The following is a 557,781-nucleotide window of genomic DNA, read 5'->3' as shown; positions in this document are numbered from 1 at the left end:
ATATTTATATGCAGCTGATGAAATTAGGCAAAGAATCCACTAAGCAGTGGCCAACAGGTCTCAGACCATCACAAAGAAATATGTTGGGCAACAGATTTACAACCATCAAGGTCAGCAAGCTCAAAGTGACGTCGTACCTCTTTCCATGTCCTAATTAATCACTAGAGTGACCTTAACTCTGTAGCTCATACACACACAGTGGAATGAATTACACTTTGATTAAGGTTTGCCACAGTTACGTCCTCGCCAACAGCCCTGGGTCTCATGCTTACAGTGTATTTGAATGTCTTTCATGTTTTACCTTACTACTATGTTTTTAGTAACCTATAGTTTTCAAAAGAGGAAATATGAAAGGCTGTCAGTTATTTTTGAAAAGATACATTAAATATTCTGCACACCTATGAGCATTAACTCTGCATATATTCTATTTGGTGTCTTTTGCAGAAACGGATTGCACTAGGGTGATATATTAGCAGAGTAACAAAAGTAAATACAGTTATAAATAATGGAAAATTTAGAGCAGGAAAAATGTCACTTATTTACAATACAATGAAGCACGCAGTGTGATTAAGAAATTATATTTTTTATGTAATCTAATTAAGAATATTTCCTATGCTACATTTAGATGGAGCCCCTGGGAGCAACTAAAACACAAATGGTGTGAAACTGGCAATGGCATTCAGCTGTTAGCTGATTACATTGATTCCATTTCTTTGTGACCGTTTTCCAGTCACTTCACTCCTGAAGGTGAGTATTTCATCTCCATATAAACACATTGGACTCAGAGCCCTTCTGTAAGCTTTGAGTCTCTCTGAGAATGTAGATTGGAAAACACAAAGCGTTTTGGGGTAATCAATACTGACATGGATCAATGCAAATAATTATTGATTCAATTCATTAACACACTCCACTTTCCCCTCATTCACTTATGCAATTAGAATATGAAATGCCAACATAGCATATTTATTAAAATATATTTACACATAATCTATCCGAGGGTTGGAATTGGGACATTTTTATAAAAAATTGATTGCACTGATATGTGGTGACCACTGTGATCTTGATCTAAAAACACTTTAGCAGCCTAAATAGACACTTAGCATGGAATTCAGATTCCTTCATACAAGTTTTGGAGCTTATGAATCTTGAACATGCCAGTCATCTTGTTGCTTTCTGTTGTGTATATTTGCAATGAACAGAGCAAAATTTATGGTTGACACTCTCTTTGATCTGTTAATCATTACCGGTAACTACTTAAAAACACATGCACGCACACACACACACACACACACACACACACCAGTCTTCCCAGCTAACAAGGAACCCTCTGAGAACTTTGACTAATATTCTATAAAGGTTCTGTCAAAATTACAAACAAAATATTCTTACAGTAATGTAAATGTTAATTTTGAAAATAAATTAAAACATTAACTATTTGAATTGAAAAAAATATAAAAATTTTCTGCAGTTTGGAGAAAAAAAGGAATTGTCAACTCAAGAAAATTACAGAATTCTAAGTTTATATCTTGCAATTTTTTTATTTTATTTTTACAGTGTAGTTCCAAGTGCTTTATTGGCCTCTACTATTTAATTATTTTACTTTCTATTTTATTGTTGTTAAATTCTATTTTAACAAGTTTAACTTGTACTGCACTTTTAGTCATATTAAAATGTGTGTAGTCTAAACTTGTATAGTTTTTAAGTTTTCAAACAACACTTTTGTAGGCACTATAGCTGACTAAGCATCATTCCAAAGAGAGCATTGACAGGATGTTTGCATATATTATAATGAAATTAAAATTTTAATATATTACAAAAATGGTCATTTTTGGCTACACGAGGTATAATCTCAATCCTCATCTGTTCTTGGTGTGAGTTTTTGTGTGTGATTTAAGTCTTATAGTTTTGACCGTTTCTATGGTCTCTGATCAAGGCGTATTAGGAATGGATTTACAGAATTTGTAACATGGTTAAATCCTGTGACAGTTAAAACACACTGGTAATTTATCGGCCATGTCTTAACGTGAGGTTTGATAGGGTCTAATTGGTGGATTAAGGCCTTGTTAAAACAGATTAAGACTGATGGGATTACGTGGCTGTGAGAGAGATGAGACAAAACAGGAGACACAGCACGAGTTAGGGGTGTCAGTGGCAGGGGGAATTAGTTGATTAAAGCAGCCCAGGAGGAGGCGTAGGGTTGTGATTTATTCCTGCTAGTGGGTGGTGGAACATTTGTGTATTCTTCCACACTGTTGTCAGAGCGAGAGTGAAAAGTCTTCATTAATTTGTACCCATTATCATGTCAATAGACTAAGAGGGGTTGCACTCACACACACACTTCTGTTCCCTCCATCTGTGTGAGTTTTTGAAATATTTCAGTCTGATATGGGATTCTATCCCTGGCCAGTTCTCTCTCTCTCTCTCTCTCTCACCCGCTGTCACACACACACACACACACACCCTCCAGAGTCCTTTTACTGTAAACCGTATTCATTTTCCTGAAACAGTGACACAGACAAGCCCTTATCTTGATTAAATGGACGGGCAGCATTGGGGGACTTTGCTACTGTTGCTGATTTTAGCATAAAATGAGTAATATTATGTAACAACGTGGGTGTATCTAAATATGACAAATGTATTGCAAATGTTTCTGCACTTAATCTACAGATCGTTCTCACACTCAAGGTCACAAGTAAAAATGCTCACTGTTTGAGTTTAGCCCAGCTGGACTCATTGTGAATTCAAGATTGCCCCAATACTTCACATTTGCTCATTTCAAGGATTTCAAAGGATATTTCATGATAACTTTTAGTCAGAGAAACAGAAATAAACATTTCCAGATATGCAGAACAGAGAAAAACACTTGCAAACCACTTGAATCCTGAATCAAAGTGCATTTGAGCCCAATTCTGAACTTAATCTCCTGGTCTCTATTACTGACACTTTATATAATAAAAAACAGATTATATATTCTAAATGCTGGCTATGCTGAGAGCCTTTAATGCCTCATACGCACTTAAAGTTCTATGTGATTTCTTTTCATTGACTTGTAAACAAAACCAGGTGTTAAAATGTCAACCATTTCAAAAGACAAATGACAATCTGTCCTTTGATGCTTATCCATTGAGGCCTTCTGCACCTACCCAGGGCCCATTGAAGAGTCACACTGCAGTATGGCTCTTTACCAATGCAAACAGCATAAACAAACAAACTCATAGACACAAGTACGCAAGATTATATTTGTGGGTGAGGCCATATGATTTCATAGAGCATTCATTGTCATATTATTCTTTATTCAAAAGACCATTTTAGATGATCTAACTGCTGCTGAATAAACTTGAGTGAATGAATAGAAATTAATCCCCATTCAAGTTTTCTTTGTGTGTCAGGAAAAAAGAAAGAAAAACAGTTGATACTGTGCTTATATATTAATCATACATATGACTGTTCAACTGTTATTGTATTATAATAAATTATATTTAATATAGAATTGTTAGACCAAATTAATAAATCTAGCTCAATTGGTATAGCATGGTGCTTACCCTTGTGAAAAATAAATATACTAAAATGTATTTGAAATACATTTATTTCATGCTAAGTATGCTACATATATATTTCCATATTTATGTACTTAAAAATACCCTGCAATTGTACTTTTAGTGTACTAAACTGGTATACTTAAGGTCTGCTAAATTGGGACAACTAATTTTGTACTTAATGCACTTCCAACTAAAGATATACTAGTGAAACTATTGCAAATATACTTCAGATACACTTTAAATATCTTGCATTTAAGACTGATATTATTCAAAGATCATACGATCCTCATCAATAGTGACATTAAAACACATTTTAGACTTAACATTATGAAAAATGTGTGTTGTGCACAAGTACCAAATAATGTTTGATTATAATTTTTAAAGCTGTAAGTCTCAAGTGATATGTCAGTAAATATGTTAATGTTGTACTGTACGAAATAAATGTATTTTTGTGCTTGGGTACAATGCCAAGATTACAGGATTGATTTTCATACCAATATGTATACTTGATATACAAGTATACTTGAAATGACTCACTTTGGAGCATCTGTCTAATGCTTAAATGTATTTCAGTTGCATATAAGTTCCAATTAAACTGTATTTGTGCATGTATGTAATTTTTTTTGTATTACTAAAAGGCATTAAACTAGGCATTAATCAGTGCTTGCAAAGGGCATATTAATCACTCTATAGGAACAGTAGGACATTTAACTAATGCATGACCAGATGTACAATTTAGCAGCGCTGCAGTGTTTTAACCAATTGCAGCGAATGTCCAACCCTCCATACACACCACAGCACTTAAGGGTTAAGCAGCCTGATAAATGGCTTCTTCCACTGAATACAGGCTTTTGGCTGTGCTGGGGCTCATTTTGGCTGCGTCCCCCCCATCTTCCTCCTCCTCCTCCTCCCTCGTGTCTCTCAGGGGTCAGTCAGTGAGATGATAATTGAGAGATTCCCAAACAGTAATCTCTTATCTGCCTGACTGACCTCAAGTCCTATTCAGCAGAGAACAACCAAGTGACATCTGTTGACTCTGCTTGAAAAGGACATCGCAGGCTGCATTTGTTTAAGTGGCTGTACACCCTTTGTGATGTCAGTGTCCCCCACTTCTATAAAAATGATGAGCTGTTAAACACTCCAGCTTGTTTTCAGAGGTGGCATTGGCTTGTCTTGATGCTAAGTGGGCAATTCGCAGGGAAACTAATTGAGACATTAAACAAAGAAATCTTCACAGGCACAAAGGAAAAATACGCCAAGATATACTAGTTGTTCTTAAGTATTGTGCATTTACTAATGCAAGTGCACAGGAACTCTTATTTGGACAAAACAGGTGGTGAAAAACCGATTGATTTTACAGTTTAATTGCAATATATGCACCAAAATAGCTTGTACTTTTTGAATAACAAATTGAAAATGGTTGGTGTAGTCTGCTCTAGCATAATAGTAACATTTTAGAATGTATGCGCCTACAAATGTGGGAGACACCCGATGTATGACCTTCTCAGTTTTGACTCGCAAACGTGTTGCAACCGTTCCTCAATAAATCATCCATCTTAATCAAAGTAGAACCCTGCTCCATCACTAAAGCAGTGCGGCGAGTCCAATTCCACTACACAATGCAGCATAATGGAACTATTTATTTCCATAATGCTGCATTGTCACTGTGATGTTGCGCCCTCGGGACGAAGACGGAGAGGCGGAGGGATCGGGGAGAGGTGACGAAGTACTAGAACAGAAAGGGTGGGGGGGTTCTAATTAGCGAATGAAATTTCATGTTGGGCTCCATAAGAGATAAATTAGCTTTTGACAGCTCCTCCCTTTCAGCTTGTCAAAACCTCTGACAGAACGGCCAGTTAACGGATTGCTAATTCCTCTTTTAGGCCGCACCGCTTCGGACTGCTGTACACAACCAAGACCATTTCCTAAATGGGCTGCAGCTATATAGCGCCTCAGAGGTGGCAACGTGCAACTTTACATATGTGGTTATACCAACTCATGCAGAAAATGTTTGGGGGAAGTCGTGGCCTAATGGTTAGAGAGTCGGACTCGTAATCGAAAGGTTGCGGGTTCGAGTCCCCGGCCGGCAGGGATTGTAGGTGGGGGGAGTGAATGTACAGCGCTCTCTCCACCCTCAATACCACGACTGAGGTGCCCTTGAGCAAGGCACCGAACCCCCAACTGCTCCCCGGGCGCTGCAGCATGGCTGCCCACTGCTCCGGGTGTGTGTTCACGGTGTGTGTGTGCATTTGTTCACTACTCACTGCTGTGTGTGTGCACTTGGATGGGTTAAACGCAGAGCACCAATTTCGAGTATGGGTCACCATACTTGACAATACGTCACGACTTTTTACTTTACTTAAAATGAAACTATTTTACAAGGTGATGATTTTGTATGAATGTGTACAATTTGAGTTGTATCCAGTAAGCTTGATGAAGGTCCACAGCTAAACCCAGGCGTCATGGGAAGTAAGCTTGGGTTACCATACATTCTCTTTTTCTGAATTTCTAAATTGCCTAAAATGTCTGGGTTTTGGCTTTGCTTTCCTATATTGATGTGTTCTCTACAGTCCTCAAAATTTATATGTACATGTATTTGCACTGCTTTGACCATTCTCTGTAGATCACACTTACTTGCACACAACGATTGGTCGATTATGTACAATGCCTGCATGCTATTGGTCAAACTACTTTTCAGTCATTACCCTTCAGCAAGTATGAAAATAATTGGAAAAATTCATGTTCCTGTACAGGTCAGCTTATTGTCCGCAAAATAATTTTGACTATAATGATGACTGACGATCAAACTTATTACAAAACTTAAAATGTACGATGTCCACGTTGAAAAAATCGGAACTAAATTAAAAATCGAATTTAAACCTAAAAATAAACATAAGGTTTTAGGCGGTAATAAATTACACTTTTTGCTAAAATAAACAGATAACAGAAAAAAAAAAAAATAATTATTGAAAACTAATAAATATTTAAAATGATGCACTATTTTATATCACTAATATAATGATGATTATGTTAATTTTATCAATTCAACTTTTCACTTTTCTCTATAATTTGTAATGGAAAAAAACCCAAAACATTACATTTGAAAAATTGTTCCCAACACCCAAGTTCAATAATGGGCAAGATGCTAAATTATTCACACGCCAGATTTGTTTCTGGATGAGAATATGCTTTCTTGGACCCTTTTCGTGCCCCTTGACTTGATCCCCCATAGATCATCGCCCATTTAAATACACCTAGCACCCTATGCAGTCACTCTGCAAATTGGCATAGATTTGCAAAGCAAATATTAAATTTTAACAACCTTTCAGACAAACACAGAGATTTAATGTGCGCATGTCATTATCTAAGAGAATATTTTAATGAATTCCTGATGGAAAGCAGATGCTGTAATTTATGTATGACAGGTTTATTATATAAAAGCAGAGACATAATCAGTACATAAAGGGATCGCAGGTATTTATTTCAGGGTTATTTTCTTATTTTTGTTATTTATTGTATTTTATACAACAAAACGGCTATATAGACTATACGTTTTGATTGGAATTAAAAGGTAAAAGGTATTGGTTTTTGTAGTGTTGCTTTATATATAAAATATGCAAATCTCATTGTAGGTTTTTTTTTTTTTTTTTTTTACGTAGCATGTGAGGTAAGGTATGGGTGCACAATTCAGAAATGTGAGGTGGGCTTAAATCATGGTTTTGAATTATAGCTGTGTGGTCTGAGGACTGTCTGATTAAAAAACATATAGTCTATTGGTGGGTGGGGCTGCTTATCCTACAGCAGGATTAGGTGCAACCATTTGGACAAGCAGGGCTAATTGAACTGTCATATTTAATTTGCTCACCTCTGACAGCCGCACACACATACAGCCCTGGATGAATCTGTGAGCTGACTAGGATGGTCCTGGAAGATAAACACAGAGGCTGATTAGATGTAGTAGTTATCCATCATGCCTGTCCGGTTATATATCTCTAGACTGACCAAACACACACATACCCGTACACAAAGGGCACCGCAATTCAACCCTGCCTTCTGTGCATGTTGTTTGATTTTTGCTTTGCTAATTAAATTCCACCCTGACAAATAAAAATACAGCTATACTTTGGGAGTTATTACATTGTGGTTCAGAAATCTGGAATGATATCCCATAAATTATTGTGGCTCAGCAGCAATAAGGGATCCAGTGGAATGTTCTGATTAAACTTTTTAATATTTGTCTAGGGCAAATCACCTTACTCTACAGAGATGTGTATGTTAGTATTTATTTATTTATTAATTCATTCTCATAATTGGTATTTTTTTGTTTATTCATTAATTCATTTAGTGTATTGGTATTGCACTTTATTATTTTTACTAAATGTATAATCACATTGGTATTGGTATCTTTTTTTCTTTACATATCTCAAAAATGACATTGAGCTTTATTAATTTATTAAATATCAAATTTCATAATTATCACACTTTTTAAAGAAATTTATAATTTCATAATTGGTATTTGTACTTTATTTACTTGTTTATTTTATTACACGTAACATACACAAGCTCATTGTATTGCATTTATTTATTCATTCATTTAGTTTTAGTTTTTTTTCTCATAACTGGTACTGCATTTTATTTAGTTAGTTATATTTTGGTTAAATGTATAATCTCATATAATTACATTTATTTATTCATTCATTCATTTAGGTTTTTTTATTAAATGCATAATCTCATAATTGATCTTTCACTATTAGTTATTTTTATTAAATGCATAATCTCATAATTTATATTTCACTATTAGTTATTTTTTATTAAATGCATAATCTCATAATTGATATTTCACGATTAGTTATTTTTTATTAAAGGCATAATCTCATAATTGATATTTCACTATTAGTTATTTTTTATTAAATGCATAATCTCATAATTGATATTTCACGATTAGTTATTTTTTATTAAAGGCATAATCTCATAATTGATATTTCACTATTAGTTATTTTTTATTAAATGCATAATCTCATAATTGCATTTATACATTCATTTAGTTGTTATATTAAATGTATAATCTCATAATTGGTATTTCACTTTATTTAGATATTTTCTATTAAATGCATAATCTCATAACTACATTTAGTTATTCATTCATGTAGTGTTTTTATTTAAATGTATAATCTCATAATTGGTAATTGAGGAATATATTTTTCTATGTGCATATGTCTCAGCAGGAGAACCACCCACGAAGCGCCACCAGCTCCTGATGTTGCCACCATTTTTTCCAGAGCAACAGATGTTTGTAGCAGCTCCTCCGGACTAATTATCCATCCCGGTCATCCTCTTTGTGTAGTACGTGCACGTGTATGTGTTCAACTTTCTGTTCTGCTTTAACTCCACAACGGTAGGATTTAGCAGTAATTATCCCGAAACACACCCCTCTTGCCTCTGCCATTGTCTTGATGTCTGGGCAACATAGCCATCATTAATCAAGCGATTCAACGCAGGCCTGAACTGGTTAACCTGCACCGCCCAGCCCTGGTTACTGAGGAAGTTTTCAATTCCCTCTGGTCAATCACAAGGACACAAGAGTGCAACAATGGGTTGGCTATGAATAGAAATTAAAATAAGATGCAACTATTCAGTGGATTCCAGCAATGCAACGTTAAGTTTTGGTAGGACTGAACAAAGCATTAAATTTGCCGAGTAGGAAGGTTGGAATTGGAAATTAGACAGCACGGAGTTATCTCCTTAGCTTTGATACTGAAACCTACACAATCACAGCTCATTGCTATTTTTTACCTCTGACCTTAGAGCAAGAGGTCACACAGTTACGAAAGGGGCAGCCCATGTCACCATGTTGCATTTGTGTATGAATAGCTGTCTATTCAATGACTCTTTTACAGTCTCTTGAATACAAGTGTCGGCTCCCTTCTGGACAGTCAGAATGCAGAGTGCATGCACTTTTGGCAGGCTTGTTAGGCATCTGTGGTCTCCTTTTTTTTAGAAAGAGGACATTTGTTATACTTATGGTACCATTTCACTTCTATCTATTACTATATCTTAAAAAATTAGGTTGTATATATTAAGTTGAATGCATTTCATTTTATCACACATTTTAAACAAAAATATGTGAGGTCTTTTGTGCCACGTATGCGCAACATTGCACACATTCAGATGTGATTCTGGCCCATTCTTCCAGTCATTCAGTCAATTAGTATCTCAGTTTCAGAAACTTGCTCATATGCTTTTTTCAAAACTCCAGCTGAGTTTTCTTTTGTGTCACTCTTTTAATCAGGCCAGTTCTTTGCACAGAGAGCTGAACATTTTTAGGCACTTAATTCACTAAATTTCAATAAATAAAGTTCACTAAATTTAGGCACTTCATTTAGATATTAATATTATTTTTGTAACAAATTGTTTTAAATTGAAACTGTTCAAAATGGATCTTTTTATTTTAAATGCAGTTTCATTTTCATAGCTGTCCTTCCCAACCTGACAATTTCCTTTTTTAACATAATGTTGCAATAAAACAATTAGTTGTATTCATTATTTTATTAATTGTCACAAATTATATTTTATAGTATTTAGACTTTATATTAATATTAGATTTGATAACTAATTAAAAATATATTTTGCCTTTAAATTGATTGACAATGAGGAGGATACTGATTATGCCATTCTGAATTTTAGGAAAAGGAAAATTCCCATTAATTTGCAGATTTTATTACAGTTCTTGTAACCTTTTATTTTATTTAGGCAATGTTCCTTCAGTTGTTTCTAAAATACAATATGAACACAAAAAATGAAATAATTTTAAAATGATCATATTTATAAATATTTACTTTGAATGTCATCATCCTAGCTTACAAAGATGATGGCATTAAAAGTAAACCACTGACAGCTAATAATTTACTTAATTATATAACTTATTAGGCTAAATTTGTATCACTTGGTCGCTCCTGTTTAGTATTGGTCATTTACAAAAAAAGAAAGCCTCTAAATACATGCAAGACTCTTTTCGAGAAATGAAAGAAAAGCAAATCAGTTTATTATCTGTTCCACTGTTAATGATTGACTGTTAGAAGCCTAATAATTGACCTTTATCTTCCTAATGAACGGAGATGAATTATAACCTCAAGGTCTTGTCTGGGAACACACTGACAGTACTGAGTGCATTGCATGACTTCCCATGAGAAAAACTACACAGAAAAAAGACCGCAATGAGCATTTAAAACAGCGATTCTCAAAATATTAGCATGTTTCTCACTTTGGATTTTGCAATTGCAGCATGTTGCGTTTGCTTTTATCCTGCTTGTTGATTAATTTGTTCATTAGTATATGTTTGCACCTGATAAGAAATAGGGGTGAGTGGGTGGTCGTGCAAACACGCCGCATTACTAGTGTGAGAAAAGCAAGGGGGCATCGCACCTGTGAGCGCGCCAGGTGGAAAAGGTCAACCTGTCCGTCTTTGTCCCTTTCTTTGTCAAGGTTAGCACCATTAGCAGTGTATTTGAACCCAAGTACTTATTCCGCAATCAGGAGAAACCTGTCAAATAATTTCGAGAGTTGTTTAATTCTTAAAATAAGTCATGAAATCCTTTGTCAGATAGGCTGCACAATTGCAATTTAGACTTTTTTTTGTAGCCTACATGCCATTTGACATTCAGCTGTTTCTTTTTTCAATTAAACATGCTCGGTCCTATTCTATTTTATTCCTTAATCGACATATTTTGTTAAGATTGTTTGTAACATCATCATCTTTATCAATATCAGGACTGGTAGATATTCAAATAACTTGAACCAAATAGGCTAGCCTATATAAAATGTTATTATTTCCACCACTTCGAATTGAATATTTATAGTTTAATAAAGTTAAATAGATGGAAACAAAAATATTGTCAAAACTTAGTGTAAAGTCCCTAATAATAAGAAAAATGAATAATAGCTAAACATAGATCACGTGAATTAATCTGTAAAGTATTTTTTGGGATATTTTAAAGATGTGCCTCGTTTTTATAAATCGTTTTCTTTTTTTTTCTCCGTATGGCTAATACATTGTTTAATCGTTTTATCCTTTAATCAGTAGATTGTCAATTACTACATTTTGCATGTTTTCGGTGGATCTGAATTAATTTTAAAGGATCAGTTGTGGTGAAAACAATGTTTGTGTGGCCAATTTATAATTTCGACCTATAAGTCTTAAGAGATGTGAAATGTATTGCTTGACGTTCAAATAAATGCGTGTGTAATGAATTCATTAGAAAGCATTGGAAGTTGCTCAACTCTAAAGGCATCGAAATGAACCAATCAGAGAGTGTTTAGGAGGAGCGTGCTGGAGCGCGAGAAGGTCAAAAACTGATGTCTGCACGCGCTCCGGGCATAACGTTGCATCACGGCTATAGAGATGAAAACACGCAGTTATAGAGTAACAAAATATCTTAAATAATTAGACAATATTACACACGGTCAGGCAAGTCATTTGGTATAAGTAAAAGTTAATTATAATTTTAGACTAGTGTAAGAGAAACACAAGAGAAAGACAAACACGCTTTAACTTATACTATTTCGTAATATATTTAGCTCGTAACATACTTGAGACCTAAAGTTTTTCTCAATGGATAAGTCGAGGAACTTTCGAATAGACGCTCTGTTGTCAGAGAGCTCTCAGCGGATGGCTCGAGGGGATTCTCCGGGACTGTGCACCGACGGCACCGAGCCTGCGACCTGCACGCGGACAGAAAACTCTCCTCCTCGCGCTTTTCAGCTCCACACAGGGGTCATACCCAAACCAGGCATGCTGAACATTTCTCATCCAGGATTTACCTCACTTTCCCAAGGGTCTATGGCAGGAATGTATCCCTCACCTATGTACTCCATCACGGCATTTGGAGCGCAGCATCCCACCTTCGCGTATTCGGGTTTCGCGCAGCCGTACCCTGAGCACCTAAAAGCGGCGGCCGTGGCCGGTTCATTTCCGTTAGAGCACTGGCTCCGTGCTGGACTCATAATGCCTCGCCTCGCAGACTACAGTGGTACGTGTCCCTTCTGCAGAATTATTCATCTATGCATTATAATATTTATTTCTATTTATAGTGCTTACTTTAAAGCAAACAAAGTCTAAATGATGCTACTATGATTTGTGTAATCTTTACGTCAAGCGTATTTCAGTGAAGCTGCCTCAATGATTATTATTATTTAATAAAGTAGCAAATATATTTACATGTAAAACTGAATCTATCCTAAAAAGTTTGGCAAAAAAAAAAAAAAAATTACATAAATATATATATAATATTCACGTAGCCTATCTTTCTGCAAAAACACTAAAGTGAACTCATAAGCTATAAATATTATCTATCATAATTGAAGCAGTATTTACTGCTAACGGAACTATAATGAAAGGTTTTTTTATTTTCAGTCTTTTCATAGCATCATAAATGACAACTCCATTAAAACTGCCACAGGAAAACTATAAAGAAACACTTAAAATGGTCTGAGCTTCATCAATAAAGTTATCTGGTAGCATTTATTGAATTTTCATTAAGTTAATGGTGCTCTGTGGTGTTTTATTGTCCTGCTAACGCAATATCTCCCGGCCCTGTCCTCAACAATAAAGTGAAGTAAAGCTGTTATCATTATCTATCAGGGGGGAGGAACAAGAGGTGAATATGTTCTTGTTTGCTGCGTCTGCTTGGTGTCTTCACCGTATGTCTTTGTTTTTTGGCACGAGTCTTACACCTCCTTTATCAACTAACTTTCTTCTCAGGGGCACATCAGTCTGGTTTAATCGGAAAGTGCCGGAGACCACGCACAGCTTTCACCAGCCAGCAACTGTTAGAGCTGGAGAATCAGTTCAAACTCAACAAGTACCTATCACGACCCAAACGCTTTGAAGTGGCCACTTCTCTCATGCTGACTGAGACACAGGTGAGGAGAAAGCAACACATGACCATTCATCATTCTTGCAGCAATGCTGTAGAAGACCGTTTTTGGTTCCCCAAAGAACCTACAGAACCTTTTGTGCAATGTAAAGGTTCCATGAATGTTAAAGGTTCATCATGCAATCTATATTTTTTGGCGAATTGGTGGCTAATTTTTATGAATTTGTACATATGATCTGCTTACGTCCCACTGATGGTTAGGTTTGGGGTGGACCTTCATTCTTTCTTTTCTCTAATTGCATCGTACAAATTTATCGCCACCTCAAAGTAATGTTTTCTCATGAAATCAGGTTGGGAGAAAGAAGAGATGAGGGTGAAAGACATACTGAGAACAAAGGGACAGCAAAATAATTTTCATCATCAATTCAATAATAAGCTGAATATTTCCAAATGCTAATGTCAATGGATCAAACTTTATGTGACTGATTGTGATGATTGTTATGTATTTACCAGGTGAAGATTTGGTTCCAGAACCGACGGATGAAGTGGAAGCGCAGCCGTAAAGCTAAAGAGCAGGCAGCGCAGCTGGAAACAGACGGCTGTAAGTCAGGCAAGAGAGAAACCAAGCCCAAAGACCTCAGTCGCTGCTGTGCACACGATGACGACGAGGATCTGGACGCAGAGGAGGAAGATGAAGAAGAAGAAGAAGAGTTCAGAAAATCGATTAACGCAGGTGTGGGTCTGCCTCACCCCTCGGACTTCCTGCAGCACAGCTCCGCGCTGAGCTACAGCTCTCATGGCTCTTACTCTGATGACGACCTAGAAGAGATCGGAGGAGACCGAAAGATCCGGCTCGGGTTATGAAGAACTAATGGCAGCTGCAGTCTGCATGTCCATGAACTGGACAGGTTTAAAGACTGAAGACTGAAAGCTGTCGATGTCAAAACTATCCCTTAGACCCGACGAGTTCACTGTCCATGACGTTTGTAGTCAAAAAAGTCTTAATTCTTGAAAATGGTCTTCCAGTTTATTTGCACTTAATATTTTTCTTGAAGGCTGCTTGTAAACTGCAAATGTATACTACTTCAAACTAACATTTTTCTTATGTGATCAAAATCTTTACTTTATATGCTAACATGAACATTTTGGTTGAAAAAAGCTGTTGAACCAAACGAGGAAGCCTTGCACTGAACGTCACAGGCTGACACTTGTGCTCACTGGTCTCTTGAACGCATTTAATTTAATAGTCAAGAGTGGATGCTGAAGAACAGATGATTGTCCAGAGGTCATCAATGTCAGCTTTCTTCCAGTAACCATTGACTTGAACACTGAGGAACTGGTAAATCCTCTGCAAATATTGAACAAGGGCAAACTGTGAACGGTGCATTAGTTAGTCCATTAGTTTATGTCATGTTGTTGATGTTGGTGTCTTTAATGTTATTTAACTGTTATAGATTATATCTAATTTATTCAACTGATATCAGGACTCAGTTTGAAGGATGTGTGACCTTCAAAGATTGCTGGTAAAAAATATGTACTTGGAGACAAAAGGGAAATAAACAAAATCAAAGATGAGTTTCAGCTTTTCTCTCACTTCAACCCTTTAAAATGTAGAAATGCTGTTTTTATGTGTCCAGCTCATGAGTGAAAGGTTTAAAACTGTAAATGAATATCACACCCATCCCACACTTCTCTCCTTTTTAACCTCTAGCTGACACAGATGGTGATTAAAGCGCAGACGAATCTAAGGTGCATTATAAACAACGCAGGCCCTGATATTTATGGCCACAGCCTCTCAAATATGAATTACTCAGGGGGGTTTACTGATAGGCAAATAATTAAGTTAATGAAGGAAAAGCAAAATAATCTACTCCTTATGCTGATGTCACCAGGCCATTTAATTTGAAAAGATGAATTACCTCAGTGACCAAAAGAGCATTTTTACAGGGGTGTGGTGTAAGGCCAACAATTAAATATTAAAGCAGAGAAGGTGCAGTGTTCTCAGCCAAGCTAGAATAGGCCATATTTATATGATGATTAAATGCATTGCAGTGGCGGGAATAAACACCCTGCCAAAACAAAGCAAACTCGAGCACTCAAGAAGGAAAACTGTGAATATTTATCACGCATTTGGAAAATTACACCTGCATTCGATCTCACCTGACTGCTAAACGCATTGTTGAAGTCCTTCAGCATAAATAAATAAAAATGTCCCTCGGCTGTTTCCAACTCAACTGTGAGGAAAACTTTCAGCAATAAACTGACACATTTCTATTCAGTTTTCTTGTTTGTTTGTGATATTACTGCATGAGATAAAGATACAGTGGTAAGTTATAATTTTCAGTAGGATACAAAACGTAAATACAATGCAAATTGTCCTCGTTTTGGTAACGTTAGGTTTAAGAACGTACCTGTAATACACTTGATATAAGCTGTTGTAATGTTTAGCAAACGGATTTATGAATTACAGCTTCTATTAAACTTTTTTAAAAGACAAGTAGTCAAAAGCCTAATTTTTAGACATAAAACAGAAAATATCTTTGCATTGTCTCCAGAAAACCCACCGTATCACTTTATCAACAACATTTCATTTGATGATCCTCTGAGGCAATCAGTGATTTCCTTAAGGCAAATCACTTAAGCTAATAGAGAGGTTAAAGAAATGAGTGGCAGGGTCATACATTTACACCAGAGTTAACCTCACACAGACATACAGATCCTGCTTATACAATAAATGGAGAGAAGAACAAATAAATTAATATGTACTACATTAGCATGCAGCTGTTTACAGATATTGCCTAATGCTGTATATATGTGAATATTATCGGTCAGATGAAATTTAGGTTAATTTCTGATATAGGCCCAGATCATTCAAGCACTACATCCACATCTGTTTTATAGAATTTGGTATAAAATATAAATGAAATATTTGAAGCCCACAAATGGAACAATATTTGAACACTTTTTTTAGGTGAAATGTTGACTGATCATCCAGTGAATCCTCTGAGCTCAGGCATTCCCTTTGGAGTCACACACAACCCACACAGAAAGGTAAGGTGTTTATTATGTTTGTATGGGAGATATGGGATAGTTGTTGTTTTCTTTTGCTTGTTTTTTAATTTCGGCAAATATTTCCCAGTGTGGGTTTTTGTAATTTAAGTCAACTGCTGTACAAAAAAAAAAAAAGATGTCACACATGAAGTTAAATATGGATCGTCCCTTTTAAGCAAAATTTAGACAATGAAACACAAAATATATATCACATATAATAATTGTGCCAGCCTCTTCATTTGATTGCTAGCTCCAATTTCTTATTCATTCTATCCTCTGTTATTTTTTGTTGTTCATGATTCTTGCCTACTTAATCGTGTTTCTTTATTCTGCTATTGTTTGCAGCTAGTTTCTAATAGTTTTTATATTTTAATAGTGTTTAATAAAAAGTTGACTGATTTTGCATGGACTTTTTGCCTGCTAAAATGCTTTGCTGAAATACACTGCCATCTACTGGTGCAAAGGTCAATAAACATTATGATTTCCTTTCCACTTACTTTTCAGCCTCTTGAGAAAGTAAAGTATAAATTACCTGTGTTTCTTATCTAATGTATTATCTATCTTAAACTTGTTATATCATTGAAGCATTCATTAATCCTTCATTAATCCTATGAATTTTATAATCAACATTTACAGCAAGTAATGAGAGATATTAAATGCATGACTAGATTTGCACAATTCTTCTTTCTTGCCCTTCTCTTTCCAGTGTGAGTATGCGGACACTATAGAGTTTCAGAGCAAGGAAGGCACATTCCACGTGTCTCTGCGAGCTGTGATTCCTCATCATGCCCTGGAGGTACCAGACACGGTGATGCTGCCGCCCTGTGCTGCCATGCACAGCTCCCAAACCAGCTTCCTCTTTCGTAATTCCAGGTAAAGCATGGCTAAAAATAATCTGAGCTATAGAGAAAGTGCAAATAAAGTGTTGAATTTTGAAACCTGTGAATACACATTTTTTCTCCAGTAAGCTGCAGACAGGATTCAGGTGGTTTGCTGTCCCCTGAGACTGGACAGTTGAAGCCTGGAGAAGAATGCAGGGTTACAGTAGAGTTTAAACCCCAGCAGGCTCTAGGGTATCAGGCTGAGGCCTGCTGTGCTTTTGGAGATGATGGGGAAAGCAGCTGTACTGTGCTTCTCCGTGGGCTGTGTGAGTACACTGAGCTTTTCAAAGAATTTCAGAAAGCACAAATTTGAGTATATCCTCGTCTTTTCTAACATTTTTATGTAATAAAGTCTTTCATTTTATTACATAGAGAAATAAATATGTAACAATTCTGTATTAAGCTTTAAAGACAGATGTAACATGAGGTCAGAATTTGTTAATCTATGGTACAGTATATGCTTTTGAAGCCATTATTTATTAAAAACAAAAAATCTATAAATCTATTAAACTAAATGTAAATATAGAAAATTACAAATATTTTGTACAACATATAGTTATTTGTGTATGCATAGATTATATTTGTTGTTTATATATTTATATAGCTTACATATAAATATGTATCATAGTTCATCGACATATGATAGATACATATCATAGTTAAATTTTCCTGATTTTCAAATGATTTTCTCAAATCATAGGTTTTCAATGCTGTGATTTATATCAGGCATTGGTTTGGTTCATGGCTTAGAAATGAATCACATCACATTTAAATACCTTTCCACAGCCAAGTACCCTCACCTCCAGATCAGCTCCATGGGACAGGAGGAAGGCTGCAGGGTGCTTGAGTTTGGCAGTGTGGCCGTAGGAGACTCTCTTGAAAGGCACTTTGAGATCCACAACCTCTCCACTGTATGTTTCCCTCTACCCCTTCATTTTTGCTCATCGAATATTTAGACATCAGATATTTCGCTGTCACATTTACTCTCTTTCTCTCTTAGGTTAGCACAACATTCAGTGTGTCCTGGTTGAGACGTCCCGCTCTCATGGAGTCTGTGTTCTGCTGTGAGGTTTATGAGGGGAAGATTGCTCCAAATTCAGTGTTGAAAGTCCCTGTCTGCTTCTCCCCACTCACAGTGGACAGCATAAGTGTGGACTATCTCTCTCTTTACCTGTCCTGGGGCTGTAAGCAAAGACCTGCTCAAAGTGTCAGGCACATGCATAGGTACAATATATAACCCTACAGTAACAGCTTTCCAAACATTTGCTTATTAACATATAAAACCTGGTCTGACCATCCTTATCTGTCCACTATAGGTCCAATAGTGTCTCTAAATACCTCTGTACTGGATTTTGGCTGTGTTGAGGAGGGCACAGAGGTCACACACAATGTGCAGATCATCAACTCCTCTGCAGTATTGGCTCATTACCAGTTTGATGTGGACACTGGCAGCCATAGTGTGTTCAGCATTGATAAGCCTTGTGGCTCTCTGCCAGGCAGCAGCAAACTCACTCTGCGTGTGAAGTTCCGCCCATATCAACCTATAGCTTATCATAAGACAGTGACCTGTTTACTGCTGCACAGGGTAGTCTGTCTATCTGTCTGTCTGTCTGTCTGTCTGTTTGTTGGCTTCTTGGTTGATTATCTACTTTCTTATCTTGTTTTCATTTGATTGATAGTGCACTTCTGCTTTTCTCATTAAAGGAGCCACTGTTTCTGGATCTGATTGGCACCTGTCACTCAGAGCAGTTGAAGCCAGCCGTTTTAACCCCCAGACACCTAAGTATCTACAGAATGAATCTGCTTCGATGGCTCACCTGTTATCCTCCTGACATACTGAGTGCCTTGCTGGACGATCACAAATTAAAACTGGATGATAGTGGAGCATTGCTAATGCAAGAGGTGTGTATTTGTCCATCTGCACTGTGATGTAACATGCAATGTTCTGCCATCTAAGAGTTAAATCAAACATCGTAACATCATATTCTTATATCTAATTGACAAAACAATCAGGTACAACACAGCTAACAACTATAACAACAACAAAATATATAAAAAAACATGGGTGTGACGTCACATAACACTGCATCTAACTTTCTTTAGATTCCAGCAGAGGACACTGACACATCTACATTCTCTTCGACCCACGCAGTCCTCTGGAGGAGTATTTCCACTTTAATTCAGCACCTGAAGCAGAAACTGAGCTTGACAACACCTCAAACCACTCCAGATTCCCCACCCCCCATGTTACAGTTCAGCCTTCTGAGCTCCTTTTTTATGACGGCCCAGCATCTAATCAGTCTCCATCACCAACCACACCAAAGGTCTGATCTGGACTGATCTGGACTGATCTGATCTGGACAATCTGTCTGATCTGGACTTATGTAGCCGAATCCCCTTTCTCCTTCTCTTGTGAACTGGGCCCTCTAAAGAGCACAGCCTTCAGAGAAACATACAGTCCCAACCAGCAGAACGTCTTCCATGCAGCACAACTTGAGTGTTTCACTTTTTATAAGGTAATGTCAGACTAAAGGCTGGAATATACTACATAACATGTTTGATATCCTCTGTCTGTGAAGTAAATCAATTTGGTGTCCTCCAGCAGTCTCAGTCAGTCAGTCTGTAAATAGGACATAAAGTGAAGATGAGTTCTGAGCATGAACGTTTAGTGTGACAATAGACCTATTACTTGGCTTGAATTTGGTTGTCATCCCCAGGTTCTGAGGGATCATAGAAATGTGGAGGATCGGACTTTGTGCCCACCCTGGTGCCTTACAGTCAGGGTGAGCAGTCACTCGTTTCAGCCTGGAAAAGAGCACTTCATCTCCAGCTTCTCTCTTCAACACCCTGAAGTAGTGAGTCTGACATCTTTCATCATAATATGTAATCATTGGAAAAATACTGTATGTAAATATATTTATAAGGTTTTGACACAATCCATCTCCCATCAGGTATTCCCAGCACTGAGACAGGTTGCATACGCAGTATTCTCCTGCAGAATACAGGGGACCTGCCCTTGATCTTCAGACTAGACCCAGAGGAATGTCCATCTGTATATGTGCTGCCACCCAGTGGTCTGGTGCCACCAGATCCTCACATTCAGATGCACTCCTTCACCGGATCACCCTGCCAGTATCCCTTTGTCATTACATCTGAATGCCAGCCCCAAACACACACAGGTTAACATAATGTCCTTCATGGCAGTAAAATTGTGATTTGCCACACTGAGTGATTGAAGCTCTTGGATGACTGATGGAACGTCTTGAGCAACAGAGAAGCACGTCCAGTTGACTAGAATAGTCTAGAATCATAAAAAGTTAAAATTTTTACAGAATCATTCTAAATAGTCGTTTTTAAGGCATTGAATAGCATGCCTAAAGAGGTGTATAGCAGCAAAATACAAATACTTTGTTACAGTACTTAAGTACAGTTTGAGGAAATTCTTTTCTCGAGTATAAATATTTTTGTTGAATTATTTTGTTGAGTTATTAAGTTTATGACTGTATGGACACAGGCACATTAGGCATCATTGTCAGATTTTATTTTAATTAGTTTTAATTAGTTTAATTAGTTTTCAAATATAAAAATGAATAATTCAATATTAAAAAATAAAGTGATGTTACAAGAACATGAGACCCCAGTGTCCTGCTGAAGGACGTATGAAATTAAACTGTAGTTTTAATGTCAATTACTTTTACTTGAGTATTTTTCTGATGAGCTACTTTAACTGTACCTGAATCAGTTTCGAGCCGTATAACAAACTCTGCACTGGATATTAAAATCCAAAATATAGTGAAAACACTATTAAACAGCACAGTAACAAAATCGGCAGATTAAGACATTAACTTGTGAGCACAAAACAAAAGATACTTCTCTTTTCAATATAAATAAGATTTTATTTATATAAACCTAAGACAAACTGATCTAACACATGAACACAAGCGTTCACACATTCACACGTTGCAGAAAGAGAGAAAGTGAGGAAAGGATGAGTTTAAGAGATTGAAAATGTGATATCCCAAGTTTATAGCAATATGTTCAATTGCATAGACCTTAACAACCATCAATTACTTATTTAACCCTCGCTTTGAGTTTCTCAATGAGGCTAAAATTTATATTAACTGTATATATATATATATATATATATATACATACAGTGGAGATTAAAATTAGAGAACAATTTATGAACACTTGATTTTTTCAGAAATAATGTAATAACAAAATTTGAAGGAACTAAAAAGTTGTGGCTATATCATGCTAGTAGAACAGTGTTTTACAAAATAACCAAGGCACTTCAACAAAAACTCGTTATTTTGTGGAAAACACAGTGATCAAAATGAGAGAACACCAATGATTGAAGAAAGCATGAAGAAAGATTGCAACTAATGTTTCTGATCCTTAAATTTGGATCAGGTCAGATTTGGATTAATTTTGGATTTAGATCCTTAATTTAGTTTCTGATCCTACTAATTTTGATCCTTCAAATTAGTAGGAAGTGTAGTGGCCCTTGCTTTGATTGACTTCAGCACATCTGTGGCCACAGGACATCACTAGTTTCTCAGACTGTTCTGGTGTGATCTTGGTCCAATCTTCTTCCAGTCTCTTCCACAGTTCGATGACTGTAGTGGGTTTCTTTGCCATAACTTTGTTGCCAAGGATTTTTCAGAGATTTTCAGTCTGAACATTTGTTTAGTGTACAGAAACTTGAAGTGCTCGTAGATTATTGTTATGCACAGTAGGGGCCTTGGAGTCAAAAAGGTTGAGAACCTTACAGGATAAAATGCCTTAAAAATGTTTAAAGTTTATTTATTGGCAGGTCCTTACAGTCATAGATATCATGTGTTTATTTTTAATAGTCACAGATGTGCTAAATGTTTCATCTGCACAGGTGTTTGAGTTGTATAATGCAGGCACTCTTCCTCTGAGATGCCACATCGACACCACTCCCCTGGAGGAGCTGATGGAGGAGAACTTCAGTCGCCCAGTCTTACAGTGTCTGAACCCTGGAGGAGAAGTGGAACCCGGCCACACCGCCCTGGTGGAGTGGATCTTCTCCCCACTGGAGGCTAAAACATACAGTGTTAGTTACTCCACAAAAAAAGTGTTATTTACATCCACTTAAAAAAAATGTGCCTGCTACCAAAAACATTTCACGTAGTAACGCTTGTTTTTGTCTGACAAGAAATTGCTGTCTACTTTAATATACAAACCATTAAGGGTTTTATACTGAGTTCGGTGTACAATTCCAGGTGGATGTACCTATACATGTGGTGGAGGGGGACAGCATGTTTGTAACCTTTGAGGGCCAAGGCTTTGATGAAAGAGAGGCAGAACCCATTCAGATACAAGATGGGCGTATTACTGTGCCTTGCACTCAAAGAATCCCAGTACCTGGACAAGTAAGACAGTGCTTGATGAAACAAGCCATATATAAGAAGTGTTCCACACGAAATGGAAGCCAAAATTTTCCATCTCTTTCTTTGTGAATAGGTGGTGTTCCTGTCAGAAGAGAGAGTGTGTTTTGGTGATATCCCACTGGGCTCTTGTTGTACACGCATCCTTTTTTTGACCAATGTCTCACACACAGACCAAGTGTTGTATAAATGGAATAGAACAAGCACAGAATGCCAACAGGTATGTAGATTTAAAGCAATAGATCATGCAAAAATGAAAAATCTGCTATATTGTGCATAAGTCATATGGGCCACTTTTATGAATGAATGAATGATGCATTTATATAGCGCTTTATTGTGTATAGCTGTACACCCAAAGCGCTTTACAATCATGTGGGGGGGGGGGGGGGGGGGGGGGGTGGGGTCTCTCCTCAACCACCACCAGTCTAAAATAATTCTATTTGACTATATTATAAAATGTAATTTATTCCTGTGATGGCAAAGCTGAATTTTCAGCAGCTGTCACATGATCCTTCAGAAATCATTCTAATATGCTGATTTGGTGTTGATTTAAGAAAAATGTATTATTATCAATGTTGAAAATGTTGTTGTGCTGCTTAATATTTTTGTGGAAACGATGTTTTTTTTTTTTCCAGCATACTCTGACTAGAAAGTTCAAAAGAACAGTATTTAATTAAAATTGAATACTGGAAACACACCTAAATGGTTGTCGCTGTTTTTGTCAGATAACTCTTGTGAAGAAGCTTGCGCAGTATCACAAAGACCTTCGACAGTGGGAGGAGGAGACAGAAAGACAGAAATGTGAGTTTACTATCACTGAGAAAGACCTGATACAGACAAACCAACTGGATAAGTGCTCTCAGGTCAGAAAGACACGTTTTAGACTTTAACGTTGACAATTTTCCTTTTACATTTCATTCACTGTATCAAAACATCATTTAAAAAAAAAAACTAATTAACTTCTTCAGGAAGGTGCAGTGTTTGAACAGGAAAATGGCACAAGAAAATACAAGGTAAACTACACCAGACAAATGACAAATGAGTCTTATTTACAAGTTATGCAACACATTCACATTTTGGGTTCTATTTACATGGTTGTATGGTTGTTTGTATACATTATATTTATAAGTGAGAGACCAATATTTTGTTCCTCATGTTGCAGACTCTTCCGCCCATCCGTAGCAGTGCTCAAGCTGAAAGCGGTTCCTCAGTGAGACCCAGTCGGGCTGAACAGCGGGCTCAGCAGCAGACAGGCCAGGAAAGGAGAAGACGTCCCGAGCCTCCTCGTCCTGCAATACTGCACTTAGGTGTCACTGCACGCTCTCTCAGCCTCATGGAGTATCAGACACATTTCCCCACACAGTTCAACACTCATTACATGTACAGGTACAACTGGGTGCAAAACTTTCAAATCTATAAATGTTTTTATGTAAACTTGGAGATAAACGGTGAGTAAGGATGAAAAAAGAATAAGTTATTTTATCATTATATTTCTTTCAGGTCTAAGCAACCCAAGCTTTTTCAATCTGGGACAGGTGCAGACCTGCCCCCACTGACTCTGGGTCCTGAGAGAGGGGGCAGATGCGCCCCCTAGTGAGTAGCCCAAGCCCCTGCATGTCTACTCGAGCCATAGTCTCAAACCTGGAGCCTGAGCAGCAATGAGCCGTTCTGAACTAGTAACTTAACACTCAGTATCTGTATGACATGTTTGAGACCGATTCGTATTAAACTGTTTTTAAAAATCACACACCCTGGTGTAAATTCTCTGAATCTGTCCAATCACCAACAGCTGGATCTTCCAGACGCTGACAGCTCAACACATTGTCTTGGTTCTAAAAGACGTGGAATGTTAAACGTCTGATAGTTCCTTGAATTGTGAAGCAGTTTAGTTAGAAAGAAAGTTCCCAGATGTGGGTCACGTGAAGTACAGTAGCCATTTCCACATATAAACAAGAATGTATCCATTTAAAATAAGGCACCTCCAGATGTAGTGTTTCTGTTTTATTTGTGCTGTCTGTCTTGATTTTGGTTAGTCCCAAGGGCATTTAAACAGTGCAGTCACATGGCCAGAGTCATTATCAAGTTAAGGACACCGCCTGTGAGAAATAACTTTGGCAGCACAATTTTCTGTCCTAGTGCATGGAGGATGTTGGCTCTACTATAAGGAACAATAATAATAACTATGAGTATGATGTACTGAATTTTAGCTCATTTTAAGGGAAAACCTCCATCTCCATTTGTTGCTCTAAATGGGCGCCTTTTATTCTGGCTGCTGTCCTATTCATGAACCTACTGAGGAGAAATATTGTATATTAAGGTAAGCAACAAAGTATTTTCTTGTATAGATAATATATATATAATTAAAGACATTTGCATTATGAAAAAATATATATACTGTATATGATATATTTGTAAAAATGACAAATATCACCAACATTAAATGTGTTATTCATCAATAGAATCTTTACTTTATCCAAATGTGTTTGTGAAATGTAGTTTAATAAAGTCTCTTAATACATTGTTGCCTCCTCAAGGTACAGTATGTCCAGTGGCAGTGAGACGGCTGTGGCTCATGAGCTGCAGGACAGCAGATCTGGACCTGAGAAGGAGGGGAGGACCTGGAGCAGTACTCAAACCTCCATCTCCACTACTGAGGGGGAATCAGATGCTGAATTACATGCATTCATCAAGATGAGGAACAAAGTGGACAAAGATACTGAGGTGAAGAACAAATACACATGCACTCTGAGATACAAGCAAGGACTGCGAAAACGAATACAGAACTAAGCAACTGAATATATTTTGCAACAGCTATTTAAGTTCATTCTTAATTATTCAGACAGGAGTCGTCTCTACCCACGATACACAGCTATCATACATATCACTCTAGCGTGTTTTCATAGAAAAACAATGGAAAAGTTGCGCATTGGAATGGAAAATTGATTTCTGTGTGACCTTTATGCAGTTATGCCTAAACCAGCACAAAATCCATAAGTTCTTCTGTACGTTCTGCTCTCTGCTTGAGCAGATGTGATTTTCACTGACTTTTTTTGTATTGGATTTTGGCTTTACGAGTAAATAAGTCAGAATTTAGGCCGATGTAATTTGCCAGTTTTCTTAAATTGAATTCAGCGCAACTGTACCAGTGATGAAGCGTTCACTTCAGACACAACCCTGAGGTGAGGTGAGGACACCGATCTGGTGCATCACATTTGAATCATTTTAACTGTAAACCAGTCACATGATCAGAGCAGAAATTCTTGGTCAGTATTAATCTTTGGTCCTGTTTGTTTAAATGAAATGCAATGCATGTGATTCTAACAACCTTATCTTGTTGATGTTTCCTGTATGTCAGTGTCCACTTCATACAGTAGCTTTAACTTTTCCCATGTTTATCAGGCTGTGGACAGCTGCAAGAGCACATGGTCTGTAATGCACTTACAAACGTGTTAGAGTCAATCGACAGTAACCAAATAGTGATGTTCTGCCACGCAACCTGTGACTCCATCCACAAAGCTCTTCAAAGCTTTCTTTCTGTCTTGCTCTTTGACCACACTTCCACTATTTGTGTGTGTGTGTGTGTGTGTGTGTTAGGAATGGGAGAAACTGAACTATGATATCCACACTCTAAGGTGTGCTCGTAAAGAAGTTTGTATACGTTGGAAGAAGATCTTGCTTCAGCTGGGTGAGGTGGACTGTATTTTATATTTTTATTTTTTAAATTATTGTATAAATGTATTATGTTTATATTATCGTTGTGTGTTTTATTTATGTACACTGTTTTTTTAAAAGAAGTGAATACTTTTATTTAGCAAGGATGCATTAAATTGTTCCAGAGTGACAGTAAATACATTTATAATGTTACAAAAGATTTCTGTTTAAAAAAAAAAAAATGCTGTTCTTTTTATATATATATACTTATATTAAATATATAAGTTTTCACAAAAATATTCAGCAGCACAACTAAGAAATGTTTATAAAATTAAATGTTTTTTAAGCAGAAAATCAGCATATTAGAATAATTTCTGAAGGATCATGTGACATTGAAGCTGGACAATAAATTACAATAAAATTACATTTTAAAATACATCAGAATAGAAAAATTTGACTGAACTTGTAATAATAATTCTTACCGCCTTACCAGCCCCAAACTTCTGAATGGTAGTTTATTTTTTTTTATTTATATTATATTTGTCCTCTGCTTTTTTCATCTTTATCTGTCTTGCTGAATTTTCTTTTTTCCTTTACAGCTCTTGTCAGGGCTTACAAGAACAATGCTCATTTTGTCTTTAAAAATGTCAATTATTTATGCTTAAATGTACAATGCACAATGCCAGTTAACATAATAATAATACCAGACCAAGTCAAATGTGACCCTTATTTGCCAATCTAATGGCAGTGGAGTGTGAGCATGTCTTTGTCTCTGAAGAAGTGCAGTCGTGTAAATGCACATGTATGATGTTGATCCAGGTTATCAGAAGGAAGCAGACTCCTTACTGACAGTGAACAGACAGACGGTTCTGAGTGACTGGGAGAATGTGGAGAAAGCCAGAGAACTTCTGCGAATTGTATCAGAGGAGACAGACCTCTTCCCCCGTGGACTCAGCAACAGTGGAAGATACATCTTTGTCATGGTAAATAAATGTCTGCATCATGTCATGATACGTGCAGTGAAATGAAGCGAGAACTCAAGTGCAGGGAAATGGTGGTTTAATTATAAAAGAAACAAAAACACAACATAAATTCCCCCGAGGGGAAAAACAGGCAGACTAAGCAATACAACGATCAGGATCTAGAAACACACAGGACTTACTGCACATCACATTAGACAACGTGGCCGAACAGGACTGCAAACACCAGGATCATTTAAAGGAGACAAACAAGGAGGAACCAGGTGTACACACTGAGACAATTAGGGAATAACAAGGAGGGCGGGGTCAAACAATCAACCGGGGAACACATGGAACAATCACAACACAACCCCATGTGCTCAGACAAGACAGTGACATCTGGTGGCCAACCAGGGCACACCCACAGGATACGTGACACTACCCCCCAACAAAGGAGCAGCTCCCAGATGCTCCATCTGCAACACTAAGACGACACAAAAACATGAAAAATGAAAATACAAAATGTCAAGGGAGGTGGGCAAGAGACGGATCAGGGGGAGGGATGGTGGGCCAGGCCCGTGCAGAGGCAGGGGGCCCGCAGACCAAGGCAGAGCAGGAGACCAGAACAGATCCGGAGGGACGGACCAGGGGGTTTCCGGCCCAACAGGAACCCCAGCGCACGGCCAGGGTGGGGCCGGAGGGACAAGCCAGGCAGTGAGTTTACGAACGGCCTCTGTGGCCGTGACAGGGCAGACAGTCAGTTCAGAAACGGCCTCTGTGGCCGTGACAGGGCAGACAGTGAGCTCAGGAACGGCCTCTGGCAGGGTAGGGAGCTCGAGTGGAGCCTGCAGGGCGAGAAGTTCGGGTAGAGCCGGCAAGGCGAGGAGCTCGTGTGGCGCCGGCAGGGCAAGGCGCTCGGGTGGCGCCGGCAGGGCAAGGAGTCTGGGTGGCGCCGGCAGGGCAAGGCGCTTGGGTGGCGCCGGCAGGCCGAGGAGTCTGGGTGGCGCCGGCAGGGCGAGGAGCTTGGGTGGCGCCGGCAGGGCGAGGAGCTTGGGTGGCGCCGGCAGGGCGAGGAGCTTGGGTGGCGCCGGCAGGGCGAGGAGCTTGGGTGGCTCTGGCACGACCTCCTGGCCAGCAGTGAGCTCCTGGGTAGCCTCCTGGCCTTGTGGGACGGAGAAGGCCTTCCTCCGCCTCTTCCTCCGTCTCCGGGAGCGGGGCGCCGCTGCGGCATCTTCGGCCACCACTAGGGGATTGAGAGCGGGCACCGCCGCCTCGGGAGCGCTGTGAGCGGGCACCGCCGCCTCGGGAGCGCTGTGAGCGGGCACCGCCGCCTCGGGAGCGCTGTGAGCGGGCACCGCCGCCTCGGGAGCGCTGTGAGCGGGCACCGCCGCCTCGGGAGCGCTGTGAGCGGGCACCGCCGCCTCGGGAGCGCTGTGAGTGGGCACCGCCGCTTGGAGATGCGCCAAAAACTCCACAAACTCCCCAAAAGTCAAGCGGCCCAGCCCCCTCATCCACTCCTCATCGAGTGGCTCCTCCAGGGCCAGGTTAAAAAAGTCCTTGAGAGCCGCATCGTTGTAGCCCAAACCCTCTGCTGCCTCACAGAACGTCAGGGCAAATCTCCTCACGTCAGTGCCCCTCTGACGGAGGGATCGCAGCGTCCTGACCTGGAGGATCCGTGAGTAGCGAGGGTTCCTCACGTTAGCGGCTGGAGGATGGTGTGGATCCATTCCCCGCTGAGTTCTCAGTGTCGGCCACGTTCTGTCATGATACGTGCAGTGAAATGAAGCGAGAACTCAAGTGCAGGGAAATGGTGGTTTAATTATAAAAGAAACAAAAACACAACATAAATTCCCCCGAGGGGAAAAACAGGCAGACTAAGCAATACAACGATCAGGATCTAGAAACACACAGGACTTACTGCACATCACATTAGACAACGTGGCCGAACAGGACTGCAAACACCAGGATCATTTAAAGGAGACAAACAAGGAGGAACCAGGTGTACACACTGAGACAATTAGGGAATAACAAGGAGGGCGGGGTCAAACAATCAACCGGGGAACACATGGAACAATCACAACACAACCCCATGTGCTCAGACAAGACAGTGACATCTGGTGGCCAACCAGGGCACACCCACAGGATACGTGACACATCATAAATGACAGTCCTCAGTCCTACAGCCTCTATACTTTACTGCTTGTGTACATTAAAGGGACTTATCATGATAAACGTGTAATGTAAAAAGTAGAGTTTTCTACATGATTATATTTTACTTAATCAAGGATGTGCCAATTTTACAAGCAGCTTGGCGAAGCTGAATGACTTATAATGATCATTTTAATTGTTATGATCATTTCCTAGGATCGACTGGTGTCTCTGGACAGTGCTGAAGACTTTGTGCGACTGGCCAAAGAGAAATATCCAAGAATTGAGGCTTGAGATGTAGAGGAACTTTTAAGTTTGGACTCGTTTGCTCTCTTTGATGCTTCCTCTGCAACTGGTTTTATCATTGGTGTTTTGTCCTGAGGAATAGAGACTAAATTACATTATATTCGGAAATTCAGAAAGATATATTATCAGCAAGTAAGAAAAATATGATGTATACATCTAGAACAAGAGTCACTTTTGAAAATACTTAGTATTTCCTTAATTCTTCCACTTTTTAACAGTAATCCAGTTTAATTCACTAATTTATATGCTATTTACATTCTTTTAATTCTCTTTTGTAGGTCAATTTGGATGTGTCAATGCATAAATGTAAAATGTAAACAGATACAATACAGATATTAATTTTTTTATTGGTATTCATTATACAGTATACTGTAGTGTCAAAGGGCCCGATGCAGGAGGGGGGCCCTGGAACGCTATTACTACCGAGGGGGACCCAATGCACCATTTCGGCCAAGGGGGGACCCCCGAGTCAACATGTTGTTCAGGGGGCCCAGTAACTGTAGCGGCGCCTTGGGTAAGGGCATTAATTGTGGTTTAGACACTCTCTAAAACTCACTAGTATCACTGATATTTACATAAAACTCAGAGACTTTTATGCTGGTCCCCGTAGATTCTGAAAAAAAAAATACTGAATGTACTTTTAATCTCAATAACTGAATCTGACTAAACCTACAGGTTTTACTTTATTCTCAGTTAGCCTGTGTGTTAATGTGAATAGAATATCCCCTTTTGTGATTTTATGTACTTCATCATATTCGCCAGCAGAGGTCAGTCTAACCTATTTGAAAGTACTGTTTTTTTCCTCTTAGCAGTAGTCCAGCATGAGCTCACTATCATCTAAAGACATGACATATCCCATGATGAAGATTGACTACAGTGTATTTCGTAACTCTCTGCTTGATACCATGCATGTCTGTTTAATATCCTTCTATCAGATAATAAGCAAGTGTGGTCATAGTTTCAGCTGTGCACGTTGACCTATATATTGTTGTCTCCTGGGCCTGATCTGAGGGGCCAGAAACAGATGTGGAGCAGAGAAAGAGAGAGAGTTTAAGAAAGCAGTGTAAGGATGAGGAGGGGGCTTTATTATAAATCTTCTGAGCTTTCAAGCTTGGCTCTCTCTTGTTGCCGAGGGCCAGCAGAAACACCTTGTTCTGATTATTTGTGTGTGTGTGTGTGTGTGTGTGTGTGTCTGTTCATGTCAGTGTGATAGTCCTGGCTTTATTGTCACATCCCTCTAGCAATTGCTGGAAATATTCATCCATGACCAAGAAAGAACAGGGTCCAACTTTTTACAGTTTACATCATCTGGGGGTCTGTCTATGAAAGATGATCTGCCCCCATTCACCTCGCAGATGGAGAAAAATAGGAGCATTTTATCCTTATGAAGGATATGTGATTGTATTTCATAATGACTATAATTACTGCTTGAGTCCAACTTCATATCAGTTCTACAACTGGGTCAGAGTAGAGTAGGGTCCTATCATATAGCAGAGTGTCTGTCCTTTTTTTCTTTTCTTTCTTTAGTCATTTCCCAGTCTTTCATCCACTCTTTATTAACTTTCTTCCCTTTCAACTCCTGCCACCCTTTCTTTAGTGCTTTCTACTTCTCTTTCTTTTACTTTTTTTTACTTTTAGTCATTTAGCAGACACTTTTATCCAAAGTGACTTACAAATAAGAAAAAGTAACTGAAACTAAAAGTTAACACTCTGTAAATACTCTATACACACCCATTTAAGAAAATACAGAAATTAAATAAAATTGACAAATGCATACAACAACAACATTTCAATAGTAAATATAAAAAGGGAAAAAATAAAAATAATAAATAAAAAGCGATACTTATATCCTTTACCGGTGTCGCTTTTCGCACGTTAGAGTCGATGGTCTTTACACTCTTTGCTTTTTACTTTTAGTCATTTAGCAGACTAAAATAGTAATAGTTTAATAGTAATAGTTCCACTCGAGTTGCACAAGAAATCGTATATTTTATCCAGTTGTCCAGATCTTGTTGGATTTAAAGTGATTTCAGTTAGTTGCCACGGCAACATTTGTAATTTATTTCTAGTTTTTAAATTTTTTTATTTATTATTTATATTTTATTTTTTCAGCTTTATTTTAATTAATGAAAATTTTCTTGTTAGTTTTTGTTTCAGCTAACTCTTTATTACTTAAAGTCTTTATTTTCTATTGGGAAAGTGAAAGGAAATTACCAACAGATTTGAAAAAAAATAAAGGAAAGGGGAAAAAAATGTTTTTTGCAACTAAAATAAAGAGGAGAAAAAAACTATTTTAAAAGATTAAAATATTGAACCTTCAATTGAACAGTTGAGTGATGCATATGTTATGCAGCAACAACCCAGTCTCATTGGAATTATGCTGAATTAGTGCAAAAATGAAATAACTTTCAGGGTGAATGTAAGTTTGATTATGTTTCACTTCGTTACTGGTCCTAAAATTAGACTCAACAAAGATTATAATAGAGTGTATGCATCTCTGGCCTTTGATTTTGACATCTCAAACACCACAGGGCATGACCTACGTGTGTTATTTGCTGAAGCATGTAGCATATACTAACATCAAAACCATGTGTAGTCTCACTGACTAACTCTGGGAAACTATATTTACTTACAGGAAACCAAAATGTTCCATTACTTATACATAGTTTACCAATGTCTCAACACTCCTTATTATGTCCAGTACTAAAAACAGAAACTGAAATACTGAACACTGAAAAATTCTGTCATGTACAGGCAGTGTCAAATCTTCAAATTATGGCAGAAGCACCTACAATCAACAGCAAAGCCCTAACATCATTTGTTTGTTAATGCCACTTAGTTTGATATTTTGTTTAACACCACGAGATTCATACATTATGACTTGCGTATCCTGTCCAAAAGTATTAAATATACTGTATATGTGTATAATACCAATATATGCCTATGCAAGTGTGTTTAACAGATGATTGGGGATGTGAGAATGGCTTTCTCATCATAAGAACATTTGGCAAAGAGAGCGGCCAGACCTGTCTCTCTCTTTCTGCTCTGCTACCCTGTGAGGTAAATAAACCTGGAGCCAGACATCTCTCCCTTTTCCCAATAATATGGATCTCAGAGATCAACTAGAGTAGGGTAGTAGGTTAGTTTAATAATCTAAGTAGAAAATGCAGAACTTTCAGATGAGCAGACAGAGCAGGAACCAGTGAGCAGCTGAACCCTAATTAAATGATTTAGTGGGACAATTAAAAGTAATTTTCCCACTATTAGGCCCAATTTTCCATTTTTTTTTTTTTTTATGAATACGAGCTTCTTTTTCTTGCCAACGCTTTGTTTCTTATTTTTTGCACATTAAAGTTTTGATTTATATTTTAGAATATATACCACATCTTTTTTTGTTAAATCTAAACTATTGATATCGTTTTGTTACCAACGAAATGTCCAAAAACACAACAGTAGAGTATGAGGTTCCTCAAGGCTCGGTTTAAGGACCGGTGCTGTTTTCCTGTACATTTGAGCAATTAGTAAAAAAGAAACCAAGTTTCAAACATCTGTATCTCATCCCATATGGATAACTGTGGTGTACTAAGACATCATGCCTTTGTGTCCTCATTTGTTTGGTATTTTATAAACATATTATCATAACTGTCTGACAAGTTAAATGACTAAAACTCTATACAGATGTGACTAGAGTGTGCAGTGGAGAGAGAAATGCATACTGCCCAGTGCTTTCCTTAGGTTGCCGTATATTTGCTCTGTCATTGTGTGCACTATTTTATTTTTCTTTCTTTTTTTTCATGTTGAATTTGGCTCTAAAGGAGAATAAGAATTGAATATATGATCCTTGATTCTGCTCTGAGGGGGCCATACCATGTTTCCTTATTGAGGGGATGCAGTCTGTGGCCTAAAGCCATCAATGATTGGACAATGGCCTCTTATTGGCTAACATATGTGGTGCAGTTAAATAAAGGGATGTCAGTCCTTCTGAAAGAACAGCACAGTTTCTTTACTGTCCTCCTCGTGAGGCATTCTACTGCAAGCATTCATAGTAACCCAAATATAATTTATTGTAATTTCTGTTTAAACTTTTGTTATGCATTTAAATATATTTGTAATTACATATTTATTATGCTTTAAACGCATAACAAGCAATGGTTATTAAAATAATGATTTCGCGATTTAGTTTTATATAACAACACACAGCTTTACATTTGAAGGGTATGATACTTGACAGTAATGCACTCCAATGGCCCAGTCCATTGTCATTGCATAGACATTTGGTTGAAGGTATTTTGTCTGGGGACATAAATCATGTTAAATCTACAATCTGCTTAGCTGTTTCCTTCCTAAACAACACAAGGGTTAGGTCACCAGACTGAGGTAGGATAACCAGCTTTAAATCAATCCAGTTGACTCCTGAGCTGTGTCCTTATCTATAGCCTTGCTCTACTCTGCTTTATCTCACAGAAAAACACTCCACAACCTAAACTGACCTCTTTGGCCAAGTCTGCATGCTCACGCTACCCCCTCAAGAAATGTTAGACTTATTTGGGTCAGTTGACGTAGTCTACAAATTAAACCCATTATGCTCTGTTCCCGTGAGACTGGACCATACTGAATCTGAAATTTTGCACGTAAGCATACTGGCATTGAGTCGTCCAGTATTTTTTGTTTCTGATGCTATTCACTGATTTAAAAGTTTGGTTTAAGCAGCTTTGAGGGGTGACACAGTCTCTTTGGAGCAGAGCAGAAATCCAGATGTGCTTGGAGGGCGAAATGTGCAGTTATGTCACAAGCGCTCAGGGGGAGAGGTGAGCAGAGAGATTTGTTTAAGAGAGAGGCCCTCTGAATGGAGATAAACATTCAGAAGAGAAAGCTTTACTGCCCTCTGCATTCAGCATGGTATGTGCTTGAGATAAGTGTCAAGTCTGAGTTGTAATGCGTCTGTAGTGACTAATATGTCTGTGGACCCCCAGAAACCCCGTCTTAAAAAGGCAAAGGGTCAGCAGAAAATGTCTGAATTGAAAACAAAAATCGCAAAACTGTGGTATTGTAGAGTGCAACAGTGATCTTTATTGTTCCAGTAGTTAAAGGGTTACTCCTCCCCAAAATTAAAATTTTGTCATTAATCACTTACCCCCATGTCGTTCCAAACCCGTAAAAGCTTCATTCGTCTTCGGAACACAATTTAAGATATTTTGGATGAAAACCATGAGGCTTGTGACTGTCCCATTGACCGCCAAGTAAATAACACTGTCAAGGTCCAGAAAAGTATGAAAATCATGGCCAAAATTGAATAAAGTCGTTATATTTATTTTCTTTGCATACAAAAATTATTCTTGTCGCTTCATAAAGTTCAGATTGAACCACTGATGGCAGATGGACTATTTTGACGATGTCTTTCATACTTTTCTGGGTCTTGACAGTGTTATTTACTTGGCAGTCAATGGGACAGTCACAAGCCTCACGGTTTTCATCCAAAATATCTTGGATGTCATATGATGTGATTTCAAAATTTCCTTTCTCTTTGGAGTGTTGCAAGCTGATTGCGCATAAGATCCCTGAAGTTGCAAAGACTAAATTCTCAAAACCAAAGAGATATTCTGTATCAAAGTTAAGACTGCCACTGCTAAAACGGCTCATTCAAACACATGTCTATGTCACGATGTGGAAATATTTGCGTAACGCCACCAAAATGTTCATGCAAAGAAAGAAGACGTGATCAGTAGCGTGTTTAGGCACCACGCAACCCACGCAATTGCGTGGGGCCCCGCGGTCCAGGGGGACCAATTTCCATTGATTTTTACCGATGGGAATTGACAACCAGCATTTTTTGGGACCGCTGCGTAATTGGGTCAATACCGGACTACCGATAAGCTTGAGGACAAACAATACTGTTATCGATACATTGTTTTATCTCCGTACTTCTGTGTTAATGGCGAATTAGAAGCTGTTCTCATAAACCGATCTCAAGCTGTCTTCCGTCAGAGGTTTGGCACGACATGCAGTGGCACAGTCTCAAACTCTGTCCGGCGCATGTAAAATAATTATAATGCTGGTACGGCACAATTCATATTTCAAAAATAATTTGAAAACTTTCTGTGAGGCGTACAAACAGCATGAGTTCTCCGCAAGCTCTCTGTCTTTCCCTCTCAAAATGCGCAAATGGCTTCATATCACCACATCGCGTCTGCACTATAAACGAGCTGCACACTGCACGATTGACACAGGAATTGTCACAGTTTACATGCATCATCACTAAAGTTTAAAATTTGCATTTCTTTTGTAAGTTTGCCAGTATTAAAACTATTCAGCACTCATGTGCTCTCCAGTGTGCACTCTCAACAATTGCCCCATTGTAAAAATAAAAATACATAGCATGATCAAACATTTAATTACATATTTTTTGGGAAAAAAGTCTAAATATTCCCCCCTCCACTCAAATAATAATAAAAAAAATCCTCCCTCCCACAAGAGTCATCTAAGAGGGGAATTCACCCCATTTTTAAAAATGAAACTCAGGACCTGAATGAATGTCTGTAAAAATCCTGATTAGAGAATCACTATAAATAAGTCAACATGTTAAAAAGAAGCCTTTTTTATCATGTAGATAAAAACAGAGATAGAAAAGTCCCTCTAAAACATAGAGGAAAACTGGCTCTTACCAAAAGTGACTCTGTGACCTTGAAATACCAAACCGTCCGGCATAACAATAACATCATGCTGACAGCAGTAAGAAAAAATGTGCAGAAAGAAAGAGAGAAATTCAGAGTGCCACGTAAAACGAAAAAAAAAAGAAGAGCTCTTTCAAAAACATCTAATTACCTATGAATGCAGACACACAAAACTAAAACATACTGTACATTTAACTTTGTGACTTTTTTGTGATATTATTTATTTATTTTTGCAATGAATATACATTTGGCGTATAATGGTGTTATTTTATGATGATGTAAATTGCATTTTGGACTTTTGTAATTGTGTGTGTGTGTGTGTGTGTGTGTATTTGTTTATTTATGTGGAAATGTTGACCTAATTACATAACATTTTTCATAGTTTAGCACTTTAATGGGGACAAAATTGTAAGTTGTGGTGGAAATGACATTTCAGTTTTGTTAATGTTTTAATGTCATCTTTCTAGACAAAGAAAATAAAGTTTTAATGAATCTGTTAAAACATAAAATTGCCTGAAGTTGAAGAAACAGCCAGATATATCACAGACATACACAACTGAATTCACTTGTGAGTAAACGCCCAATGCTGGCAGGCTGGTAGAGGTCGGAGCGCAGTGTGGTGGATATAAGGCTATAATTGAGCAGGAATCTCCCTTTTTATGGCATGATTTATTCATGCACATTAAAGCATCTGCACGGTACAGTCAGATAATTATTGAACTCAGCAAGACACTTCTGCGCATCCTTTACAGGAACGCCTGCAGATTACTGCTATCAAAGGATAACAAACGTATGTTTTATGATGAAGTGAATCACATGTAATTGAATGAGTTATTGCCAGTATTTATTCTGTTAGAGTATCTATATACATTTCTAAAAAATAAAGAATACTTACTTTGGTTTTGGACTTGATATAGAGTCATTACGGCTTCTGTATTTTACTGGAAATGAAGACGGTTGCATAGACAGGTTAGGTTGTGTTTCAAGGCATGACGTCTTTCAGCGAGATCTAATCTGTGCACTGTGGCCTTTCACCTGAGGGCATGTGTTGGGACAGACAGAAGCACATATTGAGAAAATTGTTCCAAGACTGTTACCTGTGTACTTTTATCTTATAGACGTCTCTATATTACCTTGAGCTGTCAGACAGTGACTCAAATACTGACATCACCAGCCTGGGGTTAAAAAAACCTCCATAGACCCCACAGAAAAATCACTGAGCTTCTGGAACGCTCTAGAAAAGACACTCATAAGTTGTTCATATCTGATATCACCTATAGCCGGTATCAAGAGTTTACGCATTCTTTCACAGATTGGAGAGCCTCTGCCCATCTTTACTTCTGAAAGACTCTGCCTCTCTAAGACATCCCTTTTATAGCTAATCATGTTACAGACCTGATGTCACCTAACTTAATTAGTTGCTAGATGTTCTCCCAGCTGAATCTTTTCAAAATGTCTTGCTTTTTCAGCCCTTTGTTGCCCCCGTGCCAACTTTTTTTGAGACCTGTAGCAGGCATCAAATTTGAACTGAGCTCATTTAGTGGATAAAAGTGTAAAATTTATCAGTTTAAACATCTGTCATGTTCTCTATGTTCTATTGTGAATAAAATATTGGCTCGTGTGATTTGAAAGTCTTTTAGTTTTAATTTTATTAAAATTTAAAAACGTCTCAACATTTCCGGAATTCGGGTTGTACTATAAAAACATCCAGTAAGTTCCAAAACTCAAAACTTTCTAGTTAGTCTAAAAATAGAAACCAATATGCAAAAACAACAGGTTGTGGAATGTGGCACTTTATGATGTAATAGTCTGGCTAAACACCGCCTCCACAGAAGAAGATCAACGCCTGCTTCTACATCGCTGCCGGTTTAGCCCAGCACACCGATTCGTGCACGTAGTGTAAACAACGAGAGAGGCAAACGCTGGTCTACGCAGAAACCAAATGATAAAGATGGCTTCGAAGACAACGCTGTACAGGGCCAAGTTGTTGGAAAAACACAGTCTTTGCATCACCTTCCTTCTGATCCCAACGTTAGGAAAGAGTGGATGAACTTTATTTTTAATGAAGATCCAGACCGCATCAGTAAAAACATAGTCCTTTGTTCAATTCATTCTACCGTGGACTTGTTTACAAACAAAGCACATTTCGACGCTGCTGACAATGAAAAAGACGATGCTTGGCTTTGCCATTGTTACTAGGTTCTTTTTCTGAGAATAAAGAAGTTTCGATATACACTCCATTTAATCTCGTTGTCTGCGAGAAACAATTAAGATTTAAAAGAGACCTCATTTGGGATTTTTCCTTCCTACCCTCACATGTTCACATTCCACAATCATAACCCACACTGTCCAGACTTTCATAGACCATTGATTCTCTCCAAACTGTTGCATCCATCTTAACTCTCACTTTATCCATTACTTAGACGTCCGCTACACGCATTACCATATAAACTCTGACCACCGGTTTGCTGAAATAGGCTTTGACTCAGGTCACAATGACATCAGGGGGAAAACACATAACTATGACCATCCTTGTAACCATGGCTACAGCCATACCCTTCAATGACAGTCCTTGGTCCTGTGAGAGACATTCTGGTCTAATGGGACCGGTGAGATGCTTAGACAGCCTGCAGAGCTCTATGGTTAAAATACAACCACATTTGAACAGTATCTCAGACTTTAGCCAGGCAATAAACCCACAGCTAAGCAAAGTTTGATCTATAAATACCAGTGGAAGTGAGACAAATATGTTGGACCAAGATTCTCCATCAGGCAGCAGTGTGTGTGTGTGTGTGTGTGTGTGTGTCAGTGTGTGTCGTACAGACACACCCATGTTTCTAAGGCTTCAGTAGTTGATGAAGGGGTAGTGTGTAGTCGAAAAGGCATGTGAAAAAAAAAGGTAAAAAAAAGATTCCTAACATTCAAAATGTAATGGTATGATGGTGTAGGCAGTTTAATTGTATAGATTGACTTCACTCTATGAAGTCAGTCTACAAGATCTAATTAATGGAATTGTTCACAAAAAAAAAAAGAATTCTGTCATCATTTACTCACCATTCCAAATTCATGACTTTTCTTTTGTGGGACATAAGACTGGTGATGGCGCAGTGGATAAGACACATGCCTTTGGTGTGAGAGACCCGGGTTCGAATCCACTGTGAGACACCAATGTGTCCCTGAGCAAGACACTTAACCCCTAGTTGCTCCAGAGGCGTGCGACCTCTGACATATATAGCAATTGTAAGTCGCTTTGGATAAAAGCGTCAGCTAAATGAATAAATGTAAATAATGCCAAAATTTAAGTTGTTTTTCTCTGAAAATCTTGACATCCACCCTAGCTCTTTTTGGCACATTTATCAACGTTCATGAGAGAAGTAGTGATGTCCAGTGGTTCATTGATCCATTTCCAGTGGTTAACAGAAAGTTATCAGTGAATAATGACACAAATTCTGGTTCTCTCTCATGCAAAGCTATTGTGCAACTTTACAAAATTTTAAAGCTACTTTCATGGTGCTTTTGCATTATTTTTGAAGCTTGCCAGGAAAAAAGTGAGCCAGAAATAAGTGACCAGCACAGACTTCAGTATTCACAGAAGAAGGTAGTGAATTAAGTATCCACTATCCAACTATCCACCTCATTTTGCAACATGGAAGTAAGCTGTTTTCTGTGAATGTGCTAAAAGTTTGATTAACAGCCAACATTGATTAATACATTAAGTAGGCTATTATTAAATAGCTAATGTAAATAATATAACAATGAAGAATGTGAAGCCAGAGAAACGAATAGGCTATACTTTTACTCAAAATCTGACTCAACAGGCACTGAGCCAAAACATACAGGAAGTATTACCCAGGCCCAAACGTCTGTCTTTTGACGTTTTTTTTGGTACATTGTGCAAAGAATTTCCCTAAGTCTGCAAAATGTCCATGACTAAAGTCAGTAATCCCGGTACTAAGGGATTTTTCCCTCACACACACACACACACACACACACACACACACACACACACACACACACACACACACACACACACAGCTGCCATATGATCATGGCAAACTTCTCTTTATCTCTTGCCTTTCTCTCTCACTATCCAAACTCCTAACTTTAACTTCAAGTTAAAACCCTTTGTAGTCCTCTGTTTCCTGCTGTTTCACTAATTCTCACTTTCCTTTTAGTTTCCCTGTCTCTTTTCATTTGGCCTTCTCACTCCTTCATGTCTCCGTTTTTCTTTTCTTCACCCCAGCCCCCCCTCTCTTTAGACATGCAGGCCGGGCCTCTGCTTGCATTTCATTCATCACAGCCTGCATGCAATCAATTAAAGAGACGAGGTCACCCTCCTATGTGCCAGCAATCAGGCCTTCATGCTTTATATTTCATTATTTATTAAGCAAACCCTCTGCTTGCCTTTCTGGGTCTACAAACTATGCTTACGCTCTCCAAAAATATTTATGTGCATGACATCAGCCTCGTCTTTTCGCTCTCCAGCACACATTCTGTGAGACACTGTGGGGCAGAATATGGTATGTCCTGGTGTATAGACACACAAACCTCAGAAGAGGCAGAGCAGGGGTGTCTTGTGCTGTGGTGTGGGAAATCATAGCAACTCCATAAACAATAACGGCAGCCAGTGACAGCCGTGTCTGTGTACATGTGTAAGTAATTTTGTATGGCTTTGTGTGTGTTGTTCTTCATCAGGGGGGTCTGCATGGTTTTACTTCACATCAGCACTTAGATCTCCACACCATGTGTGTGTGCTGATAACTGCCATTTTGTGCCTGTTTGATGACTCTCCACGGCTCTTTGGTCTGCCCCGGAATTCAGCAGAGGAACATATAGCACTGAGGTATGATAAACCAGAGGGAAATGCTTTCGACAGTTGTGATGTGTAACAAATTGAAGACAAGGTCCTCCGTGATGTAAAATTAGTTTGTTCTCCCAGGATGCCTTTTATGGAGAAGCGCCTCAATTTCTGAGGGTCAATGATGTGAAAGACTGTCTACAGTAAAGAAAAGAAATATAATCTATTTTTAAAAATGCCATTTAGAAATGTACTCTTTCTCAATGTACTGGTGGTTTTGGTAATATTTTATACCATTTTTAGGTTTAAATTTAATGACTGAAAATGTCATATGGTGTAACCATCAAGTAAAAATTATTTTCTTCACACCTTGAATACACATCTCAATCATAATTTTTTAAAATGTATATTATTGGTAAAAAAGTATTTTTGCAGATATCATAATATTAAATATCATTAAGGTTTTTGTGAGTCATGCCATCCTGGTCAAAAAAAGGTCAAATTATCTGAAATCTGACACAGTCAAGAGGGCCTGCAGAGGGCCTTTGTATGATATAATTTCCAGTTTTATGTTTTTTTTTGTTTTTGTTTTTTTGGTGGACCAAAATTTTTCAAGAAATTAATTGGCAGTAAAACAGTTAACAGTAGCCACTGACTTCTATAGTATTTTTTTTCCCCTACTATGGAAGTCAATAGCTACCGTCAAATTTTTGGTTACCAACGTTCTTCAGAATATCTTTGTGCACAACAGAAAAATAGAAACTCATACAGGTTTGGAACAACTCTTTTTTTTCAAGATTCAAGTCAATGTATGTAGGAAATGCATATATTTTTAATACATTTTATACATTTATTAAGACAAAAAAAAAGTCATGCAATTTACCCAGGAGCCACAAAGTGTAATTCAACATAATGGAAAATTAACAAAGGAAAAAGAGAAACCCATAATAATATTTCACTTCCCATTGTAATTCTAATTAATAAAGGTACTTTCCAAGAATGCAATTTTGACGAAGTTGAAGGTCGGAAGCTCAACCTCATGGGACAAACCCATGACCTTCCAGAGGCCTGCGCTTTCCATGGTATAGGTCCTTTACCAAGGAAAAATGCATGGAGACTGAGGGGGTGTTGAAGATTGACATGAGGGACTGTTAGTTTCCTGTCTGCTCACAATGGACTGAGTCACACAGAGCTTGTTATCCCTCTGCAGCTTGTCCTCTGAAAGCTTCCACTACACAATTACTCATTAGCATAATACCCATATCAGGCCAGTAAATGTTCAAGTGGGCTTCTTACTGTATATGATTCTTCAGTTTTTTAGCTGGTCACCAAGGCTCACTTTGCCAAATGTGGAAAAACCACAGAGGTTACCATACAATCTCCCATGGAAAATATTGTTTTTGAAGACGCAGTGCAAGTGTGCACTATGTCAGAGATGACTTTCTATTTTATGTGCTTGTTTTGGATGTAATGTAACTCCCAGACTATGCTTATTGCTTTATTGCCCAAACAAATATACAAAATGTCATATCACGTTCCATTTAAAAATGATAAATTGCATTGGAGAGTCCTTACACAGTCTCAGAAACGGAAAGCAAATGACATTCTTTTGTAAATTACATTCAATTGTTCATCAGCAATTCATATACTTCAATCGATGATACTGTATAGCTTTTATTATCCTTTCTGAATCCCAAAGACAAATCACTGGATTCAAAATTCTACATATATTTGTTTTTGGAGGAGACGAGCCGTACTATCCAGCATAAATCACAGTCTCCCTCATCTCTATAGTCCATTACACACAAATCTCATACATTATTCCAGAAAGTTCCCTGGGGTCACATGATGAAGTTCTATTGCATGTCACATCAACTAACTAGCTTTAACAATGGCTCTATTGACTGGTGCGGATTCCATGTGGGACGCTAAATGCTAAAACGCTAACAGGTTGGCTTTAAAGGAGTGTCCAGATGCTAACTTATCACATAAGTGTGTTGATCTTTGTTCTTTGCTCAGCTTCCCATTAGGGGTGGAAACAACATGGCTTTGTCAGGCAAGTCAAGGTCAGAGGACATACTGAGGATAGAAAGAACCTGAGAGAAAGAGGGATTCCTGCTTCTCAGTAGGTCACTTTGTGTCTCAACATGTAGCAACTTGTGCCCTGTTGAATAGACTTTAAACATCTGTAATTACAGTGTTCTCCAGAAAGGATATGGAGTGGTGTTTTTCTGCTTTTTACGTCCCCTGAGAACCTCCCAGTAGCTCATCTTACAGAATTATGTCTCTCTTTCAGCTTGTAGATCAGTTTTTTTTTTATTCTTCACCCTTTGCACTACTTTCTGCATTTGTAATCCAATATCTTATCATAGCGGTTTACAGTAAAGACCTTTTGATTTATCCCAGTGTTCCCTGAAAAAGTTTTAGAGTTCTCCTAAATCAGGCATGGGGAACTCCACAGGCTGAGGATGCTCAATTGAGTTCCTTCCCACACTGAGTTCAAACATTAGGTAATGCAAGGGTATTGTTTAAAGTAAACATTAAATTGATCATTTTTATCTTCTTTGTGAAAGGTGGACAACCGGAAATGTTGTCCAGGGACCTCTGACTAGGGAGAATCCACTATATGCGTCATTACACTGTCCAGTGCGTTGGGGGAGGGGACCCTGATATTAAGCGATGGCCCTGCAGTTGACCTCTCCTAGGGTATTTTGTGAGAAGTGCTTATTTATTTTAATAAAATGCATGTGCTCATTTATCTCTCCATGGGAAAAGCACAAATAATTACAATCTAAAGTGAAATTTTCCATTAACTAAAGCAAGTGGAAAACACTGATTAGCTTTCTTTTGAAGGCTGAATAAAAGCCACAAAGTCTCAAAACAAATTAAAGGAGTAATTCATCAAAAAATTATTTTACTCACCATCACGTACTTCTAAACTTGTATGACTTCCTTACTTCTGTGGAACACAAAAGAAGATATTTAGATATCGCCTCAGTTTTTGCTCACACTATGAAAGTCAATGAGGTCCAACTCAACAAATGCCCATTGACTTTTTAATCTTATTTTATATTACACAGAAAAAAAAAGAAAGCCATTCAAGTTTGGATCAACATGAGTGTGAGTAAATGACAGTACGTTTTAACTATCCCTTTAAATGAATACTTCACCCAAAAATGAAAAATAACTGAAAATGTTTTCCCCCTCAGGCCAGTCAAGATTTAGAGAAGTTTGTTTGTTCATCAGAGCACATTTAGAGAAATTTCGCGTTACATCACTTGCTCACCAATGAATCCTCTGCAGTGAATGGGTGCCGTCAGAATGAGAGTCTAAACAGCTGATAACAACATCACAATAATCCACAAGTTATCCACGTGACTCCAGTCCATCAGTTAAAATCTTATGAAGTACAAAAGTTGCATGTTTCTAATAAACAAATCCATCATTACGGTTTAACAAATTAAACTACATCCTGGATGAGTACATTTTCTGCAGATTTTCATTTTTAGGTGAATTCTTTTAATGCATGTTTGAAGATGACTCCTAAACTGCTTTATACAAAGTAAAGTCTAATTTGCACTCTAACATTTCTAAGTTTGTTTATCACTGGAAATGCCTCTGTAGCAGAAGTGGGACAAGAACTTGATAAGGTGGAGTCCCTGTTGAGCTTGCCTTGCATTTTCATCCCCTGAGGAGCAGCAATTGGAAACAGCTTATCTAGATGTGCCCAAACCGGCCCTTGAAGTTTGTGGTAAATGCTGATGTGCCAGAAAAGGTTTTTTTATTCCTCAGGGGAGCGGGACTCGTATAACCCACCCTGGCTTTATCTGCAGCGGTCTATCAGATTTACATGTCAGAACGTGACAGACAGTGTCAGAATGCTCCCTCCCCTTCTTCCTTTGGTGTTTATAACAAACTAAAAGAACAAATACTCACAGCGGATGCTCTCCTCTCTGTTGGGATCCACTTGGATCTGTGAGTAAATAGACTCAGTGGGTTGTTTCCTGGGAAGAAAGAAAAAGCAGCAAATTGGTGAAAATGTCAGCCGATGATGAAAAAGTTTTCTTTTTAGAAAACACAGTTTGTCTTTTTGCACATATCACATCATTTACTGAATTATTGTTTTAATGCTGAACATTTCTGATACATTTCTATGCTTTCACCACCTGACTTATGTTTCATGAAATGTTTAGTGCAATTCCTGAAACAGGAAAAGAGCAATGTTAGCATCACAGCTGGCACTTCATCAGCCCATACATTAAAATACAATTATTACTGAATTCAAACATGAGCAACTACATGACAGTTTAGCAACGATTGTTAACCCATGTACACACCATTGTGTAAACTGCATTAGTCATGGCTCTTACTTGGGGTTTCCAGTTACAGTTCCCAGATATGTTTTTCAAACCTTCGGTCTGAGCTTCTTTATTTCCGTTTTTATTTAGTGTTGAAATTCCTGACCATAGAATTGTTTATATAAAGCACATTTGCTTGCTTGCTTCTGAAATTGAACCCCCTTACCAGAAACTGAGCAGGACAGTGGGTCTCATTCAGTCCAAGTAATAACCTCTTATCACAAGAACAGTACCCCTGGAGCAAGTGCTTGCTCAAGGGACACTGGTAATAGGTTATCTGTGTTGTTGTGCCTGATTTACTAAAGGAATTAGGTAAATCAGGTAATGCAAACACACCCACAAAATCAGTGATAAATGCAAATAGCATTTGTTTCAAGCCATTTGATGGGTGTGATTTTTGTCATCAGAGTTTAGGGGCTATAGACACATCAGTCTTTATCATAATGGAAGATTGTAGTGGTTGAAGTCATTTAGCTGGCTCTTCCAAATCAACTTATGACAGTGAGAATCTAAAGTAACTTCGAGGTACTCATTTGAATATGCATCGAAGAGAAGAAATTGTTGAATAAAGTCTTTATTTTTGCTTTCTTTGTGCATAAAACGTATTCTCGTAGCTTCATAAAATTACGGTTGAACCGTATGGACTATTTTAACAATGTCCTTACTACCTTTCTGGGCCTTGAACGTGTCAGTTACATTGCTGTCTATGGAGGGTCAGAAAGATCTCGGATTTCATCAAAAATATCTTAATTTGTGTTCCGAAGATGAACGATGGTCTTATGGGTTTGGAACGACATGAGGGTGAGTAATTAACTATTTTTATTTTGGGGTGAATGGTCCCTTTAAAACAGGACACCCTAAAGGGACTTTCGCACCGGGGTAGTTCGAGGAACTCACTTATAGGAACCAGGCACCAGGATGGTTCTCTAAGAACTTCCGCCATTAGTTCTAGAAATTATGAAAAGGTTCCTCTGGTGAAAAAGCCCCTTAATAGATTACCAATTGTTTAATTAAGAACTGCAAAAGTTAAACATTTTCTGAAATGTTATGTTTAAATATGCAAATGATGCATTCTCTAATTAAATATGCACCAGTATCCAGAACAAAAATCTGAACAATGGATTATACCAGGTTTGTTTCATTTTGTTGAAATAATTAAGGTTTTTACAGAGGGGCTTTTGGATTCCTTTTTTTTTCTTAAATATGAAAATAGCTCTTTTTTGAAAATTCTGTCAGAAGAAGAAGGAGAAGAAACAAAATGATTTTCATGCATTGCTCAATTTTAAGATTTTGGATTTGTGGCTTTTCATAAATTGCTGTTTTCAGACTTAAACATATAATATGCATTTAAATGTTAATTTTATTATATATATGCATCTGTAGATTTCATGAACTATACTGCATGTATCTTTAAAAGGAGAAGTTCACTTGAATGAAAATTTCCTGATAATTTACTCACCCCCCATGTCATCCAAGATGTTCATGTCTTTCTTTCTTCAGTTGAAAAGAAATTAAGGTTATTGAGGAAAACGTTTCAGGATTTTTCTCCATATACTGGACTTCAATGATGGCCAACGGGTTGAAGGTCCAAACTGCAGTTTCAATGCAACTTCAAAGGGCTCTACACGATCCCATCTGAGGAATGAGGGTCTTATCTAGCAAAAAGATCTGTCATTTTCTAAAAAATAAAATAAAATTAATATACTCTTAACCACAAATGCTCATCTTACACTTGCTCTGAGATGCGTATCTGCGACCTCATGCATTACGTAATCACGCACACGTGACATAGGCAGAAGTACTGACCCAGTGTTTACGTGGAAAGCAAGTCAAATGTTCTTTACAAAAAAAAGATAAAACAACGATATCGGACAATTTTTAAGTTGTAGGAGAAAATTAGATGGAGTTTTTCACCCTAACCTAACTAGTACACAGACAAAGAGCTAACCACGCGTGACTTTTGGCAGTGTGCAAAGATGTGCATCACAGAGCTAGTGCAAGACAAGCATTTGTTGTTAAAAAGCATAGATTTAGATTTTCTTTTTTAATGACCGGTCATTTTGCTAGATAAAACCCTTGTTCCTCCGATGGGATCGTGCAGAGCCCTTTGAAGCTGCACTGAAACTGCAATATGGACCTTCAAACCGTTGGTCACCATTGAAGTCCACTATTTGGAGAAAAATCCTGAAATGCTTTCCTCAAAAACCTTTGACTAAAGAAAGACAGACATGATCATCTTGGATGACATGGGGGTGAGTAAATTATCAGGAAATTTTCATTCTGGAAGTGAAGTTCTCCTTTAAAGGGCGTTTTCTCAAAAAAAAAAAAAAAAAAAAATCTCCTGCACTCCTACACTTCAGCAGCACTTAAATACAACAAACTTTACAGTTTTATTCCTTTCTATATTCTGAAGGTTTTTACAGAGAGATGTTTGTTCATATATCATTCGCTTGATTTTATACATTTCACTCCTACAGTCATGGTTATGTTTATTGAAGTTGTGGCAGTCGTGGCCTAATGGTCAGAGAGTTGGACTCGTAATCCAAAGGTTGCGGGTTCGAGTCTCGGGCCGGCAGGGATTGTAGGTGGGGGGAGTGAATGTCCAGCGCTCTCTCCACCCTCAATACCACGACTGAGGTGCCCTTGAGCAAGACACCGAACCCCCAACTGCTCCCCGGGCGCCGCAGCATAAATGGCTGCCCAGTGCTCCGGGTGTGTGTTCACGGTGTGTGTGTGTGTTCACGGTGTGTGTGTGTACGTTGGATGGGTTAAATGCAGAGCACGAATTCCGAGTATGGGTCACCATACTTGGCTGAATGTCACTTCACTTATTGTTCTGTCTATTCTAATATTTTTCTATCTATTGAAAATATTTCCAGATTCTTAAAAAAGAGCTATTCTCAAAATTGAACAATGCATGAAAATACTGTTTTTGCTTGTAACTACTTGGCTGTAGAGCAGTGATACTGAAATCTTGCTTGCGAGATCCACTTTCCTGCAGAGTTTAGCTCCAACCCTCATCAAACTCACCTACCTGTGGTTTTCTAATGATCCTGAAGACACTGATTAGCATGCTCAAGTGTGTTTGATTAGGGTTAGAGCTAAACTCTGCAGGAAAGTGGATCTCGCGAGCCAGATTTGAGTATCCCTGCTGTAGAGCATGATGATGATGATAGCTATTGGTTGCCATTGAAGGATTCAAGTGTAAAAACTTCAGGGCAGGTCTTTAACCACTACAACCACACTTCTACCCCAGAACCCTGTTTTCAGCATCTCCCAGTATTAGACACACACACACATCAAACACATGGTGAAAAAACATAACGGAGCCTTTCATCTGCAGGCATCTTACAAAACATGTAATAAATTAAACAGGAAGACGGTTTAAATAAGGCCTATCTTACAGGCAAGTGGGTGAGGCTGCTTTGTAGACTCTGTTGGCCTGTTAGCCTCAGGCCCTGTGTACACCTGGTATTAACATCCGTCCTGGGTGATCCGATGGTCAGAGAAGACAGATCGCCATTTACACCAATGCTGACTGAATATCTGACAGATGTGGTTTTTAAAAACACCAAAAAAGTCAAATTCATATGAATTCTAAAAGTTAATAACATATCAGCATTTCACATAATAAGGTTCATAGAATTTGCAAGTGAATGTGTTTATAGGTGGTTGGGTTATTTTTGCTGTAATGACATGTCATTTATACCAATGACAATCATTTGGCATCAGTTTGTGCACACAAATAAGAAACAGTCATTTTCAAGGCTAAACTTTAAAAATGTCAAATATTTACAACAGATACCGGAAGACAGAGATGGTTATAAATACAAGCTGTCGACTTTAAGAAAGAGGCAGGGTTTAAGCAGACTAAATAATTGAAGCAGACAACATTTAAAATTAAATGAATGCATAGAGGAATCATAATATGATCAATTCCATGCATTTAGCATCCACCATACTATAAAAGTACTGTTCAACCAGTCAAATTGAGGACCAGAACTAACTGTTTAATAATGTATTTTAGGCATCACGTCATCATGCCCTCATTTTATCAAGGTGTCTATCAAATTGTATAAGAAATCTTCATTTCCAGTCTGGGATGTATGATTTATCTCACACCACAAGCCTTTACGACATGATGTCATTCCCTTATTGTACAATGACACAGAGAGATTCATTGACTAGATGTTTTTGTCATTTTGAATTAAATGCCTTCTGGGAGCTTCACCCAACTCTCCAACCCTATGGGTGGTGAAAGAATCCTTTTAAAGATGGAAATGCCATGATTCAGAGTGTCACAGCAATAAAGAACGCCACACATTTTCCTCTCGATGCCTGTCACTCTGCACCATTGGCTTTCCAATGCATGGAAATTCTCTCATTACTAACGCTGCAGTTCAACAGCACCATCTGGAACGACGTGCAGGTGTTTATCCATGTCTCAGGGTTTCCACTCAAATTGCCCACAGACGCTGTTCTGTGACATAACATTGGTTGAATTATGCCACTCAGTAATAGTTAAACTCATGCACATCCTTCATTTCAATGGTTTGTGTAGTTTAGTGTGCTTGAGTCTGTCCTGACTTATTGTTATCGCTTTCAAAAACTTTTTGTTTTTGTTCTGAAATATTTGCCAGTTTTCCTAAAATGCATCTTACTCCCTATCCTGTAAAATCAACCCGGAGGAACATTAAGCAGTACTCTTCTGGGAAATGTCTGAGAAACAATAACAATTTAAGACACTCTCCATACTCTATGCCAGGAACTAACAAGATTAGATTTTCCTTAAAGGTCCAAGAACTCTGAATAAATCTAAAGCAAACAAGTACTTACGCACCTATTAGGATTTTAAACACAGCTTTAATACATAGTTGCCATTGATCAATTTGCACTAGCAACTCACAAAACACACAGCACATGGTGGCTGAGAGCCTGTCCTTTGTCAATAACTTAAAATATACATATAACAGTTTAAAAGAGGCGTTATTTATTGCTGTATGCAATATCAACTATGTTCAGTGTGTGTTATTTGAACGCTTCTTCTAAAATGTTTTTCTCTAAACCAGGTATCAGTTTACATGTAGCACACTACTATATAAGGTGAAGATGTTCTTGTATATGTGATAGATATTAAAGTTAATCTAGGATAAAAAAGAAAAAAGTCTTCATCAGTGTTATTGTGTCACTTATGACAAACATTACTGTCAGTCCAGCGTAATGCACTCTGAGGACTGTCTCCCATGCTTTTATCTACGGATGATTTAGTTTCATTAAACAGGATAGGAGAGGACACAGCCAGAGACTGCCAGCGATGTTTCCCTAACTCTGCTGGACTGAGTGCGGCTGGAGGCAGGTTGGGGTAGGCCTAGGTAACAGTGACCTGTCCAAATCAGATCATCTCTCAGGACAGCCATTGTTTTGCGAAATAGGGCTGTCTGGGATGAGATTGGGATCAGTGGTGAAGGCATCTCTCATCATGGATAAAGGGACACCTTATCATCTCAGCAGGGGCTCTGTTGGATTCACCCTGGCCTCATTTGAGGAGTTTTCCCCTCCACCCATTCCTCTTTCCAAAAAACATTTCCATTGTTGCAAAACACTGTGGTTTGTTCACTCCACCCCATAAAAAAAACAGAAGAGTTAAGTTAGGCAACATTTCTTTATTTAGAAGACATGCATAATATTTGAAGCTTCTGTTTATTAACCGTAATATTCTGTTTAAGATCTGAAAACGATTGTTTCTGATGCTTTTGATTCTCAGAAGTATCACACTGAGACTTTTTGACTTTCCCTAAAACTGATCATTAACTAAATTTCATGTGTGTCTCTGTACTGCTTTAAAGTTCCCAGATAAATATGAATAAATGTAATAGATTTGTAATTTTTAGTACTAATAATATATTGTATTCAGTTATTCTTCTTCGTTTATTTACAATGAATATTTAATTATTATTAATTATAAGTAATTGATGCAATCCTAGTTGTTTATTTTGATCTTTGATTTTGAGATTTTGAATTCGACCTAAAGTTCTATTGTATTTTGCTACATTGCAACACACATGGCAAAATAGAAAAGTTTGGTCAAAGTGAACCCAAAAAGACTCTTATAGAAATATACTTACCTACAGTCACATTTCTTACAATTGCATGACTATTTAGCGATTTAGCAAGGGGTTAAAGCTTAAAAAATAAATAAAAATCTGTTTATTGTATATATATATATATATATATATTTTTTTTTTTTTTTTTTTTTTTTTTTTTTTTTTTTTTTATGTACACACTTTATAATTTATATTTGGGAATCCATTATTCTCTGGGGCTCCAAACATAAGACAGTGAAGTCAGTCCAAACAGAACATCAGGGTTAATAAACGAAAAGGCGGACCAAAGCTCATTCATAAATCACTACCAGATTGTGTTCTGGCTCACAAATCTCAGGAGTGTATAGGACACTGTTGCCTTAAAGCAAAGCTTTGGAAAAAGAGAGAGAGAGAAAGAAATCTGTGTGAACTTCCGCCCACAAACACCAACCACTTTCTATTCTGTAGGAGTTTTCCTCTGAAAAAAATGTCTTCTGTGACTCAACAACTTAGTAGGCATTCTTGTCGCTTAAGTTCTCTGTGTGTTTGGCTGTAACTAGGGATAACCTCCGTCCTTTGTGCAGCATTTCAGACTGGAAAGGAAATTCTGAGACATCACTGACTAAATGCACATCTGGGTTGTCATGGTGATGAGGGTAAAGACGGTATATGTATCTGAGACGTGACGAGATCTTTACCCTTTACCCTCTGACCTCTCGCCAGCTCTATAATAAAATGCACACACATGTGCACAGAGACATACAAGCAATAATGACATCAGAACGGAAGCCGGTTGGCATGATGGACAGTTTATTCAAATAAACAAACGCTCGTTTAACCGACTAAAACTTCCTCTAGTTCCTCTGTCAAGTAATTTGATCAATTTGTGGCTTCCTTTGCCCATTGCCATTGAAAGCACTTCTGACAGATCCTTGGATGATAACTACTCCACACAAACATTGTGCTTAGCATGGAAAACTGCACACATTTCAGGATCAAACTAAAATAATTTTAGTGCACATAATACACGTACATCCATCTTCAGTCCACAACAGGTACCAAATGAGAAGCAGAAAACTGCTGGGGGCTGTAGGGGTTTAGTGCAGTCTGGGTAAACTGAAGGGGGCTGCAGCTGTACCCCGCCCCTGTCCTCTGGTAGAATGATTCCATACACTGCAGCAGAGATGTAGAGATAAAAAGGGCTTAGACTAGACATTACCTATGTCCTGTCCCATTAATGCTCATCATTTTGCTTGGTGGCCATCTTGGAAATGCCACCCAGCAGCTATTTTCTGTTTGAGCAAAAAGCATGAGAATATAGCCTCTGTCTACTTGGGACAAAACCAGGGCAAAGACTGAAATTTCATAAACTGTTTGTCAATACTGGTGGTAAAACAGAAGGCCAAATGACAGATGATAAAGATTTTTTTTTTTTATCTAAATGTGATGTGTTTTACAGGTACTTTTTCTGGAAATATCATTTTCAAGTGTGTCACCTTAAATAAAAGCTGTCTATATCAACCAACACCTTTTCTAGGGTCTGATGAGCGTCGGCATCGGGCACCTTACCCGGGCATTCAGTTCATCCCGCAGCATCAGTTCTGCTTACCAAAAGTGGCCCACTAGGCGTCTTGCATTCCATGCCCAGGCTCCAAGCCAGCGAACCGGGCTTCTTAACCATTTAAAGTTTGAGAATAGGTTGAGATTGTTTCTAGCTCCAGCTATCCTGAGGGAAAGTTCGGATGGAACCAGCTACTAGAAACAGAAAAAGTCCTAAAAAAATATTATTATTTTTTTACAGTATTCTACAGTGCGATTCCAGCAATTGTATGGTTTAATCCAATTTTTTTAATGAAAGGAATTAATATTTTTATTCAGCAAGGTTGCATTAAATTGATCAAATTGACAGTAAAGACATTTTACATTGTTGCAAAAGAGAGATAAATAAATGGTTTTCTTTTGACCTATTCATTAAAGAATCCTGAAAAATGTATCACAGTTACAACAAAAATATTAAGTGGCACAACTCCTTTTTTTTCAGATTTCTGAAGGATCGTGTGACACTGAAGACGGGAGAAGACTGGCTGCTGAAAATTCAACTTTGCATCACAGGAATAAACTACAATTAAAATATATTTCAAAACACTTACACTTTGTCACTTACACTACAAAAACACTTTCAAAACACTTCTTTTAATATATAAAACATATGCAGTCTTGGTGAGCAAAAGACCATGAAAAAATCTTACTGACCCCAAACTTTTGAACGGTAGTGTACTTTTTGACCATATTTAATCATATAGGTAACTTGCATTCAGTGCAGTACATTTATTTAATTCAATTACGTAATGTTACTCCCCAACACTGCTCACACTTTTAAACTAATTATCAAATTCTAATTGTAGATTTGTTAAATCATTTTTTCCAATAATATTACTTTTATCAGTAAAATGTTTTGTTTTATAAACTGTGTCTTAGAAACAGAGGCATTATCTCTCTATGCATCATCTCCATTTAGACAATTCCCAGCTAGTTTTATTTGAAAACTTAATAGCTTTCCTGAACACATTTGTCAACTGTCTGTCAACTGTCAACATTTTCATAGACTATGGTTGTTTCTAGAATATTGTTGTGCAGCTACAGTATACACAAAAACACTGGCTTTGAGTCATCCACTGAGTCACCACCCATGCAGCCAGATGTGCTCACACATCCAGACCATCGTTAGAGGAGTCAGATCTCCTGGGTTCTTAGTGCGTTCACCTCCATGATGCAACAGTTTTAGGTTCAATCACAAAAGCCTCTCTACTTTCCACAAAAATCCCCCAACAAGAACATATTTGCCACCCACTGGCAGTGGTTTCAGATCCGGAGAAACCAAAGCACAGGAAAACAAACCTCAATATGTGCTCATAAACAGCCACATTTTCCCCAAATTTTGGGAAAATCAAAACTGATTCATACAGACCATGTTCCTCATTGATGACAAGATGGGCTGCATTGAGAAACCACAAGAACAACATGTTGAGAGAGTCCAAATTCAAAGCAGAAAACTGGATTACCTGACATGTTTAAAGAGCAAAATGTCGTTAAAACTTTGTGGACAGAAGTATTTATAAGCCCATTAAAAGAGAAAGAGATATTTTGCATATCAGCTCATAAGCATATAGATTACACTCATCTTGGGGGAGGGTAAAGAACGACAGCGGAGGGAGAAGTGGAGAGACATGCAGAGTAAAGCATGAGTCAAACCAAACATCTGGCCTGGAAATCACTGAATCATCTGTTACGCGACAAACTGTCTCTTCTCATCATCTGAAGAATTGAACTACATGATGGTATGATTATTGCAAACACAGAAAGCTCAGAAAGCAGTTTTTTAAAAGTCTGATGATGTTTAAATGAGAGTTCTGTCAGCACAGCAGCCTCCATTCATAGAGAGAGAGGGTTACAGTTTTAAAATGAGAGGGTGCTGACATTTCCATGAATGACCTGCAAGATAGACTAAAAGACAAGGCATACAGACAGATCCATCAAGCTGTAAGGAACAGAAAAGTAAAAAAAAAAAAATTCACAGCATGGGTAAACAACACATGCCAGTATGCTATGAACTAAATTTCAGCAGCAGTTTTGACTTGGAAAATATGTAAATATTAAAATCACAGCAATGTTACTGCTTACTGACACATCACATTTGGAACATATTTAGTGATACAATCTGTATTTTTTTTGTTGCAATTGCCAATGTGTTTAGCCATTAACATGATTAAATCAGCCCAAATATCAGCCTATAAATATTTGATTTTTTATAAAGTGTAGCAAAAATATACAATGATCTTAATGGGTTTTGTTCTATATTACTGATGACATACTGAATTTTCAGTCCAGCTGGGAAGACATTTATAAAGGTTTAAGCGGCTGCACTAGGCCTCCATATATGCATTTGCAGGTATTTTACAAGTGGTCCATGAGATTTAGGAATATCCCAGGGTCTTGAAACTTTAGAAAATGTCAGATGGTTGCCTTGAGATTAACATAATCAAATTTCAGCCTCCTGGCTATAGCTGGAACGACTAGGCTACTTATCAAAGTTAAAGTCAAGAAAGTATTTTATTTTCCACTTACATTTGTCTTATGAGCCCTCTTTCAATCTTAATTTCTTTCTAAAGGGGACAGTAAAGTGAGAATGACTTTATTTTACCACCAGGGAAGTGTTGTTAAAGTTAAGAGTTTGTCTAATTGGTTTCAGATGGATGCAGCGCCCTGAACCATCTGTGAATGGGACATGGGACATTCATGCACTCCAACTGTAGCATGATCTCTATTAGATTAGGACAGACTCACAGGCTTCCTGAAACGGACAGATTTGGGACATTAACACTGGCGTATAGGATTAGAGGCACTACAATATGTATAAAACAAAAAGTGACTGCGCTGACCGTGATTGTTTGCGAACGTTCGCTTTGAATGAATTATTATCCTAAACTTTGTACGCAAAACGCGAGCTTCAGATTGGGTGTCTGTCTGTGTGGCTCTCGTACGCGTGTGCAGGGGTAGTTCCTCCTCCAGGGCGGAATGTGGAGGTGAAATAAAAGCGCTCCGCACATCTGAGCGCTCCGCAGAGGTGCGTGCGAGAGCAGGAGGGGCAGGACGCACAGGGAGAGAAACGGGGAACTTGGAGACTTGAAGAGGCTGTGGTGAATCTGAATCCCTCAGCCAGTGAACTACCGCGTCTCCTCGAGCCTCCATTGCTAGGAAAGGAAGGTTTAGCTGTCGGTATACTTGTGTTTCATCTCACCTGTGAAAATGACCAGTGGTCCGTTGGGCACTGCGTTGGCGGTGGCTTTGCTCGCCTGCACTGTGCAGTGTATGCCGAAAGGAACTGAGAAACACAGGAGACAAGCTCAGGAACACTCGGTGTCATCCGTATCCCAAGGTATGCGGTCCTAGATTGGTTTGTGTTTGTTTTGATTCACTGGAATTAACAATTAAGTAGCTTATTGTTGGTTTTACGCACGCAAATAGTTAATTAAACGCTGGAAAATGTGCATTAGGATACTCTTTTTCTTCTTTGTTTGTTTGTTGATGAGAAAGTTAAAATATTGTAGAGCTCAGAATAGTTCTACTGTGTCCTGTGCAGATGGCTGTATTGAGAATGGTCAGCTTTATGGAGTTGGACAGCAGTGGGAGCGCAGTTATCTGGGCAGCACACTGCTCTGCACTTGTCATGGAGTTTCTGGTATAAAGTGTAAATCAAAGCCTGATGGTGAGCCCTCTTACACTGGATTTGTCCCTTAGGGGCACAGAACTGGATGAATGTTTCCTTACTTGGTTAAATTATTATAACCATTTATATGCATGTAAATGTATTTTGCATTTGACAAGTTTGAAGTGTTAACTCTGAATAGTATGAGGAACAAAGTCCATGTCTGTTCCCAGCTGAGGAAACCTGCTATGATAAAGTCAATGCTCGCTCCTATCGGGTTGGAGAGACTTATGAGAGGCCCAAGGACGGGATGATCTGGGACTGCACTTGCATTGGCTCTGGCCGAGGGAAAATCAGCTGCACCATTGGGAGTGGGTAGACTGGAACTTTCCTTCACTGTACTTAATGGCACTTTGGAAATTACGCTTTTTGGAGTTGTGCTGCTGTTTACCTACTTGGCCTCTGTTGTAGACCGCTGTCATGAGGGAGGGCACTCCTACAAGATTGGAGACACATGGAGGAGACCCCATGACACTGGAGACTACATGCTGGAGTGCGTTTGTTTGGGAAATGGAAAAGGAGAGTGGACCTGCAAACCTGTTGGTGAGTTAGAGCATTGAAAAACCCATCAAGATGTGCATTTTGTGGCTTTTTGTCTGTGTGTTTGCTATGATATATGTGACCCTGGACCACAAAACCGGTCATAAGGGTCAATTTTATAAAACCGAGGTTTATACCTCATCTGAAAGCTGAATAAATATGATTTCCATTGATTTATGGTTTGTTAGGATAGGACAATATTTTGCCGAGATACAACTATTTGAAAATCTGGAGTATGAGGGTACAAAAAAAAATCTAAATCTAGAAATAATTGCATTTTAAAGCGGTCTAAATGAAGTCCTTAGTCATGCATATTTCTAATCAAAAATTAAGTTTTGAGATATTTACGGTAGGGAATTTACAAAATATCTTCATGGAATCTTTACTTAATATCCTAATGATTTCTGGCATAAAAGAAAAATCAATAATTTTGACCCATATAATGTATTGTTGTCTATTGCTATAAATATACCCGTGCGAATTATAACTGGTTTTGTGGTCCAGGGTCACAAATATGATAGTATGCTTTTAAATGAACTTTCACTTGTGTTAAAACTGACCAAAACTATTGATGACTCATCATGCACTACAGATTTTTGTCCAATCAAATGCTTTCTAAAAAAAAAGAATGTTCCTCCCTTTAATCCCACCTGTAGCTTGTAAGTAGCAAGTAATGGCTCATGACTGTGATGCAACCTATCTGCTATTTTGTTTTTAAAAGGGTCAGTCCCTTCGTTGTGTCCCACCCAAATTGCCTGTTTCAGTATGAAATCTGTTGACACAGGCAAGAAACCGCAATCGTAAAGTGATTTAATCGGCTCTTTAATTATAGTGGTTTTGGACACGATGGAAAGGAATTGAAATACATCAAGTAAGTAATAGTATTAACGTCATCATATTATTGAAACCATTTTTTTCTTGATAGCGGAGCGCTGTTATGATGATGCTGCTGGCACATCCTACATGGTTGGTGAGACCTGGGAGAAACCCTACCAAGGCTGGATGATCGTGGACTGCACCTGTTTAGGAGAAGGAAGTGGACGTATTACATGCACATCCAGAAGTAAGAACTCCACCCTTTTTAGAACTGTGCAACAGTCCAAACCACACAAAACTCCCTTTCCCAATCTCCCATCTGTCCAACTGGATTTCACTTTAATTATCCACTCAAAAAGTACTGTTAAACCCTCTGACTTCAGCGCAAGGACTTTATAAACTGGGTAGAAGAGGGATTTTTTTTACCTTATTGCATTTTTTTAAAATTGTTTATTTAGAAGAGTTAACCGCAACATGATTCTGATGAGAAACATCTGCTTTGTACGTTTGTGTGTGCATCACAGATCGCTGTAATGACCAGGACACACGCACTTCTTACCGGATCGGAGACACGTGGAGCAAGACAGATTCTCGCGGACACGTGTTACAGTGTTTGTGTACTGGAAATGGGCGTGGAGAGTGGAAATGCGAGAGACATGCATCATTGCACACCACTAGCCTGGGTAAAAACCTCATATTTTTGTTCATTTAAGTAAAGCTGAATACTATATAAAAGGAAAGGATGTGACGTGTAGACATGTGGTGTCCCATATTCGGAATTTGTGCTCTGCATGTAGCCCATCCAAGTGCACACACACAGCAGTGAGCACACACACCGTGAACACACTCACAGAACAGAGGGCAGCCTTTTTTGTTTTTCTTTTTTTTTTTTGCTGAGGCGCCCGGGAAGCAGTTTGGGGTTCCTTGCTCAAGGGTCTCAGCTCAGTCGTGCTATTGAGGGTGGAAGAGAGCGCTGGTCATTCACACCCCCAACCTACAATCCCTGATACTGAAACTCGAACCCATGACCTTTGGGTTGCAAGTCTGATTCTCTAACCATTACGCCACGACTTCCCCCTAAATATTAATTGAAAATAAAAAACAAAACTGCCAAATTAAAACAAAAAAAATTCAGTTAAAAAGTCAAAGTTAATTCATTAAGTAACTTAAGTAACACTGACCTAAAGATAAAAAATTTGTCATTATTTGCTTACTCATGTATTTCCAACCACATGCTGTTATTTTTGAAGAATCTTCACACAGCTAATTTTCATGTGACAGTTCATAGTGACCACATTTGTCAAGCTCACCAAAAAATTAAATAAAAAACCCCCCACTAAAATCAAGTTTGTTATAACTGTGTCCTATTTACCAAGTGTTTTGAAATCATACAGTTGCATTGTGCAAAAGGCAGAAATCATTATTCACTGATGACCTTCGCCTTCACAGCAGCACTCAATTCGAATACGAGTGGCTCATTTTTGGACGTCAGTGTCTTGTGACTGAATATCATGATGTCCAATCTATTTAATTTGAGAGCTGTATATCTTTTTTTTTTTTTCGTGCATTTTAGCAATTTAGTTAAGATTATGTTCATATAAATCAATGTAAATTATTTTAAGATTATTTGGGACACCCCTAGATGTTTGTAGAGCCCCCCTAGTGGGCCCACGGCTGCCTGGTTGAAACAAAATATGTATCCTCCTCATGTGTTATTTTGTGCACTAGGTACTGGGTCTCGTGTGGTGACCAATGTCCAGCCTGCGGTGTTACAGCCACAGGTGGTGCCTGAACACCCCGCGGAGGGATCCTGTCTGACAGACGCAGGTATTTCATACGCCCTGGGCATGCGCTGGATCAAGACCCAGGGCAGCAAACAGATGTTGTGTACATGCTTGGGCAACGGTGTCAGCTGTGAAGAGTCAGGTTAGTGTCATTGTCGATCAAACGATCAGTGTTTATTTAGATTGAATGCTGTGCTTGTATCTCATGTTGTATTGTCATGTGTGATGTGTGTGTGTGTGTATGCAGAGAGCCAGTCCCAGGTGTATGGTGGGAGCTCAGGTGGCCAGCCGTGTGTGTTCCCTTTTGTGTTCATGGGGAAAACGTTCTACTCCTGCACGTCTGAGGGACGCAGTGATGGGCAGCTCTGGTGCAGCACCTCATCCGACTTTGAGAAAGACTACAAGTACTCCTTCTGTACCAGCAAGAATGGTAAGTTTATGTACATTGTATACATTATTAACTTTTTTTTTTTGCTTCTGAAGTCTCTTATGCTCACCAAATCTGCATTTATTTGATCAAAAATACAGTAAAAAAAAAAAATCCTGTGATGACAAAACAGAATTTTCAGTCTTCAGTGTCTCATGATCCTTCAGAAATCTTTCTAATATGCTTATTTGCTCCTCGAGACACATTTCGTATTATCAATGTTGAAAACAGTTGTGCTGTTTAATGTTTTAATATTTTTCAGCATTCTTTTTTGAATAGAACGTTTAAAAGAACAGCGTTCGTAATTTTATATATATATTATTAACATTATAAATGCTTTTACTGTCACGTTAATGCATCCTGAATAAAAATATGAATTATTAAAATATTAATTTCTTCCCAAAAAAACAAAACCCTCTTACATGGTAGTGTAATTCTAAAATATCTGAATCAAACTAAATATCTAGTGTTTTTTTTTTTTATGTAAATCCATGCACAGTTTAAAAATCTTCAGATATCTACATATCTGTCATATCTATATTTTCAAGACTGGGTACTGAAATTTTGTTGTTTTGAGCCCTGAAAGAGCGCTGAACCATCACACTTATACTCTTGAGCAAGGCACTTAAACCCCAAACCCTTGGGTGACTGTTCCTGTCATAAATCTATTGGAAGTTAAAACTTTTCCTTGAAACTGCTACTGTTTTTCACCAGTAAATATCTTAATTTTTTAGTTATGATCACAACCAGAGGGGGAAACTCCAATGGAGCACTCTGCCACTTCCCGTTCCTTTACAATGGCCGTAACTACACTGACTGCACCGCTGACGGCAGGAGAGATGGCATGAAATGGTGTGGCACAACTTATAACTATGACCGAGAGAAGCGGTTTGGCTTCTGTCCCATGGCAGGTAAGTGCCAGTTTTACACTAGCAATAAATGTTGGAGCCAGAGAGAAAGAGAGAGTTGCAGGTTACGACTTGACAGGAGCTTGGAACATAGGAAAATGGAGAATTATAATGTTATGAAAGCACTTTAGCCCTCTAACTATCCTGGATCTTAATAACGTGCCTTGAGCACATCGTTTTATTTGCAGCTTCTCTTAAACATCACATTTCAGGTCACATTCTTTTCCTTACTTCGGGCATATTAGCAAAAAGACTGAATAGATTAAATAAGTGTCATTACATGCGTCTCACAGCTTTTTCAATTATGTTGTGGTATGTATGGGAGGAGATCTGATAACAGTTAAGATGAGGATGTTAACTATGTGAAACAAAAGATCACTCGGCACCTATTCAGCTGTATTTACATAAACGCCTCTTTCTGACTCGGCTTTGATGGGTGTCTCTGTCACCACGGTGCCAGTTAGAGCCAGGCGAACCCTGGGGAGTTTATTGAGATTGGTGGGATTCAGTGATCTGACATAGATTGAAACCAGAGCTGCTTTTTGTGTTGCCCTGTCGTGTTTGTTTTGTAGGGGGTAGAGATGCTTGTCTCAACACAGGAACCATTATCATACATCAGTTGTCTTGATTTTCAGTACAAGTAATATCTTGATTTGTAGGTTTTACTTACTGTACTGAATGTGCAAAATGTGGGTAGTTTTGAAGTTTCAGGTATTGTTTAAGCACACATTTCTGAGATAGCTGTGGCCCTTCAGCTGTGCGGGGCTGCAGACGGAGGGGAGCTTGGCTTTGGACCAGAGTCTGGTTGGCAGTGGAGCATATACTTCTGGCTGCTCTCCAGGGCAGCTGTATAACCTCCTCCACTCTTAACCCTGGAGAGATTTCCTCATTCTCGTCCTCTTTTATTAACCAGATACACCAATCAGAGATATCCCAGTTAAAACAATAAGGCCGATTGTGAGGAACTGCCTTGAGCTTTGTGGATCTGTGGACATTAGGACTGATTTTTAGCTGTTTGGCCCTAATTGACCCCCAAATTGCTTAACTGATTAATTATACTGATCTCTTTAGGCCATTAAAACAATTCAGTTAACTGGATTGGGTTTTTCTTCCTCAAACTAAATTTTCACTCTGAATTTGTAGAGCTACTTTTGGCTGAATTAAGTTGGTTTCATAATTTGATGAACTTTCACTTTTATGAAACTAAACTAAACACTGAGTTGAATAATGACACTATTTCCTTCTGTAGAGCTGCTTTTTAGTTTTAGATTTAGATTTTGCTTTATAATTAATGAACTTAGTTATAACTTAATGCAACATGAATTTAACTGAATCAACACTGAGCTGAATAATGACACTATTGCCTTTTTTCGAGCTGATATATGGCTTAACTTGTATTCGTTTCATAACTGAATAACATTAATACTGTTATTTTCTTGTTTATTACTGTGAAGCTGCTTTGAAACATTCTGTATTGTATAAAGTACTATATAAATAAATGTCACTTGACTTAATTACTTAATTTAAAAGCTATAGTTTCCAATCCCCCAAGTTCCCATTGATCCATTATGGCTCCTGCTGTACTTCATGCTTATTCTTGTTCTATGACGGATTCTATATGCTTGTCTCATTAGCTGAACAGCCTTGAAGTTTGGTTATTTTTTTTTTGCAGGACAGTTTAGGAGAATTTAAAGATCTGCAGGTTTGTGCCAAAATGATTTCGGTAGTTTACTAAAATGCTTGTTGATCGGTTTCCAGCTCATGAGGAGGTGTGTACCACTGGTGAGGGTGTGATGTATCGTGTGGGTGAACAATGGGACAGACGCCATGATGTTCTGGGTCACATGATGCGCTGTACCTGTGTGGGCAATGGCCGTGGAGAATGGAGCTGCATCGCCTACTCGCAACTCAAAGGTGAGATTTGTCATTTCTCTCTCCCATTTGTAATGAATGCGATGAAATTATGCATCATTGTGCAAATGTACATGTGTCTTTTCATCATCAGACCAGTGCATTGTGGATAATTTGACCTATGAAGTAAATCAGACTTTTACTAAACGGCACGACGAAGGCTACATGATGAACTGCACCTGTTTCGGTCAAGGCCGTGGACGCTGGAAGTGTGACGCTATCGGTGAGCCGGGCGCTTATAGGATTTCATCAATTAGAATAGAAATTAGACATTTGTCTTCATTTGCTTAAATGAACATTTCTTGAAACAATTAGTGTCTTTTCCTCCAGTTTTTAGCCTTGTTCCCTATAAATGACCGAACTAATGATTGGATAATGAGCGTGTTACTCCGATTTCCATTTCCAGATCAGTGCCAGGAGCCAGAGACTAGAGTGTTCTATCAGATTGGAGAGTCCTGGGACAAACTCATTCAGGGAATCCACTACAGATGTTCCTGCTATGGAAATGGCATCGGAGAGTTGAGCTGTGAGCCTCAGCAGACTTTTTCTGGTGAGTAAACAGCATCTTTTATGGGGCACATGTTCCCTCTCTCTCACACACACACACACACACACACACAGTATGTGGGTCACGCTGTATACTGCTATAAGTAGTTTTGTGGGCATGAGTGGGGAGAGGTTTGGAAGTCAAAGGCTTCCAGATGTTTACTGAGAGCAAGAGTGCTGTTTGCCGTTTCTCCCAGGTGTTTTGTTGGAGTGGCGATTTAGAATTCGCTCTTCCTTCTGATCTTTTCTTTTACAACTTTCAACAAATGCTCGTTCTCTGGCAGCGTTTGAAATCAAGGATGTTGATTTTAAGATGCCCTCATCCACACCTTGATTTGGGTGGGCCCATGCCTTGTGTTTACCGTCTGTTCTTTTGAAGTTCTGTGGATGGAGAAAATTACACACCCAATCAACACAGCTGTCTCAATCACCCCCTACAGCCCTTTTGGCACTGTTTGTTTGTCTTTGAGTTTCTTTCGTCCTGTGCTAGGAATAAGTTTGAAATTCAACCAAACCTGTTACTTTTTCTGCTTGCACAGCATCTGTAAAGTCATTTAGCGATTATGTAGTTTCCATTGTTAATGGTTGCCTCAAGGCTCCAAACTTTTGTAGAGGAAAACCGCCAAGTAGGGCTGGACAGTATGATGGTAGAAATGTGAGATTCTACTATTTAAAAAAAAATCCAAGATTAAGCCGAAAGCTATAGTATAGCTATAGTCTTCCAATGTAGACTGCGTTGTTGATTATAATAGAAGTGATTTAATTTTGATATGCTGTGCCATGCTAAACCTGGTGTTCTCATATTGAATACATTTATTAGTGACTAGAATGTTGGAAAATTGTGTGATCTTTACAAGCTGCATTTTGTTTTTTTTGAAAATACAGTACAAATAGATTTAAAAAAAACTTTTCAGGATTCTTTGAATCAAATTTTAAAAGAACAGCATTTATTTGAAATATAACTTTCTTTTGGTAACATTATAAATATTTTACTGTCTCTTTTAATCATTGAAAAATCTTTCTGACTACGTTATTTTTAACATTAGTTATGTATTGGTATAAACTTTTTTTGGTTGCATCGCCCAACCCTAATGATAACTAGTGTATGTGTGTGTTTTAATCCAATCTTTTTTAGCCCAAATAAAATTTGTGAATTACTTGTATTTATACAGAAGCACAAAGCACCACCACAAAATCCGACAAGGTCTGCATTAATAAAGTTTTCCCTTTTTGTAAGAGCTTGTTGGGGTCAGAAGTGATCCCTTTGCTCAGAGAGTGGAAGCATCCCCTGAGCAATATCCCTCAGTAATGGCGGCCAGCTGTCAGAAGGCTGGGGACAGAGGGGGTGAAGCTGGTGCAGGCTAGCGGAACGTAATGCAGACTAAGTGAACTTTAAGTGCTGTGTAGACTACCCTCATGGCAGTATCTGGGAAAAATGAGGACCAGATTGAAATCAGAAGCAGGGGATATTGCCTTATGAGGCTGCAAGACACTTGAAGAAAATTTAGTTTTATATACAGTTTTGGGAAATTTGTTGGGTAAATAATAGAGATTTACCACTTCAGAAAAGTTGCTGGGGGTTTTAGAACTGTTGGTATTGTTAAAGCAGTTTGTCTGCTGGATTTTAAGGTTTAAAAGCCTGAGACGGTGGGGGTCCTCTCATCCTCATGTCTCAGTGCTGAATCTGTGGTAAGAATCTCACAGGCTAGTGCTACGTTTCCCAAAAGGACCATAACACATTAAAGCTACAAACATTTTTTTTTTTCTCTTTTCTAGAACACCTATGACAACCATAATGTGTTTTTAGCCCAAAAAACATCTTTGTTTATTCTCAGAATGCCAGTTGTGGAAACACTGTTCAAATACTCTTATTTGTTGTTTTACAGTATCAGCATGATAAGCATGATACAGGTGCTCTTGGCTGTAAATATGATTCAAATACTGAATATCTTTTATATATCTTTATCAGGTGGTCATCGTCCTGTCCAGGTGATTATATCAGAGTCTGGCAACCAGCCCAACTCCCACCCCATCCAATGGAATGCGCCAGCTTCTGCACACATCACACAGTACATACTCAAATGGAGACCGGTGAGTCTCTTTTGTGACGCTGTATGCCCTTTGCATGTTGAATGAAATTGAGTTCTGATTGCATTAGAGAGGTTATTTATCTCATAAAAAATTATGGGAGTCTGTTGATCTGCAACCTACTTGTTTTTTAACAGAAAAACACCCATACCCGATGGATGGAGGTCACTATTCCAGGCCATCTGAACTCTTACACTATTGCTGGACTAAAGCCAGGAGTCACCTACGAGGGTCAACTCATTAGCATCCTGAGTTTTGGACGTAGAGAAACCACTCGCTTTGATTTCTCCACCGTGCTTGGCTCATGTAAGTCATCCAGTGATGTAAATTGCTACAGGTCTCATTTCCAAAACGTGCATGCACATGTATTTGTGTATAAAACCACACAGTTTCCATGCATAATTAATTCCTGAATGACTCTGTATTTTGAATGGTATTTATTGTATCCAAATGTTTGGAAGTCATGTTTGTTAATGTTCCCCTTTCTGTTTCTTCCCTAGTGACACCCACTGAGGGAGAGACCACACCGCCTCCTCCGATGGTGGACACCTCTGAGTCTGTGACTGAGATCACTTCCAGCAGTTTCGTCATCTCTTGGGTTTCTGCATCTGACACGGTGTCTGGATTCAGGGTGGAATATGAGCTGAGTGAGGAGGGAGGGCAGACCGGACAGCCCATGGTTTTGGGTCAGTATGTGCATCACAAGTTTGGCATTTTTATTTTAGTCAGCGGAGACTAGCAAACCTCATTTGTCCACAGTTGATTTGTAGAAGTTGAATGCTCCTATATTTGCAATACCTGCTAACTTGAGTAATCCGTTTCCAGACCTTCCTCATACGGCTACATCCGTGAACATCAGTGAACTTCTCCCAGGACGGAAGTACACTGTAAATGTGTATGAAGTGACAGGAGAAGGAGAACCTAACCTGATCCTTACTACTTCCCAGACCACAGGTAAACTTTTCCTCTCTGCCTTTTTTTGCTCTTTCTTGGTCCCCATGACTGTTTTGACCTCTTTCTAATCCTATAAAACCCTCATGGATGAGCCATATATGACTTGACATATTTTTGGGTGCATTAGAGACTTTTTAGAAACGATTGGAGTGGATTATGAAAAGTGTGCTATGATATTATTGGTTAATCCTAAAAATGCATGACCCCAAAAACACCCCTATTAAATTTAGAATTTTTCTTCAGGTAAGATGTAGCATTGTATGTATTCATGATAATCTTAATCAAATAAAAAATAGATATGATAGACAAAATTTTAATGTTGCAGTAAAGCTCATTTGCTTACGTAATATACAGTTGAATATAACATATAAAAAGATTTAAAAAAGTAAATAAAATTTGAGTGCTAAAGGAAGTCAATTTCTTGTTGACACATACTCTCACTTGAAGTATTTCACTATGTGACGATGTGATCTTCTGGGCTTGTGCTTCCACAGCTCCTGATGCTCCTTCTGATCATGAAGTGGAGGATGTGGGGGAGACCTCCATCATCATCAACTGGTCTAAACCTGAGGCTCCCATCACGGGTAAACACAGGCTTTTAGTCTGTAGTAAAACAAACCTGTATGTGACCTACTGTATACACTAGTTGTACACAAATGTATGTCTTGTTTATTTAGGTTACCGTGTGATTTACACACCATCTGAAGAGGGTAGCTCTGGTAGCACTGAGCTGAACCTGCCTAACACAGCCACCTCAGTGACCCTGGGTGACCTTCGCCCTGGTCTGCTCTATAACATCAGCATCTACTCAGTGGAAGAGAATCTGGAGAGTGAACCTATTTTTGTTCAGGTCACAACTGCTGGGGAACCACTCGCAGGTATGTGGGTGAATTAAATTCAATTAAAACACATAATTAACTGTTATGAGGTGACAATGCAAAAAAAAAAAAAAGTTCTTAAAACAGGCTTCCTTTCCTTTTATTAAATATAACTTTTATATTTATTTTGGTTTTTGGGGTGATCTAGATCTGTTCTTGACAGGTTTTTATGAGATTCACCCTCATTTTTTAGAGAGGAGATGGGTTACTTGACCTCAGATGTGTGTCAGGATACATCTGAAGATAATAACTTCTGTTTAACAAATGGTTTAGTCTCTGTAGTGCAGTGGAAACATAACATGATGTCATCAAGCCATAAATGTCTTTTATTGTTTTCTTTTGAGTAGATTTAGTATTTTGTCTGGCAGCCCAAAGATAAGATCACATTTGAGTTGAGTCAGCTAGTCTGCGTCCAAACGTCTGTGAATCCCTTATAAGGTAATATGTCGAAATGCAGATCTTGATTTTTATGGGGACTGGCTGGGAGAACATTTCAGAGGTCTGACTGTTTCATCCTGATCTGGCAAATCAGCAGACATTGCAACTTTGCAAAACTGTCTGGGTCTCAATGAGGAGACGTTTGTTTGGTGTTTACCCACATTGACTTTTATAGCATGCTCTGATTCTTCTACGTAATCTTGATGGTGCAAATGCTACAAAAAATGGTTCCACAAACATTTTAGATTCACATGCAATCAGGTTTTGATGGTGAAACATTATGGCTGGTTTTAAAACAAACAAAGTCTTGAAAGCATATTATTCTTTCCCTGTCAGGCCGGCTGGTCTGTCGGTTGGATGTCTGAATTCTTTTGCTCAGATGAGCAAGTTTTACAGAATGGTAAACACATGGATTGCCATGTTTGAATGAGAGGCTACAATAAACTTAAGCCCTTCAAAGGAAGGTCGGAATCAGATTTTGTGACTCAAGAAGTAAAAAAGGATAGAATGAAACTTTATCCATGGTACACTGTAAAAAGTGATGCTGACTTAACTTAATAATTTTAAGGCAACGGGTTTCCTCAAGTTTTTTTAAGTTAAGTTAACTTATGACTTTTTTTGGTTTCATCTTAAAATAATTTGTTACCCCGGTGACTTAAAATTTTTAGTCAACTAAAATATTCCAGTTGTCCCTTAAATTAACATTGAGTATCTTAAAATTTGACTAAACTAAAAAGTCAGCGGGGTAACAAATTATATTGTTGAAACAACTTTTTTTTTCTTTTTTTTTTTACAGTGTAGTGTGAAAGAAAAAAATATATATTGTTTTCTACCCTCAGAGGAAGTTCCGTCTCCAACCGATCTGCAGTTCTTTGAAGTGACTGACTCTAAGATCACAATCACTTGGACCGGACCATCCACAGAGGTGTCAGGGTACCGTGTGTCTGTGGGTGAGGTGGGTCCAGATGGGTTGGTCGAGAGAGAACTCCCCTTCCCAGTGACACAGAACGCCTACGTTGAGATCACACGCCTCCAGCCTGGAACCCTCTATCGCTTCTTCATCTTTGCTCTCAAATCAGGGGAAGAGAGCGAGCCGCTGGTTGGAGAGCAAGCTACAAGTAAGAAAACAACAAAAGATCTTTTCAATACAGCAAAAAATAGGTTTCTAAATCAATACAGACTTCTTGTCCAATAAAAATGGCAAAACATCCTTTCACAGTATTTTCTTGTCAGCATTTTTGTCCTGGTTTGCAGTAAAAGTATGTAAATATTCTTATACACATTTTATGAGATGACTTTTTGTAATGTATATATAAAATGTAATATTTATATTTGTATATAATAAGACAAAAATGCTGACAATGAAATATTGTGAGAGTGAAGTGATACAGAAAATGTTTTACTTATACCTTATGTAATGCTGTTTCTGAAGTAAATATAAAAAAAAATGATTTTATTCAAGAATTACTCTTTTTATAATATAGCATACTTTTCTGTAAAATTTTTATTCTAAGTTGCTTTCATCTTATAAAAATATTTAATGGATGTTTAAGTATTTTTATTAGATAATACAAAAACTGACTATTAAACAGAAAAAAAATTCAAAATCTGCTTGAGAAACAATGTTGCGTAATGTATTTACAAAAATATGACCATAATGAATTTAATTCAAGAATTATTCAGCTCATAATATAATATTTATAAACATTGTTATTTTTAATTAAATTCATGAAATATGTAAAGGATGTTTAGATATTTATACTGAATAACAAGACAAAAATACAGAGTATTAAACAGGAAGAATAGTTTCTAAATCTGCTTGAGAAACAACATTGCATAATATATTTACAAAAATGACTCAAATGAATTTAATTTAAGAATTATTCAATATAATATAATCTTTCTCTTCACAGAGCCCGACCCACCCGCTGATATTAATTTCACTAACGTTACTGAAGACAGTGCTGTGATCATCTGGTCAGCTCCTAGGGCTCAAATCACAGGTTACAGACTTTTCCTGACTGTCGAAGGCTCAAACCCCAAACAGCTGCGTATTCCTGCCCGTATGTCACAGTACACACTCATCAACTTGCAGCCTGACACTGAGTACACTGCCACTCTGCATGCAGAAAGAGGCAATGTGCTTAGTGAGGGGTCCCTCGCCTCCTTCACCACACGTGAGTTTCTGTTTTTTTGTTTTTTTTTTAAGTTCCAAATACATTTGCTTAAAGAGTGCTAAAGCAATAGTCTTGTATTTTCTGGCTTTCAGTTCAGCCGATGGGAAATGCTCCTTACTTCAGCACTGATGTCACAGACACCTCCATCATTGTCTCCTGGACCCCTGCGCCTAAAATTGGATACAAGGTACCGTTGAAACATGCCAGAGCTGTTTTGGCACAGCTATAGGCAATCAATCACTCTTGGTTTAATGGCCGTTGTAAGACACATGTGAAAGTACTCTTGAGAAACTGACTTTTGATATTCTTCTCTTACGTTCTCACACACATTTCAGCCACGATTACTCAATGCACAGTGTTTACTCTCTTTTTCTGCTCCGCAGTTGACCGTGAGGCCCAGCCAAGGTGGAGAAGCTCCAAGGGACATGATGTCAGAGTCTGGAAGTATCCTCATCTCAGGTCTAACTCCTGGAGTTGAGTACACCTACAGCGTCCAGCCGGTCATCAACGGTCATGAGCATGGCAACCCCATCACTCGACGCGTGGTCACTCGTAAGTGTGAACAAACAGCATTTTTCTGTCCTTATTTTATTGTGCTTATTGAAGATGTAGGAGTGTGAGAGAGATGTTTCTCACACTGTTGATGGAGTTGTACAGCTGTCTTATGACTATCTGTCTACAGCTCTTTCTCCACCCACGGATCTGAACCTGGAGTCCAATCCGAACACTGGAGAGCTGACGGTTCAATGGAACGATGCTAAAATCCCAGGTTAGTACTAAGATATTCCTCATAACAGAATAAATCCTGTTTTATATGTGCTTGTTAAACTTTAAATACCTGTTTGTTTAAATTAATATTTTTATTTAGCAAGGACACATTAAATTGATCAAAAGTGACACTAAGGATGTATTACATTGTACTAAATATTATTATTTTTTTTAATAAAATGCTGATCATTTGAACTTTGTTCATCAAAGCATCCTACAAAAGTGTAACAGCTTCCACAATATCAAGCAGCTTTCAACATAATAATATTAAGAAATGTTTCTTGAGCAGCAAATCAGCATATTAGGATGATTTCTGAAGGATCATGTGACACTGAAGACTGGAGTAATGCAGCTTTGCAATCACAGGAATAAATTGCATTTTAAAATATATTAAAATAGAAAGTAATTATTTTAAATTGCAATAATATTTCACAATAATACTGTTTTCACTTTATTTTTAATAATATTAATTTTTAATAATATTAAGTTGTTTTCTTATGTTTTACTCTGCTGCTAAATATTTCATCGGCAACAAATTGATTTGTGAGAGAATCATTCTCTTATGCTGATCTTTATCAATACAATCAATCAAACTAGTTTAAAATGTTCCAAACGCATAAATCCCAATGTTCCAGCAATTGCATACTAACAACTAAAAGGTTCCATGAAAAGTCATGGAAATTAATTTGGTCTAAAATAAAATGCAGGAACACTGTGTAATGATAGTATGCTCTGTCCTTTCTCAAATGAGCTCATGTGTTCACTACGCAAATCTACTGCTTGGTCTTCCCTTGGTAACACATGTTCTGTTCCCGCAGACATCACGGGCTACAGGGTGACCTGCACTCCCACCAATGGGCAACAAGGGAACTTTATAGAGGAGTTTGTGAAGGCAGGACAGAACTCGTGCACGTTGGAGAATCTGAGTCCAGGAGTGGAGTACAATGTCAGTGTGGTTACTGTGAAGGATGACATGGAGAGTGTTCCTGTCTCCACCACTGTGACTCCGGGTAGGTATTAGAGATTTTTTCAATCACAAATCACCACTCCCCTCGATCAGTAACTATGCATTAACTGGGAAAGAATGTGTATTGTATTCAGTGCAGTACTTGCTTTTAATGTCTATTGAGACATTAAATACAGAGAACAAAGAAAGTACTGAATACACATTGCTTTCTCAGTTATTTTCAATAAAGCATATGTTTCTGTTGTCAGCATTACTCCTTATCAGACTATTTTGGCAAACAGAACATCAGAGCTCAATTTCATATCACATTTTTGGTCAGTTTTATGAAAAATGGCAGTAAAAGTCATGAATTTGTGATTTGAACCATTCTCAAATCACAAATTCCTAACACTCATCTCCATGGTTGAGTATTCATAATATGAACCATGAAGACGCTGTTTTCTGGTCAGATGACTTACCCCATCTTTCTGTGTCGGGTCTCTGGTATCTTCTCCCCTCCAGATGTGCCCAAAATAACTGACCTTAGCTTCATCAACGCCACTGACTCCACTATCGGCCTCAGCTGGAATCCTCTTAACTCCACCGCCGTTACCGGCTACCGCATCACTGTGTTGGCTGCTGGGGACAGTGTCCCAATCTTTGTTGAATTTGTGGAGCCCACAACAGGCTTTTATACTGTGCATGGTCTGGAACCCGGTATTGATTATGACATAACCGTCACCACAGTCACAGAAAATGGAGAGAGCGAACCCATCACCATCACCCAGCAAACAGGTAAGAGTTTGTGTGTGTGTGTGTGTGTGTCTAACTATACTTATAGGGACAAAATTGCTGAACAGAGACAGAAATCTGACAGAAACACATCTTTGTTGAGGACTTCTTAAAAGAAAAAAATGTTCTCTCTTAGTCTGTTTTGAAATTGAATGTATTCCTGTCATCACTTCAGCCTTCAGTGTCACTTTTAAGTAAATTTCTTTAAAAAAAATCTTATTGACCCCAAACTTTGAATGGCAGGGTATATGAAAAATATGGGGAAAATAGAGTTGGATGTTAATGGGAAGTCAAAATAAAGTAAAAAAAAAAACGAAGTGCTCCTTTAAGTAGTGGTCAGCACTTAATTAAATACTATTATTTTGTTACATTTTGACATTTTGAACACATGGACTAGAAATGAAGAAAAAACTGTGAACAATGTAATGACCTGTTGACCCAGATGAATGTGCAGTAAATCTGTGCCTTCGAACATTCCTGCTCGTTGTTGCTACAGTATTTCTTTAAGTACATATGGCAGCCAAATCCCGGTCTGAAAGCCAATTGAGGAAAGACTAGCAGATGTGTCTTGTTTCAGCACTTTATCCTTCTTTTTCATACTCTTCCCCCACTCCTTTTGTGTCTCTTTCTTCCTCGCTCTCATTTTACTGAAGAAAACTGATGTGTAGACCCACATGGCATCAGACTGTGTGAAGTCTGCTTTCACATAAACAGATTCTCAGTCAGACCTCTAAAGACGGTGCTCATTTTCTCACTCTTTCCTCTACCAGTGGCGTTTAAACAAGCCATAAATCTAGAGGTTCATCTCTGAATAAAGTGTTTTAGTACTTCAAGTTTAAGTGGAAGTACTAAAATAAGTACTAAACTGAAATAAAAATAAAGCTAAATTAAAAATGACAAAAGAACATATCACCATATAAAAACTAAAAGTCAAATGAAACGCTGTTTAAGAGCCCTCCAAAATGTGACGCTGATAAAACAGTGTCACACTGTAACTAGTCTCAGTCTCAGACGTCACGCCCACGGAACGCTGGCTAAACATCTGATGACAAACGCTTATCAGGATCAACTAAACACTGGATTTTCCAAAGTATGTGAAATATTTAAAGTTTGCGGTATAGGATCTTTAAAATACGTCCGAGAGATTTACACACCGGTCTGTAATTGTGGTGACATTTCCACGCAACGTGACGCTGAACGAAACGAACTGTGATTGGTTGTTTGACATGTCGCTCAAACAGCCTCATGGGCGGGCCTTGGCCAATGAAAGCTACCGTACATTCCAGACCTTCAGCCGTCAGTCTGAAGACTACGCGAGACTACACTGTAACAGTGTCTTATTTTACACAAAAATATTTTTCCTATGTTTGTGTTGCTTCCATCAAAAAATGTCATGAAACACAGCAGCTTTTGAATGGAAATGAAAAATAATGGCATTCCTTCCTGTCTCTTTTAGCTGTCCCTGCTCCATCTGGCCTGTCATTTGGAGAAGTGACCGCAGACACTATGTTGGTGACCTGGAAAGCCCCTCAGGTGCCCAAATCCTCTGATATCGAGCGCTACATCATCCACTATCATCCAGTCGATGATGACGATGACACCATTGAGCGCACTGTAGATGGAAACACAAACTATGTCGTTCTTCACCGTACGTGACTTATGAAGGAATTGACCCTTATTTGTTTGCACAGTTCTGTCTTTAGTGTCCGTAGTGAATAGTCATTAGTAAAGAGACTCCCTGTGTGGTTTTAGATCTTGTGCCCAACACCGAGTACCTGGTGAGCGTGATTTGCGTCTATGAAGAGAGAGAGAGCTCACCTGCCATTGGCACTCAGAGAACAGGTGAGTTCGTTGCCTAAAACTGTATAGTTAGTATAAACTATATAAAATAATAGTTCTGTTTCATTGGTTGGCTAAGTAATGCATCCTTTTACTTCACAGTCCTCGATGCACCTGTCAGCCTGCAGTTCTCTGATGTTGGCACCAACTCCTTCACTGTACGCTGGCAGGCTCCTCAGGCCGTTATCTCAGGATACCGTATCCGCTACCAAATGGCCAGTGGGGGACGGGCTAAAGAAGAGAGGCTTCCCCCATCGAGGAGCCATTTCACCCTCACAGGCCTGACCCCGGAGACCGAATACAGCATCAGCGTCTACGCTGTCAGCGGATCCCGCGAGAGTCTGCCTCTAACTGGAACTCAGTCGACCAGTATGCTGCTACATTCTGACTTTTGACTCCTCATTGCAGCTCACTTTAGATCTTATTAGTAATAATTGTCTCTCATCACTGTTTCTCTGTTAGTCTCTGATGCCCCCACTGACCTGGAAGTCATCTCCTCAACGCCAACCAGCATCACAGTTCGCTGGGACGCCCCCTCTGTCACTGTGAGGTACTACAGGATCACACATGGCGAGTCGGGTGGGTGATTTGGATCATATTGAAATTATGTATTTATAAGCTTACATCACTTAAGGCCAGTTCACACCAACACCAATATTCGGCATGAAAATTCAGTCTGATTTTCACATGCGATTTGTCTGTTCAAAATAATGCATAAAAACAGCAGATGGATGTAAAGAAAATGCAGATTGACTCTGTGACAATAGAATAGAAAATATTTTTAGAAAAGCAAAAATCCCTTGGTTACTCTGAGACAAAGTGCTACGCAAGTTTATGTTTCTGACATCCGCTTGTCACAAAGAAAGGAAGTCAAACAGTATTTAAATGTTTTCTTACAGCAGTACAGATTTTTGTATTCACTATGATGTTTATAAAATAACACCAAATTACGAGAAATAGTGAAAAATTTAACCCTCCCTCAAAATGTGTCAAATACATTTAATACATGTACAGTTAATACATTTTACATTTTAAATTAATATTAAGTGACCAAAAGTGCAAATCTCGTTGGTGGGCCAGCTTTATTTGAAGTGCAATGGAAAAGGGATTAGAACCCCTCTAAAAAAAAAACATTTTTTACATTTAAATGTTTATTGCACCATTTTTACAGAATATTTGTCTTTGTGTGAATTGATGTCCTTTTAGTTTGTTTGACATTTTACCAAACTGTTCTGATTTTTCGCATCCAGGAGGTTTTGACACTCCTCAGGAATTTACTGTCCCCGGCTCCCAGTCTACGGCCACTATTGAAGGCCTCCGTCCAGGCACTGATTACACTGTCACTGTTTATGCTGTGACCGGCAGAGGGGACAGCCCTGCATCCAGCACCCCCATCCATGTTATGCACAGAACAGGTAAACCGATGCATCTGAGAATGTCTCAGACTTTTTAAGGATTTAGGAAGACAGGATAGTGTAAAATTACAGTATGACACTGTTACTTGCAAAAAGGTATAAATAATGGGCTTTGTTTCTTTAAACATAGATATTGAGTCTCCATCAGAGATGGAGGTGACTGATGTGAAGGACAACACTATTACTGTACGCTGGAGCCCAGCAGTGGGTCCCATCTCAGGATATCGTGTCACAGGAACTCCACTAAATGGACAGGGGCCTACTTTCTCTGAAGTGGTTGCTCCGGGTAATTCTTATCATTCTCAATAAAAAATATTGTGTTGTGCCTACTCTTGAAATGAAGGAGGTAATGCTGTCAGAGTGAGAGTTAAATAGATGTGTTTTTCACATTCTGCAGACCAGACTGAAATGACGTTCTCTGGCCTGATGCCGACAGCGGAGTACACCGTCAGTGTGTACGCTTTGGGACAGGACGGAGAGAGCCCCCCTCTGGTCGAAACAGTAGTCACAAGTAGGTTTATAAACTAAGAGAAAGATTTATTTATTTATTTATTTTTGCTTCACGGTGTCATATAGTATGTAAAAGTGAGTGGATCCCTTGTGAAACAGAAGTACACTTCAGCATATTTTTTAAATTAGTATATATTACATAAAAATGTATTTTCAGTGCAAAATGAATATATTTTGCATATTAAATGAAAGTATATTATAGTTTCATTTTATATTAAATGCAGTTAACTGAACATTAGACATTAGATTTTTTGATGCACTTAATATTCATTTTAAATGTAATATCAAATAACACATTACAGCTAAAATTATAATCAAGTACTTTACATGCGCTTTAATGTGAACACATCAAGCGTATTAAAACAATGATTTAAAATGTAGTATATATTTTTTATTTGATATTATTACAAAGTGCACATTTTAAATGTGTGCTTAAATGTGTCAAGAAAGTCAAACAAATTAAGTACACTTAACAATTTTTTTTAAATAATTATTAATTTGCAAGTACAGGGTTTTTTTTTTTTTTTAATATACATTTAAGTTTTAAGGAGTACTGCAGTGCAAGTGTATATTCAATACAGTTAAGTTCACTTTTCATCATTCATCAATTTGTAAATATTGCAGATGTAACATTAGGTTAAATTGAAACAGATATATTCACAATTTCAAATATTTATTTTTCTAGTGGTGGACAAACCCAAAGACCTGTCCTTCACTGACGTGGACTCAAACTCCATGCGCATATCCTGGGAGAGTCCTGATGGGGTGGTCTCCTCTTACAGAGTGCTGTACTACAGCCCAGAGGAGGGAGAGAGAGAGCTGTTCCCTGCCCCACATGGAGATGATGAGTCTGCAGTGCTGCATGGCCTCAGACCGGGCACAGAATACACTGTTAAAGTCATCGCACTGCATGACCGGACCCCCAGCACTCCACTGGTGGGCACTCAGACAACAGGTATTACTTTAAAAAGCTACTCTTCTACTATTTAAGATCAGGTCTATCAAAGTTCATTATTTCTGCCTATAATAATCATTTTAATGTATAATAATATATTTAATAATTGTATTGTTATACAGTTTTAATTCATTATGTAAAAAATGTAAATGCTGCTTATTTACTCATTCTTCACTAGAAAAATTATGCAGTGAATGAAACTTAAAAATAACTAAAGAGAAGTGTGCTTTTATCTTTCCAAGCAACTTTCAAAAAACAAAAAGCTGAAAAAAAATGTGTATCACAGTTTCCACAAAATTAAGTAGCACAACGGTTTTCAACATTGATAATAATTAGAAATATTTCTTGAGCACCAAATCAGCATATTAGAATGATTTCTGAAGGATCATGTGACACTGAAGACTGGAGTAATGATGCTAAAAATTAAGCTTTGACATCATAGAAATAAATAATATATTTTTATAAAAATATTAAAATAGAAAACAGTTATTTTGAATTGCTATCACCCAGAACACCTTAGCAACTGCACAGCAGCATGCTAGTAAACACCAACAACAATATCCTTTACAGCATTGCTATATTGTGTTAGTAAGTCTCATGTTCTTTAGAAAATGTTCAAATCTGGTAATATATTTAATTTTTCTTCAATGTTCTCTTGTCTCCATGTAGCTATTCCTGGGCCCACAAGTCTGCACTTCTCCCAGGTGGGTCCAACATCCTTCACTGTCTCCTGGTCTTCTTCTGACGTCAGGCTGACAGGATACCGTGTGGCCATCACCCCCAAGAGCAAGAATGGACCCACTAAAGAGGACAACATCTCCCCTGAGTCGACTGAGTTCCACGCCACCGGACTCATGGTGAATAACCATCTCATACTGCAGAAGTTCATTCTCTCAAAACTTTAACCTTACTGATATTAGACGTAATGTAGAACAAAATACTCTCATGCTCTTCATGCCAAAAAGTGCTTAAAACAGCACTGAGGGGTTTTGTGGAAAAATCTCTATTGCAACAGCTGTTCCTCAGGTTTTGAGGCATTTCTATCTTGATTTTAGCTGTGGTTGTGGGTTACTGGTAGTCAGAGAGCAATGCTAATCTCCATCAGGCAAACCTCACATTGTATGTCTGCCTTGTCATTTTGGTCAGTGGGTAGATCAAAGATTAAAGCCTGTGCCGGATTTTTTTTTGTAAAGCACATTTTCAAGGCTTTGCTTAATTTTTTTCCCCCTGTATATGCGTTTATAGCCTGGCACTGATTATGAAGTGGAGGTTTACGGTGTGAAGAATTCTCTCACCAGCCGTCGTGTCAAAGGAGAAATCACAACACCTGACAGTAAGCCACCTTAAAACACCCTAAAACATCACTGAATCAGACCCGCATTCTCCACCAATTTACTGTGTGCTGGCCAAAACTCAATCTACATCTCATTTTCCCAGACATCAGTCCACCTCGCCGTGTTCGTATATCCAATGTGAAGGACTCCTCCATCACTCTCACCTGGCGCTCTAAGACCGAGGCCATCTCTGGCTTCCTGGTAGAGGCCACACCCACCATGGGCGGCCATAACCCTATCCAGAGAACCATTGAACCCGATTCACGCACCTACACCATTACTGGTACAAAACAGTATAACTACATATATATAATATACATAACTTGTTTTCCAGGCTGTTGCATATGCCGGGTAAATATTTGTTTTGAAAACTGAGATTGATTTGATCATATGATTCTGCATTCTATAGGTCTGGAGCCAGGAACCACTTATAAAATCAATATCTATACTCTGAATGGAAGCTCACGTAGTGAGCCTTTCACCCTTACAGCTACAACAGGTATAATATAATATAATATAATATAATATAATATAATGTAATGTAATTATTTAATCAATATTAATTTTTTTTTTTTCAGCGAAACCAGTTATCAGCCCACCCACAAACCTCCATTTCACCTCTCTGACTCCTACTTTGATCTCCTTCACCTGGGAGCCCCCACGAAGCACTATCACTGGATACTATGTGACCTATGAAGAGGCTGGAGATATTCCTAAAGAGCTGACCCCTCGACCTCAGGCTGGCAGGACCTTCGCTTCCATCTCTGGTACTGCTCTTTCTCAGTTTATAGCTTTCATAATGTTGTGCCTTTTTTGTTTCTCCTTGCTTATGCTGATATTAATTTTTATTAACATTTTGTGTCTATAAATGTAGGTTTGAAACCGGGCACTGAGTACATTATCAAGATTGTGGCATTAAATAATGCTCAGAGAAGCGTTCCGCTGATTGGAAAGGCAGAAACTCGTAAGTACACCTTTGTTAAGCTTTCTCTTACAATCCAGTTAAAAAGTTTGGGGTCAGTAAGTTTTTTTTTTTTTTTATATATATATATATATATATATATATATATATATATATATATATATATATATATATATATATATATATATATATATATATATATATATATATATATATATATATATATATATATATATATATATATATATATATATATATATATATATATATATATATATATATATATATATATATATCACATGAATAAAAAAAAAAAATATATATATAATTTTATTCCTGTGATACAAAGTTGAATTTTCAGCAGTCATTACTCAATGATCCTTCAGAAATAATTCTAATATGCTGATTTTCTGCTCAAGAAACACTTCTTATTATAAATATTGAAATAGTGATAGTTTTTTCAGAACTTTTTGATAGAGTATTCAAAAGAACAACTATTGTTTGAAATCTTTTGTAACATTATATGTTTAGTGACACTTTTGATAATGCGTCCTTGCTAAATAAAAGTACAAATTTCTTTTTACCCCCATAATTTGGAACTGTAGTGTACTTCCACATCTACATGTTGAAATGCATATTTATTAGTTTGGTGGTACTATTTGCACTAAAACTCTTATTACAATACATTTTATGACTATATTTTATGAAGCTATTAATACATATCACATAGCAAGGCTGGTGATATGTATTATATAATATTACATGATATGTGCTGCTGCTCCTTTTTGAATTACTTTAATTCAAAATGAATAAAGACATGGCTGATATAATCAAAGCACAATGAATGAATTGTGCTTTACATTACCCTCTACTGGTAAAATATGCTACTGCATTACTCATTTGCTTGCCCACACAATTATCCTGCTAGAACTGGAAATTCTCCAGCTGACCCCCCAGCTTACAGCTACTACAGGTATAATATAATATAATGTAATAAATATTTTTTTTAAATTTCAGCGAAACCAGTTATCAGCCCACCCGCAAACCTCCATTTCACCTCTCTGACTCCTACTTCGATCTCCTTCACCTGGGAGCCTCCACGAAGCATTATCACTGGATACTATGTGACCTATGAAGAGGCTGGAGACATTCCTAAAGAGCTGACCTCTCAACCTCAGGCTGGCAGGACCTTCGCTTCCATCTCTGGTACTGCTCTTTCTCAGTTTATAGCTTTCATAATGTTGTGCCTTTTTGTTTCTCCTTATTTATGCTGATATTTTTTTTTATTAACATTTTGTGTCTATGAATGTAGGTTTGAAACCAGGCACTGAGTACATTATCAAGATTGTGGCATTAAATAATGCTCAGAGAAGCATTCCGCTGATTGGAAAGGCAGAAACTCGTAAGTACACCTTTGTTAAGCTTTCTTTTACAATCCAGTTAAAAACATTTTTTTTTCTATTTTTGACCATTTCATTCCTGTGATGCAAAGTTTCAGCAGTCATTACTCCAATGATCCTTCAGAAATCATTCTAATATGCTGATTTTCTGCTCAAGAAACACTTCTTATTATAAATAATGAAATGGTGATAGTTAGTGCAGCATTTTGTTTGATAGAGTATTCAAAAGAACAACTATTGTTTGAAATCTTTTGTAACATTATATGTTTAGTGACAATTTTGATAATGTGTCCTTGCTAAATGAAAGTACAAATTTCTTTTTACCCCAAACTTTGAAACTGTAGTGTACTTCCACATCTACATGTTGAAATGCATATTTTAATTAGTTTGGTGGTACTATTTGCACTAAATCTATTATTACAATACATTTTATGACGATATTTTATGAAGCTCGGAATCAGAAAGAGCATTTATTTCCAAGTATGCTTGCGCATACAAAGAAATTTGTTTTAGTGTAAAGCTTCCAGTTCACAGAGACAACAACGAGACACAGACAATAAAAATAAGATGAGAAAAATACACATGTAAATATAAATAAACAAAAAATTGGAAAATAAAAAAATTATTGAAACAAATGATTGTGTATATACAGTTGTGCAATAGATGATAGAATGGGATGGAATAGAAGGAGATACAGGGATGTACAAGGATGGAGGAGGTAGCAAATAAATATAAGGTTATTGTACATTGTTATTGCATAATGGGGGGGGGGCATTTAACTGTTCATAAGTTGGATTGCCTGGGGGAAGAAACTGTTCTTGTGCCTGGCTGTCCTGGTAATTGTGGCTCTGTAGCGCCGGCCAGATGGCAAAAGTTCAAAAAGGGGATGACTTGGATGTGAGGGATCCAGAGTGATTTTCTGAGCCCTTTTCCTCACTCTGGATGTATACAGTTCTTGGAGGGTGGGCAGGGGGGCACCGATAATCCGTTCAGCAGTCCGAACCGTTCTCTGTAGTCTTCTGATCCCTGATTTTGTAGCTGAGTCAAACCAGACAGTTATTGGTGTGCACAGGACAGACTCAGTGACGGCTGAGTAGAACTGTTTCAGCAGCTCCTGTGGCAGGTTAAACTTCCTGAGTTGCGAAGGAAGTACAACCTTTGTTGGGCTTTTTTACAATGGAGTTGATATGAGTGTCCCAATTCAGGTCCTGAGAGATGATGGGTCCCAGGAACTTGAATGTCTCCACTTCAGTCACAGTGCTGTCTATGATGGTGAGTGGGGAGAGTGCAGGGGGGTTTCTCCTGAAGTCCACTATCATCTCCACTGTTTTGAGCGTGTTGAGCTCTAGGTTGTTTAGACTGCACCAGACAGCCAGCTCTTTAACCTCCCATCTGTAAGCAGACTCGTCACTGTCCTATATGAGGCCAATGGCTGTAGTGTCATCTGCAAACTTCAGGAGCTTGACAGAGGGGTCTTTAGAGGTGCAGTCGTTGGTGTACAGAGAGAAGAGCAGTGGGGAGAGAACAAAGCCCTGAGGGGCACCAGCGTTGGTGGAGCGGCTGTTTGGCATGAATTTCCCCAGTCTCAATAGTTGCTGCCTATCTGTCAGAAAGCTGGTGATCCACTGACAGATAGAGCTAGGGATAGAGAGCTGGGTTAGTTTGGTCTGGAGGAGTATTATACCTACTACAGGTATAATATAATATAATGTAATATAATTATTATTATTTTTTTTTCAGCGAAACCAGTTATCAGCCCACCCACAAACCTCCATTTCACCTCTCTGACTCCTACTTCGATCTCCTTCATCTGGGAGCCTCCACGAAGCACTATCACTGGATACTATGTGACCTATGAAGAGGCTGGAGACATTCCTAAAGAGCTGACCTCTCAACCTCAGGCTGGCAGGACCTTCGCTTCCATCTCTGGTACTGCTCTTTCTCAGTTTATAGCTTTCATAATGTTGTGCCTTTTTTGTTTCTCCTTATTTATGCCGATATTAATTTTTATTAACATTTTGTGTCTATAAATGTAGGTTTGAAACCGGGCACTGAGTACATTATCAAGATTGTGGCATTAAATAATGCTCAGAGAAGCGTTCCGCTGATTGGAAAGGCAGAAACTCGTAAGTACACCTTTGTTAAGCTTTCTCTTACAATCCAGTTTAAAAGTTTGGGGTCAGTAATAAAAAAAAAATAAAAAAAAAATTATTATTTATAAAAAAAAAATACATTAGAACTGGGAATATTGTGAAATTTACTATTTAAAATAGCTGATTTGTATCTTAAGTTATTTTAGAATATATTTTATTCCTGTGATACGAAGTTGAATTTTCACTTCTTATTATAAATATTGAAATAGTGATAGTTTGTGCAGGATTTTTTGATAAATGGAGTATTCAAAAGAACAACTATTGTTTGAAATCTTTTGTAACATTATACATTTAGTGACACTTTTGATAATGCACTCTTGCTAAATTATAGTACAAATTTCTTTTTACCCCCATAATTTGGAACTGTAGTGTACTTCCACATCTACATGTTGAAATGCATATTTATTAGTTTGGTGGTACTATATGCACTAAAACTGTTATTACAATAAATTTTATGATGATATTTAATGAAGCTGGTAATACATATCACATAGCAAGGCTGGTGATATGGATTATATAATATTACATGATATGTGCTGCTGCTCCATTTTGAATCACTTTAATTAAAAATGAATAAAGACATGGCTGATATAATCAAAGCACAATGAATGAATTGTGCTTTACATTACCCTCTACTGGTAAAATATGCTACTGCATTACTCATTTGCTTGCCCACACAATTATCCTGCTAGAACTGGAAATTCTCCAGCTGACCCCCCAGCTTCCCGACCCCAGCCGACCCCGCCACGACATCCTGGATGTGCCAGAAGACAGTGACCACTTCAACAACCACGTGCATATGCTGGGGCCAAACAGACACAACACACTGGGGCAGCAGGGTCAACACATCTACACTGAATATCAGAGCTACAACCTCGGCAATAATGGTCAGCAGCCTCATCCACCAAGCCACCGTGAGCCCCTGGTCTTCATCCCCCTGCCAGGAGCAGATGGCCAGAGAGTGCCAGTGGTGCAGGTGAGCGAGGGACCTGAACCTGGCTTCCCCTTCGGTGGTCTTTACAATGAGACAAACCTGCCCCAGGAAGCTCAGACCCAGACCACAATCATGTGGCAGCCTGTGCCGCACACCTCAGAGTACGTGGTGTCATGCAGTCCCATTACAGAGATCAATGAGAAGAGCTTCCAGGTGAGTAAACAATGTGATATTGGAAATCAATAAAAAAAAAAATCTAACTATTCACAGTTAATTGCATATATCAATATTTACTGATGAAATCCCTGAATCAAGAAAATGTAAAACATTACTGTAAACATTATTGTGGCAGATATTAACTTAATAGACCGAATTACTGAAAAACATTAAAAAGTTGATTTGAGCACTTTGCATATGAGCATTTCAGTGTACATAAATGCATTCACCTTTATTAATTTAATAAATAATTTATTATAAAATAACAATTCAATTATTTATATACACTACCATTTAAAAGTTTCAAAAATACAGTAATATTGTGACATTATTACAAATCAAAATGCATGTTTTCTTCTTTAATATATTTTAAAATGTAATATAATATGCTGATCTGGTACTCAATAAATATTTATTATTAGTATTAGCGATGTTTTCTGTCAACTGCTTAATTCTTTGGAAACCATAATGCATTTTTTATGTTTGAATTGGAAGTTCAAACGAACAGCTTTTATTTAAAATATATAAATATTTTGTTACATTATAAATGTGTTTACTGTCACTTTTGATCATTTCATTGCATCCTTGCTGAATAAAAATATTTGTAAAAATGACTGATCCCGTATACATATACATTAATATATATAAATATTTGCTGAGGCAAGCCTCTAAATGAAGATAATATATTACTGTACTGTAATTATTGTGATAAAACGTAAATTAATTATTAAACTATATATATATAATTTTTTTTGTAGTATGATACAATCAGTGATTATTAATTCATACACTCTCTCCCCTTCAGATGCGTCTTCCCGGTACGTCCACTAGCGCTACACTGATCGGTCTCACCTCTGGTGCCTCCTATAATGTTCTTGTGGAGTCTGTCAACGGAGACCAAAAACAGAAAGTCCTGGAAGATGTTGTGACTGTTGGAAACAGTGGTAAATCATCCCTAAACCAAACAACTTTGTAACCACATTTCAGAAGTTTACATGCTCGTTCCTGACTCCTCATATGCTTTAGTTCCAGGGGCTGGAGTGATTCCCACAGGCAGGGATGCGTGCTACGACACATTCACCGCCACCTACCATGATGTGGGCGCGGAGTGGGAGCGCATGTCCGAGACGGGCTTTAAACTCTGGTGCAAGTGCCTTGGCCTCAGCAGTGGTCATTTCAGATGTGATTCATCCAGTGAGTGAATGAGCGGTGCCGCTACACGCTAAACACCACACCTCGCTCTAGCATGGATGACCGTTTGCCAATTACAAATGTGTTATGTTTCATAGTTTTTGTGATTCTTAGTGAAGTAAAACACATGTGGAGTTCAAACTCCATACTGTTGCCCATGCTAGCTTTTCCTGACATGTTTGTAGAGGTCATCAAACATGGCAGCCAGAGATGAGGTGGCTCATGTCTCAGATTTGCATTGTCAGCCTTTAACCAGACGATATTAAACTCTGGGACCAGCTTATTATGTGCAATAACCACTGTATGAATGTGTGTGAAGGATGAATTCACTGGAAACTCTCAAATGTTTTTCTCTAGACACTTGGGAGGTTTATATACTAACCAACACACATCTTTGAATCTACAGAGTGGTGCCATGATAATGGCCACAACTACCGAATTGGCGAGAAGTGGGACCGTCGTGCTGAGAACGGTCACATGATGAGCTGCACCTGTCTGGGCAACGGGAAAGGAGAGTTCAAGTGTGAACCCCGTAAGCAAAGCAAAGTTTTTCAACTTTTAACATTTAATGGTTGGTTGGTTGATTGACGTTCATTGTCTGCTGTAGATGAATCCACCTGTTATGATGATGGGAAGCTCTACCAGGTGGGAAACCAGTGGCAGAAGGAGTATCTCGGAGCAATATGCACATGTACCTGCTATGGAGGACAACAGGTAACACTAGGTTTTATGTCTTCTCTTTATTTCAGTGTATTTACACATTAATGTGTTTCTACATCACCTATATTCCCATGACTAAACCCCTGCTGTCTCTCCAGGGCTGGCGCTGTGAGAACTGTCGTCGTCCTGGTGCTGAAGTTGACGCAGACCTCATTCAGCCTCCAGTGCGCTCTGACGCTTACGACCGCTACAGAGAGAACGCCCTTCGCAAACTGGTGAGTCTTTTATAGATGTGACAGACAAAGGCTTCGAAAACAAAGAATAGAAGAATCAGATAAATCTCTGATGAAGGTCAGATTTGAGTATAATTATAGTGAATATTGTGTAGTATCATGTACTACGCATTCAAAAGTTTGGGGTCGGTAAGACTTTTTATGTTTTCAAAATAAATCTTGTACGTTCACCAAGGCTGCATTATTATTTTTTTTTATAAAAACACAGTAAAACAGTAATATCATGAAATATTATTTCATTTTAAAACAGCTGTTTTTATTTGAACATATTTTAAAATGTAATTTATTCATGTGATGTCAAAGCTGGATTTCCAGCATCATTACTCCAGTCTTCAGTGTCACATGATCCTTCAGAAATCATTCTAATATACTGATTTACTGCTCAAGAAACATTTCTGTATTCTTAAGTCCCATTCACACCAAGAACGATATTGTCTGTTTATTCTAAGTGCACGTGTGTCTGCCGTTTTAAATTCTCATACTCATTATAGTAGGATTGATTCTGATGAAATTTCTTTTATCGTTCATCAGTTGGAAAAAAAAAACGTTCTGAAAGTGATTCCAGTGATATCGTTTCTCTATGCCTTTATCATTATAGTTGTGGTGTGGACTCTTCTATTCTTTAATATTAAGAATGATTTTTAGAACTATATCTTTATTGTTATCTTTATAGTTATCATCCTTGGTGTGAACAGGCCTTTACAATAGAAAGTTCAAAAGAGAGCATTTATTCAAAACGGTAAAAACATTCATAAATTTACAATTTGATGCATCCTTTTTGAATAAAAGTATTAATTTCTTTTAGAAATAAATCTTACTGACCCAAAACCTTTGAACGGCAGCATATATATATTGTATATCATGCACCGTATATATTGTATGTTATTCTATTTATAATTATAGTGGATACTGTACTTAAACAAAAAAAAAGTGAGGTTAAAAAAGTAAGAGAGATTTGTGGTGTCATTCGAAAAGAACATGGAGTTAGTTTATTAGATTATGAACCAAAACTTTCTTTTTTATTTTAAGTGATGTGCACTGCTTAATCGTGCACATAAATGGCATGTACTTAATTAATTTGATAGGGTGACTTTTAATTCCATTTTGACTTTCAGTATCTGGAAATGTTTCAGATTTTGCTATAAAACAAACACATTTTTACTTTCTCCCTACAGAACATTCAATGTCCAATCGAGTGCCTGAGACCAGACCTCTTAGCAGATGCTCAGAGCCCTCTAGAATAAATGTCTACCAATTTTGCCCAGTAATGGAGAGGACATGGCCCCCAGAGACTGTATCTAGCTCCCTCAGTGCCCCACTGTCCTTATCTTCACTCACACTGCAAACTGTCCTGCTGCTTCCACCTGTGACGTCACGCCCAAGACAAAACTTCTCACTCTTCTGATTGGTCGAGTCAGCAGCCAGTCTCCCTCTACACACAGATTCCACTGAGTTGAAGCTTGGCTGTTGACATCATTTCCACATCCTCTGGAAACTCAAATCAGTGGAACATCAGCAGAGAATCAATACATCTTGCCTTTGTGTTTTTCAGTATTATTGCCCATTGTCTGATTGTGTTTTTTTTTTTTTTTTTTTATGATTTTGTGACTTTTTGTGTATTTTTGCCAGTGATCAAAACATTTATTGGTGTCCTTTTCTAAAATAAGCACTGTCTCACAATGAAAACCTTTGTGCCTTGTAGGCATCCTTTTTGTATGATGTTATATTCACCCCTCCCGAATCTGATTGGTTGGTTGATCTGTGGCCTTTGTGTCCATCAGGAGACAAAGGAAAGCACTGTGTTGATGAAGTGAACTTTTTTTTTTATTTTTTATTTATCCCTTTTATGTATGTTTTGATGGAATGCAGATTATGGGTGTATACTGTTTTTATCTTTGTTTTTTAGGTGCCAAAGCCTTAACTACTGTGGACAAAAATGCTTTTTAATAAATTTTTTTTTTTTTTACAATGTTTGTGATTTTGAAGCCTATTTGTCAGAAGCTTCCATGGAACTAAAGCAGCACTCGGCTGGTGTGCTGTTGTTGTTTTAATGCGGCTAACAGATATCAGCATGCAGAGTTTTTGTAAAATGTTATAACTTGAAAAATCTGTTTATCAAAGCAAGTGGCATTTGTGTGTGTGCCTTTAAATGCAAATTACCTGCTGCCTCCTCCCCTTTCCAGGTGAGGGCGGAGCCTTTAGCTTCAGATGGTCTGTAAACGACAAAACTGGAGAATCTCACGCAGCCAAAAAACTTATGACATAAGTCTGCTCTCTGTGAGTACAGTCAGAGACAGTGGTATTTTTATCCACATTAGCTGTACAGCATGCTAACGAGCACATTCGGAAACGCAATTTGGAAACATTGAGAAAATATTAGGCGATTCTTACTTATTCTGGATATGATGTTTGAGCATGAACAGCTGTTATTGACCCATCTTTCAGCTTCTGTGCAAAACCCGTGTTTAAACACTTAAAGTTTTTAAATCACGAAGTGCTTAAATAAGACTCTTCGGCACATTTCCTTCCATAAATTAAATTAATCCACAATGTTTTCCGTTGCTCGAGATGCCGAGAGTCTTTGAAAACTGTCATTTGTCCGTCCAAAAACATTTGTAATGTTTATGTGGTGCAGACAATATGTACATAGGAGCTATAGAAACAATATAAACACGGACTATGTGCAATCAATCAGGGCCAGTCATGGGCGGGGCTTACCCCTACTGTGACGTCACTAAAATCTCAAACGGCGTATTTTCAGACACTACTTCTAATTTATGGAGATTTAAAAAAATTATTTTTAGCATTATAGGCTGGTTGTTTAAGGACACACATCAGTGTTCAAATATCTCGTAAAAGGGAATTTTGCACAATAGGTCCCTTTTAAAATAACAGTTTCAAAATCCTCCCAAACGTCTGGTGAATTTCGGCTTTGAAATTCCATGAAAAGTGTGGTTTGCTTTACGGCAGCAACAAATGCATGTGCCAACGTAATTACTACAGTGATATTCTTTTGGTTTTTTTTTTTTTTTACCTATTAAGTTGGCTTGAGAAAGCCAACTTACTGAAATCCGTCTTAAACTTATTATTAATCTTTTTCTGAGACTAAAATTTCTGACTCTAACTCCTCCTAAAGCTTTAACTCTACAAACTCAGCCCAGATCTTCAGACTGATCTCACTTAGTGTGCTATATCTTTTCTAACTGATCGGACTTACGGTTTTCATAAGAATGAAGATTAAATATCATAAACATCTCAGATTTGCATTGACAGAATGTTCAAATGAGCCAAGACTATTCAAACTCCAACAAAATTCAAACGTATAAAATTCATATCTATCTATCTATCTAAACTTCATATTAACAGCCTAGCACCTGTCCAAACCAACCTAGCAACCACCCAGAGCACTCTATCAACCGCATAACAACACCATAGCAATCGACCCGGGTACCTTAGCAACCACATGGCAACACCCTAGCAACCAACCTTGGTACCTTAGCAACCGCATAGCACCACCTTAGCAGCCACCTGGGGCACCCTAGCAACCGCATAGTAACACCCTAGCAACCACCCGGGTACCTTAGCAACCACATAGCAACACTTTAGCAACCACTCCAGGTACCCTAGCAACCGCATAGAAACACCTTTGCTACCACCCTGAGTACCTTAACAACCGCATAGCAATACCCTAGCAACCACCTCAAGTACCCTAGCAACCGCATAGCAACACCTTTACAACCACCCCGAGTACCCTAGCAACCGCATAGCAACACCTTAGCAACCACCCTGTTACCTTAGAATCCGCATAGCAACAACCCCAAGTACCCTAGCAACCGCATAGCAACACCCTGGCAACTGCTATCTATCTATCTATCTATCTATCTAGCTAGCTATAAGTTTTTAAAACTACTTTAAACTTCAAACTATTTCAGACTGAAAACGGTCAAACGTAAAACTTTTAAAACTTAAACTTTTTAAACTTCTTAATCTTTTTTTAAACTTTTCAAACTTTTTACAACTTTCTTGTCCGGCTTTCTCAAACCAACTTAAAGTTTGTCTTGATAAACCTTTTTATCTAGTTATTATTCTAATTATAGTTGTTGTTGTATCTCAATAATCAATAAACTGAATCATTGTAAGAGTAAATATTTTCCTAGCGGTATTAGTTTGGAAGTCATCACATACTTTTCCTTCAGTGATTTCTATGGATGAACAGATGGAGGTTGGCTTGGCTGCAGCTGATGCCATGCACGAAACGGAGTATGAAGCAGGACCTGCTCCAGATATTCTTTGTGAGTGAAATCCCTCTTTGTTTGTTTCTTTTTGAAGATAATACTAACTGGTGTTCCCATGTTAAAGAAGATTGTTGGTTACCACTGATGTAGCCAGGACCTTCTGCCACTTTATTTTTCAGACAGATCCATTCAGCTTCTCTCGAGACAGGGCATGTTTGGTTGAAATCCTGTTTTCATTTACATTTGAGCCTTTGAGCTTCTAGAGGAGCTGATCCAGCCTGTATGTGAAAAGGCTTATGTACATATCACATCATCAGATATCTCTGTCACAAGACATTTCATTAGAAACACAGATTCAGCAGCAGATTCATACAGCTTGTTACCGTGGACTGCATTGGTTCTCAACTAGGGGGCTTTAAATGGAAGAAAAATCATGTTTTTAAATAATCTAAAACAACTAAAAATCCAAATGAAAACTGACTTTGATCATATTCTTTATTCATTCCATCAACAATGTCATTTTTATTTAAGAACCAGGTTTCTCACTGTGTTAAAAACAAGGAATTTTTAAAGTGAGATTTCTAGACCTGGAAAAGTCAAGGAAATTAATATAATCTTAAAAGCTCTGTAATTTCTATAATGAATATATTTATTTATGTTTTTTTTATTATGTCAAGCTCTAAAATATTTTTTTATATATATATTTTTACTTAATTAGTTTAATATATTGACACTCCTAGTTTCAGTAAATTAAAAAGGCTCTTGGTCATTACAGCAGAAGTACCAGAATTATGGTACCTTTGAATATTGTCTTGGACAATGTGTGGCCGTGTTTGATTTCCCAGTCCCAGTTACCAGCATAAACTAAGAAAACGATGCCCAAATATGATACAGGATAGATTAATGATACATTAATGATAGATATAGCACTCAGAATTGTTTTTTTAATCACAAAATATAATCACCACATAATCAAATGTACCATTAAACTTATTTGACCTTTTCACTCTACATCCTGGCTCTTTTTGAGAACGGCACATTATTAGAATTCCAGTTTTAGTTTGGGCAGAAAGCACAATCCATAGGAGAGGTTGAATCCTACTTGACACAAAATGCTGTTTTTATTTTTCCACAGCAGAGGGCAATATTGGTCTTTACTCGGTTTAAGACTGCCATCTCATTCTACATCTTATGGTTCTCAAGTTTCTCATATTCAATGGACCTGTTGCGTTCACTTCTGTCGTTTTCCTCTGACACATATTTCATAATTGCTTCATTCAGTCCATGGATTGCAGAATGCAATGTATATGGATCATAGTTATTACGGCGGCTCAAAGAGATGCTACTCTACCTACTTTAATCTGTTACTGAATTCAGTTTTAGTATAGTCTTGTGTTATTGGAACCAAACCAGTTCATCTGAAACTCCAAACATACTATAATCAGGTTGTCTGAGATGCAGACAAGAAACTCAAACAATGTCAACCACATCTGATCGTCTTTAACGGAAACATGTGATTGCATTAACCACCATTAAAATGTGCATTGATAATCAAAGATTTCTTTACAATCTTTCAGGGAGTGATTAAACACCACATTTAGACTTAGTATTTTCATTTGTTTGATATAATGTCAACCATTCGTCCTGAATTAATTTGACTTACAAGTAGTCTATAATCTCGGGATGTAATGAGGGATCTCATTACTAATCACTGAATTTTAAGAGTGTTGTTTGAAGCAACAGAGCGCTTGTGATACTTGAAAAGCTTGTAAAAGAAGTGAAATGGTAATTTCCATTGTGTTGTTGGAGATTACATCTCTCCATCGCCAATACTCTCATCCATCTTTAGGAATGTGATAGATTAGTCTGCATATCCCAGCTTGTCCATCAATTAATTTATATGCCATTTGTGTGTATGACCAACACATCTCTATTAATCTTTCCTAGCACTCTCACTGTTTTCCTGGACTCTTGCTTTCAAGTATGGATGTGATCAATGACCCATGGTTTTGTGTAAAAACTGTTGAGATTTATGAGTCTGCAGTGGTCGAAGTTATGAATGCTCCGGCTCTGCTCTATGCGTACGCTTTTGTGGGTCCTCATTACATGTGATTGGTACATAAATGATTCCAATCAATATTAGCTCTAAATAAGGACCTATAATGATTAGTGGAAGCTAGTGTTTTGAATGTGTCTCTTTTAGTCAGTGTGATTTAAGCATCTGAGGCATACAGCGTACAGAAAGCCAGTTTGAACCATTTAAGATGTGATGGATGATGATGACCTCTGACCCTTTCTTATAATTCTATATGACTGTCTTCTTTATATGTCATTGTGCTTTTAATTTATGACATCATAAATTTAAAAATGTTGACAGAAGTGGTGACAGACCAAGTACCTCTGGAATATTTAACAGTATTTTCTGGACTGAACATATGTGACAAAATGCTTCATTTATGATATAATATTATTATTTGAAATAAAAAGAAACATTAAGATAAATGTATTTCTTTGTTATTCAGTAATTAATGCTTCAGAGAATCCCTTGCTGAACATAAGTGTGCAATGTAATTTTGAAGCAGATAATAAAATAAAAAGCCACTTAACTGTTCCTAAGGAGAGCACACTTTCATGTTTCTTAACACACTTAAGTACACTTTTAAAACATGCACTTTGTAATAATGTCAAATTAAATGTTTTGCTAACAAGTACATTTTAAATGTTTGTGTTTTAATAATCTTTTGTTGTGCCTTAAAGATGTACACTTATTTTAATACATTGACTAATATGCTAAAAACCTTATTGACGTACAAGTTTCAACAGAAATGGCATTCAAATATTTTAGTTTACCATAAATTCTTGCCATTTGAAAAGCAATTTAAGTAATTATGAAATTACATATAAAAATGCACTTAAGTCTTACTTAAATGAGCCAAAAAGCACTCTGATGTCCAGCTAATATTTTAAATTTAAGCTATAATACGTTTTCATCTAATTGCAGTTAACATGCATTTAAGTGTCCGAAAACATTACATTTAGTTCGCACTTAAGGTTATTCTTTTAAAAATATATAATTCCTCCAATAAGTAATTTCATGACCATCAGCTTTTTTCATTTGTCAGCGTGCATATTATCTGATCATGCTATGTTCACTCTTGTTTATTTCCTGGAATTGTGTTATCAGTGCAGTGCATTACAATGGCTGAGGATCAGCAGTGTCCGGAGCATCTGGAATTGCTGTCTAATTAAATTCTCTCATTCATTTCCATGCCGCCTGCTCTTTAAAATCTTAATTAAGGAACATGTTTATGAGAGCTGTTAAGTCAATTTAATTTGATCTATGGCTTCTTAAGCAAGCAAGTCATTACCTTTTTCATCTACATCCCAAGTTTAGTAATGCACAGTTTGACAGTTAACTCCATCTACTTCAGCCGAAGAACATAACTGTCAAGGCCTTGTTCCTTGATTCTGAGTGAAAGTTGAGAATTCCTCCTGGTCTTAAAGGACGTATATTCTTTCAATTATAAAAGGGGTTCCATGGTCTGTGATGGGAGCTGGTCTCTGTACATCAATGTGACAACAATACTGGTGTCTCAGAGACACAACTGAGGTTGTAGACCCCCCATACCCCCTTGCGTCTGACTGTAACAGGTCTTGATAGATTACTCACATGGCGCTTTGGCTTCTGGCCTGTTATTCGAGCCCTGTGAGGCGTTCTCACCCTCTGGCTGGTGATTTACTGCCTTATGTCTCTGTAAATCAATCTGTGGCGAGTCCGTGGGCCTTCCTCTCTACCCTGCCGTGACGCACTGAGCTACTTAATGTCAGATGCTCTATGATGTATGGAGGGCCAAATATTTGATTTGGCAATGCTCTCAGAAGAAGGAAATTCCTCCACTCTCTATGGTAATTTAACAAATTGGTTATTATTCTGTGTAGTTGATCAAAGAAGCATACTCTGAAGTGCTAAAGGTGTTGAATCTCATTGCTGTTTAGTTTTCTCAATATCTAGTTCTGCTCTGAAAGGGTTTCAGAAAGCAGGGGGGAAACTAGACCAAGTGCAAATAATAAAATGCAATTATTTAATCATGTTTAATTAGGATTTATCACAGCAAAAACAATATTATCATCTTGAAAATAGTTGTACTTTTATTATTTCTTCGAAAAAACTATTTTAAAAGTACAGCATATTAATATTTTGTAGGGAAATTCTGTTCACCAAATTAAAGTCATGTGCTGTGACCAATAAAACTCCAATAAAAATAACTGGCAATGAGTCTTTCACATCGCTGTGGAGGAATTTTGGCCCACTCTTCTTTGCAGAATTGTTTTAATTCAGCCACATTGGAGGGTTTTCGAGCATGAACCGCCTTTTTAAGGTCATGCCACAGCATCTCAGTCGGATTTAAGTCTGGACTTTGATTTGGCCACTCCAAAACCAAATCTAATTTTGTTTTTCTTGAGCCATTAAGAGGTGGACATGCTGGTGTGTTTGGGATCATTGCCCTACTCTAAACTTATAGCCGGACATTCTCCTTCAGGATTTTCTGATAGAGTGCACTGCAGAATTCATTATGGCAACTCATCCAGGTTCAACTTTTATCTCATCAGTCCACAGAATATTTGCCCAAAAGTCTTCAGGATAATCAAGATATGTTTTGGCAAATGTGAGACGAGCCTTTGTGTTCTTTTTGGTCAGCAGTGTCTTTTGCCTTGGAACTCTCCCATGGATGCTGTTTTTGCCCAGTCTCTTTCTTATTGTTGAATCATGAACACTGACCTAAATTGAAGCAAGTGATGCCTGCAGTTCTTTAGATGTTGTTCTGGGTTCTTTTATGACCTCCTGGACGAGTCGTCGTTGCGCTCTTGGAGTAATTTTGGTAGGCCAGCCACTCCTGGGAAGGTTCACCACTGTTCCAAGTTTTCTCCATTTGTGGCTCTGACCGTGGTTCGCTGGAGTCTCAAAGCCTTAGAAATGGCTTTATAACCCTTTCCAGACTGATACATGTCAACTATTTTGTTTCTCATCTGTTCTTGAATTTCTTTAGATCATATCATGATGTGTTGCTCTTTAAGCATGCTGTAGTTTGTCAGACAGGTTCTATTTAAGTGATTTCTTGATTCAAAAGGTCTCGCAGTAATCAGGCTTGGGTTTGGCTAGTCAAATTTAACTCAGCTTTCTAAAATAATGTTTAATCACAGTTCTTTCATGATTTAACAGGAGGGGGCAATTATTTTTTCACGTAAGGCCAGGTAGGTTTGGACAGCTTTTTTCCCTTAATAAATGAAATCATCGTTTAAACACTGCATTTTGTATTTACTTGCATTATCTTTGTGTAATATTAAAATTAGTTTGATGATCTGAATCTTTGAAGTGTGACAAATATGCAAAAAAAAAAAAAAGAACAGGATGGGGGCAAAAATCTTTTCACGGCGCTGTATATACACACGCACACACACACACACACACACATACAGTTATTGTGGTGATTATTTCTTATATGGCACTATTGCATTTACTTTATGGCTCTATTGCAAAAATCTTAGATTAAAAAAATAGTACATAGCCTCTTCCATCCTATGCGGGCAGGCTAAGAGCCAATGCCTGTTTGCTTTTCTCTTTTTCTTTCTTTTTTACCCCAGCAGGCCTATATTCTGAGATTTATGCAGCAGAATATGGACTGATAACCCTTCATCTGTTCACCGTGTGAATTATTCACTGCTCTCACTCTGTCTCACCCTACACAGCCAGAATTCATATGGCTGCATGGCAAAATTTGTGTCCTTCACAGCAACATGGCCAGCAGCTGAGATTGTGTGTGTATGTGTTTGTGTATGTGTGTGGCCTGCCTGCCGAAATGTGTCAGTTGGTCTCTCTCGACTTTCCATTCTCCCCAGATTGCAGCACAGACTGTGAGACGTTAACGTATTCATGCCACATTTCCATTCCTCCCTTCAGAAGTGTCGTGAAACAGGGTATTAAGACATTATCTGAAGGAGTTTCATCTCCGCAATGAAACACGAAATCAAGAAAATGGATCTTTTGGCTTGTAACGGATTACTTTGTGCATTTTGCGCTTTGAATGACCGGTCATGAAAAGGAAAGTGTCTCCTCTCTGTCTCTTTCTCTCTGGGTTTGGTTATAGATGTACTGATTTGGTGGATTAACCCACTGACTCAATCTTCCCTTATAGTAGACAGGCAGGAAATTAAAACAGAATCATGTATTTCCAAACTTAAGTTGACCCCAGATCAGTAGCTCTGTCCTCGGACTGTGACCTGTAGAGTACAACACTGAATCAGAAACCTTTTCTTTTCCCTAGTGTTCACCTAAAACCTTAATCTGAAACCTTACATCAAATAAAACAGCAAACTCGAAAGAAAATATGACTTCATATGCTTCAACAGCTCCAGCTGCTGGATTATAATATTCATCTATGAACAGTTTACTTTTTCCCCATGCATGCTACATAACAGTTTTTGCCATGTCATTTATTTTGTTATGTTTTCTGACTCCGTTTCGGTTCCACGTGAGTCACGCTGTATTTGTTTAATTTGGGATGACAAATGCCAAGTTACTTTTTAATTACACGTATGAATCGCTGTGTTATTAAAAAACAAATTTGTTCCAAGATTAAGGGTATAATGAGCATTATTAGCCGGTTTCATTACCGAAATCCAATCTTGCTTTGGCCAGTGGGGGAAAATAACCTTCCAGCAGAGAATAACGCAGTCGGTCTGAAAGCAGTTTGATGTCTCTGCTGCAATCTGTCTGCCTCTACACATAATGCCTTTGGAATGCCAAGCTCTTTTTGAACATAAATTAGCATTTAGACAAACCATCAGCCCCAAACAGAGCAGTTTCACTTGTTAACTTGCATCTAAATGGCTGCTTGGCTCCTTTGTGGACTCTGGTATAAGGCAGGCTGTTAGTTGATGAATTCGGGTTTAATTCAGTGCGGGGACGGTGCACAGGCTTGCGGGCGCCGTTTGTTTTTCCAGCGCTGACATTCATCTCCCTCCTACCTCTTCTCCACCTCCTCGCCGCATACTGACATCCGTCTCCTATATGTACGAGGCATCTGACATTTCTAATGTCATGCATAATCTTGACAAACAATCTTTTTGCGATGCATGGAAATAACCGGCTGAAACAAATGGGAGGGCTTGCTGTTTCTTCAACTGTGGCGTATTAGTTCAAACTGAGACGGCTACGATGATAATAATGTCACTAAATTGTTCAACTTTACGGGGATAAATGATTATGCCATGTTTTCCTCCCCCGCTGAAGGAAGCGTGGCGTACTGTCTGCTGTTTGGGTTTCATTTCATTACGCATTTTTAATTTTGCTCAGCTCATTCATTAAACTCACAGAGGAACGAACAAAGACAAGTAATTAAAGCTAACAGGGCGGATCTCGTCACTATTCAGCTCAACTTTAATACACCTGAAGAGTAAATAATTAGAGCATTATATTAAAAATGGAAAGATAAAAGTGTCTGTCATGCTCAGAGATGTGTTGAAAGAAAGAAAGAATGGAGGAGGGGTACAGGTAAGCTCATCAAGGCTGTGAAGCTATTAGCTGATAAGATTTAATTGTTTTCTGTATATGGCTAAATATAGCCGTTTGACCTGTAAGAGTGATTTTCTCTAAATAGAATACTTAAATAGTATACTTGATAGTATACTTGAAAAAAGTAAGGAAACAAAGTCTAGGGCACAATTCTCTTTTATAAGAAAAAGAAAAAAGTCAAATCAGTCATGTGGTGCAACCAACATGTAGGGGGGAAAAACCCCATAAAACATATTTCATCAAAGAGAGACTCTTGTCTCTTAAAATATCAGATCATTTGAGCTTTATGAGTATAGGCAAGGTTAGTTTAGGACCTGAAGGTTGTAAAATGTCATGTGGTGCAACTCCCCAAACACATAGGCCTGATGATATTTATGAACGTATGAATGAATCCCATCCACAAAAATGTGCTTTATGAAACATGCATGATGCACAACATTATGATCGTACAGAATCTAAAACCCTTAACATTGAGAAAAACAAAAAATCATACTGTACATTGGGTAATTCTGTTTTGTAAGGAAAGTTTGTCTACTATAACTCTACTAATCTTTCTTGCTAGGTCTAAATTCTTGCTGAAGGTGATCCATACAAATTTAATGGCGGCTGTATCCTCTAATGCCTGCATGGTCGCCCATCTGTACGATTAATCTGAGACTCTCATATTGGACTGGTGAGGTTGGGGTCTCTTAATGGGGTTTGAGATGACTGTGAAGGCTTCAGTAAACAACCATTCTCGAACCCAAACACCTCTGACCCTCAGTCACTGATGCTAGGCTCTCCAGACAGGGGTCAAGAGCTACAAACACACTTGAACTTTAACAGAGAACTCTCAACATCCCATAGGAGGTTGAAAAGTTTCTCTGTGAAATAGTTGAAAGTGAAACACCAGTAATACTAAGGTTTTTGAAACATCAATAATCTTTAAAAATATTTTCGTGTGAAGCAAAGAAAATGTAGAAGATTTTATGACTGTCCATGTATCGGTGCAGCAATCACCTCAGAAAGCCTTACATGGAAGCCATTCAATTAGCACTTTCCATACTTTTCTCCATGGGTTCTTCTGTAAATTATCATATGATACGTTTGTTGAGACCATACTGCGATTGAAATGGGTTTGAACTATATCAGCTATAGTTTATTAATCTGTCAGATGTCTCACTTCCCTGATTGCATTTTAATGCTGGTTTCTTATTCAAGAATTTATTACACCATGCTTTTGATACAGGCTTTTGATCCAAAAATCAAGTATATGGATAAAAGAAGTAGACACAGGCCTATGTTTATGCATCACGCTTCATTAAGAATTGACATTCACATTGAAGAGTCAGTGATGCTAAATTTAGTTTACATCTAATAATTAATTCAAATATACATTAAAAATGCAATTTATGCAAACAATACATATTTTCTACAATAAGCATGCTTTACATTCTGAAAAAAAAACATTTTTATATATATATATTTTGATGTTGCTTAATGTCACAAATCTTGATATGAAGAAAGTCTTATTAGTAATTTACCATCATTTAACATAAAGTTGTTAAAAAATTAACAACAAAACCAAAGTCATGTGGTGTGACCAACACATTTTTTTTTTTTCGTGCAACCAAGAAGATTCATAAAAGGGGAGAGTACATCTGAAAGATCATCAAATATATTGCTGATCTGAAAGATAATTGCACTTTAGGATCTTACAGAGTCTAACCCGCTCTGTGGATTTTATCAAGGCTCTGAGTTTGTATTAGAATGTCATTAAACACTTAGTATGTCAAATCCTTTCTAGTGAGAGCAACTGAGTACAGCCTCTCTTGTGGGAGTGATGAACCTTCACTCAGAAGTTTTGGCTGTCACTCATTCTTATCTAAAGAGCAACATGTTTCACCTCTTGGGCTGCCACAGTTACTCACCCCTGCACCCTGATCTCCCCATACTCATCTTCACAGAGGAGAGAGCCATATTTAAGTGGTTTTAAGGGAGTAAGAAAATGAATAAGCTCTTCTCCTTGAACGGGTGTCAGAGGGGTTAGGCACAGTCTAGTCTTGACATGCCCGTGGAGACCGGGCTCTGTGGCAGTGCAGTGGTTTACACAGTCTGCCTTAGAGCTTCTAGCTCAGCTTGTCACTCACTCTGATGCTCCGCACAGGCCAATAATTACTTTTCCAATCATAGCAGCCCAGTGTCAGACCAGAGGGACCCTCAGTCAGAAACACAGCACTCAACACATCTCTTATACTCTTTACTTCCTGTCTCTCTCTTTTTATTCTCATGTTGCATTTCAGTGTGTCTGTCGTGCTCAGAAGAACATGTTCATTGCCGAAAAGACCAACTTAATGATTATTTTTGGTCCTGGCAGTTGAACATTATTGAGACTGTTCACTGTTTGTATCACTAAGCTTCTCTGTTCCAGACTAGTAGTATATTAAATACAAATACTTTGTTAGTAGGTATACTTAAGCACAGTTTTTGAACATACTTTATCCAAGTCTAAACACTTTTGTTGTCTAAAATTTCTATTTTTACTCTGATAATGGGAAGTAAGCTTTATGTATCGATAACATTTATCATGAATGAATCTTTTGGTCTACTTGGTTCCTTTGAATCTGTCAAAATAGTTCACAAAAAAATTAAAAAAGGAAATACAGCACAAAGAAATGAAAACATGCAAGATGAAGGTCAGTGGAATAATAATAATATTATTATTCCATTATTATTATTATTAATAATAATAATAAAGAAAGGTTTCGAGAAATGTTTTTTAAAGCTGAACTTTTTTTTCTAAGCGAGCGTAACGGTCAAACATGTACGTTTAGTGCATGTTTTCATGGAAAAACAATGGAAAAGCAGCGCAATGGGATGCAAAAACGCATTCTGTGTAAACGGCCCTTACGTCATTCGGAAGGTGTGCATGTGTGAAGCTGAGTGCGCGCGCATGTGGGTAAATAATCGCATCTGACTGGATGCTGCACCGCGGCACTAAATAATAGACACAGAGCTTAAATGCCCCCGAGAAAAGCATCCACAATACCGCAATGAATCTTTACTCAACCGTGGGTATAGAGAAAACATTCCTCTATCGTGCGAGTAAGTAACATTAGGTAGGCCTACCTATACTTGAGAAATATTAGAGGTACATTCAGGGAGAAATACACTCAAGTATAGGTACACTCAGAGCTCGCGAGTGAATGGGCTAGTTGCATATCTCCACCATCTTGGATTTCCGGTCTAGAGAGAGTGTGCATAGACACTTCCGGTTGTAGTGCGGAGTTCTAGTGCAGAGAACCGGAGAAATCCAAATATTACCTTCTATATATGTTTAGAGGATTTATAATATCACTTCAATTGCAAATAAGATCTACATTGCTTTTTATTAGGCCTACGTCACAAATATTTAGAATGCTTCAATAAGGGGAAGGAGAAGTGGTGTGTGGCGACCCATACTCGGAATTTGTGCTCTGCATTTAACCCATCCAGTAGTGAACATACACCCGGAGCAGTGGGCAGCCAATGATGCGGCGCCCGGGGAGCAGTTGGGAGTTCGGTGCCTTGCTCAAGGGTCTCACCTCAGTCGTGGTAATCCCTGCCGGACCTGAGACTCGAACCCACGACCTTCGGGTTACAAGTCCGACTCTCTATCCATTAGGCCACGACTGCCCCAATAAGCTTGTCACTGTGACGTCACTGGGATTGGCTATAAATGTGGCACATTTCCTCATAAGCGCAGCGCCGGTTACACTGGTACCTGGTTTCACCTGCACACTCGGGGGTTATAGGGGCACCAACTTTAGATAGTTTAGTACTGGGGGTAGGGGGGATAGAGTTAGAAGAGGTTAGCTTTAGGGACCACCGGAGGACCTTGTGAAGCTAGAAGTAGGGCGACGCTTGCATGGTGGGTGGGTGGTAAGCAGGGGAGCCCTAGATTGATTCGTAACCTTTTTTTATTACTGTTTCCATAAACAGACTCACCAACACTCATCACACATCACATTATATGTATCACGTACAACAAACAAAGTACCAAAAAGTATTGTGATTTGATATGAAGGGAAGGCTATCCAATCATGCTGTGTGTACCATGCTATTACCATCTATCACCTATGGCACTCGGTTTCTCTAAAGATACCTTTACTTAAGACTAACAATTATTGTATGAGTCTGTTCCCGACAGACATTCTGTGTATTACTGCTTGGGATTTTTTATTGAGTTTTTACATTGTTACTCCAGTAGGTGGCGATAAGTCTTTATCATAGTGGGTCATTCACTCTCAAACGATCCGTTCAAATCACTGATTCATTCAGGAACGAATTACTACTTCTGTGTTTTTCACAGAGACGCAAATTAAATTCTGCATTGGTCTCAGTCTCAGACGTCATGCCCACGGAACGTTGGCTAAACGTCTGATGCATATGGCACACAAAAGTAGAAACACTTCAGGAGTTTCGAAGTCGTCCTCTGATTTGTTGAATTATACAGGATATCCGGGAGAAGTGTGTGTTGCGTTCTTTAATGTTCTGCCTGGAAACAAAGATGCCGTGATGCCAAACCCCCTCACGAAAGAAAAAAGCCATCGTGTTTACAACAGTGATGACGAGCACTTATCAGGATCAACTAAATGCTGGATTTTCAAAAGTATGTGAAATATATAATGTTCCTAGCATAGAATCTTTCAAATACATCAGAGACTTTACACACTGAGTTTTGCTGTTACTGTGGAGACATTTCCACGCCCCTAAACATGATGTGGCACAAAACGAAACGTGATTGGTTGCTTTACCTGCCAGTCATATGGCCTCTTGGGCGGGCCTTGGCCAATGAAAGCTACCATAGATTCCAGACCTTCAGCCGTCAGTCTGAAGGTCTGGCTACTCGAGACTAATTCTGCATTGGCTTCGTTTAGAAGAAAATGTAAGTTATCCTACTCAGTATTAACTTGTTTATTAACTGCATTTTAATGAGCAATATCACATTCGCAATCATGCTGCTGGTCAGTATAAAGTTAGGCCTAGCCTAGTTCTGTTTCAGCTGTAGGCATGACACCTAACAGAACTCTTCCTTGTACGACATTGCTTATTTAGCTTGCCCATGTCAACAGAATACAGCAAAATAAGATGTAGCCTACATCTATGAGGATTCTGAGATGTTTCTTCTGTCCTAAAGAAGGAAGTATTCAGGTAGGCCTACATATTTTTAAAACGGAAATTAGATGTATAGATACATGACACATAGATTCTCCCTAAAGCATACATCTATGTTACTGACTGCGGGTGTATAAATATGTTTACCACCATGCTACGTATAACGTTATATTATAGTGCAATTTTAGCACACACATATTGATTTGTTGCTGCTGATATGCTGGCTTGTGGAAGTGAAAATAGAATTGTGTCAGAAACTGAAAGGAAGAAACCAGACGTGTGAATATGTCTCTAAATTTAAGCTACTGTGCCAGCAGAAAAGGACTGGGAGTGTGCGTGTGTCTGAAGATTACTTTTTGCTGATGTGCTGCCTTTTAAAAGCGAGGCTTGTGTATGACATTAATTTTGGCTTACTGCAGTATAGAAGAGATTAGAAGAGCAAACTGTCCTGAAAATACTCTTTCTGAAGAGAACTTACCATTTTCCCACTATTCTGCTCCTCACACACATGTAGTTTTCCTCAACAGCTGGAAAAAGGCTTAGCACCATAAAATGTGACACTGTTTTGATCTTAAATGCTGGTCACGAGGGAAGAAATGCTGTGAGTTGGGGAAACCTCCTGTGTGCCTCTGGAGTGTCTGTCTTTAATGACTTTACCAGCTCACTGAGCTCAGGTTAAAGGCTTCACCGTGACTGAATCATGCTTTATATATGATGCTTCAGCTCAGAGACGTTTTGCATTAGAATTCAGCTTCCGAGAAGTAGTCTGGCGTTCATTTTCATTGTAATTGACTCGTAGGAGGTTTGGAGTGGGTTGACTTGGTACAATCCATTCCCTGGGGCTTCCTCTGTTTGTCCCTGTTTATTGTTTCATCTTTCTCTCCTAGAATCAATTTGAGGGGCTGAGATGGGATTTTTACACTCTGGGGAAAAGAATCCTCAGGTGCCAAGACAAAATCAAGAGCAGATATCTTCTTCAGGCCTGTGGAAGCTTTCGAGTAGGTTCGATCAATATTCAGACCCCAGTCTCTAACAGCTGTGCTGAAACCTCTCACTCGAAAAAGCTATGAAACTCAAGCTATGAAATCTGAAAACTTTTTTGGTTTGTCACATATGCACACATGCGCTCTTTCCTGTAGATGTTTAAAGCCAATCAAAGCTTTATGTAACTGCCAATTCTTCCCCTACCACATGAGAAAGTACTGCAGTGTTTGTTTACCTCCGTGGTTATGTTTGCATAGATTTTGAGATCTGAGAGCGATGTGTTTATCAGGTTGCTGAGATTCCATTTTCCTGATACATAATCCGTTTTATATCTACAAAAGAGCACGTTGGAAGGAAATCAAAGTAGGCAAGTGTTTTTCATTTCACTGTCCACTTTACAGTAGGGTGGATTTCTTGGAGTGCTCTGCACTTATGTAGACGATATCATGTTCACTCTCTTCTTTAGTGCCTTCTGGGTATGTTAAGTGTTTATTAAGACCACTCCATAAATGTCTGTATATATTTGTTTAAAGAGGAAGCTCTCAGAAGCTCCCAGACAAATTAGATTTATGGATTTATACAGGACAAAAAATAGTTTTTAAACTAATCATTGTCAAGCTTTTGCAAAATATGAGAAATTACAAAGATTCTTGAGCCTTGATCACAGTTCAGGAGTCAACTATTTTTTTCTGCTTTTTCAGTTGAGCCAGTAGTTTAGATTCTTGCTTACCCTGTCAACATTTGGTCCCACCACAAAAAAAGTAAAAAATATTTTTTCTGTTTTATTGTTATAGCAATATATTTTATATATATAACAAGATCATTTATTTTCCTCAATACATGTTAGGTTTTACGTGCACTTAAATTTTAGTTTTTCCTTTTTGCTACAAGCTATAGTGTTTTTATCTTATATTGCACGCTTTCTGTCACATCTTGCTCTTTATTTTCTAATTCATGCTTATTTGTATATCACTGTAGTCTAAAGGGTTAACTTCAAGCAGTTTATTATATGTTTATTTTAATATACTGCGATGTATTAGATACAGCAAATTTGTCTTATACATACATTTGTGTTATACATACAACATATAGGCTACTGTGTGTTGCCCAGATGTAGTGCAAACTATATTTGGCCAGATTTCATCTGTTAATCAACTAAAATATAAAGAAGGCGTTTACATACACATCAGTTAAACAACCAAACAAATAAATTAATAAAGTAAATACATTTAAGAGTCAAAAAATGTCCATGTTAAACTAAATTATCACTGTTTTTTGGTGCCAGAAACCTTGACTTGCATTGTAATTGCAGGACCTTGTAAGTGAAAAAAAAAATAATAATAATAAAAATCAGTGATAATATACATGATATGTCCCCTTCAAATATTTAAATAAAAGATGTGATACCACATAAATAAAAGATGTGATACCACACATCTGTGGTATCACATCATAAATCTTAAATATTGTAACTTTCCCAGGTAAACCTTACCATCTTGCCCGATCAAAGAAACGCCCTCCATTTTTGGTAATTATGCTCAAAGAAAGGTTAAAGTGAAATGCTAATTAACCTCCTCATGGTTATGATGATAGTCTCAAGAGAGTCATTGTGGTTTAAAAGGTTCTTAGCGGAATGTGTTCAGACTGGTAATGTCAGGATTAACTAAAGTTCATTAGCATGGCCATCACCTCTTTGACAGCTCCAGGATCAGTTCTCACGCACATACTGTATGAGGCCCCTCCTCTACCATTTAGCCCTTTAAGGGCTCAAGAGATAAGATATAAGCAGAAGAGCTAAATTTGCTGACTGTGGTTGTTCAATGCAGATGTCAGGTCCTGGGTTCCAAGTTATCGATGGTGGTTCATTAGTCATTTGGTGAGAGTGCCTGTAATTGCTGACTGTCCATAACAAGGACAACTCCCTTTAGACATATCTATAATGATAGAGTGATTGGGGTTGGACCTCATGGTTCTTGTGATTTACAGACTACAGCATGCATTGCACAGGACATATTAGGCCTTCAGACTGCAGACAATTTGACCAGAGAGATTTTTTTAGCTTAAAGGTGAAGTGTGTAACTTTTCATTTGTTTAAAACCCCCTGTTTTATATCTCAGCTAAACCATTGTTAGGTTGATTTAGTGCAAAGACTGCACGTTCATTCACATGCACAGTTATAACTGAGCTATAGTCTTTATTATAATTGAGCCATAGTCTTCATTACTCTGTCCAAGTGTACTTGACACAGTCCGTAATTGAGTATTTTGTCACCTCTGTCTTTCGGAAAAAGTGTGCAAGGTTGAGTCCAATTATTGTTGATGAATGTACATCTGTTAAAGGAATATTCCTGAATATTCCAAGTCAAGATCAGTCAACAGCATTTATTGCATAATGTTAATCAATTAAAAAAAAGAGAGATTACTAATTTAATTTACTGAGGTTATTAATTTATTCTGTTTAATCCCTGCCCCTTACTTACAATCAACTGCAAGCACACATTGAGCCAACTGATGAATAGAACCAAATCCTCACCCTATATTTTTTTTCTTTTTGATAATGTGTTTTACTGATATTCACCACAATATTGAAGAAAAATCTCTTGGTTTCAACCAACTCTCTAACCATTAGGCCACGACTTCCCTAGAGTATGACAATAAGAGTATGACAATCAGAAAATGAACATTGAATAATAAAATAAATTCCAAATTAAATTGCCTATCCTCTCAGGATACTTGGAATCTGTGTTACAAGTACCCCAGGCACATCCTAATGGTTAGAGAGTCGGACTTGTAATCCAAAGGTTGCGGGTTCGAGTCTCGGGCCGGCAGGGATTGTAGGTGGGGGGAGTGAATGTCCAGCGCTCTCTCCACCCTCAATACCACGACTGAGGTGCCCTTGAGCAAGGCACCGAACCCCCAACTGCTCCCCGGGCGCCGCAGCATAAATGGCTGCCCACTGCTCCGGGTGTGTGTTCACGGTGTGTGTGTGTTCACTGCTGTGTGTGTCCACGTTGGATGGGTTAAATGCAGAGCACGAATTCCGAGTATGGGTCACCATACTTGGCTGAATGTCACTTCACTTCACTTCACTTATTATTTTTGTAGTATAAACACCGTCAAACCAACAAGAGCTTCGATCTTTCAATGTTTCTCTATGGTACTGAAACCTAAAGATGTCAGAGTTCCGGTCCCCGTGCAACTGATACTAAACTGCCATTGGCTCATCTGCGTTCGAGAGGAGGGGCTTACTGACAGGTCAATAATAGATGGGCATAGTGTCCAGGAAACCTGTTTGAAAACAGTCATTGTTTTTACAGTTCCATTTACTGTTATCTGAAATCAAGATATCCTCTGCATGGTAAATGTGTGTGTGTGTGTGTGTGTGTGTGTGAAAGAGGCAATTGTAAAATATTTAAAACCCAGTGAAATATTTAAGACCCGATCTGCATTTTACTCTTGCAAAAACATGTTGAGAGACACCCAGACACATCTGCTCACTGCCGCAGGAGCTCCCACTAGAAACTCAAGCGCAGAATGATTGAAAAATGTGCCAGACAAGGTTAACGCACAGCAGGTCTCAACAGTTCAGTAGATACTTCCCCTATGTCCCTAGGGGAAGTTGTGGCCTAATGGTTAGAGAGTCGGACTCGTAATCCAAAGGTTGCGGGTTCGAGTCTCGGGCCAGCAGGGATTGTAGGTGGGGGGAGTGAATGTCCAGCGCTCTCTCCACCCTCAATACCACGACTGAGGTGCCCTTGAGCAAGGCACCGAACCCCCAACTGCTCCCCGGGCGCCGCAGCATAAATGGCTACCCACTGCTCCGGGTGTGTGTTCACGGTGTGTGTGTGTTCACTGCTGTGTGTGTGCACGTTGGATGGGTTAAATGCAGAGCACGAATTCCGAGTATGGGTGACCATACTTGGCAGTATGTCACTTCACATATCGCTGTGCTTTTCCACGATGCATGGAAGAGAATATCTAATTAATTCCATTGTGTATGACTCTCAGGCTCTGGGTGTTCAGATCAAACTCTAGATCAAGGGTTGTCAGCATTAAAAGGTATAATTGTTGCTTTTTGCAGTGCAAATTTGGTTTGTGAAAATAACAGTACGTTTTCGTAAGTTATTTTACCTACGGTTCGATGCATTTCTTACAGATTTCTACACATTCGAAATCGGATACAGATGAAGTAGCACTGTAAGACATTTGAATGCATTATTGAGAAAGCGATTGCGTGTGAATAAGTGTTGTAGTACTTGTTTAAATCATGCCTTCAGCTGAAAATATTCAGTATAGGAAAAAAACGAATTCCTTGAGAACTGCCTTCACATTCTTTCTGATTTGAGTCATCCTTTTCTATCAAGCTAGCTAAATGTGTGTTAACATGTGAATTCTTACTAAATATGCAGTTATATTACGGGCTGTTGGCATGAATTGTACTCGGGATGGAGCGGTGGAGGAGCGAATGAAAACCAAGACGCCCCGACTTGTAAAAAAAAATCCGCTCCTCGCTCCATTCAAAATCACACCACTCCACTCCGCTCACATACTCTGATTGTGAGTAACTGTTGCTGTCATGACAAATCTATTTCAGAACCAGCTGCTATCAAAATAATCTGGCTGCGGGTGCGGGCCATATATTATTGCTGGCGGGCCAGTATTTGCCCGCGGGCCGCCTGTTGCCGACCACTGCTCTAGATAATGCCTGTGGGGAAGTACTCACTGTGAAACTTAAACAGTTTAGCTTGAAGACTTACCATTTACAGATAAATGCACCTAGTTTCCTATATTCTTAATGCAGCAGTTTCAGATCGGGCACACGTATGCATATCTCAGGCCCTGGTGACAGCAAAAGCATCACCCATGCCAAAAACATCGCTCTAATAGGGTCCTGTGCTCCATTTTCAATTGGATTTTGCTAATTGGCTGTATATGGGCCCCAGGGGAGCTTCAAATTGGCTTCGTACTGTCTCTAGCTTTGTTCCCAATAATCAGCACCCATCTGGCCCAGAGAACAGGAGGCAACTACTCCCCAAATGCAGCCCTCCGCCTCTCTCCCTCCACCACCAGCTGCTCTGGGTCCCTTTAACGAGAGGGGAGAGAGCTGATCAGCAGTAACCACTTTACAGAGATGCACATCTTCCCCCATATGTGTTATACTGTTATAAAACACATTATCTGTTGTGTTTGTGTCTACTGTGTTTGTGAAAGATGTTAGAGAATTAGAGAGAAAGAGCAAGAGCTGAGGACACCCTGGGTGGTGCTATACTGTCCAATGGGCTGTGGAAATGGTTGATGATCAGAAAATGTAGCTTTTAGGAACTGTGTATGGGTAAATTCAGAATATAAGAATTGTCTCTCTTTGATTTCGTTAGTGTTGAATTTGAATAGAATTGGTCACGCCCCACAGGATGATGAATTGGAATTTGAATTGGAATGACAGGAAGAGGAATTTACTGAAATGCGATTCAGGAAACTGAATTTAATTAATTAAATATATACATTAAACATAACATTTCTGTAGGTGGCCTTTTAAACATAGATTATGTTTGATTGATTCTGAAAATACCCCATATGTGCATGTACAATAACGTTATTATGGGTAATAGGGAATTTAACTGAATTTCATTCTATGTGAATTCTTCCTTCGGTCTACGTGTCAGTTTGTGCTCACTGCATGCTTACCTTAGCAACGGGACATTTTTATTATAAATTCTCTGTAAAGTAATGTGTAGTGTATTTTGTAAATACATTCGTGTTACCTCTGTAATAAACTTAGATTTTATATCTAAGGGGTTCGGCTGACAAAAAAGAACGTTCAGTGAACAGTTCTTAAAATAACTATTTTTTCTTAGCATAAATAACATTTTAATAATCTAAAAAACTAATTCCACTATAAAGAACGTTTGTCCAATAGAAAGGTTCTTCATGAAATCATAGATGCCAATTATTTACGAGTGTAAAGGACTGTTACTAAACAACCGAAAGTCATTCATTATAATTCAGAGTTGGTGATTTATCAGCAACGCTCATCTGAAAGTAAAAACATGTTATATCATATCTATTGTTACAAAGACATATAGTTTTCTTAATTTTCATCAGTGTTACTCTGACTAAAATGGCATTATTAAACCAAATATTCAAACAGTATATATCAAACAACATTTATTAAAAACATGTCGAAATCTGATGTAGTGCATGCAATGCTGTGAGTTCTTTATGCTTCAGTTATTCACTGAGAACATCAATCATATCTGTACACACGTGTACAACTACAGCTACTTTATCACGTTACCTCTCTTTATGTATGAGCACTAATTCAACTGATGCATCTCTAAACTCTTCAGCTGAGAGGATATAATGCACCTTTGATGGCGCGAGGTCACAAGTGGTGTTTACTTTCTGCCACCTCAGTCGCAACACTGCATCAAGCACACATAGAAAAGTCATGCATCAAATTATGCATAAAACTTCAAGCCCAGGGGGCCGCACTCTCTGGTACACAACAGAGCCCAAATTAATCTTTGTCATTACTAATGCAATCGCAGCCTCTTTGTTTAATAAACAGTTTGTCAGTGATTTATTGTAGGGTGACTGTAATTTGATTGCCAGAGGAACAGGGCGGATATGCATATGGCAGCCGGTTCAGATAAACAGAATTATTAGTGCCTGTTAGCACGAAGCAGACATCACAGTCACATCGTTCCACAAGCTCAGACGAGGGGTGGGGGGGGACGAGAGGGGGCAATTACCCCCAAATTACATAATCAGCCCCTGACGGATGATTCCACTCGTCCGTTACAGCCCCCGCAGAACGCATCCACACAAACGCAATAATGTCAAGGAAACGTAGGAATGCCTAATGACTTTTGTTTTGTTCTTGTGTCGCTTCTGTCTCTCTTCTCGGGTTGATTTAAGCGCTGAGGCTGTAAGGTCTCTGCCTGGACTCAGTTAATACAGTGAGGGATGGTGATGACTTTTGTGCGTGCCTCTGAGAGGAAATGCCCAATCAAGCGGTGATTTCTGCAGTCTTGCCAAACTTTAGTTTTTTACAATCATTTTTGCACTAATACCAAACCTTCATGTCATTTTTCAAAACTCTAGACACATAATTCACAACCGATGATCAAAATGCACAGTTTTCAAAACACTTAACACTTTTTACAAATGCTTTGATAAAATACACGAGCCAAAGATCTTTTGGTCATTGAGCTAAAATCACCGGTTCAAATTGACACAACTTCATCAAAGTATTACTATTTGAAATTACAACTTGCACATTACATCTGAATTGAGTGTTTATTCATTTCATTGTGATGATCTAACTATCAGTTGATACAACAGCTCAAAGTGCTATGTAACTGTTGCAATACTCTTATGGAAAATTATGAACAACATTACAAAAGTGAAGCAACTGAGGACTGAGTATGTTCAGGTATGATCAGTTTCAAGATGCCTGTTGTTGGGAGAAAAGAAATCCCAAAAACTCTATATCATTGTTATCAGTATTTGTTTTTCCTACAGTCTTTTTAGAGGTGATGATGAAAACCATTCATATTTTTGGATGAGGCAGGCCATGACATGGATGAAAGGTTGAGAGCCCAGTGGTTGAGAGGGGTCCAGAATGATGTTCGCTGGGGGGCCTAACCACCCCACACTGAATGTGATTTTGAGGGGACCCATAGCAAAACCAGTGCAATGGGCCCAGAATTCCTAGCGATGGCACTGAGAGCAATCATGGTTTCAGGCCCATCCACAGTTTATCACCTTGTACCCCATATTCCCCTTTCCTTACTGTAGCCCGACTGAGGAGTTTTTCTCCACATGGAGGTGGAAGGTTCACAATAGACCTCAAAAACAAGTCCCTCTTCTCAAGCCAAAGATGATATGTGCAATGATATCAAAGGAGACCGATGTCAGGCCTGTATTTGCCATACCAGAAGACTTTTTTCAAGATGTTTACATAACTAATGAAAACATCCATTATGATGTGGATGAGAACCTGTGGCCAAATCCACAAGACAGGGCTGATAAAAACTGGGACACTCCAGTTGACATTTTACTGTAGGCCTAATGTTCGTTTTTTCTTATCTTTTTTTTCTTATTTAAAGTTTTTTGAAAAACCTATTGTGTTGATTATGTTATAAATCATTTTCAAATTTAGTTGAATGATTCCAGCGTGTGTACTTTTCTCTCTAGTCTATTACAATGATGCATGAATGTGTAAAACCATAATGAAAGCTGCATCATGTGTTTCGAACAACTATATTTAATGACTGTACTAACAACTAAACTTGGATAGCCTGTGATACAAATAATGACTGTTTTGAGTTTTGTGTCTAGAGTTTTGAAAAATGACATCAAGGTTCCATTATTAGTGCAACAATGATTGTTAAAAACTGTAAGAGCACAGAGTGATGATCCAACAAGTGTCACCATTGTCCTTGAATTTAAGATGTTAGGTGTAAGGGTTAAATAAGGATTTTGGAATCTTGATACCTGTAGTAGGTGCATATGACAATAGGGCAATATGACATGAAGATATGCTGTTGGAGAACAGTGCCGAGCAATTCTTTTGGGGATACAAAAATGAAAAATGTTATCTTTTACTCACCCTAATGTTGTTCCAAATCTGTATGATTTTCTTTCTTCTGTGGAACATAAAATATTTTGAATTTTTTTTTTTTTTTTTTTGTCTAGAAATTAAAAGTGAAAGTACAATGTTGTTTTGTATGGACAAAAACAGTTAACATTGTTCAGAATATCTTTGTGTCTGTCTGTGTGTGTGTGTGTGTGTGTGTGTGTGTGTGTCACAAAAGAAAGAAAGACATACAGGTTTGCAATGGCATGAGGGTGAGTAAATGATGACAGAATATAAATTTTGGGGTTGAACTATCCCTTTAATGTAATGAATTTTAAAGAGTTTTTGAGTGCGTAAAATGGCTACATGAAGACAGAATAAACGTACTGGACCAGTTTGGAGTGGAATGAAAAAGAAGATGGCTGTACTCTTGTTTTTTGTTTTTATTGAAGGAGCAGAAATAAAATTGCAACTCAATTTAACCCTTGATTTATGATGAAAAACATATTTTTTGACGCTATTTAAAAAAACAAAATTTAATCCAAAGATTAAAAGCAAAAACAATTGACAATTTAAAATAATAATAATAATAATAATACATTTACATTTATAATTATTTCTAAGAAAATACATTTTTCCACCCTTTTTTTTTAATTGAAGGTGCTGGAATGCTGTTGTAAGCTGTTGTATAATTTAACACCAAAGTGTAGGCCATTTTTTGCCAGTATTTCTTTAATATATTATATTTTCTATTGATACAGCAAATTCAAAAAATCCATTTCACCAGTCTTACAATTTTCTAAATGTTGTATAATGAGTTTTAAATCACTGTGCTTACTTAGTGTTTAAAATCAAAGTGTCACTTCTGTCATAAGTATGAATACATATGCATGGTTGACATTGTGACAGAACATTAATTTAACTTAACCACAAGAAACTAAGCAGGTGGAAGGTAACCTGTGTTCTGACTCTCCAGCACTAGATGGCACTGTATAACAGATGGGCTTACCCCTCAGGCCCAGTCTTCTGAATACTGTAATGAACCAGCAGTATAGCACAATGACCTCCAGTGCCTTGTCTGCTCTGTTGATTGAGTGACTCAATGTTCATTCTGATTTGCCGGTGGAATTCTAATTTTGAGTTTGCAGAAAGTGCATTGACTTGTAGAAACAAACCTTTGGATTGTGCATAAACACAACCCCACCTTCACCGCAATGCATTCTCCAGCCGCAGCTTAAAAGAGAGTAATGAATAAACATTAAGCAAATAGTGTACAAATATAGGCTATACACAACCTAATTTCCATGTGTTGATACATTTCACGGATGGGTTATTTGAGGCATCGTTGGTTGGAGGTGGAATCCTGGTGTGAATTTCACCTTAGTGATTATTAGACTTCCCTATTCCATCCTATGTAAAACACAGTCTATGTACACAAACCCATCTCTGGTTATTAATCTTTTTTTCTTTCTTTAAAAAAAAATAAATAAATTGTATAGCACTTTCCTCAATGCATATCATTACAAAGCAGCTTCACAGAAAATTGGGTAGTTTTATATGTTGGTTCAGGGTTGGCATCATCTGAGTTCCTCAGAGGGGTTGGCATCAACTCTTCTCAGCTGTTTCGGTCAAATCATCATAAAAGGCTGGATCCAGACTGAAGCTTGAGTAATTCCTAGATAACCTCGGGATGCCCATCCAGTGGCAGAAAAATGAGCTGCTGTTCAAACCATTTCAAGCTAAGAATGATAATGTGCATTTTATCAGATAAAACTGGAGTACAAGATGTGCCTTTAAATTTAAACAGAGAAAGTGTGTCTGAACCCCGAACGTTATCAGGAAGGCTATTCCAGAGTTTGGGAGCCAAATACTAAAATATAACCTTCTTTGTTGGACTTTGCTAGTCCTGAGACCAAAAGTCCAGAGTTTTGTGACCTTAGGGAGCATGGTGAATTGTAGCGTGATAGAAGACTGGTTAGGTAGCTAATCCAATTAGAGCCTTATAATAAGTAGCAATATTTTCCTGATATGGAACTTAATAGGTAGCCAGTGTAGAGGTTGTAAAATTGGGGTGATATGCCCGTATTTTCTTGATCTGGTAAGGACTCATTACTCATCACTGGATTAATGTGGGAATGGTCTGATAACTGTATCAATGTGGAGGAAATTTTCACAAATTACAAAGAAATGTCAATTAACAAATTGGATTAAAATTGAAGTTGTAATTCTTGTAAAACACACACTTAATACTCTTTGTTGAATCATTTACAGCTTTGAATCATATTTTTTCCCAGTGTATGGACCAATGACGTGTCACTATTATTTCTGAATTTTTGTATTTTATTTTTTGCATTAAAATTTTTTTGCTTGAAAATATCTTTTCTTAGAAAACAATATTTTAAGACTACTGCTTATTAATGTTTGAAATGTTTTAATCTAATGATTTTATTGGTGCGACCAATAAAATCCATGTGAATTTTAAGCTATATTTTTAAAAGATTTTTCTCTTTTTTTGGACACTGTTATTTGTCACTGACCCACAGATTGATTATTCCTGTAGTTCTGGCATTTGTAGATAGAGCGCTTTACTTGTATGTGTGAAAGGACGCTGTTCATGACCTTCCTGTATATGTCAACAGCCCCGGTGTGCACGGTGTGAAAACTCCTACGAGTGTAGATTTATAGGTTTGGAAGCAAAATGAGTTTCATCCTGACCGTATCTCTAACACTTATATCAGTCAACAGTGCGAACCAGCTACCGTGACCGAATCAATAGTTGTTTCATTAGGTTACACGCCAAAAGCTTTTGTAATCTTTGCCGGATCTATTCGAATTCTTGCACGTAATGCAGAATGTTTTCTGTCCAATACAGATCAATGACTTGTGGAAATACAATGCCACAGAGGACAGATACAATGACCGAAAATGACATGCAACACCGAACCCATTTCATTTTGAAAAACATTCCCAACAGTAACCAATAGCAACACCTACGTACTGTCAGAATTATGACATAGCAGCTATTTTTTCCCCCACAAATGATGATCGGTACGAACAATGACACCTCCTGAGGGGGGAGATCACGTTAAAGAGCATTGTATTGCAAGACTGAACTGAGGAAAGGATAAGCTCTGTCAAACTGATCTTCAACCAATTTCACATTTCACATCTTTGATCCCCCCCGTCAGATGTTTAGGCAATTGAATTTGTGATTAATTGCGCGAGGGTGGCGCTGGGCTAGTAGCGGCATGTTTTCCCAGTCGAGCGGCTCCTCAGAAGCCCCCTGGGTGAAGACGTTTCCTGTCAAACCGCTCATTAAACAAGGAGAATGTACAGCGGTCTCTGCTCCCCTTGGAACAAGAGACAGCTGTTTGCTTAAGAAAAATAAAGCAAAGCTTCGGACATGTGCGCCAATAACGTTCAAAACACCCGTTGCCATGGTTATGAGGCTTTTCTTGGCAGCCAACGCCAGCAACTCGCTGGTAGCGCTTTGCGCCGTTCAACCCAACCCATCTCCTTCTCCCTCATCCAACAGAAACGTGCAATCCAAATGTCGACCCTGCTGGGCCAGACAGACTGAAATACCTTCTGCCAGTCCACTTAAACAAACTGTACTCGCTGAAAAGCCCTGATTGGATCTCCTGCTGCCATCAATCATCCAATCAAGTGTAGTGCAATCCCCTCCCCACTGAGCTCGTCTGCAGCCGAGGTTTTGTCCCTTTTGTCCCCACCGTGCTCCGGGCTCATGGAGACCAGGTAAACAGCTATCCCGCGGATGCCAGAGCTGAATTTACGGAGTCTGTCTTGGTCGGACGGGCAGGCTCATTTTGTTTCTCGCTGCGGCGTTCCGATTCTTTCTAGGCGGGGTGGGAATTTACCTCTGCTTCTGAAGTGGTTTACAAACCCGGTGATTAGTCCAGCCGTCTTCCAGGTCACAAGTGATGGGGAGTAAGAGGATAGAAGTGGAGGATGGCAAGCTTTCCCTCCTAAACCTGTGCTCTATTATCTCGGCACGGCCTGTAATGAGAGCATCCATGCAGAGTTCATTAGCCAAGTGCTTTTACTAATCCAGCAGTGCTGAGTAGGATTATAGCAGATTTAGTCACCAGGAGTTGGAAACCAGCTAACTTATTTAACAAGTACAGCTTGTCCTCTCAAATTATCACCGTCTTCTTAAAATTATGGCTCGACACTCAGTCCTTTAAGTTACTGAATGATCTGTTTCTTTGGCTGAATCCCATTACAAGTACTGTACATGAAACCTTACATCTTGCAGATCCTCATGACTGTGTGCCTAGGTCAATAATTCAATTAAATATTAAAAAAAGTACATTTTACATTTGTAAATTGTTGAAAAAAATGGAAATAATTGTTGAAATATTGGCTCAAAATATATATTGCCCAAAATGTATTTTTTTCCATTTAAAAAAAATAGAATATGAATAAAGTATAAAATGCGGCTAAATAAAAAACAATAAAATAGAATTGTGTTCAGTCATTCTGTCAATCTGAGCAAAACGTATTGCGATTGTAAAAATTTGCCATTTAAAAATAATTATTTTATTTTAACCTCTATTACCTTTATAAATTGTTGAAAATTAAAGGCCAAATAGAAAATAATAAAATATACATTGCCTAAAATGTATTAATTTTGATTGAAAGTATATTTTTTGTATTTTATTTAACGGTAATACAAATGTCTTGCCACCAATAAAATACCTCATTAAATTGTATTGTGTTCAGTCAATCTGACAAGCATGAGTTTGCTGAGCAAAACCTTTTGTATTGTTTTCTATTTTATTTTTTGGTTTTATTTATTTTTAACTGTATACTAGGATACTACCCTTACTATTTGTACTTTTTTCTTCTATGGCAGAAATAGTAAGAGTAGTATGATACATTGGTTTGTGGTTTTTTTTTTGTATGGTAGTAACTATTACTATGAGTAGTAGCATATGGTTTTGAATTCAGCATTCACTGAATGTCAATGCAAGCTTAAAGTAAATACTGCCCACAAACTGTTGCAGTAATGTTGATGAAAATTAAAGTAATGTCAGGGTAAAAACATACAGGCTATTGAATTTAGGTGTATTCTAACGTTGGCAATATATGACAAAGGGTTTCAAGGTAGTATTACAGTTTACCATATTTACTGCTTTTATTATTGGATGTGGATTTAGAAATACATTCAGACTCATTTGGGTCTTATTTACTTCCTATTTAAACATACCCATTATAAGTCTTGTGTATAGAGTGATGGAGGATATTGATCATTTGTAGTGTCCACTCATTCATCAGTACAATGTGTCTTCTCGGACATATCTCTTGAAATCTTATTCAGCGTGACCCAACTGCTCATTTAACACTGCTACTTGTGGCAGACATTCTTTGATTTTTTTCAGTCATCCGGCCCATCTTCCTCAAGGTAAAGTGCTTGTTTTTTACAAAACAACAACCGCTGCTATTCTAGAGGTTTTTGTGTCTGAGCAGGCCTAATTCATTCTATTTGTCCCTGGTCTTCATCATGAACCTGGATACAGAGGCGCTGTTTTTCATTATCGCCAGGCCGGATAAGAGGATAGAATGAAAAGGAACTTAACAAGACGAGAAGGACTCTTCTCCATCATCACCAATCAGCAGCTCTGGAGGAGGATGGGTATTACAGTCTTTTGATGGAAGATGACACATCTTTTATGCCTCTAAATTTACGTCCATGGATTGTGATATTTTATTATGGGGCATTTGCAATTTCCTGTGGGCTGAGACCATTATTGTGGCCCTGCATCTCAGCGTGTTGACCATGAGCCATAATGAGCAAAGAGCATGTGAGAGGCGGACAGGAGCACCGGAGGGAAAAAGTGGGGCGGGAGGGTGTAGAGAATGTCCACATTGAGCCGTTAGACTGTCAAATTTAAATAAGGCAAACTAGAATGTCACAAAAAAAACACAAGCAAGGTGTGAAAAACAGCACCTCTCATCTCTGATTAGATGTAAGGGGATAAAAGCTGGAAAGTAATTTAATCAGCTCTTTGTTCTTCCAAGCAAACGTGGCATATTCATCGTCTCTCCCTCCCATCTCGGCCTCTCTTTCTATTTTCTTCCTAATGTTCCTAAATCCATTATGGGAAGGCCATTCTTTGCAAAAGAAAGGTAAAATGTGCTGTGTTGTGCACTCTCTTTGGTCCCGGCCTTCATGCATTAGAGTCCCACTGTTCCATGTCACTGCATTAGTCGGCTGTCAGCGAGTAAAAACGGAATTGTCCTTTAAAAGCAGCTAGCAGTGGTGTGATGTAGCATGTAGGCTTAATTAAAGGGAGTTTTGTGCCCAGATCTGGCGAAGTTTCATATTTAATGGACCACAGCAAAGATCTAAACCAAATGGTGCTCCTATAGGCCGGGTGCAGCAGCTAAAACACCATTAATTATTTTGTAAAATGGTGCCCTTTCAAAGACAAACATGCTCTGCTTTAAACTAAGACTGTGCGCTAGCCGCCGATTTAATAAATCATTGTGAAATGCGTCGGGGTCCGCAAAGCAAAAGAATCAAGAGCATTTTTTTCTCATCCTTGGTCTCAGACCATTGATTTTAACAGATCATTACGGAAACCGGAGCCCTTTGAAAGTGATTTTCCAGGATTTTTTTTAGCGTGGGAAATAAAGAATACGGGCATCCGAGTGTAATGCATTTAAAGTTAAGTAAAAATATGTGTGTATCAATATATCAGACTTGAAAGGAGTGTAATTGAATTGACTAATCAATGCTGCTTTTTTCCTCCAGTATATAATTCAGTATCTTGTTCTATTCTGCTCCTGTCTACTAATAACTGAAACAAAATGCGTAAAAAATATTGTTATGAGTAAAAAATTGTTTAGATAATTGAACATGATTATAGATGATTTGGTGATTTCATGATATTTTAAACCATTGCATAAAAGTGCATTGTATTTCTAAATGTGAATTCTGTATTTAGTTTGCAATGCTGTTTTGAAAAATGTCTAAATAATACAGTTTTTTAAAGTGGCTTTAGCCTGTGGAGTTCTGAGTGTGCAGTGATTGTTCTCGAGAGAGTAATTATACCGTAAAAGCCCACAGTGTGTAGCTGGCTTCACCTGCAGAGCTTTCTCCCGAAACGCCGGCTCTCATACTGGAACCCACGGCCTTGATTTTAACTCTCACCTATTCCCCAACATCTGGACATGCTGCTGTGCGCTGCTGCTGGATTTCAACCGCAGGCCTGTTCGCATAAAATGACTCACGCTGTGCTAGAAATGATTTGAACAACACGAATGAGACATCATGGGGTCTCTTCCCGATCTTCAGTCCATTTGTATTGTTTCCTGTGTTAATGAGGGCGGCTTGTCATCTGGAAATAACACCGGGCCGAATTGAGCCCTGGCTGCTCATAAGAAAAGAAAAAACTGTCAAAGGTGTAATGCAATTGTTTCTTTCAGGAGTGGCATGATGTGGAGACCTTAACATAATGTGTGTTCAAAATCGATTCTAAATGCGTAGTTTATTTTAAAGCAAAGAGATAATTTAGTTTCTTCAGCTGTCACATTAAAACATTCTGAATGCTCTCTAAATTCTAAATTCACTCAATTCTGCTCACTAAATGTGCAATTTTGAAGTAGAAAACTGAAATAGTATTTTCTTGTAAAACACATTCCTTTTAAAACTTGTTGTTATTGAAATTGTTGTTGTTTTACAGTACATGAATAATTTTAGAATGTATTGTGTGAAAATGAATGACAGGCTGGGACATCAAATCATTCCCAATCAACTGGAATCTTTTTCCAGATTGTGCAAAAACTGTAAAAAATATTTTGCAGTTTATGTATAGGTTATTGAATGGGATAATGAAATTAGCCTTTGCAAAGAAAAGCAATATGCCATTTTATTCTAAAAATATTTCAAAAAAATGTTTCAGCACTATTAACCAAAGTACTATCAAATACAGTATATAACTAAAAAAAAAAAAAAAACAGAAATAACAGAATTCTCCTATGTAGCCTATGTTTATATAAACTGTTAAGACAGTTAAGCTAGTAAAAATTAGTGTTAATAAAAGTCAATGGGATAAAAAGTAGCTGAAGAAGCACCCAATTATGACTAGTGTATGTGCTAAAGTACTGTTGTCAGTGCATACACTTCCCTGGACTTTGGATAATTAAATACGTTTTAATTATGTGTACAGAGTGTATTATTGTGTTATAATATTGCTCAAGGGTACTTTGATTAATGTGGTTTTCAAGTAAATGTACATGCTAGATGAATAACACTATATCTGCATATCATTATTTCACAACTACTGCATATATATTGCTAAACAACATTCACAACAGATGACGATTATATCCATTCACAGTTAATTTTATTGCACATTTGCATAAATATTAAACTGGGACTATATACAGCTCTGTTCCTGAAAGGTAAGTTAAATAGCTCATTAATATTTGGAGTAATTGTAAGAACAACTGCATTTTTATACGGTTTGTAAAATTTCATAATAAATGTTCGCACCGTTCTTTTACTTAGCAGCTCCTTTTAAAAGTGTGTGTGATTCATTACCACATTGCTCTACTGCAGGAGACAAACTCTGACAATTCCACAAGTCGCATTCTCACCACCTTATGCTCGCTGCGTTTTCCCAGCCCTCCCCAGAATTCACCAACAAACAGGGTTTTCACAGGAACCTAAGCATGAATGTTTAATTAGCGGCAGCTGTTGTGCAACGTCCCCATCGCTAACTAGCACATAGCAGCTTCACTTATGGGTCTGATATTCACTTTATGATCACTATTACATGCATGCATGTCTAATTTGTCAGGCTCTCTTGCTCAGAGGAAAAGATCTGGCATTTATATACGTCTGGACACCTAAACAGTTTTAACAAAGCATTTTGGTGTTGTGTACGGTGGAATTTTGCACAATAGAATATGCAACAGACTCTAACCTTTTATATTAAAAATACTCAAGATAAAAATTGGAGGACCTCTAAATTTTTATCTCACATATTCTTAGCTGCTTTTGCCATTTTTTGACTAATCACTTGCAGGAGATGACATCACAATGCTGACTTGCTGATGGCACTACATGAATGTGTTCAAATAAACCTCTCTTTTTAGCAGCCGATGCCATCTTTCTTTTAGCTTCCAGACTGAAGTGCTCAGAACCGGCCCACGTTGGTTCACACAGAAGGGTCTTTGAGGGGACCATGTGACATTCAGGAGAGCTCAGGCTCCATAATTGAGACTCCCTGAGCCCCTTTCCTGGACCATGGCCGTGATATTGCTCCTCTCCTCACACAAATCCTGCTTATAACGGATTATCCGTTGACAGCCAAATTGCCTGAGGGGATTTTGTTTTCCTTATATGACAAGCCAATCTGTTTGGTTGCCAGAACTATCCAAAACCCCCACCACCATCACCACTTCCCTCCTTCCTTCTTCCTTTTATAATCTGAGAGGGGTGCAAGGCAAAATGAAATCTGCTTCATTTGGTACATCCAGGTCCTGTCTCTCTGAAGAGGTCATATTTTTATGGACACGGCTGGAGCTCTCATTTTACAATGTGATGTTACCTTTTCTTATTGCAGCCAATTATCTATTCCCACTCCTGGGCCTCTCCCAGGGCCGTGCTGTGATCGCACCATGCCAAGTTCAAGATAGTGTCACTTCGAAACCATGGAAACCACAGTCGGTTCCGTGAAACCACTGGATAGTCGAGCCAGATCGAAAGATTTCTGTCGAGAAATCTATAGATTTGTTTAGATTATGCTAGTAGAGAGGGCTATATCGAGCATGTGTGAGAAAGATGTCACATTAAAATTCATCCGTGTTGGCCGAACGATGCATGAACTGAATTTGGCATACTGAATAGAGTTTGAGGAGCTAAACTAAATTACAGCTTCAGTTTGGATGATATTAAAGCTGCTTTGAAAGTGTAACTCTTCTGCCCTCCAAAACTCCCTCTCGCTGAAAAGATTAGCAATGTGCTTTATTTTTAACATATCATTTTGCTCTTTCTTTTATAAAAAAAAAATATATATAGGGGTGGTGATGGCGCAGTGGATAAGACATATGCCTTTGGTGTGAGAGACCCGGGTTCGAATCCACTGTGAGACACCAATGTGTCCCTGAGCAAGACACTTAACCCCTAGTTGCTCCAGAGGCGTGCGACCTCTGACATGTATAGCAATTGTAAGTCGCTTTGGATAAAAGCGTCAGCTAAATGAATAAATGTAAATGTATATATATATATGTGTGGAGCAGATGAGGACGAGGAGAGGCAACTGGCGAGAAGAAGGATCTTGAGAATTGTTTTCTTACATAAGGGAATCAATAAATGAGAGGTTTGGGTCAATTTGGGGTTGTGGTCTCTCCTTCAAAGAAATGAATAGTTAAGGAAAATATCCTGCTTTTTGTGTTGCTTGCTTATTTTTTTATTAGAAATAAAGCACACACATTTGAGGAAATGTACCAAGGGTTAGTTCTGGCTGGGAAGTATAATAGTAAATAGTGCTACAGTAAATCTGTATAATAGTAAATAGTGCTACAGTAAATCTGTAGCACTATTTTTTAGACTCTGCCAGTTTCACAGTACATCACAACTTGTTTTCTTTTCATGACTGGACCTTTATATAGAGGCTTATTTTACTGCCAAGGGTACATAGAATATAGAAAAAAATGGGATTTCAAAAGGGTGGATATATAAAACTAACAATTCAAGTCAGTAATCAGTCTTTTTAAAGTCTGTTTAAAGCAATATTAATTATGTGTTCTGACTTTGTCGCACCACAGAAAAATCTGTTATTAACCACCCAGCCAAATTTGAATGATAAAAACTAAAGCCGAGTAAATAAAATAAGTTATTAAAATCTTGAGGATTGTCTGCTCTCAAACGCCGGGGCATCTGGGGCGTCTGCTGTTGGCGTTGAAACCACTCCCACTTGTGGGAAAGCTGAAGCCTCTCTCAACTGTTAAATACAAATACATTTAGACGGGTGAACCGCTGATGCTAATGCACGATTCAGTTGCTCCATTGCATCATCGAGTCATGATTTTCGCCCCACCCAAACAATCCTGAACACAAAAATTGTGAAAAACTGTTTAACTCTGTCACAAATGAGGCTCCCGTACCGCCTCCTCCTCACCATCAGAGGGAACCCTCACCAAAGTATTGACTGACTCTCTTTCTGACTCCAATTACCATCAGCCCACATACCTGGGACTGATTGCACACACCTGCTAAGCATTACACCATCTCCATATTAGCACACCACACACATTCATCCTTGCAAAGTCTTGATTTGCCAAGGTGATCATTTCATCATTGTGGATTGTTTATTCTGTTGTGACCTGGACTGTTTCTCGTCTCTGGATTCTCTTCCGCCTGCCCTGACTCGTATCTGTTTACTGGACTGTGATTCTATGACGCCTGCCCCGATCTTAGCCTGTACTGTTCACGCTCTCATCTCGCCTTTACGGCTGCTTGTCTGTATTGTTCTGTTGTTAAATAAACTGCACATGGATCCTCAATCTGCTGACTCCTCGTTACAAATGCTCTAACTCCACAATTCAGTACTACATAATTCAGTCTTTGTAACATGTTTTCAGCAATACAATGCAGTTAACAGATGCTCCCTCTCAATACACTCTATATATATGGTCTTTGTAATGTAAGGAGAAATTTAAACCAGTGTACCGGATGAACCGATGGACCGCCAGCACTAAGCATATTTTTTTCCCTTCTCCTCACAGATAAACACATTGATGGCCTGGAAAGGACAGATTTTGGGAGGAGAATAGAAGGCTAAATTCAGAAAGAAGGTAATCCCATATAATGCACTGTGAAAAATTCCATTCAAGATGGTGGAGAAAGTCTGAGAAATGTTATATAAATACAATTAAATACTTACAGGTTATACCCAATATTTGTGTGAGTATTCTGTGTAGTTTTATAGTTACTTGAGATTTTTTTTTTTTTTTGTCAGTTTAGCAACATGCTAACAAGCTCCTGTAGGTGCGTCCCAATTTATGGACTTGTGAACTATTCTATTCGAGAACTGCTATGCTCTAAAGCTGGCAGACAAAATAACCTTCTAAAATGTATACGCTAGATGGGAGATTACATCTTTCAGGCCGGTGAACGTAATTTTACCAACTAGAACATATTTCTGGATTAAGATCCTTGTTAATCCTGGAAAAACAATCCAGTTGGCCTATCGGTAAGCCCCTCCCCTTGAACACAGATGAGCCAATGGCAGTCGAGTATCAGTTGCACGGGGAGCGGAACTCAGACATCTTTAGGTTTCAGCGCCATAGAGAAACATTGGAAGATCCGAAGCTTGCATCGGTTTGATGGTGTTTATGCTACAAAAATGCAAAAATGATGTGCCTGTGGCATTTGTAACACTGATTCCAGGTATCCTGAGAGGATGGGCAATATAATTTATTTTATTACATTTCCTGAATCCGAACAAAACAGAGCAAAATGTCCCTGAGCATTCAACCCCAATCTAAATGAAGACAAAAACGTTCATTTTCTGGTTGTCGTACACTCATTAAGTTGCAATTTTCATCTGCTCAAGCAGAACGTTAATGTTATCTAAATGAAGGTCTACATTTCACTGTCTCTTCATATTATTCTGGTTAAATGTACATTAATTTAATCGTACCCTGTGATACATGAACAGTGTTGATCCTGCATGTTTTCATCCGTGATCACGATGACCGACCGTAATATGAGACTTCTCCCGCTTGCATTGTAATCTGTAAACCCTTGATTTGAGTTACCCACCGTATTTATTTTTAAATATTTTATAAATCCCTCCATGGAATATTTAATTCCCATTTGGTGGCCTTCTGTAAACAAAATTGTGCAAAAAACATAGAAGGACAAGGTTTTTACATTTGGCCAGCAGCAGCTCTGAACGGAGCCCTAGTATGTTTATGAAATTATCAGTTATGTAATGCATAAAATGTACTTGACATTCATTTGAAGCTACAGAGTGAAGACATTGGCTTTTCCACAGCCCCAGAGACCACTTTATGTCTGGAGTGTTATGAAAACGTTTGATTTTCAGTTTCTACAGTAAAAGGTCACAACAGGCCTGAAAGCCAAGTCAAAGTGATTTTCTCCAACTGTGAAGTCTTATGACCCTTTTGACCAGGTCAGTTGCAAAACTGAATTGAACTGCAGCTCCACATTCACTGCCTGCACAGTTACAGCCCTCTTTGCCATGGCGGCATATTTTATGCTCTTCCAGCAGTTTATCTAAATGTGTCAAAAAAGAGATGTCTCTGCTGAAAATGTTCCTTTTTTAGAGTTCGAGTGATTTTCTTCCTTCTCACATTCTGTTTTTTATACTGATACTCAAAGGAGGGTACAGTGACTTCATAATCTTGATTCTTAGGCACAGTGATGAGAGCAAGGATGGGAATTTAAGGCTTAGGAAATGCAGATTGATAACAGGCAGACTCTGCTAAAGCTCAGAGGAATAGGTAAACACTGTATTCAATGCGCAAGGGGATTATGAACTTCAGCTCTGGATTTTAAATAAATTTCTTATATGCTGTAATGTTTATTCATGCGGCTTGGAAAGATATCAAACTTGATCTTTGGAAATTGTCCCAGGAGGGCCTGGAGAAGTCAAACAGAAAGAAGAGATTTTGCTGATTGTATGTTACCACTGGAGTTCAAGTGAAAAATCTTGATCTTAAATTTATTCAAGAGCCCTTAGCATTCAGTGCATATATAAAAATACCATGAACACATGACTTAATGAATGGATGCTGTCATATAGATTTAAAATGCAAAATAAAGGTGGAGCAATTGCTATCACTTACTTTCAATTAGCTTTATACACCACACCACTAGCTCTTTTTTTAAAGGTTTCAACGAGGATTATACAATGATCTGCTTTCCTTTTAACCCTTTGTGTTCATTCACACATCTCATGACTAACATTTCTGATGGAAGTGTCACTATAGACTTTCATGTGGAAATTTCATGAATCCTCCTAAAGAAACAAATCCTCTCAGATCCATGTGTGGGTGACTAATTAAGATCAGGGGAAAACAGAGGGAAATATTTTTTAAAAAGCTCCATCGCATGTTTAATTATGTGAAAACAAACTGCATGGCTCTCTCTTCTCGCTGCACCTGAACATCACAACAGCAATCATATGAGATCTGTGTGCATGTCATGCATGCAAATGACAGATTTTTGGAGTTACTTCATGTATCTAAAAGTCAAAAATATTGTGTGTGCATATGTGTTATGTGCTCATGTGTAGGTTCTCTTGGGTCTGGCAGCTGGCTGTGTTTTGTTTAGCATGACGTTGATTAACCTTAAGAGGGCGCTGTTTACCATAGAGATGAGCTCTATGCAGGACCAAAAGTCAAAATATTGTCTATATAGTGAATGATGTGATAAATATTTTTCTATTTAAAGATACATTAAAATGCAGTTCATACAGACAGTCTTTCATTTCTGCTCATGTATGAGGAATGCGTTTTCTGTTTTTGAATTAAAATTAATTTAGTCGTTTTTGTGGGGTTTAAGTAAAAAATGTTTTAGATTAAATTAGATTAGATTAAATGTTTAGAAATGTTTGAAATTGCCCAGAAGTTGTAATAAATAAAACCTTTTAAAGAGGCAAAAAATTCTTAAAATAAATAAATAATTGTGCATAATTAAAAATAAATGATTGCATTATAGTTTTATGAGTGTTTCTAGGTTTAGTAGTTTTCAAATAGCCTATTAATATTTGAAAAATCTAAAAAAAAGTCAAATATTAAGTCACTATTTTTAAGTATGTGTGTGTGTTTATTAGCTATATTATTTATATTTTGAATTTTTTTTAAATAATTGTTAATATATATATATATATATATATATATATATATATATATATATATATATATATATATATATATATATATATATATTAATTTTACTTTATGTTTATACTGCTGGACATTTTTAGAGTCATTAAATCAGATTTTTAAGAAAAACATTATAACATGTTCCACAAATGTTTATCTCTGCTCAATCTGTATGTTGTTTTGCTCTTGACTTTCAATGAGTGGCCTGTTGAATTTCGAGCATGTTACCATTCTCGAACTGTTGACCCGTGCATGACATGATGGAAAATAATAATAAAACATAAACATAATACAGCAAATGTGAAAACAAACATTGAAGAGATATTGTTACATCTACTGTAACCATAGCAACTCTGCACTCATATCAATGTGATATAGTGGAGGTGTTTTTTATTGAGTTGAACTGTGGTTGATAGCTATCTGACCCACAAAGTCATCAAACCGATATATTGGTCCTGACCAGGTTGCTTGATTGCATGAGCGTCAGAGCAGGTCCAGACACGTTGAGTCCGCAGGTCACCAGCACACGGGTCAATATTCACAGAGGAAGATGTTTAGATCATTCAGAACTGTGCAGGCCATAAATCACAGCTCATGTGGATCAGCAATTACCGCTGTGAAGAGATTTGTAATAGAAGCAGAAAATAAAAAAAAACAGGAGATGTTTTCGGAGGTGAATAATCAAATGTATGACGTTGAGGCTGTGAATTATATCAAAACAATCAGAACAGGCCTTTATTCTGAGTATTTTTCAGATTTGATGTCTCATTCCTCCTTTAATAACTTTTTGCAAATGGCAAAACACATTTCCGTCCATCATGAGGAATGCTTTTCCTTTCAATAGACCAGGTTCAAGTGGAATGTCAGGATGGTCTGGGATTTCAATTAATAAATTTGCATAACTTAATCGAGTCTGTTTGGTCTATAGAGTACTGTTACAGCTGGGACTATCATTTTAAGATGGATCAAGATGATGGTGACCTCTTCTAGAGGGTTGGGTGGAGAAATATAGATAGATGGGGGTAAGAAAGGCAAGAAAGATCTGTGTGATTCAATGATTTCCATTTTTCTGGTCCACATGTGCCTCTCTATAAACAGAATTGCCTCATGCATGAGAATGTCTAATGTGTTTCTGGAGTGCAAGAGGGGTGACCTCAGAAGTTAGTGTTTCATTTCGGGCCCACAGATTAACTCTTTATATATATATTTATATATATATATTTTCACTAGATCAGTTGAACCAAAGATCCATTCGCACATGGCCTTCTCAGCCCAATGGACGCAAGAGGAACCTTCAGGTTAAATAATATTCAAGGAAAATAATAGGTCAGCATTTCTCATTCACCAGATTATAAAGCTCTCCAAGCTACCTGTTATTCTTTCATATAATTATGGGTATTGCAGTCTGCTTTGAGAGAAAAAAAAAAGAAGAAAACAAAGTTTTTATTTCTCTGAAGCAAAGCTGAATTTCCATCAGTTCTATCATGACAACTCTCTGAAGATTTTAGCATGGTAATGAAAAAGACATTGTTAATTTATTTGGTATTGGCTGAATAGATCTGCTATGCTGCTGCTGTTGGTTATTGTTATTGTTGTAGATTTTTGCTGCTGCTGCAAAGCAAGTAGAGGAACTTGCCACTGCGGTAAGTATTTAAGACATACAAACAGCATATTTAATAACTAATAGCAGATCTATACAGGTGCAGCTGGGGAAGGTGGAGGGTTTTAGTGGAACTCTAAAAGCGGGCTGCAAATTGAATGCTAACCAGCCATTTAAATGTAAAGCAGAAAGCTCATTGGCTGTGTATGCAACATGAACCAATCAGGTTGTGCCAAGTAATGTAACACTGTGAATATCATCAGTTTGCGTTAAGGACCCATCAGCCTGTGCCATCTAGAGTTTCGTAACTTGGCATTTATTACTCCAGTCTTTATTGTCAAATAATCCTTCAGAAATCGTTTTAATATGCTGATTTGTCAAGAAACATTTCTTATCAATGTTGAATTTCTCATCAGCGTTGAAAAGAGTTTTTTGTTTTTCAGATTATTTGATGACTAAGTTCAAAAGAACAGCATTTATTTGAAATAAAAATATTTTGTAAAATGATACATGTATTTTAGAAATATATTCTTTGTCATTTTTGATCCATTTAAAGGGATAGTTCTCCCAGAAATGAAAATTCTGTCATTAATTACTCACCCTAGTGTTGTTCCAAACCTGTAAGACCTTTGTTTGTCTTCGGAGCACAAATTAAGATATTTTTGATGAAATCTGATAGCTCTCTGATCCTGCACCACACGCATGTGTTGTACCTTTCTGGACCTTGAATGTGGTAGGACCCTCTCTGTCTATAGGGTCAGAAAGCTCTCGGATTTCATCAAAAATATCTTAATTTGTGCTCCGAAGACAAACAAAGGTCTTACAGGTTTGGAACAACATGAGGATGAGTACCGGTAATTAATGACAGAATTTTCATTTTTGGGTGACCTATCCCTTTAATCCTTGCTGAATAATGTGTGTGTGTGTGTATATATATATATATATATATATATATATATATACTGTATACATATACAAAAGCATGTGCAATATCTAGTAAATTAGCCATTATTTCGACTTTGATGGCTGTTTTGCATTCACATTAAAAAGGAGGCCAGTCTGAGGACAGATTCACCCAGGGACTGGCACCAAAAATGGGAATTGTCCCTATGATGGAAATGGTCAAGAGGGTTTGCAATTGCAGGACTGAACAGAAAAACAACACTGCTCTGTCTGAAATGAAATTCTTATCTTGTTTTACATGCACCAAAACTAAAATAATCTTCATGAGCTCATATAAAGATGAGTACATACAATTTTTATAGTATCAAACGGTTGTGATAATAGTACACCGTTTCCCTACTCTTGACATGGTGGCAGCCTGCTTAATATGACTCACTGCCATGGTTCCACACCATTAAATCAAGAAGAAGATGATTTAACAATTTTATTTCCCTATTATGATACACCTAATTAATTTCATAAAGGCCCCCTTTGCTGATAGACTTAATTACTGCCTATTTTCTACACCTTCAGCGATAGGCGGAAATGCACACAAAAAATTTAGTCTTATGTGACAAGGTGCTAATTTGGTCTATTTGGCACAGGTGCAAGCGTACGTGTTCCTGCAATTCTCCCGGTGAATATAACTCCTCGGTAACACTCAATATATTCAATATATTCACACGTGTCTATTTTAGTTGATGAAAAGTCAAGAGAAAGAGGAAAGTCAATAGCATTATGGAACATTTAAGACTCCTTAAGGCCTATGAGGGGATGTCAGGTGCAAGACAGGGGTGGAAAATAATATTGTCACACTAAATGCTAAGATAATGGAAAAAAAGATTGAGGACAAGTGCATTCTAGTGCATTTCAGCGTGAATAAGCAGATATAGAATGACAGAGGTAGAGTGATGTCTGTGGGTCATATTATTTACAGTGTTGCGTCAGACTCCTGGTGCATTAGATATGAGGCTATGTTTCTTCATCCTCTTTAATACTTTCAGTAATGCTATTTAGCTTACATTGCATTATAGCTCTGTGTCATAAACATTTTTCTCCTTCACTGTCCTTTGTTTCAGCGGTGTGTCCGTACACACAGCCATATGGCATTCATTATTTGGAATGATACAGCTTGCTTGAGAAATATTCCCGTATTCGTCTATTCCACATGTGGTTAAAATAGAAAGGAAGGGTGCAGCTGTTTCTCAGTTAATTTTCGTATGATATTCAGCATTGCCAAATTCTTAACGTTAACTTTTAGTTCACTCTTAATGGAAGCCAGACAACATGTAAGTGGTTAACGACATCCTGTCTTCTAAATGACTGCGGATTTGATTCCTTTCAGACGTGATCTGAATGCTGCATCTGCTTGCTTTAATGCTGGCTCTAACCGAGAGTATTTCTTCAACATTTCTTCACAAAATACCCATATAAACAACTGCATTTCACTTTTGCATTGTGTCTTCATGAGTAAGTGAGAATATTTTGTATTTACCTTGACAGGCTATCGAGGAAAGCAAAAAGAATGGTCTTTGTTCTGCATCCTTCTGAAGCTGATTATCTATTGAAATTGTTATTGAATAAGTCCATTTTGTCTCACAGTGCCAGCACATGAAGGCATGATGGGTTGGAATCTATGAGCGAGCAAGTGGCAACATTGATTCCTGTGTGAGATATGTTTGGGGGTTTTAAGTAGAAAGTCTAAAGGGGATCAATTCACACAAAACCAAAGTTCGCTAACATACTACTATTGCTGAAGTATAGGCTACTTGCTTTATACACTGCCTACACTCTCATAAAGAAGGTACAAAATTTGTCACTGGTGTGGTACCTTTTCAAAACACACTAAAATGTACCTTTTAGGTGTACACTTCATATGTACTAATGTGCACTCTTTAGGAGTAAATACAAATGTATACCTTTTCAAAAGTACCGCTCCAGTGACAGTTTTTGTATAATTTCTTCCGAGAGTTTATTTTGAATTAAACCTTAAATCAGTACACTGCAAAATCACTTTGTGATGTTGTATGTTGTAACCATTAATGTTGCTTACATTTTTACATAATAGTAGGCTATATCATAGGCTGTGAAATTAAACATTTCTTGTGCTTTTTTAGTCAGCTTAGGTTTTGCAAGCTAGCTTAGCACACTGCTAATCAAATTTTCGCTTTTTAAATGTTTTGAGCAACTACTTGATCAAATTGCCAAAATTTACACTGTAAAAAATACGTGTAATTTTATCTCTAAAGTTTTGTGAAAACGCTACGGGAAAAAAAAACTGTTAACAGATTTACAGTAAGTTCCCATATATATACAGTGAAAAACTGTAAAATACATTTAATGGAATTATACAGTAAAATGCTGTTAATTGAACAGTTTTTAGAAGTAAATAGAACAAATCAATGTATAATTTACTGTCAAAAACTGTAAACTGATATTCCCAGAATTCCCTGCGTGACACTCCACATTTGAAAGTATTTTGTTTAAATAATCATGTTTTTTAATAGTTTTTGTTATCAGTTATGTACATTTGGGCTTTATGTTACATCTTCTGTTGTTTAATGAATGTTTATTGCATTATTTAAGTGTCGTGTGTGTTACCATGATGGTGTTTTGTGTTTGCGTGTTCTATATATTAGTAGGCCTATATACTTCTGCTTGTGATGAGCTTTAATTCTTCATGTGGCTTTCTCTTTTATCGCCTGCATTATTATGCTGGTTGTCAGTATGTTAAAGGTACAAAACAGATTTTAATAGCATTGTGCGTTGTTGAATTTACTGGTTTACATTCAAAATTTCTAGTTTGTAAATTACGGTTACATACTGTAAAATGTACAGTTTTTAGCTGTAAATGTGTTTACAGTTTTTCTGTATTTTTTTTTTATTATTCTGGCAACCACAGCCAAATTTTTTTTGGTAAAAACTACAGAATTTTTTTACAGTGTAAGACAGTTTTATACCAAATTGTATTGAACTGCTAATGTGACAAAATGTAACATACTGTTTGACACATTTTCGCACACGCTCTTAAAAATAAAGTTTCCAAAAGGTGGTTTTCAAAGTGGTTTCATAGAAAAAAAAGCATTTTAGGTTCCCCAAAGAACCTTTCAATCAACAGTTCTTAAAATATTTTTTTCCACTATAAAGAACCTTTTGTTTAACGAACAGTTTAACCATGGCATAGATGATTCCATGTAGATTATTTAATGATTTTAGCTTAGATGCCAGTAAAGAAGTTTAATTTTTTCTACTATACCAAAATAGTATGCAGTAAGCATTATAGACTACTGCACAGTGTTCAGAAAGTAGCATGCTAGAATTCCATTCCAAACGCAGTCAATGAAAACACAAAAACAACATGTCTTCATATAGTAAACCCTCCTTCTTTGTTGTGTCTTCTCCCCACACCATGTGGTTAATTAAGCCATTTTCTGTTGAATGGGCAATTCCAGGGAAAGATGGATGCTGGTATGGTTAAAATGCCACATAACTGGAAATTAAAGGGGAAAATCTAATGCTTCAGTCGGAAGTCTTCGTTGTGGATGACCCACCGTTGTGACTCCATGGTTTGGACATGTTGTACAGACACATCGATTTGTTCTTGCCGTCTGTGCTGAACCGTGGGAGTGCATTTACACTAGGCCGTGCGTGCAGCACACTGAGTGTGGATCTGCAGGGGTCAGGTCTAGACAAGCAGCCATGCAGACCTATACATGTAAATCACACCTTCCATTAGAGATGTTCAATCTCAAAACGCATAACCTGTAACCTCCATTTTATGGGTATTTGTTATGGTTTTGTTTGAGATGCTGTGCTTTAAATTTGAGATTGTATTTGCTTATCTCTTGACACTTATCTCGTGTTTTTTGTTAAGGAAGGTGTGTAAGTCATCTGAATGTTTATTCAGCGGTAGACGTAGATGACCGCTAATACTGTAAAATGATAGCAGTATTGCACATCCAGGAAATATAAACACATTGCTTGCCAATGTCAAATATACACTGGTAATTTGCATACAAATAGGAGGTCAGATTTGCATATCAGTTCTAAAAGCAGCCTATTACGCCATTCAGTCGATGGGAAATGTCTCTGAATGAAATTACATTTTCATCATTTTCATTGACTTGAAATAAGCCATAAGCTACAAATACTCTCTGAATAATCTCTCTGACTTATAGGGAAGGAGCAGTGTGTGCTTTGAAAATATAGCGAGCATATATTAGGTAAACAAACAAAGTATTATCAGATGGACCATACATAAGAGAGCAGGTATAAAGATATTATTGTTCATTAAAATTCAGTGAAAAGAAGAAAGAATCCCTTTCTTTTGATTCATGCACTCCCCCACTATACTGCAAATATGGTGTTTTTAATACTAATTTTATTTAGCAAATCTTGTATATACACACATGCTGGGTTTTTCCTGCTTTATTTTTTGTTTTTTTTTAAATATTGTTTATATTCATGCCTTTTACAATCAATCAATCAATCAATCAGTCAATCAATCAATCAATCAATCAATCAATCAATCAATCAATCAATCAATCAATCAATCAATCATACGATAATTTAGTATGACTTATAAATGTTTTTCTCATGAGAGCTTAAATTTGGTCCCCACAATGTGCGTAAAGGAATTGTTTACTGGATAATAAATCTTGGTCATTATTTACATATCTGTATGTTATTTTTACATTACAACATAAAATGCGATTTTTTTGAAGCTCTTTTCCATACAATAACAGTTAAAAAAAATTAAGAAAGAAAATAAATAAAGGCTACATTTAAGCAGTTTATATGTATGCAAAACAGCTACATAAATATTCGAAAAAAAAAAAATCTCTTTTTGTATTCCACAGAAGAAAAAAGTCACAGCAAAAAATCATGGTTTCGAATGACATGAGGGTGTGTAAATAATGACAGAATTTTAAGTAAACGATTTCTAAAAGCACAGCAATTAACCTCAGGAGTCTCGACACAGTCTGGTAATCAAATGTCTGATGATTTTTTTTTTTTTTTTTAATATGCATAAAACATGCTGATATCTCTAAGTATCTAACAATAATCCTGTAATCCTAAATAGCAATGCCCTAACACTAACCTTAACTTTAATGTATTCCTCATTGAGTACCATGGAGACGGAGTTTGCATTAGTGTAAGAGGAAAGGGCTGTTCTCTTTCATAGGTTCACTCAACGCTGCATAAGCTAAGACGCTTTGGGAAACGCCCCTGGGCGTGCCGATTGTCTGAAGCCCTTATAGAGTCACGCCAATTCATTGGCTGATGGTGCAGATGCCGTCTTCGACGTTCTTACATCGCCTCCTTATACTGCCGAACGCGCCATCTGCTCCTCAGATTTCTCTGCCTTCACGAAGCTGCCAAATTAGCCCTTCTGTTGCGACTGCAGTAGTAGAACTCTGTTCTCCTTGCGGTGAAGTGCCATGGAATATCGTCGCTGTCAGCCGCCGTGTTCTCGCTTCATCGCGAGCGACGACCTGCACTGTAAGTGTGTTAAATGTATGGGTTTCTCGCACGTGCGCGAGGCAGTTTATAGGTATCTTGAAATGCAAATTCTGTGAAAACTTCCGTCTCAAAACGTCGCGCTCCGGATGCCACTGAGGCCCTCCGCGAATCCGCGACTTGGGGCTCGGATGTGGAGCTCGAGGCGATGGAGAGCTTGCAGACAGGCCTTGCCTTTTCTCTCCCTCTCTCACCTGAGCACATGCACGTCAATTCACCGGTTGAATTCACACATGAGTATTTATGTCCTAGCCCGGAGCCACAAGAAGCCGTTTCCTTCGGGCTAGATGACGTGTTATTCACAGCAACGTCTGACTCTGAGGATTTCGGGCTTGCTTTAGCCGATGCTTTCCCGCCTAGCGACCAGGAAGCGCGGCCTTCTGCGGCCTACTCAGAGCTCATGGACTTGCTTTCACGCCCCACTGAAAAGCTCTCTATTGATTGGCCCGACGAGCCCCGCGAATCTCAGTCGTCTAAACTCGACGAGCGGTTCCTTAGCGACCCAAATTCAAGGCCTGAACGGAGGAAGCTACCATTTTTCAGCGAACTGCATCACGAGATCTCTAGATCCTGGAAACAGCCTTTCTCCTTCCGCCTTACTAACGCGGCAGCCACTGACTTCACCAACCTAGTGGGTTCTGTGGAGCAGGGCTATACCGCCATTCCGGTGATCGAGGACACGTTAGCCGCTCACCTCTCGCCATCTTTGGCGCCTTCATGGAAGTCCCACCCCCTCCTTCCAACCAAACAATGTAGGACCACTTCCGCCCTTATCGGGAAGTCCTACATTGCAGCTGATCAGGCAGGCATGGCCCTCCACACTATGGCCATCCTCCAAGCCTACCAGGCGGATGTCCTCAAAGAGATGGATGAGGGTGGCAGCCTGACTCCAGAGGCAGTCAAAGAGCTCCGTAAAGCCATGGCTTTCCTTCTTGGTGGACAACTTCTCCCCCTCCAGACCTTCTCGACACCCTAACACAGGTATGTCTTCAAGACTACAACACTCTGCTTCCTCTATTAAATTTCTTTCACGAATGGGAGCGTCTACCAAGGGTGTTGCCTTGGGTTCTCCACACAGTTCGGTCTGGCTACACACTTCAGTTTAGCCGCAACCCCCCTGCTTCGATGAGGTTCCCCTGACAGTAGTAAGCAGCGCCTCAAGGGCTTCTGTGCTACAGCAGGAACTGTCCTCCCTCCTCCTCAAGGGGGCAATAAAGGAAGTCCCTCAATCGGACCTGGAACGATGCTTTTTCAGTCGCTATTCAGAGAACAAGGGTTACGCGAGTAACCATTTTTTGGTTTTGTTAACACAGGATAAGTTGCTGTTTGACTGCTCTACAGAAATGAGTGATGGTTGGAGGAAGAAACAGAATGAACATTTTCAACCATCTTTCTCCTGCAAATAAATGAGGGCTGTGTTTATAATGGAATCACAATGGAATGGAAATTGTTTTTGTAGAATACCATTATCTTGGGATCTTGGCTCGTTTTGCATCTAAAAATAAAATGTGCTGATGGTGTAATCATGTGCAAAGCTGATAGTATAATTCCCCTAAAGAATGAAGAATCTCTGCAGTAAACACAGCCTGCTCAATTAATTGATTTGCACAATTAAAACATGTAGCCCAGCTATTCTTGCACCGTGGATCGTAATAACTAACTCTTGCGTAACATCAAGGTTCAATAAAATATTGTAAGCTCCAGGTGCAACCGCCCCCGGTGTCTAACAATTATCATTCATTCTTTTTTCATGAAATCTATTTCTCAAGCTAATATTATGTCTGCATTGCAAATTATTATTTCATTGGACACGTTTTAATTATTCAACACCAACCTCAAAGTTTTCTGCATTCACTTCGGGGTCTCATTAGCAAATTGAAAGTTTTTCAAGTGAAAGTTTTATTTCATGACCCAGAAAACAGATATTATACTGTGTTCCACTGATCTATCAGCACACAGTGTTTATTGCTTATGAGAGAGTGAGTGTGTTTCCCTTTCCCCATTATTCCTCTCCAACAGTGATCAACACACAGACAGATGGATGGACAGACGGATGGATGAAACCATGGATGAATGGATACACAGAAGAATGAAGGGATAGATTGATTTTTGTAGAATGCAGAACGTCTCAATTAATAAATTGTATAAATCTATTTAAAAATGTGTTGCTTGACATTTATGCTAAAAAGCTTTTTTCTCGTCACGAGAACCCTTTGTTCATGTATATTAACTTGTCTTAATGTACTTTATTACAGTGTTTTTTTTTTCTCTTTTAGTTATTTGTAACATTTAATTTGGTGAATTATCTTTATACCGGAGAAATAGCCTACTAATATTAGCTAGTGTGCAATTCCAAATTGATCTACGATACAATACAACACAATACAATACTATACTATAATATACTATACTATACTATACTATACTATACTATACTATACAAACAGTAAATTAAAGTAAATTAAAATTAAATTTGTCACATTAAATTGCACACCCAAAAAAGCAGACCACTTGGTGTAATAGTTTAATTTATTGTACTTTTGGGTACTTCTTTTTTCTCCATTCTGGTCATCCAAAGGTTTTTTCTCCATTCTGTCTCCAATGGAGTTTTGGTTCCTTGCCGCTGCTGTGGCCTCTAGCTGAATGATGACATCACTGAATTAAATGATGAACTGCCTTTAACTGAAAATTGAGTGTTTACTATTGTCCTTTTGCATTATTGACACACTATTGTCCTATTTGATACTGTAAAGCTGCTTTGACACAATCTGTATTGTTAAGAGTGCTATAGGGTAGGGTAGAGAGGGGGGAAACGCCCCACTTAAGGATTGTGTCATTTTTTTTCAGTGAAACAAAAGTTAAATGTGTTCAGAAAAGTTATCATTGTTTTAGTGACAATGACATAAATTCCTAACACACCAAGTATGAAAAATGTCCAGAGTTTTCATGATATTAGATTTTTAACAAAAATTTAATTTGTGCCAAGGTGGGGTAAAACGCCCCATGGGTGGGGTAAAATGCCCCCGTGTGACTTGACTTGAATACTTCATTGTAATTTATTGGTATTTTTTTGTTATTGTCATGACTCAGGCTACTAATTGACAACATAACATTGTCCGTTCCCATTATTATCAAAGACAACCAAAAGCGTTATTGGCAACCTAACCGTAATTTGATGTGACCAACTGCCAGTGTTCACAATGTTGGCAGGTTATAAGATAACCAAGATTCACTTGACTGCGTCTATGTTTATAGGACAACTATGTGGTAAAAACAGAAAAGTTGAATTTTTTGCGTACAAACGACGTTGTCAATACAAGCCCCGTTCACACAGATTCGTGAAAATGACTTAAAACACTGTATTATGCATGTCAGGCCAGTAATCTCGGAGATGTCACTTCGTAAAGAAACACTATGCAAACACGTAATACTTATGTGCGTGGCGTCATAATTTTCATAAATTCGTGTTTTGTCCTTTAGCCTAAATGGAGAAAAAATGTGTAGGCTATTTTGAAACCCGTTTTCAGACGGATTTTTCCATTTTTAGTTAAAAACGTGTTGTGTAATTTATAGCCAAGGCTACTTCATGCCTTTCAGCATTTATAGTTTTATTACCATCCAGTTTCAACATTATTTTAATATGATCTGACCAGAATTTGCTATTTTGTGTAAAACGTCAGTCACAAAATTGAAACTTCCATTAAAATTAAACGTGTTTATGTGCATGTTTTCTTTTCTCCCACCAAGAAGATACAAACGATATGACGCTCTGCAATACTTTATTCTGATTGGCCAATGGTGATAACGACCCTGCGATGAGCAATTTTAGCATGGATATTATATATTTATTTAAAAAACCCTGTTTGATTTTTACTATAGTATAACAATAAGGTAGCGGCTATTCGCACTAAGTGTAGCCTAAATAGCGATATATGCGATTTACACTAAGTGCAAATAGTTATCGATTCTATTTACACTATGTTAAAATAGCAATATTTTCTGCTGTTTATACTACTTATTGCAAATAGTGGCAATTATCTGCACCTCAGTATTGTAGTACATTATAATAAAGTATTGGGTATAAATTATAGTTTTAATTCCAATTATTAAATCGATGCCACCTTATTGGGACAATAAGCCCTCCCTACACCTACCCTAACCCTACCCAATACTTTATTTTCAACTTTTTGATTATTTCCTTCATTTTTATTGAAAATAAATGCCTTTCTGATGCAATATGAGATATGAAAAGGGAGAAAAAAAGTTAGCAAAAAGCAGGTTCGAACTCGGGTCGATCGCGTCAACAGGTTTGAGCTTTACCATCTACACAACTGAAACTGATGTTGAGTTGCGTCTTGTTTTAGTCTTACTAACCCAATCACACGTTTATCACGTTGGTGGGCGGAGTTAGTGTAAATAGCCTCTGCCAACAAGGCGGGCTATTTGGACTTAGTGTAAATAGACACACTCCGTAACAATAATTAGGATATGGCTCATTTTTATGCTTGGAAACAGCACAGTATTATAGACATAAATTATACAGGTGAATATTGGGTTTAAATATAAAAATAAAATGGGTCTATGAGTGTGTCGTCTCGTGTGTCCTGCAGTGGTCCATGTGCAGATGTGTTCTGGCCCTTTAATAAAGTTGTGTGGCCCAGCTCTGTGTTGGGAAAACACTGTTGGAGGCTGCTCGGGAACTTCAGGAATGGCGCAAGATCATGCAACTCCATCCGGGCGAAATACTGATGCAAACACCATCCACACATGCCCAGTGCCTTTAGTAAATGCTCGTCTGTCCCGTGGATCATCGCTAAAGTGGGTAATTGTATAAAGACTGCATGATTTGTGAGAGTATCGTCGCCAAAGTTTTTTTTTCCGCTAACCTGCTCGGCTCTCCATATCTTAAGTGCAAAACAGGTTTAATGTAAAATCGAAAAACATGCAAACGTATTTGATTTCGGTTCATTTTCTTGTTTTAAGAGTTTGCAGAGAGTTTAAAAAGTGCAAGTGTTGTCATCAGAGCTAACCAGTTATCCAGCAGTGAACGGCACGCTAACCATCTTCATCTCTAACTAGAATAAAAACAAGCCATCAGTCAGATATACATGTATATATATCTTGATTAGTGCACGACTCTTAAGTTTCCCACCAGCTGTTGCTATGCAACCTACAGTGTCTACGCAATCATCAACATGCTGTTTTATTAAACAGTTTAGTAAACATCTGACTTTTTTATTTGTTTATTTACAGTATTTGTTTTTCTTTCTATAGCGTCATGTCATCTTCGATGCTGCAAAGTGTGATGATACACACACACACACACACACCCACACCTGCTGCTACTGCTGGAGTTTGTTTAGGGACACATCTGGATTAATCTTCCCCTCTCTGGATTGAAAAATGAAAGTGACAGTGACTTTTGGAAGGACTGGTGTTGTTGTCCCATGTAAAGAAGGATGGACAGTCCGGGATCTCATCCAGCAAGCCACACAGAGATACAGAAAACTACTAGAGCAGGTACTACTCATTTTTTTGTTGATATAAACCCACATTATTTTCTTTATTCCACTGAACACAAAAGGAGATGTTTAACAAAATGTTTATGCAGCTCTTCAAGTTTGAATATGTGCATGCTTAAATTAAATAAGGATATTAAATGAATTCTTAATTAAAAATAGCCATTTTATCAGATAAAAATAAAATTCATTCAAAATCATTTAAAATTTGGGTTCAGTAAGATTTTTTTATGTTTTGGAATAAAATCTCTTGCACTCAATAAGGCTGTATTTGTTTCTTTAATACAGTAAAGAACTGTTTTCTATTTGAATATGTAATTAAAATGTAATTTATTCCCTTACAGTAATTTATTCTTGTGACAGAAACAATTTTCCATTTTTTCCAGTTTTCTAATTTCTCCAGTCTTCAGTGTCACGTGATGCTTCTAATATCTTGATTTGGTGATCAAGAAACATTCCTTATTATTAATGTTGAAAACAGCTGCTTAATATTTTTTTTATAGAGAATAGCATTATTTGTAATAGAACCATTTTTTTTTAACAATGTCAGTTTTAATCAATTTAATACATCCTTGCTACAAATTTAATAAATGCATCAAACCTGAACTGTGTAACCACGATTGCCAGCCTAAATAAAAAGAAACAACATTTGTAAATAATGACAGAATTATTATTATTTTTTTTGATGAACTATTCCTTTAAGGCCTAATATGTTTAGTATCACATCTTGTACATCTTTAAAAAGGTTAATAATAATTCTGGGATTAATACTTCAGTAACAGTATTCAGCATAGTGTCGGTTAATTAATCTTACCGTAACACAGAATGGCCAAAATCACAATGGGATTACCACACGCTACATTACGTAAGTTTTAATATTTGGTTTTACATTTAATTAGAGGATGATCAAAAATGTATGCTTTACCTTACGGGATTGAATGAACTGTAAAGACCTTATTCATTAATTTCAAACTTGTTAGTCAAAATCACATGCTGGGAGCCTGATGGGAGCTGAAATGTCGACCTTCACTCTTATTATTGTAAAATTTAAAAGGGGTTCATAAGTGCCTTTCTCTGATGACAGGAATCCACAAAGCTGATTTTATGAAATCGGGGGCAGATGTGCCTTGTCCAATTTTTCTGTGTGATAAATGCAAATCAGAGTTAAAATGTGGCAGCCGTTCTGTCCCCTGAGCGCCGACCCTTTGCCCCCTCATCAGATATTTCCCTCATTGCTGCTTGAGCTTCATTATTTAAATAGTGCATCAGTTTGAGTGGCACCCATTTCCACCGGCTTTCTCGAATCTCCCGTGGACCGATGGGGACGTGGATTCGCCACTCTCCCGGTGCATTAGGGTTTAGGCGGCAACAGGCTTTTCATCCTGCATCGCTCCAAGAGCCACCAGGCCCAAATGATCCCATAGATTGCTGCGAGACTTCCTCGCTTTACAATTTACTGCGTTATTGCTTTGTCTTTAGAGTGGTCAATTTGACTGATTGGAGACGGTCTTCGTGTTTGGTAGTGAAGCAGGTGTAGTGATCAGACCCTGGGTGGCGGTGGCCTTGTATTGCACCCTGTTGTGTTTGAGATAGTAATATCATGCGATGGATTTGGCAGGTTAGGGCTCTGACAAGAGATCTGGGTATTGCTTGGTTTTAGTATGCGATCGGCGTGCGAGATCTTAACAGGCATTTACTCTTAGGGGCCACAGCGTGTCGAGCTAAGCTCAGACGATTTTTTCTTATTTCGGGTGGGCACGTCCTTTCACTCAGACACGTTTATGTGTGTGCCTAGCCTTTATTTGTGTGTTTGTTATTCCCATCAGCTCAGTGTTATTGGCTGTTAGTCTCAGGGGAATTGGCGCGTGGGCTGGTGACGCACACGAGGCCTCGGCGAGGATGGATGGAGCTGTTTGGGGGATCCTGATTGGCTGCTGTCTCCAGGGCCTCATTTCCAGGCCAGGGTGAATGTCTGTTGTTTGGCCCCTGCAGAGGTTCTCTGATCTGGCTCTAATCGGTCAGGGTCACAACAAGTAGTGTTTGCGCAGTACTAAATATCGGACGATATTGTGATGTGAAGTTTGTAAGTTAACTTGTCAAACCTATTGATTTCCAGTTAACATTTTTTTGTCTGTCAAAGTCATGTGGTGCAAGCAACATGCAGAGAAAAACAACAAAGTCTCTTAAAATATCAGATAATTTAACCTTTTGAGTTTTTATGAATTAATAATTCAGTTTTTATCAGGACAAATAGACTTATTTTGTGAGATGTAAGAAAAACTGTAAAAGATTTTCTCTGTCCACGTACAGTTTTTTTTTTTTTCCTTCTTTTGAAATTTATTAAATGTTCATATTTGTTGTTTGTTTTTATGTATTGAATGTTGAAACAGTATCTGCCATTAAATATCCAGTGAAGCTGATATGACAATAAACTCAACACAACATGAATTATTGATAATTGACCAAATTCTTTAACTTAAATATTTTTTTTTATATTTAACTTATTTTAAAATTGTTTTTCAAAATAATTAATATTTTTCAAGGTGTAAGGAAACAGGTCACCCCGTGACATTTTTCGCACGGTTACATTTAAACTTTTCTTTATTGCATAAAATGTTTTCAAAACCATAAGAAACCAAGATGAATATAAATGACATTTATAAGAACTTGTCACATTAAACCTCTGTAATGGACAATCTTGTCATTGACCCATTATTTGTAGCACAAGATATCAGTTTAGTATCAATTGAAAAAGTGCCAGTGGCTGCTATTACATTAATATTGTAAATTTAACCAGTGGCAAAATTTCGGTATTGATCTAAACCTAATCCGACTAAGAGGAAGAGTGTTCAGGAAACCAGTTACATGTAGGCAAGCAAGCATGCACACAATTGAACGTATTTACACACTCTCACACAATATGATGGATAATGGTATTAGCTTTATGAATAGTACTATGCAGCGCAGTAATATTAGGTTTAGTTGTGTTCCGTTTAGGATTGCAAGCGTTGTACCGCAGTATGGTTTGTCAGTACTGAGAAGGCGGTAGAATCGATCTTTGTGATAGATTGTTTTCATTACTTGTTCCTTTTCCCTGTGAGACTGTATGATTCAGAGCTGCTGGTAACTAATGTCCTTCAGGTTTCCCTTGAAGTTTCATTAATAGAGTTAATAATCATAATGTTGCATTTATTCATGAATGCAGGGAGGCCCCACAAATCACGTCTCAGCGCTTTCAGCACAAAATGCAGAACAAACGGAGCATTATGTTTGCAGGAATACTAACACCCTCATCAATCAGTGAGGTTTTTGAACCTTTCTCAAACTTCACGGCTCTGCCACGCCATTTCAAGCTTGAGTTCAGTGCCAGTATGTTCAATATTTGCCAGGAAGTTTTGCTGAACGAGCGTGGAGCATTTGGGGTTGCTGTGTCTGATAGCTTACTCATTGATTACCCATAGGCAAACAACAGACACACTGAGCTTGCTTTGGGTGTTTTGTAAAGTCGCCTACATGCTGGAGAAAGCTCTGACAGAGTTTTTGATGGATAGAAACTCATAAGATGTGTTTTGAGACTGTGAAAGAGCCGGATGAGTTTGAAATCAAGCAGGAGTACAGTGAATTGGTCAAATGAAATACAGCAGACTTTTGGTTCCACTGACAGATCATTGCTTGCACAAACCCTTGCTTTTTTCCATTATGCCGTCTCTGCTGTAAATGATAATTCAGCCTTTGAGACTCGTAATTTTTCAATTACAGTTTTTTTTAGTGAAGGCTTCATTTGATCACACCAGAAAGCATACCGATTATGAGTTAACTGCCTGTAATTATCTGTTTTAAATGCTTGGACATTAGCGAGATTTCAGCATGTTAGTGGTAGGCTTTGGTTTGTAGATTGTGCTGGATTATCCCTCCTGCTAACAGGCAGAATTGTTGACTGACTAGTCTATCTAGAATTTATTTAACTTCATATATTAATGGGGATGAAGTGAAATTCATTCTTTTTTTTTTTTAATAATATTTTGTAACACTTTATTATAGGGACCAATTCTCAGTATTTAATTTTTTTTTAATCAATATATTTATTTTCACATCAACAATTTACAGATTCAGTACAGTTTACAAGTAGACGTTCTTTTCTAACCACCCTTCCTCCCCTATGCCATCCTCATTAGACAGAACACATAATTGGACATTATTGCGAGGCGCTGAGCTGGTATTTAAAATAAGAGCAAAGAAAAAAGAAGAGGGAAAAATAAAATATTAGAAATAAATTCCAGTAGTAGTAATCAATAAAGAAATGAAAGTCAAGAAGGGTTACATTATCACATTTTCAGCCAATGTAACGTCCAAATTATTAATGTATGCAATAAATCTGCCCCAAATCTTTTCAAACATTGATGACTTTTTTTTTTTTTAGATTAAACATTATTTTTTCAACAGGCACATAGGACGAAAGTTGACTTGGTGGTTCTTCTGATTTCCATTGTATAGCTATACATTTCTTTGCTGCTATCAGAGCCATCTGAACTAAACGTAAATTCTTCCTTTGATCAAGTTGAAGAATTGAGTCATCCCCTAATAACATAAATCTCGGGTCAAATGGAAGCCTAACGTTAACAATTTTGTCAATAGTTTTTATTATATTTCTCCAATAAGTTTCAAGGTCAGAACAACTCCAAAACATATGCAATAATGTACCAACCTCTGTTTTACACCTAGGGCAACATTCTGAATATGAAATACTGATCTTGTGCAATCTTTCAGGTGTGTAATATACCCCATGTATAATATTGAACTGCATTAATACTGTTAAATGAAAACGATGAAGCACTTTCACATATAAGTTCCCAAGTATCTTGTTCAAAGTTACATTCCAGATCTTTTCCCCATTTAAGTCTTGAAGATGATGTGTCCTCCCCATACAATTCCATGAAGTTAACATGTAAGACACAAACCCTTTAAATCCTTTTTTCTCTCTAATAGTATTATCTATTGGGAGTGAAGAGAGGGACCTTCAATCACCTCCTTGTATTGTATTAATATAATTTCTCACCTGAAAATATTTGAAGAAATGTTTAACAGGAAGAGAAAACTTTGTTCTCAATTGTTCAAATGTCATTATTATGTCTTCCTCCTATAAATCTCCAAATATTTGTATTGTACCAAAATTGTGTTACAGTGAAATGGAGTGTTGTCATAATGATAGTAGCCAATTATATCTTTTCCTGATCTCAAACCCCAATTTGCAAGTGTGTCTAATGAATGGGTTATTAACCGCCTTCGTAACACAAGTCAGGGGGTGAATAGAGCCTTATTTAGAGGTATTTCCCCTGCATGATATCTTTCAATTTGTATCCATGAAGGTGAAAAAGTACTATTCCTCTGCCAAAACCATACCGCTCTCATTTGTGCTGCCTAAAAATAAAACATAAAATCTGGAAGTTGTAATCCACCTTTTTCCGGAGCTATCAACGGAGCATCAAGTTGGCAACCCAACAGACTAACAAAATTATATTTATTTGTACCTTGCATAGTTCTTTTAATGGTCACATGACCTGTGACTTCAGCAACAAAAGCTTAGGGAACTGTTTTTTGCTCACTTTTAAAAGTTGATAAGCCTAATTATTTTGCTATCCTGTGCATAATTATGTGGTTATTTACATTCAGCATGGTTTTCCCAGCTGTCTGTGACCCTACCAGAACAGACCTGTCACCATTTTTGGTGACGACCCACAAGTTACGGACCACTGCTCTACTGAAAGGTTTTCCCCACTCACTTTGGCCTAGTTTTATGGACGGGCTAATTGCGTGTAGACTTTGTTGCACTGAAGGCTCTCAACTTGTCCAAACGCCTGTAAGTTAATAGAGGTTAAGCTGTAGCGTTACTCTCTGCGTTTCATATTTGTGGACAGTTCGACCTCTTAGCTAGCTGTCACAGCTTGGAGCACAACTACTTGGCTGTGCGTTATCTCGCCCGTGATAGAGCGGCGAGAAGTGTTGTTAATTACCAGATTTCCTTCTCTGCCATTGAAGTCTCAGCAGCTCACAGTCTTGCATTTTTTTGTTATGCTAATCTAAAACATTTTCCTGCAGCTGTGTAATTATGCATTTAATGCGTTTCAGGATTAAAGCGAACGAGAAATGGCCTAGATTTAGTTGCGCTAATCTTCAGCGTTTTAAACAGTGCCATACATCAGCTATCTCTTGAAAAGAGCACGGTTACCACTTTGAGGATTTGCTGTCTAATTTCTGCCACGTACATACTGCGGCCCTCTGCTTTGTGTATTGCTTTGTGCTTTGTTATATTCAATGAGGTGTTTTCCATTGAACCGGACATGTCAGCATCCAGCGGGAAGAAAAGACGCCTGTGATCTTCAGCCAGCGCTCTCAAGAATGTTCCGGTCTGGGAAATGCACTTGAGTCGAAGGCCCTACATACTTAGCGTGTCTGCAAGCCTTTGTCCAGAGGCAGTAAATTGTTTGAGAGAGAGAGAGACCTTAAGCTGAGGAAGTGCTTGGGAGTCACTCAGGAAGTTATCAGGCCATTGAAAAAGGACACCTAATTACCCAAGCAGACGTAGGCTGGGGTTGTGCTGCTGTTTTTTCATTAAGATCAGGAATGCCAGATGCACAAGTGCTGAGTTGGCTGCCAAAGCAGCTGATATCATGGAAAAGTCTGGACTTGTGCCAGCAAGAAAACAATTAGCATACCTCGCCTCAGAGACAGAGTCGGTTAGCATCTGCTCTCAATGAGAAGCATTCCACGCTAGATGCGTGGTTTGTGATGGAAACTACCTCTGGACCTCAAGATGTCCTCGTCAAGTACCTCTGTTCAGCCTTCAGCCATTCAGGCGGTTTTGGCAGCAGAACTCGCTCTCAGAACCCTAATGTGCTATTTTCTGTGGATCCACATCCGCTGTTGTGGTTTTATTTGTCTGTAGTCATTGTTTTCAGTGACAGTTGGAGGCATAGTGCACTCTTTGAAGACATTTCTTGGAATAAACCAAATAAACACAACGTGTACTTAGGCTTGTAAGTAAGCCTGTGTTTTGCTTTTTTTTTTAGCGTAGACTGAGTTCAGTTTGGGCTTGGTTTTCGTGCCTTCCTGCTGACCCTGATTTTTTAAAATTTTATATATATATATATATATATATATATATATATATATATATATATATATATATATATATATATATATATATATATATATATATATTATACTTATGCTATTACTTTGCCATGTTGTTTTACTTCCAGAATATGTTTAAAGGGGCATTTTATCAGTGACAATCACTGAAAATATGTTAAAAAAACTACCATTTTACCAATTTTATTAAATTTTTTTATAGATTTACTTTTTGGCGTTTTTACCTTTTTACTAGGATGGGACAGTATTTCAGACAGGAAGCGAAGTGGGAGAGAGAGGGGGATGGGATCTTGAAAGGTCCGCGAGCCAGGACTCGAACTCGGGACACCCGAAGTGCAACTGCGCTATATTTCAGCATGCTGCCCACCAAGTTATTGGTGGACACTGACTAAACTACCATTTTTAGTAATATCTGATTTACTGGACAAAATTATGTGGACACCTGAACGCCTGAAAACACAATGTCCTTGCACTATAGGTGGATTAATGAGGTTGTTAGTAGTTGAACAAGTGGTCGATATATTGGCCGATATTTGGTATTTTTTAAATATCTGCGTCGGCCGATAAGTTTTCCTGTTTGGCTGATGCGTTCGAGGCAGGACTTTTATTTTGACGGCGCTGAGAACGGCAGTGCCTGAGCACATAGTGCTCCCTCTTGTTTACTGTCGTCGTTAACAGTTCTGTCTAATACGGATAGAAGTCTGCCTAATAATCAGATAACTGTTAAACAAAGGAATTAAAATGTATACAAAAAACTATTATAACGATTGGTTTTATATTATTATTAATAGAAAGACATACATTATAAAACTTTCTCGTTTGCATTTAGCAAATACGCATTTACATCATTTAAATAAATCTTTGAAAGTCTAATGAAGATTTAATTTCACAAACTTTGCAAACTTAGTCGAATCCAGTTGTGAGATCTTGTTTGCATTTGTATCCTGCATGATTGCGTGTTCTCTGTGTGACGGTCGGTCCATGCGAATTGAATACTTTAAACTTTAAACTCGTGATTTCAAATTATGCTGCGCTTTATGCATTTGTCCACTGTCATATTCATGTCATTTTCACTGTGTGCTTTATGTAAAATGAGTGTTACTTTGGCTTTATTTGAAAAAAATATGATTCCCAATGCACACAAACTTCCCAGAATACTGAGTGCCCAGTTGGTTACAGTGTTTACTTCCTTTTTAATCATATTTTTTATTAAATATTTATTTATTTGTAAAAATACTTTGTCATCTAAAGTATAAGTATATTTATTTTACACATTTTTTAAATCCATTTTCAAATGATTTCAAATTTCTTAAATATTAATCAAAATAAATAAAATTGTATCGGCTTTATATCGGCCATCGGCCACCTGCTTTCCAAGGCATCGGCTGTCAAAGAACCAATATCGGTCGACCACTAAGTTGAACTATACTTTTTCTTATTAATTTTGATAATTAACCTTTTGACAGTGTGCTGTGTAAAAAGGACTGTTTATTTTTGCTGGCTATTTGGACCCCTGCTGGTGGATTTTTCAGCTAGTTGTTCATGTTGAATCAGCCCATCGGTGAGAGAGATCATTTGGATTAAATGTTCAGCTTAGCTAACCAGTGTACAAGAAGAAAAGTGAACAAACGATGAAGTCAGGAAAACCGAAATCCATCTGTGGTGAGTGAGATTGGTGTAAAAATGGTAAGCAAGCACTGCTACAGACTACTGCCACCTGCTGGTATGGAGAGTTATTTCCTCTCATATATGTGCAGAACATAGTACTAGTTAGCCGTTGGCTGTAGTCCTTTTGGTGTGTTCATGCACAACTTTTTTTGGTCCAGACAACGAAGGCAACTTGAGATGACACCACAGTCGGCTTCCATTGCTGCTAGTTCTTTGATGTTGGTTTGGTGTGTCTGGGACTTTAATCATCTCACTATAAGAAGTAGATTTTTAAGACAACGTCATGTTAAAAACAGCCAGCTTTTAAAAATGACTCCCGCATTTGAAGCCCCTGCCTTCTGTATTATTGTGCTTCTAGCTGCTCTTAGAAATCTGTCTAATTGGAGTCAGACATGGAACCAGGCTTATTTCAGAGGGCTTCCTTAAGATAGTCAACAATTTGTTTAGCCAACCCGCTGTCTAGTCATTCTCTAGTGTCCACTTGCTGTTGGCCATTCCATACAGTGGACATGGCTGTGTGCTTCAGTCTTGTAGGGTGTGTGTGTGTCTGTCTAAAGCATATTAATATGGTATGGCTTCCTGATTATTGTATTAACGCTGCTGATATTTATCAAACACAATACTGGAGTAGGATTGGAGAGTCCAGACATGCTGTCTGTTCAGGACTCTTCCTCTATCTCTTGGTCTCATTTAAGTACTGATTACCCACATATATAGCCCTTCACATTGGCATCTGTGCCCAGGAAAATATTAATTTCATTTGTGCTACCATATAAAAACTATCTCATTTCATTCAGGCTATATTACAGTCCATAACAGAAAATGAGGTGTGGGTCAGAAAATGGTATGTTTATTAAATTCAATTCATGGCAAAATTGGTATTTTCATATTTGAGCAGAAAGTGCAAGAATGCGGTGCGGAGGTGGAAGATCGTTCTCCGAGATGGACAACGTCTTATTGCATCATTATCATCACCATCATGATCATCATTACTGTTTATGAGCTTGGTAATGATGTTAGGCTTGGTAATGGACCCTGCACCAACAAAAGCAATCGTAAAAATACGGCAGGAGCCCCAGTGCTCACCGTCATCAGGGTAAAAATTGCAAAATGTTCCAGAGATTTCCATCGTTTCATTACAGCGCAGCCTCGCTATCTCCCGCTACACTTGTACCCTCATTCAATTCTCTCATAGCTGGGGAATAGCTGGCCTTAATGTGGCATGTAATACAGCATTATTCCCATACACTGGCACACTGTCACTCTTTGTTGAATGCCAGAAACTGCAGCACTCATGGCCTTCGCCTCACCCTGTGTTGCTGCTAGCGTTCAAAAGCTCAGGGCTCATTTAGGTGAAATCGTGATTAGACAGGTGCTTTGGCTGTCAAATCTCATTTTGCTCATGGGCTGCATGAGATGAGATCATATGGGATCCAGTGTCATGGTTTTATTGTTTATTTAGTGAAATACAAGCTTTTTGTGATGCGTTGGAGGTTCTTCAGTCTTCTAGCATGACACCGATGCCATAATAGAGACGACAGAATAAGGAAAAAGTAACATATGGCATAAAATAATAAGTAAAGGGTGATGGGTGTACCTCAAACTCAAAAAAAGTTTGAAAACTCACTCAGTAAACCTCTAAGTGCCTACAGGGACAGCATTGTAAAGATGGAGGAGATAATGTGTTTGTACCATTTTTCATTGCTGGAGTATTGTTTGGTCATGCGACGTATAAAAATATGACTCTTTCTTAAGGTTTTTCTTTCATCTTTTTCTAGTAAAACATCTAAACATTCTGAGCAGCACAAGTGCATAAATTATTAACACATAAAATGTGTCTGAAATATAATTGTATTTTGTCTCGTTGCATTTGCATTTTTTCCACCAAATGGTTTATGCTTAAAGTGCAAAACTTTCCAATGCAACAAGAGAAAATATGTTTATTTTCTTGAATGTAAATCTTACCTAGTTTTGGTTCTTTATGCATCTTAATGTATCTTATTTTAAATATGTTTCTCTACAACTATGTACTCTTGTTGTGAAAATATTTTTAACAGGAATTGAGAATCTACAAAGACTAGACAAAACTCATAACTTAAATCCCATAACAAACGTCACAGCAGTTATATAAAATAATAATAAAAAAACTCAATTTAATGAATATTTAAGGTGATGTGCTCATCTTTGTGCATTTTTCTAAACGAAGATTTCACCTCTCACACTTTATCTAATGTTAAATCCGCTTGAGATTGTGAACTCGTTAATTAGACTGCTGTTTCACAGCAGTAATACAGAAGCATATTTTATGTAATTATAGGTAATGATTATTACAGGGGTGTTCAAGCATAGTTTTTTCCAAGAAGTACATTCAATATTACCTCGGTTGTATATGTTTGAACAAAGATAAAACAGGTTTTGTATGGTATTTTTTTTTTTCAAGATGGCACTACTCATGGCAGCCATGGTGCTTCGCTATCCAGTTTTTTTGGTGCTTTTGTTAGTTTTTCCTGTTTTTTGTTTGTCAAATACGATCAGTTTTGCCAGGAAGAAACTGCTGAACATTCAGCAGAACATGCCACAAAATCTCCCACCAGTTTTTGATTATTCGGATGTTTTGCTGGACATAGTGGTCGGCGCAGCGGCGGCGCTGATCAAACGCAGGACACGCAGACGGGGGAAGCGTGCCGGCGCGCTTGTGAAGCTCAGACAGCGCGGATTTCGAATGCCTAGCATCCATCTGGCTAATCTCCGCTCTCTACCCAACAAAACGGACAAACTCCTTCTGCTCTCCCGGACAAATAAGGATTTTTCAAACTCTGCTGCTCTGTGTTTTGCGGAAACCTGGCTGAATGACACCATTCCAGACAACGCGTTACATCTGCCTAACTTCCTTCTGAACAGAGCAGATCGCGATGCAGAATCAAAGGGGAAATCGCGTGGCGGCAGGACGTGCTTTTACATCAATGAAAGGTGGTGTACAGATGTAACAGTGTTAACCTGTTAACCTTCACCTCCATTTGTGGCCTCGCAGGTGAAAATAACCTACCTAAATTAAAATGGTAACAGTTTGTGACAAAGTGTGCTTACACAAACAAATTAGGTATCTTTGGAAAGAAGAGACTCTGGGCTTTACTATCTATCATCCAGAGTTGATAATGCTCAAAAAGATAAAAAGTTATAGGCACTGACGTGCCTTGAAAAATATTTTTCCACACTGAATGTTTTTTATTTCATATACAAATACATGAAATAAGTCCTGGAGCAATCCAGAAAAGTAATGGATCGAAAGCCATGTGTCTCATAAGTTCATATTTCAAATTTGAAGAAGATACCATGAAAAATGAGATTCCTGCAATATTTTTTCTGAAACTATTTATAGTCCCCCCACCCCCCTGTTTGAGGAAAAATAACCACCAAATGGATTGCAGAATTATACAAGCTATTTTAGTCATTATACATGTTCCTGCATAGTTTTTCAATTATAAAATAATAGACAGATTTATTTGAGCACTAAAAAATACAAAAATAATTATTTGAGTAATAAAAAAGGAAAAAAAATAGAAAAAAAATGCTTTGTATATAGTATGTATACTGAAGTATTCTTCGTTATTCGTTATTACAATGATAAATATCACTGCCAGACGTGAAGTGATATTGCCAGACATGGTCATAGAGTCAGTAAACACACGCTGATGTGCTTCCATTCAGATTATAATCAAACAGATGGGCCATATAATCAATAATAGCTGATCAATGAATCACAATGATAGCCGTCATAGAGTCGCTAATAAACACGCTGATGTCCGTCCATACATATTATAATCATGCAGACACGGCCACATTCCCCACACAATACACACACACACATATATAAAAAATGTAGAAGAAAAAAAAAACAGTTTTTATGGATAAAGCAGATCGCTAAGTTACGCCCCGCTCAGATGACAGAAGCGTCATAGCCCGCGTCAGAGCTGGCAGGAGGGAGCGCCAAATTCAAATAATCTATATTCCGCTTTTCTGAGACTTTTTTTTCCGTAGACGGTCTCATTATTTTTATAAAACCGTATGCTGCAACATCGTTTTGTTTTTTTACCACCAAGACGCTGTTTTTGAGCGTAATTTATTCCATAACGGACGCGAACAATAACTCTCTGAAGAAATGAAACGTAAACAAAGGGATATTCATCCTTATTACAACGTTATTGTTTCGCTGGACTAAAAGTGCTCGCTGGGATGTTGTTCTGTGGACCCTTACCTCTCTAACTAAACTGGGATTTCAGCAGTGGACGCGTTTGTGGCTCGTTATTACAATGATAAAGGTACGTACTGCTTTTTTATTCTGCGTGTTTGGATGTGTACTGCTTACACAAATGTAGCAAATTTGTGCCACTCATTCCTTATAAGCTTTCCATCGAAAAACAGCGATCTGTCGTCGATGCTTAAGGCTTAGACCCTCAGAATGATATATAGTTTGACAAGATTAACTTTGTCCCGTTTCATTTATTCTATTAGAAAACAATGACACATGCAAACAAAGAGCGTTCAGTGCGAGGTCGCTCTGGTGAACGTTAACAGGTTAAAGAAGATGTGCTGTTCAGATCTAGAAACGCTTTTCATCAACTGTAGGCCTTTTTATTCGCTGCGGGAGATTTGCTCGTTCATTCTCGTGAGTATTTACATTCCACCGCAAGCGCACGTGAACTCAGCTCTACAGAAACTCGCTGATCTGATCACAGACACAGAACAACAACACCCAGACTCTGTTTTAATCATTCTTGGGGACTTTAACCAAGCAAATCTCTCACGTGAACAGCCAAAATACAGACAGCATGTTACATGTCCCACCAGAGAAAGTAATATATTGGATCACTTCTACACAGCAATAAAGAATGCATATCACTCAGTTCTATGGGCAGCTTTGGGGCTCCCTGATCACTGCCTGGTTCATCTTCCAACTTACAGGCAAAAACTTAAAACTGCTAAACCTGTAGTAAGGACTGTAAAGAGATGGACCAACGAGACAGAGTGGGTTTTACAAGCCTGTCTCGACCTTACTGATTGGAGTGTTTTTGAAGCTGCTGCCACCAATCTGGACGAGCTCACAGAGACTGCAACTTCATATATCAGTTACTGCGAGGATATATGCATTCCCACCAGGACTTATGTAATATTCAACAATGATAAGCCATGGTTTACAGTAAAACTCAGACACCTTCGTCAGGTCAAAGAGGATGCCTACTGAAATGGGGACAGAGTCTTGAACAATCAGGCCAGGAACACACTGAATAAGGAGATTAGAGTGGCTAAAAGGACCTACGCTAAAAACCTGGAAGATCAGTTAAATTCAAATGACTCCGCTTCAGTGTGGAAAGGCCTGAAATCCATCACCATATACAGGACACCATCCCCCAGCACTGAGGTGAATCAACAACTTGCTGAAGATCTGAAGGAGTTTTATTGTAGATTTGAAACCGCCCACACCCGTCCTGACCATCTCTCTACACAACCATTAACACCTCCTGCAACCCCCCTCTCCCCCACTCCTGTACTTCATATCAGTGAAGATGTGCCCCAGGTCTTCAGGAGGAACAAGAGAAGGAAGGCACCAGGCCCAGACGGTGTGACACCAACCTGCTTGAAAACCTGTGCTGACCAGATGGCCTCCATCTTGACACAGATCTTCAACAGATCACTGGAGCTGTGTTAAGTCCCTTCCTGCTTCAAACGCTCCACCATCATCCCTGTTCCAAAGAAACCCAAGATAATGGGTCTTAATGACTACAGACCTGTGGCTCTAACATCTGTCGTCATGAAGTCAAAACTGGTTCTGGCTTATCTGAGGGACATCACTGGACCCTTACTGGACCCTCTGCAGGTTTACTTACCGAGCAAACAGGTCCGTGGATGATGCAGTCAACATGGGACTGCATTACATCCTGCAACACCTGGACAAATCAGGGACTTATGTGAGGAACCTGTTTGTGGACTTTAGTTCGGCCTTCAACACCATCATCCCTACACCCCTCCAGACCAAACTAACCCAGCTCTCTATCCCTAGCTCTATCTGTCAGTCTATCACCAGCTTTCTGACAGATAGGCAGCAACTAGTGAGACTGGGGAAATTTATGTCAAACAGCCGCTCCACCAACACTGGTGCCCCTCAGGGCTTTGTTCTCTCCCCACTGCTCTTCTCTCTGTACACCAACGACTGCACCTCTAAAGACCTCTGTCAAGCTCCTGAAGTTTGCAGATGACACCACACTCATCGGCCTCATCCAGGATGGTGACGAGTCTGCCTACAGACAGGAGGTTAAAGAGCTGGCTATCTGGTGCAGTCTAAACAACCTAGAGCTCAACACGCTAAAAACAGTGGAGATGATAGTGGACTTCAGGAGAAACCCCCCTGCACTCTCCCCACTCACCATCATAGACAGCACTGTGACTGCAGTGGAGACATTCAAGTTCCTGGGACCCATCATCTCTCAGGACCTTAATTGGGACACTCACATCAACTCCATTGTAAAAAAAAGCCCAACAAAGGTTGTACTTCCTTCGCAACTCAGGAAGTTTAACCTGCCACAGGAGCTGCTGAAACGGTTCTACTCAGCCGTCACTGAGTCTGTCCTGTGCACATCAATAACTGTCTGGTTTGGCTCAGCTGCAAAATCAGGGATCAGAAGACTACAGAGAATGGTTCGTACTGCTGAACGGATTATCGGTGCCCCCCTGCCCACCCTCCAAGAACTGTATACATCCAGAATGAGGAAAAGGGCTCAAAAAATCACTCTGGATCCCTCACATCCAAGTCGTCCCCTTTTTGAACTTTTGCCATCTGGCTGGTGCTACAGAGCCACAATTACCAGGACAGCCAGGCACAAGAACAGTTTCTTTCCCCAGGCAATCCAATTTATGAACAGTTAAATGCCCCCCCCCATTATGCAATAACAATGTACAATAACTTTATATTTATTTGCTACTACCTCCATCCTTGTACATCCCTGTATCTCCTTCTATTCTATCCCATTCTATCATCTATTGCACAACTGTATATACAATCATTGTTTCAATTATTTTTTTCTTTTTCAATTTTTTGTTTATTTATATTTACATGTGTGTATTTTTTTATTCTTATCTTATTTTTATTGTCTGTCTCGTTGTTGTCTCTGTGAACTGGAAGCTTATGACACTAAAACAAATTCCTTGTATGCGCAAGCATACTTGGCAATAAAAGCTCTTTCTGATTCTGATTCTAAGTGTGGACATTTATCACTGGTCAGCTCACGTTAAACAGGACCAAATTCATATTGTAAGGTCTGATATCCGCTCACCTGCCAATACAAAGAATCGGTCTGTCCCAGAACATCAGAGGGTAAGTTTCAGTGAATTTAGGGCTGACATGATTGCAAAATAACTAGTGCTGTCAAACGATTAATCGCATCCAAAATAAACGTTTTTTTACATAATATATGTATGTGTGTTGTTTATTTTTATTATGTACAAATACACACACATGGATGTATATATTTCGGAAAAAATTTATGTTTATGTATTAAATATATTTGTTTATAATATAAATTATATGAATATAAATACGGACATATAAATACATGTAAATATTTTCAAAATATATACTGTATGTGTGTGTATTTATATATACATAATAAATATACACAGAACACACACATATATTATGCAAACAAAAACTCTTATTTTGGACGCGATTAATTGCAATTAATTGTTTGACAGCACTACAAATAACCTCAAAAACCTCAAACCTCAAGAAGGTTTGTTGTGATTTTATATGGGTTTGATGTTTTCTCTGAATCTGGTTTGGCATAGTAGAGTCAAACCAAAACTTTTGTGTGTAGTTATCTTTTGTGTAGTTATCTGTTATCTTTTTTATGTTAAACATTGCATGTTTGTCTAGGTCTTGAATGAGTTCATGTATGTCAGTATGTACTGAGAGAAGGTCAAATCTTCTGATTGTTTTTCTGTAGTGCAGAGAGACTGGGCTTTTAAATGAAAATTGTGTATTTATGAGTCATGCACACAGTCTCAGTTTGTCTGGTGAGAACTGACAGCTCTGCTGTCCCACAAAAGCCAAGATAAACAGGGTATGCTTATATCAAAAGTTCACTCTATCAGTGAAGTTTTGCTGTTACTCTGTCAAGGCAAATACTGTTTAAGCATACTATACCTCCCACTACTACTTCCTCTACTTTGCTACATTGTATTGCCTGACATCAATCATCTCTCACTTGCTTTGTGTTAAATTAGCATGCACCATGAATGCAGCCAAAAAGTGAGATATAATGACATAAGATCAGGCGCAAGATGGAATTAAGCCATTTGTTGTGCAGATGCCTTGTTTATACCTCACTTCTTGGCATAAGCTGAAGTTGACATTTGGAGCTCAGATTTGGAGTTACATCACTCCGGTCTCTGGGAGTTGATTGGCAGCAGTTGTGAGCTCACAAGGATTTGTGGATGTTGATGTGTTCTGCTTTGTTTTGTCAGCATTAATCAGAAAAGTCCACGGGGCCCATGATAGTGACTTGTGGCACTCCTCCTGTAGGAGATGGTTGTAGAGGAGTTGTGTGGGAAGACTGCAATGAAAGATGTCCTGTGCTGCTTGTATATCAGTGTCCTCATACACGCTGCTCTAAAGTTAGCTCAAACACATTGAGTACTGTTAGCATGATGGACAGGGTCAAGTCACTGCTTTTTTTTTTTTTTTTTTTTAGAGAATAGTTACAGTTTAGACATCACTGTGGGAACCCTTGTTAACTGATAAGTCTGAGGTCAGTTTCTTGCTGATTACCAACCCTGACATTTTTGTTTTGTAGGAGGGAGATTTCCTGGTACGAACCCACCATGTTGAGTACTGTGACGGGGGAATTCTGGACCCTGATGATGTGCTAACAGACCTGGTAGAGGACAAGGACAAGGTAAGGCTCAAGGAAACAGTCGGGTAATAATATTAGATCCGCAAGATGTGTGTTGTTACATAATCTAAAGAAAAATGTCAAGCTTAAAAATAAATAAATAATGTGAATTGCTGAATCATAGACCTTTAAACATAAAAAAAAAAAAAATAGTTTGTCAATAATTGCCCATTGGTGGTAGCTTAGAGTATAATTTGCATCTTCAATGGCCTAAAGTAAACATTAAGGCCTACAGGAAACATTAAACCTAATTCAGTGTTTCCTATAGAATTCAGTGTTCAGGGGGTTCTTTCTCCACTCGCCTAAATTTATAAAATTATAATTGGTTTTAACTAAAAAACATGTTTTAATGTTTTTCAGACAGTTCAGTAAAATTGAATCAGATTTTAATTTAGCATCCACTCAAGAACTCAGTGAATACTTTGTGACGAATACGAAAACTCGTAGCTGTTTCACGAGAGTCATTCTTATGTGAATAGAATCACGGTGTATATTTATTTTTGGCTGTAGCCAGTGAAGACACAATAGAATATGTGTTGGTTTTAAGTCCTTTAATTCAGGCTTGAAGTTTACATCTAGAATAACATATGATTTCTTTTGCTGTGGTGCTGTAGCTTCAGTGGTGTAGTGGTGCAGGAAACTCTGACCTAACTCATAAAGAAATCTGCCAAATAGAAGGTTTTCATTGACTTTGTTCAATGTGTAGGTGTTCCAATAGCAATGAAATAATAAAACTGTGAAGCATTAGCTTGGGTACATTGGCTTTTCTCAGTATTTGATATATTGCTAATAGTGCCATTCGTTGGTAATGTCATTTATTCCAAAGCAACAGAACGGCCTAGGAAGGAACACCAGAACACGTTTACTCTCACAAATGGGAGAATATTTGTTGAGAAGTTGTGAGAAAATGTGAGAAATTATGGAAAACAAAATCACATGAATATGAAAAATCACAGGTTAAGTTGCAATGCCATATGCGGCAAATATATGTGGTGTGAAAGAGTAGAAAATATGAAATATACTTTACTGAATGTGAAGTAATTTGTTGATGTTTTATGGAGGTTATAATAAATTGTTTTTATGTTTTGTAACTTTTTATGGACATGATGGTCGTTCTCTGATTATAATGGCAGCACAACATACGGTTCACGGATTCATATGGAAAGTGCATTGTTGACATTTGCTTGAGAGGAGGCCATTTGGACCACCCTCTCTGAAGAAAGAGTGGTCTCTTCAATGAGCCCTCGGGGTATTCTGTTTGTCCTTACTCTGTATTGAGGTTATTATATTGAGCTGTCTCGATAACACAAAAGGGCATTTGCCTCTTAATTGAATTCTCTCAGACATCAGATGCAAAGCTTTTGATTTCTGCACACCAATTAATAGAAGTGTAGGCACAAGGCAGTATGGGTTGCAAGATGATTTCTGGGATATCGCTTTATAATCAAAGCGTGGAAGTGTTTTATAGGCTTTAGCCACAGGGAATGTAGCCAGTTTCTGAGAAAAAATTTGCATATGAAAGATGTCATGATTTAAAGATTATGAGTATTAACTTGGAGATGATAGTGCCCAGTGTTTCAGCATTTAGATCTTCTATAATTGGTCCTAACTATGTCTATAAAAAAACAGTACTATTTTGGTACCATATTTTAATTTGGGGCTGTTGCTTCAATGTGCTAATTTAATACAGTTGAAGATTAATTAAAGCAATGGTTTAAAAAGAAACAAATGCATTAATCATGCTTGCTGACTTGTACATTACAGGAAACTTGTCTCTTTAAAGCACACTTCTAGAGAGCAGGCAGGATAGAATAATAAGCTGCTCACATACCAAGGGTCCACAATAAGGATTGCCCAATCACTGGCCTGATTGATTACGAAAGTTAATCAGCACTATTTTTTTAATTCTCGTCAATTTAAATATTCAAGCCAGTTTAAAGCACAAAAAGATGCAAAAGAGAACTTGCAAGTTTTTATTATTTTTTGTTATTAATATATTGATTCAGTATGGGAATCAAGTGAAAGATCATCAAACTGTTTCAGCTAATTATTTTGAATCAGTCATTAAAAAACCTGTTCAAGAATAAAATCAGACTTCACTATTTGCTCTGTATGTTAGTTTTGGAGTGTAGCCAGTGACAATATCACAATAGAAATACATAATCTTGCATTTATTTCATAGTATATGAATTAAAAAGGCATTCAATTCAGACAGTAGGTTCACAAATCAGGTAAAATAGTCTGATTTCCTTTCCAGTTGTTCTGTAGATTCAGTGGTGGAGTTTTTGTAGCGAACAGGAAACATTGGTGGTGTTTTTTATTGAACATTAATTGGTGTGAATATTCTGTGCCGTAATTGACTGCATTTCATGTACGCTCACATAGAGACACACATGTGCATACACTTATATAAAAGCATAAACTCACTCCTCCCCATGTCTTCCATACTCACACTGGCACACAGTCCCCTGCTGCTATTGTGCCTTTATTCTGTTAGAGCGGGTATTTACTCATAAATCCAGACCGGGATGAGGAATGAGCTCTCACTGTAGTGATGTTGCCATGGTGACAACTTCCCAAATGTCACAGCCTGCGTTACTGTATCCTGGTGATCCAATAATTATCCTTTGCTGTTTGTAAGCCAGGAGTGGGATTTTCTTTCCTTCCAAATATTTTTTTTTTACAGTGCTGCAGCGTTGGAGTCCTTTCAAAACAGCATTTATATAACGTAATGACTTTAAAGCAGGTATGTGCTTTTCAGAGCTGCCACATATGGTGCGTGTTTGCTTTTGTGGAATGTGCCATTCATCTTAAGAGTGTCAGATCTTCCTCTGTCAACAAAAACACAAGCCGTATTCTGGTAATTACTGTGCCACTCCTTCTGTAATGAAGCTAGCATACCACTGACTCGACTGCTAACACACACATAACCTGAAGGCACATTATAAGATGTGCTTGCTTTGGCCTAAGTGTTAAACTACACTCTGAATCACTTATTTTCAATATTCTAGTATTTAAAGGAATAGTTCACCAAAAATGAAAATTTGCTGAAAATGTACTCACCCTCAGGCCATCCAAGTTGTAGATGAGTTTGTTTCTTCATCTGAACAGAATTGGAGAAATTTCGCATTACTTGCTCATCAGTGGATTCTCTGCAGTGAATGGGTGCCGTCAGAATGACCAAGCAGTTAGTAAAACATGATAATGCACAAGTAATCCACATAACTACAATAATGTTTTGTGAAGTGAGATATGCTTGTTTGTAAGAATAGTCCATCATTAAGGTGTCATCTCTGGATAAAATATGAGTCCATAATCCATAATAAAACTTCCTCCAGTGAAAACCTCTGTCCCCTGTTATCCTCTCAGATCTGAATCCACCAACATACGTTTTGCTTGATCTGTGCATATTTCTCTGCTGATTCAGGCAAGACGACGTTTTCTATTAGAAAACGGTTTGAAGTTTAAAAATGTCTCATTGATAGATTTATTACAAACACACAGCTTTTCATGTCACGAGATGTAATTGATCGACAGGAGTTTTGTCAATTACTTGTGAATTATCGTGATGTTTTTATCAGCTGTTTGAACTCTTATTCTGACGGCACCCATTCACCGCAGAGGCTCCATTGCAGAGCAAGTGATGTAATGATAAATTTGTCCAAATCTTGTCCGATAAAGAAACAAATTAATCTACATTTTGGATGACCTGAGTAAATTGTAAGCACATTTTCATTTTAAGGTGAACTATTCCTTTAAGTACTTGAATATTTCTTTCTTCTATTGAACACAAAAGGAGAAATTTTGAATAGTGATGTAGTTTCATGTTCGATAACAGCATATGGTGACCAGGGACTGTCAAGCTTCAGAAGGGATCGAAAACACCATAAAACCACAAAAAGTGGTCCATACAGCAATATTCAAAGTCTGCTAAAGTAGGGCTGTGCGATTTGGGGAAAATATCAAATTGCATTTTTTATTTATTATTTGACAGATATTGCGATTTGATTTGCGATTTTAAATATTTCTCAATATTGTCAATAATGTGCAGCACAGTATGAGTGTCATTACCCTGATGAAAAACAAAAACAATAGAAACCATCACAGAAATTATTATAGTTTCCATAAAAAGGCTGGGAGTCATGCATATGCTCTGGAACAGAGTAATATTGCGTCCACATCGCAGGCTTTACGATTAGCAAATCGCAACGTCTCAAATCGCGATTTCGATCAATCGCACAGCCCTATTCTGAAGTCATATAATAAGTCATATAGACTAATGTTTTTTATTGTTGTTATTATTTTTGGAGCTTGACAGACTTAGTACCCATTCACTAGAAGAGAGTGGCTACGGTATTCCTTGAAAACTCACCTTTTGTGTTCCACTGAACAAAGTCATACAGGTTTAGGACATAAATGATGGAACAATTTAAATATTTTGATGAACTAAACTTCTGTTCATCACTAAAGAAGCGAACGTTCTTTAAAATGTCTTGGAAATCTCACAAAGAAATAGTCAAACATGTTTAAGAACCAATCTGCTATTTTAGTCTGACTGGTGTGAAGATGTGCCGAAGCTGTAAACGTTTTCAGATTTCCGATTGACTTTTCTTCTGAAATATTCCACAGCACTCTCACGCACGCTTGCATGCTCACAGATGCCTGCATGTGTTAATGATTTGCTCACAGCTCTGATTCACATTCAACTGGAGGCAAAAAATGGTACATTAGTCAACACACTCATCAATATATGAACAGAGAAAGCTGTTAGAATATTCATCTGAATCTGTGCTGCCGACTTGATTTCAGCTGGAGTCAGCCATGCCTTATGGTTTGGGGCCGACGAGTAGTGCAGCACACTTGTTCCTTTCTGCCCTCTAGAGGTCTTTTATAGTGTAGACGTTACTTCTTAACCAGATTTAAACATTCTGCATTAGCCACTTGAGCAAAAACAAGATTAAAACCAAGCAAAAAGGGCAAAGCAAGAACACTCCTTTATAGATTTTTCGCTAAACTTTCTACACAGTATTTTCATTTAATTTCTCATGGTATTTCAAAAACAGCCCTTAAACTGTATCTTAAAGGTTAGGGTGTAATGGGAGAGCAGGGAAAATGGAGTAATGTGTGTGAATAATATTGATGTGTGTGCAGGAGGTTAATTAAAAGCTCCAGTCATTCATCACGGACCGAGGCCAGGCAGACGGACTGACCGGCCTCAAATCAATCACACGCTCTCGGCTCGCTGTACTGCTGATACTCACACGCTCTTGTAGCTTGCTGTGTCTTGACAGGTTTGCGAGACTTTAACTGTTTTATTTTTTATTATTTTATCTTCAAGTCTGTTTCACATTGTCTGAGTGTGTTAAGATACGTTTGAGACTGTCTCGGTCTAGTCTTGCCTGAAACCTTGATAATGTTCATCTGGCACTGAGGGGAGTGTTCCAGCTTTAAGGGGCTTGTCTTATGTGTATCAGCCTATGGCGTTCTCAACTTCTGCTTCTCCTGCTTTACTGAGGCTAGCATGTGTTTAAATCGCTCACAGTTTTTGTTAGTTTCACTCACTGAACATCAAACCAGAAAGGTTGCCATTGTCTAAATCTTTGTATATTTGTCTTGTGGCAAATCTGTTTACACTTGTGTTGAGCTTTCAGAGAGTGTGAGGATGTGATTGTGTACTTACAGCTAAGTGGGAAGTCTTTAGGTCCTGGAGCCTTGTTGCATTTCTGATTTGACTGGAGTGTTCTGCTGTTTAACTTGACTTGCACTTGTACATCAGTTTCTTCATTTGGTCTGATGAGAGCAGATCAATAGCCTACAGACCAGAACTGATTTCCTTTTAAAGAATGCGATCCAAAGAGAGTTCTTGATGTTCTTTTCATTAAAGAGGTATTTGAGGCCAAGAAATAATGTATGTTTTCTAACCAAATGTGTTCAAATATATTTTTATATGTATTTTTTGTATTACTAAGTGTTTATTTATTTGACTGACTTAATATTTATTAAATACTTATTTTTGTTGTTGTTACTATTATTATTATTATTAATCATCATCATAATTAATAATAATAATAAAACATGCTGTACAGATTTTGCATTCCAGCCATTTATTTATTTACAACTAGTTACTATTAATATTAATAATTATATTAATAGTAAGTAGTTGAAAACAAACAAACAAAATAAAAGACATCATAATATTAATGATAAAATAAATATTTGTAAAAAATGTGTATATTTATTAGCATTTAATGCTAATTTGTTATAATAATAATAATAATGATGATGATGATGATGATCATAGTAATAATAATAATAATATTAATAATATAACATGCTGTAAAAATTGTGTATTCCAGCCATTTATTTACAACTAGTTACTGTTTTATATTAATAATTATATAATCGTAATAATTAGTTGAAAACAAATAAACAATCAAACAAAATAAATAAATGATATATCATAATATTATTAATAAAATACATATTTGTAAAAATGTGAATTCCCATCATTTAATTTTACTTGTTTAATTTTGCAATTAATGCTAATTTATAATAATAATAATAATAATGATAATAAACTATAATGATAATAACTATATAGTAATAATAATAGTAATGGAATATGTAAAAATTGTGTATGCTTGTTTACGATTATGAGAACGTGATAGTAATAAATTCCTCCAGCTCTGATCATGCAACAGTTAAAAAAAAAAAAAAAAAAGAATAAAAAAAAGATTCTATCGTATGGCTTTATCATTTACAGATCTGTGTTGGAATCATCTAATTCGGCTTTTTTTGTCAGTCTATATCAGTTTAATAAGTCATTGATCAGTTAATGTCTAAGAGTGTTACATTAGAATCCTTTGATAATTTAGTTCTTAGCAGCAGCTATTTTATCCTTAAATGGCACGCTATCTGCGCCCTGTATTTATGTTGAAAGATGTGCCGCATGCCGGTCTAGATCATTTTTATATGGTATGTCTTGAACAAAAGACATCAGTAGTGTGCAGAAGTTGGTTTGCATGTATTTGGCCCGAGGCGGTAGCGCTTCGACAGTGCATGTGTGTATGAGTGGGTAGCCATGGTAATGGTACGCTGGGAAAAATCTCCGACATTTGGAGGGATTAGAACGTCTGTGTGCTTCATCTGGAGTAATTAAACACTCCATAGTACCACAAATCAGCCCTCTTCAGGGCTAGCGAAATTGCGTGTGCGTAAAAGATAACACGCGTAAGATGAGAGCCCGGTTTCGTCACTCTCTTCCTGCTCTTTGTTGGGTTTAGATGGGGATTGTTCTTTTAAACCAATTACAGTGAGGCCTCCTTAAAATCTCACTTAATGCTAATTAAATAGGTTAATCAAGATTAATTAACAGCCATTCTTGCTTCTCAGCAGTGCTGCTGTCTGCTCTCTATAGAAGCCGAGACGTGAAAAGCTGTGTGATTTGATTACCGTACTCCCCCTCATCCAATCGCCATTAACCCCCAGCAGGCTCACTGCCCCATTGGTCGTGCCACTTGCACGAGCTGATGAATATTCAGCAGGAGCTGATGGATGAAAATAATGGTCCTGGAGCTGGCAGGAGCGATTGCATCTGAAACCCAGGCCCAGCAGGAGCTAACACAGCACAGCCGGCCTGGACCGGAGAGGCCATCTCATCTCATCCAGTCAATTTAGCCATGATCTTCCTCCCACAGGCCTCCCGTCATACTGCGGGGTTCACCTCGACCGTAAATTCAAAGATTCCTTAAAAGCAATCGGCTGTGAAGCTTCGAGGGTGAAAAACGCTGTTGAAGAGATCCTGTCCTCCTGTGTGGTCCGTAGCTTTTAATTTATGGTCGTTTAGGGCACTTGTGGATGGGTATTGACTTTGCTCCCTGTGCTCTTTTCCCCAATGTTGTTGTTATTGTTCTGAGGCTTTCATTTATCATCAGCTCAAGCGAAACAGACGTGAGCGATTTGGGAGGGACTCGTGAGCGTGACTTTACTCTGGGCTTGAACTCTGATAATGGAGCCGGTATGATATGGTCACGGTCTAGCAGCGAGGGGAATGAATGGAGGAGACCCCCTCCCATTCCTCCTCTCTCTTTTCCTGGGGTTGAGACTTGAGGAAATGGAGCCATCTTAAATGAAGTGTTGTGTCAATAATAGTGTGTTATGAAATCTTTTTGTGATCGCTGACAGGAGTCGGGTTGTTATGATGTGTGCAAATGTGTAAAATGATGCATCAATGAAAACCAGATGAACACTGTAACTGGATCGTTGGTGTCATGGCCTAGCAGTTAGCACATATCCCTCTGTGGCAAAATCCTTATTTTGAATGGAGAAGGTGGGTGTTATTGTTCAACAGTTCAAAAGTAGTCAAAGCGCGCACATCCATAATAAAACATCCCTCACACGGCTCCGGAGGGTGAATAAAGGCCTCCTAAAATAAAGGATAATTTTTAATATAGGCCTAACTCCGATTGGATTCATCTGAAAGAAGAAAGTTATATACACCTAGGATGCTTTGAGGGTGAGTAAAACATTGGCTAACTTTCGTTTTTGGGTGAACTATCCCTTTAATTAAGCATATTACAGTTTACAAGTGGTTTGTCTCCTCTTCTTTGAACTGTCTGTGTTGTTGGACTAAAGCAGTCGAATGTGTGGCTGTTGTATCAGACTTTCTTCTACTTACTTTCCTGTCCTGTCTCTGTCAAAGAAAAAAAAAAAAGAACTGTGACTTGATCAAGTTTCATTTAAATCTCAAATAAAAGCTCCTAAACATATAGTGTTAGATTTATGAATGCAGCATTTTTTGTAAATTCAGTCCAGCAGTGTTGACATGCTTGTCAACAGCACTTCTGAACCTTGGGAAGTGATTCTCTGAGTTTAGGCCGTAGATAAGTGTCTCGCGTCTGGCGGATGAGTGTGTGGGACATTTGGTGTAGTGGATCTGGACTGGACTCAGCACTCCAGGGCTCCGCTGTAAGCAGAAGTATGAGCTGGCATGAGTTTGAGGGCTCAGAGTGTGTGTGTGTCTGAGGTCCGCCAGACGTCCAGACAGAGAGGAGGGCTTTATTCTCACAGGCTTTTGTCTCAGTCCAAATCCACTCTACATTGCAACCGCTCTTTCCATCTCTTTGTCCACTTCAGAAGATCAAAGAAGTTTTGAAGGGCCGAGGAGAAATGCTACACTGTGACGACTGAAACCAGGGTGCTTCTTTAAATTAAGAATATTTCTTTGAAAATGCACTTCAGTCTACCCTTCCAAAAAAAAAAAATAGGGTGCCACAGTACATGAAGGTACAAAAAAAAAAAAACATGGTCATGCCATGATACTTTCTTATATTTTTCTCTCAGATGTCTGTAGAATTTGGACGATCAACATTTACAAAATTCTACACACTTGTTTAGTCTAATCATGTTTTATCAGCGAGCATGTGGTAGTTTCAGCCAGGGTTATTAAAAGATAAATGTTACTTAAATTAAAATAAACATAAAATGAAATCCAATAAAATTTATATTAAAAATAATATTTTACCTTTTTTTTTTTTTTTTTTTAGTTTAACTTGTATTAATATAAGTAAAACGTAATAAACTGAAACTAAAAATGTATAAAAACTACAAATGGACATATATAACCCCCCCCCCAAAAAAAAAACTAATTAATTGACACAAACACAAAACAAAATGACTAAAACTATACAATTTAAGTGGAAAAAATAATCTAATTTGATTTATTTAAAAAAATAATAATATTATATCAGTGATTATAAACGCTGGTTTCAGCTCTGTTTAACAAATTTTACTGTATTTTATTTCATTTCACATATTTCCTTAGAGTTCCCCCAATACCACTGGAGAAAATGCCAAAACATTCAGAAGAATTGTCTTGTGTGTAACTCAAAGGTCCCTATTATTAAAATATATATTTAAAATACACAGAGGCAGGTTTTCTAGTGCTGTTTTGATGAGAGGGCTACAACATGCCCATTTGAACCTTACACTCATATTCATTATTTTGACTGAGCAAGATTCTGACAAGTGGCAAAAAGCTTTGAAAGAATGAAACCTTGGTTTTTGAAATACGCAGGTGACATGGAAAACGGCTCAGCTTTGAACAAAACAAAAAGGCATAAAATTAACTGTGTTTATCCGTGTCCCCGAGTTGGATCCCTCCCATGTGTGAGAAAGAAAATAACTGTAATTAAGAAATTAGAAATGTAATTTCACAGAAATGCTTTTGGAACTGTGGCCCTATCTGAGTGCTCCACCTCTCCGTATGCGCCAGTTAATTAGCGAGCACCGCAGCCGTCGAGGAAAAATGATGCTGGTAATTTGTAAATAATAGCGTGGCGTTTTTTGGCTGTGCATCAAAGTTTTCCATCTTTTTCTCCCCTAAGAAGCCTCCATATATCTTTGTCCTGCTTGTAAAGTATACCTCATAAATAATGCAGCACTCGTGTTAATTAGTGTTAATATAAATTAGCCCATTAAGCTTGGGCAAAATGTTCGTTTAGTGAGGGTGGAGCAGAGGAATGTTCATAGCTTTGGGCAAATTGATTAGAAATCTGGGAGTCGTTTTGTTTGGCGAATCCCAAACTATAAAGATTATTACTTTTATTGTGGAGTAAAAATACATATGATGTTAAATAATTAGCAGTTTCCACTGTATATGTTAAGGTAACTTTTGGTATGGTAACATCTGAAGTGTACTTTTTCTTCTGTGAAAACTTATATTGTAGGTAAACTTTTTATATTTAATAAACCAATGTAGCAGGAGGAGTAGGTATAAAGTTGTCTGCATTTTGTGATTTCACTGGAATGGGTAGTGAGCCATTTCAGCCACGGCAGAGCAATAGCTTGGAGCCTGGATCCATATTCACGAGTAAACATTTGCCAAAGTCGTTTCCTGAAACTGATAATAACCACAATGACTGCTCCGCAAAACATTTCAGACCTTATAGTCCCATTTGAAAATGAAACAATTTGTTACTTTGACCATTTAACCATTTGGCGTTTTCTGGGTGGGTTGGGTCGTTTTGCTTATTTTTATTGGATATTTACAGCATTGAGGGACCATGACTATAACATGTCTTTTTTCTCAAATGAGCATACTTGTCAAACAAACAATGCCAGAGTTGTATGCTGTTATAAAAACAAAAAAACTTTTGGTCACATTATAGTTTTTTTTGAGGAGTAAAAACGTCTTTCTAGCAACTGAATAAAGAGTTTTGTTTATTAAGATCATGCATATAAATGTAGGCCGATTATTATCTTAAGAAATGACGCACGTTGAGATATCACTGGCATTTTTCCTTAAAACAAAGCTTATTTGGCACCCAAATTAACATCTAGGTTGGAGGGTTTGAGTGGTATTTTTTACCCAGGCCCTTTTACAAAAAATACCACCTTTTATTTTGTGCTTTGAACCTGAAAACTACCAAAATGCCACCTTTTGATTCAGGAGCACAAAGACTCAGTACTGGGCTTGATGTTGGGTTGTCAAGATAATTTGGGTAATTGTCGCTCATTTAGGAAATGAGTCCTATGACTAACTCTCCTCATTTCTCCCTTTCTCCATCGCTCTGAATAGGCGGTATGGATTTTTATCCCCCCTTCATCTCCCGGCAGGGGTGCTTGGAGGACCAGGGAACTTGTGGACACACCAGGATGCTGAGAGGCTGTTCTGTCAGGCTGACAGCCAGCCCGCTCCTCCCGCTGAGAATGATGATGGGGAGGCAGGGAGAAGGGAGCGCTGGGTAATTGGCCTCTTCATGAGTCTCCCCTGAAAATAGACATAATTCAGAGCAGTGTGTGTGTGGAAGCCTTCATGTAGGGGACCGTGTGGTGTTGGTCTCATTTATGTTGGGCCCCACATGTTCATTTTCTGGAACAAAAAACAGCATGGATGAGGCTGAGAGCTATAATGAGAAGTATTATGGCAATTATCGAGAATGCCACATAATTTCCTTCATTTCATCAGGCTTGCTCTGTTGTTATTGGTAATACGGGCAGTTGTTTGTCTTTTATTCTTTCATAAGTAACTTTTTTTTTGTCACGTTCACTGATATAAATGACAGTTTTTCTTATATTTAGAAAATATTTAGGGCATACACTAACAATCAAAAGTTTGAGGTTGGTTTGTGTTTTTATTTTGGTCTAATGTGAAAACAGGAATATTATGAAATATTACAATTTGCAATAATTGTTTTAATTTGTTTTAAAATGTAATTTATTCTTGTGATGGCGAAGCTGATACAATATTGCTGCTTAATTTTTTTTGTGGAAACCTTGATACATTTTTCAGGATTCTTTGATGGATAGAAAGTTCAAAAGAACATAATATTTTTGAAATATAAATATTTTGTAACATTGTAACCAATTTAATTTGTCCGTGCAGAATAAAACTATTAATTTCTTTCAGAAAATAGTCTTGCTAAGTCGATACAGATAGTGTTGTTTTAAAAGAGTCTCTGTGTCTGTTGGTTGACCGTCTTATTTATTTATGATAAGCCTCATAAAACTTAGATTTAAACTTTTGATCAGTCGCAGAGTGACATTTCAATTCTGAGACTTTTTATTGCTTTCATAAAAATCTAGAACCTGCAACATTATGGGTATTCTGGGCGTAATGTGTTGTCCCTCATTGTAAATGGTCTGTAGTTTGGCTGTTCTGAGCCATTGCCAATGAAAACTAGCTAGTCGCCATGGGCAAAGCAGAGTAATGGCTTGGTGTTAGTCTATTGTGCTGGCTGAACCTTTCTTAACCCTGCCGTTGATTCACTGAATTAGACACACATGCTGCAGAAGCGAGATAATGCTGACATATCTTCTATTTTTACTAAAGATGCAAATGTTGGAGATTACGATTGCATTAAAATCTCAATTTTCTCATGGAGAGACTCCTTATAAAACAGCATGTTTCTTGTTAGTTCCTCTCGAGTGGGACGTTATGTTCTGGATGACTATTGGTCTTATTAATCAACACAATGGAGCACGTGGCTCCGCCTCTTTTGACCTGGTGTCGTCGGGGGTTTGCGAGAGTGGGGGTATACGTTCTTCTGTCTAATGGCTGCGCTTTCAAACCATGCATTTCATTACGCACTAATGGAGGGAGATGTTAGAGGTGAGCGGAGCATTATCTCTCGCTGAGAGTTCATCACATTGGAGTTCAGCGCCGTGATTTTAAATGGGTGGAGAAATATGTCACACCACCTTCACCGAAACATCTATCTAAATCTTTTGGATTGCATTTTATGACCGTAACTTTACACGCTGAAGACAGGGACCGTACTTGACTTTTAGATTCAATTGTAATGTTCCATTACTTTGATTGCTTGCGTCCCTGCATCTGGGGTAATAGCAATACAAATAAGAGGAAATTATATTAAATGGAGGTTTTAATTCATTGTGCTAATTCATGGCCCCGTTTTGTGTTGGGTTTGCCACAGGCAAGGTGTTTTTAATATTGTTATGCACAATCCCAGAGCGGTGAAGTGGAATAATTCTTAAAGCTAATTTAATTTTGTGTGAATTTTAATGTTGTGCAGTTACTTTCACTACCCTGAAAGTGACTGCACCATCTGGGTAATGCATAGAGCTGCATTTACACTACAGACGTTTGAATCTGTTCCAGTAATTAATGATAAACATGTTAAAAACAGGTGGAAAGGCAGGGCTCAGTTGGGAGTTAAACAGACCTGTTAAGTAGGAAAAGTACAAGCAGAAATGAGCAAATCTGTCCTTTTTCATTATATTTCCACTTTACTTTGTTCCGAGGTAAATTAATATAGGAATGCTTGTCAAAAATCTTTAGTATTTGTTAATTTCTTTTTTTCAGGTAGCTTTATAAGGTGGATTTAATCTTTTTAAAAAGCCCACTATGCTTTTTTTTACTTTGATATTGTGTTGTCTGGTTGCTAGGGAGCTGCTTGGTAGTTGCTAGGGTGTTCCATGTTCTAGTGTTGCTGGTTACTGCGCCAGTGACTCTTTATATTGATATTCAAGTTTCTGTATGGTTTTGTAGTTTTTTTTGCCGTAGTGTTTTCATCATTTACTCACCCTCATGTGGTTTCAAAATGGTATAGCTTTATTTCTTCTGTGGAACAGATTTTTTAGAAAAGTCTTTTTTCTTTTTTTTTGTCTGCACAGTGGAAGTCAATGGACACCAAAACTGTTTGGTTTCCGGCATTCTTCAAAATATCTTCTTTTGTGCTCCACAGAACAAGTCAAACAGGTTTGGAACAGCATGAGTGAATAAATGATAACATAATTAGAATTTTAAAGAATTGTAAATAATAGTAAATACAATACGATTCCATTTTGAAGGCTTGCTTCTGTCTGGTCTGCTTGTCCCCTTTCTCCCCTTCATTAATGAATAAAATAATCTTTAAGTCACACTTTTTGAGAGCAGTAGGCGGGAGGTCTGTACGATGCATGTGACCCTGTACCAGCACACAGGGTTAATTGGAAATGTTAAAGTGAGACTCTTTATGGTCTTTCACCCTCAATTAAAGAGAAAAACAGCACCTGGGACCAGGCTGTCCACATTAGTTTGAAAAGCTGGCTCTGTTGTTATTATATTCATCTCCCGATGGCTCTATCAAAGTAATTAATTACCTTAATGAATGGTTTCACCTGATTAGATGGTTGCCTATCAAAATTGCCAGTTTGAATTAGCATCTCTGGGGTGTGTAGGGCATATTTCTTTGTCAGATATCCACTATTCACAGCTCGAAGCAGATTCCGTGATAGAAATTTACAAATCTTAAATGGATAGTTCACTCAAAAATTCAATTGTTGTTGAACTGTATAACTTTGTTTCTTCTTTGAAACACAAAAGAAGATATTTTGAAAAAAAATGTACAATAAATGGGGGCTGAATCTTTCAAGCTTCAAAAAAGGTGCAAGAGAGTAATCAAAAAAGTGGTCCATACTAGTCTGCTGGCTCATATGATAGCTTTGTGTGCAAAACAGATCACATTTGTGGACCAGATCAGTAATTCCATGGGCAAAAAGACTCTAAGGGTGCTTTCACATCTGTAGTTCGGTTCATTTGGTCCGGACCAAAGGCAAAAAATTATACATTGTAGCTATTTTTAGCCGTTTTGGTTCCTTTTCACACCACACTGCACTCTGGTCCGAACCAGCTGAAACGAACCAAAATTCAGTCACGTGACAACATTCGCTTCACTTGTTGGCTTATCTTTGGACGCATTCCCTAAACTGCTTTTCGATTGGTCAGAAAGAGCGTGCGGGAAAATTCCAACGGTGCTCCCGGAAGTAAACAAAGACAGGAGTAAAATGCAGCAGACCGCACACAGCTATTACATTATTATTACAAATTTCTATGAGGCTCCGTACCTCCTCACAACCCCACGTTTGTCCGCGACCTGCCATGCTAAACTGCAAACTGTCAACAAACACTTCCTCATCCCATAATGCACAGCGCAGCTGGTTTAGTCCAAAAATGTGCAGTTCTTTTTGCAGTTGGGTCTGTTTGAGGTCGGATTGCGTTCTCACCACAAACAAACCGCTCCAGGGTTCGTTTGAAAGCGTGCCGAGACCACCTCTTCAAGGAGGTCTTGGTACGCTTGTTTGGTCCGCTTTTGGTGCGCTCCCGAGTGCGATTGCTGCTTTCTCACCTGCCCAAACGAACCGCACCAAGAGGGAAAACGAACTCTAGTGCGATTCAACCCAACTAAATGAGGCAGGTGTGAAGGCACCCTAAATAATAATTTTTTTTTTTGTCATGAATCAGACATGGCTAGTTTGAACACACCAATGCAGGTGGCAGATCTTTCAGATTTTCAGTGAATAATGACTTTATATCTCAGTCTTATAGACATTTATGATACTTTTATCATTTTTGACCTTTATAGCCCCATTCCCTTTCATTATTTTCAAGAGTGGCCCAAATATTCTTCAAAAATTCACCTTTTATGTTCCATGAAAGAAAAAGGCCTTCTGGTTTGGAATGACACAAGGGTGATTTTAAACTATGAATTTCTATTTTTGGGTGAACTACAGTATTTCTTTAAAGCTTTCTCTCTTGATTTCCATAGGGGCTTCGTGGAAATTGGAGAGAATTTCTATGCAGAAATGATTTTACCAAATGTATTAAACCAAGGCTTTAGACAGACCGAACATTTAAGGTTTACGTTGCATAAGATGACAGGCCATTCAGTGGTCTTCTATATGAAAGGGAGAATAAAAAGGCTTGGATAATGAAGATTTGGGGTGGCTGAATCCAGTTTAAACATGGCAAAGAAAACCTAAAGATTAACATACATTGACATGGTAATTTGACTCGGACAGCCTGATGGTCTGAACCCTTTTAGTTACATGAGCGATGATAACTGGGTTTTCTAATTGCCTGACCTCAGATGGATTGCCCCTGAAAGATCCAGCTCATAATTCTTGTTATTCACCTTGAGGAAGGCATGCTTGTCTCGCATGTAGGCTGAAACCTCTGCTGCTGATCATGAACTAGTTTCAAGGTTTCTTTTTGGGGTTTCACACTATCAGAGTTTTTACCTGTAATGATCAACTCGCCAGACATTGTTATTACTCAAGATATGCTTTATACAGATGGATGGACTTTGTTTCCCAGGTTTGCTAAGTAGCAGTACCTTTAAAAAATCAGCGCCCTAATTAAAAGACTGCAGAGTGAAGGGTAACAGCTAAAGGATCGCCCTCATTACCTTTCTCTGGCTCCTCTGGGACCCGGTTGCTCTGTTTTACACCTTTTAAAGGACTGACTTAACCAGCACACTGCCCCCTCACCAGTACGTTCAACGGTGGCATGTTAAGTTGGGTGGCAGGGTGAGAGAATTGTGGATGTGGTGAAACTTGCCTGATACAGTATAAAGCCATCCAAACAAAGTAGTACAGGAATTTAATAAAGGGTTCACCCAAAGTAGCTTCAAACTTGTTGGTTATAATGGAGTTTTCTAGGAGAAGTTTTGACAATTTTTCACATTTTTGTGCTTACAAAAGCTGGATTTATTTGATAAAAAAAACAGAAAACAACAGGAATGTTGTGAAATGTTAATACAATAAAAAAACCCAACAACAACTGTTGTTTTTTTTTATTTGAATGTTTTAAAATGTAATTTATTTCTGTAAAGGCAAAACTAAATTAACTAACAGTGATACGTTTTTTCAAGTTTGTTTGATGCATAAAAAAGTTCAAAAGAACAGCATTTATTTTAAATGCAAATCTTTTTTTAACATTATAAATGTCTTTACTGTCACTTTTCATCAATTTAATGCGTCCTTGCTGAATAAATGTGCTAATAAATTGTATTAAAAATCATATTTCTCACAAAAATAACAGTATGTGGGTTTGGAACGACATGAGGGTGAGTAAACGATGATAGCATTTTCATTTTTGGATGAACTCTGCCTTGAAAGTGAGTTATTTGGTTAATTGTGCATATATTAGGCTGTGTGTGCAGACAAGTGTTTTTTCCTGCTCTGTTGTAAACAGCTGGGTCATGCTGAGTGGTAAACGGGAGTTTTGTTCACCATGGCAACAGACAACGTGTGGATGTAAGAAGGATGGCAGGGTTAGGAGGCCATCGCTGCAGACGACTGTGAATAAGACAGATCATAATTACTCCATCTCACATTGTTTTTTTTAATCACTCCAGGCTGTTTATTGAGATTCATTTCAGTGTGTCTCAGGTGGCTTCATATCCTCAACAACCCTGGAAGAATTGAGATCTACTTTGTGGTCTCAAATACCTGTTGTGTTTCCCTTGTAGTGGTCGACCAATATGGATTTTTGATGACCGTTATTTAGATATGCCAATATTTATATGTCTTTGGCTGTGTTGTAAAATGTTTTTTAAATGTTGTGCCCCATGAGGGCAGTTTTAAGATAATGCGTCTAGTCCTTTTACGTGCAAGATAGCGGGTCAGTGTCATTTTCGAAATTATGGACCAATCAGATGAGCCTTGGGTGGGATAACCATCTTGAGTGTGTTGATTGGTCAGATTATAATTGGAAATTATGGCCGTTTTACATGCAGTACACTTGCAAGATTGAAATCTTCTTGCGTTACCATGTGTCATCGACCTCATAAAAGCTACATTTCATTTTATTAGTTGTGAATAAAGTCACCTATGATTGGTTGAAGAAAATCATGTAGAAAAAATAATACTTGCCATTGCAGAATTTCCTTTTTTACATATTTTGTGAAGAAATAAATGACATGTTTTGTTAATGTGACTTTTATTAGCCATCATTGGGCCCAGGCAGACTCTTCACATTTTCTGTGAAATAATTTTGAACATGGTAAAATGTGGTAAACTTGTGTTTGCATCCGTTTTTACAGGCTCTGTTTACACCTGGTATTAAGATGTGTTTTGGTCGATCACAAGTAGATGAGGGAGTATGGGTAACCATACTTGGCCATATGTCACTTTCACGTTCAAAAAGTTAGTGGGTGTCATTCTCCTGCATTTTTATATAGCACAGTTCATGATTTGCTGTATGTCACATACTATTTAAAATGCTCTTCAGTACACTCCTGTTCATTTCCATTGTGCTCTCTCTAGATTTTTTTAACGTAAGCATGCATCCTGTGTGAATGGCCCCTTAAATCTAGAGGTTCTCTCCAGTGTCTGCGAATGAAAGCACACACGCTCCTGCAGGCAGACTTTGATAAGGAGCCGTGGCCTTGTCTCCCCTCAGGGCAGAAAAGGAAAAGATGGAGAAAACAAAAGAATGAGTGAATAAGCGAGAGTAGCGAAAACAGAATGAAGGCAGATTCTAATAGTCCTAACTACCCAGAGGGAGTTTAAAAAAGATATTAAACGTTTGAATAATACATTTGGAATACATATGAAAGGATATTAAAATGGATTTGCTATTAAGGCAGTTTCCAGGCAACATGGACCACTGGAAGAGGGGAGATGTGAAGTGGACTGCACTCGCCCAGAGCTCTGCCCTTTTTGAAGCATGAATACTGAATGCCAGCGCTCGCTCTCTGAACAGCTGTTGGCTGTAATTTCCCCGCTCGCCTTGATCCTGATCCATAATTAATGCATCTATATCCTGATTAGTACATTAAAGACTGTTGATATAAATGGATACGGAGAGTTTATTACGAGCTGTTAGTCAGCATATATTTATAATGAGCTCTTTTAATGGGTTGTTTTAGGGTTCAGCATGTATTCATGAGCGTGAGGGCGATTAGAGAGATTGTTCATAAGATTTATAACACTTCGCTCTGTCAGTTTTGGTTGGATCTTTATAAATATTTCACCCCAGATTGGTCCTATGCTCTCTGTGTGGCTCTGAAGGGACTCATTGTGCCATCTGCAAAACAAAATTACAGCAGTTGTGTGCCACATAACCTTCGCATAACCCAAGCGTTTGCTTTGCTTGAGTGTTACTGAAGCCAAGAGATTTAGTGCGCATTAATGGAGCATACAGTTTCAGCACTGAAATTAGGAAACAGCGGGTTACACATTTTGTTTGTGAAAGTACAATTATTTTGGATGCCTGTCAAACTTGAATGATGGTACCCTTACAAAAGTTATTCTTTCTTAGGGATTTGCTAGGACAGAGCAATATGCCAGTCAACACATGAGTTATGATTAATAATTGTACCTGTAATTGGGGTATAATTGTTTGAAAAAAAAACAAAGAAACACTGACAGTTATAACTCTTAGACTGGAAATATATTTAAGAATGCAGATGTGAATGCTTGACATCTTGCAAGTACACTATCACATTGAATATACTTCAAATGCACTCATATGCCACTTTGGTAGTACCAAACCTAGTACTGAAGTGGGCAAAAGATTTAGCCTACCTTCAAATGTCTGTGCCGAAGTTTCATTTGCAACAAGTCAGAGTTTTGAGATCAAAAGCAAAATGTCTTGTTTTGTCAATTTGGAGCTTAGAAATTTAAAAGGGGTTGTCAGCACAAAAATGTTTATATATTCTCACTCTCATGTTTTTCCAAACTCGTATGACTTTCTGTTTTCTGTGGAACACAAGACATTTTGAAGAATGTTGTAACCATTAACTTCCATTGTATGGACCAAAATACATGTTAATGGAAACCAAAACTGTATTTTAAAATATTGTCATTAAATAAATATAAAAATAAATTTAATATATAAAACATAATATGAATTATTTCAGGTTTGAGTGTATATATATATATATATATATATATATATATATATATATATATATATATATATATATATATATATATATATATATATATATATATATATATATATATATATATATATATATATATATATATTTTTTTTTTATTTATTTATTTTTTTTTTATATATATTTTATTTAAAATATCCAAACCTTGCCTACTACTACAAAAAAATCTTATGGATTATTATTATTTATTTTTTTCATATTTGTAGTTTCTTATCATGTCTGGCTCTTAACAAACCTGTTTACTTTTGGTTTCGGAACAATTCATTCAGATATCCAAAAAAATGTCTGATTTTTTTGTCCATTTCGGATTTTATATGGTCTTTTGGCACAATAAATTGTTTTCAATTTTTTTTTCTTTCTGTCATCGGTTAAATCAAACTTGCCATAAGGCCATTATCTGCTTGCCTATATGGTATACGTGTGAAAATAATCATTGTGTTGTTGCTTGAGAAGGGTCGGGTCCTTGTAGACGGCTGGATTCATTAAGCCCCAAAGACACAACAGTCATCTGACCCCAGAGGAGACACTGCACACATTCAGGGATAAGCACTGCCAAGGTCACTCAAAACAGAGTTCATGTGAAACAGCATGGACAAAAAACAGAGGGTTTTATCTCACTTATTAGGTCTTCTGCAGTTTAAACACGAAAATTGCTTTGACCTGCTGACCTGTTGGAGAAGTTAATCTGGCTCAGTGTTATTGGTCAGGGGGCCATCAGGGCGACTTGGTTGATTAGCATCAGGTGATACAGCCTAAGTCTATTGATGGAGAGAATTCTTGGTGTTGACCTTTAGCACTCAAGTGTTTAGGCAGCCAAATCCATAACAGTATTTATATTCATATCCTCTCATCAATAGACTAACCACCCAGTGCGCCGATCAAACAGGCGGACTTTCTTTTCATGAACACGGGAAGAGGTTTTGTTTGCCTTACTGTATTTGCTCTCAAACAGCTAAGAATAAAAGGCAAAGGGGAGGTTAATGACACGCTGGTCTGAGAGCGGGGCCGTTAAGCGCTAATACTGCAATGTTTGTTTATGTCCGAGCAGCCAGACTGCCTAATGCCTCTGACCCCAGCTCACCTCCATCATTCTCAATAAGGGTCCCGCGCTGATGGCCTTTATGGTGTGAACTTCACAGAGTGTGAACTTCCACAGAGAGGATGCTGTGAAATGGCCTTAGGTGTGTCTGGGTTTGATGGCATATGAAGTGCCATCATATTGTATGTTGTTTATTTAACCCTTAAATGCATGAATGTTTTGCCAATCATTATTACATATTCGGGTCTTTAGCGACCCGGACCTGTATATCCAGCACGGATGGATCTCTTAACTGCTGCAATAGCAAAAAACTCTCTTGATATTTTAAGAACAATCACAGAAGAATAAAATAAAGCATATTTCGTCACCTTTTGAAACTTCAAAGGGTTAAATTTGAGCAGATGATTTTACCATCGCTGTCATCGTCAGAGCGCACTTCCACAGTACATTCAGCATCTGACTCATACTCAACGATCTCAACCATATTCTCAAAACGATCGTTTTCAATGACTTCAAATTTAATATTTCACTGGCAGCTTATTCGCCACATCCAGCATCAAATGGCAGCGACATTTATATTTCATTGCGTATAGTAATTGCTCTGCAGTAAAGCCATTCAAACCAGTTACATTTCTGCAGATGATAGTCATTTGTTTTATGCCTGCAGTAATTATGAGTGAAACATCACATCATCGATGTGTATCAAACAGTGCCACCTCGAGGAATAAAGATGCATTGCATGTAAGGAGTCATCAGATATGTAAATATAGTTGTGCAGAAAAAAATACTTACACATTTACATACCTCAGGTCTCTAGTGACCCTATACACTTTTTACAAAAAATAATCCGAAAACTGGCATTCTTTTATATTTTACTATTTTTTCTTATTATATTGTTTATAACGAATAGATTGAGGAATACTAAGAAAGTTGATGTCTAACTTTAAAAAATGAAGGAGGGAGAGGGTTGAGAATGATATGTATTTAAGGGTTAAGAGTGTTATTTAATTTGAATGATTTTAGTTTATGCTAATATTTGTTACTCTCAGCTGATGGATGATTATTGTAGATTAGCATTTATTTGGGTGTAAATGCTCACCATGTGGTTGGGTTTGATTATTTTGCTTATTTAATGGATGAGATAACTACTGTTTGAATGTTTGGGGTCAGTAAAGTCTTTTTAAAGAATTGAACCATCTTTTTTTCAGCAAGGCTGGATTAAATTGAACAAAAATGACAGTCAAAATTACTGTTTTCAACACTGATAATTATAGAAATGTTTCTTGAGCAGCAAATAATCATATTAGAGTGATTTCTGAAGGGTCATGTGACATTGAAGACTGGAGTAATGATGCTGAAAATTCAGCTTTTCCATCACAAATTATATAAATACATATATTCAAATGGTGGTCTCTACTTATTTTAATTGTGTGAAATCAATAAACCGTTTGGATGCATCCTTTTTAAATTTGTTATTGCTTGTTGTTTTGATAGACAAATGAGTGTGGTGATGTGAATCTGATTAGACAGCTTTGCAGTTTCAGCTTTCACTAGGTTGACGTTTTCTAAATGCATTAAATGCATTCATCTTCCTCACATAGATGTATTGAGCTTATGACAGTGGGGAAATAGATGAATTATTGGTTGAGTGTAATGCTGACGGCTGTTGGACTCACTCATTGATTGGCCTTGGAATGATCTCTTTTCCACATTGACTTATGAAACCAAAAATTTAGATGAAATGTTAAATGGAGTTCATCAGGTTTTTTGAATTTATTTTGTTGTTCTGGTTGGATTCATTCTGTGGATGCATTTGGATCCATACATTTTTGAGTGATGTTGAAGAAACTTGCTTTTCCTTCTTCTGGGCTTCATTTTAGCTGAAATAAACATTAAAATAGTTTGAAACATAGTTGAGTAGTAAAACATAAGACATGTTATACGTCACAAAAAAAATAAAATACAGGGCCATGGACCAGTGTTGTTATTAATTAAAACTTTAAATTTTGAAACTATGAGAACTAGCGTATATAAAAAAAGAGAAAAGCACATGAAATAAATTAAAATTTAAAAATGAAAGTACAATAATAGTATATAAATAACACTGAAAAGACAAATAGTTGATTTAAAGTGGTGAAAAAATGTGATCGGTTGCAGAACCGAACATTTACACTTTTCCCGTTACATGTATGTACATTTTGACCTTATTTATTATTTATATAGTTATTTTCCAGATTCCTAAAAGGCCAACAGTCTAATTTACACAAAAGAAGCAGCAGAAATTGGGCCGACGTTGAGAAGCACCTGAATTTTGGCAGCCATCAGGCATTTTCGGATGAATATGTAAGTGCTAACAAGACGAGAGTGAGACATAAATGTTACCTTGACAGAAAAAGGAATCATTTACTTATTAAGAGCGTGAATGAAAAAAGGGTGAACGGGAAAACATAAAATGGAAAAATAGAAAACTAGCATGAGCAATCAGCAAAAACAGCCCAAGGACTGCTGGAAACGACATGCCAATTACTCAACCGCTAATAAGGCTTTTTTCAGCATCATAAAGCAGCCGTGCTGCAATAACAAAGAGCGCTTTCCTCAGGCACTTTGCACGGGCACCCCGTAAAATGACCTCTTTCAGACTGCCGGTGTCCTACAGGTTTGGGATCAGCTCTGGCTACAGGTTAATCACCCATTCCATTTTCTCCTCCAAAGAAACAAAGGGGCGGAACGGAACTGGAGGAGCGGAGACATAGTAGGGTGTACGACGTGTTCGCTGTGTGGCCGTGATGAATTAGGGTGGGTTGTGTTTGTGTGAGATGCAAGAAATAAGACCTGCCGGAGCTCACTATGCTTCCTGGATTGTGTGATTTATGAGGGGTTTACCTCTCGCTTTTATGAGTCATTATAAATAATAACAACAGCTGTAATAGTGCTGCATCTACCTAACCCTAACATGAATCTAATAGCCTAACAAGAGAAGAGAGACCTAGATAAATATGGTATAGAATAAAGCCCTATTCGGACGGTAATTGTTTCTCATATGGACATCTGTAAAAATACATTTATATATCACCGTCATCCTGGATTCGGACAGCATTAAAATGACCAACTACCCCCTGTAAATGGTGAAAATCACTTATGTCCCCCTGAGAAACAATAACCGTCCCAATAGGGCTTAAGGATGTGTAAAACGATTTTTGGTCCTAACCATGGTATTGATACAGATTTCTCGATTCCGTTTGATTCCTTTTCACAGCATTTTCGATTCGATTTGAGTCGGTTCACAACCAATCATTTTGATTTGTTTTGACTTGATTCTCATTAATTCTGGTATAATCCAGTTATGATGACAATTTTGGGATGAAATTTGTGGTGCAAAAATACAAGTCCGTTGTCTATTGTCAGTAGTAGAGATGTATGAAGCACAGCTCAAACAGAAATTATTAACAGAAATTAAACTTTTTTAACAGAAATTAAAAAACTGCTTTGTGGATGCCATACTCTTTATGAAATGTATGATTTCATTAATTTTACACAAGAGTTTTATTCAAGAAATGCAGTTTAGAGTTTCTTTTCATTGACTACATGTTTACATATGCACCAGTAATGCGATTATTTTTAATAAAGTAAAGACTTAATGGCAGTAAGATATTTACATGACGTAAGCAAGCCTTATTACTTCCGTTTACATGCAATTCTAATTCGTTACTTTACATGCTGCTTACATTCGGAGCTGTGATGAACATTTCGGTGTTTACATTCCTGTTTATTGCAATTAAAATTGGCGTACGCCACATAGTTTAATGAGATTTATGGTTACTACTTTTATGAGCTTAATCGCATTAATTTGAACTAAATATTGTGTTTACATGAGGTTAAGTTTGTTAAATTGCAATATTGGCAAATATTAAATCCCATTATAATCATATTATGAGGGTGCATGTAAAAATAGTTCTTGTTATTCACAGATCTGTTTTTTTTGGTCGTTTTTTTTATAAATCTGTGTAGTAGAGAAAAGTTTGGCTAGTTTGGTGTTGACCATTGTGCATCATCCCAGTTGTCGACTGATGTGTTAAACCTGTTTGTGTTAATGTGAATATGTTTGTCTAGGCCTTCTGATCATTAGGAGCTGGTGGACATGATTTAGAAAACTAGGTCAATGTGACTGGTTAATGAGTTATGTTAATCGAATCTGTTTCAACTTGATTGGATTGGTAATGTGAACTAGTTGAGCTCAGTTTAGCTGGGGACCCTGGTTTCAACCCAGTCACTGATTAGATGCGTTTTAATGAATTCCATTAAAACACCGACACAAGACACAGACTTGTTACCAGATGGGTTAAAGAAGTTTGTTGCAAAGCACCTTTTCATTAGGGGTGTGCTCAAAATATCGATTCTTAGATACATACCGATATAATAAAAAAAGATACAGTATCGATATTCTAGCCCTTAGTATCGATACTCCGCCCAGCCATTAGGGGGCGCAGCGGCGCCCGCGAGTTTCAAAAAAACTCATGGAAAATGTTAAAGCAAGATGTAGCATTTAAGTGATTTCATAGTGAAATATGTTATGGCAGTACATGGTGTCACAAAAAAGAATTATAAGAAGATTTAATAAGAAGTTAAGAATAATAAGAAGAAGATTTTGTGCTTGTGTGAGCTCAGACTGTACCCTTGGAAAGTTAAATGTTGACTTGTGGTAATTTCCAGATTAATACAATTTGTGTACAATTAATCAGAGCACTTAAAGTTGCAAATATTTAAGCAAAATGCACTTTGTTATAATGCACTTTTGTCTTCAATAAATTTAAGAAAAATGCAGAGTTCTGTTTGTTGAGTAAATGTGTTCAGCATTAACTAATTGGCTCTGGCCCATGTATTTTTATTGAATCGTATCGAATCGTGTCACATTGTATCAAATCGTATCGAGACAGCTCTGTATCGAGGTACGTATCGAATCGTGACCTGTGTATCGAGCTATGTATCGTATCGCCAGGTTCTCCAAGGTATACAGCCCTACTTTTCATAGACTTGTTTTCTGTCCTATCTAATGAAAAGAAAAGGGGATCAATGTGCTTGATGTTGGCCTTGTGTAGGAGACCACAGTGACATGGAACCATTGATCTTCTGCTTATGGTACAATCAAATATCTGAGCTGTCCATGCTGATGCTAATGTGTAGTCCTTCAAGGCACACACACACACACACACACACACACACATGTTGGTTTTTGTGGTTTATGGGGACTCTCCATAGGCGTAATGGTTTTTATACTGAACAAACTGTGTGTGCTATTGCCCTACACCAACCCTACACCTAAACTTAGCCCTCACAGGAGACTTTGTGCATTTTTAGATTTTCAAAAAACACCATTTAGTATGTTTTTTAAGCCTTTTGAATTACGGCGACATAGGCATGTCCTCATAAACCACCTTCATATTGTCATACCCATGTCATTATACAAATTTGTGTCCTCATAAACCACATAAACATGCACACACACACACACAGGACACAGTTTGAAACCAGATTCATAAAAATATCTGAACAACCTGTCAGTCAGTCTGCACTGACTAATTATTGGTTGTGAAGCTTATTTGTCTTTGGTATTTGTTGGTTGTCTTTCCTTAGGATTTAACATACATTTAATTTGCTTTTGAGTTAATAAGTTTGCCTACATGTGGAAAAATGCATGATCTTCAAGTCTGTTGCTTATATATGGATCTATTCAGTAATGCAGCAATACATTGCCGACAAAATCAATAACATGATACTACCACAGATTTCTCGACGTGGTTCTGTGGCACTGCTGTATTTTTGGAAGATGGTACAACAATGTTTTCTGCAGAATTCGGATTATAACTGATTTTCTATATTTTTAAATGATTTATAACCAGAAATTGCATGTGTGTCTTCAACCATGCATTGTCATATGAACAATCAGTCAGTAATTACACTGATTCAAGTTTCACAATTCTGACGTACACAGAACTGTGTTGAGTTGGAGTTTGTCAGACTTTTTGTTTGTTTCTTTCTTTCTTTCTTTCGAATGATGAATGGAACGAACCAGCTTGTGGTTTCATTCGGCTGTGAATCAGACTACACTGATCTCACTGTTTGCTTTTAAATAATTAAAAAGAACCGCCTCATAAAGTCCACTTCATGACCAGCTTGAACCCATTGTGAAATGTTGGGGAATATTTTGCATGTATCATATTGAAATGCCTGGATTTTGTCCATAAAAGTTTAGTCAAACAAGGTAAATATGGCTACACCTAAAGAACCAATTCTTGCGTAAGTTGCAGTTTGCAGTTTGTGAGGAGATACAGCAGTGGCTGTTTTCAGTTGATTCAGCTGCTGGAAACACTGGTACCCTGATAAATACAATTTTTTTTGGACATATACCATGGAGTATCGTGTAAATAGCATGGTACATGAATACGGTAATCGTTTAGTATCATGCATATTAAAGTACTATCTGCATAAAACTGCACAACGTGTGAAGTCTCAAGTAAATAACCTGGAAAACATAGCCAAGAAAACAAAAGTGTGAACAAAAATTGGCAGGGCAAAAATCACATCAGTGAAACCAAAGGAAACATTATTTGGTTTGCAATTGTGGATTTTGTTTACATGGTTCTTTTTCCCCATATGGTTTTCATCTGTTTTCAATTTTATTATTCCTGTTTATGAATAGAATCACCATAAATGTTATCACTGTTACCACCACAGTATCTTTGTAAGGCATCTCAGAACCCACCAACACAGCCACGTCTAAGAAATCCAAATATAATCAGCTCCAACCAATTTCTTTTTGTTTGCCTTTTATTTCAAGTAATACATTCAGCCTGAGTGAAAAAGATCCCAGCGTACAGTTGAAAGCTCCCCACACAGTGTTTTCTGACTGCAGGGTTTATGCAGGCGCTGTAGGATACGCAGGGATTGTTAAATGCTGTGTACAGTCAGACAGCGTGGTAATTACACTGGGAATGATGTGCTTTGTCTTTGTGTGTGTCCGCGTGTGTGTGTGGGTTTACTACAGGCTGTGCCGGTCCTGTCAAGGAGGGTCTGAAGAGAAAGGGAAACACTTTTGAATTGACAGTTAAACAAAAGCAGAATTGAGGCATAAAGCGGCTGTAGGAGTATGTGTGTGACCTCCCATCAATCACTGACAGAGAGACAGAATCAAAGGAGGTTTTACTGTAGCGCATTATGATTGCTGCAGGATCCCTTACAAGAAATACTCTGGCAGTAACAGTGATGTACAGTATTGGGACACCTGATCACCAGGTGCCTTTTTCTTAAAGGTTCTCAACTAGTAAGTCTTATTGTTGGGCAATTGACTCGCAGTCTGTGTTCAAATTCATCCCAAAATCAGTGAATACAATGGTCACCATCATGTCATTTTAGCTCGATTTGTTCTGCAGAACCGAAAAAATATGGTTTTGTCTATGCAATGAAAGTCAGTGGAGTCCAAAGGAAAATTGTCCAAAAAACAAAACACCAAGACATTTCTCGAAATATTTTGTTGCACAGAAGAAGAAGAGCCATACAGATTTGAAATTACATGGACATCCTGATTGAATGTTAATTATTACAGTTTTAAATCTCTTTAATGATAGACCAAGTTAAACACTTTCATTTGGTTGGTAAGGCTTTACTGTATGTGTGTGTGTGTGTGTGTGTGAGAGAGAGTGGAGAGTGAAGTGTCATGGGTGGGATGCAGTTAACCCTTACAGGAGCTAGGTGGTGCTGTTAATCTTTGCTCAGTGTTTGTGTGTGTGTGTGTATGTGTTTGTGTGTTTAAGTTTGAACAGTGAGCGTGTTTTCCTCTTTCACTGGGATCCATCATCTTTATTTTCATGTAAAAACAGGTTAAAAGGCTGAAAGGGACATGCGTGAGTGACGGATATTGAAAAAAACAAAGGAGTACATCAGTGCACACTTATTAGTGTTATGTCACACACTGATGACACTTAGAAGGGTTAAAACGTGTTTCTTCAGGTTTTGAATAACTGAAAATATATTTTTAAAGTCCTACACATAATTCAAGGCAGACTGAATGAGCTATTTTTATATTATTTTGTGTGTTTGTGTGGGTTTTCAGTGTTAACCCTGTAAAGCCTACAGTATCTTATTGGATACACTAAGGTCTCTAAATTATCAGCATTATCAAAAATATGCACAATCCACTGCTTTCTGACATCTGATTTGTAGTTTATACCTGATTTATCAAATATGAACAAATATATATGTTTATATATAGGCCAATAAATACAATATTCAGACAAGTTATGTCAGGCTTTACAGGATTAATGTTTTTTTTTCTCTTATCTCTGTTTAATTTACTTCAAATAAGTCATTCGTGTACTGATTTCTCAGAAGAGTCAATGAAGTCTAAATACTGTGACTTTGCTCAACCACTTGTGTTAGTTTAGGATCGGGACTACCTGTTAGTCTGACCAATGGAGTATTTGGTGATTTTTGTGATCCATCTGCATTTCATCTTAAAGTTTGCCACTTGTTATAGACACAAGAAGATAGAAAACGATGGGAACAAAGAGGGGTGGGATTAAGCTTGGAAAATTTGGATTTGAAGTCTTATTGTTTACATGTGTGCACTAAAAATCACGAGCACATGTGGTAACGGCTAGGCCGCGGCTTAAGCAGCGTGACCGAGTTTAGCCTAGACGAGCAAACATATAGCTCACTTTCTGTGGGACGTTGTCTGTACTCCGGTGTCCCTAATAAATTCCTTTTGATTTTGTGAGAGCGTGTAATTCACAGACCCTAACATTGATCAGTGTGACCTGGGTTGGCTTGTGTGGGCTTGATGGATGTGTTTTCTTTGGCAGATATGGAGCAGACAGTCCAGTGTCAGTAAACATGGAGTCTGGTTGTGCTGGTTGAGTATTACAAAGTTAAGATAAGAATATTTCATAATAAACACATCCAAGAGATTTCCTGTCCTTCTTGAAATTATAACAAACATGAAAATAAACACGCTGTTATGATGTCTAGCCTAAAAGTCTGATTTGTGAGAAGCTCACATGTTAAAGAAGGATAATTTCGTTTTTGACTACCTTTAGCCAACAAAAATGTATTGACTGGATGCTAATATTTGCTGCAGATAAAATATTGAAATAAGGTTTTGCACTGTGATGTAGATAGTTCATCAGAAAAATATATTTCGATAATATATACATGTGTGTGTGTGTGTGTATATATATATATATATATATATATATATACAGTGGGTACGGAAAGTATTCAGACCCCCTTAAATTTTTCACTCTTTGTTATATTGCAGCCATTTGCTAAAATCATTTGTTCATTTTTTTTCCTCATAAATGTACACACAGCACCCAATATTGACAGAAAAACACAGAATTGTTTACATTTTTGCAGATTTATTAAAAAAGAAAAACTGAAATATCACATGGTCTTAAGTATTCAGACCCTTTGCTGTGACACTCATATATTTAACTCAGGTAGTGTCCATTTCTTTGGATCATCCTTGAGATGGTTCTACACCTTCATTTGAGTCCAGCTGTGTTTGATTATACTGACTGGACTTAATTAGGAAAGCCACACACCTGTCTATATAAGACCTTACAGCTCACAGTGCATGTCAGAGCAAATGAGAATCATGAGGTCAAAGGAACTGCCTGAAGAGCTCAGAGACAGAATTGTGGCAAGGCAATGATCTGGCCAAGGTTACAAAAAAAATTCTGCTGCACTTAAGGTTCCTAAGAGCACAGTGGCCTCCATAATCCTTAAATGGATGATGTTTGGGACGACCAGAACCCTTCTTAGAGCTGGCCATCCGGCCAAACTGAGCTATCGGGGGAGAAGAGCCTTGGTGAGAGAGGTAAAGAAGAACCCAAAGATCACTGTGGCTGAGCTCCAGAGATGCAGTCGGGAGATGGGAGAAAGTTGTAGAAAGTCAACCATCACTGCAGCCCTCTACCAGTCGGGGCTTTATGGCAGAGACGGAAGCCTCTCCTCAGTGCAAGACACATGAAAGCCCGCATGGAGTTTGCTAAAAAACACCTGAAGATTCTCTGGTTTGATGAGACCAAGATAGAACTTTTTGGCCTTAATTCTAAGCGGTATGTGTGGAGAAAACCAGGCACTGCTCATCACCTGTCCAATACAGTCCCAACAGTGAAGCATGGTGGTGGCAGCATCATGCTGTGGGGCTGTTTTTCAGCTGCAGGGACAGGACGACTGGTTGCAATCGAGGGAAAGATGAATGCGGCCAAGTACAGGGATATCCTGGTCGAAAACCTTCTCCAGAGTGCTCAGGACCTCAGACTGGGCCGAAGGTTTACCTTCCAACAAGACAATGACCCTAAGCACACAGCTAAAATAACGAAGGAGTGGCTTCACAACAACTCCGTGACTGTTCTTGAATGGCCCAGCCAGAGCCCTGACTTAAACCCAATTGAGCATCTCTGGAGAGACCTAAAAATGGCTGTCCACCAACGTTTACAACGTCCATCCAACCTGACAGAACTGGAGAGGATCTGCAAGGAGGAATGGCAGAGGATCCCCAAATCCAGGTGTGAAAAACTTGTTGCATCTTTCCCAAAAAGACTCCTGCATTAGATCAAAAGGGTGTTTCTACTAAATACGGAGCAAAGGGTCTGAATACTTAGGACCATGTGATATTTCAGTTTTTCTTTTTTAATAAATCTGCAAAAATGTCAACAATTCTGTGTTTTTCTGTCAATATGGGGTGATGTGTGTACATTGAGGAAAAAAAAAAAGAACTTAAATGATTTTAGCAAATGGCTGCAATATAACAAAGAGTGAAAAATTTAAGGGGGTCTGAATACTTTCCGTACCCACTGTGTGTGTATATATATATATATATATATATATATATATATATATATATATATATATATATATATATATATATATCAACCGCATTACAAAGCATCGAAGTAATTTGTATATGTTAGCAATTAAGGTATATTTTACAACAAAAAAAAAAAACGTTACTAAAAGTTTGGCAATGTTTGTATCTTGGTAGTTTAGAGGGAAAATTAAAAAAAGAAGAGGACAAGAAGTGTGCAATGTTATTATTGCTATAATTTTGTCCTGAAGCACTTTACTTGTGAACTTCTCTCTTTTAAATTGATGTGGAGAAAATGAGCCTAAACATGTTATCTGACTGGAAGGCAGGTGCATTTGTCTCAATTAAGCACTTTCCTGTTTTTTTTTCTTCTGTTGCTGGCCCTCTTTTGAATCAGATACTGGCTTCTTCAGTAATGAAGTAGTCACTCCCTATGCTGACTCCACAAAAGCTTGGAGCGGTCTGATTCATGACTGCTTTATGCTAACTCTGACTGCCTCCATCCAGCACTAAACAACAGAGCAGCATATTTAAGAGTCTGCACTAACCACCTGCATGACACTACATTTGGTTGATTAACATTCTATTGATTGGGAAGGGGGCATGAATCAGCAATAACCAGTTTTGATTAGTAGGAGGATGAAGTGAACACACGTTTTATTGATGTTTGTGGGCGCAGGCCATAGGCGAGCTGCTTTCTTATAAATGGGTCTTTCTATGCTTCAGTCGTGAATGTTCTGGGGGGGCATCTTATTTTTTTCTTTCTCGTTTTTAGCAGCATCTAATTTCATTTTTCTCTCCTTCCAGCTCTTTTTTATGTTTCTCTTTTATCATTTTTATATGTTACTCCCTGGCTTTGTGAGCTGCTTGCGTATAGGCAGCATTTTAAAGGAATAGTTCTCCCCAAAATGAAAATTTTGTCATCATTTAGTCACCCTCACGTCGTTCAAAAGCTGTATAAGTTTCTTTCTTATGTTGAACACAAAAGAAGATATTTTGAAGAACCAAAGATTTGCTGGTCCCCATAGTAGGGAAAGAAACACTATGGAAATCAATGGGAACCATCAACTGCTTGATTACCAGCATTCTTCAAAATATCTTCTATGTTCAACCTAAGAAAGAAAGTCATACAAGTTGTTTGAAACGACATGAGGATGAGTAAATGATGACACAATTTTTGGGTGAACTATCCCTTTAAGGCATCATAACACGAAGGCTTAAAAAAATGTAGGCAGCATGACTGTGCTGTATTCTAAGATGCTTTTTTATTTGCAGAATATAGTGTTGTCCAGCATGCTTTGCCAGGCTGCTGTGTTTAGAGCACTTTGCTGCATGTGTTAAACACATTAAGACGGATGTGTTTACGACACACTGGGGTACGGGGTTCAATGAGAAGGACCTTTGCCACACCGCATAACACAGCAGCCTTAAAGCCCAAGAGAGGGAGCATGGGATGGCGGTTTAGAGGTGGAGAGACAACTAACACTGTCTATACCGTACACGAGCTTGATGTTGTAACACACCGACTAGATTACTTGCATTATATTCAGCAAAGCTGTCTACACTGGAAGTTCCCCTTGTGGTGGCCTTCAGTTGATGGACGTCCTGTTTCTGTTGCTGACACACAACAGCTATTCCTCCCTCATCGTTTTCTCTGCCAGTCTGAAGTAAAATTATTTTACTTATAAATGCCATATGTCAGCCAATATAGTTGTTTGATGTCTGATGCCAATACTTTGTTTGAGAGCAGGCTAACACTTAATTTAATGCACGATATTTACTAAAGCATGTTTTATAAAATTCTCATTAAAAATGATCCATTGAGGCTGAATTAAATATTTAAAGTTTATTTGTTAGATATATTACCATCAGGATTAGTAAAAAAATTTTAAATAATTTTTTTATTCAGCAAGGATTGATCAAAAGGAAGACATTTATAATGTTACAAAAGTTTTGATTTAAAAAAATGTTCTTTTGAACTTTGTATTCATTTAACAATCCTGGAAAAAAAAAGTGTCATGGTTCACTCAAAAATATTAAGCAGCACAACTTTTGTCAGCATATACATGTTTCTCAAGCAGTAAATCAGGATATTAGAAGGATTTCTGAAGTAATGATGCTGAATGCAGCTTTGCATCACATAATGAATAACTTTTTTTTTTCTTCTGTATTTTGGATCAAATACATGCAGACTGACTTCTTTTAAAAATGTTTATTTAATCTGTATCTAAGCCAGCCAATAATGTTTCTGGCTAGATTTGCTAATTTAAATATTTTTTTTGTTCATAACAAATAAGTAGCTATATAAAATTCACTAAATTATTACACCAGTTATTCACTAAATTTATATTTATTGTACAACTTCAATGCTTCTAATGTAGATGATCTTGACTCGACTCTGCTCATGTCCTGTGTTGAGTTAAATTAAGGTTGAGTAGGAGAGATTTCATTCTCTCTCTTAAAAATGTCTTTAATACTTTCTCAACGCATGCAGGTTGCAAGATTATAATTTTCTTTTACAGGGATATAATGGTTTGTTTTAATAAGACTTTATTATGGAGGCAGAGGAGAGCAGATGATCTATCTGACTTGTCAGCTTTCATATCCTCACACAGGCTAATTTAGGTGCTGTCGATCTGATATAGACACAGCCCACATTAAAGCACGCACCGATACATCTTTCAATATCAGTCAGTAACCCATATGATACCCATATATTGTGCCATTGCTAACTACGTTGTGTTTCAGAGCTGTAATTCATCTGCTTGAATCCATTAGATAAGTTTGAACTTTCTCTGCAGTGTCACAGGCCGTCACTAGCAGACCTTGTTGGAGGGAGGAAGCATTACGCCATCTTCCTCCTCTCTCTTGTTGTCTCCTTCCACTAATAGAGTCGGTTTTATTATTGTGCTTGACAGGTTATGATTCCGCTGTCAGATGTAATTTGCCATCAACCTCACACCTTTTACACACCTGTGTGAGTGTGCTCTCTTGTGTGTGTGTGTGTGGTTTCTTCCATCCCCCGTCCATGTGACTGTGTGTCTCTAACCGTTTCCGTTTCAAACTGTCATATCTGTAATTAACTCCTAGACTGCTACAGAAATAACAGTCATCAGTGTTCAGACAGCGACTGTGCCACTCAAAATCCCACTGAATGAGATATTGATAAACTAGCGGATAATCCATATTCAAACGCTGGCAATTTGGGCTGAGAGTATGAACAGCTCTGTAAAAATGAACGTTATGTTGTTTAAATTGTAGGATGACAAGTAAAATGCTGGTGTCTGGTTGATTGTGAGGACTCAGACTATCTAAGGACAAGAGGAGGCTATTTACCCTGTCGAGCAGTTCCACTTGATAACAGACTATTGATCCAATTTTGGAGTCTGAACGCTTCAGTATTGGTTCCTCGTGAAGCCCGAAGGTTGTCGAGGGTAGTGTGTACTTGTGAGAGTGTGATTCTTGCATGGTAAAGTGAACTAGACCGGGTCCAGTGGGTGCATGATTGGGTAATCGAGCTGATGGATTTAACTCATTTGGCTAAAGTAAGTTTGGACACATTTGTTCTCCTTGTATAGAGGTAGTGCTGTGATTAAATAGGCAGGGTTAAAATAAGTGGCAGTATTGAGTTGGCTCCTGCTACAGGCCTGTTCCTTGGCCCACATGTCTTAATTTCCTCAGGTTTGCTTAGAGTTCATCCAATTATACCTCAAGAAACAAGATGACTTCAGCTTTTTCATTTCAGGCAAGGTTTATTAGGACTATTAGCTATATGGAGTTAAGAGGTAAGACAACAGCTTAGAAAATTTGCGTTGAGGCTGCTAATCGTCTCTTGTGCTCAGTCATGTAGAGCTTTGATGCTCAAGCGAGTGATGTACTGTAGGTTTGTAATGCCATTCCTCTCATTTCTGTGTGCAATGATACAGTCAGAACTCAAAGAGCTTGTCAATCTACAGATCACTATCATTTACCATGGAGTTACTGTAGTAACACTAACTGCACCATGATATTGTGGCAGAAATGTGAAATATATCAAATTTTATAATATTATTAATGTAGACATGTATTAACCCTCTGGTATTGTTCATTTGGGGGTCACACTTGGGTTGTTCGCGCTCAAAACTGACCGAACACCCGAAATGTATCTTTTTTTCATATATTTTTTTTCCATAATATTTTTTCTTTTTTCTATTGTATTTTGAGAGAATTTCATGGTACTAATGAATATTTATGCTATAATATGATAATTTTTTCCCCATTGAAAATAATACAAAAAAATTATTATATTAATATTTAGACACTCTCAAAGACTTTGCATTGGAAAGATTTTGCATTAATTTTTACTACAGTCAAACCTGAACACAGAGAAAGCCATTTTGTTACACATAATATCAAAATTCAACAAAAATGTAACACAAATGAACAGGAATGCTTTATCAGAGATTAAGCAATCTGATTTCAACCTCACCACCACACCAGTTAATTTGTGTGTGTATAATAGTGTGTTGTGTGTGTGTGTAAGTGAGTGTGTGTGTCTGTTTTGTACTCTTGATGTTTTAGTGTGTAACCCCTTCCTTGGTGTCTGTGTTTTGACTGCATTTTTGGCCGAATGATTGATTTTATTTCATGCATTTACAGAAACATGCTTTGTGTTACAGTCACACTAGTTCATATATGGGGGGGGGGGGGCAGAGTGTGTCTATTTTACACTCTTAATATTTTAGAGTTTCACCCCTTTATTGCTGTGCACTCTTTTTCTACATCATGAATGATTTGTAGATTGTACAAACAAAAAATTATCTGTATTTTTGCATATTTCCCATTCATTTCTCAACAACACGTGATTTTTTTTTTTACGACCATTTAGCTTTTTCGAATCAAGTCCACAATTTTTTTTTTGTGGTCACATAGCGACTGCCATAAAAGTCACCATTAAGTAGCGATTTTTAAAAATTCGAAACATTTTTACATCAAAGGAGTAATGCAATATTACGGAAGTTTTAAGCGGCCATGCATTATTATAATTTTTCTGTCTTGTTTTCTTGTGATCACGACATAACGAGTTGTTGATCTTAACGTAAAAACCGTTTTCTCACGACGTAATTGTAGCTATCGTGAGAAAATCAGGGTCGCTATATTGTCTTCGACGATAAAGTTGCAGACATTTACATTTATGCATTTAGCAGACGCTTTTATCCAAAGCGACTTACATTGCATTCAAGTTACAGTTTCTACATTTTTATCAGCTCTTGCTTTCCCTGGGAATCGAACCCATGACCTTGGCGTTGCTAGTGCCATGCTCTACTATTTGAGCTACAGCCTCCTTCTCAAGTGTCGAACACTTATGTGTAAGTCGTCAATCACTGACAGACACAGAGCTATTTCAGTTTGAGTGAGTCCCTGATCAAAGTAAAAGCGAATACAATCATCCATGATGCTGCGATGATGCTGCTTCTATAGCATTTTCTCATGCCGAATACACAGAGAAAATTAAGTCGTGATAACGACAAAACAACTTTCGTTATGTCGAGATCGCGAGAAAATTAAGTCGTGATCACGAGAAAATAAGACAGAAAAATTATAATAATGCATGGCCGCTTAGAACTTCCGTACAATATAATTTTATGTAATTAATATTTTTGTGATTAAGCTATAGCATTTGTGCATTTATATCTAGAATACTGATTTTCATACACATAGCTAGAAACCATATAGTTTTGGCTAATGAACATAAATTTACATCTGCATCCCAACTCAAGCTACTGCTACTGTCAAATGTGTATTTCTAAGAGACAAAAAAAGTTAATGTAATATTATAATCTATCTATCGGTTCATATCCACCAGATTACCTTTGACCTCAGTCTGTCACACTGTTAGATGTGATATTTCCATATTGATCATGTATCCGTACATCCATGCTACATATAGCTCGATCCCTCTTTTAAATTAAGTCTAGACTTTTTTTCACTCAGTTTATTACATGTCAGGTAAAAATCTAAACTCTGATTGCTTGTATTGTAATAGCATACCTCTTAAGTTGATTTGAGATGTTTATAGCACAAACCGTGTTAGTCTCTTTTATCTTTAATCTTTAATACTAAAAGTGTGGCAGATTTTTTTTAAGTGTTTGATATTATGATGTGTATTTTTGTGGGGGTTTTTGTGTATGTGTGTTTGGGGGTAGTGGATGGTGGTATTAAAGATGAAACTGAATTGAATCCTGTCTGCTCTCATATATGGGCAACTCTTACACATGTTTCCCTTCGGACGCTGGCCCAGCCAGTTTTATTGGAGAGCCGACATTCTGCTGGAAATAAATGAGACATCACACAGAGCCAAATAGGAAGGGAGACAGAGAGAGAGCAGGAAAGCGAAATATTAGCGTGAAACCCTTTGCTCTCTTTTCTGCTTCCTTCTCTCTCTCTTCTCCCAGGGTGAGCAGATTGATGACATTTCTAAAGCTCCATGCTCTCTCCTCCCTCTGGTACAGAGGAAGGGCTCCTCTCCTCTCCTGCCTCTGTGAATAAATCAAAACCCTTCCTCACTGATCATGCCCCAGCCCTTCTGCTGCGTGTGTGTGTGTGTGTGTGTGTGGGGAGAGGTTCTGGCCATGAAGATCTGTCAGGAATAGCAGTGGGCCTAATCCGAAATAAGGGTTTTGGTCTTGGGAAAGGAATGATAGCAATCAGTGATGGATGGATGGATAGATGAGGAGGTATTGGTTGAGGGGAAGTGAGGGTAATGCTGCGTGCCATTAAACGTTTGGAAGCAAGAGATTCCTACTTGATGGCTCTGTTCCAAAACATAGTGAGCTGCCTTGCTGTTTACTGCATACATAGGCAGCATCCTAATTGAATTCAACCCCAAAAGGGACAAATATGTGTACATAAGCTGCAACTCCACAAACGATTTATACATGACTTGCTAAGCCAACAATGGGATACTCTAAGATGCAGAAAAATACATAGTACATACAAATATTTGATAACATTTTGTAATAAAAATTAAAGTACTATTAAAGTTCACCCAAAAATGACAATTCTGCCATTAATTACTCACCCTCATGTTGTTCCAAACCCGTAAGGCCTCTTCGTTCGTCTTCGGAACACAAATTAAGATATTTTTGATGATTTTTTTTTTCATTAAAAAATAATAATTAAGAAGTATTTTATGTTCATGGCTGCATTTATTTGATTAATATTTTAATATTAATCAAAATTGTAAAACATTATTACAATTAAAATAACTGCTTTATATTTGTGTATGTTTTAAAAATGTAATTTATTCCTGTGATGAAACTCTGAATTTTCAGTAGCTATTACTTCAGTCTTCAGTGTCAAATGATCCTTCAGAAATCATTCTAATATGCTGATTTAGTGCTCAAGAAGAATGACAGTTACATAACCCCAGGATGGAGATGAATAATAAAAATGATGCAAAATGCTTTATCATAGTCGGTAAAGAGATATGTTGTATCCTGAATATAACACTGTCTTATTTAAGTCACACACATACACACACACGCACACACACACACTTTCCTGAATGTCACAGTGTGTATTGTTTATTTATGTGTTTACTCTCCTGCTGCCTCTCTCAGGCAGGAAGCCTCTGGTTTTACCAGCAAACTCCTCTTTCTGTCCATGACTGCATTCATTCACTGCATTCACTCACATATACATATGCTCTACATGCACAGACACACACGCGTGGAGGCCGCTAGAACAGCAGTGCAGCAGAAGTCTAAGTGCAGTGTCAGTGACTCTGTGAATAGGGACGGATGCATGTATTTAACTGTGCTGATGAGACCGGCAGGCCTCACACACACAAAGTGAAGTGAATGGATGTCATCGCACACTGAGATCAACCCATTACACACTAGCCAAGTAGCCATGCTGGGCTCTTTAGATGTCCTCTATAGCATCCTGATCCACAAGGTAATGAAGGCCAGTGTGCATTGTTTGATTTCTTTATATGTAAAATATTTTGGGTATAAAATATTTTACAGTGTTCATCATTTGGTCGATGGTTAAAATATTAGGTTTGCTAATTTACGGGTGAATGAACACAAATCACCACTATGTGGTGTAAAGGCAAAAGTGATTGAGTGGATTATTGTTGGATTCGGCACGTCGCAGACATTTACTTGAAAAAAAAGTACAACCTTAAAAGATCAATTTTAGTACGAAATGATCTCTGGTTGTTGAAATATCTCTACATTTCAACTTTATCTGCTCTAATTGTACTACTGTACTATGTGTCCCACAGCTGATCGCTGTATACGAGGAACAGGAGGCCCAGCAGAGGGGCGCCATGAGTCCCGGCAATGGAACAGGGACAAGAAGCAGCCTAAACGGACAGTCCAGCCCAGAACCCTATGACTCTGAACTCGCCTGCTTCCAGCCAATCAAAGGAGGAGAGATCGAAGTCAACTCATCTGCTCTCAAATCCAGTATGTATCCAAGAGAAAAGATGAGCACAATCTGTAAAAAAGGTATTGGTAATATATCCGTGTTAGAGAAACAGAGCTGTGATCAAACATAAGCACTTCTGAGTTAATGGTGAGTAAAATAATAGACTGCCACTATGAAATATGATATTATATGCCATAATCAGGGCCTGTTTTAAGCTTGAAATGCTCTGACTCACTCATGTAGCTGTGAACAAATGAATACCATTCTTACTGCATTACGGCACTCTTTCATATTATAGGATCACTTTTAATACACAACTCACCTTAATCGACCTCTGTTTCATATCTGTAATAATATCTGCCTGAGGAATTTCACCATCAGAGAAAAAGCAATTGATGCTGAGAAGTAAGAAACTTTTATATTCAGACCTACAGCTGTTTTTTATATATATATTTGGGACATGTTCTCTTAGTTTGGACAGGTCTGGAATACTTCAGTCGTTTCAGTTCTGTACTACTGCTCCTCAGGGAACTATGTGTTTTTCATCTAGGCAGGTTTCACCTCTGCCTGATGTCATGCACACTTCCAATACAGAAAACACACACCTATTTCTTCTAAATGTCACTGTGCGTGTGTGATTTAGAACATGTTTACACTCTGAAATTAAACCCTCAGTGAAATAAGCCGGGGAATCATGTGTATTTATGTTCGCATGTGTGAGTTTCTTTGTGTCTCCTTGTAAATCTGCCCCTTTGTGTTTTAAGTTTCATTGTAAAAGTAGACATGGGGCTTGCAAAGTTCAGCGTGCTGGAAAAGTGGCTTTTTTTTCGCGATCCAGGCTTTCCTGGGAAGTGCTCGAGTTTCCTCGTCTCTACTTCAAGGTAGAGGTGTCAGTTGACTGAGTGATCTTTTCCTCTTTCATTCTCCACGGCTGTAAATATGCCGTTTGTCACGTCGACAGGGTCTGACATACATCTGTATCTGGATCATTTGTAATGAAGAGAGATCACACGTGCCTCTGCATATACAGACATGATGTTTGAATGGGGAAAGAAAGTGGTAGGAGAGCATTTGAAATTGTAACTCAAAGGTGTTCACACATGGCATATGAACATTAACCGGTCCGTGCTCTCTGTCTGGCAAAATTATGGGGTCTCTAGGTGTGTTTAAACACTTGACATTAACATGCGGTTTCAATGGAGTCCTGCAGTGATGACGTATTTTTGTTGGCCAACCTTGACGTTAGCATCTCTTAGGTTCCCTCAATAAAAACCCATTTGGCTTTGAGATTATTGCAAAAAATAACCAATAAAAGTTTATGATTATTACACATTTTGTTCACCCGATAATCTTCACAAATGAGCACAACAATGAATTTTGAAGCTTAAATGAAATTGCCAAAAGTAAAAAAGCTAAACAGAGGCTATAAATAAAGTTTGAATTTTATCTATTCCAATTCTTAATGATTCCTTTTTTCGATTCCAATAAGGTTATATATATTGGATGGGGGCAGACGCACATTTTCAGGTTTCTCCAGAAATATTTGATTGGGTTCAATTTCAGGTTGTGGCTGGGCCACTCAAGGACATTCACAGAGTTGTGTATAAGCCACTCTTGCTGTGTGCTTAGGGTCATTGTCCTGTTGGAAGTTAAACCTTCTGCCCAGTCTGAGGTTCTGAATGCTCTGGACTGGGTTTTCATTATTTCATCTCAATATTTTGGTGCATTGAGCTTTTCTTCTACTTTGAGTCCCTCAGTCCCTGCTGCTGAAAAAAAGCCCCATAGCATGAGGCTGCTACCAGCACACTTTACTTTTGGGATGGTACTCTGCAGGTGATGGGCAGAGCTGGTTCCCTTCAAACATGATGCTTAGAATTGACGTTCATCAGACCAGAGAATCTTTTTTGTAAATTCCAAGTGTGTTTTCTTTTGTCTTCACTGAGGAGAGGATTGAGTTTGGCCACACTGCCATAAAGCCCAGATCGGTGGAGTGTTGCAATGATGTTTGTCTTTCTGTAGATTTCTCCACATATGATCATGGAGCTCAGCTGGAGTGACCATCAAGTTCTTTGTCACCACGCTAACCAAAGCCCTTCACAATCAGTTGCTCAGTTTGGCAAGGCAGCCAGCTTTAAGAAGGATCCTGGTTGTTTCAAACTTCTTCCATTAAGGGTAATAGAGACTACATGCTTCTGTGACCCTTCAATGAAGCAGAATCTTTTTCTGAACTCTTCCCCAGATGTGTGACTTGACGCAAACCTGTTTCTGAGCTCTAAAGACAGTTCTTTTGACCCCAGGGTTTGGTTTTTGCTCTGACATGCATTATCAGCTGTTGGACCTTTTATTAAGACGTGTGTGCCTTTCCAAATCATACCCATTCAAATGAATTTACCACAGGTTACCTTCACTCAAGGTCTAGTAACACCTACAAGCAATATGAATACTCCTGAGCTAAATTCCAACTGTCCCAGATAAGGGTATGAGTACTTATGCAATGGAATCAAGTTTTTTATTTTTAATAAATTTTAATAAATCACCATCATTTTCAACACAATCTTTCAACATTTATCACCACCAGCTTTCAAAACTCTTTCAATCTTTATTTAAAATAATTTTCCCTGAAAGTTTGAGTTAGAATGGTTTGTAAGATTGTGATATAAACAAGAGGCTCTCAGAGAACCTCTGTAGTCCCATTTAGAATCTTGTCAACAACCGCCTTTTTCAAGACAAGTAAAAGCTCTTAAAATATCACAAGGGGTATTAAATGTATTTTATGTTGTAGAATAAAGGACCTTGTTTCAGGCAAAACCCATAAAATATCCATTGGTTTCAGGATGATGAACTGGGTGCATCTGGGGTTTTTGGCCTACAGAAATATGTCATTCTTGCAGCAATCTATGATTGTTGTTGCTATGATTGTGAAGGTGCAAATGCATCCTGAATGCATGGTAATTGGGTCACTGAACAGGTAGCCAGGAACTGTTTCAGACCACACTCAACAAAGACTGTAACAAAGACTATGCCTTTGTGATGTGGTTGCTCGATTTTGTGTACATCTCCTTATTTTGTTGAAACTCATTATCCCTGCAAACATTTATCATTAAGAAATAACCTGCCAAATCAATGAGATGCACACCCTGGTATTTCCCCAAATACCCAGCGTATGGCCCGACCTGCCTCTCTGGATTATTCTTCCTGTTCAAATGAATGCTCAGCACTCAGCCATCCATGAACACAGGAAGAGCACGCGTCGTCACAATCCAATCAGCCACCTTTCATTTAGTTATATGATGACCTGGGAAATCCCTGTTACCAGAGCAGCCTTCTAATATTATTTGTATGCTCTATAGGTTTGTTTTATTATCCCAATTAATTCACAAAGCAGAAAAGCCAAAAAATCAATTTCAGTGTTTTGAATAGATTGTTCACCAGCTGGGACGTCTGGTCACCCACTCCCTAACCCTTCGGGTGCTGAGGCCATTGTTTCAGATCACTAGTTCGCGGTTTGGTAGCCTATCCGTCCACTGCGGCTGCCATACTGAGACTAGATATGCAAACGCACCTTATCCAATGACAGAGACGCACATTTTGAAAGACAAGACAGTTAACTTAGCCTATAGGATGTATTTTGAAAGGCTGAATTTGATGTAGAGGCTTGCCGTTATGCAAATCTATGAACGACGAACACTTGATATCATGCATAAGTCATTGCCACAAGGAATGCTGTATTGGACATTTGTGTGAAATTTTATGGCCAGTTGTATGGTGAGTGCCACTTTGTATTTGTATATATATTTTTTTGAACATTAAAGCATGTCAACATATTCTGTTACACCAAATACACAAAATAATGATCTTTAAAATAGCATCATATGACCCCTTTAATGCATTCCTTTAATGGCAAAACTAAATATTTAGCAGCCATTATATTTTTAGCTTCTCAATATTATTATTATTTTTTCAGGATTCTTTGATGCCTAAAAAGTTCAGAAGAACATAATTTATTTAAAATATCTTTTTTTAAAACATCTTTTTTCAGTCGCTTTTTTGATCAATTTAATGCATCCTTGCTTTTTTATTGCATCCTTGCTGTTTTACAAGTTTCACTAGTGGTTTTAGATTTTTGCACTTAACTACAGAGGGACTGTATTCAATTCTGCATTTGCGTGTATGCAAGGATGTCTCTGTCCTTAGAGTAAAGGGAAATGATTCATAGTTCTGCCAGCTTTTGAAGCTGTTTTTGGGTATTGGCATGCCAGAAGTAACTGTTTACATGTTCAGTCAGTGAGTATGTGAACTCATAGATCATTTTAATTTGATTTGAAAGGATGTTGTTTTGGCACTGTGGGCTGTTTAGCACACATATGTTTGCACTAGTGATGTCTGCTTTGATAAGTGTGCCCAGAGGTCTGTTGAGACCAGCAGTGTCATCTGGAGTCTGTCAGTGAGTACACACACACACACACACACACACTTGCTAGTAGAGAGATTCCCCACACACTCACTTTCTGCACGTCATATGTGTGATTTAGATGTTTTTATCATATGTAGTTTCAATCCGCGGCTCTGCTCTGGTCAGGATTAGACATAAGAGTTTATTCTTTTTCTGTTAAATGCTGAAATGCAGGCTTTCATTCATTGCTCATCTTCTGTTTGTTTTATTACAGCAGACATGCGTGTGGTTGTTCCACATCTATTTCAGTGATGTTTTCAGTGAGATGTGAGCTGTCGGGAAGAAGAGGTTGTGGATTTGTTCTGACACACATTTAAACATTCAGCACGCTAGATGTTTGGCATTAGAATGCTTGAGTTAAAACATGAGAACGACTTTAGTTGAAAGACTTTAATTAGTTTGTCACACTGGAGCAGCCGTTAGACAGTTCTCATCACTCATGGGGCTCACTTTTAATATTAAGTTGGAGAAAGGCTAAAGTTGCTCTTCATTCTTCAGTTGGAAATAGTTGGCATGTGAAAATTGGAAATGCTCATTTTGAGAGGAAGTGACATTGTTGGGCTGCTGAATAATTACTAGTGCAGCTCAGAGATTATGGGTGTTTCTTCAACTATGGGCACTTTTGGCCCTGTGGACTTTTAGAAAATAAACTTTCTAAATGCTTTTCAAACTCACACTAGTTTAATTAGTCTGTTAACAATGTCCAACAGGAGATTAATCACAGTATTGTTTTTTTTTTTTTTTTAAGTCTTGAATATGTCCACCAGTGTCATTTCAATCACATCTCGAATCGTGTAATTTGTTTGATAGCATTCTGTGGTGGAAACTACATTGGGATTGCAGGATAATGGCTGATTTCCCTGTTAGTGTTTTATGTATTGTAAATCCACCCAATAAAAAAAAAAAAAATAGTGTTAACAAAAAATATTGAGATACGTAGCTCAGTCCTTCCGAGCTTCTCCATGTTGTTCTCATCGACGCTATCTCTAACCTTTGGGTCTCTTTGTTGGTCTTGTGGGTAATGTGTCCCTCAGGAGCCGCTGTTTTAAATTACCTCTGGCACTCTCAACCTCTCCCCATTGACCGTGTGCACAGGTCTCTCTGACCTTGCAGTCTGCTGAAGCACCGGCACTGATGGGCAGTGTAAACATCTCCGCCGCGATCTCCCGCCTAATCCGAAACAGGCCACATGGCAGCAGTGTCTAGCGCAGCATTTGTCATGCTGTCAGCCGTGAGATGGGCCAGGGGGAGAGAACGAGGGATGAAAAAGCAGGGAAGCGAAGGAAAGAAATAGGGCGGCATGAAAGACAGACGGCAGGAGAGAGAAGGGAAACCGATTGTGATTTAGGACGAGTCAGATGAAGGAGAGAGGAAGTACATGTTTTAGCTCAGAGGTCTCTTTCCACTGTAGGGCGTCTGGTAAGTGTCACCTGAGGCCTTGTGGTTAAGATCTGTGTCTGGTCTGCGTGTGGAAGTCTGGAAGAAGGGTTATCTTCTACACAGAGGAACCTGTATGCTTTTATCACCTCTGACATGTTTAGGAATTGTTCCATGACGTCACTGTAAACTCCCATAGTTCATGGGGCTCTGTGATGATGTGCAGGAATCTTGTAAAATGATAATCTAGACTAACAGTACACACTCTTTATTGACAATATCTGGAGACAGGTCGTAAATGTAAATGAAGACATCTGCACATCATCCGAGCTCTGTTGGAAGTCGGGATGTCTCTTCTGTCTTTAATCACACAGAAAGCTGAGAGGTGCAGCAGAAGGGCTTTTCCATGAATAATAGCCCACATTTAGTTTTTATGATTTTAGCAGTTGCATTATCACTGTACTACCGTTCAAACGTTTGGGGTCAGTACAGTTGTTTCAATTTTTTTTTTTCAAAAAGACACCTAGGCTATATTTAGTTTAGTTAAATGTAATATTATGAAATATTAAAATAACTGTTTTCTATTTGAATATATTTAAAAGTGTAATTTATTCCTGTGATGCAAATCTCTAGTCTTCAGTGTCACATGATCTTTCAGAAATCATTTTGATATGATTTGGTGTTTAAGAAACATTTCTTATTTCTTATTATTATCATCACATGTATATATTTATATTATATATATATATATATATATATATATATATATATATACACATATACACATATAGTCAGGCATTTTTGATCAATAGAAAGTTCAAAAGAACGGCATTTATTTGAAATATAAATATTTTGTATTATTATAAATCTCTTTAAAATCTGTCACTTTTGATCAATTTAAAGCATCCTTACTGAATAAAATGACTAATTTCTTGCAAATAAATAAATGGATACATGGACTTTTTCAAGACAATGCTTTAATTATTCGAAAGGCATACTTCCATACTACTCCTACTATTTCTGCTTTTACAGCATGTATGTTACTTTTGCACAGCATGTATGGAATATGATGAGTTGACCTTTCATTTCCAGTATGATGAATGCAAACTGCAAATTTTAACATCTCTTTCTTGAGTATAAATTGATCAGACTTTTTTGTACAGAATTTGATTAAAAAGGAAAATAACCATTTTTGTCTCCAAGAATATTACTAGACACTACTTATAGCATTAAATGTGATTTGGTGAGGTTGAGTGACAACGACGTAAGATATACTCCAGTGGAATGTTTATTGTAGCGTAATGTTCTATTTCAGATACTGTTGTAAAATAATAACCTGTACAGAATGCACACAGCACAGAATGCAGTATGCTAGAATTCCATTCTGAACACAGTCCTGAAGTGCCAGTAAGAGTGAAAAACTGTAATCAATTTTATTGAAGTTTTGGTAATTTTCTTTGAAAGTGAATATTGGATCAAAATTATGTTTTGTTAATTTGCTATCACCAGAAAATGAATCATGAGACATCTGCAAGTGACTAGTCTAATGCAAAAACCACTGATTATTTTAGTTTTTTTTATCAGCATGTTACAAGATTTTACTATTTAAAATTCCCCCCTGCCCCAAACACACATCCATGAAACACATTGTGAATGATGAGATTGAAAAGAACATTGATTTTTTTTGTTTTTTTGTTTCATCAATAGCTCCAGATTTAAGTGCATCCAGGGTGTTCTTTGAATCAGAATCAATACTTGACCTTACAAATATTTTTGACATATGTCTATACATTTTCTGAGGCTTGGTGAGACCCCAGGGGTTCGATATCCAAACGTTGAGTCTGTAGTACCACTTTTGCATTTCATCATGTCCTCAAAGAGTCATCAGATCCTTTTGTCCTGAGCTGGTAGCTGTGTTTAAATGCGCAAAAATGCACGTCATTGACTTTCTTCACTCCTCTTGTGATTGTACACACATCCAGCAGTTGATAAGTAAAAGTAACTAATTCAACATTGAAGAGACAGATAGATAAAGATGAAGAGTGACAGTGATGAGTAAAGACCCTCAGGTCTACAGTTTTAGACCACTGAGCAGAACGTCCTGCTTGTCTCCATCTGCCATGATCCCGTGAGTCTAAATCTACACTCATCATGTTGCTGACACACCATCCGTTACCCTCTCCTTTAATGGCCTTCAGCTCTCATCCGACCAGTAGGAATCGGAGCAGCGTGATCTGAGACTGAGGAATAAGCTGCTGCTGCCAAATCTATCAAAGACGGAGTCTTGCGAACATCCACTGAAAGCGCATCATGGAAGGCTAATCTCTCATGACTGAGAGTGATGGATGCTGAAGAACTATGGGGAGGAAGGCCAGTCTTTCTAATTGTGCTTAAGGTGTTCACTCTTGTTCCTTGTCATTGCAGGACATAGCTGCTTAACTCTGATGCTTAATGGACGGCTGCTGAATTTAGACCCCACTATTCGTATATGAAGGAAAGGTGCTAAGCTTGAATATCTTTTAGATGTAGAACACAGAGAAACACTGAGGGCTCAAGTAGATTGGAAGTAGACTAGATAAAGACTCCAAAAATAATTTTCTTATTCAGGATCGCTCTTGTTTCTTGTGGGAAGTCGTGGCCTAATGGTTAGAGAGTCGGACTCGTAATCCAAAGGTTGTGGGTTCGAGTCTCGGGCCGGCAGGGATTGTAGGTGGGGGGAGTGAATGTCCAGCGCTCTCTCCACCCTCAATACCACGACTGAGGTGCCCTTGAGCAAGGCACCGAACCCCCAACTGCTCCCCGGGCGCCGCAGCATAAATGGCTGCCCACTGCTCCGGGTGTGGGTTAATTAATGGGTTAATTGCAGAGCACAATTTCCGAGTATGGGTCACCATACCTGGCCATATGTCACGTCACCTGAATTTTCTTGTTTTACGAAAAATTTGTGTAAATCTTTATTTAGGATTGTTTAGATATTTGTACTGGAAAACAAAACAACATGAAAAAGAGAAAAACAATTGCAGTAAATTTAAAAGGAGACATGTTTAAATCAATAACCAACTGTGTTTACATATGCACACCAATTATTTTGTCGATCTTGATGAAATACAGTGAGAATTTTACCCCATGTAAAAACTCTAGCCAATCAAAACAGAGGCTATTTACATGTAGATATCATATAGGTACAGTATTAAAAGCAGTCTGTTTAATTCTAAGGTTGAAGAAAGGGTTGTATCTGCATACTGAGTTGGGATAGGCAAGGTATTTTTACATTTAAAAATAATTAATTAAATGCCCCACTTCACCTTCTTAATAAAGGTGTTTTATAGGTGATAGTCAGGCTTTGAATGTGATGTTATTTATAGTGGTTACTGTAAATAGTCTTTATTGTCAGTCTTATTGTGACTCATTTGTTCGGGGTGTCAGTGCTCTGTATTGAAGAGCTTTGATTAGACTGGGCTTACAGCAGAGATCCACACACTGGCTGACAGAGACGAGCCCCACAGGAAGGCCCCTTCGACCACCAGTGGAGCTCCTTACAGTTCTGTCTGTCTGTATTTTTTTTTCCTCTCCTCTCTTACTCTCGCTGTCTGTTTTTTTCTGTGTGATGATGAGAAAAACTCAAGATGATGGTTTCATAAATCCGTAGCCATGGTTCAGTTCCTTTTCACTGTCTTTTTGGGTGATTGCCATGTGACGGTTCTAGTGAGTAACCGGCTGTATCTGAGTTGCAGGTGATTGGCTGAATGGAGTGGTTGCACACCTGAATGTAATCCTGGCGCTCTGTAAGAGACTGGGACAGAGATGGGAGCGTGGGAGGCCTGAGCTTGTGCAGGTTTTGGAACCTGTTTTCAGTTGCGCTGTATTTTGGGTCTCATGTCAAGAGGCTATCGAGGAACTGATGAGATGTGAGGGATACGGGAGATCACCGCCGCCTTTTGATCCATCTTCTTCGGGATGGTTGTTGTTTTCGGAGGTTCCGTGGTCTGTGAATGGTTGGACTGTTGTCTTTTATATATACTACACATTTGCACGTACCTGCTGACACACTTATTACCATTTATACTTACATTCTATGTTGTTCTGTCCTACACGGAGTAATAAATATATTTAATAATTGGCTGTGGTGTGTGGTGACTCCCTTATTTTGTTGCGATTTAGAAAAGAGATCGTAACAAAATTAAAGGATTTAATTCCTGCTTGAGGAAGAACTTTATTCTTATTACAGGAGAATGAAAAGAAAGGAAATAATCTTATAATACAGGAAGTCATATAGGAAGAAAAGAGTATAGAGCAGGGGATCGTACCAAGAGTCTGCTGGTGAATGTTGTAATTACACCATTCAATTCTTCAAACAATATATTTCTGCTTTGACAGTCCTTCTGAAATATTGTGTATTTTGTTTAATTTATATTACGTTATATTACATTATTGTCAAAGACTATATTCACAGCATAGCACAGCCTGTTGACAGGCTATAATGTAATATTTGAAATCATATATCATATCATATATCATACTGTTCAAATGTTTGAAGTTTTTTATGTTTTGAATGAAAGAAGTATATTATGCTCACAAAGGCTGTGTAAAAATACAGTAAAAACAGTCATGTTGAGAAATATTATTACAGTTTGATATAATTGTTTTCTACTGTTTTTATTTTTAAAATGTAATTTATTCAAAGCTGAATTTTCAGCATCATTACTCCAGTCTCCAGTGACACATGATCCTTCAGAAATCATATGCAAATTTGATGCTCCAGAAAAAGTTATTATTATTATTATCAATGTTGAAAACAGTTTTTTTGCTTAATATTTTTGTTGGAACAGTGATCCTTTTTTCAAGATTCTTTGATGAATAGGAAGTTTAAAATATAATGTTTTTTGGTAACTTTAAAAATGTATTTACTACTACTTTTGATCAGTTTAAAGCATCCTTGCTGAATGAAAACAGTAATTTAATAAAAAAAAAACTTACTGACCTTAGACTGCAGTGTTGTATTGTACTCTATTATTGTAAGTAAGTTAAGTATAATATTACTTGAAATGTAAAATTTGGGATTTTTTTTTTTAAGAGGTAGAAGAGAATATATATATCGGCTGCTGTATCAGTCAGTGTATCTATATCGGTTTGTCCCTAATATAGATCATTACATAGATCATGAATCAGAGCACAGTCCAGCAGTTAACACAATGTCCTCTCTTTCAGTTTACACGGCTCTTTATTAAACCTGTTTATCTGTATTCATGCACATGAGCTGTTATATTAGGCTCCTTCTGCTGGATTATGAAGTCATGCTCCTCTGTTGGGCTCGTTGTTAGATGTAATTGACTGAATGGAGAGGAGCAGCAGACAGGCTGTCTCTCTGAACAGCTGGAGGTCTTCAAGAGAACTGTGTCTTCGTATAGTCGCATTGAAAGCAAGGCCGAGGGGTAGCATTAGGGGCTTTCATCCTGTTAGATCCTGTGCTTTAGCAGGCAGTAGAGAGTGAGCGAGGGCTTGTGTAAATGTTCAGGTTTGAATAAAGACCCAGAGATGAGTTAGGCTGGACACCTGCTGTATAAGGAAAGTGCTTTTGTCCTTATTAGTGGTGTGTGCTAAGCCATGCAACACTATTATAATACACAATTAAACTTTGGTGCGTAACCTGCACCATTTGTGCTGCAGCCAAAAGTGAATCAAAACTGATGTCATTTATATATAGATGAGCAATTTAGCTTCAGATGAATTGGTCATGACCATATTGGTCATATGGTCATCTTTAAGTTTTTGGTTTAAGATGCCTTTATTAACATTAAATATCTTTTATATTTTAGGAAAAAAAGTTTTCAGATTTTGGGGGAAAAATTATATATTTGAGAATGTATGTCATCCAGAAAGTTTGAAATCTGCTTACCTGGCAACCACTCAGAACACTTTAGCAACAACACAGCAACAAAAACTGCATATATAATGCAAATGTTGAGTATTTTTATCTCAAATATGCAGTTGCAATATCACCGGTGAGTCATCTGGGGTCTTGTGTGCTGAGAGCTGTTGCCCACATGCACGGTTAAAGGCATTTTAAACTATTGATGGGAGGCAACAGGTCTGAAAATGTAGCTGCGCGCTTGAGGGAGGCGGCAGACTGGAATTTACAAAGCGTCATGTCAGAACCTCTGACACCCAGACAGCCGCTGTTTGCTGTGCCGAAAAAGAACAAAATATTCCCTTAAACCTTCTTGAAACGCTGTCAGCTTTTTTTCCTCCCTTACTCTCGCAGGGTGCTTGACGTGCCCTTACTCCACTGAAGTGTGAATAAGTGAGATGTAAACTGTGTTTAACTCAGGGCTCAGAGTCAGCTTCTGAGCCAGAAAAATGTAACTGATAAGACATCAAACACTCATGTCCAGTCATGAAGCGCATGAGGAGACAACTATAAACAACGGCACAACACATTTGATGTCCATAATGTGATGTATTGCTCGGAGACAGAATATATTAAGTGAGGAATATTTCATTTCAGCTAAACAGCCGTTGTAGCCAATCAGGCGATTAGTTCTCCAAATGTACAATAACTAATTAATTAATCTAAATAATAAGCATGTCTTCCATGCTTTTTTCTATTTCAGGAACAATATTTAACCAGTTTAATTTTTATACATTGCAGTTCAAAACTTTGGAGTAGGTTGGTTTTTTAATGTTTTTAAAATGCTACATTTATTTAATCAATAATGAAAAAAACAGTAGTATTGTGAAATGACTTTACAATTTAAAATAACTTTTAATAACTGTTTATTTTAAATTGTTTCGTTTAATTTGTGTGTGTGTGTATATATTAGTGCTTGGGCAACGATTAAGCGTGATTAATCGCATCCAAAATAAAGGTTTTTGTGTACATCATGTATGTGTGTGTACTGTGTATATTTGTTATGTATATACTGTATAAAGACACACACATGCATGCATATGTTTAAGAAAAAATGTATGTTTATATATTAAATATATAATATAAATTAAAGGAATATAAATATATACATTGTAAAAAAATTCAAGGGGGATGGTGTGGTCGGGAGGGGGTACCATTTCTAATTAATAGTGAGAAATGGTACCTGTACTAAAGTGTTACCAAAACTATATATTGTAATAGTATACTATGTTATATTTTATTTTGTGTGTTTGTGTTTCAGGTACCCCTCTGCTGGTACGAAGCAGTAGCGATTCTGCTCTTGGTCCTCCTCAGATGGAAGATGTGAACGGCAGAGCCATGGTAAAACTGCACTGACACACTCAGTGTCTATATCTCAAAGCTCTTTGAGAGTGCTGATCTCAGGTCATCATCACATAACAATATACCAGCCAAAAACTATTATTATACATCACTATTATGTCTAATGTTCAATCAGTGTACAGTATGCTGCTATAAATACCTCGACCTTACCGACTGTGCTGAAAACATCTAGCACAGCTAAACATGACACACAGGTGGTGTCCAGCTCATATAGCAGTTAAAAGCACCACATTGCATCCTATTGATCTTATAAGATATGTTTTCATGCTGGTTTTTGCCATCCGCCAATCGTGACTACATTAATCACACTGATCTAGCTGGAACCAAACTGCCCTAAGATGTTTTTATTTTTTTTAAATGGTATCGATTATTAATTTTGGAAAATGCCTTTATCAGTGCGATTTTGTTAAACATGGGTGCACATTAAACCTGGATAATGTTGAGCTACAATGTAGTTTATGTACATGTTTTCCAAGCCACAGCTGCTGTTTCCAGACACACATCACCTTTAAAATAAAATTCAGATGAAAACATACTTAAACCAAAGGGTTCTCGGTGCATTGTAGCTTATTCTTAATGAGAGAGGCTTTTTTTGTGGTTGTTTTGCAGAAGGTCTTTGTCTCAAGGTTTCCATTAAGGCTTCCAGACTGAAACCAGCAGCGAGACATTGATTCACTATTTTGTGTTGTTTCATAAGTGTCCCTTCTCTTTTGTTGTATTTTCATTCATTTGCTCATTTTTCCCCACTTCTCCTTCAATAAAATGCTCATCTAGAATAGCCCCAATGTTCTGATGAAATGGCATATGAGCAGAGCTGTATTGCTACAGTGTGTTGAATGCATTTATGGAGCTTTGTGGAGTTAGTGAAGTATAGCCATTTGTTTCTCTCTTACGTGCTCTCTCTCCCCCCTGGTCTGCTTAATGGACTGTCTCGCTCCCCCCCGCCTGCTTAATGGACTGGCTCAGAATAGATGGAGTTTTTTATGATTACCACTCTGCTCATTCAGAGCCTTTTATTGGAGCATCGTGGATGGCTTTAATGCACTTCACCTCTCTTTCTTTCGCTTTTCTCTCTGTCCTCATTCTCGCTCTGAATTTAATTTTTTTGTGGCTTTTTATTTTGTTTCTTTTTGCTTGACTCCGTTCCCTCTTCTCTTGCTATGCACCTCACCGCAGGCTTACAACCAGTTGCATGTGGTTTTTGTGTGTGTTTTTGAAAAGAAAGTCCTGCTGTTTGGCTTTGCCATATATTTGCTTTGTCTTCTTGTGCACTTTTGTCAGATTTAAGGCTCGCACCAAGTAATGGAACAAAGTAGGGCTGTGCAAATAATTGAATGCGATGATCATGCGCATCTAGTCAGTGAAGCCGGTTCTGTGATTAGTAGTTAATCTCCATCACGTGCTTTTAGATGGAGCGGCATATAAGCTTGCTGCGATAGACGGTGGCTGTATCCGAAATCGCCCCTATACCCTCATTCACTATTCCCTACATTAGTCCACTCATACAGTTCACTTGAAGGAGTGAATGAAAACGAGTGAGTTAATTAGGACACTGAGTGCACCGGAAGTACTGCCGCTTTGCTTGCTGTTTAATAATCATTTGAAATCATTTGAGCTCCAGTAGTAAGATTAAAGGATTTATCTTGAACTCTGTCATGGAAATTATTTATAAACCCTAGTTAAACAATTTAATAGTCAATTTAATGAAATTGTACCTGTGTTGTATTACGCCGTGGACGAGCGCTTTTAAAATAAATGAATGGATGATTCAGCTGCGGGCGCTGTCTTCTGGCGAGACGTGGCAACTCATTCGGCGTGCGACTCTCACAGTGCATTATGGGGATTCTCTAGCCGTTGAGTGTACATCAATTTTTTTTTAAACATTCGTTTCTCATTTATTTGGTTCCACAGTATCTGAGATTTTTATTTTATTTAAACTGTGTGATTTTATTTTATTTTTTTTCCCCCATTATTTTACATCAAGGTGTATGCAGTCCGTGCCTCCAAACTTTCTTAATCGTTTTGCTAATAAACGTTCTATTGTTATTGTTAATTATTTGTTCCTCAGTCTTTACTGTTTTTCAGTTTTTTATACCTATTTAAAATTTGTAAGTTATTTGTTATTTTATATTAGGCATATAGCATGGTGTATTTTTATTCGTTTTGTTAATAAAAGTTATATGTTGTATTTTGTTGCTTGAATTGAAGTTAAGCAATTGATGCCGAATTGCCGCTAATTTAAAAGTGAAAGTAAAATGCGCACGTCGCTTTTACCAGCTAGGCTATTTAAAAGCAGAGGAAAGTGAGGGAAAGCGTGAAAACTCAAGCGACCTAAAAACAAACTGCTTGACGCCGAATTGCCGCTAATTTGAAAGTGAAAGTAAAAGCGCACAGAGCTTTTACAATATATTTGAAAGCGAGGAAAAGAGGGAAAACTCAAACGACCCCCCCACCACGGTGATACCGGTATTACCGGTGTTGTCACACGTTGATTAACCGGTGGGAAAATTTCCTCACCGTCACAACCCTAGCGGCGATATCGCGCACAAAACGCAGACAATTTTTGGAAAATGCTCTTTCACTCTGAGGCTATGAGTGTGATCAAATCCTGGCCAGTATTATTTATGCACAATTATAGTTCATACTATTTATTTTATTTAGAGTACCTTTTTTATTTTATTTCTTTTTTTTTTATTACTTTTTAAATTTAATAATTTTAGTTTATATTTCCATTTAGAAATGTTAGTGCTTCAACTTAAACACAATTTTAAGTTAATGGCCAATAAAATTAACTAATATTTTTTAATTGCCACTACAATTTTTTATTTTAGGTTTATTCTAGTTAATTTAAATTAACAGTATACCATTTAAGTTAATTTTAGTTAACTATAATAACTTGGCTGTATGGTTGGGTATCTTTTGAATTTTATCAATTCCAATTTCGATTCCTATTCTGCTTATTGTTTCCGGTTCTTATAGATTCCCAGTTTTGATTCCAGTGTGGTTAAAAAAATAAAAAATATTAGACCAAAAATAGTCAAACATATTTATTTTGTCTCTTTTTTTCAAAAACATTTAGTTGCAGCTGAATACCACGAACAAAAAACAGTAGGCTACATAAAAATTGGACTCGACTAAGAGCTGTTGTGCACAATAGACGATAATGGATAAACAAACAAAACAAAATAACATGCTATTTATAAATGAATGATTCAATGACTCACTCAAGATTTATTTGTTTCATTACCGGATGAATCAGCATTTTTGAATAAATCTCTGTAATGAATGATTCAAAGATGTATACATTTGTAATAGTGCCTTTTTGCCAACTAAATCAATTTTTATTATTTTACAACAAGTATCCAATTCTTGACCTTAATAATCTTATTTTTTAATTGTGTTTTTTTTTTTCAGGCCTGGAAGTTTTTGTATTAACATTTTTATCTTTGGGATGTTTGTTTATTATTCAATATTTATTTTTTAATTTTTTTTAAACATGTCTACTGTTTTTATAATGAATTTTATTATTAATTTTAAAAATTATACCATCTTTTTTTCTAGTTTTTCAACATGGTACTGTTCTGTTCTTTGAGGGTTATAGTAGAGGTATTTCTACACTAATAAGTGTAGTTTACATTTTAATAATAAAAATAATAAAAACATATTCACAGAGCGAAGAAAGACACAAATCAGTCTGTGCAGAAAAAGGTTACTTCATAATCAAAAAAAATAGCAGTCTGTCTGAAGGAGCATAACATATTTAACATCTTGCCATACTGAACTTTCACACTGCAAATAGACCTTTACATGAACTGTAGTAGTGTCTGAGTGACTGATACAAGTGGCCGACAGCATATTGGAAATTAATTAGCATTTTTTTCTGTTACTCTGAGTGGTTTTAGGTCCTGTGTGTGATTTATTGAGGGGTTGTGTGTTCTCCATGCCTGTTATAAGTTGAGATCACAGCAGAGTCATTCCTTCAGTATCAGGTGGCATGGAGGGGCTTTTGGATCATTTATGTGTCTGATGAGAAACGTTTCTTTTGTCTGCACACCCTCGAACAGACAGGAAACCTGCGGCACAAAACCAAACTTCAACACAACCTGACAGATAAAGCCCCAGTACCAAGATGGATGAGTTTATCCCTTTCCTCCGGGGTCAGAAGACCCAAGCGTCTTACACCCCCAGCTGTCCCTGAAGGGTTAAGGGAACTCCCTCTCTTTCCGGGTGACAGGAATGTGAAGTGGACTGCGGAACCTCTAGAGTATAATGTGCTCACACAGCTTTATCAGTGTTCCGGAACGCTCCACAAACATTCTCAAACAGAGACTCTTCCTTCTTGTGCAACCCGATTCCTGCGCTTCGACCTCGGTCTCTGTCCACAAGACCTTTCCCGTCTGCCCTTTGTTGATTTGGCCTTTTTCCTTAGATATTCATTACACAATAAAGCATTTTTCTTGGGTGCCCTCACACCTGCGGCCGTCCCCGTTTCCTCTTCTCTTATGCTGCTCCGTGCTTCCTTCATCTCTCCCTTCATAGCCTGTATATCATTTAGCTTCTATGTTTTCATTGTATTTAAGAAGCTTTATTTCCTGCGGGGCTTACTGCACCTGTGGCACGTCAGAGATGGAGGTTCTCTGCTCTCTTTCTGTCAAACAAACAAACACACAAACTCGCAGACATATCTCTTTCTCAGATACTCACACATAGATAATAGGTTGTGCAGTGGAATATGGAAAAAGTATTTGGGCCAGATTGTGGGTTGCTGTCTTTACAGTTTCGCCTTGTTTGCACTTATTCTGATGTGGGGAGAGGGTGGTTTTGCAGTGCTAGACTTTTGACTAATAACATAAAGGTCCACATTGCAGCCAAAATCATCTAGGCAAAATCTGCCTACTTAGACAGGAAGAAATCATCTGACATGACAAAGTTTTTTTTTGGATCGTACCAGCCTGGATGGGGGAAGAATAGAATAGAATAGAATGTTTTTCTTTGAAGGTGTCAAACGTGACAGTACTTTTTTAATGTTACAAAATTTCTGGGCAATCATGTGACAAAGACTGGATTAATGGCTACTAAAAATTCAGCTTTGCCATGACAGGACTAAATTACATTAAAAATAAAAATCTAATAGAAAACAGTTATTTTAAACTATAGTGATATTAAACAATATTACTGTATTTTTGATCAAATAAAGACTGCCTTGGTGGGCATAAGAGGAAAAAAAAACATTACAAAATCTTACCAACCCCTACTTTTGAATAGTAGTGTGCCGTATACATATTGAAGTTGAATGGGAAAAAAAAAACAGAAAAGATGTGTATAGACTGTCCATGCAAAAGTAAAAAGTTCTGATTACTTCACAGATGCCAAGAACCTTGCAAACTACAGGTGACTAATTGATCCTCAGTACTGTGTATTGGGTCTTATTCATCAAATACAACACAAGTTTTTGTGTAGATTGTTCATAAATGCAGTCATATGCAAATTGTTTGGGAAGACTTGCTTAGCAAGTGGTCTGCACTTCTGAGAGCTCATGTGTCATGTTGTTTCAAATTGTGGTTTGGTCCCTGTGGTTCAGACTAGTAGAGTTTAATAACTTGAAAGTATAATCTTGTTAGAAAAAGCCATTTGATACTGTTCGCAAACTTTTGCAAATAAGTAAAAAAAATAAAATAAATTAAAAATCAGTCAGTCACTTTGGAACGGGCAGTTTCAGTCTGCTCTTTGGGTTTTTGTGTACAGGTTATACTGAAGAGTATTCATTCCAGAATAGTGCTGTACACCTTCCTGCACTTGTAGGATGTGGAACACAAACCATCTAAATTCATTTCACACATTATTATCTAAATCCACTTTAAAAATAATTTTTTTCAATTTGAAATCAGAACTCTAGAGGATGGAGACAGCAGATAATATTTGTAACCTTGGAAACTGTCACTTGCAGATACATTTCTACAGGTATTAGTCATGAGAGACGGAGATTCCTCAGGGATGTATTTGTCCTGTGTGTCCTAGTCTATTTTTATGCCCTCTGAACGTCCCATAAGAACCAATTAGTTATGTGGATTTGTTTTTTCATTGCTGGTTGTTATGTTGGTGGTCCGAGTGTGAACCCAGGGACCTCACCCTGCAGTCCCACTGGCCAGCGCAGTGTTTCCAAGAGGGTCAGCCGGCAGCATACCCCTCTCACCTGGGATCAGTGTGCTCACTTGTTGGTGTTTGTACAGAAGTCCAGTGGCAAAGACCACACTTTAAGTAAAAACCAACAACAACAACAACAAAAAAACAACAACAAAAACATTTTTTAACCTTACAAAATATTTTTGTTTTGTTTTGGTTTGGTGGTTTCATTTAGTTTTGTTTTTTCGTTTTGTTTTTGTGGGAGATGTAAAGGTGTGACTACTCAACTCATAAACAATTTTTTTATTTTTATTTTTTGTTTGTTTGTTGATTTTTTTTTATTTTTGATACATGAAAGGGGGAGAAAGTCAAGCTTGGAGAACTGCTTGGAAAAAAATAAAGTTTGTTTTGATTTGGTCTTTTGTTAAAACATTCTTACTGGCCCCCAAACCCTTAGTTTAGTCGTGTGCTATGTACATATGGGAGTTGTCCATGCAAAATTAATATGTGCTGATTAATTCATAGTAACCTGCTAAACTTCTAGTTGTTCCTTTGGTGTTTTTTGTGTGTATTATGTTTTGTGGCAGGGGGAGAAGTAAAGCTCAGAGGACTGCTCTAGAAAAAATAGCCACTAGTTCAAAATTCAAAAATTGCAAAACACCAAGGAATCTCACTTTACCAGATATTAGACATTTTTTCCACACCTGTATCCAGCAGGATTTGGAGAACAGGTTCAACTCTTACAGCACACCCTAGAATATCAGTAATGCTGAGTGACCGGCGTAGTCGAACTCCTCACATCTCGACTCTGTTTTCACTGTGTCAAACTTACATGAAGAAATATGGCAGTATTAGTTTCACTTTACTCTCAGCCATGAAATTTAATGCGTGATGTCACTGCAATGGTAGTTAAGGGCCACAGGTGACATTCTGACCTCAGTTTACACAGAAAGACGAATTGTGTAACGCTTAACACATAAATGTGGATAAAATACACATAAATCAGTATGTATGACATTATTACATGTTATGAATAATTTGAAATTGCATTAACATGTACAGTGATTTTTGCTGACTGTTCAATGACAATCTTTTATATACTAGAATATTGTGCAGTAATGCATATTTTGGTCCAGTGAAGTTAAAGTTTTTACCACTGAAAGATAGTATTTTTTTTTCTTTTTAAATGAAGCTTGATGCAACATTCATTGCAAATGAATGAGTGAAATCTGGCATAAATTCTAAGCCACATTTGATGTAAAAAGCACTAAATATCAAAATAGTTCACCTGTGAGTTTTATATTAATGCGTCAAGTTGTGACCTAACAATCTTTACTTCTACGTTTTTTGATATCTGTTGACACATTACTTCTCTCATAGGGTATAAACCCATCATGCCGCTCTGTCCTGCATCAGTGGTTTTGTGCTTGATTGTGTGTTTTTGCATCCTAGCATCCATCTGCATAAAGATGAGTATGTTTCCATGTGTTTGTGAGACACCTTGTGACGTCACGGCCTGACTTGTGCCTGATTAGCGCAGCCTCACGCTGTCTTAGACTCCTGCCTGTAGTGTGAACTCAGTGAATCTGTGCACTCGCGAGCTTCTTTAAAACGACACTCAAAAGGGATACATGATCTCAAATTAAAACGGCTCTGCTTTTAATCCAACAGCCTCTCATTCACAAACCCCCAATTAACATCAATTTCTCTCTCGCTTTCTCCCTCTCCCTCTCCGTCTCTCTCTTTCAGCCCATTGGGTGTAATTAAACTGGCACTTTTCATTGATGAAGGCTTATGTACAGCTGGAGGAGATATGTGTTTGTGTGTGACAGAAAGAGAGAGAACCTGAACAAAGAAAAGCCAGGCAAAGAAACCTAGAAAATGTAGCAGAAGACCATTACTGGGATTTTTCACTCCCTGTTTTTGACATTTGAGGCAGATCTCTCTCAATGGCTAAATGAACTAAATGAAACTGTATTCTGTATCATTAGGTAAAACCTATGAATAAATTCGACTGCTGCTATTTTAATAGAAGTTAGACGAGAAGAAATCCTGTCATGAAAAGCAATTCCATAAATATATATCAGTGCTGTGAAATGATAAATGATAATTTTTTTACATAATGTGTATATTTATTATGTAAATCTGCAAGTATATATTTAATAAAAATGTTGTTTATATATTAAATATATTTATATACAATATAAAAATATGAATAAATAAATGTATATACATGTAAATATTTACAAAATATATACTGAATGTGTGTATATACATATACACATTAAATGTACACAATACACATACATATATTATATAAACAAAATGTTTTATTTGATGCGATCGTTTGACAGCACTGCTATTTTTAGAATTCCTAAAGAATTAGAATTGCTGTTTTAGAATAGAGAAAATAAAAAGCAGATCTGTATTTAATTCCATTTACTTGCTGTTTCAACTAGATGAAATAAAATAGTTTTTAATGTAATTTTAGTTAATTTGAATGACCATGTTCTGGAATTTAATTGTAATTTCAAAGGTATTTTCAGTTATTTTCTGAATGGCACACTGTCCTAAAGGGCTGTTGACTAGGTTTTTAGAACAGCCTCTTTCTTTCTCTTTGACCTACCATTATTCTTCATGGTCTTTCACACATCTCCACCTCTCTCTTTCTTCTCTACTGAACCTGTCTGCTCTGCGTGTTCCTCCTCCTGGCTGCAGGAACATGCGGCGTGTCCGTAATAAGTGAGTGTGCCTGAGAAATGACAGGGTTAGAGCTCACTAATGCACTCAGAGTTGCACCCTTCTATACTGAAAACCACCAGAGAGGGAGGGAGATGGACAGAGAAAGAGAGGGTCCACACTACTCTATACCTGATTGAGGTAATAGGCCTTTGTAATTGTTCAGATTGTCACTTGCCCTTTTCGGCAGAAGTAAGTGGTGGAGAGAAACGGCCCTTGGATTTGCCCTCGCCTCCCACTGAGGAGCACTGGCAGATATTTTAAACTTTTCAGAAAAATATTCTTCCCTCTCCAAAGACAAAAGAAGGGCTGAACTAACCCATTTGAAAGGATCTTAAAAGCCAAATTGGTGGGTGTCATTGATCCAGAATTTCCCGCAGACTCTATTTGAGCTTTCACAGGCCATTATTTTAAGTGATTTTGAGATGTAATTAGTTTGGACGCAACAATTCTTTCGGATAATTATTGCCGTTTTATTCCAGCATTTAGGTGGTCATCTTTAACTAATGGAAGTTTAATCACCACTAAATGTTCAGTACATTACCCAGCTTGAATCCCACTGTTTTTTTTTTCATTCAAACTAACCAGTATCTTAAAAAATGGAGAGATTGCTAATCACTTCCAACAAATACTGTCAGCATTTTTGATTTTGTGCATCCATCTCTCATTATCAGTTATTTTCAAAACCAAGTATTTTTTCATGTTTTCACATCTCCTGTAAGCTTTCTGGTCTTATGATCTGTCACATGCATGTTTATTTGTCTGTCTCTTTCTGCCATCATTAGAACAGTCGTCCTCTGGGAGGATCTCAGAGACTGCTAATTGCTCTGGGAGTATTTTTTCGTATCTTGAACCCTGTGGGTTTAATAGTCACCAAGAAGTGATACTTTAAATGTATCACTTGTTGGAGCTGTGATGCCTCTCTTCCTGTGGGGGGTGTGTGTGTTTGATGGTAAACAACACCACGCTTCCTGTGAGGAATTGGTTGTATATTGTTGACAGAGGTTTTTACCGTCTTTGCTCGTGGGTCACCTGCTGTGTCGATGGGAATAGACACATGACCAGACACATCTTATAAACTCTTTGACTCTCCTTTGTTCAACTGAATAAGGTTTAAATTCTCTGTCCTCTTAAAGGAATTTGTTGTCATTGTTTACTCAACATTACCCTTAATCATTTTGTGATTGTTGCATTGATTCTCCGTATTTGTTTTCGTCTGCTAAACTTACAGGGCACACTCAATGAAATTGTACTTCCAAACTCAAAAAAGTGGTCCATACAGCTTATGCACTATATTCCAAGTATGTGAAATCACATGATAGCTTAATGTGAGTAACAGACCTAAATTGCTATGCGTCAGCAACTTGGCACTATGAGTGTCAAATACTATGGTACTTCGATGGAACTTAAAAGGTTAGTTCACCCAAAAATGAGATCTCTTATCAGTAACTCAACCTCATGTTTTTCAAAGCCCATACAAGTTTTGTTCATTTTTTTAACACAAATAAAGATATTTTAATGTACCCTGAGAGATCTCTTTCCACACGTTTAAAGTCTATTCCAACAAAACTTTAATGCATTATATAAATGAAGTAATAAAAGTAATTAAGCTGGTAAAAGCACAGTAAACAAGCATATTTTGAGCTTGTTTACCATTTTTATTATGCGCTGATCAATGTTTATATATGAATAAATTGTGTCTTTCCAGAAGACTTTAATTAAACCACTTTCACCATGTACTTTATGAACTTTTTGATGTTTTTGCTGAACCTTTTTGAAAGATTTGGTGTAACTTTTAATCGATCGACAGACATCTGTCAGGTTTCATTAAAAATCTCTTAATTTATGTTTTGAAGATGAACAAATTTTATGGGTTTGAAATGACATGAGGATGAGCAAAGGATGACAGAATGTAATTTTTTTGGGGGAGTAAATTATACCTTTGACCCATTTCACAGACAAGGCTTAAGCCTAGTCCCAGACTAAAATGCATGTCTGAGCCATTTTAACTAAAAGAAAGTTGCACTGACTGATCGTTATCTAAGCCCTGTCTGTGAAACCAGGCTTTAAAGTGCCCCTATTATGGGTAATGAAAGGTTCATATTTTGGTTTTGGGAGTCCCCAACAATAGGCTGACATGCATGCAAGGTCAAAAAACACTTTTATTGTCTTATTATATGCATTTATTCTTACCTTACTTGCTCAACGACTCCCAAACGATTAGTTTAATGATTCATTTTACCAAACCCCTCCTTTTGCGTGATGCTAATCTGCGGTGATTGGTCATCTCGCCTGTAACGCCTGATAAAGCAGTGTTTGTGAGCGCAGTGCTGCTTTGTGTACAGCGTTACCGGGGACACAGCTATTTCTACCGCTCCAAAAGCGGCACCTAGTGGCAAAGAATGAATTTGCATTTTCATTCAGACCAACGCGAAAAGACCAACAATTGGGTGGACAATATGCTAATGTTTCATGTTGATGTCAACATAAAACGGCTTGGGATTCGTTTTAAAAACGACTCATTTCAATGATTCAGAGTTGACTCTTTCTTTTGAGAGACAATAACTTTATACACGGTGCACTTTCAGATTTAAAACTCGACAGGATGTTTTCAGTCACTTAGAGCTGTGTTACACACTGCATGAAAGGTCATTTTCTAAAATCTATAATAGGGGCTCTTTAATATTTACCCAATTCATATACTGTAATATTTGGATGGAACTCTACAAATAACAGGGTAAAATTTCCAAAAACATGGTAACACCTTTTTGTATTTCCAGATTACTTTGTAGGCCAAATGTTTGATAAGTGTTTTTTATTTTTTTATTTTTAACATCTGCATTGATTTTCCTAAATCCCAACAACATGCTGTCAATGTAGTTGTAGGTCTCGTCCATATATTAAATGGAGAATGTAATTATTGTAATGGTGTACATTTGAAACTGCGCCACTCATTGTCTGATAGCCATCATAAGCTTGAATGAGTAATGGGAGCAAATGTCTTCATTTAGAAAACAGGTGTATGTAGTGTTTGACTTGGTTAAAACAATGAAACAAACACCTATATATAGTCAAGCAAACTCTCATAACCCTCTCAGCATGTGGTGCTTATCCCATCATACCCTCCAGTGTGTTTGCTTCCCCTCTTGGCTCTGTCAAGGCTGTCGCCGTCTCTTTGTTCGGCACTGTTCCATTACTGCCAGCTCCATCCGTGTCATTCATTCGATGAGGGTCAGCACGAGGAGATCAGGCACTACGAGCAAATAAAACCCATGACATGCTCATCAGATCATCAGTCAGCCGCAAGATTAATGCTTTTGTTCTTTAATTAGCAACAGCATCAAACCGTGACTCAAACGGCACAAACTAATCATTAAAAATGAGAGGAGAATGAATCACAGGCGCACACTTGTTTGAATTTTTTTGGTGGGCGTTTATGTAGCTTGTGCGTGCCCATTAAAAAGATGTTTTGTGTGTATTAACAAGGGAACAAGCCATCAGTTGTCACTGTTCGGTTAATTGTTTGCGCTGCCTTGTCTATGAAGGTAGGCGTTCTGACATAACTGCACATGCTGGTAATGTCAGCTTTCAGGAGGATGATAGGATGAAGAGTTAACGCTTGTAGTCTTTTCTGGGTCGACAATTGAAGACGCTTTTACCATGCAACCGTTTATTTAGTGCCTTAACCTCTGTTTTCTAAGCTGGTGTTTGTTACAAAGGCCACATTGTCAAGGGAATGAGATATTCAAGCCTACATCCAGACTTCTTTATTGTAAATACTAAGCTGTCTTCAGATTTACAGCTGCTACATGAACATCTTGATGTCTAAAATCTTTCACTTTTGCCTTAAGTGTACTTGTAATGTTGTTGAAAATCAGTTTTACAAGACCATTGTCCTCCCTCTTGTTGACTCTTAGGATTAAATGTTTTTTGCTACTGTACTTTTAATATAAATGATCTCTGTTATGATTTGACTAACTTCATTGCATATAGGAAATACTTATGAATGAGGTTGGCATTAGAGCTGCTTTGTGTTTTGAACATAAGTGTGTTCAAATTATAGTTATTTACTGGTTTGGTTCAAGTTAAGAGTTCTGGATAATTCAACCAAAATTAAAATTGTCATCATTTACTCACCCTCAAGTTGTTCCAAACCATGACTTTTTCTATTTATTTTAAGTCGATTGGCACCAGAATTCTTGGTTAATTTTAGGTTTGTTCTTTGCAGAGGAAGAATTTTAATTTTTTGAGTGAACTATCCATTTAAAGTTCTGTTCACACATGAAAGAAACTGTGGCTATAAGAGAGTAGCAAAGTCCACACCATAACCTTAAAGGGGTCACATGATGCGATTTCAAGTTTTCCTTTCTCTTTGGAGTGTTACAAGCTGTTCGTGCATAGATAAGATCCCTGAAGTTGCAAAGACTAAAGTCTCAAACCCAAAGAGATATTCTTTATAAAAGTTAAGACTGTGCCACGCCCCCCTAAAACGTCTCATTCAAACACGCCCCACATGTCTACGTCACGATGTGGAAATATTTGCGTAATGCCGCCCAAATGTTCACACAAAGTAAGAAGACGTGGTTTCAGTAAGCGCAGTAGTGTTGATGCAGCCATGTCAGGGAGACGCTGTGTGTTTCTATGTGAAAGCAAAAGCACTTTATTTGGCCTTCAGAAAGTAGAGGCATTTAGGAATCATTAAGATTTGTTTACAACACAACAGCACAACCCAGATGTTCGAATTTGTGCAATGCATTTTATGGATGACAGTTTCGTGGCTTGTGTCCAAACACATACTAGCATCATCACTGTGTCTGTCACACAACTCTGTTCCCCTTTCAGGCTTAATGTCTTAATATTTACTTTGAAAGCTGAAGTTTGCGATTATGGAAAGGGGCGTTACATTTCCGACGCGTGCTTGTGGTGTTCGGCCAATCACAATGCACTGTGCCAGTTGGCCAATCAGAGCAGACTATGCTTGTCGGAAGGAGGGACTTTGTATAAAACTAAGCGTTTGAGAGAGGCGGGGCATAGGTGAACTACAATAATGTACAGTATTTGAAAAATAATGTGTTTTTTGAACATTAAAGCATGTCAACATATTCTGTTACACCAAATACACAAAATAATGATCTTTAAAATAGTATCATATGACCCCTTTAACAATAATGACGCACAACAATGATATCAGTGGAATAACTTTCAAAGCATTTTTTTTCTGTCTGATTAATAATAATATGAATGCACACATAAACATAAGCACCTAAAGTATTGAAAAAATATTGTGAGAAAACACTTTGGAACAAAATACTCTTTTTAGGTTACGCCTCATACCTATTGAGTTTCCTGGCTATGTGCAAGAAAATGGAGCATTATTGGGCCGGCCATGTGGTATATTAAACATCCTGATCATTTCTTCTCAAAGCTCCTGACCTCGTTACTTAAATCACACTTTTGGCTTTCTAAAGGACTTTGAGAGGCAGGGGTTTGATTGACAGGTGCTAATGGGGTCAAAGGTTACAGGCAAGTACATTAGGGCTCTCTGCTCATGCTGACCCCTGCCACACTTCCTGTCAGAGCTGAAGGGCAGCATGATGCATTTCTGCTGCTCGATACCTTTGAGTGACCGGCCCTCCCCACGGACGTCACCCCCAGCTCCCCAGCCCAAAACTACATACAATACATTACTACTGTGGTCACAAGACACCTTTCGGTTGATTAAAGAAGCGTTTTCGCACAGTTTGTTACATTGTTCTCATTAATGACCATGTCGGTGTGCACAATCAGCTAAGCTTGGCACAACATCTGCTAAATGATGTTTTCGGTACAAACATAACCATCCAAGTGAAGCCTGACATGCCACATACAATTCATTACTGCATTTCATTGGACACAAACACACACACACACGTTGATATGACTTGTGCAAGTCATTATCCTGTTACAAACCACATTTACACACATACGTGGTACATACTTGTAATTACTGTCAAGCATAATGCGACACACACACACCCTTGCACTAGTAAAAGCAGCTACATGACTAATGATCATTCTCAAATCCTGACATGAGATAAATTTGGTGTTTTTCTTGAGAGAAATTCATCAGTTCTGGCACATCCGCTCTAATGGTCTTTTAATGCTCAAATCAGCAGCCATTTCTGTCAGAGGAAATTCCTCCCTTGAGCCTTTGCAACTAGTTGGAAAGTAAAATAACGTCCTATTATGTGGATCTTTTTCGAAGGGAGACATAAAGTAGACTCGTTTTGCTCGTCATTAGCTAGCATTTGCATTTATTGCCTGTTTATTTTACCATTAAATGTATTTTATTTCTGTATGTTCTTTGTAAGTGTTTTTTTAGGGGTGTACATAAAGTATGCATTCTTGCATCCCATCTGTGCCATTTAAATGGTGCTTTATGAACATTTGCATCAAACGGACATATTTGGTTGTCTAGTCGCATATCCCACCATAAGCATTATATTTTTTATGCATTTAAATTATCAGTTGTCCTTTTTTTAAGAATTTTGCACATTGTTTCCTTTTCTTGCTGTTTCTCACTGTTTCTGTGCATCTGTCTTTGTTTTTGTAGGGAATGCACGTACAGACTGACATGGACTTTACAGCCGAGGTGACTGGCAACAGCAAATCTGGCCCTCTCAGTGTCAAGTAAGAAGACTGTGTGTGTGTGTGTTTGTGTGTGTGTGTGTGTGTGTGTGTGTCACATTTGCACTACTGTTTAAAAGTTTGTGGTCAGTAAGTATTTTTTCCAAAATAAATAATAATTTTTATTCTGCAAGGATGCATTAAATTGATTAAAAGTGACAGTAAAGACATTTATACTTCAAATAAATACTTTTTTTGGGGGGAAAAAAATAAAGTATTGCAGTTCCCACAAAAATATTAAGCAGCACAATAGTTTCAACATTGATAATAAGACATTTCTTGAGATTGATTTCTGCATTCTGAATACTGGAGCAAATTTTTAAATTGTAATAATGTTTCACAAATATTACAGTGTTTTTCAAATCAAATTAATGCAGACAAATTAATTGTGAGCATAATAGAAGCATTAAAAAAAGACCCACATTTTTTTAACAGTATTGTTTAAAGTCTGATCCAAACAGACCACTAGTGAAAATGCTTCTGTTTTTACATTGTTTTGTGGTTTAATAATATAAGTTACATTTTTACAAATTTGATTATCAGCTGAACAGTTTTAAGTTGAATTAAAAAAATTGTGCAGGTTGTTTTTTTTTTTTTACAAATGTGTATGACACCTTGTGATCATGTTCTTCGACATGATTGAAAAATGATCCAAAGAGGATCTTGAGCAATGAGTGGAAACAAGAACATATGTGCAGAGACACTATAAGTGACATACATTTACTTATTTCACTCTTGATCTAGAAATAGTTCAGAATTTAAAATATCCTTTCATCATTTTACATAATAGTATTTTTAGACCTCACTGTACTGTATATGTTTTTGTTGTTTAATATGTGCTATTTTTCCCCCTCATATCATATCATTAGCTAACATCCCAATTTTCCTGCTCCTCATTGAGAAGATCAAGGCTTTGTGGCACTTGCATATAAAATGATTATTCATTAAGCAGCTTCAGAAAGCAGAGGGGAAGGGCTCACACAACACAAACAAACACATGCATTAATCAAGGAGAGAGATGACTAATGAGCCAGTCTGGGATTAGAGACTCTCTCGCCAACCTCCTCTGAATCCCAGAGCGCATCTGAACATTAGAGTCTGGGCTCATTCCTGGCCTTCAGTACCTCTGATCCACACTTCTGATGCACTCTCTCTTTCCACACACTCAAACACACACATCAGACAGGACCACAGTGGTATGAATGCCACTGAATCGTGCTTTCTTTAAGGTAATCTATCGATTTGCAAAACAAAACATTTTATTGTCTTTCCATTTTTATTCTACTTATGCTCCCTTAGTGGCCATATTGTCCAGGCTTCAGCAAAATGATTTAGTACATTACAATCAATCATCACTGCTGGCAGGTTTTTACTAAATTGAATTTTTCAATTCAATTTAGTAAAATTGGACGTCATATGTTAATTTATGCCTTCTGGTGATTTTGGAAATACTACATTTTGTGTTATAATAGCTTCTAAATATATTGGAGATTTGTTTAGGTAACTAAAGGAATAGTTTACCCAAATATTGGTTGAAAATGTACTCGCCCTCTGGCCATTCAAGATGGAGGTGATGTTTTTTTCTTGATCAGAACGGATTTGGAGAAATTTCGCTCATCACTTGCTCACCAATGGATTCTGTGCAGTGAATGGGTGCCGTCAGAATGAGAGTCCAAACAGCTGTTAAAAACATTTCAATTACCCACATGTAAAACACAAGACTCCAGTCCATCAGTTAATGTCTTTTAAAGTGAAAAGCTGCATGTTTGTAAGAAACAAATCCATCATTAAGACAATTTAAAGGGATAGTTCACCCAAAAAATGAAAATGGGACCCACGGCTTTGAGAGTAAAAAAAAACAAACACAGACAAAACCAGATTAAAACCTGCAGCTCGTGGCGATTCATTGAGCTCTTAAAACACGAAACAATCGGTCTGTGCAAGAACTGAACAGTATTTATAGAATTTTTTACCTCTGATCCACCACAATGTCCAACTGTCCGGAGCGCGTTCACAACATCCGGCAAGTGACGCGTCAACCTACTCTGGCACAGTAGACGAATGCGCTGAAGCGATCTGTCGCTCGTATACGTCACTCATTGTTTAGATCGCTTTTTTTTCCAACTATCCCTTTAACTTTAAACTGTCGCTTCTGACCAAAATACCAGCCCATAATCCATAATAATGTTTACTCCAGTGAAAAAGTCCATCCCCTGTTGTCCTCTCACACCAAAATCTACCAGTGTATTTGTATAGAAAGATTTCGGACTGATTTTGCTTGTAAATGGTGGTTGATCTGTGCATATTTCTCTGCTGATTCAGACGAGATTACTTTTTCACTAGAGAAAGCAATATCATGGATAGAGGACTCATTTATTAGCTGGAGGCTGTGTTTTCTAGTCAAAAACAGCTTCACAAGACTTTAATGGATGGACTGGAGTGGTGTGGATTATTGTGATGTTTTTATCAGCTGTTTGGACTCTCATTTTGACGGCACCCATTCACTGCAGATGATCCAGTTACAAACAGGTGATGCAATGCTAAGTTTCTCCAAATCTGTTCTGATAAAGACAAAAACTCATCTACATCTTGAATGGCCTGAGGGTGCGCAGTTTTTTGGGTGAATTATTCTTTTAAGTTCTATACAAATTTGTAGATCTTTAAGGTTTTATCTTTGTTCACAATCTCCTGTTTGCACAGAATGCATTTCGTGAGGGAGTCAAATATTCCCCTAAACACATTCAGAGCACAGACGGACAGTAAGGAGGGTTGATAGGGTCACATCCTCACAGCGTGACTCTTCTACCAGCCTCTCACCATAGCAACCGGCTGTGCCATCACTGTGAGGAATGCTGTATGCTCTCTGCTCTCGGCAAATGATCCTTGAAATTGAGAGGGAAAAAATGAATTATCACGTGCACTTTGAATCTAGAAATTGAAAGCCATAAGTACGGACAGCACTTTACTAATAACATTTATAGGTTGTAGGAATGTGTAATTCCAAGAAAGTGTTCAGTGGCTTTATGGTTGGTCACCTAAAGGAATAGTTTAATAGTTCAAACCACCCTCATGCCGTTTCAAACCCGTATGAGTTTCTTTCGTCCGTGAAACACAAAATGAGAATTTCTGAAAAATCGTAACTTTTATGACAAAGAGTTTTAAGTGACCACGTCTGCCCAGATCAAGAAAGAACCCCCCAAAAAACAACAACAACACAAAACTCCACCACAAAAAAAAATAGTCCTAAGATATTGTAATAAAAATAATAGTCTATAATGATAGTAAATAAATATAGGTTAATATAATAATAAAATCCTTGATTCATGACTCAAAAGCTTTATATTGATCATTTTTCCCACTGAATAAAAAGTTACAGGGTGAATTGTCACTCTGGAGTCTACAGGGATGCATTGCTTTGTTTGTTGTGAGAAAACGACAAAACTGCGTTTTACGAATGATTTACTATGGAATTTACTGCTTGGGTTTAATGGTCGATGCCCTGTGTGAATTGACTTGTATTGTCAACTAGAAAACAGGAAGAGATGAAGTAGTGTAATTTCCGAGCACAGATGAGTCCTTATGAATCATGTGACTCACTGACATACACTTGGACTACAGGTAGAAATGAGGCCGGTTAAGCTAAGTTATACTTGTATTATTAGCTGTGTCTAAGCTATGCATAGACTTGCTCTTGGGCTAAACAATATAACTAAAACAAACTCTATTTTCCAATCTTTCTATGGCATTCAACACTGTTTTCAACTAGATTTTATGTAGTTGTTACATTTGGAATTGTGACTTGTTAAAATTATGGTTTATTTTATAAAACATACACACAAATACAAAAATAGATCTAAATAAATAGATGTATTTGTGTCTTTTCAATTAGATAAACCATCATTCAAGAAGTAGATTCAATTTATTTGATCAAAACAATAATATTGTGAAATGCGTATACATTCGTATATTATTACTATATTGCAATATAATAACTGTTTGTATTTTAAAATGATTTCCTGTGATGGCAAAGCAGCCATTATGCAGTCTTCTGTGTCACATGATCTTTCAGAAATCATTCTAATATGCTGGTTTGCTGCTCAAGAAATCATTTTTATTATTATCGATGTGGAATAATTTGGAAATCATGATTAATTTTTGTTCAGGATTCTTTGATTGAGAAAGTTCAAAAGACCAGAATTTATTTGAAATTTGTAACATTATAAATGACTTTACTGTCATTTTTTTGAATGATTCAAATACTGTAATCGCAGTTTTGAATAGATCCATTGAAACAGAATGCTCAGTAGAAAACTTAATGGACTTTTTGTTTTGCCTACTCTATCATCTGCAAAATCTTTGCAAAAATATTGTCAGTATTCAATATATTTTGCCAAGCTCCAGTTTTCTGAAATGCTCTCGTCTTTATCTTTTGTCCTCCTAGTCTCTTAATTTCTCTGAGACTGTTTTATATTTCCTTTGTATATGTGTCTCATTTGGCCTTTTTGCACCTCTGTCTGTTGTGTTTCCATTTCCCATCACTTCATCATCTTATTGTGTCATCGGTGTCTGCCCCTGCGGCCCCTTCTCCATAAGCACTTCACTTCTCCACCTTTGTTCCTTTCGCCCCTCTCTCTGTCTGTTTTCCCTACTCTTCCTTCCTCTGTCTGTCTTTCTCTGTGTAGTCATTCTGAGGGGCCGCAGACTCATCTGTGCGCTCTTATCTGCTGTGCCATTGTGCCGTTGACTCCCTGCTGTCAACCCCTCGGGCCTCTTTCACACTGACACCCGTTTATCATCACCCTCTCTGCCAATCACACACACACCCACTGATAACCATCCGCTTTATCAGAGAGACAGTGAGAAAATCTTAAACTCTAACCCCATCAGCGTTGAGCCCGATTCCTGCGTCTAACTCCGCATTTCCTCTTAACTGATCTCGATTCAGTCTGCGGGATAACATTTCAGACACGCCGCCTCTGGGGCTTTAATTTCGGCTAAGATAAACAGCAGTATCAAAGATTTGCCTTGTATTAGTTTCTGCCACAAGATTATACCTGGGTTCTTAAGATTTTCTAATAGAAAGCATGCAATCTTTCTTGAATCAATTAAGCAAAAGCTGTTCTCAAGTGAAAGGTAATTGAAGTAATGAAAAGAGGTGGTGCTGGTAATCTGGGGCTCAGCGGTCAGTATCGTAGTGGATTAGAGCCGCATTGTGACGGTGTCAGTGCCACGTCTGATCGATACGGTGGTTTGATGATGACGACGGTGATGGGAGGTGCACTGAGAACCCCATTCTGAGCTTAAGCGTCTGACTGGCAGCATTGCAGCGATCATCTTATATACATCCTGCGGCTCAATCTGGAGGCTTAAACCTCAGAATGTGAATCTCAGGTTATCTCAGATTGGGGAATTTTAAAGTTTGTTGTCTACAGGTTTGTAGAGTATTCACAGGGGTTTGTGGAAGTTATATTAGAGGTTTAAGCAGCCGATCCTATAGGAAAACAACAGTTTTGTGGGATGGTGATTTTGTATATGAATTCACATGATGTGATTTGTATAGAAACATACAATAATAATAAAAAAAATAGTAAGTATAAATGTCCACCCCTTAACATAACTGTCCGTGGGGCGTAAACTTTTCATATGAATACATGTGGATTCATTAGCCACCAATTCACCAAAACGTAAAATAGTTAAATATAACTATAAAGGTTCCAAAAGGGGATTGTTGCAGAAATGCAGTAGAAATACAGTTTTGGGTTCCCCATAGAACCTTTTGGTGAACAGTTCTTAAAACCATTTTTTTCTCAGCGAAGAACATTTAAAAAATCTAAAGAACCATTTTCTACTATAAAGGCCTATTGTGGAATGGAAAGGTTCTGCTGAACCACAGATGCCAATAAAGAACCTTGATTTTTAAGAGTGATGAGAGTCTTTTTAGAATATAAAATTATTTTCTACTTCAATTCTCTTTCTGTTTACGCACCCTCGTGATGTTTTAGTCAAAAGGAGAAATTTAGTGAAATGCAGATGCATGCGTCGTGGTACTCTCGTGAATGGTGGCGGAGACTGACAATATTTTTATTTTCTTTGCACACAAAAATAATTCTTGGAGCTGCATAAAATTACAATTGAACTGCTGATGTCACATGGACTATTTTAATGATTTTCTTACTACTTTTCTGAGCCTTGAATGTGGTAGTTCACTTGCTGTCTATGCAGGGTCAGAAAGCTCTCAGATTTCATCAAAAATATCTTAATTTGTGTTCCAAAGATGAACGAAGGTCTCCTATGTTTGGAACGACAGAAGGGTGAGTAATGACAGAATTTTGACATTTTTGGGTGAACTATCCCTTTATGGTTATCTTCCTCTCTGCCATAGCTCTCAAATCTAAGTCATGTGTGTTGTGTCAAGATTAGTCAAGTTTGACACCAATGACTCGCACGCCACTTAATAGTTGTCATTGGCATTGACATCAAAACTTGCACATTTTGAGAGCTTTTGTGGAAATACTTCAAATCTATAATATGACTGGGAAAACCAGTAAAAGGCAGTCAGATGGACCACATTTATGGTGCTCATTTTAACTTGTTTTGGACCCTGAGAGGTGTCCATCCACTTATATTGTATGGAAATAAGGCGAATAAGGATACATTTCATTTTTGTGTGAACTATCACTTTAATGTCTTTTGACAGCATCTTTGGCATCCTAGGCTCATCCTGGTGGAAGGAATGTCATGCAAGTATACTGATCTGTACTGAAAACATCTTCACAGCTCATATAATACGCTGAAAACGTTTGTCCCATGGGTCTCCATTGTTAGTGTGTTACCGTAAGTACGTTAAGCATCAGAATTACTGTGCTAATCAGACGTGTGGGATAGATGCAGTACATGCTCTAGTTAAAAATCATTTTGAACATTTCTGTATGAGTAGCAGTTAAGACAAAGCGTTTCTTTAAAGTAACCTGCCAATTACCTTTGTGTTAGCAAAGTGCTGTTTTAGAAAGTATTTATTCCGATGGTAAACTGGTTTAAAATTAGTCATCCTTTAATGCTGTGAGTCTGGCGTATTAGCCGCTGGAGACTGAGGGCGTGATTGTACATGCGGTGCTTTCTGCATCCCTGTTGAGTGACTGGATCCCTGATTGTGAGGCCGAATTAAAGTCCTTCTGAATAGCAGGATTATTTCAGCCCTGTAGGGGAGCTTTACTCTGGGTTAAACACTCGCAGGTAAACACACAGCCTTGTTCACACCTCTTCACATACATTTTCCATTACTCAATCCTCTCCAACCTACATCAGACATCTCTGAATCCACAACACAATAGTCGACGCATAAAGAAACGGCAACTGTATTCAAATAGTCCTTCATTCAGAGGAGAAGTATCGCATGTTTCTCTAGGAACTCTTAGCGAAGCGGGCCCACACTCGGCCCGTACACAATCACAATTTGTGCAAAGCTGCTGAAGCTCAGCACTTTGAAGATGGAGAGTTGAAAAGACGAGAGAGCTTTGGTAATTTGCTCTCTTTTATTCCTTTCTGCCTTTTATTTCCCTTTTTTTGTACCTTCTGTCTGTATGGAAGAGAGAGCAGGTAAATAAAGAGGACACCTGCTCAAGTGCCCCTTTCCTGTTTCACAGCCATGCTTTCATCCGCTGTCCTCATCTTTAGACAATGTGACAGGCTTTCTTCACCATTTATTTGTTTGCGTATTGATGCTGGATGTTTAACCAAAGAGGAAAAGTAGGAGTGAGGTAATGAACGAAAGAAACGAGGGTTCTGAGCTCTGTTCCAAATCATAGAAAGGCTGCCCCAACAATCGTTATTGTAGGACTGGTCCGAACTTCATTATGCTGCCTCTTAAGATACCTTATTTGGGCACGACTGTGTGAAATTGTAGCTTTTGTATGTGAATTTTTAATATAAAATGTAAGTTATAAAATATATTTACATTTCAATATATTTAAATTATTAAAAAAATAAATAAAATATAATTGTAAAATTTAAAATAACTGATTTTTTATTTGAATATATTATAATATGTCATTTATTCCTGTGATGGCAAAGCTGAATTTTGACATGCTGCTTCAGCAATCAATCAGTTTGCTGATTTTGTGAAACAAAAACAAAAAAAGAGATAATTTTTTTTTTTGTGTGGAAATTGTGATCATTTCCACAAAGAAAAGATAGATACAATAAAAAAAAGATATTTAAAAAAATATAGATATAGAAAAAAAAAAAAAGAAAAAAAAAAAATATATATATATATATATATATATATATATATATATATATATATATAAATAGAAATTACAGACCTCAAACTTTTAAATGTGACAATATAAGAAGAATTACAAATAAATTAAGTATAAAATTTGCATGCTAGTATGAGTATTAGCTTGCTTATTAGACAAAGTATTGTGCTGTTCCTCTCACCTGCACTGAATTCAATTGACCTATCGGTAAGCTCCTCCCCTCGAACGCAGACTAGCCAATAGCAGTCGAGTATCAGTTTCATGGGGAGCGGAACTCGGACATCTTTAGGTTTCAGCGCCATAGAGAAACATTGGAAGATCCTAAGCTCGCATCGGTTTTATGGGGTTTATGCTTCTAAAATGGAAAAAGTATGTGCCTGGGGTACTTGTAACACTGATTCTAGGTATCCTGAGAGGATGGGCAATATAATTTATTTTATTACATTTCCTGAATCCGAACAAAACAGAGCAAAATGTCCCTGAGCATTCAACCCCAATACAAATGAAGACAAAAACGTTCATTTTCTGGTTGTCATACACTCATTAATTTACAATTTTCACTTGCTCAAGCAGAACGTTAATGTTATCTTGTGCTTTAACAAGGTATCTCTGGCTAAAACTAGCTAACGTTAAAGTTAGTGAGTCCATGCTAACGTACACGCCTAAATAGCGGACTGTTCTCGCGTCTTGTACAGTGTAGGTCAAAAACACATAAACGAAGGTCTACATTTCAGTGCCTCTCCATATTATTCTGGTTAAATGTACATTAATTTAATCGTACCCTGCGATACATGAACAGTGTTGATCCTGAATGTTGTCATCCATGATCACGATGACCGACCGAAATATGAGACTTCTCCCGCTTGCATTGTGATCTGTAAACCCTCGCTTCGAGATACCCACTGTAATATTTTATAAATCCCTTCATGGAATATTTAATTCCCATTTGGTGGCCTTCTGTGTCCAAAATTGTGCAGAAACATCGTGGGACAAGGTCTTCACACTGCAGCTGTCATTGTAAGACAGTGAGCAACTCCATTTGTTTGTCCGAGGGAGCAACAGTAACTAAGCGGGGCGGGGCTTACTGATAGTCAATTGTGAGTTGAGTTCCCACATCAGTTACTTTTTCATTAAGAATATTTCCTAAGATGACAGCTGATAGGCATCTGATGACTAAACAGTGGGACTAGTGCCCCTGAAGTGTCCCTCTAACCTTAGAAAATTCATACAACAAATAGCACATAGTGCATGGAATGAGTGCATAGTACATAATTTAGGACACAACATTTTGAAATGGAGAGTGAGAGAGGGAGTGCAAGATAGAAGGGTACTGGGAAGTCCCCCCCCCTCCTCGTTTAAGCCTGACTAATTACTTCGGTGCTCCCTGGCCCCTCCTCAAGGAGCTGAGTCTCTTTGAAATTTCTTATTTGAGCCGGCCTTGATTAACGAAACTTCTGGTGAGTTGATGAAACTGCACTTCACAGGATTTACTCATGCTTACCACAGTTTTTTCCTCCGCCTTTGTTGTTGTTGTTGTGGTTTCCATCTCATGGTGATTGTGTTTAAACCCCATCTCTCTCTCGCTCTCAGACAGAGTTATCTGTGCTAGGGTTGCTTATCAGTGTTGAGTCTTCTGAGCTCTAGGCAGACAGCTCTCTCCTGCATTAGCATCTCAACAGTCTCAGCTCTTTCTCCAAATAGACTCTCACACACAGTCAGACACAATCTCCACTACATACCTCAGGAAAAATGAGAGAATTAAAGTCAAACAGGAGCTTGGAGAAGGGTGTATTTATGTTTGTATGTGTGTGTGTGTGGTCAGCCTGCTGGGGTCATTAAGACCTCACACACGGTAAATTATTGGGCTAGATGCCTGTTTGGGAGAGTTGCAGCTTAAGGCCTCAGGAAAAGAGAGACTCTCCACACATTCTTTAAATTGCAGTGTTTTATTTTACCACCTCATGCTCACTCACACCTGACTGGAAATCACTGCAGAGACCAAAGAGACAGTGCGTCCTTCAAAGCCTTTAGATAACATGAGCACTGGCATTATAGCAATACAACTGGGTAGAGTTGCACCAGCCATTCGTAAGTTCGTTTTTAAATTAGAATGTTAAGTCCACACTAGAGGCTTAGTAACTACTAGCTAGTTTGTAACTAAATGTATACATTATTTGGTTGCACCAGTTGTTCGTAAGGCAGGACGTAGCTAGTACTTCGTAAGCTCTCTGTGAAGTAATGCGTAGTCGCATAATATAACCTTTACCCTAAATCATCCAATATAAACCTTCAAATACGCGAGCAGAACTTGATTAAATGCTATGAAATTTATTCTAACTTCTTTTGCCTCACGTATACTAACGGTAAAAACAAGTTTCCATTAAAAACGATACAGTAATAACATTAGTCTTTATGTAAGATATTTTGTATGTAAATAACATTCAGAAACTTTAATTTAAATAAATAAGGATCAATAAATACCGAAAGAAAAAAAAACCATAAGAAATGCCATTTGTTTATTATTTCATCTGACATGCACAACACACATGAGGCACGGTGTAGATGGGGTGCTAAAGACGTGCTAATAAAAACAAAGTACGTTTATTCACATATTGTTCTCTCTATTAATATGTAGGCTACATGAGTGTAAATGTCAGCCGCATATATGCCTAAAGGATTGAAGGTTGTCGGGTAAAAGAAGAGTATATTGATGCAGTTCACTCAGTCTGATATTTTATTCCAACCGTTACTCCTGCTTCCGTAAATATTTAGTTTATACATAGAGTTACACTTCAACTAAGTGTGATGGAACACATATTTAGTAGTGCGTAAGTTGTAACTTAGTGCCCATTTACGTCAAAACTAGGCTAAGTTGTAACTTACGTACAGCTGGTGCAACCGGCCCCTGATCATTAAGTGGTTATTGCAGAAGATCTTAGTATGCTGATAGAAAGGAATCTTAGTTTTTCATGCTTTTGATGTTTTTCGATATACAGTACATCTTGCTATATATTTCCTCTGAATGTTTTTTGTTATAATGAGAGAATACGTCTGTGATACATTACTCAATGCTGCAAAAACACATCCGTTAGAAAAAGTGAAATTAATTCCCTCTGAGAGTTTAGCCTTGGATTCGAGGATTTGTTGTATTTGAAGTTATTTCAGGGCTGATCATCTACACTAGGCTATGTCTCAGGACTAGCTCAGGGATGAGGCTCTTCAGGGCTTAGTATGTAGTGTGCACACTATTTCAAGTGCATCAAACTTTATAAACCATTGTTCTTGTTGACTCGATGCAGACTGGCTCTCACTCGTTCTCTGTTAAGTGCTACTAGTTTCTGATCAAGAAAATTCACTGCAAAAAAAGCAAAGATAAATAAATAACAGCAGTAGAGACAGTTTTGGTTACACATTAATTTCCAGACGACATGCGAGTCTAAACGAATGGCTTGCACATAAACTAAAGTGCTCTGTGACACATTCACTTCATTCCAGATTTTAGTTGGTTTGTTTTTGCCAGTCTCAATTCTAGCCTTATGTTAGTTTTATACATTCACTTTTATACAAAAAAATCTTACCGACCCAAATATTTTTAACAGTATTGGGATTTTTTTTTTAAATACCAACAGGCTATTTATTAATTTACAGATATTTTTTAATCCTCACAGTATCCTAAACATTTTTTCATACAATGAAAACAATATATATATATTACTTGCAAAGCTCAATGGAGAAAGCTGCTTTTTGCGAACAGATATTGTAGTTACAGCATTTACCAGCAGGGACTATTGGGAACTAACCAGCCAAACATGAAATCCTGCACTGACCAATCAGCTTCCAGAATTACCCGTTTCATAAAATGCTTTCTAACAGTTTGGTGTGTCATGTTTGCTTAATTTCAAATCCGTAGTCGGTCGGTCTCTGCCTGTCTCTCTCTCTTCAGCTCCTGCAGTGGCTCACTGTACTCGCTCATGTATGACTCTGCAAATATTCCACCATGAAGAGCTATTAGTTGTGGATTAAAGGCGGATGATCGCCGCTGCAGTGCAACGAACCGTTCTGTCCACAGTTATCCACTTATACTCCTGCTATATCATCACACCACATGCCAAGAACATTAACTGCTGAAAAAGGGGAAAACAGGGAAAAAAAGAGGAACATTTGAAAATTAGAATACATCATGGAAACTATTTTAGCAGGGAATGTAGGAAAACAGGATCATGTGCTAGAGAGCTGAGTAACAGACATGTACGGCGGCTCTGCACCCGCGCGTGTGGGAGATCTGAGGGCCAGGAGACAGTGAGTTTACACGGGTTTATGTTGTGCAGTCTGACTTCTTAATATTGTGACTGATGGGTTTTGTTCTTGTGTGTGTGCAGCAGCAGCGTCACAAAGACGGTGGAGATTTCAGGAGAGCAAGGGCCTCTAGGAATACACGTGGTGCCGTATTGTTCCTCTCTCAGCGGAAGGTTAGTGCAGCATTTCTCACTCTCTCTCCTCCTCATACGCAAACGCACACTTTCCCGTGATGCATGTCTTACCTAAAGCATGGTGACGTGCGCCAGAGAAATCTAAAGCTGCACCGCACACATTCAGAGCTTTGTTTGTGTCTGCCTGTATTTTGGAGTGGGGGATTATGGGAATGTTTTGTGCTGCTCTCCTGCTTTTGAAGTCGTGATTCAGAAGTGGGTGTTTGTAGCTTTTAGTTCATGTCTTTTTACCTTTTGGGCTATCTGTGTGCTAGAATTTAGAATTCTAAATAGAAGTTTAGCAGAATTAAAAAGAACTTTAAAATATTAATGACTCATTTTTTTTGGTCCAATCAAATTCTCTCTTATGATAATGTCCCTGCCCTAATACCACTTGCAGCTGATTGAATTGCAAGTTTGCAAATTGTAGTCTCGATTAACACCTGTAATATTATTGTAATAAATGTATGTTATTTTTTTTTATTATTTATTTAAAAGGTGCAGACCTTCTATATTTTTCACCTCAACTTATGATTTTTCTAGAACCTTTTACAGAATTTATAAACAGAAAATGCATTATACATTTGATATATTATTCATGGAGTCTTAAAATATTTTCAGAAGTGATGCATTTAATCCTTCCCAGCAAATGGGTCACATTTTATTTTTAAATTATGATTTTAATTTCCCAATCGGAACAGATTTTGTGAGGGGGGGGTGTTATGCCTTTTTTTTTAATTGTAGCCTTTAAAATATTTTCAATTAAATTGATATTGTTTAGAACTTTTAATTTTTTTCACATTTGATTTTTAAATGATAGTAAATGCGAGTAAACAAAAATACAACAACAACAAATAAAAATGTACATTTCATCTAAAGATTGGGGGGAAAATAGTGTCTATTTCTTAGAACAACGTGCACTGATGACTTGTGCACAATAAGAACAGAAATATGCATACTTTAAGACTTGTATGTAAATGATCTGTTTTTTGCTTGGCTAAGCTCTGTACACCTGCATAGTTCTCACTGTTATACATCAGCGCCGAGTTGCTGAACACTGAATAGATGCCCGTTATATGCTGATGTGCTTATAGTTGTGGACAGGACTTTTGTTCCTTTAATGCTTCAGTGGTGAGGAACAGGTAGAGCAAGTGAAGAATGTGTGTTCCTATGGGAGAGAGCTGGGCGTCCCGTGGTGGTCAGACTGCTGCAGCTGCTGTTTGGAGCGGGTCAGCGGTATATAAACCCACAGCTCTGTTTGATGGCAGGAGCAGGGCTGTGGGGTCAGCATCGAGTGCTGCAGGCCCAGGAAAACTCATCACGACATTTTGTAGGATAAATAGGTTAAAAGTTAAGTACTTCAGCTCTAAAGAGGGACTTTGGGGGAGACCATTTGTAAAACACACACTTTTATATCTAACTTATGCTTTCTCCATTGATTATTCTACTGTAGTTTTTGATGTATTACTATAAATCAGTAACCATATTAGCATTACTCAGTATTAGTTGTTTATTTGTAGTTACTTGCTTTAGTACACTAACTTTCAAAGATTTGGTCTCTTATGTTCAAGGCTGCATTAATTTGATCACAAACACATTAAAAACAGTGACGTTATTGCAATTTAAAATAACTTTTCTGTTTGAATATATTTGATATTCAACGATGGCAACGCTAATTTTTTTTACATCATTACTCCAGTCTTGTGTCACATGATCCTGTAGAACTTATTCAACATGCTTATTTGAAGCATTATTTATTATTTTTAATGTTGAAAATGGTTGTGTTGCTTAATATTTTTGGAAAACCCTCATATATTTTTTTCAGGATTCTTTGATGAATAGAAAGTTCAATTGAACAACATTTATTTGAAATATAAATCTTTTCTATAACATCATGAATGTCTTTCCTGCGATCAATATAATGCATCCTTGCTGAAAACAATTATTGATTTCTTTATAGATAAATAAATAAAATCTTACTGACCCCAAAGTTTTGAACAGTATGTTTTTTTCCCCTTCAAATTCTTAATTCTGGTGTTTACAAATTGTAAATTAAATGATTTTGTTTGTAACGATTTTTTATTTATTTATTTTGAAATCTATTTTTTAAGGCTGACAAAATTGCATAGATTGGTTATACCGGCCATTATGTTCCTTATTAACAGGCCCACCAACATTTGTGGTGCATATGGAATTTTTTTAAATTACTGATGGTCATTAAAGTAAACATGCAAGTAGAGCGCTGAATTAATGCAAATATATTTGAGCAAATGCAGGTTAGTGTTTTTTGTGTTGTTGTTTTTTTAATTAAAATTTTACTAAGTGAGAATTTTTTCACAGAATCATTTATGAAGTTCTACACACTTTTTTTTCTGCTCCTGTGTGGCTAACTTGAAAATAATTATGTACTGCAGCATTGACCAGCAAATGTTTGTCATGGTGCTTGTTTTGGAGTTTAGATTTATTGTGCATGAACAAATTGAAGCTGTCCTGATTTTGGTGTCTTTGATTTGGTCTGCAGAAAGACTGGCTATTGGAGGCCACACAATCTTCAAAGTAACTTCATGGCTCAGTTAATGACCAGATGTTTTTACGGTTGAGCGCTCTTACTGTCTGACATGTACTAAGTAATTTTTTCTCTTTCTGACTGAAACTGAGTCATCAGAGAGAGTCACGAGGGACTGAGACAGCACAGGAGTCTTAATAAAGACAGATACCTCCCTGTAGGATTGAGTCTTTTTCTCTAGGTTCTCTCCATCACCCCCCTCACTCACGTCTCCCACAGGCCGTAACCTCCATCTGTTTCCTTTAGACATGCCGTGCCCCTCTCTCTCTCTGCGTGCCAAAGGTCACCCCATCTTAAGACTGCAGTAATGTTCTCCAGTGGTGAGGCGAGCGATAGCGTAAACAGGCCTGTTAGCTAATGCAGAGTGACTTCATGTGGACGGGAAGCCTTTAGCACATCTAATGGAGGGGTGAAGAGATCCTTCCTGAGCATTAGCAGGTCACACTCTCATATCTTATACCAACACAAGACTAATTCAGTCCAGAACCAAACCGCTAATCTGACCTCTGGTGTGTTTTTGGAGAGTTCTTACGCACACTTGTTTTTGATCATTTTATTTAGTCTGGAGGTGATAATAGGAGACGTTATTAGTTTATATTAGGGTTTCTTAAATTTACTAGTCGACTAGTTCAGAATGCTGAATAATAATTAGTGGTAACATATTCTTGAAGAAAGGCTGTATCTTTAGCTATAGATATATCAGTTTTACTGCTTTATGGTTTTCATGATTTTATTGTGATACAATATTTTACAGTTTATGTTTTGGCTGTTTAAAGGTCTGCTTTATATAATGATTTTTGTAGGATAATGATAATGTGCTGTGTATGTGTGCAGCATCCTGGATTTCAAGACAAAGTTTATTTGAGGACAGTATTATTATTATTTTTTTCACGTTAAACACATGAAGCGTTTTTTTGATAGAATATAACCACACATAATGTACCAGCTAATATCTGATAATATCATTTTGTAATAGGTGGAATCTGCTGGTAATGTATTATTGTGGAATCTGATGATAAATGATTGAATGTGTTATATTTTAATTGCTAGTGTTAAAATGACCATTAGCCACTATTACTGGCATACGCTACTGTTCAAAAGTTTGGGGGTCATTATTATTAATAATTAATTAACTTTCACCATGGATGCATTAAATTCATCAAAATGACAGTAAATACATTGATAATGTTACAAAATATTCTATTTCAAATAAATGCTTTTTGAATTTTTTTCATCAAAGAATCCTGGAATAAACTTTTTTCCACGAAAATATTAAGCAGCACCACTGTTTTCCACATTGGTAATTATAAGAAATGTTTCTTGAGCAGCAAATCAGCATATTAGACTGATTTCTGAGTAATGATGATGAAAATTTGGCTTTACATTACTGGAATAAATTATATTTAAAAAAAATATATTCAAACAGTTATAACTAATTTACAATATCAATTTGATAAACAAATAAATGCATCCCTGGTGAGCATAATATACTTATTTTAAAAGCATTTTGAAAATCTTGCCATCCCCAAACTTTGAACAGTTATAGTTTTGCACATAGTATTGCAGTTGAAGCTGATCTGTGCTGTAGCTGTGGACATGTGCTTGTTTTTAGTGATGTGTAGAATCATAAACAGGCCGGTTATTGTGGCTCTTGCTGTGAGCTGGCTGTCAGCAGCTGAAGACGAATATACTTAGCCTCTTTCATATATTTACTGAAAACTCAACCTTTATCCCTCCAGTCAAATATCACCTCTCTGAGGAAACCATTTCAGTCCTGTGTGTCTCACCAAACGTCCATCTGAATTTCTGCAAAGATATCTTCCATAATTTGTCCAAGCCTCTACAGCACTGCAGAGAGTGCTGCGGCCCACTGTAATGTATGAATGTGTTATTCAGCCTGCGAGGGAAGACTGACGGATTAATACTCATCTGCCGTTCATGCTCCTGCTTTATGAGTTTCTCCAGCCTGATAGCCTTTATCACTGCCAGCCATAGCGCTTCTGTCTTGTGTTTTGCCAAGCAACTGTGTATGTGGGCTTTTCATGGTGCTTGGGAGGGCAAAACTTCAAGCATCAGTAAAGTAGTGATAAGGTTTTATAGATGTAATTAATTAATAAAATGGGTGAAAAAAATTATACAAGATGAAAGTGTGTGAAGCACTCACTTTCCAACAATGACATCAACAGATAAAGCTTTAGAGGGGGCGATGTCTCAAACAGATCTGGAACGCAGATTTATTCTGGACTAAAACAAAGCCAAATGCATATACAGTAGGAGACTTTTCCTCATTTCACAAGTTCTCTACATTACAGTGGTGTGGACGGTTTGATGTTATTACTTGAATAAGTAGCTTTTTGTAATTATTATGTAATTACTGTGTAATTATGGTGTTTTTCATGTGCTGTTGTTCTATTATAATACAATAGCACAGCCTGTCATGGCTAGTTGCTGGCTGGTGCTTGCTCTATTTTGTTGGTAATTTATGGTTTGCTCTCTCTCAGGGCTTTAGGTCTGCACATTCGAGGCGTGGAAGAGAACAGTCGCTCCAAAAGGGAAAGCATCTTTCAGGACGACGAGTGTATCGTTAAAATTAATGATACTGAATTAATGGACAAATCCTTTTCACAGTGAGTCTCTTTATTTTTCACTTTCTAGTCTCCCCTCTCTGTCTCTACCTCCTGATATCCTTTCCTTCCTGTCTTGATACTTAGTTTTAGCCCTATCTTTTCATGTCATGCTTGTAAAAACAGGCATGGTGTCCATTGTTGTACTCTATTTATGGCTATCAACTCTGGACTGGTCTCAAAAGCAGAAAAACACTCAGCCCACAGCGACAGAGTCCATCCAGCAGTCATGGTCATTTACTGTGCTGTGTTTGGTGTGTGTAGCAGATCATCTCCTCTTACACTGCATTACTGCACGCTGTCAAGCTGATTAGAGACCGGCTACCTGACCCAAAGCGATCAGGATCTGACAAACCATCAGGTTTTGGCACTTTTTTTTTACGTAAAATATTAGATTTGCATCAGTTACAATCAGAGTATAAAGAGAACCCAAATTAACAAGATATATTCTACATACACTCTTCATTAGATGGCTGCTATAGGAGCAGACATTGTCAGACGCTAAAGTTCATAGGAATATATAATTAGGAAATAGAAAAGTTCAAGGAATATACCAGTGCTCCTCATAGGCTTGCTTTAGATTGTGGTTAATACAAGTTCGGTCTGAAGACCTTGCCATACCTGTTGGAACATTACCCAGTTGTCACATGATCGTCATGTACATTTTGCATATATTATATATACATATCTCCGCTAAGGAGAATTACTTCTATCCAGTAGAAGGTCACATTAATCTTATTATGCTCAGGATGGATGGACGTTTTTTAAATTAAATCAGTCAAGCAAAAATGAAGGAGGTGGATTGCTTTGTCATTTGTAATGCGTAGGACTCATTAGTCATAACCCCAATTATGCTGTCAGAATAAATGTCAGGGCGCGTTTTATCTAAACCAAGACTATTCAATATATTACTATTTCCATCTTTTTTAGTTTCCAGGTTCATTTGTTTCATCAAACAACTTGCCAATAATTATAAAAAATGTATTGTCTCTTAATTGCCTTTTCTATTTCCTGCGTTCCTTATCTCTTCCTCCCTCTGTCTTTTACCAGAGCACAGGAAATATTCCGACAAGCCATGCGTTCATCTATCGTTCGTTTAGAAGTTGTTCCAGTTTTTAATAAAGAACACTTTGAGAAGAGTGTAATCGGCCACCTCTTCAACTCAGAAAACCCTGACACATCCACACGGACCAAAGACCCTCCACCGCTGAAGGTGAAGCCCATCGTGAGGCCTGTGGAGTCCTCCTCAGGATGGCAAGCTGAGTTTCAGGAGTCCAGCAGCAGTCTAGAGGGTCACTCTCTGGGCTCCCCTTTACCCCTCAGTCTGTCACCCACTCCCAGAAGCAAAAGTGCTGACAGTCCCCTTCTAAAAAACAGCCTGGGACCATCACCTCTACAAAACCACAACAAAAAGAGTGGAAAGAGGCTCACAATCGATCTTAAGAAAGGTAAAAACTAGGATATATATACACTATAAAAAAGGAATTGTGGGGAAAATTTCAACACAACTTGATGTATTCAGATTTTTAGGATCTCTCAAGTATTGTCTTGATTGTCCTAAGTAACAATACTTTGATTTGTCAATTTGAATTAGTTTGTTTACTAAATGCAAAAAAATACAATAAATTAAGAACAATAAATTGGTCTATCATTTTTGTAGTCATATACATTTTGTAGGACAAATAATATGTGACATGAACTATGCTATCTTTGTTTCTTTAGGCGCGATCACCTTACAAAGCAAAGATATCTGGGATATAGTTTTAGAAGGTTGTACATAGACCTCAAGACCTGACACAAACCTCAATAACGGTGACAATCAACAAATGTAAAAAAAAAAGTTCTTAACATGACAACACAAGGAATAAATAAAAACAACAACAAAAGTTAAAAAAGAGTTTTGTTATTTTAATTGATCTAAAATCAGATTTAGATTTTTTTAACCCCTTGGGTGTCCTTGGAACCCAAAACATTTAAGTATGCTTGCATAGTAGAGCCCGACCGATATGGGTTTTTGAGGGCTGACCATTATTAGGAAGTAAATAAAAAACAAAGTCTGATATCGATAAATCGGCTAAATACTATACTATAGAAAACTGTACAAGTCCAAAATGGGAAGTGTGTCCAAACTTTTGACTGGTACTGTATATAGATTAAAGTATATACATAAACAGAATATATATACATGAACACTTAAACATAAACACAAGACAAATTCCGTGAAATTCCGCGTTATACAGTTAAATCAGTTTTTATGACTGTATTCCGTCCGCATTTTCTGCATCATGGAAATCCTAGGGCCCTACTAATGTAGCAAACGAGTATGATAAGCTTATTGTGAGAGTAAAAGATGGGGACATTGTTTATTTACTTTATAATATTGAGTCTCACCATATCTGTGGCATATACGCCGAGGCAGATAAATCTGCTCATATTAGCTGAAAAAATCGGCAAACCGATAAATCGGTCGGGCTCTATTGCATAGTGCATTAAAACTCTCATTTTAAAAGAGCAAAGAAACTCCTGCAAGATCTTTTAAATGAATGTACTTCTTTTTAAAATGATTCTCTCTCTCACTCTTAACATTGGTCAACTTTGTAGTCGGTGGTTTTGGCAGCCTAACCGAATGAATGAAGCTATAATTTCAGGCTGTAAAGTCTATTAAGTTCTTATTGATTCTGCCATTAATGATGATATAAATTCATAGCTGGAGCAAAAAAGTGCTGACCGTAAAACGATTGAGCTAAATGACGAGCATAAAATGCCGTCTGAATGCTTCAGCTGTGCTCGTTTTTTCCACAGACTGGCTTCAATTTGTATTGTCCTCTGTAGTCTGATGCAGGGTGTGTTAAAGAACAACCACTGGCCCTCAGGCGGTCTAGTCTTTAGTTTCTTCTCCCCCATGCGCTGTCCATCATTTTATCCCTGAGCTCAGGGACAGGACTGGAAATATCCACCCCTCGTGTCACACAGGGGGCTGTTCTCTAATCTACCAGTCTATCAGTCACCGGGACAGCATCAAGACTGCCGTAAGAAGCAATATATGCACAGGTCAAGGCGGCAGTGTGGTTTAAATGGACCACCACCTGTGCTAGACAGCAGTCTCCTCCTTTAATATCCTCCTTTTATCTGGGCTGAAAGAAAAAACGAGAATGATTTCTAGTCAAATGCTTATTTTTATGCTTATTAGGGTTTTTTTGTTTTTTTTGGAACACTTGGACTTCATCTTAAAAGTGTAAATGTCAGCTTCCGGAGGTCATCCTGATATGGCTAATGATGTCTCTGTTGTGGGCCAGGCTTGTGTTGACTTTAAATTGTGTAAGAACATTTTGATTTTTAGCATTATCTCTTCCTCTCGCTTTCTCTGTTTACTTTAACAAACGGTCTCTGATTCTGTCTTTCATATTCATGCACTCTGTGTCTATTTTTGTCTGTCCCTTTCGCTCTGACTCTTTGAAATGTGCTCATATGTGAAATTAAACTTCAGTTTCTGAAGCCATGCGGCTCTAATCTCAGTCTTGCACAGGGATGGCCTTTATCAGCCCGACTGTCCCTGACAGGACTCAGACAGGCCCACCCCTATGTACAGTATAGAGCATATGAGGAGTTTTATAGAGACAGTCTAATATCTCTCTTCTGTTGTTTCCCATCATTTTTTCGAAGTTTGAGGCATTACAGATTTGAGATCTTTGTCGAGATAAATTATGTTTTGCAGCACTTTGTTTTAAAAACTGAATGATTGATCCTTTTGGAATATTAACATAAGGAAAACGGAAACCTGATGGTGCAAATATGTCACTAAAGTATCTATTTGATGTGTATGCAGACTACTAATATTAAAATATTTTAGTGTGTTTTAAGTAAGTACTGTCAAATATATGTTCATTTAATTCTACATCTTTAATGCATCTTATTTGCTAAGATTTAATACACCTACTGCAGCATTCAAGAGTTTGAGGCTGGTAATATTTTTTAATGTTTTTGAAAGAAGTCTAGTTCACACCAAGGATGCATTTATTTCATTAAAACCGATAAAAGAGTAATATTGTGAAATATTATTGCAATTTCCATGAAGTCACATGAACATTCAGAAATCATTCTAACATACCGATTTGCTGCTTAAGAAACATGTCTTAGTCTTTTCAATGTTTAATATTTTTGTGGAAACTGATGCAATTTTTTCAGGATCTATTTGTAACAGTACAGTTGTTTTACTGCCACCTTTGATCAATTGAATCAATCCTTGCTGAATAAAACTTTCAAAAAACAATCTTACTGACCTCAAACATTGGACATCCGATATTTTATTTATTGAACTGTATTTTTTTTAAAGATATTACGTGTTATGAGGTGTTTATACACCCATAGGACACTTCAAATACAACTTTCTAAATGACGGCCTCTTTTACAGACAAATTGCTGATATTTTTACAGCGTGCTGACTGGGAAGAGAATAGGCTTCACACATGAATTACTGCAGTATTGCTGACAAATTAGGTTTAGGTTGTCCATTAATGACTTTAATCCCGATCTTTCTCAATCTCCACATAGGTCCCGAAGGTCTGGGCTTCACTGTTGTTACCAGAGATTCTTCTGTGCACGGGCCTGGTCCCATCCTCGTCAAAAACATCCTACCCAGAGGAGCTGCTGTCAAAGATGGCCATCTGCAGTCAGGTGACAGGATCGTAGAAGTGAGTCTCTTTCTGGAGTAAGATGGAGTATTTCTAGAATAGTCAAATCATTTTCATTTCACATTAGTGTGAAGGTGCATATGAAATCCATTGAAACTGAGTGCATGTGTGTGTTCAGGTGAACGGTGTGGACATCACTGGCCGTTCTCAGGAGGAACTTGTGGCCATGTTACGCAGTACGAAGCAGGGAGACAGTGTGTGTCTGGTTGTGGCCAGACAGGAAGACATGTTCCTTCCACGTGAGCTGGTAAGAGTCTTCTCTGTCTAACTACAATGCATCTAATTCAGTCATCAGTCCCATGGCAGACACCATGTCTTATACATTTACCTCCTCCTATCTGCTGCTAATAAACCTTTCTTAAAGTCTCTTCTTCTCTTGGTCTTTTCTTCCTTCCCAGTGCATCAATTGTCTGCATGATTGTGTAAATGTATACAAAACATACCCCCTATTCGGGTTGGGTTGCTTGTGAAAGATCATGCAGTGTTTCCTACTGAATTCTGATTTTGCAGCGGGTGAACAGACAAAACTCTTTTTCACATAAAATTTGGAATAAGATAATTTTTCTATTTTTATGAAATTCTTTCATAAAAGAAGGCTGTATTCAAGTGATCAAAAGTGACAGTAAAGACATTTTACAGTGTTTAAAAAGATTTCTGTTTCAAATAATACGCTTCTTTTGAAATTTTGGTTCATCAAGAATCCTGAAAAAAGTTTTCAACATTGCTTATAAGAATGTATCTTGAGCAGCAAATCAGCATATTAGAATGTTTTCTTAAGAATCATGTGACACTGAAGAGTATTTTACAGTTTTATAATATTTTACAGTATTACAGTTTTTAGAGGTTTAAATTAGACTTCAAACTCACATGACGCTGTGGTTTAAAATAGGTGTTGTAGGGCAAACTAGCAAGAGTTTTAGCTTCTAAATTTCTGTTTATAGACCATCCAATTCCTGTGTTCACCTTTTTTCACATCATTTTTCTTGGGATCATTTACATGGCTTGTGTTCCTCTCAAGCTTTCCCAACATTAGTAGTATTTAGCAAACACTTTTATTTTGACATTTTCTACAGGGACAGTCCTGCTGGAAAAATGTGTAATTAAAAAGAAAATAAAAAAATTCTGTCATCTTATGCTCACCCTCATTTCATTCCAAACCTAAGGTTTTAGTTAATCTTCAGATCAAGCAAGATTGTGTCAAGCAAGTTTAGTTGCACTTCAGTATTTACCATATTTGATGAATATATATGTATGTGTGTTGATCAATGTTGAATTCAAATAAAAGCCTAAATTAATTCTGTTCACCATATAAAACGGTCATGTCTCAACATAAGACTTGGATTAAAGCGTTTCATATGGTTTACTTTTTGGATGTGTTTATATTTTTGAAGCTTGAAATTTGTGGTTGTGTTTTCTTTCAATGGATGGACAAAAATGATGTGTGAAAATTAAAAAATCTTGATGAACAAAAGTCTTGTGAATTTGGAACAACATGAGAGCGAGTAAACGATGACAGATTTTTTGTTTTTGGGTGAACTGTCCCTTTAAGTGTTCATTCAAGAGCACAATGCATCATCTTTACAGGGTCATACCTGTTGCCCTTCAGTTACCATCTCATATAACTAATCACCAAATCAAACCACCCCACATAGCTTTAAAACAATGACTGCACAGAAGACTGTAAGGTCTGTATATGGCAGGGTTTCTTCAGCAGGGCACTTCCTGTGCTTCAGACCAACAGGAAATGTAATGGCATGTTATTTGGGTCATCTGCAGTGATATCATGTGTCCCAGTGGAATGCCTCTGCACTGTCATGTCTCTCCCCAATGCCCAACGGGCCTCTGTTTGCTGTCTTAGCCGTGGAAGGTCATAGTCACTCTGTAGTTCCTCAAGCCTTGAGGACGGGAAGTACTGAGCTTCCTGCTATTGTCTCAACCCCTGTGGGACGTGTAAGTACGCTACCTTTTGTCTGTTAGGATGTTCAGACGTCTTCAACTGTCACACTTTCCCTCCCTTTGTTTTTGTCCGTTTGATATCTTTCCTGATGAACCTGGCGACCCACACACCCAGCCGCCGGAGCGCTGGCTTCTCTGCATACACCGTTCTGCCCACCTTGTAGTCTGACTTCCTGCTCTCATCCCTGCTTGTTGATTCAGCGCTGGACAGGAAGTAGCGCAGGAGGTCGGGGCGCTCCTACAGGAAGTGCTGGAGCATGCAGGGCTGTGTGAAGTCAGGGACTACGACTGTGCAGCTGTGTGTTGGCTCTTCCTGTATCTCCCTCAGCGTAGTGCCCGTTGCTGTGCAGTCATCCAAAATCTGCCCCAATCAGCGCTTTCTGTAAATAACCAAACGCTGAGAACCGCGCTCACTTGACTATTACTATAGCAATGCCACTCAAACTTTGGCCCCTCGCAGGAAATGAGCTACAGGCTCCATTGTCAACATCTTTCATGTATTTATTTGGATAAATTCACAGCAGCATGAGAGGAATTTAGGACACAATAGTTGGCGTCCAGCAAACTATTACCTTTTTGTTTTTGGACTTGCATGCAATATGCAGCTAAATTAATGCATAATACATAACATTCTAATGCATTGTTTAATGTATTTTAATAAAAGTTTTTGGTTTTAAAGAAGCTTTTCATGTTCAGCAAGGCTGCATTTATTTGATAAAAAATACAGTAAAAACACAAATATTGTAAAATGCTATTATTAATTTGAAATAACTGTTTTCTTCACCATGATGCAAACATGAAATATCAGACATGCAGTAGTAGTTCTTTTCAGGTTTGTATTTGATTGCGCTGCTTTTCCATTGGATTTATTTAACTGTTGTGCTCACGTCTCTTCTAAAAGAAGTTCAACCTCCCGTCTACTTGCATTTTTTCCTGTTCCACTGCCTGCATCGCATCTTTGTCAACTCAAAAGCGTATTCCGTGTGAATGGCACCTAGCGATATATCCTACTTATGGTCCTTCACATAGCGTGTCACGTGAGTGGTTAATTACGTGCGCCAACATGAAGTTGGATCTTTTTTTTTTCTTTATTGTTATCATTGGCATATTGTCAAAATGTCTAATTCTAACATGTGTTAATATTTCTGTTCAAAATTGTGATTCCTCAATTTATAACAAATAAAATCAAGGCAAAAAAATCAATAATAAAATCTGAAAAATTGCCCTGCCCTACTTTTTAGCAAATATAATTTCTAAATGTAATTGCACTATCAGTCCAAATGTTATTTATTACTTTTTGGGCATATTTCACTCAGTGTGAGTGCTTTCCTCTCCATGTTTGCTAATAAGTGATGTATCAATCACATTTCCCTTTTATGTTTACATTTACATTTATTAATTTAGCTGACGCTTTTATCCAAAGCGACTTACAATTGCTATATATGTCAGAGGTCGCACGCCTCTGGAGCAACTAGGGGTTAAGTGTCTTGCTCAGGGGCACATTGGTGTCTCACAGTGGATTCGAACCCGGGTCTCTCACACCAAAGGCATGTGTCTTATCCACTGCGCCATCACCACCCCCATGTTGTGGTAAATGATGAGAATAAATGTCTATTTTCACCATATTAAGACCAATTCACACTTGTTCACACATTGTTCTAGTAAATTCTCTGGTGAATTAGGCCTGTCGCTGTTCAATTACGACTCTCGTGCATGCTGCATCGTTGCCACTGATTAGTTAGTACGCAGTGGTCTGAAGCATGACTGCGACCCATTACCCACAAACCACTAGTTCTGCTTGTGCACAGGAGATTAAAACCCTTCAGTTGATTGTAAAATCTACAAACGCACAAAATTGTAACAGTAATGATTGCATTTGGTTAGTGAGCCATAGCTGGATTTTGCAGATGACATCTTTGAATTTCTAAACTGTTTGCTTGACTCAGAGACTGATGGATTGACGTCTGTGTGTGTGACTGGACTGTCTGGACTGAGATATGGTAGTCAGGGAGATTAATGTATGGGAAGAATAGCTCACAGACAGTGAAAGATGACTGTAGATACATTTTAAGAGCAAAAGCTGAAAGAGCGAGTGATTGAAATGTAAAAAACGGGCCAAGGAGATAGAAATGCTGATAGAGGAGTGACGGATGATGAGACAAAGAGAAAAAAAGGTAGATAGAGGCAAGGAAAGGGCTGAGAGTAGAAAAAGATGGTGACAGAAGGGAGAGAAAGCTGTCATTGTCAATCTTAGAAACAAAGCTGCAAAGAGAGGTATAAGAGACCAATATGTGCAGAAACAATGCAAAATGCAAGGAAACACTACAAAATGTAAGGTTGGTAGAAGAAATTGTTGAGCATAGCAGACAATTCTATGTTTATTAGCAAATACTGGCGGCTGCTAATGCGAGCTGAATTTTTTTTTTTGCCATTTTTAAATGTTGCTTTCATCAAATTGTGTAATCATGGAAATTAATATAAATATATATTACCATTAAAAAGTTTGGGTTGGTAGTTTTTTAAATAAGATTCTTAGTGTCATCAAAGCTGCATTAATTTGATTTAAAAAAAAAAATAGTTAAAATTAATTGTGAATTAATATTACAATTTTAAAAAGCTGTTATTTAAATACATTTTACATTTAGTTTTCAGGGGGGAAAAGTCTCTTGAGCTCACGAAGGCTGCATTTATTTGATCAAACATACAGTAAAAACAGTAATATTGTAAAACATTATTGTAATTTAAAATACGTTTTTTTTTGTTTTGTTTTTTTTTGGTAATATATTTTAAAATTGAATTTATCCCTGTGATGCAAAGCTGAATTTTCAACATCGTTACTCTAGTCTTCAGTGTCACATGATCCTTCAGAAATCATTCTAATATGCTGATTTGCTGCTCAAGAAACATTTCTTATTATTACCAACGATGAAAACCGTTGTGCTGCTTAATGTTTGATGAATAGAAAGTTCAAAAGAAACATGTTTATTTGAAAAAACTAATCTTTTGTAACATTCTTAATGTCTTTACTGTCCATTTTGATCAATTTAATGCATCCTTGCTGAATAAAACGATACATTTCTTTCAAAGCTTTCAAACAGTACTGTCTATTTTCATTTTATTGGCTACCCTGCTCTCTAGATATCCACATCGGCCAATGGAAAATCAGTCTAACACTAGTCGTGTCAGTCTAAAGATAAAAGACATGCTTCAGACAGTCGGAAGGTAGAAGAGTTTGATAGAGATGATGCTATGTGAATGGATGGACAGAAGGAAGTCGCCTGATAGAGATGAAGACTTACTGTGCAGTGATGTCTCACTGAAGACACATGTGGCGGTAGTTTGGCCCATGTGAAGAGGGGAAAGGAGAATCGGCAGGTGGGTTTGACGCTCTAGTACCTGACGTATTTCTACCTGCCAGGTGAGCCGTTGCTCAAAGACTCTTACAACATTTTGTCGCTCTTCAAAAGCCACACACCGAGGACCTCACGCACCCCTTACACTGTCAGCCCTAAACTCTCTCCAATAGCACGGCCGCCCAGTGGGGGATATAGAGCTCTGTCTGCTGCTCCAGCAGGATGAAATAGTAATAGGAATATTAGATATGACTCCGTGAACAAAGGAGAAAGAATCAGGACTCATTTTCTGTTCGGTTTGTAGTGTTTTTGCACCACAGAGGCAGATTAAAAATGGAGTGCGGAGCTTGTAACAAAAGACCCTTGCGCCCCTTCAAGCAGGCGGCTTTGTGTACTTCAAAACAGCCTGCTAACAATGGGACAAGGTTACGTAATAAGGGTCCTGACAAATCCTTATCTCTCCCAGAACTCCAGCTGTGAAGACGAGTAGTTAGCACTTGCGATAATGCTGTTTTGACAGCGTTCCCCTCTCTGGCTCGTCCTACACAAACCGAGGAAGTCAAACCCAGCCGGGACGCTGGCCTCTGCGCTACTTAATCTCATATCCAGACCTCCTTGTTATTACCTGCATTACTTCCTCAATAAACCTTTGATGTTGGTATCACCGCCCCTCTGAAGTCTCTTGGCCCACGAGGCCTGGTTTCCAGTCTTGGCCTCTTTACGAGTAAATAAAGCCGCTTCCTGACCGACAAGGTTACGAACGTCAATCCAGACCCCTTAGTCTTTTACTGTGTCCTCGTCTCAATGCTTTGCTTTCATCTTCACTTAAACAGAATCCATTTACTCATGGACAAAATTTACTCTTAGCCTTTCTGCCTTCCATCGTAGCGATCGTTGAGATGTCTCTTTGTTTAAGAGGTTACGTGAGAGTCTGTGCTTTTACCCCTGTGTTGACTTTAATGATGCTGCAGTCTGCAAGGTGAATGGTCCTTTCCATATGCATGCGTGGGGTAAAAAGTGCACTTTAGCGTGTGTGCCGTAAGCCGAGAGGTTTATCGTACGCCGCATGAGTCTCTCGTAACCGCACACGTGGCTCTTGGAGACATCATATTAAAAGGGGAAATGTATTCGGCTCCTAGTGAAGAGGTAATTGGGCCTGATGAAAGGCACTGGGTATTTGTTGATGCACAAACCTGATTATGATCAGGGTATGTGCTCCATTTGGTGAAATGAAGTTCATACTGATGGCTTTTTCTAGTAAAAGCCAGAGAGTGATTGCCAAATGGTGCATCCTCCTACTATGCTAAATGTTTAGCATATAATCACAATGTGTTTTATGGGCGATGAATTTAAGCAGCATTTTAAATATTGTGTTTCTTTTAATTCGTTGCTTAATTCATTGTGAATTTATTTCACATTCACAAATGTATCAAGTATGAGAGTGATGGTTGCTCAAAAAAGATTTTTCTATACTGTTTTCCTGTTTTTTTTTTATTGTTTGAATGGGACCATCTTTCTAAGCCAGCAGTAGTGGTCCTATCTATCTATCTATCTATCCATCTATCCATCTATCCATCTATCTATCTACAGGTACATCTCAAAAAATTTGAATATCGTGAAAAACTTCATTTTTTTGTAACTTATTTCAAAAAGTGAAACTTTCATATATATTTTACATTCATAACATGTAAAGACATTTCAAAAGTTTTTTTTTGTTTTAATTTTGATGATTAGATCTTACAGCTCATGAAAGTCAAAATCAGTATCTCAATATATTAGAATATTTAAATTTGAGTTTCAATTAATGACCATCCCTACAGTATAAATTCTGGGTATCTCTTGTTCTTTGAAACCACAATAATGGGGAACACTGCTGACTTGGCAATGGCCCACAAGACGATCATTGACGCCCTCCACAAAGAGTGTAAGTCACAGAGGGTCATTACTGAAAGGGGTGGCTGTTTACAGAGTGCTGTATCAAAGCATATTAAATGCAAAGTTGACTGGAAGGAAGGAATTGGGTAGGAAAAGGTGCACAAGCAACAGGGATGACCGCAAGCTTGAGAATACTGTCAAGCAAAGCTGATTCAAACACTTGGGAGAGCTTCTCAAGGAGTGGATTGAAGCTGGAGTCAGTGCATCAACAGTCACCACGCTCAGACGTCTTCAGGAAAAGGGCTACCAAGCCACTTCTGAAACAGAAACAACATCAGAAGTATCTTACCTGGACTGTGGAGAAAAAGAACTGGACTGTTGCTCAGTGGTTCAAAGTCCTCTTTTCAGATAAAAGTACATTTTGCTTTTCATTTGGAAATCAAGGTCTGGAGTCTGGAGGAAGACTGGAGAGGCACATTGTCCAAGCTGCTTGAAGTCCAGTGTGAAGTTTCTGAAGTCAGAGATGATTTGGGGTGCCGTGACGTCTGCTGGTGTCGGTCCATTGCGTTTTATCAAGTCCAGAGTCAATGCAGCCGTCTATCAGGAGATTTTGGAGCACTTTATGCTTCCATCTGCTGACAAGCTTTATGGAGATGCTGATTTGCTTTTCCAGCAGGACTGTAGCACCTGCCCACAGTGCCAAAACCACTTCCAAGTGGTTTGCTGACCATGATATTACTGTGCTTGATTGGCCAGCCAACATGCCTGACCTGAACCCCATATGGGATCTATGAGATATTTTCAAGAGAAAGATGAGAAACAGTCGATCCAACAATACAGACGAGCTGAAGACTCCATAGTGCCTCAGCAGAGCCACAGGCTGATCGCTTCCATGCCATTCCTCACTGATGCTGGAGTTTGTGCTAAAGGAGCCCTGACAAAGTATTGAGTGCATAAATGAACATACTTTAAAGAACTTGAACTTTTGTGCTTTGCAAATCCTTTTTTTGATTGATCTTAGGAAATATTCTAATATTTTGAGATACTGGATTTTGACTTTCATAAGCTGTAAGCTCTAATCATCAAAATTAAAACAAAAAAACTTTTAAAATGTCTTACTTTACATGTAATGAATCTAAAATATATATGAACGTTTCACTTTTTGAAATAAGTTACAAAGAAATTCAGCTATTCATGATATTCAGCTATTCATATACATCTCTGATGACCTCACCTGGTCCCATAACACCTCCACTCTGGTCAAAAAGGCACAGCAGCGCCTTTACTTCTTAAGGAGCCTTAAGAAAGTTCACCTGAATCCCAGGATCCTTGTGGAATTCTACCGCTGTACCATTGAGAGCATACTCACGAACTGCATCTCAGTATGGTACAGCAATTGCTCCGCATCTGACCGCAAAGCACTCCAGCGGGTGGTGAAAACTGCTCAACGGATCACCGGCACCCAGTTAACTTCCATTGAGAACATTTATCATAAGCGCTGTCTGGGCAGGGCAAGAAACATCATCAAGGATGCCTCTCACCCTAACCATGGACTTTTCACCCTCCTTCCATCCGGCAGGCGTTACAGGTGCCTACGCTCTCGCACTAGTAGGCTCAGGAAGAGCTTCTTCCCCGAGGCTGTGACACTTCTGAACGCCACACCACCAATCTAACCTGCAGCTGCTTATTACTGCACTGGTCACAGTACTTTACACACATGCATTTGCACTACTCATATTTTGCACAGACTGCACAAGTTATTACACTATAAACTGTATAAAGTTGTTACTACACAAAGCACAGTAAACTATTTCTATAAAATATTGCACTGCTGCTATTTTGCATAGAATACATTGTTCTATCAATATTTTGCACACTCATCCAGCTGTATTTATTTATTACCACTGTTCTCACGTTTCTGCTGTTCATAATGTATATAATCCTACATTGCTCTGTTCATAATGTACATACAATCCCTACATTGCATTCCTATTTATATTCTGTATATACTCTGCTCAATACTGTATATAGCAATTCCACTGTACATTCTGTAAATCATATCTTCATTTACTCTGCACTTATATGCATACACTGAAAAAAGTGTTTCATTGGATCAAAGCAAAAATTTTGCGTCAACTTGTTACATCTAATTACTTTACTTTTTATCAACTTTAAATTTTTACTTTGAAAAGAATTAACTATCCATTACTTAGCCAAAGCAAAAAGTATCTTTGAATCAAATAAAGTTTTTAAGTTTAATGAAATTTCAAATTATACTTTGTGTTAACTTATTTCTTTGTATTAACTTATTTCTTTTACTTTACATCTAACCAAATATCCAACCAAATACAATTTAAAATATTAATGTAATATAAAGAAATTTATTTACTTTAAGAATGTGTAATTTTATCATCTAAGATGAATGACTTCAAGCATCAAACCTTTGACAATTTATTTAGTCAATACAATTTTTTTTTTTACAATGCGTACAGTATCCTCATACAAATACACACTGTCTAGCAATGTAAACATCATAAACTTGACAATTTTTGTCAAAACATTTCTACAATGTGTACAGTATTGTTATAAAAACATACTGTATTACAGTTTTTAGTATCCATATACATAGACACACTAGATACAATGTAAATTCACCATAAGAATCAGTTATGGTTTCGAAGAGAAACATGCAATCTTTCCATGAACAGTCAATCAGAACTGACAACAAAATTAAAGCTTTAGAATTCTTCTGAAGTTAAAACAAGTTTGGCCCAAAAACTGGTTTAAAATGGGCAGTGTAAAACCAAACACTTATTAAAACACCTACCAAATTAGCCAATGAAAAAAAAAAAAAATATATATATTTTCACCTTCATGGAATAATTTACCCAAAAATGAAACTTCTCTCATAATTGTCATAAAATGTCTCTGAACCAAATTTTATTAAAGTTAAATACTTGAATAGCTTAAGGATGAGTAAACAATGTAAGAATTTTCATTTTTGGGTAAACTATTTAACTAACCTTAATAAAACACAACTTAACCAAGATAAAACAAATCAGGTTTAGTAAACAGTAGTAAAGGAAACAAAGGAAACAAATTTACTCCTGCAGCTTTGAAGAAAGGTTCTGCACCCTTCGGCTCATCTGCTTACTCTCTATGTCCATGATTATTTTTTGAAAGGCCTCAAAAGTATATTTGAGTCCTTCAGGATATTTTAAGTTCAGTGCATAAATGAGTCCAAACATCATGGCACAGGCACATGCAACAGAGGGCAACTTATTTAGTACTTCCACACCGTCAATGACAATGGAAATGTCCAGTGCACGACTAAGAGCATCACTTTCACGGATCACAAAAAATGCCATGGTGGTCTTTTCAAATTCTCTCTCCGCTTCCTCCCTCTGGTCAGCCTAAAAACATACAAGAACAGAGAGAAATTGAGGGACTGTGAAAAAAAAGAAAAAAAAAAACCCTTCATCTGAAAATTACAAAATTTAGTTAGCCGTCCTACTATGGAGGTCAATGTAGAGCCCAAACGTCTGTTGCTAACTTTCATTAAAATATCTTCATTTGTGTTCAGTGTAAAAATTTAATTTGTACGAGTAGAGTAAGAATTTGTACGAGTAGTGTTAGAATTTGTAAGAGTAGAGTAAGTGATGACAATTTTTGGGTGAAGACATACTTTTACACTCTCTTTGGCTTTGAAAATGCTTTTAAACACTTGTACAATCAAACGCTCCCATGTGTTGACCATTGTAGACAATCACAGACATATTTGTTGAGTGCAGTACCACAATGGCCAATCAGAGGCATTTATCAATCTACTCAACAGTGTTCAAAATGCATTTTTGGGTGAACCAACCCCTTTTAAAGGAGTAGTTCACATTCAAAATCATTTTGATTTTTTGTCAAATCATTTTTGTCATCATTTACACGCCCTCTTGTCATTTCAAACCTGTATGAATTACTGTCCTCTGCAGAATTTTGAACAATGTTGGTAACAGAGCAGCACATATTCACTATTATTGTATGGACACAAAACCAATGCAAGTGAATGGGGGGCTCTTAACAGCATTCTTCAAAATATATTATTTTGTGTTCTGTGGAAGAAAGTCACACAGGCTGATGTGTAAATAATACAATTACTTGAACTACTTTAAAGCGATATGTCACTACCAAATCAAAATTTCCCCACGTTTTACTCACCCTCAAGGCTTGAGAAGACCTTTGTTAAGACCACAGAGGCGTGTCGAGCAGTTCTTTGATCGATGGATGCACTATTTGAAGCTTCAAAAAGTCAACAATTCACTCCTATTCTACCGCTTGGAAGTAAAATGATACGTAGGATTATAACTTTGCCTGTATTGTTTTTCAAGAATATAACCATATTCAGTTAGGATGCCTTGAGGGTGAGTAAAACATGGGGAAATGTTGATTTGGTAGTGAAATATAACTTTAACGTAAACATGGTTGGAGAAAATTTCAGTAGTTTGCATTGTCTACATTACCGTGTATTCTTTGATCAGACAGCTTGCATCTTCACCAAGGTACATGATCAGGCACTTCAGCAGGCACTCTCTTCTGATGTCTATGTCCAGACTCTACAAAATGTTCAAGATGTTTTTATTAGACCAAAACACTACTAAATTGATTGCCACAAGCAATTTTGTTCGCATGCAACTAATACCTGATCCATAACTTTAATAGTGTCCTTAGTTTTTTCACGGAGGACTCCACCTTTGCTCCTAATAACCTGGAGAAGCTGAGAGCTCTGTCTGTCCAAAGAGGCCATAAATCTCGATTGTAAAGGTAAGGTCGTGATGCGCAAAAATTCTGCATTAATCTGTAAGAAAGGGAAACAAAATAGACTTCTGAAAAAAATGATTTTACTTAAATACTGTAAAAATACATGTACACACAAAGAATTAAACAACAAAAGGTATAATTAGGGCATCTAAGACATTTTCAAAAGCATTGCATACTAAAATCCCATGGTAAAAACTATGGTAAATTCTGGATTAGTCACTTACATTTTAACATTTTTCAATAAAATAAATGCTTTTACCTCCTCTTGTTGAAACAGACCTGGCCATCTTTCTTGCAGTTCCTGAACACTAGGTTGGTTTTCCACAATCTCTTGTCTGCGTAAGGCAAACGTCTTTGTCATTTTTTCTCTGATTGTCAATGCATTGTTTCTTTTCTTCACTTCCTTTAAAAGTGCCAGGCGCTCAATTTCAAGATTTGCTGAGGTCTCTCCAGCAGGTAGGGATGGGATATGATTGGCCTCACCACGTTTAGGTCGTTTCACATTTTTTGCTGGAAAAGCATGGTCTGAGGCTTTGGTTTTCAGAGAATTTACCAAATACTCAGGGCATCCGAGACCTTTCAACTGTGTGCGTAGGTTTCCCATCTTCATTTTAAGTCTCTGTGTCCACCCATAGCACCCATTGAAGGATCCTTTTTCTGCTAAGCAAGGATGTTTCTTGATAAGTGCCTCTGAAACTTCACAGAAGTTTGCACTGCTGGGATAAGATTTATACTTGTATATCTCATCACAAACCTTCTCCAGAATATCAGACTTCATCTTTGGAGTGACAGTCAGCCTTGTTCCGTTAGCCTTAAAAAGAGCATTTCCCCTCTCTAATTGGAGTTCAGTGTCATAAGCAAAGCGTGGAATATTAAATTCTTTTGGCCACTGTTGATTTCTTGTAGTAGTTTCTGAGCCAGGGGGTGAGAGGATAATTGTATCATCAGTGTCGCCAGAGCCAACAGAGGACAGAGCATCATCATTAGACTGGGTCCCATCATTTGTTTGAGCAGTGAATGAGTCTTCGTCTGGCAACGGGATAATCTTTAGAGTGCCAAGACTCTGAAGTTCTCCAGTGTTTGTCAAATTTACAAATACATCCCCAAAATCTTTATCCTGATACTGTAGTCTGAATCTACCATTTAATCCAAAAGCTTCCCTCACTTTTTCAATGAGCTCATCCACTGATTCGGGAATCCCATCTGGCAGAAGCAACTTTCTTGAATCATCTTGACTCACAATCACCAAAAGCTTGGCAGATCTTCCTGACATGCTAACAGATTCTGGAAAAAATAAAATAAGATTAGATGCAGTACAAGTAATAGATAATTGCAAGACATTTACATGTTCACTACGTCTTGTGCACTTTTCTTAGAATTTATAAACAATTCTAACCTCAAACATGTATATATCTCTTCAGAGCCACCATGCGTCTCCCCCCAATTGTGTACTGAACAAGTGGATATGGGTCTGTAAGGTCAAGGTGCTCTAAAAGTTCGATTTTCTTGTCAGATGACTGGACCAAGACATAGGCTCTATAATGTTCAGTATACCATGCATCAAGTCTTCTGACAATGAACAGTGGTTTGTCCTGCAACACAATAATTTGCACAATTTCGCCAAACTCTGGAAGTCCTGAACATTCTCCATGAGCAATGACCATACTTTCTCTGTAGGTGAAGCCTTTAAATGTTACTTCCTTGGCCAAGCACACAACATCCAGGTTTGGGTGTTTCTGTTGTACAGTCCGTGATATGTCTTCATTCAGAACATCAATGGGAAGATTAGAAACATGTGATACTTCCAATCTTGGTGTAAGAGAGCTGCACTGATACAGATGATATGCCATATGAAACTGATGTCTTTGTGACAACGACAGGAGCACATTCTTGAAGCAGTTGGTGTGACGCACAACTCTTTTAAAGAAGCTATGCTTAGCCTCGAATCGCATTGTCCACAGAGCAACCAGAGGGCCAAATTTCTCAATTAGCTCAGGATAATGCTCCAAGTAGTGGTGTTTGGGCAAAATTTTAGTCTCGGGAAAAACCTCTTGGAATCTGATTCTATGCTCAGATATCTTGAAGGCCAGATATGCTATAGAAGCTTTGGTGTGTGAAGGAGTGACAACAAGATCTACAATATCTTTCAAATCATTTAGAAGTTGCCACGCAGGTTCATTGGCAGGCACTCTGTCTCCAATCAAAAAAGGAAAAAACCTCAACAGGCTCCAATTTTCATGGGCATTACCCCCTACTGTTCTTCTTGCAGAAAATGTGAGAGGAACAGTATGTGGACGATTTGTCTTGTCATTCCATTTGAATGGAAAGTTCTGAATTTCTTTATTCAGGTGTTCCAAGGTGAAATACTTTTTAGATGAAAAGACTGTCAAGGACAAAGCTATCTCAAAAGGGACAATACCCTCAAAGAGATCATGCATAACATCAGCCGGGAATCCTGTGCAAACATTGAAGTGTGATAATTTTTCTGAAAACACACACCCCCCTTTCACACCAAAATGGTGAGGCAAGTCATTGTCTTTCATAAACTGAAGATGAGCAGAATGTAGTTCTTCAGTTCTGATGCAGAATGTTTCAGATCCAACTTCTTGAGTCTGGTATTCTTCTTTCTCTGCTGTACAAAATCTGCAGACATATTTTCCAGAGAAATTTTCCACAAATCCGGCAATACTGTGAGCACCAAGATTGTCAGCAACAATACATTGAACTGTGCCCTTCACAGTCTTTCCCAGGTTTTCAATGAAAAGCCCATGTCTCTCCAACGTGACAAGGTCATCAATCAATGGTTCCAGCACTTTGTCGTACCCAAAACGCTTAACATCACTGCTTTTAATTAAAGCAGCTAAATTTATAGCAGACAGGGATGACTGACATCCTTCATTTAAATTGCCTAATATCCAATAAACCCCAAAAACTTTGTGTTTTTTCTTGGACGTGCCAAGGGGATTGCATATCTCAAATTCATCAACGTACAAAATTAAAGAGATAGCAGGTTCAGAAAACAGTTCATTCCTTTGGAAGTTGAGTGAATCAAAAAAACATGTATATTTACATTCATCTCCTTTATACACTGATTTTAAATGAAGTGTATTATCAAGTATTGGCTGGCAACTCAGAAGTTGCTGCAGCGATTGTAGAATTGGAACGTACTGAAATGTCCTTCCATCACTCCGATCAAGCACATACTCTACAGGCTTTACTACTGAAAAATGGGCTTTGTAGTATGCCTTCCGTTTCCATGTAGTGGAAAGTGGACCTTGCTCTCTGATTGCTGTTTGAATTGGATGTGACTGGCAAAGAAAGGTGGCTAACTCATCTACAACAACTTTATCAACCTGCAAATTATGTTCCTGTAGTACCTGGTGAATAGTTTGATTAACAACTGGAACTGAAACTGTACTAATTAAATACTGCAACTCCTGCAAAAGGTCATCAATGGCCACACCAGGTACAAGAAAAACGTGCTCTAACTTTAATAGGACTGAGGCTAATTTGTGCTCTATAGCTTTGGACAAGTCCTCAGTATTTTCTGTTATTACACCAGAGGATGTAGGTTCATCAAGTGAGACATCTTCGTCTGATTCAATGTCATCTTCTGCTGAAAAAATAGGGACTGGTCTTTCACTGACAACAATGCCAGGCTTTAAGTCCTCTTCAGAGAATGATTTGTGTTTTCTTGCCCTGTGCGTTCTAAATGATCCATAAATATTGGTTTTGTATGAGCACCCACTGAAAACACAAGGAACAGTTTCATTATTTTTCAGGTGCTGCCCAATGTGATGGAAGTAGTCTTTAAACGATGATGTGTGTTTGTATTCACAAAGCAAGCATTTATAAGTTGTCAATGCATCTTTTTGAGGGGGATGCTGAGGATGCCTCCTTGACACATGGCTCTTCAGAGAACTCCAAGTTTTAAATGAACAAGGACAGTCTGAATAAACACAAGGATAAGGATGACGATGTCCAAAATTCCTATGATCAAGCTTAAAATGCTTGAGAAGCTCAGAACGCTTGGCTTTGGAGACACCACAATCTTTGCATTTCCACATTGAGTTACTTGCCAACGAGAATGATGAAGTAGCATAGGAGAGAAGAAAGATCAATTTCAAAACTGACCCTCCAAAGCAATAATTAAAAGGTGCAAATTACTTACGTTTTTCATGTGACTGGATTATTCAAAACCTGTCCTAATTGTTGTTCAGCAGTACCCCATCCTACAAAAGACAAAGAGAAATAACAAACTGGCTCATATAAAAGTAAACAGACGACTTCTTTACTGGGTATGCTGGTCGACGCGATACGTTAAAATAAGTGTTTAGGCATGTCACTAAAGACATGTGTTTGGCCCTTCATGTAAAGCTAACGTTATGTGTTAACATTAATTATAAATGAGAGACCATACAAGTAAGCAGAGCGAATACCTTTGCGAACGCGAGCTTCATAATAAATCAATAAAAATCATCATAATAATAAAGCTTCATAAAAACGTTAAGTCCATACAAAGAGTCTGAAGCCTGCATGTAAGTTACTTTATACAGTATCGCACTCCAGCATACCCGACACAGTCTTTATACTAACGTACCTTTCACTATCAATCCATCTCACCTGAAGAAGTTTAACGTAACTTACTCGTATTATTATTATTTTATTTCCACTCGGTTTAACATCGTGATGAGGGAAACTTGTAAACCTTCTAGCCGAGTTAGAGCCGTCAAACTAGTAATACTAACCGTATATAAAACAACAGTACAACATAATATTTTATGAAATCATACATGTATAATGTTAATAATACGCCCAAACGTATGTTTAAAATTACTTACCAATTTTCTTGATTCCCGTTTTACCACGCCGAGTTCATCCATGCGGTGTAACAAGATGGCGGAAAGCTGAACGTCCTCACGCACGACCACGGAGGACGTTAGAAGTCACGTGACAATGGGAACCAATATTTTTAATTTAGTTTACAGAAATGTATTTACTTTACACTAACAAGACTTACTTTTAATTTAAATCAACCAAACTTTTTACATAACATTGATGGCTAGACAGAAAATTAAATGTTTTGAGTTAGATCAAGTATAATAACTTCTTTAGAGTAATGACATGCCTTGTGCACTTTTTTCAGTGTATAAAACACTATATTCTTGCACTTCTGGTTAGATGCTAACTGCATTTCATTAGCTCTGTACTTGTACTCTGCATAAATGACAATAAAGTTGAATCTAATCTAATCTAATCTAATATTCTAATTTTTTGAGACCTACATCTATCTATCTATCTATCTATCTGTCTATCTGTCTATCTGTCTGTCTGTCTGTCTGTCTGTCTGTCTGTCTGTGTTTATTCATGTGGAAAATATGTCTATTATAGATAAATTATTCATAATCAGTTTCCTTGTTTATTTAATGAATGTTCAATTTTTATTTATTTATTTTGTCAAGAAAGCTGTATTATACAGCCCTGTCCACTACTGGCAGATCCGTCAATCAGAAGGATGTTGACAGTGGCGCAGAATTAGGGATAAACGAGAGGGAAGGCTGTGAATGTGAGTGCGTTTGGGATGTGCTGTGGGTGATGGTGGGTATGAGCGTAATGGTGGTATGACTCTATCCCACACCTTCCTCTACCATCTGCTGCTCTCTCTTAATGCATTTACAGGATGTACTACCAAGACATGTCACCATCACACACACACACACACACACTTTACTGTTCGATTCACCACCTGCTCACTGCTGAAAAAGTGGTAGAGTGCTTTCCAAATGAAAGAATCATTTTAAAACATGCTGGAGATATAGAGCACATGAGCTGTCTCTTGCAAGATTACCCCCCCCATCAGAACCGGGCCTTTGATCCACACCCAATAAAAGCGTCCATGGGCCTGAGTCATGTGCTTTTGAGTGTATTCACAGGATTTGATTATCAGCGCCAGCGAATCGGCATTACAGAGGATCTGCTTAGCTCTCTACAAAAGCCCAACCAAGCTTTTACCGTGCTTTCACTGCAGTTTGTGGTTTGGACATGAGTTCGTTTGGTTGATGTGAAAGAGGTTTTCTAAACTCAGGTGCTCTTGTAATGACGATCTGGAGTGTGGCGGACTATGGTTTGCAGTTGGTATTATCAGCTCATCCTAAATTATGTGACCCATCTGATGAATTTGCATCTTTGCATGCTCCACCCTTATTGCTTGTCTCTGAATAAATTGCCTTTGCAGAGCAGCTTGCATTTTTCACAACTCTCCGAATATATCTACAAGCACATGTACTGTTTAGTGAGTAAAGTTCTTTTGAGAAATCCAGTGGGACAAAAACATGAACAGATCAGTGCAGCTGGCATCATAATTTAGTATTTTTTTGTTTTTGTTTTTTAAATCATAGTATTTTATATCTTGTCTGTTTAAATCTCATTTAAAGTTAATACTTTTTGCTAACACTTTATTTTAGGTCATCTTAATTAGTTGCTTATTAGCATGCATATTGCTAGAATATTAGCCATTTATTAGTAGTAATTAAGCACATATTAATGCCTTATTCTACATGACCTTATTCTACATCCCTAATCCTACCCAGTATTTATAGAGGGAAAAGTCGTAGTTAATAGTGAATACGTGTTCCCTATTCTAAAGTGTTACCTAATTTTTTTTGTCATGTCACATTTATTTATTTTGGTCAGATTTACTCAACAGATTTACTAAAATAGCATCTAGTTTTAGAAAACAAAAATAAACATTTTAGCTGATGATGTTTGGCAAAGTTAAACCAAATATTTAAATATTAATTAATACGTATAATCAGCATTCAACAAAAGCATATGAATAATATCCCTGCCGAGATCCTTATCTCTTGAAATAGTATAATGAGTTGACTGTTGTGACACAATATTGGGAATTCTTTGTTTTAGTTTTTCATTCGTAATGCACATTGGCTTGTTTTGGCATCACTATGACCTCACCGGCTCAGGACAAGCAGATACCCTTCTGGCCATATGTCTCAGTGAGTTCATGTCTGACCAGTGCAGCTTGCCGACACTCCCTCGCATTAAATCCTCCTTTTCCCTGAAGATCCCCAGCATGCCGGCCGGCCGGTCGGCTCTCTGCTCTGTTTATCCTGGCTTTTGCAGTGCTTACAGACCTGCTGCAGCTAATACCAGCCCAGCTGCACTCACTTATGTAGTTGCATTGTGTTTTGCATAATATCTAATACTGTGTCAATTATGAAGAGACAGTAATAAGACTCAGGGTAATACAATATTTCTTATTTTTCTGGTTTGTGTGTGAATGACAGATCTATACTTCTTGCTGGTGGTTAATGAAATTAGTCTCAGTTGAATGTACATCTTTGTCGAATAGGAACGGAAATGCCCTCAGGCAAAGAAAACCACTGGAATTTTATTGGGCAGTGATAGATGTATTTGTTTGTTGTGTGGGGAAAGTACACAATTTTCTCTTTTTTTATGTTGAATAAAGCAATGTATAATTCCTTATGTGCCATAATGCATTGCGGAGATAAAATCAACCGGTATAAATGTTGGATAAAAATAATGCAGTAGCTGTTTGAAAGGTTGTTTTGAGAGTATTTTTAAATAGACCATTTTTAGATGGGAAGGTGTACTGAATTGACCACATCCGGAACATTAGAATAATCCTCCTTTCTCTCCCCGAGTAGTAAAATATCATGACCCGTAGTGCACTTGGCTTTTTGTCCACATGCTGCTTATTGTCCACATTCCCTATTTTATTAACCTGAGGGGGTGCGCACATTGAGTGTGCGTAAATGTGCCTGTGCTGTTAAAAATTGTCTGTGAATTATGCAGTTCATTTATATGGCTCCCTTGTGATGGGTTTGGTACATATGTGTCCAGGCACCAGACGTGTCTCTGACGCTGGGCCCAAGTGAAGCACCTTTTGTATCCATTAGTAGTCTTCTTTTCCTCCCTCTGCTGCTGCTTTGGCACATAGATAGAGGACAGTCTCAACATTAACCATAGTGAGTTTGGAGTGTCTAACTTAAACCCTCTAGTGTCACCAACAGCTCAAAGTTGCACTTATGTTTATGCTAATTGCGTTTGAACCATATGTTCTTTTTCAATTGCACACTTGATCTGAATGGGTCAAGATTTTTCACAATTTTGAACTATCCAACAACCTTACTTTTTTTCCAACTTGTCCTAGACGGTTTGTCTTATTTTCACCAAAATCATTTTCAGACCATGCTGGAGAAAAGTTATGGAATTCAAGTTGATTTTTCAAACTATTCTCTAATAACACTTTTGACAACGAGCATGCCAAAAAGGATGTGAGGCTATATTTACGCAAAATTTTAGCATAGTCAAACCAAATATACATTAAATATACATGAGACCTCTGTTCATCTTCGGAACACACATTAAGATATTTTTGATGGAATCTGAGAGCTCTCAGACCCTCCATAGACATCAAGGGTCCTTACACGATCAAGGTCCAGAAACGTAGCAAGGAGATCGGTAAAATAATCCATGTGACATCAGGGGTTCAACCGTAATTTTACGAAGCAACGAGAATACTTTTTGAATGCAAAGAAAACAAAAATAACGACTTTATTCAACAGTTCATCTCCTCTACATCAGCGTAGTGCCATTTCGGAGAATATCCGCTGGACGGAAACTGTGTATGCTCTTCTGTGTCAGCCGCACCACACGGATACATCATCTACGTATATTTACACTTTGATTTGAATGAAAACAAGCATCTGTTATGTGGCTAACACAGAAGAGCATACGTACTTTCCGTTCTCCAAAATAGCGCTATGCTGACGAACTGTTGAATAAAGTCGTTTTTTTTTTCTTTTGCGCACAAAAAGTATTCTTGTAGCTTCGTAAAATTACAGTTGAACCCCTGATGTCACATGGACTATTTTACCGATCTCCTTGCTACGTTTCTGGACCTTGATCGTGTAAGGACCCTTGATGTCTATGGAGGGTACAGCAAGGGTCTTAAAATATCTTAATTTGTGTTCCGAATATGAACTGCGGTCTTACGGGTTTGGAACAACATGAGGGTGAGTAGTTAATGAAATATTTTTTTTATTTTTGGGTGAACTATCCCTTTAAGTTCTGTCTACTAAATTATTACCATAAAAAAATCTGTATCATTCCCTGCTAGTTTAATCATTATTCACAACAAGCTCACTGTTCACAGAGTCTATAATTTCTAATCCAGGTCAAATCTTGCTAACAAGTCTTGAGTCTTAAGTACATTTTTAGTGATTTAAGTGAATTATATCTTAATAATGTGTCACAGCTACATGTCCTCACCAGTGTTTGAACAAAATGTTTGCATAGTGTTTTTTTTACATGGCAAGAACATCAAGAGAATCAATTCAGCTCTTGTTTAACATCGCATCATTGATTGTCCAGGAGTGTCTCTCGCACTCCCTCTTTAACAGTCTCCCTTTGTTCCTTCCTGTTACCACACTCTGATAAACGCCTGTTTTTTTTTGTCTTTTCAGTGTTCAACACTAAAGAAGCTAAAGTGACCATTAAAGCTCAGTGTGTGTTTGCTGCATTAACTGTCTCTCACAGACTCTTTCTCTGGCCTTGAGTCTTGATTTCCTGAGACCCTATGGGTAAACCAAAGTGGGGAGTATGAGCGGATCAATGACAGATAGACTAACAGTGAAGGACGATGGCTTTGCTACCACATTTCCTCTTCCTCATCCTTCCTTCCCCCTTCCATGGGTTAAATCAAGAGGAAATGGATGGAACAAACGCCATGACCCTGACGTTTCCTTTCGCTAGATTTTCCTCATTTCAAGGAGGTATAAATGATGCATTTGGCATTGTTAGCACTGTTATGCCTTGTATAGATACACAAGTGTTGGAGTCTGTTACAAACTCTAGAGAACTACCTACCTAGACAGCATTTTAGGCATCACTGATGCACTCCAGCTGAGTATTCTAGGGCTGTAATCAACCAAAGAAAATCTTGGTCGACTGAAGTCCTGAAACTTTCGACTAAAAATCGACTAAAAATGACGTGGGGAGAAAAAAAAACGTACGTTACATTAATTAGATACGCACTGTGCTCAGTACTTGGTAGCCTTGTTGTCTGCCTAAATTAATTATAAATAAACATAAAAAACTAATAGGCTATTTGCAGTATATTAAATCGTTTTTGACCTAATTATTTTGCACTGAAATGAGTCTGACACACGAGTCTGTCGTCTCTGACAGCGGTGCATCACGTGCACCTGCGCAATATCATAGCCTGTGATTTCTGAAAACAGTACTATGTTGTCAACTAGTGATATCACAAGAACTTTTGAGGAATGTGCAACATAATTTAGAAAATTATTTTTGTCATATGTTATAAGTATAACTGTCAGACACTATCATTTCAGCCGCTCTGCGCAGCTCGAACAGAGCGAGGCTGAACATAAGAGCTCAGCTTCGCGGCTGAGACACGAATAGACTTAAAGCTTTTACTCTTAATAAACACAAAAGGCGCGTCCACTTTAATAAAAAAGAATATTTATTAAACAAACAAGAGCAGAAACCAAATAAAGTGCATAACTGAAAAATAAAGCATCTTAGGCTCAAAACTAACACAAACAGTGGGCACAGCGCAATTGTGCAATATTGTGAGAACTGAGAACTGATCGTGCACTGTGTGAGAACTGAGAAAGTGGAGCACTTCTATCAGAGTGATTCCGCCTATCGCGCCTTCACTAACTTTAAGTTAATCAACAACGAATTGTGACTCCTGGGAAAAACGGGATGTCTGGTCACCCTATCCCTATAACCATTCAGTTGCTGAGGCCATTGTTTCAGATCGCTAGTTTGCGTTTTGGTAGCGTATCCGCCCACTGCGGCTGCCATACTGTGAGATATACAAACGCCCCTCATCTGATTGCGATCCAGTGACAGGGACGCACATTTTAAAAGACAAGACAGTCAACTTAGCCTATAGGATGTATTTTGAATGTCCGGTAGTCCTCAAATAACATTTTAGTCCCGTCTCGTCTCGTTAACGAAGACGCGCATACATTTCGTCATAGTTTTTATCATCAGATATTAATTTTATCTCGTCAACTTCTCGTCTTAGTCACAGAAAAAAGGTTCGTTAACGAATATTTTTCGTCGTCCTCTTCGTTAACGAAATTAACACTGGTTCTTTGGAAGGAGACAGCTTCTTGTTTTTACACTAGCTTATTATTAAATAAATAATATTCAGCATCAAACCTTCTAAAGCCTACTTATCTGTCTCTCTTCTCCAGTGGGTTGGGCTAATCCAAAAAAAGTGAAAACAATGGGGGTGTTCTGAAAACACCCCCATTAGCAATTAGTGCTTTCCACCTGATGAAATGAGCGTGGCCAAACTGATGAAATGAGCGCGGCAAAAAATCGACCAATCAGATTTTTGGTCGAACCAGACCATATCGACCAATTAATCGACTAATCGACTGGGACGTTACAGCCCTAGAGTATTCCTTTCCAAACTGATGTTTAAACAAAAAAGAAGCAGCTGACATATTGGGTTACACTTATTAGAGCAGTGTTTCCCAAGTGTTTCCTGTAATTAACACCAAAGAAATGTACCTGGTAGTTTGTATCATAATGGATAACATTTAGCATTATCATTTATAATGAGGGGTCATTATTCCTGCAATTAATTTTTAAACTAAACTCATTTGGTACTGTGGGTGTAAAACTGACTTTCAGACTTTAATGAGACACCTGAGCTTGTTTGTCTTTCACAAGTTTTGACAGTTGTGGGGGCAGTCATGCAAAAACGTTCCACAAGAAAGACCTAACGGCAAATTTATTTGGAAAAGAAAATCCAGAAGGGACGTTTAACAAAAGTGAGACTGAAATATCACCCACAAGCAAAACAAGCTGTCAGTTGTACAAGACCTATAAAGAGCCTGATGTAATAGCCAATGGCAAAAACCTTATTGTAAGATTGAGTTTTATTAATGCAGAATTCTAGATTTATATGCAATTTGAGAAATATTGATTGTTGTTGTGATAGAATGCCATACCTGCATGCAATCTGTTGTCTTTCCAAGTACCACATGATTGGACAAATCTCTATTAAGGTTCAGTCACATGTATCACTGTTCTGGGAACTTTTATTTCAATAGAGATCCACACCATCTGGAAAAGTGCAAAAGATTTTCCCACACAGATTTTTCAACACATTCCAAGTTAGTCACACGTTGACCAACAGAAAGAGACTTGGTTTGAAAGTGTGAGCTGTGCTTCATCCATTGATACACTATTAACAATATAAATTGGACCTTTTTGCCTGTGAAGGTTCAGCAAAATGTTGATTTTTTAGCTTGGCAACATGCTGACACCTGACCCTTGATACCTTGGTATCAACTGTGAATGTTAGCTGAGTCTCTCCAGTGAGGAACAGTATTTGCGTGGTGACTGTTGTTTGGTGTTGAAATCGTTTGCTTCAGATCAAGGCTTTGGAACAGAGTTGGTGTGTGCTTGTGCATTTATTTTCCTTGATCTCAAAGCTTAGATAAACCGATGGAACGGTGTCTTGCTCTCACTCGGTCATTAGCAGCAGCAGTCGGCTCAGACTGATGAATAAGGGCATGCCAGCATTCCTGTGGACGACGACTGCTGAGTCTTGTAGCCCATTAAGGGGATTGATACATGGACATTCTCAGTAGGAAGTGATGAGGTTGGCTAACCCTACATGTTCACTGGTGTGAGGTGGGTATAGCATGAGCGAGTGTTTCCAATTCATTCTGTATGGGAACGACAGGCTTGCTCAAGGGATTGTGGGATTGACAGTAGAGCATCAAAATCTGGCAAATGCTGAACTTGCATGCAGTGAAAAACAGCTGTTGGCAGCCAGAATCTGTGTAAGATGAAGGGAAGCTAAGGTTGTGATCATTTTAGTTTGTAGCAGATAGTGCTGGATTTTCTTAATGCATATATTTGGGTCAATTACATAAGAGTGATGCCTGCAATAAAGTGGTGTTATTTTACTATCACTGAGATACTATTACAGTTTTTATGAATGTTTTGAATTTGTTTCTATTTGATATTTTCTTCTCTCATTTTAATCTTAGGGTAATTTTAGGTTTTAGTAATTTTTTGTGTAAATAAAGTGAATAAATGAATTAGTTTTTTCATTTTGCTTTCCAATTTTGTTTAGGTGAAAAATATGATTTTTGAATTTTCTTTTTTTAAATCGGAGTTATATGTTTTTGTAAATTTCTTCAAATGTATAAACGTAATGAATTTAATGCATTTTAATAAATTAACGCTTTGCCTGCCAGCATTTTTGATTATTTTCACAAAAGATTAATGGAACCCAGAATATTTTGCTGTACAGTATGAAAATCTGACTATTCAGATTCAGAATGCTCAAGATGGAATAGATCTCTTCCATCAACACATCCAAAGCTTGCACATTACCACTTACTGGATTGTCATTTCATTCGGTAACATACGGCAGTTTTGATTTATATGCATTGTCTCACAAATGACAGAAAATTCCGTCAATGGAAAAACAGTCATATCATTGACCTGCACATAGAATTGTCGTCATCTGTTGTAGAACGTTGTCAATGGAATTTCCTTTAGCTTTTGCAACACATTCCCACAATCCTCCCATGTCTGCATTTTCAGAACTGTTGTGGTCAAAAACAACCAATTCCTTGGCTGTGGCTTTGTAATTCCTTGATGCGGATATCTGTTCCAAACTACCGCTTTGGTTTGGCACAAGTTTCTTTTGAAAGACGAATGCATCTGTTTTGAAACCCTTGCGCGCTTCCTGCAAAATCCCCAATGAGTATCAGAAAAATATTACTCCTCGGATGGGAAATTAATACATCACGTGTAATTGACAGTTTTCCACTGAAGGTGTGGTGTGTTTGTTTGTGTGGGTGGCCTTACAAAGCTTTGTTTTACTGTAGCCATTGTAAAGCACTCACTCACAGAGACCGCAGAGGTCCGATGGCATCCCGATTCCCTGGAGAACCTCCCTGCTTCCTCTTCCTGTCTCCACCAAACACACATACGCTGTCTCTGTTTCCCTGGAGCACCATAATTCTGAGAGCCCTGTCTGTTGACTCTCAAACAATAGAGACAGAAGCCTAAATGTGTTTGTGAGTGACTGACACAGAGCGAGCGAGAGGTTATGAGAGACGGCGTGATTTCCTGAACGAACAGCTGCGAATCTGCTCATCTTTAAGCCCTCAGAATGTCATTCGCTGCTGTACCTATAGATGACGGTGATCCATCTGCTCCGCCTGATGACATCATATGTCTTGTTCATCATTAAGACGCTTTCAATGGCGGAGGAACAGATGTTGAGTATGCAGATTAGACAACGCAAGCCTAAGACATATAGATGGTGCTTATTCAAACACTTATGCCCTTTGTCAGAATTGCAGTTTGAATGACTTTGCTTGTCATAATGATTAAAACAATAAAGCTTAAAGGCTTGTGCTGGAGACATATGTCTCACACAGGGCTACACGCTGACTGATAAACCCTTTTTAGCTGGGGGGAAATGGCTGAAGTAAATGCGATGTGGCATTTTGATTCAGAGTGGGGTCCTGGCAGGGGGCTCGGCTGTGAAATATCACGACTGTTAGCATACAGGAGCGCTGCTAGCTGTACACACAGCAGGCTTTAGCCCTGTGATTTCCCCAGCTGATAGACTAGCTTTGTCTTCATTCAGAACCTCACACGGCTGGTTTCGTGGTCGTTCGTTTTGGTTTAGTTACTCAAACACATTTGGTTGGTTAGTTAGATAAAGCTCGCATGTGTCTTCAGGTCATCTGAAAATGTGAAAATGGCTTTGGTACACGATTCAATAGGTTTTGCATGTTTGAACAGTTCTGACACGTACAAGTTGGTCACTCTGGCATTTAGAAGTTAGTTTGAGGGCATTTAGGCCATCTACTCAGGTTTAAATTCCTTAAACCCCTGCTTTTTCCTCTCTTGCCGATGACACACGGTCAGCTGTATTTTGCAGTCTTCACAGAAATCTCAGAGTTGCTGAGTCGAGCGTGTGTTTGTGAGTGCATGACACTAATACTTTCAAAACCCACAATCCCACAGTAAACAGAGATAAACCAGGCCTTGCTGACCCACACATACGCCGTCTTAGCTGGCCTTCTCAACCCTGTTCATCCCTGTAATAATATTTCGTAATATTTACAGTTCTCACGGCTTCTGTCAGGTCTAGGGATTCTGTACACTACTGGTTGTACTATCACATGTCTCTCATGTGGTGTCTGGTGGGACGAGGGACGAGGGAAAAAAAAGTGTAATTAAATTGCAGTTAATTATTAAAATGTTAAAGATTACAAAGGGGTTTGCATCAGAATATTTTCACAAACTTACAGATTTTATTGATTTATTTCCCAAATTGCATTGACTGTTTGAAAAAATGAGACACTAATGTTTCAGGAGTTTAGGACAGAATAGGACACATGCTTATTTGATAACCACTTGTGTATGTTTTATTTTTTAAGATTTGATTTGAAAAAAAAAACATAGTTATTAAACTGTTTCTTATGGTTTTAAATCAGTATTTAACCTCAAACAATCTCAAAGTAAAAACAGGTGCTGAAGTCTGATTTTGTGGTGTTTGTGCTTTACAATTTGATTATTATGATCTTAATTCAAGTGAAGAACGATTAAAAAAACTGGCAGTAATCAGTGTTGAGTACTACTGTAAGATTAACCCTGCCTGCTTTAAATGTCTGAAAATGATTAACATTTGAAAACACTTGTTAGAAATTTTGAAAAGTAATCAAATGTAATCAGTTACATTACTTTAATGAAGTGATTGAAACCTATTACATTTCCAAAGTAACACTGTGCATCTATAAAGTCAATTCAGTGTTATTTGTATAACGCTTTTCACAAGACATTATTTTGAAGCAGCTTTACAGAAAATCACGATGTTTGTGTTTATTATCTTATTAACAGTTGAAATTTTCTATATACTATATATCGGTTTACCCTATATGTGAATAAAGTTGGATGTACTATATTTTCAGCTTTGAATATATATATATATATATACATATATATGGCTGTTTATACTTTGTAATAATGATATAAACATTTAGTTTAGAGATGTTAAGGTTGCTCCTGGATCGATGAAGGTAAATGCCATAGTATGATTACACATAATACAGAGCTGGCAACCTATGAGCTGCATTCTGGCTTTAGAGCACATGGTGCAACCAAGCTGGAGAATTAGAGAATTAGTTATTTACTACTCCATACAGGAGACAGCAGGAAGGCTGAGATCTGTGCAGCCTGTTGTTGCTTTAAATGGCCTTTTGGACTGAGAAGGGAGCCTTAGAGTATGATTACATGATACACCAAACTATTACAGTATATATATATAAAAAAGCAAGGACAGTCCTGTTTTTGAAGATATGTCCTGTTGAATGTGCATCAGGATGCTCAGATAAAGAGTAGGGATGTTTAACCACTGTTAGACACTTTGGCGTCCACATTTCTCTCTCTCATTATGTCTTTCTAGCAGACACTATGCCATTATATAGATCAAATGCATACTACTTTTAGACCTTTTTAAAACCCATTTTCACCTTCATTTGCTCTCCTTCATTCTTCTCTGCAAAGAAAGCCTGTTCCCGTGGCGACATAAAAAATAATTTTTACCACGCAGATATAATAATGTCATTTTTCCCCCTCCCTTTTTATTATCATTCATTTTAAAACAAACTTTTACTGAAGAGATGTACAGGTAATTTTAGCATCATTATGGAAAGAGAACAGACAAAGAGAAAAGAAAGGAAATGGGGAAAAGCGGGAGGGAGAATGCAGCGGGGAGCTGAGTATGTGGACTCCATAATGGAGAATGGATTATTTTTCTAAATGACCCCATTGCCATCACAGGCAGAAAAGAGGCATGAAAAGGTAGAATAGTGGGCTTTTTATGTTCGAATAGAATGACCTGTCTTCTTCTTCCTCGTCTCATTCTCTTCCGTCATTGTTGTTTTCCCGTCAGAAAGAGGAGCAGGCCCGCTTGCTGCTGTCTGAGGAAGGGAAGGAGCAGCTGATGTTTGAGGTCCCTCTCAATGATTCGGGCTCTGCTGGGTTAGGGGTCAGCCTGAAGGGTAATAAGTCCCGTGAGACCGGCGAGGATCTAGGTATCTTCATCAAGTCCATCATCCACGGAGGAGCAGCTTTTAAGGTAACATATCACATTTACATTTGTGTGTGTGTGTGTGTGTGTGTTTATACACACACGTTTATATGAATATATATCATGATTTAAACGTTTTTGTCAAATAAAATATTGTCTGTGAAATAATAATCCTGCAATAATCAATAAATGCACCCCAACTTTCATTTCAATAGGTAATATGTCAAAACATTCATGACACTTGTCAAACATGAAACACATTTCATGTGTTAGCGGTCATAGCTCGTGAATTTTCCTTCATGGTTACAACTTTCCACCTCTCAGATAACTATGGAAGCCCGTTTCCGCCACTGGATTAAAAAAAATAAAAAAATAATAATAATTCTCACAATTCAGACTTTTTTTTTCTCACAATTGCGAGTTTACATATCGCAATTCTGATTTTATTTTCTCTCAGAATTGCCTGATACAAACTCTCAATTCTGACTTTGTTTTTCCTCAGAAAACTCATAATTCTGAGAACATATCAGTCTTTTTTCTCCTCAGAACTGGACTTTATAACTCGCAATTGTGAGTTTAGATCTCACAATCCTGGGAAAAGTGTCAGAATTGCAAGATAAAAACTGGAAACGGGCTTCCATAAAGAACAGCACAGATCCATAAAAAACTTTACAGCTGCCCTTATTGAATTTCATTACATACATAACCATCTGGTCCCACGCTGAGCTTTTTTTTTTTAATTCAGCAAGGATCATTTAAATTGATCAGCAAAGACTTTTGCATTGTTGCTAAATATTTTTATTTAAAATAAATGCTCTTGTTTTTAACTTTCTAAAAATGATGTTATTTTCCAACTTCCTTTGGTTTAAGAAAAATTCAATCAAGCAAATTCTGCTTTGCTATTGTCATCTTTGCCGTTTTTAAATATTATAAAAAATAAAAAATAAACATTAATTTTATTTTGTAATAATATCTCACAGTATTACTGTTTTGTTTTTGTTTTTGATCAAATAAATGCAGCCTTGGTGAGAATAAGAGACTTATTTCAAAAACATAAACATGAATGAATGAATTAATGATCTTACAGATCCTAAAATTTTTAACAGTAGTCTACTTTTTGTTTTAATTTTGAACTCTATAATTATGGTTTAGTAAAAAGAAAACCATTTTTAAGTGTAGTTTAAGTTATTTTTAACTTTTTTGGGGCCAACATTGCTTAAGAGGGCAGAGGACAACATCAGAAGAATAGCATCATTCATAAAATGAGAGCAGTACTAAGATGTGTTAATAAGTAAAATATGCTTTTCAAATGTGACCGAGACACTCATGAAGATCTATTAGACATCCTCACAGTGTTAAACATGGCTTCAGGGTTGTGAGTTGAGACTGTAAAAAGGTCACGATCCCTGTTAGCTACTCTTGGCATGTGTTTTGGTTCCCTTGACCTCTGACCTCTGTCCCCTCTACTGAATAGGGTTTCATTTGACCTTAACAGACGGGATCAGGATTGTCAGCAGGGGTGCTTAGTGGACCCTTCTTGAGTATTTCTAAAGGCTCATTTTCTGTCTGTACTAATATGTTTTTCTCCAGCTGCACCTGTTCGTTTTCCAGTTTCACATTTGGTCACATGGTATTGATGACAGATTGGGTGTTTGTGCCCATTTGGTTAGATAGCATTAATCTCGATTATATGGATTTTTGCAGGTGTTCAGATGTTTGGAAATCTGCACTTTGCGTTTTTTCCCCCCTTCACTACAGGATAAGTGACATGATGTCTATACATGAATGACTCAATGTGCTGCACAGATTTTATGTGAACCAGTCTTTCAGCTACTGCTTTGCTCAGCCAAGTGAAAATGTGCTTGTCAGACATGTGGATTTGTGTGTGTGCGTCTGCCCAAAGCATTCACATTCATGCGCGCGGGTGTGTGAAGTTTACTTGTGAAGATAAGGGTTTGATTTGCACCTGACTTGAAGCATCTCCTCGCTCTGCTTTGTCAGGCCTTTTACTTGGAAAAGCAGCTTTTGGGTTTCGGAGGTTGTGTAGCAAGAAAAGAACTTCATAAATCTCTATCATTCTGAAGCTTCAGAGTCAGATCATCCCGTTGAGAGGGGGGTAGAGGGAGCCACGGCAAGGTGATGCATGTGAGTTCTCATACTTGAGTCTCAGTACAGTGGAACTGTGGGTAACACGTTTCTAATTCCCCATCCAGTCCCCAGTGAGAGAGTTCAGAAACGGTAGACCGCTGCCTGTGTTAGCTTCAGCACATTAATGCTAATTAAAAACTCTCCAAGCCCATGTTAATGAGTTGGAAGCGTCCCGAGTCTGTGGGTGGGATGCGTTTTCTCCCCAGAGCCGAAGTGGGAAGGCAAGAAGAGGGTAGGGTGAACGCCAGCATCTACTTGCAAAGTTATTGTTAGCTTCCACTTACAAACCTGAGGGAAATGCCATGTGGTAAAAGTTATATTATGTACCACAGCATTTTATCCTCTTGTACGTCCATTGATTTGACCTTGGGCTGATAAACTGTTTTCAAATCTGGCTATTTTGTGGTTTCAAATGATGTTTTCAATGTTACACATTGACAAAAGCCTAAAATGTATTAAAGTACAAAGTGAGGAGGCGAATGTATGCATGTATAAAGAAAGTATGAACATGCGGTATAATAAGGTAGGACGTTAAACAATTCTTGCATATGTAGTGAATGGTTGTTGCACTTGATTGTTAATGTATATGTTTGTTTAAGAAAGTATTTTATTTTGTGTAATTTCAGCAATTTTGGGGGCTCAAGTTTTTAAGTTGATATTCCTTAAAAAGTTTTTACCTGCATGAATTGCTTCTGGTCTGGCATGAAAACCAGTGTGATCTGAATCAATACCTCATTTCCTGCTCTTTATTCACCACCATTAGTCTCATCTCCACTGTATCTCAAAATAGCCATCAACTATTATAAGCATGGTCCACAGGGATTTTACACAGGACTGCTTTAGTGGTTGAGGATTTTTTTATGGTCAGTTCCTAAATGGTTACTTTTTTGTGCTTCCATGTTCTAAAATGTCAAAACTCTACCATTTGATGTTGACTAGATATGCACCATTGAGTAAAGTAAGTAGGCAAAATAAACTATGGTTACATTTCCTGAAGGAAACTGTGTAAGGCTGAAAGTTTGTATGGGCTGTGTATATTAAGTAATTCGGTCTGAATTAATTCTAGATTTTAAGACTTAACATCAGAGGTTTAGAACAAACCCTAAGCAGAATGATTGAGTCAATCAATACAGTACTGCCTCTATTAAATGATTATGTAAATGGTGAAAGAATGGGAGACAGATGTACTCATTTGAAAACAGCACTGTAAACTGCAGACAGATTGTGTGATTTCAAGTTAGAAAATTAGATCATGGCTCTAATAAGGATCCCTAATTCTCTGTGACTCATGGTGTCAGGAGGGCAGGACATCTTTTCACCCAAAGGCCTCGGTAATGAAAACACATCTCCTTCATTTATAGAGAGCAAGGGCACAGAGTGCATGCTGCCAGGGTTTAGAGAGTTTGTGTTATTTCAGTAAACTGTGATTAACCGTGTGGTACTCCATTACCTCTATAGGGCACAACAGTTAGGAAGTAAAAATCACATTCATTTTCTCTATAGAGAAATTATGACGACACATACTGTAAAGATTTCAAGGCACTTATCTCCAGCTCTTTTTTTTTTATCGATGATATATCCTGGATATTAAATGTTATATTGTACGAGTCAGTGTTTTTTTTTTTTTATTGGACTGTCATTTTAGTATTCATTTGTCATTTGCGATGTTTCATGGGATGAGATAAATGGGAAACCAAAACCAAGAACTTCCAGAAACAAGACCACTAAAATTGGTTTGTTTTGCTATATAGGAAGTAATATTAAGTCTTCATTCTGTTTTACTTGATATCCAACATTGTTTTCAGTGCACTTCATCAGCTTTAGTTCAGTTCGTTAATGATCAGCATTTTTGTCTACATATCTGAGGCGTTTTGCAAGTTCTTGCGTTAACCCTCATGTGACTGAGCTCTCTCTCTCGCCTGGAGACAGAGGAAGCAGATCAGAGGCCTCTGCAGTGAAAACACTTAATTAATATTAATTGTAATGAACTTTAGGGCTTTTTATATGCCATGTAATATGCATGTCTTATAATGTGCTTATACAGTACCAGAGAGACAGAGCTGCTGGATTGTGGAAAATTTACTCCTTGACAGAATGCCCCTGCAGACTCAGCTGAGGATAATATGCCTGTGGAAAGCAGAGAGTTCTTGCAGAATATGAGCAAATACATTAGAGATTAGAGAAAGTAGGACATGGTCAAGGTCTTCTGATAGATAAAAAGTCCCAAATCCAGAAGTACATGGAGCTGGTCATGGTCCAGTGTAGTTAAAGAGGTAGTTCAGCCAAAAATGAAGTTGTGAACTCACCCTCTTGAATTACTTTATGATGTTGAAAAACTACACTGGGTCATACTTTATTTTAAGGCCCAATTCTCGCTATTTAAATAAACAAAACATTAACTATGAATTTTGCCTCAATAAACCCCTAATTTGCTGCTTTAATAATAGTTAATGTAGTTGTTAAGTTTAGGTGTTGGGTAGGTGTCAGTCCTCTGTCGCGCGTGTCATGTGTTCCTGCCTCTTGTGTCCATATTTGGTTTGTTTCCTGTCCTTGTTAAATGTAATCATTAGTTAATCCTTGTCCAGCTGTGTTTGTCTCGTTATCTATGATTTACCTGTGTATTTATAGTCCTGTCTGTTTAGTTTGATTTCGTCTGGTCTACTCGTTACCCCTGGTGTTTCCTGTCTGTAAGCCTTGCCTTGTCTTGTCCTGATGTCTTCAGTAAAGACTATTATTTGAGTTTACGTCCTCGTGTGTGCACCGTGACAGTAAGATTAGGAATGTAGAATATGGTTATTCAGAGTATGTGCTTTATAAGTACTAATAACCAGACAATATGGTAATAATTTGCATGCTAATAAGCGACTAGTTAATAGTGAGACTTCGTCCCTATACTAAAGTGTTACCCTACATTGGAATCCATTGACTTTCATTATACTGTCAACACATTGCAGCATTTCTCAAAATATCTCTTTTGGTGTTCCGCAGAAGGAAGAATGTCTTACAGGTTTAGAAAAACATGAGGGTGAGACAGTTTTGGGTGAACTATCCTTTGGAGCTTTGGGCTGGATTGCCCATTTGATTCACCAACATGGAAGTCGCTGAAAGAAATCAACTCAAACCATTGGTAATGGACTTGTGACACTAAATAGAGATTCTGATTATGTCATTTTTGTTTAGGATGGGCGTCTACGTGTCAATGACCAGCTGATTGCTGTTAATGGTGAGACCCTTTTGGGGAAGTCCAACCATGAGGCCATGGAGACCTTGCGGAGATCCATGTCCATGGAGGGGAACCTGAGAGGAATGATCCAGTTGGTTGTACTTCGTGCTCTAGCACCACCTACCCAAGTATGTACTTGCCTCTAGATCACGTTCATTTTGTCCTAGCACTCTTCTTTCTTCTTCCTGCCTAAAAGCAGCTTTGATGTTTACTGGTTTTGTATGTTCCTATCAGGTCCGTGCTGGTTTAGGTGGTTGATCGGGTGTTGATTGATTCCCAGTAGTTGGGGGCAAGACTGACCTTGTAGAGCAGGGGTGTCAAACTCAGATCCTGGAGGGCCACTCGAGAGTGTCCTGCAGAGTTTAGCTCCAACCCTAATTAAACATATTTGATCCAGTTAATCAAAGTTTTTAGGAGTGCTAGAAACTTCCAGGGAGGTGTGTTGGAGTTGATTTGAGCTAAACTCTGCGGAACAACGGCTGAGTTTGACTCTTAGCCAAGCTGGTGGGGATCTGGTTGAACCGGTTAACCATAACACAACATGAACTTTCAGTCTTTTTTTAGCTCACAGGTGTTCAGCATATGCACAGTCATATTTTTTCCACCAGGATGCCTGATATTCTCCTTGACTGTTTACACAGCAGCTGAATGCATTTGTCAGTTTTGATTTAGTGGGAAATACATTTTTGTTATGAACGAGAGTGACAACTGCATTCTTTAACCAAACAACCGATTTTCAGGACTTATAACCACATTTTGAGAGTGAATTCGGCTCTGTAAAAGTAAATGCAACAGCAGTGAATGATTTGTGTCACATCGTGCAGTGTTACGATAATGTACGCTGTGTATGTGTTATGATTTTTCATGTGGGGTATTTTAAATCAAGTATTTAAGGCCTATCTGGGTTAATTTAGCCAATTGTGCTCAAGAGTCCAGGCCTCTCATAACAAAGTTTCCCAATATTTTGATACTGTTTTTTGGTATAAAGTCTTCATGTGCAGTACAGGGTGTGCTGTTCATTCACAAGCTACCGACACAAGAGCTGCTTTATGGCTTACAAATGTTTCTACAATGGATTGTGTGTAAATATCCACCTCATCCAGTGCTCTTTTAGTTTTCTGTCTGTACCATTTAGTTATGAGAACCCACTATTTCATTGTGAGATATTGGTGCAGACAATTCAGTGCCTGAATCAAAGAATTTCAGACATTTTTACAAACCCGTTTGACCAGTTCAATCAAAAGAGTTATTCATTCACAAATATGACATTTTTATAGTTAACACACCTGACATGATTGCTAAACACATATCAGGGAAAATGATTCTTAGGTTGGTGTATGGTAATCTCCAATGTCCAACAAGCGTTTATCAGTAATGTTTCCCACAGTCACAGTAATTGCTGCTGTTATATACAATATGCTATTCATAGAAAAATTGGCTTTCATTTTGGTTATTTATTCATACAAACAGTATTCAAGCTTCTACTGTAAGCTTTTATATGGTCAGGACAATCTGAGAGTCAGACGTGTTGAATGTCAAACATAATCACTGACTTTTTAGCTGAGTTCAATGCTCTGGCTCTTTGTTCTATGAGTTTTCATAGCCATGTGGTACATTTTATATTTGTGAATTGAGTTAAGTGATGGATCTGGTTGTGCTTGTTCATTTTGGACTGGTTCCTGTTCTTTATCCAGCTCTTAATCTCCAACATGTACATACCTACTAGCATCAGAAGTTCTTGCAGGGCTGCAGATCCACAATAAAGTTGAAATCTCTGTAACTTCAACTCACTTGCACATTGATACTCCCATGCAAATATCACTATAAAGTAGTTCCAGTAATTTGAACAATTGTGGTACGCCAGTCTAGACCAAAATCATGCATGATTCTGTTTTTATGACTTCTACTTGACGAGCGTTTGTCGGTTTAAGACCGAGTGCAGACAGATTCTTGCAATGCCATAAAAACTGGTCAGAATAGCTGGTAATTGCCATTAGTACTCCACATCCTTTAACTTTCTCCATCATTTCCTCTGTGCTGGTGGAATTCGCCTCCAGCGGGATGTTTTAGCCTTTTCTCCTCCCCTGCACCTTCGAGACCGGCCATATGCTCACCCCAGGATTCCCTCTATATCTCACACATGCGCGCACACACGTGCTGACACACTCCACCCCAAGGCCTCCAACTGCTCTAAAGTGGTGTGTAATTAGGCTACACAATAGAGCTGCCCCTCTGGCCGCATGGATTGATGGATACTGAGGGCTCTTTGTGAGGACTGACAGGCTGGGAGGGGCGGCCACGGCCAGGCCAGGGTGTTATTGTTCTCATAAAATAAAGATTCATGTTCATTATGCTTTATGGGCTGTGAATGCCCCCGTCATGGCTGCCAATGGGGTGCAAAATGGAGTCAGGGCCGATGGGATGCCATTGACCCTCGTGTGTAGAGGTGGGATGAGATGCTAGTTGGTGGATGGATGAAAGGAGAAAAGCATGAATGGATGGGGGACAGATTGCGACTTTGTATGGGAGCAGAGCTTGTCACTGGGTTCAGATCAATACATCATGCAAGCCAGATGCAGGAGAATGAAAGTTCGGTCCTGAGGTGAAACTAACGGAGAAATATTGCTCAGCATGCTTTTAGTACCACAAATAAGAGCTTTATCCTGTAATAAATGGGAGATTAGTTTCTACACCCACAAGGCACTAAGAGAATGTATTCTTGACGCTTTTATTTCTTTATATTATGCGGTTTGTACTTAATGCATTTCAATCTATTGTAGCGTTCCGATTCTTTCTAGCTCTAATAAATAAAGTCTAAAAAGTTATCTTCAGGCCCGGAGACAGTTTTAATGCTTTGCAGACTTACTTTTTTTGGGAGTCTGTTCTCCAGAGTCTCAGTGAGCTTCTGGGAAAACACATGCTGATGTGTTCTTGCTTGAATCTGCTGTGTGTCCATGTCTCCTGACCTAACTTTGCTAATTATGGGCACTTTCTTAGACATCAAAGACTGACTTCACACACATACTCTCAATCCCAGTCCAGGTTTGGCTAATTCTCAAAAAATCCATGAAAAAGGAGACAAACTGTTGAAGAGGAAGAGAGGAGGAGCAAAGCAAAGGAGATAAAAAACAGATTTTGTCTGGTTTGAAAGCTCTTGGAACCGTTTTTTTGGCTTTCTTTTCAAAAAACAAAAAGTACCTAAAAGCTTTTTTGGACATCGTAGCAGGTAGTGTTGGGCGATGTATTGTATATTCACCCTATATTCTAGACGATTGTGAAAAATGAGTGGCATGGTGAAAATAGCAATGATTTTAATTGGCTTTTTATTTGGCCATTAAATAGTTTTTGCGATCCCTCATGAGTGTTGATCCCTCACTGCTCCGGGTGTATGTTCACTACTGTGTATACACTTGGATGGGTTAAATGCAGAGCACAAATCCCGAGTATGGGTCACCATACTTGGCCACACACCACTTCCCCTTATTGAGAATGTTAACAGACATTTTAATAGCATCTTTAGTTCAAGCTTCAGTTTCGTTGAGTTGGCAAGTGCATTTGCATGTCTGTGAATCAGTTCAGTCTTTCTGCTGAAAAGAAATGATTTGAAATTAGAAACAAATGCATGTCAATATATTTTTATGTTGGTGTGTATTGAGTCTATGTATGAATGCATACATTGATTTGTAATATTTATTTAATAATTAATATTTATTCCTTTCAAATATATACATACACACTGTGTGTGTGTGTGTGTGTGTGTGTATAGAGCGAGAGAGAGAGTTTAGATTCTGATATAGATATATATATATATATATATATATATATATATATATATATATATATATATATATATATATATATATATATATATATATATATATATATATATATAGAGAGAGAGAGAGCCATATCTCCCCTCCTTGGTACCATGGTATATACTGTTACTGGTAATAATGTTTTTATGGAGATGTACCATGGCAGTGCCATCTCGCTTCTCTCTTCAGACTAAACACTATTATAGCAGAGTCTGATCTAATCAATCCTTCTCACCGTTTCTTTCAGACAGCCATCTAAACAGCGCTGTCATAATCTCATTACAGCGTGGGCATTAATAATGAAAAGTAGCCCGTGGAGAGCCCACATGATCTGTGCCCTGGAGACTGTTTCCTCCTCCTCTTGTGCCAGAGGAGTGCTGGAAGGTTTGCTCTGGTGCCGCATGCAGTCGTACAGACCTGCCAGGCCACTTTTGTCTTTAACAGCAGGTTGAACTGTACGCTTTGTGATGCTTATTAAGATGTAAGTGGAGTCTGAGGAGATTTTTTTGGATGAGAATTCAAGCAGAGAGGTGTAGATGAGGCTAACAGTCAGAAAGAGCAGTGTCTGAGGATGGAGGACGCATGGAGAGAGAGGCTGTGGGAAACGGCATACCTTTTGTCCTCTGGCCAGTGTCTTTGTGTAATTCTCAATCTGAAATGCTGAAAACCTTGTTGACCTCATCACAAAAGCCTATAGCGGGACCATAAATACAGACAGAATGTTGTCTAAATTGAGCTGGTTCGTAACGGTGATATCGTTGGAATCACTTGATGAAAAACACTCATACCAGTTGATGAAAAAACTAACAGCTAGTCAGAATCCACCCAACTTTTCAAATATTTAAAGCCTCAGATGAAATTGCAAAATATTCACCACACATTGACAGTTGTCCCAGCTAGGTGTTTTCTGGCCTTCACATAAGGGCTGTGGTGTCGTCTAGATGAGGGAGGAAGTGAATAGCCAAGCTACCAGAACCTTTGTGCTCCTGGTTAAACTGCAGTTCAGCAACGTTTCCATCCCTCCATCCACTGCGTGAACCTCCTAAAACACTCTACACTACACTTTTTACACTCCCTCTTCCCACCGCCAACATTTCCTGTTAATTTTTATTGATTCAGCTGCGTTTTCAGAATCTCATCCTCTCAAAATTGCAAGCTCTATGTCCTCCTTTTTTATTCTGATAAATATTATAAGGGAAATGGAAAAGTTGGCTGGGGAATCCTCATTGATCCCCTCCTGTAATCTCATTTAGTCCCAGTCACTGTTTCCTCTCCAAGCAGCCTGCGTTCTGTTCCCCACAGGCCACCCCTCCATAGGCCTGCTCTTACTGCCATTAAAAGGACCATATTATGCATTTCTGTAGCTTTTTGTTTTTCCCCAAAGTCCACTTAAGATGTTAGCCGAGCCTTCTTGCACCAAAACCATTCCCAATTTAGTTATACATAACCATTTTCCACCATCTCTCGCTCTGCCTTTCAATTGAACAGTGTTTCTGCTACTGTAAGGCTTAACTCCACTCCAGGACTTTTGTACAGATATTTGCCTTGATTTACTCAAGGCATATATCTTTAGAGTCTCTGCTAATTGTTGACAGATTTCACAGAAAATCACAGTGTATGATAGCCAATTTCTTTAGTCTCATAGACTCAGTTGGAAGACATCAAACATGTTTCATATTTTTAGAAATTTTCTTTGTTCAAAATCACAAACTGTCTAGTACGTACTACATTTGGTTTGAAACTTACTTTACAACTGGCAAAAAGTACTAAAAGTTCTATATGTTTTGAATATGGGTAGTATGAATGAAATTCAGATGTCCTACATCCACCATGTTTGCACTGTCACATGACCTACCAGCGTCAGTTGTGTCATTTTTACTGCCATTCACAAATTCTCTGCCATGGCTTCATGGGATAGAAGTCTCCATCAAATGTGCACTTGAGAATCTCTGCACTGAAGCAGTATGATATCCGGCTACTTTTTATGAAATACTATGAATTTGGACGTACTATTCTATTTCTGTTTTTTTTTTTTAATACTATTTAATATTTGGAGGAAGAAATTACTTTTTTTTTTTTTTTTTTTTTTTTTGTCATTCATCTCATAGCAGAGCATGAGTTTGTGCTTGACACTACTTGAAGCTCTGGTAGCGGTTGATCCTCAGTCATTTAGTGTACGATGCTCGGTTATTCTCTTACCATTTATAATGTCAATAAGTGTATGATGCCTAGTATCTTAAAATCTGTTTTGATGATATTTTTTTTCAATCCAGTGTATTCCAGCCTTTAGTCTGCTACATACTGCCCGGTCACCTCAGGCAAATATTAACATTAAAACATGAATGTTTAAACATAATGCTGAACAGTGGAGACACGACTTCTTGGCCCTCTCCATAATTGCTGTTTTCAGACCTTCAGACACTCAGGGCCTCAAAAAATAACACACACACACACACACACACACACACACACCTTGATTTACAATACTTTATGCGAGCGGTTTACTTTCCTAATGATCCACAGTTAACCGAATGCCTGCAGCATGTGCAATATCCGAACAGGCCATTAGAAGACCCATCTGAAGCGCTGCACCCTGCCTCACTCCAGCACTTGAAATCTGCCAATCGAATTAACATATTTCATAGTGGCGCTTCAGGCCTGGGGGCAAGATAATGAAATGAATTACCATTCTGTCTTTCTCTCTGGGGAAAAGAGATAGAAAATCTGTAACATCTGTGCGAGTGGCTTAAATCCTTCATGCCACTGACATCTAGTCTAATCAGATGAATTAAGAGCACTTCCAGGAGAAGATTCTTGCACTGTTTTCATCTCTCGTTCTCTTCTTTCCTCCAAAACCCGAGTCTCAATGTGGTATTTGTTTTGTGATGAATGCTGAAGCCGGCTTAACGATCCGCCTGCTATTTGAAAGTCTTTACCTATCCCGGCGCTCAGATTTGCCTCTTCTGTTTCCATAATTCACAAACGGAATCGATACAGTGACACAGCTTCTCTCATTTTCTCTCGCAGGAGTTCCAGGAAGCACGGCGAATTCTCAATCGATCCTTTGATAGCTGCGTGGGGCAGGCGGGGCACCTCGGCCAATCAGATGGCAGCACTCAGACCCCCATGGTGATGAACAGCATCTACGAGCGATGTGCCGGTGAGTGATGGGCTCGCTGTGTCTTTATCTCACAGTCGGTCCGTGGTGCAATGAGACGTTCAAGGAGAAGGCCACACAGATATCTAGTGCTAATATATTTCTGTCGTCTGTGGCGCATTTGCTTGTAGATTGCCTTTAAATCAGCTAGACTGATAACGTTTGACTCCTCATTTTGATTTAGAGGCATTAGAAACAAACCAAATAGTACATTTGACGTCTAAACACAAAGTTACTTTTGTAGAATGAAAAACAAACCATATAATGTATGAGTAGACAAAGGCATAAAATTGATCAATAGAAATAGTAAAGGTCATTGTACACTGAGTCCGCAATTTTCATCCGAATTTTTCGCAGGTTAAAAACTAACAAGCATTTTGATCGGAAAGGATGATGAATGCGAAAAAACCGAAAAAACGCATATGAAAATTTTGTACTCCGTGTGCAAGGACCTTATATGTGATTGACACACCGTGAGGTCCTATTCATTTTTTAACGTGCAAACATTTTGGACTCTGTGTGCAATGACCTTAAAGATATTTATAATGTTACAAAAGATTTCAATTTCAAATGGATGTTGTTTTTATAACTTCATCCATCAAAGAATCCAGAAAATTTTAAAATATTCAAAAAACAGAAATATTAAGCAACACAACTGTTTATAGCATTGATAATAGGGCTGGGCGATAATTCGATAACGATAATTATCGCGATATAATTTTCCTTGATAAAACGATATGAAGAGTTCGATAAATGTTTGATATAATGTTTATGCGCCAAAAGCGGAACGAAACATCGCGAATCATTTGAAACGCGACACACACACCATTGATCCGCTCGGATCAAAGTTCAAACTGCCGCGCAGCGCGAGCTCACTATAGCAGAATCAGATGCGTTTACTCAGTCACGCGAGCATTAAACGGCGCTGTGAGATCCAGTGTGAAGCGCTTGAATTCAGCGAAGAACACAAATGACTCTGTGGTAGTCTAAAGCCAAACAGGAGACCCATTGTGTGCAGCGAGACAGTCAGAAGGCTTTTCAGTCTACACATTGCCATCATTTACCATGGATTTACTGTAGTAACACTCACCGCACCATAGTATTGTGGCAGAAATGTGGGATATTCACACTGAATTTTATTACAGGAGTAATGGTATATAATTATAGTAGGTATTTGTGATTAATCTATAGCATGTGCATTTATACTGAATGTTTTTAGACTACTGTTTTTCATACAAATAGGCTACCTAAAGACCATATAGTTATATTTTTACCATGGTATTGAGGTGCTATCTGTGGTTTTAATTGTTTATCATGATTTAAATGTATGCTACTGTGGGAGACCAATGCTTAAAAAACACTTGCTACAATTTTTACAGATGTTACTGATGTTGATAATGAACACAACTTTACCTCTGCATCCTAACTCAAGCTACTATCAAATGTGCATTTCTAAGAGACAAAACAAGTGATATTATTTATTATTATTATTATTAATATTATCAGGCAACCCAAACCTGTTTCTTGATTTGAAACACTATCACTAATTAGAACATGCAGAAACTAAGAAAAACATTTTTCTATTTAGATATTTATTTTGTTAAGGAAAATTAATGATCTTGTTTCTACAACTTTCACTTTGGAGCAAAAATCTGGCTTTAAACTTGGAAAAATAAAGATTTTATATTTATCGCGATAATTATCGATATCGACTGATATGAAAACAATTATTGTGATAATTTTTTTTGTCCATGTCGCCCAGCCCTAATTGATAATAAGAAATATTTCTTGAGCAGCAAATCAGCATACTGTAAGACCCACTGTTGCAGAATTACAACAATTTTGGTTATCCCCAAAAAACCTCTTTTTTTTTTTTTTTTTCTGGCTCAACCACATTAACATGATCATTAGGTCCTATTGTTTGTTCTCACAATGCGATTGGATCATGCGACATTGAAGACTGGCTGCTGAAAATTAAATTCCGCATTGCCATCACGGTTATAAATGTAATTTTAAATAAATTAAAATAGAAAACATTTATTTGAAACTGTTAAAAGTTTTACCTTTTTATTATACCTTTTTTCTTTGATCAAATAAATGCAATCTTGCTGAGAGAATTATCTTATGCTCAGCAAGACTGCTCAAAAGAAAAAAATACAGTAAAAGTACAGTTTCACTATTTTACATTTGTATTAAATTTAATAAAGGCATAATTTAATAAGGCTGTTAAATGTAATCCTTAGCAAATCTTAAGAATGTCTATTTTTCATACTGTACATTGTAATGTTATGAGGCTTAATAGTTAAAAAAAAAATCTGTTTATACAGAGTAAAATAGAATTGTAATATTGTTAATTTATCGGTTATCAAACCGATAAATTATAAATCATGAAAATAATGATCAGCTTACCAATGTCTTATCAGTGCATCCCTGAGATAAATGATAGATCAGTTTTATTCCGCATGGATTTGTCTGCCTCATGGAGACCAATATACTATATTGAGACCTTTTAAACACTGCTAACTTGGTTTTGTAACAGTTTTCTGTCCACGTACATGAATGTCTGTCACTATCGATGCAGTGTGCTTGTCATACATGTGCTATCTTTCTTTGTCTCTCTTTTTCTCTCTTTCATGCATAGAAAGACTGTTTTATCACAGCTGTATTAGAAACTGGAAGTTTAACTCGTCTGAGAATTGGAGCACATTTGCAATTCTTTTCATGTGAAATGCCTGTGTGCATAGCCTGTCGTGTGGACCATCCCTTTAACCGAACATGAAAGAGTAACACTCCTCCTCCAGGATTTCAACACAACCAGAGACAGGCAGATCGAGAGAGGGGCTTAAAATGGAGCTGCCTGCTTCACGCGTCTGAAGCTTTCCCCGTTTCGCACACACTGTAGTCATTAGGATTCCCAGAGTGCACGATGCTAAGAAATAATACAAATAGTCCAATATCAGCCGCATCAGCTTCATATCTCCCGTCCCTGACACCTCATGCTTCTCCCCGTTGTTTATTTCCTTGATAGACCGATGCTCTCGCACTCATAAATATATGCAGCTCAAAAGTATTCCTCCTTTTCTCTCTCTGACTGGACATGGTTCTAGGTACGGTTGTCTCATAAGCAAAGAAAGTATGACAGCAAAAAAGGCAGAAAAAGGAAACCAAGCCCTCCCCTTGTGTTGTGATTGTGTGTTTCTAAAGGCACAACAGTAATGCGGTCCGCTCGTAACATAGCGTAGCAAACAATTTAAAATGCATAATGCCCTCATCAAGAGAGTGCTGAATTTTTTAGCATGGCATAGCCATTTGGGCTGAGGGAAGTAATTTATTGGTAGTTGTTTGAGATGTACGAAATCATTAGCTTTCATTTACAGATGTATGTGTATTGTTTGCTCTTGAAGTGGTGCTCCTTTGGAGTAATTATAGCCTTGGATAACAGTGGGCCGGGATCTGAGGAGAGGGCGGAAGTGTGGGATGGTATGAATATTACTGTTTCTGAACTCTGTCCATCTCTGGTGTGGGACAAGTTTTTCTCTGCCCTGTAACACCTTGAACTTTGAGCTCTGTGGAGTTTAAATTGAGTTTTTTTTTTTTTTTTTTTACAATATATAGTGTTTTTTTTTTTGTGTGTAATACAATATTTTCATTACAGGAAATGCCTCATGTTCTCATAGCAATACTCTTGCAGCCAAGCCTCCCCTCTTTTCTCTCACTGTCATTATGAATATTGTACACAGATGTAAAATATTGTCTCTGTCCAGTGTCTGTGGTAATAGATTCATACCCAGCCCTCTTGGAGAGAAACATGGCTTTTATTTCAGTTAATGTTTTACATAAGGAGGGGTTTTGCTAGTGCAGGCGAGAGGTCTGGTAGCACACACCGTTTAGGATTAATAACCCTGTTTTAGCTGGAAGAGCCATTGATCCATCATCTTCAGAAGGAACAACTTCATTTCGACTACGCCACACTTTAGCAGATAAATAATCGTGAGTGTGCGGCTGCAAATGTGTGTATGTGCGCTTGTATGCACCACACATCCATTTTTTCATTCACTCCAACATCAGTTCATCTCTCAAGTGTGTGTGTGTGTTCACATGTGTGTGCGAGCGTGCATGTATGCGTCTGTGCGCTTGATGTATTATGGCAGTTGTGCAGCACACAAACAGATGAGATATATAATACTAATAAGCAGTCATCCCAGTGCAGTCTGATGAGTAATGAAGAAGTTCTGCTGGGTGGGGTGCACTGATCTATGTGATTGTCAGGCCCGAGATCCAGCTCCACTCCTCCAAAACACAGACACTTCATCAAGAAGACAGAGAACAACGTGCTATCCATATCCCAGCAACCCACAGGAAGAAGCTAAAAATCTTATGGTTTTGTATTTTATTGAACTTTTTCTTTTTTCTCTCTCTAAAGTTCACCAAAACCAAGCCATGCTAGAGAGTAATTTCACACAAGCTAGAGTGCTCTTTTCCCTAATATGTGCACGACTGCAAATGTGATATTGAGTTTACACAATAGTTTAATAAACAATAAATTAATATAGTTATATTTTAGACACAATATTGTCTGTTTTAATTAATTTTACAAATGAAAATAATTCCAAAAAAGCCACAGCAGAACTGTTGTGCATCTTCGAGTGACGCACAGCAGTATTTCATGTGAATACCAATAATTTATTGTCCCATTCATAAAGAAAATCACATTTAAACAAATCGGTTGAATGAATGACTCACTCGTTAAGACATTGTTGTCGTCTTTGGGCAGTTTTAGTTTCACTTTTAGAGTATAATTTCATTAAAGGGGTCATAAGACGTTGCTATTTGGTGTAATGCAATGTGTTTATGCAGTTTAAGGTTCAAAAAACAATTGTTGCTCCTCTGTGCCCCGCCTTTCTGAAACATCGGTTTTTACAAAGCTCATCGTTCTGAGAAGCGAGGCGTGCTCTGATTGGCCAGCTATCCAGTGCGTTGTGATTGGCCGAATACTTCAAGCGCTTGACGGAAATGTTATGTCCCTCACCACAATGTGATGCCTTGTCCCGGTGCAATGAGACAAAAAAAAATGAAACCTATTATAAACAAGGCATTTGTTGCATCCAGTGGGGACATAATTACTGCTTATAATGACTTGTACTGTGTTTTTATGCATTGCGTTGCATATCGTGCATGTCTGCATTTGTGATCGGAAAAACGACAAACAACAAGCCCTACTCTACACAGCTCAAAACTCGCGTTTGAATCGTCAGTTGCAAATTGATTTTTTTCCGCCAAAATTCATTAGTGATTAATTAAATTATTAATATTTCACATTTACTTCACAGACAATGTATACTGTAACAGCGTTTTGTTTGTGTTTGCTATTTTAGAATCATTTATTATTTCAGATTTATAATTTTTTTTTTTAAAAACCAACAACTACTGTGGCAGCTATCATATGTTGTTGACTCTGCTAAAGGAAATGGTTTAGGAAATGATTACAAGGGTTCAGTCTATATCTGGATCTGTTTGTGAGCGTCTGTTCATTCTGTAGATTGTTTGTAAAAAGCATTCGCTAAGTGTCTGGGAATCTGAGGGATTTGTTTTCAATTGTACATTATTGGCCTTTAGACCAAGACCTCCAGCCTTTGTTTTGGTTCTGCACTATTAGGCCTAACAGACATTAATGAGGTCTTTGTCATGTGGGGTTTCAGATACAGTAGTTGAAAACGTAAATAATAAAGGAAAATTCTGAGTAAATGCTCATAAACTGCTCTTGAGTTATACACACACACACACAGAAACAGATCATTGTGGCTTTGTTTCTGCAGCAGGTGGTTTAAGGTTTATGTGTTGACTAGCGAGAGCCAGGCAAAAGTAGTGTGTAGTCTCTTTAGGCAAATGAGACATGAACCGAGTACACAGTCACTGCATCATCCTGCTAACTGCACTTCCTGTTTCATTCGTCGTCTCACTACACATTCTGGTGGGCTGTTGGTTTCATCCTTTTTAACCTGCTAAGACACACAAACGTATATATATGTATATATATATATGTATATATGTATATGTATATGTATATGTAAGAATCACTCTATAACTCAGACTTCATATTATTCACATATATTTTCAGTTTAATATCCTTTATTGGCATGAAATAAACTTACCTACTGTACATACTGAGAAAATAGGGCTGTGTATATTTATTTTTTTATAAAATATTTTTAGGCAGCACTTTTTTTATTTACACTACTGTTCAAAATTAATTAATTAATTGAAGCTGCAATCCGTAAGTTTTACCTCTGTCGCTACCTATGTTTGAAAACCTGGAATTGCAGCTCTGTGCGGAATTATCATGCTTGCGTGTGGTTGTACTCCGGCATGGCTCCAGCGCGGATGGATCTAATGTTTTGAGGTGAATGTGTAGCTGTCAGTCACCGCACCAGTGTGGATCCTGTACTCAGGAATCACAGATTCTAGCCTACGTCTTGGAATATATGACCCAAATACGAATTGTCACCGTATATTGCCATCTGAACAAGTAACAAGTCTTCCACATTTGTTCTGACCAACTGAAGAAAAAAACATTACCATAAATTGCGCTACCAATGGTGATTTACATCTAAAGATCGGTTAGCTCATATCACATCAAACAGTGCAAATTATTATTATTGTTATACTTTATTCTCAAATTATTAATGTTAACAACATCAGCATTGTGTGACAGTGTAGTTTATTAGCGTGTAGATTTCAATTTCTGTACAGTCTAATCTAATTGTCATACCATTCAAATTTCATATTAATAAATTATTTTTAAAAGCAAACTATGCTCACTTCGAACTTGTTGTCTTTAAAATGCAAATCTCGTGTAATCCCAGGCTATCTGTAATCAGAAACATATTTAAAACTGGAATATAATTTAATTTCATTCACATGTTTCATAAACACATAATCCTTTCTGGATTACAATCCGCCATCAAAATGATACATTTAATTATTCTAGCTGCTGTGAGAAAAGGCTAAACGATCTGCCACCTAAAGGATCCTCACATGTGATAGCCTACTAGCTGGGACAACTTCTTTATGTTTACAGATGTGATGTAATTAGAAAACATTATGGTTATTACATTCTGGTTAAGTACTTTTTTTAAGTAATTTTTAACTCAAAGTTACGGACTGCAGCTTTAAAGTATTAAATTCATATTTTTATTCAGTAAGGACTCATTAAAGTGTGACATTTATAATGTGATGAAAGTTTTCTGTTCATCTTGGAAAAAAAGTCACTGTTCCCACAAAAGCATTAAGTAGACAAAAGTAATTTTTTTCTTGAGATGCAAATGATTTCTGAAGGATCGTGTGATACTGAAGACTGAAGTAATGACTGCTGAAATTTCAGCATTGCATCGCAGGAAAAAATTACATTTTAAAATATATTGAATGTTATGAACAGTAATGTATACATATAAAACAAAGACATCATTTTTTGTGGTCTACACTGTGTCTCAGAGAAATAACAAACAAGTAATAAATTGAGTTACAATAAACATTACAAATTAGGAAATAACAGACTAATTATGCCAATAATAGTGTTAATAACATGTTTAGTTATAGCGACAAAGTCTCTGTCAGACGCATACACATACACACTCTTACAAGCTTAGAGGGGGAAAAATCAAGTCAATATGAGGCCCCAGTCCCATTATCATAGGAGTGAAAGATCATTAAAGGTGAGAGGATATTGCAGTGTGCTGGAGCTGATAATGGTCTCTGTCTGTCTGTCTCAGTGCTCGAGCCAAACTGTCACCCTTCTCCACCGCTGGCCTGACCCCAGCAGACCCCTCTTAAATGAGCCTGCATAATATTTCCTCAGAGCTCTAATGATTGCTTTTCTCTCTCTGCGGTTTGCCCGTTCTCTCACAGTTTCAAATGGGGGATACGGTCACATGGAAGAGGGGGATGATGAAGGCTTCGCTGCTAATCCTTATAGACAGGGCAGCCTGACGCTCCAGCAGAGGTAACATGGATTTGCCTTGGCCAAACATGTCTCTTTTTCCATGTAGGGGTTGCACCGGCTAGTTGATTATTTTTGACACCAGTTGGTCACATGACTTGAGTATTTGTCTGTACTTGGCAAAATCAGGACAGTTCCTCTGACCACAAACTGTAACCCAGTGTAGCTAAATTATCTGACATTAGTTTTGTTGTAAATTCCAAATATATGGCTTTAGATGATCTGAGTTTGTAATGTTTACAAGGCAGAAATCTTTTAAACCATCCTGAACATAATAAAGTGTCAATGAGCAAGTGGAACATGAGTACATCATCAGTTCAACACTGACCCACTGACTAGTTGGCTACTTTTCTGTAGTAGTCGTGCAATCCTATATGTTGTTTATTGACTTAAAACGGTTTAATAAAAATAATAAAGAAACGCATGCTTGCCCTGTTTGTGTGTGTGTCCAGTCTGAGTTCAGCTGACGCTTCTTTGACTGACGGAGGTCAGCAGGGTCATATGGAGCAGAATCATGTGAAGTCATCGAAGAGCATGGATCTGGGTAAGTTATTCACATTATTGTGTGATTTTGCTGTCTGCTTTCTCTCTGTGTTGTCCAATCAATGGAAATGGAGAAGTAGCTTTACAGAGAATAAAGACATCCAGAGTTTACATTTTACATTTATTCATTTAGCTGACGCTTTTATCCAAAGCGACTTACAATTGCTATACATGTCAGAGGTCGCACGCCTCTGGAGCAACTAGGGGTTAAGTGTCTTGCTCAGGGACACATTGGTGTCTTACAGTGGATTCGAACCCGGGTCTCTCACACCAAAGGCATGTGTCTTATCCACTGCGCCATCACCACCCCTGTTAACCTGGAAATGATAACAAAATAAATGAAGAGATTTGCTGTTATACACAGTACCATTCAAAAGTTTGGGGCCTGTACTTTTTTTTTTTTTTTTTTTTTTCTAATACTTTAGATGCATTAAATTTATCAAAAGTGACAGCAAATGAATTGATAATGTCACAGAAAATTAATCTTTTGAATCAATGCTGTTATTTTGAACTTTCTTTGCATCAAATAATTCTGGGGTAAAAAAAAATGCATCGCATTTCCACAAAAATATTAAGAAGCTTTTAAAATTTTCAATTTTCAAAATTAATAGTATTAAGAAATGTTTTTAAGCACTAAATCATCACATAAAAATGATTTCTGAAGGATCATGTGACACTTTAGTCTAAAGTAATGGCTGCTGAAAATTCTGCTTTGAATAAATTATTATTATAAATAATAATTAAATAATTATCACAGGAATAAATTACATTTTTAAATATAGCTGCAAAATGAGGAGCTAAGCATGGCATGGAGCATCAGACCAAATGCAACAATGAGTAATAAAAGCAATTATCCTGTCTACCTGCGGTGCTTGGCCCCTAAATATGTTCAAATTGTAAACATATCGTAAATTGTAAAAATATTTTACAGTACTAATGTTTATGTATTTTTGATGTAAAAAATATAAAAATCTTACTGACCCCAAACTTTTGAACAGTGGTGTATATATTACTTTCATTCTATATTTTTGACACAAATCTAATTCCATAATGCACCTGTGAGTGGATATCATATACACACACACACAGTATATATTTAGAATATATCATATTTAGAGGAGTGGAAACCATCCATGTTCTAGCAGTCTCTTCAATGTGAAATGTGGGCTGACTGGTCTAAGTGCATGCTGGGGGATGAATCAATGCTCCTCCTCACTGTAACACAATTAATCTCTCGTGTTCCAACATTACCTTGAAAATCTAATCATCGGCGCTCTATATCTGATGCATCAGCCACGGCTACAGACCAATTCTGTGTCACATGATGGCTTTTTAAAAAAACAATAGTGAAAGTATTGAAGAGCTCAATATGATGAGGGCGGATGGGGGCTGCTCTCTGGTGACCGTGGCGACTGTAGCTAAGGTGGGCGGCACAATGGCCAGCCTGAGCGAGCCCCGTGGTCCAATTCAACCATGAATAAAAACCCACTGTAATTTGGTTCCAAGTGCTGGATATGAAATTGGATCGTCTTTGATACAAGCGCTAGGATATTAATAATGCATAACCAATAAAGAGAGCCCCCTTTAGTTCATGAATAATAGAAAGTTTGAATATTTTTTTTAATTGAAATTTTTTGGTGTACGCTCATATTCACCTGGGTGTAGGCACATTAAAAGGAAAAAACTCAAGTGAATTATGCCACCAGCCTTCTCTCTGGATCCCGTCAGAGGCATGAATAGCTGTGAGGATATAAACCTGTACGCTAGATTTAGGTTTACGGCTACTGTAATGGCTTTGTTTTGATTATTGTGTATGCGCTGATATGAATGCTTTAGTGACCATTTGTTTTCCTGGCCGGTTGGCAGGCTAGTAACTCTGTTAATGCAGAGTGCAGGAAGTACACCAGTGTTGTTTTTTTACTGTTGATGGGGTTATAAAGTAAATCGTACCGATTTACATCATCTATTGAAAATTCAATAACTGTGTTGGAATAGCTGAGCGGCTGGATGACTTTCACGAAACCCATCAAGAGCAAATTAATTGGGGAAAAAAAGAGAAGGAAGATATATTTCTTCTGATATGAATGCTATAGTGACTATATTTTTGATTAAATACAGCCTTAATGACTCAATTAAAACAATAAAATCTTACAGATCCCAAACTTTTTAACAGCAATGTATATTCAAGTATAAAAATATATATATATATATATATATATATATATATATATAAAAAAAGTGAACTACAGCACTGAGAATGTAATAAGAATCATCACTGATCATTTGACTTATTTATACTCATTTTTTATGATTTAACAAATGTGTGCACATGTAATCAAGTTGCATACTTTGGATACAGTATGTGCTCTTGTGGGTGACCATAACGTCTGTTCAAACGTCTTATATAATTCTCTGATCATGTCCTATCCTTTATTCTTCTCACAGCGCTGCCTACAATAAAGGCTAAACAGATGAGAGACTAGCTTTATGATACCCATACCTGCAGCAAATACTCAGACGGGCCTCTGCAGCGCTCCACAGAGCAGTTTAAGGGAGTCCATCGGTTTGTGTCTTAGCAAGGAGATTTTTCGCAGAGAGCCGCAGGGGAGAACGATGACAGACTTCTCCCACCTTTCCTCCCTGAGGACGGAGACAGGAAAGAAAAGGAGTAATGAGAGTGAGAGAGGAGATTATAGAGGTGCTGGAGGTGCAGATGAGAAGAGAGAGATGTTGTGAGCGAGGAAGAGGGTCCACTGGATGACTGCCTCTGAGGAATGGAGGGATCACTAAAACAGAAATGAGATGGCTGCTTTTGCAAGTCATTTTCTGTGCAGGCGTGATGGGTGCAACGGCTCTAAAAATTGAACGCTCACCATGAGAATTGAACAGTGCAGCACATTTCCACACATTAGCTAAGGATGACCCTATTAGCTCAGCTTTTTTCCATAACACACTGAATGAGAAATATTTCACTCTCTTAAAACGCTGGATGCAGCAGAATTTCAATTACACTTCATTAGTTTTCCATATTTGGTTCTCGCAAAGTAATGTTTCGGTGGCGGCAGTCGACTATGCCAACAATTGATTGGCTTTCATTATCGTGATAGAGTAAGAGTGTGTGTTTTTCAACAAATAGACACATGGCAAAAGACTTTCCTCATTCAAAACAACCGTTTTAGCTAGTCTCTATGACTTAATGAAGGAGCATAATGGATGTAGAGCTATTTTTTTATCTCTCTGACTTCATCTTGACTCTCCTCTGAAACCATAGGTTCCAATTGACCCTTCGCAACCCACACCCCCCCCCCGAATACATCGCGACGCAAAGAGGAAATTGACAACACGCCGATAGACAAGACAGAGCAGGTTACAAAGTCTCAGCTTTCCAATTTTGTCATTTTGTAAGAAATTCAAACAATAAATACAGTTTTGTGGTCCTGTCTAATGTGTCGTGACAGACCACTGTAGAACATCAGTTCAAATGGCTAAAATATTGCTGCAATTAGTTATAACTTAAAATTTGATCAAGAACTTTTGAATTTGAATCGAATCAGGGAATCGTCACTGATTCCCTACGTCGTTACTTAAATGCTAATATATTTGATCATTCAAGACAAAAAAAACACAAAGAAAAAGCTCATTCTGAATAACGCTGCGGCTAACTGTGTAAAATAGGTACTAGCATAATTGTTTCTCGCATAAACCTAATACCAGCCTCTCCAGAGAAAATGCTTCATCCCCATGTGCTCGTACGATTGCACTTCAAGATGAATACTTGCACTCAGAGTCCTTTATTCCTGGCTTCTTTTGATCAGAAACTGTCCTAAATACTCGTCTTTCATCTTCGTGTGGAGGTCCAAGGCCAAAGTGTGTTATTCTCCTGAGCTTTTGTTCTCACCGGCAGAGTAGGAATACATTTGTTCGATGAGTGTGTGTCTTTTCTGGAGAATAATTATTCATTGACCTATTTTGTATTGTTTTACCCCTCTCCGTGAAATCAGAATTAGATTTGTAATGGGGGAAAACCACCATTATCTACATTCTGTTTTAGGAATGAGTTGAATTGAAAAACAGGAAATAATTGTTTATAAGAGATGGACATTGTGCAACGTACAATTGGTTTGTTGTGTGTGTGTCATTAGCAGGACATGAATGTTGTTCAGACCTCAATCATAATGCATGTTTTGCTCATTTTATACACTTTGGTTAGACAACAGACCATCTTTATTTTCACCTTCAGTGAAAATAAGTGGTATTTGCTAAGGCAGTACATTTTGGTTTCTATTTCTGCTGTTATGCTCGGTACTCCATCCACTAAAATTTCATTGGTCTAGAATCACACTTGATGTAACTCATCCCACACCGTTTGTGCTACGGACATGAATGATACTTAAACCCAAAAATGTACATTCTGTCATTTACTCACCCTCATGACATTTTTTTTTTATTTCTTTCATTGTTTCACAGAAAAAAATCAAATCATTCAGATTTGGAATGGTGAGTAAATGATGACAGAAATCAGAATATCATGAAGATTTAGAGATGGGCCAGTTAGTAACTACCTTTTTCAGCGTTGCCACTGTAATTGAACTGAATTGAATTAACATTGAACTGACTTGACCTGAAAAATACACTTTTGCCTTGAATTGAATGGAACTTTTCAACATTCACAGTTGAACTGAATTGAAACAACATTGCACTAAACTGATATGAATGATCACACTTTTGTTTTCTGTAGAGCTGAATTAATTTCATTTTTGTTTCATTTTATAACAGCAACACTGATGCTTTCCTGTTTATTAATGAGAAGCTGCTTTGAAACCATCTGTATTGTAAAAAGCGCTGTATAAATAAATATGACTTGACATCTTATTTTATTCACTATGTATTTATTCTAAATGTATCGTAATGCAATGTCATTTTTCATGCCAATTAAGCTGAGAGACAGAAACATTTCACTCATAAATTGAGTTTGGGTGCAAACTCAAGTTATGTGGGACGTGACAGTGGTTTCTGTAAGCTGACTGGCTAAAACTCCCTGCACATTATTGTAGTCAGGACAAAGGATAAGCCAATTTTTCCACACAATAGCACATTGTTTCAAAGCCAGAATCGCTGGTGCCAGCCAACACACACAACATCTTCAACTTATATTTGCTGCCGAGTCAATAAGCTTTCACACATTTGAAACAGACAATTATGAAATAATTATCCCTCCACCCCTTTCTGATTGATTTTCCACAATTTGCTATTGTTCTTGTAAATCCTTTCCTTTCGCTCAATGCATCAACATCTCTGAGCGCATCTAGCATGTGAAGTTTGTGTTTGTCTTTGTCTGTTTGTTTGTGTATCTGCATAAGCAGTTCTTAAGCTAGTTTTTTTTTAAGCTTGTGCAATCTGTCATCACATGACGGATCACAGCCCGCTGAGAGCCGTATTTAGCCTTCTATCTCTCGTCTGCTGGGAAAAATTGACCTCATGAAAAATGAATAGGATTATTTAAAAGAGATTGCAATGTAATGAAAACCTATTACTGTGTGCTAGGCCGCTGCTAGCTCGCCGGCGTTTGCCTCTCTCCCTTCAAATCCTTTTTCTGTGGATTACCCGTGCCTCTGCCACTATCGCTTGCCTCAATTTAACATCATATCATATTTGTCACAGGGCCCGAACCCCTATAGCCCAGCTCTCAATAATTACTGTAAATCTCTGCCAATTTCCTGCCCCTGTATTTGTATTTGGACGCGTACACAAGTCACTTCTGGGGTAGCAGGGTTGGAACAGAAACTATTCGGCTAATGTAAACCATACAGGCTCTCCTAAGCCAGAATGTCTTTTTTTTTTTTTTTCTCTTTTAGTGATTTGGGTGGATTTTTAGGGTGTTGGAGTCTCATTTATGATTTATTTTTCATGCAATGTTGGTTCTGAATGTGTGGAGTTTTATGTTAGCACTATAGCTGGCTGCATCACAGCACTGATGCTAGATTGACTGCACAGATATCTGTATTGGCTTTAAATGGGGATTGTGGTTAGAACTTGAGAGCAAAAGTTATTAGCATCAGGACAGAACAGACACTCTCCCTCTGCCTTTCTGCCCTGTGGTAATTCTTGAAATGAATAGCATGCCCTGTGGTTGTGTGGTTTTACTTTGTTTACAAGCGTGTGGAAAAAAGGAGCGCGCACTGCTTTTTTTCTCCTGATGTAAGCAATCTTCACTCCCTCCAGGTGTGCAGAAAGAGCATATGCTGCCCATACGCATGTACACGCATAAACCCCCACACACATATACAGAGATTACACCCTTGCATCTTAGGTGTACCCCAGCAGTAGCAGTAGAGATTGTATTTATTTATTTTTGCTTGTTTTAAATTTTCTTTTGTTTTTTTCCATTTCGTTTCTTTTAGTTTTGTTTTGTCAGACATTCAAGTCTCATTGTCATAAATGTCGTAAATAATTTTGTTCCAGTAATAATAGAACTGTTCAGAACAATATCTCAGTTCCCAACCCTAATTAGCACTAGCGATTAAAATGTAACCCGAGTGAGGAGGCCTTACTTAATCCCAGAGTGCATCTGTCTCCCTCCGTGGCAGATGAAAGCAGCATGTATGCTTTGTCAGAAGTCAGGTAATGAATGCACTCTCGCTTGCTTTGGATCAGTTCGAGCTCACACACTCATGCCCACAGCTGTGTCCGGTCTGACTCCAGTGCCCTGCTGATAGACTTGTTCCGTTGTGCTTGTGTCTGATGGATAGGCCCCTGAGGGCCCCGTGTAGACCCCTGTAGAGAGCATGCAGGGCATGTGGGACTGGAAAGCTGAGAGAGCGATGTGCATAGGAGGAGACCAAAGGGTTTCATACGTAACAACTTGATTCTTTCACTCCACCATGTGTACTGCCTGAAGCTTGGTTCGGATGGTGGTAAAACACCACAAACTCTGCCTCTCCTTTAAAGAAAATCCATTACAGTCTTTGTCCAGGAGGTCTCACTGACATAGTGAAACCTAATGCAAACCAGTGAAAGATGTGGTTTAGCATGTAGTTTATTCTAGTGTACTGTTTAATGGATGTTAGATTCTGGCCTACACTGAAAAAATGTTTATGCGTTTTGCTTCAGAACAGTTTCATTTGTAAGGCAAGTAACATGTTGAATTAAACATGACATTTTAAAGTAGAAATGGTACTTTCTTGTAAAATGAATTCCACTGATCTTTGTATTATTTACAACGCCATAAAATAGGGTTTGAAATTTTTTTTGCATGCCGTTTTCTCAATCTTTTATATTATTTTTTTCACATTAGTCCATTGTATGCGTGTATTGCTCTACTATGGCATTCTCAAAACAAAGAAACCTTTCTATGCAGATTTATTTGGTCTCATAGTCTTATCTAAGAGTGAGTCTTACGACCAAAAATGCTTTCTAGGTAGGCAACGCACTAGATTTTGTGGCTGCCTAGTAAGTGGACCAAGCGTGTGTGTGGCCCATGAGATGATGGAACATGTTTCCACCAGATGCTCTCTATGTCCCGATGCCTACTCCCTTCATCCCGCAGTGCTCCTCTCCACACCCTCCCACTCTTCCTCCATAGTGTGACCCTCAGTTCAGTTACAGTGAAATGAGTGAGATGATATGGGGCCTGGGGTCTTTCCGCTCTCATCTTTCTTTCTCACTCTATCCTCATTTAGTCTATATTTTGGGAGAGCATCGCTCTCATATGGGACTCCCACAGAGAACACATGTGACCTTTGACCTGTTGAGGAGTTTTAAGCTGTGTTCCATTCAAAGTCGGATGTGGGACATTCCTACTTGATATCTCCAGCTTTCAACCATTAAACGTTTCATCGTCTGAAGTGTGCAAGATGACACAAAGCAGAAGAGCAATGCTAACATTTGTTTTGCAGGTGTGCAATTATTCATGGAGATTGTCATGTACTGCGTTTTAGTACCAATTTCATTGTTTACAGTCTTAATTCCTTTTGGAATCTGCTAAAGAAAACAATCTGAAATGAAGAAAATGGAAAATGGAAGAAAATAACTCATTTTAATAGAGGGAGCTTGCTGGTTAGTCTTTGGAAAAACTCTGCTTGGAGAAGAGAGCTACAGCAAATCAATGTTACTATTAGGTTTGGGACAACAGTTATGAACAAGCATAATTTGGAGATTAAATAAGTTTTGCATTTCAAAGTAACAAGTAAATGTTATTTTAACAAGAAATTAAGTAATTGTTATGCTTGAATGTGCATATAAGTTTTAAAATGACTTGAATATAGTGCATGTACAATACAGCACATGTCTTTATCGTCAAGTCAGATTTTGGCCTGAGCTTCCAAATTGGACATCTGAGATCAAGTAGTAATATTTTACACTTTTCCAAGTAGTAGGTTGTAAATTCAGACTTTCCGAGTTGAACTGAACACAGCAATACGGCTTACATGCCTGTTGAATATGTCACCATGGACCACAGTGGCCTTTTTCAGATTTAGTTTTTTTGTGGAGTTCTTTGCCATCTGTGTGTGTCTGTGCTTTTGTCTTGTGGTGTGAGGCGTTGAATATTGACTGTCTTTTGGCATGTGCAATTTTTCTGTACAGAGACTGAAGTAAAAAAGGGATTGGTAATACATTTAATAAACCAATCCATTTTGTGGATGTTTTACTGATGCCCAGACTAATATTTATTGACAAGATGTGAAGGCTTTGCTGACTAGGTGGGTTTGGTAAAGCTTGGCTCTGGGAAAAGGCCCCAATGTGTCTTTATGAGCTTTGACATATTTAATTAGCAGGATGGTCTTAAGAGCCCCTCGCTCTGGGCTTTTAATCTCTCTAAAACCTTCTCGGCGCTGGGTTCCCGTTCTCCTTCCTGCTTTCTCTCACGTCGTGCTCTCTCTCTCTCTCTCTCTCCATCACTCCTCATATTCCTCCCTCTTTCTGATCCCCAGCCTCTCTTGGCAGCCGTGGTCCCACCCACACGTGATTCCTAGCCTCGGAATCCAATTCCCATCAAAATTGTGTTACACCTCCGGCTCCGAGAGCTCCCATAACTCTCTCTGGCCTAGCAGCTCAAGGCAATAATCTGCATCCAGCCACCAGATGCGGGACACAGTCCAACACAATAAGGAGAGCGTTTTCTCTTCACAAGTTTTGATTCCCTGCGCTTACTCAGCGCCAAAATTTTATAATAACACATAGGATGGTAGCCAATATGGTCCTGTATCCATTACGGTGGTCCTGATTCGCCACACCCAACAATAACCAAACCTGAACCCGATGCGTTCCAGTGAATCTTAAGTGTATTGCTGCAGAATGTACTTCTGCTGTATTTTATCTGTCTTTTTTTGGTGTGTATTTGGTCTGTGTATGTATAGATTTACTAACTTTTTCCCAAAATCTAGTATGCTGCCTACCTAAATAGCTATTTAAAGTGCATTCCCACCATAAAGTCTGTTTCAAAAGATGGGGAGCAATAAATGATTCCTAATAATAAATAAATGATTGAAGAGACCTAATTTGGGCCAAATTTAAAGTGTGGTCACATTTACTGTTGTTCAGCGAATTTTCACTGGTGAAATCCAGTCATTCCAATTGGAATCCACACAAGTGGTAATATTTCATTGGGGCGAAAGATTTTCCCATGTAGTTTTTGCATTGGGTTCAAGTTGGTCACACAAATTGCAGTAACCAATAGAAAGTTGCTTGGTTTGAAAGTAAGTTCTGTGTGAACTGTGCCTTTAGAACGTTTTGCTTTTTAAATTGTGCTAATGTTCTCTTAAATGCTCTGTGTGTTCTGATGTTTATTAGTGAATCTGACTGTTACCTTAGCAACTTGCTACTCAATCGAGAGTCGCATCTCTTGTGTGATTTTTGTGAGTACCACTACTTTTGTATGCCATTTGGAGTTTATGCTTATGAAGAGAGTTCCGAATCAGTCGCTTCTGATGTAAATTTTCACACATTCAAAGCCATATCGCCAGAGATAAGCCCAGACAGGCAGGTTTTTGGACAGTTCCCCAGACACCAGCTCTCTTTTTCTCCCTCAAATGCTGTTTCTCTCCCCATCTCTCTCTGTCTGCATCTGAGTGTATGAGGGTAGTCGAATCTACTTCCTCTGAGTGGCCACTTCGTTCCTCCTTCTCCTTCCTCCTTAATTGCAGTGAAGTGCAGATGAAAGAGTGGAGAGAAGGAGCATGAGATTTTTTTTCTCTTTAAATCCTCAGCTCTTGAGCGCCATAGCCGAGTCTTGCTTTCTATTATCAGACTCTATATGTGTGTGTTTGTGTCAGGCAGATGAGATCTTTTGCCTGCAGTGCTGGGAGAGCATAACGTAAGAGCAAAGCACCCTGGCAAAACCTATTCTCCTTCTGCTTTGGCCTGAATACAGAGACCACAGGTCCCTCCACACCCCAATACCACAGCAGCCTTTGGTCCAGAACAAACACTCCAACTTTCCTTCTCAAGTCATGGAAAAACCTTCAGTTGCCAAAGCTAGGGAAAATTTGAATGTTAGATATTGTGTTCTCTTATGATTTTTAATATGCTGGGAAAATGAAGCCAAGTCACGAAGCGTCTCAGGCAGAGTTTGTGAGACGTATGCCATCTGAAGCAGTTGTGATGAAAGACGTGTTTATGCTTTTGCAAATTAAGGAAATTGTTGTTATTCCATGTGAAATAAATCACATGAGAGGGATTAATAGAGCAGGCCTGGAGAGTGTATGTTTTATCTTAAAGGAATATTTCATCCAAAAATATACTTACCCTTGTGTCAGTGATCACACGGCTTTTTCCCAAACTGTGGTGAGCATGGGTGTCTAAAAACCACCATAGGATTATAACGCACACTAAGACTTCTGAAGCAATATGACTGATTTGTGCAGGGCTCTGCATGAAATATGGCCTGCTGGCCCGGGGCCAGTTTGAGAGTTTCAGGCCAGTTGACAGAACTCTCATTTGTCCTTTTGGCCCAGTGTTGTGATGCCATAAATTGTTTACAGATCTTGTGCATCCATTTTTATGCTTTGCAAAATCTGTCATGTACACTAGTACTATTTGAAAGTTTGGGGTCAGTCATTTTTTTTTTTTTAAGAAATTTATATTTTTATTCAGTAGGGATATATGAAATTGATCAAAAGTGCCAATAAATACATAAATGCTGTTCATTTGTACTTTCTATTCATTAATGAATCCTAAAAGAAATATCACAGTTTCCACAAAAATGTTAGGCAGCACAACTGTTTTTGAATTTGATGGGGAAAAAAGAAAGAAACATAGTTATTTTAAGTTAATTATATTTAATTAAAATCATATTTAATAATAATAATGTTTCACAATACAGCTGTTTATACTGTTTCTGATCAGTTGAATGCAGCCTTGTTGAACAAACGAGACAAAGTGGGTTATATTATAGCTGTGTATTAACTTATTACATATTTTTACAAACAAAAGTTTGTAAAGACCATTGTGAAAAAATTTAAAATTAATTAATTCCCCCCCCCCCCAATATCTCTTGGGGCCAGTGACATTTTTGGCAGACAAAAGGAAAACTACTGGCCTGACTGGACTAGGAGAAAACATCCTGACTATTAGGAAGAGCAGACTGAAGTTTTAATCATCATTCATTGTTAATCTAACATATATTGTCTATCAAATCTCATCGTTTCTGATTGTGAATGTTCAAAACTTTTGTTTGATTACGAAACAACCAATGCTGTTTCTTGTCAACTTTAAACTTGGCATGCCGGGTATAGGTAAAAACAGTAAATGTACAGTAACGCCCTAGAAGAAATGTGGTTCATTAAAAAATAAAATATAATTTTATACTTTCTCTGTCTGAGAAATTAAAAAGTGTAAATGTTCTTCTCTGCTCAAGATCAGGCCTGAGACCAGGAGTTTTTATTGCACAGTGGTGTGTATCAAAGTAATATCCAGCACCTGCTCAAGGCAACACAAAACAGAATATTTGCGCCTGTGAGTTTGACTCCTCATCTATCTCTGTCTAAAGAGCTTAGGGCTAAACCACTCAAACTCCCCACTCATCCAGACCCTCGCTATGACATGGAAGGTCACACACTGCACCAGTCAGAAACCAGTGGAAATATGATTCTCCTCTCTCCCAACTAAAGCTATCGATTTTTTTTTTTTCCTCTAATATCAGTTTGAACTAGTATTTTATGTCCCTCTTTTGCAGAATTGTTCTTAACGAACAGTTGCCCTTGTGTCACTAAAATGCCACTAGTGTCAAACAGGCCTGAGTGAGCGTGTCAGACAGACAATAGAAATTGAAACAACATGTCCGAGATATCGCTGACTGAATGTGATTTCCCTTTCTGCTAATGAGCCACATACTGTACACAGGAACTGCTGTCATACTTAAATAACACAGGATGACGTGCCAGGCCTCCTGCTTTCAGAAGGCAGTGTTGATTCAAGTTTGATAAATATGATACATTCAAGTAAATGCTGGTTGCAACTTGATTGGTTTGTCTGTAACTTTGGGAAAACTCTATACTGAGAGGAGCAACATGATTGGAAGAATTGTTTCTCTTAACCGTGATTTGTCAGTATTGATGCTGCTATCAGTGTCTAGCTGCATTTTAGTGGTTTGTTGTAAATCTTTTACCATTAAACAGCTTGTTTTAGTCGGTCTTTCATATCTTAGCAAAGTCAAAATCACTGAGAAGACCCGAGCGGGGAGCTCGCAGATGCGTTTCCTTGCTGTTGTTTTTCTTTGCAGATCCAGACAGAGGAAAAACACTGGATATGAACTGGAGGTTTTAACCGTTATGCCAAGAACATAAACAGAAACAGACCAGGAAATTTAATGGAATTAAATTGGCAAGAATGAAAGCTTAATGCAGGCTGTGTGTCATCATTTGTATTGCAGATGGAGGAGATGTCAACATTTCAGATGTTGTCTGTGCTGCAGTGTGATTTTCTAAGTTTTTTCTAAGTGTATAAGAACAGTGGTTCTCAGGTTGGTCATAACTAAAACAAATTTTGCAAATAAGGTTTGTGAAATGCAAGGAGAAAAAAATGCTAAATATAAATAAAAAAATGCAGTTATTTAAATAACCGTACGTAACATTTACAACCCGAATTCCGGAAATGTTGGGAGGTTTCTAAATTTGAATAAAATGAAAACTAAAAGACTTTCAACTCACATGAGCCAACATTTTATTCACAATATAATATAGAGAACAAAACAAATGTTTAAACTGAGAAATTGTACACTTTTATCCACTAAATGAGCTCATTTCAAATTTGATGCCTGCTACAGGTCAACCCTCTACGGACACCTTGGCAATTGAATCGCCATTGGCTAGTAAATTTTTTAGTTTACTCGCCAGACTTTTATGCTGTGTGTGTGTGTGTGTAATAAAGTAAGCCTATTATTTAATGATAGAACTTTAGTAATTAGAATTAAAACTTGGTACCCATGTATGAATGCATATTAGTCATTTTAACTGAACTTAGGACTGGTGGTGGTGCTTTTTTGGGCATTCAGTGTTTCTGTAATAAAAAAGGGGGGACAAAACTAACAATAATACTGATAAGATAATAATGATGATAATAATAAGAGGAAGAAGAATTGTATTAATAAGAACAATATAAAACGCACTAAGGATTAATGAGCTGCTGGATTCATGAATATTAATCAGGTTGTCTGCGTTCGCTGGAACTGATTTGCTGAAATCAAAACAGCGACGATAATAGGTGAGCTCCAGCCAATGAGATTGTTGTTTGCGCATTTAGTTCCGTTCTTAAAAGCTGAAGAATTCCAAAAGGAACACTGTTATTTTGACGGGAAAATACAACACAGAATATCGTTTACATGTAGTGCGTCAATTCTGCATGTTATGTAAGACTGTCTTGCTCTTTCTTTCTTTGCGTGTGCGACAACGACATATGCGCCTTCACAATAGAGTTTACGTACGCCAAACACAGGTGCGCTGCGCATCTATTCAGATGAACTGGAAAAACAAAGTACAGATCGCTTGACGGAGAGTGAAGCTTTGAAGCGCGAGTTAAAATATATCTGTGCTAAACTTATATACTTAGCTTCCAACTTACACACTGGCGATTAAAATCTGAGTATTTATTAGCCAGGGGCTAATATTAGTCATAATTTTAGTCGTCCAGAGTGAAGATTTAGTCGCATATGCGAGTGATTTACTCTCAATGTAGAGGGTTGCAGGTCTCAAAAAAGTTGGCATGGGCGCAACAAAGGACTGAAAAAGCTTACATTATTGAAGAGATTTTGAAAAGGGAGAACATCTAGTATCTGATTAAGTTAATTGACATCATGTCTGTAACATGATTAGCTGTAAAAGTGATGTCTTAGAGAGGCAGAGTCTCTCAGAAGTAAAGATGGGCAGAGGCTCTCCAATCTGTGAAAGAGTGTGTAAAAAGATTGTGGAATAATTTTAAAAACAACGTTCCTCAACTTCAGATTGCAAAGGCTTTGCAAATCTCATCATCTACAGTGCATAACATCATCAAAAGATTCAGAGAAACTGCAGATACGTCTTTGCGTAAGGGATAAGGCCAAAGACCTTTGTTGGATGCCCGTGGTCTTCAGGCCTTCAGACGACACTGCATCACTCATCGGCATGATTCTGTCATTGCTAAATGGGCCCAGGAATACTACCAGAAACCACTGTCGGTAAACACAATCCGCCGTGCCATCTGCAGATGCCAACTACAGCTGTATCATGCAAAAAGGAAGGAATATGTGAACATGGTCCAGAAGCCCCGTCGTGTCCTGTGGGCCAAGGCTCATTTAAAATGGACTGTTTCAAAGTGGACAAGTGTTCTATGCTTAGATGAGTCCAAATTTGACATTCTTCTTGTAAATCACGGACACCGTGTCCTCTGGGCTAAAGAGGAGGGAGACCTTCCAGCGTGTCATCAGCGTTCAGTTAAAAAATCAGCATCTCTGATGGTATGGGGGTGCATAAGTGCATATGGTATGGGCAGCTTTCATGTTTTGGAAGGCACTATGAATGCTGAAAGGTATATAAAGGTTTTAGAGCAACAAATGCTCCCCTCCAGACGATGTGTATTACAGCAGGACAATCCAAAACCACATACTGCAGCTTTTACTACAGCTTGGCTTCATAGTAGAAGAGTCCGGGTGCTGAATTGTCCTGCCTGCAGTCCAGATCTTTCACCTATAGAGAACATTTGGCGCATCATTAAACAAAATACGTCAAAGATGACCACAAACTCTTCAACAGCTGGAAACCTATATCAGGCAAGAATGGGACCAAATTCCAACACGAAACTCATAACCTCGATGCCCAGACGTCTTCAAACTGTTTTGAAAAGAAGAGGAGATGCTACACCATAGTAAACATGCCCCCGTCCCAACTATTTTGAGACCTGTAGCAGGCATCAAATTTGAAATGAGCTCATTTTGTGCATAAAAATTGTCAAATGTATCAGTTTAAACATTTATGTTATCTATGTTCTATTGTGAATAAAATATTGGCTCATGTGATTTTAAATTATTTTAGTTTTCATTTTATTCAAATTTAAAAAGCGTCCCAACATTTCCAGGAATTTGGCTTGTATACCAGGATAAAGGTCCTGAGCATTCTTGACATTTCTTACACTTCTTATATTTCTTAAACCAATAATTCACAGCACAAATCACATTTATAGTCAGGCTGAATATATGTTGTAAATCTAAAGATGTATTTATACATCCAAACATGAAGTTAATGAATAGGTCCTGAATATTAATAAATATTTATAAATCCCAAATAAATGTTTTAAAGCAGAATATAAATCCTTTCTAAATCTGAGTATATATTTAAAGTTCCTAAAATATTTTAAATCGGTCTTTTACTAAATATGCAGTATAATCCTTGAATATAAAATAGATAATGAGTTTTAATGATTAATTTTAAAGACTTCAAAATATGTACAGTAAACTAATTTGGTTAGGCTGCTGTTCCATGTGTAATATTGTCATCATCTGATTGCTGAAGAGTTTGTAAATGTTTTTTTAGGGCATGTGTGCTGAACAGGCATTTTCAAACTGTGTGTGTGTGTCGCAGCACCTCTAAATGTTCAAAGACTGAGTCAGGAGATTTCTCTCGCTCACACACACATACACAGACACTCGAAGAGACAGACATGCAGGTGTGTTGATTGAGAGACGGATAAATGCTTACTGTCTAAAACAAAGATCTCTCTCTCTCTCTCTCTCTCTTTGGCTCTCATTGAGTGGTTTCCCTCTCTCCATTTGTCACTCAGTCAGGAGCTGGGATGCTTTCCAGAACCTCCGCTTTAACAAACATCAGGCTTTTACATCTCTGTTTCTCTCTAGCAGTCATATGCTTCCAGAGCAGATCTCCTCTGACTGTGTGTGTGTGTGTGTGTGTGTATGTGTGCGCAGCTTGTTTCATATACTGTCAAGCAACACTCTTCTGTTTCTCATTGCATTTAAGCTGGATTGCCATGAAATCAAAACTGACCATTTTTATTTTTCATGAAATTTTGAACTGCATGGACTATAAAGTTGTCCAGTGGCCAGATGAGTTTCAGTCCCTGCTTTCCAGCACCCTGTCACCCGTGTGAAATGATTGCAACAATTAGCATCCAATCAGTTCCCAATAGACCAGATCAAGTTCCACCCTGCATTGTATGTGGTTCAATAAGCTGTTTAACTCGGGTGTATGTCACAATGGAGAATAAAAGTTGGATACAGTTTAAATTTCATGCTGAGTTTAAGATTTTAATTAAAACAGTACTTTCAGAAAATCATCAGCCTTGAGCAGATGTGGCAAAAGTGCATTTTGTACCCTGTTTGTGCAGAAGTCCTCTGAAGTTTGGCTGTGGTGAGCGCGACTGTGCTGCTGATTGTCTGATGCATCTCTTGTGCAATTTTGACTTTGAAAACATTCAAGTTGCTGCCAAGCGCTGGCCTGTTGAGAGCCGTGATGCCACACTGTTCTCTCTCTCTCTGTCTCATTTGCGTGTTCCTGCACACTAATCTCTGTACACGATTGAGAGGGAGTTTGTTGTTGATTCAAGTTGAAAGCTGCCATATTTCACTGATTGGAATTGATAGATTAATTTGCGCTGTAGAAAGCCATCTGTTTGTTTCTCTGTGTGTGCTAGTGCATTTCCCTAGGTGTACTTGGATGAATTTAGACACATCCAAATATATGAAGTCACCTCTTCTGGTGTAACTTTTGTTCGCTCATCTTCGTTAGTCTCAAACGTGCTGCAATGTTTTGTGTTCATATGATTGTTCAGTTATGTTTGCAGCAGACAGTGACTGAAAAGATCAGCGCTTGAACAGACCAAGCGCTTGCAGCAACAATTTGTTACTGTTAGTCAGAGACCAAAACTTCGGTTTGAATCTGAATGTGTGGTGAATCTCTAAGTAATCACATCTTTATAGTCACAAGCTAAGACTTTGTATTCAGTGCACTGAAGTGTTCATCTAATTTTAATTATTTTTGGTGGTTATTTTCAGTGGTTGTCAACTTGACTAAGTGTCCAAAATATTCGAAGGCTCCGTGACTTCTTTTGTTTGTGATTACCAGATAAGGTTTAAGAAACTGTACACTATCTTTAAAACATTTGGGGGGCAGTAAGATTTTATTTTTATTTTTTTCAAAAGTTGTTGTTCAAACTCACCAAGACTGTATTTATTTTATCAAAAAATAAAGTAAAAACACTACAGCCATTGCTATAGTATTCCGTGTCACATGATCCTTTAGAGTTTGTAATATGCTGATTTGCTGCTCAAGAAACATTTCTTATTATTATCAATTTCCAAAACAGTTGTGCTGCTTATTTATTTTTTCATTTTTTGTAAAAGCCATGATACACTTTTTCATGATTCAGGATTGTATAATATATTTAGTTTATTTATAAAATATTTTTAATTATGAATGATATATAAAAGAGTTAATTAAAATAAAACACTAACATTAAACTGAATGGTACTGTATGTTCATTACAAAAGTATACATGTAAATAGAAATTGTATTAATTTATGCGACTTTTCCAGCTCTAGAAATTATACCTTATATATTCAGTTTTTTTAAAGACCTTGGTTCTTCAAAGAAAAAAAAAACTGTTGTTGAGGAGGTTAATTAAAATAAGAAATATCTTGTTTTTTTTAAGGTATTTTGGCCTATTTTAATGCTTGTTTTGTCTTATTTTAATCATTTTGAGGCCCTCTTGGAAGTTTTCCGAGACCCCCTATCGGGCCCTGGGCCCCTGGTTGAGAAGCACTGATCTTGAGTCCTGTCATATGTGTTCCTCCACTTGTCCTTCTGTTCGTGACACGTTCAGTCAGCTCAGCTCACACTCACAGATCTGTGGGGCCCGACACTCACACATTCAAAACCAGTCCTGCCTACAGTGATCGGGCTCATAATGAGTTTCTGATTGATCGATACAATCTTTGTTACATCAAAATAAGATGAAAGCTCTGGCTGGAAGGGTTTCTCTGTCTCGTGCTGGTATGAGGGCGAGCTTTAATGGTTTGTGCTGGTTACCAGTGCAAGTGACCATCCATCACCCTGCACTCAAAAAGTGACAGACCCCTCCACCCACAGCCATCAGTCTCCGAAAGCCAGCGACCTCTGCTACACCCTCTTACACACGCTAACCCAATAAAGGTGAACCGTAATTATGAGATGCCTTTTAAAAGTCTGCCGTAGGCAATTATCAAAGCCATACATCTCCCGCTGCGAAATATCATAACAGGTTTTTAATACCTGCGATGTGGTGATGGATGCTAGACAGGCCGGTGGAGAACAGGTTTACTGTGTGTGTAGGATGTCAGCGAGCATCTGAACTGTAACTGGCGTATGTGTCTCTATCCTCTCTTCCTGCCCGAGTACACCATCGAGTTTGATTGACAGACTCAGGAACATGAGGTATGCAGGAGTATAACTCGCAGAAAGCTGCTTCCTGAACCCTGCACTTATGAACCGAGAGTAAGTGTTTCTGAGTGTGACAGGAGAACACAAGTGACACTGAGACAGCTGACCTTTTCCATTATACGCTCCACATTTCTCCTCTCCTAACTTCCACCACAGCAGATTCATCTTTGGCGTGACAGACTCCAAATGGCCCTCTCTTTACAGTGTCGGTTAAACGTGTTTTGAAATAAAGTTAGTTCCCTCAGTGGCCATTTTGGCAATGCCTCATTTTCCATTTATGTAATAAGAGTGTTGTAGGAATGAGTCTTTGAATTCAAAAACAAGTTAGCGCTTTGTAAAACAGATTTAATAAAGGAAATGAGGGTGAAATATTAAAATAAAAAAATAATAAATAATAATAAATTGAAAGAGACACAAATGTCCATAAGGTCGCACAAGGGTTAAATAATACCTGTGATTAACACAAGCTCAGGATATTTTCACATTTTATTCTACAACATCAAATGCATCAGTTATACCCCATTCATAATTTTTTTTAAAGCAATTAGTTGAAAATGGTGTTTGCTAAAATATGCATATATTTCTGCTGTTTACAGAATAAACCACAACGGTAACAGCTATCTTAGTTACTAAGTTACTACATTGTTACTAGCAATACCACATACTTTTGACAATATAGATTAAAAACAAAATCCAAACGCACATGGCCCTGTGTGAAAAAGTGCTTGCCCCCTAAACCTAATAACTGGTTGGGCCACCCTTAGCAGCATCAACTGCAATCAAGCGTTTGCGATAACTTGCAATGAGTCTGTTACAGCGCTGTGGAGGAATTTTGGCCCACTCATCTTGGCAGAATTGTCGTAATTCAGCCACATTGGAGGATTTTCGAGCATGAACCGCCTTTTTAAGGTCATGCCACAGCATCTCAATAGGATTCAGGTCAGGACTTTGTCTAGGCCACTCCAAAGTCTTCATTTTGTTTTTCTTCAGCCATTCAGAGGTGGATTTTCTGGTGTTTTTTGGATCATTGTCCTGCTGCAGAACCCAAGTTCGCTTCAGCTTGAGGTCTCGAACAGATGGCCGGACATTGTCCATAGTTAATGTAACCTCACTTGTATCGTGTCTCCTACCAAATTAATGCTCATTTGATGACGCACACTTTGGTGTACACCACCTCCTCATAGAATGCCAGGTGTGTGTGTGTAATTTAATCAAAGTATAGACTGCCAGAGCCTTTCGAGCCATGCTTTTAGACAAAGGGTCATACACCCCCCAATTTTTCCAGCCTCCCGCTTGGGAATTCAGCCTTTATCATTGGTCAAGGCTGTCTGTGTGTTTGGACTCACGGAGCGCCTAAGCCGGTGCGGGCGCGCCTAGCAGGCCCCAACATAGAGCCGTGTGCGGTCTCCCCAGCCTGGGTAGATGGCTCCTGACCACTGGAGTTCATCTTCACTCAACCCTGGAATTTACCATCATGGAAAGGCCCTCGCTCAGACATGTCTCTCTACCCGCTCCTGGCAGTCTTCATCTATGGATTGCGGCCTGCAGTTCCACTGCGGCCCACAGGGCCAACAGGCCCCACTTTATACCCAGCCATGTGCTTACTTAGGAGAGAGGACTCTCTCAACCCCAACAGAGTCAAGAACGACTTCGGCGTTTCAAGAGATTGCAACTTCGGCTATCGAATGGAACCATCCAGACCTTCTTCAGAAGCTTCACAGAACTCTCGTTCTCATTGCAAGTATCCAAATGCAAGTATCGTTCCCTGCAGCACACAGAGGTTTGTTGTAAGCTATCGTATACTGTGCTTTGAATTAGAGACTGATGGTTCTTTGTCAACTGAGCCTCATTACCCATTTCTGTCCAGTTTCATTCATCCAGTCTCACTTACCCTTCCCATGTACCATGTATGTGTGTGTATATATACATGTGTGTTTTTGTCTAGTTATGCGTTTGTGATTTACGTAAATAAAACTTTGTGCACAATGCATATGAGTATTTGTTTCTGATTCCCTGCTTGCAACAAAGTAAATTTAATGATTTCGATCTTGTTACATGCTCTGAGTAGTACTGTACCTTAAAAAAGGATATTTCTCTTACCCTGGAAATTAAGATTGATTTGAATTCATAAATAATCAATACTGAGTGTTCACTAGACGACCTGGTCAATTGATTGTACTGTAAATTATGCTTTATCAAGCTAATTCTATTAACTTGTCCAAATATTATAATTAATTATAAAGAGTTATGATTAATAATATTCCCTCTTGAGCTAAGATTACTACACCACACTCACATCTAACTTCTCGTTAAATCAGGTGACGACTAAAATTAATAGCCCCTCCCCTTTTTCAGAATGTATGTGGGTCTGATTAAAGCACGCTAGTATCCCGAGAGACACATTTAGACTCTCATCTCCAAGCCAAAAGTGTTTTGGAGACCTCCAGAGAGCAGACTTCTCAAAAGCTGCTTAATTTCATCAGCAGGCCATGGGACAGAAGTAATTGCGTTTGTGACACGAACTGTGCTCGTATAGAGAACATTTCAGTCACGCTGGCTGGTACATCAGCGGCTTGCTATTTATAAACCTCCTCTCACACAAATCCAGCCCTGCAATGAGCTGCAGCAGACCTCTCCTACTCACTAACGCTCCATACTGCTGTTAATGAACATTTCCCTATGATCCACCACCATGTGCTTGAAAGTCCATTTTAAGAGTGGTTTGCTTTGGTCGTTTCTGGTGAAATTTCAGGATTAGCCCTTCGGGAGTTAAACTGGCTTTTTCAAACTAATTCTTAAACCGCAAATGCCAGATGTTTTCAGGGCTGTGGCCCGGTGCTTAGTGCTCATTTCAAACATAAAGGGTTACTCCACTCAAAAATGAAAGTTAAATCATTATTTACTCACGCTCATGCATCCCAGATTTGTATCACTTTTTATTTTTTTTTCAGAAGATTTTCATAATACCGCCCAAACGTATACGCAAAGAAAGAAGGTGGCCAATCACAACGCACTGGATAGCTGGCCAATCAGAGCACACCTCGCTTCTCAGAACAATGAGCTTTGTAAAAATCGACGCGTTTCAGAAAGGCAGGGCATAGAGGAGTGAATAATGTACAGTATGTGGAAAATAATGTGTTTTTTGAACTTTAAACCACATAAACACTTTGCATTACACCAAATACACAAAATATAATTTTTTTAGCAATGTCATATGACCCCTTTAAACTATAAACCATCACTTCTGGACAACTGTCACAGAAGTTTACACTTGACATGAACGTCGGTACGTGGTGAAGCATGATGCAAGTGCATTCTAAAGCTCAAGTAAGATGTGTTGCTGAAACATGGAGGACTGTCATTTCTCGCATGAGTTTCACAACACGCTTATATCAGGATTTACAATGTGCTGACGTTAACATCAACCGGGGACTCATATGACAGTTGGCTGGAAGGGATAGTTTATAGTCATTTCTAAAGTGCCATTCTTCAGCTAGAAGATCTAGTCTATGGCATGTTAACTAACTAATGTAATAAACCAAATCAGCAAATTAAAATGATTTCTGAAGGATCATATGACACTGAAGACTGGAGTAATGATGCTGAAAATTCAGCTTTGCCTTCACAGGAATAAATTAGATTAATTAACATTGAAAACAGTTCTTTTAAATTACAATATTACTGTTTTTACTTAATTGATCAAATAAATTCAGCCTTGGTGAGCATTAGATACTGCGTTCAAAACATTTACAATCTGCAAACCTTTAAATGTAATGCATAAATAATTAAGACATCTATACAATTTTTGAATTTTTTTTTTTTTTACATTGCTCTTGATCTTTGTATCTGCCTACTAAAAATCAGCATGTCACATACATATGCACATTGTCGTCCTTTGAACTTTAATTTCTTGTCAAACTTCAAGGTGTGGCATCTGTTGTGATGCTATATGAAGTCCCTCTCATCCAGCTGTGTCCTCATCTCCGTTCACCCTCCCTGTCTCTCAGCGCCCCATTCCTCATCTCTCTCTCTCTTTCTCTCTCTGTTCCACATCCCAAATTATATGTGCATAAATTTCTCTCATGTCATAATCCTGGGAGCAGAAAGCTTGCAGCTGGGCCAGGCTGGGCTCATCTCGTCTGGCCTTCTCTGGCAGTTTGGAGGCCACACAGATTAAGCGACTGATCCCACTTCCACTTTCATTTAAATTACCATTAGCCAAACAAAAAAAGGGGCCGGTGTCGGCAGCAGGCCAGGCTGATTGGAATTCCAGTGAGGCGCACCACCTGTCGATACGATGATTTCCTGATTCATGAATGCATTCTGGGAGCTGCAGCGCTTTAGCTAATGATTGTGGGTGTAGGAGATGTTTGGAGAAGGGTGGGGTCGACCAAAGTGAGGATGGAGGTATGCAGAGAAGGAAAGGAGGGAGATAAAGAGAGAGAGAGATGGTGCTTCTGATTGATGGAGAAACGAGTCCCAGGATTGAGCTCTCATCCATCATTCCCCATGGAGGCGCATGTTTAAAAAGTCATTTTCATTAGAGGAGAGAGAGTGTTTACAATTTCACACACACACTCACATACATGCTCAGTCTTATAAAGATCCACCTTTGGCACTTCAAATATTATTAACGTTTTGCTTTGTCTTCCCAGAATGTCTTTTGGAAATGCTCCAGTGGTCTCTATTGACCCACCAGCTTTGATTAGCACAGAAACAAATGAGCGAGTCTTTCATAAAGTGCTGATGCTAGAATTAAGTTTCCTAATACCAGTGCTTGCTAGGCAGCAAAAGATAGATTTAAAGTTCAAATTTAGGTTAATGTCTTTTGTTTTTGCACAAATTACAAATAAATGCAAAAAAGAAATGTGGTATGCAAACAGTATGATGATGACAGTTATATTTTGAATGGCAAACAATATTTGAATAAAAGTTCAAGAAATATTCCAGGTTCAGATGTTAAGCTCAATCAACAGCATTTGTGGCAAAATGTTGATTAACAAGACAATTTTTCAATGGTTTAGCCACAAAACATAAAATACATATGTAAAATCACGCACTTATAGTATCAGTGTAATATTATATACATTTTTACAGCTGAGTCCAGTGTTTTTATAAGTATAACCTGAAAGAACATTTAAATCCTCCTAAAAAATCGACTTTATTTAAGTCTGTTTTTGTGGCAATAACATTATGCCACAAATGCTGACAGTTTTGATTAATGTATAAGTATATTGCTTCAATGAGAGATTTTCAAACTTAAAGGGATAGTTCATCCCAAAATAAAAATTCTGTCATTTCAAACCCGGAAGACCTCCGTTTGTCTTCGGAACACAAATTAAGATATTTTTGATGAAATCAGAGAGCTCTCTGAGCCTCCGTAGACAACAATGCAACTGAAATGTTCCCAGACCCAGATTTTGCCCAGAATTACGTAGTCAGCGTTGTTTACGTTCATTGAAAAGCGCACGCATGTGTCTCGTGGTACTCTCCAAAATGGCGGAAGACCGAAATTCTGGGAGAAGAATTGTTAAATAAATTATTTTCGTTTTCTTCGCGCACAAAACGTATTCTCGTTGCTTAGCAAAATTGAATTTGAGCCACTGATGTCACATGGACTGCTTTACTGATGTCCTTACTATGCTTCTGGGAGCATTTCAGTTGCATTGTAAGACGAAGGTCTTACAGGTTTACAACGACATGAGGGTGAGTGATAATGACAGAATTTTAATTTTGGGGTGAACTGTCCCTTTAAATCCTACATTTCTTAATATCAAATTTACAAAAACATCACATTGAAATGATGTAAAAACAAACTTTAAATGGAGTATGTATGTTTAATTTTATTTGAACTAATTGCAAAAATTTGTTTTGATTTTTGGCAAACGCTGTGATAAAGTGTCATTATATGGATATATTTTTCCTCTTTGTGCTGTCTCAGTGAGTGGTGGGGTGGAGTTGGGACCCACGCTAGGCCTGAAGAAGTCCAGTTCTCTAGAGAGTCTTCAGACTGCCATGACAGAGGCCAAGAGGAACGAGCTGCTGCCTTTCCACAGGCCCCGCCCACACATGGTGAGAGGGCGTGGCTGCAACGAGAGCTTCCGGGCAGCAATCGACAAATCATACGATGGCCCGCCAGAGGATGATGACGGTGAGCACACCCACAATGCAGCAGCAACACAGTCACAGGATTTAAAGGTGCAATGTGTCTTTTCTGTAATAAAAAAAAAAACAAATTAAATGATTACAAATAGATAAGTCATGGCCCCTTTTAAGAAATTGGTAGTTGCTATATTCCACATATCACGTTGTTCCCCATAGACTCCCACAAGCCTACATCAGTATTTGTGGTGATTGTGGATGTGTGTGAGTGAAGTCAGTGACTGCTGAGGGAGAGTAATTGAGAGTAAAGTGTTTGGCTTTGTCCCTGTCATGTGCTTCCTCTTCCCACACACCAGCCTAATTGGCCCTTCCGTGAGACGACAGACTACAGACATGTGGCGAAAGAAGGAGAGTGTGTGAGAGAGGAGAGGGGTTGTTCATTATGGTCAGTGCGAACAGATAGAGCACAGCTGAAGACTTAAGATCCCGTCTCATGCACACACACACACACACACACACACACACACACACACACACACACACACACATCCCGAAGCAGTATCTAACTTCCCTATTCGTGGAGACCAAGATAAAACCGGAGCTCGTCGTTGTAAGATTTTCTTTGAAATTTTAAACTGAGATGTGGTTCAATAGTGCAACTCAGGATGACCAAGTGATGAGTTCGTAGCTTCAAAACAAACACAAATGATCAAGTTATTTATTCATTTGCTCATCGACGTGTGATTACATCTGCTGTTTACCTTGACGTGGAGATGCCACACACTTACGTGTGTGCACCGTGATCTTCTGGTCAAGAAAACAGCGGCAGCTTATTACTAATTACTGAGGACAGTAATTAGGCACACAGCGTTCCTCTCACTTCTCATTACCGTCCCTGTTGTGGGATGATATTCTGCCTGAGTTCAGAGAAAAGAGTTTAAACATCACATTCTAACAAGCCATTCTGTGTGTGTGTGTGTGTGTGTGTGTGTGTGTGTGTGTAGGGGGAGAGAGAAAGATGATACACTTTAAATAAGTTTGTTTATCAGTCTATTTATGCATACTCTTGTGAAAGAGCAGCATACATTTAAAAAGAGTATTATTGAGGTAAAATATATACTTTTAAATAAAAAAAAAAACTGAATGTAGTACCCACTTAAGTTGGACTTGAGTACAACTTTATCTGTTATTTTATTATTGCTTATATTGTCTTTTAAGTAGGCTTAAAGGGTATTGTTAAATGTACTGACAAGCATTCATGGTAAATTAAATTATACTGTAATGTAATTTAAAAATATTTGCAATTAAAATGAATGATTTAATGTAATATCAAATATCACTACAGTTAAAATTATAATAAAATACTTTACTTTTAGTAAACACAATAAATTAAGAGCTCTTTAAAACATTATGATAATATTTTATATAATACATATGTATTTATTAAACTTAAAATGTTTAATTTGACCTTTTTCCGCCAAAACTGCACTTAAGTGTGTTAAGAAATCATGAAAGTCATGCATTGTTGCATTTTGTTTTGTTATTTAGAGGTTCCCCCTCCATTTTGTAGCATTTGAAATAAACTTCAATGCACATTCAATTCAATTAAGCACATTTTTTTACTAGGGTATGTCACACTTAAATATTTCCATCTTTTTTCTTTTTTTTTTTTTTGTCCTTGCACCCTTATATGATAATGCTGGAGCTGGTTTTAACAGCTTAGATTAGAATATTTATGGTGGAGTTTGTTTGTTTGACATTCAGTGTCGCTTTTGAATGGCATGAAGCATTGGCTTATTACAGGAACAAATCTCCCTGGAGCAACCTGGGGTTAAGTGCTCAAGGGCACAATGGTGATCCTCTCAGTCAGACATCCACTGACAGCCCACAGTACGGTCCGATGTATAGATGACTGAAAATTGCCAGTTACACTCTGATTGGCTGCTACAACTTCAGGAGCCAAAGTAATTAGATCAGTCTGCTAGAAAATGTTGTGCTGTTTAAATTTTCAGTTTTGAGGAAGGTTTATAGGATCAGATATTTAGAAAATATTTCAAATGGATAATGTGATCAGAATCAAACATTCAGCTTTTGTTTTATATCAGTGTTTTAAACACAGTTGAGTATGACAATCTTGAAAAAAATTATTAAATTAACACGATTAAATTAGGCCTAAATATATAGATCGAACCTGTAACTTCCAGTTGCAAGCCTTGAGCCTTAACCACTATACCACCACCCCAAGGAGAAAATTAAGAGGATGCGGTCTTCTCACATGAAGAAGAAACCAAATAAATATCAAAGGCCATACATCAGTGAGGATGATAAACAGAGAGGCATTTAAGGAAGGGATTTATTTCCCTTTGAAATGGTTTCCATTTTTCTGCTTTGAGCTCACAGCAGTGTCATTATAGCTTTATGATGTAAGGCTTTCAGAGCATAGGTACTGCTCTCTTAAGTCCTCAAGCCCTGCTCTTTTAAAGCGTTTTCATATTGAGACGTGAGCATGATGAGAAATATCTCCCCTTTTTTCTTTATGCTTTCTCACCATTTTTTCCCCCCCGGCATTCAGCATTGTGTTCAGGGATTGATATTTACAATAAGCCTTTGTGCTGGTCCGAACAAAAGCGTTTTCTAATGCATATTAGAGAAGAGGGAGCTGGAGCAGGCCTTTGAGGTTCCTCTGTGTCTGAATAATAGGGTGGCTGTACAGTTATGATAGGGCAATATTTGGCTGAGATACAACTATTTGAAAATCTGGAATCTGAGGGTGCAAAAAAAATCGAAATATTGAGAAAATCACCTTTAAAGTTGTCCAAATTAAGTTCTTAGCAATGCATATGACTAATCAAAAATTAAGTTTTGATATATTTACAGTAATAAATTTACAAAATATCTTCATGGAACATGATCTTTACTTAATATCCTAATGATTTCTGTCATAAAAAAAATCTAGAATTTTGACCCATACAATGTATTTTTGGCTATTGCTACAAATATACCCCAGCGACTTGAGATTGGTTTTGTGGACCAGGGTCACATGTATTTTTTTCTTATTTAACCATAATCATGATATTGTAACTGTCGTGTCTTGCTCACTTTTCCATGAACAGCCGCGCATAAATCATAACTGGGACTAATGAAATTCAATAATAACGGCAATCGTATTTAACAATAAAGGCTCATATTTGAATGTTCTTTTATTTATGATGAATTATAAGCATGTGTATGATGTGATTTAGCCTATGCATATTTGTTTGACAGTGATCACGAGAAGCTTGGCCAAGTTTTTTATTGTTTACAGAAAGGCGCGTTCTCATATTTTTTTCTGTTATCATGTTGCTCTGCGTGTCTATTTTTTTTTTTTTTCAAAGCACCAACTTGCCTAATGTTGGTTTGATTGCTTGTGTTGCATGAGAAAATAAATAATGTTGCCTGCCTGATCATGTTGTAGAATAATGCAGGTTCAGTTCAGGTCGCGACTTGCGGTCTTTGTCAAATGGTTCTGGTCTGGTACAGAAATAAATGAGTGCTGCTGTCAGATGTCGGGTGTTCTGTTAAGTACTGCTGGTGCACGTTTACCAAACAGGACCCGTGCAGGACTCTGCTTTAAACTGCTTTGCGTCTCTCCGTCAGATAACCCCATGTGCGTGATGCGCCATTTACAGGTATTTCCCTAAACTGTCACACAGCTCACATATTTTTCCGCCAAGGGGTGAGAACGTAATGATGACGAAAACTATTATTTTTGTTAATTGTTGTTTCATTTCAGTTAGTTTTTCAATAACTGTTGTTAGTTTCTTTTCGTTTTAGTTTTTCAAATATTTTGACATTTTTATTTTATTTCAGTTTACGAAATAGTTTTTTCATCAGTCGTTTTCGTCTTGGGTTTAGTTTTGTCATGTTAACAGCTCATGAAAGTAATTTGTTCACAATCTGGAGTACACTAATTGTGTGTTTGGATTCACTAACAAGCTCTGCTCATAAAAGTCAATCGTTTAGAAGTCAGACATTTGTATCAGTGGAAGATGTCATGTACTAGAACCGGTAACTGAATGCCAATTGGTCAATAAACCGGGTTTGCAAATTAAAAGATTTAGTAGTTCCAGCTTATGTCAGTTACACCAACAGCTTTGTCAATAGCCTTTGAGAAATATTGGCGAAAAGTAGTTTTCACAATTCTGTGTACCATTTGCCATTGCATGTCTATATATTGGTCACCCTCCTTTCTACACATCAATATCGGCTATTGAAAACCATATTGGTCGACCACTACTTGCAGACTTTCGGTTATAAACCCAGATCTCTCTTGTCTCGTCCCTCACTCATTTCTTTCTTTTCTCTTGTCATATTTTGGCCTGTAAGATACAACTAGCCATCAATAAATCGCAGTGTACAGAGCTGTCGGGACCTTCCCCTGAGCTACAAGCGGAGGGTTAGTAAGATGGCCGCTGTGAGGCTTATGAAAGACTGATGCTTTTTCGCACGTCTCCTCATCTCTCTTTTAACACACTCTCTGAGGCGGCCTGGTAAACGTACATCTGCTCCCAGCACCGCCGCTACCATCCAACAAACCTCAGAGCGCAGACACATAATGCAGCCACAATTGATCGCCCCCCACACACACACACACAGTGCCCCACAGTGGATAGCCAGTAACAGATGGTTATGTCAGCAGGTTCCTCAGTTACCCAAACCTCTTTTTTTTTCACTTTTTCTATCCTTATCTGTCCTCGTCCTCTTCCTCCCCCTCTCTCTATCCAGTTATCTGCATCCCTTCTTTCTGTTTCCTTCTGATTATGATAATGTAAGCAACTATTTGATGCTCCAGGGCAGATTAGCTGAAAAATAAATATCTGAGAAGAGATCTTTTATATCCCACGATTCGAACTGAGAGCGAGGCCATACAAGGACTGGGCGGTTTTGAAGGTAAATACTGTGTGAATATAGACATCTGTGAAACCAGTTGAGGTTTTGCTATGCTATTTATGCTGTAGTAGATATATTTGTGCAGTTTATCTAAACACAAGAAGAAATGTGCAATGTATATAATTTTAGTTATGCTAGACCACTGTATATTCATCATATTTTATGTGTGCTTGTTGTATTGGAACAGATGAGGGATCGGACCAGAGCTCTGGACGAGATACTCCAGCCAGCGGCTCCTCCAGACAAGGTGCGGGAGACAATGAGGAGAACAAGAAAGACAAGAAGAAGGCCAAGGGCAGGAAGAGAGACAAGTTGAAAAGCAAAGGAAAGGAAAAAGAGAAAAAGAAATCAGAGGAGGGTGGTGATGAGCTGGATAAGAAGACCAAGAAGAAAGGATTCGGGTTGCTGAGGCAAGACCCCAGTTCTTTGTGTTTGTGTTTCCTTTTGTCCGTCCCTCTCCTATTCTTTCTTTGTAGTTTTGTTTAAAATTTTACCTAATTTGTTTGTCTCTCTTAAAGGGACAGTTCACTCAAAAAATAGTTTTCTCACCCTTTTGTTTTTCCAAACCCGTATGACTTTCTTCTATGGTACATAAAAGATGTTGTTTTGAAATGTGTTCTGTTCACTCTTTTTTTCATGCAAATACAATGAATTGAGACAGAAGCTTTTAAGCTTCAAAAAGACACAAAAGCACAAAAACAATCTCATGAAAGATTTGACTGGCACACTATATTTTAAAGTCATTCGATATTTTATTGTGGTAAATAGACCAAAATGTTGTTATTCACTCATTATCTTTCCAGTGAGCTGTTTGGTGAACGAACACTGCAATTTTATAAATCAGATTAACGGATTCATTCAAGAGATCAAACCTAAAAGAGCTAATTATTCAAGAATCTGATATTTCTACTTCTGTCATGGGCTCTAATAAAAGCTAGGATAAATATCAGTAAATAACAACTTTCTATATTTTAAAGTGCCCCTATTATGGGTTATGAAAGGTTATTTGTTTGGTTTTGGGAGTCCCCAACAACAGGTTGACATGCATGCAAGGTCAAAAAACTCCCAAACTATTCGCTCAATGATTAATTTTTCCAAACCCATCTTTTGCATGACGCTAATCTGCAGTGATTGGTCCAATTGGTCGATTTCATTTAAAGCAGTTTGTGATTGTGAGCATTGCTGATTTGTGTACAGCCGTTACCTGGGAATGATTCATTTTGATGTCAACATGAAACAGCTTAAGATTAGTTTTAAAAATGACTTGTTCAATGATTCAGAGTCAACTCTTTCTTTTGAGAGGCAATAACTTTATGTAGCAGAGGCCAGGGGTAAGTGCTGTGCAGGCAAAACCTAGGGGCCGTGGCCTTTAGCCTCCTCGTTAGAGTGCCCGCCTCCCATGCCGGAGACCGCGCTCAGAGTGGGGCGAGTAGGACTGCAACATTGGTGCCGTGACCCGGATGGGAGTGAGGTTTAGGGGGGTGAGTGTAGCAGAGGCCAGCGAGTAAGTGCTGATCTCAAGAGAAGCGGGGCGAGTAGGACTGCAACATTTATACACGGTGCACTTTCAGATTTAAAACTTTGCAGGATGTTCTCAATCACTTCGAGCTGTGTTACACACTGCATGGTAATTTTCAAAAATCCATAATAGGGGCTCTTTAAATAACATTTATTTTATGGTGTTTTGGGTCTTGTTTGAAACTTGAAAACTCCAGTCCCTGTTCAATGTAATTTCATTCTAAGAGTGATTATTGTGCATTCCACTGAAGAAAGAAGCCAGGTTTGGAACGGTGTGAGGGTGAGCAAATGATTTTCATTTTCATATGAAGGCTGGTTTGATTAACACATTCTCCCACACATGTGAAGGTCAGGATGGATGACTGTTGATTTGGCGCACATGCTAAACTGCGGCGATGGGTCGCTGGTCGGTCACATGTCGTGCGACGGAATTTTGGCCCGAGCTGCTGTTGAGACGCTCAGTTGGCTCATGCTCACGGTTGAAAGTGTTTCGGCCTGCTTGCGTGTGCGTAACTGACTTCGACTGCTGGTAAACAGAGCAGACAGCCTCAGCTCCATATGGCACGCCGTCTCTGCGTCACGGCGCTCAATCTACCCTGTCTTCACACCGCGCCAGTGCCAGGCCTAATTTGCATCATGGTGGGCACCTGTGCCAACCCCTGCCCATCTGCCCGTCGATCCTCCGGCCGGCCGGCCGGCACTGGCTCCGACACCAGCAAGGCCAGGCGGCTCCATCACAGTGGAGGACGACCCGCATGAGTGATTCTACAAATCAGAGCATGGACGCCCCGGCAGGCTCCACCTAACGGGCAATTAGCTCTATAATTGTTTTAAATTGGATGACTGCCGGGAAAACTGAAAGGCACACCATGCTGTAACAGCAACACGCGGAATATTCCAGCAGAGAGAGAGAAATAGAAACAGCAGAGTGAGGAAAACAGCCGGAGAACTTGATTCAGCTGGCGTCTTTCTCAAGGTGAACCGTTTCGACTCGTCAGGAAATGCAGGCTACGATACGGCTCTTGCTTCTGTTAATCCGACTGGGTCTGACTCGGCCTGATCCCACTGTTTTTCCTCTTCCGTGTGTCTGCCGAGAGTTTGCCAGTGCACCCACTGCGGCCAGCTCTCCTCCCGCGCCCATGCAATCATTCTAATGTGCACCGTTGTTCTGAGGAGATAAGCGTTTATGTGTTGGCTTGTCAGCGGTTGATGGGGTGAGGAATGTAAAGGTTATTGAAAACCACCGTAGTTTTATTTACATTTGGCAGGCAGCGGGATTAGAGATGTGGGTTCGAGAGCCGTGCGGTGACGCTGCTCGCCACGGAATGTGACACATCCTTCGCTCAAAACTGATGTAACTCAGAATCTTTTGCCGTGAGATTGCCCTGTCACCCTGAGCAGGCCAAATATCCAGGGATTAAATGGACTGAAAATGAGAAATTCTCCATAAGCCAACTTTTTGAAGGTCCAGGGAATGTGAACACTCTTGCATTGCTGGGGTAACTGATGAGTCCTTGCTGAACATGACCTTTATTGTAAGATTGTGCGTCTGTGTAAACCCTCCCAAATCCCTTTATTCTTTGGGAATGTCAGTGAGTTAACTTGAAGGCCTGTTCATACATTACCAGTCAAAAGTTTGGAATTAAGATTGATTTATTAATTTATTTTTAATAATTCATTAATTATTAATATAAACAAACAAACAAAAATAAATTAATGCTCACTTTTTTTCAACAAATGGTAAAGATTAAAGAGATTTAGAATGTTGCAAAGAATTTATATTTAGTTTACGCTTGTATTCATCGAAGAATCCTAAAGAAAAATATTACAGTCTCCACTGGAGTAATGGCTGCAGAAAATTAAGGAATAAATTAAATGTGAAAAGACATAACAATAGAAAAGTTATTTTAATTTGTAATATTTCACATTACTGTACAATATAATTTTTTACTGTATTTTGATCACATATTAGCATAATAAGCTTTTTTTTTGGTCACAACGTAATTTTAAAAAGAAACAAAGCATCTCCATTGACTACAGATATTCACGTCCAAACAAATTCCCTTTAAGACAAGTCAGGTTACTCTGTTGATGAACTGGAAAGCACCTTGAGACAGTTGTCTCATTTAAACATTCTCCTGAATCAGCTATGAATGAATTGCTTTCCCAAGAGAATAATCTTCACCAAATGGGCATTTGTGTTGTGGCCTCCTCTTTTTGTGCTGTTTTAGTTGGTTTAACTCTAGGCTGCATAGTTCATTTTGATATTGTGCTTTAAGTGGCCTGCTCTTGATAAATGTCATGGGTTTCTCACCCTTTTTTTTTATTTATTTATTATTTTTTTATTTTTATCCCTTCACATATTCCTCTCAAGGGGCCCCCTTTTTTTCAGGGACTGAAGCATCTCAAGCATTCTGTAGATCGATAGAAAAATATTGACTGCCCTTTTCAATTAGCATTATGTGTATTTGCGATGTCTGACCTCAAAGGTTAAGAGCAGGTGAAGTACAGACTAGCTGAGACGCCCCTTGAGGAACATGACCTCTAACCCCACCGACTGTAAATCTGTGTTTCTAAGTACTTGAAATGTCTCTCATTGAAGAAACGTCTTCATTTAGAGCTTTTAAAGGGATTTAAACCTTTATGTTCTTACAGGAATGTTTGCTGTTAATTTATGAAACTCCGAAATGAACCAAAGACTGTTTGGAATGAATAAAATACGCAATTGTCATTTTTGGCTGAACTGTTCTGTAGGAGAGGCTGAGGGAGGTATTGCAGTCTACATTTACCATCAAATGAAGATTTGTTTGACTGAATGTCAGCCATCTTGTTGTAAAGTGAGCTAGTACGGCTACAGACACCATTCGGGTTCTCTAATACTGAACACAAATCTCTTATTTGAGCTCAGAAACCCTCATTGTCACTGTCTAGATGAAATATTTATTTTCTGTTTCCTCTTCTGTTTTCCATCTCAATGTTATATGTGCCTGTTAATTCTTTAGCTGGCCAGTGCGGATGGTATTTTGTTCTTTGCCTGGCTCAGATTCAGTGTCATTGGCTACTATTTAGTGCCCAGTGGGAGTCACTGGCTAGTGTCCATTGTGCTGATAGTGGCTGTGTTGATCTGGTGGTAGCTGTGTCTGTGGGTCAGAGCAGTGCTGCAAATCTGGGACATTAAGCCAGGATATGGCCCTGCAGCTCAGTGATAAACATATGACAAAAGAGGGAAATCAACCTTTTTATGTCACGCTGTTTCTCAGTCCTTAGCATTCAAAGGCCAGATGTTTACATCTAGCCTTCCTTTCAAACTCTCCTAACAGGTTACTGTGTCATACAATAACACTGTTATTTCCCTCATTCTGTTGTTTTAGCACACCGTTTATTAGGTAGCATATGGTCTCTTAGCCTTATTTTGATGCACTGTAAAAACAAAAAATGGTGTTACATTAAAATCCATCCTACTAATTTGCTCAAATCTGTTTTATACTTTTCTAACAATAGCCTCCGTAATAATACCTAACTAGGGATGTGAGAGACTAGTCTGTATCGGAAATGCTAGTCCTATTTAGTCTTTTTTTTTTTTTTTTTTTTTCTTTGCACATTAATGTTTTGCTTTGTATTTTTACAAAAGCTATATTTAAATTGGCATGTTAAATGTGGGGTAAGTGATTTCTGGAAGCCAATGTTGATATTTGAAAAAACAAACACGCCCTTACACCAAAAGGGTCTCACCCCTATTTTGATAGCTCCGCCCCACACATACGTAGCCTACGCAACCCAGGCAACGATTAGTTTTGTGAAACAAAGCAAAACCAATGTTACATCGTGTCTACACCGGCCGTGAGCGTCGTGAAAAGACATGTGACATCAGTGATGCTGTCTACACTGGATGCTGCGCGGCGCAACAAATCCCCGACAGAAAACTGCTGCCGCGTTCTATTTATGACGTGCTGACACAAATTTCAAGTGATTTTCAACGGTCTCTTTATCGCGTCCAGTGTAGGCAGACTTTAGCTGTTGCGGCGTGCCGCGTCCGGTGCAGACAGTTTTACTAACCTATCGAGAAGAACCAAAGCAACCTCGGCGTCCGATCGCAGGCCTTCTGCTCCTTGAGTTCTCTCCAGCGCTGGAAAGCTGATCTGAACGAGTCCTACTTCTTGCCTTGTCGTTCCGCAGACGTTTTCCTCTTTTGTTTTTTATCCGCCATCTGTCGCCCGGCTCGGCTGTTCACTGAACGTTCTCTCCTCCATATCATGAATAGACACGCCCCTTACTGCTGATTGGCTACAAGTTTATTTTGGTACTCTGCCCCGACTCAGTTTTCTAAAGCGTTTTTGAAAAATTGCATACCCCACCTTTAATGTTACACTTTTAAAAACAAATCATAGTTGCCAGTACATGTAAAGCTTTTTTTGCCATTTTTCCACTTGTCCTGTGTAGCGATTTTCATAGAAAGAAAGGAGAAAAAGAGAAGCCGTGTAAACCATTACTGTGACACTAAGCAACAGTTGCTTGAAATATGCTGACTTGTTAACAAACTTTTGTTTGAGGAATTCTACTATTAAGTGTTTACTTTTTGGCCCTTTTGATGATTTTACCCAGTGCTTCTGTCTACAATGTGAGTTTTTATGCTCACATGTATCGCATGTTTAGACTTCATTGGAATCAGTTGTGAGTTGAGTTCTCTTTGTGTTTCACCATGTACTATGTGTGTGTACAGCACATTGTTTAGTATTGTTAGAGTGAAATGCATGTGTTTGTGAAGTTTAGTGGTAAATTACTAGTGTAGTGTGTTTGTGTGACAAACTGATGATTTAGCTCCACGGGAGAAACGTATAGCTTGTGTGTGTGTGACAGAGAGACGGAGTAGCTCTATGGGAGGGTAAGGTATAGCCTCAGGTGGAGGATGGGACCCATTAGGATGTTTTACATCTTGCAGACAGATGGAGGCCCGTGTGGACTGCCAAATGCCCCTCATTCTGCTGCTGTGATACACACACACACTTAACAACAGATATTACACTGGATAACACACAGTCCTGTGAAACCTACTGCCGCAAATGTAACCGCACACAGTAATAAGCCACAAGGCTGTAAATTACAGTGGTTTTACTGTGCTTTGCATCTCATAGAAACAAGCATGTACTGTATCTACAATTTATAGTGTCTTTGAACCTGGCTCATCCATTCCAAAACTAGAGTTGAAAGTATCTTTATTTTATTTTATTTTTACTCATATGCAGTAATCTTCCTCTATCCTGAAGTCAGATCTGAGCAGTGTCTTTTTGAACCCGGCTCATCCATTCGCAGAGTTAAAAGTATCTGCTTTATTTTATTTTTATTTTATTTCATTTCTACTCATATGCAGTAATCTTCCTCTGTCCTGAAGTTAGATCTGAGCCATTTCTTCTCAGACACTTCAAACGTCCCTCAGTGAAACTACACAGTGTTAAACACTTCCAGACTTCACTTTTATCTCATCAACCCTGCTACTTTTTTATCAGAAATGAAATATTACATAATTAACCTTAATGTGGAGCAATTCAGCAAAATTGCAGTTCCTCAAAGCCTCTTGGCTTCATGTAAAACTGTGACCGAGCATATGACTGTCTCCCATTAGAGGCGAAGGAGGAATGCAGCTTGCTGCTTTACCTTCTAAGGCAAGAGATTAACAGGATATTTTAGGTCAGCCATGTTTAATAAAAAACAAAAAAAACTATTTAAACCAAACTGAGATGGTCGACTGGTCTCCCAGCCTGGCTAGACCAGCTAAAACCACCAAACCACCTTTAAGATTTTTTTTCAGCTGGATACATGTAGGTGACCATAGCAAAGTTTTGGCATCTCTTGGCTGTGAACAAAAATTGAGTTTAACCCAATAGGCATTACTTTTCTTGACCAAAGTAATATTAGTAAACAAATATTTATGTCTGCCAAATTAACAAAACCATTATTGGTGTTGGTGCTGTGTTTTATGCTCAGAAGGCTGCTTCACAAAGCGTGCTGCTGCAGTGTTGCCATGTCCACTTAATATAAGCTTATTTGGGCTTGTTGTCTGTGCTTGGCTCATAAAGTGAGCAACTTTATGGAGTTAATAAAGTGTACCTCTGTGGGTATTTTTCCAATATAAAGCAGGTTTGTTTTGGGATTCTTGTTTGCTCTTATTTGTAACAAGATCTGGCAAACACATCCCTGATGCATGTAATTAAAGCCAAGAACACACTACATGATTGTGAGGCCGATTATGAATGGAATTTATCACTGGCAGCTGAATTTATCGTGCCCAGTTGGACCGGGTCTGTTCCAGTTGGGCTCAGTCGCTGTTTGCAGTCGGCAGAAAAATCACATAGTGTGTGGTGTCTAAAGATTATAATCTTAGAATTCAAGAACCAGTCATTGCCAGTTGTTTTCACAAAGATTTTTTTAAACGTTTAATATTTGCGACTGACACTCGCGATTTGTATGTGGAGATGTTCACAGTCAAACATCATTCAGCATTCATTTTGTAAAAAAAAGAAAAAAAAGAAAAAAAAACTTGATTACAAGAAAAAATTGCATTGTTCTTGTTGTGATTTATTTCTTGTCTGTATTTTAATTCATAAGTTAACACTGCAAATTAAATGTTTTTTTTTTTTTTTTTTTTTGCAGTCGATTGTCAGTGATTTGCTCTCATTTTAAAGAATATCAAGAATTATTTTATTTCGATCTGCAGTCCGATAAAAGTTTTTTTTCTTAACTTTGAACTTCTTAAATTTTATGAAGATTTTTAAATCAACTTAACAAATATGCTAGGCTAATGAATTTTCTTCATAACCAATATAGGAACAACAAATAGCCTATTTCTTCTATTCTTAAAAACTAAGTTTTCATAAAAAAAAAATCATTACAAATCCATATGACGAAATTAAATTATTACATATTAATTATATATAATAGTTTTGTCAAATGGATGAGGAAATTACATTGCCATGAATGTATTAGCCTAAGTAGCCTAATGTTTTATTTCATCCTAACCTCGGGAAAAGTAGCCTACTGTTTTTACTTAGAACCAATTCATTTTTAATCCCTGATTTTAGACATTAAATAATTAACATAGTTGTTTGACTAAACATTTAAAAATAGCACTAGAGATGTTATAATTTAGGGAACTGAAAAGACAAATGCGTTTACTCGAGCAATAATTCCAAAAAGAAAGAGGCATCGGACGTATAATGCAAAACATACTCAAGACACATTGCTATGGCGTTTATTTGGAAAACCAACATAGGAAAGCTAATGTTTTTTGTTATTAAGCACAAACTTAGAAAAGTCAAACCTTAACGTCTCAATAGGGAAAAGCACTGGTGTTTTCCGCAGTGTTGTCTGTGGCGGGGCGGGAAAGAGGGTAGACGCTGCGGTTTTTGTGAATGCTTTGTTTTGGTTCGGCAGAATTTGTCCAATCGTGACCTGCAGTCGTTAAGTGTGTTGTGTAGCAGACTGACTCGGTCATTAGGTTTGTGCTCCTCTCTGACTGTCAAAGACTAGAATCTGCTCCGGGTCGATGGTAACAGTCTTTAAATGTGTTGAGGTCAGTCTTAGAATGTTTCCGCTAGTTGTGTACTGTGTCCCCAGCTTAACTAGATGTTCGGTTTCGTACACACTGCATATAATTTTGGTGAATTAATTTGTAGTTAGTTGTAGAATCCGGTTGCCACTTCTCTAAATCACTGCATATGTAGAAAACAAGACTGATCACTATACAGCGAAGTCACAACTACGTTTTGCTGAACTGTGTAGTTGATTTACAGTATGCATGTGAAAAATAGAGCAGGGATGTGTGTAACTACTAACAATCCCTTAGTAATCTTTAATTTCCCTGCTTTCATTTTAAATAGTCACACACTTTTATCTATTTATATATTGTCAAATTTTTTGAGTGTTTTCGTCACAGTCTGCAGCACTGAGTCATATTCATGTTTTACTGTTGTCTTTCAAAGGCACTGTTACACCAGGACGATGCTCAGTGAGGTTGACAGGTACATGGTGTTAAACGGTGCTTAATCGTGTATGTGTGTGTGAGCACTGGTGTGTGACCTGTAGTGAGTGTGCTAATGGCCTCTAAAAGCTTATGAAACAAGTGTCAGAGTCACAGATGGTGTAACTTACCTCATCCCTCCCTCACAGACCTGCTGATGGAGCGACAGCCCCCCTTGTTCCTCGTCTCGCTCTCTCAATTAACACATTTCCTAATGTATTTCCTGCTGTGTGTTTGTATGTTTGATCAAGTCAACAACCAAGTCTGATGCTCATCAGCAAAAACCTGCACAGCCTTTGGATAGGAAGTGACATCACTGCACCCCACACAGCAGGGCAGAAGCAGAGACACGTGGCAGAAGCCTATTTGGACACTTTACGTTAGTCACACTTAAAAATATATGAATGTCAGTTCATTATAAAAATATATATATATCAGAAGAACTGGCATTTATTTAAAAAAAATTATTCAAGCATAACATTTCACAAAATTATATTTGTTAGGTTTTAAATGACGATGAAAAATAGTGACATTTTATTTGTCAAACGTTGTAGATGTTCATAAGTAATGTGATTAAACTACACCTGTTTATGCCTGATTTCAGATGCCACTTGTTTTGATATTTTTTTTTAATCAATGAAATTACATTTTAAGTGCCGCTTAAGTGTCCAAAAACCTTTAAATGTGAGAAACATTGTCTGTCTTTCTTTATCAGATGCAGGGCGTCTACAATTTAGATCAAGGGCCGGCCTCCCTCTCCTAAATCCCAATTTGAATCCCTACTAGGAGTATAAAATGGCTCATGTCAGTCTTCAATGGCGACAGCTGCCCACACTGGCGCCCAGCTCACCTTTACGAGTGCTGTGATCTGGAGATAGGTTTATTTCTGTGAAAGGGTACGGTCGTCTCAGTCTTCGGTTCACCATGGTAACGGTATCACAGGGAGGTTCATGCGTGCGGTTCGAGTGGAGGTATACAGTAGCTAACTGGCCGCCGCTGTTCTCCCCTCCATCTACATATGAATCACTAAAAGGCCTCTTTAATGGAAGTTCAATCATCTCCCCTTTGATTCCCAAGATGCAATGTTCTGATTAAGATGATTGGATGAATGGAAAATGGCATGAATATGTGATTGGGTCTTTGTGTCCCACTGCTGAATGGGTATTTTCTTTATCATTGTCTTTTTTTTTTTTTTCTTCGTCTGTAGCACCTCTGTGCTAAGGCTCTTGTTCCGACTTATTCTTTTTTTTCAATACAGGCCTGTTCTTGCCTTTGATTACATTAAAGAGTGGAGATGTGGCAGGCTTACATAGACCAGGCTCTGAAAGGTAGCAATCAGCACGAGAATATGGTAGATTTGAGCGGAAATTAATGAGAGCTGCAAGAACAGTGCTTTTCTTTTCTTTCTGGAAGTCGTTTAATAATCTCATACAGCATGTGCAGAGGGTTGTATAGAATATATTATTTTGTTTACTGGCTGGTGACAAGTGATTCTCCTTCTGACCCAATGTCTGTGTTTACAGGAAGCAGACTGTTCTGATTTTGTGTGTCATGAAAAACAGGATTTTCCTTCCTTTCTGCCCTTTTGGAATAAGAGTTCACATTTATTATTCAGATTACATTAATCACATGTCATTAATTCACTAACGAATATACAATTGCCGTCATAACTGATCCATTGATCAGTATTTCATTCAGATCTGTTGATTTCAGGGTAAATACAATATTGTATAGTTATGAAAAAGATCAGGGCCAGTGAGATGATTTTTTTAAAAATAAATTAATATTATCCAGCATGCACACATTAGGCACACTTGTTCACACTTGGCATCTTTTTTTGAAGCTGCCAGTGTGTGTTTTACATTACAATCCTATGGAGTAAACCGAATTTTCAAAAAAGTCCTGTGCGTTTTTTTAAACGCCACCACCAGCATCTTTTCTGCAGCTCAGAGCGTCTTTTCAAGTTGAAAAAAGTTAAACTTTTCTGAAAAAAACACCCTACGTCAAGCGCCTTTTTGATAGCTGACCAATGACAAGCGAGCAGTAAGACCTGTCATTTCCATAACAACAAGAACGGCAAGAAAAAATGGAGAAGGTGCCGCAAACCGTGCATCATCCAACCGGAGCTCCTGGACTAAATTGTTGTAAGCGCCAAACTGTTTCCTTCCCCCTTCCCCGTATAATGTTGTGCACCCACAAACATCATTGTGAACCAACATTCTCCTCCTCGTTAACGTCAAGAGCCAACTTCCTGTTTCTCGACATTTCTGCTCCACATAGCACTATAGGCTACTGTTGCAGCTGTTGTTATAGCAACAAAAGACGCCCTCAGCTGCTATTTGTAACCAAAACGCTGCCAACTTAATTTTTAGTTTTTTTTTACTAAAAAGCGCCCTTGTCAACTTTTTCTTGTCAAGTGTGAATTTAATCAAGATAGATCAAATGTGACGGCAATAACATTAATGACATTACAAAAGATTTATATTTCAAATAAATGGTGTTCTTTTGAAATTTATATTCACCAGAGAAATAAAATTGCATCTTGGTTTCCAAAGAGTTCAAGCAACACAAGAAATGTTTCTTGGGCACCGAACCTGCATATTAAAATGATTTCTGAAGAATCATGTGACAAAGACTGTAATGGTGCTGAAAATTCAGCTTTGCCATCACATAAATAAACTGCATTTTAAAATACATTTAAATAGAAAACAGGTACTTTAAATTGAACTAATATTTCACAATATTTCAGTTTTTACTGTATTTTAGATCAAATAAATGCAGCTTTCAAAAACTAAAACAATTCTTACTGACCCCAAACATTTTAATGGTACTGTACATTGGTGTTAATGCATCAGAATTGTACAAATACTGTAATCATGCACACACGCACAGACATTAGCAGTCTCAGACATGTACCACAGACAGAGGCTCAGTCCCTTAGTTTGGTCTGAGAGAGGATTTGATTAGACTCGTGTGACTGTAGAGCCTCAGATCTTAGCTTTCTATTGCACAAACCTTTCCTCTAAAGATACAAACTGTGAGTCCAATTTTTCAGCAAATGTCAATTTTGACACAAAGTAGCTTTTTGTGGTTTGGTACAGGATCAATATTGACTCCATGGACATCAAGAACAGAAAAGTTCTTCTGAAAATATCTGTGCCAGTGTTTTTTTTTTTTTTTTCTTCTCTCTCTAAATGTAGTCACAGGCTAATTTGCACCTTTCCAAGTGAGAAATTCTCTGAAGTCCATCTTCTCAACAACTCATTTTCAACAGGAGGTTGAATATTCCCATAATGCTCCTCAAGTAATCAGAAACATACGAGCACCTGTCGTTTCCTGTTATGTTATGTGTATATGAGGTCAGTTGTCTGTGCTAGCTCGGAGAGAGTCTGTACTTGCAGCCTGGATGGTGCCGGTCAAACCCTCTTTAGTCGACTAAATGAAAGAGTTGTGTAGCACCACAGATGTCTGAAGTATTTCCATTATTCTACTGTATAAATAAAGAGATACTGTACAGAGCACATGACCTCACAGTGTCCTAATGGCCAAGATATGTGAATAAGAGTAGAATCTCAATCCATATCTGAACACTTTTTTTAATTAAACTGGTTTATCACTGAAAATGATGTGTATTTTAATTCAGAGTAAGCATTAATCTGTTTTTTTATTAAACAAACCCCACATTTTTCATGTTTAAATGACAGACAGGAAGAAACGTTATGGCCGCAGATGGTTTTGCATGTGTAGGGGTCAATAGTTTTCATATGGGCTGATGATTAGTTAATCTGTGAATTTGTTAGGTTTAGCTGTGACAGTGTAACTACTCAACAAGACATAATGGAAGAACCATTAGATCTATGGAGGTCAGGTACCTCATGTGGCTCTGCCTAATAGAGTTCTTAAATCAAAAAGTTTGAGAGCAAAAGCTCTTGCGAAACGATCATAATCTAGTATCCTAATTTAATTTCATCATGTTTTTGTGCTTCATTTCTGTAATGCATTTTTTGGTGATTTATGAAGCAGATCGCCATTAAGACAATATAGAGAATGTTGTAAATATTTCACAAATCCCAAATGTAGCGAACCCTCTTTTAGCATGTATTGTTGCCTTTTTGGGGTTATTTCCAGTCTCTGCGGACTCGCAGGATTTCTTTGCTCAGTTTAATGGCTGTGGAAAGTGGGGTGATTATAGCTGAGGATGACGGTGTAATTTGAGCCATTATGGTGCTCTGTGGATACTACTAACGATGTACACCGTGAGTGCTAATGAACATGACAGATTACTGTTGCTCCATGTGTATGATTAGACCTCATGGGTTTTACATCCACCTACGGTCCAGATTCAGGCTATAGCATTTGCCATATGCTCAAATTCATGGAGTTCATGGAGGAGTTCTGGAACATTTTATGAAGCCTTGCAATCTAAAGCACTTTTTCACCATCACTGAGTTGTTGGTTTGTGTTACAGTTTTTTTTTTCTATTGTTATTATTATTATTTTATTTATTTTTTTGTCTCAGCCATAGTGAGATAAATTGAAGATGCCAACCTCAATATGGACAGTGAAATAATTTCTTATTAAAGTTGATTTGGCATGTCAATCAAATGTTGGGGGTACAATACAATCGACAGGAAATGGAAGTTCTCATATGAATATTTAGAGATAGAGAAAGACTGATATTAAAATTCTGGCCAATACAGATAAGCCAATAATTAATTTCATCCTTTAAATGGCTGATGTTAAAATTATATTCGGTTTTGTCTAAATACATTACATTTAAAACACTAAATCATTTTACTTTAACATACTATACCATAAGTAAATGTAGACATTAAAACATTTAATGCACCGTATGAAAAGTGGATGTGCTAAAGATTGCATTTGATAGTTATTGTTAGTGTTTTAAAGATTAACTTTTATTGAGCATTAGATGATAGTGTAGCAATCTAAATGAAAGATATGAGAAACATGCATTCGCCAATTAAATATCAAATATCGATATCAAGTATTTCAATATCAACCAGTATCCAATATGGTTTTTAAGTAATGACCCCTGAGGTTCTGCATAACAGACTGTGCTCAATAATTTGAGGGGTGTGATGGAGCTCCTGGATTGATGGTCTGAGGAAAATGTCTCCAGCTGAAGCCAAACTTCTCCACTTTGGTTTTGTCTGTACACTCAAAAACAGACAAGAGTGAGGCTAGTCACTGGAGAAAGTATCCTCAGTCACAAATGAAGCACACTGGGAGAAGTTCTTCTGAAGTTCTGAGGACTTGTGTTGACCAAGAGCAGAAGCCAGAGATCTGAGCAGGGGGGAGACGTTCTGCTCGGCAGTCTGTTCCATTGTTCATCCAGCCCTGCTTCCTGCCACCCCCTGTACGGATGCAGGCAAGTGTTTTCATCTCCTCCCTTCTGTCCTCCCTCTGTCTCTCTTCCATACCATGAGCAGATTGTCTCCGATCAACTCTACGGTACAAGTCTGATGGCTAGAGCCGAACAGCAGTGCCTTTTTAATGTGCGCTAACATTGCCAGCCTCTGACATCCATTTTAATGTGCAGTTGTCCTCTACGACGTTCAGGAGAGACACCATAGAGTCTCTGTACATAATTAGCAGGATTCTTGGTTGACGAGGTGCGATGAAGCATCGTTGACATGATGAAAGCCGATAATGTATTCGTGCGACATGGATGGTGCTATTGCGGTGGGAGGTTTGGCGTCAAAAAGACAGGCAGTCGTGCCGAAGACAGCTGGTGCAGATGTATCTGGGATGTCACCACATGGCCACGTTCACGCCTCGGGAAAACAAACCGGCCTTTGGGGTTTTGGCCAACGATTCTTGACTCCCACGACTTCTGTAATTCAATCCGTCAGTAGCCTCAGACCGCAAGGTCGTCTTGTTGGAGCTAGAAGGTCATATATGCATGCCCTTAGTTTCATACGTCCGTCAGCTGTAGCGCTCAAGCACCTGTCAGAAAACAAAACGGGTCTGAGAGCCATTAGAGGTTAGACAAAGCCAAAAATGGTGGAGTCTACTAAAAGGTGAATAGATGAAAGGGGCAGTTATGTTCCATTGGAGGAAAAGGCACCCAACGCAATTACACCCTGAATGGCCATCATCAGGCAAAGAGGTATTGATTGGCTTCCTCCACCATTACTCACCCCAGATGCTCAAAGCACATCTCACCCTAGATCTCTCTCGCAAAAAAGGTTAAGCACTTCTTTTGCAAAGGAAGTGGGACTGGGAGGACAGAGTGAAAGAAAGGGAAGGAGAAAGGTGCTCAGAATATAGACCTTCAACTTCCATGTGTTTCTAATCACGTCAAGAGCTGTGTTCCCTGCAATCAATCTTCGGGATGAGTGATCTCTCACACTTCCTCTTGTTGTAGTGGAGAGTTTAGAAAGCCATGGATCAGATCTGGCTTTGAGGGTTCTCTGCGCCATGTCCGTGTGGTTTAAGAGTGACGGCCCCTGCCTTTGATCTGTCCAGATGAGGGTGCACTTACTTGTCCCGCCACAGATCAACACAGGAAATTGACATCAATAATTCTGTTTCATCCCCTGGAAGGATATAGGACAATAAAAAAGCCCATACCTTCACGTCAGACCAATGGAAAGAACGCCGAGTAGAAGAATGCTCTTAAATATAGATGTTATAGTCATGATTTTGAGGGACCTTGTTTATGAAAGACAAGCAAAGCGATTTTATTTAATGTGTTGGATTGAATTTACATATGATTTATCTAAGAATTGTTTACATATAAATTCAGTATGCTTGTGTTTTTTTAGGCCCATTTAACTGTGGTGCTTAAACTGGAAATGCCGGTTCGAATCTGGCTCGTGTTGTATCTGCATAATGAATATGGTAAGGCAGTAAGGAGAGATAATTAAAGTGGAGACTGCTTTGCTCTGGTCTGCAGGTGTCCTGAAAAACAGCTCCTGTTCACCATCACTCACAAGAAATCAAAACAATCAATGCTTAAAGGGACGGTTCAGCCAAAAATGTAAATTAACGTTATTTACCTTGTCGTTCCGAACCTGTATGACTTTACGTGAAAATCTGATTACATTAAAAGCATATTGTGACCACAAAAGCACATTAAAATCAGCAGTGTTTATATTTATTGACACTAAGCCTGTCGCTGTGTTGTTCTCGTAAACTAAAACTATTAAACCCCTTTTATAATCAAAATAAAATTTAAATAAGCTCAAATTTAAATATAAGATGAGAAACTTTATAGAAACAAAAATAGAAATGTTGCCATGGCAGCCACCTGAAATGCAGTAGTTTGAATTGCTAAAACTTCAATTTCACCGGTTTGCAACAATGTGAAGGTAAGTAAATAATAACTTTGAATTGTGCATTTTTTGGGTGAACTATTCTATAACTGTTGGTCCTCTCTAAAATCCGATATTATTATGCTTTACCCCGTTAGCGTAGCTTTCTTGGCCATAGATCACGTTGAAACATTTCCAACAGTGATTATCTCTTTCACTGTAGTACTGGATTTAATCAGTGTCTGGGAAAGTGGCCTTTAGAGTTTTACCCTGCAGCATTTTGAGCTTTTTCATGTTTCTCTTGCTGTCTTTGTCTTTCCTTTTTGGATTGATGTGAACTGCTGCTCACCCCACATACCATCATATTCAGATAACACACAGATGGGCCCTGTGGGTCCCTTTTTATCAGCACATTGAAGCTCTGTGAGTGTGTATGAGGTCATTGTGTTTGTCTGCATGTGTACGCTGTTTGGATGTGTACGATTTTCAGTTTCTGCAGATGTTTTAATTTTAACCCCTTCCTCTTCACGCTTCATTTGAAGTGCTTTTCCATTCATCTGGGTTTCCTTTAAATAAGCCTTGCTGTATGTTTGTGGTGTCTGAGAATGTGTGTGTGGCGGTACGTAATGGTCAGAGTGAGAATCTGTTAAAGCACCTTTTTCACTCATCCCGTCTCTTCAGAAGAAAAGATTAAATCCCAGTCTTTTCTTTTCCCGCAGCCCTCAGGGAAACGTTATCCGGAGAGGATACAGATTTGCCTACAGCTCTCTGAGAGAGAAAGAGAGAGAGTCTTAGCAAAGCAGAAAACCAGAAGGAGAGTGAATTAATGGGCAAACGTGAGAGAAAGACACTATATTTTTACTTTACAAGCAGGTAGTTTAATTAGACATGGAGGAAATGAATGTTTGGCACATGCAGGGAGAGAGAGAGAGCCGTGATGTATTTCTTGGTAATGATCAGCACAGTTTGGCTTCTCCGCAGGCCTTCACCCCCTGTAGAGTTTACTGACGCGTGATGAATTTAACACTGTGGAACAATCAGCGGCTCTTGACTTCACTGTTAGGCAATTTTACACTCAATTTTGATAAACTATCAGTGTGCTAAATCACTTTAACGATGCTACAATTGTCGTAGATTGTTAGGATAATATTTAGCGTCACGTTTCAATGTCTCTGCCATTTCCAGAGCGCTGAAAGACGTTCCCAGAATGCACTGTTAAAAAAAGTGAACTTTTTAAGGTGTATACTCTTAGTGTATCAACATGTTATCTTAAACCTCAAAAATCACGTAAAATACAAATGGCGACAAAGTCTAATATCGGTCTTTAAAATAATTTTTAAATATTTGTTTGTTTTTTTTTCATCTTCGTGTTAGAAGAATAAAGTAATTTCTTTTGTATTTTTAAAATTCTGTAGTGTTTGATGTTCAAGGATGCTGTAAAGCCGGGCGCACACTGTGCGTTTTTTTTTTTATTTATTTATTTTTTAATTCCTTTTAGGATTGTATTTGTCAGACTATACGAACATGATGATCATGTCGTGCTGTGGGATCTCAGTTATTAATGTCAGACTCTACGACAGTCAAGATTTGTTAAAAATGGGTGCGCACAAGAAAACTTTCGTAGTTTTACATTATCAACCCACACACGTTAAGTGACTGCGAGTTGCATTGCATTGTGTTTAAGAAGAATAATGTAAGCAGCACTACACACCCACATGAAAACAGCGACGCAACTGGTGTTTATCAGAGCAAAGGCAACATATCAGATGAATTCTGGGAGCGCCAGAGATTATGGCGTATAGAAGAAATCTCTAGCATTAATTATGATCATGGCTTGTCTTGAAAAACAAAGACAGTTTGATGTTCATCGTAGGAGAAGTCACACTGCAGGACTGTGCGCCAAATCTTCTGACACTGCCAGAATTTCGCCGGAGGTAAAATTTGATCACAACGGCCATTAATCGGCTGTCTGTGAACATGTCAAAGACTACAGCTTTTAGCCTAGGATTATTGGAATCATTTAGGATTTTCAAAATTTGTCTCAGACGGCCAAATCGTGCCAAAATTGCAATGTGAGCCAGGCTTAAATTGATCAAAAACTACAATAAATACGTCTTTGGTATGTTTTATACAAATAAATGCAGTTCTTTTTAACTCCGTATTCATCCGAGAACCCTAAAACTGTAGCAGCACAACTGTCTTCAACACTAATAATAATAAGAACTGTTTCTTGAGCAGCAAATCAGAATATTAGAATGATTTCTGAAGGATCATTTAACACTGAAGACTGGAGTTATGATGCTGGCTCATTGGAAATATGTGCCTCTAAATAAAGTGAAAAAAAAAGTACCTATACATATGAATCGTTGCAGTTTCCAGTTGAAATAAACGCTAGAGGCAGTAAAACTCTGAAACCTTTATTCCTTTTCACACAAAGTATGATTTGCAGGTCCACACTTTCAATTAATAAAGCCTAATTTTCACACAATTACTTGAGGAATATCATGTTATGAATTCAAAACAATTTTAACATGCTGTGACATTTGAAAACCGATACTTTTGAGCATTAGCATCACACATCCATCTTCGTATGTATTGGTTTTTATATTCAGTAGGTTCCACAAAACAGTTCAAACCTGTATATAAGGAAGCTCAAGTGGCATGGTTGCATCAACAAATCCGTTTTTAGACCAGTTTTGCATTTGTTAACATTATCGGGTGGGTTTGGTGTAGGGGATATTTCGAACACGATAGAGCATTAACTTTTAGCAACACTCCCCAGATACTTGAATCATGAACCTCTGCAATACGTGCCTGAAGCAAAGTAATAAAAACACAGCAATACGTGCCTATATCAACGTAACCAAAACGTGCCAGGGTCATGAATTGAACCTGCGTTTTAGCACGTTTCACTTTGAAACTGCCTCGAAACATGCGGTAAGGCATGTAATAACGGCACGTATTTCCAATGAGCCTGGGTTGAAACAAATTTAGCTTTACCATCATAGGAATAAATTACATTTTAAAATATGTATTGTAATGTATTTACATAATCAGAATTGTTTTAAATATTACTTCATATGTGTCAGTACATTTGTTTAATTGGGGAATTTACAAACTGCATGAATTAAATTTTAAAGATTAGAATTAGTGGGAAAAAATCCATACAGTATTTTCCAGTGTGACTTCATAATTGTTAGTAGTAATTTGGAAAGCCTCATCTGTCTTTCTCTTGTCCTGTAACCACTCCCCCTCTAAGTGCTGTGCCTGGTTAACTGACAGGCTGTGTTTGAAGCATCTCTGAACAGCTGAAGCTAGTGGCAGGGTCTCTTATGACAGCCTAATTACTGCCTTTATTTATCCATGTGCTGGTTTGGGCTCAGCTGGGCTCCTCTTTGATAGCGGCCGCTGTGCCCTTTAGCTTAGAGTCAGAGATCCTGTTAAAAGACACATTTGTCTCTGGTGCATCCACTTACACTTGGGAAAAATCATCTGGTGTCAACCTAAGATGGCACACCCCCGGGCCGTTCATATTCGTGAAATGGCAAGCTCCATTTTGATTGGCTGATTACATAAATTTACCGTTTCTTATTCTGCCTTCACACATGAATGATCTGATTTCCAAGATGGGTGCACATGAACAGTATCATGTTGAAATTACCAGTGAAACAATGTTTTCTATACTTATTTTTTAATTTGTAATTTATTTATGTGATAGCAAAGCTGAAGTTTCAGCAGTTACTACTCCATTCAGATATGCTGATTTGCTGCTCATTAAACATTTCTTATATCAGCGTTAAAAACAGTTGTTTATTTGGAATATAAATATTTTGTAACATTATAGAAGTCTTCACTGTCACTTTTGATCAATTTAATGCATCAAATTTTTAGTGTTTATGGTCATTTTGCTCAAGATTTTTCTTTCACTGTATTGATAAATACTGTGTTAGAATGCGTTAGCAGCATGTTATGTGTTAATGTGAGTGTGAGTTTTAGCGTTTAGGTCTCATAGGGCCTGATCTTAATGAGGCAGCAGAATGGATGTGCAGGAAGCGCATGCCAAAGCACTAACATTAAATAGCTGCAGTCTAATAAGATAAATACAGTAATTAAGTTATGAGAGTGCTGCATCCACACACAAATACACAGCCAGAGGACATACAGGAAGGGTGTGTGATCGAGAGAAACAGTGGGATGGCTTGTCCTTTATCATCTGTTCATTCACATTTAGCATAATGCATGCTTGTGTTTACAAGGCTTCTTTACTGGCATACACTCACATACCTTAGGCGTTGAATACAGTTGGTTCCTTCCTGTTTTGACTGAATAAATTGCAGTATAAACTTCTAAACTTTAAAGTGACCCTATCATGAATTTTTGAAAATTACTTTTCATGCAGTGTGTGTAACGTAGCTCTAAATGAATGAAAACATCCTGCAAAGTTTTAAATCTGAAAGTCCACCGTATAAAGTTGTCTTTCAAAAGAAAGAGTCAACTCTGAATCATTGAAATGAGTCGTTTTTAAAACGAATCCCAAGTCGTTTCATGTTGACAAACATGAAACATTAGCATATTGTCCACCCACTTGTTGGTCTTTTTGCTTGGTCTGAATGAAAATGCAAATTCATTTTTTGCCACTAGGTGCCGCTTTTGGAGCGGTAAAATTTTGCCACATGATACACACACGGCAGTGGTCAACTGTTTGACGGCAAATAAAAGAGCTTCAACACCACCGTCGTCTGCATGCACGTACAAATAATTAACTGCACTTGAAGCTTTCATAAAATTAAAAAATAAACACCCAAAACTGTATATGGTATCATCATGAAGACGAACTATGTTTATACGTGAAATTCTGGAGGGGACGTCGGATGGCGTCGTGTGGTGACGTAATGACGCATGCCATTAATCGATCTATGTACTCTAAAATGTAAAACAGGAACATGAAAGGATTATTCTAAAAACAACTCATGTAAACACCTTAATCATAATATTGTCTTATTCAGAATAAGATTACTGATGTCCATGTAAATTATGTTCATAATTTATTTAATGTTCAATAGAATGAATATGACTTTGAATCATTTCACTACAATAACTATTTTAAATCAGTTCAGTGGAATGATTCAAACTTTTTGAATTGGTTCTATAAAATGAATCTGACTGGTTGAACTGGAATAAATGGGCAGTTTTAAATCAGTTCAGTGGAATGAATCTGACTTTTTAAATTGATTCATTAGAATGAATCTTACCATTTTTAGGAAATGGTTCGCTAAAATAAATCTCTCATTGAAATACGTTTTGAGTGAATCTGACTATTTGAATTAGTTCACATTAAAATAAATCTGTTTAAGTAGTTCACTAGAATGAATCTGTTTGAATTTATTCACTACAGTAAATCTGCTATTTTAAATCAGTTCAATTGGATGAATCTGTTATTTTAAATAAGTTCACTAGAATGACTTTTTGAACCAGTTCACTGGAACGCATCTCTCCAACGCTATGTATGAGGAAGAGGACAGTTTAGAAGAGAAATTCAGTTTTCTGCTTTCTAGTTCTGCTAGTCTTTTAATTTCAGACATGTTTGCGTGTATATCTGTAGGAAAGTGAGGGAGTGTTGTAAGAACAGGTATAAGAGATGAATGTGTGTTATTGTATGTTGATGGAAAATCTGGTCTGCACTTAAGCTGCATTAGTCGGCACCGATTACACTGAAGAACTACACTCACCTAAAGGATTATTAGGAACACCTGTTCAATTTCTCATTAATGCAATTATCTAATCAACCAATCACATGGCAGTTGCTTCAATGCATTTAGGGGTGTGGTCCTGGTCAAGACAATCTCCTGAACTCCAAACTGAATGTCAGAATGGGAAAGAAAGGTGATTTAAGCAATTTTGAGCGTGGCATGGTTGTTGGTGCCAGACGGGCCGGTCTGAGTATTTCACAATCTGCTCAGTTACTGGGATTTTCACGCACAACCATTTCTAGGGTTTACAAAGAATGGTGTGAAAAGGGAAAAACATCCAGTATGCGGCAGTCCTGTGGGCGAAAATGCCTTGTTGATGCTAGAGGTCAGACGAGAATGGGCCGACTGATTCAAGCTAATAGAAGAGCAACTTTGACTGAAATAACCACTCGTTACAACCGAGGTATGCAGCAAAGCATTTGTGAAGCCACAACACGCACAACCTTGAGGTGGATGGGCTACAACAGCAGAAGACCCCACCGGGTACCACTCATCTCCACTACAAATAGGAAAAAGAGGCTACAATTTGCACGAGCTCACCAAAATTGGACGGTTGAAGACTGGAAAAATGTTGCCTGGTCTGATGAGTCTCGATTTCTGTTGAGACATTCAGATGGTAGAGTCAGAATTTGGCGTAAACAGAATGAGAACATGGATCCATCATGCCTTGTTACCACTGTGCAGGCTGGTGGTGGGGGTGTAATGGTGTGGGGGATGTTTTCTTGGCACACTTTAGGCCCCTTAGTGCCAATTGGGCATCGTTTAAATGCCACGGCCTACCTGAGCATTGTTTCTGACCATGTCCATCCCTTTATGACCACCATGTACCCATCCTCTGATGGCTACTTCCAGCAGGATAATGCACCATGTCACAAAGCTCGAATCATTTCAAATTGGTTTCTTGAACATGACAATGAGTTCACTGTACTAAAATGGCCCCCACAGTCACCAGATCTCAACCCAATAGAGCATCTTTGGGATGTGGTGGAACGGGAGCTTCGTGCCCTGGATGTGCATCCCACAAATCTCCATCAACTGCAAGATGCTGTCCTATCAATATGGGCCAACATTTCTAAAGAATGCTTTCAGCACCTTGTTGAATCAATGCCACGTAGAATTAAGGCAGTTCTGAAGGCGAAAGGGGGTCAAACACAGTATTAGTATGATGTTCCTAATAATCCTTTAGGTGAGTGTAAATGTGTCTGTGTGAGGATATCTTCTGCTATCTCACGTCTGGGGTGACTAAGAGTTTTGTGACTTACTGTACAGGAGATGCGTTTTCAACTCAGCCCTCCTCTGAGAGCTGTGTGTATGTTTATATTTTGGCCTCAAAATGCAAGCGAATCAAATTAAAGCAATATGAATGGCCAGCTAAATTATTATTGGGCCTCATTCCTCATTCATGAAACATGAGCAGAGTGAATTTCTGTTCATAAATAATTCTCAGTATCTTAATATTTTCATAGTGCAGAATACAGTTTCTTGGCCAGAAATAAATGGACTTGTCCAGTAAATGTTCTCAATTCCCAAGTCTTTTGTTAGGGTGGCAGAAAGTTCATTTGGCCTGTATTTAACCACAGGCTCGCTGATCATTCTGACACCTTATTCCTCATACAGATATCTTAACACTTTCTCAGTTTGTCTGGGAAAACCGTCTTCTCCTCCTGGCAATGTCAATCAGCAACTTGGCAACATAGCGTTTGTTCGTTGGACTTTGTTTGGAAACAAGAGGAAAGATGGAGCGCTGACGGGCAGTGAATCATCCGCCCTGCTCGAGCGCTGAGTAACGGGTGGAGACGGAGTGAAATCTGTTGACTTAGATGAGGCCGTGATGACTGAGCTGCAGGCAAGTGTGAATCACCTCTGAATGTTGCTACTCCTTTCGTTTTATTCACTCTGTGCCCTCTGGAGTTTCTCACAACATCTGAACACAGTCCTGCTCTTTTAGTGTTAAACTCTAGTTTCTGAAGGCATTGCATTAGATGTCTCAAAGTTTCTGCAGCGATAGATAGATACCAAACCTACCACAACTGAAAGAGGCTTTATCCATTATAGTGTTTATTGTTTTTTTTGGTACCTTATTTCATTCCTTTGAGCCCGCATTGGTTTGTTTGTTTGTTTCTTGTATTCATTCATTCCGTGGTTTGGTTATTCATTCAGTCGTTCAATCATTAGTGTTTGTTAGTTTGTTTTTTGATTGCTTTATTGTTGGTTGGTAAGTTATTTTGTTCATTTTCTTATTCATTGATTTGTTTTTTGATTGATTGATTGATTTCCCAGTGATTCCTTTGTTGATTTTGTTTAATTTGTTTATTGGTTAATTTTATTCATTCATTGATGCCATCGTTTGTTTGTTCATTCATTGTTTTCTCAGTCAGTCAGTCTTTCCTTCATTAGTTCCTTCTGTCATTTATTTGTTTGCTAGTTTGATTGTCTCTCTGGTTTCTCGATTCATTTGATGTGTCCTTAATTTAAGTAGTTAATTCATTCATTTGCTCATTCATTGTTTTCTTTAATTATTTTGTTCAGTAATTCCTTCATATTCAGTTGTTTTTGTTAATTTGTTTGTTGGTTCCTTTTATTAATTCATTGATACTTCATGTGTTTGTTCGTTCGTTCGTTCATTAAATACCTCTGTTATTTGTTTGCTAATTTGATTGTTCTTTGGTTTCTTGATTCATTTTGTTATTATTATTTATTATTTAGTCATTTAGCAGACGCTTTTATCCAAAGCGACTTACAAATGAAGACATTAGAAGCAATCAAAACCAACAAAAGACCAACAACATGCAAGTGCTATTACAAGTCTTGGTTAGCATCGTTGTGTGAAGATGTGTGTGATTCATGTGAAGATAATTTAGATCAGAAGACCTGGTCCCTGTGTTTGAGTGTGCGCCGGATGTGAGTTGCTAAAGGACACTGGTGTGATTTCCTCAGACAGTGTGTGTGTGTGTGTGTTTGTGCGTGTAGCTGGAGGCCATGGCCTCTGCTCGCTCTGACATTGATACACTGCGCTGAAGCCGCGTGCTGTGCTGCTCGGCTGGGCGGCAGTGGGTTTGAGACACAGGCACACATGAGAAATAACCTTCTATGAGCAGAGAAAATGGAGACGGGTGCAGGACTCAATCACTGGTGCAGACATGATGCATGTTAACAGAACATCTCTACTGACACGCTCTGGCCCCTACAGCAATTTAGGAACTCCCCAGAGTACACACACACACACACACACACACACACACTAGACAGTCACTCAGCCTGTTTTCCTAGATAAACGTAATTTGCAAACAGTGATCACTCAGTGATGTCTTTCTATGCCCCTCTCTCTCTCAGATTTGGAAAGAAAAAAGAAGAGAAGAGCAAGACGGAGACAAAAACGAATGCGCAGAAGCAGACGTCAGAAATTCTGAGTGAGGAAGAGTTGGAGAGGATGAAGGAAGAGAGAGAAAGGTGGGATTGATGTCATTACACCATAACACCATCACTATTTGAATAACGATTAAAACCTAGTGAGCTGCCTTGCTTTCTATTGCCTACATAGACAGCATCCTAACTGAGATGGAACCTCATAAGTGACTGATTTGGAACACTCTACAGTTGCAGCAACATTAAAATATCTTACAGACAGCAATTCTTTGAGTAATATAGTTCATTAGCCTGACTGTTTACAGTTTCAAAGAAATTTGATACATATATGTACAAACATTTTGACCCGGAGAGGATTTCCTTTTTTTTTTTGCTAGTTAATGTTATCACATTAGACTAAAACTTGCTGACTTTGCTCACAAGGTATAACACAAGGTATTACCAGTTGTTCCCCTCTTGTTACACTTGTGGTGTTCCTGGTCAAAAAATAACAGGTCATTTAAAAATGTATTTTACATTTCTGGTTATGCTGTATTATTATATCATAATGTGTTATGCCTCATTGATCTGAGCTCATGCACCTCAGTTTTTGAGTGAACATTGCCAAAATTATCCTCAAAGTATGATTTTTTTTTTCTTTTTTTTTGCTCAAGAAATTAGCTCAGGTCAATGATGCCCACAACCAATCAGTTCTAAAAAGAAATACAAAATCTGTCATAATTGAAAGAAAACAAGTTGAAAAAATTATTAAATCCAAGATTTGGTGATAATGTAGCATAACGAGAGATTTACAAGCAATTTTTTAAAAGGCTGGTTTTCAAAATAGTTAAATTGCCCCTATGGGTTATGAAAGGTTCATTTGGTTTTGGGAGTCCCCAACAACAGGTTGATATATATGCAAGGTTAAAAAACAATTCATTTTCTTATAATAGGCATTTATTTTTACCTTATTTGCTCAACGACTCCCAAACGATTCGCTCAAAGATTCATTTTTCCAAACCCCTCCTTTGCGTGACGCTAATCTGCGTTGATTGATCCGATTGGAAACAGCTATTTTTAACGCTCCAAAAGCGGCACCTAGTGGCAAAAAATGAATTAGCATTTTCATTCAGACCAAGTCTGCGCGTGCAACAAGTGGATGGGCAATATGCTAATGTTTCATGTTGATGCCAACATGAAAACGTCTCGTTTCAGTGATTCAGAGTCGACTCTTTATTTTGAGAGGTAATAACTTTATACATGGTGCACTTTCAGGTTTAAAAATTTGCAGGATGTTTTCAGTCGCTTAGAGCTGTGTTACACACTGCATGAAAGGTCATTTTCAAAAATCCATGATAGGGGCACTTTAAAGGTTAGATGCACTTTTTAGATTTGAAGCTGTTGCAAAATGCATAAATATAAGTGAATTATGACTGCTAAACTGTACAGTTGTCCCAAGCAGTTGATTTCATACATTGTTTCTATAGTTTTGTTTTCCCAGCAAATCCCATCATTTTCACAAAACAAACCCCTTCAGGATGATACAAGACTCTTATAATGTCCGATCATTTTGTGATAATGATCAGATGACGGTACATTATTTTATGTTTCACTGATGTAAAGATATCATTCATTAGTGAAGTTAGCAGAATATAGTTGAGAGATCTTTTAGCCAGTTGTTTTTGCTGTAATTTGTGAGGACACCAAGTCATTTCCAAACAGCATAAATTGATCAGTTAGTTACTAGCTGAATTAGATTTCATAAGGAAACTCAAACGTAATCTGGGAAAAAACATTACCTGCCATATGGAACAAAGGTATAGCTCATTACTGTCATGTATGACACACAGGGTTTTAGATGACTCGTTTTACACACAGGATTAGATCTCTTATTTTTTGTCCCTTTCCATCTCATTCACTCTGTAGGACTGACAGCTTTTTGTGGTTCATTATTGAGATGACACGCAGCACAAGATTCCTCTTCCTCTCTGTATCTCTGTCTCTCGGCGTGTCCAGTATATTCTGCCAGAAGACAGGAGAAAAGGATATATTTAGCTGAGATGCAGGGATGTTTTTGCAGTCATTATTTTGTGTGGTGTTTGCCGAGGCTTATTTGGACTTGGAAACGTGTGAAGTGTGAGCTGGAGCCATGCTGTTCTCCTCCATATGCTCCAGAGTGGCATTTGTTCAGAGAGAGACTTTATTGACTGAGCCTGTTGTAGCTCCTGAGAGAGACAGAAAAGGAAAGAGGGAGAGAGAAGATCAGCTAGATGTGTCCGAAAGCTCTTTCTTGACCTTTCCAGTTTATTGTGTTTTTGGAGTCGTCCTTGAAAGTGTAAATACGATTCAAGTTCTTGCAGTTGCGTTCTCATTGCTTGTGTGATTTGCTCAATGGCTCAGTTGAAGTTTCAGACCATACACTACTGGCCAAATGTATGGAATAATTATTTTTAAATGCTGTTAAAAGAAGTCTCTTATGCTCAACAAGGCTGAGCTTATTTGATAAAAAATAGAGTACGTTATAAATTATAATAATCATTTAAGCAAGGCAGGTTAACATCAGCTTTTCTGTGTTACAGAATTGAGGCCAAGCACCAGGAATTGAGGGAACGCCAGGTCCGGGACCGCTTCTCCCCACCTGACGTGGAGGATGATGACCTGGACCCCAACTATGCCCGCATCAACAATTTCAGGGAGTGCGGATCACCTTCCCAGCCACGCTACAGGAGCCACAGCCCCTCCCCACCGAGACCCCCGCCCCCAGTGTCCCACAGCAGAGAGCCGTCCGCAGAAGACCCTCTGGATGACCTGTACGCCAAAGTCAACAAACAGCGAAGCCCTCCACCTCCTGCTGCAGACAGGTAAATGTGCATATATTTAAATATCCCTGCTGAAAAACTTTCTTAAACCAGTTCTGCTGGTTTCTCAGTCTTGGCAAAATCCTGAAAAGTGGCCATAATCCTGCTAAAACCAATCAACAAACCAGCATGACCAGTCTGAGACCAAATAAGCCTGGCTAACCAGCTTAGTCTGCTTTATAATATTTATTTATTTATTTATTTTAGCTGGGATAGTCTATAGGTCTTTGTCTGCTACAAGTAAGGGTTTGCAGCATAATGATCATATTGTTGGTCAATGATATCCAATGCCATGAGCCTATATCTGTGTTGCATTCTGTGAGTAGATTTCCTTGGGATTGAATTCATTTCTGATGGATTAGAGTATAAATTGTACAGGGTTCTTTGTTTTTTTTCTCAGTCCTCATGTTTACCCATTGTCTCAAGAGCATTGATGCAGTGGCAGTTCTGATATGTTGATGTTAGGGGTAGGTGGTATGGCCGAGATCTTACATCATGCAATGACTAACAAGTTATATTTGAAATGCCATTACTGTCCAAAACCTTACATAAACCTTAAAGGGATAATTCAACCAAAAATGAAAACTGTCATTTACTCTCCCTCAAGTAGTTCCAAACCTGTATGAATGTCTTAGTTCTGCTGAACACAAAGGAAGATATTCTGAAGAATGTGGGAAACAGAGCAGTTCTGGGGCACCATTGACTTCCATAGTATTTTTTTTCCTACTATGAAAGTCAATGGTGCCCCAAAACAGCCTGGTTACAAACTTTCTTCAAAATATCTTCCTTTGTGTTCAGCAGAACAAAGACATTCATACAGGTTTGGAACTACTTGAGGATGAGTAAATTATTCATTTTTGGGTGAACTATCCCTTTAAGGTTTTTTCATGCTTTTCACTTTAGAATACTGATCCAAATAATTAGCAATCCCTTCGAAAGGATTTGGTAATGCTTGAGTCATTCATTACTTGTAGATCTTCGATTAGAATTAATTATGCATTTTGAATTATTCACATTAAATTATATTAGATGACCCAAAACTTTTGAATTGTAGTGTACTTAACAAAAAAAATGCATTTCATCTCATTTATGACATCAAAAACAGCCTGTTCTATACTATTACTTTTACTTTTTAAAACGAAGGACTCAGAGAGGTAAAACTAATCAGTTCTGTTTGAATGAGTTATATTTGAAGCTTTTTGTATTACAGCTGATAGACACACACCTGTGATACATTTCAACTGAATGCTATATTAATACAGCACGTTGCTTGGCAACCGTAAAGAAACCAATAATGCCTAATAAAACACTTTAATAACAAGTTCTTTCTCGCCATGGCTTGTAATTCTCATAACCTTAAGACACAGTCACAGCTGTAAACCCAGAGGAGCTGCTCTAATATTGATTCTCTCATTTTTACTGGACACATCAGCTCAGTCTGCATCTCTGACACAGCTATGCTGTAATTCTGTTCTTTTGATTGAGCATCAGAAATATATCAATATATATTTCATGTGCCTCCACATATGGTGAATTAATACAGTAGCCTTGAACTGCATTTTTAAGGCAAGACACCCCAGATGAATAGGGTGAGAAAAAAAAAAAGATGTAGATGTCACCATATTTCCCCAGCTGATTGATTACATTTAGAATTGAACATATTTTTGTATTACAAGATTTCTAAAATGTTATGTTTAAATATGCAAATATGGTATTATCTAATTGAACATGCACTGATTTTCCTACATTTCCAGAACACAAACTAAAATGTTGGAATTAGCCAGTTTCATTGTTGACATTAGAGTGAAAGGTTTTACAGAGGGGATTTTTGATATCTCTTTGTATCATTTAGAAATCAGAGAATACTGTCAAAAAAAAAGAAAAAAATCTCCATGTTTTTAGAAAAATAAATTATGAAAATCAGACAGATGTTAAATGAACAAGCCTCTCTGTAAGCACTTTAAGAATATAGAGAAGAATAAAACTTTAAAGTTTGGTGTATGTAATTGCCATTTCTGGCTCAGTGCAGGAGAAAAAAGTGCCTGTAGTGTCTTGCCTGAAATAAATAACACTGATGACTTTTTATGTTTTGACTGACAAATACAAGTGAAAAATTATCTCTTATACAAAAAAAGTAATGCAAAAGTAACTAACATGTTCCTGTACGTTATAGATACCTGAACGTCTTGTTCCGATCATCTCTGTGGCAATTTCTGAGTGGATATTTGGGTCACAAGAGTTTCATTCGGAACAGGAAGGTCTCAGCATGAGGGGTCAGTTGTTGGTCAGACACAGTATGGAAACTCATTTATTTGTGTGACGGGAAAGATGTCTGCCACACACAGACATATCAGCTATAACTCGGCTCATTAAGGATGTATCTTTGTCGTATGTGTCACTGTATGACACTTTGTCTGACTCTGTGGCCAGGGGTCTCCTACAGCCTCAGTTTTTGATGAATAATCTGGTTAATTTCCTCACCTTTAGCTTTTCACTCTCTGCCAGGGGGTTTGAATACCGCTGCATATTCATATCTGCCCTGTATAAGGGGAGTATTTTCAGTAAATTCATGCTGATAGGCTGCTGATGGGTAATGAGAATAGCATCGGTGACTCTGGTGTCAGCGTGAACGTGCTCTCGTGTCATATGAAGAGTTTGTTAAATGGGAGAGTTGCTCTGTTGTATGGCCGGTGTCTGATTTAAAAGCGTCCTCTGAGAGTCATTAAAGCGGCTCAGTTATTTAGACAGACAGGCAGCTTAACACACACCCTGCTGCCCACTGCTGTCATAAAAATTGTCTTTCAGTGCGTGTAGTGGCTTATATGGTCAGTAGTGAAGTTCAACAGGATTCTGTGCATCTACGTTTTTAATGTAAAAATTAGCATGTCCATTAATACAAGACAAAGTTCTTCTCGTGACCATTTTCACCCTCTTTGGACCCGTCTAGTTCACCCAGAACTGGACATATAGTCACTTTTACTCACTCTTATGTAGCACTGTGCTATGTGAATATATTTACACGCCGTGAAATAAACAATATAGCAAAATCTCTAACAATAGACACTTCATACTGTCATCGCAATATATACAGTCATACATCCCAGGCCTACTTGTGGGAAGTCGTGGCCTAATGGTTAGAGAGTCGAACTCGTAATCCAAAGGTTGCGGGTTCGAGTCTCGGGCTGACAGGGATTGTAGGTGGGGGGAGTGAATGTCCAGCGCTCTCTCCACCCTCAATACCACGACTGAGGTGCCCTTGAGCAAGGCACCGAACCCCCAACTGCTCCCCGGGTGCCGCAGCATAAATGGCTGCCCACTGCTCCGGGTGTGTGTTTACAGTGTGTGTGTGCACTTTGGATGGGTTAAATGTAGAGCACGAATATGGGTCACCATACTTGGCAGTATGTCACTTCACTTACTCTCATGTTGTTCAAAACCCTTAATGACTTTATTTCGTCTGCAGAACACGAAAGAAAATATTTTGAAGAATGTTTAAAGTGCACTGAATCAAATCGTGTAGGATTTAGAACACAGACACAGAAGGACACAGAAGAGTGTCATAATTTTAAAAAAAGGACAAAATCTTTAAAAAAAATCTAGTTTAAACCACATCCACCAATGTTTTAGGAATGATTTGTATTCAAAGTTTAATAAAAGTTTTTATTTTATGAATTGGCATGTGTTTTAACCCTCAAGTATATTTGCATATACCACAAGACTTTGATGTGGACACAACCAGTGATTGTTTTCTTTATTATGATATCAGAACAGTTGTTTCACTTTGACACTTTTGACTTTATGCCCTAAAATGATCATAAATATCAAAATGAATTTTAATTAAACTCAAAGCTCTTAAAAATGTTCTTTTAGGTTTTTCTATTGTTCAAAATATCCTGAAAAACATGTTTTTTTTTCAGAAAAATAACAAGCAGCACAACTGTTTCCATAATGATAGGAGTAAGAATTGATAATAAACAGTGTTTATTGAGCAGCAAATTAGAATGACTGGCAAAAATTCAGATTTGCGACTACAGGAAATTTTTTTTTTAAATTGAAATAATATTTCACAATATTAGTTTTCACTTTATTTTGATCAAATAAATGCGGATTTTTTCCACCCACAAACTTTTGAACAGCATTGTATTTTTGTATAAATGAATACAAAAATAATACCAATCAAGTTATGTGAAAGACACATCCAGGCTCATCTCAGTGATTTGAGCTATGGAAATCTAAATCTTATCATCCAAACAACCAATACCAGAGACCTTCGTTTCCCTCTCTCCGTTCCTCCTTTCATCTGAGCGCTCTGGAGCAGTGGAGAGGCAGGCAGGTGAAGGATGTGGGGAATGTGGTGAGAGAAAAGAGTGAGGGGCTCTTGAGGTTCTCCTCATGAGAGAGAAGCGAGCGAGGAGCTATTTGGCATTGGTTGTGAGAAGAAGGGTCCGCAGCGAGCTGCTCCTTCAGCCCTGAAGAGGCCCACCGCACTCAGCGTGGAAAGTTACTATAACAACCAGACTCTCCAGAGCTCTGCTCCACTCCAATTAAAAAATAATCATTGTTCCCTCCAGTGATAGAGAGGGATGAGGGAGACAGGTGGCTTGCTTATCTGCACAGGGGCAACTCAGTTCTTTAGAGACCAATGGAGAGCTGCAGATTGCCAACCTTTGCTTCCACATCTCCAAAAACACTCTTAGAGACAAACATATGAGGAAAAAGTGGGGAATCAGTTTGGTAAGAGGAGGAAGGGGTCCACAAGGTTGGCCGCTCTCCACTCGGAGCTCTAGCTCGCCATATGAATTGCCGTGTCCTGGATGTGCACGAGAACAATAGCCCCCACACTGCCCTAAGCAAACAGTCCTCCAGTCCTCAATGTAACCCCGCCAGGGTCAGTCCAAAACACGGCACAAACCCATCAAGAGCTACACCACAGGTTACCGATGTCCACTCAAGTCCCCCATCAGCAGCCATTGTGCCCAGATACCTCACTGAAAGATTTGGCCTATATAAAAAACACAGTTAGGGCTTTCTCCTCCTCGTCTCTCCTCTTGTTCCCTCCACCCCTCCACCGTCCCCGCTTTCTTGAGGCCTGGAGCGCAGCCTCGCCATCAAAATAATTTTAGAAATCACTAGATGGAGAAAGAAAAGCTTTTAGTGTTGGCTGTGTGAGTGCTGGAGTGCTTTTCTGCCCGTTAATTAATCAGCCATTCTGCTGAGCTGAATGAGAGCTGCAGGTGCGTTCGGCTGCTTTTAAAGAGTGCCTGCCCGCTCCCTTAAGTGTCTCCCCGTATCTGCGAACCCTTCCCTGGCCTGACACCGCTTCTGTCTCTCTTTTTCACCATCATCCTGCAATGAGGGTTTAATGTGTTTTCAATGTGTCTCAAAGAAATGTAGGTAACTGTGTTAGAAATGGGCAAGATTAACCAGTCATCCGACTGTCGGTCTAATGTTTTATTGAAATGTCATTTTTAAATATAATTAATACATGTTATATAATAATAATAATAATAATAATAATAATAGTTTTGAAAATGATAAATATTTAAATATATATTTAATTTATACATACATGTAATATAAATATTCTTAAAATTGTGTAAACTATTTCTATGTATTTATTGTATGTACTTTTAATTTTTTCATAAATTCTCAATTTTAGCATTTTGTATTTGTTTGTTTTTTTACTTTTGTCGTGCCACTGTTTTATTGAATTCAGACAATACAGATTAAAAGAGAGGATTTTAGCTAGGTAAATGTAATGTATCTGTTATGATGGATATTCTGCAGGTCTAGCTGATCCCACAAAACTGATCACCGAACCTCCGATGTTGAATTTCCATTTTCTGAAAAAGTTTGATATCTGAATCAATCAGTAAAAGTCTCGATTTAGCCTCAAAACGAGTCTCGTGTGACTAAACAACTTGACAATAAAAAATATATTTAAAAACAAAATGTTTGTAGCGGAGTTATTTATATCCAATGATTTTTTGTTTGTTTGTTTTAATCTGAAAAGGATGGCTTCCAAAAAAGATGATTGCAGGAATTTCAGAAATAAAAACCATTACTTTTATTATATTTATTTTATTTTATTTTATTTATTTATTTTTGATGGCAACTTCCTGTTTTGCTGACAAAGTTGGATACCTAAATGAATAGATCAGCATTCAAAGAAGTAAAACCTCCAAATAAAAATACACTGTATATTGCTAGTTTGAAAATCTTTTTGAGCATTTTTTGTGCCTGAAAGTTCAGACTTTGTGTGAATAGGCTTTGAAAGACTGAGAATAAAAGCATATAGAGAAAGCTTCTTGTGGTTTGTTGGGTTCTCGGAGTCCTTATGATTCATCTGGCCTAATCTGGAGAACCGGACAAGTGCTACTCTGAGCTTTTCTCTTCCTCTCAATGCACTTCCCTCATTCGGTTTTCCCCTTTTTCATTCTGCATTTCCTCCTCTCATATTTGTTCAAGAACTTCCTGCCTGTCACTCATTGAAGAAAAGCAATTCCACATCATTCTCCCATTGAAGCACATATAAGAAATAAAGCACGCACACTCAAACGCACACGTGTGCGCTCGCACAAAGCATTCACTTAGCGGTTTCTTCTAGATGCATCTTGTAGCTTAGCAACAAGTCATGCCGCAGCATACTGTGCCTTTTCTGTTTTTTGGAAACAGGAGGATGTGAAAGCTTATTTCTAAAAAGCAGAAATCGCAGATTGGTTTAAATTATATTCACCTCATTATTCCATCTCAGCTTGATTGAACCGAAAGGGAAATGCTTTATTTTCTTTCTTTTTTTAGACCTTTTTGGAGGTGCACAATTTTAGAATTGAGGGTTAAGGATAGAAGACTTGATTACCGCCTTACTCTTAGACACAGATTTGCCTACCCAGAATGCACTTTGCGTGCTGTACAAAGGCAGAGTCTGTGTGACTGGTGTTTTAATGAAATGGTCCAGGCACAAATTGAGCTTCACCTGCAAACGAGAGGACGCGGGAGGGGTCGGCGAACGTTGATGGCCTGTCCAAATAATGTTACACCAGCCAAAATACTTCTAATTATTTCTTCAATTGCAGATGGCATATAAAAAGTGCCGTCACTTCTGGTTAGGGAGCCTGGGAGCCGGCCTGTCATTGCCGGCTATCTTTTGTTGTCAAATTTCATTTCTGAAAATGTCCACCAATTAGAGCGCCGAAGCGCGCCACAAAATTACTCGAGGGGAGAGTTGTGGGAAATTGATAGATCCGGTTCTTTCCTCTCCTCGTTCAAACACGGATGTGTCCATTATGGTATCCGTGGCCTCGCTGTCTTCTTCATGATTGCTCGTCTTTCTTGCCTGCTTGATTCGGGTCATGTTTCATCAGCAGGTTAGGGGAATAAGGGAGCACTTTGTCTCTTCTGATGTAAATGATTGAATGATTTCATGTGACACTTAGGCTACAGATGTATTGCTGCTTTATTAGATGGATAGTTTAGGTTTAGGTGTGATGCTGATTGGTCAACACAATGTTCTAGACATGCTAAAATGCATGCTTAGCAGTTAAACTGCTGTTTAAGTTGCTGCACAATATCCTATTAAATCAACATGCAACACAACCCTTTTTTACGAGGGAGTCGTTGACTCCTAAATTAAACATTTAAGAAGCAAATTAATGGTTTTTTTTTTTTGTTTGTTTGACAAATTATTGAAAAACTCTATAATTCGTGAAAACAATGCAAAAAATTGTTCTGAAGCGCTTCGGTTAATAGAGTTCAAAGATTTTTATAGGCAAAAATAAAAATGATAATTGAACATAAATGTGTGTTGGCAGTGTATACAACCACCATATAATGATAAAAATCCACCCAGTGTTTTTTTATTAATCTACTAAAATCATTACCCCTTTCTCAAATCGAGCCGATCTCAGATGCCTGTCAGTGTGATGTCACACAGACAGGCCCCTCCCATGATAGTTGATTGACACTAGCGTTTCAGCACAGACTGTCGATTCAGTGAGGGGAGTTACTTGTGAATTCAGTAGCAGCTCTGAACAATGTGAACCACTAACATACTACTGAGTCGGGGGCTGTTATATGAATCATTTTGACTGACTCATTACGAAATAACTCTTTACATCATGTTTCATGATTTGTTCATTGTTATGTGCAGCAAATATGTGTTGAAAGCGCTTATGGATACATTTTTATTGTCTGTCACTAATGAGAACAAGATTTTAAATTGTCACACATTTTTGTCCCTGTCTAGAGCCCTGAGTGTGCCAATGCTGTATTGTTTTATTTACAAAGTTGTATGCAATAAGTAAAAATAATTTACTGAGTTATATACTGGTACATCTCAAAAAATTTGAATATCGTGAAAAAGGTCAATATTTTTTGTCACTCATTTCAGAAAGTGAAACCCATATATTATATAGATTCATTACACAGAGTGAAATATTTCAAGCCTTTATTTCTTGAAGCGGCTTGGTAGCCCTTTTCCTGAAGACGTCTGAGCGTGGCGACTCTTGATGCACTGACTCCAGCTTCAATCCACTCCTTGAGAAGCTCTCCCAAGTGTTTGAATCAGCTTTGCTTGACAGTATTCTCAAGCTTGTTGTCATCCCTGTTGCTTGTGCACGTTTTCCTACCCAAATTCTTCCTTCCAGTCAACTTTGCATTTAATATGCTTTGATACAGCACACACATTTCAGTAATGACCCTCTATGACTTACCTTCTTTGTGGAGGGCGTCAATGTTCGTCTTCTGGATCAGTGCCAAGTCAGCAGTCTTCCCCATTCTAGTGGTTTCAAAGAACAAGAGATACCTGGAATTTATACTGTAAGGATGGTCATTAATTGAAACTCAAATACTGAATACTGAGATACTGATTTTTGACTTTCCTGAGCTGTAAGCTCTAATCATCATAATTAAAACAAAAAAACTTTTGAAATGTTTTACTTTACATGTAATGAATCTAAAATATATGAAAGTTTCACTTTTTTAAATGTTACAAGAAAAAATGAACTTTTTCACGATATTCAAATTTTTTTAGATGTACCTGTATATGTAATAAGGCTGTACTTCATATTAAATTAATCATGGTTCATTGTGTCCCATGACCTTTCATACCTTTAATGCTCGAATCCACAAAGTTTCTTTATGTCCTCAGGGTTTTGTTGTTTAGTAAATTAAGATTGCAATGTATTTTCTTTGGCTGCTTTCTCAGGTGTACTTACCCACTCAAGCTCTCATTGTTGGCCTGGGGTAATATGGTAATAATGTGTGTTAAACAGGCATGATAAAGGGTGCTTGAATGGAATTGATTTTTGATTTGGGAGCGTGTGATTGACAGAAGCATGCCGATTATCAACCAGATGAGCTTCTCTGAATCAAATTGGTGGATTACATCAAGATTCCCCTCGACGGCCCTCAGTGTGTTTCACATGCACACTCGTTAGTGTGTATGTGTGTCGATTCCAGCATTTCTGTCCTGTTCTGCTGCTCTCTAGGGCAGAAATTTATGTCTTTCATTTTACAGTGTGTAAATCTTGCTCTTTAGGACCGACAGTGTTTCTTGGTCCATTTCAAAGATGAAGGAATAGATTGTGCTGTGCCATACGTTCTGTGTTTCTCTTGATGTCTGTGTCTCCATTGTCCAAAGCAGACATGTCATTTGCCCCTCCAGCTTTAAACCATCATTTATCCAACTCTCAAGGTCTGCTGACCTGAAGTTTCTCATCAACATTACACCATTAATAGACAGAGAGAGAGGCCGCCCTCAGACCTAGCAGGGGGTTTTGTGGAAACAAAGAGAGAAAACTGTTCACTGCGGGGTGACGAGATGAACAGAGAGATGTGAACGCGGCGAGATGGAGGATAAAAGAGCTGAGATCTTCTACACACATCACATGGTGTGCATCTGTGTGTATTTCTGTCATTTACTCTCATGATGTTCCAAACCTGCATGAACACAAAATAGATGAACAAAATAAAAGATGTTTATCAGAATGTTCATGCTGCAGTTTTCCATATAATGAATGGTGACCAATGGCTGTCTAGCTCCTAAATAGACAAAAATAAGTTATTTGTGCATCTGATTAAATAAATGTATTTATAATTAGGCAAAAAATAATCAAATCGCTTTAATGCTAAATTTTTAACACATTTACAGACCTTGAAATTATATAATAAAAATGTTTGCGATCTAGTCTTTATAATATTACAATATAATATAATATTATAGCTGCATTAAAACATTTGAAAACCCTGAGTTTGTCAGCAGATAGACACAGGACACAGAGGTAAGTGCAATACAGTCAACGGGTTTATTGAGTAGAAGCAGAGGGGAATGAGATAAGCAGAATGTCCAGGTAAGCAGGCGGGAATGGGAATGTCTCTAGGGCTTATCTGAGTGTGAATGTCCTGTTTCCTTATCCAGGAGATCCGGAGGTAACAGTGGAGCGTGGAGACGGTGGAGAACTGGAGCGGTGGAGAATAGGGATAGGAACACTGGAGCAACTGGTAAGTAGACAAAAAGGTAAGTGGGTCAGGTTAGTCAACATGGAAAGTTTGAGACCAGACAGTGAGTGAACGGGAGGAGTGCAGGGATATAGTGCTGCTGATTAGTGCTGACAGGTGGCGGTGATCAGAAATCAGAAAATTGGGATCTGGTGAGTGTCGTTGGTGGAGACTGCGGTGACTCTCTGACAGTACCCCCTCCTCCAGGGGCGGCTCCAGACGCCCTATTACGGCGATGGGGTCGGCCACGATCTCTGGGTGAGGGACGGTCAGGGTGGTTTTGGTGAAACTCGGCCAGGAGAGAGGGATCCAGCACATCGTCCCGGGCCACCCAGGATCTTTCCTCCGGCCCGTATCCCTCCCAGTGAATAAAATATTCCAGGCAACCACCCCGTCGTCGAGAGTCCAAGATGTCCTGCACCCTGTACACTAGGGGTTCCTCAATGATCTCAGGAGGAGGAGGTACTGCAGGCTCGCCGGGTTCTGTGACACAGGGAGAGACAGGCTTGAGGACATGGAATGCTGGATGGATACGATACCGTGCAGGGAGTTGGAGATGGAAGGTGACCTCATTTATCTGTCTCTCGATGGAAAAGGGAACGATATAGCGGGGACTCAGCTTCCGGCAGGGCAGGCGGAGATGCAGATCCTGGGTGGAGAGCCAGACCTTATCTCCAGGATGATAGACGGGGGTCTATCCCATGGCACAATCCCATGGCCGGTGCGGTGGTAACTTCGTGGCTGCCTGTTTGCTGAACACATCCTTGAACGCCAGGTAGTCAGATGGGTTTGTCGGAACCTCACGAGGTTCCGGGGCTCTCCACTAGGGTGGGATGAACTTGGAGCTTCAGGTTACTAACCAGGGGCACAGGGACGTTGGAGAGACAGTTTTGGATGCAGGTTTTACTCCATCGGAGGATCTCGCTGGTATCCCATCTGACTTCGGGGGAATGTTGAGATAGCCAGGGGCGTCCCAGGATGATATTGACGGTGGGTCCCTCCACTACCAGAAAGGAAATCCTCTCCTGATGAAGACAGCCTACTTGCAGAGTGATCGGCGGAGACCGGAAATTGATGTGCCCATGCCCGAGCGGTTTTCCCTATATGGTCTCGATCTTCAGCTCGGCCTGTCTCTGGAGGGGTAAATCAAGCTGTTTTAGGAGGGCTTGTGAGATGAAATTGCCTGAGGATCCTGAGTCCATGAGGGCGGGTACTGGAATGAAATGACATGGGGTGAGCATTTGTACCGTTAGCAGTGGTATGGTAGAGATAGCAGGCTCCAATTGAAGGGTACTCACCGGCTGACAAGCCGTGAGAAGTATCTTAACGGCCTTCTGCATAAAGCTCTCCGGACCGACAGTGTCATCATAGATTGCCATCTGGACTCTGATCTGTGGATCCAAGCCTTGATGGTAAACAGTGAGTAGCGCTGCCTCGTTCCAGCCACACGAGGCCGCCAGAGTCAGGAACTGCAGAGTATAGTCACTGACCGAAGAATCTCCCTGACCGAGGCGGATGAGTTGGTCGGCAATGGTGAGCGAGCCGGTGGACAGGCCGAAGACCTCCTTGAAGTGGGAAGAAAAAGCATCGAAAGAGTTAATTATAGTGGTCTGTGAGTTCCAAATGGCTCGTGCCCAGAGCAATGCCCGTCCGGTTAGCAGGGAGATCAGGGAGGCAACATTAGTCCGTTTGCTGGAAAATGTATGGGATTTCATCTTTATGTTGAGTGAAACTTGGAGTAAAAAATTGCTACATTCAACCGCCTCACCCGAATAGTTTGCAGGGATGCCATGGGACTGGCAGAGGCAGACTGAGGGTGTGTGACCGGAGAGAGAGCTGTTCGAAGAGCGCTGACCAGCTCTTCGAGGGGATCCGCAGCGGCGGGGTTCGGGAACTCCATCTCCGGTCGTCGGTTCTGGTCTGGTCTTCTGTCAGCAGATAGATAAAGGACACAGAGGTAAGTGCAATACAATCAACAGGTTTATTGAGTAGTAGCAGAGGGCAATGAGATGAGCAGAATGTCCAGGTAAGCAGGCGGGGAATGGGAATGTCTCTAGGGCTTATCGGAGTGTGAATGTCCTGTTTCCTTATCCAGGAGATCCGGAGGTAACAGTGGAGCGTGGAGACGGTAGAGAACTGGAGCGGTGGAGAACAGGGATAGGAACACTGGAGCAACTGGTAAGTAGACAAAAGGTAAGTGGGTCAGGTTAGTCAACATGGAAAGTTTGAGACCAGACGGTGAGTGAACGGGAGGAGTGCAAAGATAGTGCTGCTGGTTAGTGCTGACAGGTGGCGGTGATCAGAAATCAGGGGATTGGGATCTGGTGAGTGTCGTTGGTGGAGACTGTGGTGACTCTCTGACAGAGTTATGGTATTCTTTTTTTGGACCTTGAGTGTATTATTGGGTATTATTTTTTGGGGAAATAATGAGGGTATTATTTTTTTGCAGCCCTAATCACCATTTGCTTTTATTGTATGGAACAAAACATGAAACATTCTGCTGAACTTCTTGTGTATTTTACAGAAGAGCAGAAGACATGTGAAAGTGAAAGTGAAGTGACATACTGCCAAGTATGGTGACCCATACTCAGAATTAGTGCTCTGCATTTAACCCATCCAACGTGCACACACACAGCAGTGAACACACACACACACACCGTGAACACACACCCGGAGCAGTGCATCTGAGGTTATGTGAGGTTAGAACAACATGAGGGTGAGTAAATGATGACAGAATTAATTTTTTGGGTGAACTATCCCTTTAAGGCAAGGTTTCTCAGTACGTTATTAACGACTCCATTTATTTAATATGTCCCATCTCTCAGCTTCCGTGGGATGCCGGCCAACTACCCAGTCACTTGAGTATGAAATTAATAGATAAAAGTGCAACTCCTGTTGTTTCACAGCCGAACACTAAATTCCCCCCTTGTTGCAGTCACACAGACACGTCGCTGACCCAGGGGAATCGATACCATTGGCTGTAGTTAATGCCGCGCTCCCCTGCCACTGGGAGGGAGAGAAAATAAATATCTTTACCCTTTATTGAACTTTCTCTTGTAACACTCCTGTAGAATGAGCTTCTGTGAAGGAAAGAGCAGAGTGCAAATTAAGCCTTTCTTAGTCACCAGGTGCAGTGGCTCAGCTTATCAGAGGAAATGCTATCCGGAGAGCCAGTGCCCTTATTTGATTCCCGCTGCCGCCCACCACCACTCTCCCGTTCTTCTGAACTGCTCTCACTGCTTACTGCACAGTGTGTGTACTACACTGTATATGATCTAGTATATTTTTAAATTATCAATAAATGTTTTCATTTTTACTGTTTTGTATTTTATATTGTTACCCCTAATTATGATGATCCCATTACGAGACACTCTTTAAAATATAAAATTATTTATAAATTTCCAAGTTGTCAGGCTCATTAATACTTTGTTAGAAAAAATATTTAGTATGACATGAAGACATGTTGATTCCTAAATTTAATAATTGTACTTAAGCAAAAGCAAATTCGTTTTATCTATATTATTTTATGTACACACATACAATATTTTGGGGTTAGTGGGCTTTTAAAAATAGATAAACAAATAAATTAATAAATAATTTTATTCAGCAAGGATGCATTCAATTGATCAAAAGGTAAAGACATTTATAATGTTACAAAACATTTTTATTTCAAATAAATACGCATAATCATCAAAGATATATCAAAAATATATCTTGGTTTCCACAAAAATATTATGTAGCACAACAATTTTCAACACTGATAATAATTAAAAAACAAAACAATTCAACTTTGTCATCACAGAAATAAAATACATTTTAAAATATTTTACAATAGAAGACTTAACCATTTATTTATTTATTTGCTTCATTTTTTTATCAAATAAGTGCAGCCTTGATGAGACATGAGAAAATATGTTTTTCCTGTTATATTTCAAGTAATAAAATAACTATGGTGCACTTAAAATGGGTTGTCAAGATGAGCACATTGCTTTGTAGGATATGCTATTCCATCCTTGTATACTGAATATTTTGCTGTATTCCAACCATTACATGCACACAGAACTTTTGTATACCATCCACAGTAGTAAATGAGTAGCATTATAGTATGCCATTCTGAACATATTTTCTCTCTCGCTCTCCATCCTCTTCCTCCATCATCCCTGTTTCATAGCCTGTGGCCATATTAATGTCGGGTTCCCTCTGTGCGTGAACAGCTGAGTTTATGATTATGTTTGGAACTGCAGGCTATGTGTATATTCGGGGGTGAGCGTATGTGCACTCATGTGTATTTGAGTGAGAGGTGTGTGCCTGTGTCTTTGATTAGAGCAGGACCCTTATTAAACATTGATGGTGTTATTCATTTGGAGGGTGAGGAGGGTGCTCAGTCAAAATGGCAGCAGTAATTAAGGCGTTCTGGATATGATGGCTGCATGATGGAGTGTTGAAAGCATAACTACGGAGCCCAGACGCTGCAGGGGAAATGGCTTGCTTGGGAACCACAGGCCGAGAATAAATGCACGTGTTTGGTGCTTTATTGTGTGGGGGTTTGTGCAACTGCCAAATAACTTTAGAGCAAAGCTGATTTATTCTGTTGTGTGTTCTCAGATCCTTATATTTTGAATGTTTTCGCTTGAAGCTAATTCAAGTGTTAATGTCATATATGTGGTTAATGCAACGAATGGACAAATAAACTTTATATTTAAATGAAATAACAGAGGTGAAATCACTGCACTCTTTTTAATATGAAAATTGAATGGTATGACAATTAGATTAGACTGTACAGAAATTGAAATGTATATGCTAATACACACTATACTCAATGTCACGCAATGCTGATGTTGTTAACATTAATAATTTGAGAACAAAGTATAACAATGATAATACTTTGCACAGTTAGATGTGATATGAGCTAACCGATCGTTAAAGTTAATCACCATTGGTAGCGCAATTTATTGTAATGTTTTTTTCTTCAGTTGGTCATAACAAACATGGCAGACTTGTTACTTGTTCAGATGGCAATATATGGTGAAAATTCCTATTTGGGTCATATATTCCAAGACATGGGCTAGAATCTATGATTGCAAAGTACAGTAAACATCCACACCGGTGCGGTGACTGAGAGCTACACATTCACCTCAAAACATTAGATTCGTCCGTGCTGGAGCCATGCCGGAAAACCGCATCACAACCCCACACGCGGAAGATAGTTCCGCAAGAAACTGCAATTCCAGATTTTCAAACAGAGATGGCGACAAAGAGGCTAAAGTTACGGACTGCAGCCTTAAGATGTACATTTATATCTATATTAGGTCATGTAGCTGCTCACAATGTCTGTTTAGGTTTATACATACTAGAGTGATTCCAATTTTAAGTATAAATATTCCATGTCTTGAAACATGAGGTTTAATATGCGGTTACTGCATATTTAATAATTACAGAGGAATTCATATTTTTAGTTACAAGACACCACAGGAGGGGAAAACAACTTTTTTTCAAAAATGTTTTTATGCAATATTGTAGCAGCATGCGGTAAAGCCAATGGTCTCCAGTACATTTCATAGCGATGCTGTAAATCTCCTGTGGTCTGTTTGTCTCCATATCCAAAGAAATGATTAAACACAGATTTAAGTTTCTAATATCTAATAATGGATTCACTCGCTTTATTATTGGATTACTCTTTCTCAGAAAGACTTGGAAGGCGGTGTCTAGTTGCGTTTGTTGTCCCGACCCTACTAATCTTGTGACATGAATTAATGCACTGATCTAGACCTGCAGTTTTGCCCGTCGTCCCACAAAGACTCTCAAGAAATCAACCGCATCGGCCCATTTCAGACACCATTACTGTGAAGTACAACTGCTGCAGCAGGTTTTTATGCATAATACCATCGCTCTCCATTGTAGTCAATTTCAATTTAGCTGTAAAAGGTCATAATATTTTATGTATTAGTATTTTATGGCCCTATTCACTGTTCCAATCAATACGAGATTTGGATCAAGACTTGCATGTGATTTCATCTCCTGTTCTCTCTTTCTTTCTCTCTATCTCTCTTTTTTTGTGTGTTATGTGCCTCATAAATTGTGTAAAGTAGCCGTGAGGGAGTATGGTGGAGAGAAGATGGATGCTGCCACACTTTCCAGCTCTATTCTCTCAGCTCTCCAATCACTGAGATTGAGAAGTGAAAAATGGTAAGGTTGTAACAGGGGCATAACTCTGCGTCTGCCCCCCCGGATGAGCTGCTGTCTGTCTGACCTGCTGCTGTCCACCCCGATCTGTGCAGCACTGCAATTCTTCCTCTGGTGCCTTAGAGCGTTTCTCCCATGTGGGGGGCCATTTCTGTGGTTTACTGGTGTGTGTGTGTGTGTGTCTGGCTATTTTTAATAGCTGATACTGAAGTGAATATGAAACGGCATTCGTAACTCATTGAACTTCTGTAATGTGTTGTTTTTCCTGATAATGTGATGCTCTCCTCCCACCATGGCCTTAGTTACATCGTAAGAAAAAAAAAAAAAAAAAAAAGAAAAGCCCATAATTCATTCATGGCACAATAAGATCAATAATATTTATTAATTCCATGTTTTCTTTAGGGTGTGTAACTGGTAGACCATGGTGCTAACTCCAAGGTCAGGGGTTTGATTCCCAGGAAAAGCACATACTGTTAAAAGGAACTGTCCGGTGCATCACTTTGGATATTACAGACAAAATGTAGATTCTTTGTTAGTTTCAATATTATCGCTCTTTTGTTTTAGCATTGAAAATTGTTATTGAGATACTATCATACTATTAGAGTTTTTATAAAATATTTTGAAATTCTCAGAATTTTTGAAATTTTATTTTTACATTTTTAAAGGGATAGTTCACCCAAAAATTAAAACTGTCATCATTTACTCACCCTCAAGTAGTTCCAAACCTGTATGAATTTCTTTGTTCTGCTGAACACAAAGGAAGATATTTTGAAGGAAGTTTGTAACCAGGCTGTTTTGGGGCACTATTGACTTTCATAGTAGGAAAAAAAAAATACTATGGAAGTCAATGGTGCCCCAGAACTGCTCTGTTTCCCACATTCTTCAGAATATCTTCCTTTGTGTTCAGCTGTTCTGTACTATTTTAGATATGCACATATGCTTTGCTGTGTCATTCATGCACATTGACAAAACTACAATTTTGCATATAATTCAGTTTTCTTGAAAAAGAGCTGAACGGCATGTTAACTTTTCATATTTAATCATTTGACAGCCATACATTTAACAAAGTGTTATGTTTTTTGTATCTGTAAATGCAGATTGTTAGATATGTTATGTGGTTTCAGTTAGTTGGACAGAGACTGGAAACAACCTGAGCTGGCTTTGTCATGGTCCGCTGTGTGGCGGCGAAAAAAAAGCAGAAATGTGTGTTTGTGTTTTTTTTTGTGTGCGTCTGAATGCGTGCTTCCCAGTAGTACCTTCGGGACTGCAGCAGCAGCGGCAACATTAGGCCTGCTTGAGTCACACAAATCTTTATTGTTCCTGAAAGTACAACAGATGAAAAAGGCTGTTTATGACAGCGCATGATGGAGAGAGAGGTCGGCCAGACCTTTCTTGTTGTGTGTCCCTGAATGTGTGTTTTTCTGCATAGCCGGTTGGTTTGTTTTGAGACCTCACTGTCCGGGTTCAGCGTGCTCTGTACGGGAGCTGGAGTGTGCGTGTGGCCGCCAGGTCGCCCCGCTCTGGCCCGTTCCCACAGCATCATCCCTCTGGAATGCCTGGCACTCGCGTTGTCTGCCTAACAAGCTTTTAAAAAAGACACGTTAATTTGTTTTGTCTTAATCTAATCCCTCTACTGTCTCATTCATCCTCTGTTCTCCACGTTTCTCTCTCTAACACGCACGCTTTGCTCGCGAGCTCTCTCTCTCTCAGTTAATCTGATTGGTCAGGAACATGAAAAAAAAGTAAATAGAATTTTGGTGTTCTGCGTCTAAAGGGAGAATGAGGGAATTTTGTAGAGTGGTCAGCCTACACTTGTTTTTGATGAAAGTACTACTTGTTCTGTAGTCTTAGAGTCGTAGTTTTATTGTGAAAACAAGTCTGTTTTCTTCAGGGAGAGATTTCACTCTATCCTTCACTAGGTCAAGCACTGTAAGCACATATCTACACCTCGACTTAACTAGATGCAGCACTTTTTGACCTTTTTTTCCTGTTAAAGTGAATGCGAAAAAACATCTGATGTATGTGTTGCATGTAAAATGTTTTGGATTAATCTGTGTTGCCAATCAGTGTTATTTTAGTCTTATTTATATGCCATTACATTATTTTTTAATATTTTGAATTAGCTTTTATATACATTTCCCATTTTCATTTTAGTTCAGTTTTAGTAATGTTTTAATATGCTTTCATATTTTTTTGTTGTTGTTGTTGTTATTATTATTATTTAAATTTTTATTTAGCTTTAATTTATTTTTTATTTTCGCTTTAGTCATTTTAGTACTTCAACTTCAACTTATTTATTTCAGGGTAACACTTTACAATAAGGTTTAATTTTAATATTAGTTAAAGTGATCTCCCAAAATTAAAGAGCTTTAAAAAAAAAAAAAAGTAATAATTTACTCCCCCTCATATTCCCACAGTTGCTGGTACTACTTCCATAGTATTTTTTTTTTCCTGCATAGTATTGAAGTCAATGGCTACCAGCATACTTTGAAATATCCTTTTTTCTGTTCAACAGAAGAAGGAAACCCATTCAGGTTTGGAACAACTTGAGGATGAGTAAAGTTATTGTAAAATGTTACTTAGGTTAAATGCAAAGGAAACTTTTCTAATTTTAAAGGGGTCATATAATGCGATTTCAAGAGTGTTACAAGCTGTTCGTGCATATATAAGATCCGTAAAGTTGCAAAAAGTCTCAAACCCAAAAAGATATTCTTTATACAAGTTAAGACTCGTCCACGCCCTCCTAAAGCGCCTTATGATATATGGCGGTGGGTGGGGCTACTCACAGACAGCAAAAATAAAAACTAGACTGTCAGCAAAATGTCTTGTTGCCTGTCAGTTTCAACTGTTTAGGACAAAACAACTCGGGTCATCAGGGTAGAGATGTAATTTATCGCTGTTTTATTATGGCGTGCCTATAGTTAAGACACTGTTTGCTTTTCTATGCTAGTTCAACAATGTGCTTCCTCTATTTTACAGTCTCATTCTAATTGTTGGCTTCATCCCATTTAGGTTATCAAAACAATGTCGTTATTGAGCATACAGTCTTTTAACTTATTGTGTTGCCCTTTTTCCTCACATTTTCATCTTCCTTTTATTTTCAGTTGCACATTCATAGTACATAGACAGCTGGCTTTGTTCCCCAGGGGTTGATGCCCTGAAAAATGACTGTCTGATGTGTGAAGTTTACGACAGGATCCTCACCCACAGCGTCTGATCGCTGCATTTACCCCTCGCTGAGATGGTGGACATGGCTGTTCGGCTCTGTGTGTTGACAATGGGAAGCAACAGTTGTGGAAAGGTTGTGTTTGTGTTAGCCGAGCGCTGAGAGATTGATTTTTGGTGGTTGTGTGTTAGAAGCTGTGGGATGACTGACAGGACTTTATCTCCCAAGTCACACTTCCACAGTTCTGTGCCACAACACAATATTTGAGCAGGAGAAATATCACACATTCCCCTCTTGAACATTTGATAAGCGCATCATTTTGCTGTGTCTGGAAAAGCAGAGATGTTTATTGAGCTTTGGACAAGTAGAATGTTATTAAAGGGATAGATAGTTCACCCAAAAATGAACATTGAGGGAAAAGATGCAGATACCCCTGGTGCAGTAAAAAAAACACACACAAGACAAAACACAAGGTAAATCTTAATATTATAGAATTTAAAGTAAAAATTGTAACGTTTACTCATCCTCATCTCTTTTTTTCAACCGTTATGACTTATTTTCTTCAGTAGAATGCAAAAGGAGATGTCCAAGTTGCTCTTTTGCAATAAAATGAATGTGAATTCACAATTATCACATTAGATATTAAGTAACTAACAGCTTACATTCTGATCTGTTCCTCTCACAATGCTATCATAGGGCTTCAAAAAAACTCAAAATATAGCACACCTCTTTTAAGAAACTCTTATTGTGCTTTTTGGAGTGAGCGTTCACTTTACGTTTTATCTCCATTCACTTTCATGAAAGAGCAGCTTGAACATTATAACTGAATATCTCATGTTATGTTATGGAAGAAGATGAGACAAACAGGCCTGAAATTACGCGAGGTTATGTAAATGTTAGAATTTTTCATTTAAATTATAAAGTATTGGTGAGGTTTAACTCATATTTTCTCTTTTTTTTTACTGCATCAGAGTCTCTTTTTCTTAAATGATGAAATCATTCTGAATCTTTTCTGTATGTGTGTGATTATGTGATTCTGGCTAGATTTGAAGTGGCCTACAACAAAGGGCTGTTGATTATCTGACAGTATTGAGTCTTTCTGTCTGCTTTAGCTCAGTTGTCATCACCTTGTTGTTTCTGATAAGTGCAGATGATAGAGCTGTAGCCTGGGATACCAGACCGAAGTCTGCCTCCTCCTTAAGTGGCTACAGTCCGGACATATCAACAGCCTGATATACTGGGCTTCTGGATTTTTATCCATCACATGATGTATAGGTCAGATCGATAGTGACTCTTTGTTCTGGATGCGTGTGAGTGGGCCGGGGTTGGGAGATTGCGTGTTATCTTGTGCATACGACTGTAAGTCTATTAATATGTATGTTGGGAAATAGTATTGGTGCGTAGGAGACTGTAAGGGGGTGGTGGGGCCTAGTCTTTCAAGATCTGGGTTGTACGCAAAAGATTGCAGGTTCAAATGTCACAAGGGATATATAGAGCTTCACTAATTAGAACTAAACACAAGGATCTTTTGACTTGTTTTTGAAAGTTGAGCTATTTTATTACACTCTTAAAAAAACACTCATATCTGTTTGTGAAACTAAGTAGACCAACCCCCACCCATGTTATTTATCTGCCTAGTGCTAGTAGAAGACTAGATGATGTAATTGTGATCGATTTATTGTTAATGCAATTACATTTGCATTTTGAATTTTTTAGTTCATTTTGAACCTACAACCTTTTGGTAACCAGCCCAGATCTTTAGCCACTATGCCATAGCAACACATTTCTTCATTAATTTATTATTTGAGCTAAGTGGATTGTGTGTTTTTGCAGCAGTATGGACCGTATCCAGCAGCTGAGGAGGGAGTATATTCAGGCTCGTCGAGAGGGAGCAGCTCCAGCCTATGAGGAACTGGAGGCCCGACGGAGAGGACCAGAGTACGACCCTCACAGAGTAAGACATCAAACCCACACACCATGCAATAAAACGCTCTCACCATCATGTAGGTTCCAAAATTAACGATTACCAAGCGTCAATGCAAGTCAGTTTTGACTTGAAATTAAATCGACAGTGGCTGGTAATTGGTTCAAAAGTTGAGTTTGGAGTCTAAGATTTTTTGTTTTTGAAAAGTGTCTTAAACTCACCAAGGCTGATCAAAAAATACTGTAAATAACAGTAGTATTGTGAAAAAAATATTACAATTTGAAATAACTGTATTACATTTTATGACATTTTAAAATGTAATTTATTCCTGTAATGCAAAGCTGAATTTTCAGCAGTCTTCAGTGTCACATGATCCTTCAGAAATTATTCTGATTTGCTGCTCAAGGAACATTTCTTATCATCCATGTTGAACAGTTGTAGTGTGTATACAGCGGGTAAAATAAGTTTTGAACGCGTCACTATTTTTCTCAGTAAATATATTTCTAAAGGTGCTGATGACATGAAATTTTCACCAGATGTTGGTAACAACCCAAATAAAACAAAACAAATAAGTTCAGAAATTAAGTTATGTGTAATGAGATGGAATGACACAGGGAAAAAGTTTTGCACTACTGAAATGTATTTAATACTTCGTACAAAAGCCTTTGTTGGTAATGACAGCTTCAAGACTCCTCCTGTATGGATAGTCTCATACATTGCTCAGGTGTGATTTTGGCCCATTCTTACACACAAACAGTCTTCAAATCTTGAATGTTCTGTGGGTCTCTTCTATGAACTCGGATCTTTAGTTCTTATTTTCTGTTGGATTCAAGTCAGGTGGGCTGGGCTATTCTAGCAGCTTTATTTTCTTTCTCTGAAACCTATCGAGAGTTTCCTTGGCAGTCTTTGGGATCACTGTCTTGCTGAAACGTCCACCCTTGTTTCATCTTCATCATCCTGGTACTGTAGGTATTGGGACTGAACCAGCTAATATTAATTTCCACCGACAAGGCGCAGGATTGCTTTCTAATTACTGATAGATTGCTGCTGGTGTCTTGGCTTTCGATACCTTTTTGCACCTCCCTTTCTTCGTGTATTCAATACTTTTTCCCTTTATCATTCCGTTTTTATTATGCATAACTTAATTTTTGGACATATTTGTTTTGTTTTCTTTGTATGCATGGATTACTTGGGTTGTTACCGACATCTGGTGAAACTTTCATGTGAACAGCACCTTTATAAATATATTTTCTGAGAAAAATGGTGACGCGTTCAATACTTATTTTACCAGCTGTATATTTGTGAAAATAATATCAATGTAGTTTCATGGCTACTAGTAAGAGATATGTATAACTGCTACATTTTCTCAGCCATTGGCCGGTGTGGTGGAAAGTTAATTTTGGACCCTGCGTTCACATCATTTTACCTTTCCCTTTATCAGAGTGGATAATTGCCTCAGTATCGCTCTATACTGCTTCAACTCAGCAATACAGACTTTAACGTTCTTAATCAGGAGTCATAGAAACTTCCACCAAATACATCAGCGCCTTTCTTTATTAGGATTGGGACAAACCAGCGTAATTTGTTTCCTCTCAGAAAACACAGTAATTCCCTTTGTGTGAGATCAATAGTTATACCTCTCAAATTCAAATGAGCTAACGTCTGTTTTAGTTAGAGCTGCGGTGAACAATGAAGCATCGCAAGCTGTGGGATTAGAGAGGCAGATCGAATTAAACTAACTCCAAACAGCAATCACCCAATCTAACGAGCCTGCTCATTAAGGTCGACACTGCATTTATTCGTTTGTTCGTCGGTGCTTATTTATCTATTTATTCAGTGCTAATTATTCAGCTACTGAAGGAAACAAACACTCGCTGAGTCAAAACAAAACAAAGTTATCAGCCGCCGTTTTTGCTCAAGAGGAAACGTGTGAGCAGTTTTCGGACGATGAAATGGTTTGGAACTACCTACAGGCTTGATGATTGCGTTGTGGAAATGATGGCGATTGCCTGAAGGAAACATGAGAGAATTCACCATATCCTGTGACTTTACACACACACACAATCTTGGAGAGACATTCACATAAGTTTCCACACCCTTTTCTGTAACTGTGATGTAGTCTACACCACGGATATAAATAATACTCCTCATGACAGACACATTATGACTGCCTATTGTTACAGCTGCCTCTCGTCTGCTTTCAGATTTAGCCCTTTTATGGACATATCTGTATATATCTCACTCGATCAACCTGCAGAGATGTTCCTGGTAAACACAGAGAAATGGAAAAAGCGATTTGGATTGGGATTTGTTTTGTTGGGCTGTTCCAGAACCAGAACCGTTCAGCTATTGCCACACAAGCAAATCGGTTTACACACAATCCTGCTTTCCAGTAAATGTTTTAACTTTTCTCTGCCAGAGGAGCCTACCACTGATGTCATAACCATTTATTTTTTTCTTTTGTATTTATGCGAAGCTTCGCAGTGCTTACTGGTTCATCACTTCTCTGTGTAAGTGTGTTACAGGACTACAGTAGGGTTGATATAGAGTGTGTATAGACATTGATTGATGATCGCTCGACCACTCCATGAATTTCTGTGCTGACTCAGTGACTGCATTGCTCAGGCATGACTGTGGTATAGTCTCAGTGACCGCAAGTTCACTTCTGAGGACTTCTGACGTCCAGATGAAATTAAGGCTTGGCATTTGTCAGTATTTGTCAAAAAATGGGTCTGTTCCAAAACCCAGTGAGCTGCCTCGCTGTCAACTGAAGAGTTTGATGTTAGCATGTTGATAATACTCTGGTAAGCATAAAAATAAATAGAACATTCAAAAATAGTTCATTTTAATTAGACTAACTGTTTGCTTTTCATTATTTAATTAAATATAAGTATTTCTAAAATCTTATTTTGGCCATCATCTCATCCCACCAAATCATGATATTAGAATGATTTCTAAAGCATTGTGTGACACTAAAGTTTGTAGTAATGGCTACTGAAAATTCAGCTTTGCATCTCAGGAATTCATTACATTTAACGAGTGTTAAAATAGAAAACCGTTATTTCATATTGTAAGTAGGGTTGCAATGAGGCAGAACATTTCTAGGTACATTTCGGAAACATTCCCGAAATTTTGGAAAATGTCCAGGATTTTTTGGAAACTTTCATAAACCTTCAGAATTTTTTGGAAAGTTTCCAGAAATTTACCAGAAATGTTCCACCCCCTTGCAGCCCTTAGTATTTTACAATATTTCAGTTTTTACTGTATTTTTGATCAAATTAATGCAGCCTTGAGCATAAGAAACTTATTTTAAAACATTAAAAAACTTAACCAACCACAGACTTTTGAATTTCTTGTGTAGATAATATACTGTAAATAATACAGTGTGTAAATTCTATGAAAGGCTAGCTGAGGTGAAATAACAAGAAAGATGTAAATATGATGCTGCCTTAGAATCTAGCCAGACAAAGGTATCTTAGTAGGTGGTATAATTATGCTGCCTCTTCATGTTGGGAGTGTGACTTTAATACCTTAAAATGAAGCCCTAAAATACTGCTTACGTAGGCAGCTCACCAGGTTTTGGAACAGAACAAGTGCGTGTCCTCCAGAAGGGACCCGTACCCACAATCCTGTGCCATCTTGGAATCATTCCTGTACCTCTGCTGCTAGCAACACCAAGGTCATGGGTTTGAGAAAATATATACCTTGAATGCACTGCAAGTCGTCACTTTGGATGAAAGAGCCTGGCAAATGCAGAAGTGTATTATACATTTATATGAAAGTCTGAAGATGGCAAACGGGAAGTTCAAAAGCTTAAAGGCAAATACTGTTGGTGTCTTGTGGGTTCTGTGCTGTTCATTCCTCAGATGTTGAGATAAGATGCACGCCACACCGTCTATGTAGCACTCAATTATGTTATGTGTTGCCTGCAGTGTCTAATGTCTCCATAAACTATTTTTACCAAGTGAAAAATGTAAGCAAATGGGCTTCAGGATTAAAAAAGAAGGCTGTTCATGCTTTCAAAGGCCTCTCTTTATGGAATCGGTCGTGAGAAGGCAACCGATGAGCCGTGGAGAGGCGTCTAAATAGCATCCAAAAATATATATGTTAGTCTTGTGACTGTTTATAGGGCCTGTAAGGCAGTTAAAGTTGGTATGATAATGCTCCAATTGCCGCATAACTGCTACGGTCCTAATGAGGGATAGGAGTCAAAGCTGGCGGTATTTACTAGCACTGTCCTCTCTCACTCGCTCTCGTTTCCCCTGAGAGGAATTATGCAGTCCATGAGAAACTAACCACACAAATCTGTCAGAGTGTCTTTCTCTTGCTCTGAGGACCAGCCGCTGTTTCCTTTCCAATCCAGATCCGTCTCCAGCACACATCAACAGCTGCATCTCCTGTTCACACAATGAGAAAATACCCCAAAAATACAGAGTTTTCCCGTAACTCTTTTTTTATTTTTTCAAGTCACACTTTCATCAAACCCATCGCCACTAGTGAAATATTTTTCCTTGAAATACTAGCGGAGAATATTTGTTTAATATGCTCCAGTCGGGTGCTGGATTTCACTGGGTTTCTTCAGTTGTGGTTTGAGCGAGATACGGTCCGTCCCTTGTGTGTTTTCCCATTTTCCTCAGCAGGTTTTTGACCTCAGATCTTACTGCTTTGCATATCTTGGTAGCAGCACTTACAAAGTCAAGGTTGATTTGGGCATAAGAGGGGACAGGATGTGATGTGATCCTTTGATGTTGGCTCTGAATCCCAGTTCGAATGTAAAAGCAGGTATCGAAATTAGCAACATGGTGTCATGAGACCCAGCTGAGGGCTTTAACAATGAGCAGCTTAAGCGTTTAGGTTCCTGTCGTTTGGAATGACTGCTCTGCCACAGCCCCCAGCCAACCATTGTCATCTTTTCCTCTCTGGGAGCCATACGAACCACAGAGCTGAAGCAGAGAGAGAGACGTTAGACTGGGGAAACCCTAAGAAGTCAGCAAACCCTTCCATTGCGTCCACCCTGCTGCCCAAACTCAGTAACGTCAGGGAGTTAGAAGCCAGACGTGCAGATTTTGGAGGGCTGTCAGGGGTATCTGGTGTACTTTACCCTTTAAATGTCCAGACGCGTAGGGTTTTAGAACAAACCTCATAAGTGCCTTTGCCAGGTGGAAATTGATGCTGATTCAACATGGTGGCTGTGTAACTTTCGTCTGATTGTAGACTGAGTGTAGACTGAGGGTGCCAAATTAGTGCGGAGTGAAGTCATGACCACAAAATGACAAACGGGACATTGTGTGGTCTTGTGGACTTCACAGGCGCCAGGACCCGAGATCCAATTTGAAGAATTAGTTCCTTTTAAAGATTTTCTCTGTCTGTCTGTCAATGTATCTATGGTTAATTTGCGTTGCGTTCATTCATATTTAAAAAATAAAATAAAAATTAATATTGCAAACAGAAACATGAGAAAACGTCTCAGGTTACGTATGTAACCATGGTTCCCTGAGAGTAGGGAACGAGACACTGCGTCCCGGCGCCCCTTTATACTGTGGCCACACAGGTAGTAACGTCATAGGCTGTCGCCGGCCAATGTTATTGTCGTGATTAGAGATATACTTCAAGACACCGCTCACGCCGAGGCGTTCCCCATAGCGATCCCTAGAGGACGCAGTTCGAAGTTCCCTCGAAAGGGAACTGCACCTGATGACGGCACCATTTGATCTTTGCTTGACCAATCAGCAGAAAAGTGACGTTTCATTACCGCCCACACGTGGAAATCGACTATTCAAGATGTTTACCCATTTCTACCCCTGAACGTAAAAACCAGGGCTGTTTTTTGGGGGTGGGGGGATTTGTTGGAATTCAAAAGGTATAATTTTTCTCATGTTTCCATTTTCAACATGAAATCAAAAAGCAAATGAACGCAACGTACATGGACATCTATCTATCTGTTTCCCTGTATGTCTGTCTGTCTGTCTGAAAGCCTATACACATTCAGACTTAAAGATTTTTTTTTTTAAATGTTACTCAAAAACAAAAACATTTGAAGTTTGTCTGGCTATTCTAGGTTGTGAATCCATTGCCCTCAGACCACCCACCCACAAACAAACACAGTTTGAATGTTTGATCGGATCAAATTTCAACATCGCCAAACCAAAGAGTTTCTAACCCCAAACATTATAATTCTGGAAAACTTTCCAGTAAAGCAATCTGAGAAAGGCCCGTGGCTGTCATCCGTTCTGTGTTTATGAGTGGTCAGTGCCACTCAGATTTCCTTGAGGGGGAAATCTATATCTTTGTTCTGCTTAAACAATGGATAGATGAAACAGCTACTGTCTACCATGTAACATCTGGGGCTGGTTATTCAATGAGGAATCAGAGAGCTTATTGCACAAGTTTTTCATTATGTTACAGGCAATAATCTGTGGCCAATAAAATTGTTTGTTTTTTGATGAAAAAATGAAAACATATTTGTCTTTTTGTTAATTATATACAAATTGCATTCAGGAGTCTGTTTAACACTAGCTTCTCTATTCTGTTTCTGTTATATCGGTTCCTTTTCTTTTTATGTATTATACCATTAACAAAAGCAAAAAAGCCTCTAACACTAGCTTGCTCTATTCTTTTTCTATTCTATCGGTTTTCTTTTTATTTATTATATAATAAAAAAAAAACTTTTTGTTTTTGATTGCTTCCATTGTCCTCATTTGTAAGCCACTTTGGATAAAAGCGTCTGCTAAATGACTAAATTTAATGTAAATGTTTTGTTCTCTTATTCATCAATAGAAGGTGCATACTGGCACTAACAACTCTTTAACCTTTGAATTACTTCAGTAAGCAATTAATAAAGAGTATCATAAGCTATATTATGTTACAATACTTCTGTACTTTCTTAATATGCAAAGAAAAAAAATCTTAAAAATAGTAACCCAACCACCACAAATCTGGTAAAACCAATGACATGAGTTTGAGGGAAGATCTGTTTGACTGACCGATGATGGATGGATGGAATGTTCAGCAAACATGTTTAAAAAAATGTTTTGGGGAAATTTGGTTTTGTAATCCTAGTGGAAAAATTACACACTTTACCTTTAATGTCATAAATGTAAAATATTTTAGTTTTTAAGATAGTTTACTTTGTTCTTTCGATGAATTTGGAACGCTCGTTTTCACCTTGACCTCAAACAAAATGGCCACCCGTGGGAGAGCCGTTGAACTCTGCAGTAATTTGCGAGTGATAATCTGCCCTCTTGATCACCACATGGCTATGATGAGATTAGAGGGCTGGATAATTCATTTCCAGCCTGATTTTCCTCTTAATTGACTTTAATGGCCTTTTTCTGCATTCTGGCAACTGAGGCGGTTGAACCAACCTGCTGTTGTTTCTCAGAGGTTTCTCACTCACATACAGCAGGCTTTGTCCTTTGTTTCCAGCTTGCTCTGCACTGACTCTAATGCATTCAGGATGTCATCTTGACCAAATTGTTACTTTTTTTTGCGATACACTCTCCAAACCCTTATTGAAGAGGGAAAAATGTTCCATGTTTGTTAACTGCAGCTTACACTATACACTATTCCAGAAATAGTAAGGCCTTAAAAGTGAACCTGTGTGATAGCTAGGCCAGACAGAATCAGATATACAACTCAACACTGGACTGTTATCGTAAGTTTAAGAGAGCATTCTCTCTCTGTTTCTCACTTTCTCATCCCTGTTCGTGAGAATCATCAAGTGGCAGAAATATCAAGCTGATTCAGTGTTTCCTGTGTTTATGATTACTGTGCAAATGCATGTTTTCATTATATATTTCGCTTCAGATGCTCAACTTCTCAAAAAAAAAGTTCTATGTTAATAATTATGTATATTTATTCATAATTGATTCCTAATGGAACCAGTCTTGGCTCTGGATCTGGATCGCAGTCCATTAACTAGTAACCTTTGAGCTAGATTATTGCAGCAGATCATGGGAGACTTACTTGTTCAGCTTCTGCTTTTCAAGTGAGTCCAACAGACATCCTGTGTGTGTGGGGGAGGTATGTTAGCTCACCTCCAATCTTAAGAGACTTTTATTTATTCAGTTAGTTAGTTAGTTAGAATTTAGTCTTGCAGTTAGTGCATATTTCTAGATATAGCACTGAATATCCGGATTGCATTCATGCAACACACATTCATACTATATAGAACACAGTCAGTAAGTAATTACTTATTTAAAAGACGTACCTAGAAAGTATGCAACTTCAGACGCAGCCAAAGAGTGTATTTCTGGAAATTGGGACCTAGAAATGTGTTTGTGTATTTTAAACTGTAACAACTTTCTTTGTCTTGGATACTCACATGCGTCATTTACCATTTTGTATCAATAAAAATGTCAAAAAGGCCAACAAGTAGTTCTAAATATAAAACATGATGGTTGACAAACTTAGCCTGAATTATAGCAAAGTTCCACTAATGTTTCAGCAGACTCGATTTATCTCGAAGAGGATCAGAGCAGCACGGTTTAATCCCCACACTCCTGTTTATAATCTCAGACAGCATGTTGGTTTACACCAGCAATCGGTCTTCGCTTCAAAACGCCTTACATCACAGAGCGTCAGAGAGAAAGTGATAAAGACAAATGAGGGTTGTTATCCTCTCCCTCTCTCCCTCTCATGTGCAGCTTCAGGGGCAGATGTGGAGCCTCTGTAACCCCTCTGATGATGATGTAACTATGTCTGAACAGAGGTCACGACCTCGCGGGTATTCATTACCTTCCCAGACAGGCCTAATGGGACCTTTTCTCTGCCTAACAGGACTGGAATGCACGTCTAGTGCAGAGGAGACACTCTGCCGTCTCTTCCTCTGACCGACCCGGCCCGTTCAGCCATATCTGTACAGCCTTGAGTCCCAGACGTGCGTGAAGTAATCGCTCGCGCTCCATTATCGGCATCAACACGCATGACTGAACGACAGAGTTCAAGCGCTCAACGTGAGTTCATTATCACAGGGAGAACGGAGGGCATCAAAGAATAGGGAGGGCTGTAAAAGACTGTAACTTCCTCCAAACCCTCCTCTTCCTGTCTCACCTTGTCAGCCTGAGGGTAAATGAGCCCTTGGTGGGTTTTCAGGTGCAGAATGAGCCAGCGTAAATTATCGCTGAAGGTGAGCTTGATGCTGACTCAGGCGCGATGTCATAGTGCTTCCACCTTATCTGGTGAAACGGTCACGGCCACTTACGATCAAAGCGGGGCGTCTGGCTCATGATAGCCACCGATGAGGTTTCGTCTGCTGTTCGGACATAATTCACCTGAGCTAAAGTGATACGGTTTCCCATTCCTGTCTGCCTTCTAGTTATTCAATTCTATTATAGAAAGTAGTCAATTGATTCATAATAATGACTTAAACTTTGCAATTTGCCCTTTTATAAAGGACGTCCAATACTCTGTTTTGACATTTGATATTTTGGAATTGATTCCAGCTGTATTATTCTTCCATATGTCATGAATAAGTCTAACCTTAGATAATGTTTTGGTTGGTCAGCCTGTTGTTTCTCGTCTTTGCTTCCTGTCCTGACGTATTTGGGGAAAAAATGTTGACGTCTCCGGTGTTGGGGAGACTACCACAGAGGAGGTTAATTCAAAGGCCTTTGTGCCTGTGTATTGTTTCAAGTTTAAAATACAACATGGGGACCATGGTGTGCCAAGCAATATAACCTTAATTTAACTTGGCCATAGAACAGTGGAAGTAAACTTCAATGAATTTTGCTTCAGTTTGTTGTGCACATATCCTCAAGTTACAGAAATACCCGGAATGGTAATGGTGAATGGACGCCTTTAGGTTCCTGAGTTGGTGATATAATGTTTTTTTGGGGGGGGTTTCTCCCTTAATTTAGCACAACTGTGGAGTACAACTAATATTTGAACAATGCCCTGTCTTGGGAAGTCTTTCAGATGCTATGTTGATGGTTTTTTTTCCTTTAGTCTGAACAAAATGAGAATTTCAGAGAAGCCAGGGATGTGTCTAGGAATGCACGGAAGCTCCATTTATTACATCAATAGAGGCACTAACCCATTGTTTTTCACATTTTTCTGATAGCAGAAGCGGAGAATGAACAATGTGGCGTTGTTTTGTTACTAGACAAGATGTAGTGCTGAATAAACATTATTGTTGGGCTAAGATTTGTTCAACATAACAGAAATGATGCTGTCGGCTAGACAAGAAAAAGCTCCAGTTTCTCAGACAAAAATTGCAGGGATAGTTCACCCAACAAAATGTATTTCATTACTGTCATGTCTTTCCAAACCTGTATGACTTTCTTTATACTGTGGAACAAAACAGGTCCATAGTTCATAGATTAAAAATGACAAAAAAGCATTATAAAAGTAGTTCATAAGATGAATGTGTCTATAGTCCATGTCTTCTGAAGTCATGGGAGTATTGTGTAAAAAGCAGACTGAAGTTTAAGATGTTATGCAAAGATAATCTTCATATACAATGATTTGTTAACTTTAAAACTGCTGTGAGCAAATCATTTAGTGAGTTGAATTCTTATTCGAATCAGTTTGATTTGAGAATTGAATCAATCAGTTAACTGAAAAGAATTAAGTAGAACAAGATCTAGTTAGATATATAAATGTATAACACGACATACGGGTTTGCAGTGTCATAAAGGTTAGTAAATAATGAGAGCATGAAGACATATAGGCTAATTATAGCTTTGTAAACATTCAGGATGTGCACGGTTGCAGAAAACCCAGGAGAGATAGCCTTTACGGCTAGAGAATTACACGGATACGGTACAAAATACTTAGATTTAAAAAGATTATAGATTATATTGATTAGATGTTATTTTCAAAATATTATCTGCATATTACAACAGCTTGTCACCCAGAGATAAGCACTGTTATTCAATGCAATTAACGTTACTTTGGTGTTTGCAAACAGTTTTTTTTCGTGGGCAGAGTCTATCTGGTGGCAGAAAATTACGATTTTCAAGTAGCAGTCTGGAGCCATGGAATAAAAGAATAAAAAAAAAAAAAAGGTAAAATTGAGTCAATCTGATTTTATTCTCTCAATTCCAAGATTATATCTCTCAGTTCTGATAAGGAAAAACAACTTGTCATTCTCTCTTTTTCCCTTGGCTCAGAATATGAGTTTATATCCCACACTTCTGGCTTTTTTTCCCACAGAATTGACAAACTCACTATTGTTGAGTTATAAAGTCCGAATTAGGAGATACAAACTTGCAAAAGTCAGAATTGTGAGATAAAATGAATAAATGTTAATAGTAATAGGTTTAAATAATATTTCATGCTGTAACTTTAGGGCTAATACAATACGTCCCCTATGAACAGCATATGTGAATATTATGTAGACCAATCGTTTAAATCAAATTTATGCTTTAAAAGTACAGTAATCATTGCAGTTTCATTCATAGTATGTCTGTTTAAACATCTGCATTTAGCTTCAAATGGCGTCTTTGATGACAGAATTCTATAAAAATTATTTGCATTTGATTCTGACATCTAAAGGCACAAATATTTATATTTTTTTCTTATTCCATGAATTTTACCCGTTTCCCTCCACCAGTGTTTTTCTGCCACCACTATGCGCGCGCAGCTGCAAGTGACGCAACTGTGATGTCTACTCCAGATTGGTCTAATGTTGTTGTTCATATGACTCAGGGTATTCTCAGGTATCCATCGATTGGATTCTTTACGTTTAGGTGGAAGAATTTTTCAGCCCAGTTTTAAATCTTTGGTCATTATAAGCTTCACTTCACCATAAAATCACATTCATTGAGACATACAGCAGAGCTCAGGGATTATTTGTCCTTCTCTGTCCTATAAAAAAAGATTCAGCTTTTCTGGAGGTCGAAACTCTATTTTAGACCAGACAAGGTGCAAAGTCAGTGGATGTATGAAGTTCTCACGGTCATTAAAACCAGACTAAAACCAACAGACTTTTCACAGACCCACCCAATTCATCGCTAGCACCACAATGGCGTAGCCGTCAGGATCTCAGCACTTTCTCTTGCCCGTGAGAACATGTTGCGCTTAAATCTTCTGGCTGATTAAAGAGGGAGTCTTGAGTTTTGATTCGGGCGTGGGCCTTGTCACAATTACAGGCCGTGGGATTATAATTTATGATGTGTGTTTAGATAATGCTGATAAGACATATGGCTGTTGTTGGTGTGTCATGTATTCTTGGTCTGGTTCCATTGGGAGGAGGACCATTGCCATTTGAAGGATGTGATTTTGTATTATGCGGTTCCTCTGCAGATGTCTGTGTTTGTTGGTAGGGAGGAGAGTTTCTCTGTGGCCGTTTTCTACCCTCTAGGTGATGTAATCTGGAATTACAGATATGAAAACATAGAAACAAAAGACATACCAATAAAGATGTTTAGAATTAGAGAGAAGATAGAAGCCAAACCAAGGACAGCGAGCTATTGGAAACTTTTAAAATAAGACAAGCCAAACCAAGTTGGACGTATTTTAGAGGAAAAGAAAGGGTGCTGAAGGCCTCCCCTCTCCAGACTTTTGCCTTGTAAGGTCAAAGCGGGGATAAATCGATCAGATGACTGTCTAAGATGGGAGAAAGAGCGAAAAAGAGACAGGGGCACGTGCTCTGTAATAATTGTGGAATTTTAATTGGATTATAGTCTCGGTTGAGACGCTTGAGTCTGTTCATTGACTACGTGGCAGTTGAATCTGCTTCCACCCAGGAAGATCAGCATGAAGAGTTCAGACAAAATCAGGTCTAATGTCTTCATTTCTGCCTCATTTCCTTGGAAGAACTGCACACAACTGCAAAGTGTAGGTTTGTCCAAAGTCCCATAAAGGCTGGAATACACCAATTTTGAAATACTACTACACTCTTTAAAAAAAGGTGCTTAAAAGGTTCTTCACAGCAATACCATAGAAAAAAAAACATTTCTGGTTACACACAGAACCATTCAGTTAAAGGTTCTTTATTGGACCATTTAGACAAAAAAGCCTCTTCTATGGCATCGTGAAGCATCTTTATTTTTAAGAGTGTAGGAGACACATGTCAAATCAAAACAATAAAATCGTCTTAAAATACCAAATATGCTTAATAACTGGATGGATTCATAGCCAAAAACGTCTGTGACTGCTGCATGATTTTCTGTGAAATCAGTCAACTCCAACTGCCCAAATTCTCCAGACTGGCTCCGACTTCCGACAACTACCACCAACTTTTCTAGACTGCAAATCGGGGCCAAAATCTCCACAAAAGTGCCATTTTGATACTGCGCAAGCATCTTGACATCATCACCTAGCAGCTATTTTTACAAGTTCAGATCTACTTAAATGGGGAAAGACCAAAATAAATAATAATAATAATTAGGGGTGGGAATCTTCAGGCACTTCACGATCCGATTCCAAAACAATTATTGATCTACATTTTTTTCCCAATTAATTCTTCTGCTGTGCAAATACATTTTTACAACTTTACATTTTAACCAAAATTGCAGTTTCTAAGCTTTTTCTTTATAGCTGGAATCTCTGTATGTCAGTACTGCCGTCTTAAAAATAGGGGTGAGACTCTTCACTGGTTTCAGGATTCAATTCAATTATGATTAGCATTATCAACTCAATATCACGTTGCGTCACATTCTCAGTTTTCAATATTACTGCACATGGCTACATTTTCACATACATTTTATATCAATTTTAAAGCAAGCTGCTTTAAAAAAAAAAAAAAAATTACTTATTTAAAATAAGTGTTCTTTAAGTATCTGAAAGTTTACAGACAATAGGTATGCATTTTTTTTGTTAGTTTTTTTCCCTCAGCATTATTGCCGTTTGATTATTACTGATGAGATCATAGACAGTGGCAACTTTAACAGGCTGCATTCATACTAATGCACAGATCTATTTCGATATATCAGATGTTTTGTCCTGCTCTGTCAACATAACTGACTGTGTGTAGCCTACATCAATTTCGTATAAAAGTATTTGAAAATGCAAGTGCATTTAACCTCTGACGCAATCGAGCTTCAGGACAAACAAACACAAAGAGCACGTGAAAGTGTCAGTGCGCGAGTTTCGTGCACCTAACTGTACTGCATTCCAGACGGCATAAATGAAAGCATATCTAAAGTAAAACACAGCGGGTGGAAAAACACAGTCAAGCAATGTGCATGTGTCTCACAGCGCAAATTCTATGCAATAAAGCCTGCAGCGTCTCTCTAGCGCGCACACGGTGCCATATGCCGGGGAAAAAAACAAGCTCAGAATCGATTCAGAATCGTTGAAGAGAGAATCGTGATGCATCGGAGGATCGTTTTTTTTTTCTCCCACCCCTAATAACAATAATTCGTTACATTTTATATAGCGCTTTTCTGGGTGTTCAAAGCACTTTACATAGAAGGGGGGGAATCTCCTCAACCACCACCAGTGTGCAGCATCCACCTGGATGATGTGACGGCAGCCATAGTGCGCAAGGATGCCCACCACACACCATCTTATTGGTGGAGAGGAGATAGGGTGATGAAGCCAATCAGTGTAAGGGATGATTAGGAGGCCATGATGGTCAGAGGCCAATGGGCAAATTTGGCCATTATGCCGAGGTCACACCAGAAAGACATCTTGGGATTTTTAATAACCACAGAGTCAGGACCTCAGTTTAGCGTCTCATCCGAAGGACGGTGCTTTTTACAGTATAGTGTCCCCGTCACTATACTGGGGCATTAGGACCCACACAGACTACAGGGTGAGCACCCCCTGCTGGCCTCACTAACACCTCTTCCAGCAGCAACCTACTTTTCCCCAGAGGTCTTCCATCCAGGTACTGACCAGGCTTAGCTTCAGTGGGCAACCAGTCTTGGGCTACAGGGTGATATGGCTGCTGGCCTGTTGGTCAAGTTATGTTCAAAAGCATTTTTAACCATAGCACCGTTGCAACAATAATACATTGCTTTATTCATTCAGTGATTTTAATCCAACCACTCTCACGAATCCTGGGTTTGCCCTGTTAATACGGGTCAAAAGCTGGTGAAAGCCTGCAGTGTGTCCCATTGGCTTTCATCAGCGGTGAAGTTAGATCTGCGTCTGATTATAAGCGGGACTTTGGTGGATCTGCTGCAGGGGAGAGAAAATCACTTATGAAAACAGAAGGCTCTATGTGCAGGCTGCAGTGTGCTTCTAATCTAACCTCCCTATGGCCCAGAGCGGCCCGCTGCCCGATTCCAATCAACACGTCTGGGGAGCTTGTGATAACCCTCGAGCCCAGCGCGTGGCGCTCAGCACCAGGGCTCAGAGAACTGACCCGCACCTCATGAGCCACATTTAATCTGATTAAAAATTTCTGGCTCTGCCTGTGGCCCTTGTGGCCAGATCAACTACTGTAGATCAGCTCAGAGTCCAGAAGCCCACACTGAATCACCGCCGATCCATACAATCTATATAGTTGACATTTTAGAGAGTTGACCAGTTCTTTGGTGTAGCATGCTGTACTTGGTCTAAAAGGATTTTAATAAAAATATTTATTAAAATATTTTAATAACGATAAATCTGCACGATAAATCGCATGTGATTGTCACGTGCATCTCGTCAGTAAAGCTGGTTCTGTGATTAGTAAATCTCCATCACCTGCTTTCAGAATGAGTGGCATTTAATACACAGAGCCGTAGATCACTGACAAGCTACGCAATATTGCGTTCATAATCGCAGATGATTCACATTTGATTATGAATGCAATATTGTGTAATGTTTTTGTTAATACAGCATATAGCACTAGTCAACTAAATGAATGTAACATGGCAAAGATGAATGCAATTTTGGTTGAATGTAAGGGAAATATAATTTTGGAATTTCTAATGTGATGTTGTTCATGTTCTTGTTCGTGATGAAATTTTCTTTTATTGTTGAATTCATTTTGGGAGCGATGACTGATTGAATGTATTTTTAGTCCAGTGCCTGTATATAAGATTAGTATTGGCCAAGTTCAGAGGCTGTCATATGTGGATCAACTTTCTTTGTTGTGTATTTTCAACAGTTTCAATATGAAAAATAACTTTTATACTGATTCAAAGGATTTATTGCATTTTGAAAAAAAAAAAAAACGTCATAGATTTATTGCATTTTTTGAAACAAAATAATCAGTTTTATAATAAATCTTTGAAAATCTAAATCTGGATTAGAATGTTTAATGTTATTATAACCTAAAGTTTGAAACAGAAAATAGTGGTTTTCATCTTGCCACTTTCTTGGTAAGAAAACACATTTTTACTCAAATTAATCAAAGTGGATTTATAGCGTTTTGGAACCAAACTCTTCATATATTATGACAAAAACCCCAAAAGGTATATTTTTGGCAACTGTAAAGGTCCGTTCACACAAAGGACAATAACTATTAAGACAGTGGTCGTAGCCAGATCCGGCCAGATTTGCACCCGACATAGCCCGTAGCCAGATTATTTTAATAGCAGCTGGTTCTGAAATAGATCTGTCATGACAGCAACAGTTACTCACAATCAGAGAGTATGTGAGCGGAGTGAGAGTGGAGCGTCGTGGTTTTCATTCGCGCTCCATCACGAGTATAATTCATGCCAACGACCCATAATATAACTGCGTATTTAGCAAGAATTCACATGTTAAACATATTTAGCTAGCTAGATAGAAAAGGATCACTCAAATCAGAAAGAATGTGAAGGCTATGATGACTGCAGTGGACATGAGAGGGAAGTTATATTTCTCAAGGAATTTATTTGTTTCTTCTGAATATTTTCAGCTGACAGCTGACTTTTTTTTCTCAGAATTGCGTGATATAAACTCTCAATTGCGAATTAAAAAGTCATAGTTCTGACATATAATCTCGCAATTCTGAGAACATCATTTTTTTTCCCCCTCAAACCTGGACTTTAACTCGCAATTCTGATTTTATAACTCGCAATTGCAAGTTTATATCTCGCAATTCTGAGGGAAAAAAAGTCAAAATTGCGAGAAAAGTCTGAATTGTGACAAAAAAAGTATTTCTATTCTATTTTTTATTCAGTGGCGGAAACGGGCTTCCATAGAACTGTGATATTTCAAACATACTGAAATACTTTAGACGCTGAGCGGTGTTTCTGATATCAGTAAGTGCGGAGTGATTATTAAATGCTTGGAGCGCGGAGGGGAAATTATTGACGCTCCACTCCGCTCACATACTCTGATCGGACACCGCCACACAAATGTGGGTTTTTGTTAATGACTGTCGCAGGATTTTACACAGAGTAACAGCTCACTACCAGTTACAAAATACACTGTAACAGCCAGTCACAGGCATTTCTGGTTACATCTGGTTTCATCAATTAATATATTAAATTATCCTTTGACTATGTTCTGGCCCGCCATCTAGTGGTGAAATTTTGGACCGATGCCAAACTTACTTGCCGACCCCTGTATTAAGATAACGAAAAAGATATAGTTCTAAAAATCATTCTCGATATTAAAAATGAAATGTTTTTTTCCAGCTGATAAACGATACAAACTTTGACAACCAATCAAAATCCATTCTGCTATAACGAGCTCGAGAATTTGCAGACAAGAAGCTGAAGACGAGCATGCAGTTAAAATAAACCGACGATATCGTCCGCTGGTCTTTACAGTTATCTTTATAGTTATCGTTCTTGGTGTGAACGGGGCTTAAAGGAACACTCCACTTTTTTTAAAAATGGGCTTATTTTCCAACTCCCCAAGAGTTAAACATTTGAGTTTTACCGTTTTCAAATCCATTCAGCCGATCTCTGGGTCTGGCGGTAGCACTTTTAGTGTAGCTTAGCATAGATTATTGAATCTGATTAGACCGTTTGCATCATGCTCAAAAATGACCAAAGAGTTTCGATATTTTTAAAAAAAAAATTGTTACTTCACTAGTTATTTGAAAAAAGTAATCACGTTACTCACGTTATGTGTAATGCATTACACCCAACAGTAGTTTTGGATTGATTGGGTTATACTGGTTTGTGGTTCTACAGATGTTTACACTAGTAATCAGTTCTGTTTTATATGCTGTTTGACTCATGCTGCCCATAAAGGAAATTTGTGAACTTGCTAAGATGTTAGTTCTCGAAACATTCAAATGTCTTTCCATTGATTATCTGAGTCAGACTTGGCCTTGGCTCCTTTAACTTGGCACTTCCAGTGTGGCTTGTCCAGCTCAAGGGTGGTAATGGCTGCTGCCGGCCAGTCTAGCAGAATCTGGAGGTGAGTAGCCTGACACGCTGGAGGAAGGAGTGTGTAATATCCACAGCGCATTTCACTCTGCTGCTCTGTGTAATGAGAGGCCTGAAGCTCCTGCCTTTCCTCTCATTTACTGAGCTGAATAATGATGGTGCTCTCAGCCTGAGCCTTATCGCCGCTGTAGCACCGTCACACCCACAGCGTGCTCGCTCTCATTCTCTCTGCGTCTGAAGTCAAGAAATGAGAATTCAGGACACGGGACTCCTCTGCCTTTGTTCTTTTCATTAGGAAAAAAATCTCAAAGCTCCACTTCTCTCTCTCTCTCACTTTCTCACAGAAGGTCACTCTGTTTCCAGGAGCCCGATTGGACTTTCATGTTTTTTTAAAGAGTCAAACATTAATCTATTTCTTCAGCCAGTCACACAGTCAAATATGTAATCTCTTTTGCAATTCATCTTTTTCTTTATCAGGTAGCTGTGCCAAAAAGCTGAAAAATTATGGGGTTTTTTTCTGGCAGTAAGCAGGAAGACATAAAGATGTGTCCAAATCCAGTGTTTGTCTCACATCCTGTAATTATCTAGTGAATTATGTTTATCTGATGAACTCAGATAAACATAGATGTATAACATAGTAACATAGATGTGTCCTTCGCTGCCTATGATATCCAAAAAATATGTGTATACAACAGTAAGAAATTAATGGAGGCTTAGGACTACAATGACACTAAAAGTGCCCCCCCCCATTTTTTTATTCTCTTCTATTAATATTCTTTTTATTAATGTTCTCTCTATATATATATTTTTTTTTTTATCTAGTTTTATTTCCTATATTTCTTTCTATTTTGTTCTATGCCTAGGTATGCACATTAACACATTAAATAGAATTTTAAGCTTTTATTTTTTATAAGAAACTATACTGCTCAATTTTGGGGTCAGTTCAATTTTTAAATGCTTTTAAAGGCAGTCTCTTATGCTCAACCGGGCTGCATTTATTTGATTAAAAATACAGTAAACACAACAATATTGTGAAATATTGTTACAATTTAAAAGAAATGCTTTTTATTTGAATTAATTTTAAAATGTAATTTATTCATGTGATGGAAAAGCTGAATTTATGAAAAAATAATGGACAAATATACAAAATGGACAATATGCAAAATAGCACAAACAGTGTTAAAGGACGAGCTGAAGTCCACAATCAGGATCCTCACATAAGTCCCTGGTCTGTCCAGGTGTTGCAGTATGTAATGCAGTCCCATGTTGACAGCATCATCCACAGACCTGTTTGCTCTGTAGGCAAACTGCAGGGGTTCCAGTAAGGGTCCAGTGATGTCATTCAGATAAGCCAAAACCAGTTTTAGATGGTTAATAAAAATATGTCCTGTAAACATGCCCTGGTAAAGATAAAAATTACCTTTGAAAACAACTCAATGGGAAAGTTTTGTCCCCTACATAGAAAAGTGAATTTCACTGGCATACAGTTCAGTCTTAGTGGAAAACAATCTAAATGGCATCTGAAGGAGCAAGTAAATGGTTAACTCATAAATGTCCTTTTTTGTTTAACAATTGATTTGCGTGATTCACTCTGCAGTCAGTAAATTCTGTGTGGTTACCTCTCGAGCTCAATTTGTTTTAGATCATTATATATATAACAGTATGACATTATGGTGGCTTATGAGCCCAGCTGAAGCCAGTTTCTTTTGGATGCATCTTCATACCCAAACACTGCCAGTCACTGACTGATTGGGCAGCAGCAGCAGCCAGTGTACTGTACAGTAAGGTTCGGATACAGGCTGTCTGTGGCACACATCGAATGATAGTGTGGGTATTTTCTATGCTGTTCTTCTTCTGTTGACAGTCAGGGTATTGGTGTAACAGTTTCATAGTAAATCTGTTTGCAAATTGACCCAATGCTATTTTGCCAAGGCGTCTATTTGACGTGTGTCAGTTTATCTGAAACATGCCATTTTTAGAAAGCTTGCTCATCAGCCATACATCTCTAAATCATTCACTGACAAATGTTAGAACGTCATTCTGCGGATGTTTTTGTGACATTTATGGCTTAGATTTGTTTATATACAAATATGAAGCTTCAAGTAAAACACAATGCTTTCCAGATGATGCAGTCTTTGACGGAAGTCTCGGTGACATTTGAGTGCTTACTGGAAAAGTGACTCCTTACTGTATGTAGAAGCCCTCACATTGTTGAGCTGTTTATTGTTTGTCTTGATGAAAAGACCTGATTGTTTCCATCAGAATATTACAAAAAGTTCAATTGTTTTGAATATGAGGGTCAATCTACAAAACAGGTGTAAGCATTTGTGCAATTTGAAACTTTCTATAAGATTTATAATGAATTTAATTGTTGATAAATTGCATTTTGCCAACTAAATGTGTTATATAGACCCTTTTTCTGTTAGCAAACATTGACGTTTTTCTGTGGGCGGAGCTTAGCTGGAGGCTAATTAAAAAGAGGCTAGTTAAAAAGGACAGCATTTATTTGAAATTTGAATTTTTTGTAACATTCTAAATGTCTTTAGTTTCACTTTTGATAGATTTAATTCATCTTTTTGAATGAAAGTAATCACTTTTCCAGTAAGCACTCGAATGTCATTGAGACATCTGTCAAAGCATTGCATTTCATATTTGTAGATAAACAAATCTAAGCCATAAATTGCACAAAAGTGGCACCCGTTTTAGAATGACCTAAAGAGACATACGCACTGGAGCTTCTGGTATTGTCCGGTTTCGTGTTTACTCAGTAGGAAGCTTTCATTCATAGCTAATAATTTGTGTTATCAGGTCAAAGCTCTGTGACTGGCCCCGGATGGATAGCGTAACAGATCGGAAGGCTGTTCTGAAAGCCCTGCTGCTAGGAGCAATGTACTGGGCTTCTATGGAGACTAGAGTTACCATAGCAGCAGCTGAAGTGCCAACTCTCAGAGCCAAAGTAACCAGAGAGCCAGTAACAATGTTTGAAATGCTTTCGTGTCAGCAATAATTGCTGCATTATTCAAAACCTTTGAAATCAATTCTTACTATACAAATCCCAAATTGAAATACAATCTGAGGATGCATAGCCACATTACACTGGCTAAGTGCATATCTGACCTTTTTTGTGGACCATTTTGCCTCGTATTGAATGAGTAGATTTGACTGTTCTTTGCTCTATTGTGCATGCAATAAGCTCATTACATTCATTCAATTTTACATCTATCGGGTCAGCTTTCCTTCAAAAACAACTGTGGACAAGCCGTTTTACGGGCTTAATTCCCTTATTAATCCACATTTTGGACTGGAATGTTAATCTTTTTGTTTAGATTTTTTGTTTTCCTTTCATCAAGTGACATGTTACCATTTAAAAGTTTGGGGTCAGTAAGATTTTTTAATACTTATTTTAAAACTTTGTAATACTTTTATTCAGCAGGATAAAGCAAATTAAAAAGTGATAGACATTTAGAATTTTACAAATGATTTCTGTTTTAAATAAATTATGCTCTCCCACTTTTATTTGCAGTTGCAATGGAAACACTTAAATACTTAATTATCATAGCTCTTCAGCAGCTTTCAGCCTGTTTTACAATCCAGGAACCAGGTGAATTTGTATTTTTTTTTTTTCTTCTCTGTTAACTGGGCTATTTTAAAGTTCCCAAAATGTGAAAATTCTCTCATCACCCTCGTGTCATTCCAAGCCCATGTGATTTGATTTCTTCCATGGATCACAAAATGACCTTAGCAGAATGCTCACTGTTCAACACAATGAAATTGAACAGATGTTGTCAATCTCCAAAAATGATATGATGATGAGTTTTTGACAATTTTGGTTGATTGAATTCTGATTGAAAAGTGGGACCTTTCCTGTAGTTTCCATGTTGAGTATTGATTTCTCAGATTCATTTGTCAATGGGTTGTCTGTGTCATGCTTGTACAGACTTACTGTAGCTGTTGTGCACTATATTGTTCCATCTGTTCCACTACTTTTATTCACCCTGAAAGGAGCTTTATCTCAGACAGCTTCTTGAGCCCAGGTCATCCAGTGGACAGCTGTGGTCAGCTGCATTCCTTAACAGCCTCTCCGCTAATTGGCCTGCTGTGGATTCCCGGTGTGAGTGTGACGGTTCACCGGTCAGGTCTGCCCCCTGCCTCTTAACAAATATACCATCTACACCTTTCTGACCCAGTGACCCTGGAAAAGTGAGAGTAAAGACCTTACAGCCCTCCTCTGTACTCACAGCCAGTGGTGTCGTGCCTGGGGTTGACCTGTATCATTTCTAGTGGGTTCGCAGGATGGATTGTACCACTCCATTGAGCCTCGGGAAAAGGACGAGAGAAAGAGAAAGAAGGGGGAACTGTGCTTTGCTGAGCCTTCTGCACTTGGTTAATGAGCGTTAGGGAGATCTGAAATTGTTTAGGAGAAATGAGGGGTGTAGGTTACGTCCATGGATTACTGCTTAAGACCTTCAAAGAGTCTTAATACCACCCGAAGTTCAGGAATTCATGAAAGTCAGTCCACGAGGTCCACGTACATGCCATGTACTACAGGTACCATTCCATTCCACTGTCTGACAGAACAAATCTTCTTTTAACGCTCATTTTTAAGACCAGATCAGGAATGTAAAAAATACTTAAGATTAAAAATACCTCAGATTACTATTGACAAATTAGGAAACAAGATAATGCCAAAGGTTGTATACCTCGTTTAGTGTGGTTGCAAGGACCCCTTTGCAACCTTTTTCTTAGAAATCAGGCCCACTTTTTTACTTTTCCTTGTCTCAGCCTCTCAGATGACTGTTTTTTTATGGTCATTTAACTGGCCCATTTTAGATTTCCCACTGAAAATGTTTACACTGTTCAACATGAAAAATGAACAGGAACAAAGGAACATGCTGTCTTCTGGTTTGTATTTACACAGCATGACGGTATTTCTGAATTGAAACAAACTGCTTGTTTTAAAATCTTCACAGTCTACTGACATTTGTTATGACATCTGCTTCAAACATTACAATGCTCATGGTAACTTACAATACGTAAATCCACTTCACCATCTAATTACTCTTCAATAGTGATGCTATAGAAATATATAGAGAGAAAAACAATTCTAAAGATGACAGTGCACTTGTTTCTCTGATGCATCTTTTATATATATAAAACAAAAAGTAAATTATATTACTGTCAGTGTCTTTCCAATAGATATTTTTACTTAGTACTAGTCTCAGGCTCAATGGACCGTTGGCTGAACGTCTGATGCATATCGCACACAAAATTGGAAACACTTCAGGAGTTTTGAAGTTGTCATTGGATTGGTTGAATGACACAGGATTTCCAGGAGACGTGTGTGTTGCTTTCCGCCTGGAAACAAAGATGCTGTGTTGCCAAACCCCCTCATGGAAGAAAAAAGCCATCATTTTTACAGCTGTACTAAATTCTGTATTTTCAAAAGTATATGAAATATTTAAAGTTTGTGGCATAGAATATTTAAAATATGTCCAAGAGTTTTACTAACTTTAATAACTGCCCAGTCTGTTATTGTGGCAACTTTTCCATGCCCATAAACATGACGTGGCACAAAACGACATGTGATTGATTGCCTCGCAGTCATATGGTCTCTTGGGCAGAGACCTTCTGTCATCAGTCTGAAGGTCTGGCTGCGTGAAACTAACTTAGTACTAACTTAAGCAGTACAATTTTTGGCATATTTTTGTCTGACAGTGTGTTTAAGACACCAATCAGCTTGCAAGGCCTGAAAACATATTCAGTGTCCATGCAGAAAGTCTGAAAACATGACTGAATTACTTCAAAAGTTGTCGCAGCCTATTTTCTTTCATTTTCAGATAAGAGTTTTGTTGAGCATGTCAAAAGACCGTTTTATGTCATTGCATCCCTCTTCCTCTAAAATGGGCATCTCGGTAGGAGCAGTTATGAACCTGCTCTTCTTCTCTAGGGTTCTGCACGACAGTAACCCTCCTCCAGCTCCCTCTCTGCCTGTGTTCAGCACTAAATGGCTCTCGGTAATGGACAGTAATGCACCTTAACGTCATGCTGCTGATTACAGCACAGCTGAATGTCAGCGCATAACCACGCTTAGTGTCAGAACTGCACAAATTCACACCGTGAGAGAACACAGCAATTATCCTTAAAGACCCCAGTATTTCCCCTGACACATTAAAAAATGTGGACTTTTAGTTTTACGCTGCTGCAGCTGTGCTGTATGTGACAAAAAAGAAAACCAAACAGCTCTTTATTAAACGAACATGTTTGTTTTTGCTTTAGTCTATTAGTAATACATCACATATGACTGGTATTTATACAATCATGGCCAAAAATATCGGCACCCTTGGTAAATATGATCAAAGGCGGCTGTGAAAATGAATCTGCATTGTTAATTTATTTATTTACAAAATTCATGCGCTATGGGCATATGGGGTGCCTTGGAACTCTCAACTGCCTGTTCACCCTTTGTGCAAACTAATACTTCCTTCTGAGGAATCTCCCTCCTCTGCTTCAGTCATCTATCTCTTTCTTCTTGAGCATTCATACAAACCTTTATCTATTACAACTGTTTGGGCTAAGGATCTTAATGAGGATGTGCATGTTTTATTTTCCGATCAGGTATGGGGTATGTCACCAAATTATTCAATGGAAATTGCTGCATAGGGTTTACTTGACTCCAATGAAACATTTTATATGAATCTGTCATCTTCTCCTAAGTGTAATCACTGTTCCCAAGGAGTTTGAGGCATGTTTTTGCATTTTTTCTTGGGAGTGCACCTCTCTCTCACCTTTTTGGACTCAGTTCTCACAGGACCTATCATATTTGTTGGGTACTGAGATATGTTTGACTCCGCGCCATTTTTTCATGAATGACTTTTGGGACTTCAACTTGTCCGTCCAACAAAGATCTTTACTGTTAGCTGCTCTCACAGCAGCAAAAATATTGCTTATCAACCGTTGGAATCCTCCTCACACAATGGACAGACAAACCTGGACAGTGTATTTGTTGGATATTATCTCGATGGAACTCTCTACTTCTCGTATACATGGATCTAACGTGAAAACTGTAAATTCATGGCATTCAGCTTTTAATGTTGTGTCTTCTTTTCTAAAATCTTTGTAAAAATTATTTTATTGTTATTTGTTTATCTATTAATATTAATTAATATGTTATTATTATTTATTTATTTATTTATTTATTAAGTCTACCAAAGGGTGGGATGGGTTGGGGTGGGTTTTAAATTTGTACAGCTGATTTTTGTTTTGTACTACTGTTCCACAAAATAAAACTGAAACAGTTGTTAACAAAAAAAATAAAAAAATTCACAAAAATCTAACCTTTCCTTGGATAAGAATTTAAAATGGGGGACAATATAGTTATGAAATAAATGTTTTTTCTCCAATACACGTTGGACACAATAATTGGCATCCCTAGAAATTCTTGAGTAAAATATCTCTGAAGTATATTCCCATTCATATTCACAATTTTGAGCACTCCAGGGTGATTATAAACATGAAATTATCCAGCCATGGCTTCCTGTTTCACAGAAATATAAATAGGAGGGAAAACAAAGCCCAAATTCCCTTAATCATCCATCACAATGAGACAAACCAAATAATATATTTCTGATGTGCAGCAAAAGATAATCGAGCTTCACAAATTAGTGAAGTGGCTTTAAAAAAAGAGCTAGAGCAGTGAAAATTCCCATTTCCACCATCAGGGCAATAATTAAGAATTTCCAATCAACAGAAAATGTTACGAAACTGCCTGGAAGAGGACGTGTGTCTATATCGTCCTAATGCACGGTGAGGAGGAGAGTTTGAGTGGCTAAAGACTCTCCAAGGACCACAGCTGGAGAACTGCAGAAAACAGTTGAGTCTCGGGGTCAGAAAACCTTTAAAAAAGCACCTACATCACCACATGTTGTTTGGGAGGGTTTCAAGAAAAATGTTCCTAGCTCATCCAAAAACAAACTCCAGAATATTCAGTTATCAGACACGACTGGAACTTCAAATGGGAATGGCTTCTATGGTCAGATGGAACTAAAAATGTAGCTTTTTAGCAGCAAACACTCAAGATGGGTTTGGTGAAAACAGGGATAAAAAGTACCCCATGTGTACAATGAAAAATACTGCTGTATTTTTGATGTTGTGGGCCTATATTTCTGCTGGAGGTCCTGGACATCTTTAGACACATGGCATGATGGATTCTATCAAATACCAACAGATAAAAAATCAATAAGTGACTGACTCTGTTAGACATTTTAAAATGGGCCATGTTTGGATCTTCCAACCGTACAATAATCCAAACACAAACCTAAAAACAACACAAAAATGGGTCACTGAGCACAAAACCAAGCTTCTGCTATGGCCATTCCAGTCCTCTGACCTGAACCCTGTAGAAAATGAGAAACTGAAAAGAAGTACCACCAACATGGAGCTGGGAATTTAAAGGGTCTGGAGTGATTCTGGATGAAGGAATGGTCTCTGATCTCTTGTGAGATGTTCTCTAACCTCATCAGGCATTATAGAAGAGCTGTTTAGAGCTGTTAATTTAGAGCTGTTAAATTGGCAAATGGAGGTTTCTACTAAGTGGCCAATGTGTATTAGAGAAAAACGTTTATTTCATAATGATATTTTCTCCCATTTTAAATTCTTATTATCCAATGAAAGGTTAGATTTTTGTGAATTTTTTAAATAAAAGATCAAAAGGATTAACAATACAGATTAATTTTCACAGCCTTTTTGATCATATTTACCAAGGGTGCCGATATTTTTGGCCATGACTGTATCTTTCTGGATGTGTTAAAGGGGTCATCGGGTGTCCATTTTCCACAAGTTGATATGATTCTTTAGGGTCTTAATGAAAAGTCTATAACATACTTTTGGTTAAAATTTCTCAGTGGTAGTGTAAAAAACAACAACATTTTTTTCCCCTGTCAAAATCAGCTCTGTTTTCAGCACAACGTTTTTTTAGTCCATGTTGCTTTAAATGCTAATGAGCGCTGCTGACCACTCCCCTCTCTTTTGTGGGGTGACGAGCAGTACTGTTTATTTTAGCCGTGAAAACTGGCTGACTAGCACATTATTAGGAAAGGCTATTTGCAAAGAAAAAACCTTATACTCACCACTTCTGTAGATGAAGCTGGATCACGAATGATTCACGCGACCATAGACGCATTTAGGCAGATCGGGATCGGCTCATTCTCTTCAAAACGAATGTAATGTTAATCCTCTGCATCTTCAGTGGCTCAGATGTCGGGAGTAACTGGCGACTGCTATATTCATTATTACATCCAACAACAGAACATCTCTATCACTTAATTGGAGACATCTTGTCTTCCCCTGCACCGGAGGCAGACAGCTTTCAGCTCACTCAGGGCAGGTCTAAGGTAAGACGGCCTTGTCAATCAACTATCGTGGGAGGGGCCTGTACAGAACTACGTCATTCTAACAGGGCTCTCAGAACAGCCTGATTTAAGAAAGGGGATTTTAAAATAGGGATTTTAAAGAAACACTGTGGATTTTCTATCATTATAGGATGGATGTGTACACACACTTTCAACACACATTTATGTTCAAACAACTTGTAAAGTGAATTTTGCATTGGATGAGCCATCTATAAACTACATGTATGAAGCCACATTAATAGAGAGAACAAGTATTATCTAATAATGTATTCTAAATTAAAAATGTTAAAGTATGGCCTTTCTTGTTTTAATATATGCTCGTGATTTGTAGGATCAGGCTGTGTTCCATGCAGTGTTTAGATGGCATACAGGTGATTTTCAGAGGTGCACAGACTGCACAGGGCTCTGTGGTTGATGGCTGCAGCGGTGTGTAGCTGTGGGAATTGGTGTTGCACGGGGTGCTGGTTCGAAACCAAGTGTTCTCTAGCAATCATCTCCATGAAGGAGAGAGCGAGGCAGAGCCTCCATCCCATTATACCCTCATCTGAAGTTGCCTGCCAAGCCAGCTGCTCCCCTATCAGACACACACGCTTCTGGACACATGACCGACACACACACACACACGCACACTCACACATCCAATGTATGTTTACACACAAGATGACACAGAGCACTCACAATGTCACTCACAGACTGAAGTTCAAACAATATTCACAAACATTTGTGTGAAAACATATACAATGGAAAATATAATTAATGTTTAGAGTCAGTTACAGAAGAAATCCACCTGGAGAGCAACACACTCATGAAAATTGCAAGTGGTATTGAATAGGAAAAAAGGAGAGTGAGTTCTAGTTCACCTAAAAATGAAAATCCTGTATCATTTTCTAATTTTTTATTTTTATTTGATTTTTTTCTGTTCAACAAAAGGATACATTATACAAAGGGTTCTGGAGGTTTTAAATGCCAACAATAATGCAAAAACAATATAAATGTATTAGAATGGTCTGTGCAAGACCTTTTAATATTCCAGCACAAACATCTAAACATTTATAAATCAAGATATATTTTCTTGAAATGCTAAATGACATAAGATAATCATAACAGATATAGTCTGTTTTCAGATTTTTTTTAAACTTTTGCTTCAAAAAATAATATGTGCCAATGGGGTAAGAAAAATAAATTAGTTTTCCTTTGAATTAAGTTTTTTTTTTTTTTTTTTTTGAACTAAGTATTTTTCTTACCCCTGTAGTAGATTATTTTCTTGTTTTAAGCTTAAACTGACTTGGTTTAGATTTTTTGATTTAAGAATGTTTAGATATTTATAATGTGAAAACATGGTAAAAATATCTAGTACGATTTTTTTACCCAAATGTTTGATGAACTTATGTGAGGAGCAGCCTGAAATTATATTTGAAGTTCTTGACATCTTCTTAGGATTTCCAGGCAGCGTCAATGAGAGTTCAATAGAGAACTAGCAAGATTGTATTGTGAGTGACCCTATCGTGAATGAATGAACCATTCAGAAAACTGGTCTGAATGACTGATTCATGAATCATTTCTCGAGTTCAACTCACCTTAATTTCAGTCTATTTCACACTAAAATGTGATGCAATCTAGGAAAACCCACCACACGGTGAAATTTGACCTATTATAGCTTTTGATATATAAAAGCTGGGTTCAAACCATTTCCAAAATTGGAACTCCATAGCTTGAACATAACAAAGGTTATGGTTATCTGAAGTTGGCTGATCACCATGATTTTCAGGAACAGAATTTTGAGGAAAACTGGTTTAAAGAGAGGCAATGGAAATAAAAGCACAACAGTCAAGTATCACAAGTCAAAGTCACTTATGGTAGAAAATTTTAGTCACTTTACATATTGTAAAAGATACAAAATGACCCCAAGGAACACACAACACTTGCAAACATTTGAACATTGTGTCTATCTTTTCATAAAACATTATCTCCAATACTACTCTGGATTTATAATGCACAACTAGACACAGTTCAGAACTGTAACTTGTAGTTTTGTGTTCTATACTTGCAGTTTTATTTCACGCTGTCACCGTTTGAACTTAATGAAGTAATGCATAGCGTTAATATGAAAATGGTGCTGGTCCTTTTAAGAACGAGAGCTATGTCATTACACAAGGAGACTAACGTTATCCCGAACTTGCATGCCATAGTTCACGCAGGACTATCAGAAAATGTATATTATATACGTTACATAGTTTATTTTGATAGGTGAACTGTCTTTGTAGTATTCACGGAAAGCACCTCTGCAGCACGTGTTAGCAAACTAGAGAAAGACTTTTCTGCTTTCCACAATAAAACGCTATTTTTCTGCACTAAACAAATTAATTTTGCCAAGATATTTTCAGAGATGATAGACGAGATGTTCTAGAATAATATAATGAAAACCCAATTTTGACGACAATTGACATTCAGCCTATTTTTTGAATTTCCTGAAAACGTCCCAGCGCAACATTCGACGGGTTTTCCGAGATTGCATCACATATGGCTTCAGAAGAATTTAATTAAAAGTCAAATGAACTGTGGTGTTTGATATTTTTATGATGCTTTTGCATTACATTTGAAGCTGCATGCTCCAGTCCCCATCTGTAGTGGAACAGCATGGAAAAAGAGCAGCCTGCACAATTTTCACATTTTCTTTATTTTGTCTTACGCAGAAAAAGTCGCTCATACACGTTTTGCATGAAGAAATGATGACAGCATTTTCATTCCCCTTACAGAAAAGTCACTAGCAAATTCAAAAGCAGACCAGCTGTATCCTCCTTTAAGTTCTGTAATCTGTCCATGACTAGCCATGAGTTAAGACATTTCTGTACAGAACCGTTTACACAGTGATCTGTGTGCAAACATGATAGCGCTATCACGCTCTACCAAATCCACATGTGTATAAATAGCTGTTTCTATTTGTGAAAAGAAAAAGTACACACACTGGAGAAACTCTGTGATTTAAGGGAGATGCATTTCACCGGTCCAATCAGATTTCAAAGGGTCTGGCTTTTAGAAGTTTTTTCCCCTCAAATTGTGGGTCGTCCTTGAAAATACTCAAGGTGGACGAGCGATAAGGGAGAAACGAGGAGGAAAGTGGAACAGAAAAGGGGGTTTAAGAACTGGAGATAATTTCTTTAAGCCATTGCCACCCAGATAGGACCCCCATTTTCCAGACTTCCCATCTTAAAAGTTCTTGGCAGGGATTAAGAGAACAAAGGAAGGTAAATTCCCAAAATTGGTCCAACTTTTAGAGAATGTCAGCACCCGCTTTTTATTTTTGGCTTCATAATTTATCTTAAAGAAACCTTGAGTTAAGAACATAAGAATAGCAAATAGAAGAAGGTCATTTGGTTTGTTCCAGGTATCCAGTGGCACTGAGCTTTGCTCGCTCCGACGTAACATTTCAAATCAGGACCTTGAGCTGCCATTTTGAAAAGAAAAGCTAGATGAAAATAGATATGGGAGGCCATTAAAAGACATGATGTGTGAAGTGGCTGTCGTCATTAATAGCAGCATGCATTTGGTTATTGACCTTTAATGTGGTTAATTGCCTGAGTGTCGGGGACTTGAGTATGTGACATTTCTTATTTTCCTGTTTATCCGGCTTTATCCTGAAAGGATTTGACATTTCAAATTAAGCATTAACTCGAGTGTGGATTGCATATCAGCGCTGCAGTGGAAACGCAAACAAACATCCCCCGTTTGGTCCACACACACGCTTTTGTTATCGCACTATAATACGGATACCAGATTTGAAGTAATTATAATTTGCGGATTCATCATCTTGTGCGCGGTTAGGAGAGAGAACGTTTCCACAACTGACAGTGTGGAGAAGCTCTCCCAGGTTTTACGTAACAAACCCCGGCTGCTAAAATTAAGTGGATGTGGAAGAAAGTAAAGTAGGAGGAAAACTGTTCTAATTACATGTGGGAGCTTCAGCACACTTCACAGGGAGGCCTCAAAGATACACACATTTCCCTACTGCTACACACACACACACATTTGCACGCTCAATCGTACTCGCATCCACTTTTTGACACCGTGTAGACACTCATATTCCATTACATCCTCTCACAAACCCACACACTCGCTCATACTCATATGGACATCCCTGAGGTACGCCTGACATTTCAGTTCAGGAGGAGGAGGAACTTCATATAGAATACTAGTTCTGCCACTCATTCAGATATAGACTTTTTGAAAGATGTTGTTGACTCTGCTTCTCTCACTTCTTAAGTTCACAGGCTAGTGTGAAGGAAGAGTGATTACCCTTTACAAGGTCCGGTTTGTTAATACATAGGTATCATGAACATTTTTTACCATTCATTTTAGGATTATTTTCATTTATTAATGTTAATTTATACAACTAATTTATACATATTTAATATATACCATTGTACAAGATAAATAAATGTTTAAAAGCATTGTTCGTTGTTATGTTAGCTGTTGAATTAGCTAATGCTACACTCTTAAAAATAAAGGTGCTTTAAAGGTTCTTCACAGCGATGCCATAGAAGAACATAGAACCATTCAGTCAAAGGTTCTTTAAAGAACCATCTCTTTCTTAGCTTTTTATAATCTGAAGAAACTTTTATGAAACAGAAAGGTTCTTCGGATGTTAAAGGTTCTTTATGGAACCATTTAGACAAAAAGGTTCTTCTATGGCATCGTGAAGCACCTTTATTTTTAATAGTGTAACATATGCAATGCGGTTCAAAAGATTGAGGTCATTAAGGTTTATTTATTGAAAGAAAGTTTTATATTAAACAAGGATGCAATGAATTAATCAAAAGTGACAGTAAAGACTTTTATGTTGTTAAAAATATTCTTCAAATAAATTTAGAAATTAGTCTGTTTCCAGAAAAAAAATTAAACAACATTGTAATAAAGAGAATAATGATAAATGTTTCTTGAGTACCAAGTTACATTTTAATAGAAAAAAATATATTTTGAATTGGAATATTATAATGTATTTTTGATTAAATAAATGTAGCCTTGGTGAGTATAAGATACAAATCTTACAGACTTACTTTTAAAAGATAGTGTACAACCGTATTATAAAGCGTTACCAAAATCATTTACTCTCCTTGTTTTTACAAACCTTTGCTTCTTGTAATTATTTTCTTCTGTAAAACACAAAATTAGATGTTTTGTCAAATATATAGGCAAAAAAAAAAAAACAACAGCAAAAATTCTAATTAATTTTGTTGTGTGTTTAATAGATTTTCAACTATTCACGTTTATTACATTGAAAAGAACTGCATAAACATTATTCAAAATATCTACTTTTGTTTTAAAGAAAGAAAATCATATGGGTTTGGAACAACATTAATGTGAGTAAATAATAAGAGGTTTTTCATCTTTGTGTGAACAATTACTTTCAACACAAACGTCGCACTATGTATTTGAAAGCACTTAGGCCCAATCCCATTTCTAGCCCTTAGCCCTTCTCGTTTGGTTGGAGGGGTAGGGGTAGAGGAAGAGCCAGATAGCCCTTCAAACAAAGATTTTTCGGGACCACATTTCAGAGGAAGGAGTATGAATTATCTCAGCATAAACCGGCTACAGCAAGACAGCAACGAAAAGACACTTAAATGTAAGCATTATTGGCATTAATAAAGATTTTAATGAAAAGTAATAATTTGTTTTATGTTACATTCAATCGTGTGTTCATATTTACGGTCATGTTATTCAAAGAAATGTTTGCCAAAAATCTGCAAAAAATTTGCTAACTTCATATTATAGACTGCACGATAGTGCCACAACATATTTTCATGTCTGATCAGGGCAATAACCACCATAGACAATGAGGGGGGCTAGTCCTAAACTTTAAGAAATCGCTAAACTTTTTTCTCAAATAGCCTATTGCCAATTGGAGAGAGAGAGAGAGAGAGAGAGAGAGAGAGAGTGTGTGCGTCTCTCTTTACAATGAGTGAGTTTACTTCAAAAACAGCGATTTTATGTAGTGATTCAGTATTTAAACTGTTATTAATAAAAGTCATGGGACAGCGTTGACAAGTTTCTTTGCTCCTGGATGTGTGTGCTGTGCGATCTCCAATGTGTGTATATCAGTATGCAGCGCATTAATGTAGAACGTTAAGGCTCTAATGCACACCAGCAAACCAGTATAGGTGTGTGTAGGAGCTAGACGACGGATGACGACGTGTGACGGCATAGTAGTGGTGTCCCAATTCTTAGGGGAATATGTTCACCCCTACCCCTTGACACTCTGTTTCAAGGGACAAGGGGAAGGGGTATGAAATAGATTTGGGATTGGGCCTTAGTATGTCGTACCCAGAATGCATTATGTAGGGCACACTCACAAGATGATATACATTAGCTTCGGTCTGTCCTAACAAACAAACACACAATAACTTTACGCTAACAAGCAGTCGTTTGCAGAAGTTTATTCACCGCAACCAAAAAGCTGCATATGCAACAAAATGCTAAGCTCTACCAATGGATTCTCAGAGGAGCGAGTGCGAGAAGTCACTACGTTAGCTCCCGCTCTCCCCTCGCAGCGTTCATGTCCTAGTTAAAATCAATGCACCCTCATTAAGGAAATTATGAAAAATTAAAGCTATCAAATAGATCTTTTTGTTGCCGGGTAAGAGTCTATTGGCCGTCACAGTGGCTGCCAGCGGGAATGGCATTCAGGGACGGCTGGAGAGAATTGTTAAGAGCCTTCACTAATTAGGGTTGGAAACTGATGGCTTTTCACAAGCCACAGCAATTACGGCAGTAAAGGAGAGCGGCAGATAGAAGTGGACTTGAATGAATGAGTTTGTTTTTCTTCTTTTGCCTCGTGACATTTCGAACGAGTTTGAGTGTTGCTCATGGCGATCGAATGAGAGCGAGAGAGAGCTGAAAAAGACCAAAGGTCAAACACAAAAATGATCATTCCTCTTACTGAAGACAGACAGGAATGCAAAAGCATTTAGTACCTTACTTGAATTAGTCTTGAATTAGCATTGTACGGGTTTCACATTGTCTGTTTTTAAGGGCCAGGTGCTCTTTATAGAGAGGATGACCCAGACTGACACAGCTACAGGAAGGCTACTTTTGTTCCAAAAGCTGGTTGGCGCTTGAGTCACCAGCTCTGTTTTATCAGCCCAATCTAAAATGCTCCATGACCTCGTAATGCTGGATTTTTATAACAAGAGCCGCATTCACAATTGAGATTCAACTGATACACAAAACACATTCATCTGCCCTACATGAGCTTTGTTTTTCCAAAGCTGAGAGAATTGCATGTGGGAAAAGCTTGTCTTTTTTGTCTAGTTTGGTGCATAGACAGGGCAATCTCTCCCCACATTCTGATATATTTATTGTGTAATATTATATGCAAGACAACAGAAAAGTGCTGTGAACAGCATAAAAGCCATCTGTAGGAATTGTATGCTGTGTTCTACCTCTTATGAAGTCATACAATAGCTTTGTGGAATGAACAGAATTAAATTTAGGTTATTATTCACTTTCAAATGTGATCATTATGCATCTCTTAAATAAAATATGGCACCTATAAATATGACAAATATGACAGCTTTTGGGGCCGTGACCTAGTAGTTATACTGCACAGAATCCAGACGCTACGTGACTCCAAAGATGTATTAATGAATTCCAGAGCTGTTCGGATAGGTGAAAGTGAGTTTTCCAGTGAAGTATCACAAGTCGTCTTGAGTACTATAGACAGTCTGTCACGTTTCCTCACAAGTTCTTCCACACGAATGCACATACTGAGTAATTCTTCAGTCATAGCAGAGAAGGTTGCTTCAGGTGTGTCGTATTTGCCGTCGCATTGACATTTCTGTTGAAATAGAGAACATGGTCTCTTTATAATGCTATTTTTTGCTTACCACGTTGCAAAAAAAGTCTAAAAATAAAAAATGAAAACAACAGCCGTTTCAACCCAGTCTCATAAGAAAAAATAACTATTTTGCAATTGCATATCAATTTGTTCAATGTGGTTCTTATATGTATGATTTTTAGAAGAAAAAAATTAAAGCCTGGAAGAAAAAACTAGAGCTATTCTGCATATTTTGAGTTGTTGGATTTGAACGATTTCACAGAAATCGCATGATGTATGATGAGTTTTTAGCTTCACTGTGTATTTAGCTTCAGACCGGTTCCATCCAGTTGGAGGATATCACAGTGTCTTAACTAAACACAACGCGAAAATATTCCAGCGACAAACAATTTGGTTGTTACGGAGCCCCTTAGAGCTCATGGTGGTGAAAAAAATTTGGGGTGGGAGGAAAAAATATCTATAATATATAAATTATATAAAAAATATATATAATATAACATCTTTGCGAGAGAACGCAAAGTTTTGCGAGAGAACGCAAAGGATTTGAAAAATATTTTTTCCTCCTACCCCGAATTGTTTCCACCACCATGAGCTCTAAGGGGCTCCGTAGGTTGTCCACACTAGGGCTGCACGATAAATCGCATGTGATTGTCATGCGCATATCATCAGTAAATCCGGTTCTGTGATTAGTAGTAAATCTCCATCTCGTGCTTTCAGATGGAGTGGCATTTAATACACAGAGCCGTAGTTTGCTGACAAGCAATATTGTATTCATAATCGAATGCGATTCATCTGCGATTATGAACATGATATTGCGTAGCTCTGTGTATTAAATGCTGCTCCATCTGAAAGCACATGATGGAGATTTACTACTAATCACAGAACCGGCTTCACTGATGAGATGTGCATGACAATCGCATGTGATTTATTGTGCAGCCCTAGTCCACACCAGACACAACACGACACCGCGACGTGACAGAATCAGTCAAATATCACAGCCAATCAAAAGTGTGTGTGGGTGAGCTCTCTCTGGAAGCGCGCTGCACTTGCAACGAGATCGACAAGTTTAAAATCTAATTCATTAATAGTAAACCTTTTTAACATTATTAAATGTACATACTGAGTGACTGATACCACCTTTGTTATGGAATACGCTTGTTGGTTCGTACTGAGTTCGCAGTTTTAGCGTACACGTTTGCTTTCATTTTCAAGATCTGATGTAAACTATCTGTTGTTGCTTTCAGTATGACTATAAATGTCACGCAATATGATATTCAAGCTCACATTAGACACTTTTAACATTGAATGAATCACATAATCAGTACCTGAGATTACCTGTCATAGTTTGTTTGTTGTTGATTCAGTCGCGACGTCGCAGAAATAGAAACGGTTTCTAAAATTTAGTGTGTTGCCATCGTGGCTGGTTAAGACAAAAACGCAGATTAACATGTGTCGTGGCGTTGCATCACGTGTATTTAGGACACGGTGTATTGAACGTTTGATATTTTGAGCTGATTTTAGAACATATATTGTTTTGATTTGTCACGCATCTCCTAGCAACAAGGTGCGTGTTTCTGCACAAGTTTGTTGTGTTCGGAGCGACGTGAAAGTCTGGTAGTGTGAGATCCTCAGTCATTTAGTATTTGATGTCTAGTTTTTCCTCGGTAAACATGCATAGAGTTTTAAAATGTTCTAATTTTAAAAGTCATATAAGGTATTCCAGCCTCAAGCAAGAAGTTCCACCCATCAGTGGGGCGTAAGCAGATCTTATGTTAACAAACAAATTAGATGTACAAATTTATTCAGATTCGCCACTGATTCGCTAAAACTTAAAATAGTTACATATTGTGTGTTGGTCATTTTAAATGAGAAGAACCTGATCATTTGCAACTGAGGAAAATTGTTGTCTGAAGTACAGTTTACCTTAGTGTAACCTTTCTGTTTTCTATTTAAATTATAAACAGACCTTAAACATATTCTCGTCCCTGCATTAGTGCCGTAGCTGCACAGCTGCCCCTTGACCTTCTCCTCCTCTTAATTAATTGGCAGAGATCTTTAAAGCAGCGTTCAGCTCACATCAGCTCTCTCTGGCCCTGCTCTGGGCCGTTTCCCCTGTGTGGAATCGATGGCCGTGTGAGAGGTTCTTATAATCTATAACTCACATCACTTGTGCAATGGCAGCACTTTGGCTAAACTCAATTAACAGTCAGAAGAGGACCTGTGGTTTTGGCTGATTGGATGTGGGTGGTTGCGTTGGAGTGTGTGTGTGTATGTATAGGATGACTGTGTTCACTCGTACGGATGTGTGTGTGGAAGGAGATTGGTGTTCGAAATTATGCTTTTTTCAACTTTTACAGACCCAGTGACCTCCCACCCAAACATTTAGCCAATCAAGAAAATCCCCGATATAAAAACTTCTCAGGAACACACATTTTTATTTTGAATCTGATTTCTTTTATGCACCTAACCCAGGCTTTCTCACTTGCTATCACGTACTGAAGGCGAGCTCTGCCACTGTGGCCCAAGGGAACCAGCTTGTTCCAATGAGAGCTTTGGTTATGCATGCATCATTATGCCAGATCTGACTCTGTTCTCATGTACAATCACAGATTGAGACATATCCTTCTCTGCTCATCTCCCTCCCGTACTCCCAGAGGGAAGCGGTGCGTGTTCGGAGCACTGTCAGTATTCATACAACCAGCTCAGAGGAATAAATGATCATCCTTCGATTAGAATTGACATGTCTGGTTATTCATGTCCTTTGAAGGAAGTGATCAGATGACTGAGCTTAAGTAATGACCGGCGGAGACGTGCGCTCGCGCACGGGGCGCTGATGGATGACGAAACTCTTGAGTCAGCTGGAAAAGTAGCCGAAACTCTGGCCTTTTCATTTTTCACTGCAGTCTGTCGTTTTGCAAAGTGAAAGCCAGATCTTAACAAATTGCAAAGGAGCTGGATGTTATTAGCTGTCTGCAGTGGAGTTTTTTTCTTGCCCAGACTTTTTATGTTACCCGTCGCTGACTGTGTTTTATGAGTGCTGAACATGATGGAGTAATGGAGCCTATTTATCAATGCAGATATTAATATCGCTCCAGTCCTTCACATGACAGAACTGCGTGTCTCAGATTAAATATGTCCTGTCACAAAACATCAGCATATTCTCCACCCTCACTCTTAGGGTATTTTAAACAGTCTCTACCACAGAGCTCACAACACTTGCTGTTTTCTAAAGGCATCTATGCTGTACTGTCATAGGCCACATATTAACTTCAAAGTAAAATATTGAAACCATTTACTTACTCAAATTAAATACATGTGTACAGGATTGTGCATGTTATTCCAAAAAAATAAAAGAGTAATCAATATGTCACTACATTGTTCCACCTCTGAAACAACCTTTCTGTTTACTTAATATAACCAAGACATTGGTTAATGAAAATCAATAGACAAAGGGCAATATAGGTGTTGGTTTAGGTAACAGCTTTTCTGAAATCTTGCTAAAAGTTGTTCCTGCAAAAAATGTAATACTAGTTAATATAATTGGTTACAGCAATCATAGAAAATAATGGTCTGAATAATTTGGATTATGTGGAAATGCTCTTGAGGGTGAACTTTAAATGAACACTTATTATTAATAATTTCAGCTGTTTTGGTGTTATTAACTGAAATATAACTGAATATCTGAATAACTAAAATAAAAAAAGAATGATTGGCATATTTATTTACATTAAAAGGAAAAACTGACAAAAGAAATCACAAAACCACAACTAAACTACTAAAGCTTTAACTATGTTTTAGATAAACATGTAAACGAATTCAAAATATTACTTAAAAAGCTATAATAGTATCTCAGCTATACAAAAATAAATACTAATGATGACAGAATTGTCATTTTTGGGTCTTTAACCTTCAGCTTCAATGTCAAAAAGCCTTCTCAAAAGCTTCCTTTTCATGATCCAATCAATTCCTGATTGGATAATTGAATAATTCCTGAAATTAAGGTTTGTCCTCTATTTATTTTCTTTTTGAATATTCTGCTTCACTCTGAAATATGTTACATTATGGTAGAAAATGGGTTTCGATGTCATTTCATGTTGACTTTACAGGTACTGGCCTGCCATTTTTGGTCTTGCGTCAGGGATGAATACTCAAAATAAGTTTCAACACGGGTGGGTCAGGGCAAACGGTGGTCCAGGTAATGGTGCTGATGGCTCGTGGATTGTGCACGGCATGAAGGGATGGGGAGGACGCTTTACGACTGGCTGTGTCAGTCTCTTCCGCCTGAATTACCCTCTCATCTCTCCTCTCCTCTGCTCGGCACGCCGTGAAATGGCTTTCTGTAGGCCATTAGCTCTGAAGGAGCAGGGACGAGTGGGATGGAGGATACAGCATCGCCCTGCTCTCCCACCATGCCGTCCCAATGGCCTTCATTACGAAGCTTAACTCTGACACACATCACCCAGCGTGTCTGTCAGTCAGACACCACCGTGTTTATTGCTGCCTATCGTCACCCCAGGTGGAGTACGGCAAGGGCCCGATTCTTGAACAGTTTGCTGTCATGGCACACTTTTTGAAGTCTTGTTAAGTTGTGACTTTTAAAAAATGAGGATTTTGACCAGTATTACACAGCTACAAGTGATTAGAGGCTTGGAAATGAATTTGGAAATGTTTTGTTCTCCTGGACGATGCTTGTAGTGAATGACTCAAATGTAATCATGCAGGATCATGCGTGATCTTCCAGTGTTTGTTTAAAGAGACATGCTTGTAAACAAAGTTTGTATATTTATTTGTGCAGTCACTGCCTTTCTTTTTGTACTACGGTTTAGAACATGAAAAAATGAGATCATGAATGGCAGAGAAATTTCAGAAAGAAAAGAAATATAAAAATCATACACACACACACACATATATATATATATATATATATATATATATATATATACACATATATACATACAGCGGGTAAAATAAGTATTGAACACATCACTATTTTTCTCAGTAAATATATTTCTAAAGGTGCTGTTGACATGAAATATCACGCCGGATGTCGGTAACAACCCAAGTAATCCATACATACAAAGAAAACAACACAAATAAGTTCAGAAATTAAGTTATGTGGAATAAGATGGAGTGACACAGGGAAAAAGTATTGAACACACTTACTGAAATGTATTTAATACTTCGTACAAAAGCCTTTGTTGGTAATGACAGCTTCAAGACTCCTCCTGTATGGATAGTCGCATACATTGCTCAGGTGTGATTTTGGCCCATTCTTACACACAAACAGTCTTCAAATGTTGAATGTTCTGTGGGCCTCATCTATGAACTCTGATCTTTAGTTCTTTCCATTGATTTTCTGTTGGATTCAAGTCAGGTGATTGGCTGGGCTATTCTAGCAGCTTTATTTTCTTTCTCTGAAACCAATTGAGAGTTTATTTGGCTTTGTTTGGGATAATTGTCTTGCTGAAATGTCCACCCTTGTTTCATCCTCATCATCCTGGTAGGTGTTGGGACTGAAGCAGCTAATATTAATTTCCACCGACAAGGGGCAGGATTCTTGTCTAATTACTGATTGGCTTTCCATACCTTTTTGCACCTCCCTTTCTTCATGTGCTCAAGACATTTCACTGTGTCGTTCCATTTTATTCCACATAACTTAATTTCTGAATGTATCTGTTTTGTTTTGTTTGTATGTATAGATTACTTGGGTTGTTACCAACATCTGGTGAAAATTTTATGTCAACAGCACCTTTAGAAATATATTTACTGAGAAAAATAGTGACGTGTTCAAAACTTATTTTACACGCTGTATTGCCAAATCCTTTAAGATTGCCTATAATTGATGTTTTTGACAATATCTCTGGCTATCATCGATACAAGATCGTCTCTGTCGACGCACCCCAGGAATGGAAGGTTATTGCGGGGCATACAGCACGTTGCCTGTTACGTTGTTTGGGCTGCGTTGAGCGCAGTGGCACTGAGAACATTATATTTCACATACTTTAAGCTTTAATTTTCCAAACGTAATAGGATTAGGGGTGGTGATGGCGCAGTGGATAAGACACATGCCTTTGGTGTGAGAGACCCGGGTTCGAATCCACTGTGAGACACCAATGTGTCCCTGAGCAAGACACTTAACCCCTAGTTGCTCCAGAGGCGTGCGACCTCTGACATATATAGCAATTGTAAGTCGCTTTGGATAAAAGCGTCAGCTAAATGAATAAATGTAAATGTAAATTAGTCCAACGAATCGTTCCATTTGTAATGCGTACCGAACCGAAAGCCTCATACCGAACGGTTCAATACGAGTACACGTGTCGTTACACCTCTAATATTTACTAGTGCTGTCAAACAATTAATCGCGATTAATTGCATCCAAAATAAAAGTTTTTGTTTACATAATATGTGTGTGTGTACGGTGTATATTGATTACATGTATATATTTATATTTATATAATTTATATTATATATAAATATATTTAATATACAAATATTACATATTTTTCTTAAATATATAATAAATATACACAGTACACACACATATATTATGGAAACAAAAACTTAAATTTTGGATGCAATTAATCGCGATTAATTGTTTGACAGCACTAATATATATACACACACACACATGTATGTATGTATATATATATATATATATATATATATATATATATATATATATATATATAAATATTACTACATATTAATAAATGTGCCAATTTAAACTTTTTTGTATATTTAAAAATATATATATTTATTGCTGTCATTTAATAATCAGTGAAAACCTAAAACAAATTTAAAAGGCATATTTTTTTTCCTAATGCAGTGACATTCATAAGTTTTTAAGTCATCCATTAGTTCTGAAAGAAAGAAAGAAAGAAAGAAAGAAAGAAAGAAAGAAAGAAAGAAAGAAAGAAAGAAAGAAAGAAAGAAAGAAAGAAAGAAAGAGAAAGAAAGGGGTTATGCAGTGTTTAGAAATCCTAGAAAATGTCTGATATTTATAGCTTATGAAACAAACATCTGCAAATAAGCTAGATGCACAAACTACCAAGGTCACGGCTTTTCTGATGCATATGCCTTTGAACATGAACCTTACTATTTCACATATAAAAAGTATGCTGTGTTTTGATATTTAAAATTCATTATCAATCATTATGTGCTGCCAGGCATGCACAAGTCAAATGTATTGATGGTATGTACTTAGCATCTAAGGAGGTTGATCAAACAACATATTGTTCAACATCACTTAGAGCGAGTGAAAAGGACAGATTAATCTGCACTGCTAAAGGTTTCTTCATGAATAAACTCATTTATGGGTTATTAACATTTAACAAGTGCCATTTTCAGCCCTGCATGTTTGGCTGGCTTGGGCAAACTCTCGATAATGTCGCGGGTGAGAGTTTGCACCGTCAGATCAAGAGATTTCTTTAGTTGCGCCTGCAGGTGAGGCGACTATAATGAGGCCGGGGTGCTGCCTGTTTGAGGGTGTGAGTCAGCACACCCCGCCCTGACCTTCAGCACACCATCCTCCACCTCTCCCCTCCTCACATTCATTTGTTTACCTAGCCTGCAGTGAACTGTAAAATCAGACTGATTTCATCTCTGCGTTTAACATATGCATAAGCCCTGTGCAGCTCAGAGCGGACGGATGAATACACACTCTCCAGAGAGAGACCTGCGGTGCCCCCTGAACAAACACACACACACACCCTACACAAACATTGATCTCTGTGCCTACATACACACACGATCACAATTAACTTAGTCATACACACCTACTCGTATATTCAGATGTCAGAAAGGGGTTTTCACAGAAAATGTATTTAACCAGTTTGTTGTTGTGGTTTTTGTATTTGATTTTTTTGTTGTTGTGGTGTTGTATCTCAACAGTGTTTAGTTAGATAAAAATCTGAAATGGCAGACAAAGTCTAGAGGAATGTAGATAATTAATATACTTTCATTCAATTCAACAAGGCATCAGTAAAAATAGCTCTTATCTAATCTAAATGGACTATTTCACCTAATATTTGTGTATACTGTAGTTGCAGTACATGCTAACATTAAAGGAACTGTTCATCCAAAAATGAAAATTTAGTAATCATTCACTCACCCTCATATCGTTCAAAACCTGAATAAGTTTATTTCTTGTGTTAAACACAAAAGAAGAATTTGTTGGTCCCCATTGACTTCCATAGTAGGGAAAGAAATACTATGGAAGTCAATGGGGACCATCAACCGTTTGATTACCAGGATTCTTCAAAATATCTTATTTTATGGTCAACATAAGAAAGAAACTGATAAATGTTTGGAACAACATAAGGGTGAGAAAATGATGACAAAATTTTCATTTTTGGGTGATGTATCCCTTTAAAATTGGTTAAAGTCAACTGTGTTAGTTGTGTGTGCGCTGGCTAATGTGAAATATGAGAGTTGGCTTTGTACCGCTTTCCACATCTGTCACTTTTGAGGTTTCGTGATAGTTGATTCCACCTTAAAAGGCAGCTGACTCAGGTGCTCACTAGGTCTTGATACACACCAGAACATCACGTGTATCATATACAAAATGCTGCATAAATACATGTAGGCTCTCCTGCATAGACTCAAAATATTGCAGGTTTTCACTCCACCATGGCGCAAATCCAGTGTAATTTCACCCTAGATTTTCGTAATGAACCTACATTATTACAGGGACATTCCCCCTGGAGCATCCTGGGGTTATCTGGTTTACTCAAGGGTCCAATCAAGTGGTTAATGTTTGGCTGATTAGTATGTTCTCATTAAACTTTTTTTAAAGGCATCTTAAGATTTTAGAACGCAACAGTGACTGCCCACTTTTTAGTGGCCTTGAAGTATATTTCCCATAGAGAAGAGTTCTAAGCCACAAACCAAACCAACCAGTTATGATGTGAATCACATCATTGCAAATTTTTATTTGAAAAGTGTACACAAAGACAAGGTACAAGTATGTGTACTTAACTGTGGCAAAGATCTACAAACCCCACTACTGTGCAGCATAATTTTCCAAACCAGTGCTGATTTCTTTTCAGAATCATTTGTAATGTAGTTTTCCCCAGAAATTCAACTGTCAAACACAATTAAAATAATGTGCACTTATGGCTTTAACAAAAGCATATTCCATCGATTAACAACCTCTCAGCTCACAGCTGAGAGGTTTTAATTGAAAGTTTTATATTTATTTTTAAAAAGCAGTACCCCTATGGAGAATTTTTAAAACTAGAATTGTTGTATTTTTACTCATGGAAGCCAACTGTTGCATTCTATTCTATAGTAAATGTTTTAACAGTTTGTATTACTTTTCTTTGGGGGACACTCAAAAGCATGAAAATAGACTTAAGCAGCTTTCTTTGATATCACACTTCAGAATAGTCACCTGTAAAAGGGTTCGAGACTTTCTGCGTTGTACCTTCAGCCAGTCAGTGTTGTAATGATGTAAATTACCTGCATGATTAGCCACATGACATTAGCAGCCCAGGTGATTGGCTCGAATGCTTCTGTGGCCATGAGGAAAGATGGCAGATCACGTGCTTCCAGCCGATCAAAAGAATGCTAACGGAGGTCTTACTCCAGGTATTATAGACCTCCTTGGGCACAGTGGTGATGACTCACTTCTTGCTCCGATCGAATCAGCAACCTTCCGGATACCAGCCTTAACTGCTGTGCCACACCACTTCTATATCTGATCAGCCCTTAAATGAGGGAAGTCATCATTGATCTCTTCGTCTCCTTTCTAGCCACAGGCTAGATGTCTGGAAAGGTGGTTTTATCCTTGTATGCACTGTTATCAGTTTCAGGGTTACGGGTGTTCATTTCATGGCCCTCAGTTTGTCCATTTCCTCCTGATTGGCTAGTTTTCGGTCAGCACGGATTGGCAGCTTCTGTCAGAGTTGAAAGCACAGATGGTGAGAGGGCAGAGTGTGGACACAGTTAGCAACATGGTGCGAATGCGAGGGCACAGCCAAATAATGAAGAAAATCACTGCCATCATTACAGAGGGACAGATCCAAGCCAGATATCGATTCCTGTAGGGGAAGGATCCTTTAAATTTTTCTATACCAAATATTGAGTTTTGAACACCTGTGCCAGATAGTGAGATCTGCTCCATTTGAAGATAAGTTCTCTTCTTTAACCCTCCAGGCATCTTCACCGTTCTGAATTTCACCGTCATCAACATTCAAGGACGCCCACTTCTGTTACTCATGGAGTTCATTGCGTCTCGTGAAGGAGAGGCAAAGATAGAGCGAGGAAGATGTGTCTGATTGAAACCGAGAACATTTCCTCTTTCGTTCAGAAGCACTTCCTCTCTGACTCCTCGCTCAACTGGCCTTTTTTTCACAGGTAATGTGCACCTGTCCTTTCATCATATATATTGAAGCCCTGAAGGCATTTAATTTTTTTTTTTTTTTTTGAGACTGAGAGGAAAAATGTGGCTAATATGCAGGCAGGAGGGCAGCCGTTATGAGGACGGTGGAGAGAGAGGGTGGTAGCACGGCGAGCTGTGTATTTAAAATCAGCTCATTGAGACAGATGACACAATTTCACACATATTGCCCTCGGAAAAGCAGCCAGTTTTCCATAATGGCCCCAACCTTCATCTGTCAGGCCCTGCTAAATCTACTGGAATAATTTCCTCATGGATTATATGTCAGTATTTATAATTTATTAAGTTGCCTATATGTGTCAGGGTACAATTGTCACAGTCCCAGTCCTCCGTCATCTTTTTGCTTTTTCGGGTGAAGAGGGACAAGAAGGCTGAGAGACAAATGGGGAAGTCTCACCAAAATGAAGTCTCTGCTTCTGAATGTTTTATGCGGACTCTAAACGGCATGATCATTGCACACGGTTTGACCAAATCCCATTGAAAGCGCCAGTCTTTAGAGGAAGGAAACAGGAGATGCTCCCAAATCTGTATGCTGAATGAGGGGAGGTTTAGCCCGTCTTTTAAGAGATTGCTCATCTTGCTAATGTAATGTGCACAGTTAATCTGGCTCTTCCTTGGGCTTGAGTCAGGCTTGTTCCAGGAGGGTTGGAGGACTGTTAGACTCTTAGGAAACATAATCTGGGATCTGGCTTTTTTACCCCCTCCCCAAGACTCCCAGTACTAAATCCCCAATAAGCAGCCTTTGTGAGCAACTCACACTGCCTTTCATGACTTGATTACAGGGCACAGCAGGTATTTCAGGGCGAAGGTGACTCCGTGATGAATGTGGAGAGAGAGAGTGACAGGGCCAGTGCTGGTGTAGAATGTGGCATTGAAAGAATCGCTCTCTAATTTATGTTTCACAATGAACTGCACAGTAATGTGACAAGACCGATAGGGAAGTCTGCCTAAGGGGAAAATGTGTCCTTGTGCCAAGTTGAGAAATTAACCAGGGGTCATGGCAAAAATGGTATTTTAAATCTGGGGGCCACAATTGAAATTAGAATATAATGTTTCATTATATTCTATTAAATATTTCTAATTGTGGGTGACTGATAGATATCTGTGTTCACCTTCATAAAGGTGAGTGATGTTAAATGTGTGTAGCTACTATAGTGTATATATATATATATATATATATATATATATACATACAGTATATATATACAGTCATGGCCAAGAATATCAGCACCCTTGGTAAATATGATCAAAGAAGGCTGTGAAAATTAATCTGCATTGTTCATCCTTTTTTTTTATTTAAAAAATTCACAAAAATCTAACCTTTCATTGGATAATAAGAATTTAAAATGGGGGGAAATATCATTATGAAATAAATGTTTTTCTCTAATACACATTGGCCACAATTAACGGCACCCTTTTATTCAATACTTTTTGAAACCTCCATTTGCCAGTTTAACAGGTCTAAATTAACAGCTCTAAACAGCTCTTCTATAATGCCTGATGAGGTTAGAGAACACCTGACAAGAGATCAGAGACCATTCCTTCATCCAGAATCACTCCAGACCCTTTAAATTCCCAGCTCCATGTTGGTGCTTCTTCTCTTCAGTTTCTCATTTTCTATAGGGTTCAGGTCAAAGGACTGGAATGGCCATAGCAGAAGCTTGGTTTTGTGCTCAGTGACCCATTTTTGTGTTGTTTTTAGGTTTGTGTTTGGATTATTGTACGGTTAGAAGATCCAAACATGGCCCATAATAATATTTCTAACAGAGTCAGTCACCTGTTAATTTTTTATCTGTTGGTATTTGATAGAATCCATCATGCCATGTGTCTAAACAAGATGTCCAGGACCTCCAGCAGAAATATAGGCCCACAACATCAAAAATACAGCAGTATATTTCATTGTACACATGGGGTACTTTTTATCCGTTTTCACCAAACCCATCTTGAGTGTTTGCTGCTAAAAAGCTAATTTTTTTGTTTCATCTGACCATAGAAGCCAGTCCCATTTGAAGTTCCCGTCATGTCTGATAACTGAATATTCTGGAGTTTGTTTTTGGATGAGCTAGGAACATTTTTCTTGAAACCCTCCCAAACAACATGTGGTGATGTAGGTGCTTTTTTTAAAGGTTTTCTGACCCCGAGACTCAACTGTTTTCTGCAATTCTCCAGCTGTGGTCCTTGGAGAGTCTTTAGCCACTCAAACTCTCCTCCTCACCGTGCATTAGGACAATATAGACACGCGTCCTCTTCCATATAGTTTCGTAACATTTTCTGTTGATTGGAAATTCTTAATTATTGCCCTGATGGTGGAAATGGGAATTTTCACTGCTCTAGCTCTTTTCTTAAAGCCACTTCACTAATTTGTGAAGCTCAATTCTCTTTTGCTGCACATCAGAAATATATTCTTTGGTTTTTCTCATTGTGATGGATGATTAAGGGAATTTGGGCTTTGTTTTCCCTCCTATTTATATTTCTGTGAAACAGGAAGCCATGGCTGGATAATTTCATGTTCATAATCACCCTGGAGTGCTCAAAATTGTGAATATGAATGGGAATATACTTCAGAGATATTTTACTCATAAGAATTTCTAGGGGTGCCAATAATTATGTCCAACATGTATTTGAGAAAAACATTTATTTCATAATGATATTTCCCCCCATTTTAAATTCTCATTATCCAATGAAAGGTTAGATTTTTGTGGATTTTTTTTTATAAAAATTCAAAAGGATTAACAATGCAGATTAATTTTCACAGCCGCCTTTGATCATATTTACCAAGGGTGCCGATATTTTTGGCCATGACCGTATATATATACATACACAATATGTTCACATCAAGGATGCATTAAATTTCAGTGTCTGTAAAAAGTGACAGTAAAGATATTTATAATGTTTCAGAATGTTACTTTTTTGTTTCAAATAAATGCTGTTCTTTTTAACTTTCTGTGCATCTCTGAATCTTTAAAAAATGCATTACCGTTTCAATGAAAATATTAAGGAGCACAACTTTTTCTTTTTTACATCGATAATAATATGACATTTTTGGGGGGGTACCAAATCAGCATGTTAGAATGATTTATGAAGGATCATGTGAGATTGAAGACTGGAGATATGATGCTGAAAATTCAGCTTTGCACCACAGGAATAAATATAAAATATATATTATAATATATTGAAATATATTATGAAATATGTAATATCCTGTAAATGGAATACAGTCATTTTAAATTGTAATAATTCACAACAGTTTATACTTTATTTTTAATCAAATAAATGCACCCTTGGTGAGCAAAAGGCCCCATAAGAAAAATGTTTTATAATGTTAAAAAATATACACTATATAATTTCAAATACAATTGACAATCAACAGTAGATTACTGTTCATTGTAAGATTTTTTTAATTATGGCCAGTGTTGTGATATCTTGAGCGTTATTTACAGCTACTTTTGTGTTTTATACTGATTTGATTTTGTAAGTAATAGCCTTAAATGCTCACATTTCATTACTTTTTATGTCTAGAGTTATTATGTATAACATGCTTTGTGTGTAAACTGCCCTGTTGACACTGTGTTGTACTGTATAGCTGCATCGCAGTCAATCATTATGTGATGTTGTCATGTATGCCACCTCGGCTCTTTTTCACTCTGCTCTCTTCTTGCCCTTTACCAGATGCCAACGAGAAACCCTGACCCCAGACTGACACCCCGCTATGAGGACGTCGAGCGACAGTACGCCTCCCTGCCCAGGTAAGAGCGTCCACTCATTAATCCCGCATCCTTCATGACGAAACGAGAAGAGATGGAGAGCTAGAAAAGGAGAAGACGGAAAGGAAGAGAGGGGAGGGCAGGTAGTCATCTCTCTCTCATGCAGAGCTGAATAATCCTCTTTAAAGCATATAATTAAATCTGGAGTGTCTGCCTTCTGAGGCCCTCCTATCCTGGGAATTCACCTGATCCTCTCCGGGGAGACGGCCATGCGGTCGCAGCTCTGTAACCCGATCACACAGCGCATTTCTGGAGCTGCCTAAAGTTACGGCTGCCTCTTTCTGTCTGTCTTTTTCTCCTCCATCGTTTCTATCATTCTCAATCACGTCTTTCCGTGTTTGCTGAGCCTGGCCGACCACGACGGCCAGCGCAAACAAACAGGCAAGCGCACAGGCGTGAATGTTGGCTCGTAAAGTCCACAGCCTGTTTGCCCTCTTCGGTCTGTGTAAACAGCGCTGGTGTTGCTGTGAGGGTCACGGTTTATGAGTTTGGCACATGTAAGTGTGGATCTGTCATCACACGATTGCAAACGACTATAAATGGATAACTGATAACAAATGAGACACATTAAGAAATCTGAAATTTGCAAGTGATGAACTTTTAAAAGTGTTGGCGAGGCACTCATTGAATTGAAATAAAGCGCTAAAACACTTAAAGTATTTATCACTTTCCCTGCAGCATCATTACAGGGATGAACTAAGATTTCACTCCCCTAAAATGGCTTATCGCAACAGATTTTAGTATCAACCACCCCGGGGTCTACTTTCAAAGCCATTTCCATTCTAAATAATGCTCCTCACCTCTGTTAAGTCTCTAGATCCATTAGGGTACAATGTGTTTTTTATGCTGACGCAAAAAGGGGGCCAAATGTGGGCCAAAAACGCTTGTGGCAGACTCTCTCTTTCATTATTACATCGTTCCGAAACTGGAAGAGTTTCAAATCTGTGTCCGGCCCATGCTGAGGTCACTGGTTATGCAGTCAACTGAAGGTTGGCCTGGTCGCGAAAGCGTGCAGCTTTTCCACGTGTGTCTAATTATAACCATTAGTGCATTGATACACCCACTTATTACCCAGTGTGCTCAGCTCGGGGTCAGCCAATCAGAAGCGTCGTTTGCCACCTGCCTCCAGATTATTGGATTAAGTGGGCAAGTCAAAGTTGTGATTCATTGTGTTAGGGCTTTCATTGGACCGTTTTAGTGATCAATGGGTGATGAATGCACAGATGGTGGCCCACTTCGATGAACTGTGGTCAAGAGGTATATTTTTGGAGCTGTTCTTTAGTGCACAAATCAATCACAATCACTCATTGATCCTCATCCTATCCTTCACTTTAAAACTAACCAGTTCCTTTCTTAAGAAACCAAGAAACACTCCCGTATATCTCCCCTAGTCCCACACTTTTTGGCTTTTCTGTTAGTGGACCTCTTCAGACTGGTCACAATGGTCTTATTGTTTATTCTGCCTCATGTTAGAAGACCTCTTAATGTGTCTTTGTAGTCTAAATGAGTGTAAAATCGTCTGCTGTCGAACCTTAGGAGATCTTAAAAGACTCTGTTGAAGCAGTTTGTACAAATGTCAGTAAATTGTTCTCGTATCTTTTAGATTAGCCAGCGAGCTGTCAGTTTCAACACCGCAAATGCCAGAAAAGAGCTTGTGATGAGGGAAGAAGGTTACATTTGATGAGAGCTCTGAAAATAATGCCATATTTTCATTGTTCTGCCTGTTCAATGTTGCCCTGGCAACCAACACCCACCATCTGCGCGAGGCTGGACCTCCTCACCCCGTCCTCCGATTTCTCACTTTTTTTCCTCCTTTCCTTTTCCTTTCCTTCTCTGATTTTCATTTTCCACTACTTCTGAAATTCGTGAAAATTTGCGTCCTCCTGTGAGGCGCGTCAGATTTGTAAATTGTCGTTAGCGTCAAAAAGACATGATGGCTGATTGCTGTTCGGAGTCTCCCGCAGGTGAGCTCATAGGTGTCCGACAAGCTGCAAACTGCGAGCTTCTGCCCAGACCGTCTCCCGTCCAATAGCAGGACAAGCGAGCAAGCGTGACTTCTACAGAGCAAAGCTCATTTAGCACCGTTCAGCCCCGGCGTCCATTACCACACCGGGCAGGTAGCAGATGGAGAATATTAGGCTAATGATTAAATGAAGCAGGCGGAAATTTTTTGATGGTTTCACTTGCTGCGGCAAATGCGGTCAATCATTACTCATTCAACGCTCAGAATTCGCTTCGAGGTTTTGGAATAGCTGGCCATTTGGCACCGTTTCAAGGAGGTATTATTCGTACTTGGGCATTCTCAGCCTGAGGATCCACAAAAAAAATCCACGGATCTATTTCAGACTTCACGAGAATGAGACCACTTAACCGCCTGACTCATCTTTGAAGACATGTAGCACCCATCGCATACCTTTCATACAGTTCTCACACATACACACACTCATTTCACACTCTCAAGGCTGAGTGTTGTGGAAGAGTATGTTCAGTTGCTCATTTTCACTTCCCTTTTGTCAAAGCCATCTGCGATGCAAAGCTTCAGTTACTGCCGATATTGCAGCAGTCGATTTAAGGATGAAATTCAATTAGATCTGGCAAAATAATCAGAGTTTCAAGTCTAACATTGCTCCTAATTTGTGTAATTACATTTTAGGTCATACAATAACATTTCTGAGGGATAGACACCTATCTTGTTAACTAAGTTTGTTATGAGAGCTGAATGTTTGGTTCGGTTTCTCCGCTCCCAATATAAGGTTGGAATTCAAACCAAATAATCCTGCCTGGATTTGTCTCGGTGGGATCCTACCCGGTGTTATATGACGGCCAGAGGTCAGCAGGCCGTGTGTTTGTGTCTGTGTGTGTGTGAGGGTAAGGTGCACGGTTCCCGAGGGCAGCTGAATAAACAGCCCGGCCTTCAGATGGTCCACGGTGTTACTTTTTCAGCCAGGTGCACTATGGGAGCTCTGATGTAATCTCCAAAACATGGCACTTATTTAAGGGCAACTTCTGTCTGGGATAGCTAGGATTCTCTGGTTTGAATGTTTCCGTGTCAAAAAATGATTGTCAGCTACAAGCTCCTCAAGCGAAAAGCTTTACAGACAGCAGAACACGACAGTCCTCAGTGACAAGAGCAAGAACGAGATAACAGACGTTCACTAGACAACATTCACCAATCAGACACTGGAGTTGATGTTCCAGGATGAAGGTTTGAGGAGTGAACAGCTGGCACCTTCTGTTTCTTCTCTTCTCTCTTTGGTGATGGACGACCGAAGCGTTTATCTTTCATTATTTCTCACTTTACCTATATTGCTCTTTTGTTTTGGTTTCTCGGTCATTAAAGAGTCATTGAGTTGGTAATGAAATCTCATTTTAAGAGGGAAACTTTGTTACCTTGAGTTTCATAAGTGCTTAACTGGGTTAGGAAGCCCAAATGAAGACAGCAGTCTCTTACTCGCTTTGGAATTTGGCTGATATGAAGAGCCTGAGAAAGTGAAGATGTCTCTGTGTATAACATGCTGGCTTATGGCTGTCATCACGGTTTGAAAGTAATGGTAAAACAGCCCAGAATATCATTTTGTCTGCATCTGCTCACTGCATGATGGAGAACTGGAGGCAGATTTTTAATATACCTTTCATTGTTCATTCTGTGAAAGAGGATCTTTTTTTTTTTTTTTGCTATTTGCGTTGAGTTTCTCAGGGGACTTATTTAGTCTGCACTGTTTATCCATGCGGCTATCAAAAGGGAATCATGCCATAATCATTTATACGTAATCATTCTGAATGACTTTGTAAAGCTCAAAATGTTTGTAGGTACTGTATGTGATAGCTTGTCTTTTTTTCTGTGGAGCTTAGTCAGGGTGGATGGAATATTTTTAACACATTGCACTTTTTTTTTTTTTTTTTTCACTGGATTTGTAATCAATGATTATTATTGATTTAATTGTTTATTTTATCTGTCAGCTGACCAATCTGCGGAACTCAATACATCCCTTTGAGCAGTCTGTACTTCTATCCCTCACATCCTCATTTTCATTCAAGTGAGTAAATATGCCATCTACCCTGACTAGGGGCCATGGGTGCTCAAAACAGCTGCTCCCAGCTGTTGAGGCTACAAAACCATTTAAATAACTGCACATTAGGAATGTCTTGTAATTCCCAACCAAGCCCCAAAGGCAGTTGCACGGAGTCTTTAAACCAGGAGGGAAATGTGTCCCAGTGGGCCACATACCACTATAGCACATTTAGTTCGGAAAATCAGGATTTGACGGACCATGAGATACTTGGACAAGAACAGCCTAATGTTTCTAAAGTTCTTATCTTGATCACTGATCCTCATACTGCATGCCTGTACTAAATAACATGCTGCCACTTCCTGATTTCCCAGCTTTTTTTCCCCTCAATCAATTGTCAAACAATAAAACAAATTAAGTAATGAATTGCACATTTTTTCTGAAATTAATTGCGATTGATCCCACCTAACATTTAAGTTTTTAAATATACTTTTATATTGCAATAATAATTTCACATTAAATCTTGAAATTGATGTTCAAACAACATAAAGACAGTATAAGTGGAGTGTGCATCTGAAAAGTCTCCCTTTTGATGTGGTCGTAATAACGTTCTGCGTCTAAATAAACGCAATTCTTAAGAAAAAAAGAGTCCTGGTTTTAAATTATTTGTTTAAAGTTTTGAGGAAAAATTGGATTACAATAGGGTTTTTAAAAATATAGAAAATAAAATACCTCATATAAAATTTAGGTTGGCCTCCTGAGGTTAACAATCAATATTTTCTGAAGGTTAAGTACCCGCTTTCATTGACCAAAGGAAAAAAAAAAATGTTCAAGTGTTTCAGGCCTTATTTTTTACCCTGTTCATGGGAAGTGCCAGTAATGATTTCCAGTCTTGTTGCTTCCTCTGGTTTCCCCAGCTGTTGATCGTATTCACAGTGGAACATTCTTCACCCTCTAGGCCTCTTGTGTCCTACTGTCCCTGTAGACCGTCCCTCAAAACTGTAGGACTCAACATCAAGAAAAGATTAAACCAGAACAGAAGTATAAGTGCTTTGAGTTTTGTATTAGCCTGTAGGAGGACTATAGGTTTGAGAACAGGAAAGATTAATTGTTAATGTTCTGGGCTTGAGGTGAGGTCTTGAAAAAGCTAGCAGAACCAGGTGCAGGCAGTCACTGCAAAGCTGATAATCTCCAACAGTAATGATGATTTTGGCCTTCACTTTGCAAACACACACACACACACTGCTTATCTGGGACAGCTGAGGCTGTGACGTCACCGCCAATGATATAGCAAATGACTGACTAAGAGGGTCAGGAGGGAGTGTGTGCGTCCAGACGCCCGGTTGTCCCACTGGATGGGTGGTCACAGCTTTGGAGAGATTAAGATGATTTTTGGAATGCCTGATTTCTTGCCCTCCAGGTCTTCAGGAAACCCTCCCTTAAAGGGAACGAGACCACAGGGAAAGAGTGCGCTTTCCGTCGAGGGCCTTCAGACTGATGTTTTCCACATTCAGCAGGAGTAACACAATATGTGTGAAACACGCACACGGACCGCCTTGCACTAAAGCAGCTAATTGATACTGCCATCAGAAGGGAAGCTTGTTCACAGACACGTCATGCACGTAAATAAGTTAATGGGGATGGTCTGCAAAGTCAAACACAACGATCCAGGCTCCTTAAGACATGTGGCATTCCGAGGCTGTCATTGATACTAGCCTGAGCTATGAAAGGAATGGGAAGGAGGGGAAGGAAGTCAGCTGATTCTGCAGTCTGGCGAAAGCGAATGATCGTACTGTGCTCTGTCTGGTTTTGTCTACGTTCTTGTTCCCATTGGTCTCTTTCTGGTTGTCTTTCAGCTGAGGTGTAATATAACCGCTGGCTAAAGCTTCTGGAACTCTGCATTCAGAGCACAGCAGCGCGAGAGCTGGAAAAATGTGAATTGTGCTATGAAAGGTGATCCATGCCGAATTAGCATGTGGTGTCTCACCTTACAGAGGTTATACCCTAATCAGCCAGCGTGAGGAAACCAGAGATGGCCAACTGTATACCGTCTCCAGGGACCCTGACCGCATGTCAGTCCCTGTCCCAGACTTGAGACCTGTTAAAATGTTTATGTTGCAGGTCCTTGGTATGTCACGCTTGCCTCAGCACATGTAACACAGGATCGTGATACCAGGACTCACTCTCGCCCTCCCTCCCTTCCTCTCACTCTTCACAAAATGCCACTGGTCGGATTAGGGGTTACTGTATTCGGTTATCTGTTGGTCCTCAGGCTCCTGATCCCTGCAGCATTTTAGTGTACAACCTGCAGACCCAACTCCTTAAGCTTCTCTAGTAAACTGATTGGTGGCCTACTGTCTACAGTTAGCTAGTTAATGACAGTAAAGGTATTAATTTTAAGATTCTATTTCAAATAAATGCTTTTTTTTTTATTATTCTTTTTTTTCTCTTCCTCAAAGAGTCCTGGGGGAAACCGTTTTACTGTTTTGACAAAATATTAATATTTTAATTAAGCAAATATTAAGCAACTGTTTTCAATATTTATAAGACGACATGTTTATTTAGCAGCAAATCAGCATGTTAGAATGATTTCTGAAGGATCATGTGACACGCTGAAAATTCGTCTTTGCTATCATAGGAATAAATTACATTTTAAAATATAATATAACAGACAACAGATAATTCAATTTTTAATAATATTTCATTACTTTTTTTTACTGTATGTTGTACTGTATATTTGATCAAATAAATGCAGCCTTGGTGAACATATTTTATACTTATTTTATAAACAGTAGGAAATCTTACCGATCCCAGACATTTGAATGGTTGTGTTTATTGTATTTGCTGTTTATTCATATTATGTCATGGATAATATTATATTATCATATATACATTTAAAATATATATATATATAATCCGAAAAGGCTAAAAATGTCTAAAATGTTTTCTATTTGAGCAGCTCTCCTGGTTTTGAAACAGATCGGTTTGATAAATCTTTTTTTTTTTCAGATAAAATTATACTTGATCATGGTAAAGTCATGCTTAACTCAACACAACCATCTCCATCAGACCATCTTTTTTCACATCCTAACTTTCCTTTATCTTTCCTGTCTTGCAGAAGAGCACCAGTCGAACCTAATGAGTATCCCATGCAGCCGTGGGCTGGACACAGGGACCCAATGCACTACCCAAACCCACAGCCCGGCTACCACCCCAGCTACCCTCCCAGAGATAACTACCCTCGCCCTGTGAACCCTCGGCAGAACGACTCAGGGTTCTATCACCATCCTCCACAGCAGAGAGGCCCGCTTCGACAGGACGTGCCCCCTTCTCCCACCATACCCCTCCGAGGCCCTCCCTTCGACACCATGAACCGCGGCGGCTACCGCAACAGCAGCCCAGAGCGCTACACGTACGGAGAGGCACGACACTCAGACCCAAGACAGAAAAGTGAGATGACGGCAGCTGTTTAAACTCAACATTTTTTTTCACCTTGTGTACAATGTTTCTAGAGCAAGCACCAGTGTGCCTACACTTATGGACATGTTTTTTTACTAACAGTTTGCTCTATAATATCCCATCTTGAGCTACATCTTAGAGTCCTGACACAGCATTTGCAGGGACAATGATCCATATGTAACTCACTCCCACTCAGACGGTCCCTCCATATGTTTGTACATCTGTAAGATTAATGCTGGCCCTCAGATCCAGATATAAACACATTCCAGCACTGCTTTTATTAGCACATTATTGTACAATCTGTACAATGATCATTTGAAACTGTGGTATGTGTGCACTAATGTAATGCTTGTGCTTACGTGAAATATTTCAGAGCACTCCATATACACTTTTATATAATGGAAGGATATTAAACCACTGTATGAGATGCAAATCAACATTGTGTCATTCTGCAAACATCTTAATATATTTTTTTTTTTACAGATTTGGTCATGTGTAACAAAGTACAACAATTTCATACTGAAAATCTTAGTCTTTAATATTTTGTAAAAATATAACTGTCCTGTATGTGAAGTCATATAATCAGAGAAAGGTGACGAAAAAGAGGTTGTTTTTCAGGAAGAGGAAAGGAGAGCCCAAAGAACCTCTGACAGAGGAAGGATGAGAACCGCTCGTCTTCCTGGGCTTATAGCGTTCCCACATGAATCCACACCTATGAATGAGCTGCCTCTCATTTGTTTTAAGATTCTTTACTTTTTTGATAGTATTTCATTCATGTTCAATGATTTCACATGTATTTCGATACAAAAGACTCTCTCTGCATTCAGAGGTCAGGTAACGATAAATAAAAGTATTATTGATTGTAGTATGTGATAATCATGTGAAACACGTATGTTTTTACAAAACAGAATGGTCTTCGCACCTAGTATCACTGCGTACATTAATACTATATTCAAAATGTTGTCTTTTATATAACACATTTTCAATAAATCTGCATTTGAAATTAGTCATTATTTGTCATTTTAAAACTGTGAAACTTCCCTTTAGCTGCATATCCGTGGAGGAGAATCACTGCACTAGATGAACAGTCCCATAGTACAATCCAATTTCATCTCCCAGCCCCTGATAAAAACTCTACCTGCGTGTGTGATAATAGATGGCTGCAAATTAACACCGCCGTAATTATCAATTAAGATGAAGAGATGATATGCATCTGTGATTATGGTCCAATTTTTAAATTTGAGATGAAATTCAGGGCTATTGGAGAATGATAATTTCATGTGATAAGGCCACACACCACATGATCTGTTCGGGATTAATTAGAGCCCTGTGCAGAGGAGGAATGCTGGGAGAGAAAGAGACATTGGAATTTGTCGAAAGGTGTGTCATTTCAGACCACTAGCGGCGCCAAATGACTTTCTGACTGGGTTTAAGCAGGTTTTTACAAACACTCTTCCATTGTTCAACAAACAGATGGCTTCACCTCAAACTCATGCCATTGGCTCAGCAATAGATTCTTAACCACTCAATAACTCTTCCACTTTTCAGGGAAATTACTCAACAGGTGACTTTTATATAATCTTGTAGGAATATAATAGTAAAATAATATATCATATATAAGCTAACTCATATATTCAATGGATAGGCAAAAGTATTTAAAAAAAATTGGACAACTTCACTTTTAAAAATCTCACTTTTGGTTATGGGCACATACACCTTTATAGGCCAAATGTTAAAAAAAAAAAAAAAAAAAAAAACTCTCCTTTATAGGTTTTTGGTAAAAAAAAAAATGTCTAAAACGATGTAGCAGAAATCTGCCATGAAATAAACATTCTGTCATTGTCTATTCATCCTCATGTCATTCAAACTCATAAGATTCATAAGGCTCCTGCGGAACACAAAAAGGGTTATCACAATGTTTTCATACAACAACAAAAATGATCTTGGATTATTAAAGAACAAAGCAAAAGAAAGAAAATTCAATATTCCGTTTTCATGACTTTCCAAAAGAGGAAACGGCAAGATTACGGGGAGCAACATGTCCCTCTGTGGCTGTATTAGAGTCAATGCAGCAGTTTTGACTAGTTTGTTTTTCCCCCAGGGTGATAGAAGTAGGCCTATAGTGTTGTAATTTACATTGAATAATAAAAATGAAAATACAAAAAAGGAGCATAAAGTGTCAGACAAATTTCATATTCCTTCAAAATATAGTTTTTTAATTGACCGTGTTCTCCAAATAGATGCCGATAGTCTTCTGTCTCCTGGAGGAAATTAATGAAATTTGACTTAGACCCTGACCATTTTTAATAACAAAATGGAAAGGAAAAAAAGGTTTGTTGAATTTACGATGTTAATTAAGTCGCAAATGCGTCATCAAAGGGTCAATTTCTGTTATGTTGCCTCACACACACACTCCTCATCTCATGCATATTAATCATCAGACATGGACAAGAAGAAACTAATTCTGCTAGTTTCGAGTTGAATATTAAACAAACCCAAGTTCCACATGAAAACCCATAAAACATGCCTACCTGAGAAGCATCACAGACTTCATGAGAAAGCATGAGAAAACGCACCAATAGAGACGACTCTTCTGATTGGCTGTGCGGTGTGACTGATTAGGGCCTTTCAAGAACCTTTTCATAGTACCCGAACTAATTGTGGAACTACCCACTTTTTGGCATGTTCGCACCGCGGGAAATAGGAACGGTTTTAGTTCCAGGAACTCCGTTTGGAGGAACTAAATTAGCTTCAGAGTAGGGTCTAAAACAGTTCTAGGAACTATCCGTGACGTAAGTGTACGCTGATTGGCTAAACGCGTACGAAAACGCCCTCACCCGCCATGATTTAAAACACCTGTAAACATATACCGTGTAAACATTGTATAATACTGAGAGCATTAATAAACGCCATTTACCTGAAGACTTCGTCTACGGCGTTTTGTGCTTCTATCAGCCTCGATGAAATGTAACACTGCAAATTGTCATTGGAGATCTTAGTCCTCGTTTCCGTTCTTTCAATCGCTTGACGTATACGTCGAAATTCCATGTCAATTATTGTGAAACCTGCGAGACACAAGAAAAACACAGCTCCGATCACAGCATCCTCAATCCTCCTGCTGTTAATGTTGTTCTTCTTTGCTTACGTTGTTGAACAAATTACGTCGCTGTTGACCGGCTTACGTCACTTCTTAATACCCGCTGTTGGTGCGAATGCACTTTAAATGGTACTGGGAAATAGTTCACGCCAAACCGTCCCAGTACTTTAGTACTGTACTTTAAGTTCTGGAACTAAAGCAGTGCGAAAGGTCCTATTGTGTTGCCTCGCGCCGTATTTTTGCAATCAGCTTTTTGTGTGCTTCCTACTAGCGTTGATTTAGAAGTTAATTATATTGCTTTCTTTGATTCGATCATCTGTTTTTATGCCCACTAATTGTCATTTTTAAAAGGAAATCCTTCTACTTATACGTTCGAGGTTTGTATGTGGTTTGCTAGGAGATTTCTTCATTGTATGTGGATGGCTCATTTCTCTCAGAGGCAGAAAGTACGCCGCCATAATTGCCGAGACGTTCGTCTCTCCAAGAATCCATTTGGGATGTGTAATTATTGAAAATTATTACTAGGCAAAGTTTTAATTAGCATTTGAGGCCGTAGTAATTATACATTTCCATTTTGTGTGGCTGAACGTGCGCTGTCACGGCTGACAGAAACGAGAGAGAGAGAGGGTCCGAGGCGCTTGTTTTGGTGGTGAAGAAGCGTCTCTCATAGATATGCTGAATGACTCTGGCACACTGCGATCAAATTATTGTGCTGTCATTCGTGCCACACGTTCAGAGACTTACGGATCATTTCTTTAATACGAGTCATTAATTTGATATTAATTCAGTTTGATAAAGCAGAAAGGACAGGTGATTAGGCTTATGCGTAATGTTAGAGACGTTATTAGACTAAAGCTTTGTTTTTATTACGTTCCGTTCTTCTCTGTTCCTCCCTCTCACAATCTGTCTCTCTCTCTCCTCGTAATTCAATATCAGAAAGTCTCTGGGTGAAGTATTTGCAACCCATGCAGTTCTTTGGTTTGAAGATTTTATCTTCTCAAACAGTACAAAAGGGAAATTTTGGAGAGAACTGTTAAAATGTGAAAGTGGAAATGTAGTTTAAATTGGAAGCAAGCATATGAATGTTTTATTCTTTTTGTATGTGTGTGAATGCATGCTGGGAATCTGATTTATGACAGTTGTGACAGACAGTCTGGAGTTGTTTCCTCTCGTCCCTCTGTTCGAGCTTTACAGCTTAACAGCAGCATAAAAACACTCATTTTAACCTTTCCACGGCTCTGAGCTGAATGTTCAATGTTGCCAGCGGTGCTTTTGTACTGTAGCCTACTTACTGGTGCTTAAAACCTTACATTTGTCTTTTGTGAGATTTCAGTAAATACAGAAGCTTTCAAAAGCAAGTCACATTGACTAGAAACAGATTCTTGAGTACGGTGACAAAACAGCCTACAAAACTGACAAAATAACAGATTATGTGCATTAGGAATTATTTTGAATGTGTTCAGTTATTCACTTATCTTTGGGTGCAACCTCCCGCTTCTTCCATTTTCTCACACAATAGGTGTTTTTTTTTTTTGTGCCTGTTCCTGTGTCAAAATAATGTGTCATAAATCTATTATTTACTTCAATGAATGAATGAATTGAGACTACAGCAGACTCTCTGATTTTCAGCCCCATCTTTTGAATTGTCACCACAGCCATGGTGTTGACAAAATAATCATCTTTTGAAAATCACATATATTATATGCAGGAGCTATTGTGGACTTCAGCTCGGCCTTTAACACTATCATTCCAAACCTCCTCCTGTCCAAACTAACTCAGATCTCCGTCCCCACCTCTGTCTGTCAGACTTCCTGACAGACAGGCAGCAGCTAGTGAGGCTTGGAAAATACACATTCAGCACCCGTACGAACAGCACTGGAGCTCCTCAGGGCTGCGTTCTCTCCCCACTGCTCTTCTCCCTCTACACCAACGACTGCACATCTAAAGACCCCTCTGTCAAGCTCCTGAAGTTTGCAGATGACACCGCACTGATCGGCCTCATCCAGGACGGTGACGAGTCTGCTAACAGACAGGAGGTTAAAGAGCTGGCTGTCTGGTGCAGTCTTAACAACCTGGAGCTCAACAGGCGCAAAACAGTGGAGATGATCGTGGACTTCAGGAGAAACCCCCCTGCTCTCCCCCCACTCACCATCATGAACAGCACCGTAACAACAGTGGAGTCATTTTCCTGGGCAGCACCATCTCTCAGGACCTGAAGTGGGACTTTCAAATAGACTCTATTGTCAAAAGGCCCAGCAGAGGTTGTACTCCCTTCGCCAGCTGAGGAAGTTCAACTTGCCATAGGAGCTGCTGAAACAGTTCTACTCTGCCATCATTGAATCCGTCCTCTGCACTTCAATAACTGTCTGCTTCAGCTCAGCTACCAAATCTGACCTCAGAAGGCTAAAGAAGGTAGTCCGGACTGCTTAGCGAATCATTGGTACAACCCTCCCCACTCTCCAAGAACTGTACTTATCCAGAGTGAGCAAAAGGGCGGGTAAAATCACTTCGGACCCCTCACATCCAGCACACTCCCTCTTTGAACTGTTGCCGTCTGGTAGACGCTACAGAGCTCTGAGCACCAGAACGACCAGACACAGGAACAGTTTCTTCCCTCAGGCAATCCATCTCATGAACATTTGAACTCTTAACAATAAACATGAAACACATAACACTATCATACTTTTTATTTTTTATTTAGCACACATACTTATTACATTTCAAATTTGCACCTAACATACCTAACATAACATACCTGTGCTATTTTGCACATTGTCCATTTTGTATATTTGTACATTATTTTTTTATTATCTGTGTCCTGTCCGGGTGCGTCTCACTCATCCTTAAAAGTGAAGCTGCGGGCTCTTTGATTGCCTCCTGGTGGATGGCTGCAGTACAGGTCATAAACCCCACCCTCTCCATGTAAACGAATGGGACTTCAGTCAAAATAAAAAAATAAATTACACTTCCAATACAATTTTCCAAAATATGGTTTTGGTCATTTAAGGTAGTTGTTATTACGCTGATATATGTTCAATTGTTCGTTTTTGTGGTAAGTTTGATTTTAGCTAGTAATTTGATCCTATAAAAATTGGGCGTGGCGTTATGGTTGATTGGGTCTGCGGGAGTTTGGGCGGGAGTTTGATTCCGCGGCTCCACCTGATGGCTCTACTGCGCAGACTCTGGCTCCAAACGAATCTTTACTGAGCAGACTCGGGCTCCAAATGACGTTATTTACTCAAGATGGCAGTGGCCATACTGAGATGTATTCGCTTCACTTTTCTATAGTGGAAGGAAGCAGAGACGCGTCGTCCATCTTTTTTTACAGTCTATGGTCCTGTCCTCTCGCTGTCATTCTGTTGCACGTTGAGCTTCTGTCACCAAAACAAATTCCTCGTATGTGCAAACATACTTGTCAATAAAGCTAATTCTGATTCTGATTCTGATGTTGTGGGGCATGTTTTGTCATTAACAACAGTTTCTCTTTCCTGGTACACATTTCTCCTTCCTTTCCTCTGGAATTAGACCCAGAGAGTCCTGGAGATATGGAGGACACACGGTCATGGCGTTGGCCCGATAGCGAGCTGATGTCTGTGCTGTAAGGCTCACAGGAGTGTAAACCAGTGCTGACGACCGTATCACTGATACCACAGCCCTGAAAATGTATTCCCCATGAAGGTCACAGGCAGAGTATTAAGATGCCTGGCTCAGCCCTGTTAAAGCGCAGTTGCATCTGGCTGGTATAAATTCCATTTCCTGTCCTCGTATCAGTCTAATGGTGCTTGCAAACACCGGAGCAGCTGTTTCCCTTCTGGCTGTGGTTCCCTGCCATACCCACTCTTGACCCAAACATATTGTGCAGAGAGCAGAGGAATGGCCAGAAAGCAAGAACGAATTAGAGCTTGGGAAAGAGAGATTTCTGGCATAGTTTCATTTCCCTCTCTATTAGGCCCTTCAGGAATACAATATTCCCTTTGTCTCTTGAGGTTGGCCCACATTCCTAGAGTGGCTGAAGGCTGTTGTGCTTTTTACTTCCTGTGGTCAGGCTAACTGCCAGGCATCTTATGATACAGGTTCACCCAAAGCGTCCCGAAGGTCATGGCTGTGCCTGTGAAAAATCTAAGACACAGTATTTGGCAAACAACTCACTGATTTAGATGATGAGCCAGACGGGAAATGTTTTTTAATACAGAAGAAGAAATAGAGGTATGAACGTGACATCTTATTTTGGAGTGCATGACTTTCTGCATCTAAACCGAGTGAGCTTTCATCACGTCTGGCACTTTCATCAAGGCTGATGATATTTGTAAGGGAATTTGTGAGTTGATTGCAAAAGAGTCACAGAGGCAAGTTTCTTCATTCAATCAAAATGCAAAGAAACAGGAACAAATTGACCTGTATTCAAAAATCAAGCTTGATCTCATCTAGTTTGTTCTCGCCTGATTCATTCACTCAATCACTTAGATCACGCTTTTCTTCACCTCTCTCTCTTCCTGATCGTTAGACTGGTAATCTCTCCATTTTCCTGTTTTTGTGTTTTGAGAGGAGTTTCTGTGCTTTCCTCTTCACAAAATGACTAAGACAAGCCCACAATCTTCCATACATTTTAAACACTAAAGTAGTGACTTCCTCAATTAATTAAGGCCAGAATGTGGTGGAAATAGTTAGTGTAACCTCAGTCAGTTAATTTAAAAAAGACCCTGTTAAATGGTTTGATTAGAAGTTTGATGTGTGACTGAAAATCTTTGCTGCGCGGGCTCAAGAATGCTTGTTGCTCAAAAAACTGCTGTTTTGGCCACATAATGGTGTCATTACCACCTGGATATAGTCATCTTAACTGTAGAAATAACTATAAATATAAAGTTTCAATAATCTTTCTAATTTTATGAAAATACCACTGGAATCACTTTCAGAACGATTTTTTTCTCCAGTAGGTGAATAATAAAAAACATTGGCAACTAATGAGAATCTACTCGACGTTAAAGAGCTTGAGCATTTGAAGTAGCACTCGACAAAATTGCTTATATAGTTAATATAAATATCTTGTGAACAGGCCATAATTGCTGGAGCCACCACCCAAAACCTCTAGTCTGATTGAAACAGGATGTTGAGACATACTGAAGGTAATCCAGTTTGTAATATCTTATCTAAAGATTATTGCGTTAATATAGCAGTATCCTGCTCTAGGTAATCAAGAAAGCATTTTCAGTTACCTTAAATATTAACGCAGTTTTTTTTATCTGCACACTCAGTTAGCACTAGCTTACTTCATTATCACGTGGCAAGTGATGTTTATCTTGTCAGATGAACATTAAATACTGCTATGAATACGTAAAGAAACTTATGTAAGATAAATTGGATGAGGGAGTCACGTGACATGCTCATGAACCTAGTCACACTCGAGTAGAGCTCCGTACGTTTGGCCTCTTTTTGCTGATTTTTTCGGTTTGTTTTAAGTTTTATTAATTGCCGCGCTCGAGCAGCAGGTTGTGGACTTACAGGATCGCAATAGGCGCAGCAATCTGCGTCTGGTCGGATTGGCTGAAGGTTCAGAAAAGGACGACCCTATGGGCTTTTTGAAAAGATTGCTACCGACGTGGCTCCCGTCCCGAGATTGAAGTGGAGCGAGCGCATCGCGTGTACACAAGGCTCTCCTCAGATCGCGCTAAACCACGGGTTTTCATCTTTAAACTGCTGCGGTACACGGACAGGGAGCTCATTCTGCGGGCCGCTAGACTTCACGCCCCAGTGAAAATTTCCGACAGAGCAACGCTGTCTTTCTTTCCAGATTTTTCTCCGGTTACATGCATTCAAATGCATTTGAACCAATTATGAAGGAGATGAGAGACGCTGGCATCCAGAATTTTCTCCTTTATCCTGCAACGCTGAAGGTCATTCTCAATCAAGGTGAACCTAAAATGCTACCCTCCCCAGAAGAAGCAAGAGATTTTCTCAGATCCCATTCAACTCTCAGTGAACTCCAGCTGGACATTTTCTGTCTAATCGGAGAAGAGATGCTCTAAATGGTTAGGTGACTGTCTTTCACTGTTCACTTTAATGTTCACTTCTTAATTCATAGTTCATTGTGCATACGGTATCGCTTACTGATTATGATATTTTATTTGTTTTAATTGTATTCTTTATCTCTCTTCTCTTTTTTTTTCTTTTTTTTTTTTTATATAAATACTACCTAGTCAATATGTGATTATGGGGCCAAATGTTGTGCTACAGTAATGTGCAGGTTTTTGTTGACGCCATGGACCATATTAAGGCTCATTATGACAGACCCAAAAGACATTAATATCGCCTTTCACCCTTTTTACTCTAACCTCTATACTTCTTCCACTGATGGTGACCCTGACTCTTTTGCATATTTTCTGTCCAACCTTGATTTACCTAGGCTGTCAGATTCAGAATACCTGGCAGAACCGATCTCTCTTCAGGAGCTGGAGTCAGTAATTTGATCTATGAACAAGGGCAAATCCCCAGGCATAGATGGCATTCCAATCGAATTGTATACTACTTTTTGGTAGGATTTAGGCCCCCTCATGTTAGATATGATACATTTTTCAGTTACTCAAGGCTCATTTCACCTATCCATTAATATAGATGTTATTTCTCTCTTGTTAAAAAAGGATAAAGATCCGACTTCCTGTTCTAGTTACCGGCCACTTTCTTTGATAGGGACTGATGTTAAATTATATGCTAAAGTAGTGGGTTCTAAATTTGTACAGGTGCTTTTTGTTTTGTACTACTGTTCCACAGAATAAAATTTCAATAAACAGTTGTTAACAAAAAAATTTATTTTTGTTAACCATTTTCCTATAAAGGAAAAAAATACTTTTTAAATGCCTGTCATAAAAGTTCAATTTGCAATTTGACACTTAGATATACCGCAGTATAAAGAATTACAGTAATCTAGACGAGATGTAACAAAACGTGAACAGCCATTTCTAGAGTTTTAGGAATAAGAAAATATTTAATTTTGGACAGTAAGCGAAGCTGATAAAAACTGTTATATGCTCTGGTAATTTGAGCTGGATGAGCATATGGATGGCCTTAAAACCACTCTAGTTTTGAGTTTTGTGTATAGAAACATCTGGGTCTTGAAACAAGGATATCCTGAGCAGGAGAAAGATTCATATCTATGTTTTTGGGTTGGGTGGACAATACTGCCATAATCACGGCACTCTTCTCTGCTCCATTCTGCATCACGCAAGTCACGCTGCAACTAAAACAACACTACGCCAACTAGAGCCTACCGCTAATTGCTTTGTTTTTGCACCCCGTTACTGTTGTCTAGGGAGCATTCTGTCTGCGTACTCCTGTGCTTGGATCTCACAATTACTGTCAAAAAGGCATTCATTTCCAGAGAGGAAATTTTCTTTGAAAAAACGCTTGGAATTTCTTCAGCTGCCAGTGATGGTGTAAATCGTCTGCGTCGACATGTGCTAGTATTTAAATGGTTTTGTATTAGGAAAGTTGAAGTCTAATCCAAAACCACTGAAGTGTCCAAGCGGAGTGATTTGAAAAGGCAAAGCCATTTAGATCTGCTCCTCACAGATACAGAGCTCTTGAGCAACCCTCAGAGAACTGGCAATTTACTCCACTGGAAGATCGCTTACGTTCTTCACACAGCCATTTGGGTGAGAAAATGCAGAAAAGGGATTTTCCACCACACATAATTTACAGCCTAGATTACCAACATGTGTTGTTTTGTGGTGCCTCGTGATAACGGAATAAATAAATATTTAAATACATAAATATGCAAAATAAAGGGGGAAATGCCTTGCACCGATTTGGCGCAGTTAAAACCACACCGAGAGCAGGAGATGGAGTCGTTGTGGTAGCGGGTGCCGTTGACATGTTGTCGTGCGGGAGCCAAACGGCGCGACTCTCTGACATTCGTCGCTCTCACGCACTCGCCGTATTAATCCGCTCTGTTGGAGAGTCTTATCCTGCTTGTTAACAGGGTGTAAATTCAAATCCTCTTCGGGTAAAATGCATACAGATACACTTCCTGAGCTGGGTTTGGGGGTTTCTGGTGGGGTGTCCTCAGGAAAATCATTGACGGCAATTACCAACTTGATACAAGCATTTGCAATGGAAACTTTCCACAAAGTAGCGTGGGTCAGATCTCTCTGGCCCTGTTGGCGGCTGGGAGGCCCAGGAACATTGGTCTTCTCCGGTCCTCCTCCAAATAGTGCGGTGAGCTCATGTTGGAACACACCATGGAAAACGGGAATGCTAAATAATTGGAGTCTGAATGCAGTTTCAGTGTGTCCGAAGTGTCTGACGAACAGAGCACTAGTGTAAACTATTCCACTGTATGTGTTCGTATTATAACACATATACACAATACTAAACATCTCCAAAAGGTTTTATGGTGTTTGTGCAGCAAAGTTTAATTTGTTCCCGCTTAACTAAACACTCGATCTGAAACTGAAAGGTGTTTATAACCTGGCATATTGAGACACATTCCTTTCAGCAAAACCAAGCAGACAGATCGTTATTGTACTCTAATATCTATTTGCTGTCAGTGCCAGTGAAATTAAGCTAAAAATAGGTTAGGACACAAGTATTTGAGAAACTATCTTCAGTTGGTTTCATAACCTCGCTGGTGGAATTTGACAGTAATGGGCATTCAAGAGGACTGGTCCATTTAGCTGAGTGTATTTTAGAGCTTATCTCACAAAAAAACGGTCAAAGAGATTAATATTCATGTTCAGAGAAGTAAAATAGCCCTTTTAAACAATTGGACAGTTGAAGTAAAACACTGCAGGACGTGGGACCACTCCATCTTCTTGGTGACTCAGCGGTAAGTGGTGGGAACATGCAGAGCCGTGTCCGAGCGAATGTAAACAACATGACACCTAGCACTGCGGCGCTTTTCAGACTCGCTGGCGTTCCTTTCCCTCTGGCTCGCTCTCTTTCATACTTACACCACCCGTCTCCCCTGCTGTTAACGTGTATGTTTCAGTTAGCAGGTCTGAGTAGGATGCATTGCAGCATAGTTTATCCTGGATCCCCGGAGAGGGCCCATATGTCGCTGTACTGTAATTCATGGGGACGTTTGCTGAACTTGGGCGTACATGTCTATGATCCTGTTTTGGTCTGAAAGCTCTGGCAATCTGTCAAAAGATGGATATAAATTCCAGTTTGAAACGCCAACCACAAATGAGATCTCTTTCATATCTCAATTGTTTCTCCAAGACAGTAATGCGATTAGTGGAGATTTAGGTTTAATTCTTCAGCTTTTTAGATTTTTCTCCTGAGAAAAAAAAAACTGTAGTAATCTCACACGTCTCCAGATTCAGACTCTCACACATATTTGTGTCTATTTTTCTTAGTGCAGAAAAATTTGCATGAGAATATCTTCATGAGTAAAGTTGATATTTTGTACTATCGCGGAACATAAATGCTTTATTCTAAGGATTAAGAAATAGCTGTGCTGAGATATCACACTGGTCTTTGTGACAGCATTAGTCTTTGTAAATGGTAAAATTGATTTGATACTGTAAAAAAATGATTTATACGGAGCCCCACACATACAGTAACATGCAGGAAAAAAATTGTAAACTGTGCACAAAATTTTCTAATTTGTTCCATTGTTTTTAGTAAATTGTGCGCACGATTTGCGAATTCGTTCCTTAATTTTAAGTAAATTGTCTGCACAATTTACTAATTCATTCCCTCGTTTGAAGTAAATCAAGCGCTCGATAAAATAATTTGTTCCCTTGTTTTAAGTAAATTGTGCATAATTCATTCTTCTCCCTGTCCATTCACATAAACCTGTTGCTGCTGGTATGTTATGTTATGTACAGAGACACTTTAAATGGGTTTTATTTTGAGCTGGGAATGAGATATACACACATTCTCAAAAGCCTTGCAGAATTGCATGGAATCTTTTTAAGTTAGAGGCATCTATCGGTTTATGAAAATGCAGACAGGAAGTGGAATTAATTATTGCGCACAATTTACAATTTATATAGAGCACACGACTTTCTTAAAATGAGGGGAACAAATTATTATTTCGAGTGTACGATTTAGTAGACCAAAGGAATTAATTTTTAAACCGTGCACATGTTTTAGTACACAATTTATTTTTTTTACCTGCAATTCATGTGCGGGGCTCTGTAAATTCAGACTCTTTGTTTAGTCAATTACAAGGCTTTTAAAGCACTTTCTTCCTGTCAGATGACAGATTAACTTGGAGCTTGTTCCGTGAGTTTTGACAGTGCGCAATGTTCACAAGTTCTCATTTCAACAATATCTTAGTGTCAGTTAACAAGAAACATGTTTTTACATGCCATTACACTGATTTTTATAATTAGTTTTTTTTATTTATTTATGTAAGACAAATGTATTTTGCCATTGAGCATCTTGACACCATGTCAGGTATGTGTCTTGAGACCAAGAGGCCTAGTGGACTTGTGGGCCTTACTTTTCAAGCAATCAAATCACTTCCACATGCACTATTGTGCATAACGCGAAAAAAAAACTTGATGCAGGCAAGACTGTGTGCGCAGACATCAGCAGATTGTGCTGATGATGAAAATTAAGTTGTGCATACTGCAAGCCAGAGTGGAACACAGACGAGAAATATACTTTTGGTTACTTTCCACTCCAGTGTTCTGCATCTTGAGCTTTGTGTGAGTGTTACCGTACACAGACAAATGTCCTAAAAGGAAAATAATGTGACCTAACAAGCAGAAAGACGAGAGCGAACATTATGTACATCTGTTCATCATTGGAGCGAGCTGAGAGCTTCAGTGCTTGAAAACAGATGTCGAACTTGCTTTGCTTGCACTTGACAGGTACACAAACTTTGGTTATACAATATGGCAGGGTTGTAGAAAGCATCTAATGTGTCTAATTTGGTGGCTAAGCATAGAACAGAACAGTGAAGAAAAATAAATATCTCAGTAATACATTTTCCTCTGGTCTCTTCTGCACATACAGAAAGTAAGAGTGTTATTTGTCTGATTATCGCTGTCGGAACTTCACTTACTACTCACACAGGGCTCTCTCTCCTCTCTTCAGTCATGAATTAAATGTGTAATGTCTCACTGTTCAGAATGTCTCCCTAGCAGCTCATAGCCATGGAGTGAGTTTCTTATGTTTCGGTATAATGCCCATGTGGCGTTCCTCAGAAGACTGGATCGTATAGCCCTTCTGTGATGTGAGTAATTACGCCTGAGCTGTGAGAAATTATTATCACCTGGACACAGATTGCATTTCAGCATCTCAGGTTCCTCATTCATGAGCAGTTTAACTCCTAATGCTGGTTTCGTTCACTAGTTTCACAGTCCAAAGAATGTCTGAAATCCCGCTCTCTCTTTTTATCAATGCATAGACAGTCTGCTGATCTGTATTGCTGGTGTTTGGTTACTCTACAAGCCATCCCTAATGCCCTTGAAACATTCCAGGTTTGGAATTTTAAACAAACATTGAGTGAGAGAGCGCTAAAGAGAGGCACAATCCTTTTAGAAAGTGGAGATATATGAGGTTTCCAACAGTAAACACACTGAGAGTTCCTGAGGCGCTGGGCCGTCACCTCTCCGAGTCTCATTAGGGCTGAAAAATGTCACCCTCATTAAAAATGCAATTAGACTTAATTGAGGTCTAAAGTAAAAATAAACGACAGGGTCATGTTTATTATTTTACTCTCACCTCAAGACATTTTTTCAGTCCTCACCAATTTTCTCAATTGGATTTCCTTCTTGAGTGTGTTTTCTTTGCCTGAGTGGCCTTCTCACTTTTATCACTGAGAGACTGAATGATTTTTTTACCAGTCAAATGAGTGATAGCTTCATCATCTGTAATGTTTGAACACACACACCTTGTAGTTGCATTCATTCATATTGTCTTGCTCCAGTTCGAAGTGTGAAGGGTTTTCCGATATGCTGAAGGTTTTTCTCCTGCTTGGCACTTTTGGTGCTATCACTTCTGGCATTTTTTGACATTTATGTTTTTGAAATTTTAGTTTGATGGATATACTGGTTTGTTGCACAATAACTCTTTTTTTTTCAGTTAACTATATACAGTATATATATATATATATATATATATATAATTTTTTTATTTTTTATTTTTTAGTTAACAATATATATATACAGTATATATATATATATATATATATATATATATATATATATATATATATATATATATATATATATATGTGTATATATATATATGTATATATATGTATATGTATATATATATGTATGTATATATATATATATATATATATATATATATATACTGTATATATATATTGTTAACTAAAAAATAAAAAATAAAAAAATTATATATATATATATATATACTGTATATAGTTAACTGAAAAAAAAAGAGTTATTGTGCAACAAACCAGTATATCCATCAAACTAAAATTTCATAACATTGCCACGCCAGCATTTCTAGCTTCTAGAAATATTGCTAAGACATAGACTGTAATTAGAGTAAACTAGTTATGTGATTATTACTTTTGTTTTTTGTCGGTCTTGCCAGGTGTAGTTGCTTAGTGGGCATCATATCAGCCATCTGGCCTTTTAGTGGCAGTCGTGGGCTAATGGTTAGGGAGTCTGACTTGTAACCTGAAGGTTGTGGGTTCGAGTCTCAGGTCCGGTGGGGGCAGTGAATAACCAGCGCTCTCTTCCACCTTCAATACCACGACTGAGGTGAGACCCTTGAGCAAAGCACCAAACCCCCAACTGCTCCCCAGGCGCCGCAACAATATGACTGCCCACAGCTCCGGGTGTGTGTTCACATCTGTGTTTGTGCTCTTGGATGGGTTAAATGCAGAGCACAAATTCTGAGTATGGGTCACCATACTTGGCCACACTTCACTTTATATTATTCAGGTTCTAGGAATATGTTTGCTGCCCTGTTGGTCCATCCATGTTGAAGATGAAGATGCCATGTTGAATTTTCAACAACGATTAATGAAATTTGAATCACACACTGTCTAGATGAACTAGAGGCTTACTTACCCTCTGTCCCAAATCCCCTCCATAGGTTGTGCTCTCTGGCACAGACCTCTCCTCCCTGCATACCCAGCCATCCCAGGCCCTGCAGACTGTCAGGGAAGTACTTTTATTCCGCAGCGCTATCAGCACTAGGGGAAGACAGTGGTGAAATTAGCCGTGAATCAGCACTGTGCGTGCTAATGTCTCAGATCCCCTCCCGTCCTCATTTCCTGTCCTGAGAGAACCAGGCCGCACTATGACACTTCACTCCTCTGTAGTCAGCAGACGAGTAGGTCTCTTTCTCTCACTGTCTCTCTTATCTCTCAGCCCAGTCACAGCCTCACACACACAAATCACTTTGCCCCATTTGAGTTTCCAAGGAAGGACTAGAAAAGACACACTTGACTGAAAGTTGGCTTTTCTAATGGAGACTATCTGTGCCACCCTACAGAGGGAGATGGTGCATTTTGTCTAAGTTTATGGGAAAACAGACTGAAAGCAGTCATAATATTTACAGTTTTGTTTTAGTCTTAGTTTTTGTCTTTTCATGGGAATATTCTTGAAATATATAGCATCTATAAATGTAGTCTTAGTCTTTTGAAATTTGTGTATTTTAGTCTATTTTTCTTTTTTTCTAGAATATTTCATATTCTTTTTTTTGTTGTTGTTGACTGAAATAACATGTTTGTTGATGTTCAAATTACTATTAATATTTGCCAAAGACAGACCAAATTATTATTGTTTTTTTATTTAAATTTAGAAAATCTAAACATTTGTTATATGATGTACCAAGCATATAAAATATTTAGATGAAGATAGATCTATAAAAACGATATTTGAAACACAACAGTTTTTAAGTATTGGTATTAATAGAATTTGATTATTAATTGTGTATTTTAAAAGACTGTTTTGGACATTGACTTATATGTAGTATTTTTTGACAATGGTTTATTAATTTTTTTAAGTAATCATTATGAATCCTTTCTGTCTCATCTCATGAATCCCTTTTTGTGTTAGTAAATATGTTGACAATATTAAAACGGCTTGAAAGAGCGTCAGTGATGTTCCATGGGAAGTTTCTGAACCCTTCCAGGTGCCCAAATTGAGCATTCAATCACATGGACATCAACTCAAGCCATATGTGGTGGTCAGTTCCCATACAAATGGGCTGTTTTCCTCATCTCACATAATGAGCCTTGTTGGCTTTTATAGTCGTTACCCACATGGTCTGCTGTAACTCATTTCAAAGCTTTCTATGTAAACCCTCCATAGGTGATGAGTTGTAGAGGCAGTAAAATGCACTGGGCTGTGACCAGTCTGGACTAGTTCAAGTCCAACTGGGCCCATTATCAGACCCGCTTCACTGAATCGCCAGCAATAACAGAGGAACACTGGTTCAAACTCTGTGCTGGAAAAGGTCAAAGGTCACAATGATGACTCAAAACTGTGTTGACACCGGGGAAGTGTGGTAAGGTAATCATCCTTCATACCACATCTCTACCAACTGAAACTGTGAAAACTAATTTTTAGTCAGTATTTCTGTCACATTTTCCAGTTAAAACAAGACCAATTTACTTGAGAAGCAAAATTGTATAAGACAATTTTTTTCTTGTTTTAATTATAAACCTCACAAACTATATGATTTATGCTTAAAACAGGAAAACTATTTGCCAATGGACTAATAAAAATAAGCAGAAGAGAATTTCTCTCAAAACAACATATTACGCCGTTTTGCTTCATAAATAAATATAACAACACAAAAATACTGATTAAGAGCAGATTTTTACCCAAGCATTTAATTTGATATTTACAGTACGCAACAACCATGAAGTGCCTTGTCATGAACTTCCAGAAGCCTATTTGGCATAGCAGTTATTTTAAAGGTCTTTAATGAGTTTAGAATGGAACCTTTGTCACTTTAGTTGCTCTGCCGATGTTTTCAGAACCAACCCACAACACGTGGGGTTAATCACCTGATTTAATACCCTGATGTTAAGTCTTGTTGGAGTCAGAATATGACCCAGATGGGTCATTTTATCATCTAATAACACAGCACCTCAGTCTCAGCTGCCCCCAAACTCATCCAAACACCTGCATGCAGCCGTACACCAATCTGCATAATCTAATTACAGCTAATCACATTCAGTAGGAGATGGAACTGTTGAAAAGACCTTTAAAAATATTGGCACTGTTCTTCCTCCTTGATGACGTTCATGAAAGAGAAGGGGAGAGTTAGCCCATAGTATTTTTGTTGTTCAAAGTGAGAGTGTTTCAGTTGGTTGGTGTGTGTGTGTTTGAATATGTTTAGTTTTAATTGCTGAAAGCAAATTTAGGTTTGAAGATTGCTCCCAGGTTGTCCAGAGTTCACCATGGCAACACCAATCAAATTATAAAAAGTGTATTAAGAATCAGCCTCAGATTCATCGCCATTTTAATAAGCCTCACATTTACTGCTGAGGAAATAGAGGGACCACAGATCGTTGGCTAATCTTACAGTTATGTAGCGCCAGTGACATTTCTCCAAGACATCTCATAAGCCTTCCCTGTGCATTGTAGCGTTGACTTTTTAATATAACCTCTACCTAGAGACCTGAGCTTTCAAAATAAATGTGTTGTTCAAAACAAACACAGGTCAAACTGTAAAACTAAAACCATAAAGTGTTACAGTACTCCCACGCAGACAGTACAAATATAGGATTATATCATTACTGTATGTTTACACACACTTTATAAGTTTGAAGTATTTTTTTTTTTTTAAATGCATATAAACACTTTTTGTTGTTGCTGTTTTTTTTTGTGAAGTTGGACTTACAGACAAAGATAATATGTACTCAAAAACTTAATTATACTGTAAATAAGCAATGTTGTTTCATAAAACTCACTTATATCATGCTGTACCAGCAGAGACATTGGGAGAATCACTACCTGTGCCGAAGACGCAGAAAAGGTCTTCTAACAATGTAACAAGTACATCAGGTGTTTTGGGAAGTGTTCCCGGTTCCGGTTGACCTAATTAATGCAGCCTAACAATCCTTTAACACATTTGAATTATAGAAATGCGATAGTGTATTATGTGTAAATCAGGTTAAAGAGATGGGTTTTTAATCTAGATTTAAACTGACAGAGTGTGTCTGCTTCCCGAACAGTGTTAGGTAGATTGTTCCAGAGTTTGGGCGCTAAATAGAAAAACAATCTCCCGCCCGCAGTTGATTTTGATATTCTAGGTATTATCAAATGGCCAGAGTTTTGAGATCACAGCGGACATGAAGGACTATAATGCGATAAGAGCTCACTCAAATACTGAGGTGCCAAACCATTCAGGGCTTTATAGGTAATTAGCAAGATCTTAAAATGTATACGATGTTTAATAGGGAGCCAGTGCAGTGTTGACAGAACCGGGCTAATGTGGTCATACTTCCTGGTTCTAGTAAGAACTCTAGCTGCTGCATTTTGAACCAGCTGGAGTTTGTTTATTAAACGTGCAGAGCAACCACCCAATAAAGCATTGCAATAATCTAGCCTCAAGGTCATGAATGCATGAATTAATGTTTCTGCATTTGACATTGAGAGCATAGGTTGTAATGTAGATATATTTTTAAGATGGAAAAATGACGTTTTACAAATGCTAGAAACATGTTTTTCGAAGGAAAGATTGCTATCAAAAAGTAAGCCTAGGTTCCTAACTGATGACGAAGAATTTACAGAGCAGCCATCAAGTATTAGACAGTGATCTAGGTTATTACATGCCAAAGTTTTTGGTCCAATAATTAACATCTCTGTTTTTTCAGAATTTAGCAGTAAGAAATTGCTAGTCATCCAGTTTTTGATATCAACTATACATTCCGTTAGTTTTGCAAATTGGTAAGTTTCATCAGGTCGCGAAGAAATATAGAGCTGGGTATCATCAGCATAACAGTGAAAGCTAACACCATGTTTCCTAATGATATCTACCAAGGGTAACATGTAAAGCGTGAAAAGTAAGGGGCCAAGTACTGAGCCTTGAGGTACTCCATACTGCACTTGTGATTGGTATGATATCTCTTCATTTACTGCCACAAATTGATGGCGGTCAGATAAGTGCGATTTGAACCATGCCAGTGCACTTCCTCTAATGCCAACATAATTTTCTAGTCTATTTAAAAGTGTTGTGGTCGATAGTGTCAAACGCGGCGTTAAGATCCAGTAGCACTAATAGAGAGATACAACCACGATCAGATGTTAAAAGCAGGTCGTTTGTAACTCTAATGAGAGCAGTCTCAGTATTATGATATGGTCTAAAACCTGACTGGAAATCCTCACATATATAATTTTTCTCTAAGAAAGAACATAGTTCTGATGATTCTACCTTTTCTAATATCTTTGACAGAAAAGGGAGATTCGAGATTGGTCTGTAATTAATTAATTCTTTGGGGTCAAGTTGTGGTTTTTTAATGAGAGGCTTAATAACAGCCAGTTTGAAGGTTTTTGGGAAGTATCCTAATGACAATGATGAGTTAATAATATTCAGAAGAGGATCTATTACTTCTGGAAGCACCTCTTTTAGGAGCTTAGATGGAACAGGGTCTAAAATACAGGTTGTTGGTTTAGATGATTTAACAAGTTTATACAATTCTTCATTTCCAATAGAACACTATCTAAATAACTATTAAATGCACCTTTAATGTTGAAATGATCTTCAACCCCACTGAAAATGTAATACAAAAGATATTTCATTATCTTCTGGAACAATAAGGCATTGAAACCTAAAGGCTGAAAATGGTTGAAGTTTAATTTGGCACTTGCCTCCATGCGCTGGTTACAAATAGTTAGTGACAAGGTAAAATACAGGAAGTTCCACTTCTCTGCAGCGCCTCAGTGCTAATGAATGCATAATAGATGCTTTTTCCAATTGCTGACCGGTTTTAAGTTCAGTAAGTTCAGCGCTAATGCTAGTTATGAGAGAGAGGGAAAGATTAAAACAGCTTTTTTTGTTGGAACGACTGCAGGAAGACCCTGACAGATTGATTGATCATCGCTTATGTTGCTGACACCAAAGAGAAGCAAAAGTTTGCCAAATGTGACCATTCGTTTGATCTGGGCACCTATATTAGCAACCGTGTTTTAGGATTGTGGGTTTCAAAGACTCAATTTCAGAGACTCTGTCTAGAGTGGTGGCGTCTGGGAGGTGAAAATAGATTTCATGTGCTTTCTATTACAAGGTGGTCATCCAGTTGGGAAAACTTGGACTTGGACAAATTGCGAAACCAAGAAAGATAAGAGATCTTTTCCAAACACTCGAGGACACAGGCGGCTCTGTGTTTCATGTTGCTGTGTCCACACTGCAACAGACGAGTGACCTCTCCCACAAACAAACAGCATCCTTGACCTGCTTGGCAAACATGGTTGAAAATTGGCCTTTTTATGCTTCTCTTGTCTGACTCCTCATCCCAGCCCACCCTCTCCAGAGCGGCCAAACACACTACGTCACGCACACCAGTGGTAGCCAGTTACACCGAGCCCTGTAGTCAGCATGAATACAGCCATTGATAACAAAACACAAGCTGATGTTGTTCAAAGCTCCCCACCGCACAGAAAAAGACTCAAGGCACACATGTTTGGCAGCAGGTCTTCCGAGTGGTGCTTGAAAAACGTCTTTTATTGCTAGCTTTGGCTTTTGTCACAAATAACGTGCAATATTTCCCCCTCCGTGCCTTGGATCAAGATAAGTACGGCGTGAGGGTGCATTTGGCACCGCACAAGGACAACAGCCCCATTCTGACACAGTGGGAGATCTGGCTTTTTCACCTTCCTTGTTGTCTCAGTGGGCCAGGATGTATGTGCCACATAAAATAACACATCAGGGCTGCTATAAAAGACCTCATATCTCTCCGTAGACACTAAAACGCAGTCTTGCGAGATGGTTGAGCGTGTGTGTGTTGGCATTCAGCAGTCGCTAAGCTTCTTAAAGGTGTGTGTTTGTTCCCTGGAAGCTCCAGTCTGAGGGAGTGTGTCAACGTTTTAATATTCCAGGGTAATTCTCCTCAAATATCTCCTCTCATTCCCAACCACCGAAATCCTCTTAGCGGTGGAGTCGGCAGCGTCTATTCACCACGTTTCCTGAACTCCTCTCTTTCGCTCTCTCTCCTTTCTCTTCCCCAGAGAAGATAGAGCTTGTGCAGTGAGTCCTCTCTTTCTAAATTATTTGTTTGCATTTGTTTACTGAGACACACTTCTTTAGTGGCAGATCAATTGCTCGTCGAACTGACTATGTGTTTGAGGGAAAGCCATTTCTCTGCCGAATCTCAGACAGATTGGCTGAATGTCAAGCGCATATTGATGCGCCGCAGTAACGTTTGGGTCTGGAACGAGCGCCACCATGACATTTTCTCACACGGGACTATAATTGACTTGTTAGAGTTGCTGTCAGGTACACAGGTGCTCACCTGGCGGGGTCAAATCTGCAGGTCTCCACCATCCAAACCCCTTGTCTGAGAGTCTGGCACGTGTTTACACACAATTTCAGCGTGATTGCAGATAAAACACACCTTGCCGATAAATACCAAACATGAATGGCACATCTGTTGCGCATCGGTGTTCCCCAACACAGCAGGAAACAACAGGAAAACGTTCCGTCCAATGAAATCTGGAATCAGGTGCGGGCTGCTGTGAATTAAATCGCTAATCCTCAACACTTAAAGTGTGGCTGATTCCCACGTACATTTGTTTAAAGTTCATGAATTATTTATACATAAACGCTTTGTAAATATGTACATCAATACCCAGTGCACGTGCGTACACACACAGCTTGTCAGCATGATAAAATGAGGCTATTCAAGGCGCCCATTTTGCTTGTTTATGGTGGGGTGGATGCACTCTGTGCTCAGAATGGCACAATAATGACGGAGGCTCTTAAATTATGAAACAAAGGACGGTGTGCATCAATTAACAGCCATTTGCACAGACGCGCAAACTGTCTTGTCAAAGAGAAGGGTTCGTCTGTTTGCTTATGCCAATGATGTGTGTGTGTGTGTGTGTGTGTGTGTGTTAGTTCGTGTTCGTGTTTTAGTGAGTGTTCATGTATCTCTGCAGCTACAGGTGATCTTGAGACAAAAGGGGATGCTCGATCAATTAGCCATGTTAAAGACATCATCACGGGCTGCTTGATCTTGAAATGATCTGCTAGTTTAACAGTAAAGGGGTGTGTCTAACATTCCCCCTCAGTGTTGATGCAGTGGGAGGTGTGTGTGTGTTGCTTTATCTGCTCACTATGAGTGTGTGTTTGGAGGTGGTTCTGATCACTGATAAGGGAAGGTGCTGTTTATTTTTTTGACCCTGCACCCTGGGTGAGCAGATTAGTGGGGGGCCGCTGAAGTCTCCAGCTTGTTTAAATCTGGAAACACAATTCCAAGGATTTACCTTAACATATGTGGAAACTCATAGGAAAGCAAACTCATACAAGTTGTCATTAATATCGCTGTTGTTTCTCCTAGACTGCAATGAGCTAAAATAGAGAACAAGACAAGACTTTAATTAGATTGCAACGTTTCTTGCTTTAATTTTTTTTTCCTGCTGTGTCTACTCTAGCAATTCAAAAGAGAGCTTAAAAATTTCTCACTTCAGGGTTTTAACAAATGAGCCCACGATATGTTAGCAAAAGTCAGAAATTTCATTATGAGCTGCAATACTGTATTTCTTGTCAAATCTGTCTAAGGTAATTATCTGAGCCACTCATATTGTTTGGCTACAACTATCATCTGTTTCACCTTTTAACACTTTATAGAAACTTTCCATTTTTTAATTAATGCTCTAGGTTCATGAACTAACATACTCCATTTATTAATCTTAATCAGAGGTGCCAAAACTTTTTACTTCAAAGGGCCAAAATCAATTTTGATTGAAGGCCATGGCTGAAAGTAAATGTTGCATTAAAAAAAAATTGTATAGAGTGGGGGAGCTGGTTCCTTCGAGATTTTCCAATGGGGTTTTATAATTTTTTTATTTTTTATTTATGAGTAAAATAAAGTCTGTGGTAAAGTGAAGTGATGATTCTTTGACGTTTTGTTTTACAAAGTAAACTGCACACACTCTCACCCCAAACATGCTTATCTAGTTACTTATAAAAAACATATGTTTCCAAAAATGAACATAACTTCTTCAAAATTTGTGTTTTGGGCATGGATGTGTGTAATTTACGTTGTAGAACAAAATGTTAAAGTACCGACACATTATGTTTACCACAGGCTTTATTTTATTCATAAAAGGAGTGGACAAAAAAACCCCATTATAAAACCCCAATGGGAAAATCTCAAAGAGACCAGCGGCGAATTACTCTTCCGGGTTCTGACATTATACTTCCCCCACTCTATAGGGCTGTGACTTTACAGCTCATACCTCAGATACTCCACCAAAGAAACATCTGTTTGGTATTGATTATCATATCTCTTGCCCTGAAATGATGCGTTTTTAAGCCAAATCAGTTTAAACTTCTGATATACGGTTTTCTGAGCTCACACATCCGAAGCTTGTGCACAGAAAACGGCAGTCTTACGGCATGTTCTCTTTCATGTCTTATTGCGCTTAAACTGTCAAATGTTAAAACCACACATAAGTTACAAAAACGCAGTCGGTTATGTCTGTGAAGGTAAAAAGCTGGGAAAGAAATTGCATGTTTATATTAGATCTGTGTATTAAGTGACCAGTGTAATATAAAGTGCCTGCACTGCTGTCTACGCTGTTAATATGACCCAAAAAATAAAATAAAAGCAGAAATTCACTCACTGCTCTTGACCGAATAACTTCTGTAGCTTTAATATGAAGACGTGTCTTCCTTGAATGCTGCTTTTAAATGCTCTAGCTCTTGTGTGCAGTTCACTCAGGGCGGGGTCTCTGCTAATACAGCAGTGTCAGTCAACAGTCGTGGGCGGGGCCTGTAAAATGTGATGTCACATTTAGCTGATTCTGCAAACAGCTTGTTCTGAGACACTTCTTATGATTTATGGGGATTAAAAAAGTGAACGGGTGGATTTTTATCATTTTAGGGTGGTGAATTTTGCATAATAGGTGCCCTTTAAAATATAACTTTAAAAAAATCATATTATCTACATTTCAATGAAAAAATAAAATAAAAAGCAAGAAATTAAGATATGCTTCAATTTTTTTTTTTTTTCCCTCCTTATTTTCTCTCATAATGGCAGCTCCAATCAAAGGTCATTACAGAATGACTTTTGGCCAACGGACATTTCTCATCTTAATGTTATTTATGCATAGTTTTAACATTTTAAATAGTATAAATTCACATTATTTGAAATGTTATGAATAACAATTAATTTATAGTTTACACTAGAATATTTATAAATTAACATGAATGTATTTGCTAATGTCAGTTAGTTCATGACATCCAGTGCTTTAACTTAATGTTACTAAATTGAACCTTATTGTGGAGTGGTTTCTTAAATTGTCCTAAAGAATTTAAAGAGGAACTTCTGAGATCAAGTTGGTACTTCAATTAAACTCAACTGAGAAGACCATTAAGTCTCCACAGCAACCTTTGAGCAACCACATTTTCCTCTGGCGGTCCATTTCAAACTCCAGTTAATGCTGAAAGCCAGGTCATTACTTTCCAAGTGGGCAGTATTGTCAAAACACTGTATTTGGGCATCTGTACTGTTATTTCACACTCTGATAACTCTTTTTAGAAGAGATGCCTGGAGATGCAGTTCCACTGAATTCTGTTTTGATGAGAGTAACAAAGCTCAGAGAGAGAGAGAGAGATAGGAAGACTGATGTTTGACTGAAAAGCTTTGGCATGCCATCCAATCAGGATACATTAAAGCTGATGGAGTTGGAAAGCCATGTGTGTACATGTTTTGGGGGGTGAGGAGGGGAACATGCTTGAATTCGGCTGCTGTCATCTTCTTTTTGGGGTTTGCCTGATAAAACAAGTCACCCCTCCCTCTCGTGCTCTGTTCATAACCCCCTCCTCTTTACAGCGCCCAGTCTCAGCCCACAGGACCGCAGTAATTTACTGACGGCCATTTGTCTTTTGTCTGCCTTTTACAGCGCTGTTATAAAACTTGTGGTGTTGCTTATGCCATAAAAGAATAGAGTTAGAGTGTGCTGAGGCGCTTCATTAAATCTATTGTGCCATTTTGAGACGCTTGTTCGGATGCTGCGGTAAAAGACAAAGACGGAATGGAATTACTGTCTGCTGTTGGTTTCCTGAGCTCATCAAGCTCTCATTCCCTCCTTCAAATAAATCAGACCTCTTTCAGTCGGTGTATCAGCTACCTGTCAAGTACCTCCCTCTGTGCTGCCAAAACCAGGGATTACGATTTATTTATTTATTGAAGGGTTAGCGGGTTTGATCTTATTAAAGGATTAATTCACCCCATTTTTTGGGGCAGTCGTGGCCTAATGGATGGAGAGTCGGACTTGTAACCCGAGGTTGCGGGTTCGAGTCTCGGGTCTGGCAGGAATTGTTGGTGGGGGGAGTGAATAACAAGTGCTCTCTCCACCTTCAATACCACGACTGAGGTGAGACCCTTTAGCAAGGCACTGAACCCCCAAAAGCATTGGCTGCCTGCTGCTCCAGGTGTGTGTTCACTACAGTGTGTGTGCAGAGCACAAATTCCAAGTATGGGTCACCATACCTGGCCACACGTCACTTCAAAATTCTAATTCAATTCAGTTTTTACTCAACCTCATGTCGTTTCGAATCTGAATGAGTGACTTTCATCCGTGGAACACAAAAGAACAAGAAATAATGTAGTTGGCTGTATTTTTCCGTCCGAAGAATGTGAGCTTAAACTTCAAAGCTTCAAAAAGAGCTATAATGTTTTTTTGACAGCCTCAGTGCTCATTTAATTTTCATTGAACTGCACAATATATATATATATTAAAAAAAATTGGGTTTTGGTTAATTATTCACCAAATTAATTATTCCTGTAAGCATGGTGTTTTTATGTTTGTTTGTTTTTAAACTTAAATGTTGTGTTTGTTTTTAAACTTAAATATACATTTCCCATTCCCTGCATTACTGTGGAAACCACTTTCACCTCAACCCCCCCCCCCCCCCCCCCCCAAACCCCACACACTCCACTAAACAGAGGGACATCAAAGAGTGCATTCAGAACCTCCCCAGGTTCCCTGCTCACCACACTGATTGTTCCTGAATCCATTCACTGAGCCCTCCGTCCACACATCAAAGATCCTTTAGCCAATAATGTGACTATTATGCTTCCTTGCAAAAGAGCACAAAAGCAATGAGGATTTAAATGGAATTATATTGGGATCTGTGTGTGTGTGTGTGTTGTTGTGTGAGCTTGATTGTGAAACTGTGTCTGTGTGTATGTGAGATGCAGAGGCTATATTTTTTCCCTAATAATCCTCCCCGGTCCGTTTGAAGAATAACAGGCAAACGCTGCTTGGTTGTGGGTAATGATGGTGTGAGGTGAGTTTGAGTATGTGCTTGTGTGCATGGGTTAGTGAGTGATTACATGGGTCTTTGAGCAATAGTGAAAATATCAGTGAATAGGTTGAACAAATGGTCCAGTGAAGGGCGTTTCATATACAATGTAGAGCGACACTGGAGCCAGTTTGCAGCACTCCAACACGCAGAGCAGTTGCACTTTAAGTTTGTTTCCTTGCTTCTTCATATTCTTCTGATCTGTCAACCTCTCTATATTTATTTAAATCACAATCTTTGCTATTTGATCATTTCTATATAGTGATTTCTTTTTTTGCTTAATCATGTAACCTTAATAGATACACTCGTCAAAATTAAGATAAAGCATATCTGTGTTGAGGAGAAATGACTGAGGAGAAATGGCATACATCCACCGAAAAGCACATTAAGACCAATTTGTGAAAATTAATTCCAAAAATTCTTAGAATAGTTCATTCTGAGAGATCGGCTAACAGCGTTTGTTTGCAGATTGGTTTTGAAATTCCTGCCTTTTTATATATAGCTTTTTAAGTGTTCACCGTATGTCCACTGTCACTATTTGAGCTTCAAACAGAACCTCTGAACTCCTCGCTATCAGCCTGTCTGACTCTAATAATCTCCACAGAGTAATCCAGCACACTCTCCATGAGTCTGACACTGAATGAAGGTCATTTTGTTAAATTTTGTTAGTTTAGCTGAAGTCAATAATCAATAGCTCTTCATTTCGGTGATTTCCTCACTGGGTCAGATTAATCACAGTCTGTTTGAATGGATCAAAAGCAGAAGAAGAAACAACAATTAATCATGTCTAATTAAAAATTAATGCTAGTATTCAATTTTCATCATTCCTTCAGTTTCTCCACATCACTTCATGTGAATGCTGGATTCCCAGTGATGTGTGTGCATGTGTGTTTTTGTGGGTATTAGAGCAGGGGGTTTTGAGGGGTAATGGGATAAGGTAAAGCAGGGGGGTTTCTGGGAAAGCAGCAGATGTTGACCCCCTTGTCTCCATCTAAGTTCACGGATGTGACGTTTCTCAATCAATTAGCTTGAGTTAATCAGTCAGTCATATCAGATGCTCAGTGAACCATCTCTCTGCCACTCCAATGCCAAATTGAATCTAAGGGCCACATGCACTCTCTCTCTCTCTCTCACACACACACACACACACACACACCATCATCATCTTCTGTTTTTTTCAGCCTCACTAAATCCACACTAATATCTCACCAAGTCCAAAATCTGAAGCTGATAAATGTTTAGATCTGCAAAGTTACTTCACTAACTCAGTTTACATACATATATATATATATATATATATATATATATATATATATATAAGTCAGTCATTATGTTTATCTTAAACATTCTTTCCTTAACATCCAAAACATCCAAAACCAAAACAGTCATATTAGAAATATCATACATATTCCATTTATATGCAGTGTTGTAAAGTCTGCAGCAGAGAACAGGTTAGAACTCCATGTGTTTCAATTACATTTCATTTTACTGCATCTCATAAGACCAGAGAAAAATTACCCAACAAGAAAAAAATGCAGATGTGTGAATTTTTGTGTTCATTACTCAAATTAATTACAAATGGTGACTCGCTTCGATTGGACGCAATGAACACGCAGCAGAAATGTCCTCACTGCATCGCTCCAGCATTCACACGACACGCAATTTATTACGCAATCGCATGATTACTGTCTCAGTTCATACAGCATTGTTTTACGTGTTTACTTTTGATTAATCAAATGTTTACGATCGCAAGGCTTCTTACTGGGAAAGTACTGATTTGCAAGCTTGCTGTGTCTGGGGTACAGCTGCAATTATTAATCTCAAACAGTAACGCACAATCATCAACTCCCCTCATTTATACTCATAACTCAAAGAATATATTACAAAAGTGCTGATATCAAAACACTCTGTGGCTCCTGCTCTGATGTAATGAAATAAGACTTTGCTGTCAAGGCTTTTCTGCCCAAATAGCTTCACTTCATATTCCTCCAGCCAATGACCAAAGTCTTAAGAGTCTGATAAGTGACACTTCCTCATGCACAGGAACCCTAAAGTTTACCAATCAAACAATCGGATGTCTTTGCATCCTGATTGTGTTCAGTGAGGACACAAAGGAGATGAACGGGGGCGGGAAAGCCTGAAGACGTTCTTCACTGAGGACAATCGCCTATTTGTCCATCCTGCTGGACTGGCATATTTACTGTAAACTACTGAAAGACCTCAACACAGATGGGAATGTTAGTTCCAAGCATGTAATTAGAGAGAAACTCAATAGGAAAAAAAAATGTTTGAGGGCCAAACATCTCATTCATGCTGAGTTGTAGATAAGCAGTGCTATTGGAGACCTCACTGAGGACAGAGCAGAGTGAGAGGGAGGAGACCTCAGTATTTGATCAGTGTTCCTTTACATTCCCTGGCCTCCATGCTTGCTTAGATCCCAATCACCTCCATTGGATTCCACAGACGGCCTTATCAGTGTTAGAAACCCTGACCTCTGACCCCCAGGCTTATCAGTGACCAGAGGTGAGGGGAGAAACCCATCACCGATTGCACTTACCCCAGGCGTTTCAATTACAGCATTTGTGTTAATATGTGTTCCATTGCTCTCAAATAACTGCAGTTGTGTAATTAAAGCTAAAATTGAGAAGTATACAGCAATCATCTAGAGAGGCACTTTGCCTGTTACTCCTGGTTATTTGACAGCTCATTCAGTCCCTTCCAAATAATTGCCTGCAGTTTTGTCATATATACGTGAGAGATGGGTGTATTCATTTATTATAAAATGAAATCCCAAATCAAAAAGAGGAAATTGTGTTTACAGATAGGCTGTGGTTAATACCGTGCCCTAGAGGAGGAATGAGCTATTGTGAAGATAATTAGAGATGACTGAATATCATTTGTCATCGTGATTCATCAGGTTTAGATATTATTTTGTTATTTAATAACGACGTGTCTTATTCCTCTTGTCCACAGTGATTTGACTGAAATTCAGCAGGCTGTTGGTTGAAACTGTTCTGAAATGAAGCCTTACCGCTGGATATATGCTTTTGATTCAGCATAAACGTACACGTTATCATTTAATTTGATGTCAATAGACTTTAATTCTCCTGTTTGTTCCCTGATCCTGCCATGCTTTCATCTGTCTCTCTTGGCAGACACCTGCCCCCTTATGGTCCAAAGGTGAACTGCACCAGATACTTCTGAAGAAATACTCCAAAGCTGGACGTTGTGAGTCTGATTTCCTGAATTCTGGTCAAAATAACAGCGTTAATAACATTATTTTCTTAGATTTCTTGAACATTAGACGTTATATAAACATTACACCAATTAAATTTTGCCTCGTTTACAGGTTACCGCTCCTGCTCGCAAGTTGGTATTTCTTCAGGCTGGTTTAAATGAATGTGAGTGCATGGAGACGAAAAGGTCTTGTGGGAGTTGGATGGCTTTGTGGATAATGAGAACTACAGTTTCCTCCACCACTATTCTTCTGTATGAACCCCAGGACACCGCTTCAACCTGCAGTGATAATCACGCCACAGATGACACACAGCAGTAAATAGGGGAATAAAAGTCCGCTCCTGCAGACACCCGGACCTAAGATCTACAGCGTTCAGATTTAGGTTTACTGCACCCAGCGCGACTTCTGTACACAAACAGGCAGATCAGAGAGGATAGTTGTGTGATTACTGGATGTCGATGTTTGTGTGTGGGCACTGGGTGAAACGGAGAAGCAGATATAACTCAAAGAGTTGTCTGAACATAGGGACATGCTGATGGGCTGTGTATTTGTCCCCAGTAAATAGGCAAAGCCGCGCCACATTAGAGAGTCGCCCGTCTATATGTACTGCTGATATAATAATGTACTGTTCTTCTGTGCAGAGGTGAGTTTATTGAGGAAACCGGGGAGTGAGAATATCAGTGTGTCTGTAACCTAATGCAAGGTTGTGATTTAGCTTGTTTAGTTTTTAACAATATGAATATGAAAGAATTTATTATGTACTTGGCATGAGTGAATGTTAGAGATGAAACTGAAATAGAACATAAAGTTTCTGTAATTAAATTTGGATAACCAAGTCGGAGAGAAGTTCTCCAGCAGTGAGCTGCTTCTCGATATTTCAGCCGAACAAAGTTTACATGTTGTTATTCTCGCATCATTTTTGGTCACAGTAAAATGCATCCATTGAAATGATTGAACCTTGTGAGGGACACAAAATTTGCTTTTCATCTTCCATGCAAGTACTGGAAGCTTCTCTGTGTTGATGCTCATATCCAGTAAACAGATTTGACTCTGGTTCTACTTTAGGCCTGTGAATCAGCTGCTTGTCCCAGCGTTTCTCTTCCAGATTTGATGTGGGCAGAGCGCTGGTGCCCGTTCCAGCTGTGGTACACTATTTAGCCCCAGGGCTTGCTTAGCATGGGTAATTGGATCTGGGTGTTAATCTGTGCAATACGTCTAGAGAAGTCCACTGTCCACTGCAAGTGAAAAACTCATTCAGACATTTGACTGCTGCAGGAGTGTTTTGGCTGGCTAACCAAAGAGCTGTGTCAAACTTACAAGGGGTTCAGAATGAATCTGCAGAAATGCTGACTTGTACCAGACTGAAGTATCATGTAACTCTGGCACCTAAATTCCTTTTCTGGCTTCTTGTATGTTTTTAGATTGATTTCAGAATTGCCGTCTTCATTTTTAAATGTCTTTTTGGTGCTACACCTACTGTACATACCTTAGCAAGGGATTGCATAATATACTAAAGTTAGATCACTTGGTTCATCTAAACTTCTATTTGAAGCTAAAACATGCCTGAATAGTAGCAAATCAGCATTTAGACGTTTTGGTCCTATGCTGTGGAACTCTGTCCCTGGTGATTTATGAGTTGTGTCAGTTAGTATTTTGAAAGCATACTTTCAGATATATTGTACAAGTCAAGGTTTAGCTTTACTTGATGGTTGCACCACTTGACAGTTTTGTGATTTTTGAGGATTTAGCTTAATTCAGTTCTCTTCATTTATAAAAAAAAAAATATCACTCATTTTGGTGAATTATTTTTATGAATAGATATGCTTTGTTCAAATCATGTGGATTAACCTTTAGAAAACTTGTTTATTCATGACTTGATATTCTTATGATTTTAATCATGACGTAAGTTGTGTAAACATGCATGATTCAAGGTGCAAGTAAATATTTTTGTGTTTATTAGTTGACAGTTTTACATTTTAAAGCATTTCCTTTAAATTAGTTCTGTTCTAGTTTATTTGTAGAAATATCACAGGTTTTTTTATTAAATGTTTTTTTTTTTTTTATGAAAAGGTGTTTTGTGTTCAGGTCAAGTGAAGTAACCTTAAACTTCTTTATATTTATGGTTTCTTATATTTATATATAAGAATATATATACATATATATATATATATATATATAATATTCATGGTATTTGGGGAAGTCGTGGCCTAATGGTTAGAGAGTCGGACTCGTAATCGAAAGGTTGCGGGTTCGAGTCCCCGGCCGGCAGGGATTGTAGGTGGGGGGAGTGAATGTACAGCGCTCTCTCCACCCTCAATACCACGACTGAGGTGCCCTTGAGCAAGGCACCGAACCCCCAATTGCTCCCCGGGCGCCGCAGCATGGCTGCCCACTGCTCCGGGTGTGTGTTCACGGTGTGTGTGTGTGTGTGTGCATTTGTTCACTACTCACTGCTGTGTGTGTGCACTTGGATGGGTTAAACGCAGAGCACCAATTTCGAGTATGGGTCACCATACTTGACAATACGTCACAACTTTTTTTTATTTCAAGTATTTTACTATGCTTTACTTTAGGGTTGCACCACTTGACAGTTTTGTGTTTTAGAGCATTTCCTTAACTTAATTCTTCTCTCTCCTTATTTTTAAAAATATCAAATTTTTTTAAGGTCAAGTGGAGCAAAAAACTTCTTGACATCCATGACTTGATATTCCAGTGATTATATCATGAATGAAGTTGTGTAAACTTGCATGATTCATGGTGCAAAAAAAAAATGCATTTTCATGTTTTTTACTTGGTTACACCAACTAACTGACAGTTTTGTATTTTATTATTTTTATTTTTTTGTGAACATAAATATACATGTTTTTGTCTTCAGGAACTTTCTTCTTTCCAGACATAAACAGTGGTAGCTGTAAACAAGCAGATGTGTCAGCATTGGCTGCTTTTTGGCTCGAGCAGGACTTAAGCTCAAATGGCATAAGAAGATGAAGTAGAGCCACTGCTGGGACCGTGGCAGGGACTTTCCTCCCTGTATGGCCGACAGGAACCTCAGAGCTCACACACACACTCAACACTTCCCCCATGAGGCTGAGAGTGTGGATAGCTCACCACCATGCACAGAGGCTCCACTGTTCTACTAAGATCTCCTCATGCTCTGCCTGGCATTAGCCAATAAGATGGATGATCACAGGTCTGCTGTGGGTCGAGGTGTGTGTGGACGCACAGGCCAGTCCTGTCAACACTTCAAAGGGAAGCTGTTATTCCACACTGATCCAAGACCAGTTCTCACTATACCCAAACTCTGACCTCATCCGTGATAGGTGACAGCACAGTACTGGTCTGAAGACAGTGTAAATGAGCAACCTTTATCAAGTATTACTGTTGACAGGCCCAAGCCCCCAGTTCAAATAGTGCAGTGGTCTCAAGAGATGAGAGATGGAGTCAGTACTTTCCGAGAGATAAGAGCATGGCGGCCTGTCATTGAGGTGTTGTCAAGAGATCTATGTAAATTCTCATTGAGTGGTTGGTGATGTTAAAAATAAACAATCTTTCAAAGAAACAAAAACAATCATGTTTTCCGCACTTCATGTTTCCTTCATGAGAGAATAGGATTCTCAGAATTAGCAGCTCAAGCATGGCACAACACATGACTAATCATCTGATTTCAATAAGATATGACCTGAAACTGAAAAGGCATCAAAAGCCAAGAAAAACTTTCCCGTGCTTCCCCAGCTGCCTGCTGTCACAGTGTCGAGCGTGTGCAGAGCAGTTGAAGAAAGAGGAGTTTATTTCGGGATCTGCAGGGTAATGCTGTGTCATTAAAGCCACTGTAGTTAGTGGTGGAATGGGGCCCTCATTGGTCCTGAATTGGGTGGATCTAAAGAGATCTGTGCACAAGAACATATCTGAGAGTTTGGGTTGCTCGCATGGATGTCGAAGCTTTGATGTGCACAGAGTGGTTGGTGAGGTCTGCTCTAGCAGTTCTTTCTAAACCCTAAACTCTTGCTGTACCTTAGTGTCTTATTTCTGTCTTCATAAGTTTCTGTTTTCATAAGTTCATAAGTGCAGAGGGCCTAAATTAAAGGACTCTGGGTGGGCAGAGCCAGAGGGACATTGCCCTCCCCAAGTTCTGCTTTTGCTTCTCCTTTTCTCAGTGTCCCACACATCCTACCACAAACTTCTGCTTGTTGTTCTTGTTTTAACTGAGTATGTATGTGTGTGTATTTTCAATAGTGCATCAGTCACAAGGAAAGAAAAACATATGCTTTTCAGTTTCTGTCAAACATCTGTCGTCATGGAACATTTACCATTGGATTGTTCAGTTTCTTGTATTTTTGCTCAAAGTTTGACCACTATACCCTTGTTGATCATTCTTTGGCTTGCTGTCAAAAACATTTGCATTAATTCAACCTCAGCCACGCATTACTATGCACATTTCCTTACCTAATGCATGGCTCAACTCAGCATTTTCACTTTTCTGTCTAAAGTCAACTGGAGGGCATCAAAACTGTTACATTTCTAACATCAATCGCATATCAAGCTGTTGAACATAATGGCAGCTTATACATAATTATCATAATTACAACGGTTTCCTTCTGTTGTTCCCTTATGTTATTGCTAAATCTTGGTCGATGACGTGACACTTTTTTTTCCCCCAGATCTATTTTAGACCTGTTCTATGATTAACATGTTTTCAGTTTCTGAATTACATCACTTTGAGGGATTTTGTATGATCATTTAAAAAGTGTCTAGTTGGTGTAGCTGTGCAGAGAAAAATCTAAAATAATTTTTTGTTTTAAAGTATTATGAACATTTTAAAAACTTTTTTTTCCATTTTTTTCCATTTTGTTTTGTAAACCATAAAACAATGACAATATCACTTACTTGGACTTTATGAAAAATGTCAAATGGAGTAACCACTCTAAAAATGTCTTTATGTTGTTATGAGTTGCTGAGGAAGGAACGCAGGACGACAAGGGATGAAGAATAAACATTTTATTTTAATCATGCAGATGAATTAACAACAGAAATAGCAGCATAAACATAACTTTACTTTGTAGAGTCCACGAAGGCTAGAACCAAACTGAATGCTTATAAAGGAACAGGAACAAAGGAGTAAACGAGCTAATTAACACAAAACAGGTGAATAGGATGAATGATTAACTAAACTAGGACAGGAACTACCAAATAAGGGCAAAACAGAACTGAAAGGAAACCGACACGTGACATATGTACATAAAAAAATGTAATAATTTTCTAAAATATAAAATAAATTTGATAAAAAAAATAAAAAATAATAATGATTAACTTGCGTGCTCTCAAATGTACTCAGGAAGAATGTACTTAAGTACTATTTTTTTCTTACACGATGGTTACACCACTTGACTTTTTTTTTTTTTTTTTTGAGTAATTATTATTTTTTGTTAGAAATAATATATAAATATTTTTTCCAAAATAAATAAAACCAAAACGAATTCAAAGATTGCTTTTCTAAGAACCTATCACATATGTTGTAAACTGGACATTTAAGGGATTTTATCATTTTGGACATCATTATTTGTCAGTGACCCATTGTTAGCAGCTTAAATCGTCTTCCACCTTAAAGAAACTCTCCAAACCAGCCCGTGGTTTCACACAGCCACGAGCGTTTGACGAGCCCGTGTGGCTGTGGGCGCTTGTGTTTCTCTCGCTCGCCTTTTTATAGCGTAACTGCGGGACTAGTGGCTGGTCTTTAATCAGAGACTGGAGAGGCGGGCCGAGGTGCTGACTGTAATGCGATAGCTGCGCCCGTCTTTAATGCTATTATATCCACATGCTGCTGCCGCGCAAGACTCGGCGCTCAAACGCAGAGACGCGCAGTGCCAAAGAGACAGCGCACGGAGTATCTCTATCACAAGACTTCAGTTACGGACCCTCTGCACTGAAGACCTTATCCGAGCTGCCCTTTTCTGACAGTTTTCCACCGTGAACAGTGTTTTCCACTCGAGCGTTTGGTGCTGGATTCTGTGAGGACGAGACCGGGAAACCCTTCATGTCAGTTAGATTTGAAGGCGAGAGAAGGCGCAGCTCACCTCACTCACTCACACGCTGCTATAGCTCGAGGAAATCAAGCCAAAATATGTTTTCGGTCTGAACTCTGGCTTTTAAAGAGAAAGTTGTTTAGTTTTAATCAGCCGTTTTCATTTCGTTGTCATTGCTTTTGTTTAGGATATAACTGGAGATGTTAAACAGCCAAGTCTGGGTTGAATTTACGCATCCAGCATTTTGAAGCACATCGAGAAAGCAGGCAGAAGAAATTGTTATCAGACTCAAGACACAAGTGGATACATCATAATTGGACAAGAACATTTTCAAAGAACATCACAAGAACTTCAGCATTTCTCCTACACGCATTGGGTGAACATCACCCAGAAAAGATGGATTTATTCACAAAGCTCTGTGGATCTTTACTTGTCTTGTGTGCGGCATTAGTTTATGGAGAGGAGGGTAAGTTTTTGTTGTTTTGCCATTTGTTTTTATCTTAATCAGTTTAGGTTTCCGTTTAACGCGTATGCTGTGTTATTGCAAAAGGAACTGCGACCACACTACTGATATTTCAGTTTCTTCTATGTCATTTTGGGTATTTGTTTTGAATTCTGCTTAGGTTTGTTTTCGGTACCTTACAACTGACAGATAAAACGGCAAATATTCAATACTTATTACCTAAAAAAATACAAACAATGATCTCAAAAAAGAGAAAAAAGAGGGGGGAACCCTGAAAATAAGAAAACAAAACCAAAGCGACAACACTAAGATGATAAGCCTCTGAAGATTTCAAAAGGTTTTAATGTGATGGGTGAAAGCTCACCGCGTGCGCTGGCAGTCTCCTTCCCGCTGGAGGTGAAGCGCGCTCGGCATGAGCTCCGACAGACGCCGCGCTTCATTCTGGGCTCCACTGCACATTTTCACAACACTATTTTGTGTTTGTTTATCTAATTAGCTGTGTAATACAGCTCATTGTTTTTTAGGATTCCGGGTATTTTGCTCTCAAACGCACAGATGAACTCTAGAGTAAATTACGCAGCAGATTCTCTTCATGCCACGAACGGGACACTAAATAAGGCCGCCTATCACTTAACCCTTAAACATGTAATATATGTATTTTTGACCGAGTCGTAACTCATCATTTACGGTGTTTTTCTAGTCATAGTGCTCTCATGTCATGGTTACTTATAGTCTTGATGACTGTATTTGTGCAGCCGCGGGCACATGAAGCACCTCCAGCGACTCTCGTGGAGAATATCAGCGGAAAAAATGTATAGAATGTATATAGCCAATTTGCCTATAGGCGATATATAGCACAATCTATGTATATTTGCACATATTTATATAGCCTATACACAACTAGATTTTGTATTTTTCACATTTCAATAGTCTTTATTTGACGTTTTACACTCCACGCTGGTGTTTCTCGATTTGACAGACAGGCTGTGCATTCAAACTATATCTTTAGCAAGTTTTATTAGCCTGCCTGACTGATAAAACTCACTTCAACTACTGATACATTGAGATATTTATAAGGTAAATCCTTAAAAAACAGTAACACATTTTCGCAAATCAGTCATGAATAATAATTACATTATTAACCTCGAAATTTGGGCTTTATAAATGAATAAACATACGTTTATATCATCAAATATATATTTGATGATAGAGTCGATGTGGTATAGTGCTTGTATCTGTCTCGGGTGAGAACTAATGCCAAACGGTTTGAAGGGGATTTTTAAACGGGGATTTTTTTTTACTGCTGTAGTCTAAACGTTTTGCGTCTAATATTACGTATCACGCGATCATTCTATGTCTCAAATATTTATATATTTCTCTCTCTCTTTTGTAACTTTTTTTGCATGCTTTTATACTCAGTTACTGTAAATATAACTATATGCAACTGCAAGCTGCCTCACAAAATAGATACTTTTTCATTAGTGTAACTAAGTATGTATGCAAATAATAACACTACAATATAAATTGAGTCATTTCTCTGTTGACCACATGAGTAACCTACTTGGGGGATTAGTTCACTCAAAGAACAAATACTGTGTCATCATTTACTCACCCTCATGATGATTTAAACTTCCCTCTGGAACACAAAAGGAGATGTTAGATAGAACAGTTGGGACTGACAGTGTCAGTCACCATTCGCTTCTATTGCATCTTAATAACATACAATGAAAGTGAATGGAGACTGCTGAAGTGTCCTTTTGTGTTTCATGGAAGAAAGTCGTTAAGGGGACTAGAAGTGTAGTTTTGTGTGAACTATTCCTTTTAATCTTTAAACATTTTTCCTTCAGTAAAGTTCTTTTGGACTAGCATTAGCTTTATTTTCCAACCAAATGTCGATGGCAGTGCTGCCAGATCCAACAGATCTGTGTTGGGATCTGCACCTGATCCAAGAGAGAGCTCTCCACAGGGGTCCTTCTAAAATCCCAGCTATCTTTCCAACACAAAAACAGTGCCTTAATTAGTCCTGTTAAGCTTCAGACGGTCTGAATCGGATGGATGAATGGTTTTGAGAGAGGAAGAATGACTTAACAATCTACTGCTGGGACAGGAAGCCCTGCTGAAGTGAGCTGGAGTCAGCAGCTGATGAAGCACACGCTGAACGATAGGGGGGCTCAAGCCTCTTATTCTAGTGCGGACAGAATGTAATAAGGCAGAACTCTAAGTGTCTCATCACTGCGATTTAAATATCAGCTATTCATCAGCAGACGTTCACTGAGTGAAAATGAGAAACCTTATTGACTTCCGCCAGTCAGCTGCTGATATTTTCCAGCTCCTCTCCCGTGGTGGCGGTTATGGCTGCCGAGCAGATGAGCCATGTGTGGTGATAGCATGTGGATGCGTGTGAATCTACATGTTTGAGCCTGAAAGACAGCATGTCCGGATGCTCTTCCATATTTTCCCGGTGTACCTACTGGTATGAGCGCAAAGAGCATGTTGTTGGCAAAGCCTTGGCCACCTGCACCTGAAGGCAACGCTGCGATTGATTACATGCTTATGCAGCTGTGCAGACACACCTGACCACCTGCAGATCCCCAACACGCTCCAGAGAAACTGCAGCTACTGGAGCAAACTCAACAGGTAGCCGCTTTGAAATCGCACTTTAGCACACATCGGTATCCCGATAGAGACTGCCGCGTGTCATGCCGAATTTCTGAGGGAATATGAGAGCAATTCTCTCCTGGCGCTGGTTGTTTTCCGTGGCGTATGGAGTGAATGGGATCTCTTTAAAGTTTCATCGGATCCCTGCTAAGCCCATTTGTCATGTTCGTTTTCTGCTGTTCAGTGGCCCCGAGCTTATTTCATTTTCCATGCGCACATCTTTGGTTTTATAGGCGATTGGTTCTGAGTTTCACTTTTGAGTTGTTCATCCAGCTCTTAATGTGAGTCACCTGCTTTTAGTCTGTTAGAGCTTCACTTTCTATGCGTGTGTGTGTGTGTGTGTAGCGTTAGGTTTCGTCCAGCAGCACCTCCTCTGAGCCCTTTATACCGTTGATGCTGATGAAAGGCAGATGTGGACTTCTGGCAACTTTTTTTGTGTGTGTTTGAGGTACTCTGTGTTCCTCTGTTCTAACACTGAGCTTGATACCAGTTTCACAGATGAGACCAGGGTGATGCATTTCATGTCTAATCTCTTCAGATTACATACATCCCAGTGCCTTTTGCAGAATAAGGAGCCATGAATAACATTTCATGTGCAAAAAAGGTCCATTGGCTATTGTCAATAATGTAGTGATATGCAAAGCACAGCTCACATAGAAGTCACTTTCAACCCAAGCAGCTTTAAGTTGGTGGTTACAAAGAATTCCTGTGACCAATGTGAATATGAGCAAAGCTGCCCTCATGCGAAACTCCCAGTCGCAGGATTCCTATTGGATTGACCTGATTTGCCCTCAAAATTCCGCAGACTGAAAGTAAATGTGACCTGTAAAGTTTGATCAGCAATCCACGAACCACAGAGTTTAAGCAGAAACAAAGTTTGAGTGATGGTCGAATTAGCTTCACATAAGTTTTTGCAATTTAGAATCAGTTTGAACTGAGATACACAACAACGACCATTATGTAAATCACTGTAGTTTGTTGTCATGTCTGCTCACTGCACTGTTTTTTTCTCTTTTCTGTCTCGTGTAATGGGTAATATTAGCACTCCCTCAGCAGAAAATGGGTCTGTAAATCAGCTAAAAGAAGGTCAGATATTTGTATTCGCTCCAGCAAATGTGCCGGCACTCGTTCACTCACTCTCGTGTGGCAGGCGCTGGAAAAGTGCTGAAACGCAAGAAACCCATAAATAATGCAGCTCCATTCTCGTTCCCCCACCCACCTGCTCAGCACCGTTTACAGTTACTTATGGCCCTAAAGCGAGGGGGCCGGCGGCAGGCCTACCCACCGGCAGCATCCTCAATCCTGCAGGAAGCGAGGCAGGGCGAGATGTCTCGTATGTGAAGAGAGCACAGGAGCGGGGTTGTGTGAATTGACAAAGTACTGACACCAGAAGCTCTGACAGGATGAGATCTGTGGCTGTTGTTGTGTGTACTCAGCAGAACACGGTTGTGTCGAATAGTGAGTGTTGTGTACTGAGTCTTATGCTAAGTGAGGATGGAAGATACTATTGATTTGCCCAACAATCAAATATATTGATTGCTTCGCCCAAGATTTGATTTTGTGAATTGAAGGATAAGTATACAGTTTCTATTGAACAGTGTGATATTCTGCTCTATTGTGACAGTATGACATTGTGACACTGAGCTCAACTTTGGACAGTGTATCATTTATTGTCCCAAATAACGCAGGGTCAGTTTCCAGGAGCATGCAGTGATTTTTTGTTTGTTGCACTGGCTGGTCTTAGACTTACACTGACACCTAGTGGTGTGGATGTAGAATTTGTACAGATATTTTTAGTTAATTTTGGCATTGAAAAAAAATTGGTTAAAATTGATAAAAATTGGTTCTGTCAGGATTTGATTTTGTGAATCGAAGGAGCTCTATTAGTAGATTCAGTTTCTATCGAACAGTGTGATGTTCTTTTTTTTTTGGTGTGCCAGCACTGTGAGCATAACTTTGGACAGTTTATAATTTACAGATTAAATTACTAGCCTATAGGTAATTTTACAGCTGCATACAGTCATTTGTTTTGTTGCGCTGGCTCGTAAGGCAGTTGCGTGGGACTTTTACTGACACCTAGAGGTGTGGATGTAGGATTTGCACATTATTTATGTCATTTTAGAAATGCACTTTTACGACTTTATTAAGTTTTTGTTGTTTAAAAAAAAAAAGTTTAATTATCAGAGGTTACACTGTGGTCATGTGATGGCTCAAAATGTCTGTCCCCATAAGTTGATCTGTTCCATGTAAAATTAAAAAAGCTATTATTAGCTTTTATCATTAATCTTACGTGAGTGGGCATGTTTTAAACACAAGAACTGTTCATTTCTTTACGTTTTCTTAAAGCTTTTTAGTAGTGCACCTTTGAAAAGTTCAGTGAATCAAAATTGTGTTTTATGTTTTCAGCGTAAATAACGTTTCCATTCCCCAACACATAACTTTCATCTGTACTTGGTGCATAGCTAATTATCCACAATAACGGCAAACATAGCCAAAGTCACACACACACACTGTTGACTCTGGCCCATTCGCCAGGGCTGCATACTGCTGTGATAGCATGTGGCAGAGACTGTAGATGGATAGACTCCTTTAGCAGTACAGACACAATAATTCGTGAGGCCACCACGCACTACTGCAGTATCTGTCGCTCTTTCTGCTCAGAGCGGAAATGAATCTCTGCACTGTCAGACTGGTTCTGTTGAGGCCCAGAGCTTAGGGAGGAAGAACACCTCCTAATGAGACCTGTCAGCACATGCATACACAAACGAATTGACCTGGAACGTATGAGAAAGGGATAATGCTGGGATTGTTCAGATGCAGCCTACAGGAGTGTGTTTAGCGCAAAACTACATATTTCCTAATTCAACTAGTCAGTGGGTTGCCTGAACGACTAGTCAGAATGTTTCAGGTTTATGAGATGCATTTACTTAAAGACATGGTTTTGTGTTGGAAAACAGCTGGACGGAGCGCAACAGACTGGAACACAGCACAGAGGTCTGAAGATGTGTTTCTAAAACTTGGGCTATTTTTAACTTGACATGCCGTCTTATAAATGCAGTGCTAGTGATGGGACACTCAGAAACAGCATGAGATGTGACGCAACTGATAAAGATGGCCACCGGCATGTCGGTGTCTATAGCAGTGGTGCTTTAGAAAGAACAAATTTAAATACTTTTGTGAGATGGTTTTTCCATGCGAACTGTTTGACAACTAAAGCACAGCACCATTAAAAATCCCAAACTATATTATATGAATCTGTCATCTTCTCCTAAGTGCAATCTCTGTTCCCAAGGAGTTTTAGGCACGTTTTTGCTTTTTTTTTTGGGAGTGCACCTCTCCCTCACCTTTTTGGTTTCAGCTCTCACAGGACCTATCATATTTGTTGGGTACTGAGATATGTTTGACTCCGCACCATTTTTTCATGAATGACTTTTGGGACTTCAACTTGTCCGTCCAACAAAGATCTTTACTGTTAGCTGCTCTCACAGCAGCAAAAATATTGCTGGTCAACCGTTGGAATCCTCCTCACACAATGGACAGACGAACCTGGACGGTGTATTTGTTGGATATTATCTCGATGGAACTCTCTACTTCTCGTATACATGGATCTAACGTGAAAACTGTTAATTCATGGCATTCAGCTTTTAATGTTGTCTTCTTTTCTAAAATCTTTGTAAAAATGATTTTATTGTAAAAAAAAAAAATAATACTATTAAAAAAATAATAAAAATTAGAATATTTTCTATTTAAACCAAATAAATGTAATCATAAATAAAATAAAAATATTTTACTATTAAAAAAAAAAAGAAGTCTAGATGAACTAATCTGTTAGACATCTAGTTTAGTCCACCATGGTGACCAATCTCTAATATAAAACATTGCACATGCAAAACAATGATTAAATTCAGTTGTTGTTAGGCTATTTTGTACTAAGTTTGTCATTTGAGGCAAGATGCGTTATTTTTTCATGTTTGGTGGTACAAGAAAACTTTACTTTTTCTTGAAGATTTCTTTACTGTTGCAAGCTGCAAATAACTGAGGGGCAGCTGGGTTTTAAATCCAGTTCAGCACTGTACACACCGCTATTCTCATCATAGCTGATTAAGATGCATTTTGCCTGGTTTAGTCGCAGTATCCGTTGAATGCAGTGTAAATCTGGAAGGTATGAAGAGGTCGCATCCTACCACATCAATCTTGTTTTCCGACAGTGATAAAGTCGGTGACTGCATGTGAGAGATCAAGTGTGCAATACAGATGAGTTGTAATTGTTCACAGAAAGCGATGTGGAAACCAGCCACAGACCTCAAACTGTCAATCAAAGCCCTCACTTCCTCTGAACGCGTTCCCAGCGTCCCCACTGGGCCACTATGTGTGATGCTAGAACATCAGCTCCGTGCATGTTGGATGCAGGGTATTTGTTGTGAATTTCAAGTAACGGCAGCAAAGTACATCCATTCTTGCTGGGCCACTGCTGGTGTACGATGAGCCGGACCACATGGAATCTGCCACCACAGAATTCCACACATTTCCACAGAATTGGAACGCCTGTGATCTGCAGAGTTCTATACATTTGGATTGCAATTCTTTCAACTGCAGTTTGATTGTAGGGGAAGTTTAAAAGGAACAGCTCACCCTGAAATTATAATTTTGTTTGCTCAACCTCATGTCATTTCAAACCTTTCTGACTTTCTGACTTCTGCAGAACCCAAAGAAGACATTCTGAAGAATGTGTCAAATCCTTTTTATCCATAAAATGTCTAAAACATAATTGAACTCCACTGACTTTTTTGCATCAACAAGAATAGCTCAAGAAACATTCTTCAAAATATCTTCTCATGGCAAGTTCTTGAAGCCATCTTAAATCATTCAGCGCCACCGCGCTTTAAAACATTTACATGCCGCCTCTCCTCGAACATGTGAGTTCGGTGCGTGCTGACATCGTAGCGCTCTAGCAGAGGTTAAACAGCTGTGCCTCAATACTATGATCAGAGCAATAATGAATGAGAGCCATATCAATTATTTGAGCTGTGGGAGCCGAGGGCTTGTTCGGGAAGAGAATGGTAAACACAGACATGGGAGAGAGAGAGCATGAGCGCACTATCTATGCGCTTTCCACACAGAAAGGCATCTTTGTGACTGATCACAACATTGGGTTGATCTTTGTCCTCAAGCAGACACACATCCTGTCACTGAATAGCTTGTCATGTGTGATAGAATGTTTTTTATTCTGAAGATACTGTTGAAGATTGTGGCCTAATGTTTGCAGATTGCTTGTCAGTGATATAGTTGTATACCAGATGACAGCTGGGACAAGCGCGTTTGACACTGGACACAGCAGATTCTTTTATTTCCCAGTTTGTGTTGATTTGTATTAAACGTCACGGCACAGAACAAAAGCCTTTAGTTGCTAAGTCATGACTGCTTCACTTATTGACTAGCAGAGGTCAGTTATTTCCTTTCACTCAATTAGAATCATTTGTGTCGTATTGATTCATGTGTACTGAATCACTTCAAAGAGCTGAAAAATGGCCTTTGAGGAGCATCTAAATTAATATAGATACACTATAGTTTACACGTTTCACAGTGCACTTCATTTGAGTGAAGCTGAATCATATTTCACTTCTCATCTACGCAGAGCCATGTGGTGGGCATTTGGACGCCAGTGACGCAGGATACATCACCACACCTGGTTACCCGCTGGAGTACCCTCCCCACCAGAACTGTCGATGGGTGATCACAGCGCCTGAACCATCCCAGCGTATCGTCCTAAACTTCAACCCGCACTTTGAGCTGGAGAAACTGGACTGCAGGTGAGCAGAAAAGGTTCTGAGGCTTTATGTAGCTGATAATTAATTAGGAAACTATGTATAGGAAGAAACAATGTATTTATAACCATCACCAATTCATAAATGGGAATATATCAAATCTGACAAGCCTGTATTTTATAAAGCCAAGAGGCGACAAGGCAATCTTGTTTACTTTCTTTTATATAATAAGTGGTATTTTTTTATTAATTCTGCTGCTTAATATGCTGCTTTAAAAAATGAGTTGATTAGGAAAGACTGCTGATGTTTCTTGCCTAGTGATTATTGGAGCCTTCCTGTGATGCCCTGCTGAGCCTGGCTCTAGTCGACATTACACACACTTTAATTAAATATCCTACAAACAAAGCTTCGACACACATTTTATGGAAACGTGCAGGCTTGAGCTCTCTTCATGTGTTTCACCGGCAGCCGTTCCAACTCCTCCCTCTGTTGGACAGCAGCAGTAATGCCAGGGTCAGGATTGGAGTTTCACTGTATTTTCACAGTTTGGGTGGATTTGTTTTAAAATGTGATTCGCAAAGTGGGAGAAATTCGATGGGAAATTCGCAATCGCTAGTGAAGACTTTGACATTCATGAGTCATGTTTTACAAACCCTTCTCGGCAGAGATACAAAGCCTGTCACAACCTGCCACTTCCAGCTCTCTCACTCTACTCACTGAATATTGCCCTTTGTCCTTTTGGCATTTATTAACATTCTGGATCTATTAATTATACATAGAAGTGTTATTAAAGAGAGATTTATGGGATGGCTTTTGACATTCCTTTGTTGAAATTGGAGCATTAATTTTTCAGAAGCTTTTGTTGAAAATGTCTTCACTGAGCACTTCCAGTGAGCACAGCAACAGAGAGAGAGAAAGAGAGATAAAAAAAAACATAGACAGGAAAGTCTGATATGTGTTTCATTCCAGCACTTTGCTTACCCCTTAGTGGCTTGTGCTCAGGATAGTACTGTTGTTATTTTCGTCTCTCGTTCTCCCTCCACCCTTGGCTTGATTGACAGAAGATGCGGCACGTTCCATTACATCACACATCCTTTTCCGTGCTTTCGTCCCGCGGGGGATTTCTTTACGCGTCCATTAGTAAACAGAACTCCATATTGAATCAGACACATTGTTACATTTGGAAAAGAGGAAAGTGGACAGTTTCCCAGTAGTTCTCAGGTTAACACAACCAGTTCTAAAACTTAAAACAGATGTTTTTTTTTGTTTTTTTTAACCTTCAGTCTTCACTCCCATCTGCTGCTCTTCTACAAATGTTCAGACTATATTTTTACACCTTTTGAAGACGATGTGTGTGCTGTTTGTCTTGTTTATAGCACGATGCCGAATGATTGCTAAGTTGGTTATGCATGTTTGAACAATATTATCTAGGGATGCATGATATGAAAAATTTGAACCGATACCGATAACCGATAATTAAGTTCTTCTCATGGCTGATACCGTTACCGATACCGATAAGTAAAATTTAGGCCCTAGCCCAGCCCTGGCCCGAGACGCTCAGGCCCTAACCCGGCCCACGTCCGACAGCTTATCAGAATTACCGGCCCGAGTCCGACCCGAGCCCGTCTTTTTTCCCCCCTTCTCCTAAAACAGTTTATACAAAACTGAACTATTTTAATAGCCGAAACAGTAGTGTGTAATGGCAAAATTATTATATTTCGTTTTGGTTTTTTTCAGTTAATTTAGAGAAACGTTTGGAGCATTTTTGTTCGTTAAATAGCCTATAAGTTTTTTTTTTTTTAAGTAACGACCAAGCGGCCAGCGGCATGAGCTGATCATAGCCTATGTTTGATAAATTTAGCCTTCTCATATCATCACGACTTGCCTAAAATAAAATCTATAGATATACTAAAACAGTTCAAGCCTATAACAATGTTTAAATGTTAAACCTGCTAATAATAATGTGCGCTAGCCTATATATATCTAAGTTTGTGCGGAGAGTGGAAGCTAAAGCGCGCTCTGCAGGACATGGAGGCACCAACGCAAACACTTGGATTTTTTTTCAGTGGAAACAAATTAAAATAGCCTACACTGTCATTTTATTTTATTATTTTTTTTGATAAAAGTAAGAGTAATACATCATTCGGACCTGTAAAGGGTCTACTTGTATTTGTGTGCACTCACAATACCAACAAAAGGTAGTTATTTTATAAAACAAAGAAAACAAGCATGATGTGCTTTCTGCCGTCTTGAACAGGAGCGCTTCACAAAAATGTGATCAATCCCTGTGAGCATTTAAACCACATAAAGGTTAAGTATGGTTATTTACAGCCTATGATTTGAGTGTAGTATTAAAAAGATGGAAGCTACTGTTATGTCTGATCTGTAGGCCTCATAAATGCACAAATTATATATCAGTCTCTTCTGTTTAACACAAAGCCAGATTCATCTCAGCTAAAATCATCACCCTAGCTCTCTTGTTTCTTTAAACTCCCTGACTTGTTCCCTGCTGCTTTTCTAGCGATTATTGTTTTTGTTGCTTGGCCACGCAGTTGAATTAAGGACAAAGTTGGGACTATGGAGTTCTGTTGGGGATCCAATACAATTGCAATTGTTATGCCTAGTAAACACAAGAACTTCTTTTATAAACAAGTCGTAAAATGATGTATCCATTAACATGCTTAAACACAGCCACCTCTGATTCTCGCATTAGCTGTAAGATAAAATTGTCACGCAACACCATACTGGAAGGTGTTACAACAAAATCTTTGTGAAGAGGAGAGATTGTTTAATTATGTTGTCGAGACTTACAGACGCAGGGCAGGGTGGAGTGAAAAAGACTTTTTAACATTTAATAATTCAGATTAAAATAACATTTAATAACAGCTCTTATTATGGGTGAGTGCAGTGTTATAGTGTTGTATGTATCATAAGCTCTCAGCCTTCACACATATTGTGGTATAGACACTTTGGGAAGGCTATTTATTTGATCTATGTTGATCCCGAGGTAGTAACTGCTCAGTATCTTTCTACTGGACACCAATCTGGCTCCATCAGCAGCTAAGCGCTATACTTAATTTATTTAACCTGAAGCGTTTTCCCTGTCAGATATGATTATGCAGCTCAGGGATCATATCCTGGCATCTCAGTTCTAACTGACAGATGTTTATATGCACACATGCTGAAAACTGGCTGCGCTACAGGTTTTCCCCTTTGACCTCATGAAGTTTAGTCTGCTCGTCTGCCACCGCACCCTTATGTTTCATCTTTCCACTCATTTCTCCTTCAACTCTGTCATAACCTCCCTTTTTTGTCCATTCTTTCCTCCTTGGTCTGTAATTCTCACTCCACCTCATCCACCCATTTGAAAAGAGCAGCTCTTACTTACATGATTCCCATACTGGTCTAGGCTGGTTTGGTGTTGGTTGATCAGTATAGCCACTGGTTGGCTTGAAGTTGGTTTACAAACAAAGCTAGTTGACTAAGGACTGGTTAGGCTAGTTAAAAAGCCTAGTACATGCAAAACACAATGATATCCACTGATGTTGCTTTCTCTCTCCTTCCATTTCCCGCCCACTTGTCCCCCCCCCCCCCCCATACATTGTGTCTGATTAAAATGACTCATCTCCCAAGGCACAGCCCATTCTCAGCATTGTTTTATTTCACATTCCCTGTTCAGCTCTCTCTCTCATCACACATAGATGAAGTAAACAGTGTTGATAGTCCAGCCACACTGTCACTGCAAACACTTCCTCCACAGATTTCTCCAGTGCTCTGCTGAGACTGTGGGTGAGCTCTCAAACAGTTGTTGCTAAAGCAAAGGATGCCACTTTGGAGGCAGTTCCTCTTTCCAAACCCTTGACAGGTATCCAGTGTTTAGAGCAGCATGGGACACTCAACTCACAACTGATTTTAGTAGAAGCTGAAATTAGCATGTTGCTAAGCTAATACGAATTACAATACAATTTCTGTTGTTGTATTGTGTATTATATTCATTGCTTATTAAACAATTCTTATTGCATTAAATATATTTTAGGTATATTTTAGATATAATAGATACGTGTTCATTACCACTGCAGTGCCTTTTCTGTAATGGATACATGCAGTGATGATACCTAAGAATTTGGCTAAAATAAAATATTTTAAATTTAGTGGGCAGTATAGTTGTCTCTCTCTGCATCCATAAACCATACTATTGAGCTAAAGTGAGCTGCCTATGTAGGCCCTGTCCCAAATTTCACCCTAAACCCTTGCACTCTTCCTCTGAGTCCTTTTTTAAAGTCTTTTGTGACTTAATGCCACTTCGACTGTCGGGTAGAAGTCTGCTGCTGAGCTCACCCCAGTGCGGGCTCGGCAGAAGTGCGGATCGAGGGCACATAGCGGCTACAAATCGCGAGCTTCCTTCTAAACACTAAAATGACGAATGGGACGCCCTATACAGTCTCGTGGACTAAACGGACACGCGGCCATTGTAAGTCCATAAGACCACAAGTGCACATGAAGTTTTCCATTTGGGACAGGGCTGTAGTCAGCATCATGAGAGCACTAATTATCCTGCCTACCTTTTGGAACAGACTTTGTGTTTGTTGCTCATCTTTAAATGGTTTTGGAGCACAGCCATTAAGTTCAGGAAAAGGATGAGTAGAAAAAGAGAGAGGAGCGAAGTGCACCATTTATTCTCCTGTTGCCAGAAAGTGTGATGAAATCCAGAGCATTCTGTCAAATCAGTTGGATGACAAGGACAAGATGTAATGCAAAAAAAAGTAAATCTATCAAAGTTACAGGTACGGCTCAGCGCTTACACGAAAGACACCATTTCACTTGTCGTACCGGCTTCATTCGAATTCACCGGATTGTTCCACGGCTTCTTGGCACAGCATCAGATGTGTCCCACTCCTAAAAGTTATAAATAGATTATTGTGGAATAAATATGATAAGCATGGGTTGATTTATCATGATATATCTGTAACGCAATCAGCAAAGCTGCTCGACTGAATGACATGGGTATAGAAACTGGGCTGAGCAGGTTCTTTCTCTCTCTCCTTTACCACTTTCTTACGCTTTCATCTTTTATCTGTTTTTCTCCTTCCCCATTCTTTGCACTTTCTTTTCCTCCCTATGGCACAGTATTCCTGTTGTTTGTTTCAGCTCCTCGGGTAGACAGAGGACGTGGCCCTTCACCTAAATACTCCTTACAGCAAGGTCAACAGTTCAAAAATAAAAAACTACCACATCTCCTAGACAACAAGTATGCCTATCCTTATTTTTAAGCTATAGAAAAATTGTAACACTGTACATCTCACATACACATTCATAATTATATGTGTCTAAACAGCACGCTTTGTATGCCTAGCAAGTTTGAATAGCACCTCACATCTTGGTTTTAACTAGAAGCTCCATTCTGCAAATGCAGACTTACAGGTGCAAAATGTATCTTCTTGTTAACAACCATCTTTTTGCAAAGCAAGCATAGCAAACATAGCATTGATAATTTCAAAGCAATTCATATTTGTGCTCTCTAAATACAGCACATACTCAAAACATAGCTCCTTGACATTTACACTTCTGTGACAAAAGTTTGATGCTCCATTACTTCTAAATCATTTGTTAACATTTGCAACTCAGCAGAAAATCCATACAAGTTAATCATCTCTCTCATTTTCCTCATTATCCTTTTGTTTAAAGATTCTTGTTTTCTCATCAACTTCATAATCTCTTTTAGTTTAACACACATCTTTTGATTTTCCTGCTCTGCCTTTGGCCTGCTTGCGCGGTTCCTCTTTTTGTCTCTTCTTGTCCTCCTTACTCCGGTAACGTTGGAGCCCCTGGTCTAAAAGATCTAAAAGAATCGCACACCATTATAGCCAATTTCCTTTACAATATATGTATATAGGTATGTTATGTATAATATATATTTATATATATATATATATATATATATATATATATATATATATATATATATATATATATAGTGCTGTGAAAAGGTTTTTGCCCCCTTCCTGTTTTTTTTGTTTTGTTTTGTTTTGTTTTTTGCATATTTGTCACACTTAAATGTTTCAGATCTTCAAACAAAATTTTTATATTACACAAAGATAATGAAAGTAAATACAAAATTTAAACAGTGATTTCATTTATTAAGGGAAACAAGCTGTCCAAACCTACCTGGACCTGTGTGAAAAATTAATTGCCCCCTCCTGTTAAATCATGAAAGAACTGTGATTAAATGCATTATTTTAGAAAGCTGAGTTACATTTGACTAGCCAAACCCAAGCCTGATTACTGCCAGACCTGTTGAATCAAGAAATCACTTAAATAGAACCTGTCTGACAAACTGCAGCATGCTTAAAGAGCAACACATCATGATATGATCTAAAGAATTTCAAGAACAGATGAGAAACAAAATAGTTGACATGTATCAGTCTGGAAAGGGTTATAAAGCCATTCCTAAGGCTTTGAGACTCCAGCGAACCACGGTCAGAGCCACAAATGGAGAAAACTTGGAACAGTGGTGAACCTTCCCAGGAGTGGCTGGCCTACCAAAATTACTCCAAGAGCGCAACGACGACTCGTCCAGGAGGTCATAAAAGAACCCAGAACAACATCTAAAGAACTGCAGGCCTCACTTGCTTCAATTTAGGTCAGTGTTCATGATTCAACAATAAGAAAGAGACTGGGCAAAAACAGCATCCATGGGAGAGTTCCAAGGCAAAAGCCACTGCTGACCAAAAAGAACATAAAGGCTCGTCTCATATTTGCCAAAAAAATATCTTGATTATCCTCAAGACTTTTGGGGAAATTTTCTGTGGACTGATGAGACAAAAGTTTAACTATTTGGAAGGTGTGTGTCCCGTTACATCTGGCGTAAAATCAACACAGCATTTCATAAAAAGAACATCATACCAACAGTCAAACATGGTGGTAGTGTGATGGTCTGGGGCTGCTTTGCAGCTTCAAGACCTGGATGACTTACTATAATTGATGAAACCATGAATTCTGCACTCTATCAGAAAATCCTGAAGGAGAATGTCCGGCCATCATTTTGTGACCTCAAGCTCAAGCGCACTTGGGTTATGCAGCAGGACAATGATCCCAAACACACCAGCAAGTCTGAATGGCTGAAGAAAAACAAAAGTCAGGTTTTGGAGTGGCCAAATCAAAGTCCAGACTTAAATCCGATTGAGATATTGGTGCATTGGTTGATTTTTTTTTTTCATACTGTATACTTTTGCTTTTTGTGTTGTTTTTATTTTCTTTATTTGAACAAAATAGTATAGAATTTTTAAATCTGCCATTTATCAGTTACATATACATATCATAATAATAATAAAGTAATTATCAGCTTATTATATCAGCTAGAAATTGTAATATGGGAGTGTTCCTAATTTTAGCATTGGTTGATTTTATATTTTATGTAATTTTGATTTATTTATTTGATTTTGATTTTTTTTTACAAACTTACTGTATTTACAGTACTCAAGTGTTTCAGAGTACATTTACAGTAGCACACTTCAAATGTTTACTTCACTGAGGAGAGCCGAGTCCTCAACGTTCGGTGACGTCTCTGTATTGTCTTCTGTGAAGAGGGATATCCGAACTGACGATCGCCCAAGAGCATTTTTAGACCTCTCAACTCTGGCAACATGCAGAGTCGTGATCACAGACCCCGGGACACCTCACCGTCTCCAGCTGGGGAGCGGAGACAGCTGCCTTTGTTTCTGTAGTAACCTCACAGGGGACAGTAGTGATAGTACAGGACGTACAGACTAGCCTCTTAGTTGCTCATGACTGACGTTGAATGTCTATGAAAGGAAAAAATTTACACAGCAGTTTCCCCCACTGTCTCTCGGCGTGGGGCTTTATCCGTGATAGATTTGAGAAATGAACACATCTAACCTCACAGCTAGATTTCCTCTCGAGCGAGGCCAACAGTAGTGGATGATATCATCACTCGGTGCGGCTCCCCAGGGGTCCTTCTGATCAATGCGAGTTTTCCGCTTGTAATGAAGAATCAATGGATGGTGTGAAGCTGGACAGGACTCAGGGGGGTCAGGCAGGTCTCCCACACATATCACATCATTCTCAGAGTACGGGCGTATCTGTTATGACCGTTATGAGCTTGCTGTACGCTTACAGGGCAGATATGAAAATGACAGCATATGTTCAATCATAACTGGGTATATATAACAAAGTATTTTCATTCTTTATTGGATTCAGTAGACTTCTGTCTGACATTTCAGATTGCAGTAACAACTCTACCTCTGTTTCCTTCTTCATACCTTTCCTGGTTTTATGACCAAATATATAGTCGATCTGAGCAGTTAACATTTTAGAGGCACTTTCAGTATTTTAATTCTTCCACTGGGTAAGATTGAGGTTTTTAGGCAAAGCCTGTGATTATTTACTTTCAATCAAAGGGTGAAGCAAATCTGAATCTACTCATCTAAAACTGAAAGATATTTTAAAATGTGGGGGGTCAAAATGTACAAACATGATATCTTTTTTTATATTTTATTCTAGGTGTAGTAGTGGGCAGTGCTTGAAGTGGGCCGGTATGCACCAGTACGCAGTACCGGCACTTCTATATTTTAGCCTTTAGAGCACCTGCACTTTTTTGTGCGTACCGGCACTTCTGACATGTTGCCGGTACTCAGAATAAAATCGTCAGGGTCTGGGTGATTAGGCTATATGTTCCCATATATGATTAGAAATTATATAGAGACTATGTAAATCACACTACCCAGACGGGATCACCTCTCATCTCGACCAATCACGTGAATGAACGCAAGCAGAGTTGGTCTACTTCATTGTGTGGTGCGCGAGAGCATGTCAGGGGAGGCGCGCAGAGTAGTATAATAATAATTAATTATTGATAACTAATTTGAATCAGTACTTTATAACGAAAATCATATCTTAAAATGAAAAGAAGCAGACTTTTGCAATCACATCATTTTAAACCGTAAACTCTTGGAAAGTCCAAGGATCCAGTGAACGAATTCAAACAGTATCTCAAAACAGCGCTAATGTAGAGTATCGGCACTTCTTTTTTTCCACTTCAAGCACTGGTAGTGGGTTTAGGAATGGTTGCTGTAGCTGTCCAGTATGTGGACAAGTTAGTGTTGTTGAATGGCTAATGCTGTGTGAAGTGGTTTTGATGACAAGTGATTACATGAAAATCCAACTAAAATCCAGTGGAGCATTTAATCTAACAAGTCAGTTAATTAAAACATGCTCTAGCAGAGAATTTATGGTTTTCTAACTGGTTTTGTCCAACAAGTCCCAGATTTTGCTTTGGATATCAAACGAGGACTCAACATAATCCCAAACGTTAATCTTGCTGAATGTGTTTTGGTTCGTATTTTAATTTTGCATAGTCTTTTATATCAAACAACTTGGCCACGTTGGCATCTGTCTAGCTTCCAAGTCACAAATGAACTTGTGGCAAAATACCATAGAGCTTGATTGGAAACACATTTTGTGATGTCAGTAACAAAGCTATATGAGAAATATTTTCTTGTCTTTTTTATAGTTAGTTGCATTTTAGAATTTATATTTAGCTAACAGTATAGTGGTACCATATTATTATAGTTGTTAAAACAGTTATAGTTATTTTTAAATGAATATTATTATTTTTTTCACACTGTACATTAGGATATCTTTGAATTGTGTAAAGCTACTTGTGTAATGCTGATTTGATTTTTGTTATAAAGACCAAGGTGTTTTTTTAATTGTTGTGACATACATAGACAGCATACTGTGTTTTACCTGGTTAGAAAACAAAAAATACCTCCATAAATTTGAAAAGGCAAAACTATTCTAGGGTGCAAATACTGCATCATAAAGGTGGGGGTATGTCATTTCCATTAATGCCACCAAACAGGATTGCAAAAATAATTAACATAATTAATATAACATTTTGTCCCATCATCATCTTCCTTCAGTTAAGCCAATTTTGGAATGACGGCCTAGGTGATCCACTAAAGACAAAAAAAAAAAACTATATTGGAGAATATAAAAACTAAAAATGTCCTTCATTTTAAAAAGTAACTTAATATTTGACTCTCATTTGCAGTATGTTGCTATAAGACACAAAATAGTCTCAAAAGTGTGTCAGCAAAATTTGTGCATTTGCATTGTTAGATGACTGGATCTGCAGGGGACGACTGATACTTGATAAGTTTGTGCAGGTGTGAAAAAGTGTCCTGGCTCATAGATACAATGCGTGAAAGGCACTTAACATGCGGCTCTGATGGTGGAGGAGGGGTACATCTGCAGAAACTTACTCTGCTGTGGTCAAGTCAAACACACACAAACACATACACAAGCTCAGGGTGCCAAAGCCTGTGTTTACCCTAATTTGCTGGTGTAAAGTAAAAGTGAAAACAAGGAAGAAGAAAAACAAGTGGAAACATGGCCAACAGAGTAAACAGAATCAATCATTGACACACAAAAACTGTGGAGTTTACGTAGTATGAACACATTTTTTGGGGTCGGTCAACAATAACAGAATTCTTACCCCAAACAGATTCACCATAGTAACAACATTCAGTAATAAGATCCATGAAAATCAAATTACCCTCACATCCAAAGCAAATACAAGCGAGTGTTTTGTTGTTGTTTGCTGGCCATGCGACTGTAATGGTCTCACACAGCATGTGTCCTTAGTGTTGTAGCATGTCTGTGTCTTCCCTTGTGACCTAGTTTTCCCCGTGTTGTCTAATTAGTCATTGTGTTCATCTGTCGGTCCTCATTATCTGCCCCTTTATAATGAATGTTAGTTTGTCGGTTATTATTTGAAGTTCTTGTGTCTGTGCTGTTGGTTTCCCGAATCTCCTTGTATCAGTTCCTGGATTGTGTATTAAAAGACTGTTTAACCGTTTCTGCTCCTCGTCATGCGCTCCTGTGATGAATCAGAAAAAGTGCGAGTAACTTTTAAATCTGTACTTATTTGAAATTAAAAGCATCTAAAATTTCAAAAGCAAACTGTGTTTTATGTGTCCAGAAGTTTATTTGAGAGTGTTTGTGTGTGTTTAAGTCTGGTTAAAGACAGCTGCTGGCGTCTGTCAGATGTTTCCTCTGTACTTTCATCTCTCTGGCTGTCATGTTTTCATGCTTTATCACAGAGTGTCCTGTCAATTTGAGGAAAGAGACAGAAGTGCGGGTTGAGGTGGGACGTGTTATCAAAGGCACTGAGGAGGCATGTTTGATTGGAGGGTGTTTGGTAGCTTCAGCTCCTGAGATATACTCTTTTATTCTTACAGACTCTGTGAACCCGAGAAATACAAGACAAACAGACAGGGTTGAAGGAATTAAGATGTTAGTATGCTTAAGACAATTTTTGAATGCTGAAAGTCAGACAGTTTAAAAAAAGTTTAAGTCTTTAAGTTTCTAGGCTCTACAGAATATAGAAAAAGGAATTTGGTACATTTAAAGAATTTGTACAAACAAATTTCATTTTAAAATGTATTCAAATAGAATATTTATTTATTTTAAATTGTTGTAATATTTTTAACATTACTGTATTTGGTCAAGTAAATGTTGCTTTGGTGAGCATAAAAGACTTCATTTAAAAATCTGGTAACACTTAAGAATAGGGAGCACATATTCATTACTTAAGAATTTTCCATCTGGATTAAGGGATCTCAAATATGGTCATTAATATGTGCTTTATAAGTACTAATAAACAGCCAATATGCTAGTAATATGTATGCTCATAAGCAGCTAGTTAATAATGAGAACTGGTTCTTAAAATAAAGTGTTACAGAAATCTTATCAACCACAAACTTTTCAATGGTAGTGTATTTTAACCCATAATAAAGAAAAAATACTTTATTATCACCCTAACATGTTCGATAAGCATTCAGCAAGCAGACAAGGATACCGACTTACTTTCTGACCACATTAGCTTATGTCTCATTTGTGTTTTTAATACATTTTAGGAAAAACCTATGAGACTTGATTTAGCACGTCAATGAATCACAACTGAGAACTCCATTAAGTCTCCCCAAACTATGACAGAGCAATGCATTTGTCCTCTAGGAATACGCTGAATAAATATGTCAGAGGAGAGAAAGCATAGCGAGGGGTGAGAACCAGAAAGGCGTAAGTGACATTTCACCAGCTTTACAGGAGAGCCAAAACAAAACTTTTACCATAGTTTGATCTGACTTTGTGTACTGATTTCAATTGTTTATAATAAAAATTTGTACACTCATGGATGACAGTACTTTTTCCAGTATAAAGAGCTCATTAAGAGCTTTCATTGATATATATATATCTCCATTTCACCAAAAATGTCACTTTACGCCCTTCTGGTTCTCACTCCTTGATAGTTTCTTCAAGTCGAGGCTCATTGATTTCTCTGTCTCTGCACTTGTCTCTTGAGTTGGAGCAGTGTTTTAGACAATGACTCTCTAGCGCTGAAGGGTACAGATGTTCGGAGGTTCCACAGGCTAGCTGATTTGGTGGTTAAATGAGGCACAGCTTGCTGTGTTGAGTCACACTCATCTGCTAGTACAGCTACATAAACCTCAGCCTTATTAAAAAGACAGCACTGTGCTAAGTAGCAGCGCTTTTTATCCTCGCTGTCTGCCAGCTGGACCCAGAATAACTTCTGTCTGATGTGTTATTTTACAAAGAAACTCTTTGATTCACATTTTCAAACGAGAGATAATACACCTTTTATTGGCTGTCTTTTTATTTCTTTCTTTTACTCTTTCTGGAGCTGTTTTTAATTTACCTGCCATCAGGTCAATTTTTAAAAGCTTTTCAGAGGAAGAATCTATTTAGTAACCAGGCAGAATATGTTAGGTGTGTATAATTGACATAGTTTCATATTTAATTGAGATCAAACACCTTTTAACCACAATTCCATTGTAATTTCTTCTGGTAAGGTTGTTCATATCTTGAGAGCTGACGGGGAAAAAAACTAAACAAGAAAAGATCAAACTCATTATGTAGCAGTGGCAGAACCGACATACCTTTTAACACTGTGTTCTATCTAATGTGTTTACAGTCATGCAAAAATCTTTTAATTGCTTTCTGTGAGGAAATATTATGGTTTACTTGGGTATGCACAAAATATTGCTACCAATATTAGAGATAATTTTTTATTTATTTATTAGTTAATATTGGGTATATATATCAGATATTTAATCATGCATAGCCATTTAAAAAGCTATAAAATAATTTGCAAACACTAAAAGTAAGCTTAGATGTGAAAGTTGAATTTTTCATATCATCACTTTCATTTATGTAGCAGTTAAAATGACTGATTTGAATTCTTAGTGTTTTATTTTTATTTATTTAGACACAATAGTATGATTTATCAGTTATTGGCCATAACATGAAAATAATCATCAGCATCGGACAGTGTTTCTAGCACACAATCTGGTATCTATTCCCATTTAGCTATTCTCATAGCTTGGGGAACATTTCAATTTAACGGTTGCCTAATGCCCTTGACCTCTTGTATAAACATCTCTGTGTTTGGTCTTATCCATAGGTATGACTTCATTGAGATCCGGGATGGGAACTCGGAGAGCGCTGATCTGTTGGGGAGGCACTGCAGTAACATCGCACCCCCTGCGATCATCTCCTCAGGCTCCGTTCTGCACATCAAATTCGTCTCTGACTATGCCCACCAAGGAGCAGGGTTTTCGCTGCGCTATGAAATCTATAAGACAGGTAAGCGTGTGCTACCCAGCAGCATGTAGTTTATCAAAAACAACGCAGTGTCAAAGCCTCGCCTGCTGTTTACGCATCTCTCCTGTGTGCTTTAAGCAGGAGTCTTCTGTTCAAGCACTTGTACTAACAAAGCATTTACAGTGTGGGTAGAGTTCATGTGGGTCCACTGAGCCTGTAGAGAAAGCAGGATTTCTGTGTCTCTCTTAACACGTATCACAAATTCTTCCTTCAACACAGGAAACATGTACCTCACCTCTTCCTTTATCTACCCACCACTCCTTGCAGCATGGGCTTCTATGTGTCAAATCCCACCTGCCTCAGAATTGTTGATTGGCTTTTGTCAGTCGGGGGGAAGAGTCCCCATTGGTCAGCATGGTGTCATCGACAGCCCGCCATTTTTATTACTTGTGGTGTAGAGGTGTAGCTTCGCTTTTGTAAACTGGAGGGAAAGGCTCTGATTGGGTAATTCAGAAGAAGGAAGACAGGATTACCATTTATTACAAGTTCCAAATGGCTTTTATGGATTGGAGGGAAAAGCTGTGATTGGTTATTGGATCAAATGCAGTAGGTCACTATAATCTCCTTTGGAGTGGTTTTATAGTTGGAGGTCGTAGGAAGGTCATGCACCATTCAGAATGCCTTTCAAATTCAATTCAGGTCTTTAATTTAAATTGAGGCAGCAAACAGGTTGCATAATTGCAATTTGAATTTGAATGTGAATGTAAGGAAGTAAAATCAAAATAATTGAAATTCATGACTGTAATCTTTAAATACAAAAGCAAAGTTTATCTACACAGCCTTTACTTTTTTCCTTAAGTCTTGAGAGAAAAGATGTAAAAAAGTAAAGTAAACCTTGAAGTTTATATGGATAGATGGGTGGATGAATTGGTGGATGGATAGATAAATGGGTAAATGGATAGGTAGATAGATGGAAGATAGATAGATGGGTAAGGGGTTGGATGAGTAGATAGATATTGTGTGTGCTTTGCAATTTTGAAAAGTCAATAGAAAATTGTAGTTTATATATTTCTTCATATTTAGGCTACGTCCACAAAAAGCCAGAGCTTTCCCTGTCTGATCTTTTTTTCCCCTCGTCTCAAGAAATATCTGCGTACACATGAAACCACGAAACCGACACAAAAAATTGTAGTATACATGCCAGACCAGCACGTGGTGCTGTAATTCTGTCACAGAGATACACTAAAAAACGGAGAAGAAGACTTGGACTATGCGCATAAACCTTGCGTGCGGTATACAAACGAACGTGGAACAAAACGTTTGTTAATCTGTGTTAATGTTAGTTAATAAAAAGACAAACGTTCAGTGTTTGTTCATTTTTTTGTTGCTGTTATGCGACGTAGGTGTCTGACTTGGTTGATGACATCATCGTTTTAGAAAATATACGGATTTGCCGTACACCCGAAAATGCAAGGGCATTGTTTTCAGATTCATCCACTCTGGGAACTGTTTCAAAAAATAGCAGTTTCGCTTTCCCAAAACACTGGATCCATCAGGACGAAACGCCTATACGATACAAAATGTATGCGTAGACAGCTATACGTGTCTCCATTTTGATACCTAATACGTTTTTGTTGCTAAAATATCATTTTTGCAGTGAAATCACTTTGGGTTGTTTTGTCGCTACTATGTTTGAACGCTCTCTGAGCAGCCAATTTTACTGTAGCTGACTTCTGATGCCTTCTTATACTGCACGATTTCTCTCTCCTTCACGGAGCCTGGTCAACATGCACAAATTCAGATCAAGGCGGCTGCTGGCAGGCAAAATAAGCAGTGTGGAGACATCCCTTGTTCCTTTTTCAACCTTCTGAAAGCATTCCGAGAATGCCTCTTTAATTGACTCCTGATCTACCCTCCCCTGAGGTCAGCCGGGGAAGGGCAGCTGGGGTTACTAACACAACATGTGTGATGGTGTTTCCTCTTAGTTCCCCACAGTAGTGCACTGGGACAACCCATGCAGAGCAGCTGTCATGAAGCTGGAGGAAGGCATTGGTCGGAAATTACCAGTTAGCAGTGTGCAGTTGGTGGGTTCAGGTCTACAGAAGAGGGGCAGTTTCATCTTAGGGACCAAAACACAAAAGCAAGTCCTTAATGAGATCCACCAGATGGATGACAAGCTAAACTCACTCATTAGTGTGGACGAGATATCAGTGAACGCTTTATCGCGAACAGAGGCCCCACACCTCCTGCTTTACGGAGGAAGTGATGACACAATCCGTTGAGTGTGATCTGATAGTGTGAGAGCTCCATAGCAACCTGGCTAACGTGGAGCAGAGGTACGAAGGGAGACAGTGATGAACGTTATAACAATGGCAGGTCGCAGGTTTTTTTAATCATAAACAAGCAATAATGATGAGACCCGTTGGCGTGTGGAAGCTTGCAGTTGCCATGGCATTAACAAGATCTCATTATACTCAGAGGATGCGTGTGAAAATGTGTGGGAGTGTGTGTGTTGATGTGTGCGTGTTCAAATACAAAGACAAAGACATTTTTTTTGGACTGAATTTTGATGAATTTGAAAAAGTGTTTGTTTATGACTCAGTGATCTGGTGTTATATGAAGATTCTTTTTATCATAAATACCTATATTTGTCAGTAACGCACCTGCTCTGATGCACAGCACTTAGATTTTGATAAATGGTTAAAATATGTTTTACATTTATAAATATACCATTACATTTTTTTTATAAATTTTATTTAAAAAGAATGCAATGAATTAATCAAAAGTAACAGTAGATATTTATAATCTTACAAAATAATTATTTTTCAAATAAATGTTGTTCTTTTAAACTTTTTATTCATCAAATATTCCTGAAAACAGATTTTCTACAAACAAAAAATGCTTATTGAGTGTCAAACCTACCTGGTCCTATGTTAAAAATTAATTGCCCCTCCTGTTAAATTATGAAAGAACTGTGATTAAACATTATTTTAGAAGCTGAGTTAAATTTGACTAGCCAAACCCAAGCCTGATTACTGCCAGACCTGTTGAATCAAGAAATCACTTAAATAGAACCTGACTGACAAACTGCAGCATGCTTAAAGAGCAACACATCATGCCGCGATCTAAAGAAATTCAAGAACAGATGAGAAACAAAATAGTTGACATGTATCAGTCAGTATTATATTTTTTAATAATATTTTAAAATGTTAATGTTTTTACAATATTTTGATCAAATAAATGCAGTATTTGTGTATGTATATTATATAAATACATATGTATACATATTATAATTGCATACTAATGAATTAAAGAAAGAACATTTTGCAAAAGAGAGGGGGAAATGAAAGGAAAGGAAACAGCAGCAGCAGCAGCAATTGAAACCATGCCAGAATCCCTGAGTGCAAGTGTTGTTTATTTATATTGGTGAGTGTACTGGACATGTCCTGGCGTGGCCATGGCAGTTTTCTCTAGCAGCGATAGGGATCTTGGGTAAATACACAGCCTTAGGTGTGTCCGCCTTGTGCTGCACAGCCTGCTGGTTAGAAACACTGCATCAATTCCCCACCTCCTGCGGCACACATCAGGAAATCAGTATTTTGTCGCCCTTGAGCCGCCCAACAGCTACCTGTGCCACCACGCTTGGGGATTTCAGCCCCTGCCCTTGAGAGCAAAATGATGTGTTATTTCTTCAGCTGTCTGAAGCTTTGGCCAGCTCCTATCTTGCAGAATTAATGTGCACAGGAGGAAGAACTCATGGGAAAACACCCCAAACCAGACAGTTGTTTTCAAATGGTCAACATCAGGCATCCTTATTATGCTGTTTAGTTGCTGCATTCAGAGTGTTAGAAAGCCCAGTGACCTTACATATCTTAACCTCATTCATAATAAGCACTTAGTTTACTCAACCATACACTTAACCACATGATTCTGTTGCCACAGTTACAATATAAAAACTCTCACCCAATCAGATCTTCATCAGTGGAGTTCTAGAATAGCCAATTACAGCTCACAACACAACTGCCCTAGAGTCACAGTGATGCTCATCTAGTAGTGACTGCATCCATTCTACTGTCAGAATTATCAAGGGCTAATGGATAGAGATACAGCCCTACAGATGTTTTGAACCTCTGGTATGTTTTATTTATTTATTTGTTTTTATTTTTATCTTTCTGTGATGAAGAAGAGTCAGTAAGATTAAAAAAAAAAAAAAAAAAAAAAAAAACTTTTATTAAACAAGGATGAATTAAATTGTGAGGACTTTTTATTATATAACAAAATATTTATATTTTAAATAAATTGTTTATTTGAACTTTTTATTAATCAAAGAATCCTGAAAAAAATGTTTCACCATTTCCACAAAATTATTTAGAAGCACAACTGTTTTCAATGTTGGTGAGATTAGATATGATTTATTAAGAAATGTTTCTTGAGCAGCAAATCACCATATTAAATTATTTCTGAAGGATCATGTGACAGCAAAGACTGAAGCAATGACTGCTGAAAACAGTTATTTTAATAATATTTAATATAAATAATATAATATAAATAAAATATGTAATAATATTTTAATAATATATTTTTTATATGTAATATGTAATCATATTTCACATTACTACTTGTTTTATTGTATTTTTGATCAAATATATTCTGGCTTGGTGACCCTAAGAGATATTTTTCAAACCCCAAACTTTTGAATGGTATTTGCTTTTAAACTATCAATTGTCTATGCAGAACTTGGAATATGATACACAAGCCATATGGACTTTTTTTTTTTTTTTTTTTTTTTTTAAATAGACAGACATGGTCACTATAAATCGTTGTTGTTGTGGAAAAGGAGAGTGTGACATTTCTCTCTTTGTGTTTTGTCCATGGAATAAAAACATTGTACAGGTTTGGAGAGACACAAGTACTCCGCAATACTGAGCAAATGTTTATTTCTGAGCCAACTACTCCTTTAAACAAATATTTAGATGAAGACAAACTTTGATAAAGTGCAAACGACATTCTAAAAGCCAGGAATCCCTATACACATATTCATAAACATCCATGCCTTCCCAACATCTGCATCATTGCTCATGTATAGTATGTTGGATGGCTTAGATGAAAATCATGCCAGCACACCTCGCACATATATGTAACCTCTCTTACACACACGCACACACACACACCATTCACTCATCCATGACAAACATTCCTATTCTACCCAGCAACGTTCCTTAATAACAGCCCCCCCATTTCCCTCTGGCCACAGACAGACCCAGCCACGCACGCCAATCCCGGCGCTGAGCCTCCAATGCGCGGCCCAGACACAGCTTTCCCTTGCTGGAGGAGGGGTGGGGGAGAGTTACCCATCTTTCTGCAGGCTGGCTGTTTTTACCATGCTCACAAACATGAAATAATGAGAGCCAGCAAAAAGGCTGATGGCATCGGGGTCACTCATGCATACTGCAGCCCAGTACAGCAGCGGCTCAGCGGGGGTCTGGCATACTGTCTGCCCGTCTGAGGTGGCGTGAGTACGAGGGGTCAGCGCGTGACTGGCAGGCTCTCATACGCACAGATATACTCGCATATAGACAGCCTGTCTGAGAAACAAGCTGTAGTAAAGCATAATGTCACCACTGCAGGGTAAAGGCGTATGACAGCACATCTGACCCAGTAATGGGGGAACGGGCCAGTCTGGATGTTTTCACGCAAATGTGTTTATGTGGTATTGAAGTGTCAGGAAATGGGGGAAAATAAAATGCAATGATAAAAAGAAAAGAAACTTCACAAATGGAATTAATTTTCAATTAATGATACAAAAAAGTGAAATAAATAACTAATTATAAATAAGTAAAAAAATGCTCTTTAAAATAATATACATATATAATCTTTAAAATAAATAATATATACATACGTCTGTGATGAAAAAACTGTTAGAAATTAATTTGATTCCCAGTTCCAAAAGAAGAATAAGGAAGTAAATCTTAAAGAGTCACTAGACAGTTTTAAGAAATAACAGGTACAAACTCTCTTGCAAGTACACTTTGCAAAATTCTTTGCAAATACTTCTTTGTAAATTAACCCCTAAATTCGGATAATACTTCTGGATCAGTCTTTGTTATTGTTTCAAGATGTGCTGGGAATTATTTCAGAGCTGTGATTTTACCCAGATAAATATGGTGTATGTAATGAGTTATTTATATCGCTTATCACTGGAGATGGGAGAACCAATAAGGAAAGAGAGTGCATGTGTGCTAGAGAGAAACAACATTTAAACGTGACGTGTACAGGCAGGTGCTAGTGGTAATGCATGACCATTTGCCAAGGATGTGAGTCCGACACATTCATACACACACACACAGATACACATGCAGGCCTTGAACAGATGTAGTGTGCTGTATTAGTGCAGGAGGGTGTAACATTAACCCTGGCCTGCTGTCTCTCTGGGACCTGTCTCTCTCGGGTGCCAGACAGACCCTGGTTTCCTGTGTGCTGCCCGCACTGAGCAAGTGCACGAGCAGAGGTGATTCTACACCCTATTTAAGAAGGCTCCAGGCCCCCTTGTCTATCATATTAGCCTCCCTAAAAATATGTGATTAACGCAGCTGTCACCACCAAACTCAATGAAAGCCAGTTACCGCCTTAGAAGAAATAATTAAAAAGAAAATTGTGAGACGAAGTTTAAAACAAATAAACATTTATGCATCTGCCAGTTGCTTTCATTCAAAGCGACTTGCGACATTGCATTCAAGGTATATATATATATATATATATATATATATATATATGTATTTCTATCAGTCCTTGTCTTCCCTTGGAATTCCCTAGCACCATCCATAAATGTTTGAGCTACAGAAATGCACTTAAAATAAAATAAAATAAAATTTAATTAAAATAAAATCAGACTGAAATAAAGTCACAATAACAAGATATCAAGCCAAAATAGTGAGAGATAAAGCTGCAATTTTGAAAATAAATGTTTGTTTTATTAGATTGTCAGGGCATGGAGGAAAACTAAATACAGTGACAAAAAGAAAATTCACATTTCTGATAATAATACAAATAAAATAAAAAAACACCAATAATTTTAAAATAAATCACATTTTTTAAATAATTAAAAAATATATCTTTATCTTTAAAAATAAATTATTAAATGGCAATAAAGATTTAATTAAAAAATAAATAAAAACCTTGGTATCTTGGTCATGTCTTCTAGTGAGCAGTTTTTTCTAGAAAAATAAAATTGCGATTATGAATATTTATTTAAATTGTATTTATTTATTTGATAAATCCATCTATGATTGCCTCAGACTCCTAAAAGTATGCAGTTACGTGATCTTTATCTGATGTTTACAGAAAAATGTAGCTGTATACAGTTATTGAGTCCAAAATGACGCACAGATTAGACTGAACATGGTGTTACAGGTAAACTCAGGCGGAATGGACTTCTACCCAAGGGTCCAAGGGTACTTCGGACAAAATACACATTTTTACATGCCACATTTGCTTTTTGGTTTATTAAAAATGCTACTGGGGAGAATTTTGAACTCACATCCTTTTGACCTGAAAAAACTATCTCTAAACTGCCACATCCAAATCTCTGCAGACTCTTGTGCATGAGAGCATGAGTGAGCATATTTGTGAGTCTCAAGGGCAAGTCTGAACCCTTCCACATGGGGTCACTGACCTGTCCTTAAGGCCACAGGCATTATACTGCAGTCTCCAGCTCTAGTACTTTAAATAGTGCTCTGCCAATTTTGAAATGGGACTATTTGTGTATCAATATGACAGTCTTGAAAGACGAAATCAGTCCCAGTATGTGTATAAGTGATATGAGATTGTGTGAAGCACAGTTGTCATTCCCAGTTCCCACACAGCTGCTCGGCACAGAAATAGTCAAAGCATTTGAGTTATTGAAGAGTTAAGAGTCACAGATCACTGAGCGTTTGTTCTCTGATCCGTTGATGTTTTACCCTCACAGCCCCTGTCAACAGCTCCTCAAACTATTTCTCTTACTTTCTCTCTCGTCTGTGCTTTTATTTTTGAACGTGAGCGGCACTTCCTGTGCCTCAAATAGAGATCCTTTGAGATTACGGGAAGAATATCATGGGGTTTTATGGGCTTGACTGCATGTGAGCATGTGTTTGCCCTTCTGTGCATTAGTATGAGCAGTGCAGCCCTCTGAAAAGGTGGCGTTACACATGAACGTGCCATGCATTGTGTCAAAGGCTGATGTGTAGGACGTGTGTCACGGCTGAAGGTGAAGCATGACTGTGCATGTGCTAGCATATAAGGAACACTAACTCTGTGATACAAAGCCAAACACTATCCAGCACAGGCTTAAAACCAGCTTGAAACTATAAAGGTAGCATTAAAGGGATAGTTTACCTAGACATGAAAATCCTGTCATTATTTACCCATTGTTCCAAAGCATTGTGATCTTTCTATTGTGAAACACAAAAGGAGATGTTTAGCAGAATGTCTAAGCTGCTCTTTTCCATACAGTTAAATTGTTTGGGGATTTATATTGCAAAGCTCAAAAAAATGACCCAGCAGAATTTGCAAAATTTCACATCAGCAAAAAAGGTGCATATTGTGGCATTGTATGAAGCACAGCTCAAATAGAAGTCACTTTAAAACCAAGTAGCTTTCTGTCAGTAAGTGTGCGAATCCATGTGAGTAATTAGAACGTTTTGCAAAATCTGCTTAGGGAAATCTTTCGCCCTCTCACAAAATTCCTGATTGCGCTAATTCCTGTTGAAAATATTCTTATTTTGACTGGGGAAACAATAAATATGACACATCTTAAGAACAAAGTTTGGATTCCTGAATAAAACGTATCTGAAAAATAAACAATTGACCTAGCTTTAATCAACATATGATCACAATACATTAATATATACAAATTATATAAAAGTCTAAAAGTCTAAATATTCTGTGCTATGCATGGGACTCACATCATTGAACCTTTTTATGAATGTGTTCATTACAAGAACCATCCAAATGAACCAATTTGATGGAATTAATCAGACTTTTCAATGCTAAAATTGAAGAGAGTGAAAAAGTGTGCTTGCTTTTACAGTTCTGACACAAGGTTAAACTGAGCTGCGTCTCATACAACATCATGTCCTAAAATTACACCTTAACATACAGTATGTCACAGAAATCCCTCCTGCATTAGACACAAACATGCAGCATGAGAATCACTGAGCGTCATCTCTGACTATAGCGGTAACTGAATATTGACAACAGCTGCAGGGATGGGAAATCATTCTAATTCAGCACTTTTGCACATAAAGGATTTTTCCGTACAGATTTAAAGCTTCACTTTGAGGAATGTTTCCGTTTTCGTTTACATCAATATATTTTTGTCAGAAATCTAACCGAGTGTGATAGATAAAAGAAAGCATGTGTCTCTCCAGCCCCTCTAGAACAAGTCCACTCTCTGACATTTCGGTCAATACAAAAGAGTAGTGTCTCACACATGCACATAACAGTGCGTTTCAGCTGCTGTCTTCACATATTTTCTGATTTCTCTCCCTCCAGGCTCTGACTGTTCCAGAAACTTCACCATTCCGTCAGGCGTGATCGAGTCGCCCGGCTTCCCTGACAAATACCCCCACAATCTGGAGTGCACCTTCATCATCATCGTCCCTCCTCACATGGACGTCACCCTCACCTTCCTCACTTTTGACCTGGAGAACGACCCCTTGCAGGGCTCGGAGGGCGAGTGCAAGTACGACTGGCTGGAGGTGTGGGACGGCCTCCCGCAGGGTGAGTCTAGATGTTGTAATTTTGAAGAATTCTGTTTGGATTTACAGTCAGGGTTCGGATTAGACCGCGGTACTCCAAAGTCTAGACCACCCGTGACTTTAAGAGGATTGCTTTTCCCATTTCCCTCTGACCTCATTGTCTGCTTTGAGATCAGTGTGCCACACGTAATTTGGTCACTTAATGATTTTTAATCCACATACCATTCACTATCGCACTATGGGCCATCTGGTTGGTTTATCCACCAGTCTATACAGCTGTTGGCTCTTGCCCTGTGACACGCACTTGCCGTCCGTCCGTTGGCCGCTGTGCTTGCAGCTCTGCCGGTATGAAGCTCAGGCGCGTTGCTGTCGTGCTGTTACTGCGGCTGCCGCTGGAGCTATTTTAGTAGCGAGCGTTGGCAGATGAAAGCGGAGCACAGGGCCTTGCTTTGCCTTATCTGCGCCAGGCGGGGCCAAAAAACCACAGAACCCATATTCTTCTGCACGTAGGGGTGGAGGAGATGGAGGACGGGGGTAACAGCAGCCATGGTAACCTTTATCAGGAAAGTGAAAATGGGGCATGAATAACACTGCAATAGGATTTAATCCTTGTCTGGAACAGAGCGCTGTGGAATACACTATTTTCCCCCCAGCTGTCTTATTAATGCTTCAGCCCCGAGACCCCCATACTGCCCCCACCCTCGCCATTCTGCCTCTGGGTTGGGCTTCATATTGTAGCGCTGCACACGCTGATATAATCAGACACACAATAACTGAAGTAGACACTAAAACGCAACAGTATATTTAAGGTGGTCTAATAGATCTAACCAACTTGACCAAGATGATCAGGTTCTCATTATATAATATAATAAAAAAGTCCATACTCATTATTGTAATGTGTTCGTATGTTATGTTTTATACTGAACAATCCATATTCATTACTGTTATGAAAATATGGTGGAAAATATGTTTAACTGTGCAAATGCATCTTTATTTGCCATATGAAAAACAAATATATAAATACTACTTAATATTATAAGGTTTTAATTAAATGTAATATTTTTTTCAATTTCACTGACATTTTCCACCATTTTTTTTCTTTTTGTAAATAAAATCAGTGGAAAAATATTTTTATTTTCTTTTTTAAAATATGTCATTATATTTATTCGTACTTATAAAACTATAAGATTTTCAGTATATTCAATCATATAATTTTGCTATGAAAAAGGAAGCCTATTTATGTTTCAATCTAAAGATTTTATGAAATATGAAAATATGGTGAAAGAATGCTTAATTGTGCAAAAACATCTTAATTTTCCATATGGAGAAAAAAATATATTTATTTTTTATAATATATGCTACTTAATATTATAATATTTTCAAAATTATTTTTTAAATCTTTAACATTTCACTTTATGAAATATAAAAATACAGTGGAAAATATGCTTAATTGTGCAATAACTTAAGTTTCCTTATGAAAATAGATATGTTCTATATATATGTGATATAATTTGTGATAATATTCTTCAATATGCACTATGCATTCCTTGCTGTGAAAAAGGAAGTCTGCTTTTACATTTGCCTGATTATATTTAGGTTACCTTTACTTTATTTGCAAAATGTGATTTTTGAAGGGGGATTTTAAGCAACTTTCAACAAGCAAGATTCACACAGATAGCATCCTGATCAAAGTAGTATGCAATAGCCACCTGATTTGATCATCAACACCATCAAAGGCGAGAGAGAGAGTTATTTCAAGCTACCGTTTGAGAGCACTTGCGGTATTAAAGCCCTTTCCTCTCCAAAAGAGAAGAAAATCAATGTACTTGATTGATATGAGGCTATTTCACCCATCCGGGACGCTGTGTGTGTGTGTGTGTGCATCAGGATGGAGTATGGATTCATTACTGTGAGACAGCAGCCTCTCCACAGCATTACAGCCTGACCAAACTAAATCACATACATTTGTTGACAGATAAACGTCCCAGAATTCAAAGAGGTGGTGTTGTATAGGTTGTAGGCACATAAACAGTATAACCAGCCTTATCTTATGAGTGGCAAGCTGGAGCAAAATGAGACCCGTTCACATCCCAGCACTGAGAAACCATTTCCTACATTTGTGTTTTGCAGTGGGACCTCTGATTGGGCGGCACTGTGGTACCAAAATCCCCTCGGAAATACAGTCATCCACTGGTATCCTCTCTCTGTCCTTTCATACGGATATGGCCGTGGCCAAAGATGGCTTCTCTGCTCGCTACAACATGACTCTCAAGGAGGTCAATGACAGTAAGTCATGTTTTTTTTCTTTCAGCTTCGAAACTGAATTGTTGGTCCAGCTACCAATACAAAAATGTAGTTGGAACTAAATGCAAGCTACTTAAGAGGGTGTATTTTAATATTTTTTTTTACAGAAACTGAACAAACCAATTCAATATGATTCAATAAAATGAATCAGAATACAAAGTTAGTCGCAGCACTGCTTGTAGCTACTCTTTAACTCTGCTGTTTATTTGCGTGTCTGTCTTTTATCTCTGCTTTAATATAAGAAAAATTCTGTGTTCCTCAGATTTCCACTGCAGTAATGCTCTTGGCATGGAGTCAAACAAGATCAGTGATGACCAGATCTCTGCGTCATCCTCCTTCTATGATGGCCGATGGTCCCCAAGACAGGCTCGACTTAACTTTGAAGATAATGCTTGGACGCCCAATGAGGACAGCAACAAAGAATACATCCAGGTGAGGTTTCCTCCTCTCACTTGTGTCTCTACAAGTTCCCATCCTTCTCAGCTTACTTACAATGCATTGTGGAATCTCAAAAGGCTTGTGAACGGACATATGGATTTGAGATTGGTTCTGGCAGGAAGTCGGCCGGGTTAAGTCGGCCTTCAGAATGAGCCTCATTACTTTAGGTGTTACTTTAAGTGGTGTGTCGTATTTGTGTCAGGATGCTGCTGAGTTGTGGGCTTCTGGTCGAGCTCACAGCTGTTGTGTTGTGTTAACACCTGACATCACTCCCTCGCTCTCAGGGTCCACGGCCCAGGCATCCATCTTGACAAACAGCTGTCGTAAATGCCAACATGCCCGAGGACCATACTTCACCCAGACGCCTCGGCTCTGTTGTGTGTGTGTTCAGAATAAGAGAGGTTGTTCTGTTTTAGGTGTGTACATGCAGCTGAGATCCACGTATCATCGATATTTGTCGATTTATTCAGGGTTTCAGGGTAAATTACCTGAAGTTACCTTAAAGGAATGCTGTGGGCACAATACGAGTTAAGATCTGTTGTTGAAAGCATCTGTGGCATAATGTTGTTTACAATGGAAAATAATTTAGACTTTTACTCTACTTTTACTATATTTTATTTTGATTTACTTCTCTGTTTTTGTGTGTGTTTATTAAAGCAAAAATAATGGTTACAGTTAGGCACTAAGTTGGAGCCAGTTTCAAAATAATTATATTATTTTATTTTATTTTTATTCTGTATATATATTATTGTTGTTATTTTATTTTATTTTATTTTATTTTATTTTATTTTATTTTATTTTAGTTTAGTTTAGTTTATTTTATTTTATTTTATTTTATTTTATTTTATTTTATTTATAGTCTCCAGTATGGCACTTGCAAATTAGGGCTAATTGTTAAAATTATATTATATTATATTATATTATATTATATTATATTATATTATATTATATTATATTATATTATTCAGATCACCTTTGCAAATTCTTTTTTTTTTGCTCAGTATTATGACCATTTAAATCTTTTTTTTTTTTTTTTTTTTTTTGTGAGAAGACAAAATTCTCAAAAGACAAAATTATCTTCTGTGGTAATTAACATTATTCCACAGATGCTGATGATAGTGTTTAACTTGTATTGAACCCATAACATCTTTTTAATATCTCATCAAATCTTCTCTTATGCTCTTTTTTCATTGTTTCTCTTCCTCTCTCTTTATTACTATTCATCAGGGACTCGCTCCTCAGATGTGGTAGGCTACATCTCTCTCTCTCTCTCTCTCTATTCCTGGTCTCTGGGCGCATGCAGGGGTTGATGATGCACAGCCCTCTCTGATGGTAACAGCCACTTGATTGATGAGGGTCCTTTCCTAGGAATAAATAGTTAGCAGCAGTCCTGGGTTCTATTGATATTTTTGTCTAGGTGTGTTTCTCTGTGGCCCTAAGCAGCTTTACAGAATGTTCTCGGTGTGTGTGTGCGCACGCTCGTATCTGTGTGTGAAAGCCACACCTGTCTCTCTGACAGATAACAAACGCTGCAGTTTTCCCGCTCATGTTCGGATGACATCCCACTGAGCAGTGAGAGCCGAGGATCATGGGTAACAGCCCTCCGCTAGGACGGGAGCTGAATGACTGATTAAGGAGCTCACTGCGGTAGAGGCGGAAGGGCAGAGAGGCGGCTCTCGCACCGCAATCATCATCATCATCGTTGCGGGGGGGTCCGGAGAGCGAGGGAGGGTGATGATCTGTGTGGAGAGAGAGAGAGTTGAATGAAGGTGGTTAGTATCGATCAGAGCTCAGGTGATTGATCTTAAGGCTCTGATAACACCTTCGCTGCTGCCCATGATCTGCAGGGAGGGGATGCCTCATAGTCCCACAGCTCTATCCATCTTTCAGCTCTTCCCTCTATCTCATTCCTCTCACATCCCTCTCTCATCTCTCCTTCTGCTTCTTTACTTATCTCACTCTCCCATCATCCTGATTTTAGTGGGATTGCTAAGGAAACTAGAATACGATATTAAAGTAAAATATAGTAATATAACTGGAAAATCAAACACTAATAATATATGTTCATGACAAGGAAACAAACTGAAATGAAGTAAAAAATAGTAACAAATTCATTTTAGTTTGTTTTTTTAATTTTACACAATATGTTGTAACACTAGACAGCCCTGAGGAATGTCATATTTAAAATTATTTAAATGTTTATTTAGTTTTAGTATAATTTAATGGAAAAAATATATACTTAAACTATTTAAAAATATATATGCAAAAATATTTACTCTTAAATTAAAAATTAAATTATCTGAAATTATAAAATAAAATAAAAAACACAAAAAATAAAAAAATATAAAAAAACTAGGCTGATATTTATGACTAGGGCTTTGTTCAAATCTCTTATCCGAACCATTACACCTTTTAGAGCGTGACATTTGTGAAATTTGCGAATTTGTCTGTCCACAATGACACTGTGATGTGACATTATCACAACCAATCTGAAGATATTTGAAAGTTAATATACTTTAATGTGGACCATGATTTTGGATGGTTGGGGGGGCTACCCAGCACAACCCACAGAAACCAAGCAATCGACAAAATGTCTTGTCATAATTAATTACTACAAAAACCCTTATAACAGCACAGATTTAATGACATTTTTCAATTTTTTCTCCTTAGGTGGACCTGCACTTCCTGAAGGTCCTGACGGGCATCGCCACCCAGGGTGCAGTCTCTAAAGAGACACACAAGTCCTACTTAGTCACCACTTTCAAGCTGGAGGTCAGCACTAACGGAGAAGACTGGATGATCTACCGCTACGGCAAGAACCACAAGGTACGATCACGCCGGAACGGCACCTGTGAGAGATAAAGCACTCAGTTGTTCTCTGTTTTCCTGTACTGGGTATAAAGATGAAGTAATGTGCATGTGACACTCAGAGAACCAGAAAATAACTGAAAAGGTGCAAGTGTAGTTTCTAATCAGTTTCTGTGATGGGTTAGTTTAATTGCTGGTTCTATTAGCTTAACTAAAAAGAAAGGCCATGCTGGACTAGCATAAACCAGCCTGGACCATCATGGCAATTGATGCCAATCTAAGATGCTCCTTTTGGATAATGAGAAAAACTAGACAGGGCTGCGTTATTAGAAACTGAATGAACAAGCTGGAGTAAAAAGGAAAATGGAGGAAGGCCAGAGAACGGAGAGAGTTGAAAAGAGTGATAAGTTCTGTGTAAAACTAATCGTCCCGTGTGGTACATGCCTCTAATCTTCATTTATTAACAAATCCCCTGGAAATCCTGTATGGAGTTGATTGCCAGACAGGGGAACATGTGAAAGCTCTGATGTTAGCGTGATGATTTTGGAAGAAGCTGTAAAAAACATCAGCCTCCACTGAGAATAACCTGCCGGCCACCACCAACTGGCGTTTGGGTCTTTAGCCCCGGACCCCCTGCTGGAATAGCCTCTGGCTTTAATCTTCCAGAAAATCTCAGAGCTCTGTCCTCCTTTAATGTGCTCGCTGTTTTTACGGCTTTAGTTTCAGTTCAGCTAAGCTTTGTTAAGAAGTCTGGGTGTGCTGGAATGAACGAGGCGTGACCGGTCAGTGTCCATTTAGAAATAGTACTATTAAGTAATGTTCTGTTTATTCATATGCCTGGAAGGAATATATTTCAATGTCAGCAGCTATCTAGCAAGATGCCTCAGTCCTGCAGAAGAAAAGCATTCATTCATGGCTTTTTTTTTTTTATATCACCTATATAGATTAACAGGAAATAGGGTGTTGGCATTGAAATGAAATGTAAATTTTCAACACTGTAAACTGTTTTATATGTGAGCGTCATGTAAATGGATTTCGAGTCAGGCAGGTTATTATTTTTCAGGGCTGTGTGGTGATGGTTTGGGTTGATAGCAACACATCAGGCTCTCATCGGTCTGGAATGATGATGGTGGAGGTGTGTGTGTCCCTGGTCCAGAGGACACTGACAGATTGCGTGTGTGTGTGTGTGTGTGTGTACGGACAAACAGGAAGAGCTGCTGAGGATGATCACTGTAGGCTGGTGGCTGATAGTCTTGTTATAAGTGTGTGTGGTGTAAGTGTGATATCAGCAGAGCTGGGCTTAATTTCTTCTCAAACTGCTTCAGCTGCTGTGGCGGGTTTTCAGTTCACTACTAGATTACCTGCAGCACACTCATTCAGTCACTGCTAAATCAGATCTGATAAGATCTCACACACACACACACACACACAGCTGTGCTCCAAAACCTTCTTGTGTGCCACGTAGGAAGCTACAGTATGACTGAAATGTAACCTTATAAGTTACATTACCTTATAGCTGATTTGGAACACTCAACAGAAAATAGACTCAGAGATAATCATGGTGATGTGCTAACTACTAATATTCTAATGAGCATAATATATGCCATTTTAATTGGCTTGAATTTTTTTTTAGACTTTCAGTATTGAAATACAAGTACAGCATAAAATTACTTAAAGGGTTAGTTCACTCAAAAATGAAAATTCTGTCATTATTACTCACCCTCATGTCGTTCCAAACCCGTAAGAACTGCATTCATCTTTGAAACACAAATTAAGATTTTTTGATGAAATCCGAGAGCTTTCTGACCCTGCTTAGACAGCAACACAAGTTACACAACTGACATGTTCAAGGTCCAGAAAGGTAGTAAGGACATCAATAAAATAGTCCATGTGACATCAATGGTTCAACTGTAATTTTTGAACATTGTAGTTGCGATGACCGAAGGTGTTATGGGTTTGGAAGTACATGAGGGTGAGTAATTAATGACAGAATTTTCATTTTTGGATGAACTATTGCTTTAAATACATTTATATTAGGGATGCATGATATTGGATTTATGCCGATATCCGATATGCTGATATTTTTTAACTCTTTTTGGTCGATAGCCGATGCCGATACCTATATGTTTCCTTTTGTTTAGAAACAACACCAAGTCTCTCCTGTGTGGAAATTATAAGCAAATTATTTTTAATTTTGGTTACTTTTTAACAAGAACTTATTTGTTAGAATTAAATAAACAATAATGAAGTTCTTTTATAATGACAGTACATTGAAGCTTTGAAAATAAATATAAATAAACTATATTCAATCGCTGCATTTTTTTTTAGAAAGATGCAGTAGTAACCTTAATATTTTAAGTTTAAACATTTGTAGAAGGTCTAAAGCAAAAGAGTTGTAAAAATGATAAAAAATATAACATATTACACATTAATGAATAAATCAGTATATATAAAATTATTTAATTTACAAGTGTCATGTTTATGATTTTTTTTTATTCCTGTAAGCTATAGCTTCTGACCATTAAATCAAAACATACTCATGATTTTATGACAATCAATTACTGCTTTATTTAATAAGAAACACAGTCTAAATGTAATTTGTGTATTATACTTATTTTATTAAAAGTAGGCCAACAGCGGCCCCACGGAATTAAAACACCTTACCGAACGGACATTAGGACCCGGAGGAGGCTGCTACTGCTGCCATGTTCAGCAGAGCTGTTTGCTCTATCATACACCGAGCGCGAATGACGTGCATTCTCAGTTTAAATGTCAAGTCAAGTCACCTTTATTTATATAGCGCGTTTAACAATACAGATTGCGTCAAAGCACTTAACAGTATTCAAATTGGAGGATAGAGTGTCAGTAATGTATAGAAATAAGATTAAACACTCAACTAAATGCAGCGATCCAAAAGAGTGAATCTAATCTCCATTCAGGCAAAACTTTACTTAACTGAGTCGCACTATTAACGTGATCTAATCGCTAGCACACCATGAGCACACGAGAGTTGACCTATTCCTCTTATCGGCAAGACATATCGGCATGCTTTTTCATATCGGTGCCGATAGCACCGATAATGGCTTTAAATGTACATACGTACATTTAAAGCCATTATCGGCCGATTCCAATATCGGTCCGATAATATCGTGCATCCCTAATTTATATTGCTACAAAAGATTTCAATATCAAATAAATACTGTTCTTTTGCACTTTCTATTTATCAAAGAATCCTGAAAGGAAATATATCATGGTTTCCACAAAAAATAAATAAATAAATACAAATAATAAAAAAAAATCAGCTCAACTGTTTTTAAAATTGATAATAATAATAAGAAAGGATTCTTGATCAACAAATCAGCATATTAGAATGATTTCTGAAGGATCATGTGACACTGACGCCTGCTGAAAATTCAGCTTTGCCATGAGAGGAATAAATTATATTTTTAAATATTTCAATATTGTAATAATATTTCACAAATTTTCCTTTTTGTACTGTATTTTTGTTCAAATAAATGTAGCCTTGCTGATCATAATAAACTTTTGGGCAAGGATACAAGTGTTGCCATAGAATTTGACCAAAAAAGGCAGCATATTTATGCCAGTTTACACCTACTTTTTAATCCGGAGGGCAGCTATGATGCCTTAAAATAGTGTTTAGCTCTTTTGGAACAGAACTACAAATTCCCTTCTCTTTTACTGGAAACCCAGCACACAGAAACACATGCATAAATACAGCCAATCCCATGACTGTGCCGTTTCCACACACTCCCTCCTCAGACCGTATCTGATAAAGCCATCAAAGTAATGACAGACCAATTTATGCTATTTTCACAAACATACTGTTTCAAATTGCAAGGAGGTCAGAAGGTCTCAATTCCATTTCCACTGGTGGGGAAAATAAGTGAGTCCCTTATGTAAGGTCCCACACATGCTCTTAAGGTCAACGTGACCGTTTAATTCAGCCTTTTCATTGACAGAGATCATTATGAAGGTCTGCTAAATTCCTTGCTTGTTTGACAATACCATCAAGGGGGGGTTATATAGAGAGAGAGCATATGGTATGTGTGTTAACGTGTAAAATCCTGAGGTGAAGCAACGGAGAGCGCTGTCATGGGAGATGACATCAGCTCGGACTTCAAAACAGCAGCCTGACAGATCCGTCCATCTCTGTGCATTCCTCCGCTTCACATGGAGAGCGTGGATAATGGAAGACCGCTGCCAGATCCCGGGAGGACTCCTCTGTTCTTTGGGAGTGTACCGCTGAGGGTTTAACCTTTAGTGATGTCATGGACTAGAGAATAGATGCTCTTTGAGTCGAGTTGTGTGACGGTGGAATGTGTGGAAACCGTTTCACACATACTCAAACAAAAATACACAGTTACCTGTCTTTAGTGGGGTCGTGCAAATGTGGTTTTCATTCACTGTGACAAATGGTGGTTTTACAGGAAACATTTACACCTCTGAGGCTCATAAAACATATCGTCTGTTCTTCCAATTACAGTGTGCACCAATTCCAAGTTGACTTAAAGCGGCAGTGTGTCGTTTTTATGTTGCTAGTTTCACCAAAATAGAAGCAGAATTGCACAAATTATGCTTGTTTCAGAAACTTGTCTGGAAACATTCCCACATCTGCTGGTTTCCTTGAAAAGACAGTAGTATTTTTCCATTGGCTTTTGGCTTATTGCAGAAAAGAAGCTGTATAGATTTAGTTTACCAAGATAATGCAATCACCAGAGGTAGAAAGCGAATGTTAGGGTATAAGCAATATCACAGTTGCACAACTTCCTCACCAACCCTAAGCTTTTGATAATCTTTTCATTTTTATTTAAAATCAACAAGTTGGGAAGTTTAAGTTAGAAAAGTGTGCAAGAGCACAAGTAAAACACAATGAGGCTGTGAATATGGACTTGTGAGTATATGAGTTTTCCTATTCGTTGCGATGACATTTCCAACACACTTCAATGGTAAAAAAATAAATAATAATAATTAGGAGTGAGGTATTACTAATGTATTTTATGTCTCAGTATAAAACAGTATAAAACCCCTTGAGCTTGTCTCAACTATGAGCTTGTCACCCTTGTTTCAGCCCAAAAACCCATAAAAAAGAACAATGATGATGAATCCTGAAGTGCAAAAATATGTATTTGCAGCTTTTTTTAACTCATTCCTGCAGCACTCTATTGATCAAACAAAAAGGGATACTTCTACAAGTTGCTTACTTATTTGAAATTTCCAGTATTTTTTTTCAGAAACACAGTGGGAATGTGAAGCAAGAGGGAGGGCTTCCACATTCCAATCCCTCCAACTCAATCTCACATGCAGACTGGGAATTAAGAGAAACGCAGGAACCAAATCAACATTTTTCACTGTTTTTTTTTCTCTCCTCTGAACAGGATTTAGTCTGTCAGCCATTGTAATCCAAAAGATGAGCTTCCACACTAAATAAGCTTTATAGAGGGAGTTTTGTGTTTTTTTATTTACAACATGTAGAATCGCACTCTTGAAGTTTTTGATTTATGCTTAAATTTTGTCTATGAAAGTATGAAATATGAAAGTATTTAGTAGCATTTAAAATTCATGACACGTCACAAGCCCTACTAAACAATAAACACCTGCCTTCTGTCATATGGCAATCCGTGAATGGTAGCAACACACCAAATTTGGCCACAGTGTTCAGGTATCTGAGCCCCTCATTGCTGTGCCACCAGCAGACTATCAGTCAAAACCATCCTTGACAGCAGAGCACACAGCCAAGGGCCGCCAGGGGCCCAAAGCCAACACACAGCCTCCAAACTGACAAAGGAAAAACTGACACATCATGTTATACTTCATCTAAAGCTCTTCTGAACTATCTAATTCCTCTATAATTATTCCGCGTGCAGTTTTTATGACTTCATATTAATCGAGAGGCTACATGGCATATTTGTACTTATTTGTCACAGAACTATTTCTGTCGGTCTCTGAGGCCTCTGAGGCTTAGCCTGCACTGGCCTGCAGCCAACTGGAGCCCAACTGCTCTGTCAACATCTTCATCTGGGCCATGGAGGTGTGAGAGAGAGCAGGAGAAGGGCAGAGAGAGAGAGAGAGAGCAGAGCTATGAACGCTGACCACATTTCCCAGCGGCCCCATCAGTCTGAGGGAAAAGAAACGTGTGGCACCTAGCCAAAGCAAAGCAGCGAGAGATGGAGGGAACGAATGATAAAAAGACAGACAGGCAGAAAGATGGACAGAGCAGGGAACGCAGCACCTCTTTCATCTCCCATGACCCTGTTGTGGCCATGTGGCTTTCCGTAACCGTGTGGCAGCCCAAGCAGTCAGGCGTTGTGGGAGAGAGTGTCCACAAATTCTCTCTTCTCTCTCTTTATTATATTAACAGTGACAACGTCTCACAGGAGGTGTGTGTGTGCGTGTCCTCACACTTTAACCTCATAGAGAGTTCGCTTTGGGGGGTTTTTATTATTTAAGCAGACCACCCTAATGCCTGACATTTGAATAATTCAGACTCATTTTTTGGGGACTCCTTACCAGGAGCCTGCCCTGCTGGCCATCACTGAGGACCCATTTCATCTCATGAATATTCCCTCACACATACACATTTTCCTGTGCTGATGAATTTCCAAGGAGTTCGTTCAATATACTACTCCTGGACTGTGAGATGTGATTTTTCAATAATTCATATAACAGTTAATCTACATCCACCCTCATTGATCTGTCTGTGTGTGTGTGTGTGTGTGTGTGTGTGTGTGTGTGTGTGTCTAGACAGTCCAGCAGCACTGCAGCTGTTTGTGCTGTCAACAAATTCCTGTTTTTCCACAGGTATCTGCCATGGATTGGATCTTTTTGCATATGTATAAACAAAAACACACATGAGATCTTGCATGACTTGCATCTAAACACTCTTTAACGTCTTTATCAACCTTTTTTATTGTTTGGTTTCAAACCTGAAAAAAAGAATCATGGCCTGTAGATTCATGTGAGCTGTAAGAGTATTCATCATAATCTCGCAGCCTGTTTTATTTATTAATGAGTTGTATACAAAGCTAAATGCTCTTAAAGTTTGGCAAAATATCCATGCAGCTCATTGAACTTCATTTTACTGTAGTAAAAATAATAGAAACTGAAGAAACTGTATTTTTACTGTAGTAAATGTAATATATATATGTATGTATTTTTGTGAAATTTCTGAACATTGCAGGTCCTTCCCAGGGTGTTAATATTGTTCATTATTTATCCTTTCATCTGCCAGGAGTACTCTTAACTTTGCTTAACAGGTCTTGCCATATTTAAATACCCTTTGTATAAAAGTATAGCAGATTTTTCCACAAGAATCTGAAAATGTATGCTTGTATGTAACACCAGATACACTCAGACCCCCACTCACATATAAAACATCATCACCTGAGACAAACACATACCTGATTCCCCCACAGACAGCATGCTGGGAAACACTAGCAGCCATGCCTGAGGGAACGTGATATAAGTAACGTACGCAAATGCATGATTCATGAACGTAATTTAGCATAAACCTTCCGATGACGGCTGTGTCCATTTGTTATGTCTCTGGCTAAGGACACACATGCACACGCAGTCATGATACATCAGTCAAAGATTATGCCTAGACTGCATAGTGAGAGGCAAACAACGAAAAACCGACAGTGTGAGGGCAAAAAAAAGGAGGGAATGGGGAATGGGTGCGAGGGTGGCCTTGTATCAGTAGACAGCAGGGTTGACAGCAGTTCTCCTGTTTCAGTGTGTGGGAGTCTGTCATTACCAGCACCTGTGTGTCTGTCAACACAACACCAGTCAGGAGCCATTGTAGCTCAGGGATGCAAAGAAAACATTAGCAGGTGCTCGTGTGTGTGTGGGAAAGACGGAAGGAAACAATAAATGTATAGCTTCATATCACTAATACTGTATATGTTTGGCTAGAAGCAGTATCTGACTCCGCCCCCTCTATAGATTGACTGCTGCTGTCAGAGTCCGGGACTTTGTCATTTCTGTCATTCCTCTTGTTTCCCCTTTCCCTCTGTCTTAGAGGGCCAGTGGGAAATCACCGTTCTTCAGCTTCATCTCGGCCTGCTCCCTAACGTCCTCACAGTAATTGGACTTCTCAATCCTGTTATGCCTTTTAGTTTCTTTTTTGGCACCTTCATGGTTAACACTCTCCTCTTTGAGCTTGGAAATTCATCCATAATGACCAGTGGGCCTTCTGTCCTAAATCCCATGTGATATACATCTGTTCATCTGTTATAAGAGGCTCACGGCTCCTAGTTTCCTGCTGGTTTGGATTAAACAGGTTGGCCAATCAGAAGCAAGGAATGGGAGACGCCCAGTCAATGGGCAACAGTAAATAAAACATTTGTAACAAACTATTTTTATATATAATTAATATTTAGCAATTTCTCATGAGAAACTAAGAGATGATGTAGTTAGTAGGTGGCTGATAATGTTTTAGGTGGGTTTTAGTCGTTTGCCAGGTGGTTGTCAAAAGATATAACCATATATCCATTGATTTAGCTGCATATCAACCACAGTTTCTTCCTTCCATGCAAATCTAAGGGTTTTATTAGTCTCAAAAGTAATAGCACACCTCTGAAATAAAACATAGATAGAAAAGTTGCCTTGCCAACTAAGTTAAATAAATGTTAAAAATAATGGAAAATAAGTTGAAGTACAAAAAGTTACTAAAACTGAAATTGAATTAAACAGCAATTAAAGCTAAATAGAAATATGTAAAAAAATAAATAATAATAATACAAATAAAAATGCCTATAAAAGCATATAAATAATACAAAAATACAGTTTGAAATATTTCACAAGCTTCATGATGTTTTTTTTCTTTTCTCTCAGAAGTGCTGGGTGTTTGTTTGGTTATATCAGTGAATCATAAGAAATAGGACTCTCCCACACACTAAAGATGTGATATATTACACACTTCATTCTTACCCCCAGTTGTCACACGCACACACACACGCACACACACCACTTGGCTCTAACATACTGTGTTGTGCTGAAAAACTTCACAGGCAGTGAAGGGGCAAGGTCACACACTCCATCATGAGGTCATTAAACAAAAGCAGATTTCTGTGATGCATGTCTGAATCTTCCTACTGACAACAGCTTTACACGCTACCACTTTTTCCCAAGGTTTCACTTGTCTTCTGTTTCAGCCTCAATTTCTCTGTTCAGTTTCAATTTCAGTTTGAAATGGAAAAAGGCTCATTGGCATTATTGTCACACAAACAAATAATAATAATAATAATGTCAAAATAGCATTAAACAATGTCCCAATTTGCCATCTGCCATTCATTTAGGAGATCTGCAATACTCTTACTTACTGTTTAAAATTCAATATTGAGGATTAAGCTTTCTCAGTGTTAATATTTTAATAGAATTATAAATATTGGCACATATAAATGTTTCACACACCAAAAAATGGCAGGTAGATTTGTAGTAATCTGAGAGTTATGATGAAATATGTGAAAAATTGAACAATTGCCCCAGGTCTCTGCTTTTAACTAACCATATGCCCAATGATTAATGACCACAGGTCCTCAGTTCATAGTTTTCTTCTTTTATTATATGATATATTGGGGTGATTTACCAAATGTCAGAAGGTTTTTTTCTTCTCATTTTTTTCTAAACCGTCTTTAATCTCTTTCTTCACTCTCTGAAAGAGTCGGCCTAGCACAGACCTGACCCGGGCCAGCTGGCCGGGATGTCATTGGATCCTGAGACGGGTCAAGGCCTTAGGGTCCAGGCTTTGTTTCTGTGTGTGCGATGAAGCAGGACTCGCCCTCTTCTAGTCTCTCTCCTCTTCCCTACTTCCTCTCTCTGGAGACAAAGACCCTGACAGAGGCTTGCGTCTCTGAGGAGGGAGGAGAGATGGAGACTTGCTATCAAAGCTTGTCATCTTGTCCATCCTCACCATCCTGAGAAGCAGTGGCTGAAGCACATGGCATATTTCTGTGATACCCTGGGAGCTGCCTGCTGAAATACTAATGATCCATCTGACACACTGATGTAAACAATGACAGCACCCAAAAACATGTGGTTGCATCTCATTTAATGTCTTTATGTGACAACATTCAATCCCATAGAGTGACAACTGATTCTTCAATCACTCTCACACTGTCTCACCAATGTCTGTGGTCTTTAACTCATTCTGGAGGAAACAGCATTTCATGTTTGAATTTACGATGCGAACATTGGCGTCTATGTGTGTATTCAGTGGTGTGTGCATTTAACAGCGATTAAAGTCACAATCTCACTTGACCTCATTAAAGAAGCTCTTGCTGTGCGAGAGTTTGTGCTTGTTTGTTAGGTTAGTTTGTTTTTGAATGAGTGGCCTCAGCCAAACCACCTCCAGAATAGTCATAAATCTCCTTCTTTTTTCTCTCTCTCTACCTCCTTAGGTTTTCCATGCGAACGTAGACCCCTCAGAGGTGGTCCTGAACCGGATCCCCCAGCCTGTTTTAGCTCGGTTTGTCCGCATCCGACCTCAGACATGGAAGAATGGAATCGCATTGCGCTTCGAACTTTATGGCTGTCAAATCACGGGTCAGTAAAACTCTCACCACACATCTTTCTCCAAGTCTGCACAGAATTCAAAATGTTTCACCAGCCCTTAAGGGAGCTGATTTGTGATATAAAATAATATAATTGTGAGAAAAAGACAAACTTTGAATGTTGGATTTTCTACAATTTTAATAAAAAGTTGGGTGATTAAAGGATTAGTTCACTTCCAGAATAAAAATGTCCTCATAATTTCCTCACCCCCATGTCATCCAAGATGTTCATGTCTCTTTCTTCAGTTGAAAAGAAATTAAGGTTTTTGAGGAAAACATTCCAGAATTTTTCTCCATGTAATAGACTTCAGTGGGAGCCAATGGGTTGAAGGTCCAAATTGTAGTTTCAATGCAGCTTCAAAGGACTCTACATGATCCCAACTGAGGAATAAGATCCAATCTAGCGAAACAATCGGTCATTTTCTAAAAATATATATATTTTTTTATATATATATTCTTTTTAACCACAAATGCTTGTCTTGAATTAGCTCAACCTCACGCATTAGTTAACGCGTAACATAGGCTGAAGACATGTAAGGAAAGTCAAACGCCCTTTACAAAAAAAGGTAAAGCAACGATGTCGGATGAGTTTGAAGTTGGAGGAGAAAATGAGATGTTTTTCACCCTACCCTACCTGTTTTAACTAAAGTACGCAGATGAAGAACTAACTGCGTGTGACCTTTCCAACGTGATAACGTAATGCATAAAGTCATGCATGTGCATTGCAGAGCTAGTGCAAGGCAAGCATTTTTGGTTAAAAAGTATCTACATATATATATTTTTTTTTTAGAAAATGACAAATCATTTTGCAAGATAAGACCCTTATTCCTCAGCTGGGATCCTGTAGAGCCCTTTGAAGCTGCAATGAACCTGCAATTTGGACCTTCAACCCATTGGCTCCCATTGAAGTGAACATCTTGGATAACATGGGCGTGAGTAAATTATCAGAACATTTCTGGAGGTGAACTTACCTTTTAAATGGTTGCTTGATAGAAAGGTAGATATAAATGAGTATATAAAGATAGATTTATCAGTATTTACCTATTTAAATCATTATCTATGACTATAATATCTAAACAGGTAGATATAGATTTATAAGATAAGTTTCTCAATTCAATTCAAGTTCAATTCAAGTTTATATGTATAGCGCTTTTCACAATGCAAATCGTTGCAAAGCAGCTTTACAGAAAATTTTAGTTTCTTCATTATATTTATATTTAGCTTGGTGACTATCTCAAGTTGATGTCCATATGGTCAAGTCAATATTATTTGTATAGCGCTTTTAACAATGCAAATTGTGTCAAAGCAGCTTTACATCGGCTTGATATAAAGCTGGCAGAAATGTACGGTAAAAATCAAGCCGTTAGTTAAGACAGTGAACTATTAACGGCAATGATTATATGCTGCGATCAAACTTATAGCAAAATGTGTTAGTTTTGTATGTTGTCTGAGGTTTGGCATCATCTGAGGTCTTCTGAGGGGTTGGCATCATCTGAGGGGTTGGAAAGTTTGCATGTCTCATGTGAACTTTCGTACGCAGCAGGCCCACAGATACTGCACGTGACCAATATTGTTCCAGACGCCCACTGTGTCCCTGTCAAGTGAGCTCAGATGTGTATTTATCAGAGCTCTTAAGGTCCTGATTGAGTTTGGCTATTTATGGAGATGGGGAGATAGCAGTCACCTAATTCTGTTAGCATGTCCTGCAGCAGATGAAGGAGGGGAGCTGCTTTTGCACTGATGTTATCAGAGACATCACACTCCATCATTACGCTATTAAACAGTGATTCGCTCCTATTTTCGTCGACACTGAGCAGGACAAATGCGCTTTTAGAGACAGGGTCTTTTTCAACACTGACACAAACGACGCACGGACATGCCACTGGCCTCCATATTAGACCTGCTGCAGTCCCGCGGGGGCCGTTGTCCCTCGGGCATCCAGCCCAGAACAAGCTGCTTTCAGTGAGGCGTGTCGCTACCCTGCCTGTCTTTCCCGTGAAAGAGTGATGCTCGGCCCGCGGGATATCCGGCAGAGCCGAGCCCATAAAGATGCCCGTGAAGCCATCGATCACGCTTGCGCCGTTAGCCTCGTTCTGTGTTTTACTGCTCTTTCTGTCTGAGTGTGGGTGTACCTCTGGGTGTAATTCAACTGAGATTGTTAGGATGGGTTTGAACCAGATGCCCCAGCCTGTTTTCCTGTTCTTTTGTTCCATGTTTAAGCCATAGGCCAAAATCAATCATTTATTTCTGGTACCTTTTGTATTTGTGCCGGTTGAGCCAGAGAATGGCTGTTTTGGGCTGAGTGGGTTTGCTTTTAACTCTGTAGAGGTGAACCTAGAAAAACTGGAGCACAAATTTCTTCCTGTAATAAATCCTACACACAAACACCCACTCTGGGGGTAATGTACACATAAAAAATATACCCACACATGCTCTGTTTATTTATTATTTACTCCTAAGGCCTCTCTCATGACATAACAACATGAAACATCGATCTTTCCAGTCTTAAAATGTCAATTCCTCTTTGCCTCACCATAACTCATCTGCTCGTCCATCCTCCTCTCAGACGCTCCATGCTCCGAGATGCAGGGAATGCTCTCCGGCCTCCTGCCAGACTCCCAGATCTCGGCCTCCTCCATGAGGGACATACACGGGGCCACAGGTGCAGCCCGGCTGGTGGCCAGCCGCTCAGGATGGTTCCCAAGTCCCACGCAGCCCGTGGCTGGCGAAGAATGGCTGCAGGTGGACCTAGGAGTCCCAAAAACTGTACGGGGCATCATCACGCAAGGGGCCCGCGGGGTGGATGGCAGTACCAGCGCAGAAAACCGGGCCTTTGTGCGGAAGTATAAACTTTCCCATAGTTTGAATGGAAAAGACTGGAGCTACATCATTGACTCCAAGACCAATCTCCCAAAGGTGAGAATGATGCAGGATTTCTTTAAAGCTGCTATGAAAAAACATAACAATCAAAACTAAGTTTTAAATTTAAAGACAAAATTATTATTTATTTGATTTTAATTATTATTATTTTTTTCCGAGATTTCCTAAGGTTTCCTAATGAGTTTCCTAAGGTTTCCTAATGAGTTGAGAAAACAGTGAAAGGGTTAAAGTGGTAATTGGCTGTATTTATATTCTAGCTGGTTCAGTCTGTTTTAGGTTGATCTAATTGATTATCTTAGTAAACCTGGGTTTGGCCTGGTCTTGATCTTGGTCTCACCTCAGTCATGGTATTGAGGGTGGAGAGAGTGTTGGTTATTCACTCCCCCCCACCTACAATCCCTGCTGGACCTGAGACTCAAACCCTCGACCTTTGGGTTTACAAGTCCAACTCTCTATCCATTAGGCCACGACTGCCCCCTTGAACCACCTTGAACGAGTAAAAACCCAGCTTAACCACCTTAAGCATAATATATAATATGTTTCCAGCAGAGGAGTACTGGACGGAAGAATAAAACTGGAGTTGAATTAGGTTAATTAGTTAATCGTGCAAATTTAAATATTGTGGGTCGTTGAAAGGGCTACAGTAATGAAGTTCACCAGAATCAGATTATTAACAGACTCATTTCATTCTTTTGCTCATCTCAGCGACTCAGCATTTCACTTCTAGATTCCCAATCTCCCACTCTGAGAGCAGAATTCAATTATGCTGCAAGCTTTGATAACATTCCAGTGAAATCATCCACAGTGTTGTGTTAATTAAAACCTGAGCTGCAGAGCTGCATCAGAGACTCAGAAAAATGTGTATATGCAATATGCAGTAGCTTTCTTCTCTCAATCACACAGCTGGGCTAAAGTGCTTTTGTGATTCTGCTCCTCCAGATTTTTGAGGGTAACACGCACTACGACACCCCTGAGATCCGTCGCTTTGACGAGATTGTGGCCCAGTTTATCCGAGTGTATCCAGAGAGGTGGTCTCCCCCTGGCATTGGAATGAGACTGGAGATACTGGGTTGTGACTTGCCAGGTAAGACCTGTGTATGTTTTGTTTTGTTTTGTTTTGTTTTTAATTAATTGTTGTTTTTTTAATAATTTGTTTTCACATATTTTTACTCTGTGACTCTGTGACTTTGGGCGTGAAACAAAGCAGATTTATAATAATCATGATAAACAATTAATCCGCTGAGTAATAAAAGTTCATTAGCCTAGCTGTAGGCTGTTTACATGGCCTGTAGCAACTTCATTTTAATATATAATGCAAATCATGTGCGGTCACAGATGTGTGTCTTCATTGGCTACTGGCAGCAAGTTCAATGAGGCTCATATCATCCAGATTTTACAGTCAGAATTATCCGTTTTAATAAAAAATAAACACGACACCTCCAGCTACAGCAGTAGAAAGAAGTGGAGCAGTCCTGCAGCCTCTCTGTCACTTCCATCTTTACTCTCTGTCCCCGATGTCCTTCAAATCTCCTCCTCTTGAATCCTTTACCTGTCACAGCATGACGATCAGCCAAAAGGACACACGGCTGCTCCCTCTGGACCAGGCCTGGGCTCTATAAAGCGGCAGGCCGAGGGGCAGTAATCGACGGGCTGTCTTCATGGCTCTGTGTCTGCAAGAGCGCCAGGGGCGAAGGAGCATTAGAGGAGCTGCTAGAAAGGACGATGTGGGTGGAGACCAGGGGAAGCCTCAGGGCTCAGTGCCCAGGTTTATTAGCATGGCAGGACTGCAGGTGGAGGACGGCATGATGAAAAGTCAGAGAGCCGGTGCTGGCTCAGGGTTAGTTGGTGGCACTTTGCAGGCAGAAGATGAGATCCAGGATGAAAGCTTCATTTGTCATCGGCAGTGCTTGGTGCGATACTGGCACAGGTTTACGGAGCCTGTGGGCCATAAATGAATGAGAGCGAAAGATCAAGAGAGAGAAAGAGAGGATAATCAAAGCGGATGAAAGAAATAAGGGAGGGATCAAAGCCAGTGAGTTAATGAGTGACGAAAAATGGACTGACGGTCGATTGTGTTTGTGTACACACGGTTATGTTTGCGTGAGGGAATGCGATGACAGTGCGGTGAGGCTCCGCAGCGCACAACTGCGCACCAGATGTTTGAAACACAGGGGGCTCAATCTACCCCACTCACTGTTGAAACTACAGCCTCAGTTCCTAATCTCCACAGTAAATCTAATCACATACAGATCCTGAGACGCACAAACACATTTATGTGTTATATATACTTGCATGTGACTTTGAATTGTGTGTATTTTTCTTTCGTACTTTCTTTGTTTCCGCCCGTACGCACAACATCAAGGCTGTTTCGTTTCCTACCATCTGTTATGCACATCCACAGTGATCACTAACAGTACTGGTCCTCAAAGGAGCCGTTTGACAACAAAAAACATACAGGCCTATGGTTTGAGTGAGATCGTCCTAATTCGGCTCTCTAAAGCAAACTGTACTTTTGTAAATTGTGGCTGGTTGCAGCTGTGGTGTGAGTGAAGCAGGGTTTGAGTGTTTTGTATTGGTTTGTTTTGTTTTTTGTTTTTTGTTTTGTTTTTACTTTTGTAAATTGTGGTTGTTTGCAGTTATGGTGTGAGGGTGAGTGAAGCAGGGTTTGAGTGTTTTGTCTTATGTTTGTTTTTTGTTTTGTATTGGTTTGTTTTGTGTTTTGTTTTTTGTTTTGTGTTTTGTTTTTACTTTTGTAAATTGTGGTTGTTTGCAGTTATGGTGTGAGGGTGAGTGAAGAAGGGTTTTGTTTTGTTTTGTTTTTATACTATGGATTTGGGCATGACCAAACGGATTAATAATAATCGATAAACAATTCATGAAGGCTAATGCATGTAGCAATATATGCAAAATATAGCAATATGTGATGCAAATGGTGTGCAATCACAGGAGTGTGTATCCATTGTCTATTGGCAGCAACCTCGCTCATCAAGGCAGATTTTACAGTCAGAATTATCAGTTTTAATAAAAAATATACACAACGCCCCCAGCTACAGCAGTGTTATATACACTTACATGTGACTTTGAACCGTGTGTATTTTTCTTTCATACTTTCTTTGTTTCCACCTGTATGCATAACATTATGGCTGTTTCATTTCCTACCATATGTTATGCACATCCACAGTGATCACTAACAGTACCGGTCCTCAAAGGAGCCGTTTGACAACAAAAAACATACAGACCTACGTTGAAGACCTCGTTTGAATGAGATCGTCCTAATTCAGCTCTCTAAAACACACTGTACTTTGGTAAATTGTGGTTGTTTGCAGCTGGGGTGCGAGGGTGAGTGACGCAGGGGCCGGGGCTGCTGTTGTTCTGATTTTGAGCGGCCGTGGGGATTCCTAGAGAGAGAGGGACGTTAAATATTCACTGGGCCACATCAGTCTCACTCCACTGCACAGAGATGTTTACACCAATCACACACATCTGCCACTGCGTTCATAGTTGTATACTGCCCGAACACACACAAACACAAACACACATTTAATTTAATATAAAGAGAGGTTAATACAAGTTATCAGCTCTGGAATACTTGATTCTGAGTAGTATAATGACCGCATAATTGTAAAATTGACCATTGTCCCCAAGCAAACAATTTCTCTCGTCTCTTTCTTCTTACATGCAAAAAATAATTTAGACTTAAATCAATATTTAATGTCCATTCATTTGGTAAGCAGCCATGTAATAAGCAGGATAATGTACAGTCATATACTTCCATGTCGTGGTTCTGATCACCCTGACATGGTTTATTTAATGATAATGACCATTTAACTGTGCATTACATTTGACAAACTGAAATTATACATCATTAAATATACCATACTGCTCCTATATACTGTACAAATACACATTAACTAAGGTCATGTATTCCTGGAGTTATTCTGAGCTGTGGCTAAGCTACGATTTTGTCCCCAAATCCCATCACTCTCCCTGAGGAAGGAAATTTAGATTGAGGGACACGAGGAGAGAAATAATGAATTGATGAATAAATAAACAGAGGCAAGGCAGACGGACCTTGTGAGAGCAAGACCGTGAAAGACACACAGAGGGACTTTAGATATTTCAATCAGGCACCCTTTTCTATTATTCATTACTGGACTCACGTCAAGCCAGAGGTTCCTGTCTCTGGGAGAACAGAGAGCGAGAGAGGGATAGAAAGAGTGAGGACAGTGTCCTCTGCTGGATGCAACGTCTCTCAAAATGGCAGGCGCAGCAGAGAGACACCTTTACCATAGCGTGCAACCCTTGAGACTGGGCTGGACTCACCTGGACGTCTCTCCCTGCTCAGGCTACGTGGACGTTCTGAGATTCAGGAGCACAGGGTTACTGCAGTTAATTAGCCGAAAAGAATGATGTAAAGAAGTAGCGAGTTAAAGTCTGTTACAGAAAGTTCCCACTAGAAGAAGATGGACCACTCATACAAAAATAATGGAAGAAACACTCATTACAGCACCTATAAAAATGGAAGTCCTGTCTTTCAGTTTTAATTTTTTTACTTGAACCAGCCTGAAAATAGCTGTTTCAGTTTGAATTGAGCTAATAAATTAAAATTTATGATGTCATTGTTGTGAAGATTTAAAATATGGTTTGAAAATCTTGACAGACTTTTACTATTCAAGTATATAAGAGCTGTATTTTACACCTATTACTTAGACATAAAATTGCTGGCAAGGGCCAAGATGGTCAATGAGTGAGCTGACTTGCCTTAAAACACTTGAGTTTTGACTCTCAGTTCTGCTCTAACCTATTGCCCACGCATAGTACTAACATAAACACACCATCCTTGGGTGAGCCAGAATGCCACACACCTGAAAGAGAGAGAAATAGATCTCAGCATGTGCAGTGCTCACTGATCACTCTCAGATGTGTGGGCGGGGCCTGTGGCTGTCCATCACGGGAACAGTGGGTGTGGTTTAAGACACAATGTTCCTTTCCTGGGCAGCTGGTGATGTGATGGAAAATTGTTTCCACGTCTTCTCATCTTTGACGAGGAGGGTGTAATCACTTCTCTCTGCTCTCTGGCTCAACCTCATTCTCTCGCCAAAACCGAGGCTCTCCCTCACCGTCTTTCACTGCTATCTCTCTATCGGGATGGATGCATGTGAGCTGAAGTACAGCAGCTTCCCTCGTCTAGTTGAATTGGCTCTTTGAAGTTATCAACCACGTGTTTCTACTTAGTGTAGTCCCCCTACACAACCCATGTTTGCACACAGGCATTTACCCACAAAGCCCACATGTCATTCTTCATATCCTCCCAGTGTAAATATTTAGGTTGATCTCCACTCGTCTTTATCCATACAGCACGTCTTCCCAGCTCTTCCTTATATAATGCCTGCATATGGTATTTCCAGTGTACAGTACAGCTCTCCTACTGGACATCTCATGTATACTTTTAGTTCACCCAAAAAATAGAATTTTCAAAACCTGTGTGACTTTTATTATGAATATATTTTGAAGAGTATCACAACTGTTTCAAGTATTCAGTGGAGTTTTCTCATGAGATTTGGTTTGAAATTTCATTTCGGCTAAACTCTTTTGGTAAAGTCTAGTGAAACATACTGTAGCTTAATCACTGCAATTAATGGTTTGCCATCGTTGTTTACCATCTGCAACACATCTGCATATAGACAAGCATGAAGAAGGTTTATGATTGGATATCTGGTGCTAAACAACCCACCATAGTACTTTAGCAAGGGTTAGGTGCAGTGTATATCTTTAAAAACTGTTTTGAAGATGATCCTTCATTTTGTAACTGTACATTTTCTTACATTTGAAATGTTTGTATTCACTCTCCATCGAGCCAGTCAAAGATTGGTTTTATAAATCGCCACTGTTGTTTTGAAGCAGGGTTCTCTGAAGACATCTGATGTGAATATAAACACTGTGAGCCTGAATATTTCTAGGCATGTGAAGCATATTTGATATCCATCACCTGGAGATGATTTGTTGGTTTAATTCTGAGGCCAAGCAAACAGGTCTGTCTGAAATCAGTGTGTTTGCATTTGGGGAATTTACTAGCTCAAGAGATAACACGATAAACCTTCTGTTACTTTCTGTGTTCAAAAGACACAGAGACAAAAGCTTTTATTAGTGCTGCTGGAAAACGGCCTTGTTATTGAATTCTGGAGGCCAAAACCCTCGTCTTTCAAGTTGGAAATGTTTAATTAGGTTGCATATGAATAAGCGTCAGTGTTTAAGTATGCGTTTGTGTTTACCATTTCGTTTAATGTGGTTGTGAATTGAATGCATTGTTTAAAATACACTCACATCAGCTTTTGATGATCACTTTCTCTGTTGCTGATCCGATCTGACTCCTGTTCTCTGTTTGTTACGCCGCACAATCTCGCAAACACACATCAGTCTTTGTTTCTCCTTGTAATGCAGTGTCTGCTCAAGATCTCAGTCAGGCGCTGAAGTACGGCCGGTTCACCTGCCAGGGGCATACATTTACTCCAATGCTTTCTACATAATTGAAAAAAAATTTCCGTCTTGCTATGAAAACGCCGAGTCAGAGATTGCCGAGGCTCAGCGGGGCCCACGAGAGAGGACCCAGGGCTGACTCTGCTCTGTGCCCTGAATCCAGAGGTTAAAAACAAGGTAATCCTTCAGGGTGAGGAGGAGTGACCCCAAAACTAGCCCTTGCTTGTAAATATCTGGTCTGTCTTTGAGACTTGGAAACATTTCATGGCCTTAATGTGTTATCAGGCTGTGCAGGAAATCTCAGGCGACGCCCAGAGAGTTCTGGGATCCAGATCAATTGGCTGCGTCAATAGAGCTTTGGAGCATATTGGAAATCTATTGCCGTGGCTTGCTCTGATCCATAGCTTGAGCTTCAGGTATCAGGAGAAATCAGCAGCATATTTCACATAGAGTGAATAGAAATGAGTGTCATTTGAAGAGAAATGTCAGGTGTCAGTCTTAACATTTTCGTAAATAATATTGAAAATTGTTAAAGATTATGATAACTGACAAGTAAATGAAAACGATCAGCCTACGATACTATGATACTTGGCTCATCCTGTGAACAAGGGAAACATTCACTACTGTTCAAAAGGTCATTATTAATATGATTTTTTTTAAGAAATGTATACTTTTATTTAGCAAGAATGCATTAAAGTGATCAAAAGTTACAGTGTAGAGATATAATGCTATTTTAAATGCTGTTCTTTTAAACTCTGTATTCCTCAAAGAATCCTGAAAAAATAAATATATCATGTTTCTGCAAAAACATTAAGTAGCACAATTGTTTTCTACATTAATAATAAGAAATGTATCTTTAGCAGCAAATCAGCATATTTGAATGATTTCTTAAGGATCATGTGACACTGAAGACTGGAGTAATGATGCTGAAAATTCAGCTGCGCATCACAGGATTAAATTACATTTCAAAATAAATTAAAATAGAAAACAGTTATTTTAAATTGCAATAATATTTCACAATATAAATATGTTTACTGTATTTTCTTAATCAAATAAATGCAGTCTTGGTGAGCATAAGAGACTTCTTTCAAAAACATTAAAAAGTCTTACCAATCCCAAACATTTGAGTCGGGACAGGAGTGTCTCACACTTAATGCATGTGAGACTAAAGAATGAAAGGTGTGTTAGGTGTGTGAGAGAGAGCTCTCAGTTCCCAGATATCCAGGACTTGCTGGGAGGTTAATTGCATTTGTAAAGGGCAGAAAATTAATAGAGTTTAATGTCAGAAGCAGCCAGCTGGTGCATCCCTTTCATGTACGCACCCGCTTATAGAAATTAACAACATATTAATATTACAGTAGGCCTCTCGTTTTCATGTTGTGCTAAAGTGTCTACATGATTAGTGTTACGCCACTCACGTATTTGCCAATTAAGTGGGGAATTGTTAAGAGTAATGACATTAATGACTTTAAGAGCTGACAATCATTACTCATTTACGCCTCGTTGTCTCTAAATCTTCATTCACTCGATCCCCCGCGGTGAACGAAGAGAGATGCAACGGCTGATTTAACATTTTCTGTCATAATAAATTATCACCGTAGAAAGCACGCAAGAGCACTGTTGCAATCGCCGACATTGACGTTTTTGTTGCCGTCTGGCTTGCATTGTTTTGGCCAAAACACAACATTAATTCATTGACGAGAGAAAGAAGAGAAATAAGGCTATAGGTGTGAACTTCTTTGTTGCATGAAAATGAAAGTCAGCGATAGACCGTGTCAATGGAGGGAACCTCTTTAAAGGTTTTGTGACTCATGGAAAATAGCTGTGGGAACAGTGGTTTCACATTTAAAGGCATTGTGGGTAACTGGTACAGTAACTGCAGTGGTCCGAGGTGTAATGGCAGTGCTGATGAACTGTTTATTCTACAGAATATACTTTTTCTCTCTCAATTATAGCATTTCACAGTAAATAGTTCTCAGATGCTCAGAATTTTTCTCTAGTTGTGGTTTTGTAATATTTATCTTATTGTAAACGCACAATGTGTGCATGTGGTGCATTGCACATTTTTAATTGTCTCGGTCTGTTTCACGTGTGTCTGGTGGTTGTGGTCACTTTTTGGAGGACAGATGCTGGTGGGCATGCTTGCCTGTGTGCGATCGTGTGTGATTATTCTGTCATTTCATATCTGAGAAGTGTTTGTGTGTGTGTGCATATAAATCAGAACTGGTACAAGGATCTTTCTTTAGAGTACCTTTTCCCAGTCCACAGTATATGTCTTATTTCTAATATGTGCTGTTTTTTTTACTTTCTTTTAGAATCTACCACCATTCCTGACACTGCAACGCCTACCCTCCCTCCTCACGAGGAGACAAGTACTGCCTACAGGACACCAGGTAATCAAACAGAGCAAATTACTGTATTTAATGAGATCAGATATCATTACAGAGTGGAAATCGATAAATTCAGTCTTATCTATGTGTATTACGAAGACTCTAAACTTTACTGACATGAAATGAGAAAATCAAGTGGAGCATATCTTTCTATGTGTTTAGATAAACAAGCATTTCAGTATACCACACATGCATACATACACTTTTATTTACAGTACTCTGCAGTGAAATTGCAGCCTTGCTTTTCCCAGAGCTCTAATAACAGATTGCCGCCCCTCCATTTGTACACACTTATGTGTTGATGAGTAGAGGCTCGCTGCATGAACGCTAACATTATGCTAACTAGCATAGTAGCATGCCTTTGGATGGATGGCTGACGCTAAATGACGGATAGGCCCGCTAAATGCTGAGGCACAGCGCTCCATGTAGATGAGGCTGTGCTGGAGTCTGTCTGTGTCTGCATGTTAACACAGCACCAGCATCAGCAGAGCCAGTCAGTGCATATACAGTGAAACTGGAATCTGTCACATACAGTGAGATGTGACAAATCTGTATAGACGCAGTGAGACAGGAATCTGTGTGTGTAAAATGAGACAAATCTGTTCATATATAATATAGAAAATATACAAGTACAAAATACATGTATAGTAGGACTATATAGGCTTTACACCAAGATAGTTTTACACGACTATAGTCAGCTATGCAGTTAGACAAATATGTCTAGCGATTTCACGAGGCACATACAGTATGTGTGTGTTATGGCATAGCCTACAGCGGGGTCTGAGGTCGTGGAAAATGAGTATAATCTGGTTTGCTCTTTCTTTCTCTCTCTCCTCAGCTCCCACCACTCTCTCGTCACTGGGTGGTCTGTGTGACTTTGAGCAGAGTATGTGTGGATGGACCCATGACCCCATGTCCGAGCTGAAATGGTCTCTGTATAGTTCCTCTAGTCCTAGTCTGGACCTGACACTGGGATCTGACAGTAAGTCCATCTTAATAAAATATATCACATAGCCTAAAACAAACTAACAAATGTTTACACTATAATCTCTTCAAACATAAACATTGGGAATTTTGGGGTAGCATTGGGAAATAAATGTAGTGTATAAATACAAATGTTCATATACGTTTTTATTATGTACTATTGACTCGTCTCAACAAATATCTTTTTTTTTTTATAAAACCTTAATTTCCATGGTTGACTGTCATGGGGAAAAAACGACTAAACATTTTGACCAGTGTGGCTCACACGATGACAAAAATACTTTATATTTTGGTGGCCTTGGCCAAATTACTGACACGATAACTAGGTTTTGAAGAATGAATGAAATGTTTTGGGTGAGTAACTACATTTTGCAGACATGCAATAAAGTTCTGAAGTTCCAGCAAACAGTTGTGACATTTGCACTCACAGTTTAGAGAATGTTTAGACTATTTCAAAAAATGTGCCAAAGCAATTGAGAAACATTGTAATAAGACTTATTGGGGAAATAAACAGGGACAGTGGTAGAAGGTCTGAAAAAAACTTTAGTGCTGTATGGTGACCGCACTTTTTTAAAAGACGTTTTCAGACCTTCCTTTGCCCTTGTCCTCTTTACTAGCACATATGCACATGCACAAGCACTCACCTCTCATATTCCATCCATCCGTCTCATTACTGGTGTGTAATTAATGTGATAGTTGAAATCTGGGAACAGTATCTGTCATTCTCTCAGTCCATCCTCGCTCCTCCTCTGGGAGTTTGTTCCTCTCTTCATAGCCCTGAGCTTACCTGACCTTTATCAAACTTGCTTGAAAAAAAAAAACTGGGAGTGCTTCTCTAATTCTGAGCACACACACACATAAATGTACAGTTCTCCATGTCCCCCATGCTTTCTTGGAGCACTCTGCCTTGGGAGGCTATTAAAACAATATTTGCTGTTTTCCACATGTCTGGGTTTAAAGAGAGATCCAGGAGTCAAAAGGAAAGAATCCTCTCCTGTTTAAACCATTCCCAAACTAAGAGCACCCCCAAGCTCGAGACCTTCTCTTGTGTTTCTTCACTATTTTACACCAGGGTTGTCACTTCACATTCCTCACCTTCTCCAAACAAACTGTGTAGATCCTCTAATGCAAAACTTCTAAGTACTCAAGCTCGATTTCACTTGTTGTTGGGGTCTGAAATGTGTCTGAATCCAATTCGTAACATAAGTACACAATGCATTCCTAACATTGCTGCAAGTAGTGCTTTGGTACAACAGCAATAGTCCTTCAGGTAAAAGGTTCTAGGTTTGGCTGGTAAGCCACAGTTATAAGTACATCATCTGGGGCCAAAAAGTAACCTTCTCTTTTGACTGCATTCTCTATTGAAGTGCCGGTGTATTTTCCTAAAATACACCTTTATTTATATGTGTATATATATGTATATATATTTGTGTGTGTGTGTATGTGTGTGTGTGTGTGTGTGTGTGTGTGTGTGTAAAAAATAGATATGCCTGTAAAAAAATAAAATTATATAAAGTCACATTGTGAGATATAAAATCACAATTGCGAGATTGTAATTGTGAGTAAAAAAATCCAGGCAGAAAGAGGCAGAAATGGGCTTCCACAGTGTTACCACTGATTTGTTTTTAATGCATACTTATGGAGTATGTTTCTGGCTTCACTTCCCAGCATCCCTGGACAAAAGCTGCTCAACTCATTCACTTTATAGCACAGCTCACTCCAATAAAACATCACAGTAAGCTGTGTAGATCCTATGGCTCCTGGAACAGCACTCCAGAGTGTTCATACCCCAGTGTTTTAACCAGGAAACAGAAAACCAGAGGTCCAGAAAGGGTTAATATGCAGTCAACTTAATTAACTGTAGTTGTTGAAGGTTCCACTTAAAAACAATAATCCCAGAAGTACCTTTCCTTGCCCTCTGGTTACTTCACAGGCACATCAACCTAAACTAAACAATCTCCGAGCTATGAACTTTCCTTTTGAAAGGGTAATTATTTTTTTTAATATGTATACCCAAGATCAAACAGTGGAAGTTATTTTGCATTAATTAAATGCATAATCTATTTAGGCATCTCATACAGGAGGCCCAGTGACAGCCTGATCTGATCTCTGATCTCAGTGCTGTATTTTAATCAAGTTTGGGATGAGAAATGTGTCAAAGTAGGGCGAACGGAAAGAAATCACTATGCCATGTCTCTGTGCATCAGTGGAAGGTGGGAGCTTCCGTATTATAGCTCAGGCAGCGTGGGTAATGATGATAATTTTTGGTGCCATGCTGTCCAGTCCGATCACTCACAAAGTGTTTCCCATCCTCCTCTCTGAACATCGTTTTCCGCTCTTCCTCTCTTCTCCCATTCATTTTTCTTCCGCTTTACTGAGATGGGGATATGACAGAGATTGTCTTGTAAAGACTCTTTCCTCTGAACACAGAGGGGATGTGCTTTTATGTCAGAGCGGATTTTATACTTCCACTTAAAAAAAAAAACAAAACAAAAAAAAGATAAATTATTTATCATTTTGCAAACATAAAAACATACCAGAATGTTCAATGCAGGTTAACAGTGAGAAAGAACAGAAAAATTAAAAAGTAGCTTACAGTGATTCACTAAGTAGGACATATTCCTGTATCTACATCCTGGTTAGGGTTGGGGAGTTAGGAACATGTTTATTTAGCTGCAATTTTGTTCCAGGACCAACAAAAGATGTTTAACATCATCACTTATCTCATTCTCTCTACAGATTTGGGAAATTTTATGTACGTGGAGGCGAGTCCTAAGTCCGAGCTGCAGCGTGCACGGTTAATGAGCCCGTCTGTGGGACCAGAGCGCCGTCCCGTCTGTCTGCTCTTCTACTACCAGCTGCAGGGTGAAGGTCAGGACAGCCTCCGTGTGCTGCTCCGGGACGATGACCAGGAGGAGGCGCTGCTCTGGGCGCTGAAAGGAGACCAGGGGCCCATGTGGAAAGAAGGCCGTACCATCCTGCCTCAGTCCCCTAAAGAATATCAGGTATGACAGTTACTATATTGATAGAAATATAGGATGAACTGACAGCAGTAACACCGTGCTGATCTGAATGTAGTCTTTAATTCTCTTTCTTTTCTCTTTAATTTGTAAGGTTGTCATCGAGGGCTTCTTCGAGCGTGGCAGTCGAGGGCACATCTGGGTCGACAACATCCATATGAGCTCCAGCATCGAGCTTGAGCAGTGTACACGTAAGTATTAACATCTGGGTCTTTCTTTGTCTCGCTGTCTTTCTCTCTTTCAACTGTCATCCACCATATTTGTCAAGAGGGACTAAAATCAACACCTGCCAAGCACCAAATGCAAGTAAAATTTCTTTGACGAGTAAAAAACAACCTTTACATCAAGCCACTAAAACTAAAATTATTATTTTTATTTTTTTTAAATCTGAAAAAAACCATAAGAATTTTTATGTATTGTTATTTATATGTTTAAATATTTAATTTTAATTAAAAATATTGAAAATATATTTTTTTGGCCGGTAAAAAATATTTATAGATTTTAAGAACTAAAAAATATATATATACTTTTTCTAAATTTACCCAGCAAAATTTTTTTCTTTACTCAGCATGTCATAAAACGATCCATTCTGCTTTCCATGCCCACCCTTCCCTTGCCATTCAAGCCCAAGAAAAAATGTATCACACAGAAAGTGTTTTTCAAGTGCTGGGCTCGCACAAAAAGCTGAAAACTAGGCCACACTCACCCTGTGGGCTCTGATCCCAATCTATGTTTGATTAGTTTATTTTCCTTCTTCTTTCTTGTAAACAGAGCTTTCCAGAGCCATGCCAGGGAATAACCAGACAGGCCTGCTCTCGATGGTGTAGCTTTTCACAAACAGACATTAATGTCAAACAAAGCTCTTCGCTACACGACCAGTCACTAACAATACTGTGAAGGTTATTTACTGAGCAAAACATTGCTGTTCTCTCTGAGAACATGTGACTTATAATATTTAAACTATGATCAGCAAAAGCAGGATTAGTTATGAATCAAAATTGATGTGAGCTGTCATACACACTGTCATTCAGTTGCTCACGTACACACTTCCGCCACAGGCCCCCAGCTTTGGGACTGCTCTTATTAATTAAAGCTGTTCGATGTGCATGCGCCAGCTCTGTACCGCTGCCAAATCTATCCCATGTCTCTCTGCAGAGTTCCTTTTAAAGCGAATGCATTCCAAACATTCTGAACTGGCATTCTGATTCTCTGGCAATCTTGAGTGTGTGTGTGTACACATCACAGTTTGCCAAAATGACACACAGCCCAATCCCATTCTCCTCCCTTCATTACTTTTCTGTTTCTCCTTAACCTGCGTTTGGCATTTCAGACCCCTCCACTACACAAAAGTCGTTATGATGAGCTAAAGCGTTGTGTTAATAAATTTACATACAGTATCTCACAGAAGTGAGTACACCCCTCACATTTTTGTAAATATTTTATTATATCTTTTCATGACAACACTGAAGAAATGACACTTTGCTACAGTGTAAAGTAGTGAATATACAGCTTGTATAACAGTGTAGATTTGCTGTCCCCTCAAAATAACTCAACACATAGCCATAAATGTCTAAACCGCTGGCCACAAGAGTACACCCCTAGGTGAAAATGTCCAAATTGGGCCCAAAGTGTCAATATTTTGTGTGGCCACCATTATTTTCTAGCACTGCCTTAACCTTCTTGGGAATTGAGTTCACCAGAGCTTCACAGGTTGCCACTGGAGTCCTCTTCCACTCCTCCATGACGACATCACGGAGCTAGTGGATGTTAGAGACCTTGCGCTCCTCCACCTTCCGTTTGAGGATGCCCCACAGATGGTCAATAGGGTTTAGGTCTGGAGACATGCTTGGCCAGTCCATCACCTTTACCCTCAGCTTCTTTAGCAAGGTAGTGGTCGTCTTGGAGGTGCGTTTGGGGTCGTTATCATGTTGGAATACTGCCCTGCGGCCCAGTCTCTGCTTCAGTATGTCACAGTACATGTTGGCATGCATGGTTCCCTCAATGAACTTTAGCTCCGCAGTGCCGGCAGCACTCATGCAGCCCCAGACCATGACACTCCCACCACCATGCTTGACTGTAGGCAAGACACACTTGTCTTTGTACTCCTCACCTGGTTGCCGCCACACACGCTTGACACCATCTGAACCAACTAGGTTTATCTTGGTCTCATCAGACCACAGAACATGCTTCCAGTAACCCATGTCCTTAGTCTGCTAGTCTTCAGCAAACTGTTTGCGGGCTTTCTTGTGCATCATCTTTAGAAGAGGCTTTCTTCTGGGACGACAGCCATGCAAACCAATTTGATGCAGTGTGCGACGTATGGTCTGAGCACTGACAGGCTGACCCCCCACCCCTTCAACCTCTGCAACAATGCTGGCAGCATTCATACGTCTATTTCCCAAACACAACCACTGGATATGACGCTGAGCACGTGCTCTCAACTTCTTTGGTCAACCATGGCGAGGCCTGTTCTTAGTGGAACCTGTCCTGTTAAACCGCTGTATGATCTTGGCCACCATGCTGCAGCTCAGTTTCAGGGTCTTGGCAATCTTCTAATAGCCTACGTCATCTTTATGTAGAGCAACCATTCTTTTTTTCAGATCCTCTTTGCTATGAGGTGCCATGTTGAACTTCCAGTGACCAGTATGAGAGAGTGAGAGCGATAACACCAAATTTAACACACCAGCTCCCCTTTCACACCTGAGACCTTGTAACACTAACGAGCCACATGACACCTGGGAGAGAAAATAGCTAATTGGGCCAAATTTGGACATTTTCACTTAGGGTGTACTCACTCTTGTGGCCAGCGATTTAGACATTAATGGCTGTGTGTTGAGTTATTTTGAGGGGTCAGCAAATTTACACTGTTATACAAGCTGTACACTCACTTCTTTACATTGTAGCAAAGTGTCATTTCTTCAGTATTGTCACATGAAAAGATATAATAAAATATTTACAAAAATGTGAGGGGTGTACTCACTTCTGTGAGATACTGTATGTAGTCAAGGGGGCTATAATGAATATCACGCAGGAAATGTTCCTACATGATAGATATCACTCAAATAGGTGTCTTGAGATATGAGGATACATTTAGACAGCTGTAAAGTAGGATTTTGGAGAGTTAGTGAAATGGTTAACATCGCTTACAGCATCTTAGAATTAATTTTGTCAAGGAATTGGAGCTCCAGAGTAATTTATTCATATGATATTAATCATTCTAAGTCACTTGTGTCAGAATTCCAGCTGCACCGTTGTTATTTATGTGAATATATTTCATTTGTGCCAGTTCTTTAACTAATCTTTCATTTTTTTCCCTCTCATTTCAGAACCCTTCGCTGCATTCCCCCCTGAAATGACTGGTGAGTTTTCTGGCATATTGTAATTTCCTGTGCTAATGTTTGTGCTTCCTGCTTGTTGCATAGCAGCTTGCATCACCTGAGGGGCTTTTGATAATCATTATACTTTTTGTTGAGCTTCACACCAACAGCACACAGTGATTCTGTAAAGACTGTTTCCAGTACCACAACAAAGTTTAAATGAAGTGTGATTTAGCCCCGGTGCAGTTTGTGTGTTTATGTGTGCATTCAGTGACGTTGATGCCTTTATGTCAAATCATTGCTGTCATGATTATTGTCCTCACTATCATTCTTGTCATATGGATATTTGGAGCATGGGCTGTATCCCAGCATGCATCTGTAGCCCCACATCACATGCTGTATTATATGGTGTCAGTGTCATGCCTAAACATCATCAAATGTGGCCGTAGATTCAGTTGGCATATTACACCTTTTATGTCACTCCTTGAGATTTCAATATAATTTCTCACCAAATTCTATAATAATAGTAATATTTTTTTATTGCATCTTAAAAATATAAATTGCAAATCAAGGTGCTTTACAGTTCAGAATAAAAAAAAAATATATAGACACATCACCTGTCTATTTTTTCTCTATGGAATTTTAAGAAACTTCTGAGAAAAGGTTGATACAAAACTTCACTGAGAACTCTTTTAAAATGATTTGAGTCTTTCCTCATTGACAGTGACATTGCACTGTTGTTCTTCATCAAATTTTAAACTGGCCAATAAATAAATAAATTATTGAAGTTACTATACTAATCCTTTTAAAACCATGTAATGAGAACAGTAAAACTCTACAAAACTCTACATTGGTGGTGTGTTTGAGCTGCTGTGCTGCTATCGATGTCATATGTTTATTCCCCAACAGCTGTATGATTGCGGTCAATCAGATACAGCTGCAGTGGAATAATCCTCATACACCCCATTTTGAATGATTGTGGAGCACACAAGCCCACTAATAACGTATTCCTTTAGTAACTACCTCCCTTTCTTTTAATTGAAGTGGAAATGATTCCCAGTGTAAGTAGATTCATTTTCCCATAGCAGTCAGAATTCCTAGATTACATGCATGTTTATGCATAGACGGGAGACAGATGAAATGGAGGGAATAGAAAGAATGATTGGTGGAGGTTTGTGTGTGTGCGTGACGGGTGAGCAGTTTTCATGCACTGCTGGGGTAGGTTCATGGAAGACTTTGGCTTGAGGCAGATGAAGCTGGCACAGATCCATGCATGCAAGAAAACAGAACTTTCCCCTAGAAGGAAAAACTACCGAGCACTCACACACACACACTCAAACACACACTCGCGAATATACTGCATTACAAAAGAAAGAAGGTGCTGACATCAGCCGGTGTCTTATGACACTATACACTATATGCTTTTATGGCCTTTGCATTTGGTTGCATATGAAATTAGCGCAGATACCACAATCCGTTCACAACCCTTTGAACATGTCTGCATTCTTAATGTGATTTAGAAGGACAAAAGTCAGTCCAAACAGTTATCGAGTGCCCGTAAAGGAACCGCGGAGAGGCGACGTGCATGTGCATTTGCGTGTCTGTGTTTGCTTTGTTTGTATGCAGCACCAAATCAGAGCAAAATCATTCACGTACAAACCAAGATGGCTTGAAGCTATGCAGTCTGCATGCCTCTCTACCCCAAGCCAACTCTTATGTGTCTCTCCACCAGGGGGAGCCTCACCTGGCTGGAGCGACCCCACTGTTGACACGACAGTGTCCCTGCAGCCCATGCCCACCTACTGGTATTACGTAATAGCCGGAGGAGGCGCCATTTTCCTCCTGGGCTGCGTCACGTTGATCATGGTGCTGTGCTGCCATCGCTACCACCTGGCGGCCAAGAAGAGCCAGCACTCTGTGTCCTACCAGAGCACATACACAGGACAGTACACAGGCGGAGGCCCCGGGGGTCTCTCCCGACCTGGGGTGGAGCCGATGCTAACGATTAGGTTAGAGAAGCAAGAGCCCTGCTCCCAGTGTTGAGACGACACCAATGAACCGCTTCCTCCTGCAGGACACCTAAGTGGTGTCCTTTAAAGTCAAGGATGAGTTGAAGAAGATGTGGACACGTAAGCACCAGAGTTTTCAAGTTTTCTGTGACTCTTTTGAGGAGCTCCAGTGCTGAGAAGGAGGAGATCTGCTGTGGCGAAGGGACATCCAGCCAAAATCCTGACTGGCAGGGACCCCTTTCCCCTTCTGTCTCTCTCTCTCTCTCTCTCTCTCTCTCTGTGTGTGGATGGGAACCTTACTGTGAAAGCTTTAATCTCCTGTTCATGACCAATCCTATTGTACAGTCAAGAGAACTCGGCAGCATTGCCAAACTCTGAGGAGAATCTGCGAACAGCAACGGGAGGGAGGCATCGGTACAAAAAGGAAAACTTTTCCTTGCATGTGTGCCGCATCTCATGTGCACATAGGAACACTTGAGGCTTTAGGAGTTTGACAAGAAGTTTCAAAGAGACAAAAGCATAAACGTTGAACACTCTGGGACACATGTTCTTCCTAGAGAATCCATGTCTCTTCACAGGATGTGTGTGTGGAAGGGTTAGGTACTTAATTTTTAAACTCCTGGTACCTCTATAAGTGCTTACGTTATGAGGACTGGTCCTTTTATCTTTCTCTAAGAGCTTGAGTAGAGCAATGGATTCGGTCTGTTCCAGTGATCTGTTTGGTCTCCTTTGACTATTGAATGAAGCTTCTTAAAAGTATTTTGAAGGCTGTTTGTTTTCCGAGAGTTCATTTTGAGTATCTGTCAATATGTGTCTATATATAAACTCTTCTTTTCTGAAAGTCACTGGGGCTTTGGCTGAAGAGATATGGTATGAAGAGATACGTTTTTTTTTTTTCGCCTATATGCAAAGGTCACATGGCCCCGCCTTAGCCAGCCTTCTCCTCTGATTGGCCTACTGACTGACACAACATTGGCCTTAAGACGCTTCAGTGGCATTGGGCTAGTTCAAGCCGATCACTGTTCTCATTTATTATTTAATCCTTTCATATTCATGCTCAGCCGAGATGAACCGAAGTGCATATGCAGCTAACTGATGCACTGACTTTATTTTTATAGCTAGCGCTAAAGTGGTGTGTATTTTTGTGTTGTTTCTCCAGAGATTTTGATTACACATATTCTTGTAAAAGAGCAGAAGCGGAGAGCTTTGTAAATCTGCCAAATGTCAGACAGTGCAAGAGCGCTTCACTAGCTGATTTTGCTTCAGGGAGTGAGTTGGCACGTTAGCGTGTTAGTTGGAGCCCATTTCCAAGCCAACCTTCTATAGTGTCACTCAGTACACCTGCTGATGTCTTACTGAATTACTAACCAAGCTCTTATCTGTAAGTTTTGGGGAGCTTTTTGTCAATTTATCAGTCAAGTTAACAGACAGGGAAAAACATAATTAGCATTTTGTTTGATTAGCATTATTTGCATATGACAATCTTATTGCAGATTTTTTTTGTCAACACATTTTTTTTGTCTTTTAACATATCAAAGCATACTATATATGCAGGAGAAAGTTTTAAACTGCACTTCAAAATAATTTTCCCTATGTCCTGGTGCGAGTATTTGCTTTATCTCTTTCATGTGCCACTTGAAACGTAGCGGTATACCTCTGAAAAGAAAACCATGCTATGGTCTGCAGTGTTCTGTCCAAGTACATAGTGTTCAGTGTTCTCCTCTGTACCAAATAAACACAAAAAAATAGGCGCCATCAGAGCTCAGGGTGGAAATTCCCCCAACAAAACATTTTCCTCTTAACACATAAAGACTCTGAGGCTTCATCCATTACTGAAAGCATCTGTCAGGCGGGCACGTCAGATTTTGGCTTCATCTAAAGCAACTGGGATGAAAGGAGAAAGTAAATCCTGATATCTTGTTATGTCCTCCATCTGGCAATAGGTGAAAATAATCCCCCATCACGGACGGGCTGGCTCTTTTTCGCCCGTTTATCTGCTCTTCGCGAAAGAATGTGTGGGGAGATGGAAGGCGAGATCAAAGAAAAGCCTGCTCTAAATATAGACCTCCTCTGCAAAATCCAGGGTCTGAAGGGGTTTGTTTAAAACACAAAAGCACATGAAAGATCCTCGCAGACAGCAAGAGAGACCACCTGACCCGGCAGGCCCATTGTAGAGCATTGTCTCCTCTTTTCCCATCTAATCCTCTATACAGTAGAGTGTGTTCTGGGGAGATGGGACACATGGCAGCTTTTCCTGCTAGACATCAATTCAGCTCAGTTTTGAGTCATGTGGTCTCTGTTGCACCGCCATATTGTGCAATCTCTCGCTTGTCTAAAGCAGAATTTGCGACATGCAACATATTTGTATGAGTTTCTGTGCCCCCCAGTTGAATGTGTATCAACTTCAATGCCAGATTTGTCTGTCTTGTCTCGTCTTGAGGAATTATACCATTTGACTTACATTTGACAGTTGTTTTGAACAAGAAGAGTCCTAGTTCATATGCCTATGTGATTAATATATTAATTTATATCAAGCTTTTAACTCTAAACAGTCGTGATTCTGTATTTTGTTTTCTTATTCTTGTTAAATTAATTTCATTCTCAGTTTTTCTCTTTGCTATTTAATCTGAGTTGCTTAAAAATGACATGTCAGCTGATCATAATATGTTTTGAAATCTACTGTGGCCGAGACTTCCTTTGAACTTTTTCATATTTCTAATTAGGTAATGGACCAGATTACATTTTATTAAGCCCATTGTAAGCATTCTTGCTGGGAGTCTTTTCCTTTAGCTGTCTCTCAAAAGATATTAATGAGCAAAAGCACTCAGAGGGGCCTCATATGATGCCAAGAGTCTGTCTCTGATAGTACCTGCACAAAACAGCATATGCTCTCACCCCTCCTCAGAGACAGAGACGGGAAAAGGCGGTAGACGTCTAAAGTGTCTGTCTGGAGAAACTAAATTTTAATGTGCAAAAAATACTCCAGGTTGTAAACTGTATATGTTTTGCATAAAAAAGTCAAATATTTGATTCAAATAAGTCAAAATAATGTTTGTCTATGAAGCATTTAATCACGTTTACTGAACATGGCTTTTTGATGTTCATTGTGTCGACATTATACTTAATTTGCATACAGGTTCTGATGGGTTTGTGGTTGTGTGCACTTTTTTGTCCCTTGTGAATGTGGGGCTTTGACCCTGCCATCTATATAAGCTTTTTCTTTTCTCTCTACGACAGCATTTCAGCCTGTTTAAATACATACAGTATAAGGTATATTTTAGCCTGTTGAATTTCGTGGTCTTGGAAATGTTGTATGGAATGTTACAATAAAGTGATATTTTTCTACAAACTGCAGCTAAAGTGGTTTGTGCTCTTTTTTTATGGGTATTTGATGATGTATAACAGACGCTGCACCTCTATAGCTACAGCTGTTTGTAACCAAGTCTGTGTGATCATCAGTGTACGGTTTTTGCTGTTTATGTTGGCCATTTTGTGCTCACACATTGAACTGTTGTTACTGGCTCATGGAACAATAATGTTCTTTAGTTGGAATATTCCAAAAGAGCTTTTTTGTATGCACATTTTGACATTGAGTGTTTCATTTGGGTTGTTTTTGTCTTCCAAACAGAGCGAAGACCCGAAGACCTTGGAAATAAGCGTCTATTCAATGGCAGAGAGCACATTGGTCATGGTAAATCTATTCATCAACCTTCAAGTGTAGACTGGTGTATTTTAATAATAAACACAAAGGGGGGTCTGAAACAGCAAGTATACAAATGCGGTCGTGAATGCCTAGCCAATGCATTATAAATGCACAGTCCCTTCATTATTCGGCCAGTAACAAATTCCATTACTCGGGCGATAGAGTTACCTTTGGATGTCTGTGCCATAACAGAATGTAATATTATTCAGGTAGCTCGACATTTGTGACCCTGGACCACAAAACCAGTCATAAAGTCCTTTTTTTTTTTGTTTAACTGATATGCATACATCTTCTGAAAGATGAATAAATAATCTTTCCATTGATGTATGGTTTGTTATGATAGGACAATATTTAGCCGAGATACAACTATTTGAAAATCTGGAATCTGAGGGTGCAAAAAAATCTAAATATTTAAAGTTGTCCAAATGAAGTTCTTAGCAATGCATATTACTAATCTTACAAAATATCTTCATGGAACATGATCTGTACTTAATATCCTAATGATTTTTGGCATAAAAGAAAAATCGTTAATTTTGACCCATACAATGTATTGTTGGCTATTGATACAAATATACACGTGTTACTCATGACTGGTTTTGTGCTGCAGGGTCACATATACAAGAATACAACTCACTCAGCCAGATTCACTTTAAACTTTTTAGAAAGCTATTGCTTTGCTGTGAAAGAGAAAACTAACTACAAGACTAATATACCAAAACATCTTTTATTAATCAGTATTTTATACTTGAAAAGCAAAACTTCTTTAAGACATTAAGTCTCGTTTTCAGGGCACTTGCATTCAATAATTAAAAAACTGAAAAATATTTTATTAACATGCAATAAAAAATTTACTGATTTGGCTCCTGTTTCCAGGGTTCCCGTTCCCTGTCTGGACCACACCCAACCCCTCACGAGAACCTCCAGTGACGCGGATCTCAGAGAAGGACAATGCCTGGCTGTACAGCCTTGATCCCATCCTGGTCACCATCATCGTCATGAGTTCCCTGGGCGTTCTGTTGGGAGCGGTGTGTGCTGGGCTCCTGCTCTACTGCACCTGCTCCTACAACGGCCTGTCGTCCCGCAGTACCACCACGCTGGAGAACTACAACTTCGAGCTGTACGACGGCATCAAGCACAAGGTGAAGATCAACCAGCAGCGCTGCTGTTCCGAGGCCTGATGGCAGCCGATCAGGAGAGGCGCTCTGTCCGCTCGTGAACTGGTGCCGGCCTGATCCAAAACTGTGAATGGACCTCACGCCGATAATATAGGGCTGATCTCTGACCGGGATTGTTAAAGGATCCCTGGGAGCATAGAGGCTTCCTGTGGACAGCTCAATGGGAGTGAATCGTGATCAACACATATCAACCTAATGACTTTCCACCCTTCAAAAAAGAACTTTAAAGAAATGTATATTGCTATAGATTTGTAAAGAAAAATACAATTTAATAACGCTTAATGGAAGTTAGAAGAGAGGGAGAGGCACTAGGACTAGAAGACAGATTGCTTGTGAAATCTGGGCCTCCATTGTGTGAACGCAGTGGCCTAGAATATTGTGGACATTTGCTTTAGTTTGTGTCTCTTCGCTGACTCGCTTAAGTTCCCATCCCATCCCGTCTTTTGCCACTTTTCACAATCATTTTGAAGTGTCAACGCCTCTTATGAATGTTTTATACATCATTTCAGTCTGTTTGTAGTATATTGTTTTTGTTGTGGCCATTAGACAATGAGAGAGAAAACACGCTGTATTACGTTCACAAAAATCCTTTTAGATTGAAGTATTAGGATTCTTTTGTGTCTCATTTCTCTTTTCCTTTATTTTTTTTTTGTTTGATTTCTAAGCATAGTGTTGAAGAATCTGTGCTGACAATTCAAACTAATTTATCGCAACCTATGGATTGCTAAGGATTCAGAGCCACTGAGCTAAAGAGTGTTGAGAGAGTGGAAAGAGAGAGAGCATCTTCAGTTCTCTCCTCCTCTCTTTACCCTATTCTTGAAGTAACAAAGACTCAAGCTGGCAGAGCTGGAAAATCCCCAAGCCACTTTCATGTACAAACAATCGAGCCTTAAGCAAAATGTTTTGGAGGAGAGCCATTTTGAAACACCAGTCCTTGGGTTTGAAGCAACTGGGGCCTCGGAGGAGTCGGGCCTTACACTTGCTTTCTTTCATTTCACCTGTCTGTTTACTCCATGGCTGAAAATTACGGCTAACAAGACCAGGTTTGGTGTAAGCCTGAGAGAAGGGTGAGAATTTCACAGAACGTTTCACCTCGAGGTGAAAAGTGTGATAGAACGAGTACACGCATGGGGGAAGTGTGTGTAAATTTCTTTATTGTACCTCAGACTGGCCTCTCGCTCCCCAGAGCCACGCTGGGAGTTCTGTTGACTTGTGGGTAAGCGAGGGGGGTGGAGGTGCTCGTCTTATTAGGGAGTGCAGAAAGCAGCCGGAGACACGGATTGTTCAGTTGTTGGGGGAGAGAGCGATGAAGAAGGAGAGATTGTGTGTATTCAGCTTGGTTTTCTTTTGGACTCTGTTAACTCTTTTCCAAGTGCCTTGGAGCTCTGGCCTGCTTTGGCTTTGCTGCAGAGCTGTGATAGTATTACCTCGTCTGTCTAGGACAGGAGGCCAACACCAAAAGACATGGAGATCCCGGCACTGGTCAGAACATTCAAAAACTGTTGTTTGTAGACTTTGTACAGAAAAAAGTTCTTTTTTATTGTTATTATTATTTAATAAAGTATGATTAATGATACTTTTGATTGGTTTGAATTTTTTAGATATATCTATCTATCTATCTGTCTGTCTGTCTGTCTGTCTATCTATTGGTCTAACTCTATCTGTCTATCTGATTTACCCATCCAACCATCCGTCTGTCCATTTGTCTATTTGTGTACACACACTATCCTCTTTACTTTACTGAGTTCCACTGCACATCGATCCTGTAGGAAAATCTCATACATTGGTGGGGTAAATTTCACATAAAGTCCATTTCAGTCCCATTTCAGTTGAGCTCATCTCAGACAATCCATTGAAATCTCTTTTCAGTCCTAATTCAGCGTCTGACCTTGCTTTGCAGCTGTGTTGAAGGGAGACAGACGAGAGGTGAGCGCCACCGTCTCCAAAACACTGTCAGTTTATAGGCAGCCCTTCAGACTAGACCACACACAATCCAATCAAACATATAACCTCCATACATGGACAGACATTCAAAAGTAACCTCTCTCCATGACTCATTAAATATATCACTGTGATCTTGTCTTTCACTTAAAACATAAACATAACAAATAACTAACACAGAAGAAGAGAAACAGCATCACACTACATAAGATATTCAGCTATGCATACATTCAAAACTCTAATTATAGAGCAGCTCGCTGTGCGTCATGGAGCAGCAGTGGTCTCCGTCGCCGTCTAAGCCCAGATCCCTGCAGATACAAGGGCACATTTGTTTGTTTCCTGTTGGATGTTGACTTGACTAATGATCCATATGCATAATTATTTTGTTCCGGATCCTGACAGCCCCCGGCCAAATAATATCATGAAGCGTCAGTTATGTGGCTCATTCAGGAAAGTACTGTCATGTGGATGCCTGCTATCTTTCCTCATTAACAGAGACGCCACGTTCGAGAAATGCAATTCACTGTCCATCTTGGAGGAGCGAGGGACACAGAACAGAGCAGTAGAATTTGTCAGTGAACAGGGCTGAAGTCTTTGCTGACTCAGTCTTGTGGTTTCTCTGATAATACATGATGTTTGGGTTTGGTTGAGAAGGCCTTGAATTGGACTCCCAAGGGATAGTGTTACTGGGTGGGATTGTTTCTCTCTGCTGTTTTTTGTTTAGTTTTTTTTGTGATGATCTTTCTAGAAACCTTAGATGTCTTGAGTCAATACTCTCATTACAGCTCACATTGGGCTCTGTTTAAACAACCCTGCTAAGATCAATTAAATACTCTAAAAGTTGAATTGTTCAATAAAACTGCAATGGATAGAATAAATGATCTATAATTAATCTGATTCATAGTTGCTCTGGGCACTACAGGAATCATTTCACATTCATTTAATTGTTGTGAATATGCCTGACTGTGATTTTCTAAAAGGATTTTGCTGATTTTTGCCATGTCTGCAGTTCTTGTTAATGTCCTGTTCCTTGCCTTTAGATTGCATGTAATGTTAGAGATCAAAATACTCTCAACAAGATTTAGGTAAAACATTTTGCTCTCATAAAAGCTGTTTATTTTTCATAATAGGTGCAATCATTGGATTGTTTTCTTGCCAAAGTTCCAGAGCTCTCATGAGTTTGATGCGCAGAAGCTGCTGATTCAATTCAATTCAATTCAAGTTTATTTGTATATGTTAATCCCGTGGCAGAAACAGAGAAACAAATAGAGACATAATTAGCTTAGCTGTTGTTCCATCTAAGCAAAAATGATTTGTTCAACCCAAGCTAAAGAATAATAATAAATGTACAATTGATCAGATATAAAGGCAGTACAAGATTATAAGATGCTTTATGTGAATGCTTGGCTAAAGAGATGTGTCTTTAATCTAGATTTAAACAGAGAGACTGTGTCTGAACCCCAAACGTTATCAGGAAGGCTATTCCAGAGTTTGGGAGCCAAATGTGAAAAAGCTCTACCTCCTTTAGTGGACTTTGCTATCCTAGGTACTACCAAAAGTCCAGAGTTTTGCAATCTTAGGGAGTGGGTTGGATTGTAGCGTGGTAGAAGACAAGTTAGGTACGCAGGAGCTCAACCATTTAGGGCCTTATAGGCAAGTAATAATATTTTGTAAATGATACGGAACTTAATAGGTAGCCAGTGCAGAGACTGTAAAATTGGGGTAATATGATCATATTTTCTTGACCTGGTAAGAACTCTAGCCGCTGCATTTTGGACTATCTGTACCTTGTTTATTGAAGATGCAGGACAACCAGCTAGCAGTGCATTACAATAGTCCAGTCTAGAGGTCATGAATGCATGAACTAGCTTTTCTGCATCAGAAACAGGTAGCATGTTTCGAAGCTTGGCAATGTTTCTAAGATGGAAGAATGCTGTTTTTGTAATATGGCTAAATATTATTTTCAAAGGACAAGTTGCTGTCTAATATAACACCCAGATTTTTGACTTTAGAGGACATAACAGTACATCCATATAGTTGCAAATTGTAATCCAAGAGATTCTGTGTACTGTTTTTTGGTCCAATAAGTAATATCTCTGTCTTATCTGAATTTAATAGGAGGAAATTATTGGTCATCCAATCTTTTACATTTTTTACACAATCTATTAGTTTAGATAGTTTAGAAGTTTCATCTGGTCTTGTTGAGATATATAGTTGAGTATCATCAGCATAACAATGAAAACTAATCCCGTATTTTCTAATAATATTACCAAGAGGCAACATGTATATTGAAAATAGCAGAGGACCTAGAACAGATCCTTGTGGTATTCCATACTTTACTGGTGATAATTGTGATGACTCTCCATTTAAATGAACAAAGTGGTTGCGATCGGACAGGTAGGATCTAAACCATCTTAAAGCCTGCCCTTGAATACCAGTATAGTTTTGTAATCGATCTATGAGTATGTCATGGTCTATAGTGTCGAACGCAGCACTAAGATCAAGTAATACTAGCAATGAGATGCAGCCTTGGTCTGAAGCAAGAAGCAAGTCATTTGTAATTTTAACAAGTGCAGTTTCTGTACTATGGTGAGGCCTGAAACCTGACTGAAATTCTTCATACAGATCATTTTTTTGCAAGAAGGAGCACAATTGAGCAGACACAACTTTTTCTAAAATTGTAGACATAAACGGAAGATTTGAAATGGGTCTGTAATTTGCCTGTTCATTAGAATCTAGTTGTGGTTTCTTAATAAGAGGCTTAATAACCGCCAGCTTGAATGGTTTTGGGACGTGACCTAAAGATAACGATGAGTTAATAATATTGAGAAGCGGTTCTTCTGCTACAGGTAACAACTCTTTCAGTAGTTTAGTGGGTACAGGATATAATAAACACGTTGTTGGTTTAGATGCACTGATAAGTTTATTTAGCTCTTGCTGTCCTATAGTTGTAAAGCACTGCAGTTTTTCTTTGGGTGCGATGAATGAAGCTGAAATACTAGACGCAGTAGAATCTACATTTGTTATTGTATTTCTGATGTTATCTATTTTATCAGTAAAGAAATTCATAAAGTAATTATTATTAAACTGTGAGGGAATATTTAGATCGGGCGGTGTCTGTTTATTTGTTAATCTAGCCACTGTGCTAAATAAGAACCTTGGATTGTTTTGGTTATTATGTCTATAGCTGGACATACTGTTTTTCCACGCAATTCTAAAAACTTCCAAGTTAGTTTTTCTCCATTTGCGCTCAAGATTACGAGTTTCTTTCTTGAGAGAATGGGTATAACTGTTGTACCATGGTGCAGTACGTTTTTCTCTAACCTTTTTCAATTTGAGGGGGGCAACAGCTTCTAATGTATTAGAGAAGATAGTGCCCATGTTGCTAATCATTTCCTCTAGTTCATGTGTATTTACGGGTACACAGAGCAGTTGAGATAAATCAGGCAGGTTATTTGTGAATCTGTCTTTGGTGGCTGGAACAATAGTTCTGCCCGGACGATAACGCGGAGCCATATAATTAATATCAGTAATACGCAGCATGCACGATACAAGGAAATGATCAGTAACATCATCACTTTGAGGTACGATATCTATAACGGTAAGATCAATTCAATGCGATATAATTAAATCTAGCGTATGATTAAAACGATGAGTGGGCCCGGTGACGTTTTGCTTGACTCCAAGAGAGTTTATTAGGTCAGTAAACGCAAGTCCTAACGCATCATTTGTATTATCAACGTGAATGTTAAAATCTCTGAGAATTAGCACTTTATCAACATTAACCAACAGATCTGAGAGGAAATCTGCAAATTCTTTTAGGAAATCTGTATATGGCCCTGGCGGTCTATACACAGTAGCCAGAGCAAGAGATGAGAGATTTATTGTGCATATCTAACAGTGTAACATTAAGCAGAAGTATTTCGAATGAGTTAAACCTGCTGTATCCTGTTTTCTGAGTAACATTGAGAATATCACTATATATTGTTGCAACACCGCCGCCACGACCAGTCTGACGGGGCTCATGTTTATAACAGTAGCTTGGTGGAGTAGACTCATTCAGACTGATGGGAATAAATGTTTTACTACAGGCAGACCGGAGATGTGTAGAGAGCTGTCAGGATTCAAACATCCTCCCAGTGGCAGATGGCAGGAGATGGCCTGAGCCGCAAGTGACAAGAGACCTGCAAAGGGGACACTTGCTCTGTGTGTGTGTGTGTGTGTGTGTGTGTGTGTGTGTGTTTGTGTGTATGTGAAAATTATGAGGTCCACACTCCCATCCGCATAACGGTATAATTGTCATGTCTCTCATATTACTTCATGGTTTCAACATAACTAATCCCACATAACTGTTTAGAATCAAATCAATATTTAAAGCCAATTTTGAACTGATTTTGTAAGTGACATGATTGGTAAAATACATCAAAGTGGCATAGTGAGTTCAGCCAGTCATTAACACAAACCATATTTTGTGTTGGGGTTTATTTTGTGATACGGATGGCTGAATGTACATTATTTCTTAAAGTATTATAAACTCAGTTTCTAAAACTATACTAACATCTAAAACTAATTAGCACTGATTATTTCAACGGTTTGCATTGTCTACAGTTATTCCAGTAAGGAAGTACTGGAGTACTTCTTTCCATTTTGCAGTACCCAAAAACTATTTTGGTATTCCATACTTAATCTGCTGGGTGTGATGTCAGCATTGGCACTTTCATGTTTTCCCACATATGCCGCAGATATTCCTTTTTAGAGAGGTTCTTCACCTGATCTTGCATCATAGATGTGAGAGGATATAGAGCCAATGTAATAGGATCACTCATATGTTGGCAAAGGGTCGGCCAAGCTTGGAAAATGACATCTTGTAGGTAAACATTTTTTTCACATTCAACTGAGCACCTCAAACTAAAATCTTGAATATCTAACCCCTCTAATCCACTTCATATGAGCAACTAAATGCAGTATAGTAGACGTTTACAGAACGTATGAAGTATGGAGTCCGGTCTGAGACTGCTTCAGAACAGCAGTTTCGATACGCAACACAGTCACAAAGTGAGAAACATTTTCTCTATTTGAACTGTCTTTCTAAGAAACAAAGTTAGTAAAAAAAAGCACTTTCTCTTCAAGTCTAATTTAATATACTGCATTTTTGTGTCTTGAGAAGGAGAATCTTCTTGAGGCAGGGTGTCTTTGAGTTCATTTTGTGAGCATGTGCTTGTTTATCACCGACTTGGAGCAGATGTTACTATTATACCCAGAAGAACCGTTTAGCTTCAGCTGTTGTAAATATCTACCTAACAACAGATTTACCATCATGTTGAACAAAATGAAGCAACAACCAGTCATTTTTTTCCCCTGCTACAGCACCCCCCTCGCCTTTTAGGGAGATTGTCAATACCAACTGCCCTCTTCAAATGGGCGTGTGGAGACGGACCTGTGCTATTTTCCATTAAGGTTGTTTAAACACCATAAGTGGCATGTTTGGGTTGATGAAAGCTGGTGTTAGCATCGTCTCGATGCACTGTCTGCCGCCATTGAGGTATTTGGCAGCAGCATGCAAACTGCTGCTGAGATTAGACGGGCCTTCATACGTCTCACAGTTCCCTTCATGGTGCAATTATATTTCATAGCCAAGGTGAAATCAACACCACCCATCATATTGTTTCTGTAGCCTCACATCTCTGGGTTATTATTCCCCTTCATGCAAATGAGGAGTTGTGGGAGGGGGTGAAGGCAGGTTAAAAATGGCCAGTCATATGACTGTCAGAAAATTAGAGATGTCTTTTGCAGGCTGCGCACAGTCAGTCTTTATCCTGCCACGCTGCGAAAGCCTCTGACTCATCTGCCTCCAGCAAAATCAAATTACATTTCTGTAAAAAGGCTTTCTCTCTCGCTTTCCGCACAGTGATTGTTTCGAAAAGAATTATTTGGGATGTTTT

The 557,781-nt window shown here is 38.3% G+C and overlaps 5 protein-coding genes and 1 pseudogene across 7 annotated transcripts; all 6 read left to right on the top strand.

Moving 5' to 3' along the window:
- Window positions 1–12,147: 12,147 nt before the first annotated feature.
- On the top strand, window positions 12,148–14,275 carry LOC306877025 (motor neuron and pancreas homeobox protein 1-like; the record flags this gene model as incomplete). Its single annotated transcript, XM_079428546.1, has 3 exons — window positions 12,148–12,565; window positions 13,297–13,457; window positions 13,925–14,275. The coding sequence occupies 3 exons, from the start codon at window positions 12,148–12,150 to the stop codon at window positions 14,273–14,275; spliced, it is 930 nt and encodes a 309-aa protein (XP_079284672.1).
- Window positions 14,276–16,387: 2,112 nt separating this feature from the next.
- LOC306877093 (cilia- and flagella-associated protein 65-like) lies at window positions 16,388–24,610 on the top strand (annotated as a pseudogene). Its single transcript has 17 exons — window positions 16,388–16,462; window positions 17,169–17,335; window positions 17,427–17,609; window positions 18,130–18,254; window positions 18,344–18,567; window positions 18,660–18,928; window positions 19,048–19,245; window positions 19,447–19,859; window positions 20,061–20,198; window positions 20,295–20,522; window positions 22,232–22,423; window positions 22,593–22,742; window positions 22,834–22,977; window positions 23,483–23,620; window positions 23,920–24,143; window positions 24,258–24,350; window positions 24,547–24,610. The product of its transcript is annotated as a cilia- and flagella-associated protein 65-like (transcript).
- A 396-nt stretch (window positions 24,611–25,006) lies between these two features.
- On the top strand, window positions 25,007–29,809 carry LOC306877092 (melanoregulin-like; the record flags this gene model as incomplete). The annotated part of the gene is made up of 5 exons (XM_079428632.1): window positions 25,007–25,074; window positions 25,292–25,478; window positions 26,352–26,442; window positions 27,228–27,391; window positions 29,732–29,809. The coding sequence occupies 5 exons, from the start codon at window positions 25,007–25,009 to the stop codon at window positions 29,807–29,809; spliced, it is 588 nt and encodes a 195-aa protein (XP_079284758.1).
- A 26,540-nt stretch (window positions 29,810–56,349) lies between these two features.
- LOC306877185 (fibronectin-like) lies at window positions 56,350–88,913 on the top strand. 2 transcript variants are annotated; one of them, XM_079428769.1, is made up of 50 exons: window positions 56,350–56,667; window positions 56,872–56,997; window positions 57,171–57,308; window positions 57,409–57,540; window positions 58,463–58,600; window positions 58,878–59,036; window positions 60,082–60,279; window positions 60,385–60,567; window positions 61,299–61,475; window positions 63,231–63,386; window positions 63,478–63,606; window positions 63,790–63,933; window positions 65,899–66,020; window positions 66,155–66,323; window positions 66,518–66,703; window positions 66,843–66,971; window positions 67,466–67,555; window positions 67,649–67,849; window positions 69,127–69,405; window positions 70,201–70,464; window positions 70,557–70,651; window positions 70,848–71,016; window positions 71,147–71,233; window positions 72,051–72,242; window positions 72,701–72,973; window positions 74,427–74,618; window positions 74,723–74,812; window positions 74,912–75,178; window positions 75,272–75,388; window positions 76,060–76,224; window positions 76,355–76,510; window positions 76,622–76,735; window positions 77,420–77,689; window positions 78,359–78,546; window positions 78,935–79,022; window positions 79,127–79,306; window positions 79,433–79,522; window positions 79,602–79,790; window positions 79,898–79,987; window positions 80,963–81,151; window positions 81,258–81,347; window positions 83,086–83,274; window positions 83,382–83,471; window positions 84,191–84,645; window positions 85,454–85,592; window positions 85,675–85,842; window positions 86,246–86,371; window positions 86,447–86,553; window positions 86,658–86,774; window positions 87,968–88,913. In XM_079428769.1, the coding sequence occupies exons 1-50, from the start codon at window positions 56,538–56,540 to the stop codon at window positions 88,034–88,036; spliced, it is 8,001 nt and encodes a 2,666-aa protein (XP_079284895.1). In that variant the 5' UTR covers window positions 56,350–56,537; the 3' UTR covers window positions 88,037–88,913. The 2 variants fall into 2 exon arrangements, with proteins under 2 accessions (XP_079284895.1, XP_079284896.1); XM_079428770.1 differs by lacking the exons at window positions 83,086–83,274; window positions 83,382–83,471 and having other exon boundaries at window positions 87,968–88,909.
- A 51,988-nt stretch (window positions 88,914–140,901) lies between these two features.
- Window positions 140,902–439,788, top strand: LOC306877001 (partitioning defective 3 homolog B-like). The gene is made up of 23 exons (XM_079428505.1): window positions 140,902–141,069; window positions 141,526–141,771; window positions 159,434–159,535; window positions 199,894–200,077; window positions 213,039–213,118; window positions 228,594–228,670; window positions 241,305–241,394; window positions 246,462–246,587; window positions 247,635–248,032; window positions 251,136–251,275; window positions 251,394–251,522; window positions 280,289–280,474; window positions 285,755–285,925; window positions 292,640–292,772; window positions 300,675–300,768; window positions 301,218–301,309; window positions 326,146–326,355; window positions 331,423–331,645; window positions 357,128–357,244; window positions 359,719–360,000; window positions 381,677–381,797; window positions 431,220–431,296; window positions 438,443–439,788. Exons 2-23 carry the CDS (start codon window positions 141,655–141,657, stop codon window positions 438,795–438,797), a joined length of 3,504 nt encoding a protein of 1,167 aa, XP_079284631.1. The 5' UTR covers window positions 140,902–141,069; window positions 141,526–141,654; the 3' UTR covers window positions 438,798–439,788.
- A 35,542-nt stretch (window positions 439,789–475,330) lies between these two features.
- On the top strand, window positions 475,331–551,473 carry LOC306876866 (neuropilin-2-like). Its single transcript, XM_079428302.1, has 17 exons — window positions 475,331–476,021; window positions 484,312–484,486; window positions 497,946–498,127; window positions 507,617–507,844; window positions 509,953–510,108; window positions 510,389–510,558; window positions 513,235–513,390; window positions 523,791–523,935; window positions 526,510–526,859; window positions 527,763–527,907; window positions 535,616–535,693; window positions 536,529–536,672; window positions 539,414–539,679; window positions 539,789–539,885; window positions 543,021–543,053; window positions 548,649–548,711; window positions 549,597–551,473. Exons 1-17 carry the CDS (start codon window positions 475,952–475,954, stop codon window positions 549,899–549,901), a joined length of 2,763 nt encoding a protein of 920 aa, XP_079284428.1. The 5' UTR covers window positions 475,331–475,951; the 3' UTR covers window positions 549,902–551,473.
- The last annotated feature ends 6,308 nt before the right edge of the window (window positions 551,474–557,781 follow it).

Source organism: Barbus barbus, assembly GCF_936440315.1.
Source record: "Barbus barbus genome assembly, chromosome: 11".
Classification (NCBI taxonomy): domain Eukaryota; kingdom Metazoa; phylum Chordata; class Actinopteri; order Cypriniformes; family Cyprinidae; genus Barbus; species Barbus barbus.
This window is presented reverse-complemented; position numbering and strand designations above follow the sequence as displayed.

Bases quoted from the DNA above. Each gene is read 5' to 3' on its own strand.
- LOC306876866 (XM_079428302.1), top strand. From the start codon at position 475,952: ATGGATTTATTCACAAAGCTCTGTGGATCTTTACTTGTCTTGTGTGCG. The intron at 484,487-497,945 runs GTGAGCAGAAAA...TCTTATCCATAG, and splicing joins CTGGAGAAACTGGACTGCAG to GTATGACTTCATTGAGATCC. The intron at 535,694-536,528 runs GTAATCAAACAG...CTCTCTCCTCAG, and splicing joins TACTGCCTACAGGACACCAG to CTCCCACCACTCTCTCGTCA.
- LOC306877185 (XM_079428769.1), top strand. From the start codon at position 56,538: ATGACCAGTGGTCCGTTGGGCACTGCGTTGGCGGTGGCTTTGCTCGCC. The intron at 57,541-58,462 runs GTGAGTTAGAGC...TTTTCTTGATAG, and splicing joins GTGGACCTGCAAACCTGTTG to CGGAGCGCTGTTATGATGAT. The intron at 83,472-84,190 runs GTAAGTACACCT...TTATCCTGCTAG, and splicing joins GATTGGAAAGGCAGAAACTC to AACTGGAAATTCTCCAGCTG.
- LOC306877001 (XM_079428505.1), top strand. From the start codon at position 141,655: ATGAAAGTGACAGTGACTTTTGGAAGGACTGGTGTTGTTGTCCCATGT. The intron at 213,119-228,593 runs GTAAAACTGCAC...TTGTTTTTGTAG, and splicing joins ATGTGAACGGCAGAGCCATG to GGAATGCACGTACAGACTGA. The intron at 292,773-300,674 runs GTGAGTGATGGG...GTTCTCTCACAG, and splicing joins CATCTACGAGCGATGTGCCG to TTTCAAATGGGGGATACGGT.